The sequence below is a fragment of the Anolis sagrei genome, chromosome 1 (genome assembly GCF_037176765.1).
Source record: "Anolis sagrei isolate rAnoSag1 chromosome 1, rAnoSag1.mat, whole genome shotgun sequence".
Lineage (NCBI taxonomy): Eukaryota > Metazoa > Chordata > Lepidosauria > Squamata > Dactyloidae > Anolis > Anolis sagrei.
The window spans coordinates 12,677,482-13,254,197 of NC_090021.1; the positions used below are offsets into that span (position 1 = coordinate 12,677,482).

General features: G+C 43.1%; 2 protein-coding genes and 1 long non-coding RNA gene across 5 annotated transcripts; 1 reads left to right on the forward strand and 2 right to left on the reverse strand.

Annotated features, from left to right (window-relative positions):
- Nucleotides 1–35,731: 35,731 nt before the first annotated feature.
- Nucleotides 35,732–39,925, reverse strand: LOC137095876 (uncharacterized). The gene is made up of 3 exons (XR_010909027.1): nucleotides 39,843–39,925; nucleotides 37,774–37,887; nucleotides 35,732–35,967 (listed from the first exon to the last, which is right to left on the reverse strand). It is a non-coding gene; the product is annotated as an uncharacterized lncRNA (long non-coding RNA).
- Nucleotides 39,926–46,351: 6,426 nt separating this feature from the next.
- Nucleotides 46,352–84,603, reverse strand: PAPOLG (poly(A) polymerase gamma). Its single transcript, XM_067462806.1, has 22 exons — nucleotides 84,546–84,603; nucleotides 82,060–82,215; nucleotides 81,878–81,944; nucleotides 81,307–81,388; nucleotides 80,871–80,980; nucleotides 79,474–79,527; nucleotides 75,386–75,497; nucleotides 72,346–72,435; nucleotides 70,424–70,562; nucleotides 67,583–67,655; nucleotides 66,580–66,700; nucleotides 64,013–64,097; nucleotides 61,254–61,307; nucleotides 58,009–58,128; nucleotides 56,701–56,810; nucleotides 54,903–55,024; nucleotides 54,638–54,810; nucleotides 51,485–51,594; nucleotides 51,168–51,382; nucleotides 49,075–49,128; nucleotides 48,352–48,470; nucleotides 46,352–46,622 (listed from the first exon to the last, which is right to left on the reverse strand). Exons 1-21 carry the CDS (start codon nucleotides 84,578–84,580, stop codon nucleotides 48,372–48,374), a joined length of 2,181 nt encoding a protein of 726 aa, XP_067318907.1. The 5' UTR covers nucleotides 84,581–84,603; the 3' UTR covers nucleotides 46,352–46,622; nucleotides 48,352–48,371.
- A 108,920-nt stretch (nucleotides 84,604–193,523) lies between these two features.
- Nucleotides 193,524–447,278, forward strand: BCL11A (BCL11 transcription factor A). 3 transcript variants are annotated; one of them, XM_060754617.2, is made up of 4 exons: nucleotides 193,524–194,375; nucleotides 205,262–205,591; nucleotides 427,472–429,351; nucleotides 444,227–447,278. In XM_060754617.2, the coding sequence occupies exons 1-4, from the start codon at nucleotides 194,321–194,323 to the stop codon at nucleotides 444,308–444,310; spliced, it is 2,349 nt and encodes a 782-aa protein (XP_060610600.1). In that variant the 5' UTR covers nucleotides 193,524–194,320; the 3' UTR covers nucleotides 444,311–447,278. The 3 variants fall into 3 exon arrangements, 2 of the variants coding, with proteins under 2 accessions (XP_060610600.1, XP_060610601.1); XR_010908978.1 differs by lacking the exon at nucleotides 444,227–447,278 and adding an exon at nucleotides 431,836–434,394 and having other exon boundaries at nucleotides 193,525–194,375; nucleotides 427,472–431,606; XM_060754618.2 differs by having other exon boundaries at nucleotides 193,525–194,375; nucleotides 427,472–429,199.
- Nucleotides 447,279–576,716: the final 129,438 nt, after the last annotated feature.

A 576,716-nucleotide genomic window follows, 5' to 3' on the forward strand; every position in this document is an offset into this window, starting at 1 on the left:
TCTCCCAAATGCCTCACCAAACTGCAACTTCCAGGATTCCGTAATAACACCTCTCAACAAAGGATTCTCCCGGGCAGTAAGAAGCCAGACCTTGAAGCTACAATGCCATTAAGTGCTAATCAAGATGGCCAATTGAAACATTCACACCTACCTCCAACAGACAAGAGTTCTCCAAAATGCCTCGCCAAACTGCAACTTCCAGGGTTCCGTAATAACAATAAGACAGCACATCGCCTCTCAACGAAGGATTCCTCCAGGCTGTAAGAAGCCAGACCCTGAAACTGCAAGGCCATTAAATGCTAATCAAGGTGGCCAGTTGAAATATTCACACCTACCTCCAACAGACAAGAGTTCTTTCTCCCAAATGCCTCACCAAACTGCAACTTCCAGGATTCCATAATAACGCCTCTCAACAAAGGATTCCCCCAGGCAGTAAGAAGCCAGGCCTCGAAGCTGCAAGGCCATTAAATGCTAACCAAGGTGGCCAATTGAAACATTCACACCTACCTCCAACAGAAAAAGAGTTCCCCCAAATACCTCACCAAACTGCAACTTCCAGGATTCCGTAATAACAATAAGAGAGTTCATCACCTCTCAACAAAGGATTCCCCCAGGCAGTAAGAGCCAGACCTTGAAGCTGCAAGGCTATTAAATGATAATCAAGACAGCCAATTGCAACATTCACACCTACCTCAAACAGACAAGAGTTTTTTTTCCCACCCTGGACATCATTCCACAAATATATAAACCCCATTTTCCTAGTTTCCAACAGACCTCACAACCTCTGAGGATGCCTGCCATTGATGCAGGCGAAACATCAGGAGGGAATGCTTCTGGAATTATGGCCATACAGCCCAGAAAATACACAACAACTCATTGATTCCGGCCATGAAAGTCTTTGCCCATAATGCTTAATAAGGCAAAAATTCAATGCCAAAACAAGCTAATAATAATAATAATAACAACAACAACAACAACAATAATATGAGGATTTAAAGATTGAACTGTAACGACACTGGCCCAAGCCAATCAAGGTGTTCCCAGTGGTGATCGCCACACTGGGTGCAGTGCCTAAAGACCTTGGCCAGCACTTGAAGACAATAGGTGCTGACAAAATTACCATCTATCATCTGCAAGAGGCCATCCTACTTGGATCTGAACGCATTATTCGCCTATACATCACACAGTCCTAGACATTTGGGAAGTGTTGGACGTGTGATCAAATACAAAAGCCAACATAGTGATCTTGTTTGCTGTGTACTAATATTGTTATGTATCAAATAATTAATAATAATAATAATAATAATAATAATAATAATAATACTGTATTTATAACACTCCCTATCTCAGAGCGGTTTCCAGCAAAGTAACAAAACGGCAAACATCCAGTGCCGAAAACAAACACAAAGCAAATCAAACAATAGATAAAATAATCTCCACACTAAATGACAAAACAACCAAAAAAATAACCAAAATTTGAACTTAAATAAATACGGGGGTGGGTCAAAATGTTTTGCCTCTTGTGTCAAAAACGTTATAAATGGACATATGGTTCTTCACCCAATGCCGCACATTGCTGATGTCCATTACAGTGTCCTCATAAACATTCTTCAAGCAATTATGGATTTCACAATTTGCCTTTGCCTGAAATTCAAGGGTGACTCTGTCTTTTAGCTTCAGATTCATAGTTCTATTCAGTCAATCGGAAAAAGGAAATATATGGACTACCGCGATGCTCTCTATGTGGGATTGCCTTTAAAGACTGTTCGGAAGCTTCAATTGGTCCAACGGCCAGCAGCCAGATTACTCACTGGTTACGTCGGCTCCACTGGCTGCCAGTTTTGGCTTTAGCCTACAAAGCCCTAAAGCAGGGTTTCTCAACCTTCATAACGCCATGACACTGGAGGGTGGTGCTCATCTCCATTTCTAAGCCAAAGAGCTGGCGTTGTCCATAGACGTCTCCAAGGTCATGTTGATGAGGATTGGAGACTATAAAAGGGCAGTCCGCACCTTGATCGGGGCTCTGGGTTTTACTTTTGGGACATGAGTCCATACCAGAGTCACCAGCTGGAAATAAAGTCGTTCTTTTCTATCTCCAGAAAGGATGTCTCTTGGTAATTATCTCTCCTTTCCTCAAAACCTGTTTCCCTGCCATTTCAATGTCGCCGGCATGACTGCATGGAACGCCATTACTTTCCTGCCGGAGAGGTACCTATTAATCTATTCATAGTTGGGAGTATTAATCTACTCACATTTGCATGTTTTCGAACTGTTAGGTTGCAGGAGCTGAGGCTAACAGCAGGAGCTCACCCCACCCATGGACTTGAACTGCCAACCTTCTGGACAACAAGTTCAGCAGCTCAATTATTTAACCCATTGCACCATCGTGGCCCCTGTCATTAAATATTACATAGAGTAAAAATACAATAAATAAGACAACCTTGAAATAAACTTACAAGACTATTTAAGACTAACCAAAATATAACAAAAATTAAGACGCAGATAAAACGTAACATAACATATCACACTTATGATAAAATAGAGTGAATTAAACCAAGAAGGCACTAAAACATAAGAGTGTTTTACAACATCCAAAGGGCTGAGGTAGCATTTAATAACACAATTTTTGTTCCTGGGTTATCAATGTCATTTCCTAATTGGCTCTATCATAAAAACATGGGAAAAGTTTTTCAAACTGCAAAAACTTTGTTTTGATGGCACATCCTATATGTAACATGTTTTGTTATAGTTTTTCAATGAATATCTCATCTAATCTCGACCCATTCAACCTAGCTTGTGGCAGCCACAAAAATGAAGTTTCTGAAGTAATAATAATAATAATAATAATAATAATAATAATATTAATAATATATTTATAACCCACCCTATCTCCCTGGGAGGACTCAAGGTGGTTTCCAACAAAAGATGGCAAACATTCAGTGTCATAAAGCAGTAGAACAACTACTTTCAAAGTAGTTTTTGTCTTAGGCTCCTTCCACACAGCTGAATAAAATCCCACATGATTTGCTTTGAACTGGAATATATGCCAGTGTGGACTCAGATAACCCAGTTCAAAGCAGATATTGTGAGTTATTCTGCCTTGATATTCTGGGTTATATGTCTGTGTATAAGAGCCCCTAGGAACCTTCCAGACAGGCCCTATATCCCTGGATCTGATCCCAGGTTTTCTGCTTTAAACTAGATCATATGAGTCTGCACTGCCAGATAATCTGGGATAAACAGGAAACCTGGGTTTTGGAATTATGCTAAATGTCCTTTGACCAGAAGTTGGCCACTTGGAGTGCCTCTGGTGTTGCTGTAAGGAGGTCTTCCATTGTAGTAGGTGGTGTGTGGTTTGCTCTTCTCCAGCCTCACATGTCATGGACTCCACTTTGTGGTCCTATTTCTTACGATAGGCTCTATATCTTGTGGTGCCAGAGCGCAGTCTGTTCTGCACCTTCAAAGTCACCCAGACTTCTGTGTGCCCAGGAGGGAGTCTCTCATTTCGTATCAGCCATGGATTGAGGTGCTGGGTTTTAGCCTGCCACTTTTGGACTCTCTCTTGCTGAGGCTTTCCTGTGAGTATTTCTGTAGATCTTAGAAAACTATTTCTTGATTAAGGCGTTGGCATGCTGGCCGATATCTGAACAGTGGATGGGCTGCAGATGGCACTACCTTTCATTGTTGTCTGCTACTGCCCGGCAAATGTCAGGTGGTGCAATACCGGCTTAACAGTATAATTTTTCCAGTGTTGTAGGATGTAGATATCCTGTGATAATGTGGCATGGGATCAGATCCTGAGATATAGAACCTGTCTGGAAGGGCCCTAATTAAACAGGAAATAACACTTCCAAACCAAGAACAGAACATTTTTTTCAAATGTTGTTACATAGTGTTATTCAAGTGGTGTCAACTTGTATTCATTCTACACCGTAAATGATGATGATGATGATGATTATTACTATTATTATTCTGACACAAAAACACAGTACGACGCAGCAAACAAGATATCTATTCTGGATTTTGTATCACAAAATCACAAGTCGAACACTTCCCAAGCATTTAGGACTGTGTGATGTATTTTCAAGTGATGCATGCAGATCCAAATAGGTGGCCTTTTGCAGTTGACAGATTGTGATTTTTGTCAAATTTTTTTTCAAATGCCAGCTGAGCTCTTTGGGCATGGCACCCAGTGTGCCGATGACCACTGGGAACACCTGTACTGGTTTATGCCAGAGCCTTTGCAGTTCAATTTTGAGGTCCTGAAAACGGCTGCGTTTTTCCTGTTGTTTTTCCTCAATGTGGCTGTCATCCGGTATGGCGACATCAATAATCCAAACATTTTTCTTTTCCACAATTGTGATGTCTGGTGTATTGTGTTCCAGAACTTTGTCAGTTTCATAGAATCATAGAATCAAAGAGTTGGAAGAGACCTCATGGGGCATCCAGTCCAACCCCCTGCCAAGAAGCAGGAATATTGCATTCAAATCACCCCTGACAGATGGCCATCCAGCCTCTGCTTAAAAGCTTCCAAAGAAGGAGCCTCCACCACACTCCGGGGCAGAGAGTTCCACTGCTGAACGGCTCTCACAGTCAGGAAGTTCTTCCTAATGTTCAGATGGAATCTCCTCTCCTGTAGTTTGAAGCCATTGTTCCGCGTCCTAGTCTCCAAGGAAGCAGAAAACAACCTTGCTCCCTCCTCCCTGTGGCTTCCTTTCACATATTTATACATGGCTATCATATCTCCTCTCAGCCTTCTCTTCTTCAGGCTAAACATGCCCAGTTCCCTAAGCCGCTCCTCATAGGGCTTGTTCTCCAGACCCTTGATCATTTTAGTCGCCCTCCTCTGGACACAGTTTGGATTCGAAAGACCCACAGTATTTTTGTGTCTTCATTTTCCACTACTTTTGCAGATTTATGATCGCACCTGTTCTTTACTACTGGCAGGTGGTACTTGTAGCATAACTTCCAATTGATCATTTGGGCCACAGAGTTGTGCCTCTGTTTGTACTCTGTCTGTGTGATTTTCTTGAAGCAGCTGAGGATATGATTAATGGTTTCATCAGCTTCCTTGCACAGTCTGCATTTTGGGTCATCAGCTGATTTTTCAATCCTGGCCTTAATGGCATTGGTTCTGATGGTTTGCTCCTGGGCTGCAAGAATCAGGCCTTCTGTCTCCTTCTTCAGGGTTCCATTCATGAGCCATAACCAGGTCTTCTCCTTATGCACTTTCCCTTCAATTTTGTCAAGGAAATGCCCATGCAATGCTTCATGGTGCCAGTTGTCCGCTCTCGTTTGTAGTGCAGTTTTCTTGTACCAATTCTTTGTCTGCTGTGCTTTGAGAAGTTTCTGATTATTGATTTCAATTAAAGTAGGTTCTTCACTTTCTTTTACATATTCTGCCAGGGCATCATGTTTTTCTTCTTCGACTGCTTGCTTTACTTGTAAGAGTCCTCTGCCAAGGATGCAATGAATTATGAATGGTCATGAGTTTTCTTGTTTTACTGTCCAAACTGCATCCAGTTTATAATGACAGCAGTATATCTTATGACAAGTATGGCCCAGGTATTTATGGCCTTGATGGTATTGCTTCCATTGAGCTTGCTTTTGAGAATTTTTCTGACCCTTTGAATGTATTATTTGCTGACCACAGTTTTCACATGTTCATGTTTGATGTTGTCCAGCTGTAGTATGCCCAGATATTTATAGGCCTCTATCTGGTGACACTTTATTGCTTGGCCATTAAGTATATTTATGCCCTCACGTTCAATGATTTTCACTTCTTCAGTGCCACTGTCAAACATTTGTCCAAACCAAATTCCATGCTGATATCAGTGCTAAAGATTCGGACAGTGTTAGTCAGAGACTGGATTTCAGTTTCGGTTTTCCCATACAGCTTCAGGTCATCCATGTACAGCAAATGTGAAATCTGATTATTATTTACCTGATTGTTGTTGTTGTTGTTGTTGTTGTTGTTGTTGTTAGTAGTAGTAGTAGTAGCAGTAGCAGTAGTGGTAGTATTGTTTATACTCTGCATTATCTCTCTCTCTCTCAAAGTGGCTTAACATAAAAGCATCAGCATACAATTTGAAATATATCAGTATGCAAACATGAAAACAGATTTCAACATAAACGGTATGAAAATGCCCTCTTTGACACCACCATAGTTGCAAACCCCACATGAGTATGCTTTGTACATGCTTAGTGGAACATTTATTTACTTTGTTTTTTGGCTCACCTTCATTATTGTTTGGAAGTAAGGTGACTCAGCCACAAGAAAAGAAAAAAAGTTATGTTGGAAAAGGGGCTTTAAAAAAATTACAATAAATTGCAACATTGACCTTTAATTTTGTTGTTGGTGGAACCACAGTACAGAATTATAGCAGTTTGGCACCGCTTGGATGGCATCTATACTGTGGGATGAATGCAGTTCGACACCACTTTAACCACCATGGTTCAATGTGATGGCATCCCGGGAGATGACGTTTGCTTGATCTGTCAAAAAGTTCTGGTGCCAAATTTCAATTACAAGGATCCCATCATTTTGAGCCATGGCAATCAAAGCGGTGTCAAAACTGCACTCATTCTGCAATGTAGATACAACCTTGGATCGCCATCGCACAATGGTGAAGAATCCTGGAATTTGTAGTTTGTTTAAGGCAACAAGCTGAAAACCATGTTGTGTATTTGGATGGATTAGGCATTAACTACAGAGGTTGGATGATATGAAGAATTTAGTGTGTAATGGTGGGTGATAGTTGACAGGTAGACTGTTTATTTCATAAATAGTGTTTTACATTCATTTTTTCCAATTATAATTATATAATTATAATATATTTTAAATTAAGAGCCTGCTCTTTAATGTTGTTGGTGTCACCACATTGCAGAAATATAGAAGTTTGGCACCCCATAAAACTGCCATGGCTCAATGCTATACAATCCTGGGATTTTTAGTTTGCAGTGGTAGAGAAGGTTCAATATCTCAGAAAACTATAAATCCCAGGATTCTGTGGCATCGGATCATGGCAGTTAAAGGGGTGCCAATACACCATAATTCTGCAGTGTGGCTCCACCTAAAGTGCTCCTTCCAGATCATGTTGGATCGCAACTCCCAGCATTCCTCACTACAGGCTGCGGCTGATGGGAACTGTAGTCTGACATAACTGGACAGCATCACAATTTGCACCCAACACCCAATTCAACTTGAAGTGAGCTAAGAGTAGCCCTTTAGATGTTGGACTTACTCCCAGAATTCCTTACTATTGGCTGTGCAGGGTAAGGATGATGGGAACCGATGTCCAACAACCTGTCCACATTTTTTCCTATCACATTGTGGATTTAATTAAAATAACAAATCCACATACCAGGACAAACCACATCAGATTAAAACAAATGTAAAAGTCCAGTTTCAAATATCGGTTTGGAAATGGCCTTATTTCGCCATGTGCCTCTGAACATATGCAAAGTATTTTTAATCACACCTTGAGCTCTGCTCATGCAACAATAGCTGGCATGTTTGTGAAGATTTGGCACCAAAATCGAAAGGGAATTTCTTCCAAGAAAACTGATCAAACTGGTGGAGCCATTGATTTCCAAATTCTGGCACAATAAATTGGTTAATCTTTGCGGTTAACCACTTCAGTAGGTTTTAAGTGCTTTTTACTGTTTCTTAATGGTGCTCAATAATTAGAAATAATGAAATGAAGGAATGGTTCAAGCTCTGGACTATGATTTTGGAGACTCAGGTTCGAATCTCTGCTCAGCCATGAAACTCACCAGATGGCCTTGGGCAAGCCACACTCTCTCAGCCTCAGAGGAAAACAACCTCATCTGAACACAAATCACCGAGACAACCCTGTGATAGTGTCACCATAGGTCAGAAATGACTTGAAGGCACACAATAATAACTGATTGAATTTGTTGTGATGCTAATGATAATAATTATTATGATGTTTACTAGCCGTCCCTTGCCACGCGTTGCTGTGGCTCACATGGGGGTTCTGTGTGGGAGGTTTGGCCCAATTCTATCATTGGTAGGGTTCAGAATGCTCTGTGATTGTAGGTGAACTATAAATCCCAGCAACTACAACTCCCAAATGTCAAGATTCTTTTCCCCCCAAACTCCGCCAGTGTTCACATTTGGGCATATTGAGTCTTCGTGTAGAGTTTGGTCCAGACCCATCATTGTTTGATTGCCAAGTGTGGTTTAGATCCTTCATTTTTTGAGTCCACAGTGCTCTCTTGATGTAGGTGAACTACAACTCCAAAACCAAAGAACACTGCCCACCAAACCCTTCCAGTATTTTCTGTTGGTCATGGGAGAACTGTGTGCCAAGTTTGGTTCAATTCCATCATTGGTGAGGTTCAGAATGCTCTTTGATTGTAGGTGAACTATAAATCCCAGCAACTACAACTCCCAAATGACAAAATCATTTTTTTTAGTGAAGGACATACATTGGGTTGTTAGGTGTCTTGAGTCCAAATTTGGTGTCATTTTGTCCAGTGGTTTTTGAGTTCTGTTAATCCCACAAACGAACATTACATTTTTATTTATATAGATTTGGCACCACTTTATTAAGTTGCCATGGGATCTTGGGAGTTGTAGTTTTACCAAGTCTTTAGTCTTCTCTGCCAAAGTGAAAAATTTCTGTCGATTTTCATGAATTTGCTCAAACTAGATCTCATACTTTTGTTCCCAGCATCGATAAGGTCGCCAACTGATCAGCCGCTGACTCTTACATGACATTGCTGTACCTTAAACCTTTTTGCATTGTGGTTTGCAGATGTCAGCTGACAAAGTTTTGCATACTAGAACGAGAAGCAAACCTCATCTGCCTTTACTATGAGAATGATGCAAGCTGCTAATATAGGAGCACAGGAGCCGCAGCTGATTGAGGGAGTTGGCAACTTCATCTTCCCAATTGGCCACAAAACCTCAATCCTTTGAGGTGTGAGTGACCTTAAAAAAAAGAAGACCAGAGAAGAGAAGGAGTAACTTGACACATTTGGAGAGGCTAAATGTCACCGATGACGTTACTGCAGTTCAAGATCTTTTTTTTGTTTTTGAAGCAGCAAATCACAAGCGAAATCGTCCTTTGTATATCTGTGGCTGAAAGCACAGAAATGAAACTGAGACATGATTACCTGCAAATGGAAGTCAGAGATGTGGTGTTAAAATACCAGTTGGAACCTCAAAGAAGTTTATGCCACTGTAGTTCAATTGTCCTCCATGGGATTGCTTCTATATAAAGTGTGCCTAGATAACAACCTTGTATACAATTAAGGAAATAGATATCTTCTTGAGTACAATATTTTATTATTAATAACTTTAATAACTTTGATAGAATCATAGAATCACAGAGCTGGAAGAGACCTCATGGGTCATCCAGTCCAACCCCCTGTCAAGAAGCAGGAAAATCGCATTCAAAGCACCCCTGACAGATGGCCATCCAGCTTCTGTTTCAAAGCCTCCATAGAAGGAGCCTCCACCACACTTGGGGGCAGAGAGTTCCCCTGCTGAACAGCTTTCACAGTCAAAAAGGTGGAATTTCCTTTCCTGTAGTTTGAAGCCATTGTTCTGCATCCTAGTCTCCAGGGCAGCAGAAAACAAGCTTGCTCCCTCCTCCCTATGACTTCCCCTCACATCTTTATACATGGCTCTCATCATGTCTCCTCTCAGCCTTCTCTTCTGCAGGCTAAACATGCTCAGTTCTTTTAGCCACTCCTCATAGGGTTTGTTCTCCAGACCCTCAATCACTTTAGTTGTCCTCTGGTAACATTCCAGCTTGTCAACATCTCCCTTCAATTGCGGTGCCAGAACTGGACACAGTGTGAATCCAGGTGTGGTCTGACCAGGACAGAATAGAAGGGTAGCATGACTTCCCTGGTTCTAGACCAGGGTTCCTCAAACTAAGGCCCGGGGGCCGGATACGGCCCTCCAAGGTTATTTACCCGGCCCTTGCTCAGAGTCAAGTCTGAAATGACTTGAAAGCACACAACAACAACAATCCTATCTCATCAGCCAAAAGCAGGCTCATACTTCCCATTGAAATACTAATAAGTTTATATTTGTTTAAATTGTTCCTCATTTTAATTATTGTATTGTTTTAAAGTGTTTTTTGCACTACAAATAAGATATGTGCAGTGTGCCTAGGAATCCATTCATGCTTTTTTCAAATTATAATCTGTCCCTCTAACAGTTTGAGGGACTGTGACCTGGCCTCTGTTTAAAAAGTTTGAGGACCCCTGATCTAGACATTATACTCCTATTTATGCAGGCCAGAACCCCATTTGCTTTTTTAGCCCCACATCACATTTGCATATCCTTGCTCTAACATGAGTACAGCTGAAGCATTTTCTTCAGAGGCGACTGTTGCATGTTGTTGCTAACAGATCTGTCCAAACTGATTGCGTTCAGCAACCTTTTGCTGTTGCCAAATTGTTCCTGACCCCAACACTGAGCTAAGGGGACTTCATTTGGAGTTGGTACCCACAGTTTAAGAAGCCAAGTTCTAGAGCAGGAAAAAAACAAGCTTGCCTTCTTCTCAATGTGCCATCCTCTCTAAAAATGGCACTTATCATAGAGCAGTGTTTCTCAACCTGGGGGCTGGGACCCCTGTGGGGGTCGTGAGGGTGTCAGAGGGGTCACCAAAGACCATCAGAAAACATAGTATTTTCTGTTGGCCATGGGGTTTCTGTGTGGAAAGTTTTGTCCAATTCTATCTGTGGGGTTCAGAATGCTATTTCATTGTGGGTGAATTATAAATCCCAACAACTACAACTCCCAAATGGCAAGATCTATTTTCTCCAAACTCTACCAGTGTTCACACTTGGGCATATTAAGTATTTGTGCCAAGTTTGATCCAGATCCATCATTGCTCAAACCCACAGTATTCTCTGGATGTAGGTGAACTACAACTCCAAAAACTCAAGGTCAATGTCCACCAGACCTTCCCAGTATTTTCTCTTGGTCATGGGAATTTGTGTGCCAAGTTTGATTCAATTCCATCATTGGTGGAGTTCAGAAGGCTCTTTGATTGTAGGTGAACTATAAATCCCAGCAACTCCAGCATTACCAAATGACAAAATCAATCACCCCTAACCCCACCAGTATTCAAATTTGGGCGTATCAGGTATTTGTGCCAAATTTGGTCCAGTGACTGAAAATACATCCTGCATATCAGATATTTACATTACAATCCATAACAGTAGCAAAATATATATAATAATATAATAAACTTTATTTGCACCCCGCCACCATCTCCCGGCTTACATGAGGCCAAGCCCAAACAATAATTACATAAAATAAAACCGCAAACGCAAATAATAAACAATAACAATGTAATTACATAAAACAAAGGAAAACATAACAATATAAAATTACAATAGGCACAATCACAATAACCATGGGCGAGCTACATGTAATGGATATGACAGTAATGAAGTAGGAATGAAAAGAATGTTATGGTTGGGGGTCACCACAATATGAGGACCTGTACTAAGGGGTCGCGGCATTAGGAAGCTTCAAACTACAAGAGAGGAGATTCCATCTGAACACGAGGAAGAACTTCCTGACTGTGAGAGCTGTTCAGCAGTGGAACTCCCTGCCCCGGAGTGTGGTGAAGGCTCCTTCTTTGGAAGCTTTTAAACAGAGGCTGGATGGCCATCTGTTAGGGGTGATTTGAATGCATCGTTCCTGCTTCTTGGCAAGGGGTTGGACTGGATGGCCCATGAGGTCTCTTCCAACTCTTTGATTCTATGATTCTAAGAAGGTTGAGAATCACTGTCAAAGAGTTTGGCTTCCAAACCTTTGACTATTTTGATCACCCTTCTCTGGTCACCTTCCATCTCCTTGAATTGTTCTTGAAATGGACACAGGAATATTCCAGATAAGTTCTGATCAAAGGAGAATAGAGACTATTGCTTTCCTCAGTCTATACACTATATTCCTATTGATGCAGTCTAGAATCGCATGAGGTTTTTTAGCTGCTGCATCACACTCTTGACTCATGTTTACCTTGTGGTCTGCTAAGACTCCTAGATCCCTTTCACACATACTGTTTTCAAGCTAGGTGTGTCACCCATATTGTATTTGTGAATTTCATCTTTTCTACTTTGGTGTAGAATTTACCTTTCTTCTCCTTGTTGAGATACCTTTTATTAGTTCTAGCCCAGATCTCTAATCTGCTAAAGTCATTTTGGATTTTGATCCTGTCCTCTGGGGTATCCCTCCTAATTTGGCATCATCCTCAAAACGGAAACCATAAGAAAAGTGGAGAATGAAAAAATATTAGTAGTTTTGAATGAAAGGTTTGCTGAAAAATGTTGAACTGTTTTTTGGTTTTTTTATGATGTTCAGGAACCTATCCCCATTCCTTCCATGCTATTTCTACCTCTGGTACCAAACTATCTATTAAACATCTACATGAAACCGCTGGGTGAGGTCATCCGGAGTTTTGGAGTTGGGTGTCACCTCTACGTAGATGACATGCAACTCTACTACTCTTTTCCACCCTATTCCAAGGAAGCTCCCCGGATCCTGGACCAGTGCCTGGCAGTTGTGACGGACTGGATGAGGGCCAACAAGTCCCCTTGAGGACACAGGTCCATAGTCTGAGGGTCCTCATGATTCAGCACTGATGTTTGAGGCTCAAGTGTTGGCCTTCACACAGTTAAAACTGGTGCACCAGCTGTAACCATATCTCAAAAAGCCTGACTTGGCTACAGTGGTCCATGCCTTAGTTTGGTGGTCCACACAGTTCTTCATGTTGTGGTCAGGCATGTAACCGGGGGGGGGGGGGGGGGTGCCTCGGGGGGCTTTAGCCCCCCCCCCCCAAATTCTCATGGTGGTTCGCGAAAAGGCCTTACTGGTGCATTATTTAAACTGTTATGTTTATTCATATCATGATCTGATACCATACTCAATATATCCCATATGCATGGGAGTATTGGGGTAACGATACAAAAGGTTTGCTAGGCTAGACCCTCTTTCACTCAGACTCAGCCCCCCTGAAACTCAGCCCCCCCGAACCCCCCCCCCCCGAAAAAATTCAGCCCCCCCCCGAAACGAAATCCTGGCTATGGGCCTGGTTGTGGTGATCCCAAACCATAACATTATTTTTATTGCTGCTTCAGAACTGTAATTTTGCTACTGTTATGAATTGTAATGTAAATATCAGATATGCAGAATGTATTTTCATTTACTGGACCAAATTTGGTACAAATACCTGATACACACAAATTTGAATACTGGTGAGTTTGAGGGATGGGATTGATTTTGTCATTTTGGTGTTGTAGTTGCTGGGATTTATAGTTAACCTACAATCAATGAGCATTCTGAACTCCACCAACAATGGAATTGAACCAAACTTGGCACAGAGAACTCCCACAACCAACAGAAAATACTGGAATGGTTTGTTGGGCACTGACCTTGAGTTTTGGAGTTGTAGTTCACCTATATCCAGAAAGCACTGTGGACTCAAACAATGATGGATCTGGCCCAAACGTGGCAAGAATACTCAATATGCCCACATGTGAACACTGGTGGAGTTTAGGGAAAATAGAATGGACATTTGGGAGCTGTAGTTGCTGGGATTTATAGTTCACCTACAATGAAAGAGCACTCTGGACCCCACCAGCGACAGAATTGGACCAAACTTCCCACACAGATACCCCCATGACCAACTGTGGTTTCCGATCATCTTTGGTGACCCCCTGACACCCCCTTGCGACCCCCCAGGGGTCCTGACCTGCTTTGAACTGGATTATATGAGTCTACACTGCCATATAATCCTGTTCAAAGCAAATAATCTGGAATTTATATGGCAGTGTACAAGGAGCCCCAGCTGTCACAAACAGGCTGATCTCACCAGTTTATTTAGGTAGGATTTCATTGCTTCTGTGCTATGAGGAACAAGGAAAAAGGCCTTTATGACTCCAAGACTTCCTGCTAATTGGGGTTCTCCCTTTTTTCTTCTCAAACCTGTTTTTTATGCCTTCTTGTGCTCCATCTTACTTAATGAGGGACTGCATGTCTTCTTATAAGATCAGCGAGATTCTGGTGTGTTTTTGCAGACACCATATACAACAATTTAACACTTTTCAAAGAGACAGCTGTGTTAGTCCTCTTAGGATAGGGAAAGAATCTGGGAACACCTGATTTATTTCAGAATGAGCTTTCGTGAGTTTTCCTTCTATTTTTTCAGAACCACCGATGAAAGGTGCATCTATCCTGTAGAATTAATGCAGTTTACAGTACTCTTAACTCCTTTTGCTCAATGCTTTGACATCCTGGGAGTTGTAGTTTTGGTAGGCACCAGCAATGTTGGGAAGAGAATTCTATGATGTAGATGCACTCTATATTTTGGTGATAACATTGACAATGAAGACAATGATAATACTATTACTACTACTAATCTTATTTCTTACCCATCTCTCCTTGTGTCTCAAAGCAGGTTACAACATTGCTAAAAACATGTAATAATTTAAACATCCTATAACAGTGGTTCTCAACCTTCCTAATGCCACAGCACCTTAATACAGTTCCTCATGTTGTGGTAACCCCCCAACCATAACATTTTTGTTGCTCCTTCATAACTTTGCGACTGTATTAATTGTAATGTAAATATCCGATATGCACGATGTATTTTCATTCACTGGACCAAATTTGGCACAAATACCCAATACGTCCAAATTTGAATACTGGTGGGGTTGGGGAGGCAGGCCCGTAGCGAGGGGGGTTTTTAGGGGTTCAACCCCCCCCCAAAATGTTTCAGATTTTTTTAAAAAAAACCCTGGTTTACTCATGAATTTTAACTGGTTAACCAAATCTCCATGCTAAGTCTATGAGATGCAAAAAATCAAGAGTCCCTCCAGAACTGCAAGCGCTGTCTCAAGCAAATATTAGCAGTTTATTCACACTGTCATTACTTGCAGCAATAGCCGATGTAGTTGTTCTGGTACAGCTGTACCAGGAGCTCCAACTTTATTTGCTTTGTATTAAATGTTTGCTTGCAGTCCTAGGTTTCAGGGACTCTGCAGATAGGTGGCTTCTTTGGTTGCAGTCATAGGGCAAGTCACCTGTCCATCATAGACCAAAGAACTCCAGCTGGAGAACATCTATTGCCTTACTGGTAGGTCCACTCGGCGTTCGAGACGCAGTTCAACCCGGTAGCGGAGCCCACATCAGTAAGGGTTAGATTACAGTCAGCCTGGGAGAAGTTAAAAAGGGGATTTTCCTTTAAAGAAGAAGTTATTGAAGACAGTTGCCTGTCCTTCGTGGGCAAGATTAGGAATTCACCAGTTGCCTAAAAGCTTGGAATCATTGGCTTAACTTTACTGAAGACAAGAGAAGTTTCTGTTTGATTGTTCATTAATAAAAGACTTTGTTGTACTTCTCAAGCTATCTAAAGACTGTTTGTGGTGGAAACCTCTGAGAACTTCTCTTTAGGCCCCCTGGCTTCCCGCTGGGCAAAGGTTGCACATCCTGTTCTAAAGACAATTATTTACAGGCCCAGTGCGCGACAGAACAGTAGTGATGCAACCAAGTTTGGGGGGGGGGGATGTTGAATGCTCTCATTAAGGAGGCCAGACTTGATGGAGGCGGTTGACAAGGGCGGAGCTGCAGGCTATTGAAGGCTGCTCTGCCCCCTGCTGTGCTCTTTGCTTCAGCATGAGCTAGGAGGCAGGTTTCACCCCCCCGTGAAATTTTCAAACCCCCCCCCCCCCGAAAATTTCAACCCCTCCCGAAATTTTTTTCTGGCTACGGCCCTGTGGGGAGGGATTGATTTTGTCATTTGGGAATTGTAGTTGCTGGGATTTATAGTTCACCTACAATCAAAGAGCATTCTGAATGGTACCAACAATGGAATTGAACCAAACTTGACACACAGAACTCCCATAAGCAACAGAAAATACTGGAAGGGTTTGTTGGGCATTGACATTGAGTTTTGGAGTTGTAGTTTACTTACCTCCAGAGAGCACTGTGAACTCAAACAATGATAGACCTGGACCAAACTTGGCAGGAACACTCAATATGCCCAAATGTGAACACTGGTGGAGTTTGGGGAAAATAGACCTTGACATTTGGGAATTGTAGTTGCTGGGATTTATAGTTCACCAACAATCAAAGAGCATTCCGAACTTTACCAACAATGGAATTGAACCAAACTTGGCACACAGAACTCCCATAACCAACAGAAAATACTGGAAGGGTTCGGTGGGAATTAACCTTGAGTTTTGGAGTTGTAGTTCACCTACATCCAGAGAGCACTGTGGACTCAAACAATGATGGATCTGGACCAAACTACACGAATACTCAATATGCCCAAATGTGAACACTGGAGGATTTGGGGGGAGACTGTACTATACACTATCCTAGAATACTTGTAGGGTGTCAAAATACACAAAATAATCCATGTATTTTTTTTCCTGACATAGATTATTTTGTGTATTTTGAAAAAAAAGACCTTGACATTTGGGAATTGTAGTTGCTGGGATTTATAGTTCACCTACAATCAAAGAACATTCTGAACCCCACCAACAATAGAATTGGGCCAAACTTCCCAGAGAGAACCCCCATGACCAACAGAAAATATTGTGTTTCTTTTTTAAAATAAAATTTTATTAAACACAAAAAAATTATTTACATAAAAAAGGTGGAACAATAAGGTTATAGGAAAGTAGGAAAAACAGATTTGATAAACAAGGGTAGAAAGAAAAATGGTAAGATAAAAAAGAAAAAAATATTGTGTTTTCTGATGGTCTTTGGTGACATTTCTGACACCCCCTCTCACGTCCCCCACGGTCCCGAGTGTCAGGTTGAGAAACGCTGATCTATCAAATACACATATTAAAACATAATATATACAAAATATCTATTAAAATACACAGAACAAACACTAAACATAAGACAAATGTTCAAAATTTGTGATTAAAACTGGCTGGTTGATGATTACCAACAAGAACAACTTTGGGTTGTTGTAGGTTTTTCCGGGCTATATGGCCATGTTCTAGAGGCATTTTCTCCTGATGTTTTGCCTGCATCTATGGCAAGCACCCTCAGAGATAGTGAGGTCTGTTGGAAGTAGGAAAATTGTTTACACATCTGTGGAATGACCCAGGTGGGGCAAAGGACTCTTGTCTGCTGGAGCTAAGTGTGAATGTTTCAACTGACCACCTAAATTAGCATTTGATGGCTTAGCAGTGCCTGGGGGAATCTTTTGTTGAGAGGTGATGAGATTCCCCCAGGCGCTGCCAAGCCATCAAATGCTAATTAAGGTGGTCAGTTGAAACATTCACCCCCTAGCTCCAGCAGACAAGAGTCCTTTGCCCCACTTGGGTCATTCCACAGATATATATAGATATATAAACCCATTTTCCTACTTCCAACAGACCTCACTACCTCTGAGGATGCTTGCCACAGATGCAGGCGAAACATCAGGAGAAAATGATTCTAGAACATGGCCATATAGCCCAGAAAAACCTACAACAACCCAGTGAATTCGGCCATGAAAGCCTTCAACAATACAAAGAACAACTTTACTTATACCTCAATAACAATTGGGACTTTGAAGCGTGGTTTTCAAAATAAAAGATACAGAGGGAAATTAACATTCAACTTAAGTATTGGCAGTATTGAAACAATTTCAAACATGTACAGTTAAAAAGGATAGAAAGAAGTTGGCAGGAAAAACGAAATGCAAAGATACAGAATGAGTGACGCCTGGCTCGAGAGCAGTACGTGTGAAAAAGATCTTGGAGTCCTCGTGGACAACAAGTTAAACATGAGCCAACAATGTGATGTGGCAGCAAAAAAAGCCAATGGGATTTTGGCCTACATCAATAGGAGCATAGTGTCTAGATCCAGGGAAGTCCTGCTCCCCATGCTCTATTCCGCTTTGGTTAGACCACACCTGGAATATTGTGTCCAATTCTGGGCACCACAATTCAAGAGAGATATTGACAAGCTGGAATGTGTCCAGAGGAGGGCGACTAAAATGATCAAGGGTTGGAGAACAAGCCCTATGAGGAGCGGCTTAAGGAGCTGGGCATGTTTAGCCTGAAGAAGAGAAGGCTGAGAGGAAATATAGCCATGTATAAATATGTGAGAGGAAGCCACAGGGAGGAGGGAGCAATCTTGTTTTCTGCTTCTCTGGAGACTAGGACGCGGAACAATGGCTTCAAACTACAAGAGAGGAGATTCCATCTGAACATTAGGAAGAACTTCCTGACTGTGTGAGCCGTTCAGCAGTGGAACTCTCTGCCCCGGAGTGTGGTGGAGGCTCCTTCTTTGGAAGCTTTTAAACAGAGGCTGGATGGGCATCTGTCAGGAGTGATTTGAATGCAATATTCCTGCTTCTTGGCAGGGGGTTGGACTGGATGGCCCATGAGGTCTCTTCCAACTCTTTGATTCTATGATTCTATGATTCTAAGTTAAAACAGTACGATTTGAAAGACTACAACAGCCTCTTATAAGCCTTTGCTTACAACAGGAAGCTGAGACCGACCATCGCGGGCAAAGAACAATGAGGTAAGTGAAATAAATGACAGCAGTTGTAATACTGATGCAGCCAATCCCAAGTGAGCTGGATAAAAATCTGAGCATATTGACATTTTGACGTTTCTGACAGTGACATTTAATCAGCCAGGACCGTCCACCCCCAGACTGCAGCGAAAGAGCATTGCTGCTGCCTCACTCGCTGCCTGGCTCTGATGTGGGTGAGTGTGTGGGTGGGATCCACATCAGTACAGGGTGAAAGAGGTATCCAAACCAGTAGCCTCAAAAGGCAAAAGGACACGAGCACAAGAGGGAAGTCACTGAGAGACACTTTTACCTTGTGTCCCTGCTCTGTAGTGTAAACCCCCGCCGCCCAAGAGATACTTTAGTTAAACAAGACTCTGACAAAGAAGCTCCTTTTGGCAAAGGGTGCATCTACACTACCGAATCAATGTACTTGAACTGCCATGGCTCAATGCTGTGCAATCCTGGGAGTTGTGCTTTGGCGAGACAAGAGCACTCTTCAACAAATTTATTTATCGTGTCATCAGCAACCATACCATTGTATTACATTTCTAACAGAACAAAACAAACAAACAGATAAAAAACCCCACAAATTTTGCAAACTTGTTAGTTGGTTAAATGTCCTTTGACCAGTATCTGGCCACTTGGAGTGCCTCTGGTGTTGCCGCAAGGAGGTCCTCCATTGTGCATGTGGCAGGGCTCAGGTTGCATTGCAGCAGGTGGTCAGTGGTTTGCTCTTCTCCACACTCGCATGTCGTGGATTCAACTTTGTTGCCCCATTTCTTAAGGTTGGCTCTGCATCTCGTGGTGCCAGAGTGCAGTCTGTTCAGCGCCTTCCAAGTTGCCCAGTCTTCTGTGTGCCCAGGGGGGAGTCTCTCATCTGGTATCACCCACGGATTGAGGTTCTGGGTTTGAGCCTGCCACTTTTGGACTCTCGCTTGCTGAGGTGTTCCGGCGAGTGTCTCTGTAGATCTTAGAAAATTATTTCTTGATTTAAGTCGTTGACATGCTGGCTGATACCCAAACAGGGGATGAGCTGGAGATGTCTCTGCCTTGGTCCTTTTACTATTGGCTGCTACTTCCTGGTGGATGTCAGGTGGTGCAATACTGGCTAAGCAGTGTAATTTCTCCAGTTGTGTAGGACGCAGGCAACCCGTGATAATGCGGCATGTCTCATTAAGAGCCACATGCACTGTTTTAGTGTGGTGAGATGTGTTCCACACTGGGCATGCGTACTCAGCAGCAGAGTAGTCCTTTCAGTATAGGTTGCTACTTTGCGACGAATGTGAGGTGGTGCAGTACCAGCTAGACAGTGCAATTTCTCCAGTGATGTAGGGCGCAAACTTCCTGTGATAATGTGGCATGTCTGATTAAGAGCCACATCCATTGTTTTAGCATGGTGAGATGTGTTCCACACTGGGCATGTGTACTCAGCAGCAGAGTAGCAAAGTGCAAGGGCAGATGTTGGTAGGCTGTTAGGAATAGTGGGAGTTGAAGTCCAAAACATCTGAAGGGGCGAAATTTGCTCATGCCTGGCCTAACCTAATGTACTGCAGGAATGAACTAGAATGTGAGACCGATTGTACAGTGCACTGAATGTCATCATTAGCTTTCTTGGGGTGCAGTAATTACCAGTTGGTCTTTAGTATTCCCACTCTTGTGCAAGGTGATGGATATGTGCTTTGGAAAGTGAGACTGACCTGAATTTGGAAGTGTTTGGTAAGGATGATGTGGACGCAACCCTGTTAAATTCTCCTGGACTACAAGTAGAGAGAGAGAATCAAGAATGTATTCTTGCCTAATGTTGTTCCTTCTTATTAATCTGGAGCCATCTTTATTTTGATCAAAGTGTGTAATGTTACCTAATTCATAATACTTTCCACCTGGAAACAGATGTCGTCACTCCCAAAGACCATGCGAATCCAGAATAGGTCACTTACGGACCCATCGCCAAGACTCTGCTTCGGGAAGACAATCATATTCAACCATAAGGGATCACCTATGATGATGATATAGTACTTAAACAGTCAGTTGGGGTTAGGGGCACAGGACCATCACCTGTGAAAGTAAAAAGCAATTGGGTTTTTGTAGGTTTTTTCGGGCTATATGGCCATGTTCTAGAGGCATTCTCTCCTGATGTTTCACCTGCATCTATGGCAAGCATCCTCAGAGGTAGTGAGGTGACTTCACTACCTCTGAGGATGCTTGCCATAGATACAGGTGAAACTTCAGGAGAGAATGCCTCTAGAACATGGCCATATAGCCCGAAAAAACCTACAGCAACCCAGTGATTCCGGCCATGAAAGCCTTCGACAATACATTAAAAAGCAATTAATAAATAAATTGTCCTTTTTTACTTGAGAGAATACCTCTAAAGTAGGAGTTTCCAAACCTTTTCAACCTCTGAGCCCTTTTTGAAGCAAACGTTTCTCATGGGGCCCCAAGAAATATGTGTGTGTGTGTATTAAAAAGGACTCATGGTGGTGGCAGCTGGAAGAAAAGGAAGAAAAGGAAGGGAAGAGAAGGAAGGGGGCAAAAGGGAGGAAAGGAAAGGTCTACTAGAGAGCTGATTTTTCAATTAAATGCCACTTTTCACACACATTCTTTTTTCTTTGCATAACAAAAACATTTTTATTCAGTCGACATAAAAATTAAGGTATATTCACTCCTATTTTCTTATACATCTATATTACCTTCTATACTATGTTTGTAAAATGGTGACTGTTTTTCAAGTCCTGTACTGAAGTGATTTGGTACATTTTAGTGGTTCTGATCAGTACACAACATTCGATCCCTATCCAACAATAACTTGTTTTTCCTTTCTTAAATGTGTTACTTCTTTGGAAACAAAGGAAGGTATGATTGTTGTTCATTCGTTCAGTTGTTTCCGACTCTTCGTGACCTCATGGACCAGTCCGCGCCAGAGCTCCCTGTCGGCCATCACCAGCCCCAGCTCCTTCAAGGTCAATCCAGTCACTTCAAGGATGCCATCCATCCATCTTGCCCTTGGTCGGCCCCTCTTCCTTTTTCCTTCCATTTTCCCCCAGCATCATTGTCTTCTCTAAGCTGTCCTGTCTTCTCATGATGTGGCCAAAGTACTTCATCTTTGCCTCTATGATCCTTCCCTCCAGTGAAGTATGGTTGGAAGATATGATAGTGGGATGATAATCAATTTTGCATTTCATATGTCTGGGTTGGAAGGCAGGAATTCAGTTTGATTGATTGATTTCAAACTAGTTGGGGGAGGAGTAGGTTTTCAAGGGTATTTAAAAATGTGCGCCCCCGGTGGTGCAGTGGGTTAAAGCATTGATCTGCTGAGCTTGTTGACCAAAAGATCGCAGGTTCGATTCCAGGGAGCGGCGTGAGCTTCCACTTTCAGGCCTAGCTTCTGCCAACCTAGCAGTTCGAAAACATGCATATGTAAGTAGACCAATAGGTACTGCTCCGGCGGGAAGGTAACATCGCTCCATGCGGTCATGCTGGCCACATGACCTTGGAAGTGTCTATGGACAACCTGGCTCTTCGGCTTAGAAACGGAGATGAGCACCACACCCCAGAGTCGGACATGACTGGACTTAATGTCAGGGGACAACCTGTACCTGTAAGCAAGATTAGACATAAGCAGAAAATGACAATTGATACTATGTGTAACATGGAGCTTATACTTGCAAAAAAATTATAGTAGCAACAAAACAGAAATAAAAAATGCAACCTTGATTTTAGTATTAAGTTTTTAATATATATATTTACACTTCGAAATTTTGTCAAGTTCTTTCTTCGTTGCTGAGAAACTGAGATACCTGGAAAGGAGCGGGGGGAAATGAGATGACAGAAGTTTATCTGGACTTTCCATAGTTGGCATGAACCTTGGATTAATCTTCCTTCTGAGGACTACTTTCCCAGCTTGGACTGACCTCTCGGGAGCCCAGTTCTGCTTTTGACGGACTCTTTTGTGTGGACCAGCTGAGAGTCTGGCGAGGGGGGCCTGGCTTGAGCCGTAGGCTCCCTGTGACGCGTCCTTCTCCTGGACCTCTGGGAGGCAGATGGGGCAACGGATGAAGGACGTTCTCTTTTGGGGGAAGGTGGTTTCTGGGGAGGAGCTCCAGGGACCTGCTTGTTGGGGGCTATCTTCCCTCTATTATCAGTGCAGGTTTTCTTCAGGCAGGACACCAGCCAGTCCAGAAGTTTGGGGAGCTTCTTGGGGGGCTCTTGCTGGACTGGACCTGCTTTTGAGGGTGCTGACTTTTTAGATGGTGGTTGTTGCCGTCTTTTTGATGATTTTGCAGGTGATTTGGATGGTTTTGGGGATGCTTCCTTACTGGCTGCAAAGCTAACTCTCTGGGACCCAGAAGAAGACCCTTGGCTTCTGCTCCTCTGGTGAGCTCTGTCTGAAGAGCGGCGCAGTGATGGAGAAGGTAAGTTCTCTGGACTTTGAGGTCGGGGTGATCTTTCCTGGTCTTGTCTGTGCTCATCTCTCGTTCGGTGGGGGTTTCTCCCAGCTTTTGGACTTCCTGGGCTCTGACTCTTCTTCTCTTGTTTGGAGGACCTTGATCTCCTCTCCTCTCTGTTTGACTGCACCGTGAAGAGATCTGACTCACCTGTCAGTCCCCATTGGTCAGCTCCACTCTTGTTGATCTTCAGGGCCATGTGGGGCTCGCCTCTGTCCATGCCCAGCCGGGAGGAGACCAAGAGAGAAGGGTTGTGCTGCACACCAGGGTGAAAGCAAAACGCGGCACAGTGGCCACACTCCAGACAAATGGGGTACACCAAGTAGGATGGACTTTGGTCCTCCTCCAATACTTTGCGCCACATCTCCAAGTCCTTCGTGGATTTTTTCTTATCCAAGGACTTTGAAATGGTGTGAGGCAAGGAAGGGGCAGGTGACTTCTCCTTGGGGCTAGTAACTTTGGGGAGCTCCTGGCTCATCCCTTGCGGTATATCGTCTGGGAGGATGGTGTCCATGGTAGCCGGGGACTTAGATTTTCTGCCTTTGTCTTTACCTTTACTTTTGCTCTTGCTCTTGCCCTTGCTGGCAGAGTGCAAGGGGGAAGAAGTTGAACTTGCTCTGCTCTTGGACCCAGATAGAGGAGTGGGCGATCTCCCTTTTAGGCTTGAGGCCCGCTGTGATGGCAGTGCATTCTTCTTCTGGAGGTGGCTTTCAACCAATTTATCCTCCTTGTGGTAGAGAAAACTAATGGTAGTCATTTGTTCTTGTGAGTGAGCAGAGTTGGTATGGATGGCTGAATCCATGGGAAGATCAGCAGTGGTCTGCCTGACCACAGCATCAGACTTCAGTGGGGACCCCCCTGATTGCTTTTTTGGCTCCGTCTGGCACACATTCAGTTCAATGTGGAGACAGGAGTGGGGCCTCTGGTAAGTTTCCTGGAGGTCTTTCCCAACGTGGTCTGGCTTCAACCCTTGACCCCGAGTGACGCTTGGCTGGGCCTTAGCCCCTGTGCCACTGGCCCGCAGTGGGGGTGTCATTCTTTTTTCCTGGAGAATCGTATGTAGAATCCGCTCAAGCTCCAATTTCTCTTTAGTGGAATCCAAGGAGGGACAGGAGTAAGGTGTCTGTTGGAGGTCCTTTCTGCCTGGGCATGGCAGTGAACCCTGAGCAATGCCAGTCTGTTTCTTGGCCTTTGGACTAGGTGCCCTCTGCACTGTCACTACATCTGTCAGCTGAACGTCTTTTTGGATGTTCCATTCAAGCAATGCCTGCTCCTTGGTGTGTGCCATCTGGGGATGGGAAGATGGCTTCTGTAGAAGATTTTGGGGTTTCACATCAACTTTGTGCTTGCGACCCTCAGCAATGACAACTGGGGTCTTGGCCTTTGGGCTAGAGGCCCGCTGCAATGGTGTCACATCTGTCTCCTCATGCTTCTTGACGACATTCCAATTGAGCAATATCTTCTCGCTGAGTTCATTCTCAGTGTGTTTCATCTGAGGAAGAGAGGAGGACTGCTGCCGCCCTTGGACCTCTCTCTGAGCAATGGTAGCCTGGGTCTTGACTTTTGGGCTAGAGACCCATTGCAGTGGTGCCACATCTGTCTCCTCATGCTTCTTATGGATGTTCCAGTTCAGCAACATCTGCTGCTCACTGAGTTCATTCTCAATGTGTTTCATCTGAGGATGGGAGGAAGGCTGCTGCCTACTTTGGACATCTCTCTGAGCAATGGTAGCCTGGGTCTTGACTTTTGGGCTAGAGACCCATTGCAATGGTGCCACATCTGTCTCCTCATGCTTCTTATGGACATTCCAGTTCAGCAACATCTGCTGCTCACTGAGTTCATTCTCAATGTGTTTCATCTGAGGATGGGAGGAGGGCTGCTGCCTACTTTGGACATCTCCCTGAGCAATGGTAGCCTGGGTCTTGACTTTTGGGCTAGAGACCCATTGCAATGGTGCCACATCTGTCTCCTCATGCTTCTTATGGACATTCCAATTCAGCAACATCTGCTGCTCACTGAGTTCATTCTCAATATGTTTCATCTGAGGATGGGAGGAGGGCTGCTGCTGTATTTGGACATCTCCCTGAATAACGATAGCCTGGGTCTTTGCTTTTGGGCTTGAGACCCATTGCAATGGTGTCACATCTGCCTCCTCATGCATCTTGAAGACTTTACAGTTGAGCAGTGTCTGCTCCTCACTTTGTTCATTCTTGGTGTATTCCATCTGAGGACGGGAGCAGGGCTTCTGCCAGCCCTGGACATCTCCCTGAGCAATGGTAGCCTGGGTCTTGACTTTTGGGCTGGTGGCTTGCTGCAATTGCCCCACTTCCTTCTCTGGGTATTTCTTGAGGATGTGGTGTTTGATTATCACTTGTTCTTCTACTGTTTCTTTGGGGGAATGTGCTTGTGAGGGCTTGTGATGGTGATGTTGAAGTCCCAGTCCAGCCTGGTGTGACTGCCTACCCAGATCACCATGAGTGATGGTAACCAAGGGCTTGGTTTCTGGACTAGGGGATTGGAGTGATGCTGGTATATCCTTCTGCTGATGTTTCTTGTGGGCCTTCCAATCAACCATCACCTGTTCCTCCACAAATTCCTTGGGTGGAAGCGAAGGAGGCCTCTGGTGAAGTGGCTGGCACCTCAACTCACCCTGGTGGGGCTGCATATAAAGCCCATGTTTCTGAGTGATAGTGGCCTGGTTCTTGTCTTTGGGGCTGGAGGACCTGTATGAGAGAGGTACATATTTGCCCTGATTCTTCTTTGTTATATGCATCTCCAGCAGCTCCTGCTCCTCATAGTTCAGAAAATGAATGGTGCTCCCATGGTGTCCTTTCCTCTTAAGATTGGTGTTCAGGGAGGGAGTTGGGGCAATGGATCTGGTCATGGACTGCAACATAGCTACATCCTGGTGTACGATGGTAGTGATGGCAGCCTTGGACTTGACTTTGGGGTGGGGGGCTAACTGTGATGGGGACACATCTGTCTTTTGATGTTTTTTGGAGATGTGCCAGCCAACCATCAATTGTTCCTTCACAAATTCCTTGGAGGGAGGAGAGGGAGCTTTCTGGTGAAGATGTTGGATTCCCATTGCACTCTGGCATGGCTGCCCACCCACTGCTTCTCTACGAATGACAGTAGCCTGGGACTTGGCTTGTGTGACAGAAAGCCGGTGGGGTGGCATTGCATGGATCTCCTGATGTTTCTTGTTGATATGCATCTCCTTGGGGGAGTGAGGGGGAGCCTTCTGGTGAAGCTGTTTAATTGCCTTTCCACTCTGGCATGGCTGCCCACCAGGTGCTTCTCTACGAATGGCAGTCGCCTGGGTGACAGAGGGCCGGTGAGGTGGCGTTGCATTGATCTTCTGATGTTTCTTGTCGATATGCATCTCCAGCAATTCTAGCTCGTTACAACCCAGAAAATTCACTTTGCTCCCATGCCCCTGAATGTAGACAGGGCTGCCTTTGTCTCTGGTTGGAGGGTGCCAGGGAGGAGTGGTGGGGGTCAAATCCGTCGTGGAGTCTGTCTGAAGTGAGGAGGCCGGTGGTCCAAAAGATTGCCTGCTATGGGAGCCATCTGCCGATGACTCAACAACCCAGCTGCAGGAGGAGATGTCAGATGTTAAGGAGATGTTCAGTGCAGCACGTGGAATTGTGTGATCTCTTTCTGAAGAACCATCCCAGCTACAAAGTGAGATGACAGAATCCATTGAACTGCTGGACATCAAGAGGGAGACTGCAGGAACTCCTCTTCCTTGTGATGACTTATCCCAGTTGTTGAGGATGGAATCCAAGGAGAGTGTGATGCTGTGCATGCTGGGGGAAGGTTGGGGGGTTGGGAAGACAAAAATAGGTCAGAACCAGAACCTGTTACCTCCTGGTTTGGTAAGGGCTAAACCACCATGCTTACTCCTCCAAGATTGGGGAGTTAGAGGGCAGAACCTGGGTGTTGCAGGAAGGTGAAGGAGAACAGATGGTGCTGGTGTGGAGAAGGTGACTATTTACTACCTGTTCTTATGGTGTGTAGCTCTGTCTTCTTTGAGGATGTGGAAAGAGGCTGAAAAACAAGGGATGGACAATTTCATGAGCTTGTCTTGTGGAATCCAAGAAAGCAAGTACATTAACTACATTCCTAGCAAATGAAGGAACTATCTGCTCACCAGTCTGTGACCTCTGGATGCTGAAGATCTAGTTCTGTGGCAGCAAGCCTGTCACACAATAGGGGGGAAAAAAAGCAGAAGAAGGCATTGATTCGATAGAGAGGAAATTGAGGGGAGGCAGGAAAGACAAAGCAATGCTATTTTAGGGTGCATCAATAGGTGTCACATGTCTAGATCGAGGATAAGTCAAAGTCTATTCTGCTGTGGGGAGACCTCACCTGGAGCCCCTGGTAGCACAGTGGGTTAAACCCCTGTGCCGGCAGACTGAAGACCGACAGGTTCAAATCCGGGGAGAGAGCGAATGAGCTCCCTCTATAAGCTCCAGCTCCTCATGCGGGGACATGAGAGAAGCCTCCCACAAGGATGATAAAACATCAAAACATCCAGGTGTCCCCTGGGCAACGTCCTTGCAGACAGCCAATTCTCTCACACCAGAAGCAACTTGCAGTTTCTCAAGTCGCTCCTGACATGACAAAAAAAAGAAAGACCTCACCTGTAATATACCTGCGGGCAGTTCTGGGTTCCACCATTCAAGATGGATATTGAGACACTAGAAAGTGTTCAAAGAAAGGCAACCAAAGTGATCCAAGGTTTGGAAGCCAGGCCCTATGAGCATTGGCTTGGAGAGCTGGGTATATTTAACTTCACCAAGAGAAAGTTGACATGATATCCATGTTTAAATATTGGAAAAGAGGCCACGTTGAGACAGGGGCAAGATTGTTTCCTGCTGCTCTGTAGACAAGGGACCTCATTACGTTAAGGTTTGAAGCCGTGGGGCAGCAGGGGGATTTACCATGCAGCATGGCAAATCCATGGGGCAGTGTGGGGGGGGGGGGGGGATGGGGACGGACCATTGCCAGTGCCCTGCATTGGCCATTGCACTCCTTACCCCATCCCACGGGGGGAAATGTTGCCACCTGGCTCCCCCCCCCCCCCCCGGTTTCTCCCTATGGAACATGGGAAGCCTCCTAGTACACTATCAGGATGTATCCCCTATGTATCCCAAGGGGGGAAACGTTGCCACCTGGCTCCCCCCCCCCCCCCCGGTTTCTCCCTATGGAAGAAGCCTCCTAGTATACTGCCAGGATGTATCCTCTATGGCAGTGGTTCTCAACCTGGGGTCCCCAGATGTTTTTGGCCTTCAACTCCCAGAAATCCTAACAGCTGCTCAACTGGCTGGGGTTTCTGGGAGTTGTAGGCAAAAAACATCTGGGGACCCTCTATGGAGCCCCGCTAGAAGTTGCTTTACATCATGTGATGGCTCCATGGAGGAAGCGTCCTGGCAGCATGCTAGGACGTGAAAATTACTCCATGTGATGAGTTCATAGGACACACAGCAATGGATACAAATTGAAAATACAAATTGGAGGGTTCTTCTCTGGAGGCTTTTAAGCAAAAGCTGGATGGCCATTTGTCGGGGATGTTATGATTCTGTGGCAGGGGGTTGAAATGCATGGCCCTTGATGTGCCTTCCAACTCTGTGAGTCTATGAGCATCACATTTTCTCTATGTCCCAAATGGCACATTATCTCATCAGGCCACACCCCTATTCTACCAGATCTTGCCCCTGTTTTGCTATACCCCACCCCTGTTCTGTTAACCCTCTCCCCTTTGCTCCAATAAGTTATCTCAGGAAATGTGTCTTGGAAGACCAACTCCTTTGCTTATTAGACTTCCTTAAAAGTTGATATATTCATATGGACATTTACAGATTTTGCTTTAATCTTAACAAGGGTTCCATGTACCCTTTGAGCGTCTGTGCAAAAATTTCAATGTATTGAAAAAATGGAAAATTGAAAAAAAAGTCAATATTTTTATTTTCTCTGACCTCTAACTGAAATCTAACATTTCCTTCACTTATGAACTGATGCAATAGATTACAGCATCATTCAGGGCCAAGCAGGGATTTGAACCATGATCCCCAGAGTTGAAGCCCCACTCAAACAACTACATCATGCTGTCTCATAAAGACTGCTAAATCCCTCTCACCAAACTACAAGTCCACGGGATGGAACCATGGAAGTCGAAATGGAAGCAAAGTACTATACCAGTGTTTCTCAACCTTCCGAATGCCGTGACCCCTTAACACAGTTCCTCATGGTGTAGTGACCCCCAACCATAAAGTTTTTTTCCGTTGCTACTTCATTACAGCAATTTTGCTACTGTTATGAATCGTAATGTAAATATCTGATATGCAAAATGTATTTTCATTCACTGGGCCAAATTTGGCACAAATATCCAATACACCCACATTTTAATACTGGTGAGGTTAGGGAGGGGGAGGGAGGAATTGATTTTCTCATTTGGGAGTTGTAGTTGCTGTGATTTATAGTTCACCTACAATCAAAGAGCATTCTGAACTCCACCAGCGATGGAATTGAACTAAACGTGGCACACAGAACTCCTGTGACCAACAGAAAATACTGGAAGGGTTTGGTAGGCATTGACTTTAAGTTTGGGAGTTGTAGTTCACCTATATCCGGAGAGTACTGTGGACTCAAACAATGATGGATCTGGACCAAACTTGGCACGAATCCTCAATATGCCCAAATGTGAACAATGGTAGAGTTTGGGGGAAATAGACCTTGACATTTGGGAGTTGTAGTTGTTAGGATTTATAGTTCACCTACAACCAGAGAACATTCTGAACCCCACCAACGATAGAATTGGACCAAACTTCCCACACAGAACCCCCATGACCAACAGAAAATACTGTTTTCTGATAGTCTTTGGCGACCCCTCCGACACCACCTCGTGACCCCCTCAGGGGTCCCGACCCCCAGGTTGAGAAACACTGTACTATACTTTAGCAGAGTCAGTTGAGTGCTAAAATTGGCCCATTACCTGGCAGGGTGAAGTAACACAAAATGCAGATATAATGGTCAAGAGAATAAGCAGGATTTCCAAAGACTCCCACATCCAGTTGCTCCATATCATTTTCCATCAGGAGCGAGAGAATAAGCTACATTTAGACCCACTGAGCAAGAGCATCTGAGGCAGTCTGAACCCAGGTTGGGCTCCCTCTCCTAGAGTCACTCTTGCATCACAAAGGACTTTGGCCAAGGCCAACAAAATGGGTCAGTCTGGACATAGGCTGGAGGGATACCAGATAAGCACCTCTTCATTGTGTTTGAGAGGCTGGGGTGATTTATGAGACACTTCTACAAAATACAGTATTTCTCATAGACAGGCTTGTCCTTCTCAGGCCCCCTTCCTGGGTGTCTCCCAGAAGAACCAATTCTACAGCTTCAGCTTTAGCTCTTTGAGTCTAATAAGCTATAGAAAATGCCCTATGAAACAAAGTCCTTTGGAGAAGGAGTGGGTTTACTCCTTATGAAGACATTTCACACTTACTAAGGTATATGAAAATGGGGATATCTAAATATCCTAGAGCAGTGGTTCTCAACCTTCCTAATGCCGTGACCCCTTAATAGAGTCCCTCATGTTGTGGTGACCCCCAACCATAACATTGCTTTTGTTGCTACTTCATAACAGTCATTTTACTACTGTTATAAATCATAATGTAAATATCAGATATGCAAGATGTATTTTCATTCACTGGACCAAACTGGACACAAATACCCAATGCACCCACATGTAAATGCTAGTGGGGTTGGGGGAGGATTGATTTTGTAATTTTGGAGTTGTAGTTGCTGGGATTTATAGTTCACCTATAATCAAAGAGCATTCTGAACTCCACCAACGATGGATTTGAACCTAATTTGCCACACAGAACTCCCATGACCAACGGAAAACATTGGAAGGGTTTGGTGGGTATTGACTTTGAGTTTGGGAGTTGTAGTTCACCTATATCCAGAGAGCACTGTGGACTCACGCAATGGTGGATCTGGACCAAACTTGGCACAAATACTCAATATGCGCAATTGTGAACAGTGGTGGAGCCTGGGGAAAATAGACCTTGACTTTTGGGAGTTGTAGTTGCTGGGATTTATAGTTCATTACAATCAAAGAACATTCTGAACTCCACCAATGATAGAATTGGCCCAAGTTCCCACATGGAATCCCCATGACCATCAGAAAATACTGTGTTTTCTGATGGTCATTGGCGACCCCTCTGACACCCCTTCGCGACCCCCTCAGGGGTCCCGACCCCCAGGTTGAGAAACACTGTCCTAGAGGTACTAGATCTCATCTGCTCTTGAAAGTTAAGCAGGGTCAGCCCGTGCTAATACTTGGATGGGAGATGACCAACAAAGGCCAATGTGAAGTCTTGTCTCTGCCTTTTCCTCTCCTCTGCTTCAGTTCCCCTGTTCACAAGGTTTCCCAATAGTATAGATACCTTCCTTGGTATTAGTTTTTGGGTAGAGCATAACGTCCCCCTGAGGCCAGCCTTAGTTGGTCTATTCCATTTCCCTGTATAGAGCTCTCTTGTTGGACTCTTCCTTTTTCTGCAGTCACTAGAAGCTTGGGGCATTGTCTGGAAATCCTAGGCCCAAGCAATCCAAAAACAGGCATCCTTAGTATAGGGATTCAGCAGTATTCTTATACCACCGATCCAAAGGACAACAGAAGCTTATGACCAGCTTAAGATTCGCAAGAAAGAAGACTGAGGCAGTTTATAGGCAACAACTTGTAAACCATCGCTTTACACCAGAGGCAGAAGACTCCAGAAAGATGAATGCAACCAGCAAAATCTCCTTTTGTAATGTATTGCTTTAAGTTACCTTATGATAGCCCTGGGTGGAGTTAACCCTTTATTCCTCTTGTTTGCAGTAACCTCATTTTGGCTATATTTTCACCTTGCCTAAAGTGCCTCTATGTGCTAAGGGTCTTGATCTTGGGTTGTTGTAGGTTTTTTTGGGCTATATGGCCATGGTCTAGAGGCATTCTCTCCTGACGTTTCACCTGCATCTATGGCAAGCATCCTCAGAGGTAGTGAGGTCTGTTGGAACTAGGAAAAAGGGTTTATATATCTGTGGAATCAACCGACCACCTTGATTAGCATTTGATGGCCTGGCAGTGTCTGGGGGAATCTTTTGTTGAGAGGTGATTAGCAGTCCCTGATTGTTTCCTCTCTGTTGTTTTGCTGTTGTAATTTTAGAGTTTTTTAATACTGGTAGCCAGATTTTGTTCATTTTCATGGTTTCCTCCTTTTCTGTTGAAATTGTCCACATGCTTGTGTATTTCAATGGCTATTCTGTGTAGTCTGACATGGTGGTTGTGAGAGTGGTCCAGCATTTCTGTATTCTCAAATAAAATGTTGTGTCCAGGTTGGTTCATCAGGTGCTCTGCTATGACTGACTTCTCTGGTTGAAGTAGTCTGCAGTGCCTTTCATGTTCCTTGACTGGTGTTTGGGCAATGCTGGGTTTGGTGGTCCCTATGTAGACTTGTCCACAGCTGCATGGTACATGGTAGACTCCTGCAGAAACGAGAGGATCTCTCTTGTCCTTTGCTGAACGTAGCATTTGTTGGATTTCCTTGGTCTTGATCTTATCAGAAGGTATACAGCTAGCCCTTGAGTAAAGCCTGACACTATAGTTTTCCCAAAGACTCAGGCATGCCATCACAGCCAAGCTCCGTATGCTATATTTGAGAGGAAATGAGAAAACTACCTGGGAGTACTCCTTCCTTTAGAAAACCATATGAAATTCCTGGGATTCCTTATTGACTAAGGAACTTGGAGGAAAATATACACACAAAGCTTGCCAAGAAAATTCCGAGATAGGTTCATCTCCTGGTTTCCGTAAGTTGGAAATGACATGAAGGCCCACAACATTATCAGCAAATAAGTTTGCAACAAACGATCTTGACAGATTAGAGAGATGGGCCAAAAATAACAAAATGAATTTCAACAGTGACAAATGCAAGATACTCCACTTTGGCAGGAAAAACAAAATGCAAAGATACAGAATGGGAGACAATGCCTGTCTCGAGAGCAGTACGTGTGAAAAAGATCTTGGAGTCCTCGTGGACAACAAGTTAAACATGAGCCAACGATGTGATGTGGCGGCAAAAAAAGTGAATGGGATTTTGGCCTGCATTAATAGGAGCATAGTGTCTAGATCTAGGGAAGTCATGCTACCCCTCTATTCTGCTTTGGTTAGACCACACCTGGAATATTGTGTCCAATTCTGGGCACCACAATTCAAGAGAGATATTGACAAGCTGGAATGTGTCCAGAGGAGGGCGACTAAAATGATAAAGGGTCTAGAGAACAAGCCCTATGAGGAGCGGCTTAAGGAGCTGAAGAAGAGAAGGCTGAGAGGAGATATGATAGCCATGTATAAATATGTGTGAGGAAGCCACAGGGAGGAGGGAGCAAGCTTGTTTTCTGCTTCCTTGCAGACTAGGACATGGAACAATGGCTTCAAACTACAAGAGAGGAGATTCCATCTGAACACGAGAAGAACTTCCTGACTGTGAGAGCCGTTCAGCAGTGGAACTTTCTGCCCCGGAGTGTGGTGGAGGCTCCTTCTTTGGAAGCTTTTAAACAGAGGCTGGATGGCCATCTGTCAGGGGGGATTTGAATGCAATATTCCTGTTTCTTGGCAGAATGGGGTTGGACTGGATGGCCCATGAGGTCTCTTCCAACTCTTTGATTCTATGATTCTATATTCAGCCCAACAGCTGAATTCAGATATTAGTAGAGTAGTTTGTCACTCAGTGTAGAAGGAAGGCTATGAGTTGAGGATGGGGCAACCAATTTCAGAAATGGTCTTCCTGAACAGACTGTTTGGCATGGAAGAAATAAGGAATGTTCCTCACTCTACCACTTCGCTCCCTAAATTGAACACTGTTAACCTTTTGGAGGATCAATGAAGCATTAATGTTTGCCTTTAGTTATCACTGGTAGGTAGTGGCCCTGCAGGTTCCTTGTTCTTCCTTGTGCAAATGAATGCTTCAAGCTCTTGTTGAAATTGGATGGAGTGAATCAAGGAAGAGCAATGTTTGTGGAACAACGCACCATGTTGAAACAAGAGTCCCAATGTGTTCATTAAATATTTGAAAGGAGAGTGGGATTGTGCCTTCGCAAATAAGGGATAGTAAAGGTAAACGTTTCCCCTTGACATTAAGTTCAGTTGTGTCCAACTCTGGGGGTTGGTGCTCATCTCCATTACTATGCCGAAGAGCCGGAGTTGTCCATAGACACCTCCAAGGTCATGTGGCCAGCATGACTGCATGGAGTGTCGTTACCTTCCCACCAAGGTGGTACCTATTTTTTTCTCCAAATGTTTTTATTGAAATTTTATCATGTGAAATAAAGAAAATGAAAAAAAGAAATCAAAAGATAGTATTTCCTTTACTTTGAAAGTGGGAGAACATTGGCTTGTATAGAAAGTAGGAAAAAGAGAGAAAAGAGAAAAGGAAAAGATGAAAGAAAGAGAAAAAAATTGAAAAACTTGAAACTCCAAAAACTATATAAAAAAGAAAAAGATAGATATTTGTTGACTTCCTTCTTGCTTTTGATGGTCATTAAGATTATTTGGAATTAATACACTATTATGTTATAATTGTTCTGCTTTCCGTACATCTTCTTTTTCCCAGAAGATTGAATGTCTCTACATCTTCTTTTTCCCTTAAGACTGAATGCAGATGAGATCAATTTTCATCTGCTTTAAGTAGTCTTTTACAAGGTCCCAGTTGGTTTCTTTCTTAGGTAAGCCTTCGTCAGATGAAAGCCAATAGGTACCTATTGATCTACTCACATTTGAATGTTTTCGAATTGCTAAGTTGGCAGAAACTGGAGCTAACAGCAAGTTCAGCAGCTCAGTGGTTTAACCCGCTGCACCACCGGAGGGTTCCCGAATAAGGGATACTTAAGTTGTTGTAGGTTTTTTTTTTCGGGCTATATGGCCATATTCTAGAGGCATTCTCTCCTGACGTTTCGCCTGCATCTATGGCAAGCATCCTCAGAGGTAGCTCACTACCTCTGAGGATAGATGCAGGCGAAACGTCAGGAGAGAATGCCTCTAAAACATGGCCATAGAGCCAGAAAAACCTACAACAACCTACAACAAGCCATGAAAGCCTTCGACAATACAAGGGATACTTAACTAGCATTTGCCTGTCTGATTTAGTTATCGAAATTATGTTCAAAGGGGCCTATGAAGAGACATGATGCAATTGGGCCATAGGGTTATCCAAACAAGCCAGCCCGGGTTGGAGTGGGTTTCCAACCAATTGTGTAGCTTGTTGTTGACCTTTGCAACCCGAAAGACAGTTGCATCTGTCAAGTAGGAAAATTAGGTACCACCTTAAAGTGTGGGGAGGCTAAATTAACTAATTTATGAGGCCATGAAAAAGACTCCAACGAAGCACTCCAGCGGAAAAGCATGCGGGGAATGCGGAAGTTCTTCATCAGTGTCGCAGATGGACGATGAAAGCGACAGCTCCCCTGGCGGCCAGAAAAAGTTAAATAGCCTCTGTCTATGTCTGTATATGTTTTATGTCAGAATTGGCATTGAATGTTTGCCATATATGTGTACACTGTAATCCGCCCTGAGTCCTCTGCGGTGTGAGAAGGGCGGAATATAAAAGCTGTAAATAAATAATAAATAAACACCTGAAAGAGGATTACTGTCAACAGGACCAAGTTATGACTGACAATTTACGAAAAAGACAATTTGCAATTACTACATTTAATTTGCATTTAATAATCGGATCACTAAACACTTCTGATATCCTCATTGTTTAATTCAGTTTAGCTCTATTTTGTTTCTCCAAGCAATAATCCACATCTTAGATTATGAAACTGGTTTGCAGCATCTTCCATTAATGCCACAGTTGGCTGGTAGATCTCTGCCAGAGGGACATCTTTCACGCAGTGGAACATGGCAGTAGCCTCCCTGTTTACTACAGGCTTCTGTTGTTGGTGGTTTCCCTGGATAGAAAATGAAAGCAAAGATTTATCACCAATGTGAATGTGTGTTACTCAACAAAATGAATAGAGAGAGAGACAGAGAAAGAAAGAGGTGGAGGATCTTGCCCGGCCTGACCAGCATGGGCGGCTCAACCCTTTACGCAAAGTAAGCATTTGCAGTATAGTTGATTTTGCTCAGGGGCGCTCTTGAGGCGCTCTTGGGGAAAAATAGACCTTGACATATGGGAGCTGTAGTTACTGGGATGTATAGTTCACCTACAATCAAAGAGTATTCTGAACTGCATCAATGATGGAACTGAACCAAATATGGCACACAGAACTCCCACGACGAATAGAAAATATATATCAGTCGGTTGTTGTAGGTTTTTTTCGGGCTGTATGGCCGTGTTCTAAAGGCATTTTCTCCTGATGTTTCGCCTGCATCGATGGCAAGCATCCTCAAAGGTAGTGAGGTCTGTTGGAACTAGGAAAAAGAGTTTATATATCTGTGGAATGACCAGGGTGGGACAAAGGACTCTTGTCTGTTGGAGGTAGGTGTGAATGTTTCAACTGATCACCTTGATTAGCATTTGATGGCCTGGCAGTGCCTGGAGCAATCTTTTGTTGAGAGGTGATTAGATGTCCTTGTTTACATCAGTGATTGGTTGGGGGCGGGGGACGACGACAAAATACTGTTTGCTTACCGTTGAAAATTACCTAGGGCTGCCTCTGCTGACCAGTGGTTGGATTAAGACTTTCATCCATTGTTGTTGCTCATTTCCTTTTCACACAACATAGTTATAAGTTGATGATGGAGCCCCTGGTGGCGCAGTGGGTTAAACCCCTGTGCCAGCAGGACTGAAGGCCGACAGGTCGCAGGTTCGAATCCGGGGAGAGGCGGATGAGCTCCCTCTATCAGCTCCAGCTCCTCATGCGGGGACATGAGAGAAGCCTCCCACAAGGATGATAAAACATCAAAATCATCCGGGCGTCCCCTGGGCAACGTCCTTGCAGATGGCCAATTTTCTCACACCAGAAGCAACTTGCAGTTTCTCAAGTTGCTCCTGACACGACAAAAAAAAAGTTGATGATACTACTTTAACTTGTTTCTTTTGTGTCAGGAGCAACTTGAGAAACTGCAAGTTGTTTCCGGTGTGAGAAAATTGGCCATCTTCAAAGACATTGCCCAGGGGATGCCCAGATGTTTGATGTTTTACCATCCTTGTGGGAGGCTTCTCTCTTGTCCCTGCATGGGGAGCTGGAGCTGACAGAAAGAGCTTAACCCTCTCCCTGGATTTGAACCACTGACCGATCGGTCAGCAGTCCTGCTGGCACAAGGGTTTAACCCATTGCACCACTGTGGGCTCCAACTTGCATGACTGTGCCCTATAGAATTCAGAGGATTGTAAAATCCTAGAATCATAGAATCCTAGAGTTGGAAGAGACCTCATGGGCCATCCAGTCCAACCCCTTTCTGCCAAGAAGCAGGAAAATCTCATTCAAAGCACCCCCAACAGATGGCCTCTGTTTCAAAGCCTCCAAAGAAGGAGCCTCCACCACACTCCAGGGCAGGGAGGAGGGTGGTGGAGGTCCTTCTTTGGACTTAGTTTCAGACTTAGGTTGACCCTGAATGTGGGCCAGATAAATGACCTTGGAGGGCAGTATGTAGTCCCCGGGCCTTAGTTTGAGGAGCCCTGATTTAGGGAATACTTATGTGTGCATGAAATCATTACTACACAAGAAACCCTAGTCAATAAAGAAGAATCCATGCTGTGTTGTCTGCATTTGAATGATCACCAATCCAAGACGTTTAGCTGGTTCACTTACATTTGCAGCATGTGCCATTAAAGCCACAGTTGGCTGGAAGAGATCCATATGGGCATTTCTTACTTAAGGGAACCTGGCAGTGGCCTCGCAGTTCTTTGCAGGTCTGAGTTCTCACTATATAAAATAAATTAACATTGAAAAGATCATTATTCAAGGGGATGCTTTCGTGTCCATGGGAACTGCCTAAACAGACTGTTTAACATGGAAGAAACAAAGAGCAGGATAGAATCATAGAATTATAGAGTTGGAAGAGACCTCATGGGCCATCCAGTCCAACCCCCTGCCAAGAAGCAGGAAAATTGCATTCAAAGCATCCTCGACAGATGGCCATCCAGCCTCTGTTTAAAAGCCTCCAAAGAAGTAGCCTCCACCACATTCCAGGGCAGAGAGTTCCACTGCTGATCAGCTCTCACAGTCAGAAAGTTCTTCCTAATGTTCAGGTGGAATCTCCTTTCTTGCAGTTTGAAGCCATTGTTCCATTGCGTCCTAGTCTCCAGGGCAGCAGAAAACAAGCTTGCTCCCCACTCACTCCCCTTTACTTCCTCTCACGTATTTATACATAGCTATCATGTCTCCTCTCAGCCTTCTCTTCTTCAGGCTAAACATGCCCAGCTCTTTAAGCCACTCCTCATAGGGCTTGTTCTCCAGACCTCTAATCATTTTAGTTGCCCTCCTCTGGACACATGCCAGCTTTTCAATATTTCTCTTCAATTGTGTAGATGTGAAGGCTGAGAAATAGCTGTTTGCCCAGAGCCATCTGATGAGTAAGATGTGAGACTGAACCTAGAAATAACTTACAATGCAGAGGAGGGCTACGTGTGTATCTTTCTGCCTGGAAAGCTTTTTGGGGGATCGAAAGGTTGCTCTTGTGTGCCTTCAAGTCATTTCTGACTTCTTGACTGTAAGGAGAATCTATTGTTTCATGCATAAACATTATCAAAAATATTGTATAATATTATCTACAGGCTGTGTGTGTGTGTGTATAGAGAGAGGGAGAGAGAAAGATACACGATCGTCAGCATAGATGAAACTCTCTGTCCCTTCTGGCAGTGGCTGATCATTTGTGTGTGTGTATATGTATATTTTAAAAAGGAAGAGATTGATAGTTTCTAGAGTCTATTAACCAATGCTGGGAGATTCAGGGAGAAGTTAATTTGTAATTATTTTGCTTACATTGTTCCCTCCCAGGCCACCACGAATGAATACACACACACAAATGATGAACAGAAGCTCTCTGAAGCTTAAGGTGGTCTTACTGCCTATTGCAGGGAAAACCAGTTTTTTAAGATCTACAGAGATACTCGCAGGAACACCTCAGCAACCAAGAGTCCAAAAGTGGCAGGCTAAACCCCGGAATCTCAATCCATGGCTGATACCGAATGAGGGACTCCCTCCTGGACACACAGAAGACTGGGAGACTTGGAAGGCACTGAACAGACTGCGCCCTGGCACCACTATGCAGAGCTAATGTGAAGAAATGGGGCCACAAAGTGGAATCCATGACATGCGAGTGTGGGGAAGAGCAAACCACAGACCACCTATTACAGTGCTGTCTGAGCTCTGCCACATGCACAATGGAGGACTTTCTTTGAGCAGTAATGGCACTCCAAGTGGCCACTACTGGTCAAAATATATTTAGTATAAAGCCAAGTTTTGAAAAAAAATACAACTATACCATTGGTTTGCTCCTGATATGATAAATAAATAAAATATGAAATTTAGTCTGTGTTTAGAATTGGGTCCTATCTCCACAATATGTACATAAATTCAGATATTGCAAAATCTGGAAAAAGAAATCTCAAATCCCAAACATTTCAAGTAAGGGTACTCAACTTATAGCGCTTTCCCCCTCTTCCCTCCCAATTCCTTTTCTTGTTGTGCTGTTACATTTGAACTATAAGCCCGAAGGCAGGGACTGTCTCATTGCTGATCTTCACGAGCTTTTCTCAGCTAATGATCAGCTGAGAATTTCAGCATTACTTTAACATTATTTCTCTATTGTCTTCTGGTGCATTTATATCTCCCACATACCCACAATCACAGACTTCATTTAGGAGTTTCCCTCTTACCTGAAGCTACTTGGAGAAGTACAGCCACAGCAAGGAAAAAATAAAGAAACCTCATGACTCAAGCCTTCCCTAAGATCTTTCCAAGTGCTGGTGAGATGTAGTTCTCTCTATTTATAGAGTTGCTGCATGAAAAGAATGTTGAAATATAGGTTTGCACAACCATTGCAACCAAGTCTTTCCTGTTCTTTGTCATCTTAGACTCTTCACTTTCTGACCATCCTTCCCTCAGTATTTTGGCAAGACTAGCCACGTGGCCTTCATGACCACCTTTGTAGCCCTAGGGTTTAAAAATGCTCCAGAATGGGAGCTGATGATAGCGCTTCAGGTTTTTGGAGAGGCATGTTTGATCCCTGATCTCTGCACGTTTTACAAACCTGAAATATGTCATAAACACAGTGTGTAGGTTGACCATGAAGAAGCCGCTTGGTGTCTCTTTTTAAGGCAGATAAAACAGAATAGAAATGATGATGATGACGACGACGATGTTCTCCTGGACTTTGTCCTCATCTGGTTTTACGTGTTGCTTCTTTCTTGTCTTGTTTGACTTGGGTGGCAACATTGTAGTGGTTAGCTAGGACCATGGATAAAAAGATCCCTGCCTGGTGAGTGTATGCTAAACCAGAAGAGCCAGGACAGAAAAACAACTCGCCAGGTTGAAGACAAGCTGTAACAGAAAAGTTAATTATAATTATTTATTTTGTGTACTTCTACCCCACCCTTCTCAACCCCCGAGCGAGGACTCAGGGCAGCTTACAAAAGGCACAATTCGATGCCTACACAATAATACAGATAAACGTATAAACAGCTATAGCAGCCAAAACAATCTATATATAACACAATCAATAAACTAATCTCATGCTCAGCGTTCGCCACTCAGGGTCCATAACTTCATTCCACTTTGTCCATTCTTATCAGTCGTCATAGTCCTTTCTTTGTCTGCCAGATTGTCCAAACGCCTGGTCCCAAATCCATGTTTTTAATTTCCTCCTATAGGAAAGGAGGGATGTCGCCGATCTAATTCCCCCGGGAAGTGAATTCCATAGGTGAGGAGCCACCACCGAGAAGGCCCTGCTCCTCGTCCCCGCCAGCCTCACTTGTGATAGAGGTGGGGCTGAGAGCAGGGCCTCCCCAGAGGATCTTAGACTCCGAGGTGGGACATAGAGGGAGATCCATTCAGACAGATAAGCTGGGCCAGAACCGTATAGGGTTTTGTAGGTCAAAACCAGCACTTTGAATTGTGCTCGGAATTGGATCCGCAGCCAGTGGAGCTGACATAACAGAGGGGTGGTATGCTCCCTGCATGACGCTCCTGTGAGTAATCTGGCTGCCTCCCACTGGACTAGTTGGAGTTTCCAAACAGTCTTCAAAGGCAACCCCACGTAGAGTGCGTTGCAGTAATCTAATTGGGATGCAACAAGAGCGTGGACCACTGTGGCCAGATCCGACTTCCCAAGGTACGGGTGCAGCTGGCACACAAGTTTTAATTGTGCAAAAGCTCTCCGGCCACCGCTGAGACCTGGGGTTCCAGGCTCAGCGATGAGTCCAGGATCAATCCCAAGCTGCGAACCTGCGTCTTCAGGGAGAGTGTAACCCCATCTAACACAGGCTGTAACCCTATGCCCTGTTATAATGGTCCCGCCTTCTTCGCAGATGTGTTTAGCGGGGACGAGAGACAGGGCCTTCTCAGTGGTGGCCCCTTGGCTGTGGAACGCCCTTCCTAGAGATATTAGATTGGCTCCCTCCCTCCTAACATTTTGTAAAAAAGTTAAAACCTGGCTTTTTGAGCAAGCATTTGCAAATGCAGTGCAACAAGCAAATAGAGATCTATGGAACGACTGGACGTGAATTGGAAAATGATTTTAGTAAGGAGACGCTGAGGATTTATGTTTTTATTGGTTTTTATATTATTTGCTAAATGTTTTAAAATTGTATTTTATGTTGTTGGGGCATCGAATTGTGCCGACTGTAAACCGCCTTGAGTTGCCTTTGGGCTGAGAAAGTATTTAAATTTTATTTAAATACAGTAAATAAATAAATAAATACACTTAAAGATGCCCCCCCCCCCCCGGGCTCGCTTATCTGGGTCTAATAACACACTCTGAAATGTGACTGAAATAATGAGCTTTTGCTATCTGATAATTTAATGTGCGCAAATTTTCTTTTGTGTGTAAAATTATTTAAAATATTGTATAAAATCATTCCAGGTTATGTATATGAGCTGCATATGAAACATAAATAAAATTCATGTTTGAACTTGAATCCCATCTCAAATATATCTCATCATATACATATATAATCTAGAAAAATTCCCAAATCTGACACACTTTTGGTCCCAAGCATTTCAGCGAAGGGATCCTTGACCTGTATTGGGAAAAACTACACAAAAGAAATGGATCTTTGTGGGCATGAGTAGGATTGCCAATTCTGGCCTTTCTGTGTATTTTACGGCTAGCTAAAATTGTCAAAATAATAGCCAGGAAATCTAGGATTGTTTGTATTTTCTTTGCTTTTCCTGGTCATTAGCTATGGAAGTGAAAAATGTAAGCAACCAAAACCTCCAGGTTATTAACTAAAGACTGATAAATGGGAAGTGTTGGAGGCTGTATATTTTCTGAAGGAGGACAAACTGGCATTCCTTATTTCAATCTGTTTGCCTTCTGGAAGACCGTTATTAAGAAACAAGGGATGTTGCAGGAGAGCTCTCACAACTGACAGTGTGAACGTGCCACGACCACTCCACACAACATGTCACAATGCACCTTTTTCTGAAATCTTGGTTGCCCCATCCTCAACCGATAGCCTTCCTTCTGCACTGAGTGACAAACCGTTGTTGAGCCAAGCATCAGCTATTCTATATGCTTACATTTCGTTTTTTCTGCTCAAGTGTAGTATCTTTCATTTGTCCTTGTTGAAATTCATAAAGGGCCCTTCCAGACAGGTCCAATATCCCAGGATCTAACCCCAGGTTTTCTGCTTTAAACTGGATTATATGAGTCTGCACTGCCAGATAATCTGGGATAAACAGAAAATCTGGGATCAAATCCTGGGATATAGGATTCAGAAGGGCCCTTGGTTAGTTTTGACCCAACTCTCAAACCCAGGTATGGATAAACCCAAGCCCAGGGGCCAGATGCCGTCCCTTGGGCTCTTTTCTCAGCCCCTCCTCCCTCTCACCATGCTATCCTTCATTCCTTCTCTTTCCATCCTCCTTCCCTTCCACCCTTCCTTCTCTCTTTCCTCCCACCCTTTCATACTTCCCTCCTTCGCTTTCCTTCCTCCTTCCTTCCTTCCCTCCCTCCCTTCCATCCCTCATTCTCCTTCCATCCTTCCTCCCCTCTTTCCTCCCCTCTCCCCTTCCTTCCGTCCCTTTTCTCTTTCTTTCCTCCTCTTTCCTTTCTCCTTCCTTCTCTTTGTCCCCTTCTTTCCTTCTTTTTCTTTTCTCCTTCCCTTCCATCCTTCTCTGTCCCTTTTGTCTCTTTCCTCCTCTTTCCTTTATCCTTCCTTCTCTTTGTCCCCTTCTTTCCTTCTTTTTCTTTTCTCCTTCCCTTCCATTCTTCTCTTCATCCCTTCCTTTCTTTTTTCCTTTCTTATTCCCTTCCCTACCTTCCTTCCATTCTTCCCTTCCACTCTTCCTTCCCTTTTGTCTTTCCTTCCTCCTTTCCTCTCCCTCTCCTTCCTTCCCTTTTATCTTTATTTCCTTCTCTCTTTCCTTTATCCTTCCTTTATCCTTTTTCCTTCCCTTCTTTCCACCCTTTCATCCTTCCCTTTTGTTTTTCCTGCCTTCCCTCTTTCCTCCCTCTTTCCCTTTCCATCCTTACCTTCCTCCCTTTCGTCCTACCTTCCTTCCTTCCTTCTCTTTCTTTCCTCCTCCTTTCCTTTCCTTCTTCCTTCCATACATCATTGGGCAGCCAGTCCTCCCAACAGGGAGTGCTAGCATGCGGCCCCCAAGTTAGAGAGTTTGCCCATGCCTGCATTACTTGTTTAGTGTGTGCTTGTGTGTGGGTGTACAGGCTGAAAATACGCAGGCGTCTTATACAAGTGGTAGAAGAAATCTCTTTAAACAAGCCAACTATATAACTCTCTAACCCGTTGAAGTCATTTTGACTTCCGATCCTGTCCTCTGGAGTATTAGTTCTCTCTCCTAATTTGGTCTCATCTGCAAACCTGATGAGCATACCCTCTAAACCAGTGGTTCTCAACCTGGGGTCCCCAGATGTTTTTGGCCTACAACTCCCAGAAATACCAGCCAGCTTACCAGCTGTTAGGGTTTCTGGGAGTTGAAGGCCAAAAACATCTGGGGACCCCAGGTTGAGAACCACTGCTCTAAACCTTCACCCAAGTCATCAATAAAGGTGTCAATGCACTATCAATAAATAAGGAGACAGATACATTTTTTAGATTTTTCTTTGAAAAAGATGATTATACAGTACATACAAAAATACTCTGAATATCTATATATATTCTCTTTTTATAAATACAAAAACAAGACAAGACTTAAGACACATAAACTACATTTTCTTTTTGCAGGAGACACGGACAGTTTTTTTTGGGGGGATGTCTATTTTTTGACAGAGCTGACTGATCTTAAATCGGATCATATAATTTTTAATTACGTTTTTCGGAACAGAACGTTGTTTTTAAAAAAAACACCCAAAACCACTCTGTTTTTTTCACCACAATTAAGACAAGGAAAGTAGTAAAACAGCAAAGTAGGCTAAGAGATGTTATGCCTTCAGGACAGGATATAGGAAGAAGTTTTGATCTCTTTTCAAGAGTTCAAACACATATTTTTTAGACTAGGAATTGGCAAACTTGGAACCTCTGGGGGTTTTGGACTTCAACTCCCACCATTCCTAACAGCCTCAGGCCCTTTCCTTTTCCCCCTCGGCCGCTTAAGCGGCCGAGGGGGAAAAGAAAAGGGCCTGAGGCTGTTAGGAATGGTGGGAGTTGAAGTCCAAAACACCTGGAGGGCCCAAGTTTGCCCATACTTGCTTTAGATTGTGAGTTAAGTCCCTACAACAAAGTCTTTAATATGGATGGGAATCATGTGGTCATCCAGATGTTGTTGAACTACACATACCAGCAGCCACAGTCAATGGAAAGGAATTGTAAGACTTGCTGTCTGGGAAGCACACAATTCCCATTCATACTTGGCATCTCATTATTGTGGCAGATGTAAGACCGGGTTCTTAATGTTTTTTATATAATAAACCTGATACTTCATCCCACTAGAGAATGAATCCACTTGAAATCCGGGTTCTGCCTCCCGCAGAATTATGGGGTTCGTCGTTTAAGGAGGAGCCTTTAACAGCCTTGCTGAACTACAACCCCCAGAATTCTGCAAGTGGCAGAAAACAGATTTCAAGTGGATTCATTCTCTAGTGTGATGAAGTAGCCAGAGTGCAATTTAGCAAAAATTTAAGCACATCGAACTCTCATAATTTCAAATCTGAAAAGGGTGGCTGGGTGAAGGGGGGGAAAAAAGTTGCAACTAATTCTTATTCTTGCACGCTTCAATGTGCTTAAACTATGGCTCAATTGTGTCCTAAGCTTTTGAATTTTGTGACCCTCCATGGGAGGCGGTTTTTCTTTTAAATTTGGTATTTACACAGTGCATTGATATAGGTGCAATATTTTGTAATATTGGGATTGTGGACTGCAAAAGAGAAGCAGCTCTGGTCACAAACACAGACTGAGTAGCAATATATGCTGGTGTAACGGTGACCTAGAAACACATATGTATTTTTTTTTGCTCACTATTGGCAAACTTTGGCCCTCCAGGTGTTTTGGACTTCAACTCCCACAATTCCTAACAGCCTACCGGCTGTTAGGAATTGTGGGAGTTGAAGTCCAAAACACCTGGAGGGCCAAAGTTTGCCCATGCCTACTATCAAAGCTGGAATTCCTTCATAATCAAAGTACGCCTAGCCAAATAGGATTTGGGCCATTCCTGTATATATATCCAGGCACAAGAATTACCTATCAATCAGCTCAGCAGAAAAGTTGGCTCTTCCACATCATTAGCATTGGGTCTTGATTTCCTGATTATAAACAACTGCATTATGAATATACTTAAAGAGAGTAGTTCAGATTCCTTGCACTGCTATAACTCTACTGAATTATTCCAGGGCTAAGCAGTCTGTATGAAGCCTCTTTTAAGGGAAAGTATATATAGAAGCACATGATATTTTGGGTTGTTGTGAGTTTTCCGAGCTGTGTGGCCATGTTCCAGAAGCATTCTCTCCCGACGTTTCACCCACATCCATGGCAGGCATCCTCAGAGGTTGTGAGGTCTGTTGGAAACTAGGAAAATGGGGTTTAGATAGTAATCCAATTTTCCTAGTTTCCAACAGACCTCACTACCTCAGAGGATGCCTACCATAGATGGAGGCAAAACGTCAGGAGAGAGTGCTTCTGGAACATGGCCATACACCCTGGAAAACTCAAAACAACCCAGTGATTCTGGCCATAATACATAATATTTTTTTATATATATTTTTCATAACAAAAACATTTCCCACCCCAAAACAAAAACAAAAAAATTCAAACCCAAGTTTTCATAATTTTTTTTTGGTTTTTCTATAACAAAATAACAAAACAAAAAAAATTCCCACCCAAAACAAAATAATTCAAACCCAAGTCTTAAAATAAATCTATGCATCTGCAGAGTGGAAGTAAAGGTAGTCGTCCCAGGGAATGCATTAGAAGTTTGCCCACAGGCTACGGGTTTTGGAAGTGGAAGCTTGAAACATTCAATGGCAGCTCAAGTCTGTGCAGTACCTGCAGAGAAAAGTTTAGAGAGGTGAAGCCACTTCAAATAGAAATGGGCGCAAAGAGCTGTGTCAAACCATAATCCATTTAAAGCCAGGCATGGGCAAACTTCGGCCCTCTAGGTGTTTTGGACTACAACTTCCACAATTCCTAACAGCCTACGGGCTGTTAGGAATTGTGAGAGTTGAAGTCCAAAACACCTGGAAGGCCAAAGTATGCCCATGCCTGATTCAGACCAATACAATATTTTACTAGTATGCAATAGCCAGCCAATTAGCACTTTCACAGCTTTGCTACCAGAGATGACTTGAAGGCCTACAACAATAGAAGGACATGCAAAGCAGATATTGTCATTTTGCTACTCTGGTGGAACTACCCTTTCATACTGTGGCAAATACAAATAAGCATAAACTCTTATTTTAAATACCAATCACGTGTGCTTTAATAGATGAATTTACTGATTACGGTTGCATATGGATAAAAATAATGGCCAAGATAATAATGATAATAATAATAATAACGATTTTATTTTTGTACCCCTCCTCCATCTCTCTGAAGGGACTCGGGGTGGCTTACATATGGCACAATGTGCCTAAAACAATGCATAAAAATAAACACACAATACAATCTATATAAATAAAAATGTAATGTTCGTTTGTGGTGTTCACAGAACTCAAAAACCATGGGACGAATTGACACCAAATTTGGACACAAGACACCTAACAACCCAATGTATGTCCTTCACTCAAAAAAATTAATTTTGTCATTTTGGAGTTGTAATTGCTGGGATTTATAGTTCACCTAAAATCAAAGAACATTCTGAACCCCACCAATGATGGAATTGAACCAAACTAGGCACACAGTTCTCCCATGACCAACAGAAAATACGGGAAGGGTTTGGTGGGCAGTGTTCTTTGGTTTTGGAGTTGTAGTTCACCTACATCCAGAGATCACTGTGGACTCAAACAATGATGGATCTGGACCAAACTCTGCACAAATACTCAATATGCCCAAATGTGAACACTGGTGGAGTTTGAGGAAAATAGAATCTTGGCATTTGGGAGCTCTAGTTGCTGGGATTTATAGTTCAACTACAATCGAAGAGCATTCTGAACCCCACCAACGATAGAATTGGGCCAAACCTCCCAAACAGAACCCCCATGTGGGCCACAGCAACGCGTGGCAGGAGATAGCTTGTACAGAATAAAAATAAAGGCAAATAAAACAAAGTTTGAGCTCAAAAAAGTGCCCCATGACCTATGATGTGAATTGTCGTAAAACATATCCAACTGTAAACAGGTGGAGGGAATAGGATAGCGCAAATTTTAGCTAATGAACAAGGGCATGGGATGAAAGATCCTGCATCAGAGATTACATAGCTTAATAACTACAGAATTATGTTACTGCCAGTAAGCACAACTATGTAGGGCCATGGTGGTGCAATGGGTTAAACTCTTGTGCTGCTAAACTGCTGACCTGAGTTGGGATTATGTTAAAGAAGGGCATACACGCATGTGGGTTCACAACATTTGTTTCTATAATAGGGGAGACTCTTTGTATTTGGTCCTTATCATATCCAGTTTGTAAACATTAAAGGGTTTAAGTGCCACTCTTTGATACGTTTTTAGGACAGCCGTAGCTTGTATTTCATATTTCTTTATCATAATTATAGGTATTGATGTATTTTCCTAGAAAAGAATGCAAAGTGTAACATAAAACATAAAAAGGTAAAATTTACCATTTTCCAAAGAAGGACTGCTATCTGTTAAGAGTCAATCGGATGGAGTTTTTCACAACGCGAATGCTACTTGCTGGAACCGGTGAAGATGAATCCGGCAATTCTTTACTAGGAAGTCGCTGCAAAATGAAAACAGAAATAAAAATTCTTCAACCAAGCATCCAAGAGACTGGGTAAAACTAGAGCAAGATCAGATCAACTGAGAATCAATTCTGCAGTCCAGACCTAGGTATTATTTAGGACTTCTGTGGTGTTTGTAATGAGCTTTGATCTATGGTGAGTGTAAGAAGGAGAGCTCTCCAAGAAGCAATGTTATTAACAGTCCTGCACAGGTCCTTCAAACAGTAAATAAAGAACAACACTCAGAAAAGAGGGGAATTCCAGACAGGAAACCATCAGGGCCAGGTACCACCTCCCAACAAAGGATTTCCCCAGGCAGGAAGCAGCCAGGCTTCGAAGCTGCAAGGCCATTCAATGCTGATCAAGGTGGCCAATTGCAACATTCACAGTTCATCTCCCACCCTGGACATTTTACACATATATAAACCTCAATTTGCCTCGTTTCCAACAGACCTCACAACCTCTGAGGATACCTGCCACAGATGTGGGCGAAACGTTAGGAGAGAATGCTTCTGGAACATGGCCATACTGGCCGGAAAAATCCCAGCAACCCACTGTATCTATTTTGCTTTTGTTATTTAAAGGCATGGGATTGTGTAATACCTGTGATCTTAGTGTGCCAATTGTTTGAACAGGCATAGTTTTTCCAAGGCTTTGCTGAAAGAAGAACACACAATACAAGACACTGGTTAGCAATTCAGCACAAGTGAAACAAACAAGGTATTTTGGGATTTGAGCTTAGCCGATGCTGGATCCTGTCCTTTTCCTCAGTGTTATAATTATATTATGCAAATGAAGCATTTCTGAAGGAATCAGCAATACATTAACTACTACAAGCTTTCCCAGGAGGACAGATAGAAGTATGTTTACACTGGACACTGGCTGCTGTAATCATTGTTGCAGAAGTCTCTAGCACAGGCATGGGCAAACTTTGGCCCTCCAGGTAATTATGGATGGGCTATAGCACAGCTGGTAAATTACCAGCAGTATCAATAAGATCTAGCAACCGAAAGGTTGCCAGGCCAGGTCAGGGTGAGCACCCAACTGTCACCCCAGCTCACTGTTTACCTAAGCAGTTCGGAAACAGCTTAGAGCTGTAAGTAGAGAAATTAGGTACCGCTAAAAAGCGAGGGAGGTATTTTAGGAAAGAATGAACATGGAATGGCTTGACAATGTCTTTGGAAAATGAGCGAATAGGATGTTACTGGTATTTTATGCTTTTAATGCTTTTTACAGGGTTTTTTATTATGTGGGTTAATTGTTTTTAATTTAGTTTTAATTTTGTTTATGTTCATTGTGGCATCGAATCGTGCCAGTTGCCTTCGGGCTGAGAAAGGCGGCATAGAAATGCAGTACATAAATAACAACAACTTTTACAACACCATAAAAAAAAAGACCAGAAAAATACCATTGACCAAAAGGAAGGAGGACGTCCTGATGGCTCTTCATCATAGAGGATGGAGTGACAGCACCCCCCTGTGGCTGGATTTGAGCACAACCTCCAAAGGCTCCGAAAGCTGGACGTCAACACAACATAACTCCTTTCTGTCTGTTCTGTCCTGTCTGTCTAAACGACATCGAATGTTTGCCGCATATGTGTACTATGATCTCCCCTGAGTCCACTTGGGGAGATAGGGTGGTATATAAATAAAGTATTGTTATTGTTATTATTATTATTCAACTTGGTCATGGTGGTCCACGCTCTGCTTACATCCTGTATAGACTACTGCAATGCTCTCTACGTGGGGTTGCCTCTGAAGACTGCCTGGAAGCTGCAGTTAGTCCAACGAGCGGCAGCCAGATTACTAACAGGAGCGGGGTAGAGGGAGCACACTACTCCTCTGTTGCGCCAGCTCCACTGGCTGCCAATTAGCTTCCGAGCACAATTCAAAGTGCTGGTGTTGACCTATAAATCCCTACACAACTCCAGCCCAGTTTACCTGTACGAACGGATTCTCCCCTATGAACTATCAAGGTTGTTAAGATATTCTGGAGGGGCCCTGCTCTCGGTCCCACCACCCTCGCAATCACGTCTTGTGGGGACGAGGGACAGGGCCTTCTCGGTGGTGGCCCCTCGGCTCTAGAACTCTCTCCCACTGGAGATTAGACCTGCCCCTTCTCTCCTGACTTTTAGAAAGCTGGTGAAATCCTGGCCTTGGAATATGGCATTTGATGAGTGAGTCAATAACTCTTGACCACACTGACGGATGATGATGAATTGATGAATTGTGATTTTATTCTGACGACCTGGCCTTATCATATGATTGTATTTTAATGTATTTTATGGATTAGTGTATTATGAAGTTGTGATGTTTTTATATTATTGTCTATGAATCTTTTGTTGTGAACTGGCCTGAGTCCCTCTTCAGAGGTTGAGAAGACCGGGTTATAAAAGCTTTAAATAAATAAATAAATTCCCACAATTCATAATAGCCTATTGACTGGGAGGAATTGTGGGAGTTGAAGTCCAAAACACCTGGAGGGCCAAAGTTTGCCCATGCCTGCTCTCTCATGTTTCTTCAGAAGTACAATCCACTCTAAGAATGCAGATTGACTTCACTTGCCACATAAAATGACCAATTTGGGCAATAACTCGCAGAACCCTATAGCTCTGTAGTCCAAAAAAGAGAGAGAGGGGCGATTTTCTCCATCTCTTTGATGTATGGTTGGCAGTTCGAGTACTGAGTGGGCTTTACCTTCTCTGTATCTTTCAGCCGTTTCAGAGCCTCTCCTGCGGCAGGCGAATGAACCCGTTTCTGTGCGGAACTATTTTTAATGCTCGCAGAAGCCATGTCGTCCTGGCACTCCAAGGAATCAGCAGAAATGGGCTCGATAGTTGCAGGAATTGTACTCTGCTCATGGCCCATGGAAATGCTCTGGATCCCAGGAGGTGGTGCTGTGTCTGCTCCACCTGTTGAATTCAACAATGACAAACAATATAGTAAGGGTTTTCTTTTTATTTGCAAGACTTGCAAAAGAGAATTTCACACCCAGTTGCAAATTGTATACGTACGCGAAGGGACAGTTGGAATGGACATCCCTTGAGAAGACATCGGAGGCTGAATTACGTTTAGTGGATTCTCTCTACTTGCAAAGAAGGTGGTTCTCTGAAAGACAGCTGGCCTGCGGAAAGCATCACTGGGTGAGAAACATTTCATTGGAATTATCCTGTGCATTGAATGATAGCAGCCTCAGAAAAAAAAATTAATATACTTCCAGAGGAGGGTGACTAAAATGTCCAGAGGAGGGCGACTAAAATGATCAAGGGTCTGGAGAACAAGCCCTATGAGGAGCGGCTTAAGGACCTGGGCATGTTTAGCCTGAAGAAGAGAAGGCTGAGAGGAGATATGATAGCCATGTATAAATATGTGAGAGGAAGCCACAGGGAGGAGGGAGCAAGCTTGTTTTCTGCTTCCATGGAGACTAGGACGCGGAACAATGGCTTCAAACTACAAGAGAGGAGATTCCATCTGAACATGAGGAAGAACTTTCTGACTGTGAGAGCCATTCAGCAGTGGAACTCTCTGCCCCGGAGTGTGGTGGAGGCTCCTTCTTTAGAAGCTTTTAAACAGAGGCTGGATGTCCATCTGTCAGTGGTGATTTGAATGCAATATTCCTGCTTCTTGGCAGGGGGTTGGACTGGATGGCCCATGAGGTCTCTTCCAACTCTTTGATTCTATGATTCTATGATTCTTGGGTTGTTGTAGGTTTTTTCTGGCGATATGGCCATGTTCTAGAGGCATTTTCTCCTGACGTTTCGCCTGGATCTGTGGCAAGCATCCTCAGAGGTAGTGAGGTCTATTGAAACTAGGAAAGTGGGTTTATATATCTGTGGAATGACCAACCCACTTTCCCAGTTCCAATAGACCTCACTACCTCTGAGGATGCCTGCCATAGATGCAGGCGAAATGTCAGGAGAAAATGCCTCTAGAACATGGCCATGTAGCCCTAAAAAAACCTACAGCAACCCAGTGATTCCGGCCATGAAAGCCTTCGACAATACAATATACTTCTTAATGGAAGAGAGATGGAAGACATCATAATAAAGTCTAAGATTTGGAACATGGAACATGTGTGTGCATTTAGCAATACCGCAAAGCCTTAGAATCTGTCCAGACAATTTTAAGATGCATTATCAGCCATCCAAACTGTATGCATAATGTACTTCTACAGTTAGAGACTGGCATCTCAAATTTATTTGTTGTTGTTGTTTATTCATTCATTCAGTTGACCCCTCTTCCTTTTTCCTTCCATTTTCCCCAGCATCATTGTCTTCTCTAAACTTTGCTGTCTTCTCACGATGTGAGAAACACTGGAATGATATTCCTTTAATATACTTCCCTCCAATGAGCAGTTGGGCTTTATTTCCTGAAGTGTGGATTGGTTGGATCTTCTCATGGTCCAAGGCACTCTCAGACTTATTTACAGTATTTATATTCTGCCCTTTTCACACCAAAAGGTGACATCTCCAGCTCATCCCCTGTTTGGGTATCAGCCAGCACGTCAACGACTTAAATCAAGAAATAGTTTTCTAAGATCTACAGAGATACTCACTGGAACACCTCAGCAAGCGAGAGTCCAAAAGTGGCAGGGTCAAACCCAGAACTTCAACCAATGGCTGATACCAAATGAGAGACTCCCCCCTGGGCACACACTGGGCGACTTGGAAGGTGCTGAACAGACTGCGCTCTGGCACCACAAGATGCAGAGCCAACCTTAAGAAATGGGGCTATAAAGTGGAATCCACAACATGCGAGTGTGGAGAACAGCAAACTACAGACCATCTGCTGCAATGTAACCTGAACCCTGCTACATGCACGTCGCTCCAGTTAGAACCCGCACGCTCCCTCCTATCATCTGGAGAGGCCCTGCTCACGATCCCACCTGTGTCACAGGCGCGTTTGGTGGGGATGAGGGACAGGGCCTTCTCTGTGGTGGCTTCCTGACTCTGGAACTCTCTCCCCAAGGACATCAGGCAAGCCCCAACGTTGGCAGTTTTCAGGAAGAGCCTGAAGACCTGGCTGTTCCAGTGTGCCTTTCCAGAATAGGAAACTCCTGGCATCAAGTCCCAAATGCACTTTGATAGAGATTCAGGATTATCTGCACATTGCACCTACCTCCAAATACCTCTACATATTACCTGTCAAGTTCAGCACTTTTAAATTTTGTCTATTACATTTGGCCCGGCCTTTAGGTTTTAATTGCATTCACGGTGTCATTGTTTTACTGTTGTATTGTTTTGCTTGATGTTTATTATTTGCTTATGAGTTTTATTGTGTATTGTATGTTGTTGTTGTCAGCGGCCTTGGCCTTTGTAAGCCGCATCGAGTCCTTTGGGAGATTTTGCGGGGTATAAATAAAGTTAATAATAATGCTGGAACACCCAGCAAGTGAGAGTCCAAAAGTGGCAGGCTCAAACCCAGAACCTCAATCAATGGTATAATAATAATAATAATAATAATAATAATAACCTGGCTGCCATCCATTGTACCAATTGACATTTCCGAGCCGTCTTCAAGGGCAGCCCCACGTACAGTGCATTACAGTAATCCAATCTGGTAAGTAAGTGGTTTTAAGGTTTGATATGTATTAATTACTGTTTTAGTGTATTTATTATTTATTTATAGCATTTATATACTGCTTTTCTCACCCCTGTATATGTTTATTTTACTATGTATGTTTGTGTGGCATCAAATCGCTACCTATATATGTAAGCCGCCTTGAGACCCCTACGGGCTGAGAAAGGCAGGGTATAAATATGATAAATAAATAAATAGATGGGCCATGTAGTCTCTTCCAACTCTATTATTCTAGAATTTAAATTAACATAACATTATTTAATAATAATAATAATAATAATAATAATAATAATAATAATAAATTGGAGACTAAGCAGTCTCCCTCTCTGCTGCTGAGACTTCTAAATGGCAAACATCTTAACATCAAACATGGTATAGTAAGAAAAGCAAGGCGCATCAAGCCAACCCCGACCGAGACCACCTCCCACCTGGAAACCAATGCGCTCACTGTGGGAGAAGATGCGGGAGAATAGGGCTCCACAGCCACCTACGGACCCCACCCCCAGGACACCAAACTTGGAGGACCATCATCCTCGGACTATGAGGGATCGCCTAAGTAAGTAAGTAAGTAAGTAAGAAAAGCCTACCTTTCTATTTCTTTTGAAAGAGACTGACTGCTGGGTTTTGCTAGACCACCAAATGAAGTAAGACCTTTGAGCTGCGCTGCACCATCAATGTCCCTAGAAGCATACAGGGAGCCGTTGTCCAAAGATGTCCTTTTCAACACCAGCCGAGTGTGGCACCCAACATCCGGCATACTCTGCTGAGAAAAACCTGGCTTAAGCCCGTATGTGCAAGCAAAATGTTTTGACCATTCTCTTAAATATATGCAGCCCTGAATCTGGGCCTTACCTTCTTCCTCTTCTGCAACAAGTCTGCTGGTATGTAATAGTGGAGCTGCTTCTTCTTCACGTGAGTAGCTTCAATCTTCATGCCTTCTTTCAACATGTTGATATTATTGGCTTGTCTGTAAACTGAGTGGGGAAATGCTGTTGGACTATCTCATCAGGTTTAGCATAGCTATAACTCTCATCAGGTTTAGCATAGCTAGCATTTGGGAGTTGTAGTTGCTGGGATTTATAGTTCACCTACAGTCAAAGAGCATTCTGAACTCCACCAACGATGGATTTGAACCCATCTTGGCACACAGAACTCCCAAATACCAACAGAAAATACTGGGTTTGGTGGTCATTGACTTTGAGTGTTGGAGTTGTAGTTCACCTACATCCAGAGAGCACTGAGGACTCAAACAATGATGGATCTGGACCAAACTTGGCACGAAAACTCAATATAGCCAAATGTGAACACTGGTGGAGTTTGGGGAAAACAGACCTTGACATTTGGAAGTTGTAGTTCCTGGGATTTATAGTTCACCTACAATCAGAGCACTCCGAACCTAGTTCACAATAGATCTGTACCAAACTTGGCACACTACCCACATGGCCAGCATTAAATACTGGTGGGGTTGGAGGGCAGCTTTTTAATTCTGGAAGTTGTAGTTCACCAACACCAAAAAAGAAGAGAAGGACAGGCAGAGAGATATTCAGCCTTTTCTGCCAAAAAACTGCTATGACCAACAGAAAATACGGGAAGGGTTTGGTGGGCATTGACCTTGAGTTTTGGAGTTGTAGGTTCACCTACATCCAGACAGCCCTGTGAACTCAAACAATGATGGATCTGGACCAAACTTGGCACGAAAACTCAATATAGCCAAATGTGAAGACTGGTGGAGTTTGGGGAAAACAGACCTTGACATTTGGGAGTTGTAGTTCCTGGGATTTATAATTAACCTACAATCAAAGAGCATTCTGAACCCCGCCAATGATAGAACTGGGCCAAACTTTCCACATGGAACCCCCATGACGAACAGAAAATACTGTGTTTCCTGATGGTCTTTGGCGACCCCTCTGACACCCCCTCGCGACCCCTCCAGGGGTCCCAACCTCCAGGTTGAGAAACACTGATCTATATCTAGAGAGCACTGCGGACTCAAACAATGATGGATCTGGACCAAACTTGGCATGAAAACTCAATATGCCCAAATATGAACACTGGTGGAGTTTGGGGAAAACAGACCTTGATAATTGGGAGTTGTAGTTCCTGGGATTTATAGTTCACCTACAATCAGAGCACTCTGAACCCAGCTCACAGTGGATCTGTACCAAACTTGACACACTATCCACATGGCCAACATTAAATACTGGTGGGGTTGGAGGGCAGTTTTTTAATTCTGGGAGTTGTAGTTCACCAACACCAAAAAGGAAGAGAAGGACAGGCAGAGAGATATTCAGCCTTCTCTGCCAAAAGAGTTCCTAAGACCATCAGAAATATGTGTTTTCTGATGGTCTTTGGCGACACCTCTGAAACCCCCTCGTGACCCGCCCAAGGGTCCCAGCCCCCAGGTTGAGAAGGACTGTGCTAAGATATGTGTATGTGCAAAGAAAGGATACGTGGTAAATCAGCTTTGGATGAACACAACTAGCCCATTTGATCTGGACACAGTGGGCAAAGTAAACTGAAATTCAGTGAGACTGAGAAACTCTACAATAGCACAGAAACCACGTTTATATTGAACTGAGGCACTCCTTTGGGAAAATACAAATTATTCAAACCCTTTCCAAACAATAATTTAAAGAAGAGAAAGCTTTACCTGTATCGGTGAATGACTGGATATCATAGGTCAAGTCAATGTTTACGCTCTCCGCATTCTCTGCTTTCTTGAAAATTATTCCCAGAAACCACAAAGACACATAATCGCTCCTGAAGGGAGAGTCCCGGGAGAAGACATCAATTAAAATGTTAATCCAGTTGCAAGAAAGGGAATCAACTTAATGCCCAAGTTTGTTCCTGTATTATTTATGCATATTATTATATTTCCTCTCCCTTAAAAGTTAAGATAGATGGTTCACTTTCCTCCTCTTAGATGAAGTCAGGCCACAGGCAGCAAATAGTAAAAGAAGGATTCTGGTCAAAGGAAATTTAGTATAATGTCAAGTTTTTTAAATTTAAATTGGAATGGAAGAAGACCTTAAGTGCTTGGTTTTTGCCGATGATCAGATTGAAAACTTGAACTCTCTGCATTGTCTCTATCTATGCAGCATGTCATTATTATTATTATTATTCGTATCTCCGGCCGCAGCCGCTCCCTTTGATGGAGCTGCTGTGACATGTTTTTTAATGGATATATATATTTGGTCAGAAAAATTGAGAATTTTAAAGAAACTTCATTTCTAATTTGTATGAAACGTACAACCTGATTTTTTTCAAGTCAAACTGCAAGCATCTCTTAATAAAGGTCTTAAGAATTGAAAAAACGTTTTTAACTTTGTTTGTGGGGTTTTTAAAATACATTATAACTGTATTCTCAATTCACTTCTGACACAATAAATAAATACTACTCCAGAAGACACACATTTGCCAATGGAAAATATGCTGCTGCAGATGAGGCAAAGGAAGGAGCTTTGTTTTCCCAAACAAGAATTCTGTATCCCTCCCACCATGAAAAGTTCTTCCTGTTTCCAAATTTCTAGAATTGCAGAGAGGGACGCACTAAACCCCATTTTCATCCAGAATGCTTCCAATTGCTTGCTGTTCATATTCCCTTGACAATTTCCCTGTTTTCTTTGGATGCTCAAACTGTATTTTCTTAAAATGCTAAAACCAAGTTTTAGAGTACTGTGATGCTTGAAAAGTAGGGGCTAAAGGAAAAATTCATTGAGGAAGGTAGAAATCTTGTTTTGCCAATACATTCTGTAACTCTGTTGTTGCTTTGTGTGCCATCAAATCATTCCCAAAACGGAACATCCTTAGATTAGTGAAGAGCCTAAAATGGCACCTTAAAGATATTTGCTATGGCATAAAACATTTCTATTTGCTGCAACTGTCTAACGTGGCTGCTCTTCTGGAAACGGTTCCTCCAATTACATTTTCACGCATCAGAATTTATTATTAAACTCACTCTTTAGGTTGCGTCCTATTCCCAGGAAAGGATTGTGGATTGACATGTGCGAGGGTAATAAATTCATTCCGCTCCAAGTTTCCAACAAGTACACGGATTTTGGACTCTACTAGGCCGACCCTTACAAGAAGGAATATTTATATTTATTAGAACAGATCTAGCAATCTTAGAGCGGCGTACAATAAACCAGCACGACAAATTTAGAACAGTGTTAAAAATAGAATGTTTATGAACATATCAAACCATATGATATCAAACATGTCAAACCGTTGCATAATGGCTTGGAGGAAGTTAGCAATGCCATCAGCCAACAAAAAAATAACAAAGCCAGCGGACCTGATGGGATCCCTACTGAAGTCTTAACATATCAAACTATTTTATAAGTTAAAGGACTGGCTAAAAATGATTTTAAAAGTTTCAAACTGTTTAGAACTATGCATATGCTATAAAACCAGTTAATAGTTTTCATGAAGACCTGTAGAGCGATCATCAACAATTTAGCTGAAATGCGACATCCAGTGGCAAAAAAGTAAAATGCAAGAGACAGACGGAAAATCCAGACCTCTATACTAGCAAGTGCAGCAGAGACGGCAGCACTTTTCTTGCTCCTTTTGATGATAAATATTTCATTTATTTTAGCCAAAAAAATATGCATGGCATAAAATAAAGACCAATGGCTGTGTGTTAAAAAAAGCACCATTAAAACCACATCAACAAACAACAACAGACATCAGAGCTTAAAAAAGAAACATTCACACCTTGCAATAAAATGATCTTGTAAAAAATGTCAGGAGGAACACTTTAAATTGACAGGTCTAAATGCAAACGATGTTAAATTCCTTTTCAACTAAAAGTTATAATAATAATATTTTTTCCATGTCAGGAGTGACTATGAGAGAATTGACCATCTGCAAGGACATTGCCCAGGGGACGCCTGGATATTTTGATGTTTACCATCCTTGTGGGAGGCTTCTCTCATGTCCCTGCATGGGGAGCTGGAGCTGACAGAGGGAGCTCAACCTGCTCTCCCCAGATAAGAACAGCTGACCTGTTGGTCAGCAGTCCTGGTGGCACAAAGGTTGTAACCTATTGTGCCACTGGGGGCTCCGATGATGATGATGATGATGATGATGATGATATAACAACAACAACAACAACAACATTGTCACTTGATGCTCAGGTGTTGGCGGTGGTTGAGAGGGCCTTTGCACAACTCACACTTGTGCGCCAGCTGTGACCATACCTCGTGAAGATTGATTGGCCAGGGTGATCCACACCTTGGTTACATCCAAACTGGACTATTGCAATGCACTGTACATGGGGCTGCCCTTGAAGATGGCCTGGAAGTTTCAACTGGTACAACAGACGGCAGCCAGGCTCCTTATTGGAGCAAACTATAGGGAGCATACAATACCCCTATTAAAACAGCTTCATTGGCTGCTGATAAGTTGCCGAGCCAAATTCATGGTGCAGGTCATGACTTATAAAGCCCTAAACGGTTCGGGCTCCACCTATCTCTGCAATCGCATCTCCTTCTATGAACCGGCATGAACTCTAAGATCTTCCGGGGAGGCCCTCCTTTTGCTCCCACCACCATCACAAGTACATTTGGTGGGAATGAGGGAGGGCCTTCTCAGTGGTGGCTCCCTCGCCTCTGGAACGCCCTTCCAAAGGAAATAAGACAGGCCCCATTCCTCCTCTCCTTTCGTAAGAGCTTGAAGACCTGGTGGTTTCAACAAGTTCTAGCCCAGCCCCAAACATTGTTGAATATGGCCTTATACTTCCTACCTATTACCCTGGTCATCCCTCTAATAGGCCCTGGAAATGAGCAGCCACAGACACGTACCGGCTATTGCTGTTAGCCTGTTATAGCACTGCACTTAATTCCTAGTCCCCTCATATTTTGAGTTTACACTAGCCTCAGCCTGGCCTTTTAATTCCTCTAAACAGACAGGATTATTTTTAATATATATGTGTTATTGTGATAATTTTATGCTTATGTTCTTTTGTTAATTTTATGTCATGCTGTTCGTGATGTTTCTTGGAAATCACCCTAAGTCCCCCTTGGGGAGATAGTTGTTGTTCATTCGTTCAGTCGTCTCCGACTCTTCGTGACCTCATGGACCAGCCCACGCCAGAGCTCCCTGTCGGCCGTTACCACCCCCAGCTCCCTCAAGGTCAGTCCAGTCACTTCAAGGATGCCATCCATCCATCTTGCCCTTGGTCGGCCCCTCTTCCTTTTGCCTTCCACTTTCCCCAACATAATTGTCTTCTCTAGGCTTTCCTGTCTCCTCATGATGTGGCCAAAGTACTTCAACTTTGTCTCTAGTATCTTTCCCTCCAGTGAGCAGTCGGGCTTTATTTCCTGGAGGATGGACTGGTTGGATCGGATCTTCTCGCAGTCCAAGGCACTCTCAGCACTTTCCTCCAACACCACAGCTCAAAAGCATCGATCTTCCTTCGCTCAGCCTTCCCTAAGGTCCAGCTCTCACATCCGTAGGTGACTACAGGGAATACCATGGCTTTGACTAGGCAATGGATCTTTGTTGCCAGTCTGATGTCTCTACTCTTCACTATTTTATCGAGACTGGACATTGCTCTCCTCCCAAGAAGTAAGCGTCTTCTGATTTCCTGGCCACAGTCTGCATCTGCAGTAATCTTTGCACCTAGAAATACAAAGTCTGTCACAGCCTCCACGGTTTCTCCCTCTATTTTCCAGTTGGGGAGATAGAGCAATATATAAATAAAGTTTTATATTATTATTATTATTATTATTATTATTATTATTATTATTATTATTGAAGACCGACAGGTCAGAGGTCCGAATCTGGGGAGAGCGTCGATGAGCTCCCTTTGTCAGCTTCAGCTCTCCATATGGGGACATGAGAGAAGCCTCCCACAAAGGTGGTAAAACATCAAACATCCGAGTGTACCCTGGGCAATGTCCTTGCAGACGGCCAATTGTCTCATACCAGAAGCAAATTGCAGTTTCTCAAGTCACTCCTGACACGAAAAAAAAAGTGGTGGAAGTAGCTATTACTGAATACTATTTCAGAGATATTGGCACAGAAAGCAACAGAGTTGAGTAGGAAGACAGATGGAAGCTGGTTAAACAAAGCAAGTAATATTTCCAGAACAGCTGGGGAATAAAGGTGTGCCTGGATATTGACAATATCTCCTGTTCTGATTCCTAATTGCTTTAATACAAAAGTGGAAGGCTAGCATCAGTATTGCTTATGACTTACCATTCCAAATGGTGCTCTTCAGTGAAAGAACTGGCTGTCAGTACGATGTAATGCCTGGAAATATAGTTTCACAGTGTTTGACCAACTTTAGGAGTGACAGTAAAAAGCCTTTTCCTTCTTTTACATCTATCTATGTCTTCTCATAGTATAGAAATAACCAGTTACAGACAACATATTACACTATGTAACACGATTTTGGTTCCTGGGTTATAAATGTCATTTCCTATCTGTGCTGGTACAGTCTAGTCGTATCTAACTCTGGGGGGTAGTGCTCATCTCCATTTCTAAGCCGAAGAGCTGGCATTGTCTGTAAACACCTCCAAAGTCATGTGGCCAGTATGACTGCACGGAGCACCATTTACCATCCCGCCAATGCAGTACCTATTGATCTACTCACATTTGCATGTTTTTGAACTGTTAGGTTGGCAGGAGCTGGGGCTAACTGCAGGAGCTGAACCTGTCCCGCGGATTTGAACTGCAAACCTTCCATTCCACAAGTTCAGCAGCTCAATGTTTTAACCATTGTGCCACCGTGGCCTCTACAGCCCGATATATCTATCTATCTATCTATCTATCTATCTATCTATCTATCTATCTGAGCCCCTGGTGGCACAGTGGGTTAAAGTGCTGAGCTGCTGAGCTTGTTGACCGAAAGGTCGCAGGTTCGATTCCGGGGAGCTGCATGAGCTTCCGCCGTCAGCCCTAGCTTCTGCCAACCTAGCAGTTCAAAAACATGCAAATGTGAGTAGATCAATAGGTACCGCTCCGGTGTGAAGGTAACGGCGCTCCATGCAGTCATGCCGGCCACATGACCTTGGAGGTGTCTATGGACAATGCCGGCTCTTCGGCTTAGAAATTGAGATGAGCACCACACCCCAGAGTCGGACACGGCTGGACTTAATGCCAGTGGACAACCTTTACCTACCTACCTATCTACCTACCTACCTACCTGTCTGTCTATCTATCTATCTATGTATCTATCTATCTATCTATCTATCTGTCTATCTGTCTGTCTGTCTGTTTTTGTTGTTTATTTGTTCAGTCGCTCTATATATGGCTGGAGTTACACTTAAAAATGTACTTGTTCTGACTTGCATACTTAATTCAATTTAAGTATGCATACTTAAGAACAAGCCTACAGAAGCTATCTTGTTTGTAACTCTGGGACTGCCTGTAATGAGTTCAATAACAAAGCTATTTTCTTGCAGCTGACTAATATGGCTACCCAAATGGCTCCTTTTCTTCAGCATGCATCACTTGGCAAATGCTTTTTTAAAAATATGTGTCAATGTATTGTCAAAGGCTTTTATGGCCGGAATCACTGGGTTGTTGTAGGTTTTTTCGGGCTATAAAGCCATGTTCTAGAGGCATTCTCTCCTGACGTTTCGCCTGCATCTATGTAAAGCATCCTCAGAGGTTGTGAGGTCTGTTGGAACTAGGAAAATTGGGTTTATATATCTGTGGAATGACCACAGTGGGACAAAGAAGTCTTGTCTGTTAGAGCTAGGTGTGAATGTTTCAACTGACCACCTTGACCAATCCTGCAGAAGTGAGTCAACAGACCCACCAAGAAAATCCAACAAATGCTATGTTCAGCAAAGGACAAGAGGGATCCTCTCACTTCTGCAGAAGTCTACCATTTACCATGCAGCTGTGGACAAGTCTACATAGGTAAAGATAAAGGTAGTCCCCTGACATTAAGTCCAGTCATCTCTGACTCTGGGGTGTGGTGCTCATCTCCATTTCTAAGCCGAAGAGCCAGCGTTGTCCGTAGACACCTCCAAGGTCATGTGGCCGGCATGACTGCATGGAGCACTGTTACCTTCCCACCAGAGAGGTACCTATTGATCTACGAACATTTGCATGTTTTCAAACTGCTAGGTTGGCAGAAGCTAGGGCTGGCAGCGGAAGCTCACGCCGCTCCCCGGAATCGAACCTGTGACCTTTCGATCAACAAGCTCAGCAGCTCAGTGCTTTAACCCACTGCGCCACCGGGGGCTCCTCAAGTCTACATAGGGACCACCAAACACAGAGTTGCCCAAACATGAATCAAGGAACATGAAAGGCACTGCAGACTACTTCAGCCAGAGAAGTCAGCCATAGCAGAGCACCTGATGAACCAACCTGGACACAGCATATTATTTGAGAACACAGAAATGCTGGACCACCCTCACAACCACCATGTCAGACTACACAGAGAAGCCATTGAGATCCACAAGCATGTGGACAATTTCAACAGAAAGGAAGAAACCATGAAAATGAACAAAATCTGGCTACCAGTATTAAAAAAAACTCTAAAATTACAACAGCAAAACAATAGAGAGGAAACAATCAGGGACAGCTAATCACCTCTCAACAAAAGATTGCCCCAGGCACTGCCAGGCCATCAAATGCTAATTAAGGTGGTCAGTTGAAACATTCACACCTAGCTCTAACAGACAAGAGTTTTGTCCCACCCTGGTAATTCCACAGATATATAAACCCAATTATCCTACTTCCAACAGACCTCACAACTTCTGAGGATGCTTGCCATAGATGCAGGCGAAACGTCAGGAGAGAATGCCTCTAGAACATGTCCACATAGCCTGAAAAAAACCCTACAACAACCCAATCTGTGTCAAGTTTATTAAATATGTTTTCATAAAGGAAATCCCCCTTGCTATTATTTCTATTCCACTTTAAAAATACTTCTTAAACTACTTTGATACCTTGTCAACTAAAATTAAGTTGCTTAAAACAGATTTTGAAATAATAGGTACTTGTATTTTTGGAAAAAATTGGGTGGTTCCAGTAGCTTTGGCCAGTCCGACTTTCCTTGAAAAATCTCATCTGTGACCACGAGACCTGTTGAAACACAAGGCCGTTCTATAAATAATGTATGACAAACTTTGGCAGATCTAAATAAGGAATTGTTGAGGTACTTCCCCAGAAGCAGAGACCTGCAAGTTTAGAAAGGAACAGAAAGATCACCTGGTACAAAGTCAGAACACAGAAACAGGAAACTAAAAGTTCTCAAACTTTTGGATCCTTGCCAAGAACCACAGACACTTCTTCCGACCTTCCTCCTCCATTCACTAATTTGTGCCTCCCAAAAGTCATGGGGCTACCACCACAATTATTACATTTAGGTCTGATCACAGTGTAGGTCTCTCTACCCAATAACAGGCAGGGCTTGGGAAATGCAACATGTCATGAAGCCTCATCATGTGTTCAACTAGATGTTGTTAAGAGATAGGCAGAGTGACACGAATGCAGCAACTGCTTTGCATGTCATTTCAATACTTCCCCTATTCTCAACTTCCGCCTCTTGTATGCTCTCCTAAGACATTTCTCAGAAAAGATTTTACTTTGAAGCCTGCTTATTGTGACTTGCAGTTTTTAACTGCTGTAAATCTTATCCATTTGTGTGCTTAATTAACTGGATGTTCTTAATATCATTACCTTCTTCTGTCTGCTTCTGGAGTGGCCACTTCTAGAAATAGTTTTCTAAGATCTACAGAGACACTCGCTGGAACACCTCAGCAAGCAAGAGTCCAAAAGTGGCAGGCTCAAACCCAGAAGCTCAATCAATGGCTGATACCAAATGAGAGATTCCCCCCTGGGCACACAGAAAACTAGGCAACTTGGAAGGCGCTGAACAGACTGTGCTCTGGCACCACGAGGTGCAGAGCCAACCTTAGGAAATGGGGCCACAAAGTGGAATCCACGACATGTGGAGAAGAGCAAACCACTGACCACCTGCTGCAATGCAACCTGAGCCCTACTACATGCACAATGGAGGACCTTCTTATAGTAACACCAGAGGTACTCCAAGTGGCCAGCTACTGGTCAAAGGATATCTAATCAACTACCAAGCTTGCAAACGTTTGTTTTGTTTTGTTTGTTTGTTTGATAAAAATGCATTACAATTGTTTGGTTTGCTCCTGACACGATAAATAAATAAATAAATAAATCTCATTACCTTCATACCTTGTACATTTATGGTGCAATAAGGGTCTTTGGAGCATAATAAAATGTTGTTGTTGACTTGCAAAATATTTAAAAAAAACATATCTACAGTGTATCTTGGTGATTCTACATTAAAGATCAGGCATGGGCAAATCTGTCCTTTCCAGGTGTTTTGGACTTCAACTCCCACAATTCCTAACAGTCTACCAGCCTCATAACCTCTGAGGATACCTGCCACATATGCAGGTGAAACGTCAGGAGAGAATGCTTCTAGAATATGGCCATTCTGTTGTTCATGGGAGTCCTGTGTGCCACATTTGGTTCAATTCCATCATTGGTGGAGTTCAGTATGCTCTTTGATTGTAGGTGAACTATAAATAACAGCAACTACAACTCCCAAATGACAAAATCAAATTTTTGAGTGATGGTCACTTCTTGGGTTACTAGGTATCTTGTGGCCAAATTTGGTGGCAATTCGCCCAGTGGTTTTTGAGTTATGCTAATTCAACAAACATTACATTTTTATTTATATAGACTAGCTATCCCCTGCCACATGTTGCCGTGGCCCAGTCTGGTGATCTGGAAAATAAAGTAATAGGAAAGTGTTGGTTTCTAATATATGTAATTTCTTTATGCTTGTGGGTAAACAATATTTGATTGTTTTCTTGCCCTGGTGAAGGGAGTTGGACCTGGGTAGCCTTAAGTATTTTCTATTGGTCACAGGGGTTCTGTGTAGGAAGCTTGCCCCAATTCTGTCGTTACTGGGGTTCAGAATGCTCTCTGATTGTAGGTGAACTATAAATCCCAGTAACTAAAACTCCCAAATGTCAAGGTCTATTTTCCCCAAACTCCATCTGTATTCATATTTGGGCATATGGAATATTCGTGCCAAGTTTGGTCCAGATCCATCATTGTTTGAGTCCACAGTGCACTCTGGATGTAGGTGTACTACAACTCCCAAACTCAAGGTCAATGCCCACCAAACCCTTCTAGTATTTTCTGTTGGTCATGGGAGTTCTGTGTGCCATGTTTGGTTCAATTCCATAGTTGGTGGAGTTCAGAATGCTCTTTGATTGTAGGTTGACTATAAATCCCAGCAACTACAACTCCCAAATGACAAACTCAATTTTTTGAATGATGGACATGGATTGGGTTGTTAGGTGTATGCTGTCCAAATTTGGTGTCAATTTGTCCAGTGGTTTTTGAGTTATGCTAATCCCACAAACGAACATTACATTTTTATTTATATAGATGGTATGTAAAAATGAGTCTCAATCGGAAAACTACCACAGAAAGCCAAGGATACAAGGCAACCATTTTATATCCCTGAACTTTAAGCACTGCTGCCTATGGAAAAGGATGGACTGGATTGGCTTACCGTGTTTGAATTCTTCTACCATTATGGCTCGGGTTGAAGTGGACACATTGTAAGTCGAATTCTGCTGAGGGTAGGCTGGTGTGATGATGGGCATCAGATGATACCGGTCAGATGGGTTTACCTGTGGCATACAATGGGGGGAAAGCTGCTGAAGCATAGCAATGAGAAGTAATTAGACCCACTCCCCATTTTAAAACCCTTCCTCACCAATGAATTTAATTTTTTGTATCATGTCAGAAGTGACTTGAGAAACTGCAAGTCGCTTCTGGTGTGAGAGAATTGGCCGTCTGCAGAGACGTTGCCCAGGGGATGCCCAGAACTTCCTGACCATGAGAGCTGTTCAGAAGTGGAACTCTCTGCCCCAGAGTGTGGTGGAGGCTCCTTCTTTGGAGGCTTTTAAACAGAGGCTGGATGGCCATCTGTCAGGGGTGCTTTGAATGCAATATTCCTGCTTCTTGGCAGGGGGTTGGACTGGATGGCCCATGAGGTCTCTTCCAACTCTATGATTCTATGATTCTACCATCCTGTTGGAGGCTTCTCTCATGTCTCTGCATGGGAAAGTGGGGCTGACAGACAGGTGCTCACCCTGTGTTGCAGATTCAAACCGCCAACCTTCAGGTCAGCAGTTCAGCCGGCACAAGGGTTTAACCCATTGCACCAGTAGTGCTGCATTCCCCCCCCCCCCCTTGGCTTATACTCGAGTCAATACGTTTTCCAGTTTTTCTGTGGTAAAATTAAGTGCCTTGGCTTATGTTCGGGCCGGCTTATACGTGAGCATATACGGTACTTGGCAATACCACTAACTCGGAAACAGTACCTTTTGGGACAACTCTCCGAATCCCCTAGGCAAGCATTTGCCACGCCAAAATGGCAACAATGCTGCGACTTGTCCAGAAAAGGAAGCTTTGCAAGTCCTAATTTTTCCTTTCCATTCAGGAATGCAGCAACCCAAAACAGAGTCCCCATCAAGGGTGACAGGAATGTCTATATTTATTATACAAACCCTGGGGTCCCAAACAGGCAAGTTGAGATTGCTCTCTTCAGGTTCTTTCAACAAGACAGGAGTGGGCCATTCCCTGCAAGAGAAAGATGAGCGACGTTGGCTGCTGATGTGTAGACAGACACCGATAGTCCTCCCATCCTTTTGTTAGGCACGTGTTTCTCCATTGCAGCCTAGGAATATCTCATTTCTGTAGATATATACATCTGCAATCTTACTTATGCTGATAGTCTGACAAATTATAGACCAGGCAAGGGCAAACTTTGGCCCTCCAGGTGTTTTGGACTCCAACTCCCACAAAGTTTGCCCATGCCTGGTATCGACAGACAAAACAGCTTGCTCCCTCCTCCCTATGACTTCCTCTCACATATTTATACATGGCCCTCATCATGTCTCCTCTCAGCCTTCTCTTCTGAAGGCTAAACATGCCCAGCTTTTTCAGCCGCTCTTCATAGGGCTTGTTCTCCAGACCCTTGATCATTTTAGTCACCCTCTTCTGGACATATTTCAGCTTGTCGACCTCACCCTGAAATTGTTGTGCCCAGAATTGGACACTGTGTGATTCCAGGTGTGGTCTGACCAAGGCAGAATAGAGGGGTAGCATGACTTCAATGGATTCAGAGAAAACTGGCAAAAGAAGGCTCTCCACGGACAGTTCTTGGGAAAAATTGAGAGCCAAATTGACAAAGAAAAAACATGGATGTGGCTCACAAATGGAACTTTGAAAAAGGAGATGGAGGGCCTGATTCTGTCAGCCCAAGAACAAGCTATTAGAACATATGCTATCAAAGCCTATTAATGCAGGGCAAAATCCCATTGGCTTTTTTTGCTGCTGCATGACATTGTTGGTTCATGTTTAACTTGTTGTCCACGAGGACTCCAAGATCTCCTTCACATGTACCTCTCTTGAGCGAGGCATCATCCGCCATTCTGTATCTTTGCGTTTCCTTTTTTTCTGCCTAAGTGGAGTATCTTGCATTTGTCCCTGTTGAACTTCATTTTGTTAGTTTTGGCCCATCTCTCTAATCTGTCAAGATGGTTTTGAATCCTGCTCCTGTCTTCTGGAGTATTGGCTATCCCACCCAATTTGGTGTCTTCTGCAAATTTGATGATCTTGCCTTCTAACCCGTCATCTAAGTCATTAATAAAGATGTTGAATAATCAGAAGTACTTGATAAGAGCCCAACAGACCTTCATCCCCTATCCCTCAGCCCAATAGCCCCAACCCCTTCCTCCCTATCCCAAAAGCCACCTACCTTCTGCTCCCCAGCCCAAAAGCTCCCTACACCCCAACCCAAAGGCCTTCTTCTCCCTACTCAGTCAAATATCTCTTTGTCCCCTTTACTCCAATCCAATAACTCCCTATGCCTTACTCCCTAGCCTTATAGTCCCCTACCCTTCGTACTAACTCCCTATCTCCTATCCCTTAGTCTAATAGCTCTTTTACTCCTACCCTCCAGTCCAATAGCTTCCTACCCCTTATTTTCCAGCTTAATATCCCTTCATCCTCTCTCCTTCAGTCCAATAGCTGTTTATTCTTTATCCTCCTGCCAATTATTATTATTATTATTATTATTATTATTATTATTATTATTATTATTATTTACAGTATTTGTATACCGCTTTTCTCACTCAAAGCGGTTTACACATAAGTAAAGGCAAAATTCAATGCCAGTACGAACAATTACAATTATACACTACAGTTAGACATAAAACAAATTAAAACAATACATCCATAAGCAATAAAACAATCATTAAAAGAATAAAACAGTATCGCCCATCAAATCGCCGTTCCAGTCATTGTCTTTCCGAAATGCTGCATACATCTACTTCTATTGCCCGAAGGCCTGGTCTCAAAACCATGATGTTATTCCCCCCCCCTAAAAGCCAGGAGGGAGGGAGTGGATCTTACCTCATTTGGGATTGTGTTTCCTAGGCGGCGGGCCACAGCCGAGAAGGCCCTGTCTCTCGTCCCCACCAGACGCATCTATGCAGTTGACGGGAGCGAGAGCAGGGCCTCCCTGGATTTTTTTTTTGTCGTGTTAGGAGCAACTTGAGAAACTGCAAGTCACTTCTGGTGTGAGAAAATTGGCCGTCTGCAAGGACGTTGCCCAGGGGACGCCAGGATGATTTTGATGTTTTTTTTTATCATCCTTGTGGGAGGCTTCTCTCATGTCCCCGTATGAGGAGCTGGAGCTGATAGAGGGAGCTCATCCACCTCTCCTGGATTCAAACCTGTGACCTGTCAGTCTTTAGTCCTGCCGGCACAGGGGGCTCTGCCTCCCCGGATGATCTTAGATTACGAGATGGGATGTAGGGGTGGATGCGTTTGGACAATAACAGCTCTTTACCCTTCACCCCTCATCCTAAGAGCTCCTTGCTCCAAAAAAATAGTCAAATTCACCCCTAGTATTGGACTCAATAAACTTGTAGCTAGAGTGCTCTCTTGTCTTATTAGGACAGGCCCAGTGGAATGTTTATTTTAAGTAAGGGCTCTTGCAATGCTCGGAACAGCACATTTCTACTTATATCTCCTCCTCAATTTTCCTGCCTGCAAAACATGAGCTAATATACCATTATTAATCACTCAGAATATAATGCAAAAGTACTAACAGCCCTCCTAAAGGAAGGACTCTTTCCAGTGAACCACTCCAGATGATAAAGGCACGTTTACTGTAGCCAGCTTTTCACTCCTTGGAATAATGCCAAGGGCATCGTATTGTGAAATGGACAATTACATGAGTGCGTTCCTTGCCAGTTGTAACTTAATAGCAATGTTTTGATGGCCTGGGATGTAATCTATGTTCTGCCTACACTGCAGCTGATTTAGTATCAGATACTTACCAATTTGAAAAGATCACAAAGAATTTATGGACCAGCGTTGACGCCAAAGCGTTCGGGTACAACTGGCACGTCCTCGCCACCAGCATGGCCCAAGAAACACCACCAAGAAATCCCAGCATATTGGAATAAATGCCACGTCCTAAAGGAAGATATTTGTCATTCAGTATTAGGCAGCTTCAGATTAGCTTACTTTCTCCTCACCCCAGAGATAGGGTGGAATATAAATAAAAATTATTATAATTATTACTAGTAATGAGAAAGTGTTGGCTTCTAATATATGTAATTTCTTTATGCTTGTGGGTAAACAGTATTTCTTGTTGTTTCTTTGTCAGTGTTGCTGTAGAGATTGTCTAATTTGCCTACTCTGGAACATGCAACATACAATTGTCCTTCTTTAAGGGTTATATACATATGTGTGTGTGTGTGTGTGTGAATCATATCTATCAATCTATCTATCTATTTGGCTGGATGGCTCTTTGTCAGGAGGGCTTTGATTATGTTTTCTTGTCCTGTTGAAGGGAGTTGGACTGGATGGCCTTAAGGCAGCAATTCTCAACCTGGGGGTCAGGACACCTGAGGGAGTTGCGAGGGGATGTATTTATTTACTTCGTTTGTATACTGCCTTTCTCAGCCAGAGGCGACTCAAGGCAGTTCAAGGCCAAAGTCACCTCAAGGTGTAAGAGGGGTAGCCAAAGACCATCAGAAAGCACAGTATTTTCTGTTGGTCATGGGGGTTCTGTGAGGGAAGTTTGGCCCAATTCTACCATTGGTGGGGTTCAGAATGCTCTTTGATTGTAGGCGAACTATAAATCCCAGTAACTACAACTCACAAATGCCAAGGTCTATTTACCCAAATTCAATCTGTGTTCATAGTTGGACAGATTGAGTATTCATGCCAAGTTTGGTCCAGATCCTTCATTGTCTGAGTCCACAGTGCTCTCTGGATGTGGATGAACTACAACTCCCAAAATCAAGGTCAGTGCCCACCAAACCCTTCTAGTGTTTTCTGTTCGTCATGGGAGTCCTGTGTGCCAAGTTTGGTTCAATTCCATCGTTGGTGGAGTTCAGAATGCTCTTTGATTGTAGGTTAACTATAAATCCCAGCAACTACAACTCCCAAATGGCACAATCAATTTTTTTTGAGTGATGGTCACTCCTTGGGTTAGTAGGTGTCTTGTGCCCAAATTAGGTGTCAATTCGCCCAGTGGTTTTTGAGTTCTGTTAATCCCACAAACGAACATTACATTTTTATTTATATAGATTAATAATTTATTATTATTATTATTTGAAGCACAACAAGATGAGTCCACAGCAAACAAGATCACTCTGCTGGCTGTTGAATTGGATCATACGTCGGACATTTCCCAATTGTTTAGGATTGTGTGATGCATCGGCGAATAATGCATGCAAATCCTAGTAGGGTGGCCTTTTGCAGCTGGAAGATGGTAATTTTTTCAGCGCCAATTGTGTTTAAGTGCAGGCCAAGGTCTTTAGGCACTGCACCCAGTGTGCTGATCACCACTGGGACCAACTTTACTAGTTTGTGCCAGAGTCTTTGCAGTTATTATTATTATTGTGCCAGTCTTTGCAGTTATAATAATAATAATAATAATAATAATAATAATAATAATAATATCCATGAATAAAAACCCACAAACGTTACATATCAGCCACACATCCCAGTCTAGTTTTCAGCACTCAGCAGGAAAAGCAAGCCTACTTGGGAATGTTTCTCTGGAAACATCAAAGAGCATACAAAGTTTCAAGTTAAATCCTTGGGATTTGGGGCATAGTGGCCATGATGCTGATGCCGAGGCCCCATGCATATGTGACAGGCTCACTTGGCTTAGCCTAAAGAGTCATTTCAAGGACTATTAAGCATAGAGGCTGATGGCACAAAATGTGATGTATTAAGTACTTACGTTTCGCCCACAGTTTAATTGCCCTGAGTGTCAGCCTGAAGTTCTCCTTGTTTGGTACCAAATGAAGTATCTCATCAGTGACTCTGAAACCTGCCGGCAAAAGTTAAACCTTCATCATTAAACAAAGTCAAACTGGGCTACCAAGAAGCAGCAGGATTGTACCGCACAAAAAAAGAACATGGTACATAATAAGATTAATTTTGCTTGATTAAGTTGTCCTGCAAAACATGGCTTGGGCAGTTACAAGTGGAAATGCTAAGCTCACTTGACAACTACAGGAAGTTCTGGAATAATTTCCCTCCTTAAAGTGCCACTCTAGAAAGTGGTTTCTTGGTTCTGAGTTTTCCTAATTTAGAACCAGGAATTTTCAGGAATTTCCACCATGTTTTAGTGATATGGTGGAACCTTTTATTGGCTAACATGCATTTTCCACCTGTTTTCAGTACTATGGTCACGGTTTAGCAACACATACAGCTATCTTTGCTTGCTATTAGGACAAGGAATTTATTTATTTAGTATTTATTCATTTACAGCATTTATAATCCGCCCTTCCCACCCCGAAGGGAGACTCGGGGCAGATCACAGGACACATGCACAGCAAATATTCAATGCCATTAAATGGACAAGACAGACAACAGATAGAGGCATTTTTTTCCAATTTCGGCGTCCTGGAGGTTGTGCTTGATTCCGGCCACAGGAGGGTGCTGTTACTCCATCCTCTATGACGAAGAGCCTTGAACACAGATTTCCTTGTCGAAGGCTTTCATGGCTTGAATCACTACCTCTGAGGATGCCTGCCATAGATGCAGGCAAAACATCAGGAGAGAATACTTCTAGAACATGGCCATACAGCCCGAAAAACCTACAACAACCCAGTTTCTGGTATTTCCTTTATGGTGCCATAAAATACCTCCCCACTTAAGTGGTACCTAATTTCTCTAATCACAGCTATTTTTGAACTGCTTAGGTAGACAGTAAGCTGGGCTGAAGGTCGGGTGCTCCCTCCGACCCGGGTTTCGAACTGGCAACCTTTCGGAATTTATGCCTTTGCTCTGTATTAGTGGTTGTGATGGAAAACACACTCAGCAACTCTGTGGGTATCTGCTCTTCTTGGAATGTGGCCTTGAATCACTTTGAATTTGTCATACGATCTCTCAATCTTCATTTGTGATATTGCGACAATCCAGACCTGTCTTTCAGAGTTGTAAAAGCATTCTTTCCAGATACTTAGGGGCCAGCCTTAGCACAGCGGGTTAAACCGCAAGCTGCAGAAAATCTTGCCGATCGAAAGGTTGGCAGTTCAAGCCTGGGTCGGGGTGAGCTACTGCCATCAGTCCCAGCTTCTACTTACCAAGCAGTTTGAAAACAGCAATGCGAGTAGATAAATATGTACCGCTTGAAGTGGGGAGGTAATAAAAGGTACCCATGAGGACATGCCAATGATTCGATTGGGTAGATGTCTACGGACAACAAAGCTCCTCGGAATGGAAGATGGAGCGACAGCACCTCCCTGTGGCCGGAGTTGAACACAATCTCCAGATGCTGGATATAGAAATATATGGGAAAGCCTTTACCTCTGTTAATGTATTGTCTGTCTTTGTTAATTGTATAATGGCATTGAATGCTTGCTGTATATGTGTTCTGTAATGTGCTCTGAGGCCCCTCGGGGATATAGAGCAGAATATAAATAATAATAATATTATTATTATTACTAGCCATCCCCTGCCACACACTGCTGTGGCCAAGTCTGTGTATATGTACTTTGTGTGTATATATATTTGTGTATATGTGTGTTTGTGTATATATATGTGGTTTTGCGCATGCGTTGTAATGTATATTGGTATTTTTGGCTTTTAGGTCCCTTTTGCTGTTTTTCAGTGTTTTTATGAGTGATGGTCACTCATTGGCCTGAAACGTGTCTTGTGTCCAAATTTGGTGTCAATTCTTCCAGTGGTTTTTGAGTTATGTCAATCCCACAAACAAACATGACATTGTTATTTATATAGATTATTTTTATCATCATTATTATTATTTATAGCCATTCCCTGCCATACGTTGCTGTGGCCCAGTCTGTGTTTATGTGTTTTGTGTGTATATGTGTGTATACGTTTGTGCATATGTGTTTTTGCATGTGTATATGTGTTTGTGGTTTTGTGGATGCATTGTAATGTATTTTTTTGTTTTTTAAGTCTCTTCTGCTGTGTTTTTCAGTGTTTTTATGAGCGATGGTCACTCATTGGCTTGATAAGTGTATTGTGTCCAAATTTGATGTCAATTCATCCAGTGGTTTTTGAGTTGTGTTAATCCCACAAACAAACATTACATTTTTATTTATATAGATTATTAATTATTACTTGATAACACTACATTAGTGCAACCACTATTTAAAATAGAACTTCTGATATTAATCATCAGGCATGCTAGTTTAAATAGTGCACTAATTAACAGCCAATCATTCAATTACATGTTTGTCAACATTAAAAGCACCAGTTTTATAGGTGCTTCCAGACTTCAGGCTCCTAGAATTACTAGTCAAAAATATTAAGGAGCTTTGATGAGATGAGACTGTTTTATTGTTTTAATGATTGTTCTACTGTTTATGGATGTATTTTAATTTGATTTATGTCTAATTGTAATTGTATAATTGTAATTGTTTGTGCTGGCATTGAATTTTGCCATTACCTATGTGGAAACCGCTTTGAGTCCCTTTCGGGGTGAAAAAAGCAGTATACAAATACTGTAAATAAACAAATTTTCCATATTTTCTCCTTAATTGATTTTTTTGGGAGACTACAAAGAAAAGGAAGTTACAAAATGAAGAAAATATCACTTGGATTTCCAACGATTTTCTGCTAATGAGTTGGGGAGATTTCATGGCAAGAGTCTTGTCTCGAAACACCAGAAATTTTGCAAAACAAAGATTCATGCAATCACTGTATATTTTAGCATGTTTTTTTTATAGCAGCATCCATCTGGTTTTGAATTTTTAAAAATAGTGCTCAGTAGCCATTCACAGGCTTTTGGAAAAGGAAGAGGTTACCGTTTAAGCTTCGAATACATCTTATATCGAGGCTTTTCAGACTTGAATCATCTCGAAGATCCAGGTTATCAGAAATGGTGGGCAGCGGCAGCCTTGCAAACACAAGATCGATCTAGAAAGGTGAGAAATAAAAGCAGTTTCTCAACAGTGATCTGATTCAATGGTTTCCCAGCATCAGGCATGCTTGCTTGGCCAGTGCATCTGGCTCTAAGGCAGGCATGGGGAAACTTCAGCCCTCCAGGTGTTTTGGACTTCAACTCCTATAATTCCTAACAGCCTCAGGACCCTTCCATTTCCCCCACAGGAAATATACATATTCACATGAAATAGATATGCAAAATTATGGATAATAACAAACTCTATTAAAATGAAGTACTTTTGGCCTAGGAATACCATAGACTCATGCTGGAGGGTCTAGAACAGTGGTCCTCAACCTTCCTAAGGCCTCGACCCCTTAATACAGTTCCTCATGTTGTGGTGACCCCCAACCATAACATTATTTTTGTTGCTACTTCACAACTGTAATCTTGCTCCTGTTATGAATTGTAATGTAAATATCTGATATGCAGGATGTATTCTCATTCACTAGACCAAATTTGGCACAAATACATGATAAGTCCAAATTTGAATACTGGTGGAGTTAGATGGGGAAATGATTTTGTCATTTGGAAGTTGTAGTTGATGAGATTTATAGTTCACCTATGATCAAAGAACATTCTGAACTCCACCAATGATGGAATTGAACCAAACTTGCCACACACAGAACTCCCATGACCAAGAGAAAATACTGGAAGGGTTTGGTGGGCATTGAGCTTGAGTTTGGGAGTTGTAGTTCACCTATACCCAGAGAGCACTGTGGATTCAAACAATGATGGATCTGGACCAAACTTGGCACGAATACTCAATAAGCCCAAATGTGAACACTGGTGAAGTTTGTGGAAAATAGATCTTGACATTTGGGAGTTATAGTTACTGGGATTTATCGTTCACCTACAATCAAAGAGCATTCTGAACCCCACCAAAATAGAATTGGGCTAAACCTCCCACACAGAACCCTTATGACCAACAGAAAATACAGGACTGAGATCAGGCTGGCACGCCTATATAGGATATGATAAAGCCAGTAAAGAAAAACAATTCGGTAACCATTTTGTACGTTCATCTTTAATCAAGGTGTGGAATAGATACAAAGATAAATTTTACAAAAAAACCCCACTATGGTTGTCGCCACTGGAAGCCTCACAAAGCAGAATTCTAGGATGGAACGATTGGCCTAGCTACAAGGACATAATAAGAAAAGAAAGAGGAGAATTCAAGATCAAAACCCAACAAGAACTAAAAGACATAAATAGTAAAATCTCATGGTACCAATACGAACAAATTAAACAACATTTCAAGAGAGATAAAGAAAAAGGATTCGAAGAAGGTCCCTGTTTCTGGGACAAAATAATGCAATCAGAAAACAAATTAATTTCTAAAATATACAAAAAACTGCTGGAGGAGGAAGGAGACGCAGGAAAAGAAAAAACATACATGAAGAAATGGAGGGACAACATAGGAAGAGAGATTAAAAAAGAAGAATGGGAAGAAGTCTGGAATAAGAAGTTAAAATACTCAAAGGCAATGGAACTCAAAGAAAATTGGCTTAAAGTTGCTTACAGGTGGTATATAACGCCCCACAGATTAGGAAAAATCAATAAAAATACGAACACCAAATGTTGGAAATGCGGAAAACAGGAAGGGACATATTACCACCTATGGTGGATCTGCCCAAAAGCAACAAACTATTGGAGAAAAATACAAAAAACATTACAAAAAATACTGAAGACTAATATACCGTGGAAACCCGAAATCTTCTTACTAGGGATACATAATATAAAATTGGAAAAAAACAAAGATAAAATACTATTTTTATTGTTGACTGCAGCCAGAATAGTCTATGCAAGACATTGGAAAGGAAAAGATCCTCCAGAAGAAAAGGAATGGTTAACGAAAATCTTGGATATAAGAAATATGGATAAATTAACATATATACTTTCCAAAAGAAGGGGCACTCCAACAGCTGAAACAGATTGGAAAGATGTAACAACATATCTAGCAGAAGGAAAAAATATGGAAATATTCACATGAAAGAAGCTGAAAGAAAAGACAAATAAGGGGAGAGCTGAAAAGAGACGAAGAGGGAAAGCAAGAAGAGGGAAAGAATGAAGGAATAGGAAGAACCTCCCAAAGATACCGGGAAGTCAATGACAGAACAGAACACACATACCCCTGTCCCCCACGCCCTTCCTCACAATCCCCTCCCAACTCCTCGCTTCTACACCCAGTACACTGTAGTTATAAATATACCACCTGTTGTAAATACTCAGAAACCACATTGCTTTCTATCCTTTTCTAAGCCTTTAGCCCCTCCCTTACCCCCCCTACACCCTCTTCCCCACCCCTCCCATCAGACTTTTCATGTTTGTTTTTACTTTTTATGAAAATTTAATAAAGATTATTTTAAAAAAAGAAAAAGAAAATACAGTGTTTTTTGGTGGTCTTTGGTGACCCCTCTGAAACCTGCTCGTGACCCCCTTAGGGGTCCCAACCCCCAGGTTGAGAAACACTGGTCTAGAAAATGCATAAAGAAGAGATATTTTCTCAGTTCTTGTGGGTTTTTTTCGGGCTATATGGCCATGTTCTAGAGGCATTTCTCCTGACGTTTCGCCTGCATCTATGGCAGGCTTCCTCAGAGGTCTGCTGGAGCTGGGAAAAAAGGGGTTTATATATCTGTGGACTGACCAGGGTGAGACAAAAGGCTTTTGTAAGTTGGGCTAGGTGTGAATCTTTTCAACTGACCACCTTGATTAGCATACAATGGGCTGACTGTGCCTGGAGCAAACTCTTAATGAAAGGTGATTAGATGTCCCTGCCTGTTTTTCTCTCTGCTGTTTTAATTTTAGAATTTTTTAATACTGGTAGCCAGATTTTGTTCATTTTCATGGTTTCTTCCTTTCTGTTGAAATTGTCCACATGTTTGTGGATTTCAATGGCTTCTCTGTGTAGTCTGACATGGTGGTTGTGAGAGTGGTCCAGCATTTTTGTGTTCTCAAATAAAATGCTGTGTCCAGGTTGGTTCATCAGGTGCTCTGCTATGGCTGATTTCTCTGGTTGGAGTAGTCTGCAGTGCCTTTCATGTTCCTGGATTCTTGTTTGGGCAATGCTGCGTTTGGTGGTCCCTATGTAGACTTGTCCACAGCTGCATGGTATGCGGTAGACTCCTGCAGAGGTGAGAGGATCCCTCTTGTCCTGAACGTAGCATTTGTTGGATTTTCTTGGTGGGTTTGTAGATTGTTTGTATGTTGTGTTTCCTCATCAGCTTTCCTATGCGATCAGTGGTTCCCTTGATGTATGGCAGGAACACTTTTCCTCTGGGTGGATCTTCATCTTTACTCTTGTGGCTTGTTCTTGGTCTTTCAGCTCTTCTGATGTCTGAGGTGGAATATCCATTGGCCTGGAGAGCCCAGTTGAGGTGGTTCAGTTCATCTTGGAGGAGGTGGGGTTCACAGATTCTTTTTGCACGGTCTGCCAAGGCTTTAATGGTGCTTCTTTTTTGACTTGGGTGATGGTTGGAGTTTTTATGTAGATATCTATCTGTGTGTGTGGGTTTTCTGTAAAAAAGCCTTTTGTCTCACCCTGGTCAGTCCACAGATATATAAACCCCTTTTTTCCCAGCTCCAGCAGACCTCTGAGGAAGCCTGCCATAGATGCAGGCGAAACGTCAGGAGAAATGCCTCTAGAACATGGCCATATAGCCCGAAAAAACCCACAAGAACTGAGTGATTCCGGCCATGAAAGCCTTCGACAATACAAGAGATATTTTGTTTGGCATGGGTAAATGTAACTGTGGTTACTGGGCCCGTGGATAACAGGGACACAATTGATCATTCTATAAGGAGATCTTGGTAAGGGAAGAATGGGTCAATCTCTTTCTGGACAGTTACTTTATCTCACAGTTTATATATTGTCTAATCTGTGCCTAATACCAGCTGAAGCACACACTTGCTCCATATAAATGTAAAATGAAGAAAAAAGGAAAAAATTACCTCAATATCATCAAATTCAAATTTTATTACTGGCACATATGCGTCTTCGACTGCCTGCAGAAACAGGAGAAAAAGAGCTTTCATTCAAAGTTTTATTGTTGGTAATTAATGAAAGTGTGATTGATTGATTGATTTAAATGTTTTGTATACCGACCTTCTCACCTCTCTTGAGGGACTCAGACCGGTTTCCAACCATAATCTCATATACAATCAATAAAACATCATAAAACATTAAAACAACAATTACATTCAATAAATACAATGGTCAGTCATCCCACTAAAATCGGTGTTCATCATCCTCCATCCATATCTCAGGGTGTTGGCTCACTCGTCGAATGCCAGTCTCCATAACCACGTCTTCACCTGCTTCCTGAATGTCAGGATAGAAGGGGCGGTTCTGATCTCCGGTGGGAGAGAGTTCCAGAGTTGAGGGGCCACCACCAAGAAGGCCCTGTCCCTCGTTCCCACCAGACGCGCTTAATAATCTTGATGGTTCATAGGGGAGAATCTACCACGTCTATTCAATTACTTACCTTTTTGGCTAGTTACTATAAATTTGTATTGATAATAATAATAATAATAATAATAATAATAATAATAATGGAAAAGCTGACACGATATGAGGATTCAAAGATCAAACTGCAAAGACTCTGGCACAAACCAGTCAAGGTGGTCCCAGTGGTGATTGGCACACTGGGTGCAGTGCCTAAAGACCTTGGCCTGCACTTAAACACAATCAGCACTGACAAAATTAGCATCTGCCAGCTGCAGAAGGCCACCTTACTAGAATCTGCACGCATTATTCACTGATACATCACACAGTCCTAGACACTTGAGAAGTGTCCGACGTGTGATCCAATTCAACAGCCAGCAGAGTATCGTCTGTGGACTCATCTTGTGTTTCTAATAATAATAATAATAATAATAATAATAATAATAGACATCCTCCCGATCAAATTGCTGGCATGTCCTTATGGATGCCTTTTATTACCTCCCCGCTTAAAGCAATACCTATTTATCTACTCACATTTCTGTTTTCGATCTGCTAGGTGAGCAGAAGCTGTGGCTGATGGATTGTAAGATCCATAGGCCACATGCCTCTCCTGGCTCCCAGCATCTACAGCAGGCATGGGCAAACTTCAGCCCTTCAGGTCTTTTGGACTTCAACTCCCCGGTAGGCTGTTAGGAATTGTGGGAGTTGGAGTTCAAAGCCCCATGGAAGGCTGAAGTTTGCCCATGCCTGCCCTACATAGTTCAGGAGAGGAAACTGTGTTGGAGGCAAAGAGGTATCAACGCTTGTGTCTGTCATTTGTTTCACTTCTCTGCACCAATGGCATCTGAGTGAATACAGCCAAGCACACACACATAAGCTGGTGAAAGTGAAAATAGAAGCTTACTCTTAAGTTTCTGATGCCATCTTGAAGTTTCAGCTTTTCAAAGAATGACTGGAAGAAGTCCGATCTTTCCACGTGTCTGGGGGCAATACAGAGAGCATCTATGTCAGCACCTACAAAGGACAAGAGACAATTAACAATGGCTGGTGGCTTGAGATGGGCAGGACTGAAGGCGCACAGGTTGCAGGTTCAAATCCGTGGAGAGCACAGATGAGCTCCCTCTGTCAGCTCCAGCTCCCCATGCGGGGACATAAGAGAAGCCTCCCACAAGGATGGTAAAACATCAAAACATCCTGGTTTCCCCTGGACAACGTCCTTGCAGATGGTCAATTCTCTCATGTCAGAAGTGACTTACAGTTTCTCAAGTCACTCCTGACACACACACACAAAGCTCAAGATGAGCCATTTCATAGGTCAGGTCTGATAGGCAGAAGCATACCTTTCGTGTGCACTCCAAGCCGATAGGAGCCGAACGTCAATATTTTGCCACTGGAACTCAATGACACTGAAGGGGGGAGGTTCTGCAGGAAAGATGAGAACATTTTCACTTGTAAAAATTTCAATTTTTCAAAGATGACCACAGCATAAGATGAGCTTACTATTTATCATACATATGTAATAATTATTAGGAGTTATTTCTTAGAAGGAAAGCGGTTCTCATGTACACAAGATAATATCAATATCTGGCTGCTACACAAATAATAATAATAATAATTATTATTATTATTATTATAAAGGCTCTAGGTCTTTAAGATCATCTGGGAAGGCCCTGCTCTTGATCCCGCCATTGGCGCAAGTACGTCTGGCGGGGACAAGAGATAGGGCCTTCTCAGTGGTGGCCCCTCAGCTATGGAACGCCCTCTCTAGAGATATTAACATGGCCCCTTCCCTCTTAACATTCCAAAAAAAGCAAGCTTTTGCAGATGCAATATAACAGACATAGAGAAAAAACACATAAAACTATTAAGAAATCACCAGTTCAAGGAGCATAACACCGACAAATCTCTTACCTTATTTTTACCAACTTCCACAATCCACTCTTTGACCAGATTATTTAGTTTGTCCAGAACAACTAACCTGCAAGGAGGAAGGGTTTTAGAACAAACAAGACGTTAAAAATACAAGGATGGCAGGTGTAAGCTTCACAACATTATCCCACCATTATGTTTCGACTCTGCAAGTTCATCCTTACCTGCGATTCAGCTCTTCCTCGTCTTCAAACACACCAAAAGGCTTCATGGCTTCGATCAGCTTCTCTGTGTTGATGCGATCTATGTCCCTTGGAAATGCCAAGCTAATTGGAGAAGTGATTCCGTAGCGCCTCCGCGGCTGGTTCTCCAAATAAATTCTACATGGGCAGGAAAAGTCATATTAAAGATGGGCAAAGGAAATTGTTTTCCTTGTCACAGAGTAACAAAAAATCACTTACTTGCCAGAAAATCACATATAAGTATCAAAACAGGAACTATGGTGTTACTTGATGTATCCTTACATCTGAAGTAATGTTTGAAGGCATGGGCAAACTTGGCTGTTAGGAATTGTGGGAGTTGCAGTCCAAAACACCTGGAGGGACAAAGTTTGCCCATGTCTGCTCTAGATATACCTTAAATTACAATTGTTGTATTTTTCATTGTTTTTATGAGTGATGGTCACTCACTGGCCTGATAGGTGTCTTGTGTCCAAATTTGGTGTCAATTCGTCCAGTGGTTTTTGAATTATTTCAGGCATGTTTAGCCTGAAGAAGAGAAGGCTGAGAGGAGATATGATAGCCATGTATAAATATGTGAGAGGAAGCAAGCTTGTTTTCTGCTTCCCTGGAGACTAGGACGCAGAACAATGGCTTCAAACTACAAGAGAGGAGATTCCATCTGAACATGAGGAAGAACTTCCTGACTGTGAGAGCCGTTCAGCAGTGGAACTCTCTGCCCCGGAGTGTGGTGGAGGCTCCTTCTTTGGAAGCTTTTAAACAGAGGCTGGATGGCCATCTGTCAGGGGTGATTGGAATGCAATATTCCTGCTTCTTGGCAGGGGGTTGGACTGGATGGCCCATGAGGTCTCTTCCAACTATTTGAATCTATGATTCTATGATTTATTTACTATGCTTCTATACCGCCATTCTCAGCCCGAGGGCAACTCATGGCGGTTTACAAAACGGCACAATTCGATGCCCACAACAGCACAAAAATAATTTAAACATTAAAAACATTTAACACATTATACCCCCCCCCCCCCATATATATATTACCAGTATATTATACTATTAGTATTATATAACATATTGCCTGGGGGAATCCTTTGCTGGGAGATTAGCTAGCTCTGATTGTTTCTTGTCTGGAATTCCCATTTTTTGAGTGTTCTTTAATTACTGTTATGATTAGTATTACATATTATGATATTGTACTATGCCACTATACTGCAATATTATTAGTAGCATTACATGTAATATATAACACACAATTATTACATTATATATTATATTGTACTATATTATTATGCCACAATATATATTTTACAATACCAGTATATTAGACTATTAGTACTATATAATATATTGCACTATATCATAAGTTGTAGCATATATTATATTACATTATTAATATTATATATACTACTAGCCGACCCCTGCCACTCTTTGCTGTGGCCCAGTCTGTTTATGTGTTTTGTGTTTGTATATATCTGTTTCTCTGTGTGTGTATATATTTGTGCATATATGTGTGTTTGTGTATATATATGTGTGTGTATATGTGTGTATTTGTGTGTTTATATGTGGACATGCATATTGTGTATATGTGTGTGCTTGTCTATATGCATATTTGTGTGTATATGTATATGTATGTGTGTGCATGTGTATATGTACATGTATATTTGTGTGTGTGTATGAATGTGTGCATGTATATAACTATATGACTGTATATATTGTGTATTTTTAGGGGTTTTTAAGTCTGTTCTGCTGGGGTTTTGTGTGTGTGCGTGCACGTGTTTAGGGGTGATGGACACTCGTTGGATTGTTAGGTGTATTGTGTTCAAATTTGGTGTCAATTCGTCCAATGGTTTTTGAGTTATGTGAATCCCACAAACGAACATTGCATTTTATATAGATAATAAGTTGTAATATAAATTATATTATATTGCAACATTATTAATATTGTTGTTCATTCGTTCAGTCGTCTCTGACTCTTCGTGACCTCATGGACCAGCCCACGCCAGAGCTCCCTGTTGGCTGTCACCACCCCCAGCTCCTTCAAGGTCAGTCCAGTCACTTCAAGGATGTTATTAATATTATATATACTACATTAGTTTTATTTTATTTTATATTCTTATTTATTTTCCCATGCAGGTACAGGTGTATGCGTCTGGAAGCAGGCTCAGCTGGTGAAAGAGGGAGGACTTTCTTTCTCCTGCAGCTGAAGGAACCAAAGCTCTTGATAGTCCTTCGAAGTTACATTGCACTGATTGCAAACTGTTGTTGCAAAAGCTCAGCCCAGGCTGTAGAGGGAATGCAGTGAAGGAGACCCCACTTTGCACTGCCATGGCTCAATGCTATGCTGCCCTGGGAGCTGGAGTTTGGAGCTTCCCAAACCAAGGCCAAAGCAATTAAAAGTGAGGTCCAACTGCGTTAATTCTACTGTGTAGATGCCATCCCAGAGAGAGAGCAAACGAGGAAGCGCCCCTCCTCACCCGCATGTCTCCTTCATGGCTTCCTCCGCCTGCATAAGCTCTGCCTGCAACTCCTCCCACGAAGGTCCTGCGTCCAAGCCTTTCCCTCTTCCCTCCGCCCCTTTTATCAAGCAGCCCCAGCCCCGCCTCCTCAAAGAGCCAGGCCATTCTAGGCGGCAGCCAACAGAAGCCGCGTGGCCATCTGGCAGGAGGGCTTGGATTGTGTGCGCCTGCCATGGCATTGGGTTGGACTATAGTAAGTTCAAGCTGCGTTTAGAAAAGGCAGATTGCCAATATCCGCTGGATAATGGGGAAAGGCAGGGAGTTTCAGAAAAACATCTACTTCTGCTTCATTGACTATTCTAAAGCCTTTGACTGTGTGGATCATAATAAATTGTGGCAAGTTCTTGGTGCGATGGGCATCCCAAGCCACCTTCCCTCTCTCCTGAGGAATCTGTACAAGGACCAAGTAGCAACAGTCAGAACTGACCACGGAACAAGAGACTGGTTCAAGATTGGGAAAGGCGTACGGCAAGGCTGTATACTCTCACCCAACCAATTTAACGTGTATGCAGAACACATCATGCGATGTGTGGGGCTGGATGAATGCAAAGCTGGGGTGAAAATTGCTGGAAGAAACATTAACATCCTCAGATATGCAGATGACACCACTCTGATGGCCGAAAGCGAGGAGGAGCTGAGGAGCCTTCTAAACAAGGTGAAAGAAGAAAGCGCAAAAGCCGGGTTGCAGCTAAACGTCAAAAAAACCAAGATTATGGCAACAAGAATGATTGACAACTGGGAAATAGAGGGAGAAAATGTGGAGGCCGTGACAGACTTTGTATTTCTAGGTGCAAAGATTACTGCAGATGCAGACTGTGGCCAGGAAATCAGAAGACGCTTACTTCTTGGGAGGAGAGCAATGTCCAGTCTCGATAAAATAGTAAAGAGTAGAGACATCAGACTGGCAACCAAGATCCGCCTAGTCAAAGCCATGGTATTCCCTGTAGTCACCTACGGATGTGAGAGCGGGACCTCAGGGAAGGCTGAGCGAAGGAAGATCGATGCTTTTGAACTGTGGTGTTGGAGGAAAGTGCTGAGAGTGCCTTGGACTGCGAGAAGATCCAACCAGTCCATCCTCCAGGAAAGAAAGAGACAAAGTTGAAGTCCTTTGGCCACATCAGGAGGAGACAGGAAAGCGCACAGAAGACAATTATGCTGGGGAAAGTGGAAGGTAAAGGAAGAGGGGCCGACCAAGGGCAAGATGGATGGATGGATGGCATCCTTGAAGTTCCATCCAGGAAGTTGCAGCCAATAGTGAAAGGACCAAGGCAGAGACATCTCCAGCTCATCCCCTGTTTGGGTATCAGCCAGCACGTCAACAACTTAAATCAAGAAATAGTTTTCTAAGATCTACAGAGACACTCGCTGGAACACCTCAGCAAGTGAGAGTCCAAAAGCGGCAGGCTCAAACCCAGAACCCAACCAATGGCTGATACAAAATAAGAGAGACTCCCCCCTGGGCACACAGAGGACTGGGCGACTTGGAAGGCGCTGAACAGACTGCGCTCTGGCACCACGAGATGCAGAGCCAACCTTCAGAAATGGGGCTACAAAGTGGAATCCACGACATGCGAGTGTGGAGAAGAGCAAACCACAGATCACCTGCTGCAATGCAACCTGAGCCCTGCCACATTCACAATGGAGGACCTTCTAGCGGCAACACCAGAGGCACTCCAAGTGGCCAGATACTGCTCAAAGAACATTTAATCAACTACCAAACTCACAAATTTTGTATTTTTCTGTTTGTTTGTTTTTTTTGCTTTGTTCTGTTAGAAATGTAATATAATCGACTGGTTGCACTGACACAATTAAAAAAAAAAATCCAATTTAAACTGTACATTTGGCCTTCCCACTGTTTTTAATTGTGTGTTGTCTTATTGATAATGTTGTATATTCTTATTGTCTATGTTTTTTTATTTTTAATTGCTTGTACTGTTGTTTATTGCCTGTATTGTTGTATTTGGGCTCGGCCTCATGTTGTATTTGGGCTCGGCCACCCTGAGTCCCCTTGGGGAGAGAGTGTGGGTTAAAAATAAAGTGTTATTATATTTGTATATCTTAAATTGTAATGTTTTGATTATGAGATGCTTTGGGTCTCCGTATGGAGAGATTCAAAGACGTCATCACAGTCAATCTTTTCCTGCTCTAGTTTGATTAGTAAACTTCAAGCACAACAACAGAGAGGAAACAAACAAGAGCATCTAATCACCTCTCAACAAAAGATTGCTCCAGGCACTGCCAGGCAATCCAATGCTAATCAAGGTGGTCAGTTGAAACATTCACACCTAGCTGCAGCAGACAAGAGTCCTTTGTCCCACCCTGGTCATTCCACAGATATATCAACCCAATTTTCCTAGTTCCAACAGACCTCACTACCTCTAAGGATGCTTGCCATGGATGCAGGCGAAACGTCAGGAGAAAACGCCTCTAGAACATGGCCATATAGCCCGAAAAAAACCTACAACAACCCAATGTATATATAATTTAACTATGAAATAATTGATGGTACCTCAGAGTTATGCCACCAGGTGGCAGTCGGGGTGACATTTTTCGGTTGTTCTAAACCTCTTTCCCAAAGTTTCAGTGTGTTTTTGGAGATTAGGAGACTCAAAGCAACTGATCTGATTTTGCCGAAAAGGCCTTCAGCTGCCCGAGGCAAAGATATGGCCTCAGTCCTCATACATAAGTTGACTGGACCAGTGGATGGCATTGCTAGCCATAGACCACTGAGTAGACATCTAAGGGTGCTTCTACACTGTAGAATGAATGTAGTTTGACACTACTTAACCTACCATGATTCAGAGTCCATTCTCTGCCAAATGGTGCTGGTGCATCAGCAAGCTACAACTTCCAGGATTCCATAGCACTGAGACATTGAAGTTAAAGTGGTGCCAAACTGCATTCATTGTACTGTGTAGATGCACCCCAAAGGCTCACAGATTGGGGTCATCCCAGAGCAGTGGTTCTCAACCTTCCTAATGACGCAATCCCTTGATACAGTTCCTCATCATGTTGTGGTGACCCCCAACCATAAAGTTATTTTCATTTCGACTTCATAACTGTAATTTGGCTACTGTTATGAATCGTAATGTAAATATCTGATATGCAGGATGTATTTTCATTCACTGGACCAAAGTTTGTTTTCCCCAAACTCCACCAATGTTCACATTTGGGCATTTTGGGTATTTGTGCCAAGTTTGGTCGAGATCCATCATTGTCCACAGTGCTCTCTGGATGTAGGTGAACTACAACTCCAAAACTCAAAATCAATCAATTGGTCAGCTTGATTAGCATTTAATACCTTAGCAGTTTCAAAATCTGCCTTCTTTTTGCTTGGGGGAATCTTTTGTTGAGAGGTGATTAGCTGGCCCTGATTTCTATCCCGCTTTATCTCTCCATATGGATTGTTCTTGTCTGGAACTCCCCTGTTTTTTAGAGTTATTTATTTACTGTTATGATTAGTATTATATATTACTACAGTATATTGTACTGTGCCATGATACTGCAATATTATTAGTAGCATTACATGCAATATATAACACACAATTATTATATATTATTACATTGTACTACATTATTATAGTTGCTATGGCCCAGTCCAGTGGTTTTTGAGTTATGTTAATCCCACAAATGAGCATTACATTTTTATTTATATATTGTACTATAATAATACACTACCAGTATATAATACTGCTTTTATTATATAACATATTGCCTTGGGGAAATCCTTTGTTGGGAGGTGATTAGCTGGCTCCGATTGCTTCTTGTCTGGAATTCCCGTTTTTTGAGTGTTCTTTATTTACAGTTATGATTAGTATTATATATTACTATGCTGCAATATTATTAGTAGCATTACTTGTAATATATAATACGCAATTATTACATTATATATTATATAGTACTATATTATTATGCCAAATATATATAATACACCACCAGTATATTAGACTATTAGTACTATATAATATGTATATTGTACTATGTATATCATAAGTTGTATCATATATTATATTACATTATTAATATTATATATACTACTAGCCGACCCCTGCCATGCGTTGCTGTAGCCCAGTCTGTGTATATGTGTTTGTGTATATATGTATATATATTTGTGCATGTATGTGTGTTTGTGTGTGTATATATATATATATATGTATGTGGGTGTATATGTGTGTATATATTTGTGTGTTTATATGTGTACATGCATATTGTGTATATGTGTGTGCTTGTCTATATGCATATTTGTGTGTATATCTATGTGTGTGCATGTGTATATGTCTATATGTATGTGTATATGTATGTTTGTGTGTATTTGTGTGTGTGTATGAATGTGTGCATGTGTATAAGTATATGACTGTATGTGTATATGTATATATTTATTTATTTATTTATTTACTGCATTTGTTGACCGCCGTTCTCAGCCCTAGGGCGACTCACGGCGGTGTACAACATATAAAAACAGTTTACAATAAAGGCAATAACACAACAAAATATCAACATAACTATCAATAATATAACAATAATACAATTACACTAAATCATCCACGCCGTCTCATCGTAGAATCATAAACCAATCTCATAATCCATATTCCGTTCCAGTCGTCATTGCCAATTGTTGTAGCACTTAATTAAACGCCTTCTCAAATAACCATGTCTTTAGGCTTCTGCGGAATGACATAAGGGAGGGCGCCTGTCTGATGTCTACAGGGAGGGTGTTCCACAGCCGGGGGGCCACCACCGAGAAGGCCCTATCTCTCGTCCCCGCCAGACGTGCCTGTGAGGCAGGCGGGATCGAGAGAAGGGCCTCCCCAGACGATCTCAAGGCCCTCGTGGGCTCATAGGCCGAGATGTGGTCAGAAAGGTATTTTGGGCCGGAACTGTTTAGGGCTTTGTAGGCCAGCACCAGCACCTTGAATTGTGCCCGGTAGCAGATCGGCAGCCAGTGGAGCTGGAACAACAAGGGCGTTGTGTGCTCCCTGCGTCCCGCTCCTGTTAGTAACATGGCTGCCGCGCGCTGGACTAGCTGAAGCTTCCGGGCCGTCTTCAAGGGCAGCCCCACGTATATTGTGTATTTGTGCCAAGTTTGGTCAAGATCCATCATTGTCCACAGTGCTCTCTGGATGTAGGTGAACTACAACTCCAAAACTCAAAATCAATCTCACCCCACAACCCCACCAGTATTTCAATTTGGGCATATGGGGTATTTGTGCCAAATTTGGTCCAGTGAATGAAAATATATCCTGCATATCAGATCTTTACGTTATGATTCATAACAGAAGCAAAATTAGTTATGAAGTAGCAGTGAAAATAATTTTATGGTTGGGGGTGACCACAACATGGGGGAACTGTATTAAGGGGTCGCGGCATTAGGAAGGTTGAGAACCACTGCCTCGTGCCTAACAACACTGTTTACTTGAGCCTGCTCCATGCCTGAGTCCCTCTTCAGTAACTACAAAGTACGGTTCTATTCATAAGTTCTCCCCATAGTGAACATGTACTTACTTACTTAGGCGATCCCTTGTTGTGCGAGTAGGATTGTCTTCCAAGATCAGTGTCCTGGCGGTGGGTCCATAGGTGACTGTGGAGCCCTATTCTTGACCTGCATTTTCTCCTGCAGTGAGGGCATTGGTTTCCAGGTGGAAGGCGGTCCCAGTCGGGATTGGCTTGAAAAACCTTCCTCTTGGCACATTTCTCTCTTTCACCCTCCATTTGTGCCTCTTCACATTCTACAGCACTGCTGGTCACAGCTGACCTCCAGCTGGAATGCTCAAGGGCCAGAGCTTCCCAATTCTCTGTGTCTATGCCAGAGTTTTTAAGGTTGGCTTTGAGCCCTTCTGTAAATCTCTTTTCCTGCCCACCAAATTCTATTTTCAGTTCTTGAGCTCAGAGTAGAGCAGCTGCTTTGGGAGACGGTGGTTGGGCATCCAGACAACGTGGCCGGTCCAGTGGAGTTGATGGTGGAGGACCATCGCTTCAGTGCTGGTGGTCTTTGCTTCTTCAAGCATGCTGACATTTGTCTGCTTATCTTCCCAAGAGATTTGCAGGATTTTTCGGAGGCAACTCTGATGGAATCATTCTAGGAGTTGCATGTGACGTCTGTAGATAGTCTATGTCTTGCAGGCTTATAACAGGGTTGGGAGGACAATAGCTTTATAAACAAACACCTTGGTATTCCTACGAATGTCCCATGTAGACTGACAATGACAAACATGTGCCCCTTAGCATCCTTTTAAATGTGGCATTCACAGACACTTATGATATGTATGTTCTTTGCAGTGAATATGGGTGCAAGGTCAGCATTCTTGCGAATGCTACATAAAACTTGAACTGCTGGTGGCAACTACAATTGTATTGCTTTCTTATCCTACTGCCTGGGTGAGGAAACAATTAGCTAACATTATGTAAAATACAGAGTTCTTCTCTATTGTATCTGTGCATCTATATAATGTAAAAAGGAGGGCACGATATTCTGAGAACTCCCACCCCCGTGATCACAACCCCAGGGCACCCATCAATTATACTCTGGTTTTGATTGCTTGCATTAAATTCCCAGAGTGAAAGACTGTCATTAGGCTGGACTGGCGATCGCGCCATTTCACTCCAAATTGAAGCCCAGATTAATTGTGGTACTGGTGAGCTCTCAAAACAGTTTAGGAACGAGAAACTAACCATTAACACAGTGAAGCCACACTAATCACACCAGCCTGGATGCGGTCTCTTTCTTTGATCAGCTCACTCTCTCTCAGCAGGCCCCAAAATAGCCCCAGGGTACAAGAGTGCTTCCCTTGCAATCATGTTAATTTTGCTTTTAGTTTGTCTTTAGCTGTTGGAGATTAATGAATAAAAGTTGTGTTTAAATTTACAACCAAGCCTGTTCTGATCGCTCAGTGGTAGCATCGCCCCTGGTTTTCAACTTTGATTATCTCAGCCAGTCATTGAAAAGAAGTAAAGAAAGGAAAAGGAAGGGGAGAGAAAAGAAGGGAAAGGAGGATGGTTTCTCGTAATATCTAGAACAAGACAACAAGCAAGCCTGATGGGATACAAAAAATATGTTTGGAAAGTGTGGATAACAGATAGCATGATTTCTTGAGAGTGTGCACCCTACGGTTTTGTTAAGTACATTGGGAAGTACAGAAAGTCTCTTTACTTACTTAGGCGATCCCTCATAGCCCAAGGATGATGGTCCTCCAAGTGTAGTGTCTTGGCAGTGGGTCTGTAGGTGACTGTGGAGCCCTATTATTGATCTGCATGTTCTCCCACAGTGAGGACATCGGTTTCCAGGTGGAAGGCAGTCCCAATCAGGGTTGGCTTGACGCTCCTTCCTCTTGGCATGTTTCTCCCTTTTGCTCTCCATTTGTGCCTCTTCTAATTCTGCAGCACTGCTGGTCACAGCTGACCTCCAATTAGAGCACTCAAGGGCCAGGGCCTGTCCAGTTCTCTGTGTCTATGCTATCATGAATGACTTTTCAATAACGTTGAAGCATAGGTTCTTTTTATTGCAATTTCCAGTGTGAGAAGGTATATCAGATTGCAAAACATTTAGACAAAGAATGACATTGGACATACAGACATACAAATTCTGTGCAACTACATTGGATTTACAATTGCATTGGTTAACAAACAAACAAAGGGGAATTACATTTCCACTCAACATTCACACCACATGTACCCGCATTCATCCACATGCATCCAAATATTTGACCATATCCTTTTCTCCTTCCTTGGAGAAGCACCTGTTAGGCCAGAACCTGATTTCCTGCAGCCTGCCAGTGCATAGTTCCAAAACTTCCATAACGCCAAAACTTCAAAACGCTGAGATACCAAAACGTCTTTCCCTAAGAACAGTGCCAAGGACCAGATCTCTGTTTTCCATACAGCAGAACCTGACTCCTTGCACAAAATCTAAGACTCCAAAAGCACACTTCTTCCTCTTCCCTTGAGAAAGAAGCCCCAAAGTGACCAGACTGCTCCCGTGCAGATCTGCCACTCTCCAAATACACCATCTGTCCTTCCCATGGAGCAGAGCATGGTGGGTGAACAGTGTCTCTGTCTGTCACACTTTGAGCATTATTAGACTTGGTCTTTTATAGGAATATTCTGTTGATGTAGTCCCAAAGTTGTAAATTAATGATAGACATCTTCCATTCTGGATCCATCTCAGTGTTGATCTTCTTGATTGGTGTTGGCAAACACAAGGCTTGTGTTGACTTCCTTCTTAACATGAGGAAGGTTGCAAACATTTCCTTTATCACTGTCCTGTTCTTATCAGGGTTTCTCATTAGCAAGTCCAGCAAGCAGGTAGTTAGTCATGCAGGCCTTAATATTATACTGGTGTTTCCAAAATTATTAGCTCCATTCATCCATACTTCCATTCATTCCCACACATAATTATTAAATTCACATTGATCAAATTTGCATATTGAATTTCTTATTACAATGCCACAGTGTTTAAGGTTGGCTTTAAGGCCATCTTTAAATCTCTTTTCCTGTCCACCAACATTTCGTTTCCTGTTCTTGAGTTTGGAGTAGAGTAACTGATTTGGGAGACCCTGATTGGGCATTCTGACAACGTAGCCAGTCCAGCGGAGTTGATGGGGGATGACCATTGCTTCAATGCAGGTGGTCTTTGCTTCTTCCAGCATGCTGACATTTGTCCACCTGTCTTCCCAAGAGATTTGCAGGATTTTTCGGAGGCCACACTGATGGAATTATTCCAGGAGTTGTATGTGATGTCTGTGGACAGTTCATGTTTCACAGGCATAAAGCAGGGTTGGGAGGACAATGGCTTTATAAACAAGCACCTTGGTATCCCTAAGGATGTCCCGGTCCTCAAACACTCTCTGCTTCATTTGGAAAAATGCTGTACTCGCAGAGCTCAGGTGGTGTTGTATTTCAGTGTCAATGATGACTTTTGTGGAGAGGTGGCTGCCAAGGTAGCGGAAATGGTCAACATTTTCTCATGTTACACCATTAAGCTGTATTTCTGGCATTGGAGAGGGATTGGCTGGTGCCTGCTAGAAGAGCACGTTGGTTTTCTTGATGTTCAATGACAGGCCGAGCGCCTCGTATGTTTCTGCAAAGGTGTTTAGAGTGGCTTGTAGGTCTTCTTCAGAATGCACACAGATGATGTTATCATCAGCATATTGGAGTTCTGTAACATGTTGTTGTGACCTTGGTTTTGGCTTTCAGTCTGCTGAAGTTAAATAGCTTGCCATCTGTCCAATAGATGATTTCCACTCCATCTTCCAAGAAAAATATTGTGCCTATCCAACTGCTAAAGAACAAGCATTACAGTTACTTGGGTTCTTAATGAAAAGGATATGACTTTTAAAAAAAGAAAATCACATTTTTGTGACTTTTAGTACAAGCAACTGTGGTCTTTATTTTTTTCATAGTGAGAAATGTTTATCAAGGAGAGGCATGACACAACTGGAATGGCAGTGTTACAAACCTTGCAAAGTTGTCTTATCTTGTTGGTTCCATTATAGTTCAGGCATGGCCAAGGGCCTGGTGTTCAGTATTAAAGTTGGTCAGTAATATCCAGATAAAGAATCTTGTTAACATGCTTCGGAGTAGCCTTGGTCATGAATTCATTAGCTCCATGCAGAGATTGCATGTAATTCTGATTGCCGCTTGTGGAGAAACTTTAAAGGCAGGAGGAGCTGGTAATTACCAGAGCACCCTGAACTGTGTGTACAGAGCAAGCTGGGGGAACGAATTCGCTGGGATGACCAACTTGTTTCATGTTGCTCAGAGTTAAGTTGGTTGCATTCAAAGGAAGATGGGATCCCTGTAACTTTAATCATGGTGCTGAAGAGACAATTTTAGAGCGCACTTTTCACAATCACTGGATGAGATACTAAATCTATTTAAATTTCCTTTTCCATACCATGATTAAAGGTGTCTAAGACTAATTTCACACATGTCCCTTAAAGCACCTTTGAGATTCTTTTGCACTGTTCATATTTCAAAAAGATAAACATGGTTTTGAATGGACTTATATGAGATATATTGGAATGTGTAAAATATAACAGCATTTCAGGATCCTCTGACTTACGGAGTGTGATGGAGGCTCCTTCTTTGGAGGCTTTTAAGCAGAGGCTAGATGGCCATCTGTCAGGAGTGCTTTGAATGTGATTTTCCTGCTTCTTGGCAGGGGATTGGACTGGATGGCACACAGTCTCTTCCAATGACTGTATGAGTGTACGTGTAACCATTGGCCAGATGAAGGACCAATTCGAGATATTTTGCTACCCAGGGTGCAGGCCTGTAGCCAGGATTTCGTTTGGGGGGGGGCTGAATTTTTTCAGGGGGGGTTTCGGGGGGGCTGAGTTTCGGGGGGTGGTGAGTCTGAGTGAAAGGGGGTCTAGCCTAGCAAACCTTTTGTATCATTACCCCAATACCCCCATGCATATGGGATATGTTGAGTATGGTGATCAGATCATGATATGAATAAACATAACAGTTTAAATAATGCACCAGTAAGGCCTTTTCGCGAACCACCATGAGAATTTCGGGGGGGGGGGGGGCTGAAGCCCCCCGAGGCCCCCCCTCCCCCGGCTACATGCCTGCCAGGGTGCTTGAGTATACTGTGTGCCTTATGAAGCAGCCAAAAAAACTCAATGCAATTCCAGGTTGCATTAATATAATTTATTATTATTTATTTATTTCGGGTATTTATACCCCATCCTTCTCAACCTCCTGGGGGGGACTCAGGGCGGCTTCCAGCCGGCATATATTTGATACCTACAAATAAACACAATAAAATCTACATCAAAATTAAGAATTATGAATAATTAAAACATTAAGTTAATACAATAAAATCTACTAAAAAGAGAACGCCAGTCTGGTGGCCGTTGTCTCACTGAGTTCTGTAGTTGGTGACTCCTTTAAGCTTGTCCAGAATCCATTTCCATAGCAATGATCTTCATTGTCATCGTCAAGTATGCAGACCATGTATGGTCCCACATCCATGTTTTTAACTTCCTTCTAAAGGAGAGGAGGGATGAAGATGACCTAATTTCCCCAGGGAGTGAATCCCACAGGTGGAGGGCCACCACCGAGAAGGCCCTGTCCCTCATCTCCTCCAACTGTGTTTGTGACAGGGACAGGGCCGAGTATAACCTCTGTATAAAGTACTAGCTGTACCTGCCATGTGTTACTGTGGCCAACCTTCCCTCTCTCCTTCTCTTCTTTCTTTCGTTTGCTCTCTCCTTCCTTCTTTCCCTTCTTCCCTTCCTTCTCCCCCAACTTTTCTTTCCCTTCCTCTTTCTCCCTTCTCTACCTATTGTTGGACTGCAACACTCAGCAGTCCTCCTGATCGATCGATCTATATACCTTCCTATCTATCTATCTATCTATCTATCTTATCTAAAAGGAGGATTGCTGGGAGTTCCAGTTCAGGAATAGGAAATGGTAAATATGCAGGAATTGGGATGCTCTCAAAAAAATCCAAGAAGAAGAAAGCTGGCATTTTGGAAGCAGTGCATTTGGATCATCCTCCTCTCCTAAAGAGCCCGGTCTTGGGAGTACAGTGTGGATATGCTGGAAGACAGTGTGGATATGCTATTGTGTGTTTTGTTTGCTGGGGGAGTCATTTTTGCGCATGCGCTGTAACATATTTTTGCTTTTTTGGCTTTTAAAATCCCTTCCGCTATTTTTTCAGTGTTTTTATGAGTGATGGTCACTTGTTGGCCTGATAGGTGTATTGTGTCCAAATTTGGTGTCAATTCGTACTGTAGTTTTTGAGTTATGTTAATCCCACAAACGAACATTACATTTTTATTTATATAGATGCAAGACAACTGTTTTCGTGCATATTATTTATGTTTCTATGCATGGGCAGATTTCTAGCTATTTGCACTGACATTTCTGTTCCTTTTTCTAATGATGCTAAAGTAATTTCCATAGTCTTTCCTTCCTTTCACACACACACACATATACACACACACACACACACACATATAAAAATTGGGATTCATTCCACAGGGGCTATCAAGATAATTTTCTTTAAAAAAAACCCCCAAATTTAAATCCTTTCAGAGTATTCCTTGCTCTAGTGTAAGGTATCCAACTGCTGTGCTTATCTGCCCACTATTTCCATTATTAAGACACATAGAGATAGAATACTCTTTGACTCCAAATTTATATTATATTGGCAGCAAGTTCTGAGGCAGATTGTTTTCTTTTTGTAGTCAGTATGTTCTCCATCAGCTGCCTATCAGCTTTGGGATTTATGGTGGACTCAGAAAAGTCTGCTCTCATTCTTTGTTAAAGATTAGCAGTTTTAGCGAGATCGTTTCCCTACAAGTATAAAGGGCTATTTGCGAGACATCCTGTTATCATGAACAAATTCTGCTTAGGCAAAATTATATTTGGCTTATCATGATTTTCATTCCCACTCAAAAAGATTCCTCTTTCAGTTCAATAAGAACTAACTTTTCTCCAATAAAATATTAGTCTTATCTCTGGATTCAATGCCATTAATGTTGGCAAAGTGGAAATTTAAATTGATGTATTTCTTGTTGATTACTTCATTATGGAGCCACGGTTGGCACAATGGGTTAAACCCTTGTGCTGCTGAACTGCTGACCTGAAGATCGGCAGTTCAAAGCCGCAGGTCGGGGTGAGCTCCCGCTGTTAGTCCAGCTCCTGCCAACCTAGCAGTTCAAAAACATGCAAATGTGAGTAGATCAATAGGTAAAGGTAAATCATAGAATCAAAGAGATAGAAGAGACCTCATGGGCCATCCAGTCCAACCCCCTGCCAAGAAGCAGGAATATTGCATTCAAATCACCCCTGACAAATGGCCATCCAGCTTCTGCTTAAAAGCTTCCAAAGAAGGAGCCTCCACCGCACTCCGGGGCAAAGAGTTCCACTGCTGAACGGCTCTCACAGTCAGGAAGTTCTTCCTAATGTTCAGATGGAATCTCCTCTCTTGTAGTTTGATAAAGGTTGTCCCCTGACATTAAGTCCAGTCATGTCTGACTCTGGGATGTGGTGCTCATCTCCATTTCTAAGTCAAAGAGCCGGCATTGTCCATAGACACCTCCAAGGTCATGACTGCATAGAACGCCGTTACCTTCCTATTGATCTACTCACATTTGCATTTTTTGAACTGCTAGGTTGGCAGAAGCTAGAGCTGACAGCGGAAGCTCACGCCACTCCCTGGAATAGAACCTCTGGCCTTTCGGACAACAAGCTTTAACCCACTGCGCCACTGGGGGCTCCAGAGTAGATCAATAATACCATCATATTTCTGGATATACTTAGGCAATCCCTCGTCCAAGTAGGATAGATCAGTATACTGGCAGTGGGTCCATAGGTGACTGTGGAGCCCTATTCTTGATCTGCATGTTCTCCCGCAGTGAGGGCATTGGTTTCCAGGTGGAAGGCGGTCCCGGTTGGGGTTGGCTTGACGCGCCTTCCTCTTGGCACGTTTTTCTCTTTTGCCCTCCATTCGTGCCTCTACAAACTCTACAGCACTGCTGGTCACAGCCGACCTCCTGCTGGAGTGAAGAGCCAGAGCTTCCCAGTTCTCGGTGTCTATGCCAGAGTTTTTTAAGGTTGGCTTTGAGCCCATCCTTACATCTCTTTTCCTGCCCATCAAAATTCCGTTTTCCATTCTTGAGTTCGGAGTAGAGCAACTGCTTTGGGAGACGGTAGTTGGGCATCCGGACAATGTAGCCGGTCCAGCGGAGTTGATGGCGGAGGACCATCGCTTCAATGCTGGTGGTCTTTGCTTCTTCCAGCATGCTGATATTTGTCCATCTTCCCAAGAGATTTGCAGGATTTTCTGGATACAGCACTGATGGAATGGTTCCAGGAGTTGCATGTGATGTCTGTAGACCAGTGGTTCTCAATCTTCCTAGTGCTGTGACCCCTTAATACAGTCCCTCGTGTTGTGGTGACCCCCCAACCATAACATTGTTTTTGTTGCTACTTCATAACAGTCATTTTACTACTGTTATAAATCATAATGTAAATATCAGATATGCAAGATGTATTTTCATTCACTGGACCAAACTGGGCACAAATACCCAATGCACCCACATGTAAATGCTAATGGGGTTGGGGGAGGATTGATTTTGTAATTTGGGAGTTGTAGATGCTGGGATTTATAGTTCACCTATAATCAAAGAGCATTCTGAACTCCACCAACGATGGATTTGAACCTAATTTGCCATACAGAACTCCCATGACCAATGTAAAACACTGGAAGGGTTTGGTGGGTATTGACCTTGAGTTTGGGAGTTGTAGTTCACCTACATCCAGAGAGCACTGTGGACTCAAGCAATGGTGAATCTGGACCAAACTTGGTACAAATACTCAATATGCACAAATGTGAACACTGTTGGAGCCTGGGGAAAATAGACCTTGACTTTTGGGAGTTGTAGTTGCTGGGATTTATAGTTCATTACAATCAAAGATCCAGCAAAGGATCACCGCCTTGTTGTGGCGCTGGAGCTTGAGCACCTCAATGATGTCATGAGCGAAACCGTGAAGGGCCACCCAAGACGGGACGGTCGTGGCAGAGAGGTCAGACCAAGCGTGATCCCTGGGGAAGGCAACGGCAAACCACCCCAGTATCCTTGCCAAGAAAACTAAATGGACCAGTACAACCAGAGATATGTCGGTATGCCATTGGAAGATGGGACTCCCAGGTCGGAAGATGGCCAAAATGCTACTGGGGAGGAGCAGAGGATAAGTTCAACTAGCCCCAGTTGTGATGACGCAGCTAGCTCAAAGCCGAAAGGAAGGCTAGCGGCCGACGGTACTGGAGGTGAACGACGAATCCGATGCTCTAAAGATCAACACACCATAGGAACCTGGAATGTAAGATCTATGAGCCAGGGCAAATTGGATGTTGTTATTGGTGAGATGTCAAGACTAAAGATAGACATTCTGGGGGTCAGCGAACTGAAATGGACTGGAATGGGCCACTTCACATCAGATGACCACCAGATCTACTACTGCGGACAAGAGGAACATCGAAGAAATGGAGTAGCCTTCATAATTAATAAGAAATTAGCTAAAGCAGTGCTTGGATACAACCCAAAAAATGACAGAATGATCTCAATTCGAGTGCAAGGAAAGCCTTTCAACATCACAGTGATCCAAATATATGCCCCAACCACAGCTGCTGAAGAGGCAGAAGTAGATCAGTTCTATGAGGATCTGCAGGACCTACTGGATAATACACCAAAAAGAGACATTATTTTCATTACAGGAGACTGGAATGCCAAGGTGGGAAGTCAAATGACAACTGGGATCACAGGCAAGCATGGTCTGGGAGAACAAAATGAAGCGGGACGCAGGTTGATAGAATTTTGCCAGGAAAACTCGCTATGTATAACAAACACTCTCTTCCAACAACCAAAAGACGGCTTTACACATGGACTTCACCAGATGGTCAACACCGAAATCAGATTGACTACATCCTTTGTAGCCAAAGGTGGCGGACATCCATCCAGTCGGTGAAAACAAGACCTGGGGCTGACTGTAGCTCAGATCACGAACTTCTTATTGCTCAATTTAAAATAAAACTACAGAGATCAGGGAAAATACACAGACCAGTTAGATATGATCTCACTAAAATTCCTAGCGAATATACAGTGGAAGTGAAGAACAGATTTGAAGGACTAGATTTAGTAAACAGAGTCCCAGAAGAACTATGGACAGAAGTCCGCGACATTGTTCAGGAGGCGGCAACAAAGTACGTCCCAAAGAAAAAGAAAACCAAGAAGGCAAAATGGTTGTCTGCTGAGACACTGGAAGTAGCCCAAGAAAGGAGGAAAGCAAAAGGAAACAGTGATAAGGGGAGATATGCCCAGTTAAATGCGCAATTCCAGAGGTTAGCCAGAAGAGATAAGGAACTATTTTTAAATAAGCAATGCATGGAAGCGGAAGAAGACAACAGAATAGGAAGGACAAGAGACCTCTTCCAGAAAATTAGAAACATTGGAGGTAAATTTCAGGCAAAAATTGGTATGATAAGAAACAAAGATGGCAGGGACCTAACAGAAGCTGAAGAGATCAAGAGAAGGTGGCGAGACTATACAGAAGATCTGTATAGGAAGGATAATAATATCGAGGATAGTTTTGACAGTGTGGTGAATGAATTAGAACCAGACATCCTGAGGAGTGAGGTTGAATGGGCCTTAAGAAGCATTGCTAACAACAAGGCAGCAGGAGACGACGGGATCCCAGCTGAACTGTTTAAAATCTTAAAGGATGATGCTGTCAAGGTGATGCATGCCATATGCCAGCAAATATGGAAAACACAAGAATGGCCATCAGACTGGAAAAAATCAACTTATATCCCCATACCAAAAAAGGGAAATGCGAAAGACTGCTCAAACTTCCGTACAGTGGCCCTTATTTCTCATGCCAGTAAGGTAATGCTCAAGATCCTGCAAGGAAGACTCCAGCAATACATGGAGCGAGAGTTGCCAGATGTTCAAGCCGGGTTTAGAAAAGGCAGAGGAACGAGAGACCAGATTGCCAATATCCGCTGGATAATGGAGAAAGGCAGGGAGTTTCAGAAAAACATCTACTTCTGCTTCATTGACTATTCTAAAGCCTTTGACTGTGTGGATCATAATAAATTGTGGCAAGTTCTTGGTGGGATGGACATACCAAGCCACCTTGTCTCTCTCCTGAGGAATCTGTACAAGGACCAAGAAGCAACAGTCAGAACTGACCACGGAACAACAGACTGGTTCAAGATTGGGAAAGGCGTACGGCAAGGCTGCATCCTCTCACCCAACCTTTTTAACTTGTATGCAGAACACATCATGCGATGTGCGGGGCTGGATGAATGCAAGGCTGGGGTGAAAATTGCTGGAAGAAACATTAACAACCTCAGATATGCAGATGACACCACTCTGATGGCCGAAAGCGAGGAGGAGCTGAGGAGCCTTCTAATCAAGGTGAAAGAAGAAAGCGCAAAAGCCGGGTTGCAGCTAAACGTCAAAAAAACCAAGATTATGGCAACAAGAATGATTGACAACTGGAAAATAGAGGGAGAAAATGTGGAGGCCGTGACAGACTTTGTATTTCTAGGCGCAAAGATTACTGCAGATGCAGACTGTAGCCAGGAAATCAGAAGACGCTTACTTCTTGGGAGGAGAGCAATGTCCAGTCTCGATAAAATAGTAAAGAGCAGAGACATCAGACTGGCAACAAAGATCCGCCTAGTCAAAGCCATGGTATTCCCTGTAGTAACCTACGGATGTGAGAGCTGGACCTTAGGGAAGGCTGAGCGAAGGAAGATCGATGCTTTTGAACTATGGTGCTGGAGGAAAGTTCTGAGAGTGCCTTGGACTGCGAGAAGATCCAACCAGTCCATCCTCCAGGAAATAAAGCCCGGCTGCTCACTGGAGGGAAGGATACTAGAGACAAAGTTGAAGTACTTTGGCCACATCATGAGGAGACAGGAAAGCCTAGAGAAGACAATTATGCTGGGGAAAGTGGAAGGCAAAAGGAAGAGGGGCCGACCAAGGGCAAGATGGATGGACGGCATCCTTGAAGTGACTGGAATGACCTTGAAGGAGTTGGGGGTGGTGACGGCCGACAGGGAGCGCTGGCGTGGGCTGGTCCATGAGGTCACGAAGAGTCGGAGACGACTGAACGAATGAACAACAACAACAACAACAACAATCAAAGAACATTTTGAATTCCACCAACGATAGAATTGGTTCAAACTGGGAACTGGAAAGTCTCCAAAATACGTTATGCCCTTTTAGTTGGCTCAATGGAAAGTGTTACCCTAATAAGGATTTTGAAACGTTTCTTTGAGTAACACGGGTAACTCTTGTTGGGATTTATAATTCACCTAAAATCAAAGATCATTCTGAACTCCACCAATGATGGAATTGGACCAAACTTCCCACACAGAACCCCCATGACCATCAGAAAATACTGTTTTCTGATGGTCTTTGGTGACCCCTCTGACACCCCTTCGCGACCCCCTCAGGGGTCCCAACCCCCAGGTTGAGAAACACTGCTGTAGACAGTCCACGTCTTGCAGGCGTATAGCAGGGTTGGGAGAACAATAGCTTTATAAACAAGCACCTTGGTGTCCCTACGGATGTCCCGGTCCTCAATTTCTAGATAAGTTGCTGTCTCGTTAGAATTTGCAGAGCAAGATATACATTTACTTTGGCCATACCCTTTATTTCTGTTTTGAAATAATAGCAACAGCTTGGTATTTTTCTCAGGATATTTGATGAAGCCAGAAGAATGTGAAGAAGCAAAATGCAAAACATAGACTTTTTGAACTTCTACTCATCCCAAGCCTTGCTGCCAACAACAAACAGATCCCCAAAGCTTACTCAGAGCAGGGCATAATTAAAAGCAACCTGGCACCAATTAATTAGTGCTGTTTTCTAAATAAGCAGCAAAGAATGAAATATGCCTTCATAAAATAGTTCAGTGCTGAGCTGTTAGCAACTTGCCTTTGAAGAGTGAACGGAGCCATCCCAGGGGGGTGTAGCCTATCTAATTCTCATCGATTAAACAAGTCCTCCTCCAGGAAAACAGAATGCTTCAAAAGCGGAAAACCTTATCTACAGACACATACCAGCATTTTGGAGGGGATAAAGGGGTAAGGTTTATTGGAAAATAGAAGAGCAATTCATACTGTCTGAAAGCGAAGTGCGTGAACTTAAATTGTAAAGTGAACACTTACCCTTTGATTGCACTATCACAAGGAGCAATTGTACTAAAGGGGACACTTCTGGCAACACTACGGGCCCCACATGGCTGAAATCAAGGTGGGGGTGATGGATCACTTACTCCTTCTGAAGGAAGCCTAAAGAAAAGTCCAAAACATTCAGTCTAGTGAGAAACAAAGGAGGAAAGAAAAAGAAATTAATGATTACAGTTGATGCTAGTCAGTAGAGTGGTTTCAATGTTGGACTAGGACCTCAGGAGATCTAGATCTGATCTGGCCACCGTGGTCCACGCTCTTGTTACATCCCAAATATTTATTTACCATATTTATATACCGCCATTCTCAGCCCGAGGGTGACATGATTCGATGCCTGCAATAACATAATAACATACAAACAATTAAAACATGTAGCATAAATAGCATTAAATAAAATAATAAAATTGATAAAAATGTAGATCTTCAGCATCTCATTACTAAAAACATTCTCCAATCGTATTGTCCAGTCGTTCTATAAATCAGAGTTTGTCTGCTACACTGCATTTGGGAAAGTTTGCTCAAAAAGCCAGATTTAACTTTTTGTGAAATGTTAAAAGGGTGGGCGCCGATCTGATGTCCCTAGGGAGGGCATTCCACAGCCAAGGGGCCACTACCGAGAAGGCCCTGTCTCTCGTTCCCATCAATCGAATCTGTGAAGAAGGTGGGACCAAGAGCAGGGCCTCCCCAGAAGATCTTAGGGTCCTAAATGGTTCATAAGGAGAGATACATTCAGACAGGTAAGCTGGGCCAGAACTGTTTAGGGCTTTATAGGCTAAAGCCAGCACTTTGAATTGTGCTCGGTAGCAGACTGGCAGCCAGTGGAGCTGGTGCAACAGAGGAGTCATGTACTCCCTGAGCAGCACTCCTGTTAACAACCTGGCTGCTGCCCGTTGGACCATCTGAAGCTTCTGAACAGTCTTCAAAGGCAACCCCACGTGGAGAGCATTGCAGTAGTCTATACGGGATGAAACCAGAACGTGGACTACCATGGCCAAGTCAGACTTTCCAAGGTATGGGTGCAGCTGGTGCACAAGTTTTAACTGTGTGAATACTCCCCTGGTTCCAGGCTCAGTGATGAGTCCAGGATCACACCCAAGCTGCGAACCTGAGTCTTCAGGGGGAGTGTAACCCCTTCTAACACAAGCTGTAACCCTATGCCATGTACAGCCTTACGACTGACCAGGAGTACCTCTGTCTTGTCTGGATTCAGTTTCAATTTGTTCGCCCTCATCCAGACTGTCACAGCAGCCAAGCACCGGTTCAGGACCTGGACAGCTTCCTTAGTAGCAGGTGGGAAGGAGTGACAGAGTTGGATGTCATCTACGTACAGGTGACATCGCACCCCAAATCTCTGGATGATCTCCCCCAGAGGCTTCATGTAGATGTTAAACAACATGGGAGACAGTATTGAACCCTGCAGGACTCCACAAGACAATGGTTGTGTGGTCAAGCTGGTAGATTACTGCAACGCACTCTACGTGGGGTTGCCTTTGAGACTGTTCAGAAACTCCAACTAGTCCAATGGGGGGCAGCTAGACTGGAGCGTCATACAGGGAGCATACCACCCCCCCCCCCCCGTTATGCCAGTTCCACTGGCTGTCGATCCAGTTCCGAGCACAATTCAAAGTGCTGGTCTTGACCTATAAAACCTTATACGGTTCCAGCCCTGTCTAAACATATCTCCTTCGTTCCACCTCAAAGTTTAAGATCTTCTGGGGAGACCCTGCTCTCGGCCCTGCCTCTGTCACAAACATGCTTGGTGGGAAGAGGGACAGGGCCTTCACGGTGGTGGCCCCTTGCCTGTGGAATTCGCTCCCTAGGGAAATTAGGTCATCTTCATCCCTCCTCTCTTTCAGAAAGAAATTGAAAACATGGATGTGGGATCAGGCCTTTAGGTAATTATGCTGACAAGGACAATAACAATGATGACAATTTATTGTCGAAGGCTTTCATGGCCGGAATCACTGGGTTGTTGTAGGTTTTTTCTGGCTATATGGCCATGTTCTAGAGGCATTTCTCTTGATGTTTTGCCTGCATCTATGGCAAGCATCCTCAGAGGTAATGATGACAATTGCTATGGTAATGGACTATGGACAAGCTTGATGAAGTCTCTGATCACAGAACTTGGCTAGATAAGGCCATAAGGCTGTTATATTTAAGCATATTTTAATTGAATTGATGTAATGTTTTTAATTGTATGCAATTATTGGTTTTATTAGGGCCGTTCAGGGCTTTAAAGGCTAAAGCCAGAACTTTGAATTGTGCCCGGTAGCAAACTGGCAGCCAGTGGAGTTGGCGCAACAGAGGAGTTGTGTACTCCCTGAGCGGCGCTCCTGTTAACAACCTGGCTGCCGTCTGTTGAACCATTTGAAACTTCTGGGCAGTCTTCAAAGGTAGTCCCACGTATAGAGCGTTGCAGTAGTCTATATGGGATGCAACCAGAGCGTGGACTACCATGGCCAAGTCAGACTTCCCAAGGTACGGGTGCAGCTGGTGCACAAGTTTTAACTGTGCAAAGGCACCCCTGGTCACCGGCAAAAGTTGGGGTTCCAAGCTCAGCGATGAGTCCAGGATCACTCCCAAGCTGTGAACCTGCTCTTCAGGGGGAGTGTAAACCCGTCCAACACAGGTTGTAACCCTATGCCCTGTTCGGCCTTTCGACTGATCAGGAGGACCTCTGTCTTAATTAAAGCTGTCAACAATATTACTCAGTCAACTTGCTTTCTTTGCATTTGTCCTGCAGTCTCAACATAATAACATTTTAATCTAATATGTGTCACTAACGTATGTTTGCAAGGGTAAGAATTCTATGAATTTTCCAAATTTTATGGCATTAGAGAGTCTGAAGATCACCCCCTTCTAGCATTCTTGTCAGGAGATGCCCCCTCCCTGCCACATGCTTGAAGTTTCTCTTCCTAAAACTTGCCTTAACTCAGAAAAGCATGAAAATATTCAGCCATTGTAATATACTGAGTGCTCCCTCTCCTGGCATAATAAGGTGAAACAACTAAGCGAAGGTATAGTTAATCTGCTCTCTGTGTGTGCGTGTTTGGCCAATATGGAAAGTGCAATACTTCCATGCTCTTCTCTGTCATTCTGAAGGACTGTATGATTTCCCTCCTGCATCATATCAAATAGATGTGTTGTGTTGTCTGGACCAAGTGCAGTAAAGAATGAAGCAATGGGTTGTTGTAGGTTTTTTCAGGCTATATGGCCATGTGCTAGAGGCATTCTCTCCTGATGTTTCGCCTGCATCTATGGCAAGCATCCTCAGAGGTAGGGAGGTCTGTTGGAACTAGGAAAATTGGTTTATATATCTGTGGAATGACCAGAATGGGACAAAGAACTCTTGTCTGTTGGAGCTAGGTATGAATGTTTCAACTGACCACCTTGATTAGCATTTGATGGCCTGGCAGTTGTTTGGTGTAGCTTGTTAGTGCCTGGGGGAATCTTTTGTTGAGAGGTGATTAGATGTCCCTGATTGTTTCCTCTATGTTGATTTGCTGTTGTAATTTTAGAGGGTTTTTTTAATACTGGTAGCCAGATTTTGTTCATTTTCATGGTTTCCTCCTTTCTGTTGAAATTGTCCACATGCTTGTGGATTTCAATGGCTTCTCTGTGTAGTCTGACATGGGGGTTGTTAGACTGGTCCAGGAAAAGTGTTCTTGCATACATCAAAGGAACCACTGACCGCATAGGGAAGCTGATGAGGAAACACAACATACAAACAAACTATCTACAGACCCACCAAGAAGACCCAACAAACACTACATTCAGCAAAGGACAGGAGGGATCCTCTCACCTCTGCAGGAGTCTACCGTATACCATGCATCTGTGGACAAGTCTACATAGGGACCACCAAGTGCAGCATTGCACAAACACAAATCAAGGAACATGAAACGCACTGCAGACTACTTCAACCAGAGAAGTCAGCCATAGCAGAGCACCTGATGAACCAACCTGGACACAGCATATTATTTGAGAACATGGAAATGCTGGACCACTCCAACAACCACCATGTCAGACTACATATTTGCATGCAGGTCTGCATGTGAGTCTCTTCTGAAGTCCCGGGATTTTTTGCCCTTGTTTAAAACCCGTGATTTCGTGCTGTCTGGAAGCGCCCTCTGTTAACTTAACAGTCAAGTGGGGAGAAGAGAGGAGGGTGTTATATCTTGCCTTTCTCAGTTGGCTCAGGCAAAAGGCTGCTGTCTCTCTTAACTTATCTGTTCTTCCTCATTAATAATATTTGCTATCTTGATCACACTCGGATGTTGCTTTGTCGTGGATATCTTTGTTTCCATCTGTGAATTACCAGCTCAAAACAGCCTCTGCGCCTCAAGCTGCAAAATGTCTCGAGTCCGTCCTGCTCCTCTTTGCAAAAGAACCTGCCTTATGGACTGACTTAGAAGATAATGCTTATATTTAAGCACCTATTTTTCAAAACATTTGTTTAAGGAGATATTAATGATGCCCAGCATCCAGGAGAAGTGGGTTGTGGATCTTTTGCCTGGCAACGCTACTGGGAAACACAAAAGATCTCACTAAGAAAAAGTCAACAGGAGTGGATGAAAATGAAGCACTTCTTGGAGAAGTCACTTTTTAATTTCTTTAATGGAAAATCTGACTGAGGCGCTGCATCACGCATCTGGGCTCCTCTGTTATTTACATTTCAGAATTTGATTAGATGCACCAGAGAGGGGGGTTAACATACGAACCAGAGGAAGTTGGAAGGTGTAACGAGAGGGCAACTAATAAAACAGTGGATTAAAGGCCAGATCTTGGGTGGTTTTCAGTATTGCATTGACCAAGGATTGAACTGTAAAATACTGGGAGCTCAAAGAAATGAGAAGAATTATTCTCTACTACCATGCATTTGCTATATATTTATTTGATGAATAACCAGCCTGGGTTACACAAAAGAGGGAATAAGGCAGCATATCTGGATGTGCTACTGCAGGCTGGAGAAGCCATGGTTGCATCTCTGATGCTTGCTGATGGAGCAGAGGACTTTCAAAAACTGACAGCCTCTCCCACATCATTTTGAAAACAATTATTAAGATATCTCTCAATGAACTACAGTATGCCTTTGGTTCAAGTTGGAAACAATAGATATTCCAGTGGCTAGAACAGAATGAGGAAACTTGGATACAAAGCTTTGGTTTTGCCATGGATGTCTTGTGTTTTCCAACACTTCCTATTTCCCAGGAGTCTGCACTAGGCTTTGGTCATTTTATGAATTTGTGGTTCTTGGCATGGAGCAGCATCAAGCTATGTTGTACCCAAAACTAACAAAATGAAGTTTAACAGTGACAAATGCAAGATACTCCACTTTGGCAGGAAAAACGAAATGCAAAGATACAGAATGGGGGATGCCTGGCTCGAGAGCAGAACGTGTGAAAAAGATCTTGGAGTCCTCGTGGACAACAAGTTAAACATGAGCCAACAATGTGATGTGGCAGCAAAAAGGCCTTCTCGGTGGTGGCCCCCTGGCTGTGGAACACTCTCCCGGCACACATCAGACAGGCGCCCTCCCTCATGTCCTTTCGAAAAAGCCTTAAGACCTGGCTGTTCGAGAGGGCATTTAATTAAGTGCTAAGCAACAACATTACGGTAATGAGAACTGGAATGGTATAAGGAAAATGAGACTGGCTATGATTCTACTAAGAGACGAAGCGGATTTTTATGTAGTTTGTATTTGTTGTATAGTCATATGTTGTTGATACTGGCCTCTGTAACTGTCTTTTTATGTGTACTGTACACCGCCATGAGTCGCCCGTAAGGGCTGAGAATGGCGGTCAATAAGTGCATCTAATAAATAAATAATAAATAAATAAATAAAAAGCCAATGGGATTTTGGCCTGCATCAATAGGAGCATAGTGTCTAGATCTAGGGAAGTCATGCTACCCCTCTATTCCGCTTTGGTTAGACCACACCTGGAATATTGTGTCCAATTCTGGGCACCACAATTCAAGAGAGATATTAACATGCTGGAATGTGTCCAGAGGAGAGCGACTAAAATGATCAAGGGTCTGGAGAACAAGCCCTATGAGGAGCGGCTTAAGGAGCTGGGCATGTTTAGCCTGAGGAAGAGAAGGCTGAGAGGAGATATGATAGCCATGTATAAATATGTGAGAGGAAGCCACAGGGAGGAGGGAGCAAGCTTGTTTTCTGCTTCCTTGGAGACTAGGACGCTGAGCAATGGCTTCAAACTACAAGAGAGGAGATTCCATCTGAACATGAGGAAGAACTTCCTGAGTGTGAGAGCCGTTCAGCAGTGGAACTCTCTGCCCCGGAGTGTGGTGGAGGCTCCTTCTTTGGAAGCTTTTAAACAGAGGCTGGATGGCCATCTGTCAGGAGTGATTTGAATGCAATATTCCTGCTTCTTGGCAGGGGGTTGGACTGGATGGCCCATGAGGTCTCTTCCAACTCTTTGATTCTATGATTGTATGATTCATTGTCTTGGAACACTAAAATCAGGGCAGAATCTGAGACACTCTTTGGATTATTTTTTCCAGAATCCATCAGTCAAATGCTATAAGAAAAAGATGATCACAATGATGTCGAACACGAATTTAGGGGGCCCTGCTGAGGCAGGGGCCGGCGATACCCTAAAAGAGGATCTGAAACACCTGGTGAGACAGCAAGCACCAGAAGAGCTATTTTCCTTTTTTCCCCAATAAAAGTCTCACCAAGTTAAAGCAAGGCCACCGAGGTTTTATTTCTATTCTAGCTGGAATAGATGACGACCGCAGTAATCTGCCCAACAAGCTGACATGCTGACTGGGCAGAGAAATATAATATTTATAGAGCTGTCAAATTGAAATGTCCTGTGCCCACCAGCTTCACACTGATTGGCTGTGTAGTTAATGGGCCGGGAGGAGTGGCTGGGGGAGGATGCGCTTCCTCCAATTAGAGCACAAGCCCCGCTTCGGCTGCTCAGCCAATGAGCGAACGGGAGGCAGGCAGAAAAGGAAACAATGAATGAATGTATAATGACTGGATTATGAATGGCTCTTTTTGCGCCCTGATGATAGGTGATCAAGGCAGATAGCTTGAGCGCTCCAGCCTTGATCCTGACTATAATCCTGAGTTTTGAAGCAACATCTGTGTCTAGCCCTGAAGAGCCAGTTCCATTGTCAAAAAGTCCTGTAATATTGACTTGTCGATAAGATCTGAGATTCCTTTCCTGGGATAGGGGAATGGCACACTGGGAGAGGTGGCGACAATCCCCTGGCTTGACTCTGAAGAAGCTGGGTGTGATGTGGGTTGGTCCATGAGGTCACGAAGAGTCAGAAGTGACTGAACGAATACACAACAACAAACATCAATGACATTCTTTGCATCTACGAAGCTTGGAACTCTAAGCTGACTATTACTCCCCTTCATAGAAATAATTATGTGGTTTACGCACAGGTATTGTAACTTTTGGAAGTGTGAACAGAAGGTTTGTAGGTAATATGATGACCACAATGTGAACATTAAAAAAGAAACATAAAAAATGTTGGGTTGTTGTAGGTTTTCTCGGGCTATATAGCCAGAGGCAGCCCTAGGTAATTTTCAACGGTAAGCAAACAGTATTTTGGCGTGTCCCCCCCCCCCCCCCCCCCGCCACCTATCATTGATATATATTTTCTGTTTATCGTGGGAGTTCTGTGGGCCATATTTGGTTCAATTCCATCATTGGTGGAGTTCAGAAATCTCTTTGATTGTAGGTGAACTATACATCCCAGTAACTACACTTGCCGCATTTGCTCCCTTGCCTGGCCCGCTTTGGGTCCGGAGTCGTGCCTGAAGACCCTGGCGTGTGCACCAAAAGTCACCTAGCAGTCCTAGGGGAGCCTCGGCTTTCTTTTTTTTCAGGGGGCGCTCCTCAAGTGGCAGTCGAGGGGCATTTACAGAGGCGCCTCTGCGCCCCTGGCAAAAAAAAAGTGTTCTGTGACCGCTTACTTCGTGTAATGGATGAGCCGCCCCTGTATATAGCCATGTTCTAGAGGCATTCTCTCCTGACGTTTTGCCTGCATCTATGGCAAGCATCCTCAGAGGTACCTCTGAGGATGCTTGCCATAGATGTAGGCGAAACATCAGGAGAGAATGCGTCTAAAGCAGGGGTCCTCAAACCTTTTAAACAGAGGGCCAAGTCACAGTCCCTCAAACTGTTGGAGGGCTGGATTATAATTTGAAAAAAAAAATGAATGAATTCCTATGAATTTGTAGTTTGTAGTACAAAAGACACTTAAAAACAATACAATAATTAAAATTAAGAACAATTTAACAAATATAAACTTATTAGTATTTCAATGGGAAGTATGGGCATACTTTTGGCTGATGAGACAGGATTGTTGTTGTTGTTATATGCTTTCAAGTCATTTCAGACTTAAGTTGACCCTGAGTGAGGGCCGGGTAAATGACCTTGGAGGGTTGCATCTGGCCCCCGGGCCTTAGTTTGAGGACCCCTGATCTAGAACATGGCCATATAGCCTGAAAAAACCTACAGTAACTCAGTGATTCCGGCCATGAAAGCCTTTGACAATACATAAAAAATGTTGTTGTATTAATCAGGGCATCTTTTTTGTTAGTAGATTAGAAGGAGTTGTGTTGACCGAATGGATTAATTGATTAGAAGTTGCAACGTTAAAGGGGAAAGAAAGCAGAGCGGAGGTCATTCTGTTTCTCTGCAGATAATAACAGATAGCAGAGAGAAGAGAAAAGTGGGGGTGGTGGATAGACAATACGTTAACTCCTTGACTGGAGCATGCCCTTTCATTCTTAGCACTTACACTGTCAAGAAGCCATTTTGCCGAATTGCCTCTTTCTGCAGGAATACCATGCAACAGTTACTTCTAAGTGGCTTTATAGGGGATTCTCACCCACACCTTATAATAAACCGAGCGTGCAGATAACATATCTTTTCGTGCTTTTAAAGTGCTTGGATGATAACTGTGAAAAATTATCTCAGGAAGGTTACCGAGCGGTACCTGTGGCCATTTTCTCATGACCCCTGTGAGATAAAGTTTACTGCCTTAGATCATGATGCATTGTCAAATAACAGGTTTAGCTTGTCTGGCCAACAAGAAGTAATTGAGGAGTGTTATAGCTTTAAAATCCATGTTCCAAGGAATTGGGAGCATCTGAGCTGTTAGACCTGAACAAAATAGGTCAACACAGGGAGAATAAAGTTTTCTCTATTGGTTCCCCCTTCTCTTTCCAATTCAAGTTGTTTCTTTTTCTCTGTGAAACCATTTCATGGCAATCCTAGAAAATCCCAAGTAAGGACCTAAAATCGCCTTTCCTCCTTTAATTGCAGGAGACAATTAAAAAGGGAAATAATTATCCATGTCTGGGTGATGAGAATAGCATGCCAACCTGGATTATTTATCTTCACATTTCCCTGGATTTACAAGGGCCCCGTCACCATTTATTGCTGTATGACAGAGGCCTCATTTTATATACACATAAACAAAGATAACAACAATATTATATCTCTGTACTTTAAAAATGTAACTGCTAATGGACTAAGACCTGGGCCAACCCTACCCTTTGGAACAGTGTTTCTCAACCTGGGGTTCGGGTCTCCTGGAGGGGTGATTGGGGGTGGGGTGGGTGGGTTCACCAAAGACCATCAGAAAGGGATTCTTTGATTGTAGGTGAACTATAAATCCCAGCAACTACAACTCCCAAATGTCAAGGTCTATTTTTCCCAAACTCCACCAGTGTTCACATTTTGACATATTGAGTATTTGTGCCAAGTTTGGTCCAGATCCATCACTGTTTGAGTCCACAGTGGTCTCTGGATGTAGGTGAACTACAACTCCCAAACTCAAGGTCAATGCCCACCAAACCCTTCCAGTATTTTCTGTTGGTCATGGGAGTCCTGTGTGCCAAGTTTGGTTCAATTCAATCGCTGGTGGAGTTCAGAATGCTCTTTGATTTTAGGTGAACTATAAATCCCAGCAACTACAACTCCCAAATGACAAAATCCATCCCCCCCCCCACCTCACTATGTTCAAATTTGGGTGTATTGGGTAATTGACCCAAATTTGGTGAATGAAAATACATCCTGTGTATCAGATATTTACATTACAATACATAATAGTAGCAAAATTACAGTTATGAATTAGCAACGAAAATAATGTTATGGTTGGGGGTCACCATAACATGAGGAATTGTATTAAAGGGTTGCGGCATTAGGAAGGTTGAGAACCACTGCTTTGGCAGAACAAGTTTAAGGAAAAGGAAGGGAATTGTCACTGGATTTATTGGGTTGCTGTGAGTTTTCCAGGCTATCTGGTCATGTTCCAGAAGCATTCTCTCCTGATGTTTTACCCACATCTATGGCAGACATCCTCAGAGTCTGTGAGGTCTGTTGCAAACTAGGCAAGTGAGAAAGTACAACGTGGGAGAAAGAACTCTTTTCTGTTGGAGGCAAGTGTGAATGTTGCAATTTGCCACCTTGATTAGCATTTAATGGTGGCAAATTGCAACTGTTTCCTGTCTGGAGGTATCCTTTGTTGGGAGATGTTCCGACAGATCTCACAACGTCTGAGGATGCTTGCCATAGATGTGAGTGAAACGTCAAGAGAGAATGTTTCTGGAACATGGCTCTTCAGCCCGAAAAACTCACAGCAACCCAGTGATTCCAGCCATGAAAGCCTTCAACAACACAATGGATTTATTGTTACACTTTGCTGTTAGAAATGAGGAAGAGGTACTTTGAGTTTTTCTGTCTCAGATGCTAAAATAATGTGAATGGTTTACTATTCTATAGAAGTCAACTTTGGGCAGGAGGTGACGCTTGCCACTCCATCTTAAGCAGAGAATGTCCTTGGTCAGCAATAATAAACATTATTTTTTAGTGCTGTGTTCATACCATTTCCTCTTTGGGATCTGTATAGCCTGGAAAAAAACCTCAGCTGGAATAATTGATTTGTATTTCTTCTTTAGGCTCCTTCAAAGAATATTGTATTCCATTATTTAGTTGATTTCCATGCTAAAAAGGAATGCAAAGAGCCTCTCCAGATGAGAAAAGTCTCTAAAAGTCCCGGAATTTGCTCCTGGACAAACCAATTTAATTTTGGAGATCCACATAATTTATTTATTTAATTTATTTACAGTATTTATATTCTACCGTTCTCACCCCGAAGGGGACTCAGGGCAGATCACAGGACATACATATATGGCAAACATTCAATGCTGTTAAGCACTGACAAGACAGACAACTGCAGTTAGATAGAGGTATATATCTGCTTTCCCATCTTCGGTATCTTGAAGGCTTGTGCTTGGTTCCAGCCACAGGGTGTGTGTACGTGTGTATGCTGTCACTCCATCTTCCTAGTTGAAGAACTTTGTTCATAAACTTCCTCCTTGATGGCATCACTGGCATTTTTCTGACATGTTTAAGTGCCTTAAATACCTCCTCACTTTGAAGCGGTACTTATTTATTTACTTACATTTTGCTTTCTAACTGCTAGGCAGGGAGAAGCTGGGCTAAAGGCCAGGAGCTCACCCTGACCCAGGCTTCAAACTGTCAGCCTTTAGAGTGGCAAGATTCACTGCAGCTGGCGGTTAACCTGCTGTGCTAAAGCTCGGCCCTTCGTCTGATAGTATTTCCTGGGAACTCCCAGAATTACCAAGGATTTTTCATTCCTACTTCCCAAACCCGTTTGAATTAGCTTAGTATTGAATACAATGAAATCTATGAATACAGAACCACCCAGACCTTAGCATTTCCAATATCCATGGGTGGTTATGAAAGCTGCGTGCTTAAAAATGCTGAGAGGAAGAAAATCAACTCCTTTGAAATGTGTTTTGGGGAAGGGTTGTATGAAGTACTAGAAAGACAAATGGATCTTAGAGCAAATTAAGACTGAACCTTCACTAAAAACAAAGATACTAAATTGAAGCTGTCATACTTGGATCCTATAGTGAGATGATGCAATGTGTTGGAAAAGACAGTAATACTTGGTAAAGTAGAAAGAGAAATCAATTGAGGAAATGAAATCAATCGAGGAAGCCATGCCTCTGACTTCACAAGACCTAAACATGCCAATTGACGTCTGGGGCTCTTGGAGGTCTCTCATTTATTTTCAAACTTGACTTGATGGCAAATATCAGCAACAAAAACTCTTCAGATGAGGTCTGACCAAAGTTTGAGTAGAACAACTTATAAGGCTGTGGTGGCACAATTGGTTAAACCCTTATGTGGCTGAACTGTTAACCTGAAGGCAGGGGCGGCTCGTCTATTACGCGAAGTAAGCGGTCGCAGAACACTTTTTTTTTGCCAGGGGTGCTGAGGCACCTCTGTAAATGCCCCTTGACTGCCACTTGAGGTGCACCCCCTTAGCTCACAACAGCCCTAGCAGTCCGGGGGGAGCCTCGGCTTTCTTGCCTCACTGCCGGGCGATCCTCTTCCCAAAGGGGCTGGGCCCTTGAGCCTTGCCTAGCCCCTCTTGTTCCTGCTCCACCCGGCCACTGGGTGCGTGAGCAGAGCCGGCGCTCCATCGTTCTCCGCGTTCGATCCCTTCCCCATGACCGGCTCCCTTTCCCGATCCGCCAGTGCTCCATCCGCCTCCTCTCCTCTCCCCAATCCGTGGGTGGGCCAAAGGGTGGAGCCGCCGCGCCTGGCCTGCTTCGGGTCCGGAGGCGTGTCTGAAGACCCCAGTGTGCGCACAAAAAGTCGCCTCTTCTCCTGACCTTCTCTTCAGCCATTGGGACCAAGAGAGAGAGAGAGAGAGCCCCTCCGGCTGGAGGTATCTCCCGCCTCCACTCCCTCCTTTGTTTTTGCGCCTACCTTCAGGAAAGGTGGGCATCTCCACCCCCCCCCCTCTCTCTCTCTCTCGGTCCCAATGGCTGAGGAGAAAGTCAGGAGAAGAGGTGACTTTTGGTGCACACGCCGGGGTCTTCAGGCACGCCTCCGGACCCAAAGCGGGCCAGGCAAGGGAGCAAATGGGGCAAGTGTAGTTACTGGGATGTATAGTTCACCTACAATCAAAGAGCATTCTGAACTCCACCAATGATGGAATTGAACCAAATATGGCACACAGAACTCCCACGACAAACAGAACATATATATCAATGATTGGTTGGGGCGGGCGCCAAAATACTGTTTGCTTACTGTTGAAAATTACCTAGGGCCGCCTCTGCCTGAAGGTGGGACGGGGTGAGCTACCGCTGTTATCCCAGCTCCTGCAAACCTAGCAGTTTGAAAACATGGAAATGTGAATAGATAAATTGGCAGGAAAGGCATAAGACACTTCAAGCAGTCATGTCAGTCACATGACCAGGAGGTGACAACACAGGCTCCTCAGCTTAGAAATGGAGAACAGCACTTCCCCAAGAGCCAGAGATGAGCACTGCCTCCAAAGCCGGAAATGAAAGGAGAAGCCTCTGCCTATGTTTGCATTGTAACAAGGCATTGAATGTTTTCCAGTCTCTGTTTATACTGCAATCCACACTGAGTCCCCTCAGGGAAAAGAGCGGAATATAAATAAAGTTGTTGTTGTTGTTGTTGTTGTTGTTGTTGTTATAACAATTATTTACATTTATCTGGTCTAAGTGCTTCTGATAATGCAGCCTAGAATTGTTGTTACCCGTTACTTGCCCGGCTGTTTTGCCATGTTTGGAAGTAGCGCCTTTGGAAAGGCTATTTTCCCCTTTTGTTGTCCTCAGCTATGAACCATACTTTCTGTTGGAATTTGCAAGGAAGTCTGTTGGTCGGGCCAGTGGGCTAAATCAGGAACTGGAAACATAAGGGACAATAAAGGTTTTGGGAGACCCATCAGGGTCATTATGTCCACACACCAGGGATATTTAATTCTACCATCAGTCATCATTTCATTCATTTGTCTAAGACCTGCCAGCCCCTTTCCAACCATTGGACAGAGGGAAATCTACATTGAAGGCAGGTGGTGCTCATTGGCTGAGGTGTGCCAAACTCCAGCCTCTCCAGGGACCCCCTCTGATATCATGCCGGCTCAGCCAATCACAGTGAAGTCGGGTCCAGCTGGGGGCGGTGTGAATTTTGAACCTGAAAAGTGTATAAAAGTGCATGTTTTACTGTATAATGTATCTCAGCTACATTTTAGCGGGCTACCGCAAGTTGTCATCACTTTAAGCTGAAATTAAATAAATACCTCAGTGGCTTCTGTTTCCACTTGGTGAGATTTATTGTTGTATTGTTGTATTGTTGTATTATTTTGTATTATTGTATTATTGTTGTATTTTGGGCTCGGCCTCATGTAAGCCGCACTGAGTCCCCTGGGAAGATGGTAGCGGGGTACAAATAAAGTATTATTATTATTATTATTATTATTATTATTATTATTATATTTATTCTGGAATATTGGATTCTTTATCTCACCAGGCTTAACTCACAGCGGCTTGGATCTCACTATCCACTGCCATTTTAAATTGCTCGATAACAGTCTTCTGCAACCTTTGCATGTGCTGGACCACTACTCTCTTTGGGGACAACCATACTTCATGCTGCTTGGGGATGATGGCAGTTATAGTGTAGGATGACAGCTTTTGTGCCAAATTTGGGAAACTGCCACAAGGAATAGAGCTCCTTCTCTTTCTAGGAGGTTAGCTTTGTGCATTTGAGACAAAAATAGGTGCAAGAAAGCTGCATTAAGATCACTACTGACCGAACGGACATGATTTCGAAGCCAGCCCGGGTCGGAGTGAGTTTCTGACCAAATTGTGTAGCTTGCTGTCGACATTTGCAGCCCAAAAGACAGTTGCATCTGTCAAGTAGGAAATTTGGGTACCGCTTATGCGGGGAGGCTAATTTAACTAATTTATGAGGCCATAAAAATCTTCAGCAAGCATGCAAAGAATGAGGAAGTACTTCATCAGTGTCACAAATGGACAGTGAAGCGACAGCTCCCCTGGTGGTTAGAATACCCTCATGAAAAGCTGGAATGTTAAATAGCCTCTGAGTGTCTGGCTATATATGTTATGTGTCTATCGCATTGAATGTTTGCCATGTATATGTACATTGTAATCCACCCTGAATCTCCAGCAGGGTGAGAAGGGCAGAATATAAATACTGTAAATAAATACTGTAAATAAACAGGAGAGAAATCGCCCATCTTGTTGCCGCATTTGTGGGTACGTCTCCACCCGTCTCCTAGAATAATTTTCCTGCAACTGCCAGGCAGTGATTCCAGTATCATTCTCTTTCTTCCGCTGTGCAAAGAGGGGGTGGGTTATTTAAACTCACTATCAAACAGAATCAAAATCAAAGTGAGCTAATTTTTCTGAAACACTAATCATTTTAAAGCTATTGAACTAAATATAGAGGCAGTTCATTAAATCATTAAAACTGCCTGCAATAATCCTCACAAAGTCATTACAGCAGTATTCCCTAGCCAGAGAGGTAGGTTTGCCTTAAGCACAGTTTAATCAAATTAGATAGCAGGCCTATGTCATGGGGTTTCTCCTATTGATATTCATTAAAAATACATGATTTATCACTAATCTATGTAAGGTATATTCCAAATTAATTTTGTAAGTGTTCAGGCGGTGAGGGAGGTTGGGGAACAGGTAAGGAAAACAGCAGGGCCTATTGTTACAGTAGAGACGGAAAATGAAGGCATTCTTACTTTTATATTGTGCCAATGGTGTCACTTGGCAATATGTCCAGGCTTTCGCTATGATTCTCCCTGGTTAAAATGCTAGCTGTGCTACCAAAATACAAAAGGCATTGCCACTATATTGCTTCAGATTATAATGTTTTAATCTTCCTCCTAATACATATGGTAGAGGCTAAGGTGTTTAAAATCAAAGACATATGCATTCAAGATATTTCTGATTTATGATGAACCTATCACAGGGATTTCTTGCAAGATTTGTTCAGAGGAGGTTGCCTTCGTCTTCTTCTGAGGCAGAAAGAGTACGACTTGTCCAAGGTCATGCAGTGAGTTTCCATGGCTGAGCAGGGATTTGAACCTGGTCTCCACAGCTACAGTCCCATGTGCAAATCATTATTATAACACAATGTCTCTTTGTCCAAAAACTTTGTATGGGTTGGAAAGCCACGGTAGCCTAAAAATAGCCTGGGACTAAATACTGCCCCATGGCCAGGCATTCCCCATTCACAATTTAAAAAGACATGGAGCTGGTGATGGGAACCAAATGGTTACCATAAATATCCTCAGAGTCCTGTTTTGCCCCAGAAACAGCCTTACAACAAGGGTTAAAACAACTAAAAAAAACTTTACTTCAGCAAAATGATAATACTCTAACAAACTGCAGCAAAGGAACATAAGTGTTGGAGTTCAGCCTGTGATTGTGTTTCAGGATCAGGGCGCTTTGGATGTGGGAAGTATCGCCAATGAATTTCAAGGTGACAATGGTTTGGTCAATGATACTGATGCAGAGAAGGACCAGGAGACCTCTGTGCAAAGTGTAGTTTCCCATGAGAATGTCCCTGAAGTGTGTGGGGATGATAGTGTACTCCCTGAATTGTTACCAGAGGGTTCCCAGGATTTGGGGCTTGAAAACAACTGGGCACCTGGCCCAGCTGTGAGAATTAATGAGCAAATAGATAGGTGAGAGGAAATTATTCAACAGACAAGCCAAGCAAGGCCTTCAGCGTTCTTCCAGGCTTCGACAGAAGAAGATAAGGGGATCTCAAGTAAGACTAAACCAATTCCTGAGTGTGTGGAATAGCTTAACGAGGGAATAAAAAGTTCCAAGTATGGGAAATATAGTCAGATGAAGCATCATTGAAATCAAGTGTAGTTCTCATCCTTTGTTTCATGGAAGCTTTGCTTTGGAAGATTCTTGTATAAGTATTTCTTGTTCAAGGTTTGGATTCTTGGAATGTATGAATGCCTACTAATTCCTTGGATTAATGTTTCCTGTTTTCCTGGATTATATTACAGAAGTGTGGACTTTGTTTTTATGGACTTTGCTGGACTTTGCTGGACTGTTTTTGCTTCTGCTTATCTTCAAACCTAATTGGATTTACCTATTTCTTTAAAATGCTTTTTACTTGCTGCTTTTTAATTATCTTAATTAAAAGGATTGTTTTCCAATAAATGGTGTGGTGTTTACAATCAGAGGGCTTTTCCTGTCCTGGAGTGCAACAAGAAGGAAAATTCCAAAAGCAAAGCAAAAGTCTTACATCACATATGAAACCAGATTCTTTGGCAAAAAGTCTTTGCGAGGCACTTGTTGGAGCTGCAAGCAAGGAAACCAAATCACAGAAGCACTGAGTAGAACAGTTGCTACCAGCATTGACCACTTGCTTTACTGCTGATTTATAGCCTCCAGCTCCCAGCACAGGTGTTCCTAGGGTAAGGTCTGATTGTTTAGTGTCCTTGCAACAATTCTAGCTGACTTTCTCCTTTCTCCTTTCGCCCTTCAGTGTTCTTGAAACGTAGGAACCAGCAGTATGTTTTCCTTTCCCTCTTCTTCCTCAACACTTGGCCCCAAATCCACAACTCCTACATCTTCAGCCTCCTGTTCTCCATCCTCCTCCTTCTCAGAAGAGGAGTACCCAACATTTAGAATAGTGACAGGATCACCATCTTTATATGTCAGAAGGGAATTTGTGTGGAAAATAGAACAATTCCCCTCTATTGCTCCAGACAGTAGAATATAAACAAATGGAGTCAAATTAGAAGAAAAGAGATCCCACCCAAACATTAGGTTGACTGTAAGAGCTGTTCAACTGCAAAAAAGACTGTCTTGGAGGATTGTCAACTCTTCACCTCTGGAGACAAAATGGGTGTTTTCCAGGAATGAGTTAGTTGTATATTCCTTATCGCAGGGAGTTGGATTCAGTGACTTCTCTAGTCTCTTCGAGGATTCTGTCTGTTTTGGCAGTGTGTTTAAGCAGGGGCCATCCACAGGCTTGATCAGTAGGGTTGTGTATTTGTGGTAAACATTGACACATTGCATGTCCCAGCTTTTGGTGTGAGCCCAATACATTTTTTGGGAGCCTTCACTCTCCAGTGCCAAAAGATCCATTTTCTATTGGCCCAATATGGGGGAGGGCCTTCCCACCTGGACTCCCTTCCCAGCGTGTGCTGTTTTTACTCTAGAGAAGGTGCTCGGCTGCAGGTCCTGGCAGCCACACCACACATACTCTCAAGAGTAAGAGGCACTTGGCTGCAGGCCCTGGCAGGTCTCAGAGCTCGGCTGCAGGCTCTGGAGGTGCAGGTATTTCTGCATGCCATACATGCACTCTCCTTGAAAAGAAAGTGCATGCATGGCGTGCAGGTCCAGAGTGCCCGCAACTGCCAGGGCCTACAGCCAAGTCTCTATTACTCTAAAGTTTGAAGCGTTCGGTTGCAGTGCAGGTCCTAGGAGGTGTGGGCACTCCTGCATGCCACACATGCACTCTCTTTCCAAGGAGAATGCATGTGTGGTGTACAGGAGTGCTCATGACTGCCAGGGCCTGCAGCCGAGCGCTTCTTACTCTGTGATGCCAAAAAGCAGACCAGGAGACTGGACTCGCTCCTGCTTGCTTTTGTGTTGAGCTGCTTTCTGTAGTGGGAGGGGATTTCCTCTTTCGTGCTCCCAAAGAAACGAAAGACACAAAAGAAACAAAGGAAATGGGAGAAACTAATTCCGTGCACAATTCTTGATCAGGGAACTGGGTTGAAAGGCTCTGGTCAACAAGTCAGGGATTCTCCTCTGCCATTAAAATCTTACATCTCAATAAACATTTTGCTTTATAATAAAGCCAATAACTAGTTATTTTTCAATTACATTTTATGTTTTAAGACTAAGTTTTAGTTATTTTAGTATTGTGAATAGTGTAATTCCAATTGATTGTTCTTTTATGGACATGGTTTGAGCTGAATTGCTCTTTGTAAAATTGTAAGGTTCATTGAATCCAAATTTTGGGAGAAAGGCGAGCTATAAATGCAACAACACCAGCAACTTCTTAGTCTTCAAATGACACCCTGTGCAGTGTGCTACTGAGAACACAATACAGTTCTGAGTACCAGAGGTTTACGGCAGGTAAATGCTACATGCATATAGATGTTTCTATATACTTAAAAAGCCCAGATGGCATAGGTACGAGTCAATGAAGCAAGCAGGACTTCTTGTGAGTAAATTTGCATAGTTTAATCCATTCATCAAATGTATATGATGGGGTATTCATCAAGCAGATTCTTTCCGAAAACAACAAAAACTTTTTATAATAAGCTTATGCCACCATGTTTTTTAAAAAGCTTTACAGCTTCACAAGACTCTTTAGGACTTTTTAAAATTTTTATGTCATACGTTAGAGCAAACTAACTCTGCCCCCTTAAAAAAACCTTTGTTGCATAAGTAACTGGCTTACTTTCTCGTGCCTCATGCACAGTATATGGCGTGTGTTGCAAAAATCTGCCTTATCCCTAGGCCAGTTTTATATGTATCTGAAGCATTTTCTCGAATAGATAACCACAAAAAGAGAAAGTGTATTGTACAAATTTATATATTTTCAATTTAAGAGCTCAGTCCATATCTGCTTATGAACAATCAACTAGATGACTGCAGAATTTCACTGGTGGGTCTGCATCTCCCAATTAATTATGGATCCAGCTAGATCCCCAATATACAATGCACACATAGAGTCACGAGTAGATGGGTAAGTAAGTTGACAAACTAGGAGTAACTACTTATCATGGTTGGATCCAGGAGCAAATACCCAGGAAAAGACTGAGGGAAGTAAAAGAGGTGGACGTGGTTAGCTTTGAGGCTCCTGCGCACTGGGTTCATCTCCCTGAGAGAGAGGTTGAAGGAGGGAGGAGGAAGCTCCTTGGTTGCATGCATTGGTCCCCCCCCCCCCCCACTTCTGCCGATGTGAGCTGGAAGCCCAACTGTTCCTGCTGCTAAAGGTTTCCATGCTGGCGGTGGTGATAGAGGAGAAGGCCGGTCCTGGGAGGGTTAAAGATACCCCTCTCTCTGGGATTGTTTGTTTCTCCTTATCCAGTCTCCTGTAGCACCCGTTCCCTCTTGGGTGGGGGGGGGGGGAGGGAGCTCCTTGGCTCTGCATTTCAAGGAGGTCCAGGGAAGGAAGAGCCGATGACCTAGAGCTCAGTCGAGCTAGGAGAGCCACATGGTCACGAAAGCAGAGGGGGAGCTGGTTATCAGCTCCCACTTGCTTTCCTGTTGAGCTAATTTTCGTACCAGGAGGGGACTTCCCGTTCTCTGCTTCCAAAGGTAATGGAAGAAACGAAAGAACTGATGGAACAAATGAAAACAGTTCCGTGGCCATGTTTAGTAACTAGTTGTCATAGTTGGATCCAGGTGCAGATAGTCAGGAAAAGAAAAGATTGAGGGAAGTAAAAGCCCAACTCTGCTTTGGTCACTCAGACTTCAACTGGAATATTGTGTCCAGTTCTGGGCGTCATGATTCAAGTAGGATATGGACAAGCTGGGAGGCGTCTAGAGAAGGGCAACCAATTAATCAAAGATCTGGAAGTCGATCTCTATGAAGAGATGGGTATCTTTAGCTTGAAAAAGAGAAGATAGCCATGTTTAAATATTTGAAAGCATGTCACATTAAGGAAGCTTGATTTCTGCTGCTCTAGAAACCAAAACACGGAAATGGACTCAAAATGTAGTGAAAGCGATTCCACCTAAACTTTAGGAAGAACTTCCTGATGGTAAGAACTGTTTGCCAGTGGAATATGCTGCCTAATAGCCCTCTCTGGTGGTTTTTAAGCAGAGGTTAGATGACCACCTATTTATTTATTATTTATTTTATTTATAATATTTATATTTCGCCTTCTCACCCCACAGGGGACTCAGGGCGGATCACAATGCACGTATACATGGCAACCATTCAGTGCCTTAAACCAGTGGTTCTCAACCTGTAGGTCCCCAGATGTTTTGGCCTTCAACTCCCAGAAATCCTAACAGCTGGTAAACTGGCTGTCCACTTATAGAATCATAGAATCATAGAATCAAAGAGTTGGAAGAGACCTCATGGGCCACTTGTGACACCGATGGAGTACTTCCTCATTCTTTTGCATGCTGCTGGAGATTTTTATGGTGTCGTAAATTAGTTAAAGTAACCTCCCCACCTAAGTGGTACCTAAATTTCCTACTTAACAGATGCAACTGTCTTTTGAGCTGCAAAGGTTGACAGCAAGCTAGACAAATCATAGACTCATAGAGTTGGAATAGACCTCATGGGCCATCCAGTTCAACCCCTTGCCAAGAAGCAGGAAAATTGCATTCAAAGCACCCCTGACAGATGGCCATCCAGCCTCTGTTTAAAAGCCTTCAAAGAAGAAGCCTCCACCACACTCCGAGGCAGAGTGTTCCACTGCTGAACAGTTCTCGTGGTTGGGAGCTTACTCCAACCCAGGTTGGCTTAGAACTCATGACATTTCGGTCAGTGGTGATTTTAATGCAGCTGACTGGAAGTGCTTTGATTGTGTGTTCCTGCATAGAAGAATGGAGTTGGACTGGATGGCCCTTGTGGTCTCTTCCAACTCTTATGATTCTGTTTAACTTTCCAGCTTCTATTCTTGAATTCCAGCCACCGGGGGAGCTGTCACTTTACCGTCCACTTGTGACATCGATTAAGTGCTTCCCCATTCTTTTGCATGCTGCTGGAGATTTTTATGGCATCGTAAATTAACCTCCCCACGTAAGTGGTACCTAAATTTCCTACTTGGTAGATGCAACTGTCTTTCAGGCTGCAAAGGTCAACAGCAAGCTAGACAAATGGTCGGGAGGTTAACCGAACCAGGGCTGGCTTCGAACTTTCAGTCAGTGGTGATTTTAATGCAGCTGACTGGGAATGCTTTGATTGTGTGTTCCTGCATAGAAGAATGAGGTTGGACTGGATAGCCCTTCCTTGTGGTCTTTTCCAACCCTTATGATTCTATAATTTTACTATCACATAAGCTTTATAAAGCTATTGTCCTCCCAACCCTGCTCTATGCCTGCGAAATGTGGACTATCTACAGACGTCACATGCAACTCCTGGAACGATTCCATCAGCGCTGCCTCCGGAAAATCCTGCAAATATCTTGGGAAGACAAGCAGACAAACGTCAGCATGCGGGAAGAAGCAAAGACCACCAGCATTGAAGCGATGGTCCTCCGCCATCAACTCCGCTGCGCCGGCCACGTTGTCCAGATGCCTGACCACCGTCTCCCAAAGCAGTTGCTCTACTCTGAACTTAAGAATGGAAAACGGAATGTTGGTGAGCAGGAAAAGAGATTTAAAGATGGTCTTAAATCCAACCTTAAAAACTCTGGCATAGACACTGAGAACTGGGAAGCCCTGGCCCTTGAGCGCTCCAGCTGGAGGTCAGCTGTGACCAGCAGTGCTGCAGAATTCGAGGAGGCATGAGTGGAGGGTGAAAAAGAGAAACGTGCCAGGAGGAAGGCGTGTCAAGCCAACCCCGACCTGGACCGCCTTCCACCTGGAAACAAATGCCTTCACTATTCTGTTTTGGTTAGACCACATCTGGAATATTGTGTTCAGTTCTGGGCACCACAATTCAAGAGAGATATTGACAAGCTGGAATGTGTCCAGAGGAGAGTGACTAAAATGATAAAAGGTCTGGAGAACAAGCCCTATGAGGAGCGGCTTAAGGAGCTGGGCATGTTTAGCCTGAAGAAGAGAAGGCTGAGAGGGGATATGATAGCCATGTATAAATATGTGAGAGGAAGCCACAGGGAGGAGGGAGCAAGCTTGTTTACTGCTTCCATGGAGACTAGGACGCGGAACAATGGCTTCAAACTACAAGAGAGGAGATTCCATCTGAACATGAGGAAGAACTTCCTGACTGTGAGAGCCGTTCAGCAGTGGAACTCTCTACCCCGGAGTGTGGTGGAGGCTCCTTCTTTGGAAGCTTTTAAACAGAGGCTGGATGGCTATCTGTCAGGGGTGATTTGAATGCAATATTCCTGCTTCTTGGCAGGGGGTTGGACTGGATGGCCCATGAGGTCTCTTCCAACTCTTTCATTCTATGATTCTATGATTCTATGGGAGAAGATGCGGGTCAAGAATAGGGCTCCACAGCCACCTACAAACCCACAAAAATAGTAATCAAGGAAGACCATCTTACTCGTCCAACGAGGGATCGCCTAAGTAAGTAAAGTAAGTAAGCAAGTAAAAATCACATAAGAAAGGCATTCCACGTTCCGGCTGTTGCAAGAAGACATGTTTTCCAGCTTCACCATATAGCAGCACTCTGTGTTGTCTTTCCCACTGTGAGGAAATTAGTTTGTCATCACTGGTCGATGCCCATGTTAATGTCAGACCGTGGGCGAGAGCGGGAAGTGGCTGGAATATTCAGTTCAGAGAGGGGTCTCCTGATATGAGGAGAGCTTTTATTAAAATGGAAAAATTAATAAGGAGCTTTTCATACCAGGGCTTAGACCACAAGGAAGCGCAGCCTCGGCAGGCCGCCATCTTCTCTTCCACAACCAGAGGTTTCATTTTTATTTTCTCCAAATTTGCTGCTGGTGTCACTGCAGTGACCTCCGTAAACTTCGCACTAGGGGAGGGGGGAGTTTGGCGGAGTTACGTGAGCAAATCAGCTTTATAACCGCAGCCCCCATGGCTGGGGAAGCTATTTTTCAGAAAAAGCAAACAGATGGCATACCAAGTCTTGCTGAGAAGCAAAGTGGTATAAGGAGCAGATACACAAAGTACTAAAATTCCTAAGATTCCTTGTGAATTGTTTCTGTCCCCTTACACCTGCGCTGAAGACATATTTTGCTTTATGCCGATGTGCAAAACGACAAAGCCAGCCCTGCTGTTAGATAGAGTGAGATGTTTGCCTCAAGCAGCAAATCTGGGGCGTTGAAATCTTTAGCAAACTTGGGATGAAATTACTTTCGTTTCTTTCTTTTTTATCCTGCAAGACAGAAGGCAGTTTACCACGCAAATAAAAATAGAATATAGATGAAAGCAAGTTTGATAATACAATTAAATGCACGAGTATATCCAAACCCAACAGTGATCTAAAACAATCTAAAATGATTAGAAGCATAACTTAAAAATAGAGTTATAGTTGTTGTTGTTTATTTGTTCAGTTGCTTCTGAGTCTTCGTGACCTCATGGACCAGCCCAAGCCAGAGCTCCCTGTTGGCTGTCACCACCCCCTGCTCCTTCAAGGTCAAGCCAGTCACTTCAAGGATGCCATACATCCATCTTGTCTTGGTTGGCCCCTCTTCCTTTTTCCTTCCATTTCCCCCAGTATAATTGCCTTCTCTAAGCTTTCCTGTCTTCTCATTATATGTCCAAAATACTTCATATTTGCTTCTAATGTATAAATATTATAGCTCCCTGTCGGCCGTCACCACCCCCAGCTCCTTCAGAGTCAAAGAGTTATAGAAGTCACCCTAAAAGATGATATCACACCAATTGATCGAAAACCCCCAACTAAATCGAATGGTCTTCCTCTGCTGACAGGAGCTGAGCAACCTAGCCTCTTGTAGAAGGGATTCCACAGGCTGCAAATGGCATTGAAAGGTAGCAAATGGAGAAAAGTACACATGGGACTCTTTGCCTCTTGAACAAAATGATTTTATTTGCATTGTTTTTTAAAGCATCTTGATTTGCAGGATGGGATGCTGTTTGGTACCCTGTCTCAGGAAGGAAAACATATTGGGTTGACCCAGGCAAATGGTAGGGTTATGCATTTGTATAGAATCTCGATTTGTTTCTGTTTGTTTATTTATTTATTATCTATATAAATAAAAACGTAATATTCGTTTGTGGGATTAACAAAACTCAAAAACCACTGGACGAATTGACACCAAATTTGGACACAAGACACCTAACAACCCAGTGTATGTCCTTCACAAAAAAAGAATTGATTTTGTCATTTGGGAGTTGTAGTTGCTGGGATTTATAGTTCACCTACAATCAAAGAGCATTCTGAACCCCACCAATGATGGAATTGAACCAAACTTGGCACACAGTTCTCCCATGACCAACAGAAAATACTGGAAGGGTTTGGTGGGCAGTGTCCTTTGGTTTTAGAGTTGTAGTTCACCTACATCCAGAGATCACTGTGGACTCAAACAATGATAGATCTGGACCAAACTCTACAAGAATACTCAATACGCCCAATGTGAACACTGGTAGAGTTTGGAGAAAATAGAATCTTGACATTTGGGAGCTGTAGTTGCTGGGATTTATAGTTCACCTACAATCACAAACTCCATCAATGATAGAATTGGGCCAAACCTCCCACACAGAACCCCCATGTGGGTCACAGCAACGTGTGGCAGGGGACGGCTAGTTATATAATAAAACTTTATTTATATTACCCTCTATCTCCCCAAAGGGACTCAGGGCGGAGTACAGTACAAAATAGCACCCTCTTCCCATTTTATCACCATCACCATCACCATCATCATCATCATCATCATCATTGGAAACACAACAAGATTAGTACACAGTAAATAAGATCACTCTGCTGGCTGTTGTATTGGATCACACATTGGATACTTCCCAAGTGTCTAGGACTGTGTGATGTATAGACGAATAATGTGTGCGGATCCCAGTAGGGTGGCCTTTTGCAACTGACAGATGGTAATTTTGTCAGTGCCGATTGTTTTTAAGTGCAGGCCAGGGTCTTTAGACACTGCACCCAGTGTGCCGTTCACCACTGCGACCCCTTGACTGGCTTTGCAGTGCCAGAGTCTTTGCAGTTCGATTTTTAAATTCTCATATCGTGTCAGCTTTTCCAGTTGTTTCTCTTCGATCCTGCTGTCGTCTTGGATTCCAACAACAATGATCCATACTTTGTTTTTTAACACAATTGTGAGGTCAGGAGTATTGTGCTCAAAAACTGTGTCATTATTATTATTATTATTACAAAGGCTGGGTGACCATCTGTTGAGGGTGCTTTGACTGTGATTTTCCTGCATGGCATAAGGGAGTTAGACTGGATGGTCTGAATTTGGAAGTCCCAGAGTATTATTATTATTATTATTATTATTATTATTATTATTATATCCTGCTTTTTCTTCCCTGAAGGGGACTCAAAGCTGTTTAACATAAAAGCATTAGCATAACCATGTAAAATATACAAATATATGAACACTAAAACAGGATTAATTATAAATAATATCTAAAAATTCACAGTGAAAGACTATTAAAACAAATTCAGAGTTAAAAACCACATGTATAGAAGCTGCCTGGGTTGGCACTTGAATCTTCCTTCAGCACTGATGGGGAGATCATCATGCCTTCTTCCCAAACATCTCAGGCAGAAAGTGCAGTCAATTGGTCTTCTGGCACCAGACGAATGCATTTTGTACCTGTGCTTTCTGATTTTATTTTGTTGCTTCGCATCACATTAATTTCATCCCCAAACATTTCCTAGGAGCACCTGACATTACCAATGACTGTTCATTCCCCTTCCCGAGATCAGTTTAAATTAACACAGCATTTTCAGAAATGAAATGTATCTCTACTTGGCTGTCAGAATCAGTAAAAGTGGCCGTCACGAGTAAACACACCACTATTGTTTTGAGAACACAGATTGAACAGAGTTCAAGCAAGGGAAGGAGGGGCGCTAGTACTTAAACTGAATGATCCTAATGTTTAGTACATTACTGCTCTAAAGCACTTTAGCACTTTGACTATAACTCCTGAATAATAAAAAGAAAAGTTCTGCAAAAATTGCTTGGGTTGTTGTAGGGTTTTTGGGCTGTGTGGCCATGTTCTAGAAGCATTCTCTCCTGACATTTACCTGCATCTGTGGCAGGCATCCTCAGAGGTTGTGTGGTCTGTCCAAGTAGGTTACTTCACAACCTCTGAGGATGCCTGCCATAGATGCAACTTAAGACCTTGGAGTCCTCGTGGACAACAAGTTAAACATGAGCCAACAATGTGATGTGGCAGCAAAAAAAGCCAATGGGATTTTGGTCTGCATCAAGAGGAGCATAGTGTCTAGGTCCAGGGAAGTAATGCTACCCCTCTATTCTGCTTTGGTTAGACCACACCTGGAATATTGTGTCCAATTCTGGGCACCACAATTCAAGAGAGATATTGACACGCTGGATTGTGTCCAGAGGAGGGCGACTAAAATGATAAAGGGTCTGGAGAACAAGCCCTATGAGGAGCGGCTTAAGGAACTGGGCATGTTTAGCCTGAAGAAGAGAAGGATGAGAGGAGATATGATAACCATGTATAAATATGTGAGAGGAAGCCACAGGGAGGAGGGAGCAAGCTTGTTTTCTTCTTCCCTGGAGACTAGGACGTGGAACAATGGCTTCAAACTACAAGAGAGGAGATTCCATCTGAACACGAGGAAGAACTTCCTGAGTGTGAGAGCCGTTCAGCAGTGGAACTCTCTGCCCCGGAGTGTGGTGGATGCTCCTTCTTTGGAAGCTTTTAAACAGAGGCTGGATGGCCATCTGTCAGGGGTGCTTTGAATGCAATATTCCTGCTTCTTGGCAGGGGGTTGGACTGGATGGCCCATGAGGTCTCTTCCAACTCTTTGATTCTATGATACTATGATTCTATAATAATAAATCAATCCAAACTTGAAAAAAACCCATCTATTGCTGAGCTTGCAATTGCTTGGAAAATGCAACCTGTAGGTATCCATCCATGGCATCCTAGCATCCATAGATACCTGCCCAAACCCATTCATTAAGACTGAGTTTGACTTTAAAAAATACCATAATATTTCATCTTTGTTTCTCCCCTTCACAAATAGGAAATTAATTGCATGCTTTGGAAACCAGAGAAGATATAATTCGTTATGTATTGTTAAGGTTGTCTGTGATAAATTTATCAAGCTTGCATGAAAACTATGCTGAAATCACAGTGGATCCATCTTAATTAAAGCTCCTTAAGTGACAGATACACCTGCCTTGAAAGAGCTGGGGTGGGTGGTCGAAGCAAGGAAAATAACTATAAAATTATTATTATTATTATTATTATTACTTTTATTATTATTAAATTCCCAAGTCCATGTAGGACAAATAATAAAACCAAAAACCCTACTATATATGCTTGTGTATTATTATTTTGAATGCTTAACATCCAATATCATAGTGTCCAAACCTCAAAGTAAAATAGAGTTTTGGAGTGTTTACAAGAACAGCATTTTTCAGGATTTTTTTATGTGATGAAAATATACAGTAAACATAACTGGAACTTGTAATATCTGGAGCTGTGTAGCAAATTAATTCAAGACTGTCCAGAATGTTGCCTGGACAGCCCCTCCATAACTTCAAGTTATGTAAGTTCTTGAAGACTACCCAGAGCCTCCATCTCGCTTGCAAGCTATATTCTAACAGCCAACAACATAGTTCTTCTTATCATCTGCCCATGCAGGTGGGATTGAACCATAAGACAGCAAGGATCAGACCTTAACAGCCATTTCTAAGCCGAAGAGACAGTGTTGTCGGTAGACACCTCCAAAGTCATGTGGCCAGCATGGCTGCATGGAGTGCCGTTGCATCAGGTGCTTGGCTATGGCTGACTTCTCTGGCTGAAGTAGTCTGCAGTGCCTTTCATGTTCCTTGATTCGTGTTTGGGTGTTGTGTGTTTGCTTCTTGAACATGGCCATACAAAAAACCTACAACAACCCAGTGATGTGTTGAAAGCCTTTGACAATACATATACATATATGATTATATAATTCATAAGGGTTTTAAAACCTGGGACAACTTTAAACAACCTTGTCCTGTAAAAAGTAAATCTTTTTCCTCTTTTTTCCCCTGTGCTTCTCGCTGTTTTTAGTGAGAGATAAATGCAGCTACCAACTCTACAACTTAAATAAGTCATCACCTGTCTTTTTCTTAGTGGTTGCAGTGTGCTGACCACAGAATCAGCCTCAGGGAATTCTCTCTCTCTCTCTCTCTTCCTCTCTCGTTTGTCAGCCTGATAGTTGCAGTTGTGACACTAATGCTCTTGGAGGCATGCCCTGTTTGTCAACAGCAAAAAGACACCCCCAGAAGTCGAGCAAGCATTAAATGTATGTGTTTTAAGGAGTGATGTTTTTCTTGGGAGTGTTAATGGCGAGAGAGTGAACGAGGCAGGCACTGAAAAGGTCAGAGAGATCTCCACAAGTACAACAGGTTTGCTGCATTCATTTCTCAACATTTAGACTAATTAAATAATAACGACAATTAATTATGATGGTGGGGATGATGACGATGACAAAATCTCGGAATGATTGCTGTTGATAGGATCAGATAAGGGAGCTGGCACGAAAACTCTGTGATAGGTTTGCTTTAGGGTTGCCATAAGTCAGAAGTGACTTAAAGCAGACAATGAAAACAATAACAGAATCGCAGAATTGGAAGATACACCAAGAGCCATTCAGCCTCGTGATCCTACCAGTTCTTTGTCGCAAGCAGATGGTATTTGTGGCACAAGTTCCAATAAATCATCTGAGCAACAGTGTTATGCCTCTGCTTGTAGTCCGTCTGCGCAATCTTCTTGAAGCAGCTGAGGATGCTTCCTTGCAGAGTCTACACTTAGGATCTGTCGTCGACTTTTCTGTTTTGGCTTTGATGGGTATTATTATTATTATTAATTTCTTAAGATTGGCTCTGCATCACATGGTGGCACAATGCAGTCTGTTCAGTGCCTTCCAACTTGTCCAGTCTTCTGTGTGCCCAGGGGGAGTTTGTCATCCGTTGTCAGTCACTGATTGAGGTTCCAGGTTTTAGCCTGCCACTTTTGGACTCTTGCTTGCTGAGGTGTTCCTCCAAGTAGCTCTTTACATCTTGAGAAGCTGTTTCTTGATCTAAGGCATTAGTATGCTGGCTGATATCCGTTCAGAGAAGGCACCGGAGATGTCACCACTTTGGTCCTTTCATTATTAGCTGCTACTTCCTGACGGATATCAGGTGGTGCAGTATAATTTCTCCAGCGGTGTTGGATGTAGACATCCTGTGATAATGTGGCATTTTTTGAGATAATTGAAATAATAATTTAGAAAATAAAATTGAGATAATAATCGCTTTGTTTATTCCTGTCTCTCTTATCAAAGCAACACAAAAGGCAAGACAGTCACCAATCCCTAATATCAAGGACAAGATGTCGAAATATAGACAAATTTGAAGAAAAACGACTTTAAAGACCACCAAAGACTGGATGGAAGTCAAGATTTTTATTTTTGTTTTCATTATTTTTTATTTTTTATTTTTTATTTTTTATTCTTTCTCTCTTTTTTCTTTCCATTTTTCTTTCTTTCTCTCTCTTTTGATGAGGGGGCTCATTCATTATCTGTCTATCTATCTATCTATCTATCTATCTATCTATCTTTGTACTACTCTTTCCCCTTTTTCAGGTCCTTTCTTCTTTTTCAAATTCTGTTCTTCATACTCCTACTTTCCTATTCAAAATGAACATGTTCTCCCACTTTTGATGTAAAATATTGTTTTTCTTTTAAGTCTTTTAATACGTTTAATAAAAATATTTAATATAAAAAAGGACAAGGTGTCTAGAGGATTCTGGCAATAGCTACCACATTTTCCAAAGTGTGGGTTGATGTACAAGGAAAACCACTCAAAGGTACTATGCCTGGAACTTGACTGAGCAGGAATTCAAATTGTGGTCTGCAGAGCTTTAGCCCACTTCTCAACCCACTATTATTGACATAGTATTGCTGCTGTCAGTGTAGCCCAGGCACGGGCCAACTTCAGACCTCCAGTTGTTTTGGACTTCAACTCTTACAATTCCTAACAGCGTTGGGCCCTTTCCTTTCCCCCCTCATTTTTTGGGGAAAACAATTGTATATACATACTAGTGGACCCCTGCCACACGTTGCTGTGGCCCAGTCTGGTGATCTGGAAAATAAAGTAATGAGAAAGTGTTGGTTTCTAATATATGTAATTTCTTGATGTTTGTGGGTAAACAGTATTTCTTGCTGTTTCTTTGCCAGTGTTGATGTGGAGATTGTCTGGTTTGCCTACTCTGGAACATGCAACATATAACTGCCCTTCTTTAGGGGTCCCTTTCAAATCTTTGATACAAATCTTTGATTTGTCATATACGTATATGTGTGTGTGTGTGGATGGCCAGATGGCCCTTTGTCAGGAGGGCTTTGATTATGTTTGCTTGCCCTAGTGAAGGGAGTTGGACTGGATGGCCTTCAGGAAGCATTTCTCAACCTAGGAAGTCAAGACCACCGGGGGGGGGGGGGGGGGGGTTACCAGGGGGGTGTCAGAAGGGTCACCAAAGACCACCAGAAAACACAGAATTTTCTGTTGGTCATCGGGGTTCTGAGTGGGATGTTTGGCCCAATTCCATCGTTGGTGAGGTTTGGAATGCTCTTTGATTGTAGGTGAACTGTACATCCTAGTAACTAGAACTCCCAAATGTCAAGGTCTGAAGGAGCTGGGGGTGGTGACGGCCGACAGGGAGCTCTGGCGTGGGCTGGTCCACGAGGTCACGAAGAGTCGGAGACGACTGAACGAATGAACAACAAATTTTCCCCCCAAACTACATCTGTGTTCACATTTGGGCATATTGAGTATTCCTGTCAAGTTTGGTTTAGATCCATCATTGTTTGAGTCCACAGTGTTCTCTGGATGGAGGTGAACTACAACTCCCAGACTCAAGGTCAATGCCCACCAAACCCTTTCAGTCCTGTGTGCCAAGTTTGGTTCAATTCCATTGTTGGTGGAGTTCAGAATGCTCTTTGATTATAGGTGAACTATAAATCCCAGTAACTACAACTCCCAAATGACAAAATCCTAATTTTTTGAGTGATGGTCACTCCTTGTGTAGTGAGACATTTTGTTGCCAAATTTGGTTTGATTTCGTTCGTTGGTTCTTTTGTTTTTAAGGTACTCATTATGCACAGAGCATTTTTATATATATAGATAGGTTTGCTCCCTTGTCAAGTCTAAACATAGCCAAGAAAGATATTGTGAGTTTCTTGGTGTTTGCTGAACTTTGCAGGGCTGGCAGGGGAGGGAGTGGAACGAGGGAGGAGGGACTGATCCTCCACAAGGCTGTCTGCAGAAAGCACAGTTTTCTTTCTCCCCGGTTTTGTCCCCTTTTCTGTCTGACACGGCAGGCATGCTGAACAGGAGTGGCACGCCGATCGATCGGCAGGCAATCAGTGACACGGCGGCCGGCCAGAGCCAAACTCCAAGCCATCGATCGGTTTCCAAATCAATTTGCACACTGCATTCTCCGCTCAGGTTACCTGCCATTTCAGGCAGAGAGAGGCACTGGTGAAGTGAGAAGGAAATTGCTCCCAAGTATGTTGGGACCTCTATGTGTAACCTCAAAGGTCGCTCCATGTTGGCCTTTCTCTGTTTGTATTTCTGTACCTGTGCTCTGTCGAAAAATACAAGACAGATCTGTTTTGGTATGTGGAAGGGTTGTTTTTGTGCAGTTGAAAAAAAATGAAACAAAATGGTTTCTATATGTGCGTTGCTTTTGGCTCCTCTGTCTAACCTTGAAAAGGTTGTTGCTGTTTTGTACCTTCAAGGTGACTCTGCCTATCCTAGTTTTCCTTGGCAGGATTTCCTCACAGGAACCTTGACATTGGGCTGTTGTAGGCTTTTCGGGCTGGATGGCCATGTTCTAGAAGTATTCTCTCCTGATGTTTCGCCTGCATCTGTGGCAAGCACCCTTAGAGGTTGTGAGGTCTGTTGGAAACTAGGAAAATTGGGTTTATATATCTGCGGAAAGTCCAGGGTGGGAGAAAGAACTCTTGTCTGTTGGAACTAGGTGTGAATGTTTCCATTGGCCACCTTGATTAGCATTTGATGGCCAGACAGTTTTTAGGTGTAACTTGGAGAATCTTTTGTTGATAGGTGATTAAGTGTTCCTGATTGTTTCATAGAATCATAGAATCATAGAAGCAAAGAGTTGGAAGAGACCTCATGGGCCATCCAGTCCAACCCCCTGCCTCCACCACACTCTGGTGCAGTGAGTTCCACTGCTGAACGGCTCTCACAGTCAGGAAGTTCTTCCTCGTGTTCAGATGGAATCTCCTCTCTTGTAGTTTGAAGCCATTGTTCCACGTCCTAGTCTCCAAGGAAGCAGAAAACAAGCATGCTCCCTCCTCCCTGTGGCTTCCTCTCACATATTTATACATGGCTATCATGTCTCCTCTCAGCCTTCCCTTCTTCAGGCTAAACATGCCCAGTTTCTTGTCTGGAGTTCCCCTGTGTTTGAGTGTTGTTCTTTATTTACAGGCATGGGCCCAAATTTGCCCATGCCTGCTATAGAGGATACCTCTTGGATATTTCAATATGCTGATATGACGTCTTCTGTGTGCATTCAGAAGAAGACCTACAAGCCATTCTAAACATCTTCGCAGAAGAATTCGAGAAGCTCGGCCTGTCATTGAACATCGAGAAAACCAAAGTGCTGTTCCAGCAGTCACCAGCCAATCCCTCTCCAGTGCCTGAAATACAGCTTAACGGTGTAACATTAGAAAATGTTGACCATTTCCGCTACCTTGGCAGCCACCTCTCCACAAAAGACAACATTGACACTGAAATACAACACCGCCTGAGCTCTGCGAGTGCTGCATTTTTACGAATGAAGCACAGAGTGTTTGAGGACCGGGACATCCTTAGAGATACCAAGGTGCTTGTTTATAAAGCTATTGTCCTCCCAAACTGGCTATATGCCTGTGAGACGTGGACTATCTACAGGCGTCATATGCAAGTCCTGGAACGATTCCATCAGCATTGCCTCGGGAAAATCCTGCAAATCCCTTTGGAAGACAGGTGGACAAATGTCAGCATGCTGGAAGAAGCAAAGACCACCAGCACTGAAGTGATGGTCCTCTGCCATCAACTAAATGTTGTCCGAATGCTCGATCACAGTCTCCCAAAGCAGTTGCTCTACTCCGAACTCAAGAACAGAAAATGGAACGTTGGTGGGCAGGAAAAGAGATTTAAAGATGGGCTCAAACACAACCTTAAAAACTTTGGCATAGACACTGAGAACTGGGGAAGCCCTGGCCCTTGAGTGCTCCAGCTGGAGGTCAGCTGTGACCAGCAGTGCTGTAGAATTTGAAGAGGCATGAATGGAGGGCGAACGAGAGAAATGTGCCAAGAGGAAGGCACGTCAAGGCAACCCGAACCGGGACCCCCGTCCACCTGGAAACCAATGCAGATCAAGAATAGGGCTCCACAGTCACCTATGTACCCACCGCCAGTACACCGATCTTGGAAGACAATCCTACTCGGACAACAAGGGATCGCCTAAGTAAGTATGTATTTCAGTCACACTCTCTCATCCTTAGGAGTCAAAGCTAAACAGCTAATGTTGTTTTTAAAAATGCTGAAACCCCAAAACTTGTGAGAGTTGTTTTTCTTGGAGAAATATGTTGTTGTTGTTCATTCGTTCAGTCGTCTCCGACTCTTCGTGACCTCATGGACCAGCCCACGCCAGAGCTCCCTGTTGGCCGTCACCACCCCCAGCTCCTTCAAGGTCAGTCCAGTCACTTCAAGGATGCCATCCATCCATCTTGCCCTTGGTCGGCCCCTCTTCCTTTTGCCTTCCACTTTCCCCAGCATCATTGTCTTCTCTAGGCTTTGCTGTCTCCTCATGATGTGGCCAAAGTACTTCAACTTTGTCTCTAGTCTCCTTCCCTCCAGTGAGCAGCCGGGCTTTATTTCCTGGAGGATGGACTGGTTGGATCTTCTCGCAGTCCAAGGCACTCTCAGAACTTTCCTCCAACACCACAGCTCAAAAGCATCGATCTTCCTTCGCTCAGCCTTCCCTAAGGTCCAGCTCTCACATCCGTAGGTGAATACAGGGAATACCATGGCTTTGACTAGGCAATGGATCTTTGTTGCCAGTCTGATGTCTCTACTCTTTACGATTTTATTGAGACTGGACATTGCTCTCCTCCCAAGAAGTAAGCGTCTCCTGATTTCCTGGCCACAGTCTGCATCTGCAGTAATCTTTGCACCTAGAAATACAAAGTCTGTCACGGCCTCCACTGGAGAAATATAATCTCCCAATTTTTCCTAATGGTTGTTGACCTGCCTTTTAACAGGTTGGACGGAGCCTGCAGTACAGGCGGGCGGTCTCAAGGTGGCGCCAACTCCCTGCTGAAATGCGCTTTGGGGGCCTTAGCGTCCATATACATTAAACAAAGGGATTTATTTCCTCTCTGGCTGACTTCCTTGAGAAGAGAAGTGAGTTTTTATAGCCCATTGCCATAGTTTGCCTTGTTGCACACAGAGGACAGGAGGAAAACCTGATAGAGAGAAGACAGGGAGGTAACAGACAGACAAAACTATTGAAGTCCTGGAGAAGAAGGAGAGCCTTTCAGGCAAAATCTGAGTGCCTTATTGGGAATGAACTTAAAGCCATGTATAATAATATAATATAATAATAACTTTATTCTTATACCCTGCCACCATCTCCCCGAAGGGACTCGGGGCGGCTTACAAGGGGACAAGCCCACATGAAAGATAAAACAGCATTAAAAACAATCAAATAAAAACGTACACACCATCAAAACAACATCTTAAAAGAATAGGTTGAGATAACAGTCAAACTGGGATCATAGAATCCTAGAATCAAAGAGTTGGAAGAGACCTCATGGGCCATCCAGTCCAACCCCCTGCCAAGAAGCAGGAATATTGCATTCAAATCACCCCTGACAGATGGCCATCCAGCCTCTGTTTAAAAGCTTCCAAAGAAGGAGCTCCACCACACTCCGGGGCAGAGAGTTCCACTGTTGAACGGCTCTCACAGTCAGGAAGTTCTTTCTCATGTTCAGATGGAATCTCCTCTCTTGTAGTTTGAAGTCATTGCTCCGTGTCCTAGTCTCCAAGGAAGCAGAAAACAAGCTTGCTCCCTCCTCCCTGTGGCTTCCTCTCACATATTTATACATGGCTATCATATCTGCTCTCAGCCTTCTCTTCTTCAGGCTAAACATGTTCAGCTCCTTAAGCCGCTCCTCATAGGGCTTGTTCTCCAGACCTTTTATCATTTTAGTCGCTCTCCTCTGGACACATTCCAGCTTGTCAATATCCCTCTTGAATTGTGGTGCCCAGAATTGGACACAATATTCCAGGTGTGGTCTAACCAAAGCGGAATAGAAGGGTAGTATGACTTCCCTAGATCTAGACACTATGCTCCTATTGATGCAGGCCAAAATCCCATTGGCTTTTTTTGCTGCCACATCACATTCTTGGCTCATGTTTAACTTGTTGTCCACGAGGACTCCAAGTCAGGCTCACATTCGTGCAGTGCTTCTGGATTAGGGGCCAGTGGAGAGTGCAGATTAGGGAACGGAGGTTAGGGATGCCATTAAAGTGTCAAGTAATAAGTCGGTGGGCAAAATAAAGTGCATAATTAGGGTTGTTGTTGTTGTTCATTCGTTTAGTCGTCTCCGACTCTTTGTGACCTCATGGACCAGCCCACGCCAGAGCTCCCTGTTGGTCGTCACCACCCCCAGCTCCTTCAAGGTCAGTCCAGTCACTTCAAGGATGCCATCCATCCATCTTGCCCTTGGTCAGCCCCTCTTCCTTTTACCTTCCACTTTCCCCAGCATAATCGTCTTCTCCAGGCTTTGCTGTCTCCTCATGATGTGGCCAAAGTACTTCAACTTTGTCTCTAGTATCCTTCCCTCCAATGAGCAGTCGGGCTTTATTTCCTGGAGGATGGACTGGTTGGATCTTCTCGCGGTCCAAGGCACTCTCAGAACTTTCCTCCAACACCACAGCTCAAAAGCATCTCTCTTCCTTCGCTCAGCCTTCCCTAAGGTCCAGCTCTCACATCCGTAGGTTACTTCAGGGAATACCATGGCTTTGACTAGGCGGATCTTTGTTGCCAGTTCCTTTGCTACCCATAATTAGGGTAGCAAAGGAATAGTTCTCTGGTGAAGTGTTCAGGACTCAGTCTCCATTTTAGAAACAGTATGCTTTGGACTTCAGTAGGCACAGTATGCTGTACAGAAGCCATTAGACTCCATTGGACTTTCAGACTAGACAGAGACTCTATTAGACTCTCAGAACAGAGAGATGCTTTAAATTATGGACTGTTGTCTAAGAAAGTTGCCCTTCTTCAAATCCTATCTGTAACTGGACTGATAAGCAAAGTACCTGTATGCCGAATACATGAAGTTGGTGAGTAAACCAACTATGTTACTTTTAAAGAAGTCTACTTATTTTTGTCTCTTGAGAGTATGATTTAAAGGAAAATATATTTTAAGAGAGAGTAGATGTTTTGGGGCAACTAAAAAGAACATTTCTGAAACTCTACTGCGTGTGTATATGTGCATTGACATATCTTTATCCCTAACAGTTCAAAGGCATGCCTACATATATCAGTTTAACAGCTGAGAAAGCTAATTTTCCAAAAGGTGATTCAAAATCTGGTCTCCAAAGTTGTAGTCGAACTACTACTCAGTTACATAATGGATGCTGGGGTAGTATATTATTTAAAATATGTTTTCATCCCACTGATTAGGACATTATTATAATATTGACGCCATGATTTACCAGGTCAAATGAGATGTGGGGACATGAGACTTCTTTTAAAAAGGAAAAAAACAAAAAGATTTCTAATGGTTGACATCGATGGTGTTGCCTTTAAAAACCTGGAGGCAACTATTATTTTCTTGTTCTCTCTCCCTGCTCTGCGCGATGAGTGGTGTTTTTCTGTTCTGATGGCTTTTTCACAAAGGCCTTCTAAAAGTCGCTTTTCTGACCTCCCTTTTGCTCACACACCCATGTTTTCTTGGCAGCATCGTCTTGAGCCTCTTGGGCAATGACCTGAGGTGCTAATTCATCATCATAACAACCGTTTAGTGCAAAATTAACAACTTAACTGCTACTGCTATAAACAGGAGCCTGCACTTGCTCCAGATAGATGAGTATTGCTTCCTTTTGCAATCAGAATGCAGACCAAAAACACAAACAAATGAAGTACAATTGAGTTAAGGGAACATCTACACTGGAGAATTAATGCAATCTGTCTCCACTTTGACTGCAGTGCCTCAATGCTACAGAATCATGGGAGTTGTCGTTTTACAAGGTCTGTAGTCTTCTCTGCCAAAGAGTATGTACTGGTGTCTTGCCAAACTACAACACTGTATGCAAACTCTGACTCATGACAGTTAAAAGTGATGTCAGGATCAGATGTATTCTTTCCATGGTCAGGTAGGTCAGGTATGGGTAATCCTAGGCCCAGGGGCCAAATGCAGCCCCTTGGGCTCTTTTCTTAGTCCTTCTCTCTCTCACCATCCTACCATTCCTTCCTTCTTTCCTTCCTCCTTCCCTCCCTCTTTCTCCTTCCCTTCAACCTTTTAACCCTTCCTTCCCTCTCTCCTTCTTTCTTTCTCCTTCCTTTCTTCTTTACTGCCTTCCTTCCTCCACTTTTGTCTTTCCTTCCTTCTCTCTTTTCTTCTTTCCCTTCCCTCTCTCTTTCTCCTTCCATCCTTCCTTCCTTCCTTCTCTTTCCTTCCTCTCACCCTTTCTCCTTCCTTCCTTCCTTCCTTCCTTCCTTCCTTCCTTCCTTCCTTCCTTCCTGTCTTTTTTCCTTCTCTCTTTCCTTTATTCTTCCTTCCATCCTTCTCTTCCTCCCTTCCCTTCTTTCTTTCCTTCATACTTTCCTTCCTTCCTTTACTTCCTCCTTTGCTCCCTCTTTCTCCTTCCCTTCCACCATTTAGTCCTTCCTTCCCTCTTTCTCCTTCCTTCCATTTTTCCTCCTTCTCTCCTTCTTTCTCCTTCCTTCCCTTTTGTCTTTCCTTTCTTCCCTCCTTCTTTCCTTTATCATTCCCTTCCTTCCAACCATCCTTCTCTTCCTCCCTTTCTTCCTTCTTCCTTTACTTCCCCCTTTGCTCCCTATTTTTCCTTCCCTTCCACCCTTTAGTCCTTCCTTCCCTCTTTCCCCTTCCTTCCTTCCTTCCTTCTCTCTTTTCTTTCTCCTTCCTTCCCTCCCTCCCTCTTTCTCCTTCCATCCTTCCCTTCCACCCTTTCATCCTTCCTTCCTTCCCTCTTTCCTCCCTCTCTCCCTCTTTTTCCTTCCTTACTTCCCTTTTGTCTTTCCTTCCTTCTCTCTTTCCTTTATCCTTCCTTCCATCCTTCTATTCCTCCTTTTCTTCCTTCCTTCTCTCTTCCCTTCCTTCTTTTCATCCTTTCCTTCCCCTCTTTCATCTTTCCTTCTTTCCCTTTTGTCTTTCTTTCCTTCCCTCTTCCTCCCTCGATCATTCTCTCTCCCCCTCTTTCTCCTTCCATCTTTCCCTTCCTCCCTTTCATCCTTCCTTCTCTCTTTCCTTCCTCCTTCCCTTTCTTCCATCTTTCTATCCATCACTGGGCAGCCAGACCTCCTAGAAGGGAGTGTTAGCATTGAGCCTCCAAGTTAGAAAGTTTGCCCGTGCCTAGTGTAGGTGTTTAAAAGTATTGAAGGGACAGTTTTTTATCCTGCAGTGATTTTCAGACTTCAAGACTCCTTTTTCTACCTTCATTTTGTCTCTCGGTTGCAAAAGATTCCAGGTTGTGCCAGGGTCAGGAAACATAGCTCAGTAATTGAAAGACTCTGATCTTTATCTCTGCTGCATGATCCAAGGGCAGAAATTTGACAACATTAGCTCCAAAAGTGCCCTAAGCATGTAGCAGGAGAAGAGAGATTTAAAGGGACGTGTAGGTGGCCAGTGCTCACTTCTGACCACAGCTCCGACCTCCAAAAACTGTAGCATTTGAAATTTTTCGCTCTCAGGGTAATGTGACTCTCCTCCCCCTGGTTTATGAATGTGAAGACATTTGTGAATATCACTATTTTTTCAAAAAATTAATTCTCCCTCATTTGTAAGAGCATTCATTTAACTCAATAGGAGAGAGAATCGCAAACCCTCCGTCCGATGTTTCACAGATGACGAATGGGGCACATGTGGCCAAGCAATATCCTGGCATGGTCAAGATGGTAACCATTATTAATGAGGCAGAACACAAAAACCAGGAGGCAGTTGCCAGAAAAAAAGGCAGTCTGGGCTGAATTGGAGCCTGCAAATAAAGCCAGGAGAGAGTGGAACTAGGGAGGAGAGAAGGGGAAGACTTAGTGGCCACAGCAAACTATGTTGGACCCCCCCCCCCCCCTGCCCCCGTGGTGCAATGGGTTAAACCCTTATGCCAGCAGGACTGCTGACCAAAAGGTCAGCGGTTTGAATCTGGGGATCAGGGTAAGCTCCCATCTCTCAGCTCTAGCTTCCCATGCGGGGACATGAGAGAAGCCTCCCACAGGATGGTAAAACATCCAGGTGTCCCCTAGGCAGTGCCGTTGCAGACGTCTCATTCTCTCACGCCAGAAGCAACTTGCAGTTTCTCAAGTCACTCCTGACATGAAAAAATCCATAGGGATACCAAGGTGCTTGTTTATAAAGCTATTGTCCTCCTAACCCTGCTATGTGCTTCATTTGGAAAAATGCTGCACTTGCAGAGCTCAGGCGGTGTTGTATTTTGGTGTCAATGTTGGCTTTGGTGGAGAGGTGGCTGCCAAGGTAGTGGAAATGGTCAACATTTTTAAAAAATGTTCTTATAGCAACACCAGAGGCACTCCAAGTGGCCGGCTACTGGTCAAAGGACATTTAATATAAACTTTCTGTTTCCTTAAATACATTATAACTGTACCCTTGGTTTACTCCTGAAACGATAAATTTATTTATTTATTTATTTATTTAGAAGATTTCTATACCGGCCTTCTCAACCTCAACGAGGGACTCAGGTCGGTTTACAGTGCATATCAAATACAATAATATAAAACAGCAAATACAAAACATTACATATTAAAATAGTACAACTCAGTACAATAAAAAAATCATCATTACATCATTACAGTTTCCTACGCCAAATTGTCAATCCAGTCATGGTCATAATCATATTCATAGTCACAGTTCATCATAATTCATCACAGGGAAGGTTCTAGGTTCAGTCTTTGAATGCTGCATTCCAGAGCCATGTTTTTAACGATTTCCTGAACGTCAGGAGGGAGGGGGCAGATCTAACCTCTAGTGGGAGGGAGTTCCAAAGCCGGGGAGCCACCACCGAGAAGGCCCTGTCCCTCGTCCCCACCAGCCGTGATTGTGAGGGTGGTGGGACCGAGAGCAGCCCCCCCCCCGGAAGATCTTAGTAGCCTTGATGGTTCATAGGGGAGAATCCGTTCGGACAGGTAAACTGGGCCAGAACCATTTAGGGCTTTATAGGTCAACACCAGCACTTTGAATTGTGCCCGGAAGCTGATCGGCAGCCAGTGGAGCTGGCGTAGCAGAGGGGTCGTATGGTCTCTGTACCCTGCTCCTGTTAGCAATCTGGCTGCCGCGCGTTGGACTGATTGAAGCTTCTGGGCAGTCTTCAGAGGCAACCCCACGTAGAGAGCATTGCAGTAGTCTAAACGGGATGTAACCAGAGCGTGGACTACCGTGGCCAAGTCAGACTTCCCAAGGTACGGGCGCAGCTGGCGCACAAGTTTTAATTGTGCAAAAGCTCCCCTGACCACCGCCGAGACCTGGGGTTCCAGGCTCAGCGATGAGTCCAGGGTCACTCCCAAGCTGCGAACCTGCGCCTTCAGGGGGAGTGTAACCCCGTCCAGCACAGGCTGTAACCCTATACCCTGCTCGGCCTTTCGACTGACCAGGAGTACCTCTGTCTTGTCTGGATTTAGTTTCAATCTGTTGTCCCTCATCCAGTCCATGACAGTGGCCAAGCACCGGTTCAGGACTTCAACAGCCTCCTTAGTAGCAGGTGGAAAGGAGTGACAGAGTTGGACATCATCTGCATACAGGTGACACCGTACCCCGAAACTCCAGATGAGCTCTCCCAACGGCTTCATGTATATGTTGAACAACATAGGGGACAGTACAAAATAAATAAAAATAAAGCAGTTTGCACCAAACCAGAAGGGTTGCAATCTATGGCTCCCCTTCATTTATGGAAGCGCATAGAAAAAGATGGTAAAGAAAAAGAGCAACAATGCTTAAGCACGCTTAGGGTTTGCTCCTAAACAGAAAGAAAGAAAGAAAGAAAGAAAGAAAGAAAGAAAGAGGCAGGCAGGCAGGGAGGGTACTAAACAAGCATAAGGTTTTTTTCTGTTTTCTCCCTGAGCCAAGTAATCCCTTTGATTACATCTAATACCTGCCAAAACCCAGACGGTATGCCCACCCATCTCACAGTGTGATAATGCCACATTGCAAAATCTACCCATTAATATTAATTGTCAGCCGGAGAATCTTTCTGAACTACTATAGCTTGAGATTGCCGGGAGAAAGCGAGGCATGGTTTAGCAGGGATTTCACAATAATTCTGGTTCTTTTATCCCGAGTCTCACATATGTGGAATGTTAAACAACACTCACCCCGTTTCCGCTGCTTTCTGCCTCTCACAATCCTGGCCTTAAATGTCTGTATATTTGGAGTCACCCACCTGCTGACCAAAGACTTTACTTTCCATTTGCCACAAGTTACACTGGACCAACTCAGAATATACCGTCGAAGATGTTCACTGAAGTGAGTCATTCAGCTCCACAGTACCTTTTGGCTTTTGTTTGCTTTTTATGAAATGACCATTCAGAAACCTGGTTTGTTCCTTTAAACCTGGTATTCATGTTACAATCCTGCATTCTTGTTGATTATTCAGCTCTGAATTTAGAAAACAGAGAAAACAAACAAACAAAAATATTGGTGTCACAGAAACTAGTTGGAAGTGTAGTCCCTTTCATCTGATACATTTATGAGGAGATTCCACTTCGATTGCCATGGTTTAATCCTGTGATTTACAGTTTTGGCAGAAGTTTTTAGCATTGTCAGACTGAGAACTTTTCACCAAAGTGCAAATCCCAGGATTCCATAACATGTTGTCATAGCTCTTAGGTGATCCCTCAAAGCCCAAGAAGGATGGTTCAGTGTTTTGGCGGTGAGACAGTAGGTGGCTGTGGAGCCCTATTCTTGATCTGCATGTTCTCCCGCAGTGAGGACATTGGTTTCCAGGTGGTAGGCAGTCCCGGTCAGGGTTGGCTTGACACTCCTTCCTCTTGGTACATTTCTCCCTTTCACCCTCCATTCATGCCTCTTTGAATTCTGCAGCACTGCTGGTCACAGCTGACCTCCAGTTAGAGCACACAAGGGCCAGGGCTTCCCAGTTCTCGTTGTCTATGTCAAAGTTTTAAAGGTTGGGTTTAAGACCACCTTTAAATCTCTTTTCCTGTCCACCAACATTACATTTCCCATTCTTGAGTTTGGAGTATATTAACTGCTTTGGGAGACCGTGATCAGGCATGTGGGAGGGGCTGTAGACCATGTGATCAGGTCTGGGCTTGTTCAGGACTCAGACTCCCTTTTAGAAACTGTTTGCTTACAAAAGCCAGCAGGAATGGTATGCTTTTAAGAAGACACTAGGAAATGAATGTTTAAAGACTTCAGTAGAAACTGTATGCTTTAGACTTCAGTAGGAACAGAATGCTGTACAGAAGTCATCAGACTAGACAGAGACTCAATTAGACTCTCAGAATAGAGAGATGCTTTAGATTATGGACTGTTGATGATGAGAAAGACGTCCTGTGTTACACAGATAAATTACTTCAAATCTACTTGTAACTGGATTGATAAGCAAAGTATCTGTATGCTGAATACATGAAGTTTGTGAGTAAAACAGCTATGTTACTTTTAAAGAAGTCTGCTTATTTTTCTCTCTTGAGAGCATGATTTAAAGGTAAATATATTTTAAGCCAAAGTAGATGTTTCTGGGCAACTAAAGGAACACTTCTGAAACTCTCCCCTAGGGCACCCCGAAGCACCCCCCCACCACGGCCCTCTTTCCTAGGGCCCTCCTGGTAGGCCCACAAGTGGGCGCCCTTCTGGCCTCTCCCCTCCCTCTTGTTGTCCTCCTCTCCCTCGTCCTCCTCCTCCTTGCCGCAGTTGGTGACTTTAGCCCAGACCCTCATCATGCCTTCTCCGGAGGGGTTTGGAGACAACATGATATATTCTTCACCTAATTGCAGTTAAAGTCAATAGTAACTCTAAGAAATCCCCCGTCAGAATCAATTGGCTCAGTACAATGTTTCCATCAAGTTGCAAACTTGGCCAAAAAACAGCATCCCATAGAAAGTTCCAAGTGCACATTACAATACAAATAGTTGGGCGACTGTGAGTTTTTCCAGGCTGTATAACTATGTTCCAGAAGCATTCTCTCCTGACATTTCACTCACATCTATGGCAGGCATCCTCAGCAGTTGTGAGGTCTGTTGGAAACTAGGAAAATTGAGTTTATATATCTGTTGAATATCCAGGGTGGGAGAAATAATTATTGTCTGTTTGAGGCAAGTGTGAATGCTGCCATTGGTCAGCTTGATTAACATTGAATAGCTTTGCATCTTCAAAGCCTGGCTGCTTCCTGCCTGCAGGAATCCTTTGTTGGGAGATGTTAGCTGGCCCTGATTGTTTCCTGTCTGCAATTCCCCTGTTTTCAGAGTGTTGTTCTTTATTTACTGTCCTGATTTTAGAGTTTGTTAAATACTGGTTGCCCAATGGACAACACCGTTTTAAACTTCCTGTATTATGCATGTTGATTCTACTCCTAGTTTGAAAATCCGAAACATTAGAGCTGTTTATATGGAAGTATTTCAATCTAGTTGTCAATTTGGTTGGAGGTTGTGTGTTAATACATGAGCAGAACTATTTGCCACTTTCCCAGTTTTATTTTGTTGTAATGAGTCTTTTTGCAAAAGTTGCTTTTTCTTTGCTGTGCTGTGGTTTGTTTGCTGTGCCCACTCTGTGTTTCATAGAAAATGCAAAAAAAGGACGGTAGAGAAATGCCAGACTAAATAGCTCCTGCTGAACAATGGTGAGTGTTGGACAAAATATGCCTGAGGTTACAAAAAGGACCCTTAAAAAAAAAGACGTCTGGGACATATTAAAGATGCATTATTTGAGAACTGGGAGCAAAGGAAGGAGTGAGGAAGGGGTGGGGGGAGCTCTGTGGACATAATTTAGCCTTCACCAACAAGGTCAAACTGATTTAATCCCCCTAGAAAGGTCAAGGAAAGGCCTGGCTGACCTAACCTCTCTGCTCTCCATCTGTCTGCTCCGGGGAACCAGGCACTTTCAATAGGGAGTCCTGTGCTTTGGACTGTCTGCAAACAAATTGGAATAATCTTTCTGTCTAGCTAGAGGAACCTTATCCAAGTCTGCACTCAACTTTTCCCATCGCCTGCCTCTGCAAGTCGCCATCTCTCTTGCTTCTTCCTCAACTCCAGTTTCAAACCCAGAATCGGAAAAGTGCAGTGACTTCTTAGCATTACAAGGTTCACTGAGCTTTACAGGCTTGGCATTAAAGCCAATGACCGTGGCCCTCAGACTAGGCCATCCTTCAAGCCTGCTTTATTTTAACAGCATAATCTTGCCCTACCTTCTCCTTTCTGCCATCCTAATGCCATAGTCCAGTGATGAATTTTAGATTGCAAGCTTGTTCGGGCAGAGGTCCAGTCACCTGTCTGCTCTGAAGTGCTTGTAATTAATATCACGTAATAAGATACATCTTCTGCAGGAAAATGGAAAATACATCTAAATAGATGTTAAAACTTGTGCTCCAGCAGCGCCCGTACTTTGGGAAGTGTGACTTGGCTACAGTGGTCCACGCTTTGGTTACATCCCATATTGACTACTGCAATGCACTCTACGTGGGGTTGCCTTTGAAAACTGCTTGGAAGCTTCAAATGGTCCAGTGTGCAGCAGACAGGTTACTAACGGGAGCTGTGCTCAGGGAGCATACAACTCTATTGCTTCGCCAGCTCCACTGGCTCCCAGTTTGCTACCGGGCACAATTCAAAGTGCTGGATTTAGCCTATAAAGTCCTAAACAGTTCCAGCCCAGCTTATCTATCCAAACACATATCTCCCTGTGAACCTTCTAGGAAGTTGGGATTGTCTGAGGAGGCCCAGCTCTCGATCCTGCCTGCTTCGTAGGCACATCTGGCAGGGACAAGAGGTAGGGCTTTCTCAGTGGTGGCCCCTCGGCTGTGGAACTCCCTTCCTAGGGATATTAGATCAGCCCCCTCCCTCCCGATCTTTTGAAAAAGAGTGAAAACCTGGTTCTTTGAACAAGCATTTGAAACTTTAGCATGACCAGATAAACTCAAATTGGAATATGAACTAGGAACGACTAAGACGATGGAATGGTTGAAGATTTGAACAAGAAGACATAGTTTTTATAATTTTATTGTTATTGCTTTTACATTTTTTAAATGTATTGTAATGTGATTTTTTTTTTTTAAATGGCTTGTTGCGGAAAGGATTTGTGACAAAGCTTTAGTTGAGACACATTTTCCCCATGGTAACTCTTCCAGGAGTGAATTTCCTTTCCAAGAGGTAGATTTCTCTCACTTCCTGTTGTCACACCCCCGTTCTTAACTATGAGTCATTTGTAAGTCAGGTGTTTGTAACTCGGGGAGTGCCTGTACTTACATATAGCTAGTTGCTTCCAACCATCTGTGCCAAATTGGCTTCCCTGCCTTTTCTCACTCATTGTTTTTATTTTGTAAGCTGCCCTGGTAAGATTTTGTCTTGGAAGAGTGGGATATAGAATAAAATCAACATAATCTTCTAAATCTATGCTCCTTTCAGACTTAAACGTGTACAATATTGCTTTAGATGTGCTATATCAGTGGAGCTGGTGGATGGAGTAGTGAATCCACAGTGAGTTTTAGTCCTAACTTTAAAGGAGCTGCTTTGGGGATAGGTCTCAGCAGCTTCGATGGATCCTTTGAAGTTTGGAATAAAACTGAGTGGAATTCATTTGAAAACAAGGTGCAGGGAAGAAGATGAGAATTAAAATTGTAGAGCTGGGTCAAGATTAAATTTTAAGAGGGGTAAATATACAGTCCCTCACCTAGGCAGGAAAAATGAAATGTACAGATATAGGATGTCTGGAGGGGCCCTGCTTTCGGTCCCACCAGCCTTGCAAGCGCGCCTGGTGGGGACGAGGGACAGGGCCTTCTCGGTGGTGGCCCCTCGGCTCTGGAACTCCCTCCCACTGGAGATTAGAACTGCCCCTTCTCTCCTGACTTTTAGAAAACAGGTGAAAACCTGGCTCTGGAAACTGGCATTTGACGAGTGAGTCAATAACTCATGGCTATATGGATGGATGGTGATGAACAACGATTTTATTGTGACGACTTGGCCATTGTAATTATATGATTGTATTTTTGGTATTTCAATGTGTTAGTGTATTATGGAATGTGATGTTTTTAAACGATTGCTTGTGATATTATTGTTGGAAACCGGCCTGAGACCCTCCACGGAGGTGAGAAGACCGGTATACAAAAGTTCTAAATAAATAAATACATAAATAATGCATGACAACTGGATTGAAAATAGTGCAGGTGAAAAGAATCTTAGGATCTTCAAAGGCCACAAACTATTCAGGCGGAAATAAGTGTGATGCAACAGCCAAAAATGCCAATGCAGTTCAGGGCTCTATGAACAGGACAACAGCACCCATAAAACATAGAACTAATCCAGTGTAATTCCAGGAACATGAACACAGGAACCTCTTCCAGGCAAAGTTTGTCCAAGATACATAGACAAAGGCAGGAACATGAAACAAGAATTTTGGCAATACAAGACCCATGGACTTGAGAACTTGGTGACATGAACAGGAGACTGTTTCCCCTTTAGCAAAGTTGTCTCCTCTGAAGTGCTTGGAACCGAACACTTAATTTAAGCCCATCCAGGCTCCCATTAAGTCATGACTGAGGCGCCTGGATTTTAAGGCCTTATCTTGAAGGTCCCAACTGGATGGCTCCCCCAAAAGGGAGGGTCTTCCTCCAGGGGCAAACCAAGAATGGGAAACTTGGAAGTCCCTGAATGGACTCAGAAGTGGAATGGGCAGATCAAAAGACAACCTGGCAAAATGGCACTACCTAAAAGAATCCCATACCTTGTGTGACTGTGGAGCAGAACAGACAACTCCACATCTGTATGCTTGTCCACTATGCCCTGCCTCATGCACAGAGGAGGAATTGTTGGAGGATACAGACAATACCAGTGCTGTTGCCCGTTTTTGGTCAAAAGATATTTAGTTCTATTTTTATCAGTTTTATACTAATTTATGCAATGCTTTTGATACAAAATAAATAAAATAATCTTGAAGGTGCTCGGAAGCCTTGGTCTGTCTATATTTCATGCCTTGTTTCTGAGATCTAATCTACACTCCCTAGTGACCTCTTTGCCCTCCCCGTCTTCCCAAGGCCTTTTCTCCAGGGAAACTTTTGTTTCACTTTCCTTGGTATGCACAGCATTGGCCGGGTCAGGCTGACCTGTCTGCAAATCTCCCTGAATGCTCACAGAATCTCCCTGAACACATTCAGACACTTCATTTTGAAACCTGTCATCCTCAGAATTGTCTGGCTCTTGCTAGATTACAACAATAATAACAATTATTAAAGTAAATCCACACCCATTCAACTGTCCCAATTTGGCAGGGATAATTCCTGATTAATCCTCTGTTTCAAAATGTCCCAGTTCCTCTCTTCTTCTACTTTCCCGCTTTGTCCTCAGTTTACCTCCATTAGTGCAAATGGAGTTCAAAATGGGTCTTGTCTTGCTCTTCCCAGTAGACTGATGCAAAAGCAATCTGCTGCAGCATTTCCTAGATTGTCTGTTCTTCCTCCTTAACCAAAACCTTGGCTGTCTTGACCACGTTCTGGTGTTATTTGGCCACGCGTGTCCCAGTTTCCAACTTGGAATGCCTCTCCTGGTTTGTCTTGTACTTTTTAAAAAGTAGTTGTTACACCCTTAAAATGTAATGTGCAACCATTAGGTGTCTATGGTACAGAAATGAAAAACATAAAACAGATTGCCAGAATGGGAGGTTTTCTCCCAATTTGCTTCCCCTGAAATGAGAACAAATGAGATAACTGAAGCTTACTGGGCACTTTATCCCAAGGATTGAAAAATCTCTTTTTTGAGGTGCTAAGTAAAGCAGAGAATTCTTTAAAAATAATTGTCAGGAGCAGTATAAATATGCAGCAAGATGGCGTTTGAGTAATTTGCGTCTCATTCAAAACAGTGACAACTCGCCTTTCATTTAGACTTCAATGTTCAAAATAAGAACCTGTCTTATTAGAAACTGAATAAACAGCTTACGAAAGAACCACCTGAGGACTGGGACTTCTTGCCATCTCTAAAATATTTACTGTATTGATAAAAACTGCTTCAAAACATGTTTTTACTTTCTTTTACCCTTCTTTTTAGTGGAAGCCATTTTGATTCTGCGCTAAGTAGAGAAAGAATGCTATTTTATTTGATTCAGACAGCAGGTCTCTGAACTGAGCTTTTGCACTTATTGCGTGGCCAAACTCCACACCAGGCCCTACAGAAATATTTCAGCTTTATCTCCCATTCTCCTCCACTCTTATATAGAGCGAGACCAAAATATTTGGCTTGCTAAGGCAGATCAACAACTGTCACCTTCATGTTTTTCTTCATAGGACAATCATTTGCTAAATGACAAATCCAGTAAATGACCTAAATCCAATTGTTACGCCTGACTAAAGGAAAACGACTCAGCCGGGCAAACTTTAATAAATATTGACTTGCCAAGTTCCCATTGATTCATTGGGTCTACTCTTATTGAGACGAAGTCGTCTATACAGGTTTCTTGCTTGCATTGTGTGCCTTCAAGTCATTTCCAATGTATGGCAACTCTATGGTGAACCTATCACATAGAAATTTTTGGGCAAGATTTGTTCAGGAGGAGTTTACCTTGACCTTCCTCTGAGGCTGAGAGAATGTGATTCACCTAAAATCACCCAGTGGTTTCCAATGGGAATTTGAACCCTGGTCTCTAGAGGCATAGGCAGCACTTAAACCACTGCACCAGTAATCTATGTTGTTGTTCATTCGTTCAGTCGTCTCCGACTCTTCGTGACCTCATGGACCAGTCCACGCCAGAGATCCCTGTCGGCCGTCACCACCCCCAGCTCCTTCAAGGTCAGTCCAGTCACTTCAAGGATACCATCCATCCATCTTGCCCTTGGTCGGCCCCTCTTCCTTTAGCCTTCCACTTTCCCCAGCATAATTGTCTTCTCTAGGCTTTGCTGTCTCCTCATGATGTGGCCAAAGTACTTCAACTTTGTCTCTAGTATCTTTCCCTCCAGTGAGCAGCCGGGCTTTATTTCCTGGAGGATGGACTGGTTGGATCTTCTTGCAGTCCACGGCACTCTCAGAACTTTCCTCCAACACCACAGCTCAAAAGCATCGATCTTCCTTCGCTCAGCCTTCCCTAAGATCCAGCTCTCACATCCGTAGGTGACTACAGGGAATACCATGGCTTTGACTAGGCGGATCTTTGTTGCCAGTAATCTATATGGGAGGTAACAAGAGCATGTACCACCGCTCTTATTACATCCTATCCGGCCCATTGGGCAGCAGCGGGGGGGGGGGGGGGGGAGGCGGGGACAGGATTTCCATATCCTTCACTTGGATTAAAAGCATCAGAGTTAAGATACCACTCTTTCTGCAATCCTTTCCCTTCTGTCTATAGAGGAGACCGGATTTAATGCTTCATTAAAGCTGTTTCTACTCTAGAGGAGAGGCGCTGCAGGCAGGCATGTGCGGGTTCTCTCCCTACAGCACACAGCTTTCCAAGGCATTTTAAGGAAGCCCAGGAAAGCAAGAGCGATGACCTGAAGCTATCCTCCCTGGGCTTCCTTAAAACAACCCTCTCTTTTCTCTATTGCAGGCACTGCCTGGAGTGGTAGCTTCAATCTCCTTTCTGCTTTGGGTTTAATGCTTCCTTAAAGCTGTTTCTACTTTCTACTCTAGAGGAGAGGTAACTAGGTGTAATTACTATTATTATTATTATTATTTAGGTATTATCTTTTAGAAGTATTTTCTGAAGGAAAGGGAGAAAAAAAAGAAGCTAAAACTCTCCAAGACCCCAATGCACGAAAACCCCACACACGTCCCACATGTCCCCAACTCCCAGTCAGTCTCACTAAATAAAAAGTATCAAGAAAATCAAGGAAAATTAAAAAGATTAAACTGTAATGCTGAATAGGGGAAGAGCCATGATCAGCTGCCACGTGGCCCCGTTACAGATGGGAACCCATGATGGCTGGACCTTTGCCGTTATGGACACCCAAACAAGCTGAAGAAGCTAGATTGGCTAAAGGAAAATGCTTAAAACAGATCTGTCCTCAAGCCTAGTTGCTAGCCAAGGAGGTTATCTGTCACCACCAAAATACACAGAACCGTTATGTTTCTGTGCATCCATTTCGGTGGCAAGAGGAAGGTGCGTCAAGCCAACCCCGACCGAGACTGCCTTCCACCTGGAAACCAATGCCCTCACTGCGGAAGAAGATGCAGAGCAAGAATAGGGCTCCACAGCTACATACGGACCCACAAGAACACTGGAAGACAATCATCCTCGGAAAGCAAGGGATCGCCTAAGTAAGTAAGTAAGTTTGGTGGCACACAGTATGGAAGGTTGTCTTCGCATGCTGTTGGTGGGCTTCCTAGCCACAAAGGGTTGGCCACCCAATTGCCAGACCGCATATGTTGTCAGTCTCATCCAACATGATATAGGTTGACAAGCATATTTTTTCCAAAAGGGAAATATATTTCTTCTCTTTTTCTGCTTCTTTTTTCAGGAAGAACTGTCTTTTGCTGTCTGTTTATGTGCATGTGTGTGTTAGAATATGTATTTCTGTGGCATTGAAAAAGAATTCTGATATATCTTGATTTTTCAAAAGATAAACAAGAATGCATGGCATAAGGTTTCTTGGGAATCTAGCCAGCAATTGCTAACCAAAAGGGAGGGAAAGGGGGTGAGAGAAAATAAAGTTTTCTTATTTTTTAAAAAAATCACTAATGGAATTTAACAGATTTTTCAGAATATTTCTGAAACTGATAAGGGAGTATCTCAAAATGTCCAGTTTGAGATGATGGATATTTCCTTAAATAAAACTGTTCAATTTCTCTACTCTCTGCACATGCCAAAGCGCATTACACACTTTCATTAAAAAAATTAATGCAAGGAATATTCATTTCTTTTTTGGGAAGAGCTCTTATCATGATGGACCAAATGCTGCAAGCACCATCTCTTGAATCTGCACATTTGTGGTTGTTCTGCTGTATAATTTGGAGGACTCCAAACTTAGAAGTATTTCAAGAAAAAAATGCATTAAGATGTTGACCAACAGAACCGTTGGTCAAAATTACAGAAAACTGCTTATACCAGTTATACAGTGTAAGATATTGTGAAATAATAATAATAATAATAATAATAATAATAATAATAGGAGGTAGAGGGCTTCTGCACATGAAACTAACAGTGGAAGAAGAGAAACATGTGCTGGCAGATTATGGGAAAGGCAGTCAAGAACCAACATTGATGGAAAACAGTAGAAAACATTGATGGAAAAAAGACAAAACGTTAATACCGTAAAAGTACAATGCAGAGCAGAAGAGAAAGCTGGCAAAAGAAGGCTCTCCATGGATAGTTCCTGGTAAAAACTGAGAGCAAAACTGACAAAGAAAAAAACATGGATGTGGTTCACAAATGGAACTTTGAAAAAGGAGGCGGAGGGACTTATTCTGGCAGCCCAAGAACAAGCAATTAGAACAAATGCCATCAAAACCAAAATTGAAAAGTTGACAAGAGATCCCAAGTGTAGACTCTGCAAGGAAGCAGATGAAATGATACATCTCATCTTCAGATGCTGTGAGAAGATCACACAGACAGACTACAAGCAGAGGCATAACACCATTGCTTAGATGATTCATTGGAACTTGTGCCACAAAAACCATCTGCCTATGACAAAGAACTGGTGGGATCACAAGCCAGAAAAAGTTACAGAAAATGAACATATCAAACTACTCTGGGACTTCCGAATTTAGACTGACAGAATTTTGGAGCACAATACTCCTGACCTCACGATCGTGTTAAAAAACCAAGTATGGATTGTCAATGTTGCAATTCCAGGCAACAGTGGGATTGAAGAGGAACAACTGGAAAAGCTGACATGATATGAGGATTTAAAGATCAAACTGCAAAGATTCTGGCACAAGCCAGTAAAGGTGGTCCCAGTGGTGATCGGCATACTGGGTGCAGTGCCTAAAGACCTTGGCCTGCACTTAAACACCATCGGTGCTGACAAAATTACCATCTGTCAGGAGCAAAAGACCACACTACAGGGATCTGCATGTGTTATTCGCCGATACATCACACAGTCCAGGACACTTGGGAAGTGTCCAATGTGTGATCCAATACAACAACCAGCAGAGTGTCTGCTGTGGACTCATCTTGTTGTGTTTCAAATAATAATAATAATAATAATAATAATAATAATAATAGTAACCATACTTGGACTGACAAACATATTTCCTTGTGGGCTGATCTCAGGGCCCTTCCAGACAGGCCCTTTATCCCAGGATCTGATCCCAGGTTTTCTTCTTTAAACTGGATTATACAAGTCCACACTGCCAGATAATCTGGGATAAGCAGAAAATCTGGGATCAGATCCTGGGATATAGGGCTTGTCTGAAAGAACCCTTAGTAAAAAAACTAATAATAATTTCCAAACAAATTATAGGGGGATTTAGAGGACTGGGGAAGGCATTGCAAAAAGAAAAGAGAGAGTATTTTTGCTGTATGCAAAAGGAAGGGAGGCGAGGAAGAAAAACGGTCAAGAGGGGGGAATAAAAGCAAATTGAAGGAGAAGTAGAGGAAAGCAGAGGAGTGAAGGGAGAAGGGGCGGGGGGGGGGGGAGCTTGGAAGTGACAAAAGTGTTGAGTGTTGATTTATTGCCGAAGCCGCTGGTCATTTCCATATATTGAAATGCGCCCAAGCGGCCAGGCAGGCAATTTCCTTTGAAGAGAAGCTGCGGCTTCTGCTGCTGTGCCTGGACATCTTTTTTGGGGGGGGGGGGGTGGATAAAAGGAGAGAGGGGTTTGGGGAGAAGCAACATTAATAAGACGTGCAGAGAGGAGAAAAAGAGGTGAGGAAGTAGGACATCCCCACCCTCCACATCCCGTCCTCTCTCTTCTCTCCCAGACTGTGTCCAGTTCTGGGCCTCACATTTCAGGAAGGATATGGAAGGATAACCAGCTGTTAGGAATTTGTGGGATTTGAAGTCCAAAACATCTGGAGGGCCAAAGTTTGCCCATTCCTGCTTTAGCCTATAAAGCTCTAAATGGTTCGGACCCAGCCTACTTGAGGGACCGCATCTCCTCCTACGAGACCACATGATCCCTGAGATCATTAGGAGAGGCCCTTTTCTCGGTCCCACCATTGTCATAAGTGCATTTGGTGGGAACGAGAGACAGGGCCTTCTCGGTGGTGGCCCCATGGCTCTGGAACTCCCCCTCCTTGCTGGCTTTTTGTTCACAAATTAAAACCTTTTTGTGGAACCAGGCCTTTCCCAATGATCTATAACAGATACTGGTCAGACAGCTGTTGTTGATGTACATCTCTGAAGGCTATTTCAGACTGAGCAATGTTTTTACATGGCCTAAAGAAGGGTAATGTTCGAAGGTCAAAAAAGGACTGAGCAATGTTTTTACATGTATTGTCGAAGGCTTTCATGGCCAGAATCACTGGGTTGTTGTAAGTTTTTTCGGGCTATATGGCCATGTTCTAGAGGCATTCTGTCCTGACGTTTCGCCTTCATCTATGGCAAGCATCCTCAGAGGTAGTGACCTCACAACCTCTGAGGATGCTTGTCATAGATGCAAGCGAAACGTCAGGAGAGAATATGGCCATATAGCCCGAAAAAACTTACAACAATGTTTTAACATGGTCTAAAGAAAAGGGAGTTTCTAGGATCTTAGTACAACTGTTGGTATGGATATCCTCAGTGGCCTGAAATTCAGTGAATTTTTAATAGTATATGTTGTAATTTATTCATTTGTTTTATATGAGTCATGAAATTTGCAGTTTATTTAGTCTATGATGTTTTCGTTGAATTTTAATATGGGTTTCCTAAAGTCACCCATGGGAGAAAAGCAGGATAATAATAATAACAATTATTATTATTATTATTATTATTATTATTATTATTATTATTCAGGATGGGTTGAGCTAGGCAATGTTACCTGAATTTCTTCTATTATTATTATTATTATTATTATTATTATTATTATTATGTAGTATTCAGGTTGGGTTGAGCTAGGCAATTTTCCTGAATCTATTATTATTATTATTATTATTATTACTTACTTACTTATGTACGTACTTTACTTAGGCAATCCCTCATAGCTCAAAGATGGTGGTCTTCCAGATGTGGTGTTTTGGCAGTCCGTAGGTGGCTGTGGAGCCCCCCTATTCAATGATCCGCATGTTCTCAGTATTAGGATTAGTTTTAGAATTAGTATTATTATTCAGGGTGGGTTGAACTAAGCAATGTTTGAGGGCTGAGACATCCCTAGGGAGATCAAGGGGCTTGTTTATAAAGCTATTGTCCTCCCAACCCTGCTATATGCCTGCGAAACGTGGACTGTCTACAGACGTCACATGCAACGCCTGGAACGATCCCATCAGCGCTGCCTCCGGAAAATCCTGCAAATCTCTTGGGAAGACAAGCAGACAAATGTCAGTGTGCTGGAAGAAGCAAAGACCACCAGCATTGAAGCGATGGTTCTCCGCCATCAACTCCGCTGGACCGGATGCCCGACCACTGTCTCCCAAAGCAGTTGCTATACTCTGAACTCAAGAATGGAAAACGGAATGTTGGAGGGCAGGAAAAGATATTTAAAGATGGGCTCAAAGCCAACCTTAAAATCTCTGGCATAGACACAGAGAATTGGGAAGCCCTGGCCCTTGAGCGCTCCAGCTGGAGGTCAGCTGTGACCAGCAGTGCTGCAGAATTCGAAGAGGCACGAATGGAGAGTGAAAGAGAGAAAGGTGCCAAGAGGAAGGCACACACATCAAGGCAACCCCGTCTGAGACCGCCTTCCACCTGGAAACCAATGCCCTCACTGTGGGAGAAGATGCAGATCAAGAATAGGGCTCCACAGTCACCTACGAACCCACCGCCAGGACACTGAACTTGGAGGACCATCATCCTCGCACTACGGGGGATCGCCTAAGTAAGTAGTATTAGTGTTAGTATGATTATTCAGGGTGGGTTGAGGTAGGCAATGTTTCCTGAATCTCTATTATTATTATTATTATTATTGTTGTTGTTGTTGTTGTTGTATTGTCGAAGGCTTTCATGGCCGGAATCACTCAGTTCTTGTGGGTTTTTTTGGGCTATAGGGCCATGTTCTAGAGGCATTTCTCCTGACGTTTCGCCTGCATCTATGGCAAGCATCCTCAGAGGTGAGGTCTATAATAATAATTATTATTATTATCGGAAACACAACAAGATGAGTCCACAGCAGACACTCTGCTGGCTGTTGTATTGGGTCACACATCGGACACTTCCCAAGTGTCTAGGGCTGTGTGATGTATCAGCGAATAATGCGTGCAGATCCCAGTAAGGTAGCCTTTTGCAGCCGGCAGATGGTAATTTTGTTGTTGTTGTTATTAATTATTATTATTATTATTCAGGTTGGGTTGAGCTAGGCAATGCCTCCTGATCAAATTCCTGCTGGAAACCTGTATGGAAGGAGGGGAGTGTTGCATGTAAGAGCCCAGACAGTCAGTCTCTTGGGGGGTGAGAGAGAGGAGAAATCCCCCCCCCCCCACCCGTCTGTATAGATTTATGGTTGCATAAGAGGCACCATCATTTCCATATATTGAAATGTGGTGTCCTTTGCACGCATCGCCCAAGCCCTTGGGGGGGGGGGGGGGGGGAAGAAGGTGGAAAGAAGACAGAGGATGAATCAGACAGGGAGGTATGTAGAAGGAGGGGGAGAGGCATGGGCTTCACCCTTGATCAGTGTTGACTGTGAGGCCAGGAGGGGGGCAAGGAAGGAGGAGGAGGAGGGGAGAGGCAGAGGACCCCCCCCCTCCATCCCTCCCTTCCCTTCAGCTGGCTTGCACCAGATGGAAGAGAGGGGTCTAGAGAGGCAAAGGGTCAAGGTTAGCCCAGGCTGCTATTGAATCGGTTGCAGCCTCAAAGATAGCTGTCTGCCTTGGAGGCACCCACTGGGGCTTCTCCAAATCAAATCTAATAGAAAAGGCAGTGGCAGAATGAAATCGCTTCATCTGAATGCTAAAATTGTTATTTGGCTACATTAAAGGCAGAGGGAGGGGAGGGAGAGGAAGATGGGAGGGGGACCAGGCGCATCATTGCCTCTCTCGCAGGTTGCGTCTGGGAGGAAAAAAGGATGGAGCCTCTCTCTTTCTGTCTCTCTCTCTCTGTCTCATACACTCACACACAGAATGAATATGTTGATTGCTCCAGCAACTTGCAAGAATAATAAAGAGCGTAAAGAGCGGGCATCTTGGGTGCATGTGGATCAGATTTCAGATTTCAGCCAGGAAACTCATGCTTAGGGGAGGAATTTCCAAAGACACAACTCTATTACACCGTTACGTGGGCCAGAAGTCACAAAGGCGCCTGGTGTTTTAATAACTCTACGATGCTATGATGTTGTAAATTAAAAACAAAAAATAAAGGCGTTATTGAATATTGAAACCCCATTGTGACTTTTGGCTTCACCTCTGTGTGTCTGTGTCTGTGTGTGTATGCTTGCTGAAGAGTAACTATTCAAAATAGGCCTAACTAATACTATTCCTCATACTACAGTGTTCCCTCACTTATCGTGGGTGTTACGTTCCAGGACCACCTGCGATAAGTGAAAATCTGCAAGGTACGGATGCTATATATGTACAGTGTTCCCTCACTGATCATGAGTGTTACGTTCCAGGACCACCTGCGATACGTGAGAATCTGCAAAGTAGGGATGCTATATATGTTCAGTGTTCCCTCACTTATCGTGGATGTTATGTTCCAGGACCACCCGCGATAAGTGAAAATCCGTAAAGTAGGAACGCTATATATGTACAGTGTTCCCTCACTTATCGTGGGTGTTACGTTCCAGGACCACCTGCGATACGTGAAAATCTGCAAAGTAGGGACGCTATATATGTACAGTGTTCCCTCACTTATCGTGGGTGTTACGTTTCAGGACCACCTACGATACGTGAAAATCTGCAAAGTAGGGACGCTATATATGTACAGTGTTCCCTCACTTATCGTGAGTGTTATGTTCCAGGACCACCCGCAATAAGTGAAAATCCGCAAAGTAGGGACGCTATATATGTACAGTGTTCCCTCACTTATTGCGTGTGTTATGTTCCAGGACCTCCTGCGATAAGTGAAAATCTGCAAAGTAGGGACGCTATATATGTACAGTGTTCCCTCACTTATCGTGGGTGTTACGTTCCAGGACCACCCGCGATAAGTGAAAATCCACAAAGTAGGGACGCTATATATGTACAGTGTTCCCTCACTTATCGTGGGTGTTATTCTCCAGGACCACCCGCGATAAGTGAAAATCTGCAAAGTAGGGGCGCTATATATGCACAGTGTTCCCTCACTTATCGCGTGTGTTACGTTCCAGGACCACCCGCGATAAGTGAATATCCTCAAAGTAGGGAAGCTATATATGTACAGTGTTCCCTCACTTATTGTGGGTGTTACATTCCAGGACCACCCGTGATAAGTGAAAATCTGCAAAGTAGGGACGCTATATATGTACAGTGTTCCCTCACTTATTGCTGGTTAGGTTCCAGGACCTCCCACAATAAGTGAAAAACCGTGATGTAAAGATTATTTATTTTAATATTTATACATTATTTATAATATACATAACATTTATATTATATTTTATATGTAATTACATAATTATATGTATTTTATCTTATATACATATACAATATATAATATACATACTATTTATACATTAGAGGAAAAGATGAAGTATTTTGGCCACATAATGAGAAGACAGGAAAGCTTAGAGAAGACAATTATACTGGGGAAAATGGAAGGAAAAAGGAAGAGGGGCTGATCAAGGGCAAGATGGATAAATGGCATCCTTGAAGTGACTGGATTGACCTTGAAGGAGCTGGGGGTGGTGACGGCTGACAGGGAGCTCTGGCATGGCTGGTTCATGAGGTCACGAAGGCCCAGAAAGTGCACACAACTGCCTGCAGCTGAGCGCCTCCTCTAGAGTAAGAATGCGAACTTGCCTACTTGCCTTAGAACGATAGGTGTGTGATGTGCAAGCCCAGAAAGTGCACACGACTGTCTGCAGCCAAGCGCCTCCTCTAGAGTAAGAATTAGAACATGCCTACTTACCTTAGAAAGAGAGTGCATGTGTGGTGTGCAGGCCCAGAAAGTGCGCATTGCTGCCTGCAGATGAGCACCTCCTCTAGAGTAAGAATGCGAACTTGCCTACTTGCCTTAGAAAGAGAGTGCATGTGTGGTGTGCAAGCCTAGAAAGTGCGCATTGCTGCCTTCAGATGAGCACCTCCTCTAGAGTAAGAATGCGAACTTGCCTACTTGCCTTAGAAAGAGAGTGCATGTGTGGTGTGCAAGCCTAGAACGTGCGCATTGCTGCCTGCAGATGAGCACCTCCTCTAGAGTAAGAATGCGAACTTGCCTACTTGCCTTAGAAAGAGTATATGCAGAGGCGGCCCTAGGTAATTTTCAAAGGTAAGCAAACAGTATTTTGGTGCCCCCCCCCCCAACCAATCATTGATATATATTTTCTGTTCGTCATGGGAGTTCTGTGTGCCATATTTGGTTCAATTCCATCATTGGTGGAGTTCAGAATGCTCTTTGATTGTAGGTGAACTAAACATCCCAGTAACTACACTTGCCGCACTTGCTCCCTTGCCTGACCCGCTTTGGGTCCGGAGGCGTGCCTGAAGACCCCGGCGTGTGCACCAAAAGTCGCCTCTTCTCCTGACTTTCTCCTCAGCCATTGGGACTGAGAGAGAGAGAGAGAGAGAGAGAGGTGGAGATGCCCACCTTTCCTGAAGGTAGGCGCAAAAACAAAGGAGGGAACAGAGGTGGGAGATACCTCCAGCCGGAGGGGCTCTCTCTCTCTCTCACTCTCGGTCCCAATGGCTGAAGAGAAAGTCAGGAGAAGAGGCGACTTTTGGTGCGCACGCTGGGGTCTTCAGACACGCCTCCGGGCCCGAAGCGGGCCAGACGCGGCGGCTCCACCCCTTGGCCCACGCGCTGATTGGGGAGAGGAGAGGAGGCGGGTGGAGCGCCAGGGGATCGGGAAAGGGAGCCGGTCATGGGGAAGGAATCGAACGCGGAGAACGATTGAGCGCCGGCTCTGCTTGTGCACCCGGTGGCTGGGTGGAGCAGGAACGAGAGGGGCTAGGCGAGGCTCAAGGGCCCGGCCCCTTTGGGAAGAGGATCGCCCAGCAGCGAGGCAAGAAAGCCGAGGCTCCCTCCAGACTGCGAGGGCTGTTGTGAGCTGAGGGGGCACTATTCAAGTGGCTGTTAAGGGGCATTTACAGAGGCGCCTCTGTGCCCCTGGCAAAAAAAAAAGTGTTCTGCGACTGCTTACTTCGCGTAATGGATGAGCCACCCCTGCATATAATCCATTTCAAAGCAGATAACCTGGATGTTATGTAGAAGGATCCATAAAACTGTATACAGTACCCACAGAGGCGGCCCTAGGTAATTTTCAACAGTAAGCAAACAGTATTTTGGTGCCTCCCAAACAATCACTGATATATATTTTCTGTTCATCGTGGGAGTTCTGTGTGCCATATTTGGTTCAATTCCATCATTGGTGGAGTTCAAAATGCTCTTTGATTGTAAGTAAACTATACATCCCAGTAACCACAACTCACACATGTCAAGGTCTATTTTCCCCCAAGAGCGCCTCAAGAGCGCCCCTGGGCAAAATCAACTATACAGCAAATGCTTACTTTGCGTAATGGGTTGAGCCACTCCCGAGTATATGTGTGTGTAGCGTAAAGGCCCAGAAAGTGCACATGCCTTCCTGCAGCCAAGCACCTCCTTTAGAGTAAGAATTGGAACTTGCCTACTTACTTTAGAAAGAGAGTGCATGTGTGGTTTGCAGGCTCAGAAAGTACGCCCAACTGCCTGCAGCAGAGTGCCTTCTCTAGAGTCAGAAACAGGTAAGAAGCCTCCTTAAAGTGCTTACCTGCCTGCAGCTGAGCACCTCTCCTCTACAGTAAAACAGCTTAAATTCCTAAAATGACAGGAAGGGGAGCCTGGGGAGCCCCCCCCTCAATAATGGACCAATAGAAAACAGATCTTTCAGCACCCCAGAGTGACAAGAGATATCTACCCTCCTGATTTCAGGAGGCTCCCAAAAAATGGATTGAGGCCCCCACTGAAAGCCGGGACATAAAATGAGTCAAGGTTTACCCTAAATGCACTATCCTACAGCATGGTGTAGTGGTCTCTGGAGGACCAGGGACAGCATGCATTTAGACGCCCCTCATAATCTCAGGCTCTAAACCAGGGGTCCTCAAACTTTTTAAACAGAGGGCCAAGTCACAGTCCCTCAAACTGTTGGAGAGCTGGATTATAATTTGAAAAAAAAAATGAATGCATTCCTATGCACACTGCACATATGTTATTTGTAGTGCAAAAAACACTTAAAACAATACAATTGTTATGGTGCAGCTGGTTGTGAGTCAGCTGTATTGACCAAAAGGTCATGAGTTTGAAGCCAGCCCAGGTCGGAGTAAACTTCTGACCATTTGTCTAGCTTGCTGTCGACCTTTGCAGCCTGAAAGACAGGTGCATCTGTCAAGTAGGAAATTTAGATACCGCTTATGCGGGGAGGCTAATTTAACTTATTTACAATGCCATAAAAATCTCCAGCAGTGTGCAAAAGAATGAGGAAGTACTCCATCGTTGCCACAAGTGGATGGTGAAGCAACAGCTCCCCCGGTGGCCAGAATTGAACATACCCTTATGAAGTTGAAAAGTTAAATGTCCTCTGTGTGCCTGTCTATATGTTGTGTGTCTATGGCACTGAATGTTTGCCATGGAAGGCCGACCGGACTCTGTACCCGGTTGTTTCCATCAGTGCCTTGAGGCCGTTACTGGATGGCTGCATGCCAGCAGGTTGAGGGTGAATCCAGCAAAGACGGAGATCCTATGGCTGGGTTAACCAGGCAGTGGGGACATCCAGCTGCCCAGCCTGGATGGCGAGGCGCTACACCCGTCACCATTGGTAAAGAGTCTGGGAATCATTTTGGACCCTCTGCTGACGATGGAGGCCCAAGTCTCCGCTGTTAGCAGAACCGCCTTTTTTCATCTGCTGCAGGCTAGACGGCTGACCCCCTACCTGTCCAGGGACGACCTAGCTACGGTGATCCAGTCTACGGTCATCTCAAGACTGGACTACTGTAATGCCCTCTACATTGGCCTTCCTCTGTCGGTGATCCGGAAGCTCAAGCTGGTACAAAACGCAACTGCTCAGCTTCTTGCGGGAACTCCGATGAGATGCCACATAACACCAATCTTACTGCAGCTGCATTGGTTACCAATTGAGCACTGGATCACTTTCAAAGTGATTGTACTCACCTTTAAGGCCTTGCATGGTCTGGGGCCAATGTACCTGAGGGACCGCCTCACCCCCTACCAACCCCAGAGATCCCACCGTTCTGAGGACCAAGATCTATTGGAAATACCCAGTGTCAAGACCTTGCGTCTAACAGCAACCAGACGCAGAGCCTTTACAGCAGTGGCACCATTATTCTGGAATACTCTGCCACCTGAAGTCCATGCCTTGCGGGATTTATCAGCTTTCCGCAGGGCATGTAAGACCTATCTATTTTCGATTTTAGCCGTTCTTGTAAGCCGCTCTGAGCCCCAGGGGAGTGGCGGCATATAAGTTCAAATAATAAATAAATAAATGTGTGCATTGTGATCTGCCCTGAATCCCATGCAGGATGAGAAGTGCGGAATATAAATACTGTAAATAAAATGAAGAACAATTTTAACAAATATAAACTTATTAGTATTTCAGTGGGAAGTGTGGGCCTGCTTTTGGCTGATGAGATAGGATTGTTGCTGTTGCTTTTTGCTTTCAAGACTTAGGTTGACCCTGAGAGAGGACCGGGTAAATGACTTTGGAGGGCCGTATCCAGCCCTTGGGCCTTAGTTTGAGGACCCCTGCTCTAAACGATTGCTTTCTTAGCTTGTTCATAAACCTAGCACTGCCTCACCTAATTATAATAAGAATGTCATTTGCAAGGTATCATTAAAGGTTTGTCCCAAATGCATTTTTAAGAAGCGGGGAACCGAAGTCCTGGGAAATCAGTTGCTGGCCACACTAGGTTAAGCATGAGGACTGCACTCCAAGGGTTAATAAATTTGGAATTAAATGATCATCCCAGCTTGATAGAGCCACTACAGATGATTTAATATGCAGCCTTCGCAGGCTGACAGTCCGCTCCCAGGTGCAGATAAGATCAAACAGCCTCTTGATTCGGCAGATTGAGCGGTTGCTCTGAACCTCAGGAAGGTGAGTGGCAGCCGCTGCAGATAGTAAGGGTTAAGGTAGAGACCGGTGGAGAAGCTCAGCTGCCCCTCCTTTCCACTGACAATCAGACTTTACCAGCTATCAGGCCTGGTGGAGTGTCTAGATCAGGCATGGGCAAACTTTGGCCTTCCAGGTGCTTTGGACTTCAACTCCCACAAGGCTGTTAGGAATTGTGGGAGTTGAAGTCCAAAACACACGGAGGGCCAAAGTTTGCCCATGCCTGGTCTAGATGAAGTGATAGCTATGTTTAAATATTTGAAAAGAGGTCACATTGAGGAAGGAGCAAGCATTCTCCCCCTACTTTTCTGGAGACTAGGACACAGAGCAATGGATTCAAATGGCAGGGGAAAAAGATTCCACCCAAACATAAGGAAGATCTTCCTGATGGTAAGAGCTGTTTGACAGTGGGATATGCTGCTGCTTCGGAGTGTGGTGGAGTCTCCTTCTCTGTAAGGTTTTAAGCCGACGCTGAATGGCCATCTGTCAGGGATGCTTGGATGGTGTGTTCCTGCATTGCAGTATGGGGTTGGGACTGGCGAAAGAAGGCTCTCCATGGACAGTTCCTGGGAAAAATTGAGAGCAAAATTGACAAAGAAAAAACATGGATGTGGCTCACAAGTGGAACTTTGAAAAAGGAGACGGAGGGCCTGATTCTGGCAGGCCAAGAACAAGCCATTAGAAGAAATGCCATCAAAGCCAGAATTGAAAAGTTGATGATAGATTCCAAATGTAGACTCTGCAAGGAAGCAGATGAAACAATAGATCACATCCTCAGCTAGAAGATCGCGCAGACAGACAGCAAGCAGAGGCATAACACCGTTGCTCAGATGATTCATTGGAACTTGTGCCACAAACACCATCTGCCTGTGACAAAGAACTGGTGGGATCATAAGCCGGAAAAAGTGACAGAGAATGAGCACGTCAAGCTATTCTGGGACTTCAGAATTCAGACAGACAGAGTTTTGGAGCACAATACTCCTGACCTCATGATCGTGTTAAAAAACAAAGTATGGATTGTTGATCTTGAAATCCCAGGTGACAGAGAAACAACTGGAAAAGCTGACACGATATGAGGATTTAAAGATCGAACTGCAAAAACTCTGGCACAGTAAAAGTGGTCCCAGTGTTGATTGATACACTGGGTGCAGTGCCTAAAGACCTTGGCCTGCACTTAAACACAATCAGCGCTGACAAAATTACCATCTGTCAATTGCAAAAGGCCACCCTACTGGGATCTGCACATATTATTTGCTGATACATCACACCATCTAGACCAGTGATGGGCAACCTTTTGAGCTTGGTGTGTCAAAATTTGCCAAAAACCTGAGCATAACTTGGGTGGGGTGTCAACTTCGAGAGAAAACAAACATAATTTTGCCAATATTTATAGTTTAAATAAGAAAAATGTATAATCCCTACTGAGTTATGGAGTGAACAATGCTCAAACGTGCAGATGTTAAATTGATAAGGATGGAATTAGATTGGCTCTTATAAGGTGTACTTCTCTGTATGTGGCCGCATGTGGCTGCGTGTCATCAAAAATAGCCAAGTGTGTCAGTGCTGACACGCGTGTCATAGGTTCACCATCATGGAAAGTGTCTGACGTGTGAACTAATACAACAGCCAGCAGAGTGACTTTGTTTGCTGTGTACTAATATTTTTGTGTTTCTAATAATAATAATAATAATAATAATAATTATCATCACCATCATCTTTATTTATATTCCGCTCTATCTCCTCGAGGGGATTCTAAGCGGATTACAGAACACATATATGACAAACATGCAATTAACTAAGACAGACAATACATAGATAGAAGTAAGGCTTCCCTCGTTTTCATTTCTGGCATCTGAAGGCTGTGCTTGACTTGGCCATGGGGAGGTGCTGTCCGTTTTTCCACACCGAGGAATCTGTTGTCCATGGATGCCTTCCTGATCAAATTCCTGGCATTTCTTCAGGGGCACCTTTTACCTCCTCGCCACAGAGGTACCTATTTATCTACTCACATTGCTGTTTTTGAATTGCTAGTTAAGCAGAAGCTAGAGCTGACAGTGTGAGCTCACCCCAACCCATGGCTTGAACTACTAACTTTACCAGTTGGCAAGATTTTCTGTAGTTGGTGGTTTAACCTGCTTTGCTAACTGTAGCCGTTCCAATTCTATTGTTCTCTTACTATTGACCATGTTGGCTAGAGCTTCTGGGAGTTCAAAGTCCAAAACATCTGGAAGGTCAAAGGTTGAGAACCACTGCACTCGATGAGAATTTTAAACACATCACAGGACAACAAATCCCAGGATGCCACCGAATGAAGCTGTACTAGTAAAATTGCTATGTAGTTTGTAGAGTGTAGATATTTTCCCGGACTCGAGTGGCTCACAAGAAGATTAGGAAGCAGAGAACATCATAAAAAGTTCCATTAAACTCAAATTAAACAAGTTATAATATTTAAACATAGTCGAATTAAAAGTAATTTAAAAACACGTCAGTAAAGTAAGTACTACAGTTTCCCATTAAGATCTCTTTCCTCAGCAGCCTGTCAGTTGCCAAAAACATTACCTAAATGAAAAGGTTTTCGCCTTCTCGTGAAGGCAATGGATCAGGGGCCCATTTGGAAGGAAATTCCACAGCCTTGGAGCAGCCACCAAAGAAGTCTTGGGATATATCAGTTACTAATATTAATTAACACATCTTTCAATGAATTAGACTCCTGACTTTTTTTTTCAAGTCAACTATTTTTATTGCCTTCAGGTTAGACTATTATAATACACTCTATATAGAAGATGGTGTGAAAGCCAAAAATGGTGCAAATCTGAATTGCACAGATGGTAGTGAATGTTGGAGCATGTAAAATTAGTTGATAAACGTGTTAACTGAAAAATGCAAAGCATGAAGCTCATTGGTTGGGCTAGGCCAGAGAAGCTAGCTGAGCCTGGGAGTTTTGGCAACAGTTACATGTTTAGTTTTTCTGTGCAAAAGACAACATTTTCTGTTTCTGGGTGGAAAATGGAATGTTGGTGGGCAGCAAAAGAGATTTAAAGATGGACTCAAATCCAACCTCAAAAGCTCTGGCATAGACACTGAGAACTGGGAAGCCCTGGCCCTTGAATGCTCCAGCTGGAGGTCAGTTGTGACCAGCAGTGCTGCGGAATTTGCCAAGAGGAAGGTGCATCAAGCCAACCCCTACCGGGACCGCCTTCCACCTGGAAACCAATGCCCTCACTGCGGGAGAAGATGCAGGTCAAGAATAGGGCTCCATCGTCACCTACGGACCCACCACCAGTACACTCATCCTGGAAGACTATCCTACTTGGACAATAAGGCATCGCCTAAGTAAGTAAGTAAATAGGACCAGATGCTAATAGGGAGCTGCTCAAGGTTTTGTGGTTAAGTTGGGATTTGTGGGTTGGTGGTGGCAGTAGTGGTATATTTTAAGAACCATATCTCGGTTTGTGTTATACTGGATTTTTATTTTATTTTATTTTTGGATTTTGGTCTTTTTTTACTCCTGTTGGACTGTATTTTGACTGTATTTTGACTTGACTCTCTTGAATTACACTTTGGCTTTGTTCTGGACTCTGATTTTTGGCTTGACGTCAGACTTGGGTCAGGACCCAGATTCAAAAGCAGATAAAGTAATGGAAAGGGGAAAGAAAGGTTGCCTGAGTCCAAATGTGACATATCATCAGCGGGAAGAGGAAGAATACAAGAAAGGGGTAAGTGGGAAGAAAACCATGATGTTTCAAGAAAGAGGTTGGATGCAAAACCATGAAAATACATGTAAAATTAAACAAAAAGAACTGAAAAGCCGCGATACTTCTAAGGGCTTTCTCCCCTTTCTGGATAAGCCTTTAGGCTGACGTTTTAAACACTTCCATTCAAATTCATGAGAAGGAAGAAAACTTCCATTCTTCTTTGGAAAATTTGTCATTGGCCCACTTTTTGGAGAACTTTGGATGAAACACATTTTAAGGACTGTTCCCTGTAGTGAAACTTTTCCTTCATTCAGACAATAAGTGAAATTATCACCATTGATCAAGGCATCATAACCAAATTATTCTAGCAGGTCAATAGATTTACAGGTGTTGAAATAGAGCCAGAATTTAAATATTGGACTAAGATTCTATGAGACCAAGGTTCAAATCCTCATTCTGCTGGGAATTAATCACCTTCTCTGGGCCTCAGGGAAAGAGAATGGAAATCTCTGAAGAAACCTTGCTGAATAAACCTTAAAATTGGGTCACCATACCTTTGTGTTGACTTGGAGGCAAAGAACAACAATGACAGCTGGTGTTAAATGGCACACACACAGGAGTAAATAATCTGAAGTGGTCCAACACTTCCAAGGAACACTAAATATTTATATATGAAATTACAGTAATACCCCTGTAACCACAGAACTGATATATTCAGTTTCACTCACCTAGGTCCAGGTAAAAAAATATCTTTCTAGGAATTTACTAGGTCCTTTAGTGCAATCTTATACTTTTCCTGGAAGTTACTATAGAGGAGACTTTTCTAGGAATCTCTAGCTCTTCCTGTTCACATCTTTGGTATGATGGGACCGAAATGAGGTAATTTAATGATGTTTTGTCATATTTGTGCTGTCAGTTAACCATGGTCCAGCCAAGAACATATGCCCTGTGGATACAGAGGATCTTACTGTATATTAGAAGCTATTAGGAATGTGCAAAAAAAATCTGAAAACATCGTAAGTCAGATCAGTTTCATATGACTCGTACTTATGACGCGATCTCCAACGCACACACATGGTCCGCACCAAAAATTTAGAAATCAAAACGTACCCCATACTTTTTTGTATTCGTTTTGCAAATCTTGAAAAGTTCCCGGAGTCAGTTTTATATTGAGTACACGAGACAAATCTCAAAAAGCAAAGCCAAAAAGGCGGCCTTGGTGTCTGCCTTGCCTTTTCTCTGTAAATTAATGGCCTCTCACCGTTCGGAGACGGCAACAAAGGAAGCAGTGTTTTCTGGGAAGAGCACAGAACTCTGGGAAATGTAGTTTGGGAAGGGAGGAGCCCTATGACAGAGAATTCAAAAGATCCTGCCCTAAACTACATTTCTCAGAATGCAGTGCACTGCTCAGCATCAGATAGATGTATTTATTTATTTGTGGTATTTATATACCGCCCCTCTCAACTCCGAAGGGGACTCAGGGCAGTTCACAGCGATTTGCTGCTCCATAGTCAACCAGAGTTCCAATAAATTAAGATTTTTGCTCCTGGGTTATAAATATCGTTTCCAAATTGATTCTATCATAAAAATACGGCAAACATTTATTAAACTGCAAAAACTTTGTCTTTGCTCAAGGGACATCATGTTATAGCACATTTTGCTATCTGGTCCACCAGCTTAACATCATCATCCACCCATTTAACAAAGTTTTTGGTGCAAAAAAAGTGTAGAACCACTACTTTCGAAGTATGGACTACACAATTGAACAGGAAATAATACTTTCAAACTAGAAACATATTTTGTTGTTTATAAAAACTTTGAAAATTCACCTGTTCTGTCGCGTGCTGGGCTTGAAACGAATTGCTTTTAAAACAGGATGTGCAACTTTAGCCCAGCGAGAAGCCAGGACCCTCGAAGAGAAATTTTCACCATAAACAGTCTTTAGAGGGCTTGTAAAATATAACAAAGTCTTTTATTGGTAAACAATCAACAGAAACTTCTTTTGTCTTCAAAAGGTTAAACAAATGCTTCCAGACTTTGTGCAACTGGTAGCTTCTAACTGTTGCTTTTACTCTAAAGGAAAATCCCCTTCCAAACTTCTCCCAGGCTAACTGTGATCCTAAACCTAACTGATGTGGGCTCCACTACCAGGTTGATCTGCGTCTCAAAGCACCGAGTGGACCTACCAGTAGGCCTGTAGTCACTTCAGCTGGAGTTCTTAGATGTTCAAAGCTGTTTTTCCCTCCGAAATTCCTCAGAGCTTTAGGGCTGTTTCCCTGGTAATCTTTGGGAATCCTTTTGCTCTTAAGACTGTTCTCCCCCGGGAGGTCTTAAGGGTTGAAGCCTTTGTACAGGAAAAAGTCTGTACACGTCCTGTACATTGACTTTCCTTGCTGAGACTGACTGAAAATGGCTCCCCTTCACAACTGTTCTGAACAGGGGGCGGAACCAAACTTAACGATGATGGACAGGGGGGCTGCCCTATAACTGCAAACTTTAACAGGAAGCCACCTTTCTGCAGAATCCCAAGCCTTGGGCTGCAAGCAAACACTTAATACAAGGCAAATAAAGTGGGAGCTTCTGGTACAGCTGTACCAGCACATCACCAAAAGTCTGTGGATTAGTGAAATGTTCTGAAATTTGGTGAACTAAGAGTGGTAAATGTGTCCTGCCATTGTTTTACCCCCAATAGCTGTAAAAATAAGGGAGAAAGGAGCCCCTGAAGTTTATGCACAATTACTATAACGAAATAGTAACAAAATCCCGTTACTGTCATTATAGTAATGAATATTAACTATACTTTAGAAACACTTTAGAAATGAAACGCTAGCACTCCCAGTTTTGTAATGACTTTTGAACCATTTTTAATGGATTGCACATTCTTAGAAGCTATAATATTCTACTTTCTAAGGCTTTCTAGAAGTGTTTGCTCTATAACACATGGGTATTGTCATCTCATGAACCTATTATTTTCTAATATTCCTCCCACTGCTATTAAAAATATGTGATTTTCTAAATTTAATGGATTGGTTACAAATTACTATACCATTATCCGAAGGCTTAAATATCCAGACATTCCATAAAAGAATCTAGAGTTTGGGTATTTTTCCTAGTTAATAACGAGGATTTCCATCTGCAAGCTGATTTATATATGATAAAGCGGGCTACGGCCCAGAAATTCTAATGCCAGAGGAAACTTGTTAGCCTTTGAGATTACAAGTTATTAAAACATTAGCCGAGATCCTACATAAGGACCGTGTAGTAGAACTCTCTGCATGTACATTTGCATGCCCAGTGGCCCCAGGTGTACAACTCTGCTTCTGGAACATAAAACTGAATGCAGATTTGAATGTCAGACAAAAATGTACAACTTCTTCCACAGGGAACTTATGTATTCATAAAGCATCTATGCAATTCTGTGTTTTTATGTATACTTGTATTATTTTGGGCTTTAAAATTTTTAAGCTTGGCGCAAGGCATTTTGAGTCCCAACTTGGAGAGGAATTTGGTATATTAATTCAAGACATAATAATAACAACAAAAACAACTTGAACATTCCTTATCCAAAATTCCAAAATTACCCAAATTCTGAAATCATCCACACAGGTGGTTGAGATCATGACACCTTTGCTTTCTCATGGTTTGAAATACTTGGTTTCATGCGTAATATTAAAAAAATTATGTGATATTATATTTAGGTCTATGTGCAGAAGGTATATGCAAAACAAATTAATTTTGCCTTTAGGCTTGGGTTCCATCTCCAAACTATCTCATTATATATGTATATGCAAGTGAGGGTATTCCAAAATTCGAGACAAAAAATGCCAAACACTTCTGGTCCCAAGTATGTCAGACAAAGGATACTCAACCTATATCACCATCATCAATATTAATAATAACAATAATAATCACTGTCACTATAGCCAGGTCCAAAATCTCAAACAATTATTATTATTTGTATCTGTTCGAACGTATCTCCCTCTACGTCCCACCCCGGAATTTGAGATCATCTGGGGAGGCCCTGCTCTCAACCCCACCGCTATCACAAGTGAGTTTGGTGGGGACGAGGAGCAGGGCCTTCTCAGTGGTGGCCCCTCACCTGTGGAACTCACTCCCGAGGGAAATTAGGGCATCAACATCCCTCCTCTCCTTCAGGAGGAAGGTAAAGACGTGGTTGTGGGACCAGGCCTTCGGGCAATCTGACAACTAGATATGGACAACCAGATGGATAGAACTGACAATTGTGGAATTGGAATTTGAACTATGAGATTGCGAAACGCTGACCGTCAATGAAGAGAAATGGTTTGTATTGGTTTTATTGCTTTTACTGGTTTTATGGTTGTTTTCGCCTTGCAAGAATTGTTGTTTCGGTTAATTGATGTTATTGCTAGAATTGCTGTTTTCTGTTAATTGATGTTATTTTGTCTTATTGTTGTTATGTGATGCGGGCATCGAATTGTGCCTTGCTTTTGTAAGCCGCCCTGAGTCCCCTTCTGGGTGAGAAGGGCAGGGTAGAAGCAACCGAAATAAATAAATAAATAAATAAATTATTATTATTATTATTATTATTATTATTCCTTGCCTTTTTCTGGCCCACCCACTGTGTTTTATTTTCCATTATGTTATTTTGTACTGTTTATTTTACTTGATTGGTTGATTAATTTTATTGTGATGGTATTTTGTTGTTTATATTTTATGTTGCTGTAATGTATTGCTGGGCTTGGCCTCATGTAAGCAGCTCCGTGTCCCCTTTGGGGAGATGGTGGTGGGGTATAAATAAAGATTATTATTATTATTATTATTATTATTATTATTATTATTATTATTATTATTTGAAACACAACAAGATGAGTCCACAGCAGACACTGCTGGATCACACGTCGGACACTTCCCAAGTGTATAGGACTGTGTGATGTATCAGTGAATAATGCGTGCAGATCCCAGTAAGGTGGCCTTCTGCAGCTGGCAGATGGTAATTTTGTCAGCGCCGATTGTATTTAAGTGCAGGCCAAGGTCTTTAGGCACTGCACCCAGTGTGCCGATCACCACTGGGACCACCTTTACTGGCTTGTGCCAGAGTCTTTGCAGTATGATCTTTAAATCCTCATATCGTGCCAGCTAGTATTATTATTATTATTATTAATAATAATAATAATAATAATATTCTCTAGAGTAGAAAAAAGGTAAGAAGCCCCCTTGAAGCTCACACACCTCTAGAGTAGAAACAGCTTTAAGAAGCCTCCTTTAAATGCCTTGGAAAGCATGTGTGGCCTTTTGCAGGCCTGGAAGAGAAAGTGCATGCCTGCCTACAACGCCTCTTCTCTAGAGTAGAAACAGGTAAGAAGCCTCCTTAAGGAGCACGTGCCTGCCTGAAACATCTCTCCTCTAGAGTAGAAACAGCTTTAAGAAGCCTCCTTTAAATGGTTGGAAAGAGTGTGTGGCATTGTGCAGGCCCAGGAGAGAAAGCATGCGCCTACCTGCAGCACCTCTCCTCTAGAGTAGAAACAGCTTAAATGCCTAAAATGATGGGAAAGGGAGCCTAGGAACCCATAATGAGGTGGATAGAAAACAAATCTTTTGGCACCCTAAGGCAAAAACAGGTATCTGCTCTCCTGAATTTGGAAGGCTCCCAAAAATGGATTGGTTTGTTGTTCATTCGTTCAGTCATCTCCGACTCTTCGTGACCTCATGGACCAGCCCACGCCAGAGCTCCCTGTCGGCTGTCACCACCCCCAGCTCCTTCAAGGTCAGTCCAGTCACTTCAAGGATGCCATCCATCCATCTTGCCCTTGGTCGGCCCCTCTTCCTTTTGCCTTCCACTTTCCCCAGCATAATTGTCTTCTCTAGGCTTTGCTGTCTCCTCATGATGTGGCCAAAGTACTTCAACTTTGTCTCTAGTCTCCTTCCCTCCAGTGAGCAGTCGGGCTTTATTTCCTGGAGGATGGACTGGTTGGATCTTCTCGCAGTCCAAGGCACTCTCAGATTGGTACCCCCACCGAAATCCAAAACACCAAAACGGATTGTGGTTTACCTGGAATGCACAGGCCTAATCCCTGTCCTCTTGTCTGCACAAGACATCCTTGTGATTACCACCATTTCACAACTAACAAAGATCAAACTCAAATAGAAAAAGCTCAGATGTAAAGACTCTGATATCAAGAAGAATCAAGGGAATTTAGCGGTCCGGCTGAAATCTCAAGAGGGACTCTATTCTTGTTCCTCCATCACCTAAAAATGAATATCAAATGGTACCATTTATTCATACATCATTCCCAGAGTAAAAGCAAAAGAAGTAAACAGCTAAGGCTTGTGCGCCAGCTGTGCCCGTACCTTGGGAAGTCTGACTTGGCCACGGTAGTCCACGCTCTGGTTACATCCCGCTTAGACTACTGCAACACTCTCTACGTGGGGTTGCCCTTGAAGACGGCCCGGAAGCTTCAATTGGTCCAACGTGCGGCAGCCATGATACTAACAGGACGCAGGGAGCATACAACCCCCTTGCTGTACCAGCTCCACTGGCTGCCGATTTGCTACCGGGCTCAATTCAAGGTGCTGGCATTGGCCTATAAAACCTTAAACGGTTCCGGCCCAAGATACCTATCCGACCGCATCTCGACCTACGAGCCCACCAGGACTTTGAGATCTTCCGGGGAGGCCCTGCTCTCGATCCCGCCTGCTTCACAAGCACGGCTGGCGGGGACGAGAGATAGGGCCTTCTCGGTGGTGGCTCCTCAGCTGTGGAACACCCTTCCCGTGGACATCAGACTGGCTCCTTCCCTGATGATATTCCGCAGGAAATTAAAGACCTGGTTGTTCAAGAAGGCCTTCGAACAAGAAGTGCAATGAGTGGTAATGACTATAGGAATGGAACAACGGAAAATGATACTGGATTGTGATTTGGACGATGAGACGACGATGAATGGTTTCTGTAGTAATGATGATGTTTTTGTATAATGCTGTACTGTGAATTGTTTTATACTGTGTTGAATTTTGTTCTTCTTATGTTGTACACTGCTGTGAGTCGCCCCTGGGCTGAGAACAGCGGTATATAAGCAAAGTAAATAAATAATAAATAAATAAACAAAACACTCTATCCTTGCCCATATGCATGTGGTCTGGAAGTTAACAATGTGGTTTTAAATATCATTTAGGCGGCTTAATGTCTTTGTCTCCCACTCTCCTCCTCCTCCTCAGCTTTGCTCTTTACTGGAGTGTTTTTTTTTTTCCAAATACACAGGCGTGCATAAAACAGTTCTAGATGAAAGTGTAAGATGACATGATAGACTGGCCTATAACAATTTTTATTATTTGATAAAGAGGGGGAGACCCTCCTGATCCATTAGAGGCCGTCATGTGAATACATTTCCAGGCCATTTTTAAAATGCATATTATGTCTTCAATAGACCGCCACGGATGGGAATTGTATCATGTTATTCTGTTATGTGCAGGGAAAAGCTGTGCGGGGCTGGGAAGAACTCTGCTCATAAAGTTGCCACACATCTCCTTACGGCCTTTACACTTAGGTAATATCGCTAAACGCGAGGGTTTTATTCCCTCTCTTTAAATCTTTTGGACTAATGACCTGCAAAATTTGACTCCCACAAAACAAACCCTGTACAAATGGCGAGGGGAGAAAACGGCTCTGATTTTTCCACCCCTCGTTGATATATTCCAACTTTCTGATGTGTGCATCATTAGGACAACAAACAGAAGTGTTATTTAAATTTCTCGCTAATACAGGAGCAAATGACCAAAATCAGCCAATCAAACGGCGGGCTATAAAAATAAAAAGATATAGCCTTTAATTTGTTTTAGCAGTAATGAGATTATGGTGCCATGGGCAAATACTGCTAGATTTTTACGAGCAGGTACATTATCCGGAGAAGGAGCGAGGGATGGATGGGGAGGAACGGAGGGGAAGAAAGATCTATTTCCTCTACGGATGGACAGCAAGGACAACCTCAAAGGTGACTAGGTTAAGATGTGAATATATTGGCTGGATCTGTAATTTAAAAGTGATCATATCACCCAACCGGCCTTTCCTGGGCACAGACATCAAGTGAATGACGGCAAAGTGTTGTTCTTGTTGTTGTTTTTTCAAATGAGAGCTTCTCATAAAATGGAATAATAAATGCAGCAAGGTAGGGAGATTGAATGAGGGGCTTTTGGTGGAAAAACAAGAAAAACACCACCCCTTTATGGCGGTGCATACATATACACATATGCGCGCACACTTCTAATAATTTTCCCCTGCTTACATTTCATTTACCCAGAGTTTAGCTTCGAGCAATTTTGTAAAGCGCTCATATTCTGCTTTCCCTTCTGGAAATGAACATCTAATAATAGATATAGTGATGGATTTTTAATATGCAAGAGGGGTTTTTGGAGAGGGTGTTCCTGTTTGTCAGTGGGGAGATGGCTTTTGCTGTCTCATCCGTGGACAGCTTGCGAATGCAGCAGGGGGCACCCCTGACATATAAATTACTCAGAATGGAGGTACTTGCCTGGCTTGGCTCTTCTCCTCCGACTTGAAGGCAGAACCATTGAAACCAGTTATCTCTCGGCAATTTGCATATTTATGGGCCCTCCCGCAGTTTCCTGTGATTGCTTTACAGTCAGGAAAGGTAACCGAAAAAATATAGATCCTCTTCTTTTTTATTAAAAAGAAAAGACAAGAGGGGGGAGAGGAGTGCAGAATGAAAAGGGATCCTGCCAGAGCAGTTGCTGATACATGGCTAATCTTGGCTAAAAACACACACCCCAGACATTGAAATGTATGTACTAAACATGCCCCACGCTTCGCCAAACCCCAGGCAAGACCTTTCATATTGTCCTATAATGGGATGAAAGTTACAATGGACAGACCCCCCCCCCACCCTCCCAGACTGTGTAACTTCTGCCAAATGTAAAGGTAAAGGTTTTCCCCTGACATGAAGTCCAGTCGTATCCAACTCTGGGGGTTGGTGCTCATCTCCATTTCTAAGCCAAAGAGCCGGCATTGTCTGTAGACACCTCCAAGGTCATGATTGCATGGAACGGCATTACCTTCCCGCCAGAGCGATACCTATTGATCTACTCACATTTGCATGTTTTCAGACTGCTAGGTTGGCAGAAGCTGAGGCTGACAGTGGAAGCTCACGGCGCTCCCCGGATTCGAACCTGTGACCTTTCGATCAACAAGCTCAGCGCTTTAACCCAATGTGCCACCGGGGGCTCCTCTGCCAAATGTATGACATAATAAATACTAGGGTTGTGCATTCAGGGTAAACTCTGACCTGTTTCGTGTCCCAGTTTTCGGTGAGGGCACTAATCCATTGTTTGGGAGCCTCCCAAAATCAATAGGGCAGGTATCTGTTTTCGCTCCCCAGTGCCAAAAGATCCATTTTCTGTTGGCTCATTATTGGGGGCGGGGGGGGGGAGGCTTCCCAATCAGGCCCCCCTTCCCAACAGGTGCTTTAAGGGAGCATACTACTCCTCTGTTGTGCCAGCTCCACTGGCTGCCAGTTTGCTACCGGGCACAATTCAAAGTGCTGGCGTTAGCCTATAAAGCCCTTAACGGTTCTGGCCCTACTTACCTCTCCGAACGCATCTCCTCCTATGAACCGACCAGGACACTAAGATCGTCTGGGGAGGCCCTGCTCTCGGTCCTGCCTGCATTGCAGGCGCATCTGGCAGGGACGAGAGACAGGGCCTTCTCAGTGGTGGCCCCTCGGCTGTGGAATGCCCTACCTGCAGACAACAGATTGGCCCCCTCGCTGTTGACGTTTCGGAAGAAGGTGAAGACCTGGCTATTTGAACAAGCGTTTGACTAAACAGTGAAATTGAACATAGGAATACGGAACAAAGGATAATGAGAGTGGATTCTGATTTTATTGTTGAGGCGTTATGATTGTTATACTGTTGTTAATTGTTGATGTTATAATCTGTTTTAATTGCATTATACTGTTTTGTGATATTTTGCATTGTTGTGTAAACCGCTTTGAGTCGCCTTGGGGCTGAGAAAAGCGGTATAGAAATAAAGTAAATAAATAAATTAAGGCTTCTTACCTGCTGTTTCTACTCTAGAGGAGGCGCTTTGCTGCAGGCCCTAGCAGGCTCCAGGAGTTCCTGCACGCCACACATGCACTCTCCTTGGAAAGAGAGTGCATATGTGGCGTGCAGGCCCAGAGTGTCCGTGCCTGCCAGGGCCTGCAGCTGAGCATCTCTTACTTTAGAGTAAGAGGTGCTCAGCTGCAGGCCCTGGCAGGCGCAGGTCCTCCTGCATGCCACACATTCACTCTCCTTGGAAAGCAAGCAGGAGCAGGTCCCAGCTCCTGGACTGTTTTTCAGCACCACAGAGTAAGAGGCGCTTGGCTGTAGGCCCTGGCAGTCACAGGTGCTCTGGGCCTGCACGCCACACATGCACTCTCTTTCCAAGGAAAATGCGTGTGTGGTGTGCACAAGCGCCCGCGGCTGGCAGCTCCTGCAGCAGAGCACCTTTTACTCTGTGATGCCAAAAAACAGGCCAGGAAGCCGGGACCCATGCCTGCTTGCATTTGTGTTGAGCTGATTTTCGTAGCGGGAGCGGCCATCCTGTTCCATGCTCTCAAAGAAATCAAAGGCATGAAAGAAATGGGAGAAACAAATTCTGTGGACAACTTTGATAGTTTGAAAGAAGACGAGGAGGCAGGTCACATCCCATAAATTGATAACCTTTAAAGTAATTGCCATTCCAGAAGAAAAGATATGGCATCTAAGAGACATTCTAAACATATCTGGGATGATGGTTGTGATGATGCTTATATTAAAATCTTTTTGAATTTGTTGGCTTTCAGATCTGTTGGACTACAGTTCCCATGATCCTCAGCCAGCATGGCAGATGTAGTCCAGTACATCTGGGGGATACCAACTTAATAAAACTCCATAAAAGTAGACTTTTGGGTTCAAAATATGTTATACGTCTTCTTGCTCAAGCCAAATTTGACATTACTAGACTTGTGTGCGAAATTCGTTTCTTCCGTTTCCTCCATTTCATTCAGCACTTTTGGTACTTTGGGAGCCCATAACAGTAAGGGCCATCCTGGTACGAAAACCCACCCAAAACAAAAGCAAGTAGGAGCCATTCTTGGATCTTCCTCTGCTTTTTGACATCACAGTTTAATTTTTTTTATTATTAATCCTTCAGCAAATAAAAAGAAAGCCATCATTCCCTGAAAATTACTCTCCTCTTACAGGAGGTCTTCACTCTTGCTTATCTGGAAGTGGGTAGCCTTCTTAAAATGCCTTGGAAAGTGTGTGTGTGTGTGGCTGCTGACATAGTGCAGCCCGGGAGAGAAAACATGCATTTGTCTGCAGCTGAGTGCCTCTCTTCTAGAGTAAGACACAGAGAACTTTCCTCCTTGCCTTGGAAAGAGTGTGTGGCGTGAAAGGCTGGGAGAGAAACCGCGGGTTCCTGCCTGTAGCCGAGCACGTCTCCTCTAGAGTAGAAATAGGTAAGTTTGGGCCTGCCTGCAGCTCTGTTTCCTCTAGAGTAGAAACAGCTTCAGTTCCTAAAATGACAGCAGAAGGTGTTACCCAGGCCCGAAGCCAGGATTTTGATCCAGGGGGTGCTGAGTTTGATTTGGGAGGGGGACTGAGGATCTACCCTAGCAAACCTTTTGTATTATTATCTCAATACCCCCATGCATATGGGATATATTGAGCATGGTGATCAGATCATGATATGAATAAACATAACAGTTTAAATAATGTATCAGTAAGGCCTTCTTGCGGACCACCCTGAGAATTTCGGGGGGGGGGGCTGAAGCCCTCAAACACCCCCCCCACCCCGGATACATGCCTGGTGTCACCTCAACATCTTTAAATTTTCTCGCCCAACGATGCACAGCACTCACATCAACACAATCACCATGAACAGCTTGATGAATTTGGGTGTCCTTTGGGGTGACACCTTCTGCTGTCAAGAATTCAATGACTGCATGTTGTTTAAGTCACATTGACCGACCGTCTGCGCAGGATTCTATGCTTCGCACTTTAACAACACAACCATTCAATGCTAAGGCTTTCCGCCAAAATGGAACTGTAGAGGAGAGTCTACTGAACAAGTCAGTACCTGCCGCATAACAGTACTGCCACCTGTTGAGGAGTTACGAAGGTGGAGGCATTACTTTTCATTCAACCCTCCTTTAAGTGGAGTTCCAAGGTCATGTGGCCAGCATGACTGCATGGAACGCCTTTACCTTCCCATTGGAGTGATACCTATTGGTCTACGCACATTTGCATGTTTTCGAACTGCTAGGTTGGCAGAAGCTGGGGCTAATATCAGGAGCTCACCCCACTCCCTGGATTCGAACTGCCAACCTTTTGGTCAGCAAGTTCAGCCACTCAGCGGTTTAACCTGCTGCAGCACCAGGGGGCCTATATTCAGTTGCAAGTCCTTAATAGAGTTAATTATTAAATCCATCAGAACTAACCAACAGAATTCTAGCCATCAATAATAACACAGACTAAGGGTCATAATTTTTTTTTAATTCTGTTGGTTTTGTGGAAATGTGGTGTTCTAAATCCAAACGTGACCTCAAAATTTCCTCCAATCACATAAAGGATTTTTCACAACTTGCTTTTATCTTGTTTGATTTTGCGATTTCTTCGGGGAGTAAACAGTAAGAAGAGAGTTAAAAGACTTCCAATAGACTTTTAAAAATACTTTAATTTGCTTGATATGAAACACAAACACACAAAAATATATTCAAAAGCAGTAAAAGAAATTGCATGCACTTAAAACTGAGTAACAACTGAATTGATAAAATTTATTAAAAGTCTTGTTTGGTATGACATTTTGATTGATGGCCATCTGTTGGGAGTGCTTTCAATGTGATTTTCCTGCTTCTTGACAAGGGGTTGGACTGGATGGCCCACGAGGTCTCTTCCAACTCTTAAAAGCTTCCAAAGAAGGAGCCTCACCACACTCCGGGGCAGAGAGTTCCACTGCTGAACGGCTCTCACAGTCAGGAAGTTCTTCCTCTTGTTCAGATGGAATCTCCTTTCTTGTAGTTTGAAGCCATTGTTCCATTGCGTTCTAGTCTCCAGGGAAGCAGAAAACAAGCTTGCTCCCTCCTCCCTGTGGCTTCCTCTCACATATTTATACATGGCTATCATATCTCCTCTCAGCCTTCTCTTCTTCAGGCTAAACATGCCTGGCTCCTTAAGCCGCTCCTCATAGGGCTTGTTCTCCAGACCCTTGATCATTTTAGTCGCCCTCCTCTGGACACATTCCAGCTTGTCAATATCTCTCTTGAATTGTGGTGCCCAGAATTGGACACCACAATGGAGCTAAGGGATGGCCTAAGTAAGTAAGTCTAGTAAGAAGTCCTAGTCCAAGCACCAAACCACCTCATGAAGTTAACTCAATTAACCTATTGGGTATAATATGGAGCTAATTAATTGATGAAGCCTTCATCCCTGATGGGCTTCTCTATGAGGAAAGTGGAGGCTGGGGCCAAGGAGGTGTGTGTGCCTGCAAGTCCCTTGGAAGTGAGGGTGACCATAAGCTCACAGCTTTGTGAAGAGGTGGTTGGCCATGGCCTTCCTCTGAGGCTGAGAGATTGTGACCCAGACATACTACAGATCTGTACAGAGCAGATCCCTCTCCAAGGAAGACTAGGCTTGTGTGTTGTGTTTTGAACTTGTGAATCCATCCCAAGGGACAGCCCAATGCTAACAAAAGACAAGGCTGCGTCTAGACTGCAGAGCAGGCTTGGGCCAACTTGGGCCCTCCAGGTGTTTTGGACTTCAACTCCCACCACTCCCAACAGCCTCAGGCTCTTTCTTTTAAGCGGCTGAGGGGGGAAAGGAAGGGGCCTGAGGCTGTTTTTCCTCTCTCTCTCTCTAGGTCTTTTCCTCCTTCCCCGCATGCGGATGCCTGCACTCTCTTCTCTCATCAGCCCTCCTTGCTGCCTTCCAACCGGGTCACTCCTCTTCTCTTTCCCAAAGCCAAGACAAGCAAACCCACCCACGAGAGAAAGATAAGATTCCGCTGCTCTTGGAAGGCTTTCTTCCTCCTTCGGAGGCAGAGAAAACCCCGAAGGAGAAGCCGGGCTTGCCTTTCCCCTTGGAGCCGGTCTCGGACGCACGGGAGCCCCTCCGAGACCCCTGCCCTGGAGCTTGTTGTTGTTCATTCGTTCAGTCGTCTCCGACTCTTCGTGACCTCATGGACCAGCCTACGCCAGAGTTCCCTGTCGGCCGTTACCACCCCCAGCTCCCTCAAGGTCAGTCCAGTCACTTCAAGGATGCCATCCATCCATCTTGCCCTTGGTCGGCCCCTCTTCCTTTTGCCTTCCACTTTCCCCAGCATAATTGTCTTCTCTAGGCTTTCCTGTCTCCTCATGATGTGGCCAAAGTACTTCAACTTTGTCTCTAGTATCTTTCCCTCCAGTGAACAGCCGGGCTTTATTTCCTGGAGGATGGACTGGTTGGATCTTCTCGCAGTCCAAGGCACTCTCAGCACTTTCCTCCAACACCACAGCTCGAAAGCATCGATCTTCCTTCGCTCAGCCTTCCCTAAGGTCCAGCTCTCACATCCATAGGTTACTACAGGAAATACCATGGCTTTGACTAGGCGGATCTTTGTTGCCAGTCTGATGTCTCTACTCTTTACTATTTTATCGAGATTGGACATTGCTCTCCTCCCAAGAAGTAAGCGTCTTCTGATTTCCTGGCCACAGTCTGCATCTGCAGTAATCTTTGCACCTAGAAATACAAAGTCTGTCACGGCCTCCACGGTTTCTCCCTCTATTTTCCAGTTGTCAATCATTCTTGTTGCCATAATCTTGGTTTTTTTGACGTTTAGCTGCAACCCGGCTTTTGCGCTTTCTTCTTTCACCTTGATTAGAAGGCTCCTCAGCTCCTCCTCGCTTTCGGCCATCAGAGTGGTGTCATCTGCATATCTGAGGTTGTTAATGTTTCTTCCAGCAATTTTCACCCCGGCTTTGCATTCATCCAGCCCCGCACATCGCATGATGTGTTCTGCATACAAGTTAAAAAGGTTGGGTGAGAGGATGCAGCCTTGCCGTACGCCTTTCCCAATCTTGAACCAGTCTGTTGTTCTGTGGTCAGTTCTGACTGTTGCTACTTGGTCCTTGTACAGATTCCTCAGGAACGGGCCCTTCCCCATTCAGCCCGAGTCTTTTCTTACCTCACTCGGAGGCCCCTCGAGATCATGATTGAAGCTGGGCGCTCTGCCAGGCTGGCAACCCACCCTTCCTTCTCTTCTTCCTTCTCTTCTTCCTTCCTTCCTTCCCTCCTTCCCTCAATCCTTTTTCCTTCCTTCCCTTCTTGCCTCCTTCCTTTCCTCCCTCCTTCCTTCTCTTCTTCCATCCCTTCATCCCTTTCCTTTTCCTTTTCTTCTTTCCCTTCCTCCTTCCTTTTTCCTTCCTTCTCTCCGTCCACTTCTTTCTTCCTTTATCTTTCCCTTCCCTCGTTCCATCTCTTCTTACCTCCCTCCTTCCTTCTCTTCTTCCCTCTTTTCCTTTTTCCTTCCTTCCCTCCTTTCCCTTTCCCCCTTCTCTTCTTCTTTTCCTCTCTCCTTCCTTCTCTTTTTCCTTCCCTCTCTCCTGTCTTCCCTCCTTCCTTATCTTCTTCTCTCCGTTCCTTCCTTCCTTCTTTCCCTCCTTCCTTCTCTTCTTCTCTCCTTTCCTTTCTTCCTTCCTTCTCTTCTTCCTTCCCTCTCTCCTGTCTTCCCTCCTTCCTTCTCTTCTTCCCTCCTTTCCCTTTCCCTTCTCTTCTTTCCCCCTTCTTCCTTCCTTCCTTCCTTCCCCTTTTCCTTTCTTTCTTCTCTTCTTCTTTCCCTCCTTCCTTCTCTTCTTCTTTCCCTCTCTCCTGTCTTCCCTCCTTTCCTTCTCTTCTTCCTTCCCTCTCTCCTGTCTTCCCTCCTTCCTTATCTTCTTCCCTCCTTTCCTTTTCCTTCTCTTCTTTCCCTCATTCCTTTTCCTTCCTTCATTCCTTCCCTTTTACCTTCCTTTCTTCTCTTCTTCCTTCCCTCTCTCCTGTCTTCCCTCCTTCCTTATCTTCTTCCCTCCTTTCCTTTTTCCTTCTCTTCTTTCCCTCCCTCCTTCCTTCCCTCGTTCTTTCCTTTCTTCCTTCCCTTCCCTTTTCCTTCCTTCCTTCTCTTCTTCTTTCCCTCCCTCCCTCCTTCCTTCCCCCTCGTGCCTCAAGCCCCGTCCCTGCTCCCAGGCAGTCTTCTTTCTTCCATGAGACCGGGTTGGGGGAAACCTTTGGGGCGAGAAGAGCCGGGCACTCCTGAGATCCTGGGAGCAGGAAAGGTGCACGAAAGGGCCCTGCCATTGAGAGAGAGAGAGAGAGAGAGAGGGGGGGGGGGTGGGCGGGGTGGGCAGAGGAATGAGGATGGTATTCATAAAATGTTTTGCATTTTTCCCGTGTCAAGAGCGACTTGAGAAACTTCCACTCGCTTCTGGTGTGAGAGAATTGGCCGTCTGCATAGAGGCTGCCCAAGAGACCCCGGATGTGTTACAATCCCGTGGGAGGCTTCTTTCATGCTCCCGCATGGGAAGTTGGAGCTGACAGACGGATGCTCCCCCCGCTCCCCTGATTCGAACCGCCGACCTTTCGGTCAGCAGTCCTGCCGGCACAAGAGCACCAAAAATGATATCATGGGATTCAAGCATTGGAAGAGACCCCAAGGGCCATCCAGTCAAACCAACCCCCTATCATGCGGGAACACCCAAACAAAGCCCTCCCGACAGATGGCCACCCAGCCTCTGTTTCCAAACCTCCAGAGAAGGGTCGCATGATCCTAAGAGAGAAGTTCACTCTCTGCCCACCTGCCTCTTCTTAACCTGAAACGATTTCGCCTCGCAGAAAGGCCACGGGCCCCGTGGCTTCGCCAAGATCCGTGGGGCTGCTTTCTTCGGAAGCTTCCTTTCCTCTTTCCCTCCTTCCTTCCTTCGGCCCAAGGCGCCTCCTGAACGCCTGAAGGGGCTCCGGAGAGAAGAGAGAAAAGCCGCCTGGGAGGGAGAGAGAGGATGGGGGCCAAAGGGGTGAGGGTGGGAGGGAAGGAAGGAGAGGAGAGGAGAGGAGGGTGCCCGTGTGTGGGGGAGACACACCAGAGTCTGTGGCAAAGAGAGGGAGAGTGAAGGGAGAGCAAAGAGAGGGAGGGAGAAAGAAAGAGTGCGGTTTGGGAAGAGAGCATTCCCTCTGCGCAGGGATGGGGGAGAGCAGGGAGGGCGGATGCGCCCACAGGAAGGAAGGAAGGAAAGAAGGAAGCAGGGAAGGTAGCTGTGTGTGTTCAAGAGAGAGGGGTAGGCAGGACAGAGGATTCGGAGAAAGGAAGAATAGGAGGAAGAGGAAGAAGAAGAGGAAGAAAAGGAGGAAGAAGAGGCAGAAGATGTAGAGAAGAGGAAGAGGCAGAAGAGGTAGAAAAGGAGAGGAAGAGAAGAGGAAGAAGATGCAGAAGGAGAGGAAGAGGAGGAAGAAGAAAAGAAAATGAGGAAGAAAAGGAGGAAGAAGAGGAAGGAGAGGAAGAAGAGGAAGAAGAGGGAAAAGAGGAAGAAAATGAGGAAGAGGCAGAAAAGGAAGAAGAGGAAGAGGGGGAAGAAGAAGAGGAAGAAAAGGGTGAAAAAGAGACAGAAGAGGTAGTAGAAGAGGAAGAAGAAGAGGCAGAAAAAGAGGAAGAAGAGGTAGAAGAGGAAGAAGAAGAGGCAGAAGAGACAGAAGAGGTAGGAGACGATGAGGAGGAAGAAGATGCAGAAGAGGAAGAGGAGGAAGAAGAAGAGAAAGAAGAGGCAGAAGAAGAGGAAGCAGAGGAAGGAGAGGAAGAAGAGGAAAAAGGAAGAAAAGGAGGCAGAAGAGGCAGAAGGACAAGAGGAAGAAAAAGAGAAAGAAGAGGCAGAAGAAGAGGAAGAAGAGGAAAAAGGAAGAAAAGGAGGAAGAGAGGGAAGAAGAGAAAGAGGAGGAAGAAAAGGAAGAGGAGACAAGAGGTAGAAGAAGAAGAGGAAGAGGAGGAAAAAGAGGCAGAAGAAGAGGCAGAAGAGGTAATAAGAGGAGGAAGAGAAAGATGAAGAAAGGGAAGAAGAAGAGAAAGAAGAGGAAGAGGAGGAAAAGAGGAAGAAAAGGAAGAAGAACAGGAAGAAGAGGCAGAAGGGGAGGAAGAGGAGGAAAAAGAGGAAGAAAAGGAAGAAGCAGAAGAGGAAGATGAGGTAATGAGGAGGAAGAAAGAGATGAAGAAGAGGAGGAGGAAGAAGAGGAAGAAAAGGGGGAGAAGGAGAGGAAGAAGAGGTAGTAGAAGAGGAAGAAAAGGCAGAAGAAGAGGAATAAGAGGAGGAAGAGGAAGAGCCAGGAGAAGAGGAAGAACAGGAAGAGGAGGTAGAAGAAGAGGCAGAAGATGAAGTGAAAGAAGTTGGATCCAGCTCAACCTCTGGGAGAGACGGAAGAGAGAAGCGGTGGAAGGAAGGAAGGAAGGAAGGAAGGAAGGAAGGAAGGAAGGAAGGAAGGCAGCACTGTTGGAGTGAGAGGCAGGCGCTCCAGTCCCTCAGAGAGAGGCAGGAAGAGAAGGCGGGCATGTGGGGAAGAGCCTTCCGCGTGGGCGCAAGAGATTCGGGCTTTCCACGAGGCGAGGGGGTCTTGGTCTTCTAGCTGGTCTCTAAGGCAGGCATGGGCAGTTCGGAATTGTGGGAGTTGGAGTTCAAAACACCTGGAGGGAAGGCCGAAGTTGGCTCAGGGTGGGCCAACTTCCCCCCTTCTTTCCACTCCTGTTTTTTTCTCTGATTTCCCTTTCCAATGAAGGTTTTTTGTTTTGCTTTGTCCCTGTTTCCGCTTCCTTTCCCTCTCTTCCTTGTTCTTTCTCTCCATCCATTTCAGCAAAGGTGGCGAGTAAGCAGGTGTTTTCCTTCCTTCCTGCCTGCCTGTCTCCACGATCAGCTTCACCCCACTGGGTCTTTTCCACCCGCGTTCGCTTCAGGTGCCTCTCCACCTCGGGGAACCAGTGGGGTTCGTCCTTGACATTTTTGGGGAGCACGAGAGGGGTCTCTTCGGCCTCTCCCTGATCACCATAAGTGCACAAACCGCGATTTTCCTAGTTCAAAAATTGCAAAATCCATCCTCCTTACACCTTTCTCCAAAGAAGTGTCCCTGGGTTCCTCTGTTTGCTTTCTTTCCCAATGCCAAATGCAAAGGTTGGCAAGCCAATGGGGATTCCCTAAAGGAAAGCACAACAGGTAGCTGTTCCTTCTCTTCTGGCCGCACTTTCCCGACAATCTGAATTACTGCTGTTTGTTTACGTTTGAAGGGACGCTTCCAGGACAGTTTCACGCACACACAACCTCGTTTGGGGATAGATTTGGACATTCACAAGGTTTGAGAAGAATACTGACTCACAAACAATTCGATTTTCCACAAAAGTCTACTGGGAAAAGGAACCCCTTTGCACTTTCCCACTCGGAAAACATCCCCAGCCTCTTCCCAGTACTATCGCGCGATGAACTCGGGATTATGACAGCCCTATCTGCGCTCTGAGAAAGCTAAAGCTCTAAAATCGGGACAGTAAATAAAAAGCAACACTAAAAAAAATAAAATTCCAGACAAGAATCAATTAGCGTTTAATGGCCTGGCAGCTTCAAAGCCTGGCTGCTTCCTGCCTGGGGATGAATCCTTTGTTGGGTTCAGTAACAGTAATCAGAGCAGTAAAAAAAATAATCAGGGCCAGCTAATACCTCCCAACAAAGGATTCCCTCAGGCAGCAACCAGCCAGGCTCTGAAGCTGCAAGGCTATTCGATGCTAATCAAGGTGGCCGATTGTAACATTCACCCCTTCCTCAAGCAGACAAGAGTTCTTTCTCCCACCCTGGACATGCCACAGATATAACAAAGGATTCCTCCCTCGGGCAGCAACCAGCCAGACTTTGAGGTTGCAAGGCTATTCGATGCTAATCAAGGTGGCCGACTGCAACATTCACACCTGCCTCAAGCAGACCAGAGTTCTTTCTCCCACCTTGGATATACCACAGATATAACAAAGGATTCCCTCGGGCAGCAACCAGCCTGGCTTTGAAGCTGCGAGGCTATTGGACGCTAATCAAAGTGGCCGACGCACCGGCCTCAAGGAGACAAGAGTTCCTTCTCTCACCCTGGACATCCCACAGATATAACAAAGGATTCCCCCCGGGCAGCAACCAGCCAGGCTTTGAAGCTGCGAGGCTATTCGAAGCTAATCAAGGTGGCCAACTGCAACGTTCACACCTGCATCAAGCAGACAAGAGTTCTTTCTCCCACCCTGGACATCCCACATACATATATACTACACAGTCCACTTGCCTAGTTTCCAATAGACCTCACAACCTCTGAGAATGCCTGCCATAGGTGTGGGTGAAACGTCAGGAGAGAATGCTTCTGGAACCTGGTTCGGAAAACTCACAGCCAAGGGTTTAATCCCCCGTTAAAGAGGGCGGTAAGCAATCCTGCTTTCCCTGAAGGTTTTGGATTGCAACAGAACGATTCCTAAAGCGGGTTGATGTCGGTCCCATTTAGAATGTGTGTCTCTCTCTCACACACACCTTGAGTTCTCAACCCATCCTTGCAAATATTTTATTTTTCCAAAAAGAAAGGGAAAAGCCAGTCACGAGACCCCTGGATTTTATCTGACACAATTTCGGTCACCAGGTTTAACCTCCTAGCTATATACTACCGCCCGACACTCTTCAAAGGGTAGCTAACCCGCGTTAAATCCCATGTGGAGCCCTGGGAATAGGTAAAGGGGCTCAGGATTGGGAAAGGAGGGAGAGAAGGGGGTCCTGGTGGGCCTCTCTTGTGGAAGAGCAGCCCCTTCCCAGTGGAGAGGGAGTGGGGATCCTGTACAGGACATGTGGCAACGTTACCTGGTTGCAGGGATGGGGGCCAACTTGGGCCCTCCAGGTGTTTTTGGACTTCAACTCCCACAATTCCTAACAGCCTACTGGCTGTTAGGAATTGTGGGAGTTGAAGTCCAAAAACACCTGGAGGGCCCAAGTTGGCCCATGCCTATTTCAACTCTTCTGCCTTCCCCTCCCGAGGTCCCCCCCCCAGTGACCAAAGGAGGGAGCCGGGGGGGGGGCAAAGTGCTAGGAGACCCCCCCCCCCCAAAGCAAGCACCCCCCGGGCTTGCCCCCCCCCTCCCGCGCCTCCTCTCCCCAAACCCTTCACCTCTTCCTTTGGTCACCTCACAGAGACTTTTGCAACGCTTGTGAGTAAGAGGAGAGGAAGGAAGGAAGGAAGGAAGGAAGGAAGGTAAGAAAGAGCAAGGAAAGAAGGGTAAGGGAGGAAAAGGTAAGAGCAAGCAAGCAATGAAGGAATTAAGGAAGGAAGGGAAAGCTACGAAGGGAGGGAAGGAGGGAAAATTAAGGGGAAGGAAGTAAGGAAGGAAAAAAGGTAAGAGCAAGGGAGGGAGGGAGGGAAAGGTAGGAAGGACGGGAGGGAAAAGTAATTGGAAGAAGGAAGGAAGGAAAAGGAAGGAAGGAAAAGGAAAGAGCAAGCAAGAAAGAAAGGAATGAAAAGGCAAGAGGAAGGAAGGGAAGGTAGGAAGAAAGGGCAGGGACAGGTAAGAGGAAGGGAAGGAAAAGTAATTGGAAGAAGGAAGAAAGGAAGGAAGGAAAGAAGGAAGAAAGGAAAAGGAAAGAGCAAGCAAAGAAGAAAGAAAGGAACTGAAAGGTAAGAGGAAGGAAGGAAGGAAGGAAGGAAGGAAGGGAAGGGAAAGGTAGGAAGGGAAAAGTAAGAGGAAGGGATAAAGGAAGGAAGGGAAAGGTAGTAAGGAAGATAGGGAAATCTAAGGAAGGAAAGGGGGAAAGGAAAAGGAAAGAGGAATGAAGGAAAAGGTAAGAGCAAGGAAAGAAAAGAAGGGAAAGGGAGGGAAAAGTAAGTGGAAAGGAGGAAGAAAGGAAGGAAGGAAGGAAGGAAGGGAAAGGGAGGGAGGGAGAGAGGGAAATCTAAGAAAGGAAGGGAGAGAGGGAAAGGAAAGAGGAATGAAGGAAAAGGTAAAAGCAAGCATGGAAGGAAACGATCGAGGAAGGAAAGAATTAAGGTATGAAAAGGTAAGAGAAAGAAAGAAAGGAAAGGAAGGATGGGAGGAAAAAGTAAGAGGAAGGAAGGAAGGAAGAGGTAGGGAGGGAGAGAGGAAGAGGAAGAAAGGAAGGGAGAAACGGGTGAAGGGAGGAAGGGAAAGGTAGGGAGGGAGAGGAAGAAAGGGAGAAAGGGATGAAGGAAGGAAGGAAGGAAGGGAAAGCTAAGGAGGGAGAGGAAGAAAGGGAGAAAGGGATGAAGGAAGGAAGGGAAAGTTAGGGAGGGAGAGAGGAAAAGGTAGAGAGGGAGAGGAAGAAAGGAAAGGAGAAAGGGAAAGGAAATAGGAATGAAGGAAAAGGTAAGAGCGAGCATGGGAGGAAATAATTAAGCAATGAAAAGGTAAGAGAAAGGAAGTAAAGAAAGAAAGGAGAGGGAGGGAAAAGTAAGAGGAAAGGATGAAGGAAGGAAGGAAGGAAGGGTAGGAAGGGAGAGAGGGAAAGGAAAGAGGAATGAAAGAAAAGGTAAGAGCAAGCATGGAAGGAAAGAATTAAGGAATGAAAATGTAAGAGAAAGAAAGAAGGGAAAGTAGGAAGGGAGAGAAAAGTAAGAGGAAGGAAAAGGTAAGGAAGAATGGAATCTTTTTATGGATTTTATATATATATAAAAAGAGGGGGATCGCTCTGAAAACCTCGAGCCCTTCTCCCCCTCCTCCTCCTCTAGGAGTGTCCCGTCGCCCTATTTCCCCTCCTCTCAGGTGCCCACAACCCGCCTTTCTTTCCCCTTTCCTTCCCTGGCCACTCTTTCCTCTCTTTGACGCACACCTCTTTGGGGCGCTTTCTTCTCCGGACGCCCTCTCCCTTCGTGTTTAAAGTCCTCGGAGGGGCTGTACCCTCAGACTGAGACTCCCCCCAACCCACCCACCTACCCACCCAGACACCCTTTGTCCCAGGCATGGGTGTCCCAGGCATGGGCAAACTTCGACCCTCCAGGTGCTTAGGACTTGTGCCCCTGCCATTGGGCACTGGGCTTCCCCTTGGCGCCCTCCTCCTCCTCCTGCTTCTCCTCCTCCTGCTCCTGCCCGGCGTGCGCCTCCTCCTCCTCCTCCTCCTCCCCGCTGGCCATTGGCTTGCCCTACTACTGCTGCTGCTGCTCCCTCCGCCGGCCTGCCTCTCCCTCCTCCTCCTCCTCGGCTTCGACCTCCGCCTCCTCCGGGCTGCCTGCCTCTTTCTCTCCCTCCCTCCCTCCTTCTCCCTCCTCTTCTCTTCTCTTCTGGGGCTCCTGCCCTGTCCATCCCCCGCGGAGTGTCCGTCCATTGGCGTGGCGCGCTGCTCTCTCTCTCTCTCTCTTTCTCCCTCCTCCCTCCCTCTCTCTCTCTCCCTCCCTGGGCTCCCGCCTCCTCCTCCTCTTCCTCCTCCTCCTCGCCCTGCCCATGTTTTGTATGTCTGTGTCCATCCAGGCGCTTGACGTTCAAGTTCGTCGGGAACGTCACGTCCGCACTTGAACTTGCAGCTCAGGGGGGCTTTTGCCATTTTCCCCCCCTCATCTCTCTCTCTCTTTCTCTCCTTCTCTTCTTCCTTTCCTTTCCTCTCCTTTCCTTCTCTCTTTCTCTCTTTCCCTCCTCCTCCTCTGTAAAGAAGCACGGAAAGAAAAAGCCAAGCAAAGAAAAGAAAAAAGAGAAAAAGCCAAGCCATGCCTGCTCTCCCACCACCGCTACCACCACCACCATTCATCTTCCCCGCGCCATCTTTGTATTCTTATTTCTAATTTATTTTTGGATGTCAAAGGCGCTCGATGAAGAGCTCGGCCGGGAAGGGAGGGATGTGAGGAGGAGGAGGAGGAGGCGGAAGAGAGCCGGGGAAGAAGAAGGAGAAGAAGAAGCAGGGGAAGAAGAGGAGAGGAAGAAGGAGGAGGGCTGCCAACGTTGCTGCCGCCGTTGCTGCTGCTGCTGCTTCTCCTCCATCTCCAGCGCCAGCGCTCCCGCCGCCCCTCCGCGATGTCTCGCCGCAAGCAAGGCAAGCCGCAGCACTTAAGCAAGCGGGGATTCTCACGTAAGTAACACGCGAGAAGGGCGAGCACTCCTCCGGCGCCCACGGGCTGGCTTCCCACCTGGACTCCGGCGCGCGGGTCCTCCTCGCTCTCCACTACCTTCCTTCCATTCTTTGGGGGGGGGGGGGGAAACCCAAATAATACAAACCTCCAACCCAGACCCGCCTCCCATTCATTCATTCCTTTCCAACCCTACTTCTCCCAAGTTCCCTTTTCATTCCTCCGCTCCGAAACAACTCCATCTCTCCCTTGGCTTACTTTTCGAAGACCTTCCCTTCTTTTCCTTCTTCTCTCGCGCTCTGGAAAAAGAAAAGTTGCCTCTCTTCTCCTCTCAAGTCCCGCTTCCCCCTTTTTTCCCTCCCCATTCTGGATCTCTCTCTCTCTCTCTTCTCCCACCCCTCCTTTTCCTTTCCTTTCTTTCCTTTCCCTCCTCCTTCGCCCCATTGATTCGTTCGAGCTCTGCGTTTCTCTCTTTCTCTAGGCGCGCAAAGGAGTCGCGCCTCTGGAAGGAAAAGGGTTGGAGACGCGTGGAACGGGGTGTGTGTGTGTGTGCATTGTGTGCGCCTCTCCAGTGCGTGCATCCTGGCTTGAAGGGCGACCGGGAGGGTTGGGAAAGCACCCGCTTGAAGAGAGAGACCTCCGAGGGAATGAAGGGTCCCTTTCCTTCCTTCTTTTGGCCCCCAAACTCCAGGTTTTGCAGAAAGAGAGGAAGCAGAAACAAACTTAATAGGTGTGTGTGTGTATGTATATGTATGTGTGTGTAGTGCGTGCATCCTGGCTTGAAGGGCGACGGGGAGGGTTAGGAAAGCACCCACTTGAAGAGAGAGGCCGCAGAGGGAATGAAGGGTCCCTTTTCCTTCCTTCTTTTGCTCTCCAAACTCCAGGTTTGGCAGAAAGAGAGGAAGCATAAACTAATAGGTGTGTGTGTGCTGAATGCAGCCTGGCTTGAAGGGCGACGGGGAGGGTTGGGAAAGCACCCACTTGAGGAGAGAGGCCTCAGAGTGAATGAAGGATCCCCTTTCCTTCCTTCTTTTGCCCTCCAAAAGAAAGAGAGGAAACATACACAAACTTAAGGGGTGTGTGTGTGTGTAGTGCATGCATCTTGGCATGAAGGGCGACATTGGGAAAGCACCCACTTGAAGAGAGAGGCCTCAGAGGGAATGAAGGATCTCCATTCCTTCTTTCTTTTGCCCTCCAAACTCCAGGTTTTGCAGAAAGAGAGGAAGCATACACAAACTTAAGGTGTGTGTGTGTGTGTAGTGCATGCATCTTGGCTTGAAGGGCGACATTGGGAAAGCACCCACTTGAAGAGAGAGGCCTCAGAGTGAATGAAGGATCTCCATTCCTTCTTTCTTTTGCCCTCCAAATTCCAGGTTTTGCAGAAAGAGAGGAAGCATACACAAACTTAAGGTGTGTGTGTGTGTAGTGCGTGCATCCTGGCTTGAAGGGCGACGGGGAGGGTTGGGACAGCACCCACTTGAAGAGAGGGGCCTCAGAGTGAATGAAGGCTCCCCTTTCCTTCCTTCTCTTACCCTCCAAACTCCAGGTTTTGCAGAAAAAGAGAAGCATAAACAAACTTGAGAGGAGCGTGTGTGTGAATACAATGTGTGTATCCTGTCTTGAAGGGTGAAGGCGAGGATTGGGAAAGCACCCACTCGAGGAGAGAGAGACCTCTGAATGAATGGAGGGTCCCCTTTCCTTCCTTTGCACCCCAAACTTGGTCAGAAAGAGAGAGAAGCATAAACACCACTTGCTTCTGCATCCAGCTCCCTCTCTAAAGGAGGGATTCCCTTCTTTTTTCCCCCCTCTCCCTCCCTCCCTTCCTATGCCTCTCTCGTGTGCAATTTTCCCTCTTTGGAAGGTTTTCAAGAGTGGCCGTGGATTGTGATTGGGGGAAAAAGGGAAAAATCTCGTGCGCGGCGTTGTTTACAAGGCTTGCCGCGTGTGCGGCGGAGCGGCTGCCAGCAAAACAGAGCGGCGGAGCGTTGCCACTGAGGAGAGGAAGACGGAGAGAAGGAGAAAGAAAGAGAGAAAGAAAGGAAGGGGGAAAAGCCAAGGGGAGAGAAAGAGCAGAGCCAGCAGAGCAGCCCTCCTCGGAGGTGGCTCGCATCCCCTTTCCAGATCTAGCTTATCTCTCTCTTAATCTAGACCAGCAAAAAGGCAAGACACAATTGCGCGCGCACTCACTCACTCACTCTCACACACACACACCCCCAAGCTTGAAATATGGCTGCTTTTCTCTCTCTCTCTCTCCAACACAAAAGGGAGACGGAGGGTCGAAGGAAGGAAGGAAGGAAGGCGGGTGTAGAGGTGGCTTGTGGAGGGAGAGAGAGTGAAAGAGAGAGAGAGAAAGAGAGAGAGAGGGAGAGGAAGACATGAACCGTCCAAGGGTTTTTGCAAAAGGGGTTTTGCAAAAGAGACAGAAAGCGCGCGCGCCTCTCTCCTCTTTGGAGAGCCTTTGGAGACCCTTCCTTCCCTTCCTTCCTTCCCTTCCCTTCACCCTTTCTTCCCTTTAGTCTTCTTTCTCTTCCCTTCGACCCTTCCACCCTTTTTTCCCTTTAGTCTTTCCTTCCTACTCTTTTTCTTCTCTCCTTCTCTCTCCCCCCTCCCTTCCTTCCTGCCTTCCTTCCCTCCCTCCCTTCCCTTCCACCCTTTCTTCCCTGTAGTATTTCCTTCCTTCACTTTTTCTTCTCTCCTTCTCTCTCTCCCCCTTCCTTCCTTCCTTCCTCCCTCCCTCCCTCCCTCCCTCCCTCCCTCCCTCCCTTTCATCCTTTCTTCCCTTTAGTCTTTCCTTCCTGCTCTTTTTCTTCTCTCCTTCTCTCTCTTTCCCTCTCCCCTTCCTTCCTTCCTTCTTTCCTTCCTTCCTTCCATCCCTTCCCCTCCACCCTTTCTTCCCTGTAGTCTTTCCTTCCTTCTCTTTTTCTTCTCTCCTTCTCTCTCTCCCCCTTCCTTCCTTCCTTCCTTCCTTCCCTTTCATCCTTCCTTCCCTTTAGTCTTTCCTTTCTGCTCTTTTTCTTCTCTCCTTTTCTCTCTCCCTCTCCCCCTTCCTTCCTTCCTTCCTTCCTTCCTTCCTTCCCTTCCCTTCCCTTCCCTTCCCTTCCCTTCCCTTCCCTTCCCTTCCCTTCCACCCTTTCTTCCCTGTAGTATTTCCTTCCTTCTCTTTTTCTTCTCTCCTTCTCTCTCTCCCCCTTCCTTCCCTTCCCTTCCCTTCCCTTCCCTTCCCTTCCCTTCCCTTCCCTTCCCTTCCCTTCCCCCTTTCTTCCCTGTAGTCTTTCCTTCCTTCTCTTTTTCTTTTCTCCTTCTCTCTCTTTACTCCTTCCTTCCTTCCTTCCTTCCTTCCTTCCTTCCTTCCTTCCGTCTGTCCTTCTTTCCCCAGCTCCTGCAAACTTTTCTAAAGCCCAGCTTTTGACATTTTCCCTTCCCCTCTTCTTCCTGCCCTTCCCAATAACCCTCATCACCCTGACCTCCCCTTGCAGTGCAAAAGGAGAAAGTCATTGTTTACATTTGGGTCCATTTGAAATCTCTACTTCAAAAAATAAAAAGCATTCCCAGCTTTGGATAAAGTTAAAAAAGCGTTCTTTTTTATTCATGGCTGGATTCACTGGCTTGCTGTGAGTTTTCTGGGCTGTCTGGCCATGTTCCAGAAGCTTGGAAACATTGGGTTTATATATCTGGAATAATGTCCAAGGTGGGAGAAAGAAGTCTTGTCGAAGGCTTTCATGGCCAGAGTCACTGGGTTGCTGTGAGTTTTCCAGGCTGTCTGGTCATGTTCCAGAAGCATTCTTTCCTGACCTTTCACCTGCATCTATGGCAGGCATCCTCAGAGGTTGTGAGGTCTGTTGGAAACTAGGAAAATGTTTTTCCCCTAGCACCTACCTCAAATAGATAAGAGTTGGGTGGTTGTAGGTTTTTCAGACTGTATGGCCATGTTATAGAAGCATTCTCTCCTGATATTTTCGCTGGCATCTATGGCAGCCATCCTCAGAGGTTGTGTGGTCCACTGAGGATGTCTGCCATAGATGCAGGTGAAACATCAGGAGAGAATGCTTATAGAACATGGCTGTACATCCCGAAAAACCTACGACAACCCAGTGATTCCAGCCATGAAAGAAGAGTTCTTTCTCCCTCCTTGGAGATTCCACAAATATATAAACCCCATTTTCCAAGTTTCTAACATCCTCACAACGTCTGAGGATACCTGCCATAAATGCTGGCAAAACGTCAGGAGAGAATGCTTCTGAAACATAGACAGCCCAGACAACCAAGAGTTCTTTTCTTCTACCTCTCCCTGCTCCTTTCTTTTTCCTCCCACATTCCTTCCTTCATTCTTCTCTTCTGTCTTTTCTTTCTCTTCTTTCTTCTTGCCTTGCAAAAAAAAAAACAAAACCCCAGCATGTTGTGTATATAGTGTATTGCAACACAAAACCGCCACACTTTTTTTCTTTCTGTGTTATCGCCTTCCAAACACACTGCAAGATCCTTTCGCCCGCCTTTCCTTCCAACCGATAGCCTGGTTTGACTCTTATCTCAGGCAGACGAAGAGAAGGGGGAATTGCATGTTTTTGGAGGGGAGTGCCTGCGTTTAGTGCTCACCATAATACCCTGAAATTAGATTTCCACTTGGAATCTCAATGAACTCTTTTCTCCCTCCTAAAATAATCTTGTAGAGGTTGTTGTCAGTTTTTTCGGGCTGTGTGGCCATGTTCTAGAATGCCTGCCACAGATGCAGGCGAAACGTCAGGAGAGAATGCTTCTAGAACATGGCTAGACAGCCCAAAAAACTTACAACAACCCAGTGATTCCAGTCGTGAAAGCCTTTGATGATCTTAAGAGGCCTTAACAGTTACAATCTTAAGAGGCCTTAACAGTTACAACACAGTTACAATCTTAAGAGGCCTTAACAGTTACAATATAGATATGTAAAGGCGAAAGATACATATGGGTGTATGTGTGTGTCAAGGAATCCTTAGTGTTGCCACATATTTTGACCCATCTGCCTTTCCTGTCTCCTAGTTGTGAACTTTGGCCTTCAAGGGTGGGAAAAGAAATATGTGTCAGTATGTGTGTTCGCTTTTTCGTGGGGGGAGAGTTAGGTTAAAACAATGTTCTTTAATATAGAGAGATATCAAAATACCAGTTGTTGGCCACTAGGAGGCAGAGTGGGATCAAAATAAAAGCAAGCGCCATGAACTTGAATCTGATCAGTTTCACTCACCTCTTTGAATGTTCTACATTATTTCCCCCTTTGGAAGAAGAGGAAGGAGGGGTCGGGGACAGGGAGGGGTGTGTTTGTGCGACCAACACACCCCTGTGTGTGTAGGGAGCCCCGGGCCCTTCTCTCCGGCCCCTCGTCTTGTCATCACATCCTTTCCTGCTTTGGAATTCAAAAGGATATTGTGTCCGATGCATTCATTCATATTGGCCCACCAACATTCATATTTTACCCCTTTTTGGAGGTGTGTTTCCTACCTGAAGCTTTCATTCTTGTGATCTCCCTTCATTCTCCTCCTTTATTGATCTCTCTTGACTCTGTCTCCACCTCTTTTTGGAAAGGAACAACTTTTTTAAAAAGATGTTCGGGAGCATTAACAACATTGGGTTCCTGTGAGCTTTCCAGGCTGTCTGGCCATGTTTCCAGGAGCATTCTCTCCTGACGTTGCACCCACATCTATGAGGGGTTGAGGGGTTCCGGACATGAAAACTTTCAACAACACAGCAACATATTTTTCAGTCTTAAGACATTTTTTCCCCAGAAATGCTAAGCTAATATAATTGAAAGCATAGCAAGTAATGTGGGGTAGAAATCTTCCTCCAGTGCCAATATTATCTGGTATACTTATATCTGACTTAGCTTTTCGAGGCATGCATCTTAAAGCACTGCAAAGATACAACTGCTTGGATAGTTTTCTTGTGATTCCTTTTCTTCTTTAGTTCTTTGGTTTGACTAGCAAAATATCTCAATTTTGACCAGTGATTCCAACCATGGAAGCCTTTGATAATACATCTCTCAATTTTGCTGTGGGTTTTCTGGGCTGTATGGCCATGTTTCAGAAGCATTCTCTCCTGACCTTTCATCCACATCTATGTCAGAAACAGTCAGGAGAGAATGCTTCTGGAACATGGCCATACAGCCCAGAAAACTCACAGCAACCCAGTAATTCTGGCCATGAAAGCCTTCGACAACACATATCTCGGTTTCGTTTGGATAGGTTGGGTAGGTTGGTAGGAATCTGTGATGTCTGTTTTCCTGGGGATACATAGGTCAATGCTCATTTTGAAAATCCCATTATTATTATTCTTTATTGTTGCTTTTAAAAAGGAAAATAGATGTAAACAAAAATAAAATACATCAGTCAAAAAGGGCCAGAAGATTCCTTGACTTGGTTTGCACATGTTTGGAGATGTAGTTCCACCTGACCCACCTCCCCATTGTGTTCTCGTCTTCTTCCCATGTTCATTTCCATGTTTCCTTTCACCTCAAAAGCTGCTGCCCTGTCCCTTCCCTTTCTTCCTTCTCCTCTCTGCTTATGAGTCCATCCTCTCCTGTCCCTCGGCATAGCTTCCGCTCCTTTCTTTTATTTCAGCCTAGGTTATAATGGGAGCTTTGGAGGCAAACTTGAATCTGGGTTGTGGAAGATCTCCTCCACTCCCTGCCTTTTAGTACATTTATTAAAAAAATATTCCTGGTCTCTTTCTATTTGCCTCCTCTCTTTGGCAGCAGAGGCTTGCAAGCTCATTCCTTGCAAATCCAGGTTCTTAACAAATAGGAAAGATGTTTTTACTTACCTGGAAAGTGCCACCCTTTTGGTTCCCGCATCTCATTCAACACATGTAAAAGATCCATTTATTTACCTGGAAAGTGCCACCTTTTTGGTTCCCTCACTTCATTCTTCCTTCCTTCTGCAATTTGAAAAGAGATGCAAATAAATCTGTGGCAATTTTAATTCAAGCTCCTTCTATCCTAACCAATTTAAACTCCTATCTTTTAACTGACCCTAGAAAGATTAGGTTGAAATACCTGTGCTTCTTAAGAAGTGGATTGATTTGTGCAGAAGGGTCAAAGTAACAATATATACCTATTAGAAACAAAACATTCAACTGTGTTTATGTAGACAAGGAGCAGCAGCAGCAATAATAATAATAATAATAAAGTATTGTATTGTGTAGTTAGGGAGCAGCAGCAACAATAATACTAAATATTGTATTGCGTACATAGGCAAAAACAACAACAACAACAATAATATAATAATAATAATAATAATAATAAAGTATTGTATTGTGTACTTAGACAACAACAACAATAATATAATATAATAATAAAGCATTGTATTGTATCCTTAGGCAACAGCAATAATATAATAATAAAGTATTGTATTGTGTACTTATGCAATAATAATAATAATAATGTATTGTATTGTGTACTTAGGCAACAGCAGCAATAATAACATAATAATAATAATAATGCATTGTATTGTGTACTTAGGCAACAGCAATAATATAATAATAAAGTATTGTATTGTGTACTTAGGCAACAACAGCAATAATAACATAAAGTATTGTATACTTAGGCAACAACAACAACAATAAAGTATTGTATCATGTACTTAGGCAACAACAACAATATAATAAACTATTGTATTGTATACTTAGGTTTAAGTAATAGCGAGAGTATTTTGCTCATGCTACCTCTACCTTAAGAAACCAAATGGTTTGTAAACGAGTTCGTAGGTCGGCATGCCAGTCCTCTTTCATAGACTGCCTTTTTGTTCTTCTTAATTAGCAATTATTTATGTTAAGAGCACTGAAAAAATGTGTAGGGTATGCTTTTAAAAAATATCTGTACATTTGAATACCTTGTTATATTTACGAACGTTGCCTCATATGAAATTAATTGGTGGAAATGTGGAGGTATAATCGACACAACAGTGCTTTGGAGTTGCCACTTGATTTGCTAGTTTTGGATAAGAATCCAATCCAGTTGCACAGGACTTCACAAAATCTCTCTTTCTCTCACTCACTCATTCACTCTCTCTGTGTTGTGCTGACCATTGTTTAACGTGACTTTTAACGGCATGGGAAAATGTTCTGTCTTGCTTTGCTATTACCATATTACTGATTTCACAAATATATCAGGCCTATTTCAATTTGCCTAATTCCAAGGTAGGAGAAAGCTAATTGTTTTGATATTTTGCTCCCAAGTTTGCATGCAAGTGTTTGTGTTTTTTTGAAGGAAGTTTAAAAATATTTTTTGGGGACGAACCTGCCTGGCACAAGCGAGAGTCTTTGCCCCTTGTTTCAAAGTATGTTGTGACAGTCGTTCCCCCATAAAAGGAGCAAAATGTCAATGTTATAGCTACATGCTTAATCTTTCCTCTTTCGAATTATTCACCACTAATATACATGTTAGTGTCAGTGCAATATCGTTGGTTAAGAGATCTTAAAGAATCCCTTCCTGCAGAAAATAACCTTCCTATTTCAGTAACATACCTTACCTTAAATTAGGAGTAATCATGGATGCAAGAAATTAGAGAATAACATAGAATTATTATAATATGGTTCTGTTTAGCATCAGGCTACTGGTCTCTTATTATTATTATTCTGTCCATTTGGGAATTGCTCCAATCCCTCACCCTTTAAATAATATGCCTAGGTTGGACCCAAATAACGTTAACGTTATATGTCGATATATATATATATATATATATATATATATATATATTCATTCAAAATGTGTTCCAATATGGCACAGACAAATTAAAATCTATTTTTGTGATTCTCAGTGGCTTTAAGTTCATTAAATGTGAAATTGGTCACATGCTAAAGAAGGTCACGCTGATTAACTGTTGGGGTGTTTCGCCCTGCTATACATTTCCGAAGGAGCTGCTCTGGATATTTTGCAAAGATGCTATTTTCGTGTTCGTGTGCAATATAAGTGGTAGCTATTAGGGAAATTTGCACCTGAAGATGATGCTTTTCCCCTTCTTCTTTCCTTCTGTCTCTGGAAAGGTGGCTCTTTTTTCCAAGGTAATTCGACAGAAACATATCTCAGTCCCCCACCTGAAAAAAACAAAAACAAAACCCTTTTCAAATCCTTACTAATATGACTGTGCCTTGTTAAACTATCCACTGGCAACAGTATGTGCAGAAACAGGCTCTTAATGGAGTTTTCTGGACCTCATACAGGAAATTAATCATCTCTGACAACATTAGGAAAGGTACTTGAAATTTAAAGAAAGGGCTTATGAAAGGTAGAAGGTAGTTGTCTTTATATTGGCTTTTACCTTAGGAAGGCCACCAATCATATATTCTGAATGAATCGAGGATTCGTTTCATAAGGAAGCGGAGAGGAAAAAAGCGACACACCTAAGGCTAATTGGCACATTTCCTAAGAGCTTTGCAACCTTTTTTTAATTTTCTCAAAAATGGTAACCAGGGGTTGGCATCAAATGGGAGATCTATCTATCTATCTATCTATCTATCTATCTATCTATCTATCTATCTATATCTATATTTTCTGGGAGAGTTTGCTGAAAAAAGATCTGTTTTTTTCCCTTTGGTGTGAAAACAAATAGCACATTTTTTGTCTGTTTTGGAGAACTGTTGTGGGAAATTCTTGTGCATGCCAGGATGTGTATGGCACGGAAACAGACCTGATTTTTTGGAAAATTAAAGGGCACTTTAGGTGCTGTGTGTACTAGTTGTCAGAAGAAGCCCTTTTCCTAATCTTGTGATATTACTACTTATGTTTTTGTATGCATGCACACGCTTCGCTTATGCGTTACCTGCACACGAAAGCAGCGCATCCATTCCAAATATGTGATACTTGCTTACAAGGATAAAATAAACATGCCCGCAGATCTGGCAAAAGGGCTGTGTGTGTAGTGACAAAACCAAGGCACAGCTTTTCCAGCTTCGCTTTCTGACAGCATTAAAAACAATATAATCCCCTCTGTGTGTTTTTTATTTCATTCACTTTTTTATAAAAGCAGATTAGCTTAGGCCCTCCAAAGAAACAGAGTGAGAGAGAGAGGAGAGTGTGAGGTTCACATCTTCTGAGTTATTCACATTATAGCTGGATAGGAAGCAATGCACGCTGTGGCTGATAAGTTCGTTTTCCTGTTGAAATGACAACACGCTACAAAAAAGGGGAAGCTCTCTTACTGTCTTGCATTGGCTTCATCTTGCTTGCCTTTAAAATAATACTGATATTTTGAAAAAAAGAGAGTATATTGCACTTTTTGAACAAAGTGCAATATAAACTGACATGATGCCACAAGAATGTGAATGTATATTATTGTTATTTTATTTTACAATGTTTTATACTCACCATGGATGTATTTGAATTGTTGTTTACATGGTTGTATTCGGATTATTGTTTACGTGATTGCAATGTGTTCTAAGCTGCTTTGGGTCCCGTGAGGGAGAAAAGCGGGATATAAATAAAGATTTATTATTATTATTATTATTATTATTATTAGTGTTATAATAAAGGAAGAGAAATTTAAAATAGGTTTCATGGCTTCCATTGTACGGGAAGGATCTGACCTCACAACCCTTGATGCAGGCGAAATGTCAGGAGAGAATGCTTCTGGAGCATGACTATACAGCCCAGAAACCTCACAACAACCCAGATCTGAATGGTATTAAGGGCTCTTTTGTCCTTTAAAAATCCACTAGAATCTATTATTTTAAAGATTTTCTTTAGACCTAGAGGTGATGCCCTCATAATTTGCCAACAGCCTTAATTTTTGGAAGGGTTTGTCGTCATCCCCCGCCACGTAAGAATTAGGACATATCGTTCTGGTACCCCCTTTCTGCGGTTATTGTGTCCTGTGTTGTCTAAGATTTCTGACTGTTGTCTTCTTCATTCTCCTTCCCCCCGTTGCAGCCGAACCTATCGAAGCCATTCTTACGGATGAGGAACCAGACCACGGTACATTGGGAGCTCCAGAAGGGGACCATGACCTCCTCACCTGTGGCCAGTGTCAGATGAACTTCCCGTTGGGGGACATCCTTATTTTTATTGAGCACAAACGGAAGCAATGCAATGGCATTCTTTGCCTAGAGAAGGTTGTGGATAAGCCCCCATCACCCTCGCCGAGCGAGCTGCGGAAACCATCCAATCCTGTGGAGGTTGGCATCCAGGTCACGCCTGAAGATGACGATTGTTTGTCAACGTCATCGAGAGGAATTTGCCCTAAACAGGAACATATAGCAGGTAAATCAAAGTGCGGAGGGGGGGGGGCAGTTTTGGGTGGACATGCAATGAGTAGGGACTGCCCAATGGAAAGTTTGTGTTTCCGATAGAAGGCCCGTTTTCCCGAAATTTCGTTCTGCCAGGTTGAGTTTGAAGTGTTTTCTGCACACAAATGCAATCATATATACAATTTTGTCTTGATGATTATCAGTGGAATCACAAGACTTATGGACTTGTGTCATACCCCGAGTAAGAGCCTCTTCTCTTTTCATGCCTGCCACATTCCATGCATTTCCTTTTGATTTTTCCCTGGCCTAGGGGCAGTCAGCTGAAGCAGGAAGCTTGTAGAGGAGGACTAGGCTTCTCTCCCTGCCGCCAGTTCCCTCTCTTTTGTAAAGATGTTCATATGTGTTTCTTTCCTATTTACAAGTGGGTAAAAATAGCAAAGCATCTGTTTTTTCGTGTTTTCATGTGGCCATGCTGGTGTTACACTAGAGTTTTCCTGCAAGATAGTGTTATCAGATGCATAACCCTATATATTCAAGAAACGTGCTGGAGTGCAGTTGATTGGCATGTGTTTAGGCAGATCTGTGGATCTTGTTGTGCATTATGTTTTTGTCCATGTAGACCATGTGTATGAGTCCTGTGCAATTATGAGACTTCGTCGCAAAGCTTCAAGCACACTGTGGGATCCGCTCTGCCTCTTGCTTCTGCCTGAGTTTTTCTTGTGGTCTCTCGGACACCAAAGTCCACTGTTTTCCTTGTGCCCGCTTTCTCAAGTCCAACAGACCTTTGAGAAATTTAAGCTTTTATTTTCTGGTTGGCCCCCATTCTCAAGCCTGTGCTTCATTAGTCAAAGTAGGATGGGTGGAAAACACCCTCTGAAGCCTTGCGTTTTCCTGCAAGATAGTATAATCAGATGCATAACCCTATATATTCAAGAAACGTGCTGGAGTGCAGTTGATTGGCATGTGTTCAGGCAGATCTATGGGTCTTGTTGTGCATTATATTTTTGACCATGTTTGCGAGTCCTGTGCAGACATTACTTCTTTGCAAAGCTTCAAGCAGACTGTGGGATCAGCTCTGCCTTTTGCTTCTGCCTCAGTGTTTCTTGTGGTCTCTTGGACCGTGAAGTCCACTGTTTCCTTGTGCCTGCTTTCTTGAGTCCAACGGACCTCTGAGAAATTCAAGCTCTGGTTTTCTGGTTGGCACCCATTCTCAAGCCTGTGCTTCATTAGTCAAAACAAGGATTGGGTGGAAACCACCCTCCGAAGCCTTGAGTTTTCTTGCAAGATAGTATAATCAGATGCATAACCCTATATATTCAAGAAACGTGCTGGAGTGCAGTTGATTGGCATGCGTTTAGATAGATCGGTGGGTTTTGTTGTGCATTATGTTTTTGACCATGTGGACCACGTTTGCGAGTCCTGTGCAGACACGACTTCTTTGCAAAGCTTCAAGCAGACTGTGGGATCAGCTCTGTCTCTTGTTTCTGCCTCAGTCTTTCTTGTGGTCCCTCAGACCCCAAAGTCCACGGTTCCCTTGTGCCTGCTTTCTTGAGTCCAACGGACCTCTGAGAAATTCAAGCTCTGGTTTTTTGGTTGGCACCCATTCTCAAGCCTGTGCTTCATTAGTCAAAGCAAGGATGGGTAGAAACCACCCTCCAAAACCTTGAGTTTTCCTGCAAGATAGTATAATCAGATGCATAACCCTATATATTCAAGAAATGTGCTGGAGTGCAGTTGATTGGCATGTGCTTAGGCAGATTGGTGGGTCTTGTTGTGCATTATGTTTTTAACCATGTGAACCATGTTTGCGAGTCCTGGGCAGACATTACTTCTTTGCACAGCTTCAAGCTGACTGTGGGATCAGCTCTGGCTCTTGTTTCTGCCTCAGTCTTTTTTGTGGTCTCTCAGACCCCAAAGTCCACTGTTTCCTTGTGCTCGCTTTCTCAAGTCCAACGGACCTCTGAGAAATTCAAGCTCTGGTTTTCTGGTGGCAGCCATCCTCAAGCCTGTGTTTTATCAGTCAAAGCAAGGATGGGTGGAAGCCACCTTCCGAAACCTCTGCTTGATCGCTTGGATCTATATGCACAATTCCTTGTAGGGCGCCAAAGACCCCCGAATGCAACATGCCAGATGAAGACTTTTGTGTATGCTTTGTAGAACTGATTGCATAGTCTTTGTAATTTTAATTTCTTGCAGACGCAGATTGGGGGAGGAAGAGGAGGAGGGGAAGAAAGGGTTAACAGCATCCCCCCTTCTCTTTCTGTATCTGTGTTTCTCTCCCTCTGTCTCTCTCTCTCTTCTGCCACCATCCATTTTGGTTGTCACCGTGTGGGTTGTAATTAAAGGCAGCCCCCTCAGCTAAGTGACACGGCTGACCTTGACTTTAAGATGCCATTTCGACTGCCCAGGCCAGGAGAGAGAGGGCACTATCTGAAGCACATAGGGCTGCCTGATTCGAAAAGTTTAAGGGCACCGTTGGAAATTTCAAAAGGTTGGCTTGACAGAGGAGGAGGAGGCTGCTCTCCTGCAATTCTTGCCTCCTCAGCCAAATGATAAATGTTCGCCCTGTGCTGTCTCTTGTCTCTGATGTGGTTTTGACAGATGTATCTTGATTTTCTTCTGTGGCTTTACATCCCCCACATGTCACCCATACAAATGTCCGAGGCGGACTGGCTTTTCGGGCACGGAGGCGCAGACTTCTCTCTCCCTCTCAGTAGTTAATTAAGGGAAAATGAAGTAAAAATAAAGAAATAATGGATGCTATTCCTTGTCTTTTGTTGTTGTTATTATTATTATGAGGATCATTATTATTTTAATGACCGGCAAGGCGCATCTGCGCAGAGCATTATGTGCGTGCTGCGGGTTTTTCTGTAATTTTTTTTCTCCCTTCATAATCTCAAAACACCAAATTGAAGTGAAGAGACGTTTGAAGTTAAGGCAGACGCAAAGCGGTCTGTTAATTCCGCCGGGCTAATAAGGCCTGTTATTGTCGTTACAACCCAGATGGCAAACAAGACTGCTTTCTTTTAGCTTTCAATATACTGCTTTTTTTAAAAAAATACACAGCCTGTAAAATTGACATAGATCTGATAAACGTTAGGGAAAGCCAGAAAGAGTTAGTATAAACTATCACTTGCACTATTGTTTTCGTTGCCTAAGGGATGCTGTGGTATTAGTCGTCGCTGTCTGTGTGTAAGTCACATGTATCCCTTTCCCCCTCCCAAGATACATACGTAAACGGTATAAGGCAGTAATTCATGGGCCAGTTAGATTGCAACCAGCCTATTAATGTTAGTTGGCTTGCATCAGAATAAGTGGTCTATGCCTTATTTTGCATGTTATCTGAAGATAACGATGGTACTCTCCATTCTGTCTACCTTTCCCCCCTTAAGATGCAGCCATTTGAATCTGTTTTCCATATACATACATATATATCTGTGACACATATATCTATATTTCTAGATACGACGAAGTAGCTTCAAAATGTTCTCACCTTCTTGGAATAGGTTTTGAAATTTTGTAGTTTTGGAGAGTTTGGAATTCTGGCTTTGCTTACGCAAGAGTATTTTGCAGGTTGGATGTCTGCCTTTGAGGGCATCCGTTATGTGTGTTTTTGTGTATATTGAAGTAATGCAAAAACTATAGGCAAATCCCTAAAAAGATTTGTGAGCTCAGAACTTCTGAACAGCCCAAAATGCATTTTGCAATTTATTCGGAATTTTGAATTTGGATGCTTTGTTTTGTTTTGATGTTCTATGTCTTCTGTAAGCAAACTGCTTCGTGTTGGGTCTGTCTTCGTCATACGACAGCAACATTTTCGTGGACTGTCTTATGATTTGGTGGGCCTTTCTGAACAAAGAAAGTCCCAAAACAAGCAAAGACCTTTCCTTTCCTGGGCCAAACAGATGCAGATTTTCAAGTGATGTGCTTTTTTTTCTGGAGAGGAAACATTCTCCTTTAAACATAGTGTGCATGCAAGCGATGCCTTTTTCTTTTTGGAGAGGAAACATTATTCTTTAAACATAGGTGTTCAGATTTTTTTTTTCATGTTAGGAGCAATTTGAGAAGCTCAATGTCTGGTGTGAGAGAATTGGCCTTCTGCAAGGACGTTGCCCAGGGGACGTCCGGATGTTTGATGTTTTACCATCCTTGTGGGTGGCTTTCCTATTGGCCCCGTATGGAAAGCTGAAGCTGACAGAAGGAGCTCATCCACGTTCTCCCCAGATTTGAAATGCTGACCTATCGGTCAGCAGTCCTGCTGGCACAAGGGTTTAACCCATTGCGCCACTAGGGGCTCAGATAACATATATGTATGTCTGTGTGTGCATTTATGCTTGCACAGACACGTCAATGCAATTTTAAGATAAGCATTCAAAATTTCATTTTTTAAATTACCATATATACCTGAAAAAGGAGCCTGCGTAATTTGATTACTGTATATACCTGAAAAAGGATTCTGTGTAATTTGAAGGCTCACACCCACCATTTTGAAAATTAAGTGGACTTGTGCCACTAACTCCACATGACCGCCATACTGCCAAGTTATTTGTCAATTTTAACTATTTTGAGCTAATGTATGTATCTGTGCAGCCTGTCCCCAAAAAATAAAGAGTTGGCACTCTCCACCTTTACATTTTCCTATATTTCTCTTTTTTTTAAGTATAGATATCGCTCAGTTTCCTTTAGCTGAACTTCAGCAATCTGTATCAGCATTCCGCATTCCATGTTGTATGTATTGGCAGAGTGTCCCTGGCATCACACCTTGTCGGAGTAGCTCCGCGTAAGCAGAGCTCCCATTTAGTCAAACTTCTGATTATCTTAGGCTTTGCTTTATCCTCACAGCCACTCTGATAAATAAGGGCAGTGCTTTTGTGCTTATTGAAAAAAAAAAGTCAGGCAAACAGCGCAGATTTGGCAGGCAACACGAAAGGAAAGGTGCGGATGGCGAAAGCAAGGCTGCCGCATGGTTATCTGTAGCATGTAGGTTAAGTCATTGCTTTATGATGGGTGGCATTTCCCATGAGATCCATGTTTTGAATGCGGGTGAGCAAACAAAATCACTGGAGCAAACAAAATCACTGTGCTGGTTGTTGTATTGGATCACACGTTGGACACTTCCCAAGTGTCTAGGACGATGTGATGTATCGGTGAATAATGCGTGCAGATCCCAATAGGGTGGCCTTTTGCAGTTGACAGATAGTAATTTTGTTAGTACTGTGTTTTAGTGCAGGCCAAGGTCTTTAGACACTGCATCCAGTGTGCGGATCACCACTAGGACCACCTTAACTAGCTTGTGCCAGAGTCAATAATAATAATAATAATAATAATAATAATAATAATAATAATAATAATAACGGTATTATTATTGTGGAGTCTCTGGTAGTGCAATGGGTTAAACCCTTGTGCCGACAGGACTGAAGACCAATAGGTCAGAGGTTTGAATCCGAGAAGAGCGTGGGTGAGCTCCCTCTGTCAGCTCCAGCTCCCCATGCGGGGACATGAGAAAAGCCTCCTACAAGGATGGTAAAACATCAGAACATATGAGCATCCCCAGGGCAACGTCCTTGCAGACAGCCAATTCTCTAACACCAGAAACGTCTTGCCGTTTCTCAAGTCGTTCCTGACACAAAAGTAAATAATTATTATTTATTACTAGCTGTTCCCGCCACCCGTTTCTGTGGCCAACCTCACCTCCCTCTTTCTTTCCTTCCTTCCCCTTTTTTTCATTCTAGTTATACCCGCCATGTGTTGCTGTGGCCAACCTTTCCTCCCTCTTTCTCTCCTTCTTTCCTTCCTTCCTTCCTTCCCTTTTTTTCTTTCCTTCCTTTCTTCCTTCCTTCCTCCCTCCCTCCCTCCCTTCCCTCCTTCCTTCCTTCTTTCCTTCCTTCCTTCTATACCTCTTTCCTTCCTCCCCCCCTTTTTTCTTTCTCTCCTTTCATCCTTCTCTACCTATTATTGGACTGCAACTCGCAGCAGTCCTCCTGATTTATCTGTCTATCTACTATCTTTCTCTATCTAATCTATATATCTTATCTATCTGGAGGATTGTTGGGAGTTGCAGTCCAGGAGTAGGAAATATGTACAGATTGGGATGCTCTCAAAGAGATCCAAGGAGAAGCAAGCTTGCAGCTTGGAAGCAGTGCATTTGGAGCATTCTCCTCCCCCCCTAAAGGGCCTGGTCTAGGGAATGCTGGGAACTGTCATTTTCGAATATGTGCTGTATTGTAATTTAGCTTTTTTGGATTTTTAAGTCCTTTCTGCTGTTTTTTTGGAAGGGTTTATGAGTGATGGTCACTCGTTGGTCTGTGAGAGGTGTAGTGTCTAAATTTCATGCCAATTCGTCCAGTGGTTTTTGAGTTATGTTAATCCCACAAACAAACATTGCCTCTCTATTTATATAGATTTACTGTACTTACACGCTGCCCTTCCCACCCCCGGAGAGGGACTCTAGACAATAACATACAATAACATAACAGTAAAAAACAATATTATACAATTTAAAAAAGATATATATCAATTAAAATAGTCTTTCGAATGATCAAAACATATCAAAAGTATTGTTGCTGGTTTTCCTGAAGGGTTTTCCAATCTTTGGTTTAGTGCAGCCTTCTTTACTCACCAAACATGGAGCTGCCCTTCTGTGATGTAAAGCGTTATTTACATATCGGACGTCTCTGTTCGAAAGACACAATGCAGCGACTGTGTCATGCAAGAATGAAGAAGCGCGTGAGTGGAGGGGAGTGTGACATCCAAGGAAAGTCCTGCTTCTCTGGTTGGAGGGATTACTATAGTTCATCAATTCTAAGACACCATCGATGGTGAGGTGCACTCTCATTTCAGCACCATTTCTCGCCTTCGCCAAAAGCTTCAATTCTTTAAAAAAGCCAGCTCACAGCTCTATTACCATGTTCTTTTTCATACACAATCACTTTTCGTTTCAGTGCGGCTTCGTCATGCAATCTTTTTTTTGTGTGTCAGGAGCGACTTGAGAAATAGAGAGAATTGGTCGTCTACAAGGACGTTGTCCAGGGGATGCCCAGATGTGTTACCATCCTGTAGGAGGTTTCTCTCATGTTCCCGCATGAGAAGCTGGAGCTGACAGATGGGAGCTCACCCCGCTCTCCAGATTCGAACCGCTGACCACTGGGGGCTCCTTGATGTGCAATAAGGGATCAGAATGGACAAAATACAGTAACCGAACTTTTTATGTAGATGGTTTCAAAGATCCAACGAAAAATTCAGAATAACAGATTCTAAAATGCACCTGCAATTCTGCTACTTATCAAATTTTTAGAGCTGTTTATATGGGTGCATCTTAGAATCGAATCAATACAGAAGATAAGTTTATCAGGTCCAAGCTCTTACTATAAGACGGTAGGGAGAGGTATGGCTTTTGTGCAGTGTATTGCTACTCTCTGGACCAACGCTGCCCAAGGTCTGGTGGGCTGTATCTTGTGGTGTCACTAAATTTCAATGGCGAGTCGACTGAAAAAAGCAAAGCAGTGTTAATGGTACTGTAAAGGACAAATGGGAAGAAATGGAATCACACATGCTTTGGCTTCCCTTTGGATAAAGACTTGGACGAAAATTTCAGGATCCTAATTTTTGCTAGCAAACTCTTTATTGTAGACTAGCTGTACCCACCACGCATCGCTGTGGCCAAGTCCCTCTTTCTCTTCTTTCTTTTTGTCCTTCCTTCCTTCCTTCCTTCCTTCCTTCCTTCCTTCCTTCCTTCCTTCCTTCCTTCCCTCCCTCCCTCCCTCCCTCCCTCCCTCCCTCCCTCCCCTCTTTCTTTCTTTCTTTCTTTCTTTCTTTCTTTCTCTCCTTTCTACCTTCCTTCCTTCTCTTCTTCTTCCCTTCCTTCCCCCCCCCCCTTTTTGCCTCTCTACATATTATTGGACTGCAACCCCCAGCAGTCCTCCTGATCGATCAGTCGGTCGATCGATTGACCTACCTACCTACCTACCTACCTATCCATCTATCCATCTATCTATCTCTAGCTAATCTATCTGTTTGGAGGATTGCTAGGAGTTGCAGTCCAGGAATAGGAAATTGGAAATATGCAGGGATTGGGAAGCTCTCAAACAAATCCAAGGAGAAGAAAGCTTTCATCTTGGAAGCAGTGAATTAGGATCATCCTCCTCTCCTAAAGGGCCTGGTCTAGGGGATGCTGGGAGCTGTAGTTCAGAAGAGAGTGTGGGTATGCTATTGTGTGTTTTTTGTTTGCCAGGGGAGACGTTTTTGCGCATGTGCTGTAGCATCTATTTGCCTTATTTGCTTTTTAAGTCCCTTCCACTGTGTTTCTCAGTGTTTTTATGAGTGATGGTCACTCATTGGCCTGATAGGTGTCTTGTGTCCAAATCTGGTGTCAATTCACCCAGTGGTTTTTGAGTTATGTTAATCCCACAAATGAACATTACATTTTTATTTATATAGTCTGAGTGAGCTGCTTATTTCTTACCTCGCACATTGTACGAAAGTAAGCTGTGTGAAATCCATTGGTAATAGTGGTAGGAAGAAGGAAATCGGTGGAAGGAAATCCATTCCATTGGATTAGAAGGAAAGGGAATCCACTGGGAAGAGAATCCGTTGCACATATGGATCCACTATAATTAGACAGTGCTGTTTAGCACCTTATATGAGCCGCCTCGAGTCCCTCTGGGATATGGTGGTAGGATATAAATAAAAGATTATTATTATTGTTGTTATTATTTTGCTTTAATCTGAACTTTTAGAAAGCCATCCAGGGTGCTTAACATTGTCTTGTGTTTGATAGCCTCTTTAAAGTTCTGACTAAAACATGGAGTGGCTTCACCTTCACATCGATATAGGATCCTCTGAAAAGTGCATCCACCATCTTTCTCTCAAGCAGTCCCCCCAAGGTCTTCAGATGTGGGGGCACACAGGATTACAGTGGACCAGGGAACATGAGGAGTTCTATTTTGTGTGGGGAGGTCGATTTTGCCCTCTATTATCTTATTTGGGTGATGCTTATTTTGGAGATGGAAGACCGAGACAACATCTTGGGGCCATGGTGGCACAGCAGGTTACCCCGTTGAGCTGCTGAACTTGCTGACCTGAAGGTGGGCAGTTCTGGGGTGAGCTAAGATAAGGGTGCTCCATGCAGTCATGCCGACCACATGGCATCTATGGCCAACGCTGGCTCTTCGGCTTAGAAATGGAAATGAGTAGTACTAGTGAAAGTTGGACATGACTAGATTTGTCATGCCAGCCACACGACATAAGAGGTGTCTACGAACAACACAGGCTCCCCGGCTTGGAAATGGAGATGGGCTTCTCCCCCAGAGCCGGAGATGAGCACCGCCTCCAGAGCCGGAGATGAAGGAGAAGGAGAAGCCTTTGCCCTTCTCTATGTATTTCTGTGTCATTGTTTCAAGACACTGAATGTTTTCCTGTGCCTGCACATATGCTGGAATCTGTCCTGAGTCTTCTCGAGGAGATAGGGTGGAATATCCAGGCTAAAAACAAGGATTTTTAAGTAGGCTTTTGGCCTCGTGTAGGCTGAAATGGACCCATATGGGGTTGATACTTTGGTGCTTTAGTTGTGAGTCGAAGGCAGCTAATTTTAACTACAGATGGTCTACGTTTTAAACTATGTTTTTATTTTTATGTGTTGATAGCGGTTGTTTTTATAACTTTTATGTGATATTGGTTTTACTCACATGTACCATTTATGTACCATTTACTTGCAGTGCCTTATAAGCTGCCCCGAGTCCCTTTTGGGAGTTGATGGCGAGATATTAATAATAATAATAATAATAATAATAATAATTAGTAGTAGTAGTAGTATTGAGCCCCTGGTGGCGCAATGGGTCAAACTCTTGTGCTGTCAGGACTGAGGACCGACGGTTTGGAGGTTCGAATCTGGAGAGAGCTCCCTCTGTCAGCTCTAGCTCCCTGAGCGGGGATATGACAGACGCTTCTCACAAGGATGGTAAAACATCAAACATCTGGGCATCCGCTGGGCATTGTCCTTGCAGACGGCCAATTCTCTCACACTAGAAGCAACTTGCAGTTTCTCAAGTCGCTCCTGACACGAAAAATTATTATTATTATTATTATTATTATTATTATTATTATTATATCTTACCCAAGGCTTCTGGTTGAGTCTTTGCTCTAGTAGGATTGGAACACAAGTCTCTTAAGCCTGCTGGAATTCTATTGTGTGCTTTTGTGGTTTGGTTGATAAGCCTTTGCCCTGATGGGGTGTGCTGAGCTGCGATGCCAGAGAGCAGTCCGTCCCCCCATTTGCAGTTCCTTCGCTATTAGTTTCCCTAATAAACAAAGTTGATCTCGGTGTTAATTTCTGTACACATTGGCATCTGCACTCTTCCTTTTCTTTGAAATGAACAGAACAACTTGCATTTTAGTTGAGGAAAAAAGCCCACAACAGAGATGGTTACAGCGGAAGGTCTTGGTGGAGGCTTATATGATTGCACACAGTGTGAAAAAGTACGGTCCGAGGAGCCTCAATTATGCATTGGGGCTGATAGTCTGTAGATTGAAAACAGTCAAAAGAAAGTGTGTTACAAAATGTGGTGGTCTCAATGGCTTTCATTAGAGAACAGACAGATTGGCAGAAGAGAAGTTTTCCAAAGGCCAGGAATTGAGAATTTTTTCTTATCTGTGTCAGGAGCGACTTGAGAAACTGCAAGTTGCCTCTGGTGTAAAAGAATTGGCCGTATGCAAGGACATTGCTCAGGGTACACCCAGATGTTTTGATGTTTTACCATCCTTGTGGAAGACTTTTCTTATGTCGCCGCATGGGGAGCTGGAGCTGACAGAGGGAGCTCATCTGCACTCTCTCCAGATTTGAACCTCTGATCTATCGGTCTTCAGGGTTTTAACCCATTGCATCACCAGGGGCTCCTAGGAATCGTGATGGCTGTATGCAACTGCATGCAACTGAACATCACTCATTGGACCACATTGACAGGCGGGATTGGTTGCTTTCATGTCGGTGGCTCTTTAATACTACACAATTGTTGCATTGTGATTCCACTTTAACGGCCATGGTTATGTCCCATGGACTCCGGGTTTCTATATTGGTGACAACTGAGAGATCTTTGGCTGAGAATGCTAAATGTCCTCTCTAAAATGTAAGTTCTTGGATTCCATAGGATGTAGAATCCGAGATAGTAAAATAGAATCATAGCACTGATTATGCAGTGTGAAAAGCCCCCCAACACCCCCCCCCCAAATTTGGGAGTTGTCTGTATTTTTACCATTCACAAAATTTCTGGGAGTGGTGCTCATCTCCATTTCTAAGCCGAAGAGCCGGCGTTGTCCATAGACACCTCCAAGGTCATGTGACCAGCATGACTGCATGGAGTGCCGTTACCTTCCCGCCGAAAAAGTACCTATTGATCTACTCACATTTTCATGTTTTCGAACTGCTAGGTTGGCAGAAGCTGGGGCTAACAGTGGGAGCTCACCCTGGTCCCCAGATTCAAACTGCTGACCTGTTGGTCGGAAAGTTCAGCAGCTCAGCGGTTTAACCAGGGCGGCCTTGAAATACATGTGTATAATATTCTGGGTTGACTTTGAAGGAGCTGGGGTTGGCAGCCACCGACAGAGAGCTCTGACATGGGCTGGTCCGTGAGGTCACGACGAGTCGGGAAGCCACCGAACAAATACACAACAAAAAATATTCTGTGGTTCCCATGATACAATCTCAAGTTTTCAGCATAAGGGTGGTGGTGTTTTCATAGTTACCTTGTGTTTAGTTCTTCTTTCTTCCTTACCTTTGAAATTTCACATGCAACCAAGACAAATTGTTGACACACCGCTGGAATAACTGGAGTGGCAATCGTGGATCGCTCATTGTTTTTGCTTTTGGAAATGCGAGAGAAATTAGCATTCTGTCTCACAGCCTAACAAAGAGTTGTGGCAACCGGGGGACCCGGGGGTGCCTGGGTTATTTGAGTAAAGCATTGTTTGTTTGTGCTGCAAGTGTCGTCTAGATCCAATGTTGGCTGGGTTCAGTGGGTGTGGGTGAACTACAACTCCCATATGCAAGTCCCATTGTGCATGAGCCATCCTCCTCCAAACTACACCAGGATGTAGAGTGGGTCTTGATCAGTCATTGGTATGTGTCGCAGTTGTCTCTGAAAGTGAATGAAGGTAATGCAAGTCCCATTGTCCATGGTCTGTCATCCCACAAACTGCACCAGGACATACAGTTGGTCATGGGGGCTCTGTGTGCCAAGTTTGATCTTGATCAGTCATCAGTGTGAGTCACAGTGGTCTCAAGAATTGAGTGAAGATACTCCAAGTCCCATCATCCATAGTCCATACTCTTCTAAACTGCACCAGAATGTAGAGTGGAACATTGGGGCTCTTTGAATCAAGTTTGGGCCTGATCCATCATTGGTGTGTGTCACAGTGGTCTCAAGAAGTGAGTGAAGATACTGCAAGTCCCATCATCCATAGTCCATTTTACTCCAAACTGCACTGGAATGTAGAGTGGAACATTGGGGCTCAGTTTATCAAGTTTGGGCCTGAACCATCATTGGTGTGGGTTGCAGTGGTCTCAGAAAGTAAGTGAAGGTACTGCAAGTCCCATCGTCCATAATCCTTCATCCCACAAACCACACCAGGATGTATAGTGGGTCATGGGGGGGGGGGGGGTGTCTGTTTGCCAAGTTTGATCTTGATCAATCATTGGTGTGGGTTGCAGAATGAAGATACTACAAGTCCCATCATCCATGGTCCAAACTCTTCAAAACCACACAAGGATGTAGAGTGACACATGCGGGCTCTGTGTGCCAAGTTTGACTATGAAAAATGTGTGTGTGTTTGCTTAAAAAGCTTGCTCTTCACTGGAGGAGGAAAGAAGAGCTGATGATGAAATTCAGAAGGATGTGCAGGGGACTGTGCGTTTGTGTGTATGTTTTGGGGGACACCAAGTATTTCAAATAGCTGCGGAGGGGGAAAAATACTCTGTAATAATGTAAGAATGAGCCCACTTTAGAAGTCTGCAGTAAGGCGTTTATTGTCCTGTTTCGTACTAAATATGGATACTCATTGAGCCATTTCCTAGTCAATAAGCTTGTGTATTACAATAAAAGGCTATCTTCCTAGGATAAATAATGCTCAGGGTTCACTGCTCTCCAAAGGAAGGAGCACGCTGGCAAGTCACTCGTGCACCGCTGGATGATACAGCTTTTACTCTGTGGTTTATCTCTCTCTTGCTGTAGGTAGAGGAAAGTTAGGGCTGTCATTAGATGGGAATGTTTGAGAGGCTAGGTTGGAGAAATAATAAATCCCCCCCTCTCTCTTTGCCCCTCCCTCTCTGAAAGATCTGCGTTCATTAACATCTAAGCATATGGAGTAACATGTCCATAGGCTCTGGAGCGACACAGAATTTTGAGCTGCTTTCGCGCTGCTGCAGTGGTGAAAATTAATCTGAAACGAAATTAATAGCATCTGTTTGTGTGTGTGTTTGCCCTGGAAGGCATCTTTTTAATCCATGCTTCCCAGTCTCTGATGATATGGAGGAAGGGGAGTGGCACGTGGTTTTGGCTTTGGCTTCCCTGAAAAATAGGATCATCCAGTCAATACCAAAAACTGAGACCGTGCCCTGCTGTGTCGTGGGTTGTTTCCATATTAGGCTGATGTAAAGTGAAATAGAGATGAGATAGGAAGGCAGTTGCATGGCAAAACACATGGGTAAGGAGAGAGATAAACACTTAAGTATCTGGATGTTGGGAACATGGGTATGGTGTACAGTAAAATATGTATGGAATTTTACATTCGGTTATGCTGTAGTTCAGGTATGGGGAAACTCCTTGGGCTCTTTTCTCAGGCTCTCCTCTCTCCCACCATCATATCCCTCCATCCTTCTCTCCTTCCTCCTTCCTTTTGTCCTTCCTTCCTTCTCTTTCCTCCCTCCCACCCTCCCATCCATCCATCCATCCATCCATTCATCCCTTCCATCCTTCTTTCCTTCCCTCCTTCCTCCCTGTCTCCCTCTTTCTCCTTCCTTCCTTCCTTCCTTCCTTCCTTCCTTCCTTCCTTCCTTCCTTCCCTTTCTTTTCTCTTTCCTCCCTCCCCACCCTCTTTCTCCCTCCCTCCATTCTCTTCCACTCTTCCATCCTTTCCTTCTATCTTTCCTTCCTCCTTCCCTTCCCTTCTTTCTTCCTTCCATCCTTCCCTTCCACCTTTTGTCCTTCCCTCTCTTTTGTCTTTCCTTCCTTCTCTCTTTCCTTTCTCCTTACATCTCCCCCTTTCCTCCCACTTTCTCCTTCCGTCTTTCTCTCCCACTCTTTCATCCTTCCTTCCACCCCTCTTTCCTCCCTCTCTCCCACTTTTTCTTTCTTTCCTTCCTTCCCTTTTGTCTTTCCTTCCTTCTCTCTTTCCTTTCTCCTTCCTTTCCTTCCTTCCATCCTTCTCTTCACCCCTTTCTTTCCTCCTTCCTTCTCTTTTCCATCCATCCATCCCTCCCTCCCTCCCTTCCTTCCCTTCCACACTTTCATCCTTTCTTCCCTTTTGTTTTTCCTTTCCTCTTTCCCCCTCCTTCTCTCTCTTGTTCTTTCTTCTTCCTTCCTTCCCTTTAGTCTTTCCTTCTCATTTTCTTCTCTCCTTCCCTCTCACTCTCTTTCTCCTTCCTTCCTTCTTTCCATCCTTCCCTTTTGTCTTTCCTTCCTTCTCTCTTTCCTTTGTCCTTCCCTTCCTTCCTTCCATCCTTTTCTTCACCCCTTCCTTTCTTCCCTTCCCTTCCACCCTTTCATCCTTTCTTCCCTTTAGTCTTTCCTCCTCTCTTCTCTCCTCTCTCTCTTTCTCCTTCCTTTCTTCTTTGCTTTTCTTCCTTCCTTCCTTCCTTCCTTCCTTCCCTCCCTCCCTCCCTCCCTTTTCTCTTTGCTTCCTCCCCTCTTTCCTCCCTCCTTCTCTCCCTTTTTCTCCTTCCATCCTTCCCTTCCTCCCTTTCATCCCTCCTTCCTTCTCTCTTCCCTTCCTCCTTCCCTTCCTTCCTTCCATCCATCCCTGGGCAGCCAGTCCTAGCAGGGAGTGCTAGAATGCACTCCCCAAATTAGAAAGTTTGCCCAAGCCTGATCTACTTGTGCCACAGTTTAGTGCAGGCCCTCTGAGTGTTTTGGACTTCAACTCCCACAATTTCGGCCCTCTGGGTGTTTTGGACTTCAACTCCCACAATTCCTAACAGCTGGTAGGCTGTTAGGAATTGTGGGAATTGAAGTCCAAAACACCCGGAGGGCCTAAATCTGCCCATGCCTGGTTTAGTGTGTGTGTGAAAATACGTAGGCATCTTATACAAACGTTAGAAGAAATCTCTTTAAATCACCATCTATATTTCCTGCAACATAGTTTGTTATACAAATGTATGTATTATAATCAGTTGGGAAATTAACCCAGTGTGATGTGAGCTTTCTGCAGTTGAAACTGATAGAAAAACACAGATTTCCCACCTCTTTGCTTTCCCTGCCTGCATAATAAATGGGACTGGGTTAAAGCTCGCCCAATTGCCTTTTCTAATCCTATAGTTTATGAATTTCTATTCAGAATATTGCAGCGACAATGGAATCTGAAATTTAGATTTTGGAACCCAAACACAGTCTGAATGTGCAAGTCAAAAGCAATCCTGATGATCCCCCCAAAGATGCACCGGCTTCATTGCAGCATTCGTAAGAGACTCTTCGAAAAGGGGAAATTTGGGAGGGATTTCCCCTGAGATTTCTCTTTAAGAGGAATACTTCCTGGATCAACCATGTGAGCTGTATTTGTAAATAAGATACGGGAAAGGTTGCGAACCGGCAGGCAGGCTTTTCTTTTTTTTGTCAAGTCAATGCGCAGTGTCAGAATGCCGCTTTCCAAGACAAATTGTAAATAGAACCGTCACATCGCTTGCCCGAGTGAACTACAGAAGTGCCTTTCTTTCCGCTACTGGACTGTTGTCAGAAGACTTTGGAAGGCTTAATTAAACCGAGAGGCCTGCTTGGATGGGAAATGCGCTTGTGATGGCTAACAAAGAGAAACAGTGCTGTGTTGCAGGCGGTCCCAAAGTTTTGGTGTTTGTATTCCATAATAATGCACCCTATATATTCGAATATAAGCCTAGTTTTCTAGCCCTTTTTTTAGCCTGAAAAAGTCCCCCTCGCCTTATACTCAAGTCAAAGTTATTTATTATTTTATGCTGTTATTATTATTTGAAACACAACAAGATGAGTCCACAACAGACAAGATCACTCTGCTGGTTGTTGTATTGGATCACACGTTGAATACTTCCCAAATGTCTAGGACTTGACAAATAATGCGTGTACATCTCAGTAAGGTGGCCTTTTGCAGCTGGCAGATGGTAATTTTGTCAGCGCCTATTGTGTTTAAGTGCAGGCCAAGGTCTTTAGGCACTGCACCCAGTGTGCCGATCACCTTTACTGGCTGATTATTATTATTATTATTATTATTATTATTACATTTAATATAGAATCATAGAATCAATGAGTTGGAAGAGACCTCATAGGCCATCCAGTCCAACCCCCTGCCAAGAAGCAGGAATATTGCATTCAAATCACCCCTGACAGATAGCCATCCAGCCTCTGTTTAAAAGCTTCCAAAGAAAGAGCCTACATTACACTCTGCGGCAGAGAGTTCCACTGCTGAACAGCTCTCACAGTCAGAAAGTTCTTCCTCCTGTTCAGATGGAATGTCCTTTCTTGTAATTTGAAGCCATTGTTCCATTGCGGCCTAGTCTCCAGGGAAGCAGTAAACAAGCTGGCTCCCTCCTCACTGTGGCTTCCTCTCACATATTTATACATGGCTATCATATCTCCTCTCAGCCTTCTCTTCTTCAGGCTAAACATGCCCAACTCCTTAAGCCGCTCCTCATAGGGCTTGTTCTCCAGACCCTTGATCATTTTAATCGGCCTCCTCTGGACACATTCCAGCTTGTCAATATCTCTCTTGAATTGTGGTGCCCAGAATTGGACACAATATTATTTTACTCTATTTATTATTATTATTATTATTATTATTATTATTATTATTCCATTTATTATTTTACTCCATTTATTATTATTTTTGTTATTACATTTATTATTTTACTCTATTATTATTACATTTATTATTTTACTGCATTTATTATTGTTATTATTATTACATTTATTATTTTACTCTCTTTACGATTATTGTAAGGATACACAAGCACATTTACATTGAAGAAGGTTAGAATAATGGTTTAATCAGAGTTGGACAGTCTTATTTTAAATTACAGTTTTACGTAAATATTTGAACACATTTAACCTACAGATACCTCAATTAATGTAATTTTATTGGTATCTATTTTTATTTTGAAATTTATTAGTAGTGGCTGCATTTCCCACTCATACTCAAATCAATACGTTTTCCCAGTTTTGTGTGATAAGATTAGGTGCCATGTCTTATATTCCGGTCGGCTTATACTCAAGTATATACGGTAATAATATAATATAATATTAGTTGGTGTACAAATAGGACAGGCTGACATTCTTCTGGCATTGCACAGGAGGTGTTGGTGGGTGGCTTTGGTGGGTTGCGTGCATGGTGCAATTTGGCGTGCGCTCACGTCTTCTTCACATTTCACGTCTCAAAGTTGTCATTTGGGAGGAAGGCCCATCACGTCCGTGTCTGAAGTGCCCATCGTTTGTATTTGTGGGAGGCACCGAGCGAGTTTCCCCGCTCCCCCATTTGAGATGATTGATATGAAAAGAAGCTGTTATTTGAAGCACAAATGACCACTCCACCCCTGCAGAATGAAAACAAGAGCGTGCAGGGAGGTTTCCTTCCGACTGGGAATGAATGCTCCCCAAACGCAGCCCCTGCACGAGCCGTGGCCCTTTGCATTGACACAATTTCTTGTCTTTGGCGAGCTATATCATTTAGTTATAGGGGATTATAATTGCTTTCTTTACGCCTTCTCCTTCTTTTCTTATGGCGAGCGTGTGGCATTTTACCGAGGCACACCCCATGAGTTGAAAAGGACTTGCAAGCAGGCGTGTGTGAGTGTGGTGTGTTTGTGTGCATGCGTGAATAATAGCAAGCATGAGCAGGGACATATTGCAAGCTGGGAAATAATTTAATAAATGCCTGCTCTTGTGCGGCTGGACTTGCGCAGACAATAAAAAAGATTGATTTATTGGAGCTCGGCAATAGGAGAAGTCGAATATGTTGGGCGCTTGTGTTTTGGAAGAGGAGGAACTGGGTGCCAAGGGATGGAATAATTTTGGATCCAAACGGAGAGGAAGGAAATCATTATTTTTATTATTATTTTGCGGAAGTTCACCTCGAAATTGTTAAACAGACTGAAAGTATTTCCAGTTGTGCAAAATGCAAAGAAAGTGCATTCGTCGTGTGCTATCTTTCAGGCCAAAGCGAGACGTGATAATTTCAGACAGCGGATGTGAAATATGCATGCGTTTGTCACTTGGAATATGTGGAGCTCCTTTGGACAGAAAGAACGTATTCACACAATCATTGTGTACAGTAAAAAGAAATGGCACTCAAAATCGATCAGGATGAAAATAAAAATAATCCTGCAATTTTTAATTTGTAATTAAATAGAAAATGTGACTTTTTTTCTGACAGCATTGCCTTGCAAAAAAAAAAAATGTTAGCTGGGCATTTATGCTTTGATGCAAGAACATCGAGATTGTGTTGCACTTTGTGCAATACAGGGAAATGAACCTCGGTTTGCTATTGTGTATGCAGCCATCATTTCCCTGATGAGCGTACCTGTATATTAATGCATTTTGAAATAGCTGCTCATTATGTCGGCAGTTAAATTTTTAGGTGTGTGAAAAATTTCATGAGTAGAGCTGGGAAAAAGAAAAGTGATGCATGAAGAGGCTCTTTAAGAGTTATCAAGGTTTGTTGTTTATTCCTGGAAACATCAGAATTCGAGTTTTATATACAGGGTTAGTCAAAATGAATAGGCCAATAATGGTTACAGTAAACATACATTCGGCCTATTCATTTTGACTAACCCTGTATTGTGTCAATCACATTAAGCTTTTTCCTTTGTGTTGTCGAAGGCTTTCATGGCCGGAATCACTGGGTTGCTGTGAGTTTTCTGGGCTGTATGGCCATGTTCCAGAAGCATTCTCTCCTGACGTTTCGCCCAGGCATCCTCACAGGTTGTGGGGTCAGTTGGAAACTAGGCAAGTGAGGTTTATATATCTGTGAAATGTCCTGGGTGGGAGAAAGAACTCTTGTCTGCTTGAGGCACGTGTGCATGTTGCCATTCTCCACCTTGATTAGTATTTAATGCCCTACAGAGATACTTGCAGGAACACCTCAGCAAGTGAGAGTCCAAAAGTGGCAGGTTAAAACCCGGAACTTCAATCAGTGGTTGATACCAAATGAGAGACTCCCTCCTGTGCACACAGAAGACTGGGCGACTTGGAAGATGCTGAACCGACTGTACTCTGGCACCATGAGATGCAGAGCTAACCTTAAGAAATGGGGCTACAAAGTGGAGTCTACGACATGCGAGTGTGGAGAAGAGCAAACCACAGACCGCCTACTGCAATGCAACCTGAGTCCTGCCACATGCACAATGGAGGACCTTCTTATAGCAACACCACAGGCACTCCAAGTGGCCACATACTGGTCAAAGGATATTTAATATAATGCCAAGTTTTTAAACTTTGTATTTTTAAAATATATTACAACTGTATCCTCGGTTCATGTCTGTAATGATAAAAAATGGCCTTGCAGCTTCAGAGCCTGGCTGTTTCTTTCCTAGGGGAATCCTTTGTTGGGAGTTTTGGTTGTCCCTGATTATTTATTTACTATTTTGATTACTGCTACTGAATCCAATAAAGGATCCCCCCAGGCATTGAAGCTGCCAGGGCATTAAATTCTAATTAAGGTGGACATTTGCAACATTCACACTTGCCTCAAGCAGACAAGAGTTCTTTCTTCTACCCTGGACTTTCCACAGATATATAAACCCAACAGACTTCACAACCTCTGAGGTTGCCTGCCATAGATGCGGGTGAAACATCAGGAGATAATGCTTCTGGAACGTGGCCGGACAGCACAGAAAACTCACAGCAACCCATTTAAATTATTTAATGATGACTTAGTATCATCGTTAATGTTGACTTAGAAAAGTTATCATTAATGATTAAACTAATTTAATGATTTAATGATGACTTAGAAAAGGAAATTTCAGCAGGTGTTTACAATCAGTCAAAAGCAAACTGCTGCAGCCACTTTTAGTTTGTCTATTCTTCCTTTTGAACACTTTTTGCTATATTGACTATATTCTCATACTGCTCGGCCAAACATGTCCCAGTTTTACGTGTTGTCGAAGGCTTTCATGGTCAGAATCACTGGGTTGCTGTGAGTTTTCTGGCCTGTCTGGCCATGTTCTAGAAGCATTCTCTCCTGACGTTTCACCCACATCTATGGCAGGCACCCTCAGAGGTTGTGAGGTCTGTTGGAAACTAGGAAAATGGGGTTTATATATCTGTAAAATGATGTCCAGGGTGGGAGAAAGAACTCTTGTTTGTTTGAGGTAGGTGTAAATGTTGCAATTGGCCACCTTGATTAGCATTTAATGACCTTGGAGTATCAAGGTCTGGCTTCTTACTGCCTTGGGCAATCCTTTGTTGAGAGGTGATTAGCTGGCCTAGTTTCCAACAGACCTCACAACCTCTGAGGGTGCCTGCCATAGATGTGGATGAAATGTCTGGAGAGAATGCTTCTGGAACATGGCCATACAGCCCGGAAAACTCACAGAAATCCATTTTTTCCCTTTCCACATGCCACTGTAGATTCGGAATATTTTGCATAATATCATTTTTAATTTATCTTGTTGATTCTTCTTCCTGTTGTGGTGAAACCTTCCATTGTCCTGCTTTCCCCTTCGGGCCCATTCAGAGAAACACCTATAAACTTTATAGGGTAGTCAGTGACTAACTCAATCCAGCGTTGTCAGGTCTTTTCTTTTAAGGTGAGGCCCAGGAACAATTGGTGTTTCACAAAACCGCAGCGATATCTAATTACAAATTAATTGCATTGTGCTTATAGATTGAACATAGTGGAGTAGCCAGTTATTACATTATGCTTAGCGATTCCACATAGTGGAATAGCAAGACCAGAAACCTCTCTGTGTTGTCAAAGGCTTTCATGGCCAGAATCGCTGGGTTGCTGTGAGTTTCCCGGGCTGTATGGACATGTTGCAGAATATGTGAGAGGAAGTCACAGGGAGGAGGAGGGAGCAAGCTTGCTTTCTGCTGCCCTGGAGATTAGGACGTGGAGCAATGGCTTCAAACTACAAGAAAGGAGATTCCATCTCAACATAATGAAGAGCTTCCTGACTGTGAGAGCTGTTCAGCAGTGGAACTCCCTACCCCGGAGTGTGGTGGAGGTTCCTTCTTTGGAGGCTTTTAAGCAGAGGCTGGATGGCCATCTCTTGGGTGTGCTTTGAACGTGATTTTCCTGCTTCTTGTTGGGTTGGACTGGATGGCCCACGAGGTCTCTTCCAATTCTATGATTCTAGGGGATGTCTGGATGTTTTACCATCCTTTGGGAGGCCTTTCTCATGTCCCCGCAAGAGAAGCTGGAACTGACAGCCAGGAGCTCACTCTACTCTGCGGAATCGTTTTTGCATAAGCAATTTCTTTATTGACGACATTTATATGCCGGTCTTCTCATCCCGAAGGGGACTCAGAGCGGCTTACAAGATATATATACATACAGTATATTAAATTATTAGCATAGTACAATATCAGTACCATATATTACTATATTATACTGTACTACACCATCACATTGTAATATTATTAGCAATACTACATGTAATATAATATATATAATTATAATATTGTATTATTAGTAGTATTATATTGTATTACATTATAATATTATAAATATTATATGTATCTACAATATATTACATTATATTATGTTATATCATATATTATATATTACTCACTATAGTATATTATATGTTATATTATGTGAGTAGATCAATAGGTACTGCTTCGGCGGGAAGGTAACAGCGCTCCACGCAGTCATGCTAGCCACATGACCTTGGAGGTGTCTATGGACAACGCCAGCTGTTCAGGCAGAATCTGGACTTACCAATGAACATATTAAATTCTTTGTATGTATTGAAAGTGAGGAATGGATTGGGTGTGAAGGAATTATCTACTGTTTTGCCACTTCTGAATGTGTGTTTCGAGCAGGAAGTGAAAGGGAGAGGTGAGCATATGCACTATTGTGGGTTTTTGCAAGTTGTGAGCAGGGCTGTTAGTAATGGGGTGAACCTTGAGATCTCTGATTTAGAAGGCTGCCATACGTCAAAGTTGACTCGATGGCTATGAACAGCATGGAACTATTTCACACTTGTTTACTTGAGGACCAAATTTAAGAAAAGACTGTTGATACCTGTTGCCGTTCCCATGATAAGTAAGCAGCTGGGGATGCCTCGCAAAGCCTGACCCTAACACATTTTTGTTGCCTGACGTGAAGAACTAGATGGCACCTGCCTACGTTCCTTCTGCAAAGGCTGAGCAGATGGGTTGCCGGTGCTTCCCTAATTAGGAGCCCGTCACAAGGCACTTGTAGCTCTTACTTAAGTGATCCCTCATTGATCGAGTAAGATTGTCTTCCAAAATCAGTGTACTGGCAGTGGGTACGTAGGTGACTGTGGAGCCCTATTCTTGATCTGCATGTTTTCCATCAGTGAGGGCATCGGTTTCCAGGTGGGAGGTGGTTCTGGTTGGGGTTGGCTTGACGTGCCTTCCCCTTGGCACGTTTCTCTCTTTCGCCCTCCATTTGTGCCTCTTCAAATTCTACAGCACTGCTGGTCACAGCTGACCTCCAGCTGGAGCGCTCAAGGGCCAGGGCTTCCCAATTCTCAGTGTCTATGCCAGAGTTTTTAAGGTTGGCTTTTAGCCCATCTTTAAATCTCTTTTCCTGTCCTCCAACATTTCATTTCCCATTCTTGAGTCTGGAGTAGAGACGGTGGTCGGGCATTTGTACAACGTGGCCAGTCCAGCGGAGTTGATGGTGGAGGACCATCACTTCAATGCTGGTGGTCTTTGTTTCTTCCAGCATGCTGACATTTGTCTGCTTATCTTCCCAAGAGATTTTCAGGATTTTTCGGAGGCAACGCTGATGGAATCGTTCCAGGAGTTGCATGTGATGCATGAGTTGCATGTGATGTCTGTAGACAGTCCACATCTCGCAGGCATATAGCAGGGTTGGGAGGACAATAGATTTATAAACAAGCACCTTGGTATCCCTACGGATGTCCCGGTCCTCAAACACTCTGTGCTTCAGTCAGAAAAATGCTGCACTCACAGAGCTCAGGCGGTGTTGTATTTTGGTGTCATTGTTGACTTTTGTCTTGACTTGTAGCTTTACAGTGTATCTGCTCTCTGCTGCTCTCTGCCCCTTCTTGGGTTGCAGTTTACCAGGTCCCTTACTACCTCCGACACTTTATGTTGTCTTCCCCTCTGTGGCATTTCCTCTTAGGGAGCCATGGTGGCACAATGGGTTACACCAGTGGTTCTCAACCTTCCTAATGCCGTGACCCCTTAATACAGTTCCTCATGTTGTGGTGACCCCCAACCATAAAAGTATTTTTGTTTTTACTTCATAACTGTGATTTTTCTCCTGTTATGAATCATAAAGTAAATATCTGACATGCAGGATGTATTTTCATTCACTGGCCCAAATTTGGCACAAATACCCAATACACCCAAATTTGAATTCTGGTGTGGTTGCGGAGGGAAGATTTTGTCATTTTGGAGTTGTAGTTGCTGGGATTTACAATCAAAGAGCATTCTGAACTCTACCAGATGGAACTGAACTAAATTTGGCACGTAGAGCTCCCATGACCCAACAGAAAATACTTGAAGGCTTTGGTGGGTATTGATCTTGGGTTTTGGAGTTGTAGTTCATCTACCTCCAAAGAACACTGTGGACTCAAATTTGGACCAGATTTGGCACAGATACTCAATATGACCAAATGTGAACACTGTAATGTTGGAGAGTGATCCCTGGTCAAGTGATCCCTGGCCAAAAAAAGGTTGGGAACCACTGTCCTAAAGGCATTAAATCCATATTATCTTGGAAGCTAAAGAAGGTCAGCTCAGGATAATACTTGGATGAGAGCCCGCCAACAGATACCAGGTGGTGCAGGCTGCATTTCATAGCAAGGAACTGGTAGAACCACCTCTGAATATTTCTTGCTTAAGATAACCCTTTGAAATTCCCTTGGGTCACCATATGTCTGCAGGGATATTGAAGGACATACACACACAAGTGTGACAAAATCTGTATTCAAACCTTCGAATCTTCTCTCCAAATTACAAAAAATTCAAGCTATAATGTTATTAGGGCTTGGAATTGTCAAGAGTACTTTTAGATGACCAGAATATCCCTTTGGATGATTCCTACCACTTTGGATAGCTTATTTATCAGTCTCATTCAGGAAGGCGAAAAAGTTCCCTTTATACTTCATAGTTACAGCAGCTTGATACCACTTCATCTGTCAATCCTTTTATGGAATCCTGGAATTTATAATTTGGGGAAGCTGTAGAGGTCCTTAGAGAAAAACTGCCAGTACCCTATGAAATACCCAATTCCAGGGTTTTTTAAAATTTGGTGACGTGATTAGTGAAATGAAAGTGTTACAACTAAACTAAGTTGTGCAAAAGTATAGTGTAGTGGACCACGTGCCAAAACGGCCCTGATGGCCCAATAATAATAATAGGACCTCAAAATCAAACTGCAAAAGCTCTGGCATAGACCAGTACAGGTGGTCCCAGTGGTCAACGGCACACTTGGTGCCGTGCCAAAAGATCTCAGCAGGCATTTGGAAGTGATAAACATTGACAAAATCATGATCTGCCATCTGCAAAAGGCCACCTTACTTGGATCTGCGTGCATCATTCAGTCCTAGACGCTTGGGAAGTGTTCAACTTGTGATTTTGTGATACAAAATCCAGAATATATATCTTGTTTGCTGTAACATGCTGTGTTTTTGTGTCAGTAAAACAATAATATTTATTTATTTATGACATTTATATGCTGCCCTTCTCACCCTGAAGTGGACTCAAGTAATATGTAAATACAATATATTATATTATTATCATAGTGCAATATTAGTATTAATAATAATAATAATAATAATAAACCTATATTTATACCCAGCTAACATCTCCCGAAGAACTTGCGGCTTACAAGAGGCCGAGGCCCAACATAACAAAAAACAACAGCATAACAAATACAACAATAATAACTCATAAAACAAGCAGTAAACATTAAAACAATAGCAATGAACATTAGACGATAACACCATGACACATTTAAAACTAAGGCCGGGCCAATGTAATAATTAAAAAAAAAATTAAAATGCTAGGCATGACAGGTGAAATGGTTAGGTTTTGGAGATAGGTGCAATGTGCAGACAATCTTAAATCTCTAATAAAGTGCAATTGGGACATGATGCTTAGAGTTTCCTATTCTGGGAAGGCACACTGGAACAGCCACGTCTTCAAGCTCTTCCTAAAGACTGCCAATGATGGGGCTTGTCTGATGTCCTTGAGGAGAGAGTTCCAGAGTCGGGGGGCCACCACGGAGAAGGCCCTGTCCCTCGTCCCCATGAATCGCGCTTGCGACGCATATTACTATATATTACTATAGTGTACTATACCATTATACTGTAATGTTATTAGAAATATTACATGTAATATAAAATATGTAATCATAATATCGTAATTATTATTAGTAGTAGTATTATATTGTATTACAGTATAATATTATCAACTTTATTATATATGCCACTCTTATCTCCCCTAGCAGACTCCAGGTAACAAAACACCAAAACATACAGGGCAAGCAAAACATAAGCATAAAATTATCAAAACAACATATATACATTAAACACCAATCTTCCCCCTATTTTTTCGTGCAAAATTACTGTTCGGACCAGGATTTCAGAATGAGCCTAAGCAAATTAAGAGGGAATGGGTAAAGTGCAATAACCGGTCCCAACAAGAGTAATAGTGGGGCCTATGGCTGCTCCATTCCAGGACCTATTGGGGAACTGTCCAGGGTAAGGTCTGTTTCTAGTCCTACTTGTTCTCAAAGGCTTGGTGAAACCATCAAGTCTTCAATCTCTTACAAAAAGAGGAGTGGGATTGTGCCTGTCTTATTTTCCTTGGGGGGCCACCACTGAGAAGGCCCTCTCTCTCGTCCCCACCAACCGTGCTTGTTATGGTGGTTGGAGCGAGAGAAGGGCCTCCCCGGTAGATCTTAGAGTTTGTGTTGGTTCATAGAAGGAGATGCAATTGTGAAGATAGACTGAAACATGAGATCTCATCAAAGCCAAAGGGATAGCTTTGCATTGAAAGTGCACACGTTATAACAAACCCTTATTTTGCTATGCCAGCACTGTCTGGATGTGGTTTTGGATTAGCCCCCCCCCCTCCCCATTTCATTTCCCTGCAGTTTTAGTATGCAAACGTGTTCTTGATGAGGTGTGCCATAGTTTGCGAGACTGTCTTGCGCTGTTGAGCTCCTCCTGCATTTTAAGAACTTCTTTCAGGGAGGTGTGTGTTTATGCTGTGCTTGATGGGGCGATCCACCCCATTGCCAGCCCCTCAGCACATTCCTCATTCAGGGGTGATGTTGACTCGGGTTGGTGAGGGCAAGGATGGAGCGATGCACGCCTCCGCGTGTGCGTCTGTTTGTGTGGCGGCGAGGTTAGTCCCGATCCCTGCAGGGAATATGTGTTCTTCATTTGCCTTTACAATCGGAGCACCTCGGAGTGGCTTTCGGGTATGAGCTCAGATGGGCGCATGTAAATATCCTGTCAGATGCAACCCAAGGAATATTAATGTCTCTCCAGCACCACGCCGTAATAAAGCTGTACACAGTGCACTTAATATGGAGGCAGTCTGGGGAATTGTAGGAGGCTTGGGTTGCCTAGAGAGAATGACAGCAGTGGAGGGACAAAAAAAATATTCAGGCTGCCAAATTTTCCACAGGGTTGCTGTGAGTTTTCTGTGATGTATGACCATGTTCCAGGAGCATTCTCTCCTGACGTTTTGCCCATATCTATGGCAGGCACCCTCAGAGGTTGAGGGGTCCACAGGGTTGTTTTCAACTTCTTCTTCGGTGATCTGAGTGAAAAGGAAAATGGGTTGTTGTAGTTTTTTCAGGCTGTATGGCCATGTTCTAGAAGCATTCTCTCCTGATGTTTCGCCTGCATCCTCAGAAGTTGTGAGGTCTGTTGGAAACTAGGAAAATTGGGTTTATATATCTGTGGAAAGTCCAGGGTGGGAGAAAGAACTCTTGTCTGTTGGAGATAGGTGTGAATATTTCATTTGGCCACCTTGATTAGTATTTGATGGCTTGACAGTTTTTAGGTTACTGCCTGGGGGAATCCTTTGCTGAGAGGTGATTAGCTGTCCCTGATTGTTTCTTGTCTGGAGTTCCTCTGTGTTTGAGTGTTGTTCTTTGTTTACTGTTATAATTTTGGAGTTTTTAAATGGCCAGATTGTGTTCATTTTCATGGTTTCTTCCTTTCTGTTGAAATTGTCTACATGGCAAATGCCTATATGATTTTACATAGGACTGGGACTTTTCTTTGCTTTACTCTCACCCCATGTCAGGATTTCAAGAGATAATAATGTGGGGATAGCATGATGGCAAATGCCTTCCTGTGAAATGGTGAAATTTTTCATTTGAATGTCCTCATTTTCTCAGATTAGTTCTTGAAAGTAACAACTCTGTCTGAAACAAAGAAAAACTCAGTCAATGTATATTATGTTCTGCCAACCTAGTAGTTTGAAAACATGCAAATGTGAGTAGATCAATAGATACTGCTCAGACGGGAAGGTAAATGGCACGCCATGCAATCATGCCGGCCACATGACCTTGGAGGTGTCTACAGACAACGCCGGCTCTTCGGCTTAGAAATGGAGATGAGCACCACTCCCTAGAGTTGGACACGACTGGACTTAATGTCAGGGGAAAACCTTTACCTTTACTATCTGTCATAATTGTATTGTCCCAGACAGATTCTTTTCTCAAAAATCCTATTTTCTTGTCTTTGTTGAAATATTCATTTAATTGTCTAACCAGGAGAAGTTCTTATATATGTTATTAATTTATTCTGGGATTTTAAAAAGTATAATTTCCATTTTGTTTCTTCAATACTTCCTTATATACTGTCCTGGGCAATTTTTGTTTGCATTTTCAACTTAGCTCCATTAAGAGGCATAACTTTTCACTTTTTGAGGGGCTGCTGTGAATCTCTGCTTTGGAAAGAATATAATAAGAGATGTATTGTTGAAGGCTTTCATGGTTGGAATCACTGGGCTGTTGTGAGTTTTCCGGTCTGTATGGCCATGTTCCAGAAGCATTCTCTCCTGATGTTTCGCCTCCAGCTATGGCAGGCATCCTCAGTGGTTGTGAGGTCTATTGGAAACTAAGAAAATCACAGATATATAAACCCAATTATCCTAGTTTCCAACAAACCTCACAACCTCTGAGGTTGCCTGCCATAGATGCAGGCGAAACGTCAGGAGAGAATGCTTCTGGAACATGGCCATACAGCCTGAAAAATTCACAACAACTCAATATTAGGAATCTCACAGATATATAAACCCCATTTTCCTAGTTTCCAATAGACCTCCCAACCTCTGAGGATGCCTGCCAAAGATGCAGGCGAAATGTCAGGAGGTAATGCTTCTGGAACATGGCCAAAGAGCCTGGAAAACTTACAGCAACTCAATATTAGGAAACTCACAGATATATAAACCCCATTTTCCTAGTTTCCAATAGACCTCCCAACCTCTGAGGATGCCTGCCATAGATGCAGGCAAAATGTCAGGAGAGAATGCTCCAGGACATGTCCATACAGCCTGGAAAACTTACAACAATCCAATAATAAGTAATATGTATGTGTTTGTCACTCAACAGCTGTCAGAACGAGCTGAGATGCATAAAAAGTGGGATGAAAATGCATGTTGCCCATCCCTGTTTCCTAACCGATATTTCTCAATGCTGGAAATAAATGAAGTATCAATGAAACATTGAATTAGAAGTTTTCAGGCTGTGCGCATAGAGATATCTTGTTCTCTTCCCTAGAGAGCAAGAGTAGGCAATCTGATGCAATCCTGCCTAGGTTGCTCTTTAAATAAATATACTTCCCCATATTGAATGAATCCTCATAATTCATATTTTGATAGTATTGTGTGTGTGTATATCCCTTGACTATGTAGATCAAATACCATTAGTCAGTCGCTGTAACAAAATAGTAGCCATGGCATCAAGAAAGCAATTGGATTTTAATCTTCCGATGCGATAACTGATGAGGAGAATCCCCTTTAAGTGTATGCTGGCGCTTCTGGAGAACGGCATTGTCAGCGTGTTATTTTGCTCCAAGTTGGTCGGCATCAGTCCGAGAATTCACCCTGGAATTGCTGAACGTCGGAGATCATGATCGAGAGATATCCAGGGGGACTTGGTCAGTTATAAACAATTAGCTCTTGTTTACTTGCTCTGTGTTCTTTTTAATGCCACTGCTGAAGAGTTACACTGAGAATTTTATCTTTGAGTTCAAAAGGAATGAATATGTATACACCAGTGTTTCTCAACCTTCCTAAAGTCACAACACCTTAATACAATTCCTCATGTTGTGGTGACCCCCAACCATAACATTATTTTCGTTGCTACTTCATAACTGTAATTTTGCTACTGTTACGAATCGTAATGTAAATATCCGATACGCAGGATGTATTCTCATTCACTGGACCAAATTTGGCACAAATAAGTGTACCCTCACTTATTGCGGATGTTACGTTCCAGGACCACCCGCGAAAAGTGAAAATTCATGAAGGACTCTATATATGTATATCCTGTTCTGAGGGTGAGGCAGAAGTGAGGAGAGATTTAAAGGCACCACACAACTTTTTTTGCTAGCGATCTTTGCTTTGCTTTACAATCCCTCTTGATTGGCTGCCTTTGTCCTGACGGGGAGGGTGAATCCACACTCCATCCACACTCCATCGTTGCCAGGAGGCGGGATAAGAACGCCGCTCTGGCCAACGGCAACCAATCTGGGGAGTAGGGTGAGCTCCTGCTGTGAGCCCCAGTTTTGCCAACCTAGCAGTTTGAAAACTTGTAAATGTAAGCAGATCTATAGGTACCACTTCTGCGGGAAGGTTACGGCACTCTGTGCAATCATGCTGGCCACATGACCTTGGAGGCATCTATGGACAACGCCAGCTCTTGAGATGAGCACACACACACACACACACCCAGAGTTGGCAAGGGGCAAACCTTTACCTTTATTGGGACTTCATTTGAATTTGGGGTGACATGTAAGGCGAAGTGGAAGATTGGATTTAGAAGTGAGATATCATGGAGGGAGTAAGAGAAGCAACAAAGGGCCAAGCAGGATTTCTATGAGGGCATTCCAGCTGTTCAAAGAGCATGAAGTAAAGGATGAAGCTGTAGAACAATGTTCCCTTGCTATTTTGTGGTTTGCTTTTTGCGAACTCACTGTTTTGTGGGTTTTTTAAAAATGATTTTAAAATACAGTACTGTATACAAGTAGGGAGGGAACACTGGAGGAGAAAGGGGGGGCAGATGGATGGATGGATTTCTGCGTAGGCTTACCCTCCTTGCCCTCTTTACCTCCTCGGCACCACCGTGCATGCGCCATGGAGCCCAGGCTGGGCGCAAGCTCGAGGTGGAGAGAAAGCAGCACCTAGACCTAGAGAGAGATTGATTGAGAGAGAGGGGGGCAATCTTCCAGAGGGAGGGTGGACGAGGGACATACGTATACGTATGTATACTGTAAATTTACTGTAAGCATCCCTACTTCGTGGATTTTCACTTATCGTGGGTGGTCCTGGAGTGTAACCCCCGCGATAAGTGCGGGAACGCTGTACTTGCAGTTGTGTTGTGCTTACTGTGACCTAACTCCACCTGTGACTTCTTATCATGATTGCTGTTAGGTCCCCGTCCCCCCCCCCCCCTTTGAAGAAAGAGGCTCCATAAAACAGCTCTTTGTCCTCTCTGTATATAATTAGATAAGAGTGCCTTTTGCATCATAAGAATCCGTAACCTCACAAAGACTTGACTGAGGAGCATTACTGCTCTGTAATAAACTATAAATCATTCATTTGCTGATACGTTTTGTGTGCCATTGGTGGGGAGGGGTGGGGAGAGGCTTAGGTGGAGAGGAATGAGGTGGTCAATAAGGAAAACATTAAATTCCGATAAAGATATTCTTGGATCTTTGAAAGCAACTGCTGTCCTTTTTAACTGCAACATTTGAGGAGCTTCAAAGGCGACGTGTTTCTTCTGATCTCGGAGCTTGTGTGGCTGGTAGCAAGCACCATAAAGATACCCCCCCCCCATTTAAAAAAAGCAAGCAAGAAAAAAATAAAGCATTCTACATATAAGTGGATGGCTTAACAAGTTAGTACAGGCACATACTTGTTTGTACAATAGAGATTAAAAAAGAAATCGTGTATGAAAATAATTTGCTGGCTGACAACAGCTGCTGTCGTGAAAAACGCCTTTTGCATTTCTCATGATGTCCAAAGGTCAGGAAGTGTATTTGATCTATTTCTCTTTGGGTTGTACTGTCAGTGATGCCCTTCACTGGTAGTTGGCAAGGAATTAATTGCTTCATTATTTGGAATATTGGTTTAATTGTTCAATTTGCATCTTACCTTTCGATAGGTAACGCAGAAGGCAAGCATTTTGGGAGTCTTGAGGCCTGGAGGGAGAACAGGCTGCTTCCCACCTTGTTGGCAAGCTGGGCTTGGTGTAGTGGGCTTCTAATATATTTTACTCACACAGTGGAAAAATACACATAGGTGCATTGTTGTATTGGGAGACTGCATGTTTTCAGCTAGGACTCCCGCCAACAAACTGCAATCTGCTGTACAGTGTTCCCTCACTTATTGCGGGTGTTACATTCCAGGACCACCTGCGAAAAGTGAAAATCCGCAAAGTAGGGACACTCTGTGTGTGTGTGTGTATGTATATCTATGCATATGTATGTGTGTGTGTATATACATATGTATGTATGTATGTATGTATGTATATGTATATCTCACATTCCGAGGGTGAGGCAGAAACAAAGAGCGATTTAAAGGCACCACACACTTTTTTTTTACTAGCTATAAGGAAGGGGCTATAAAGCCGTGATTTACATACTGCTTTGTATCTCCTCTCTCTTTTTTTAATGATTGGTTGCCTCTCTCCCGAGGGTGAGGGTGAAACCCCCTTCCACACTCCATCGTTGCCAGGAAGCAAAAACCCGCAACACAGCAAGTCCGCGAAAAGCGAACCGCGAAGTAGCGAGGGAACACTATACTTCACTAGAATCTCAGAAGAAAATACAAAATGTGATACAAGGTTCAAAGTAAACATTTTTCCTGCTTTTCTTTCTTTCTTTGGAAGTTTTTGTGGATAGTTTTTGGTGGTGCAGCAGGTTAAACCACTGAAATGCTGAACTTGCTGACTGAAAGGTTCGTGGCTTGAATCCAGGGAGCGGGGTGAACTCTTGGTGTTAGCCCTAGCTTCTGCCAACCTAGTCGTTTGAAAACTTGCAAATGTGAGTCGTTCAATAGGTACCACTTCGGTGGGAAGGTAACGGAGCTCCATGCTGTCATGCTGGCCACATGACCTTGGAGGTGTCTATGGACAACTCCAGCTCTTTGGCTTAGAAATGGAGATGAGCACCACTCCTCAGAGTCAGACACGACTGGACTTAATGTTAAGGGGACATTAAGTCTAGTTTACCTTTATTACTGGTTCAATTTGTGGTCAACCATTCAGGCATTTTACTAGTTGAGGGTGGGAAATTATATATCTCCACTTAGCTCTCCTAGAAAAATAAATTATATGGCTTTTAAAATAAAAACACACACAATAAAATAAGGTTGCAAACAATAAGCCACTTTTTTCTTGTTTCTTTTTCTTTTCTTGAGGGTGGTAGAAAAGCCTCGCAGAATGTGCATCTCCTGATGGAGGTTCGCATCTATGGGCATGTACACATGTAATGTGCAGTGTTTTGAAACAGCCCAGTGATGGGAAGAGAAGTGTTCGAAGAAGGGATGTGACGTGAAGACAGCTTGAAAAATTTTGCCTTCAAGAGGCATTCTCCAGGCATCTCCCAATAGTGTCTAAACTTTTGTTTTTAATCCGATTTCGATTTGCTCTGTCACTTTCCATATCCACCCTCCTTCGGCCAGACTCATGTAAAGTAATGTTAGTGTCAAAAGGAATTGGTCAGAACGAGAAACCTGTAGCTGATACAGATGTCTGTTGATGGCGCCTTTCACGCAGCCCTGAATCCCAGTCTTTCTAATAAACGTTAAGGCGTGATGAGTTAGCCAAGGAGACGTCAAAAGGAGAAGAAAAAAGCCGCACAAAACAATCCAGAGGAGTGGAAAGAGTTGGATGTGTTTTGTTCTCATAGGCTGGAGGTAAACATCAGCTCTTGGGAGACAGTGCTGGACAAGAGTTGGGAGAATTGGGAGTTAGATGTCTCTGCCCATAGATTGTCAATGACAGTTTGGTTCACCTTGAAGGCAAATGTCTCTCCCCTTTGGAAAGTGTGGCTCTTAAACCTGAGCACTCCAGTTGCTTTCATAATGTCACATTTACCTCGTGGCAAAGCAGTGTGGTCCTTTTCTTGACATTGCCCATTCTCTGCATGGCAGATGTTGAGATGTCTGCTTAATCGGGAGACCTTTTTGACCGCTTCTTCTTTAACGCAGAAATACAATAAAGGGCTCCTTCGGAAAATATATTTGTGTTCCTGTTATAAACACTGAGTGGGGGGGAGGGGGAGGATTGTGAAGATTATTTATTTTGGCTTTACATAGGATTCAGTGGCTTAGCATGTATATCTATATAAATAAAAATGTAATGTTTGTTTGTGGGATTAACATAACTAAAAAACCACTGGACGAATTGACACCAAATTTGGACACAACACACCTATCAGCCTAACAAGTGACCATCACTCAGAAAAACACTGAAAAACACAGCAGAAGAAACTTTAAAAGCCAAAAATAAAAAATACATTACAACTCATGTACAAAACTACATATATATACACAAACACACACACACACACATACACAAATATATACACACACATACACACACACAAAACATATATATACTGACTGGGCCACAGCGATGCGTGGCAGGGGATAGCTTATATATATATATATGTATGTGTGTGTGTGTGTGTGTGTGTGAGTGAGTGTGTGTGGTTAAAGCATGTATGTTTATTTGTACCTACACCCTCATTCTCTCTCTCTCTCTCTCTGTGTGTGTGTGTGTGTATGTATGTGTATATATATATATATATATATATATATATATATATATATCTCACGATATGCGGACTCTGTCACAAGCCAGTAAAGGTGGTCCCAGTGGTGATCAGCACACTGGGTGCAGTGCCTAAAGACCTTGACCTGCACTTAAAAACAATTGGCACTGACAAAATTACCATCTGTCAGCTGCAAAAGGCCACCCTGCTTGGATCTGCACGCATTGTTCGCCAATATGTTTATTTATTTATTTACAGTATTTATATCCCGCCCTTCTCACCCCGCAGGGGACTCAGGGTGGATCACAATGCACACATACATGGCAAACATTCAATGCCATAGACACACAGCATATATATATACAGACACACAGAAGCTATTTAACTTTCCACCTTCATTAGGGTGTGCTTTGAATTCCGGCCACTGGGGGAGTGTTGCTTCACTGTCCACGTGTGACAGCGATGGAGTACTTCCTCATACTTGTGCACGCTGCTGGAGAGTTTTATGGCGTCGTAAATGAGTTAGATTAGTCTCCTCACATAAGCGGTACCTAAATTTCATATTTGGCAGATGCAAATGTCTTTCAGGCTGCAGAGCTCGACAGCAAACTAGACAAATGGTTAGGAGCTTTTTCCAACCCAAGTTGGCTTTGAACTCATGACCTTTTGGTCAGTGCTGATTTTAATGCAGCTGACTCCACAACCAGCTGCGCCACAACTTGGTAACTGTCCGACATGTGATCAAATACAAAAGCCAGCATAGTGACCTTGTTTAATAATAATAATAATAATAATAATAATAATAATAATAATAATAATCCCTTTATTTGTATTCCTCCTTATCTCCCTGAGGGGACTCAGGGCAGATTGCAGCATAACAATGGGAAACATTGTTATATATAGACATATGATTCTAACATAAAATCCCAGAAAACCCCCACATATAAAAATAACCTTAAAGCCTATCATCAAATTAAGACCCAACACTAGTAAACTAAGAAGAAAACTGTATAGGTATCCTCAAAGTGAAGGGAAGCTTTGGTTTATTAAATTGTAAGCGATTTTACGGTTTCAGCAGTGGCTCAAAGAGACATTCATATTGACTTTTTTGTAATGTGTACATTTGTTTAAATTTGATTAACTGATTAATCAAGTAAAAGGTAGATAGTTAATCAACTAAGATCTCTTCCGTCAGTGTATGTGGCAAAATATCGACCATAAAGAGACAATTGCTAAAATAATTTCCTGTGAACGCCTGGCCTGCCAAACACCTGCCGCAATAAAAATAGCTCGTATTAGTTTTGGAATGATGGGAAGTTCTGGGCTTTATTAGACACCAGGAAATTTCCCCAGCATTGCCTATGTTGAGGATGACGGTTTCGCTTTGATAATTTAACATCACTTCAAATGGCAATATTGAAGATAGACTAAGAGGTGCGTAGTACTTTACATTTGAGCATAGGAGATACAATTCTTTTGAAGAAATGAAATAATATTTAAATGGTAATATACAGAAAATAGCACATTAATTCAATAGATGCAGCAAGCAATGCAACTCAGATGTAATTTAGGCATGTTTCATAGTGGCCAAGTCTCCGTGTGTTTTGAGTGGACACAGTTGGCTTGCCAACCCAAGCTGTGTAATGATACATACACACATACCTGCAGCCATTGTTGCATTTTATTGATTTTCAACCAGTTATTATGTTTATGATCCGTGATTGGGGTGAACTCCTGTCGTTAGCCCCAGCCTCTGCCAACCTAGCAGTTCGAAAACATGCAAATGTGAGTAGTTCAATACATACAACTTTCGCAGAAAGGTAACAGTGCTCCATGCAGTCATGCTGGCCACATGACCTTGGAGGTGTCTATGGACAAAGCCAGCTCTTTGGCTTCGAAATGGAGATGAGCACAACCACCTCCCCCAGATGTTATGTTGTTAGTTATTGCTTTTGTGTTATTGTTTATGCACTTGTTTGCACCTTGAGTGCTTTGTTAGCTTTGTGATTGTAGTTTTATTCACTGGAAACAAGCCTTTAAAATGGCAGGTCTTTAGTTTTTCTAATTATCCTAAGAAATTAAACAACTTCATTGTATTCTTAAGCTTTCAATTTTCCCTCTAGCTTTCCTGAACACCCCTCCAGCCTTTTTAGAGACAAACTTTTCCTTCCTTCCTTCCTTCCTTCCTTCCTTCCTCTCTGTCTGTCTGTCTGTCTGTCTTCCTTCCTTCCCTCCCTCCCTCCCTCCCTCCTCTTCTATCCTTCCTTCCTTCCTTCCTTCCTTCCTTCCTTCCTTCCTTCCTTCCTTCCTTCCTTCCTTCCTTCCTGTCTTTCTTCCTGTCTGTCTGTCTTTCTTTCTTTCTTTCTTTCTTTCTTTCTTTCTTTCTTCTTGCTTCCTTGCTTGCATTCTTCCCTCCCTCCCTCTTTCCTTCCTTCCTTCCTTTCCTCCCTCCCTGTCTTATTTGCTTGCCTTCCTTCCTTCCTTCCTTCCTTCCTTCCTTCCTTCCTTCCTTCCTATCTATCCTTCCTATCCTTCCTTCCTTCCTTCCTTCCTTCCTTCCTTCCTCCTTCCCTCCCTTCCCTTCCCTTCCCTTCCCTTCCCTTCCCTTCCCTTCCCTTCCCTTCCCTTCCCTTCCCTTCCCTTCCCTTCCCTTCCCTTCCCTTCCCTTCCCTTCCCTTCCTTCCTGTCTTATTTGCCTTCCTTCCTTCCTTCCTTCTTTCCTTCCTTCCTTCCTTCCTCTCTTCCTTTCTCTTCCTTCCTTCCTTCCTTCCTTTCTTCCTTTCTTCCTTCCTTCCTTCCTTTCTCTCTCTCTCTCTCTGAAATCTAATACCAGTACACTTTGATGAGACTCATGTTTTTATAATACACTTGATGTTTACATGGAGGATGTGGCCAGAGGCGAGAAGAGCGGCTTCGCCTTCGCCTCCCCATCCCTTCGTTTTCCTTCTTTCCATTTTTGTTTTTTTGGAGGGGATCTGAAATCTTGTTAATCTCTTCTCAGAGCCGGCCGCGCACAATATCGCCCATAAGCGAGCCTGTGTTGCTTTTGATAAATTACCATGTTTAGAGATACGTTTGCCTCTGAAGGGTTGAGGATCCTGCGTGTAAAGTCCTCCACATTGTTTGGTGGCCTCTTGTTTGTCTTGGGGCGCCTTTCGCTTGACTCGGAGGCCTCGGTTGAAGTTGAATCGCCCGTCTGGAAGATAGGACAATTTTGCATTTTTTCAAAAAAGACGAAGAAGGAGGAGGAAGAGGAGGAAATCGTAGGAAGAAAAACCCTTTTTGCTTTTTGGATGAATCTTCCTGATAATTTGCTAAAGCTCATTTGAATTTTAAGCACTTCTTTAATCTTCAAAGGCTAAATTGCTTTATGAATATGCATGGTGTGGGCAGACTTTAGTTCATTACCTAGTTGTAAATTCTAATGACCATTAGGTCCTTGCAGTAATTGCGAATTGTTTTGCATTTTTGATTGGCCTATTAACATGTGCAGTCTGCACACATCAGGCCAAACTGTCAGGCTGCTGAAGGAGAGAGAGAGAGAGAGAGAGAGAAGGGAGGAGGGGAGGAAAAAAAAGGTGAAAATTGTTTATAGCGCTAAGATTCTTCGATTTTTTTTTCCAATCTCGGAAAATTGATGATGTAGAAAAAAAAAATTAAAGCCGTGTGTTTTCAGCCCCCCCTCCCTTCCTCAAGATTGAAAGTTCACCAAGAGATTTGACATATTTAATTTACATGATGACTTTGCACTCCTTCATTAATGCAATTTGCATATGAAGCTGTTGTTAATCACTTTTGATCATGTTTTGTGTATTAGCTGCCTCAGTAGCTCTTCTCCCTCGGATGCTCCAGTCGAAAGCAGCAAAATGATGCCTCCTTTCTTGCCAAGTTTCCTTTAGTGAATTGAGGAATTAGAAGTGTAACCTGGAGTAATTAAATATGTTTTATCCGTTCCCTTTTAATGTTAAGTACAGTTTGTGGAAGTGTAGAATTAAATTGCTCCCATTTGGGGGAGACATTGCTTTTAACACATTTTAGCCATCTCTTGCTCTGTCGCTATCACGTGTCCAACAACCTCCATTGAAACAAGGCCGGTTGGGTGAAATGCAGTCAGATTTGGCCCCACTGAGAGACTTTCACCCAGTAAAACAGAATGCAATAAGGTCTTTCTTTTCTGGATGACTATACAGTGTTCCCTCGCTACTTTGCTGTTTGCTTTTAGCAGATTCGCTGTTTAGCGGGTTTTTGAAAATCTATACAAATAAAAATGTAATTTTTGTTTGTGCGGTTAACATAACTCAAAACCCACTGGACGAATTGACACCAAATTTGGACACAACACACCTGTCAGGCCAACGAGTGACCATCACTCATAAAAACACCGAAAAACAGCAGAAGGGACTTAAAAAGTGGAAAAAACATACATTACAACACATGCGCAAAACCACACATATACACAAACACACATATTTATTTATTTATTTATTTATTTATTTACTTCGCTTATATACCGCAATTCTCAGCCCAAGGGCGACTCACTGCGGTGTACAACATAGCAAAACAGGTGCAAAATACAAGACATAGTGTAAAATAATCCACGATTCATCATTATCAAAAAACATCCTCATCAAAAAACATCAACATTACTACAAAAGCCATTCCGTGTTGTCTCATCGTCAAACCCACAATCCGGTATCATTTCCGTTGTTCCATTCCTATGGTCAAATTACCAATCATTGCACTTCTTGATCAAATGCCTTCTTAAACAGCCAGGTCTTTAATTTCCTGCGGAATCACAACAGGGAGGGAGCTAGCCTGATGTCCATGGGAAGGGTGTTCCACAGCCGAGGAGCCACCACCGAGAAGGCCCTATCTCTCGTCCCCGCCAGCCGTGCCTGTGATGCAGGCGGGATCGAGAGCAGGGCCTCCCCGGAAGATCTCAAAGTCCTTGTGGGCTCATAGGCCGAGAGGCGGTCAGTCAGGTATCTTGGGCCGGAACCGTAGGGCTTTATAGGCCCTATATATACACACAAAACACAGAGAAAGAGAGAAGGAAGGAAGGAAGGAGAGAAAGAAGGAAGGAAAGAAGGAGAGACAGGGAGAGAAAGAGGGAAAGAAGGAGAGAAGGAAATAAAGAAAGGCAGAGAAGGAAGGAAGGAGAGAAGAAAATAAAAAAGTGAAAGAGGGAAAGAAGGAGAGAAGGAACGATCTGTGGTGATTCTGACAACCTTTATGATAAGGTCCTTGGTTGCTTTTATACTCTCAGAACCACTCACAGACCACCTGGTAAGTTTTAGTTCTGTGCTTGAGGAAGTGTTACCCTGTGGTTCTTAAACTTTAGTCTTCCAGTTGTTTTGGACTTCAACACCCAGGAGATCCAGCGTGTTTAACCCATAGACAGGAATTCAGGAGCTGAAGTTCAAACCATCTGGAAGACCAAAGTTAGACAGATAATATTCTTTTAGGTCGAGACAAAATGGCTTAAATTTCTCCCTTGCTTTCTCTCTCCCTACACTATAGCCCTCCACATTTGCAGATTTGATTACTTGCGTATGTTCTCTGTAGCAATCTCTAGGTTCTCCGGCATGATTCCATAGTCAACATAGAGTTGGCCTTAGGACCTCTTCATACTGGCTGCCGGAATCGTCACAAATCATGGCGAATTCAGCAACCGCCATTGGGCGTGGTTAAGCCGTTGCCCCATGCCCCACATCGCTAGGCTTACCAGCAGGGCGATCCCACAAGGGGAAGTGTCAACTGTCCGACTTCCACCCATTGATCCAAGATAACACGGTAAGCCTCCTGTGTTGCTGTGGTGGTGGCATGCTCCATTTCACCGCCCATTTAATCATGGAGCCCCACTGGAAGTATTAGTGAGTAGTGTAATGGGGCCAGTGGGGTGGCAAAGTGGAGCATACTGCTGATTCCTCCCCTGTCTGATGAGCTCTGTAGAGTTGACTGGCAGAAGTGGACCAAGAGTCACTTTGGAAGACTTTTTTGGTGCTCTCACAGGTAAAAAATTCGCATAAAAAACCTTTATTCTCATTTTGCAGGGGTTCTTTGCCCCTAATAGCCAGGAAAGTGGAGATACTTCATGTATTTATTGATGCTGTATTGGTGCTGTCATTCCCCCTCTTCTTAATTTTCTTTTTTCAATCTCATCACAAACAACTAAGAAAAGATATGGATGGACAACTGAGCCATAAAGTTCTTCAGTGAGCTAATGACTTAGGTAAACTCATTTGCAAGACTTGACATTGTAGAAATTTTAGTTCCCAATGGATCCCAGTCCTGGTATAGATGAAGTTAATACATTTAATATTAAACTGATGCCTGTGAAGTCCTTTTGAAGTAATGCAGCTTGTGGTTGTTAGAATCCATCCTGGCATTAGCAGAGCATTCCTGGACACTGAATATTACTCCTTTTGCCCGAGATTCCCTTCCTGCCTCCTCTCAGTTTGACCCTTTCCTCATGTCCTCTGCTGTATGACACATGTGAGGATATGGGTTTGAAAATGGAACAAAACAACACATTCACATCAAGAAAGTCCAAATTAGATGCTGAGACAAAATTATGGAAATTCCATAGATTTGCATGTAATTGCATACTTTTTGCCTAGTTTATTCTACTTCCAAGATTCAGGTGTTGAAATAATTTATACAGAGGATTAAAGAAAATAAAGACTGAAGGAGGAGGTATTTTGGTGAGAGGAATGCTGCTTGGAACTGAAAGTGGGAGATCAATGTGTCAAGGATGCAGCAATGTGCTTGTTACAGTATCAAGAATGGGTTTTTAAATTATTATTTTTGTCTGCACATACACGTGGACATTTTAGAGACGTAGGCCAGTGCAGTAAGTAAAGAGATCTTGTATCACTTTCAAGACTGAGGGCACTTCCAGGCAACGCCAAAATGCGGGTTTTACAGCAAGGACAAAAAAGCTTGGGATCTGAGAGCAAATTCTCACCCAAACCTGTAGGTTCCAGGATATGCCCATCCAATGTCCATACAGATGGCCTTGTCCCATATTTTGGAAGGCCAGAAGATAACCATGGGACATCCGCTGGAAATTTTGGTATTTTTAAAAAAGGAAAAGTCTAAATGCACTGATGTAGATATGTGGATAGCTTGTACAATTTTTGTTCCCTGGTTATAAATGTCAGTTCTTCATTGGTTCTATCAAAAAAAACATGGAGAAAGTTTATTAAACACCAAAAACTTTGTTGTTGCAAGAGAGATATCACCATCCACCAATTTAACATAGTTTTTCTGGAGTTTCTGGAGTATAACAACTACTTTCAAAGTAAGGACTACACAATTAAACTGGAAATAACACTTTCAAACTAGGAACAGCTTTTCTTCATTATTATCAATATTCAGATGCTTGATGGCCATCTGTCAGGACAGCTTTGATGGTGTCTGGAAGAAAGGGGTGATGTTCCCTGGTTATAAATATCAGTTCCTCACAAGTTCTATCATAAAAACATGAGGAAAGTTTATTAAATGGCAAAAACTTTGTCGTTGCAAGAGGGATATCGTCGTCCACCTATTTAACGATGTCCCTCCTGAAACAACCAAGTTTTTGTTGTTTAATAAATGTATTTATTGATTTATTTCCAATATTTCTATCCTGCCCTTCTCAACCTCCAAGGGGTTTCCCCATGTTTTTGTGATAGAACCAATGAGATACCGACATTTATAACCTGGGAACAAATATCATAGTGTAGAAACCAATATAAACAATCCTGTATTTTTTGAGTGCAGGGACATGCAGCGATGCAGATATCCGCATCTTCTGGCCAGAATCGGGATAGTCGCGCAATGTTAAATTTCATGCTTTTTGTCCTTTGCGGGATTTCCTCTGACATAGTCTAGCTACCCACCATTTTGAACAGGGAAGTCTTGGGATAAAGTTACTTTCTGGATGGCTAAGCCTACTACATTAGATAAAGTAGTAGTAGTAGTAGTAGTAGTAGTAGTAATATATTTATATTCCACTCTATCTCCTTAGGGGGACTCAGGGCGGATTCCAAACATAAAAGGCAAACATTCAATGCCCGAATACAACAACAATACATCCATACTAACAAAATGTAAACAACCCAACATTTAAAGACGAATTATGACTTAACTACTAAAATTAAATATAAAACACAGCCTTTTATAACAGACATAAGACAAACATAAGTAGACTAACAATATCTCATGATACCAACTTCTTTCTCTCAGTCTCAAAGTTACCTTAGCATTCCTGATCATAGAATCGTAGAATCAAAGAGTTGGAAGAGACCTCATGGGCCATCCGGTCCAACCCCCTGCCAAGAAGCAGGAATATTGCATTCAAATCACCCCTGACAGATGGCCATCCAGCCTCTGTTTCTGTGTCTGTTTCTTGACTTTGAAAGATGACCACTATACAGTTGCTGCTGATCAGGGAAATGTGATTGACCGCAAAACTTTCTCCGAAATGTTGAATGTTCTGTGGAAAATTCACCTTGTTGCTGCAGAGTGCGAAAAGCATCTGGAAAGTCCTGCTTAGTCTAGCTTCTGGACTTCGTTTGAGTTATTGATTCCAATTTATATCGCATCTTTTATCCCAAATTGGGATGACTTTCTGCTGGTGAAGGCTGATGAGAGTTGCAGTCCATCAGTCCCTTGAAGTCTATGATTTCTCGCCTGACTTGAAGCACTTTTCCCAGAGTATTGTGCGAGACAGAGAAAAAGTGTCATAGATATTTTGGCTACTAAATGCTTTGCAAAATTTCATAGAAATATAATTTTTTTTCTGTGTCAGGAGCAACTTGAGAAACTGTGAGTTGCTCCTGATGTGAGAGAATTGGCCATCTGCAAGGACGTTGCCCAGGGGACACCTGGATGTTTTTTTTAATGTTTTACCATCCTTGTTGGAAGCTTTTCTCATGTCTCCACATGGGGAGCTGGAGCTGACAGAGGGAGCTCATCCATGCTTTCCCTGGATTCGAACCTCCAAACTGTCAGTCTTCAGTTCTGGGTTTAACCCAGTGAACCACTGGGGGTTCCTTGAAATATGGAATGATAGAGCATGTATTTTGGCAGTAGTGGCTAAATAACTACATGTGCTGCCATAGACTTTCTAGGCATCTCAGAGCATTGTTATCCTGCAGAAGGTTGAATGCTCTAAAGTGCCTTATTACTGCTCAGGTTTTTCAAAGGAACAGGTGTGTCTCTGCTTTGTGTCAGCAATTAACCAGTCCATGGGGTGAGTGTGACTTTGCTCTTTGGTCTGTGTCCAAAGTTTACCTGGTCAGTTTGCTTCCTTATCCTTTGCCACATTTTCTGTTGCAGTTCTACACAACTCATTTGGGTGTGTTTTGCAATGCTGTAGTACAGGGTTGTTTAACCCTGAATTTTGATAACAAGGCCAGGGTACTTCCCCGGTATGACCCCAGTCCTTTGCTGAGAAAAGTGGAACCTTGCAAACATGTAGGCTGTGTGCAAATAAAGCCAGCTTGCTTCTCTGGCAAAGTCCGCTGTGTCTCTGCTCATCATGGGGAAGGGCCAGAAGACCTGCAGAGGTTACTATAGCTGATGCTTGAAAATTGGAAATTTGGTTCAGACACCCCTCAACTTTGAAAGTGTTTCTCAACATGGGGGTCGGGACCTCTGGTGGGGTCACAAGAGGGTGTCAGGGGTGTCACCATCAGAAAACATAATATTTTCTGTTGATCATGGGGGTTCTGTGTGGGAAGATTGATTGATTGATGATTTATTTATTTATTTATTTATTTATAGTATTTCTATTTCACCCTTCTCACCCCGCAGAGGAATCAGGGCAGATTACAATGTACATATACATGGTAAACATTCAATGCCATAGGCACACAACATATATAGACAGACACTCAGAGGGTATTTAACAATCCAGTTTTTTTCATGAGGGTATTCTGGCCACCAGGGGAGCTGTTGCTTCACCGTCCATTTGTGACACTGATGGAGTACTTCCTCATTCTTTGCATGCTTGTTGGAGATTTTTATGGCCTCGTAAATTAGTTAAATTAGCCTCCCCACATAAGTGGTACCTAAATTTCCTACTTGACAGATGTAACTGTCTTTCGGGCTGCAAAGGTCGACAACAAGCTACACAAATTGGTCGGAAACTCACTCTGATCTTGGCTGGCTTCAAACTCATGACCTTTTGGTCAGTAGTGATCTTAGTGCAGCTGACTCCCAGTCAGCTGTGCCACAGTCCCAGTGAGTTTCTATCATTGGTGGGGTTCAGAATGTTCTTTGATTGTAAGTGAACTATACATCCCAGCAACTACAATGTCCAAATGTCAAGGTCTATTTTCCCTAAACCCCACCAATATTCACATTTGGGCATATTGAGTATTCATGCCAATTTTGGTCCATATCCATCATTGTTTGAGCCAACAGTGCATTCTGGATGAAGGTGAACTACAACTCAAGGTCAATGCCCACAAACCCTTCTAGTGATTTCTGTTGGGAGTTCTGTTTGCCAAGTTTGGTTCAGTTCTATCATTGGTGGAGTTCAGAATGCTCTTTGATTGTAAGTGAACTATAAATCCCAGCAACCACAACTCCCAAATAACAAAATCACCCCCCCTCCACAATCCCACCAGTATTCAAATTTGGGCATATCGGATACTTGGGCCAAATTTTGTGCAGTAAATGAAAATGCATAATACATATCATATATTTACATAACAGTAGCAAAATTACATTTATGAAGTAGCAACGAAAATAATGTTATGGTTGGGGGGTCACCACAACCTGAGGAGCTGTATTAAGGGGTCATGGCATTAGGAAGGTTGGCAAACACTGCTTTGAGGGGACCTGAGTGGCAGTCCTTCTGTGACTCCGAACCACTCCATGATGTAAAAGCATGCTTCAGCTTAAAGTTGTTAATATTCAGCTGTGAAACCGTATCCACAATGCAAATAAATTATTAAGCACGTGAACTTTTTTAGATAGTAAGATGAACTGATGGGGTCCATCTGTGAGTTCCAGGGTCTTTTCTCTGTGCTTGTGCGCTGGTCTGGAATGGTTTTGCCCTTTGCTGACTTCCTAGCCTTTGGTCTGTATCCAAGTGTATCTATAATTAATTCCATACGTGCGATCATTTTCTTGTTGCAGTTGCCTTTGTGTGTGATACGAAGACGAATGTTTATGTGGCTAATTATGAAATTTGGGAACAAAAGGAGGTGTGTGTGTGTGTGTCTGTGTCTGTGTAATTGTTCTGTCCACATGTTGGAACAACATAAGGAGACACCCAAATAAATCAAGCCATTACTGCAAAATAAACAGGTTCCACTTCTCTCTTTTGTGGAGGATCCACAAATTCATCCCCCACTCCATATCTATCTATCTATCTATCTATCTATCTATCTATCCACATAATCTATACATATAATAAAAGTGAAAATCTGTATGTGTGTATGTGGCGGAGGTGTCGTGTCAAGAGTGACTTGAGAAACTGCAATTCTGATGTGAGAGAATTGGCAGTCTGCAAGGACATTGCCCCGGAGAAGCCCGGATGTTTTGATGTGTCTACTGACACAGATAGATTCCCGTCTCCACCAACAGTTACGTGTCAGGAGTGACTTGGGAAACTGCAATTCTGGTGTGAGAGAATTGGCCATCTGCAAGGACGTTGCCCCGGGGAAGCCCGGATGTTTTGAGACAAACAGACTTCCGTCTTCACAAACAGCTACAAATCCCAGTGCTGAGAAGCCACCAATGGCCCTCCCTAAAAGGAACATTGCAGGTTATAGCGGGTGCCATGGACATGTCCAAAAGCCATGCTAATGTCCTCCACAAACACCATATTGCCCACCGTCCAAGTGAAGCCTTTCATATGGAGACCAATTCCTCCTAGATTGTACATTTTCCTCCAACTCAGGCAGGCATCCCAGGGTTCTCCATTGGTGTGGAATTTGCATGACCCTGCCCACTGCCTCTCTCTTAACCCTGTCCTTCTCTTTTCAACTCTGCCTGCATAACAAGGAGCCCCTGGTCGTGCAGTGGGTTAAACTGCTGAGCTGCTGAACTTGCTAACCGAAAGATCCTCCAAGTAATATCCGAAATACTCCAAAGTCCTCCACGTAGTATCCGAAAGACTCCAAAGTCCTCCAAAGTAGTATCCGAAAGACTCCAAAGTCCTCCAAAGTAGTATCCGAAATACTCCAAAGTCCTCCAAAGTAGTATCCGAAATACTCCAAAGTCCTCCAAAGTAGTATCCAAAATACTCCAAAGTCCTCCAAAGTAGTATCCGAAATATTTCAAAGTCCTCCAAAGTAGTATCTGAAATACTCCAAAGTCCTCCAAGTAGTATCTGAAATACTCCAATGTCCTCCAAGTAGTATCTGAAATACTCCAAAGTTCTCCAAAGTAGTATCCAAAATACTCCAAAGTCCTCCAAAGTAGTATCCGAAATACTCCAAAGTCCTCTAAAGTAGTATCCAAAATACTCCAAAGTCCTCCAAAGTAGTATCCGAAATACTCCAAAGTCCTCCAAAGTAGTATCCGAAATATTCCAAAGTCCTCCAAAATAGTATCTGAAATACTCCAAAGTCCTCCACAGTAGTATCCAAAATACTCCAAAGTCTTCCAAAGTAGTATCCGAAATACTCCAAAGTCTTCAAAAATACTCCAAAGTCCTTCAAATAGTATCCGAAATACTCCAAAGTCCTCCAAATAGTATCCAAAGTCCTCCAAAGTAGTATCCGAAATACTCCAAAGTCCTCCAAAGTAGTATCCAAAATACTCCAAAGTCCTCCAAACCAGCTTGGATCTTTTGTCTTCCAAGTCATCTTTTTTTTTTTAATGCAAGGCAGCGTGGTCTCACCGAACTTCTGTAAAACGTTATGACACTGTCAGTGAAACATACTGGTAAGTGTAAGCAGATTTTCTTCTCTTTCTGAGTAAATTGTACACACATTTAAAGCCTGCTGTATTTGAAGGAGACCAGAAACTGCTCAAATGTCATTCATATATATATATATATATATATATATATATATATATACATACATACATACATACATACAAAGAAAGACAAATTGGAGAAAAAGACTTTGAAATCTTCTGTCTCTCCTGCTCCCCTCTATTTACTTTTTTCTCTGTCTCCATATAACAGCTTTGGGATGTTGTCTAAGTTTTTTTTTCCTGTGCAGTCCTCTTGCTAAGTTGAAATGAAGCCATTGTTATATCATCTTGGTATATTTTTAATTTGGGTTAGCGGGTATGATTTTATTTTCAATATGAATGGAAGCAAAGCCTTACATTTTTCTTATCCCCCCCCCTTTGCAAAATATTTTTGATTTCAAAGCTCTCCGCAGGGGTGGACGGGGGAGTGTTTGAGGGCAACCCACATAACCACGGCAAACAGTTTTGAGGCAAAGCCACAATAATGAAAGACACATGATCTGAAATTCGATCAGCAAACATATGCTTATGCCAAGGAATTCCTTTTTTTTTTTTGCCATTCACATACCAAGATTTTGTTACTTAATAATCTGTTGCAATGGAACCCATTTAAATGAACCGTAATGGAAGGAACGGAACCAAATAGCATCATACATATTGTATATAAGCCGAGTTTTTCAGACCTTTTTAAAGACTGAAAAAGCCTCCCTTGGCTTATACTCAAGTCAAGGTTATTTATTATTATCATTATTATTACATTTATTATTTTACTCTATTATTATTTCATTTACTATTTTACTCTATTATTCTTATTACATTTATTATTTTACTCTATTTAATATTATTTTCATTACATTTATTATTTTACTTTATCATTACATTTATTATTTGACTCTATTATTACTGTTACTATAACATTCCCATTATTTAATTCTATTATTATTATATTTATTATTTTACTCTATTCTTATTATTTCATGTATTATTTTAATATATTACCAGCTGTTCCCTGCCACGAGTTGCTGAGGCCCAGTCTGTGTATATGTGTTGTGTGTGTATATATTTGTGTATATGCGTATATATGTGTTCGTGTATGTATATGGTTTTGCGCATGCATTTTTGTAGTGTATTTTGTTGGTTTTTTAAGTCCCCTCCGCTGTGTTTTTCAGTGTTTTTATGAATGATGGTCACTCGTTGGCCTGATAGGTGTATTGTGTCCAAATTTGGTGTCAATTCGTCCAGTGGTTTTGGAGTTATGTTAATCCCACAAACGAACATTATAATAATATAATAATATACTTTATTTATACCCCGCCACCATCTCCCCCAATGGGGACTCGGAGTGGCTTACATTACATTTTTATTTCTATAGATTATTTATTATTACATTTCACTCTATTTATTATTATCATTATTATTACATTTATTATTTTGCCCTTTATTATTATTGGAAGGATACGTTAGCACATTTACATTGAAGAAGGCTAGGATAATGATTTAATCAGAGTTGGGAAGTCTTATCTTAAATTACAGTTAGATGTAAATATTCAAAAACATTGAACCTACTCATGCCTCAATGGAATTTTAATTTAATTTACTTGAATTTAAACTTACTTGAATTTACTTTAACTTGGTATCTATTTTTATTTTGAAACTAGCTGTACCCGCCACGCGTTGCTGTAGCCAACCTTCCCTCTTTCTCTCCTTCTTTCCCTCCTTCCTTCTCTCCCTCTTTCCTTCCTTCCTTCCTCTCTTCTTCCTTCCTTCTATATCTCTTTCCTTCTTTCTCCCCTTTTCTTTCTCTTCTGCTGTCTCTCTTTTCTTCCTTCTCTCTTTCCTTCTTTCCCTCCCTCTTTCTCTACATCTTCCCCCTTCCTTCGCTCCCTCTTTCCTTCCTTCTTTCCTTTTTTCTTTCCTTCTCTCCTTCTCTCCTTCCTTTTCTAACTTTCCTTCCTTTCCCCTTTTTCTTTCTCTCCCTCTTTCTCTCCTTTATTCCTTCTCTACCTCTTTCCTTCCTTCTCTCTTTGCTTCCATGCTTCCTTCTCCCTTTCCTTCTTTCTTTCCCTCCCTCTTTCTTTTCTTCCTTTCTTTTTTCTCCACTTCCCTTCCCCTTTCATCCTATTTTCTGTATTGTCATTTAGCTTTTTGTCATTTAGCTTTTGGGGGCTTTTTAAGTCCCTTCTGCTGTGTTTTTCAGTGTTTTTTTTGAGTGAAGGACATACATTGGGTTGTTAGGTGTCTTGTGTCCAAATTTGGTGTCAATTCGTCCAGCGGTTTTTGAGTTCTGTTAATCCCACAAACAAACATTACATTTTTATTTATATAGATTCACCAGTAGCTGCTGCATTTCCCACCCTCGGCTTATACTCGAGTCAATCTGTTTTCCCAGTTTTTTGTAGTAAAATTAGGTGCCTCAGCTTATTTATTTACTGTATTTATTTACTGTATTTGTATACTGCCCTTCTTAGCCCTCATGCAATGATTCGATGCCCAAAAACACCATAAAACATTTAAAAACATTTAACAAGTATATGTATTTATTTATTTATATTTGGGTCGGCTTATACTCGAGTATATATGGTAATAGTAGACCAGAATTCTCTTGTTCAAAGGACAATTAATGGAAGAATGAATCCTAATAGTTTCCCTTCTTATGGCATAAACTATTATTGTTATTATGAAATACAACAGGGTTTAACACTCAGTGTTCATTCAGAATGCAAAACTTTGCATTACTCCAAATGTGGAACAAGGTGGCTAAATGAAAATTTAAAGCTCTAGCTTTTTTATTTTATGTTTTTTTTAAATGGGTCTGGTAATTTTACCCCACCCCCCAGCTTCTTGTTACATTCAACTAAAATGTAAATTATTTTCCGGTCCTAATTGGATTTAATTATTTCTTTAGGAGGGAATGGCTGGGAGGGGGTAGAGATGGCATGCAGCTGTCCTGGTGAAACAAAGGATCGAGCGAGGGGAGAAAAAAAAACACCCACCCGAATCCCCTCCCCTTATCCCCAAATGTTGGTTAATAAACATTGCAGAGGATGCAAATTCTGAAAAGCAATTCATACGTTGGGTAAGAAGAGTCTGGAAAGGATAGGAAGCAAGCACGCAGCTGGGGCTTACTTACAAATGTGGAATCATTAGCTGCCGCCACAGTTTTTGCATAGATCCTGGACTATCAGTTTTCAGACAGAACCTGCCTCTGGCTCATTAAGGCAGCAAAATAGACAAAACAACCGCAAAACATTAAAAAAAATGTCTCCCGAAGTGGAAAATCAAATTGCAAAATTTAGGGGGAAAAAAGTACAAATAATGAACATGTAATTCTTCACGTAACGTAGATTTCCAAGTCTCAAGAAGTCTACAATTAGAAGTTATTCTGGAGCTTGGTTCTAATTGAACAAGGAGAAATGAAGCTGTACGGATTAATTCATACGCGTTAGCCAGATTGACCCTGTTCTGTAAAAGGAAGAAAACAGAATTGGTTGAGGTGCTTGCAACTCTTCTGGAGCCCATTACAAAGGAATAGCATTATTCTGAATCAAACTATTGTGTTGTCGAAGGCTTTCATGGCTGGAATCACCGGGTTGCAGTGAGTTTTCCGGGCTGTCTGGCCACGTTCCAGAAGCATTCTCTCCTGACGTTTCACTCACATCTATGGCAGGCATTTTCAGAGGTTGAGAAGTCTGTTGGAATGTCCAGGGTGGGAGAAAGAATGTGCAATGACCAAAGTGTTTGATATGAATTGGACTGACTAAATCATTCACCAGATAGCAACTTGCAGTTTCTCTAATAATAATAATAATAATAATAATAATAATAATAATAATCACCAGATCTTCCCAAATAAAATTTAATCAATTCAAATCTAGACCACTGTCAACAATATTGAATGTTATGTCCTTCTTTTTCAACCACAACCTTTTAACCCACATACACTTACCCGAACCCTTAAGAAGGGGGAGAAGTCAAACATTCGGTTAGTTGAGCTAGAACTAAATTATTTCAAAGACAGTAGAACACCTAGCTATTACAAAGAAATGCTTTTGGGTTGGAAAGATTAGCCGTTTACAAGAAACATGGCCCGGGGGGGGGGGGGGGGGAACGGGGACGGACGCCTGACTGTATTTACTCAGTCTTACTCAGTCTTTGTGGAGGCTCTTTCTGTGTCCCCCATACAGTGGGTGAAAGCAACCCACTGTATCGCTATCAGCCCCTTCCCAATAGATTTAAATCAAGGAAAAGTTTCATGAGAACCACAACTCCTCTAAATGTCCCTCAGCAACAGCCAGAATATCCCTGTGTGCAGCAAAATCAGGCAATCCCAGCTGGATGGCCCCCCATGAGAGAGGGTCTACCTCTAGGGGCAAACCAAAAATGGGTATCTTGGAAGTCCCTGAACAGACTCAGAAGTGGAGTGGGCAGATCAAAAGACAACTTGGCACAATGATATTACCTAGAAGACTCTTCCAGCTTGTGCGACTGTAGAGCAGAACAAACAACTCCACACCTGTATGCTTGTCCACAATGCCCTGCCTCATGCACAGAGGAAGAACTGTTTAAAGTTACAGGCAATGTGATTGCTGATGCCCTTAATTGTTCTAAAAGAATCCTAGCTATTCTATAATCATCCCTCTGCTGATCACTTTATGAGTTCTAGTGTTGTGGATGATAGTGACTTGCTGGTTTTATTCTGCCCGGGTTATTAGATAAACTGGGTAATGGCGGTTCTGTATGCCAAGTTTGGTCTTTATTGGTCATTGGATCATGGTTGCATTGTTTTCAGGAAGTGAGTGAAGGTACTTGAAGTCCCATCATCCATGGTCCATCCTCCTCCAAACTGCAGCAGGATGTAGAGTGGGTCATGGGGGCTCTGTTTGCCAAGTTTGATCTTGATCAGTCATTGGATCAGGGTGGCTGTGGTTTCAGTAAGTGAGTAAAGGTAACATAAATCCCATCCTCCATGGTCCACCCTCCTCCAAACTGCAGCAGAATGTTGAGTGGGTCATGAGGGCAATGTGTGCCAATTTGGTCTTGATCTGTCTTTGGATGAAGGTCGCAGTGGTTTCAGTAAGTGAGTAAATGTACTACAAGTCCCATCATTCATGGTCCATCCCCCTTAGAACTGTATCAGGATGTAGAGTGGGCCATGAGTACTCTGTGTGCCAAATTTGGGCCTGGTCTGTGATTTGATGAAAGCAAACTCAAAAACGCGGAGGACAGAATGACAGAACGATATTTTGCAGTATCCCCCCCACTCCCCCCAACCCCAGTGTGACTTAGTATTGCCGTATAGCTAGATTTGTGTCAAGGCATGTAGTGGTTTCTTGTGACTAAAATAATAATGACAAGTAATTTATTCTTTGGAAAATATTATATTAAACACATTGGCTTTATAAAATGATGCCCATGAATGGCTTAACAACAGTGCCAACAATCTCGAAGACCTTTTCATAGAGAGGGAGGAAAGGACTACAAGCCATTTAGATATATAAAAAATCATTTGCAAATGAATGAGATTTGTTAATAGCACCCAATATGCTTGAAATACTATTGATTTAATTTTTTCCACTGCATTCAGATACATACTGCATTTCCTCTGTTGGCAACACAATTGTATGTGGTGGGAAGCATCTCTTGTATGAATCTGATGAAGTTTGCTCCCCTGTAAGTGTCCTCAAGTTTGTGTTTTGGAATAGCTTATATGAACAGGGATTCAGGTCATCATATAATACAGTATTATGCAATACAATATAATACTAAAATAATACAATAATTATATATTATATATTACATGTAAAGTTACTAATAATATTACAGTATACTGGTATATCACAATATAGCAATGGGTTAAACTTTTGTGGTGGAGCAGTGGGTTAAACCCCTGTGCTGGCAGGACTGAAGACCAACAGGTCACAGAGAGAGGCGGATGAGCTCCCTCTATCAGCTCCAGCTCCTCATGCGGGTACATGAGAGAAGCCTCCCACAAGGATGATAAAAACATCAAGTCACCCAGTCGTCCCCTGGGCAACTTCCTTGCAGATGGCCAATTATCTCACACCAGAAGCGACTTGCAGTTTCTCAAGTTGCTCCTGAAAGATAAAAAAAAAAAGCAGGACTGAAGACTTGACAGGTCAGAGTGTGGATGAGCTCCCTCTATGAGCTCCTGCTCCCCATGCAGGGACATGAGAGAAGCCTCCCACAAGGACGGTAAAACATCAAAACATCCAGGCATTCCTTGGGCAACGCCCTTGCAGACGGCCAATTTTCTCACACCAGAAGTGACTTGCAGTTTCTCAAGTCGCTCCTGACACAAAAAAAGTAATATTAATCATAATATTGTAATACAATATAATACTACTTTAATAATGCAATATAATAATATAATAATTATATATATTATATTACATGTACTGTTACTAATAATATTATGGTATAGTCGGATAGTACAATATAGTAACATATAGTACTAATATTGTGCTATGCTATTAATATATTGTATGTACGTATTATTTATTATTTACTAGCTGTCCCCTGCCATGCGTTGCTGTGGCCCAGTCTGTGTATATGTGTTGTGTTGTGTTGTGTTGTGTGTATATATGTGTATATATATGTGTGTATATGTGTGTTTGCGTATATATATATGTGGGTATATATGTTAGGTCTGCTCGTATGTCTTCCACAAACGCCACTATCACCTTTTCATCCATGCCTCAGCACTATTTCCAATTTTAATTTTTACATTTGGCCTTCCCACAGTTTTAATTGTAGGTTGTCTTATTGATAGTGTTATATGTTATCATCTATGTTTTATTTTTAATTGCTTGTATTGTTGTGTTTGGGCTCGGCCTTATGTAAGCTGCACCGAGTCCCTTGGGGAGATGGTAGCGGGGTATAAATAAAGTATTATTATTATTATTATTATTATTATTATTATTATTTGCACATGTGTTGTAATGTGTTTTTTGTTTTTTGGCCTTTTAAGTCTCCACTGCTGTGTTTTTCAGTGTTTTTATGAGTGATGGTCACTCGTTGGCCTGATAGGTGTATTGTGTCCAAATTTTGTGTTAATTCCTCCACTGGTTTTTGAGTTATGTAAATCCCACAAATGAACATTACATTTTAATTTATATAGATTTATGGGATTTATAGCCTGCCTTTCTTAGCCCTAAGGTGACTCAGGACGGGTTACAAATTGGAAACAATTCCATTTTTTTTGTCGTGTCAGGAGTGACTCCTGGTGTGAGAGAATTGGCCGTCTGCAAGGACGTTGCCCAGGGGACGCCTGGATGATTTGATGTTTTTATCATCCTTGTGGGAGGCTTCTCTCATGTCCCCACATGAGGAGCTGGAGCTGATAGAGGGAGCTCATCCGCCTCTCCCTGGATTCGAACCTGTGACCTGTCGGTCTTCAGTCCTGCCGGCACAGGGGTTTAACCCACTGCACCACTGGGGGCTCCATGTCATATATTCATAAAAAATATGATTAAAACAATCGACATAGCAATATAAAAACATATAAAAACCATTAAAAACAAATAATCATCAGTGTCGTCCTGTTAAAGTCATTTTCCAGTAGCATCATCTGGCCAAATAACTCATAAGCCTTCGGGATGAGAGAGAGCAGGGTATAAATACAGTAAATAAATAAAGGAATAAATAATTTATTATAGTATATTAATAAATATATCAATAATAAACAAATAATAATAAATGATCATAGAATAAATATTGTAAAACTAGCAACAAGGAAGACAAAGCTATGGTGGGATACTTGGTAAATGCCTTTTGAAATTTTGCTTCACATTTTTATAAAAAAAGGAACAGAAAAATATATCTGTATTTCGATAATTGATTTTCTTCTCTGACTTGTGCTTGTTTCTGACTGCAGCCTGTTTTTGATGAAAAGATATATTCTGTAGTGGACGTTTTAAACTGAATCGCCATAGGAAAGGGAGAAGATTATAAATGTAAAATAATTGTACGGAAGTGTCGCACGTTTCAAAAAGCATGCACCTTAAAAAAAATGCCGCAACCCACCTTGCATCTTGGAGAAAGGATGGGATTGCAAAACGTCTAGAGAAACAAACGAAACCTTCATTATGAAGTGAGAGAAGGAGGGAGAGGGGAGGGGATGGGGAGGGTGGTTTTGTGGTCAATAGCAACTGCTCCTGAGAAAGTGGTCGAGGCAAAGAGGTTAGTAGTAAGAGGGCAAAACACACAAAGGGAAAATTGTACATTGAGATCATTATTCTGTTGTGCTTTAGTTGTGGCCAGACTGGTTTGGCAGACAGGATGATAGATGGCTTTGTGAAGGGTCCCAGGGTGTGCCCTGGACTTGAAGCGTTATGTTTATCTTGAATGGGGAAAGGGAAAAGCGCAGACATAATCGATGTCTAGTTTTTTAGGACTGAGAGGGTCAGGGAAAAGGGCCAGCATGGGGTGAACGGTGGGGGTGGTGAGAGAAAGACGGGGGGAAAGGGGGCGGGTTAAGCCGTGGTCCGGGCTGCCTATTAACGGGTGAACTTGGCTGAAGTCCAGCGCTTGATGAGAGAGTGTCACATCCCAAGAGCAGGCTGGCCCCATCTATATATATATATATATATATATGTAAAATACTTTACAGACTGTGCATCAAATGCTCTCAGGTCTTTTTGGCTAAAGGGGAAATGAGGGCTGGAGAGGGGAAGACGAGAAGAGAAGAGGTGCAGACAGCTCAATTCAACCCAGATCCCCCCTCCGGCCCCCCAAACCAGTCGAGACCAGTCTTTTGGCGATGCAGACGGCTTCTATCATCTTTCTTGGCTTGCTGTTGAGAAAAGAAAAAGAAGAAGAAGAAGAAAGAATTGTATTAATGCCAGTAACCTGAGGGCCCAGGATAAAAAGAGTTAAAAAGAGTCCAAGAGGCAAATTAAATCGAGTGTGTGTGTGAGTGCAGAGTACGTTTGTGTTCAGAGTTAAAGGCAGAGAAATTTCACAAATTGCATTACAACTTTCTACTTGACACAGAAAAATTAGGATTTTTTTTAAAAAGTGTTAATATAAACCAGAGGTTCATAATATGATAGTGAGCCAGCCGGGCAATTAAGCTATTTCCTGAGGAGTGATGACACGCTTTATCAAATTATTCTTTTCAAAATAATTATTCAGCAGCTTTATCACTCTCGATTTGTGACAACCGAGGACTTTTTGCCACTTGGTGGTGGCTTATGGAGGCCGTTTGGGAGGGCTTGATTGTCATATGCATTTTTGGTATACATGGATTTGAAGGACATAGAGTGTAGCATCGTGGTTGACGTCTGACCAGGGTAATTTATTTTTATAGTACTTTCAGTGTGTACTATACCTCTTCTTTGAACTCTGCGGTCTCTGTACCTTGGAAATAACATTGATTTACCATGGAGGGCTGCTTTAGCCATTGTGGAGATCATTTTTATGAAGCCTTATTTATTTATTTATTTATTTATTATTTGCCATATTTATACCTCGCCTTTCTCAACCCTGAAAGGGACTTAAGGTGGGTTTCTATTTATTTATTTATTATTTATTTACAACATTTATATTCCGCTCTTCTCACCCCGCAGGGGACACAGGGCGGATTACAATGTACACATATATGGCAAACATTCAATGCCAATTAGACATACAACGTATGTAGACATAAAAAGGTAAAGGTAGTTCCCTGACATTAAGTCCAGTCATGTCTGACTCTGGGGTGTGGTGCTCATCTCCATTTCTAAGCCGAAGAGCCAGCGTTGTCCGTAGACACCTCCAAGGTCATGTGGCCAGCATGACTGCATGGAGCGCCATTACCTTCCCGCTGGAGCGGTACCTATTGATCTACTCACACTTGCATGTTTTCGAACTGCTAGGTTGGCAGAAGCTAGGGCTGACAGCGGAAGCTCACGCCGCTCCCCGGAATCGAACCTGCGACCTTTTGATCAACAAGCTCAGCAACTCAGTGCGCCACCAGGGGCTCCATGTAGACATACACAGAGGCTATTTAACTTTGTTTCTGGCCGTCAGGGGAGCTGTTGCTTTCATTGTCCATCTGCAACACGGATGAAGTACTTCCGCATTCCCCGCATGCTTTGCTGGAGTGCTTTTTGCTGGAGTCTTTTTATGGCCTCATAAATTAGTTAATTAGCCTCCCCACACACAGGTGGTATCTAATTTTCCTACTTGACAGACATCCTGCAGCACATTTTGCTATAGTTTTTCAATGAATATCTCATAGAGTCTCAACCACTTCAACACAGTTTGTGACAGCCACAAAAACAAAGTTTCTGGAGTATAACAACTATTTTCAATGCTAGTACCATGCAATTAAACAGGAAATAACACTTTCAAACCAGGAACAATGTTTTCAAACTTTGTTTCATAGTGTAATCACTCGTAACATTTTTTGAAAGAAGGAGGAACTGTGGTCAAACAAGACACTTCCCAGAGTTAAAGAAACTTTCATGCTCTTGTTTGAGCTTGACTTGAAATGAAATACAAAAGCTCAAGGAATCCGGTTGGCTCAGCCTTTGAAACACCAGTTCATAAAATTCTTAAGATTTGTCCTTTTGATAATCTGCAGGGCTTCACAGCTTTAGTTCAGGTATATCCAATTTCAATCGTTTGTGGACTTGCCATCATTTTAATTTTTCATGTCAAATATATCTTGCCACAGAACTTTGTGATATGCTAAACCAGGTCCTGATGAATGGTGACCTCAAGAGTTTTCAGTGGATCACAGATGAACACCAGGACATGTGTGATCAAGTCACACCAGACCGTGATTAAGATGGCAAAAGTTTTTAATGAGGAAGGCCGGATAAGCCAGGAGAGGCTTCAGCAGTTTCCTTTTGCTTGAGCTACTGGGAAGGCCAAAATTCGGCTCCTTTCTCTCACTGTTTGCTGCATTACTCGAGTGTACTTTTGTAATTTGCAGCAGTTGAAGTAAGCAGAGAGAAACTGGGATGTTTTAAAAACAGCTGAAAAGTGGGGCAACAGAGGATTAATCAGGACTATCCTTGACAAATTGGAACAGATGGAGGGCATTTCCTACTATGAATCTATTTTCCTGGTCCTCAGCATTGCTGTCAAATGGTGATTGTTTGAAAAATCATAGATTCACTCACAAGAAAAACAAAACAAAGCCAAAACATAATGATATTTCAATGTGATAACATCTCTTGCTTGGTTTAGTGTATTTGTTGTGGGGCTCTGCATCAGTGGCTGGCTCTGAGAAGGCAGCTTGTTAGGAAAAGTTGAGTTTCAGCTGCTTTCTGCAGAATCAAACACCTTTTGAGAATGAAGAAGTTGGCTGGTTACTCCCAGTGTGTTCGTAGTATTGTTCCTCTATTGTTCCCTTCAGAATCAGATTGTGTAGTCGTGGTGATATCCGTTCGGGGATGCTTCTAGTAAAGCAGAACTCAAAATTGGACGTATGAGGATCAAAACAATTCTCAAAATCAGTAGACATATGTGCACTGTGTAATCTTTTGGAAAGGAATGATGTTATAAACCTGCGGGTCTTTTACAGAGTGTTTGTTGTGATGTCACTTTGGGATTTAAGGAAAATAGTGTTCAGAATGTAGTTTTACTTCTTCATCGCAGTTGCTGTTTTTACTCACCAAAACCAAGTTGGAGACAGGAAGGTGGGTGAATTAGTCACGTGTCCTTTTTAAAGTTTTTTTTTTCCATGTCAGGAGCGACTTGAGAAACTGCAAGTCATCATCCGGTGAATGATTTAGTCATTTCAATTCATATCAAAAACTTTGGTCATAGCACACCACAGATTACTATGGAGCCCCTGGTGGCACAATGGGTCAAACCCATGTTCTGGTGGCTCAGTTCTGAGGAATGGTGTGAGCTCCCTCTGTCAGCTCCAGCTTCTCATGTGGAGACATGGGAATGGGATGAGCTCCCTCTGTCAGTGTGTTGTCGAAGGCTTTCATGGCCGGAATCACTTGGTTGTTGTAGGTTTTTTTGGGCTATATGGCCATGTTCTAGAGGCATTTAGGATATGGCCATATAGCCCAAAAAAACCTACAACATCCCTCTGTCCGTTCCAGCTTTCCATGCAGAGACATGGGGAATGAGAAGAGTTCCCTCTGTCAGCTGCAGCTTCTCATGCAGAAACATGGGGAATGGCATGAGCTCCCTCTGTCAGCTGCAGCTTCCCATGTGGAGGCACGAGGAATGGGGTGAGCTCTCTCTGTCAGCTCCAGCTTCCCATATGGAGACATGAGAGAAGCCTCCCACAGGAGGCTAAGACATCTGGGCATCCCCTGGGCAACGTGAGTCACTTCTGGTGTGAAAGAATTGGTTGTCTGTAAGTATGTTGCCCAGGGTATGCCCAGAAGTTTTGATGTTTTACCATCTTTGTGGGAGGCTTCTCTTATGTCCCCACATGGGGAACTGGAGCTGACATGGGGAGATCATCCGCGCTCTCCCCGGATTCGAATCTCCAACCTGTCAGTCTTCAGTCCTGCCAGCACAAGGCTTTAACCCACTGCACATGAAACATTTAGTCCATTGATCTTTAAAAAATCAGTCTGAGAACTATGGATTTCTTCACACAAGTTGCCGCATATTGCCCTGGATTGCAGTGATCCCTGGGGCCATGGGGACCTGTTGCGCCTCGCCCGGCTTCTCCTCATCACATGGGGGATACCTCAATAAGCCAGCTCAACCCATCTTTCCCTATGGAAAGAGGGGAAGCATCCCGTCGTGTGCCACCAGCAATTTTTTGGTGGCAGCAGAGGTTTTTTGCACTTTCACTACATTTGGTGAAAGCGCTCCCATTTTCCGGCGTATGATGGGAGCTGGTAGGCTCCATGGCAAAAGTATAACAAACACATCACCAAATTTTAGTCAATGTGAAGAGGTCCTAAGACTCATTGTTACTGAAAGATGATTTTGTTGAGCTACACCGATAGAGCGTACTAAAACCAATCAAATAATATTTATTACTATATTAGCAGATGCCATGGATAGAAATATGGACAAAATCAATCTCCCCCAACCCCACCATATTGGGTATTTGTGCCAAATTTGCTCCAGTGAATGAAAATACATCCTGCATATCAGATATTTACATTATGATTCATAACAGTAGCAAAATCATGAAGTAGGAACGAAAATAATTTTATGATTGGGGGTCACCACAAAATGAGGAGCTGTATTAAGGGGTCACGGCATTAGGAAGGTTGGGAACCAGTGGTCTAAAAGGTTAGGTCATTCTTCCACTTTGAATTGGCTACGAAAAGGAACTCCAAAACAGAGGGAAAATTATATAAATGGAATACATATATACTACAAATGAAAATTGTATATTATTTACATATTTATGTGGTTCATTATAAAAGCTTAGGGCAACTAACAATGTATGTGGTTTTGTATTTTAATTAAGTTATACAGCTTGCTTGAAGCTGCTTACTGAATAATTTTGAAGTTTCCTGTTAAGAATTGCTTTGCAATAAGAAAGAATGGACAAAATGTTGCTATTTGCGGTTTGTTTTGTGAATGCAAGAAAAAGCAGGGATACAATTTATGCAGCATCCTAAAGGAGAGTATAACATCCAGGGTACAAAGAGTGAGTTACAGAGTAACTGAGAAGCAGGTTGACAGCTGAGCCAAATAAAACAGAAAGATGTCAAGACTTTTAAATTTTTCCCTAACACGGTTTGTATTCCCGCTGTCCAGTTCTAATGTAATGTTCAAGTTGAGGACTAGAAATGCTCCTCTCTTAATTAAATGAGTAAACCTTTTCAATATTCTTAAGTATTCCAGCATGGCTTTGTATGTGAGATGTTATCCTCTGTTTTCTAAACAATCATGCAGATTTTGTAATCTTGGTAGAAGCAACAGAGGATGACCTAGCTACCAGTATATAAAAACTCTAAAATCATAACAGTAAATAAAGAACAACACTCAGAAACGGGGGAATTCCAGACAAGAAACAATCAGGGCCAGCTAATCACCTCCCAACAAAGGATTCCCCCAGGCAGTAAGAAGCCAGACCTTGAAACTGTCAGCCCATTAGATGCTAATCAAGGTGGCCAGTTGAAACAATCACACCTACCTCCAACAGACAAGAGTTCTTTCTCCCACTCCAGACATTCCACAGATATATAGACCCAATTTTCCTAGTTTCCAACAGACCTCACAACCTCTGAGGATGCCTGCCATAGATGCAGGCAAAACATCAGGAGAGAATGCTTCTGGAATATGGACATACAGCCCAAAAAACTCACAACAACCCAGGGAATGCACTGCTCTAGGCCATTTGTTTGGGTGCATCTGCACTGTAAAATGAATGCAGTTTGGCATCACTTGAACTGCCATGGCTCAATGCTACGGAATAGTAGGAGTTGCCATTTGGTGAAGACACCAGCACTCATTGCCAAAGATGGCTAAAGATGTTGGAAAACTACAACTCCCAGGATTCTATAGCTTTCAGCCATGGTGGTTCAAGTGGTGTCAAACTGCATTCATTCTATAGTGCAGGTTATTTATTTATTTATTTATCGTGTCAGGAGCATCCAGACAGTTGTATTACATTTTTAACAAAACAAAACAAACAAACAAACAAACAAACAGACAAAACACAAAATTTGCAAGTTGATTAAATGTCCTTTGACCAGTATCTGGCCACTTGGAGTGCCTCTGGTGTTGCCGCAAGAAGGTCCTTCATTGTGCATGTGGCAGGGCTCAGGTTGCATTGCAGCAGGTGGTCAGTGGTTTGCTCTTCTCCACACTCACATGTCATGGATTCAACTTTGTAGCCCCATTTCTTAAGGTTGGCTCTGCATCTCGTGGTGCCAGAGCGCAGTCTGTTCAGTGCCTTCCCAGTCTTCTGTGTGCCCAGGGGGGAGGCTCTCATTTGGTATCGGCCATTGATTGAGGTTCTGGGTTTGAGCCTGCCACTTTTGGACTCTCGCTTGCTGAGGTGTTCCAGCGAGTAGTCACCATCTGCTCATCCACAGAAAACCATATTTAATAAGCCTCGGCACTATAAGAGGGTTTCGTGAGACCAGTCGCTGTTGTTGCAACATGTAGTAACATTGAGGCTCCAGACCATATTTTAGATTTTTTAAACCACTGGTGGTCCACAATGGTTACAGGTTGGTAACCATTGGTGTAGATGCACCCTCAGTGACAACAGTCAGCCGTTACAGGCACCATGCCTGCCATGTCTGAATGTACTTGAAATGGGAGGTTTCTCCCATGTAAACTGCAGTTCTGTGTTGGCTTCTATGATTCTTCTGGATTGAAGAACAGAACAGTTGGAACTGCATTTTCAGCATAGTTAATTCTGTGTTGGCTTCTACGTGCACTATTACATTGGATGATGGCCTCATGCACACTCTGTTTTATAACTCCTGCATTTGGGGAGGGGGAATATTTCACATGACCCAGATGAATGCTCTTACCTTGCTTCAGTTACACACCTAGAAGGTAAGTAGGCTGTGGAAGGTTGTGGGCGGACACTCCCCAGTAATCGGGAGCTGTAATCTTTACTTGTCCCGTGCCTGGTCTATTTTGACTTGAACTTTCCATTCAGCTGGAGGCCATCCAGCCTCTGTTTCAAAGCCTCCAAAGAAGGAGCCTCCAGCACACTCTGGGGCAGAGAGTTCCACCCCTGAACAGCTCTCACACTCAGGAAGTTCTTCCTAATGTTCAGGTGGAATCTCCTTTCCTGTAGTTTCCTCTCACCCTCATTTTGTTTATAAATCTCCCTACTGATACTATACTCCATGTGTATGTGTAATGGATTGCAGTCCATGAAGTCTTATGCTAAATACAACTTGTTAGTCTCGGGTGCCACATGATTATTTACTGTTTTGAATTATAGTATTTATTTGTCGTGTCATTGCAACCAGTCAATTGTATTACATTTCTAACAGAACAAAACAAACAAACAGGCAAAACACAAAATTTGCAAGTTTGGTAGTTGATTAAATGTCCTTTGACCAGTATCTGGCTACTTGGAGTGCTTCTGGTGTTGCTGTAAGTGGCAGGGCTCAGGTTGCATTGCAGCAGGTGGTCAGTGGTGTGCTCTTCTCCACACTTGCATGTCGTGGATTCCACTTTGTGGCCCCATTTCTTGAGGTTGGCTCTGCATCTCGTGGTGCCAGAGCGCAGTCTGTTCAGCGCATTCCAAGTCGCCCAGTCTGCTGTGTGCCCAGAAGGGAGTCTCTCATTTGGTATCAGCCATTGGTTGAGGTTCTGGGTTTGAGCCTGCCACTTTTGGACTCTCGCTTTCTCAGGTGTTTCTCTGTAGATCTTAGGAAACTATTTCTTGATTTAAGTCGTTGACATGCTGGCTGATACCCAAATAGGGGATGAGCTGGAGATGTCTCTGCCTTGGTCCTTTCACTATTGGCTGCTACTTCCCGGCAGATGAATTATAATGAAGGTAAGGAATTGAAGGAAGGACGGATTTAGACAAGAATAGGGCCCTTCTTTGCAAATGCAAGAGATCTGCATAATTCTAACATCAGGCCTTGAAGACATTTGTTAGCATGGAACTGGAATAGTCTGTCATAAGGGACAATTTCTAAAAAAGTGTTCATTTCCTGGTAAGAATAGGGCAGCTTGAGGCATTTTTGAAGGTATTCCTCTGTTAAATTTTATGAGCGCTACAGTGGTTTCTGTTTGTCTATTTACAAGGTTTTTCGGCTGTGCTAGAGGACAGTGTTTTCTCTTGGGGCAGCTTGCAAAAAATTAAAATACGTTTCCGTTTAACAACAAATAAAAACACAAATTACAGTAATAGAGACAGCAAGCCAACGCAACCGATTAATAATGTTTTAAATAAAATGCATTGGTGAGATTCAGAAGAATAAAATCACATGGGGTTTTGAAAGAGTTTTAAGGAGTAGCTCTGGGATTTGCAGATTCTGTTTTGCAAAATCCGGTCCTACGTGTGAGTTTAGATATGGAGCAGAATGTATGTTAAATCCATTGTTATACTTACTGAAAGGAACCCCACTAAAATCAATGGGAATTAAGTTAGTGATGGCTAACAAGTTCCATTTATTTCAGTGGGTGGAAGCTACATTAATTACACTAATAGGTTTAATATTGGATTTAGCCCTGTAAAGATGCTGCTGACCAGTTCAAGTTGAGCACATAGATGCCTAATATTGGATTTAGCCCTGTAAAGATGCTGTTGCTTAGTTCAAGTTGAGCACATTGGCTACATCTGTTTTAACATTACCTCTGATTTTCCCTCACACATTCCACAGATACATAAACCACACTTGCCCAGTTTCCAACAAACCTCACAACCTCTAAGGATGCCTACCAAAAATGTGGGCAAAACGTCAGGAGAGAATGCTTCTGGAACATGGCCAAACAGTCTGGAAAACTCACAGCGACTCATTTAAATTATGCTTCACTAATATGACTTGATAGGGTATGATAGCTGGTGACATAGAAAAGGAAATTTCAGCAGGTGTTAACAAGCAGTGCTGGCTAAAAAAATCCATGTTCTGTTCAACCATTTAAAAAACAGGAGTTGTCTCTTGGCAACCCTAGGACAAGAATAAAGTTCAACATTGTATTTGTTGTTGTGTATTAATTCAGTCACTTCCGAGGCTTCGTGACCTCACGGACCAGCCCACGCCAGAGCTCCCTGTCGGCCATGGCCACCCCCAGCTCCTTCAAGGTCAAGCCAGTCATTTCAAGGAGACCATCAGACCATCTTACCCTTACCACAGTTAAAAAGCATCTCTCTTCCTTTGCTCTTCCTTCCTTATGGCCCAGATTTCACATCCATAGGTTACTATGGGGAATACAATTGCTTTGACTATGCAGATCTTCATTGCCAGTGTGATGTCTCCACTCTTCACTCTTTTATCGAGATTGGTCATTGCTCTCCTCCCAAGAAGTAAATGTCTTCAGATTTCCTGGCAGCAGTCTGCATCTTGCAATAATCTTTGTGCCTAGAGATACAAAGTCCGTCACTTACTCCGCATTTTCTCCCTCTATTTGCCTGTTATCAATCAGTCTGGTTGCCATAAACTTGTTTTTTTATGTTTCACTGCAACCCAGCTTTTGCACTTTCTTCATTCACTGCCCCAGAGTGTGGTGGAGGCTCCTTCTTTGGAGGCTTTTAAACAGAGGCTGGGTGGCCATCTGTTGGGGTGCTTTGAATGCAGTTTTCCTGCTTCTTGGCAGGGGGTTGGACTGGATGGCACACGTGGTCTCTTCCAACTCTATGATTCTATGATTCATCTTGGTTAGAAGGCTCCTCAACTCCTCCTCACTTTCAACCATCAAAGTGGTATCATCTGCATATCTAAGATTGTTAATGTTTCTTCCAGCAATGTATGGAAAAGCACAAGTTATTTATTTATTTATTTACATCACTTATATCCCACCCATTTCAGCCCGCAGGCGACTTAGGGCGGTCTACATATTGGCACAATTCGATGCCATCAATACAATACAACAGCAAAAACAATTAAGTGCATTTAGACAAAAAAGACAAAAAAACAGTGCAATAACAATTTTAAAAGAGCTATATCCTCTCATTCCAATCCTCATCCATTTCATCGTCTTGGCCGTTCCTGGGTCATTCTCCATCTCAAGCTTGACTATCTATTCTGGGGTTCCGAATGCTTGCTCAAAGAGCCAGGTTTTTACTCTCTTCTGAAAAGTCAGAAGGGAGGGGGCTGATCTAATATCCCTAGGCAGGGAGTTCCACAGCCAAGGGGCCACCACAGAGAAGGCCCTGTCCCTCGTCCCCGCCAAGCATGCTTGTGAAGCAGACGGGATCGAGGGCAGGGCCTCCTCAGATGATCTTAACTTCCTGGAGGGTTCATAGGAAGAGATGCGTTCGGATAGGTAGGCTGGGCCAGAACCGTTTAGGGCTTTATAGGCTAAAGCCAGCCCTTTGAATTGCAAACTGGCGCCGCTCCTGTTAGCAACCTGGCTGCTGCACGCTGGACCATTTGAAACTTCCGGGCCGTCTTCAAAGGCAACCCCACATAGAGCGCGTTGCAGTAATCTATGTGTGATGTAACCAGAGCGTGGACTACCGTGGCCAAGTCAGACTTCCCAAGGTACGGGCGCAGCTGGCGCACAAGTTTTAGTTCAATAGTTCAATAGTCTTATGCCTGATATGTATATGTATGTGTGTGCTTGTGTATAATGGGATGTGTTGATAAAAATTTTGATATTTTTTTTTATGTAACAACATTGTTTCTAGAGCAGTGGCCTCGACTTGGCCTTCCCTGCTTTAGAAAATACAGAGTTACTGATGCAAACGTCCTCTATAGTTACAGTATCCCCAAACTGTCTAAAGTGTATCCAGAGTATTCTCAAGACAGGGTGACTGAAGAAGAGCATTCTTTCCCTCTTTTTCTTTAAGCAAGGGCATAATTAAATGCATATTTATAATGAGAACTTAATCATTTCCATCAGGGACAAATGAATCCCGGTTCCAATCTGTAGCGCATTTAGATTTGCCCAAAGATAGCACCATGTGATGTTTTATAGCCCTCCTCTCTCTCAGATTAGGAAGTAATACAGTCCTCTTTGTAAGCCGTGGAGCGTGTGTGCCTGCGCATGTGTGTGGAGTGCACTAAGGAGAAAATTGCAATGAAAATGTTTGACAACGCAAAAGCAACCATAAATTACATGACAACTGTGTAAAAGTCATGATGAAACAAATAAAGAGCTGACCTATAATGCATCTGATTCATTGCGGCGGGAAAGAACTCCCCGGCTCTTCTTCTTCTTCGTGCCTCTGCTGCAAACTCCTTCTCAGAAGCAGAACTACTTAGCACTGGAGAGAACTGTAAATTATCGCAAGTCAACAGCATTGATTTTTAGTCGACATTTCAATCAGTTTGAACTAGAAATACTATGCCGCTCATCCGGCAGCCTCTTAAGCGGAGCTGCCTGCTCCTCTCTGGAGCCCTTTCCTTCACTTACAGCGCTCTTTAAATCCCCCCAATGTCTCCACAGTAGACTATTTATGGTGGACTCTCAAGGCCCAGGTACCTGAACCAAAGGATGCTGGCTCGACTCATGGGTCACTGCAGGTTTGCAGGGCAGGAAATGCACCCCACGGCAGGAAGGACAGAGCCACAGTTAGAAGGGCAAGGAGCCCTGCGCGGAGGGTGACAAATGACATACTACATATATGCTCATGCACAACTCGACGACATGCAAGATGAGGATGGAATTTGGAGCCACAATTATGCGTTTCAGGATGATGATGATGATAATCTATATAAATAAAAATGTAATTTTTTGTGGGATTAACATAAAACAAAAACCACTGGACAAATTGTCATGTGGCCAGCACGACTGCATGGAGTGCCGTTACCTTCCCGCAGAAGCTGTACCTATTGATCTACTCACATTTGCATGTTGGACCTAACAGCGGGAGCTCACCCCGCTCCCTGGATTCGAACTGCCAACCTTTCGGTCAGCAAGTTCAGCAGCTCAGTGGTTTAACCTATTGTGCCACCAGGAGGTTAAATTTGATTCCGAAGCATGTAATTTTGCTCTTTGAACTCTACAGGAATAGAAGCAAGCTGAGGACAAAGGAGGAGAGAGAATCTGGGACATTGGAAAAGCAGTTGAAAAAGTGGGATAGCAGGGGATTAATTTAGGCCCCTTCCACACAGCCATATAATGCAGAATTTCAAGGTAGATAATCCACAATATCTGCTTTGAATTGGGCTATCTGAATCCACACTACCATATAACCCAGTTCAAAACAGATAATGTGGGTTTTTATACTTCACTTCACCTAGGCGATCCCTCGTTGGCCGAGTAGGATAGTCTTCCAGGATCAGAATTCTTGTGAGTCTGTAGGTGGCTGTGGAGCCCTATTCTTGATCTGCATCTTCTCCCGCAGTGAGGGCATTGGTTTCCAGGTGGAAGGCGGTCCTGGTTGGGGTTGGCTTGACGCGCCTTCCTCTTGGCACGTTTCTTTCTTTCACCCTCCATTCGTACCTTTTCAAAATCTGCAGCACTGCTGGTCACATCTGACCTCCAGCTGGAGTGCTCAAGGACCAGGGCTTCCCAGTTCTCCGTGTCTATGCCACAGTTTTAAAGGTTGGCTTTGAGCCCATCTTTAAATCTCTTTTCCTATCCACCAACATTTCATTTTCCATTCTTGAGTTCGGAGTAGAGCAACTGCTTTGGGAGATGGTGGTCGGGCATCCAGACAACGTGGCCGGTCCAGCGGAGTTGATGGTGGAGGACCATTGCTTCAATGCTGGTGGTCTTTGCTTCTTCCAGCACGCTGACATTTGTCCGCCTGTCTTCCCAAGAGATTTACAGGATTTTCCGGAGGCAGCACTGATGGAATTGTTCCAGGAGTTGCATGTGACGTCTGTAGACAGTTCACGTTTCGCAGGCATCTTTGCAGGGTTTTTATACAGCTGTGTGTGGAAGGGGCCTGATTGGAACAATGGAGAGTATGCTGTTGTGGCTTTTGATATTCCTGAGCTGCTTCAATATGATAAAAGAGGGAGGAATTTTGTTTCTTTGGAGTAACACTTCGACAAATGGCAGAAGCCACTGTTTCTTCCCTTCTGCTTTCCTCTGTGTGTGGGTTTGGTAACAGCACTTTCGGGAACTGGCTGTGGCTGGCCACAGCACATGCAACATGAATTTGGCCGGTCTGTAGTAAAAGCCAAATGGCTTCCAAAGGACTGCTGCTGACCAAAATGTATAATCTGGCTTGAAACAGAATTTTTGACTATGAAGTCATTAAATATTTATATTGTGTAGGCAAGCGATACTACACTTAAAAAAAAAACCAGAGCTAGAAGTCTTATTTCCTCCTGGGATGTTTTCTGGCATTTAACCACAAAGGAATGAACCGTTTTTGAGCATTTTTGATTAATCTAAATGACTCCGCCCGGTATCTCGAAATGTTCTTTACTTTTTTCGGAGTCTCCTAGCAGCGCCTGGGGCCCAGAGGTCCTCTTCGTAGTAATAGTGAGCTCATATATATGATATAGGTCGGAGGAAAGTACCTGTAATCGCTTCTGCTTCATTGCCGTGGAACATCTCTATTCTAGAAACTCAACAAAATTGAAACTGGTGCTGCTGGAAACTTTTCAGAAAGTTTGCCGTGGCATTTCCTAGGTCCTCCAGTGTGACTTTGTAGTATATATGTAGATATGATAGCCATGTATAAATATGTGAGAGGAAGCCACAGGGAGGAGGGAGCAAGCTTGTTTTCTGCTTCCTTGGAGACTAGGACGCGGAACAATGGCTTCAAACTACAAGAGAGGAGATTCCATCTGAACATTAGGAAGAACTTCCTGACTGTGAGAGCCGTTCAGCAGTGGAACTCTCTGCCCCGGAGTGTGGTGGAGGCTCCTTCTTTGGAAGCTTTTAAGCAGAGGCTGGATGGCCATTTGTCAGGGGTGATTTGAATGCAATATTCCTGCTTCTTGGCGGAATGGGGTTGGACTGGATGGCCCATGAGGTCTCTTCCAAATCTTTGATTCTATGATTCTATGATTCTTCATTCAGGAGGGTTTGCTATTATCTGTGATTTTTGCAAAAAGTGGTAAATCTGGGAACTTATCTCCTGTAGATATCAGTATATGCTGGTATAAACTGTTTCTAAACTGATAGAAAATATTTTGGGATACACAATATGAATCTCCAAAAATAGAATTGGAATAAAATCTAACACTTTCTGATCTTTTTATTCACTCTGGATGTGTTCATTGTTCCTTATAACTCTTGTACGTCTTGTTGTATCCCAGACTGGGAAGAAGGTGGAATATAAACAAATATTGTCATCATTGTGTTACAGTTTTAGAAGCTTGATTTGTTTGCTTTTTGACCTGCTTACTCATTTATCTATGTATCTACCACATTTCTCTCCTGTTTAATTTCATATTTATCTACCTATCGTTAAGGTTACTTAATTTCTTTCTTTTTTTAGTTGGAGAATAGCAACTTCATTACATCTCTAGATTTAAAAAACTCTATTTGTTTTAATTAAGTGATAATAATAATAATAATAATAATAATGAATAATTCCAAATAAACATATAATATTAATATTATAATATTGTAAGTATTTTTGTCACCTTTTGGAATAGATAATTTTCCTATTTTGTTGGAGGTCTAATGATTGCTTGTGTTTGAAAAACAAAACACAACATCTTACACTTTTATGAAGTTATAATAACAATAATACAATAATACACTTTTTAAATATTCTGTTCTATCTCCCCAAGGGGACTCAGAGCGGATTACAGTATACACATATATAGGCAAACATTCAGTGCCTTTTATACAGTGACCAACAATAACATACAATACACAAACAAAGGCAAATGTTTCCCTTTCCATCTCCGGTGTCTGGAGGCAATGCCTAACTCTGGCCATGGGGAGGTGCTGTTGTTCCATTTTCCATGCTGAAGAGTCTGTTGTCCGTAGAAACCTCCTGGTCAAGTTGCCAGCATGGTTTCATGGATGCCTTTTACCTTTCCCGCCAAGGCAGTACCTATTGATCTATCCATACTGCATGTTTTCAAACTGCTAGGTTGGCAGGAGCTAGGGCTAACAGCGGGAGCTTACCACAACCCACGGCTTCAAACTGCCAACCTTCTGGTCAGCAAGTTTTTCCTCAGCTAGCAGTTTAACCCACTGTGCTACCATGGCCCCCAAGTTATATAAATGAATGAGAGCTGGACCATGGATGCTGGGATAGATTTGGAATTAGGTGTTCAGCTCACCTTGACAAAGTGGGGTCTTCTACCTAATCTTACCCATGGCAGCCACTTGCCCATAGCAGTCCCTAAAAATGCTGATGGGCAGGTTGTGTATGGATGTGTTTGTGAAAGACAGAGATTTAAATCTTTTTAGATGAGACAGAGTGGGATGCACTTGAAAACTGTGTGGTGGTCTCCTTCACAAGTGCAACCCTCCACTACCATCCAAAAGAAGACCAATGCTGGACGCAAGTGTTCTATAATCCACTTCCTTCCTTATATCTTTACTTAAAACAAGCCATAGAAAAGTTGTAGCCACCTTTTGAAAAACTAAACAATAATACTAGTTTTTGAAGGGAGCAGAGAGGAATGGGAAAGAACTCAGGATACACACACACACACACACACACACACACACACACACACACTAGTTGTACTCGCCACGCGTTGCTGTGGTCAACCTTCCCTCCATCTTTCTCTCCTTCTTTCTTTCTCTCCTTCCTCCCTTCTCTCTTTTTCTTTCCCTTCTTCTTTCTTCCTTGTCTACCTGTTTCTTTTCTTGCTTCCTTTGCTCTTTGGTTTCATCCTGTCTTGTCCCCTTCCTTCCTTCCTTCCTTCCTTCCTTCCTTCCTTCCCTCCGTCCCTCCCTCCCTTCCTCCCTCCCTCTTTTTCTCTTTTGTTCCTTCTCTCCTTCCTTGCTTCTTTCACTTTTATTTCATTCTCTCCCTCCTTCTCTCCTTCCTTGCCTTTTCACTTTTTTATTTCATTCTCTCCCTCCTTCTCTCCTTCCTTCTCTACTCTTCTGTCTTTCCTTCTTTATCTCCTTCCCTCCTTCTTTCCCTCCTTCTCTCCTTCCTTCCTTCTCTACCCTTCTTTCTTTCCTTCCTTCTCTCCTTCCCTCCTTCTTTCCCTTCTTCTCTCCCTCTTTCTTTTCCTCTTTCTCTCCCTCCTTCCTTCTCTACCTTTCTTTCTTTCCTTCTTTCTCTCCTTCCCTCCTTCTTTCCCTCTTTCCTTCTCTACCCTTCTTTCTTTCCTTCCTGCTCTCCTTCCATCCCTCCTTCTCTCCCTTCCTTCGTCCTTTCTGTGTATGTGTTTTGTGTATGTATATGATATATGTGTGTATATATGTGTGTTTGTGTATATATATATGTGGTTTTGTGCATGCGTTGTAATGTTGTTGTTTTTAAGTCCCTTCTGTTGTGTTTTTCAGTGTTTTTATGAGTGCTGGTCACTTGTTGACCTGAGAGGTGTCTTGTGTCCAAATTTGGTGTCAATTCACCCAGTGGTTTTTGAGTTCTGTTAATACCACAACAAACGAACATTACATATATATATATGAGATGTTATAGCATTCCAAAATATAGAAAGGAGGAATCAGTAAATGGGAAAAGGAATGAAAGTTATTTTTGAAAAGAAAAAATACATTTTATCTTCTTACTAAATGAATATGTCTCAGCTATTCCGAAGGTACCTTTTTAAATACACGGGAGCTGTTTTTTATTTCCTTCCATTGTGCTGCTTTTGAGTTGAAACGCACGTTGGCTCTTTGTTGTCCTTCCAGACGCAACTTCATTTCTTGTGTGCACAATAACCCATTTCAGATTTTTGCATCTTATCGTACCTGTTGTGAAAAAGAGTTAAACATTCCATAAGGCCCTGACAGTCGGATAAAGGGAAAAGTCTAATTTATATGTAGCGTGTTATTATGTGCAGGGTTTAAAACGTAGATTAAATCCTTTGTCTGCGGAGAATATCGAGAGGCGGAAATACATGATGTGGACAAAAACAAATCTAGCAATTTACCCTATATAGCCTCCTCACTACCTTTTCAAAAAGTTATTATGATGATAATAAGCATGTTTTCTGGTGTTATTCTGTTGCTGACCGAGCCATTGCATTGTCCTGGTATAGCCGGGTATTCATACTGTGACAGCCTTGAGTAGCTAATGGGGTCAGTAATGTCACCATGTGATATATGGATTATGTTTACTGTGGCATATTTGGTTTGTGAGCCAAGGTACAAGAGCAGAGTAGATGATAAATAAAGATACACATCACTTTCCCACTCTCTGCCCTTCTCCCCACAACGCCTCCCCCTAAACAACAATGTGCTTCTCATCTTGGAGAGGTATTTGCGGGCAGGTAATTCACTTAAAAGTTGAAAATCCACGGACGACATTGAAGCCACGGGGAGTTTGTGCAAAGCTTTTCCTTGATCCAGATAAATTAAGGGGAAAACAGAAGTGATGTTTGTACAATGGTGGAGCCTCAGTGGAAGCACCTTTACCGCTTTTGGCGCATGCATCTCTGTGCTCAGAGCTTGGATGTGCTATGTTGCCCTTGGGAGATGCTGGGAGTTGTAATCTGAAAAGTAGTATTCTTAAGCTCTGTGTGGGCAATGGTGTTTACAGGCTGTGGTATCATCAAACCAGATCCCTTTCAGTTGCTGGAGCAAGGATCTTTTTTAACTGTGTTAGAACCAGAATAAAAGAGGTGCAGCAGCATCCTATTCCTAAGGCAGCAAACCACTAAATAATCCAACGTTCACCATAGTAAAGATGAATGTTTTAATCCAACATTCACCATAGTAAAGATGAAGGACATGACTGGCATTAAGTCCAGTCATGTCCAACCCTGGGGGTTGGTGCTCATCTCCATTTCTAAGCCGAAGAGCCGGCGTGTTCCGTAGACAACTCCAAGGTCATGTGGTCAGCATGGCTGCATGGAGCACCGTTACCTTCCTGCCAGAGAGGTGCCTATTGATCGACTCACATTTGCATGTTTTCGAACTGCTAGGTTAGCAGAAGCTGGGGCTAACAGCGGGAGCTCAAAACACTCCCCGGATTCAAACCTGCAACCTTTCGGTCAGCAACCTTTCGGTCAGCGTGACCACATCTCCATCTACGAACCCATGCGTTCACTTCGGTCATCTCGAGAGGCCCTGCTCGTGATCCTGCCTGCGTCGCAAGCGTGCTTGGTGGGGACTCGAGACAGGGCCTTCTCTGTGGTGGCCCCTCGACTCTGGAACGCCCTCCCAAAAGATCTTAGACAGGCCCCTTCATTGGCAGTCTTCAGAAAGAACTTGAAGACCTGGCTGTTCCGATGTGCCTTCTCAGATTAGGAATCTCCAATACCAAGTCCTAGAAGCACTTTAGTAGAACTAAGATTGCTGCACACCGCACACTGCACTTACTTTATAATCCTACATACCTCCTGCCACATCAGCACTTTTAATCTTGCACCCATTACCCTGGCCCGGCCCAGTTTTATAGTGTCTTGATGTATTGTTTATTGTCTGTTGTTTATACTGCTTAACTGTTTTTAATTTGCTTTAGGTATTGTATTGTTGTATTGTGTTTTGAGGCCTTGGCCGATGTAAGCCGCATCGAGTCCTTCGGGAGATGTTAGCGGGGTACAAATAAAGTTATAATAATAATAATAATAATAATAATAATAATAAGTTCAGCAGCTCAGCACTTTAAAACACTGCGCCACCAGGGGCTCCAACATTCACCATATATATATATATATGGCTCAGGGTCCACACAAAAGTTTCAAAACCTGCTATAAGTTGGAAATGACACAGCAGCAGCTGAGGGCCTGTCCAGACAGTACCTATTTTATCAAGACTGGTCATTGCTCTCCTCCCAAGAAGTAAGCGTCTCCTGATTTCCTGGCTGCAGTCTGCGTCTGCAGTAATCTTTGCACCTAGAAATACAAAGTCTGTCACTGCCTCCACGTTTTTCTCCCTCTATTTCCCAGTTGTCAATCATTCTTGTTGCCACAATCTTGTTTTTTTATGTTTAACCTGGGGACCCCAAAATCCCGCAACAAAGCAGCAAGTATGGCTGACAGAATCAAATTCTGGGACCAACAAGTCTGTATTTGAACATCTTCTCAGATCCCGGGTTTTTGTTTTTTTGCCCCGACTAAAGTGCACAATTTGGTGCTGTCTGGAAGCGCCCAGAAATGCACACATACACACTCTTTCTTCAAGGAGTTCAGAGGGTTACATATAATTCTGTTCCTTCTCATAGGAACGACTAACTCAGGGATTATGGGAATTGTAGGTCAAAAAAGTAACTTTTTTCATTTTCCAGTTTTATGTTGCTGATTCAGTGTCATAATAGTTGATTTGTTGATGAAGAGTTGGCATTCTTATTTAGAATGTAATCAACTTAGAATAAAGATGCTACTGCTGATAATGTTGTCTGAATGATGTGGGCAGTGAGCTGTTTAGGTGGATTCGTAGTCTCTGAGAGCTCTGTGGGTGTCCTCCGACCCTGTCTTTGCAAGAAAAGTGAATAGAAGCTTGACAACAATAAGTGACACTGATGTCCCTCTTCCACTAATATGGATTGTTTAGAAAGTCTTCCAAGTTTAGGGAGTTTCTGGGTTGTTGTAGGTTTTTCGGACTATATGGCCATGTTCTAGAAGCATTCTCCCCTGACATTTTGCCTGCATCTATGGCAGGCATCATCAGAGGTTGTGTTTAGGGAGTTTGCTTATAATGCAACCATGGCTATTTCTTTTGGAAAATATGATGCCAATGGATAGGTGTCTTGCTGCTCTGTTTCCGTCCTGCTGAACCTCTTCTTTCCACCCCACCCAGCGCCAAGCTGTTGTGCTTGATGGGCATTGAGTGACACTTCTTACCTTTCCGATTGCTTGCTTGTGGAATGGCAGCGAGCAAGTGAGAAAGAGAGTTAGCAGCCTGCTGGTGAACCCTTGCTCTTTTGAACAGTGTTTTGAGTTCATTGGCCTTGGAGGTGAAATTACTGTGCCACTTGTTACTGTTGAACAGCTGTATTCTCCATCACTCTGCTCACAACCGCGCCATTATTTAATCTCTGCCTTTTTCTTCTCCGTTGCCAAATGCTCCCTTTTTTCTTTTCCTACATTTTGCATGTGGCTAAATGGATTGAAAGTGTGCACGGTTACTTCTTTTGTGCATGTGTGTGTGTGTGTCCTGAAAGATGTTAAGTCCAACAAGCTTTTACCCACCGAGTCTGTGGAGAAAACGGCGAAGCAATTTCTGTTTCAATCTACATGTCTCTCTGGAGCACTAGTTCCACAGTCTGATCAATAGGTTTTATCGTAGACCTCACTGTCTCTAAAAGCTCTGTGACCTTATCCTGTCTAAAAATAGCATGTGCTCTCGCAGCCGACAGAACCTTGACCTGCAAAAGCCCATTTGGAACATAACTGACACATCCAGTCAGCTGTGTATCCAAGACACGCTTGGAGGACAGATTCTGTCCAGCTTCACCACAACACTGACTTACAAGTCCTTAGAAGGGAAAATACCAGCTTGGGGAAAAGGGGGCCAGGCCGGGGGGTGCGGGGAAGAGGGAAACTTGGGTAATATCCTTGGCAAGAGATAGGATGCTCATGTAAGGATCCAAGTCTTAGCTCAGCACTTAGAAAAGTTTCTGCTTTGGGTTGCAGTTCCCAAAATCCCCTGGCCAGCATGCTGCCTAGGAGATTCTCAGAGTTCACAACTGAAATCAGGGAGCTGGCGTTATTGTTTTATTCTCATCTATTTATCCATCCATCTATCCCTTTATATATATCCTGACTTTTTCACAGACTGTAGTGTCATAAGGAAACCCCATAGAATAACATTTTCAAAAATGGCAATAATTATTTATTATTTTATTTCCAAAATTTGTACCTGGTCCTTCTCAACCCCCGAAGGGGGACTCAGAGCGACTTACAACGGCAACAATTCAACAACAACAACAATGTATTGTCGAAGGCTTTCATGGCCGGAATCACTGGGTTGTTGTAGGTTTTTTTCGGGCTATATGGCCATGTTCTAGAGGCATTTCTCCTGACATTTCTCCTCAGATGCTTGCCATAGATGTTGGCTGTGTTTTGATTTCATTTACTTCCTTGGTGTTCTCGCAATCATTTTCATGGGAAAGTTTTCTTTAATCTTGAAGGTCTAGGCTGGGAAAAGGGCTAAAACTTACCACCACTCCAACAGCCACCATGTCAGACTACACAGAGAAGCCATTGAAATCCACAATTTCAACAGAAAGGAGGAAACCATGAAAATGAATAAAATTTGGCTACCAGTATTAAAAAAACTCTAAAATTAGAACAGCACAACAACAGAGAGGAAACAAACAAGGACATCTAATCACCTCTCAACAAAAGATTGCTCCAGGCACTGCCAGGCAATCAAATGCTAATCAAGGTGATCAGTTGAAACATTCACACCTAGCTCCAACAGACAAGAGTCCTTTGTCCCACCCTTGTCATTCCACAGATATATAAACCTTTTTTCTTAGTTCCAACAGACCTCACTACCTCTGAGGATGCTTGCCATGGATGCAGGTGAAACGTTAGGAGAAAATGCCTTTAGAACATGGCCATATAGCCTGAAAAAACCTACAACAACCCAGTATCCACCTCATTACTTCTGTTGTTGTTGTTGTTGTTATCATCAGCATCATGTCAAAAGCAAATTGAGAATACAGCTATAACGTATAGAAAACCCACAAACAAAGTCAAAAACTTGACATTATACTAGATGTCCTTTGACAAGTAGCTGGCCACTTGGAGTGCCTCTGGTGTCACTGTCAGAAGGTCCTCCATTGTGCATGGGGCAGGGCTCAGGCTGCATTGTAGAAGATGGTCTGTGGTTTGCTCTTCTCCACTCTCGCATGTCCATTACTTCATTCTCCACTGGCAGCAGAAAGCCTTCTAAGGTATGTTGGGAAAGGCATACAGAGTAATGCCCAGCATAGAGGCATGGCTGACCTCATCTGGTTGGCAGGGAACCAGACAATGCCTCACACCCAAGTGGACTCCTCTGTTGCCATTTCATCGACTATTTCCTCCTTTGGGTCAGGACACTGGGCTGGGTTGAATGCCGTCGATCACTTGGTTTCTGGGATCTGTGCCTCATGCCAGGCTGGCTATAATGACATGTTGTGGCCATGTTGCCTCCAAGCCAATTGTTTGTGGTGGTTAATAGTTGTTGCCTTTGTATTGTCGACCCAGTGATTCATGGCTGGAATCACTGGGTTGTTGCTTTTTCGGGCTGTATGGCCATGTTCTAGAATCATTCTCTCCCGACCTTTCATCTGCATCTATGGCAGGCATCCTCAGAGGTTGTGAGGTTTGTTGGAAACTAAGAAAAATGAGTTTATATGTCTGTGGAAAGTCCAGGGTGGGAGAAAGAACTCTTGTGTGTTGGAGCTAGGTGTGAATGTTTCAATTGGCCACCTTGATTAGCATTTGATGGTCCAGCAGTTTCAAGGTCTGGCTTGTTACTGCCTGGAGGAATCCTTTGTTAAGAGATGATTACCTGTTCCTGTTTGTTTCTTGTCTGGAGTTCCCCTGTGTTTTAGTTTTCTTCTTTATTTACTGTTATAATTTTAGGGTTTTAAAATACTGGTCTATGAAGTGGGCTGAATCCTTGATGTAGTGCATAGTGAGCCCAATATGGCATTGTAACTATGCAGCCACAGTTACAATCCCATATTGGTTGCACAGTTACAATCCCATATTGGGCTCACTACGCATTACATCAGGGACCCATTGCCTTTGTCTCCTTCTTCCTCTGTGCTGTCACGTGCTGGGCCTGTAGCAGTTGGCTTTTGAACAGGACGTGCTCTTTGTGCCCAGTGGGAAGCCAGGGTGCCTCGAGTGAGAGGCCCTAAGGATTTTCCTATACAGAGTCTTTAGAAGCTTGAAAGGTTTAACAAAGTTCTTTATTATTGCTTAAGTTTTCAACAAACAATCAAATACTTCTTAGATCTTCAACAAATTATACAAATGCTTCAAGGCTTTGAATCAACTGGTGGTGTTCTTAATCTTGTCCACAAGGGACAGGCAACTGTCTTTGTGAACTGTTTCTTTTCTTTAAGAGGAAAACCCTTTTTAACCCCTCCTTGGGCAATCTACTTTCTAAACTTAGCTGGTGTGGGCTCTACTCCCGGCTCCAAACTGCTTCTTGGGTCCCAAGTAGACCTACCAGTCAAGGCTTTGTAGATTCTCCAGCTGGAGTCCTTTGGAACTGTTTCCCCCCGGAATTTCCCCCGGATGCTGTGAGAAACGAAGCTTCTCTACAGGTGGAGCTAATCCACGTCCTGTAGCTAAGATTTCCAGTGCAAGACTGACCTAAAATGGCTCCCTCTCCTCCCAGAGCCCCGGGGAAAGGGGCGGAACCAAAACTTAACAATGATTGATGGGTCATTGGCCCTATAATTGCAAACCAAGGGAAGCCACCTTATTGCAAAATGCATGGAACTTTGGAATGCATGCAAACACTCAATAGAAAGAAATGAAGTTGGAGCTCCTGGTACAGCTGTACCAGCACATCCTCGCTTCTCTCAGCATATTGCTACTTACTTACTTACTTAGGCGATCCCTCGTTGGACGAGTAAGATGGTCTTCCATTATGCGTTTCTTTATGGGTTCGTAGGTGGCTGTGGAGCCCTATTCTTGACCCGCATCTTCTCCCACAGTGAGGGCATTGGTCCCAGGTGGAAGGTGGTCCCGGTCGGGGTTGGCTTGACGCGCCTTCCTCCTGGCACGTTTCTCTCTTTCGTCCTCCACTCATGCCTCCTCGAATTCTGTAGCACTGCTGGTCACAGCTGACCTCCAGCTGGAGCGCTCAAGGGCCAGGGCTTCCCAGTTCTCAGTGTCTAGCGCTCAAGGGCCAGGGCTTCCCAGTTCTCAGTGTCTATGCCAGAGATTTTAAGGTTGGCTTTGAGGCCATCTTTAAATCTCTTTTCCTGTCCACCAACATTCTATTTTCCGTTCTTAAGTTCAGAGTAGAGCAACTGCTTTGGGAGGCGGTGGTCAGGCATCCGGAGTTGATGGCAGAGGACCATCGCTTCAATGCTGGTGGTCTTTGCTTCTTCCAGCATGCTGATGTTTGTCCACTTGTGTTCCCAGGAGATTTGCAGGATTTTCCGGAGGCAGCGCTGATGGAATCGTTCCAGGAGTAGCATGTGACGTCTGTAGACAGTCCACGTTTCGCAGGCATATAGCAGGGTTGGGAGGACAATAGCTTTGTAGACAAGCACCTTGGTATCCCTACGGATGTTGCATATTGCTACTAGGGCCACAATAACCCCATTGTGGACATGCTAATTTCCACTGTCACCATCAGTTCCTCCAAACCACATAGTTCTTTACTCTGCAGTTGACCTTGGAGAATGTTCCCTTTGGAAAAGAAAAAAAGGAAGAAGTGACAAGCACCTGAAGCTTGTCCAATGAAGGGTTAAGCAACTTGTCTGGCAAGAGAAAGAGGACTGGCACCCTAGCTTTGAGAAAGATGAAAAGGGACAAGAGAGAGAAAGAAAGAGCAGCAATGATTGTAAAGCTGTACAAGGTGGCATTTTGTTCTCCAGCTAACAAAGGCTGGGGCCCCCATTGTCACCTCCCAGCCTGAAAGGGAGGTCGGTGGTAGGTATTAGCACGGCTAATCACACAAAGAGCCGGGTGGGCTTCTTCCAGCCAGCCAACATGCATGGACTCTCTTTGCAGCCTGAGAAACGGGAGAAATTGGGACTGGCCCTGACTCTCAGTTCCCATGTATGGGTTATTCTCTTTTGGTTACGCAAAATGTCTGCTTTGATCCCTTCAAGCGCAAGACTATTATTAGCAAACTGTCAGGATCCTAGAAAGAAGAGAGTGGCATTTTAACTGCCACCTCTATGCCTTGACTATTTGGTTTACAGAAAAGTATGTCCAATTCTAAGCTGGAAGGGCTCCACTGGTAGAAGACAAAGGCTGCATGGATGACGAACAAGGGGTTGCCTTGCTCAGTGTCTTGCATTTCTTCGATTCCCATGCTTTTTCATCCTCTCTGGTGGATGCATCCAGAGATGTAGGTGGCTCTTTGGAAAGTAGCAGTTTACCTGATGGAGATTTTCCTGTTATGTTTAGAATTGATGTGTGTGCATCCATCCTAAGAGGCCAGGTGATATTGCCTTCAACAATATTGAAAGAGCATGACCTCATGCAATGTCCTGAACAATTTCCAAGACGGACATAGGTGCTAAAATCCAGGCAAGGACAAACAGTTGCTTGTATATATTTTGCTTGTGTTCTTATCATACGAAACCGTTGCACTGATGCCTTCTACTGATTTGGCTAAATCTGTTGTCTTCTATTGTTATGCATTGTCATTGCGATATTCTGAGTTAGAACGCTATTCCACATAGGATGGAGCTACACAGCCATATAATGCAGTTTTCATAATGCAGATTAATTGCATTGGACTAGATTATATGAGTCTACACTGCCATATAATCCAGTTCAATGCAGTTAATTTGCATTCTGGAACTACATTATAAGGAAGTGTAAAGTAAAGGTTTTCCCCTGACATTAAGTCCAGTCGTGTTGCTGCTCCACCACGGCCCCAGTAATTCAACCCTTTACTATGCGGAAAAAGACAGCTAAAACACTCTGAAAAGATGACTGTCCAACCTGTTCAAAGAAGAGGAGTCCATCACCCTACAAGGCAATCTATTCTACTGCCAAACCGCTCTTACAGTAAAAAGTTCTTCCTAATGTTTAGGTTGCTCCATGCAGTCATGCTGGACACATGACCTTGGAGGACAACGCTGGCTCTTCAGCTTAGAAATGGAGATGAGCGCCAATCCCCAGAGTCGGACATGACTGGACTTAATGTCAGGGGAAAACCTTTACCTAATGTTTAGGTGGCATCTCTCGTCTTGTGATTTGAATCCATTGGTTTGTGTTGTAGTCTCTGAAGTAGCAAGAATCAAGCCCGCCCTATCTTCTACATAACCTCCCTTTGGGGATAGAAAAAAAAGAGAGTGATAGATAATAGGTGTGTTATTCTTTGCTACTTATTGTCAAGTGTTACCACTGAAGGAATGTGATCCTTGTCTGAAAAAAAGGCTACCCATCCTTGTTCTTGCTAAACCATATACAGGTAGCAACAGGATGACCAGATCGTAGCTGGTGGAACAAAGGTATTTTGGAGCCTTGATAGTCATTTGTGTAGCTGGGTCTATGTTTGTACAATATTTGTTTAGTTTATTGAAGTGAGATATGCCTGTTGTTTTGAGCTGAAGCCAATCTGTCGTCGGTTTCCATCAGATGCAGAGACTTTGACAACCGCTTTTCCAGTAGCCAGGACAAGGCAAGTCCATTCGCTGGTTGTTTGTCATGCAGCTCTTCAGATACTCTTTCACCCGTTGAAGGCATTATTAATGCGTGTGCCCCATCCCCTTCAAATTAAACATTAAATGGAGGAGTGCTGTCACCAATCACACATAATTTATATAGACCAAGAAAGGCAAGTTTGTATTTGTCTCGAAAAATAAATAAAAGAATTACATATGGTCGCAAACTGTCAAGTTTGGTCTTCTGGGTTTCTTCATGATCCTTGTTTACTTTGACAAGAGTTTTGTTCTTCATTATCTACACTGACTATATCATATTCATAGTGTTTTAGGATGAAATGGAGAGGGCAAAACAGTTAATAGGTAAACATCCTTGCCCGATAAAAAGTACCGTATATACTTGAGTATAAGCCAACCCAAATACAAGCCTATGCACCTAATTTTATCACAAAAACTGGGAAAACACATTGACACGAGTATAAGCCGGGAGTGGGAAATGCAGGAGCTACTGGTAAATTTCAAAATAAAAATAAATACCAATAAAATTACATTAATTGAGGCATCAGTAGGTTTAATGTTTTTGAATACATTACATAAAACTGTAATTTAAGATATAACTGCTCAACTCTAATAAAAACATTATTCTATTATTTATATTTATTTACAGTATTTGTATACTGCTTTTCTCAGCCCGATGGGGACTCATGTAGTGGTTGGTGCTCTTCAATTTTTATCCAGTTTGGCTCCCCAGATGTTGCTGAACAGCAACACCCATCACTTTTTATTATCCATCATGCAGACTGGGAATGATGGGAATTACAACACAATAGCACTTAGTAAAGGTAAATGTTTCTCCTTGACACTAAGTCTAGTTGTATCCGACTCTGGGGGATGGTGCTCATCTCCATTTCTAAGCCGAAGAGCTGGCATTGTCCGTAGACACCTCCAAGGCTATGTGGCCGGCATGACTGCATGGAGTGCCGTTACCTTCCCGCTGAAGCGGTAACTATTGCTCTACTTATATTTGCATATTTTCGAACTGCTATGTTGGCAGAAGCTGGGGCTAACAGCGGGGGCTCACCCTCCTCCCCAGATTCGAACCACCGACCTTTCGGCCAGCAAGTTCAGCAGCTCACCAGTTTAATCTGTTGCACTACTGGGGGCTCCTAATAGCACTTAGAATAATAGAGTTGGAAGAGACCACATGGGTCATCTAGTCTAACCCCTTGCCATGCAGGAAAAGCACGCAGTACCGCTGACAGATGGCTATCCAGCCTTTGTTTATAAACGTCTAAGGAAGGAGGTTCTATACACTCTGGGGCAGAGTTTTCCATCGCTGAACAGCTCTTACAGTCAGCAAGTTCTTCCTAATGTTCAGGTGAAATCTCATTTCCTGTAATTTTAACCTATTGCTCAGAGTCCTAGTCCTACTCTCCAGGGCAGCAGAAAACAAGCCTGCTTGTGGTTCTGATGTTGAGGAAAGTTTAAAGGACATTTTAAAGTCCGACATCCTATTCCCAAGCCTTGTACCTTGTACCTACATCTAAAGCTCACAATCCTGATTAAACAGGATGTAGTCTCCCATCAACTCTGGTCATGATGTAATGATGAGGAATGCATTTGTAGTTGTAGTTGGGGAATTGTAGTCCAGCATTTGTAGTCCACCTTATTATTATTATTATCCAGAGAGCCACATAAAGTGACATAGTGGGTTGGATTTGGCCCGTGGGCCTTGAGTTTGACACATGTGATTTAGAGAATGTACAAATTGTGACTTTGCAATTAAGCATGGGGATTATGTAGTAGACAATACTTACCATATACTACATAGGTATATATATTGCTATGTTATTTCTGTTTGTCGTGTATGTGTGTGTGTGTATTGATCTGCTTGACCTTCCTGTCCAGGTGAAAAGTGGATTGCAGATAAAAGAGTCCAGTAAAATATTACCTATAGGTCGACTGTACAAGGACTTTGATGTAGTCATTCCTTTTACATCCTGTTGCGTTTTCTGTGATCCATTGAGCAGTTTCTTATGTGTGAATCCAGATAATTTAGAAAGATGTGGCCCTCTTCTGAGAAATTATGCTCATCTTATCCAAACAGCTCCAACTTTTCTTGGAGTAGCTTTTTGTCTTGCGTTAGGCAAGATTCAGGGGCACAGAAATGCAGAGTCTTTCTTTCCATACTAATCAATGTCTCCATGCTTGTGAAATGCTGTCAATGATAAATATTTTCCTTGATCTGCCAATAGATTTAACTCCCCATGTTTGTTCTGTGTTTTCCTTTAAAAGCAATCCAAACACAGTACTATCAGTTTTCCTAACAACCGGTCCTTAAACTGAGGTGTGCTTTCAGGACATGTCTCACCTTAAGGACCTCTTGGTACAGCAATTGCCTTGTTGTCCCAGTTTGGTGCTTAAACGTAAGTGAAGAAGCTGAACCTGGAAACAGTCATGACCATGCGGTGGTGCAGTTGCCTCTCTCTCTCCTTGATGTTCAACTGGCCAAGAATAAACAAATACATCTGCCCAGATAATGTTTAATCTGTTCTCATAAACTTCCAGAAGTTGTGGTTTCCTCTTAAAACAGGTTACAGCTATCCCACCCACCCCACAAAGCCACATTGTGTGGAGTCCCTCTTACGTGGACTCCGTTATCTGGAGCCATTTTGGATCCTCCTGGACTCTGCCTCCTCCATATGCTGTGGCACACTTTGGCAGATCTCTGATAGTAGGCCCTCCACATTCAGTGGAGTTCAGTGGACAGACTGAATTAAAAAGAAAACACTTTTGCTTATTTAACACATGGAAACAGTCCCTATTGAGCCTTCATGTCTTTTCTCAGCCAATGCCAAAAATGGGCATCGAACAGAATCACTAATATAAATTCTCCATTTCTGTAGCTCTTAATATCTGACTGTCATGCTAACAAGGACAAGAGGGCTTGGAAACTAGGCTTTGAATTCTGGTCAGCTGTACAAATCACTGAAGCACCTTGGGCAGCTCTGTCCCTTGAAATCATCTTACTATGCACACTGCACATATCTTATTTGTAGTGCAAAAACGACTTTAAAAAGTACAATAATTAAAATTAAGAACAATGTTAACAAATATAAACTTATCAGTATTCCACTGGGAAGTGTGGGCCTGCTTTTGGCTGATGAGATAGGATTGTTGTTGTTGTTGTTGTTGCATGCTTTTAAGTCTGAGCAAGGGCCGGGTAAATGACCTTGAAGGGCCGTATCCGGCCCCTTGGGCCTTAGTTTGAGGACCCCTTGTCTAGATCTAAGGAAGTCCTGCTACTGATCAGACCACATCTGGAATACTGTTTCCGATTCTGGGCACCTCAATTTAAGGGAGATGTTGACAAACTGAAAGGTGTCCAGAGAAGGGCGACTAAAATGATCAAGAATCTGGAGAACAAGCCCTAGGAGGAGTGGCTTAAAGGGCTGAGCATGTTTAGCCTGCAGAAGAGAAGGCTGAGATATGATGAGGGCCATGTATAAATATGTGAGGGGAAGTCACAGGGAGGAGGGAGCGAGCTTGTTTTCTGCTGCTCTGGAGACTAGAACACAATGGAACAATGGCTTCAAACGACAGGAAAGGAGATTACACCTGAACATTAGGAAGAAGTTCCTAAGTGTGAGAGGAGCTGTTCAGAAGTGGAACTTTTCTCCAGAGTGTGATGGCGGCTCTTTCTTTGGAGGCTTTTTAACAGAGGCTGGATGGCCATCTGTCAGGGGTGCTTTGAATGTGATTTTCCTGTTTCTTGGCAGAGGGTTGGCCCATGAGGTCTCTTCCAACTCTATCATTCTTTCTCATAATCTGAGCAAGCCCAATTCCTTCCAATATTGTAACTGCTTGCCTAAAGACAAGGCAGCTGCCCAACCTAGGGAGGCTGCCTGTGTCCATAAATCAGATCCCGAAGTGAGCAGGCATCCGACCACAGCGAAATACACTGAGATAAATCCCCCGTAATGGAGAGATGACTGCAGACAGGTTGTCCGCTGCACTCCTTTCCTTGTAGCCACAGCCCCACGTGTAATCAGTGGTCTGTAATTTGGATGCAGATGGCACTGTCGAGGGGGTCATTTTAGTGCAGAACTTGCTTATTTGTAGCTGCAGAGAAGAACAGTTTTAGGTCGGGGAAATCAAAGAAGAAAGGAAAGAAAGAAGGGAAGAATCACGGTTGGCTTTTGGCTTCTTGAAATAAAGAATATTCCTCTTCCTCTTCCGTTTATTCAAAAAGCAAGCAAGATCTTAGGGGGCATGGTGTGTTGATGGATCATGGATGGCTTGCCAGATGGAGATGCAGTTGGACATAGTCCAAGACCACTTTCTCAAAAATACCTGTCCTCAGCAATGGAAAGGTTAAGGCAAGAACCTTTAATGCCAAGATGTGTACATTATGGATATTCTATTAGCCACATGGCATTGCGTTTTGTGGGAATTGGCATCTTGCCCTCTGGAAACGATACTCTGAGCAAAGGAAAACCCTGATGGATTGGAGAGAGTGTGGGTTCCTGCCTTTGAGCATCCTTCCACACATACACATACCTGCCAAGTGTAGTTTGATGTGAGCTTTCCTGGAGATAAATGGTTTTCAGCCCAGAATTCATTCTGGTTCCCCCCCCCCCCCCGGTTCTGGGCAGAAAGATGGCAAATAAATCAAGATTTTTAAAAGTATATCTTGAATGTTGAATCAGGATTCTGGGAGACCTGGGTTTGAATCCCTGCTCAGCTGTGGAAATCCATTTGGTGACCTTGACAAGTCACATCATCTTACCCGTTTCTAAACAAATCTTGCCCAGGAGTAAATGAAGGTAGAGACACATGAGACAATATTCTGCCAGTCCTTTACAGAATTAAGCACACGGAGGCACCTGAAGACGAAGAAATGGATGCCAGTGTTCAGTTTCCTGGGCTTTCAAATACAGAGCTTGGCAGAGCTTTTCTCAATCACAGCCAGGCCATTTAGCAATTCTGGGAGTTGCAGTCAAAAAATTAATTTTCAGAGGGTCTGGAATAGTTATAGAGTTGGGCTTCTGTGATAAATGAGTGAACTTTTCTCTTAAATTGCACATATAGATAAATCCAGTTTTTTTAATTGGATAGAAACAGGAATTAGAATCAAAGAGTTGGAAGAGACCTCATGGGCCATCCAGTCCAATTACTTCCCAAAGTCTTCATCCTTTCCTTTCCTTTCTTTTCCTTTCCTTTCCTTTCCTTTCCCCTTTCCCCTTTCCCCCTTCTCCCTCTTCCCTCTTCCCTTTTCCCCTTTCTTTCTTCCTTTCTTTCTCCGTTCTCCCTCCTCCTTTCTTCTTTTTTCTCCTTTTTCCTTTCTCCCTTCTTTCTCCTTTCTCCCTCCTCACTTCTCCTTTTATCTTTTATCTTTTCTCCTTTCTCCCTTCTTTCTCCTTTCTTCTTTCTCCCTTCTCCCTTCTCCCTTCTTTCTCCCTCCTCACTTCTCCTTTTGTCTTTTATCTTTTCTCCCTTCTTTCTCCTTTCTTCTTTCTCCCCTCTCCCTTCTTTCTCCTTTCTCCCTCCTCACTTCTCCTTTTATCTTTTCTCCTTTCTCCCTTCTTTCTCCTTTTTTCTTTCTCCCTTCTCCCTTCTTTCTCCTTTCTCCCTCCTCACTTCTCCTTTTATCTTTTCTCCTTTCTCCCTTCTTTCTCCTTTCTCCTTTCTTCTTTCTCCCTTCTTTCTCCTTTCTCCCTCCTCACTTCTCCTTTTGTCTTTTCTTCTTTCTCCCTCATTTCTCCTTTCTCCCTTCTTTCTCCTTTCTCCCTCCTCACTTCTCCTTTTATCTTTTCTTCTTTCTCCCTCATTTCTCCTTTCTCCCATCTTTCTCCTTTCTCCCTCCTCACTTTTCCCTTTATCTTTTCTCCTTTCTCCCTTTTTCTCCTTTCTTATTTCTCCCTCTTCACTTCCCCTTCACCCTTTATCTTTTCTCCTTTCTGCCTTCTTTCTCCTTTCTCCCTTTCTCCCCTTCCCCCTTTCCTTCCTAGCATACCATCTAAAAGTGCTGTCACAACCCTTTAGGATTTATTTGTTGAAAGACGGCATTGTTTAATAAACTTGGACACTTTTATCATAAAGCTGACCTCTGTCCGCCCTCCCCACCAGGGTCAGTATCTTAAAGTAAGTAGAATTATTAAAGACAAGACAAGAGCTCCGGGGCTAAAAGTGACAGGCTTGTTATCATTTATATTTTGTGTACTGCTTTGAATGTGTAATGTTGGCTTTACCTGGTACCAGTTAGGAATGTGTTATCTTCTGAAACAATTCCCTTGTATTATGACTGCAGTGTCCCATACTTTACAGCAACTTTTCCCAGCCTAGTGCCCTCTGGGTATGCCAGACTGGAACTTGCATCATCTTAAGCCGCCATGTGAGCCCACAGTGCAAGCAATCTAACGTCATCCTGGGCTGCATTTACAGAAGCAGTGTCCATATCAAAGAAAATAACTCACAGAAACCCCTTGTTCTCTGTTGCTTCAGAAACTAGGACTAGAATGAATGGGTGGAAACTGTAAGAGAGCAGATTTTGGCTGAATATTGGAAAAAATATCGTAACAGCGAAACCTGATTGACAGCGGAAAAGACTGCCTTTGGTTCTTGTATGTTTTTCTTCTTTGGAAGTTTGTGTGTGTGTGTGTGTGTTCTTTGGAAGCTTGATGGGCATCTGTCAGGGATTCTGTATTTTGCATTGAGTGTTTGTATTCTAGGTGTCTAGCGCCACGTTGGATGGGTAACAGTAGGAGACAGGCACAGTAGTTCATGCTCTGGTTACATCCCTAATAGATTACTGCAACACACTCTATGTGGGGTTGCCTTTGAAGGCTGTTTGGAAACTTCAACTAATCCAACGGGTAGCAGCCAGATTGGTCACTGGAGCGCCATACAGGGAGCACACCACCCCCCTGCTATGTCAGCTTCACTGGCTGCCAATCCATTTCCAAGCACAATTCAAAGTGCTGGTCTTGGCCTATAAAACCCTATACAGCTCCGGCCCAGCTTACTTGTCTGAACATATCTCCCTCTACGTTCCACCTCATAGTTTAAGATCCACTAGGGAGGCCCTGCTCTTGGTCCCACCGGCTTCACAAATGCGGCTGGTGGGAACGAGGGACAGGACCTTCTCAGTGGTGACCCCCCCACTTGTGGAATTTGCTCCCCAGCAAGATTAGATCGGCATCCTCCCTCCTTTCCTTTAGGAAAAAATTGAAATCATGGTTTTGGAACCAGGCTTTTGGCTAGGAGGCACAACGGCACTTTGGACATTGAACTGGACCATATGATTGTTATGATAATGGAAATGGCTATGTGACTGTATAATTAATGTTATTGTTTTTCATCTATTAGTGCATTTATAATTTTATATTCTTGTTATATTATGATATTGCGGCATCGAATTGTTGCCAGTGTTAGCTTCTCTGAGTTTCCCCCTCGGGGGTTGAGAAGGGCGGGGTTGAAATGTTGTAAATAAATAAATGTAAATAAATATTATCTGACATTTTCGTTTATCTGACTTTCTGCCAGCCAGTTTATGTCGAATAAGTGAGACTCTACTGTACTTTACTTTTACTTACTTACTTGGAGGATGATGGTCCTCCAAGTTCGGTGTCCTGGGGGTGGGTTCGTAGGTGGTTGTGGAGCCCTATTCTTGACCTGCGTCTTCTCCCACAGTGAGGGCATTGGTTTCCAGGTGGGAGGCAGTCTCGGTCGGGGTTGGCTTGATGCACCTTCCTCTTGGCACGTTTCTCTCTTTCACCCTCCATTCGTGCCTCTTCAAATTCTGCAGCACTGCTGGTCACAGCTGACCTCTACTGTAACTATTGTAACTACATTTGTAACTAGTTGCTTCCATCCTGTTGCCATGTATTTTGCTATCTCAGCTAGTAATGCAGTGGTTGTAGTCAGTTGTTGCCTGTTTCTGAGCATTGCTTGAGTTCAGTAGACGGGTATCCTGCCGGTGAGCTTGACTGTATCTCGCTAGTCAATATAGCCAATGACCACATTGCTCAAGAATAATGGGAATTGATCTTGGGGGCACCAAGTTAGAGAAGGCTGGCTTCATTTCTTCCGGTCTTCAGTGATGGTAAAAATGCTCATTTGTTTTAAGCGAAATAGTAGTTTTTTGGTCTTGTTTACATGGATTAATCAATTCTGTTTAACAAAACCTTTAACATGTTTTAAATCCTGTACAGTTCGCTCTGGGAGTTAAAAGCAGGACCGGGAGCTTGATGAGATTGCCCTACATAAGCATAAAATGAAAGAAGAAAAATCGTTTTGTACTTTAGTGTGTTCATGTTTTGAGATATCACAGAACTGATGAATATCTTCATAGCATATTGAGAGCTCTGGGGGGAAATTCTAAAATAAAACGAAATAATGTCAAGAGTAGATTACACCGATTCCATAATGTCATTGCACAAATGCAGAAACTAGGCTCGTAATTAACATCCTGATGACCTCATTTCCATTTGAAAAGGTAAAACATGCCTCCACATGATGTTGAACTACAACTCCCATCATTCCTTGGCAGAATGTCTAATTCATCTGATGAGTCCTTGGTTATGAGGAGTTTTTGTTTTAATCTGGTCACACTCCGCAGATAGACCTGAAGTTTAGCATATGCAACCAATGACTAGAATCCCACTGGTGACAGACACAGACACTTGTCTTATCTGCGGTTGTGTGAGCACATTTAATTTTAGGTTGTTGCGGAAGGAGATATTTAGTCCTTACGCAATGCCACAGCAATTTCCTCTGTGTAGCAATGTCACAACAAAGGAAAGTGAGAGAGCTTTTGCATATGGAAACCACTCTTACTTTATGGTGAGACTGGAAGTTTTGTCGCTAATGTATCTTGATTTTTTAAAAAAATATTAATTAAATGCTGGTGTTGAAACAGCTACACTCCTTTTAAAAACACGCTGCAGTATGTAAACTAAGGGGTTCCCATACATCGTAATTGGCCTGTGGCAGAATTCTTATTCTGACCAAACTTCATTGAAGAAACTCCTTATCATAACCTCACTTTGTGACATGTATAGACAGGCTGGAAAAATAAGCTTTGCAGAGTAGTAAGCAACTGGTGTGCAGCAACACCGCTTGACTACAGCCTACTTTTGTGGCCGTGGTTCCATAATTCAAGCATTTGTGTGCCAGATTTTGATACCAAAATAGCTGGACAGGGAGAGAAGCAGCCAGAACCTGAACACAGCAAGACAGAGACAAAGGGTTGTTGTTATTTACTTTTTCAGTCACTTCCAACTCTTTGTGACCTCATGGACCAGCCCATGCCAGAGCTCCTTGTCAGCCGTGGCCACCCCCAGCTCCTTCAAGGTAAAGCTGGTCACTTCAAGGATACCATCCATCCATCTTGCCCTTGGTTGGCCCCTCTTCCTTTTGCCTTCCATTTCTCCCAGCATCATTACCTTCTCCAAGCTTTCTTGTCTTCTCATTATGTGTCCAAAGTACTTCATGTTTGCCTCCAATATGTTGTTGTTGTTCATTCGTTCAGTCGTCTCCGACTCTTCGTGACCTCATGGACCAGCCCACGCCAGAGCTCCCTGTTGGCCGTCACCACCCCCAACTCCTTCAAGGTCAGTCCAGTCACTTCAAGGATGCCATCCATCCACCTTGCCCTTGGTCGGCCCCTCTTCAAGGATGCCTCCAATATACATCCCCCCAATGAGCAACCAGGCATTATTTCTTAGAATATGGACTGGTTTGATCTTCATTGCGGTCCAAGGCACTCTCAGAATTTTCCTCCAACATCACAGTTCAAATGCATCTATCTTCCTTTGCTCAGCCTTCCTTATGGTCCAGCTCTCGCATTCATAGGTTACTGTGAGTAGAAGGGGGAAATGCATGGAGCATTGGTAGGTTAAGTGGGCAGAGACAAGAAAGATCCCCAAGCAAGAGTGGCCAAAATGTGTCTCTGCTTCTGTTGTTGGAATTAAGCTCCAAACAGACTTAGCCAGAATATGATGGCAGTCTTGTTTATGTAAGGTTCTGGACTTTGGAATCCTGTCCAAAATGCTGGGAACTGGAAATCAAGAGTATTAGAGGGTTTGCAAGGATTACCACATATTACTGGATAAGAGAGAAAAAACTGGTAGAATCTTAGAGTCTGTGACAAGGAGTTATGCTAGAACCAAACTATATAGCAGCTAATGCCTGTTTCCTTGCAGAAGGCAGTTCTGTCTAATTGGTAATACAGTACAGTCTCACTTATCCAACATAAACGAGCCAGCAGAGTGTTGGATAAACAAAAATGTTGGATAATACGAAGTCTCCTACTGTTACGCATCCGACACAGCACTAGACACCTAGAATAGTAACAACAGGGACTTAAAGAGTTAAAGCAAGGCAATGCATCAGGGCTAGGGTGGCCCACCAGGAAGTGCCTGGATCCGGAAGGGGAGCATGGAAATCACAGAAGGAAGGAGGGAGGATGCTTCCGCTTCCGGTCCTGCCTCTTTCCCCTCTTTCCTCCTTCCTCCATTCCTTGTCTTGCCTTTTTCAGTTATTGGGAATGGAGAGAGAGTTGAGGAGTGCTCCTTTAATTGAAGGGGAAATGCTGGAGGAAAAGGGGGTGTCAGATAAGAGTGTCGGATAAGACGGAATGTCAAATAAGTTAAGATTGGATAAGTGAGACTCTACTGTACTAAGGGCAACATGAATGGATGGTATCCTTGAGGTGACTGGCTTGACTCTGAAGGAGCTGGAGGTGGCGACGGCCAAGAGGGAGCTCTGGCGTGGGCTGGTCCATGAGGTCACAAAGAGCTGGAAGTGACTGAACGAACAAACAACAACAAACTGTACATTCTGTATCTCTGTATACGCAAGGAGGCATTTTGCAAGTGATAACAGAACTATAGACTTTGGAAATGTTACATGTTTTTGGATTATATCTCCAATAATCTATGAAAATTTCCAAAACTCTGCAGAAATAAAAGCAGTAATCCATAGTATTGTTGAAGGCTTTCATGGCTGGAATCACTGGGTTGTTGTAGGTTTTTTGGGCTATATGGCCATGTTCTAGAGGCATTCTCTCCTGACGTTTCGCCTGCATCTATGGCAAACATCCCAGAGATTGTGAGAATGCGTCTAGAACATGGCCATATAGCCCGAAAACCCTACAAAATCTAGTAATCCATAGTGATTCTACCACTAATTGGCAGTAGTAGTAGTATCAAGAGGTGTAGCAACTCGGAGTAGAATAGTAAAGTAGCTACATTTCATGAATGAGGCTTTTCGCATGTTCTTTGCATACCTTCCCCTGAAAACATGGTTTCAGCAAACACCGCTGCAGTAGATTGAGAAGGACAGGCGGAGAGCTGTTGGTTTAAACATGTTGGAACACTTCCCTCGGCCAGTGCCAAAAATGTGTCCGTCTCTCTAACCTGTAGGTAGGCAGGAATGGGTGTGGTGCTCCTTTCACAAAGGAGATCTTGGCAGTCAGAGAATCTTCCCCTCTCCTGAATGTTGACGTCTCTCCCCCCCCCCCCCCCCAATTCCCCAGCTTCCAACCACGACTATTTCTTTAGCAGAGGAATGAAAACAAATCCAGTGGAGAAGGTGTCGAGGAAGAGGAAGAGACTGAAGGAAGAATCCCATTCAGTAGTTCAGTGAAAGGCTACCATCTGAAAAAGTTTGCAGCTTTCAGAATCCCCTAGTCAGTCAGTCTATCTATCTATCTATCTATCTATCTATCTATCTATCTATCAATGCTCTGTTCATTTTGAGTGACATCATAACACAAAATCTGCTGGATGAATTGCCTCCAAATTTGACCACAAGATACTTATTAGCCCAAGGAGTGACCATCACTCAAAAAAAGTGATTTTGTCATTTGTGGGTTGTAGTTGTTTGGATTTATAGTTAACCTACAATCAAAGAGCATTCTGAACTCCACCAACGATGGAATTGAGCCAAACTTGGCACACAGGACTCCTATGACCAAGAGAAAACACTAGAAGTGTTTGGTGGGCATTGACCTTGAGTTCTGGAGTTGTAGTTCACCTACATCTAGAGAGCACTGTGGACTCAGACAATGAAGGATCTAGACCAAACTTGCCACGAATACTCCATATGCCCAAATATGAACACAGATGGAGTTTGGGGGGAAATAGATCTTGCCATTTGGGAGTTGTAGTTCCTGGGATTTATAGTTCATCTACAATCAAAGAGCGTTTGGAACCCCACCAACGATAGAATTGGGCCAAACCAACCACACAGAACCCCCATGACCAACAGAAAATACAGTGTTTTCTGGTGGTCTTTGATGACCCTTCTGACACCCCCTCACAACCCCCCCAGGGGTCCCAACCCCCAGTTTGAGAAATGCTGCCTTAAGGCCATCCAGTCCAACTCCCTTCACCAGGGCAACAAAACATAATCAAAGCCCTCCTGACAAAGAGCCATCCAACCATAGATATAGATAGATATATATAATTCACGCAAACAAGTATATATGTATATGACAGATATAGTATCATAGATTTGAAAGAGACCCCTAAAGAAGGACAATTACAGATATCCCTCGCTACTTTGTGATTTGCTTTTTGCGGACTTGCTTTTTCGTGGTTTTTCAGTATGGACTTGAGATCATTTGTCTGTATGGAGAGGCTGCCTCTACAGATAAATCCGGAGCCGAGGATTACGTGAACAACACGTTCAAGGAGGGTTATGTAGTGTATAAGTGTGTGAGGAGGGTTTATAAAATAGTGTATAACTACTAAAATAACGTATAAATATTAAAATAAATATAGCATCCTTACTTTGTGGATTTTCACTTTTCGCGGGTGGTCCTGGAATATAACACCAGCGATAAGTGAGGGAACACCGTATATGTGGCATGTTCCAGAGTAGGCAAACCAGACAATCTCTTATGAACACCGACAAAGAAACAACAAGAAATACTGTTTACCCACAAGCATAAAGAAATTACAGATATTAGAAACGAACACTTTCTCATTACTTTATTTTCCAGATCACGAGACTGGGCCACAGCAACACGTGGCAGGGGATGGCTAGTTTATTATAGAACTTGAACATAGAAGCTAGCATTCCATGGCAGAGAACCTAGAACCGAAGGTCACTTTTATCCCATGGATACCCCGTATCGTTTGAGAACTTGAGTTGCCTTGTTTGAATGAATGAATGGAGAAAATCCATTGCTGGCTACCCATGTTGATAGGAAAGGGATAAAAGTACTTGAACACATTCACATCCCTCTCCAGTGCCATGTATACCGTGCAAGACTTCAGGCTGTGTTTGGGCAGCTCTTCGGTGGCGAGGTTTTGAAAAAGGTGTGTTCTGACATGTTCCCCACCACCCAGCAGCCGCTTGGGATTCTCTCTCTTAATGTGATGCTGATCGTCAGTTGCTTTGTTCAAAAGCCATTCAGGAAATGGCGTCTGGCGCTGTTAAGGGGGGAGGGGGGCTAATCCTGGAAAGGTGAAGCAAAGATGAATCACTAATTAAACTACTATAACACTGAAAAGCCACAAGCTACATCACCTTAAGTTCAAAGAAGAACAACAAAGGCCGTATTCATGCGGAGAAAGAAGATGGCAAGAGCCCTTCGGGGACAGATATGCCTTTAGAGTTAACTTTTTGAGTCAACAACTTCCAGAATCCCCCAAAAACTAAGCTCCATAGTAAAATTACATGGACAATGGAGAGCTTGAAATATTTTATTGTGTGTGTGTGTGTGTGTGGGGGGGGGGGGGGGTGGTATCTCCTGGGGTTTAATTCCAAAATCCCCCATCACAAAATCCATTTATGCACATGTCCCATTATTTACATTTTTTTCGCATCACGAGCGACTTGGGAAATGGTGAGAGAATTGGCCGTCTGCAAAGACGTTGCCCAGGGGATGCCTGGATGTTTAAACATCCTGTGAGAGGCTTCTCTCATGTGTGTGCATGGGAAGCTGGAGCTGACAGACGGGAGCTCACCCTGCTCACCGGTTTTGAACCTCTGACCTTTCGGTCAGCAGTTCAGCCAACACAGCGGGAAGGTAATGGCGCTCCATGCAGTCATGCTGACCACATGACCTTGGAGGGGTCTAACAACAATGCCAGCTCTCTGGTTTAGAAATGGAGATGTGCACCATCCCCCAGAGTTGGATACGACTAGACGTAATGTCAAGGGGCAACCTTTACCTTTAAGAGCATGTATGTCAACACTATGATGTATTACAGGTCATTCTGGATTTCTTTAAAACTCCATACTGCTTGTGAAAATGGAAGGAAAAAGGAAGAAATGGTCGAATAGTATCCTTGATATGACTGGCTTGACCTTGAAGGAGCTGGGGGTGGCCACGGCCAACAGGGAGCTCTGGCGTGAGCTGGTCCATGAAATTATGAAGAGTCGGAAGTGACTCAACAAATAAACAACAACTTCTTGTATTTGGAGTACCCCAGCTATCTCCCTTTCCTAGATGAACCTATCTTCCTCCGAAGGGACCCTTCTCTGAGGATCTTTCTTTGTTTGAGGCAAGACTCCTTTCTTGCCAGACCTTATTGGTGATGGCACCTCCCTTGTTGTCAAACTGGACTTTTGAGTCCTGTGAGCGAGGTGCTTATTGGCCGCTCCATAAATAAATAAAGAGGGCACGTTTATTTTTTATCGCATCTCTGAGGAACAGATCTCTGCCCTTTTTTTTTACTATGCTTTGGTGTACTGTAGAAACATATAGAGCTTTATGTTTTATTATTTGTAACGGTCATAAAAATGGCTGTTTGTATTTTATTTCTTAGACGTTTTAGGGGCTGCAAGCTGCTTGCTGGACCCGTCGTGAAGAATGGCAGAATATAAACGGAGCTATATAAAATGAAACATTAAATAAATTCTGCACTTTCTTGAAAAAGGGGGAAGTCTGTGTGCGAGCCTGGATATGGACTTATCTTTATAGATTATCAAAATTCTGCTTCTAGTTGGAGACACTGAGAAAACAACCTGACTGCATTCTTCAGCCTGACTACATTTTCTGCAAATATGTATACTGCATGAGATAACTTAGTTTTGCTTCTAATCATTATAGGGAAGGGACCAGGTGCGGACAGTTGGAAATCCTGCTTAACCTTGTATTTCTATCATATTTTGGGTGCAATTATTCACGAGGCAACTTCCAATGTGCCACAGCCATTTTGTGACCGAGGGAAAGTGGATAATGCCTGGGTAGCATTGGCTGCAGAATTGCAGCTGGAGACTGCTGTAATATGTCATATGCCCCATGGGAAGAAACATGTTTTTATGGCAAGCATAAGCCTGAATCCTATTACAGTGAGCCCTTGGTATCTGCTGGGGTTTGGTTCCAGGACTCCCCGTGGATACCAAAATCCATGGATGCTCAAGTTTCATAGTATACAATGGCATATTAAAATAGTTCCCCTTCTATAAAATAGCAAAATCAAGGTTTGCTTTTTGGATTTTTTTTTTTTGGAGGGGGAAATATTTTCAAGTCACGGATGATTGAATTTGTGGATACAGAATCTACTCTTTTCCGGGTTCCCATTGCTATGCCCATATATTGGTTGTTTTCAACTTTTAAAACATTTGAAAACATACTTAAGAAGTGCAATGGGGCAAGAAAGACTGACTGTTTATCAATGGAGCCTGATTTCAGTCAAAGTGTATTTACACAGGGTTGTTGTAGGATTTTTTGGGCTATATGGCCATGGTCTAGAGGCATTCTCTCCAGATGTTTCACCTGCATCTATGGCAAGCATCCTCAGAGGTAGTGAGGTCTGTTGGAACTAGGAAAAAGGGTTTATATATCTGTGGAACGACCAGGGTGGGACAAAGGACTCTTGTCTGCTAGAGCTAGGTGTGAATGCAGGCGAAACTTCAGGAGAGAATGCCTCTAGACCATGGCCATATAGCCTGAAAAAACCTACAACAACCCAGTGATTCTGGCCATGAAAGCCTTCGACAATACATTGTATTGACACAGTTTTCAAGTGTTTCCAACAGATGTTGTGGTATTCTTTTGTAACTATAAATTACCAATTAATAGTCATCTTCAGTTGTTTTAAGACTTGAAACTTTGTAACTGAAATAGAAAATTGATTTAATTAAGTCTATATAAAAATATAGAATGAATCATACTATTTTAATTATTTAGTTTTGTAGAACTACTTTTCGTGATTCACTTTGTAAAAGTTTCAACCCTCCCTCAATTTTTTTTCTGGCTATGGCCTTGGTCAGAACCTCTTGTGTTTTGGTTTGGAGCAGCAAAGGACAAGCTCACTCCATCTTCCACAAGATAATTTAAAGATGGTTGTCATATCACCTCAAAGTCTTCTCTTCTCCAGACTAAACATGCTCGACTTCCTTAAAACGTTCCCAATCGTGCTTAGTTTTGGTGACCCTTGGTTTCCAGTCCTTTTTGAAAAGCAATGCTTCCTTTTTCTAACCTCACACAATTTGAGCGTATTTGCCGTTTCATTTCGGCAGTGAGAAATAAGGAGAGCGTCTCCGGTACCGTGTGGGGTGAAGACGGATGAGCCTCTTCTTGTTATGTGAAGATCTGAGTGTTCACCCTTGGCTGTTCCCCCCCTTTGGGCTAGCATTTGAGGTTACAGATTTTAGTCTCCTTTCCAAAGTGTCAGCGTTTAGGAGCTCCATTAGAAACGCTCGAGATGGATGGCCAGAATGAAGTGAGAGAATACATTAGCCAGTTGGAAATGGCGCAAAGGAGAGGCCATTTGTGAAGGGGACGATGCACTTTTCCATCTGGGCCTCCTCCTCCTCCGACGTATGCCACGACTCCTTATAAATCAGGAAATGTTCAAGCAGTCCCTTCCTCTCCTCCCCACCCTCCTTGAAACCTACAGCAGACAATATTAATCCCAGGGGTGGCCGGCAGCATTTTGCTTCCAGAGTCTTGGGAAACTCAGCAGACCTCACAACCTTTGAGCATGCTTGTCATAGATGCAGGCAAAATGTCAGGAGAGAATGCTTCTAGAATATGGCCTTATAGCCTAAAAAACCTACAACAACCCAGTGATTCCAGCCAGGAAAGCCTTTGACTATACAACTCAGCAGAACTTGGAGAAGTTACTTTTTTGAAGTAAAGATCCTTGAATCTCCCAGCCAGTATGACCACAGTCCAGAAGATTAGCTACTCCAAGTTTAGGGGAATGGGCCCAGGGGCTGCTGTGGGTTTTTCATATTCTTTTCTGATGCTTTGCCCTGTTTTTGTTGTGTTCTATTGCTGTTAGCTGCCTATATCGGGAGAAAGGTGGGATAGAAACAAAATAAATAAAAATAAATAAATGCAAGATACTCCATTTAGGCAGAGAGTTCCACTGAAGAACAGCTCTCACAGTTGGGAAGTTCTTCCTAATGTTCAGGTGGGATCTCCTTTCTTTCCTGTAGTTTGAAGCCATTGTCCTGTAGTTTGAAGCCATTGTTCTCCAAGGCAGCAGAAAACAAGTCTGCTCCCTCCTCCCTATGACTTCCTCTCACTTATTTATCCATGACACTCATCATGTCTCCTCTCAGCCTTCTCTTCTGCAGGCTAAACATGCCCAGGTCTTTCAGGGCTTGATCATTTTAGTCCCCATCCTCTGGACAAATTCCAGCTTAGAGTAAACATCTCACTTCAGTTGCAGTGTTCAGAATGGGTCACAGTGTGATTCCAGGTGTGGTTTGACCAAGGCGGAAGAGAGGGTTAGCATGACTTCCCTGGATCTAGACACTAGACTCCTATTTATGCAGGCTAAAATCCCATTACAGGTCAGAGGTCTATAACTTAGAAGTAAGCTGAGGGTTCTTGTCTCATAAGACTTGTTCTGAACTTGAGGAAAGATACTTTTTGAGACTGCAACTTCCAGATTTCCCTAGGCAATATTGGTCAGCTGGATGGGAAATTCTGGGACATGTAACGTGACACCTCTTAGGTCCCTTAATTCCAGATAGCCAACCTCTTTTATGAGTAATGCAAACAAGAACCCCTCTTGTTATGGTGTTTCAGCTTCTTGTGCCAGTGGATATCAACTCCAAAGGCCTGGCATCTCTCCCTCCTACCTGTGCGAGAAAATTGGGCATCTCATGCTGTTCACCTTTCCTTTGTCGGTCGGCTTGCCTTTGGGAGAAGGGACCATGCCATCTTTTATGTCTGGAAAGTGCCTCGTGTGCTTTCAGGACTCTGCTGGAAACAAATAATAAATCTTTCATATTATTAATAATAAATATTTCACCAAAGCAAGGAGAGTTCTAAACACTGCTTGCAGAGTCAAAAGTCGGCATGTCAGAGTTTGCCCCCACGGTAAAAGTTCGCTGTTGAAGGCAGAAGCATCCTTACTCAGGGATTTTTTGGAAGGGAAAGAACTTTTGCAGTTGGGGACAATGGACATCTGTAGAGCTGCAAGCTGGCTAGTTTAAAAAGTTCTGACTTCTGTGAGATTCGAGTGCAGGAATTAAAACCACACATTTCTGATGATGTATTTGGAATAGTACCTTTTCTAGACTAAAGCTCATAGCTACTGGTTATTCTGGTTTAGGTAATTGGGGAGGGGAAGGGAATGGGACGACACAACAACTCCCTCTGATATGTCCCCCTCCCCACTTCCAGGGGCACATGTGTGTCACTAATGTGGTTGAAGGAGGAGGAGCAAGGATCTTTGAAGGAGGTTGAAGGAGGAGAAACAAGGATCTTGTTTGCCAGCCAAATATGAGAATGATATCTTTTTCTCCCCATCTCCCCAGTCTCTATTGTTGTTGTTGTTTATTCGTTCAGTCATTTCCAACTCTTTGTGACTTCATGGACCAGCTCACGATATAGCTCCATATAGGCCGTCGCAACCCCCAGCTCCTGCAGAGTCAAACCAGGCACTTCAAGGATGCCATCCATCCATCTTGCCCTTGGTCTGCCCCTCTTCCTTTTCCCTTCCATTTTCCTCAGCATCATTGTCTTCTTCGAGCTTTCCTATCTTCTCATTCGTTGGCCAAAGTACTTCAACTTTGCCTCTAATATCCTTCCCTCCAGTGAGCAGCCGGGCATTATTTCCTGGAGGATGGACTGGTTGGATCTTCTTGCGGGTCAAGACACTTTCAGAATTTTCCTCCAAAATGAGACACTTTGAAATTGTCTTATTTTCTTTCACTCAGCTTTCCTCAGCTTTCACATCCATAGGTTATTACAGGGAATATCATTGCTTTAACTATCTGGATCTTTGTTCTATATTGTAGAAGATGAAAAAGAGGAGAATGAGGAACACAATGGTGCCATTAGCATTATGAGAAAGGACCTCTCTTTTTCGTCTTTCTGGCTATCCTTTATTCCAGATAGAAAATGGAGTGTATTGGCTTTCTGCTGCTCCAGAGCAGCATAAACCAATGGATTCAAGTTGCAAGACATTCCCCTAAACATTAGGAAGAAATTGAGTTTAAGAGCGGTCTGGAAGTGAAATAGATTTCCACAGAGTCTCCTTTGTAGTTCTTTAAACAGATTGGACCTCTATTTTTGGGAGTGCTTTAGCTGTCTGTTCCTACTTGCCAGTGGGAGTTGGACCAGACAGCACTTGCAGTCCCTTCCAACTGTATGATTTTTATTCATTCATTTATTTATTTATGACATTTATATTTCACCTTTCTCAACCCGGGGGGGGGGGGGGATCAAGGCGGCTTTACACATAGGCAACTATTCGGTGGCACAATGAGTTAAACTGCTGAGCCGCTGAACTTGCTAACTGAAAGGTCGCAGGTTCGAATACGGGGAGCGGGATTGTGCCAACCTAGCAGTTTGAAAACATACAAATGTGAGTAGATCAATAGGTACCACTCCGGCGGGAAGGTAACACCGCTCCATGCAGACATGCTGGCCACATGACCTTTGAGGTGTCTAAGGACAATGCCGGCTCTTTGGCTTAGAAATGGAGACGAGCACCAACCCCCAGAGTCGGACACAACTGGACTTAATATCAAGAGGAAACTTTTAACTTTGCCTAACGTATCGATGCCTTAAAACAATTTACAACCAAAATAAACATTAAGATAGAATCTAAAATACATTAAAACATTTAAAACAATACCTTCACTATTAACCACACTATCCTCAATTGTAATCCGGGCTGTTCCAGTAGTCATTACATATCTATCTATTGCACTAGCTCTCCAAAGGCTTGTTCCCAAAACCATGTTTTCACACTCTTACGGAAAGTCAGGAAGGAGGGGGGGGGGGTGATCGAATATCGCTTGGGGGGGGATTCCACAGCCAAGGGACCACCACTGAGAAGGCCCTGTCTCTCATCCCTGCCAGTCATGCCTGAGAAGGAGATGGGACCAAGAGCAGGGCCTCCCCAGATGATCTTAAACTCCAAAATAGCTCATAGGGGAATTTTATGAACCCAACAACATATGAAGCATCAGAATTACTACTACACTTGTCTTTTCTCCTCTTTGTGGCAGGGAAGCTATAGACATTTTGTGTGTGTGTTTTTTGTGGCTTTTAGGGTAGGAGATGGCTTTCAAGAGAGGCAGTTCTTCCTGAGGCTTTGGTTGCAAAGTCATGACAAAGCAAGAAAGGGCATTTCTTTTTCTTGCCCCTGGACCACCAAACCGTCTGTGGTGAAATATCCTTCCCTTAGAGACCCAGCGGGCACCAATGCTGGAATCATTTGGGTGCCAATTAAAAACTTGGCTTTTAATTAAAGCCTTTGTGGCTGCATTTCTGTTACCCAAATCAGTTATGGTTTCAAATTGTTTTCAGCTGTTTTAACTTATTTTAACTGCCTTGTTTTCACTTGCCAAATTGTTTAATATGCTTCTAGTGGTTTAAGGTTTTTGTTTTTTTAAAAAAATTGCCTAAACTGGCTCCATATATTGCACTGTGATCTTAAAATATATGGTGAGTAATAAGTATTTTAATAAAACGAGTACATGCATAAATAAGTTACATCCTCTCACTGGACAGCTGACAAATGTTGAGTCCTTGGCATCTGTTTTGTTTTGTTTTTTTTCTCCTGGTGAACCTTTCTAAATCTCACATAATTTTTAAAAAAATGCTGAGTTACTGGAGTTAGTTTTTCAAAAAACTCAGGGAAGAAGAGCTTCGGTTCAGGCTTGCCAGCTGCCCGAGGTGAGGCAGAGGTCGCTTACACGGCCCCGTTCACGTTCGAATTGAGGCCACCGTCTTCGTCGCTGCCACACCTTTTATCCCAGTTACTGCAAAACCTTTGAAAGGTCAGGGTTTTGAAAGAGAACGTGCATCTCCGCTTTGCTTTTCAGGCTCAATTGCTGGTTATTCAAGGCGTTTAAATGGATTTCTCTATTCTCCCAAACCCTCTTCCTCTTTCTCTCTCTCTCCTTCTCTTGGTATGAGTCTTTTGAAAGTTGAGCAGGGAAATCCTTCCTTATCAGCAGACACCACCTCCACCTTGTGTTGTATTGCAGGAGAAAATGCACCTTTTGTGTTCAGAACTGGGACTCTGCCCGTATCTTGGTTGGTACACAGAGGTCTACGGAAAGCGAGGAAGTGACCACTTCAAAAAGATTATCCTGCAGCTTAGGCCTATCAGCCGGGGCTTATAATACTCCTGTAATTTAGGACCAGAAAAAAAGAGAAAGAGGCAGAAAAGCCCTTCACAGAGAAAATAAAGTGATAACTTCCTCTCTCTCTCTCTCTCTCTCTTTTTGGACCAGCTTATGCTCAACATCCTGAAGCTGATCCTTTTCTGATTTTCACGGGTCTTCTTTTCTCCCAGATGTAGGGTTAAAGATGGGGTAGGTAAAGGTAAAGGTAGTCCCCTAACATTAAGTCCAGTCATGTCTGACTCTGGGGTGTGGTGCTCATCTCCATTTCTAAGCCGAAGAGCCAGCGTTGTCCGTAGACACCTCCAAGGTCATGTGGCCGTCATGACTGCATGGAGTGCCGTTACCTTCCCGCCGGAGCGGTACCTATTGATCTACTCACATTTGCATGTTTTCGAACTGCTAGGTTGGCAGAAGCCAGGGCTGACAGCGGAAGCTCACGCCGCTCCCCGTAATCGAACCTGCGACCTTTCGATCAACAAGCTCAGCAGCTCAGTGCTTTAACCCACTGCGCCACCGGGAGGGAGAGGGAAAAGAAGGGAAGGATTAATAATAGTCATAGTAATAATAACTTTTGTTTGTAGACTATCCTATCTCCCCAAAGGGATTCAGGGTGGTTTCCAGCATATAGTAGAGTCTCGCTTATCCAATTTTCTGTATTATCCAACACAGTCTGCCTCCCACCCAAATCCACAGATGTTTCAATACATCTGTGGTTCTCACGTGGTTTGGGTCCAAGTTACCATCTAGGACAGGGGTCCTCAAACTAAGGCCCGGGGGCCAGATGCGGCCCTCCAAGGTCATTTACCCGGCCCTCGTTCAGAGTCAACCTAAGTCTGAAACAACTTGAAAGCACGCAACAACAACAACAATCCTAAGTCTGAAACAACTTGAAAGCACGCAACAACAACAACAATCCTAGCCAAAAGCAGGTCCACACTTCCCACTGAAATAATAATAAGTTTATATTTGGTAAAATTGTTCTCCATTTTAATTATTGTATTGTTTTTAAGTGATTTTTGCAGTACAAATAAAATATGTGCAGTGTGCAAAGAAATTAATTCATTTTTTTCAAGTTATACTTCGGCCCTCCAACAGTTTGAGGGACTGTGACCTGGCCCTCTGTTTAAAACGTTTGTGGACCCCTGATTTAGGATGTTAAGATCTTCTGGGGAGGGCCTGCACTCGCTCCCGCCTTCTTCGCAGATGTATTTGGCGGGGATGAGAGACAGGGCCTTCTCAGTGGTGGCCTCTTGACTGTGGAATACCCTGCCTAGTGATATAAGATTGGCTCTCTCCCTCCTGACTTTTCGAAAAAAGGTGAAAACCTGGCTTTTTGAGCAGGCCTATCCAAATATGGCATAGCTAAATGGAATTATGGAACTACTTGATAACGCAATGGAATAATGATTTGATATGGAGATGGTCATGATAATGTTTTATGGCTTGGTAGAGTTTATATGTTTTTTATATCACATGCTAGGAGCCCCTGGTGGCGCAGTGGGTTAAACCCAGGTTGAGAAACGCTTCTCTAGAAAATAGATAGCAGGGAGTAAGCTGTTTTTCGAGAAAGCACAATCTGCTCATGGAGGAGTCTCTAATCAGCTTTCATGTTTTGTGTTCCAGAGGCATTGCGGTGGTCTCTGGAATGTTGCCTGAAAGCCAGTGATCTGTTAGACTTTCTTTGTTAGTTCACCGAACAATACAAGTGCATTTTGCTTTCCACTCATTGTATGTTGCCTGCACATCACTCTCTGTGTTACTTCTTTTGTGGTGTGACTGTCACAGCTCCTAAGGATTCAAAATACCCTTTTGTACCTGACCATGTGCAACCTCATGGATTCCTTTTGGGATGCATGTGTGAAGGAATGTTGGGTTCCTTTGTCACTTAATTTTTTTGGAAAATGACTTTTTGGATTACATTTTCCAGAACATACGAACTGGCGTAGCCAAGGTGTTTAAGAACAAAAACACCCAGTGTGCCCGCATCCCTTTTTCATTCTTTTTCATTTTAATTTTGTGGCATTTAATTAAAATAAGAAATCATGAAGATATGAACTCTTTCACAGTGCAACTAGTGTACAAGATGATATGTCTAGCTTTTTTAAAAAGTAGTTTTTAACAAGGTCAGCCAATGCCACAGCAAATTTCTGCAGCACTCTCCCATTACTGGAACCCATTCTAAATTTTTTAAACGTGGATTGCTTTGTGTGTTTTGCAAAGATCTCTCAGTTGTCAAAGATCTATTATGAATTTGTGAAAGCCATGTTCAGAGGCACTATATCACTCAGAACTGGTGTGGCATCTCATTCTTCCCCTGATGGAACATCTGCTCTGTTAAAACTATTTTTAATATGTTTTATTGCATTTATATGTTTTAATTGTTTATAATTTTGATATGTTATATTTATTATTTGTTGTATGATGCGACATTGAATGTTGCCATAATCTGTAAGCTACTCTGAGTCCCCTTTGGGGTTGAGAAGAGCAGGGTATAAATACAGTTAATAATAAACAAATAAATAAATAAATTTCACAAGCTTTTGGATGGGGGTGTAGTTCTTAGCTAGTAACAATTACCTGTAATTTTAGTTATTTTCTTCCTACTGTCAGAAAATACTTGAAAAATTAACACGAGTTCATTTTCCATAAAACACACATTTTTTTCATGCAGGTAACATCATTTTCTAAGTAGCAAAACAGTATTTTTTTTTGTATAGAAATATTATTTTGTGCAAAGTACTGCCAATTTTATTTCCTAATAGGAAAAAACTATTCTTAGGTGATCCCGCATTGTCCAAGTAAGATTGTCCTCCAAGTGCGGTGTCCTGGTGGTGGATACGTAGGTGACTGTGGAGCCCTATTCTTGACCTGCATGTTCTCCCACAGTGAGGGCATCTGCAGGTGGAAGGCAGTACCGGTCGGGGTTAGTTTGTTGTGCCTTCCTCTTGGCACATTTCTCTCTTTCACCCTCCATTCATGCCTCGTCAAATTCAACAGCACTGCTGGTCACAGCTGACCTCCGGCTAGAGCGTTCAAGGGCCAGGGCGTCCCAGTTCGGTGTCTATGCCACAGTTTTTAAGGTTGGCTTTGAGACCATCTTTAAATCTCTTTTTCTGTCCTCCAACATTCCATTTTCCATTCTTGAATTTGGAGTAGAGCAACTACTTTGGGAGACGGTGATAGGAAGCAACCATGTGTACCAAACAACCATGTGTGAGTTGTGTGTAGAATAAGTCCTGAACTACAAATATCCTTGTCAGTCCAAGATTCCACTTCCCCCTTCCCAGGTTTTCTGAATATTTTCAAATATTCTTTCTATCTCTCTTGCTGTGGGAGGACAGAAATAATAGATCTAATAATAGGAACATTGGAAGAAGGCTGTTAGGGGCATATGTTTGATTCCTCAGAGTCCAGAAGTTGACCAGTTGTGGTCTAATCTGGCGATATTTTTCATGTATTTGCACATCTATCTCACAGCTTAGATGTGTGCTTGCTTCCAGACTTCTCCAACCACATACCAGGCTGTCCACTGACTGGTATTCTGATTGTTGTAATTTTAAAGAAGGCAGTTTCCTAATTGTGGTCTATCCAGCATTTTTGGTATCTCTTTAAGCCTTAAAGTGAGGAGGTTTTACTACGATCGTAAGTTTTGGATCACAAAGACCTTTCTTTCTGGTTATTGTCCACTCTTGAAAAGCATAATATATCTCGAAGGGATTGAAGTTGTGATTATGATAGTATTCAGATACTGGATATGATGCTAAAATGTGCATTCTGGAGATGCTTATGCTATTTGTGCACAACCACTACCACAACTAGCATGTATCTAGGGTGGATTTGCTCTGAGAAGTCCTCTATATCAATGGTTGTCTGATGTGAGGGACCATCAGGTTTCTCTCTCTCTAATATGCCGAGACCATTATTGTATTTGGAACCACTGGCACCCACTGCTGCTCCCCCCCCCCCCCGGGAATGAGCTATAGACCAACAGTCTATGGTTTGTAGGCTAGCGTCAGTCCATAACCTGCCACTTTAGTAGCACTGCTGGTGATGACATGGAAGAGCAACATATAGTGGAATGGAACTTTTCAGGTCAGTGGTGTACAGCAAATAAGATGGGGTGAGCATACAGATAAGTTAATATGCTCTGGGATAAGATTCTGTGAGTTGTAGTGCTAACTATAGTTTTTGGAGTTTTAATGCTGTAGAGCAGTGTTTCTCAACCTGGGGATTGGGACCCCTGGGGGGGTCACAAGGGGCTATCAGAGGGGTCGCCAAGGACCATCAGAAAACATTGTATTTTCTGTTGGTCATTGAGGTCCTGTGTGGGAAGTTTGGCCCAATTCTATCCTTGGTGGGATTCAGCATGCTCTTTGAACTATAAATCCCAGCAACTACAAATGTCAAGTCTATTTTCCCCAAACTCCACCAGTGTTCACATTTGGGCATATTGAGTATTCGTGTCAAGTTTGGTCCAGATCTAACATTGTTTGAGTCCACTGTGTTCTCAGGATGTAAGTGAACTACAATTCCGAAACTCAAGGTCAATGCCCACCAAACCCTTCTAGTATTTTCTGTTGGTCATGGGAGTTCTGTGTGCCAAGTTTGATTCAACTCCATCATTGGTGGAGTTCAGAATGCTCTTTGATTGTAGGTGAACTATAAATTCCAGCAACTGTGACTCCCAAACGACAAAAACAACCCCCCTCCCAACCCCACCAGTATTCAAATGTGGGCGTATCAGGTATTTGTGCCAAATTTGGTCCATTGAATGAAAATACAGCCTGCATATCAGATATTTAAATTACGATACATAACAGGAGCAAAATTGGAGTTGTGAAGTAGCAACGAATATAATCTTATGGTTGGGGGTCACCACAATATGAGGAACTGTATGAAGGGGTTGCGGCTTAAGGGAGGTTGAGAAACACTGCTGTAGAATTACTTGAGCATAATACTAAAGGCAAGGATCACATTTACCCAGTGCATTAAATGCATACTCACATTCAATAAGTTTGTTTTTGTTAAATAGCAGTTCCTCCAATAAGGTTGGATCCACATTGCCTGGAGTGCCAGGTTTAACTCTGCCACCTTTGTACCATGGCCTTAATGAAAATCATTCCTCTGTTGCTGTTGCAATAACAACAATGAGACTTAATCCTCTATTGAATGCATGGTGTGGTCTGGAGCACATTTGTGTTTTGGAAAGTAAGAAAGGAAACCTCTAGTGTTGAGGTTTTCGGAGAAAGGAAAAGTCGATTGAGGTAGTGCAACAGGTAAAGGGATGCCTGCCGTTCTTGGTATCATTTAAAAAGGAGAGAGCGAGACTGCGTTTCTTTTATACCTTTTCAGCTTCAAATGCACATTGAAAGCTTCTGTTAAGTAGAAGGAGAACTGTTGGAATCAGAGAGAAAATATTAGCATTATGAAGCATGTTAACAAGCAAGCCATTTGCACTTTAAGCCTGCGTGAATGGTAGCTTTTAGGTGTTTTATCGGAGGCAGAGCAGATGGGCGGCGTGGAAAATGGCCTTGTTTGCTTCTTCCCCCCCTCCACCCCCCACCTACTTCTTATCGTCACTTAACACAGACCATATTCTTACAAGGTTGCATACTGCTTTGTGTGTGTGTATGAGTGTATGTGGGGATGGCTGTCATAAATAAACACCGCCAAACAGGGAGGGAGTGGGTACTGATCCTGAGGTACGACGTAGAACCATCAGAAAACAATCAGTTTGGGGAGTCCTAGTATGCAGAGTCTATTGAACTGAAGAGACTGCATCTTTTTGTTGTGAAGTGTGCATTTCCTTAAAATGCCTTGTTTCTTACAGTGTGATAGTTGTACTCTCCATAACAGAAATGACTGGAGTAATTTTTATTACCAGTTCTCCAGGTGTGTTCATGTTTACCCAATATGACACCAGAACAAGATCTAGGACTTTTTAATTGGTCTGTATGTGTCCACAGATGGGCACAAATTTCATACCAATCCTTGGCACATTTGGAAAAATTGTGCTTATTTCCTCCTACTTCTGAAGCTCAGAAAGTGCAATTTGTCCAACGTCTCCTGGCTTACTCTGCCTCCAATACTTTTTTGAGCTCTTCAATTGCGGTGGTACAATGGGTTAAACCAGGGGTCCTCAAACTACGGCCCGGGGGCCAGATGCGGCCCTCCAAGGTAATTTACCCGGCCCTCACTCAGGGTCAACCTAAGTCTGAAACGACTTGAAAGCACACAACAACAACAACAACAACAACAATCTTATCTCATCAGCCAAAAGCAGGCCCACACTTCCCAATGAAATACTAATAAGTTTATATTTGTTAAAATTGTTCTTCAATTTAATTATTGTATTGTTTTTAAGTGTGGTTTTTTTTTTGCACTACAAATAAGATACGTGCAGTGTGCATAGGAATTCATTCATTTTTTTCCCCAAATTATAATCTGGCCCTCCAACAGTTTGAAGGACTATGACTTGGCCCTCTGTTTAAAAGGTTTGTGGACCCCTGGGTTAAACCCTTGTGCAGCTGAACTGCTGACCTGAAGATTGGCAGTTCAAATCCTTGGGGCGGGGTGAGCTCCTGCTGTTAGCCCCAACTCCTGCCAGCCTAGCAGTTCGAAAATATGCAAATGTGAATAGATCAATAGGTACCATGTCTGTGGGGAAAAGGCAAAAAGACATTCCAAGCAGTCATGCTGGTCATACAATCCTTGGCTTGGAAACAGAGAAAGAGCACTTCCTTCATAGCCGGAGATGCACACTGCCTCTAGAGCCGGAAATGAAAGGGAGAAGCCTTTGCCTTTGCCTGTTCATTTGTGTCTCATTGTTTGTCATTGTAACAAGGCATTGGATATTTGTTTGTGTCTGTTTATATGCTGCAATCCACTCTGAGTCCCCTTGGGGAGAAGGATGGGATATATATAACATGTTATATTATCATTATTATTACTATTACTATTATTTTGGAAAGATTTTTTTCATTTTTTGGAATCTAAATTCCAACCCACTTTTTGCTGTCAGTAGTTCTGTTTGAATGCCCATGTGGCATCATTGTCTAAATAGCTGGCAAAATCTCCGAGAGCAAGTCCCAAACTGTAATTGGCTTTTCTGGAGTCTGCAGGAGGCTTTTAGCCACAGGCTAAAGATCAAATCGACAGTTCTGTTTATTGATTCTGGAATTTTGCCCCACCCAATTATGTGAGATTCTGGGAAGTTGCAACTTTCTAGAAACACAGATGGCTTGAGATGATTGAAATAGTATATTAGCATAAAATGCCCCCACCCCTCCACGACTAGAGTGGCCAATACCTAGGTTAGGCATAAGCAGAATCCTTATAGTGAATCAAACCACTGGCCTATCTGCCCAGTTTTGTCTGACTGTGGCAATCCATGGTTTAATGGAAGAGTTTTGTTAGCCCTACTTGCAAATGCTAGAAATTGGATCTGGGAGCTTCTGGATGTGCTTTATCACTGGATTCCACCCCCTTTCCTGCATATACCTGTAGGCTACATTTTGAAGCTGCCTCATACAGCACAGTGCTACTGACAAGTTCCCCTCCAGGTGTATGATTAATGTATGGAGGTATAGTAAGACCGTGCCTTCTGGTCTGGCCCACAACACAGTTTGATGATTCTTCCCACAAGTTCTCACAATGATTGTGCAGAGGAGGTGCTGGGGATCTGATTTGGCTGGAGAGATCTCATTACAAACCATGTGGTCCTTGTCGGGCCTCTGCTTTCTGCAGATGGCCATTCCCTCTCCACTAATTCTGGGCACCACAATTCAAGAGAGATATTGACAAGCTGGAATGTGTCCAGAGGAGAGCAACTAAAATGATAATGGGTCTGGAGAACAAGCCCTATGAGGAGCGGCTTAAGGAACTGGGCATGTTTAGCCTGAAGAAGAGAAGGCTGAGAGAGGATATGATAGCCATGTATAAATATGTGAGAGGAAGCCACAGGGAGGAGGGAGCAAGCTTGTTTTCTGCTTCCCTGGAGACTAGGACGTGGAACAATGGCTTCAAACTACAAGAAAGGAGATTCCACCTGAACACGAGGAAGAACTTCCTGACTGTGAGAGCCGTTCAGTAGTGGAACTCTCTGCCCCGGAGTGTGGTGGAGGCTCCTTCTTTGGAAGCTTTTAAACAGAGGCTGGATGGCCATCTGTTAGGGGTGATTTGAATGCAATATTCCTGCTTCTTGGCAGGGGGTTGGACTGGATGGCCCATGAGGTCTCTTCCAACTCTTTGATTCTATGATTCTATGATTATTTAGTGGTTTCTTCAGCCACGAAAAGGTGTAACACCCTGCCTTAAGTTTAGTTACTAGCAGTAAGAACTGTGGTCTTTGGGATCCTACCCCTTTAGCCTACCTAGCAGCAGAATGCGGCACCTAAAACCTTAACCTGATATTCTTTGAGAAATCCCCTACTTTTAATATATTTGGCCACATCTGAGATGGGGAGAAATTGCTCAATTTGATGGGAAGTGAAGAGTGACCTCACGCTTGTGCAATATCAAGGATGGCCATGTTCCTCTGAACCAGTGGTTCTCAACTGGTGGGTCCCCAGATGTTTTGGCCTTCAGCTCCCAGAAATTCTAACAGTTGGTAAACTGACTAGGATTTCTGGGAGTTGTAGGTCAAAATACTTGGGGACCCACAGGTTGAGAACCACTGCTCTGAACCATACGTTAGTGGCTTCTGAAGCCCCTCTCCAGCCCTGCATAACTAGGGGCCCATCCAGACAGCCCCTTTAATGTGGGATTTCCCACAAGTAAAAGGGGGCCATCCGGATGACGTCCCAGAGAAACACGAATTAATTTGCTACAAACCAGGAAACCCTGGTTTATGGCGAATTTGTTTGTTAGTGGGTTTATTCTGCACCTTAAATCCACTACTTCCGAGCTTTTGAGGGGGCAGTCCATACAGTAGTCTCATGGTTTTCTGGGCTAAATTTATTTATGATTTATTTACAGTATTTATATTCCGCCCTTCTCACCCCGCAGGGGACTCAGGGCGGATTACAGTGTACACATATATGGCAAACATTCAATGCCAAAAACACACAACACATATAGACAGACAGTCAGAGGCTATTTAACTTTTCTGGCTGCCAGGGGAGCTGTCGCTTTCATCATCCAACTGCAACATTGATGAAGTACTTCCTCATTCCCTGCATGCTTTGCTGGAGTGCTTTGCTGGAGTCTTTTTTATGGCCTCGTAAATTAGTTAAATTAGCCTCCCCACACATAGGTGGTGCCTAATTTTCCTACTTGACAGACGCAACTGTCTTTCGGGTTGCAAAGGTTGACAACAAGCTACACAATTGGTTGGAAGCTCACTCTGGGCTGGCTTCAAACTCATGACCTTTCAGTCAGAGGTGATCCTAATGCAGCTGACACTCAGCCAGCTGCGCCACAGTCCCGGTGATCGGAATTAGCCCGGAAAACCGCAAGGACACCAACCCCCTTTCCAAAACCCACCCAACCCCCTTTTAAAAATAAAAGAACCTACCCAGCCTCCATTAGAGTCCTGCCGGTGTTCTCCTGGCGCGTAGATATGATACGCCAGGAGAGTGATTTTCCTCCCCCCCCCCTTCTCCTGGGATGCCATTTCTATGCACCAGTAGAGCTCCAGCACCACTCTAATGGAGGCTGGGTAAGTACTTTTACTTTTAAAAGGGTGTTAGAGTGTTTGTGTATTCTCCCAGAAAGTTCTGTGAGCACATCTGGACATCCACCCCAGAAAGCACGTGCTTTCTGGGGTGTGTGTGGATGAGGACATGGGAACATTCACGTTTTTAAAATGCGAACATTCCCAGGTTAAGGTGCTGTCTGGAAGCGCCCTAGAGCAGCCATGGGTTGACCACAGGGATGGGAGCAGCAAATTTTGCCCTGCGCTCTGTGTTTTACCCTGTGTGTTTCCATATGGCTTATACAGCTATTCCTCACAATTACTGTATTATTCTCTCCAGTGTCAGAAGCAACATGCCTCTCAGTACCCAATGCTGGGGAAATGTGGCTCATGCCCTTCCCCTTTAGCTTAAGGAGATTAGTAGCACTTTTCCACTGACTGAAACCATGTTATGTTATGCTTTATGCAGAGCTTGGAACAGTCACTTCCCCAAGGGGACTGGATGAATTTATGGAGGATTGGGCCATCAGTGGCTATAAATCAGGATAACTGTTTATCACCCCCATTATCAACAAGAGCAGATACCTCTGTATATCAGTTGCTGGGGAGTGTGGAGTTGAGTGTAGGTGCATTTAAATCCTGCTGGCTGGCTGCTCATTATTGTGTGAACAGAATGCTGGACCAGATAGGTCTCCTGTCTGATCCAATGTGGCTCTAGTTTCATCCAGTTAGATAGGCTTCTAGTCTGAGCCATCTTGGCCACTGGCCATTCTGCCTTGGAGGTTCTCAGGATCCTGGCACAAAAAGTAACTTTCCTAAGCTCTTGTGATAAATCAAAACAAACCTTCGCATTGTTTTCAAGTTGAGTTTGAGTTATGGCGACCATATCATGGGGTTTTCCTGGCAAGATTTCTTCAGAGGGGGGTTCCATATTTTTCCTCTGAGGCTGAAAAAGTGTGACTTTGCCCCAAGATTTAGCCACTGAATTTCTGTGGCTGAGTACGGATTTAAACTGGTTTTGCAGAGTCTTAGTCCAACTCTCAGACCTCTGTACCAGGTGGTTCCCACTTTTTTTCTCCCTACTCCTTAACACAAAAACAAACAAAAACAAAACATACACACACACACACACACACAAAGTTTTGCAGGTTCTGCCAGTTGAATTAAAGAAGGTCCTCTCCACTCCTGCTAACTTTGTTGGATGTTACATAACAGATAACTGATATAGGTGTGTGTGAGAGAGAGCAAGAGAGCGAGAAAGGGAAGGCTGTATGTATCCCAGAAACTGGCAGCCCTTCTTGTTTGTGTAAATGTCAGAGTCTGGTAGTTATTGACTGCGCTGCTGGGCCCATGTATCTTAGCAATGGGAGGACTTTGCCTCAGGCGGGGTTGGGTGCAATGAATCCTTTCTTCTACTTTCTCAGGCGGATTGGACTCCTCTCTTTGCCCTGAACACATCTGAAGACTTGGTCTTGAACATACATTCCTTTTCTCAATTTTGTATTAATGTAATGTTGTTTTTGTTGGATATCTCTGTGTGTACAGAAAATCCTTGAGCTACAACAATTTTTGGCTGGTTCACCATCACAACAATAGGTGAGGAACATGATTAGTCAAGACGTTCAATGTGTACTGCTTGGAGGTCTGAACTGAATTCCCCAGCCACTGTGGTCGTGGAGGGCTCACACATACCTAATCTTTGTGCCATACTGACGAACTTTCTGAAAATTGTAAGACTACAATTCCTATCATTGGTGAAAAGAAGACTAAGGAGTGATGTGATTGTATTTTTAACTACAGTATCTAAAGGGCTATCGCAGAGAAGATGCAGGTTTGTTCCAGAAATCAGACCAGTTCTAATGGTTTTAAGTTACCAGAGGCTAGATTTTGACTGAACATTAGAAGGAACTTCTTGACAGTAAGAGTAGTTTGGCAGTATCCTAGGAAGAAGGTGGGATATCTTTCTTTGAGTATCTTCAAAGGGAAGCTAGGTAACTGCCTACTGGCAGTGCTTTAGCTGGAGATCCTGTATTGAGGCGGATGGGACTAGATCAGTGGTTCTCAACCTTTTTTTTGACCAGGGACCACTTTGACCAGGGAACAATTGTCCAAGAACCACTTGACCAGGGACAACTTTGACCAGGACCACTCTCCAATATTAGTACCAAAAGGGTTATGAATCAGGTTTTGGTTAACTTTCAATTTGGTTTGGTTACTTGGGGTGTTTTCTGTGTCAGGAGTGTCACTTCTGGTGTGAGAAAACTGGCTGTCTGCAAGGATGTCGCCCAGGAAATGCATGGATGTTTGATGTTTTACCATCCTTATGGGAGGCTTCCCTCATGTCCGTGCATGGGGAGCTGTAGCTGACAGAGGGAGCTCATCTGTGCTCTCTCTGGATTCGAACCTCTGACCTGCTGGTCTTCAGTCCTGCTGGCACAAGGGTTTAACCTATTGCGCCACCAAGGACTCCTATTTGGATGCTGATTCAGAAAATTGCATTGGATAGACCACATCAGCTCTAGTTTCTGATACAGAACATATGCCATCTGGTAGTCGCCATCTACTCACCCACAGAAAACCATAAGCCTTGGCACTTTAAGAGGGTTTTGCAAGACCAGTTGTTTTCATTGCAACGGTGTAGTAACAATGTAGTAACAAATTTTAGTTCTTGCAGACCACTGGTGGTCCATGGACCACAGGTTGGGATCCACTGCACTAGAAGGTCCCTGAGGTGCCTTCTACCTTTTAAACTCTGACCATTGCCTACACCAGTGGTTCTCAACCTGTGGGTCCCCAGATGTGTTGGCCTCCAACTCCCAGAAATTCTAATAGCTGGTAAATTGGCTGGGATTTTTAGGAGCTGTAGGCCAAAACACCTGGGGACCCACAGGTGGAGAACCAAGTGGCCTATACTGACAGGAGTTCATTCTTGCACTCTGCAGTCCTCCAAGTACAAGAGTCCACCCCCACCCCCAATTCAAAAACACTTGGCTGGGTGTGATCTTTCCTCATTCCTTGTTTCTTCTCTTTTTCTGACCTAATTAACTTGAAGCTACATAATACCCAAGTTCCGATAACCCAATAAAGAGAGGCTCTTTCTGTTTTCCTAGCTGTGCTTCCTCCACCCCTCCGTCTGCCTTGCGCTTCCTTTTCATCCCTTCGTTTTCATTCAGCACTGCTCGCTGAGCGTTTAAACCCTGGCCTTCTGTCTGTTGCAATATTATGTTTTTTTAATAGTGCTTGTTTATGACTAAGGTCAAAGACAGTATTTCAGCACAAAAATTAGAGTTAGTTCATAATTGACTACATATGTATGTGACTGTTTATTTTTATAGTTCCACTAATTTATTTTTAAACAGCTCAGTTGAGCCAGTGTGTTTATGGCCACGTTCGATCACGTGGCGCACCAGTCACTGAGCAAGAAGAAAGGCAGATGCTTTCCAGTGTCTCAGATCCGGAGCTAAATGAGATAATACCGTCAGGTAGCAGTTCAATTACATTAATTGAATGTCTAGGCTGCAATGTAATAATGCAGGGTTTCAGGTGCCCCCCTTCCACTTGACAACGGCAATCATGAATTTATTTTCCTGAGTATTCCTTTATAAATCTTTGATATTTGGGGATATTATTTAAAGTGCTAACAGCAGTTTGAAAATAGACCAAATACAGAGGAACAAAAAAAAATCACAGTAAGGACCTATTTTCCTCAACATTTCTGTGTTATTGTTATGTGCCTTCAAGTTGACTCTGATTTACAGTGACCCGGTCAGAGGGTTTCCTTCACAAGTCTTTCTCCAAGGAGGGTTTGTACTGCCTTCCTATGAGATTGAGAGAGTCTGGCTTGGCCAGGGTTGTCCATTGAGTTTCCATGACTGCGTGGAGACTTGAGCCATGATCTCCTGAAGCTCTAGTTCTTGGCTGCCATTTATTTACCGGCCCCAATTCAAGGTGCAGGTGCTTACCTACAGAGCCCTAAACGGTTTGGGACCTGCCTACATGCGTGACCACATCTCTGTGTACGAACCCACACGATCTCTTCGATTATCTGGAGAGGCCCTGCTCACGCTCCCACCATCATCGCAAGCGCGATTGGTGGGGACGAGGGAGAGAGCCTTCTTGGTGGTGGCCCCTCGACTCTGGAACTCGCTCCCCAAGGACATTAGGCAAGCCCCAACTCTGGCAGTCTTTAGGAGGAGCCTGAAAACGTGGTTGTTTCAGTGTGCCTTCCCAGAATAAGGAAACTCCCAGCAATATGTCCCTAAACGCTCTTTATTAGTGATTTAAGATTGCCTGCACACTCATCCCTCTCCAAAAACTTCTATCTCAGTTCCATGTCACCTTGTCATGTCCAGCATTATTTTTTAAAAAAAAAATAATTATTACATTTGGTCCAGCCATAGGTTATTAAACTGTTAATGTTTATTGCTTATTTTTGCTTATGAGTTATTTATTGTTTTGTATTATTGTTGTTATTGTTTATTGTTGTATTGTGGGCTCAGCCTCATGTAAGCCATTGGGGAGATGGTAGCAGGGTACAAATAAAGTATTATTATTATTATTATTATTATTATTATTATTATTAGTCCAATGCTCAAATTGCTACATCACACAGGCTTCAGCTTTTGTATCATAGAAGTTTAGGTGGAATCACATTTAAGGAAAGATGAATGATGTGGACAGAAATAAATATGATCTGTAATTTTCAAATAATGATTTTGGTTTCTGCTTGAAAATGATTTTTAAATAAAGGGAACCATTCATAGTCGAAGGGACATTGGTTGTTATTTATTTCGTATCAAAAGCATTGCATAAAATAGTATAAAACTGATAAAAATAGAAGGAGCACAGGTGGCTAAATATATTTTGACCAAAAACGAGCAACAGCAATGGCATTGGGTTGTTGTAGGTTTTTTTGGTCTATATGGCCATGGTCTAGAGGCATTCTCTCCTGATGTTTCACCTACATCTATGGTAGTGAGGTAGTGAGGCCTCACTCTGAGGATGCTTGCCATAGATGCAGGCGAAACGTCAGGAGAGAATGCCTCTAGACCATGACCATATAGCCCAAAGAAACCTACAACAACCCCGTGATTCCGGCCATGAAAGCCTTCGACAAAGCAATGGCATTGTCTGTAGCCTCCAACAATTCTTCCTCTGTACATGAGGCAGGGCATAGTGGACAAGCATACAGATGCGGAGTTGTCTGTTCTGCTCCACAATCACAAGGTGTGGGATTCTTTTAGGAAGTGCAATTTTGCCAGGTTGTCTTTTGATCTGCCCACTCTACTTCTGAGTCTATTCAGGGACTTCCAGGTTGCCCATTCTTGGTATTTCCTGGTTTAGCTGCCCATAGCGATACTCTTGCTGTTGTTGGGGAAACATTAAGAGGAGTGGTGGTTCTCATGAAGGTTTCCCTTGATTTGAGTCTACTGGGAGGAGGCTGATAGCTATGCAGTGGATGGCTTTCACAGTGTTCAACTTCAAAACGTTTTTTAAAATCATGATTGCCCTCAAATTCTCCTTGTTTTCCTTGCTTACCTCATTTTTTTTCTCTGTTTGAGAGTTGCTTGTGTGTTTCATGCTAAAGTGAAATGTTGTGAAGGCCTTTGCTCTGAATCGGAAAAGCCAGTTTTGCTTGGCCTGGGCAGGGAGCAATGCCTTGATCCCTGGGTCAACAAAAGTGCCAGTCGACACCCACTGCCTGGCCAAGGAAGCTGTTGTTTGCACAGGGAAGGTGCAGCCCAGGGTTGAAATGCAGCCACCTCTGTGCCGCGCCGATGGAAAGATAAGGGGGTGGAGAGGGCGTGAGTGGGCAGGAAACACAGAAAGGTTTCGCATGCAGAGAGTAGAGGTGAAATATTTGTCCAGCTGACACCAACCCCTCAGGGCTTTGTACCTGAGCGATTTCCCAGGCTGACAATTGCTGGATTTCATTAGCAAATAAACCACACTGTGTTGCATTGGTTTTATCGTTCCATGAAGGGCTCCAGGTCAGGTTGTCACGAACATGCAGGAATATGGGGAAAATACAGAATCTTAAGAGAAAAATGGAAGACTTAAGTTTGTAGCCCTTCACGTATTTGTGATATATATTATGGGGCTGTTTGTGGATGTATATCGACAATGGTTTTACTGCTCCACATGCTTTCTGTCTCTTCTCCTGATTAGAAAGATCAGAATCAATGAAGTTTCTGCAGGAAAAAAAATTGACACAAAGATAGGGTTGCTGTAAGTTTTTTGGGCTGTATGGCCATGTTCCAGAAGCATTCTCTCCTGACCACACAACCTCTGAGGATGCTTGCCATAGATGCAGGCAAAATGTCAGGAGAGAATGCTTCTAGAACATGGCCATACAGCCCGAAAAACTTACAGCAACCTAGTGATTCCGGACATGAAAGCTTTCAACAACAAATTGACACAAAGATAGTTCACCTGTTCCTCTTTGTTGAGAGTCCTTAATACATTATTCCACCCCTCAATATTGGGGTGGCCCCCATAACTCCAGTGGTGTTTCTTTCACCTTACTACTACTACTACTACTACTACTACTACTACAATGACGACGATGACGACAACGACGACGACGACTACTACTACTACTACTACTACTACTACTACTAATGCTTTATTTATCTCCCCAGAAGGACTCAGGGCAGCTTACAACAAAATAAAACACAGTGCCAAACAATCAGTGCTGAAGATAACATATAACAAATCATAAACAAGGTGTGTTTTTCAGATTGTATGGCCATGTTCCAGAAGCATTCTCTCCTAATGTTTTGCCCACATCTATGGCAGGCATCCTCAGAGGTTGAGGAGTCTAAGGATGCCTGCCATAGATGTGGATGAAATGTCAGGAGAGAATGCTTCTGGAACACGGCCATACAGCCTGGAAAACTCACAGCAACTCAATAAAAATGATATAAGCAACTTAAATAAACAAGACATAATACAGTCCACACAATTACAACATGTTAAACCCTTAAAATCTCTTAAAATTTCAACAAAAATTATTGGAGTGAAGATGGTAAACATAGTAACAAAATGAAATGGAAGGTGAATGCACGTATTCACAGGCTTCTTTCTGATGTGATAAAGCTAGGACACAAGTGAATTCTAACACCTTTGTGTTCTCAGGGGGAAGCATTGCTTTAAAATTGCCCTTGTGAGAAAATTGTCCAAAAAATATCTCAAATTAAAAACAAAACTTACCTTCTCGCAAACCTGGGTCCATTTTTTCATCCTTTTGGGGCAATTTTATGTCGACATCACCTCATATTATGCATACAAATATCACCTCAGACAGCGAAGTTGGGGAAAATGAGCCTCAGAAAGAGAACCAGAGCTATGAAAAGGTATGTTTTGGACTACAGCTCCCAGACAGACATCTTTTGGATTCTTGTAGTTCTGGTTCAGAAAAATACGTTGTGAACTTCCAAAGAGAACTGTCCATGTATGCATGTGCTCGCAGGTGTTTCATGTTACATGCGTAGTCTAGCATGATGGAGTTGAGGTTGAAATCGTCTTACAAGGGGCTACCGTGGTGCAATGGGTTAAACCATTATTTATTTATTTACATATTTAGTATATTTCTATATCGCCCCTCTCAGCCTTCCGGCGACTCGAGGTGGTTTACAAGGCAAACATTCAATGCCACTAAGGACACAGATTACAATATACAATATAAAAACATCAACAACAATAAAATCAAACATTATAATGAAACATACTTCAATCGATATTCATTAAAACAATGCCCAGTTCCGTCATATAGTTAATCTGTTATTATGTCTGTTACTCCGTATTCTCAAAGGCCTGCTCAAATAGCCATGTCTTAAGATTCTTCCGGAATGATAGGAGTGAGGAAGCCAATCTAATCTCCCTAGGAAGGGCGTTCCATAGCCAAGGGACCACCACTGAGAAGGCCCTGTCTCTCATTCCCGCCAGCCATACTTGTGTTGATGGCAGGACCGAGAGCAGGGCCTCTCCAGATGATCTTAAAGTCCTCGCAGGTTCATAAGGGGAGATTCGTTCAGACAGGTAGGTTGGGCCAGAACCGTTTAGGGCTTTATAGGCTAAAGCCAGCACTTTGAATTGTGCCTGGTAGCGAACTGGCAGCCAGTGGAGCTGGCGCAACAAGGGAGTTGTATGCTCCCTGAGAGCCACTCCAGTTAGCAATCTGACTGCTGTCCGTTGGAGCAGTTGAAGCTTCTGGACAGTCTTCATAGGCAACCCCATGTAGAGAGCATTGCAGTAGTCTATACCATTGAGCTGCTGAACTTGCTGGCTTGAAGGTTGGCAGTTCGAATCCATGGGACCAGGTGAACTCACACTGTTAGCCCTAGCTCCTGATAACCTAGAAGTTCAAAAACATGCAAATGTGAGTAGATCAATAGGTACCGCCTCAGTGGGAAGGTAACGGTGCTCCATGCAGTCATGTCGGCCACATGACCAGGAGGTGTCTACGGACAATGCAGGCTCTTCGGTTTAGAAATGGAGATGAGCACCACCTGCTAGAGTAGGAGATGAAGGGGAAGCCTTTACCTCTATTTGTGTATCTGTGCGTCATTGTTTCGAGGCATTGAATGTTTTCCTTTTGTCTGAATATGCTGGAGTCTGCACTGAGTCTCCTCGGAGAGATAGGGCAGAATACAAATAAAGTATAATAATAATAATAATAATAATAATAATAATAATAATAATAATGTGAAATTCCTTTTCCTACTGCCATTTTCCTTCCTGACCCATGTGTATTTTCAGAGGCTCTCCCCCTCCCACTTTCCTGATTGGGCACCCTAGTTTTTACCAGGCACACATTCAACTCATGTAGCATCCTCAGCATAAGAATATGGGGAGATTTGGCTAGATCACGTGAAGTTTGATTTAACCTTCCATCTTTCTGGCTCAAATAGGAATCTCTGAGAAGACTACAAATGGGATTCTTCCCCAACATTCCCAATAATCAATTAACTAATATCTCACTTTTCTCCCACTATGGGACACTGTGGGTTCACATGGCTCAGTGGTTCCCAAACTTTTTTTGTCCAGGGACCACTTTGGTCAGGGACCATTTTCCATTATTAGTGCCAAAAGGGTTACGAATCAGTTTTTGGCCAACTTTAGATTCGGTTCGGTTATTTGGGGTGCTGATTCAGAAAATTGCATGGGATAGACCACATCAGCTCTAGTTTCTGATACAGAACATATGCCATCCAATAGTCGCTGTCTGCTTGGCCACAGAAAACCATATTTAATAAGCCTCGGTACTATAAGAGAGTTTTGCAAACCAGTCGCTCTTGTTGCAACGGTGTAGTAACAGACTATATTTTAGTTCTTGCAGACCACTGGTGGTCCAGGGACCACAGGTTGGGAACCACTGACATAACTAAATACAAAAATTAAACTTAAACAAACCCAATGAGAAACATAAACAATTTAAAGGAAGCTCACTCAACAAATAATAATGAATAGAAAATCCAGCACATTATTTGGGTGCACAAAGTTATTTTGCAATAACTGTTACATATCTTTGCTGATGTTTTTGCATAGTTTTAATTTATTTTTGATCAGTTAATTTGTAAGTTGCTTTGAGCCCCCCATTATTGGAGAAAAGGCAGGTTATGAATGAATAAAACAATAACAACAGCTGTAACGAGAATTGAATGGCCACCTGAAGTTGTTGAACTGCAACTGGCTATGCTAGCCAGGCCTGGCGCAAGTTGTCTTTCAGCAACTTCAGAACCATATAGTTACTACTCCCAAATTAAGACATGCAACTTGGCATAGTGGATAAATGTCGAGGGCCCCGCCATGGAGATCAGCCACATGTTTTCTTCTTTCCTTTTTGCTTGTAGAAGAGAGGATGTTGTGAGTGAACTTGGTTCTCTTGCTTAGATAAAGAGCTAATCCTCACAGTAAACATTTCACTGATAAGACTTGGGAGATAGAGAAAGTGACATGCTATGTGTTTCTAGTAAAAGCTCAAGAATTCCAACAGCGGCTCTTGCTTTTGTATAAGTAAGAAAGGGCTGTAGCAAATAACGCCTCCTCTTTTCTCACTATTTCTTCCATTCATGAATATAAAAAAAATGTTATCAGAGCTACACTCATTTTGGGTACAGGGTTTTTGTTATTACAGGTTGAACAGTCCTTATCCGGAATGCCAAAATCCAAAATATTCCAAAACCTAAAGTTGTCCATCTGGGTGGCTGAGATAGAGACACATTTGCTTTCTGATGGTGCAATGTACACAAACTTTGTTTCATGCATAAAATTAGTTAAAATATCAAATAAAATTGCCTTCATGTGTATAAGGGTATATGAAACATAAATATTTTTTTTGTTTACATTTGGGTTCTATCTCCTAAATGTACGCATATGCCAATATAGGCATTCAAAAATCAGGGGGGATCGGCAACCTAACAGTTCTGGTTCCAGATGAATCTCTGTGCTATAGTTTCTATTAGGTTTGTGCATTTGGGTAAACCTTGACTCGTTTTGTGTCCTGACTTTCAGTGGGGGGGGGGGCACTTTTTGGGAGCCTTCCAAAATCGGGGGGGGGGGGGGGGGGAGATATCTGTTTTTGGACTCTGGTGCTCACCTTCCCGGTGCGTACTTTAGGTAGGCTTCTTACCTGTTTCTACTCTAGAGGAGGTGCTTGGCTGCAGGCACTGGCTGGAGTAGGTGCTTTCTGGGCCTGCAATATACACACTCTCTTTCCAAGGAGAGTGCATGTGTGGTGTGCAGGCCCAGAAAGCGCCTGGTAGTGCCTTCAGATGAGCACCTTTTACTCTACAGTAAGAGGGGCTCGGCTGTAGGCGGTGGCGGGTGGTCTTGCATGCCACACATGCACTCTCCTTGGAAAGAGAGTCAGTGTGTGGTGTGCAAGCCCAGAGAGCCCGCATCAGCCAGTGTCCGCAGCCGAGCGCCTCTTACTCTGTGATGCTGAAAAGCAGTTGCGTGTGCAAGTGCGATACACCTCCCACAGCAAACCCAAGAAGTACACTCACACATGATGTGGGATGAACAATGGCCACAACTCATTTATTGATAACAGGAACAAGGGTTGGCAGCCAAGCATGGGTCCTGGATCATGATCGGACAGCCCAATACTGTCCGATCCCGCGCACACCAGGGTGCCGTCGGCACAATACCGGACACATGCAACTCGGCACCCCTGGGACCACCGGGCGTCCCCCCCTAACCGCTAGGGGGGGGGATACCAAACCAGATCCAGGGCCCATGCCCCACGCCCAACAAGGAGTTGTGACGAGAAGCAAAAGACAAACAAGTAACTGTTAACTGTTAACCGTGACAAGGTGAACATCTCCAAAAATTAACAGCCATGAAAACATAAACCGCATGCAGGGTGGGTGGGGTGGATGAGCTGTTGCAGGCCAAGTGCCTGCCAGGGAGCCTGGGCAGCCTTATGAAGGCTGACCCAAAAGGGGGAGAGGCCAGCTCAGGCCTCAGCTGAGGTGGGCGTGGTCAATAGGCCATTGGCCCCTTGACCCGCCGGCGGGAATTCTTCTCGCCATCAGAGGGGGCTTCTGGGAGGAAGAAGCCCCCCTCAGGCAAGAATGGTGGTGGGGGACACCCTGCACCGCAACTTCTTTGGCCCGGTAAGTCGGGCCATGCTATGCCAAGAGCTGAGACCTGCTCCTGCTTGTTTTCGTGTCAAGCTGATTTTCGTACCGGGAGGGGACTTCCTGTTCTATGCTCTCGAAGAAATGAAGGTAATGGGAGAAACAAAGTCCGTTCACAACTCTAGTTTCTATAAGGTTCAGACTGAAACCCAGAGCAGATTCATCACACCAATGACAATAGGTGGCACAACTCTAGTTTTTATAAGGTTCAGACTAAAACCCAGAGCAGAATCCAGGGAAGTCATGCTACCCCTCTATTCTGCCTTGGTTAGATCACACCTGGAATATTGTGTCCAATTCTGGGCACCACAATTGAAGAGAGATATTGAAAAGCTGGAATGTGTCCAGAGGAGGGCAACTAAATTGATCAGGGGTCTGGAGAACAAGCCCTATGAGGAGCGGCTTAAAGAGCTGGGTATGCTTAGCCTGAAGAAGAGAAGGCTGAGAAGAGACATGATAGCCATGTATAAATACGTGAGAGGAAGTCATAGGGAGGAGGGAGCAAGCTTGTTTTCTGCTGCCCTGGAGACTAGGACGCAGAACAATTGCTTCAAAATACAAGAAAGGAGATTCCATCTGAATATTAGGAAGAACTTCCTAACTGTGAGAGCTGTTCAGCAGTGGAACCTTCTGTCCCGGAGTGTGGTGGAGGCTCCTTCTTTGGAAGCTTTTAAACAGAGGCTGGATGGTCATCTGTTGGGGGTGCTTTGAATGCAATTTTCCTGCTTCTTGGCAGGGGGTTGGACTGGATGGCCCATGAGGTCTCTTCCAACTCTTTGATTCTATGAATCATCACACCAATCACAATAGGAGGCACCACAGCTGCCTACTAGTGGTACGTAGCTGACATGTGGACACATGAAAGATTCGCTTTTTGGATTAGGAAGACCAAAACTCCCTTGTCACACCTGCAGATCTGCCTGCTGACCATGTGTGTAAAATGTTAAATGTATACAATGGTGTAACTTGTGAGCATGTCCTTGGACATAGGAATTGTACTCCACTTGAGGTCTTTCCTCTCTCCATTTTTGCTTTGTGTCAGAATTACTCGCTGTCGAATCAGGGCAAGAGTAATTATGCAGAACTGCACACGCTCCTTGTTCCCCTCGCTCTGTATGTGGCGAGGAAACAACCGTGGCGGCTACTGCTTGAGCCCTGAGGTTTCGACGGTAGCCATGGCATATTGTAGTGGCCTGAAGGTACATCCCATAATAGATCTCTCCTGCGTGAAGTCTGTTTACTCAGGCTTTCTGCCAGGACCAGCGTCTAAACATATGGGCCTTGTCTAGCCTTGGAACTGGCCCAGCTTTTGAGCCATTGTTGCCAAAAAACAGCTGAAAAACAGGGAAGCCACACTTTGAATGGCTGCTGTATCTCCCAGCAGGCCTGGAAAATAATGGCTCGGTGTCATGCTTGTCCCACTTTGGAGTCCTTATTACACCCTTGCTAATCTGCTGCAGGTTATTCTTTTAGGGTGGGTGTGCGGAAGAGAGGACAGGCGCATCCCGCTGCGGGCAGAGAATTCCCTCAAATCTCAAGAAAAGAGCGAGAGATGCCTGCTGTTCACCGCACGGCAGTGTGCGGTGTTATCGATAATGGCACCGTCAAAGTACACGGCTCTTGACAGATCTCCAGTGACAGAGTAAGCAAACATGTCCAGTTTCTGCCCCAAAGAGCTTGCTGACTACTAAATGTCAACAGCGGTGGAAGCAACAGAGAGAGAAAGGAAGGAGGCAGCTAGGATAATAAGGGGACAATATAAGGAAAAGCCATCATACATAAACTCAAACCCCATTTCCCATTCAGGTAGGGACTCTGCTGATTGGCAAAGCACATGCTTGGCATGAAAATTACTCAAGCCCACACATATTTTTCATCAGATATAATTTTACATCAATCTTATAGAGTTTTTTTTGTGCTGAATTCAGATCTGTGTTGATTTTTTCTGTATCACGTGTAATTTTTGCGATGATGCTAATTGAATAATTAATACCGGGACTGTGGCGCAGCTGGCTGGGAGCCAGCTGCACTAAGATCACTACTGACCAAAAGGTCATGAGTTCGAAGCCAGCCTGGGTTGGAGTTAGCTTTTGACCAATTTGTGTAGCTTGCTGTTGACCTTTGCAGCCCAAAAGACAGTTGCATCTGTCAAGTAGGAAATTTATGTACCACTTATGCGAGGAGGCTAATTTATGATGCCATAAAAATCTCCAGGAAGCATGCAAAGAATGAGGAAGTACTTCATCGGTGTCAAAAATAGAAGGTGAAGCGACAGCTCCCCTGGTGGCCAGAATACCCACATGAAAAAGCTGGAATGTTAAATTGCCTCTGTGTGCCTGTCTATATATGTTGTGTGTCTATGGCATTGAATGTTTGCCATATATATGTACATTGTAATCCACCCTGAGTCCCCTGCGGGGTGAGAAGGGCGGAATATAAATACTGTAAATAAATAAATAAATTAATTTACATACTGAAAGGGGTTTGGGGTGCTTGTTGGGGTGGGTTATTGTTTGTGTTTCTGCACAATTGTGGGCCTTTCTGTGCAGTTCTGGAGTTTTGAGTCCCTCTAGGAGTGAGAAAAGCGGTATAGAAATACTGTAAATAAAATAAATAAAAATTAGTTGTGAATTTTAATGTTATGTTATGTTATTTTTCATGCACTGAACTGGTATGGGGTTCAAAGGACACAGCAGTGGGGTTCATATGCTTCCCAAAGGTTGCTGGTTGCCCACCCCTATAGCTCAACATTGCTGAGTTATAGGGAGCCACAGTCTGAATACTGAAATAGATTGGGAGCTCCCTACTACCTGAAGAAAATGCACTTGATGGAAGAGATGTAGGAAAGACTTTCCTGGCTGTCTGCTAAGAGGTCAGTCTGCACTCACTTTCCTTATACAGAGCTGAGGGAGAGAGCAGGCAGAATCCAACTTCTCTCTTGAAGTAGTGAGGCGTTGGCCGTGATGTGGTGTAAAGTGCATCCAAATGCATAACTGCTGAAGAACATAAAGCGGCTGGCAGATGTTTCTTCCTTAACTGCTTAGAACAGTGGTCCTCAATCTATGGGTCCACAGGTGTTTTTGCTTACAGCTATTTGAGATGTAACAAGAGAGTGGTCTATTCTCTTGTTACATCTCAAATAGACTACTGCAACACGCTCTATGTGGGGTTATCCTTGAAGACTTCATAAGCTTCAAGTAGTCCAATGGGTGGCAACCAGGTTTCTAACTGGAGCAGGACACAAGGAGCACACAATTTCCTTGCTGCACCAGCTCCACTGCCTGCCAGTCTGCTATTAAGCACAATTCAAAGTGCTGGCTTTAGCCTATAAAGCCCAAATGGTTCTGGTCCAGCTTACCTGTCCGAACGCATCTCCTCCTACGAACCATCTTGGAGATTAAAATCATCTGGGGAGGCCCTGCTCTCAATCCCACCTCCTTCACAGGCAAGACTGATGGAGACAAGAGACAGGGTCATAATAATAATAATAATAATAATAATAATAATAATAATATCACACAGTCCTATATACGCTTGGGAAGTGTTCGACTTGTGATTTTTTGATACGAAATCCAGCATATAGATCTCCTTTGCTGTGACATACTATGCTTTTGTGTCAGTGAAATAATAATAATAATAATAATAATAATAATAATACAAAGGCTCGGGCATAAACCAGTACAGATGGTCCCAGTGGTCATCGGCACACTGGTTGCTGTGCCAAAAGATCTCACCCAGCATTTGGAAACAATAAACATTGACAAAATCACGATCTGTCAACTGCAAAAGGCCACCATACTTGGATCTGTGTGCATCATTCAAAAATATATCACACAGTCCTAGACACTTGGGAAGAGTTCAACTTGTGATTTTGTGATATGAAATCCAGCATATAGATCTCGTTTGCTGTGACATACTGTGGTTTTGTGTCAGTGAAATAATAATAATAATAATAATAACTTTATTTTTATACTTCGCCACCATCCCCCCAAGGGGACTCCGGGAGAAGCCTAATATCACAGATAAAAACAACAATCCATTAAAACACAAAAAAACCAATAAATTAAAACACAACAGAATCACAACAACAATAACATTAAAATAAAATCATGGCTGATAAACATAATCAGGCTAGGGCCTTCTCAGTGGTAGCCCCTCAGCCGTGGAACTCCTTCCCCAATAAAATTAGATCAGCCCCCTCCCTTCTGTCCTTCAGGAATAAAGTTAAATTCTGATTGTGGGACAGTGATAATGCAACAATTACAGTGCAGTAATGAACAATTACAGATGACAATTGGAATGGTTCCCGACTTACGCTCCTGGATGGTGTGATTTTAAATAACTGTTTTAATTGATATGCTTTAATGATGGGATTTTAATGTATATGTTATTTTATGCTGATATGTGTAATATGGTTAAGGTTCTTAATTTATAGGATATGTTATTGTCTAGAAAGTGTGTTTTGGTTTTCACATGTATGTACGGCATTGAATTTTGCCAGTATTATGTTGGAAACTTCTTTGAGTCCCCTTAGGAGTGAGAAAAGTGGTATATAAATGCAGTAAATAAATAAACTCCCAGAAATCCCAGCCAGTTTACCAGCTGGATTTCTGGGAGTTGAAGGCCAAAACATCTGGGGACTAACAGGTTGAGAACCACTGGCTTAGAGACTTGTAGTCCATGCGGCCATTTTAGTCGTGGGAGAGTAGAACTCACCTCGTCCTCAATTCCTCTGTGAATGAGGGCCCTTCTATACAGGACCAAAACTTGTGATGGGTTCCGGATTAGTTTGAGGTATCCAAACCTTTTCAAACTCTGATAATTCCATGAGTAATAGTGAGCACAGATTATTAACAGTGAATGGAACCAACCAAGTATTTTATGCCTGTATGTCTTGTATCCAACTATAACGCGGTATATGGGCAACTCAAATGTCATCTCCTCATGGAATGGCTCTTAACTAAACCTTCATTTGGATATCTCCCTCCTACAGCTAATACACAAAGCAAACAATTAAAAATAATAGTTCCCCTTACAACATCAGACATAAAGGCATGTGGCTACTGAGTGCTATTTTTATACTAGAGGATGAAACAGAATGACAGTGAAATTTTCGGGCATAAACTTAAATTATGGCTGTCGCTTCCAGGCGATTGCCCTCATACAAAATGCTTATAAGGAATCCAGTTTGCTTGGGAAGGATTCCAGCTAGTTGGACCAGAGAGTATCACACACCTGCCAGTGCTAGATTCACGCATCAGCGAGATGGAATGGCCCCAGCGCGCCTCCGGAAGGTGTGTAGCATATTGTGCTTCTGAAAGCTAGGCATTCGGGGCTAAAGTTAACAGAATATTTTGTGGTGCTTTGGTGTCAGTACGTACACTCCACAATCAATTAATTTTAAAACTAAGGTTGGCAAATGTTTTTTTGCATCCACAAAATTATCGCTCTCTTTTGGTTTCCTGCTAATGATCAAAGCCAAGAGCTAAAATGGTTTGTTTACGTATTCTTTCAAATACTGAATCTTGTACATGTGAGCTCAGTTACCTCCAGTTGACACTACTACAGGTTTATGCCAACACTGTTTTGTTTTACCACTGTGACCCCATTTGCACTGCCATATAATGCAGTTTGAAACTCCATTATATGGCTAGTGTAGACTCATATAATGCATTGTCGAAGGCTTTCATGGCTGGAATCACTGGGTTGTTGTAGGTTTTTTCAGGCTATATGGCCATGTTCTAGAGGCATTATCTCCTAACGTTTCACCTGCATCTATGGCAAGCATCCTCTGAGGTTGCTTGCCATAGATGCAGGCGAAACGTCAGGAGAGAAGGCTATATGGCCATGTTCTAGAGGCATTATCTCCTAACGTTTCACCTGCATCTATGGCAAGCATCCTCTGAGGATGCTTGCCATAGATGCAGGCGAAACGTCAGGAGAGAATGCCTCTAGAACATGGCCATATAGCCCGAAAAAAACTACAACAACCCTCATATAATGCAGTTTGAGGCCTATTACGTATGCATGGAGGATACACCTCCTGCCAGCCAACCCAAGAAGACAGTCACACAGGGCTAAGATCGACAATGGCCACAATTTGTTCATTGATTACAGGAATAAGGGTTGACAACCATGCATGGGTCCTGGATCAAGATCGGGCAGGCCACTGCTGTCTGATACCGCTTAACATGCCAGGGTGCTGCTGGCACAATACCAGGCCAATGTTAACTCGGCACCCCTGGAAACCAGGGGACTTTCCCCCGCTTTCCAGGGGCCAGATCCAAGGTCCATGCCACACACCAATCATGGAATTGTGACAAGCTAACAAGAACAAGCTAACAAGAACAAGTTAACCAGAATCGAAAAACATAACCAACATGAAGGATGGCTGGGATGGATCAGCTGAAGCAGGCACAGTGCCTGCCAGGGGCCTAGGGCAGCCTTATGTAGGCTGCCCGGGTGGAAGGGAGAGGCCGGTCTTGGCCACTCCAGGGGCGGGACGGGACCTGCTCCCAATTGGCCGGGCAGCCGGGTGGCGGGAAAGTTTCCCATTGGCCGAGCGGTGGGGCGTCCATATTGGCGGCAGAGGACACTCCACGCTGCAACGTTCCTGGCCCGTTAAATCGGGTCATGCATTTTATCGTGCTTCCACATTGTTTCTCTGTAGCTTATTGCGCCAAACCCCAAAATCCGGTCTTGAAACTTGGAATGGGTATTCTCCGGATATTTTTAGGAAATCAAGATGTTTGGTCCTTAACGTGTCATTTGCTGAAATTTCGTTGAACATGAAACCAGACTTATAGAGCTCCAAATTGTGGTGATTTCCAAGACAGCAGAGTTCTTTGCCTTCCATATTTTCTACTTTCTTCTTTTATTTTGTTAACATAGATGCATAGAGTTGGAAAATACCCATAGGACTATCTCGTCCATCCCTGGCTTGTGCAGGAATTCACAAAGCATTTCTGTCAGGAGTCCATCCAACCTTTGTTTCAAAGCTTTCAACACATGGGAGTCTGCCACCTTCCATGGTAGTCTTTTAACTGTTGATCAACTTTTGACATCAGGCTTGTTGTTGTTTATTCATTCAGTTGCTTCCGACTCTTTGTGACCTCATAGACCAGCTCACGCCAGAGCTCCCTGTTGGCCGTCACCACCCCCAGCTCCTTCAGAGTCAAACCAGTCACTTCAAGTGTACCATCCATCCATCTTGCCCTTGGTTGGTCTCTCTTCCTTTTTCCTTCCATTTTCCCCAGCATCATTGTCTTCTCCAAGCGTTCCTGTCTTCTCATTATGTATTAACATTATTAGTGACATCTCATGCCAGAGCTCCCTGTTGGCAGTCACCACCCCCAGCTCCTTCAGAGTCAAGCCAGTCACTTCAAGGATACCATCCATCCATCTTGCCCTTGATTGGCCCCTCTTCCTTTTTCCTTCCATTTCCCCCAGCATCATTGTCTTCTCCAAGCTTTCCTGTCTTCTCATTATGGATTAACATTATTATTGACATAAGGCAGTTCCTCCTAAAGTTTAGCTGCCACCACCTTTCCTGCAGTTTGTCTCCACATGTCCTATCCTTGAAGCAGCAAAAAAGCTCACTCCATCTTCCACCTGACAGCCCTTCAGATATTTTTATAGATTGAGATCATATCTTGTCTCAATCTTCTCTTCTCCAGGCTAATCTAATTGGGTGTTATCTATGAAAAGCCTGATCTTTTCTGCAAATCTTCATGTTGTTTGCTTTAATTTGTGTTTCCGTGACCATGTTAGGCTACTTTGCTTAAGCTGCCTTTGCTATTGGACATATAAGTAGATTGATCACCTAGGAATTCAAGAAATTCTAGGTTTCTTATCAAACCAAGGCTTTTCTGTTGCATGGCTTGGCTCCATCCTTTTTTACCCACTGCTCCATTCTCTTAGAATTGCTCCCTAAATATTTGCGGACTGCTCCTTCTCTAATTAAAATCTCAATTAATTTTTTCATGTTTTTCAAAGCTTTTGGAATTTCAGTTTAATATTGTTTTGTAACTTTGGATATTTTGATTGCATGTATTATTTAATGTGATTTATATTACACTGTATTTTTTTGTATTTTATCTGGATAATTTAATTTACAATTGTATTGTTTTATAATTCATTATTTCTTCCTTCTTCTGTGTGTTTAGGTGCATAATGTGTACTTTAGAGTACTTACTTAGGAATACCCCATTGTCTGATTATGATGGTCTTCCAAGTGTAGTGTCTTGGTGGTGGATATATAGGTGACTGTAGAGCCCTATTCTCCTTTGGTAGGACCCATATTCTTTGGTTGGCGAGGAGTACCTTGGCATAATTAAAACTTGTGCACCAGCTGAGCCCATACCTTGAGACACCAGATCTGCCCATGGTAGTCCATGCTGTAGTCCCATCCCATCTGGTCTACTGCAATGCTCTCTACGTGGGGCTGCCTTTGGTGATGGTTTGGAAGCTTCAGCTAGTCCAGAGATCAGCAGCCAGGTTACTAACTGGGGCTCCATACAGGGAGAGACCCACTCTCATGTTACGGATTCCTCACTGATTCTGGGCAGAATACAAAGTGCTGGTTGTTACCTATAAAGCCCTAAATGGTTTGGGTCCAGTCTATTAGACAAACCACATCTCCCTGTATAAACCACCCCACACATTGCAGTCAACAGAGGAGACCCTGCTCTCAGTCTGTTCAGCTCCTTCCAAGTCGCCCAGTTTTCTGTGTGCCCAGAGGGGAGTCTCTCATTTGGTATCAGCCATTGATTGAGGCTCTGGGTTTGAGTCTGCCACTTTTGGACTCTCACTTGCTGAGGTGTTCCAGCGAGTGTCCCTGTAGATCTAAGAAAATTATTTCTTGATTTAAGTCTTTGACGTGCTGGCTGATATCCAAACAGGGGATGAGCTGAAGATGTCACTGCCTTGGTCCTTTCACTATTGCTTGCTACTTCCCAGCAGATGTCAGGTGGTGCAATATCGGTGGTGGTGTAATTTCTCCAGTGGTGTAGGGTGCAGACACTCCGTGATGATGCGGCATGTTTCATTAAGAGCCACATCTACCGTTTTAGCATGGTGAGATGTGTTCCACACTGGGCATACATACTCAGCAGCAGAGTAGCATAGCACAAGGGCAGATGTCTTCATTGTGTCTGGTTTTGATCCCCAGGTTGTGCCAGTCAGCTTTCGTATGATATTGTTTCTAGCACCCACTTTTTGCTTGATATGATAGTGATGATATGGATGTATACACTTGTCTTCTGTATGGTGTTGAATCCTCACCTTCCCCACCACATTCCTAGTCTTTGATCTGTAAAAGTAGTGTGGTAGAGCTATAGAGGAGCATTATAACAACCATTGTAATTTGAAAGATTATACATTATGATGGGAAAAGCAGTTCATGTGGAGCTTTTATCCAGGTGATAAACTATAAACAGAGTAATCTCTGAAACCTTTGCTGGTTTTTGTACAGCAGTGGTAGGCAAGTGTGGAAGGGTAATGGGTTTTCATAGAATCATAGAATCAAAGAGTTGGAAGAGACCTCATGGGCCATCCAGTCCAACCCCCTGCCAAGAAGCAGGAATATTGCATTCAAATCACCCCTGACAGATGGCCATCCAGACTCTGTTTAAAAGCTCCCAAAGAAGGAGCCTCCACCACACTCCGGGGCAGAGAGTTCCACTGCTGAACGGCTCTCACAGTCAGGAAGTTCTTCCTCATTTCTCTAACTCTGTTTTTTGACATTGTTTCTTAATGCCTAAATGTATATGTTCTTATTCTGACGTTTGTACATTTCTTGGTGCTGGTGTATAAGGCTAGTGGGTTACATTACAACCTTATTATATTGGGGGGGGGGTGGGTAGCGCCATGAAATTGTGGTGTTTAGTCCATTAGAGGTGCAAATCGACATGTTCAGTTATTTATTACTTATCGCATGTCATCAGAATTTGATAGTTTCTCTGTTGTTGACCATTTTCATCCTTATCCCACGTTTATGTTCATGAGTTATTGCAACAGAACAAAAGGTTTCTATTATATTGATATCCATTTAAAACAAGAAAACACTCACCTATCAAACCTATTAGCAGTGGCAATGATTCATGGTGGAATAGATACCAACATTTAAAAAGGAGGGGAAAAGCAGAAAACATCGAAAATTCCAAAGTTGACATTAAAGAAACAGACATGGGACTAGCTGCTGGTTAGGAGATTGCCCACAGGACACCACATTTGCCCACGTCATCCTATTTGTAGCAATGTGGGCAATTGTAGCAACTCCCATCCCGTGTGTTTTTTGCACTTGAGAAATGGAATATCACACATCCTAGGCTCCTGAGATGATTTCTGATTGTCTTCTCCCTCTTATCTTTTTTGAAGCTGTTTTCAACGTTTTACGTTACAGAGATTTACAGGTGCAGACAGGAAGTCCTCCTACATCGTGGGATGGACTCAGTCACTTTCCATTCCTTAAAGGGATTAAAACTGAGTTGTTGTGAGTTTTCTGGGCTGTATGGCCACGTTCCAGAAGCATTCTCTCCTGACTTTTTGCCTGCATCTACGGCAGGCATCCTCAGAGGTTGTGAGGTCTGTTGGAAACCAGGCAAGTGGGATTTATATATCTGTGGAATGATGTCCAAGGTGAGAGAAAGAACTCTTGTCTGTTTGAGGTAGGTGTGAATGTTTCAATTGGCCACCTTGATTAGCATTTGATGGCCCAGTAATTTCAAGGTCTGGCTTCTTACTGGGTGGCGGAATCCTTTGTTGGGAGGTGATTAGCTGGCCCTGATTGCTTCTTGTCTGGAATTCTCCTGTTTTTGAGTGTTATTCGTTATTTACTGTTATGATTTTAGCATTTTTTTAAATACAGGTAGCCAGATTTTGTTCATTTTCATAGTTTCTTCCTTTGTGTTGAAATTGTCCATATGGTTGTGGATTTCAATAAGGAATAAGGTCCTAGTACTTCAGGAGAACTTGGAAGACTCTACAGTGGCAAATATTTGTTTGTCCCTAAGCCCTATTTATGAACTATGGGGACATTTTGCCCTACTTTAGGCTCCACTGGGACATTTTACACATAGGAAGTAGGCAGAAGTAGCTTCCTATTTAGTCCCTGTTTCAAATTAAATTAAAATAAAATAACTCTGATGGACTTAAATTGCTTTGGGGGACCGATTTTATAATTTGAAATAGAAACACCAAGGTTGAGAAATAGACGGAATAAGGTGAAGGGCTGAGGTGATATTTGAACTCAGGATGCATCTGCATTACAGTAATCCTTCACTACTTTGCAATTCGCTTTTCGCGGACTTGCTGTTTTGCAGTTTTCCAATAAATATTAATGTAAAATATTTATTGCGGTATTATCACTGTTTCGTGGGTTTTTGCTATACCCAACCATCGACATGAACTGGTTCTTCCACCAAATCAGGCAAATTCACTGCCAGCAAGGGCTGGTTTGATAAATTTCAGAAGCGCTATGGACTTAGGAGCGTTTGTCTGTATGGAGAGGCTGCCTCTGTGGATAAAGCCACAGCAAAGGATTACATGGAGGGTTATGTAGTGTATAAGTGTGTGGGGAGAGTTTATAAAGACTTAAAATAGTGTATAACTACTAAAATAACTTCTGCCAACCTAGCAGTTCGAAAACATGCAAATGTGAGTAGATCAATAGGTACCGCTCCGGTGGGAAGGTAATGGCGCTCCATGCAGTCATGCCGGCCACATGACCTTGGCGGTGTCTACGGACAACGCTGGCTTAGAAATGGAGATGAGCACCACACCCCAGAGTCAGACATGACTGGACTTAATGTCAGGGGACTACCTTTACCTTTACCTTACTAAAATAATGTATACATATTAAAATAAATATAGTGCCCCTACTTCGCAGATTTTCACTTTTCGCGTGTGGTCCTGGAACATAATGCCCACGATAAATGAGGGAATACTGTATAGCCTTTTCATACTACTTTTATTGTCATGGTTCCATCCTGAGGAACTGTGGGATTTGCTTGTGAATTCTCTACTGTAGAGCTCAAATGTGTGTGTGTTTGTGTGTTTTTGTGATGTACTCCCAAGAAATATCTGACCAGGCATTTTGAAGAAGATGTAAAATAAGTTTTAAGACAGGTTGGTTGTACTGCTGCCCGCAGAGAAGGAGTGAATGCAGTGAGGTGTGGGTTGACTTTCCTTGCCTTTGTCCCAAGAGTTAGTCTTATACATCAGTGCATCTCAACCTGTTTGCGTGCTGGGAGTGGTAACACCGGAGCAGCACATTGCAATCTTGTGGTACACCAACAACACTGAAATCCAGGAGGGCTGGATGGTAACATGTCCTTTTGTCAAATAGTCTCCTCTGACTGGTGCTCACTGTGACTGCTGGTCTCCCCTGATTTTGGAAAAAGCAGAACTTAGGAAGTGACTTCAAAATGTAGCTTTCCAGCCACGTATAAGAAATAATTGGTTATTACTTGATATAACGTTGAAAAATAACTTTTTTGATGCTTTTCTTTGCTTTCATGAATACATTGGCTAAGAGACCGCATATGACTTCTTTATTGTCCTTATGGGTAAACCATTACAATACGATACAATATCCATAGGGGATACATTTCAAGATCCTCGCCCCACCCCAGTGGATTTCTGAGTGGACTCCATATTTTGTCTATATTTGGGGCGAGAACATACCTAGAATTGCTCTGTGGGACCTAGGGAGATATACAAACATTTTGTGTGGGAATAGGGGATATTTTGGAAGTGTAGATACATTAAACCGTGGACACCAAATCTCTAAGTTGTACTGTATTTGTAACTCTTTACTTCCAAGCAATACAAAAGACCAGCAAACTGTCCTATACTCCTGCATGTGGCATGGACAAGAATGTATGCATGAATTCTAGAATGCCTTTGCTGAAGCCAAGATAGACTATAAATCAAAGAATTAGACTGCTGCAGTTCAGAAAAGGAGGGGTATGATCTTCTCTACATCCTTTAATCTTCCACTTGTCATTGTTGCACTTGTCATTGTTGTTGTGTATCGTCAAGTCATATATGGTAACCCTAAGATGAACCTATTCTGGGGTTATCTTGGCAAGATTTGCTCAGAAGGGCCTTGTCATTGCCTTCCTCTGAGGCTGAGAAAGTAGGACTTACCAAAGGCTGCCCAGCGGGTTTCCATGGCCAAGCAGAATGCAAACCCTGATCTCCAGAGTCATAGTCCAACTCTTAAATTACTACACCACACTAGCTTTTGGTTCCTGTGCATCATATCCTAATTGGCAACTCAAAGTAATTGTGTTTGCAAGTGCATTCAGGTCACCTGTCAGTTTATGGCAGTGGTTCCCAACCTTTTTTTGACCAAGGACCACTTGACCAGGGAACAATTGATTAGGGACAACTTTGATCAGGGACCACTCTCCAGCATTAATAATTGCTTCTGGTGTGAGAGAATTGGCCACCTGCAAGGATGTTGCCCAGGGGACACCCAGATTTTTTTAACATTTTACCATCCATGTGGGAGGCTTCTCTCACGTCCCCACATGGAGAGCTGGAGCTCACAGAGGGAGCTCATCTGCCTTTTCTCACAACCAAGAACCACTCTCCAACATTATTACCAAAAGGGTTATGAATCAGGTTTTGGTCAACTTTAGATTTGGTTTGGTTATTTGGGGTGCTGATTCAGAAAATTGCATTGGATAGACCACATCAGCTCAAGTTTCTGATACAGAACATATGCCACCCAGTAGTCACCATCGGCTCACCCACAGAAAACCATATTTAATAAGCCTTAGCACTATAAGAGGGTTTTGTGAGACTGGTCGCTCTCACTGCAATTGTGTAGTAACAGTGAGGCCATGAACCATATTTTAGTTCTTGAGGACCACTGGTGGTCCACGGACCACATATTGGGAACCACTAGTTTATGGCGACTGAATGAATTCCATAGGATTTTCCAAGGCATATGTAGTGCAGGGGTTTCCAGTATATGCTGTACCATTAGTATTTGTTGGTAGTCTGCCATCCAAATACTAATTAGAGCCCACCCATCTTAGCTTCAAAGACCAAGCAGATCTATTATCGAAGGCTTTCATGGCCAGAATCACTGGGTTGTTGTAGGTTTTTTCGGGCTATATGGCCATGTTCTAGAGGCATTCTCTCCTGACATTTTGCCTGCATCTATGGCAAGACCTTCCAACCTCTGAGGATGCTTGCTATAGATGCAGGCGAAATGTCAGGAGATAATGCCTCTAGAACATGGCCATATAGCCTGAACAAACCTACAACAACCCACTACCAGATCCTTTATTTTACTTCCCTTTCCTTTATATATGTCCACTTTTCTTCTGAGACAAGTCCCAAGCAGCTGAGAAACAGAATTGTTAGCTTTCTTTTCTGTCCATCAATCCCCTCTCCTTTAGCTTCAGATGCTAATTCTCTACTCCAACTGAAATGAAGACCAAATATATATGAAAAAAGTTCTGTATCTTTGAACTATAATTCCAAACTATACTGGTCAATCTGGTTGGGGGGATTCTCGGAGGAGAACCTTCCCACACTCTTGCAAAGTTTACCTGTCGGTTTTTGGCTTGATACCTTTGCAGGGCAAGATGATGGAACAGAACAAATGAATACACAGAGCCGCATCAGGCCTTGCACAAGTCTCCCTAAACAAATACTTCTTCTTTTTTAAAGTTATCTTAGAAATCCTGGAAAGTTTAATGCTTGCCATGGTGCAATAACTTGACACAAGCAGCTCTCTGCATTGTATAAATATTTACTCAGGCAGTAATCACAGTTGCAATGTGCTGTAAGCGAATCCTTTTTGAAAAAAGACACTTACTATTAGAAGTCGCTAAATATTAATATATTTTTGTAAAAAGAAGAACAAGTCTCCCCCTCCCAAAAAAATCCACACACCACAGAATCAAGTTTCTTAACCAGGATGTACCGGAAATCCATCCAAGTTTGTGAATTAATTAATTATTATTAATGAAGAGAACAAACAGTTGCTCGGAAGTGTGTGTACTTAGGCACTAAATTAAATACGCTCTCAAAGGCAGCGTCTCGGTTTTTGTAAATTAGAATTATATTTTATGGTTCTCTTTTTTTCTCCCTTGTTGTTGTTTAATAAGAAAAATATGTTTGCAATGAATCTTACTTTTTTTCCTTTGGTCTGGCGCAGAGCTTTTTTAATATTCATGCTTCACAGTTGTACCGCACATATCTACTTTGGGTGCCTGAGTTGTTTTGAGGTTTTGCAAAGGAGATACGCCTGTAACGGTGCTGTTAGGAGCACTGCAGGATTAGGACGTTCCTCCTGGCGGATTGCTTTATAGATTTCATGCCGCCGTTTTATGTGAGAATGCGAGGAAGTGTGAGGTATCTTTCTTCTGGGATGCTGTTATGACACAGCGTGACGATGACGTGTTAAAGTCTACTTTGAAAAGCCCAGGAGTGGGCAAGGGAAGAAGTACAACTTAATGGTGCCAGCGTTTGCCTTGGTCTGGTGTGCAATCATCCCATGTTACTAATTGACGCAAGATTCTAAATAGTTTTTAAAGAAAGCCTTTGAATGAAACAATATTAATTTATTAATATTGGTTTAGGTCCAGACTATTTGACAAACTGCATATCTCTCTATAGACCAACTTGGACACTGTGGTCATCGGAGGAGGTCCTCCTCTCAGTTCCACCCCCGTCCCAAGCATGGCTGGTGGGAACGAGAGAAAGGGCCTTCTCCGTGGCTGCCCCCCACCTCTGGAACTCCCTCCCTAAGGAGTTAAACATGGCCTCCTCCCTCCCCGCTTTCAAGAAACAGCTGAAGAAGTACCTTTGCTCACTGTCTTATGAGGAGGAATAGTACTTGGCAGGCCCAAAGCCAGGATTTTGATTCGGGGGGAGCTGAGTTTGATTCGGGGGGGGGGGGGCTGAGTCTGAGTGAAAGAGGGTTTACCCTAGCAAACCTTTTGTATCGTTACCCCAATACCCCCATGCGTATGGAATATATTGAGCATGGTGATCAAATCATGATATGAATAAATATAACAGTTTAAATAATGTACCAGTAAGGCCTTCTCGTGGACCACCATGAGAATTTGGGGGGGCTGAAGCCCCTCAAGATCCCCCCCCCCCGGCTACATGCCTGGTAGTTGGTAATACTACCATTATACCTCTGATTAATAGTTCCTATCAGTATCCGTGCCTTGCTCACCCCACCAGCTCAATAGATATCTTGAGCAATAATTAATCGATTTGCTCCAAGGAAATGGGAAATTATTGTTTCCATTCAATGTTGGATGTTTTGTCTTAGTTCTGTTATAACAGGCTGTGGTTTTTTATTTAATATTAGTTGTTAAGTTATAATTTGTGTTTATATATTTGGTTGTTTAAATTTTTTTAGCGTAGATGTATTGTTGTTGAATTTGGGCATTTAATGTTTGCCTTTTATCCGCCCTAAGTCCCTTCGGGGAGATAGAGCAGAATATAAATAAAGTATTATGATTATTGTTGCTGTTATTATTATTATTATTATTATTATTATTATTATTATTATCTGGATTCAAGTCAACTTAGACTTATGCTAATGCTAAGAATGAGAGACTTTCAAGTCACCCTTTCATCAAGGGTCCTACCTATATTCCTCATTAAGACTTTTCATTAGTTTTGTGCATTCGTATAGAATCACTGTCCATTTCTGTTTGTTTCATTCGTAAGGCCCCTGTTTTTGTTTTTGAGTGTCTCCTGAAAATGACACCTTTCCGAAAGGGCATTTTCATTCCACTCTCTCTGTGATGCTTTCCTCTCTGTCTGCAGAAGAGAACTGAGCTTAAAGATAGGGCTTAAGCTACCACTTTTTTTGTGATGCTTTCCTCTCCATCTACAGAAGAGAACTGGGTTTAAGGACAGGGCTTAAGCTACCACTCTTTCTGTGATGCTTTCCTCTCCATCTGCAGAAGAGAGCTGGGTTTGAAGACACTGTTTAAGCTACCATTCCTCCTGTGATGTTTTCCTCTCCATCTACAAAAGACAATTGGATTCAAAGACAGGGCTTAAGCTACCACTCTTTCTGTGATGCTTTCCTCTCCGTCTGCAGAAGAGAACTGGGTTTAAAGACAGGGCTTAAGCTACCATTCCTCCTGTGATGCTTTCCTCTCCATCTACAGAAGAGAACTGGGTTTAAAGATAGAGCTTAAGCTACCACTCTTTCTGTGATGCTTTCCTCTCCATCTGCAGAAGAGAACTGGGTTTAAACATAGGGCTTAAGCTACCATTCCTCCTGTGATGCTTTCCTCTCCATCTGCAGAAGAGAACTGGGTTTAAGGACAGGGCTTAAGCTACCATTCCTCCTGTGATGCTTTCCTCTCCATCTACAGAAGAGAATTGGGTTTAAAGACAAGGCTTAAGCTACCACTCCTCCTGTGATGCTTTCCTCTCCATCGGCAGAAGAGAACTGGGTTTAAAGATAGGGCTTAAGCTACCACTCCTCCTGTGATGCTTTCCCCTCTGTCTGTAGAGGAGATGAGCTGTGGGAGAGAGAGGCGAGGCAAGCAGCAGGCGAAGCACCCAAAAAGCAGGCAAGAAAACAGTACCTGCTCCTGCTTTCTTTCGTTTTGAGTTTATTTTCGTACTGGGGGGGTACCATTTCATGCCCCCGGAATGAAGCAATGAATGAAATGGGATAAACAGACACCGTGCACAGTTCTACTATTTATATGAAATCTGTTGGTCTTTTCCTCCTGCCTTCCACTCCACCAAGTATTACTCTCTTTTGCAGTGAGTCATGTCCTCCTATGCTACCGTCAAAGTATGACAACCTCAGTTTAGTTATCTAAGGGCCCTTCTAGACAGGCCCTATATCCCAGGATCTGATCCCAGGTTTTCTGTTTATCCTAGATTATCTGGCAGTGTGCATTCATATAATCCAGTTTGAAGCAGAAAAGCTTGGATCAGATCCTGGGATATAGGGCCTGTCTTAGTTTGTAGAGAGAGTTCAGAACTGATTTACTGCTGGGGCTTGTCCATGCATTTCTTCTTCCTGTGAACTCTCCCTCCAATTAACAGTATTCATATTCATAAGAGACTGAGAATCAAACAAACAACACGTGCAAGGGTCAGGTACTAGTATGCCTTCCCGCGCTAAAAAGAGATGAAAGGCAATCCAAAACATTTTTTGAGAAGGAGCGGTTTCTGATTTCAGTTGGGCTGGGAGAGCCACTGGCTAAGTGAAAGTCTTCTTGTCTTTAAGATACAAGTCTTTTTGATGAGTTGGCAAATACTTTTAGACTCCTAATTGTGTAATAGAAGCAGCAGGAACAACAGCAACAATACACACACATCCAGAGTAAGATTCTGGTAATGAAGACATCAAGAACTTGAAGAATTAAATTTTAACTTGGGAGCTCAGTGCTGCTACAAAGAATACAGTTGGCCCTCTATATCCGCGGATTCTCCATCTACAGATTCAAACATCCATGGCCTGGAACTCAAAACTTGATTTTGCAATTTTATTTAAGGGACACCATTCAACTTCACTACTGGATATAATGGTACCAAGATATTTTGATGTCCATGTGGGCTGGATGGGTCTGGAACCAAACCCCAGAAAATAGTGAGGGGTCAGTATATTGGGTTTAACCTTTGCGCTTTCAGTGAAATACAGTTCTTTGGAAGCTTTTAAACAGAGACTGGATGGCCATCTGTCAGGGCTGCTTTGAATACAATTTTCCTGCTTCTTGGCAGGGGGTTGGACTGGATGGCCAACGAGGTCTCTACCAACTCTGTGATTCCATATGTTTACTTTCTTCCCAGTGGTGTTTCTTACCTGGGTTTGTTTGGGCTTTTATAAAGGTGAACTTGTGTCAACAAATGAACAAAAGCACAACACAACATCTTTCCACCCCCACCCCCACCCCCAAGTTTATCCTGCAAGCTAACCTGACCTAACAACCTCTGAGGATGCCTGCCATAGATGCAGGCAAAACATCAGGAGAGAATGCTTCTGGAACATGGCCATACAGCCCGGAAAACTCACAAAAGCCTAAACTGATATTGTCCTCCCTTGTAGTGAGGAAGGCAACGAATGTTCCCCTATTCTAGAACATTAGCAAACAAACCCAAGGATGTATTCTAATTATTTTCATTTTACAAGTATGGATGCCTCTGGGGAAGTAATCACACTTGATCAGAGATGTGGGGCAGTTTGCTTTGGTGACTGCTTCCCACTGTGCCCCCAAGACTTCTGACTTTGCACTGCTCTCTTATTTTCCTTTAAATTAATTCATTTGGAGGGGAAAGAAAGAATGCCTTTAGGTGACAATAGCAATCTGTTACCTCTGGCAAATAACTCTGACACCTGATTTTGCTGATTTGGGCAAAAGACAGCATTCATGTTTTCTGATGCCTCAAAAGGTTGGTCAGCTCTTTCTCTTTAAATCAGGGATGGGATTCATTTAGCCCTTCAAATATTGCTGAACTGTAACTCCTAGCATTCCTCATCATTGCCTGTGTTGACAAGGGATGCTGGGAGTTGGAGTCCAACAACAGCTGGAATGGCACATGATTTCCATCCCTGCTCTAAATGCACGTTTTCCAAACTCTTTCACTCAACACAGCACGAGCCTCCAAATGTTATTTACTTATCAATACTCACTTTCTCCATAATGTCATGAAAAGAAATCCTGAGCCACTTTGAGATCTTTTTTTTCATAAAGTGCACTATAAATATTTTTATTTTAAAAAATTAAGTACAAATAATTACAAATAAACCGCTGAGCTGCTGAACTTGCTGACCGAAAGGTTGGCAGTCCGAATCTGAGGAGCGGGTTGAGCTCCCACTGTTAGGCCCAGCTTCTGCCAACCTAGGAGTTCAAAAACATGCAAATGAGAGTAGATCAATAGGTACCACTTCTGTGGGAAGGTAACGGTGCTCCATGCAGTCATGCCGGCCACATGGCCTTGGAGGTGTCTACGGACAACGGCGGCTTTTCGACTTGGAAATGGAGATGATCACCAGCCCCCAGAGTTGGACACAACTGGACTTAATGTCAGGGGAAACCTTTACCTTTCCTAATTTTCAGTACCATTTAAGAATAACAATTGCCAACTTGAATATGGTCCAGAATTTGGAAGCTGTATGCAATATTTTGTTTGTTTGTTTTAAAGATCAGTTTGTCAAAGCCTTTATGTGCAGAATTGAAATTAATTAAAGCTCGGTTCTTTCAAAAACCAAACATTGTTTGGCGTGCTTTTGAAATCTGGACTACTCTGTTTATGGAAAGGAAATGTTGTCTTCTTTCCAGAACTGCTTTCGAGGTAAGTTATACAGAGCTGCCTCATGCCAAGCCTGTAATACTTGATACCGTCTACTTTTAGTGGCACGGTGAATTATTATTTTTTTTTAAAGAAACGATCCATAAGAATATTCTTCCTTTTGTAGATATCTATACTCTGACTACTTTGGGTGTGCAATGAGTGCAAAACCCAGCGTAGAAAAGGTCTTGCAGCCCTTAAAATGCTTAGTCTTTCAGGTGCTGCATGAGTCTTTGTTTATTAAAAGTGCCACAAAGGAATCCGCGAAGAACCCTGTATCTGGTCTGATCCTTCCAAGCCAGTCCGTTAGCCTTTGCAAATTAAGCCTGGGGGGTGTTTTTGTCTGTTGTTGTTGTTGCTGCTGTTGTTTTTGTTGTTGTTTTGAAAGGCTAGCTGTCGCTGGAAGCTGCCCTCAACGGCTGCAGATGGCACGTTGCCAGACACAAGGCAGGGACGCGTTTGTCTGCTTGGGAGCCACCGGAGAGGCTTGCCGTTGAATGTCCAGCCCTGTGTTTGCCTGGACGGGGTGACATGGTGGTTTTCCAACTTTCCTTATCTAGGGAGTGACGGCTGGTCTTTTGTCTAATCAATAAGGCAACATGCAAATGGCTCTCTTGCACCCGCTCCCGGTGTTCTTGGAAACCAAATCGTCTTTTTCTTTCTCTCTGCAATTTGGTTGCTTTTGTATCTTCTGCAAAAATTGATCGTGTGAGATCAGGAAATTAGAGTGTTTTGTGTATTGTTGTTGTTATACTAATCACTGTCTTTATATACAGTAAAAGTTACACTAAGTTACATGTGTCTTTAGTTGCTTTGATAACTGTATTTCATTATTAATATCAATACAGAGTGTACAATATGGTATACAGTAGAGTCTCACTTAGCTAATGTAAACAGGCCAGCACGTTGGATAAGCGAAAATGTTGGATAAGAAGGGATGAGGGATTAAGGAAAAGCCTATTAAACATCAAATTACGTTTGTTGTTTATTTGTTCAGTTGTTTCCGACTCTTCGTGACCTCATGGACCAGCCCATGCCAGAGCTCCCTGTTGGCCGTCACCGCCCCCAGCTCCTTCAAGGTCAAATTACGTTATGATTTTACAAATTAACCACCAAAACATCATGTTTTACAACAAATAGACAGAAAAGGCAGTTCAATACATGGTAACGTTATGTCGGAATTAGTCTATTTATGGATTTAGCACCAAAACATTGCAGTGTATTGAAACAACTATGGATCCGAGTGGGAGGCAGACTGCATTGGATAATACAGAACATTGGATGAGCGAAGGTTGGATAAGCGAGACTCTACTGTACTATGGGGTATAATGTTAGGCTTATTTTAATAGTAACTTTCAATCTACCAATCCCTTTGTTTACTGTTTAACTGAGAGTCTACGGTATTATTATTATTATTATTATTATTATTATTATTATTTTATTGTCGAAGGCTTTCATGGCCGGAATCACTGGGTTGTTGTAGGTTTTTCCGGGCTATATGGCCATGTTCTGGAGGCAATTTTTCTCCTGACGTTTCGCCTGCATCTATGGCAAGCATCCTCAGAGGTAGATGTATTGAACTGCTTTTTCTGTTGTTTTGTTGTAAAACCTGACGTTTTGGTGCTTAATGTGTAAAATCATAACATAATTAAATAGCCTTTTACTTAATCCCTCCTTATTATCCAACATTTTCGCTTATCCAGCGTTCTGTCGGCCAGTTGATGTTGGATAAGTGAGACTCTACTGTAGTTTATTGGAAAGTTTGCAGTGGACCAGTAGCCAATGGCTCAGGGATTAGTCACCACTGCTCCGTGGACCACCACTTTCAAGTAGCACTGCCGTATTGATTAAAGTGTTGGACTCATACTGGGAAGAACTGGGTTCTGGTCCTTGCTTGGCAAAGAAGTTGAATAAGTCTAGTTACTATCCCTGAACCTTCAGAGGATAGTTGTGTACATCAAGGCTGCTGAAGCATGTTATGCCATCATGAGCTCCTTGGAGGAAAGATGAAATAGAAATGTAAGAAGTAAATAAAACAAACCAGTGACAGCTCAGCAGGAAATTTTCTTCTAGGAACAAAGAGCAAGAAGATATCTTGCCCAGTCTGGGTGGAAAAGCTGACTTTGTGCAGCAGAGTAACTTAGGTTCTGCAGGGGCGGTGTAAGAGAAACCTGCACTTCTCAGCATGTTTTGCACAAGGCAACCTCTTCCCTTCAGTGAATGCAAGGCCCATCTCTGAAAGGTTTCCAGATGGGTCTGGTGGCACCGCTGACTTTAGCTTATAAAGCCCTAAACGGTTCTGGCCCAGCTTACCTGTCCGAATGTATATCTCCTTATGAACCATCTAGGACTCTAAGATCGTCCCTGCTCTCCCACCTTCTTCCCAGATGTGTTTGGCGGGGATGAGAGACAGGGTCTTCTCAGTGGAGGCCCCTCGGCTGTGAAACGCCCTCCCTAGGGATATTAGATCGCCCTCTCTCCTAACATTTCATAAAAAATTTAAAACCTGGCTTTTTTGAGCAAGCATTTGCAAATGCAGTATAACAGGCAAATATAGATCTATAGAACGACTGGATGACGTGAACTGGAAAATTATTTTAGTAAGGCGACACTGAAGATTTATGTTTTCATTGGTTTTGTATGGTTTTTATATTATTTGCTAGATGTATTTAAATTGTATTTTATGTTGTTGGGGACATTGAATTGTGCCAACCTTCTTTAGTCGCCTTCGGGCTGAGAAAGGCGGTGTATAAATATGGTAAACAAACAAATAAATTTAGTGAAAAAAGGACTAAATATATTATGTCACTAGCCGTCCCCTGCCACACATTGCTGTGGCCTATACGGGGGTTCTATGTGGGAGGTTTGGCCCAATTCTATCATTGGTGGGGTTCAGAATGCTCTGTGACTGTAGGTGAACTATAAAATCCAGCAACTACAACTCCCAAATGTCAAGATTCTATTTTCCCCAAACTCCACCAGTGTTCACATTTGGGCATATTTAGTATTCTTGTAGAGTTTGGTCCATATCTATCATTGTTTGAGTCCATAGTGATCTCTGAATGTAGGTGAACTACAGCTCCCAAACCAAAGGACACTGCCCACCAAACCCTTCCAGTATTTTCTGTTGGTCATGGGAGAGCTGTGTGCCAAGTTTGGTCCAATTCCATCATTGGTGAGGTTCAGAATGTTCTTTGATTGTAGGTGAACTATAAATCCCAGCAACTACAACTCCCAAATGACAAAATCAATTTTTTTTAGTGAAGGACATACATTGGGTTGTTAGGTGTCTTGTGTCCAAATTTGGTGTCAATTCGTCCAGTGGTTTTTGAGTTCTGTTAATCCCACAAACGGACATTACATTTTTATTTATATAGATAAGCTTAACTAGGTGCATGCAAAAACCATTCAAAGCAAGTGTTTACGTACGTCGTGCTTTCCCATCCCTTCCAAGAGGCTTGAGGGAATCTTTAAAAGTACCAACAATGTGTTCTCCATCCCACCAGCCACCTGAACTAGCGCTCAATCTTTGGACCAAGCACAGTGACAAACGCTTGAGCTAACCCCCACATCTTGTGCTATTTTGTAGAAATATTTTTGTTTTCTTTTGCAGGAAGGAGGAGAGATCGAGGACAAAAGCCCAGCTATAAAGGGAGGCTAGACGACATTGTTTAGTGGGTGTATAGAGCTAGAAGAAGACCTCCCCCCGCCAATCGCATTTCCTCTGTTTTGGATTTGCAAAATTGTCAGAGTATCAATTCGTCTGCTTTTTTTTTCAGCACTTCCTTCTCTAGCCGGGCTTTGTTTTGGAACGAGTGCTGGTCAAACAAGCTTTTGTTTGTAGTCGGTCACTTGGCTGGCGGCTAAACTTTTTGGAGCGACAGACAATGAGGAAGCTGTTGGCGTGGCGGCCAAGGGCAGCTGTGATATTACTGGCAAAGCATACTGATGTGGAAGAAAGGACGCTTGTTGAACATCAGTGTGCGAGGGATATGGGAGAGAGTGTGGCAGCAGAAGCATGTCACCCTAGCGCCATGCTCTCGTTGGTGTACTTCAGGTCCATGTTGCATTCAGACAGTGGTCTTGAACCTTTACTGTGGTGGGGGTCATGGATCTCTTTGGAAAATCTAATGAAAGGGTGGGCTCCATTCCCCAGAAAACTGCAGATGCAGTTTGCACACACGACATTTCGTGCACATTTTTATCTCATTGAGTTGGGAATGTCATAACATGGGTATGAAGATCATAGAATCATAGAATCATAGAATCATAGAGTTGGAAGAGACCTCATGGGCCATCCAGTCCAACCCCCTGCCAAGAAGCAGGAATATTGCATTCAAATCACCCCTGACAAATGGCCATCCAGCCTCTGCTTAAAAGCTTCCAAAGAAGGAGCCTCCACCACACTCCGGGGCAGAGAGTTCCACTGCTGAACGGCTCTCACAGTCAGGAAGTTCTTCCTAATGTTCAGATGGAATCTCCTCTCTTGTAGTTTGAAGCCATTGTTCCGTGTCCTAGTCTCCAAGGAAGCAGAAAACAAGCTTGCTCCCTCCTCCCTGTGGCTTCCTCTCACATATTTATACATGGCTATCATATCTCCTCTCAGCCTTCTCTTCTTCAGGCTAAACATGCCCAGTTCCCTAAGCCGCTCCTCATAGGGCTTGTTCTCCAGACCCTTGATCATTTTAGTCGCCCTCCTCTGGACACCCTCCAGCTTGTCAACATCTCTCTTGAATTGTGGTGCCCAGAATTGGACACAATATTCCAGATGTGGTCTAACCAAAGCAGAATAGAGGGGTAGCATTACTTCCTTAGATCTAGACACTATGCTTCTATTGATGCAGGCCAAAATCCCATTGGCTTTTTTTGCCGCCACATCACATTGTTGGCTCATGTTTAACTTGTTGTCCACGAGGACTCCAAGATCTTTTTCACACGTACTGCTCTCGAGCCAGGCGTCCCCCATTCTGTATCTTTGCATTTCATTTTTTCTGCCAAAGTGGAGTATCTTGCATTTGCCAGAAGGTCATGGGGGACCTTGTCGAAGGCCTTACTGAAATCCAGGTACGCTACATCCACGGCATTCCCCGCATCTACCCAGCTTGTAACTCTATCGAAGAAAGAGATCAGATTAGTCTGGCATGACTTGTTTTTGATAAATCCATGTTGACTATTAGCGATGACTGCATTTGTTTCTAAGTGTTTGCAGACCACTTCCTTAACAATCTTTTCCAGAATCTTGCCTGGTATCGACGTGAGGCTGACCGGACGGTAGTTGTTTGGGTCATCCTTTTTTCCCTTCTTGAAGATTGGGACCACATTGGCCCTCCTCCAATCTGCTGGAACTTCTCCCGTTCTCCAAGAACTCTCAAAGATGGTTGCCAATGGTTCCGAAATGACTTCCGCTAGTTCCTTCAATACTCTGGGGTGTAGTTGATCTGGCCCTGGGGACTTGAACTCATTAAGAGCGGCCAGGTATTCCTGGACGACTTCTTTCCCAATTTGGGGTTGGATGTCCTCCAATCCCTCATCCACTCCATCTTGCTGAGGTTGAAGACTCTCTTTTTGTGAGAAGACCGAGGCAAAGAAGGCATTAAGTAGTTCTGCCTTTTCCCTATCCCCTGTCAGCATTGCCCCATCTTCTCCTCGAAGAGGTCCTATCGCCTCCTTGTTTTTCCTTTTTCTACTGACATAAGAATAGAAGCCCTTTTTATTGTTTTTAATGTCCCTGGCAAGTCTGAGCTCGTTTTTTGCTTTAGCCTTGCGGACCTTTTCCCTACAGGTGTTGGCTATTTGTTTGAATTCTTCTTTGGTGATTTCTCCCTTTTTCCACTTCTTGTGCATGTCTCTTTTGTGTCTTAGCACAGTTAGAAGTTCTTTGGACATCCATTCTGGCTTCTTTGCACTTGTCCTATTTTTTCTCTTTGTTGGCACGGTTTGCAATTGCGCCTTGAGTATTTCACTCTTGAGAAATTCCCATCCATCCGTAGCTCCCTTGTCTTTTAGTATCTGTGTCCACTGAATGCTGCTCAGCATTTCCTTCATTTTTTGGAAATCAGCTCTCCTAAAGTCCAAAATGCGGGTTTGACTTGTCTTAGTTTCGGCCTTCCTTTGTACCTCAAATTGCAGGAGCACATGGTCACTTGCCCCTAAGGATCCTACCACTTCGACCGCATCGATCAGGTCCTCCGCATTTGTTAGGATGAGATCAAGAGTAGCCAATCCCCTTGTTGCCTCTTCTACCTTCTGGACCATGAAATTGTCTGCAAGGCAAGCGAGGAATTTGTTGGACCTTGTACTCTTGGCCGAGTTTGTTTTCCAGCAAATATCGGGATAGTTGAAATCGCCCATGACTACTACATCTCTTTTCTGTGCCTGTTTGGTCAACTGTTGGCAGAAGACTTCATCAAGATCTTCCTCCTGGCTTGGGGGTCTGTAGTAGACGCCTACAACGACATCTTTTTGAGTCCCAGTTCCCTTGATTCTTATCCAGATGATTTCAAGCTGGTTTCCCAGATTGCTGTCTTGAATTTCTTGCGCAGCATAAGAGTTTTTGACATATAAGGCTACTCCGCCTCCTCTCCCCTTTGTTCGGTTTCTGTGAAAGAGGTTATACCCCTCGATATCTACATTCCAGCGATAGGAGTCATCCCACCAGGTTTCAGTGATGGCTATGATATCATATTTGTGGTGTTGTGCTAGAAGTTGGAGTTCGTCTTGTTTATTTCCCATGCTCTGTGCATTAGTGTAAAGACATGTGAGCCCCTGGGATCTTCCCTTGAGCTGTTTAATTGGGATTATTGTGCTTTTGGTACTTGGTCCTTGTTGTGTTTGTGCAGCCCTCCGTTTAGCCTTCTGGCGATTCCCAGACATTGTGGGTAAAGTAGTGTTCGCAAGGCTGTTGTCCCCCTCCCCCGGTGGACCTAGTTTAAAGTGCGTCTAATGAGGTTTGCGAGTCTGTGAGCAAAAAGGTGTTTTCCTATTTGTGTGAGATGCACCCCATCCCTTGCCAGTAGGCCATCCTCCTGGAATAGCAGGCCATGGTCGAGGAAGCCAAAGCGTTCCTCCTGACACCATTTTCTAAGCCAGTCATTGACCTGTACTATTTTTCGGGTTCTTGTGGGTCCGTGTCTTACAACAGGGAGGAGGGATGAAAAGACCACCTGTACATTACATTCTTTTAGCATTGCTCCTAGAGCTCGAAAATCATTTGTGATCTTTTGAAACGTATGCCTTGCAGTATCATTGGTTCCTACATGAATCAACATGAGGGGAGGACGGTGATAGGGCTTGAGGAGCCTGGTGAGCCTCTGAGTGATATGGTGTATTTTTGCCCCCGGTAGGCAGCATATTTCTCGAGCCATCCCATCTGATCTGGAAATGACAGCTTCCGTTCCTCTAAGGAGGGAGTCGCCTACTACCAAGACCTGTTTACTTTCAGGAATGACAGCGCCCCTTTTGTGCAATGTAGTGTGTAGGTCTCCAGAAAAGTGATCCTGTTGGTGTGAATTGTGTAGGTGAAAAGTGTTGTCCTCCTCCTCGACATCCCCGGTGCATTCGTCAAGGACAATCCATTGAGATTCGTCCGAGAGCCTATGGTTCTCCTGTATGTGTTCCTGTTGCTCCTGGTCTATGGTTGGGGATGGTACACCTGCAGGATTGTGCAAGTGTGAATGTTGTGAAGTGTTGTCCCAGTCAGGGCTGTCCCCCGCACACTGATCAAGGATGAGCCACTGATCAGTATCTAAGCCATTCTGGTCTTCCCCAATATGTTGTGTTTCTTGGTCAGGTGCTAGTTGTGTGAGAATTTGGAATCTATTGTGTAACTGCAGCTGAGCAGAGGTATTCTGAGGAGGCTTCTGGGTCCTATGTGTCCTTCTAAGGGTGACATTTCTCCAAGCCTGAGGGTTGTCCACATCTGAGGTGCTGTTCTGTTGAGCCTCCCCGTAATGTTGGTGTGATATGGGCTGTGTGTCTAGGCCAGTGTGGTGTGTGGTATCTAAGAAGAGCTCAAGTTCCTGAATGTCCTTAAGGGTCTTAATACGGTCCTCGAGTTGTCGTATCCTGTGTTCCATGCGAGTGATCTGTGTACACTTGGGGCAGATGTAATTGAGTAATTGTAGTGTGAAAAAGCTGAACATGCCACAGCTTGTGCATGAGATGGGAAGTTTTCGTGTTTGTTCCATCTGGAGGTTGCTAATGCTCTTTGGTGTTTGGTGTTTGGTGTTTGGTGTTTGATGTTGTTGTCTGTATGCAGGGGTGAAAGTATAGACACTGGTTTATATAGGATAACCAGGAAGCCCCGCCTCTCAGCAGTTATTTTTTAAACTCAGGAAGCCCCGCCTCTCAAAGAAAGCAGCCCTGAAAGCTGTTAAATTCAAACAAAGCTTACCCTGAAGCAGAAGGAAACAAAATGGGTTCCTGCTTCCTCAACTTCTGTGGAAAGCCCAGCTGCCCCTTGGGTTCAGACACTGGTTTATATAGGATAACCAGGAAGCCCCGCCTCTCAGCAGTTATTTTTTAAACTCAGGAAGCCCCGCCTCTCAAAGAAAGCAGCCCTGAAAGCTGTTAAATTCAAACAAAGCTTACCCTGAAGCAGAAGGAAACAAAATGGGTTCCTGCTTCCTCAACTTCTGTGGAAAGCCCAGCTGCCCCTTGGGTTCAGACACTGGTTTATATAGGATAACCAGGAAGCCCCGCCTCTCAGCAGTTATTTTTTAAACTCAGGAAGCCCCGCCTCTCAAAGAAAGCAGCCCTGAAAGCTGTTAAATTCAAACAAAGCTTACCCTGAAGCAGAAGGAAACAAAATGGGTTCCTGCTTCCTCAACTTCTGTGGAAAGCCCAGCTGCCCCTTGGGTTCAGACACTGGTTTATATAGGATAACCAGGAAGCCCCGCCTCTCAGCAGTTATTTTTTAAACTCAGGAAGCCCCGCCTCTCAAAGAAAGCAGCCCTGAAAGCTGTTAAATTCAAACAAAGCTTACCCTGAAGCAGAAGGAAACAAAATGGGTTCCTGCTTCCTCAACTTCTGTGGAAAGCCCAGCTGCCCCTTGGGTTCAGACACTGGTTTATATAGGATAACCAGGAAGCCCCGCCTCTCAGCAGTTATTTTTTAAACTCAGGAAGCCCCGCCTCTCAAAGAAAGCAGCCCTGAAAGCTGTTAAATTCAAACAAAGCTTACCCTGAAGCAGAAGGAAACAAAATGGGTTCCTGCTTCCTCAACTTCTGTGGAAAGCCCAGCTGCCCCTTGGGTTCAGACACTGGTTTATATAGGATAACCAGGAAGCCCCGCCTCTCAGCAGTTATTTTTTAAACTCAGGAAGCCCCGCCTCTCAAAGAAAGCAGCCCTGAAAGCTGTTAAATTCAAACAAAGCTTACCCTGAAGCAGAAGGAAACAAAATGGGTTCCTGATGAATGTATTTTATCTTACCATGTCCTGTCCCCTGGCACACTGCACTTGTTTGGTGTGAAGCAATATCTTAATAGATTTTTCTTACCAGGACACTTTTTAAAATAACAGAAGTAGAATGTGTGTGTGTTTTGGGGTGGTGGGGAATTTTCCCCCTTCTGCAAGGACCATGCATGAACCCCCTATGCCACAAGTAGAATCATAGAGTCATAGAATCATAGAGTTAGAAGAGATCTCATGGGCCATCCAGTCCAACCCCCTGCCAAGAAGCAGGAATATTGCATTCAAAGCACCCCTGACAGATGGCCATCCAACCTCTGTTCAAAAGCCTCCAAAGAAGGAGCCTCCACCATACTCTGGGCAGAGAGTTCCACTGCTGAACAGCTCTCAGTAAAGAAGCTCTCATTAAAACTGCCATTCCTATTGCAATTATAGGAGTCCCCGGTGGCGCAATGGGTTAAACCCATGTGCTGACAGGACTGAAGATCAACAGGTCAGAGGTTTGAATCCGGGGAGAGTGCGGATGAGCTCCCCCTGTCAGCTCCAGCTCCCCTTGCAGGGACAAGAGAGAAGCCTCCCACAAGGATGGTAAAACATCAAAACATCCTGCCATCCCCTGGGCAATTCTCTCACACCAGAAGCGACTTGCAGTTTCTCAAGTTGCTCCTGATACACACAAAAAATGCAATTATGTGCCAGGAAAAGACAGATTTGGGGGCTGGAATAGGCCTTTATCAGTTGGAATTGCAGACTTCAAATTGGATTACATTTTTTTCATTCTTCCCTTAACATTTTTCTTCTTTTGCTTCTCATTCTGGTGCATTTTAATGTTGGATGTTTTCATGTTTTAAAGTGTGTTAGCATTATTATTCATGTACTGGAGGTGTCATGGTGCTGTGAACACCACCACATGAACATCACCACATTTATTTATTTATTTATTTAGAGGATTTCTATACCGGCCTTCTCAACCTCGACGAGGGACTCAGGTCGGTTTACAGTGCATATCAAATGCAATCATATAGAAACAGCAAATACAAATCATTACATATTAAAATAATACAACTCAGTACAATAAAAACATCATCATTACATCATTACAGTTTCCTATGCCAAATTGTCAATCCAGTCATGGTCATAATCATATTCATAGTCAGAGTTCATCATAGTTCATCACAGGGAAGGTTCTAGGTTCAGTCTTTGAATGCCGCCTTCCAGAGCCATGTTTTTAGCGATTTCCTGAACGTCAGGAGGGAGGGGGCAGATCTAACCTCTAGTGGGAGGGAGTTCGAAAGCGGGGGAGCCACCACAGAGAAGGCCCTGTCTCTCGTCCCCACCAGCCGTGATTGTGAAGGTGGTGGGACCGAGAGCAGCCCACCCCCCGGAAGATCTTAGTAGCCTTGATGGTTCATAGGGGAGAATCCGTTCGGACAGGTAAACTGGGCCAGAGCCGTTTAGGGCTTTATAGGTCAACACCAGCACTTTGAATTGTGCCCGGAAGCTGATCGGCAGCCAGTGGAGCTGGCGTAACAGAGGGGTCGTATGGTCTCTGTACCCTGCTCCTGTTAGCAATCTGGCTGCCGCGCGTTGGACTGATTGAAGCTTCCGGGCAGTCTTCAGAGGCAACCCCACGTAGAGAGCGTTGCAGTAGTCTAAACGGGATGTAACCAGAGCGTGGACATCTATGGCCAAGCATATATCCCAGGGTATCCCCATGCATATCCTTGCACACAAGGTTGTGAAATGCAGCCCTACCCTTTGACCTATGATGTCCAGTGGCGAAATTTGTAAATAGTCAGGATCTTTTCAACACTGAGGCCTTCCTTTGGGGTGCTTTGCTAATCTTTGATCCTTCAGAGTATGACACCTTAAAATGCTTTTATTTTCCCCCTCATTTTGTGTTCTTTTATCCACTGATCTTATTTCGGTTTTTTAAAAGTGTTATTGTTTTACTTTCCCCTCCTGCTGATGTAATCTGCTCTTTTGGTAATCCTGCATTCATTCTGAGTTGGCATAGCTTGAAATGTCAGCTTTGTATATTTCTTCTATGGTTCCGACGCACAGTCTCTCAAGTCCATCAAACAGAACTATGAAAATTAGACAGGTTGCATAATAGAAGCAGGAGAAGTAGCACCTGCATTGGCATTTCCCTATCGATTCTCAATAGCATTAAATAGTGTTTTGAGCCTTGGATCTCCCCGTCTTTTCAGAGATGTAACCTGTAATTGGAGTGGTTTCTTTCTGTTGGGGTGGCAGAGTCTTTATGGCTGTAATACAGTTTTAAAAGAATGACATAAGTGATACTGACTTCTTTGTCAGCAAAAAAAGAGGGGGAAAGTGTGTGTTGGGGGTGGGGAAGGGAGTCCAAACTGATCGCAAATGCTGTTACTGAAATGACATTACATCCGTATGCCTTTTCCTTCACATTTTCCTGTAATCCTGTTATGGCACTGTCCCATTACCTCGAGCACTGTCATCCTTAAACACTGTCAAACCTTAACTGGATTGCCAAGGACATAAGGAAAGAGCCTAGGAGGTGAACCTGATGGTAATTTCATCCAGAACATATCTCTATCTATCTATCTATCTATCTATCTATCTATCTATTCAGTCATCCATTCTATCCTATCAATCATTACTTTCTAATTGACCACACCCTATATTCTAGAGTTATCATAAGTACACCTTTGCCCAGAAATGCTGGACCACTCCAACAACCACCATGTCAGACTACACAGAGAAGCCATTGAAATCCACAAGCATGTGGACAATTTAAACAGAAAGGAGGAGACCATGAAAATGAACAAACTCTGGCTACCAGTATTAAAAAACTCTAAAATTACAACAGCAAAACAGCAGAGAGGAAACAACCAGGCACATCTTAACACCTCTCAACAAAAGATTCCCCCAGGCTCAGGCAGGCCTTCAAATGCTAATGAAGGTGGTCAGTTGAAACATTCACACCTAGCTCCAGCAGAAAAGAGCTCTTTGCCCCACCCCAGTCATTCCACAGATATATAAACCCATTTTCCTAACTCCAACGTACCTCACTACCTCTGAGGATGCTTGCCATAGATGCAGGTGAAACGTCAGGAGAAAATGCCTCTAGAACATGGCCATATAGCCTGAAAAAACCCGCAAGAACCTAGTGATTCCAGCCATGAAAGCCTTCGACAATACATAGTCCTTATTCTGCCTGAACACTAAATTGAGATACTCGACTGTTTGTATATCTTCTGTAACCTGTTTGCACTGTGTTAGATTTGGTCTCTAAATAGGAACAGGTCTGCGCAATAGAGTGCATGCTGTTGCAGAGTGCTTTTTTAAATCTTCATTTGAAGTTTGGTTTGGAAACCTTCATTCTCTAAAGCAATTATATTGGGGGGGGGGGGGGGGGATGAAGAAAGGGAATTTATTAGACCTGGTTCTGAGTTCCAATATCTGGACCTTCTTCCCTAGACCTCAAGGCAAGGTGGAGAAATTTCAGAGCAAGGAAGTTGCCTTGAAAACTATGTGTTTGTACAGTTTCCTCATGCGTTACTAAAGGGTAAGGTAAAGGTTTTCCCCTGACATTAAGTCCAGCTGTGTCCGACTCTAGGGGTTGGTGCTCATCCCCATTTCTAAGCCGAAGAGCCAGCGTTGTCTGTAGACACCACCAAGGTCATGTGGCCAGCATGACTTAATGGAGCGCTGTTACCTTCCTGCTGGAGCAGTACCTATTGATCTACTCCCATTTGCATGTTTTCGAACTGTTAGGTTGGCAAAAGCTGGGGCTAACAGCAGGAGCTAATCCCAGATTCGAACCTGCAACCATTTGGTCAGCAAGTTCAGCAACTCAGCACTTTAACTCACTGTGCTATTGGGGGCTTTAGTTTTGGTGTTTTATACTATAATGGCATACTCTGTGTAATTGTGGTTGATGCCTATTGCATCTATCCTTAATCATATCAGCAGAGGCTTGCACTTGTAACATCAATTATCTAATGTCCCCTTTCTGACACTTCCAGGGCCCACTTCCTGCGACATTGCAAGTGTCCCTTCATCTCAAGTTTTGGCCCTGAAATCTTAGGACTGAGATGCTCTTGACCTTGCAAACCATAGAAGACAGTATTGCAGATGGTGTGTGAACGTAGTCAAACCAAAAAGGCCCAGTTTCATACAGAACCTTTTGATCCTCTTCAAAAAGCACTATTCTGCAGTTTTGTCAACAAAAAAGTTAATGTACATTCCTTTCTTGGAGTTAAGAGAACTGATGCATGTTCAGAGATGATGGTAAATAGCCTGATGAGTGTTCCGAGATTATGATTGATAAGGCATTCAGATGATTTTCTAAAGATATAGAATTGTCCAGAGAGCCCCTTTTTGTGCCAAAAAACAGTGGCAACAGGGCTATTCGTGTTTTTATAGGATGCACACTTTCCACAAACATACATACCTGACTGTGTATATTTATGTGCAAAAAAAGGACTCATTTTCTGTCCTGGAATTGTCTTCTGTTCTGGAAACAGTATATTTCTTCAGTTTATATAAATGTATGAAGATCATACAAATAGACTGGTTCCTGCACAGAAAGTATATTCCTTTATAGAGAAAAAAATATGTTTTCTGCACAAAACCCCCCTATATTTTGGGGGCATTAATCAGTTGATATTGTACTGTACCCTGTTCAAAAATACAGCTTTTTTTTTTTTGCAAAATAAGTCATGTGTACTTTTGCATAGAATTTTTTGCCCTAACAAAAATTTTGAATTGTGAAGAATTTTGTGGCTGTTCTCTTCTACCTTGGTGGGCTGTCTCTGGGATTTGGCACAGCAGGTTAACTGCCAGCTGCAGTAAACCTTGCCAACCGAAAGGTTGACAGTTCAAAGTGTAGATCAGGGTGAGCTCCTGGCCTTCAGTCCATCTTCTGCCTACCTACCAGTTTCGAAAACGGCAATGTGGGTAGATAAATAGGTACCACTTAAGCAAGGAGATATTTAAGGCACCCATAAGGAAATGCCAGAAAAATGCTGGTGATTTGATCAAAGAGGAAGTTTATGAACAAAGCACTTTGGCAGGGAAAATGGAGCTACAGCACCCCCCCCCCCCCCACAAAGTTTGGAACCAAACACAGCCTCCTCCAAGATGCCACAGATGGGAAAACCTATATATACCTCTACCTATGTCTGTCTTGTCAGTGCATAACGGAATTGAATGTTTGCCTTATATGTGTTCTGTGACCCACTCTGAGTGCCCTTTGGGGTGAGAAGGGCAGGATATAAATACTGTAAATAAATAAATATTAGGAGGGAGTTGGGGCCAAGCATGTAAATGTTAACACACATTCTTCAGTTCACATCCTTAATCTGAATAATCCGATTTAGTATGAATTTGTTGGAAATGCTTTTTAGAAGTCAAATTTTACATTTGTAGCACAGTTGACCTGTTGGATGTGTCAAGTGTTGTGTGTACTCAAATGCCACATACTCCTGCCATGCAGGAGAAGATTTTTGCTAACATCAGCAAGAGCTTTTGCCTTCATAGTTCTGTCAACATCTAGTTGGCTGTTGTTGGAAACAGGATGCTGGACTAGATGAACCTCTGTTTTGATCTACAAGGGCATATTTTAGGTGGCCCCACCTGTTTAGTATAAAGAATAGGCAAGCAACTTTGTAGATGATACTCTTGTGGCATTCATTCCTGCAAAACTATATATTTTGTTTCAAGAATGTGTCGCCACAACACAGGAAAAGAAGTTAATAGCTCTGCATAGATACTCTCTGAGATGTTCCTTCTTGGAATGAGTCACAGGGAATTCCACCAAGTTTCACAGGGTTTGCAACACTCAATCCACAACTTGTATAACCTGGAGGTTAAAGAGATTATATTGTATGTCTAGAAGTATCTGAAGGACTTTTCTTACTAGTAGTAATGAGATGACGATTACAACAGTCAGAACATACATGGAAGGAGTGCCAATTCGGTAGGCTGGGCTTCAAGAATTAAGATACATACATTAGGGCCATAAGCTTTACAGTAAGCAGTAGAGAGCAATGTGTTATTACAGTAAATTACAAGCTCTGTTTCTCTGAACCTGTGACTTAATTGCAAGACTGTCTGACAAAAAGCCAGATTGCAAACTTTAAAAAAAGAGAAGTTTTTGGCTTGATGTTGTTTGGTTTGGTTCTGTTTTCCCCACATAGAAATGACCGACAGCCAAGAGAATATACCCTGAACTCCAGGATAGTTTGCTCACAGTAAAGCAACCCAAGGTAGACAGTGACCACTGCCAACCAAAGTACCAACTATAATTATATAAACTGTGGGAAAGTGACTTTATAACATGAACCAATAGCAGGATGACTTTGTGATAACTTCTTATGATTTTAGAAGATAATGTCTTCCTCCAGGTTAGTGGTTCTCAACTTGTGGGTCACGACCCCTTTGGGGGTCGAACAACCCTTTCACAGGGGTCACCTAAGATCTTTGTGATAACTTCTTATGATAATTTCTTCCTCTAGGTCAGTGATTCTCAACTTGTGGGTCTCGACCCTTTTGGGGGTCGAACAACTCTTTCACAGTGGTCACCAAAGACTACCACAAAACACATTTCTGATGATCTTAGAAACCGAGACACCACTAACTTTTTTCTGGCCCCATCGCTTCCCAGAGGCCTCTTTTTCATCTCCAGAGGGAGGTGGAGATGACACTCAGTCCCTCCTGCTCCACCCCTCCACCATTTTAGGAGGAAGAGATGGGAATGATGGAAGTGAGGTTTACTTTGAAGTCAAGAGGGAAGAGAAAGGAGGTGGAGATGAGAAGGGAGAAGATGAGGGAGGGGGGCCTAGAGAGGGGATATCCTGGAGGTGTGTGTGGAGTGGCCGCTCCATGGACGAATTCCAGGGAAAAAGAGAAGTAACAATGAAAATACATTATACATATCAGATATTTACATTATGATTCATAACAGTAGCAAAATTATAGTTATGAAGTAACAATGAAAATAATTTTATGGTTGGGCATTACCACAACATGAGGAACTGTATTAATGGGTTGTGGCATTAGGAAGGTTGAGAACCACTGCTCTATGTTAAACAAGATGCTATACAGAAGTACACAGCGAGAGCACACCTGAGAGATTGCCACCAAACCTCAGTTTCAAGATCTCCAGTGAAGGGGAGTCCATCATCCTCTCTGAGAGACCTGACCTTGCACTAAAATGACAACACAGTGTATAAATTGTGTGTCATTCCCATTAAATATGCACAATTTTTATTGCTCTTGCCTGGTTCTGGTGTAGTCCAAGCTGGAATGTGTCCAAAGGAGGGCGACTAAAATGACCAAGGGTCTAGAGAACAAGCCCTATGAGGAGCAGCTTAAAGAGCTGGGCATGTTTAACTTGAAGAAGAGAAGGCTGAGAGGAGACATGATAGCCATGTATAAATACGTGAGAGGAAGTCATAGGGAGGAGGGAGCAAGCTTGTTTTCTGCTTCCCTGGAGACTAGGACGCAATGGAACAATGGCTTCAAACTACAAGAGAGGAGATTCCATCTGAACGTTAGGAAGAACTTCCTGACTGTGAGAGCTGTTCAGCAGTGGAACTCTCTGCCCCGGAATGTGGTGGAGGCTCCTTCTTTGGAAGCTTTTAAACAGAGGCTGGATGGTCATCTATCAGGGGTGCTTTGAATACAATTTTCCTGCTTCTTGGCAGGGGGTTGGTCTAGATGGCCCATGAGGTCTCTTCCAACTCTATGATTCTATGATTCAAATGATGACTCCTCCAAATCTAAAGTATGGACCATAGATGCCCATAATTTTGTAGGATCCTCCTCCCTGTCCCAAACCTGTTGACTGAAGGAGGTGCTGGATCATGGTGCTCCGTCCTCATGTTACCTAGCAGCTTGATGCTCTGGAAATAGCTGTGTTGAGCGCAGCGGTATGTCTTTAGCATTAAGCACTCCCTTTATAAGAGTTTCTGAAGCTCGCCCATTGAATAGCAAGGAAGATTACTCCATTAATTTGTACATTAGGCTTTCATACAAAGGCTCTCACCGGTAGCTAAGTGCTGCCAATTAACACGCTGAAGTGTGTGTTCCCTCCAACGAAACGCTTATCTTGGTAAATGTAAAGGGCACTCTGCGGAAGGTAACAGATGCTGAAAAGGCCCTTCTTTTCACTGTGAAGGCCTTCTTCCTGTTCTAGCGGGTGTCCTTCATATCCGCACAAGGCCAGGCGCAGAATTGTGGCAATCGGGACAAGAGCTGCAGATCCCATACCCACCCAGTGCGTCACCACTAAGGGTCAGCCTTGGTGGAGAAGCAAATGAGGTAGCCATGGCAGAAACCTCAGGAAGGAAGATCAGAGGTAACACATTGTCTGTTGAATCCATTATATTTATTTAATTTTTATTTATTTTTACAAAAAATGGGAAGAAAAGAAAGCGAATTTACATTTCCCTCCCTCAGGCATTTTCCTGTAGCCTTGAGGCGTCTCTCCTTCTGAGTCACTCTTCTTGCTGTGATATTCTGCAGTGGATGATAGGTATAGGAGATGAGCTAAGAGCAAATACTGGAATGGTTTCCAAGATCAATTTGGTTGTGACCTGTCCTGTTTTGCCCCAGAAACAGCCTTACAAAGAGGGTTAAAACAACTTCAAAAATTTACTTCAGCGATTTTTTTTCCGTGTCAAGAGCGACTTGAGAAACTGCAAGTCGCTTCTGGTGTGAGTGAATTGGCTGTCTGCAAGGACGTTGCCCAGGAGATGTCTGGATGTTTTGATGTTTTACCATCCTTATAGAAGGCTTCTCTTCTGTGTTTGTGTTTACTGTAATTTTATATTGTTGTATATTCATATGTTTTATGTAATTATGATGTTGTTTATTGTTTGCGTTTTCGGTTTGCGTTCGGTTGTTCTTTACTGTAATTATTGTTTGGGCTTGGCCTCATGTAAGCCGCTCCGAGTCCCCATTGGGAAGATGGTGGCAGGGTACAAATAAAGTTTATTATTATTATTATTCCCGCATGGGGAGCTGGAGCTGACAGTGGGAGCTCACCCATGCTCTCCCTGGCTTCGAACCTCCAAAGCAAAAGGATAATAATGTTACAAACAGCAGCAGAGGAACAGAAGGAAAATCCCTAAAGCAAAGCAAAAGTCTTACATCAGACATGAAACAAGTATTTGGCAGAAAGTCTTTACGAGTCACTTCGCTGATGCTGGAGCTTCAAGCAAGGAAACCGGAGCACAGAAGCACTAAGTAGAACGGTTGCTACCAGCATTGACCACTTGTTTTAGTGCTGATTTATAGCCCTCAGTTCCTGCACAGGTGTTTCCTGGTTGAGGTCTGATTGCTCAGTGTCCTTGCAGCCATTCTAGCTGACCTTCTCCTTTCTTATTTTGCCCTTTGGCATTCCTGAAACATAGGAACCAGCAGTATGTTTTCCTTTCCCTCTTAACATTTGACCCCAAATCCCCAACTCCTGCATCTTCAGCTGCCTGTTCTACTTCCTCCTCAGAAGAAAATGGAGAACACAACATGACCATTCATTAAGTTGCCTTGGACCTGTATGTTTTCTGTTGGGCTAACTGGTTTCATTCTGAAGGAAGAAGCCTCAAACCCCTTGAAAATTGTTGTATGGGGAGAGAACTGACGATATTTTCTGAGGATAAGATAATGCATCTTCTGGTAGTAGGGCTCTTCATGTTAATTGAGAACCTAGATGGAACTTTAACCAACCAAGAAAGCAGATTTATGCTTTCAAGCATTATATGAAAACCACCTGATGTAGAAAGTAGCCTTTATACATGACAGAGGATTCTGGGGGAGAGACTTAAGGGCTGTATGTTGAATTGTTATGAAATTTCGCATCATCGAATACTACTATTACTCAATGCATGGTGATATTGGAACTAAAATACACACCTCTGTAGAAATGTATTACCACAGTAATGGTGGTAGTGGTGAGCAAATATCCCATTCAATGAAATTTCTAGCAATTGCCAGCTTTTTCCCTATGTATGGGTAACATTCCAACTGTTTACCTGGTACAAACTACCTTAAGAATTGTCCTGCATTTATGAGTGAAAGAGGTCCAATATATCTAGTTGATCCTCAGTTTCTAAGGATTCCAAAATATTAAAAAAAATCTTAAAGGAAACATTGATTTTACCATTTTCAGTAAGGGACATCATTTTAGCACGCCACTGTATATAGTCTCTCTTATCCGACCTTTGCTTATCCGACATTCCGGCTTATCCGACGCTCTTACCCGACATCCTCCTTTTCCTTCATCATTTCTCCTTCAATTAAAGGAGTGCTCCCCAACTCTCTCTCTATTCTCAATAAGTGAAAAAGGCAAGACAAGGAGGAGGAGGGAGGAGAAGGGGAAAAGAGGCAGGACTGGAAGTGGAAATGTCCTCCCTCCTTCCCTCTGTGATTTCCACGCTCTTCTTCCACATCTGGGCACTTCCTTCTGAGCTCTAGCCCCGTGGAGTTACCTTGCTTTAACTCTTTGAGTCCCTAATGTTAGTATGCTAGGTATTTAGCGTCGTGTTAGACGGGTAACAGTAGGACCTCCATATTATCCAAAAGTTTCGTTTATCCGACGTTCTGCTGATCCGTTTATGTCGGATAAGCGAGACTCTAGTGAACTGGTATTTGAGGTTCAATGAGGGGGAGCACCTGGGACCAAATTCCAGTGGATATCGAGAGCCCAACGGTCTTTGAGTCTTTTCTTTCCTTGTGAGTGTGGAGAATGCACTTTGCCATGAGGTAGGTCCAACTACTTCAGTTTTGTCTCTCTTGGGATGAATTCTTCCGGGTCAGGCGGAATCTTAGTGGAAGAGGTAATTTATGCTTTGCTGCATCATCGGGCTACGGCGAAGTTAATATATTATTGGGCATTTTGTAAATTGTTTTTAAACCCCTTGCCATATGGCCCAATAACCAAAGATAGGAATCAGGTTGCAAGAATAATATCCTTAAAACATGGAGATAAATCTATCATCATGAAAGCTTTGGCCACCAGTACACGCACACCAGCATTGATGGCCCTGGTTTGATTATTTGCCATTTGATTTATTATGTGAGGACAAGAGGGAAATGATCTGATGTTACTAAAAAGGTCTGCAAGCTTCAGTTGTAAACCCCCCGTGTCTCAGAGAAGTCCTCATAAACTAACCCAGTAAGATTACTTTGGTTTTGAATGAGTTCAAGCCGCCTTACTCTGTTTATCTAACTCTCAGGTTTCATTTAGCTTTTTGTCTGCCATATACAAAAGATCATGCTAGCCTAGAAGTGATAAGATTCAGTATAGCATCAGAAAGCTGGAGTGTGGTTGTGTTTCCCTGCGCCACAGTTTAAGAAATGTGTCTCTTGCCTTAACATGGTGTCCCTTGTCCGCAATATTGAGAATGCACCCATAGAAATGAAAAAACTGTACATAGAACTACAGTTTCCAGTGTTTCTTGGGAGAAACCATGATGGCCAAACTCATTACAACTTCTTTAAATATGGGCCTGGATTAGGACCCGTGCAGATGACCAGCAGAACATTTAAGACAGAAAGGTCTTCAGGAAAACAACCCCATTTATATAAAGATCAATTGACCAGTCAGGAGGCCAGGCAGGAAGTCAATAAATTTATGAAATGTATGGTGAAAGATGAAGTTAGTATGTTCAGTTGGTCATGGGTCTTCTCTGTGCCTAGTTTCGTCCCTGTCCATTGTTGGTGGGGGTCACAGTTTCTCTGAATGCAGGTGAACTACAACTCCCAAAAATCAAGGTCTGTTCCCCCCAAACCTCTGCAATATATTCAGTTGGTAATGATGCTTCTCTGTGGCTGGTTTGGTTCCGATCCATTGTAGGTGGGGGGTCACAGTTTCTCTGGATGCAGGTGAACTATAACTCCCAGGTCAATTCCCACCAAACCCCTACAATATATTCAGTTGGTCATGGAACTTCACTGTGCCAGGTTTGGTCCCAGACCATTGTCGGGGGGAGGGGGGGGTCACAGTATCTCTAGATGCAGGTGAACTACAACTCCCAAAAACCAAGGTCAATTCCCCCCAAACCTCTCCAGTATATTTAGTTGGTCAGGGGGCTTCTCTGTGCCAAGTTCAGTCGAGGTCGGTCATTCATAGGGGTCGCAGTGTTCTGTTGAAGTCAGATCAAAAGTAGGTGAAAGTACTGCGAATCTCATCATCCGTGGTCCATCCGTGGTCAAGAAGATAGAATGGGGTTGGACTGAAGGGTGACCCGTTAAAGGCGTAACTGGAGATCCCCTCCTTTCTCCTCCGCCCATTCAGCCCCCAGTGGTGCAACGGGTTAAACCCTTGTGCTAGCAGGACTGCTGACCGAAAGGTTGGCAGTTTGAATCTAGGGAGTGGGGTGAGCTCCCGTCAGTCAGCTCCAGCTTCTCATGTGGGGACATGAGAGAAGCCTCCCACAGGGTGGTAAAATATCTGGGTGTCCCCTGGGCAACGTCTTTGCAGATGGCCAATTCTCTCACACTAGAAGCGACTTGCAGTTTCTCAAGTCACTCCTGACGTGAAGAAATAAATACTATGTCAGTGTATATAATGAGACTTGAACATCAATGTGTTTGGTATCTAAGGGGTGTGTGTGTGTGTGTGTGTGTGTGTGTGTGGATCATGGAACCAAACCCCAGTGGATACCAAGGGTCCATTGTGCTTGTTTTCCAGCCTTTGTTTTCTGGTTTCTTTTATTTTTAAAAAATTCAGAGAATATTTTCTTTACCTTTCTACCAATACATGTGGAAAGAATCCAATCAAAGTTTATCCAAGACTGTGGCTCAGCCTCAGAGAGCTCACCACAACACACATGGCATGCCACTACAGCCACACGTTACACTAAGTGCAAACTGCTTTTAAGGAGGAGTTGCCCACCATTATTTGCCTTCTTACTGGAGTCACTTGATCAATTCCTGAGGAACCAAAACAAAGTGAAGTATTCTTTTAAAGGTGGTTGCTTGTTTGAGAAAAGAAAGGTAAAAGAATCCAGGCCATGTTGCCTTATGCATTCCCTTCCCTCCCTGGCGAGTCAGGTCAACAGTATCAGGGCTTGTCTGTCATAAAAATATGCACATTGAAATGTGTTTTTAGAAAAGGGGAGGGGGGGGGGAAGGACACTAAATGAACAAGCTCCAGCTTGAACAAGGAACTGATTCTTGCTGGGCCCCAAGGTGACAGACGATTGAGTGCTAACAGGTGCGACTTCTGCTCCCCTTCCCAGCCCCTTGTGCTGACAAAGATGGGAGTGGGGCAAAAAGAGCGCATAATTAAGACGAGGCGCATTAGTTCACAAATCACCACTTTGCTGACAGTGACAAAATTGTCTCTTCAGAGTCCAGAGACTTGGTTGTATTGTTGTAGTGGGCACAGGTGTGCCTTGTTTTTCTTACGGAGCATGCATGGTTTTGCTCTGTGGAGAAAGCAAATGCACATTACGCACGCCGAGTCCTCTTCCTTCTATAGCACATCATTCTTGCTATTTGGGAGCAACACCCCATGCCTTTACATCTCTTCCCCTCCGCATTGGTGGCAATGCTTGTTGCTTGCCTGGCGAAATCCCTCAATCTCATCATCATCATCAGTATTGTACTCATTTATTATTCGTTTTTTCTCCCAGTAATAACAAAATATTTTAAAACAATACAGTTTGAAAACTATATAAACTATATAAAAACTTCATTTAAAGCCTAACAGTTATTTTCAAAATAGTTAACAATTCGTAAAGTTAAATACTTTATAGTTCACCGAAAAGAAAAGCTATATCAAACTCATAAAAACAGCTTTCTCTTGGTCACTTCACCTGCTACTTTTCTTCATTTGCCTAAAATGTATTTCTAAATCCTCAAGTTTAGTGCAGTGCTAGAAAAATTGGAGACTGGAAGAAAAATTGATTTGTACAGAATTCTTATTTGTGGGGCAATGCCTATATTTTGTTTCCTTCCCCAGCAGCTCCATCCTTGGCCAAAGTCAATTCTTGTCCCAAAATGTCATATATCTTTGCCACTCATCCTTCTCAGTTGTAAGGATAATGGATGTCGATTTGTTGGGGAATCTGAGCTCTTAGGCTCAAAAGTAACCCTCAGTTGGGGTGATTCCACCATAAATATAGCAGAGTGCCAGAAGTAAACTTCATAACCAGCAGAAACTTACATGTGATGAGCTGGGATAAACTTCTATTCCTTAGGATGGCACAAGATTGGAAAGTCAGAACTTTAGGCTCAAAAATATTTATAGGTAGCTAGAAAAGCTAACGAGCTTAATAAATTTCATCATCTAAATAAAAAGTAAAAAAAATCCATGCAGCTACATTTTGCCTAAAGAGAGAGGCAAAATGCATCCTTACTGGAGGAAAGGAAAGGCAGAAGATACAATGGTGGTGAATGGCCAGCCCAAGGCAATAAAAATACATTTTAAAAAGGAAGTACATGCATAGGAATGTGAAGGGGGGGGGGGGAGGAGGAATCCCTCAGCCTTATCATATCTCTAGTCTATCTATTCATTGAGGACTGGAGACTTGATGACACAAGATACTTATGCAATCCAGGGATGAAACCCAACAGGATTGAAACATATGCTTGAGAAATATTAGACATTTTTGTTGTTAGGGTAATTATGGAGACTGATGATTTCTATGGGAAGGTAGCAGAGAACGTACATTACCTCCCTACATGGTATTTAGTGGCAAGGATTTTGTAAGTTGATAATGCAAATTCTAGGCTTAAGAGTTCAGCATCACGTTCTTTGCACAAATGTGTTTTATTTCTGCATCTGATATCTGTTTTTGTTTTGCTTTTCCTTTTTTGTTGTTGTTATGGAAGTGTATTTTCACAATAGGAAGTGAAGCGCACAGACTGTGAATGATGCACAGAAAATGTGTAAGAGACGAGGAAACAAGGACTAGAAATCAAAGGGAGAAATTTCTGTAGCAGGCTGAAACTTGTTGATGGCTTGATTTTGAGAGCTCTTCTAGCAGATTTCCAAATATCTATTTCAAAAAGTAGTTATATAGTGTAGGAACAATATACAGAAGGTTTTGACCAGGCATGGGCAAACTTGGGTCCTCCAGATGTTTTGGACTTCAACTCTCACAATTCCTAACAGCCTGACAGTCGTTTCGCCTGCATCTATGGCAGGCATCCTCAGAGGTTGTGAGGTTTGCTGGAAACTACGAAAATGGGGTTTATATATCTGTGGAATAATGTCCAGGGTGGGAGAAAGAACTTTGCCAGTTTGAGGTACCTGTGAATGTTTTAATTGGCCACCTTGATTAGCATTTAATGGCCTAGCAGTTTCAAGGTCTGGCTTCTTACTGCCTGGAGTGTTACAGTAAGTCATAGCAGGATCAAGTGTGTGTTAATGAAAAACCTTATGTTGTTAATTATCATGTGCAGCTAGTAATGTAGGTCAGCCAGCATGTTTGGGCTACATCTGGTGGGGTATAACTGTATGGATTTTAGAATACAGTTTGGAGAAGCAATACGCTACTCAGAGGAGGATAAGTAAAATGTTGTAATGCTGCTATGCTCTAACAGCTATGCTCTTTGCTATGGTGGAATAGCTATTTACTCAAGGTTTATGTTTTGCTCTCATTTGAATAAAGATGAAGAAGTCTTATTCTGTGTTACTTACAAGGACTATGTAAGTTTGTTGCACTATTTGATTTTGTGTGCAACACTGCAAGTTTATGCCTCTGCTGATAAGAGTACAACATGTTTTGCACAAGATGGGGGAATCCTTTGTTTGGAGGTGATTATTGATTTATTTACGACATTTATATGTGGCCTGTCCCACTCCGAAGGGGGCTCAGAGTGGCTTACAAGTAATATGTAAATACTATATATTATATTATTACCGTAGCACAATATTAGTATTATATATTATTAAATTGTACTATACCATTATACTGTAATATTATTAGTAGTATTACATGTAATAATATGATTAGCTGTCCCTGGTTGTTTCTTCTCTGGAATTCCCCTGGGTTTTTTTTTTACTGTTTTTCTTTATTTACTGTTATGATTTTAGAGTTTTTTTTAATACTGGTAGCCAGATTTTGTTCATTTTAATGGTTTCCTCCTTTCTGTTGAAATTGTCCAAGCGCTTGTGGATTTCAATGGCTTCTCTGTGTAGCCTGACATGGTAGTGTGTTTTGTGCTTGCTTTTCACAAATTCAGTGTGCAAAACTTGGGATTCAGTGTGCAAAACTCAAGGCATGAGGAGGTGAGGAGCTTGTTGCAAGGAGAGGTAGCACACGGGTGTGTTTTTAAGAGCAGCTCTTGCTATCCTTGAGCAATAGAGTCTTCTCAAGCTTCCCACACCTTTTCCCCATTTTAATTAGTTTCCAGTAGCAATTAGATCCAACCCGAGATAAATAATATCACAGCACATTTCATTATGCTAATACGCAAGCGGTAAGCGCATGAGAACCAATGTATGATGAACAAGTGCAATTTAAACAGAGGAATTTCCAGATTAGCTGCTGTGCAGGGCGAGACAATGGTCAGTTTAATGGGAGCTAGGGATGGATTAATCTTAATGTTAAGTATGCCATAGGCTATTTTAGACAACACTCGTAAGCCGTTATCCAGATTTGTCCAGAGTATACTCTACGGCGGTGTTCCTCAACCTTCCTAATGCTGCGACCCCTTAATACAGTTCCTCATGTTGTGGTGACCCCCAACCATAACATTATTTTTTGTTGTTTCTTCATAACTGTAATTTTGCTACTGCTATGAATCGCAATGTAAATATCTGATATGCAGGATGTAATTTCATTCACTGGATCGAATTTGGCACAAATACCCAATATGCCCAGATTTGAATACTGATGGGGATTGATTGTGTCATTTGGGAGTTGTAGTTGCTGGGATTTATAGTTCACCTACAATCAAAGAGCATTCTGAACTCCACCAACAATGGAATTGAACCAAAATTGGCACACAGAACTCTCGTGACCAACAGAAAATACTAGAAGGGTTTGGTGGGCATTGACCTTGAGTTTTGGAGTTGTAGTTCACCTACATCCAGAGGGCACTGTGGACTCAAACAATGATGGATCCGGAACAAACTTGGCACACATACTCTATATGCCCAAATGTGAACAGTGGTGAAGTTTGGGGGAAATAGATCTTGAAATTTGAGAATTGTAATTGCGGGATTTATAGTTCACCTACAATCAAAGAGCATTCTGAACTCCACCAACAAAGGAATTGAACCAAACTTGGCACACAGAACTCCCATGACCAACAGAAAATACTGGAAGTATTTGGTGGACATTGATCTTGAGTTTTGGAGTTGTAGTTCAATATCCAGAGATCACTGTAGACACAAACAATGATGGATCTGGACCAAACTTGGCACGAATCCTCAATGTGCCTAAATGTGAAGACTGGTGGAGTTTGGGGAAAATAGGCCTCAATATTTGGTGCATTCTGAACCCCACCAATGAGAGAATTTCGCCAAACTTCCCACAAAGAACCCCAATGAGCTACAGAAAATACTGTGTTTTCCGATGGTCATGGCGATCTCTCTGACACCCTTCGAGACCCCCTAAGGGGTCCCAACCCCCAGGTTGAGAAACAACTCTCTACATGGGTCTTCTGGCTTTCTGGTGAATTTACTTAGATAATAGATGTACTTGAAAATGCACTTCTATTGTATTCGTACTTTATATCTAAAAGCTGTAGTGTCTGAAGTGGCCAACCACGTGAGGCACTTGGTAGATGTTTGCTGCTTTTCTCTTCTTTATAGAGATTCTGGGAAGAGACAAAAACACAATGCTCTGCACTACAGGTTGAGTGTCCCTTATTCAAAATACTTGGGGTCAGAAGTGTTCAGTGTTTCAGATATTTTTGGAGTATGGACTACCTGCAGATACACAATGAGATACCTTGGAGAGAAGACCCAAGTCTAAACACAATATTCATTTATGTTTCATATACGCCAGTGTTTCTCAACCTTCCTAATGTCACGAACCCTTAATACAATTCCTCATGTTGTGTCGACCCCCAACCATAACATTATTTTCATTACTACTTCATAACAGTAATTTTGCTACAGTTATGAGTCGTAATGTAAATATCTGATAGGAAGGATGTATTTTCATTCACTGGACCAAATTGGACACAAATACCCAAAACGTCCAAATTTGAATACTGGTGGGAATGGGGGGGGGGGGGGTCGATTTTGTCATTTGGGGGTTGTAGTTGCTGGGATGTATAGTACAACTACAATCGAAAAGAATTCTGAAATTGAACCAAACTTGGCACACAGAACTCCCACGGCCAACAGAAAATATTGGAAGGGTTTGGTGGGCATTGACCTTGAGTTTTAGAGTTGTAGTTCACCTGCCTGCAGAGAGCACTGTGGACTCAATGATAGATCTGGACCATACTTGACATGGATTCTCAATATGCTCAAATGTGAACACTAGTAGAGTTTGGGGAAAATAGAGCTTAGCATTTGGGAGTTGTTGTTGCTGGGATTTATAGTTCAGAAGAGCCTTCTGAGCCCTACTAATGATAGAATTGGGCCAAACTTCCCACACAGAACCCCCATGATCAACAGAAAATACTGTGTTTTCTGATGGTCTGTTGTGATCCCTCTGACATCCCCTCGCAACCCCCCAGGGGTCCCGACCCCCAGGTTGAGAAATGCTGATATATACCTTTTACACATAGCCTCAAGGTAATTTTATACTTTTGTGCATAAAGCAAAGTTGGTGTACATTGAACTATCAGAAATTAAAGGTTTCACTATCTCTGTCACCCATGTAGGCAATTTGGGATTTTGGAATTCCAGAAAAGACATATTCAACTTGTAATACAAATGAACACCCAGTCTATATATATCAAAGCGTTAGACTTTGCAGATCTTATATAGGTTAACTTGCCATCTAATTTTGTTGATGATATGATGATCCTGAGGGGCCCCTGGTGGCGCAGAAGGTTAAACCGCTGCTGAACTTCCTGCCAGAAAGAAAGGTTGGCGGTTTGAATCAGGGGAACGGTCCTGCTGTTAGGCCCAGCATCTGCCAACCTAGCAGTTTGAAAACATGTAAATGTGAGTAGATGAATAGGTACCACTTCTGTGGGAAGGTAACGATGCTCCATGCTGGCCACATGACCTTGGAGGTGTCTACAGACAATGCTGGCTCTTTGGCTTAGAAATGGAGATGAGCACCAACCCCCAGAGTTGGATATGACTAAAGTTAATATCAGGGGAAAACTTTTACCTATTATGATGGTCCTGTTTGCTGATATTTGTAGGCTGGAGTTCTTTTGGAGTCTTAATTTAGATAAGGAACATTTTCTGGAAGGAATTTAAAGAAGCTTTTAAACAGAAACTGGATGACCATCTGCCGGGGGTGCTTTGCATGTAGTTTTCCTGCTTCTTGGCAGGAGGTTGGACTGCATGGCCCACGAGGTCTCTTCCAACTCTACGATTCTATAAGCATACCCTTTCTCAGAGATCAGTGTTGATTGCTACAGTATTAGGGGAATGGTACGACATGAGAAGACTAGAAAATCTAGTTTGGGTTATTTGTGATATTGTTTCTTTGCTAAACTCATATCCTATTTTTTTCTCCAAACGATTCAAAATGGCCGTGATTCCATAATCAAGTTCACTTGATGGCTTATATTGCTGTTGCAGGTTGGATGTTACAAAAATGTTCTGTGAATTTGTCCTTCATCTTTATGCTCTTTGTTCTGTTTGAACATTTAGAGTGTTTATTGTAGAGAGGTTTTGCATTCTAACCATGTGGAGATGTTCAGTTGTGGAGAATTAGCTAGCCTTGCCTTCTCCCCCTGCCTGCACATTTTCATCCCTTTCCTCATGTGAAGAGTGACTTTTTGAACACGAGAGCTTCCCCTGTATGTGGGGGCTCTCCATATGATTAGTCACATTGGTTTTACACCGAGGAGGGGCACTCTCCATATAAAGAAACAGCAGAAAGATACTTGGGTAGGACTAGCAAATCCTGTCCAGTTCACTTTAATATTTTACTAGTTGTCCACTGCCACGTGTTGCTGTGGCCCAGTCTGGTGATCTGGAAAATAAAGCAATGAGAAAATGTTGGTTTCTAATATATATAATTTCTTTATGCTTGTGGGTAAACAGTATTTCTTGCTGTTTCTTTGTCAGTGTTGATGTGGAGAGTGTCTGACTTGCCTACTCTGGAACATGCAACATATAATTGTCCTTTAGGGGTCCCTTTCAAATCTATGATACTATCCTATATATCTATCTATATCTATGGCTGAATGGCTCTTTGTCAAGAGGGCTTTCATTACATTTTCCTGCCCTGGTGAAGGGAGTTGGACTGGATGGCCTTAAGCATTTTCTGTTGGTCATGAGGGTTCTGGGTGGAAAGTTTGTCTCAATTCTGTCCTTAGTGGTGTTCAGAATGCACTTTGATTGTAGGAGAACTATAAATCCCAGTAACTACAACTCCCAAATGTCAAGGTCTATTTCCCCCAAATTCCAACTGTGTTCATATTTGAGCATATGGAATATTTGTGCCAAGTTTGGCCCAGATCCATCATTGTTTGAGTCCAAAGTGCTCTCTGGATGTAGGAGAACTACAACTCGTAAACTCAAGGTCAATGCTCACCAAACCCTTCTAGTGTTTTCTGTTGGTCATGGGAGTCCTGTGTGCCACATTTGGCCCAATTCCATGGTTGGTGGAGTTCAGAATGCTCTTTCATAGAATCATAGAATCAAAGAGTTGGAAGAGACCTCATGGGCCATCCAGTCCAACCCCCTGCCAAGAAGCAGGAATATTGCATTCAAATCACCCCTGACAAATGGCCATCCAGCCTCTGCTTAAAAGCTTCCAAAGAAGGAGCCTCCACCACACTCCGGGGCAGAGAGTTCCACTGCTGAACGGCTCTCACAGTCAGGAAGTTCTTCCTAATGTTCAGATGGAATCTCCTCTCTTGTAGTTTGAAGCCATTGTTCCGCGTCCTAGTCTCCAAGGAAGCAGAAAACAAGCTTGCTCCCTCCTCCCTGTGGCTTCCTCTCACATATTTATACATGGCTATCATATCTCCTCTCAGCCTTCTCTTCTTCAGGCTAAACATGCCCAGTTCCCTAAGCCGCTCCTCATAGGGCTTGTTCTCCAGACCCTTGATCATTTTAGTCGCCCTCCTCTGGACACATTCCAGCTTGTCAATATCTCTCTTGAATTGTGGTGCCCAGAATTGGACACAATATTCCAGATGTGGTCTAACCAAAGCAGAATAGAGGGGTAGCATTACTTCCTTAGATCTAGACACTATGCTCCTATTGATGCAGGCCAAAATCCCATTGGCTTTTTTTGCCGCCACATCACATTGTCTGTCACTCCTTCCCACCTGCTACTAAGGAGGCTGTCGAAGTCCTGAACCGGTGCCTGGCCGCTGTGACGGTCTGGATGAGGGCGAACAAACTGAAATTAAATCCAGACAAGACAGAGGTACTCCTGGTCAGTCGCAAGGCCGAACAGGGTATAGGGTTACAGCCTGTGCTGGACGGGGTCGCACTCCCCTTGAAGGCGCAGGTTCGCAGCTTGGGTGTGACCCTGGACTCGTCGCTGAGCCTGGATCCCCAGGTTTCAGCGGTGACCAGGGGAGCATTTGCACAGCTTCGGCTTGTGCACCAGCTGCGCCCGTATCTTGGGAAGTCTGACTTGGCCACGGTGGTACACGCTTTGGTCACATCCCGCCTCGACTACTGCAACGCTCTCTACGTGGGGCTGCCCTTGAAGACGGCCCGGAAGCTCCAGCTAGTCCAGCGCGCGGCAGCCATGTTGTTAACCGGAGCGGGACGCAGGGAGCACACAACGCCCTTGCTGTCCCAGCTCCACTGGCTGCCGATCTGCTACCGGGCCCAATTTAAGGTGCTGGTGTTATCCTACAAAGCCCTAAACGGTTCCGGCCCAAAATACCTTGAGAACCGCATCTCGGCCTACGAGCCCACGAGGACCTTGAGATCATCTGGGGAGGCCCTTCTCTCGGTCCCGCCTGCCTCACAGGCATGCCTGGCGAGGACAAGAGAGCGGGCCTTCTCGGTGGTGGCCCCCCGGCTATGGAACGCCCTCCCTGCTGAAATCAGACAGGCGCCTTCCCTCATGGCCTTCCGCAAGGGCCTGAAAACCTGGCTCTTCGAAAAGGCCTTCAACTAAGTGCTTTGTTTTTGGAATGACCACCGGAATGGACTATGACTATGAGATTGATTATGACCCCAAACAAGACGAAGCGGATTTTTAGTTTAATTAGTTGTGTATTAGTAAGATGTTGTGTTATGGTCTTGATCTATTGTAAACTGTTGTCCTTTCTATGTTCTATGTTCTGTACACCGCCACGAGTCGCCCTCGGGCTGAGAGTGGCGGTTAACAAGTGCAAATAATAAATAAATAAATAAATAAATAAATAAATAAATTGTTGGCTCATGTTTAACTTGTTGTCCGCGAGGACTCCAAGATCTTTTTCACACGTAGTGCTCTCGAGCCAGGCGTCCCCCATTCTGTATCTTTGCATTTCATTTTTTCTGCCAAAGTGGAGTATCTTGCATTTGTCACTGTTGAACTTCATTTTGTTAGTTTTGGCCCATCTCTCTAATCTGTCAAGATCGTTTTGAATTCTGCTCCTGTCCTCTGGACTATTGGCTATCCCTCCCAATTTGGTGTCATCTGCAAACTTGATGATCATGCCTTCTAGCCCTTCATCTAAGTCATTAATAAAGATGTTGAACAGGACCGGGCCCAGGATGGAACCCTGCGGCACTCCGCTCGTCACTTCTTTCCAAGATGAAGAGGAAGCATTAGTGAGCACTCTCTGTGTTCGTCCACTTAACCAATTACAGATCCACCTCACCGTAGTTTTGCCTAGCCCACATTGGACTAGTTTCCTTGCCAGAAGGTCATGGGGGACCTTGTCGAAAGCCTTACTGAAATCCAGGTACGCTACATCCACGGCATTCCCCGCATCTACCCAGCTTGTAGCTCTATCGAAGAAAGAGATCAAATTAGTCTGGCATGACTTGTTTTTGATAAATCCATGTTGACTATTAGCGATGACTGCATTTGTTTCTAAGTGTTCGCAGACCGCTTCCTTAACTATTTTTTCCAGAATCTTGCCCGGTATCAACGTGAGGCTGACCGGACGGTAGTTGTTTGGGTCGTCCTTTTTTCCCTTCTTGAAGATTGGGACCACATTGGCCCTCCTCCAATCTGCTGGAACTTCTCCCGTTCTCCAAGAACTCTCAAAGATGGTTGCCAATGGTTCCGAAATGACTTCCGCTAGTTCCTTCAATACTCTGGGGTGTAGTTGATCTGGCCCTGGGGACTTGAACTCATTAAGAGCGGCCAGGTATTCCTGGACGACTTCTTTCCCAATTTGGGGTTGGATGTCCTCCAATCCCTCATCCACTCCATCTTGCTGAGGTTGAAGACTCTCTTTTTGTGAGAAGACCGAGGCAAAGAAGGCATTAAGTAGTTCTGCCTTTTCCCTGTCCCCTGTCAGCATTGCCCCATCTTCTCCTCGAAGAGGTCCTATCGCCTCCTTGTTTTTCCTTTTTCTACTGACATAAGAATAGAAGCCCTTTTTATTGTTTTTAATGTCCCTGGCAAGTCTGAGCTCGTTTTTTGCTTTAGTTTTGCGGACCTTTTCCCTACAGGTGTTGGCTATTTGTTTGAATTCTTCTTTGGTGATTTCTCCCTTTTTCCACTTCTTGTGCATGTCTCTTTTGTGTCTTAGCACAGTTAGAAGTTCTTTGGACATCCATTCTGGCTTCTTTGCACTTGTCCTATTTTTTCTCTTTGTTGGCACGGTTTGCAATTGCGCCTTGAGTATTTCACTCTTGAGAAATTCCCATCCATCCATAGCTCCCTTGTCTTTTAGTATCTGTGTCCACGGAATGCCGCTCAGCGTTTCCTTCATTTTTTGGAAATCAGCTCTCCTAAAGTCCAAAATGCGGGTTTGACTTGTCTTAGTTTCGGCCTTCCTTTGTACCTCAAATTGCAGGAGCACATGGTCACTTGCCCCTAAGGATCCTACCACTTCGACCGCATCGATCAGGTCCTCCGCATTTGTTAGGATGAGATCAAGAGTAGCCAATCCCCTTGTTGCCTCTTCTACCTTCTGGACCATGAAATTGTCTGCAAGGCAAGTGAGGAATTTGTTGGACCTTGTACTCTTGGCCGAGTTTGTTTTCCAGCAAATATCGGGATAGTTGAAATCGCCCATGACTACTACATCTCTTTTCTGTGCCTGTTTGGTCAACTGTTGGCAGAAGACTTCATCAAGATCTTCCTCCTGGCTTGGGGGTCTGTAGTAGACGCCTACAACGACATCTTTTTGAGTCCCAGTTCCCTTGATTCTTATCCAGATGATTTCAAGCTGGTTTCCCAGATTGCTGTCTTGAATTTCTTCTGCAGCATAAGAGTTTTTGACATATAAGGCTACTCCGCCTCCTCTCCCCTTTGTTCGGTTTCTGTGAAAGAGGTTATACCCCTCGATATCTACATTCCAGCGATAGGAGTCATCCCACCAGGTTTCAGTGATGGCTATGATATCATATTTGTGGTGTAGTGCTAGAAGTTGGAGTTCGTCTTGTTTATTTCCCATGCTCTGTGCATTAGTGTAAAGACATGTGAGCCCCTGGGATCTTCCCTTGAGCTGTTTAATTGGGATTATTGTGCTTTTGGTACTTGGTCCTTGTTGTGTTTGTGCAGCCCTCCGTTTAGCCTTCTGGCGATTCCCAGACATTATGGGTAAAGTAGTGTTCGCAAGGCTGTTGTCCCCCTCCCCCGGTGGACCTAGTTTAAAGTGCGTCTAATGAGGTTTGCGAGTCTGTGAGCAAAAAGGTGTTTTCCTACTTGTGTGAGATGCACCCCATCCCTTGCCAGTAGGCCATCCTCCTGGAATAGCAGGCCATGGTCGAGGAAGCCAAAGCGTTCCTCCTGATTGTAGGTTAACTATAAATCCCAGCAACTACAACTCCCAAATGACAAAATCATTTTTTTAGTGATGGCCACTCCTTGGGTTGGTAGGTGTCTTGTGGCCGAATTTGTCGGCAATTCATTCATTGGTTTTTGAGTTATGTTAATCCCACGAACGAATATTACATTTTTATTTATATAGACTAGCTTGGGTACCCGCCCTTGCCTGGGTTATTTGAAAAAGTCATTTTAAAATTATTATTTTGCTAAATGCATAATGGTAGGTGAACCCTTTGAAACTCCATCAGTGGTTAAAGTTTGTCATGTTGGGCAAATTTGCTGCCTAGTTGCATCATCGTGGGGTTCAGTGCGATCTCTGGGTGCAGGACGAACTACAGCGCTCACCATGGTGGCTCAATCCCTCAAATTCCTCCAGTAGATTTGGTTGCTATTTCCAACAGGTTTGAATCATGAGTATCCATCTGAACAGGGCAGTGGGGATGGAAGTGGCGATTCAAGACACACCTTGCCAATAGCTTTTTCAAAATTATAGTTTCTAGGGTTCTCCATACAAAATTGGCAATGGTTGTGGTCCAGTCACAGATCAGATTTAATTGTCTCTTGATCTGTTTTGTCTGTGATCTTATTAGCCATGTTCGTGCATTTAGGATCCACCCAGGGCAAATTGAATCAGCCTTTCATATCTCCTGAAGTCTGAAGATTCAACTGGCCAAGTCTTTCCCTATTACAGCATTCCCTCACTTATTGATGAGGTTACGTTCCAAGACCTCCTGCAATAAGTGAAAAAAAAACCGATGTAGGGATACTATATTTATTTTAATATTTATACATTATTTTAGTAGTTGGACACTATTTTAAATCTTTATAAATTTAAAACAAAGTGAAGGAAAGGAAGGAAAGGGCCTTCAAGGCTGGAGGGAGGGAGGACTGAGGAGGGAAAGCGCCTCGGAGAGCAGCGGCGACAAAAACTCACAAAACAGCGAAAATACTGTGATATACATTTTAAATTAATATTTTTTGAAAACTGCGAAACATCGAGTCCGCTAAAAGAAAACTGTGAAGTAGCGAGGGAACCCTGTAGTTCATTAGTTCATTAAACCTCTTTTTAGCTCAGAGAAATCCTTTGAATAATTTTCAGGGAGTCCCCAAATAAACATTATTATATCTATAGCAAACAAAGCAAAATATAAAACATGCCCCCCACCCCCCAATGCAGATGTACAACTTGATCTTTCATGGAACCAGGAAGCCTTGGTCCATGTATTAGGTTTGTTTTTGACTCTGGGAGTCTGACAAAGATTTTTTTCCCTTTGGCTATTTCTTCTTGTAGTTATGGAGAAAAAAGGAAATTCCAGAATGGAGTCCATAGTATTAAATGATTTACAATATGAGTGGAGTTTTGTGTGTTTCATCATGGTAATGCAACAACAAAGACATTAGGGTCATGTAAGTTTCAGGCCCTGAAGGTTACAAAAATTCAACTTTGCCTGGTATAATATCAGAAGGAGAGCGAGGGGCTGAAGACATTTATCCAGCGATAAGAACTGCAGTTCAGTGCACTGGCTAGCTCTTCATCCCTTGAAAGGATTAGCAGAATAAATTAAGTGGAAACACACACATATAAGAATAACACAATAAGTATAATTTATTCAGAAGACTAGATCCAGATTTTTTTTTCTCGCACAGAATTTTGCACAGAATTGTGCACAGCCCTCACTGCAGTTGCTTATGCAAAAGGCTCCGAGCAGCACGCGTCCAACCTCGAGAAGGGTTTCTGTTCCACAATTGTTTGCTTGCAGCTTAGAAGAGAGAGAGAGAAAAGGGGAAATAATCATAAGGTGGATGGTGTGCTCTGAAGAACTTCCCTTTCTTAACAAACCACTCTCCTCAAAGGTATTATATTGAAAGCTATTATTAGTCCGATAGGCAAATGAAGCTTCCATCAACGTTTTGTCCGATCCAAAGAAACAAAGTATGCAAATTCCATAAGCTTCCTTTGTCACAACAACACCCCCCTCCCCCTGGACGTTTGGCAAATCAATTCCTTGGCATCACAAAAGCTGGACCGCGGCTGACAACTTGCTGGAGATGAGTCCGAAGGAACAGTTTCATGGGAAACATCCAAAGTATGAGCTGTTTAGAATGAAATTCATGGGCAGTTTTCAGATGAAGAAAGGATGCTTAAATGAAATGGACAAACCACTTTTACATATGAAGGGTCAGATCACAGGTTATTGTATACTTCCTATTTTGTAAAAAAGACCTTTGTAGGCTGAAGGAAGCCTACAAAGGGGCAAAGAGGGTTGGGCGAGATAGACTATGGTGTTATTGTTGCATGCTTTCAGATTTATTCAACCCTAGGGTGAACCTGTTGGTGTGTGTACAGTGTTCTCTCACTATGCCCCAACACTGCCAGTCTTTAGAAGGAGCTTGAAAACATGGATGTTCCAGTGTGCCTTCCCAGATTAAGGTATCCCAAGCAATTTGTCCCAAATGCACTTACTAGAGAGTTAGAATTGTCTGCACACCCACTTATCCCTAAAATATCCATCCTATTTCACTTGGACATGCCCAGCATTTTTTTTAAAAAAATTAACCATTACATTTGGCCCTGCCACAGGTTTTTAAATGCGTTGTGATTTTTGTTCTTGTTTTGCTTTGCTATGAGTTATTTATTGTTGTATTGTTGTTGTGTTTTTTGTTTCTGGTGTATTTGGGCGTGGCCTCTTGTAAGCTGCACCGAGTCCTGCGGGAGATGGTAGCGGGGTATAAATAAAGGTTTATTATTATTATTATTATTATTATTATTATTATTATCGCGGGTGTTCAATTCTAGGACCACTCATGATAAGTGAAAATCCGTGAAGTAGGGACACTCCACTGACTCGAGTGGCCAGAGTGTCCCTACTTCGCGGCAGCCTCCTCCTCCTCGCCACCTCCGTTGATCCCTGCCTCAGAGGTCCCTTGGGTGCCCAGACTGGTGAGGAAGGAATGGGAGCAGCTATACAGTGTTCCCTCGCTGCTCTCCACGAAACAGCGAGTCCGCAATAAGCGAACCGCGAAGTAGCAAGGAACACACTACGTGTTTCTTGATCAGTTATTCACAGGAGGTTTGCCTTCCTCTAGGGCTGAGAGAGTGTCACCCTGTGTGCATTATTGAACTAAAAAGCCTCACTAGCATGTGCTGATGCTCCCTGAATTGGGAAAAATAATTATTCCAAGGCAGTATAGTCTTGCTCTCTGTCTCCTCCCCAGCAAATGAAAATTCCTCCTGGGCAAGAAAGCAACTCCTATTTTCTGTACTGGCCTAGTTTCTGCTGTCCAAGTCCTGATAATTATGGAATAAAATTCCTGAAGGTGAAACTCTTACAGCCTGATCTGAAATAGGCCTGGAGACTTCTTGGATCTCAAACAGAGCACCAATTAAGGGTCTGGTCCTGCTGGTACAGTTCTGGGCCCAGTTAAAAGTTCTGGTTATGGGTTGCTGTAGATTTTTTGGACTGTGTGGCCATGTTCTAGAAGCATTCTTTCCTGACATTTCCCTTGCATCTATGTCAGGCATCCTCAGAGGTTGTGATGTCCTCACAACAGACCTCACAACCTCTGAGGATGCCTGCCATAGATACATGCAAAACGTCAGGAGAGAATGCTTCTAGAACATGACCATATAGCCCAAAAAACCTACAACAACCCAGCTTTTACTATGTTTCTTCAGGCAAATGAAAGACTTCTGGCAAGCCTTGGAGAATTTATTTTTATTTTTTGCAGATAATTGGGTGATTGGTTTACACAAGGTACTGTGTTTTTGTCTGGTTTTTAAAAATGTTGCATGTTTTAAGTAGTTGTAATTTTTCATAGTTTTTGTTTAAATGTGTAATGTGAACTTTCAAATCAATTTTTGTTGAAACTCTTATAAGTTTCTTTGAGTCTTGAATTGGGAAAAAGGAAGGAAGGATGCTGATGATACTGATGATGATGATGAAGAAGAGGGTTGTGTTTCTTTAACTCCATTCTTTCTGGCTTTTGGTCACAATTCTAAGAACTGATAACACCCTCGGCCTTCCTGTTAAAGATGAACAGATTTGAGACCTGCAACTTGGATGAAAAACTCTTTCTAGGTTCCTGGAGTGTGTTTATGAATTATTGCTTAGCCTGCCAGTTATTTGGACAAAGCAAAACATCAGTCACTCTGCTTAATTATTATTCTTTTTAAGGGTTATCTTAAATATATATATATATATATGAATAACCTTTCCCTTTAAAAAATGAATATAGGCACCGGTCCTATTCCATTGGCTTTCTCCATAAATAACCTCCTTTGACACATACATAGACGAAAAAGCATTTTGGTTTCAAGCCTCTATCCGATAATGTGTGAAAGGCATACGTTTATTTATGTGGGTTTCGGGTGCCAATCTGTAGTCTTCTAGTTTGAATCCAGCTATCAATTATTGCTGCCATTATTTGTCTAGTTGGATATTTAAAATGTCATCCGTGGGAGATGATTATATATTCTGTCAAGACAGTCAGTATAATCAGATGAAGAGGATCCCGTTTTAAGTGCGACGTGGCTCTAACTAACCTGTCTTTCGACAAGGAATCCAATGGTGTTGGCACTCAGATTTGTTGTGATTTGTTGTGCCTTCGCTCTGAACCCCTGTGTTATTTTGGGATCTCACATGATGGCTAAAGTACGGGGAGTCTTTCCAAGGCTCTCTGCAGCAAGAGCATTACAATAATAATAATAATAATAATAATAATAATTCAAAAATACATCACGCAATCCTAAACGCTTGGAAAGTGTTCGACTTGTGATTTTGTGATACAAAATCCAGCATATATATCTCGTTTGCTGTGTCATATTGTGTTTTTGTGTCAGTAAAATAATAATAATAATAATAATAATAATAATAATAATGCTCCAAAATTCTGTCAGTCTGAATTCGAAAGTTCCAGAGGGCACCACAATTGGAGATATTGACAAGCTGGAATGTGTCCAGAGGAGGGCGACTAAAATTATCAAGGGTCTGGAGAACAAGCCCTATGAGGAGTGGCGTAAAGAGCTGGGCATGTTTAACCTGTAGAAGAGAAGGCTGAGAGGATACATGTTAGCCATGTATAAATATGTGTGAGATAGCCATAGGGAGGAAAGAGCAAGCTTGTTTTCTGCTGCCCTGGAGACTAGAACGCAATGGAGCAATGGCTTCAAACTACCAGAAAGAATATTCCATCTGAAAATGAGGAAGAACTTCCTGACTGTGAGAGCTGTTCAGCAGTGGGACTCTCTGCCCCAGAATGTGGTGGTAGCTCCTTCTTTAGAAGGTTTTAAAGAGAGGCTGGATGGCCATCTGTCGGGGGTGCTTTGAATGCAATTTTCCTGCTTCTTGGCAGAATGGGATTGGACTGGATGGCCCATGAGGTCTCTTCCAACTCTATGATTCTCCCTCCCTCCAGTGCTTCCCCACTGACATGGAGCTCTTGCTACTTGTATTTTAAATGATTTTTTTTGAAAATCCGTGAAACAGCAAATTCATGGTTAGCGAACTGCGAAGTTTATTTATTTATTTATTTATTTATCATGTCAGGAGCAAACCAAAACAGTTGTATTGCATTAAAGAAAGAGACAAACAAACAAACAAAACACAAAATGTGCAGACTTGGTATTCTATTAAATGCCCTTTGACCAGTAGCAGGCCACTTGGAGTGCCTCTGGTGTTGCTGCAAGAAGGTCCTCCATTGTGCATGTGGCAGGGCTCAGGTTGCATTGCAGCAAGTGGTCAGTGGTTTGCTCTTCTCCACACTCGCATGTCATCGATTCCACTTTGTAGCCCCATTTCTTAAGGTTGGCTCTGCATCTCGTGGTGCCAGAGTGCAGAAGTGACGAGGAAACACTGTACTTTCTTTCACCCATGGAGATGTTATGTTTTGGGAAGCCTCTCCCCCCCCCCCCCCCCCGCCCCATCAAGGAAATGACTGATGGGTGATTCTTTTTCTTGCATTGTTTCACTCCTCTGCCTTGGCCCGTTCCTTGCTCACTTTCACCACTGGTCATAGGTAGCACGAGGAACATGCATCATCTAGAGGGACATTTCTCTGCGCATTGCTTGGCCTTTCCATAACCTTGTTCTTTGAGCAAAACATGGTGAGGTTTGACCCTGGGGGATCGTCCTCTTTTGAAACAACCTCTGTCCCTGCCCCTTCTCTTTGTCGATTTTCTCTCCCTCTTTTACATTGTGTTCAGCGTTGCTGCAAAACAACGGCAGGAGAGGGGGACGGGGACGTGGAACGGGGGCAAAATAATGGCAGGGGAAAATAGGAAGTAATTGGTAATTTGACGAAAACAGGGCCCCGAGAACCAGTGGCAGCAGTGGCTCTGAACTTCTCCCTACCACTCTATAATTACCGGCTGCATTTATAAGGTGAATGATTAACTCAATTGTCCCTAACGGCCAGCAGGTAAATACATAATTATGGGCTGTTGAAACAAGGTTATTGTTTACCGGATTGTCGGGCACCTGCTTTGAAAGACCTTTGATCTGGCAGGTCGAGGCTCCGGTGAGACATCATAGCTGGCAGGGGTCATTGACCGAGGGTCAGACTATGTGGGTTTGTCTTTTTCCTTTGAAAGCAGGGGAAGAACGCACAGCGCAAGCACCTTCTCAAGGAAGCCATACCTCAGCTTAGTTAGGATTAGGTGTTCTCTTTCTCAGAGGAAGCGCACTTCTCCGAGGTTTTGTGACTCATGCCGGGAGAGATGCCCATTCGTTTAAAACTGTGTATCTTAGACCTGGTTGCAGTGAAGCTGAAATTACACATCAGACAAAGTTGTCGGCTTCCCCTCTTCCTCTCCCAGCCACCCCCAAATGTTTTCTTTTGCAAACTAAAGGTTGGCACCTATGGGAGTGCCAGCTTTATAATAATAAAGAGTACAGCTTTATTATTATATTATTGTACTAGCCGTCCCCTGCCATGTGTTGCTATGGCCCAGTCTGTTATATGTGTTTTGTGTGTGTATATGTGTGTGTATATATTTGTGTATCTGTGTATTTATGTAGTTATGCAAATATGATGTAATGTATTTTTTTATTTTTTGGCTTTTTAAGTCTCTTCCGTTGTGTTTTTCAGTGTTTTTATGAGTGATGGTCACTTGGTTTATGTCCAAGTTTGGTATCAATTCGTCCAGTCGTTTTTGAATTATGTTAATCCCACGAACTAACATTACATTTCTATTTATATACATTGTCGAAGGCTTTAATGGCCGGAATCACTGGATTGTTGTAGGTTTTTCAGGTTGTATGGCCATGGTCTACAACAGTGGTTCTCAACCTGTGGGTCCCCAGGTGTTCTGGCCTACAACTCCCAGAAATCCCAGCCAGTTTACCAGCTGTTAGGATTTCTGGGAGTTGAAGGCCAAAACATCTGGGGACCCACAGGTTGAGAACCACTGGTCTAGAATCATTCTCTCCTGACCTTTCACCTGCATCTGTGGCAAGCATCCTCAGAGGTTGTGAGATTTGTTGGAAACTGGAAAATTGGGGTTATATATCTGGCTACCAGTATTAAAAAATTCTAAAATCATAACAGTAAATAAAGAACAACACTCAAAAGCAGGGGAACTCCAGACAAGAAACAATCAGGGACAGCTAATCACCTTTCAACAAAGGATTTCCCCAGGCAGTAAGAAGCCACACATTGAAACTGCTAGGCCATTAATTGCTAATCAAATTGGCCAATTGAAACATTCACACCTATCTCCAACAGACAAGAGTATACAAATACAGTGAATTTCTCCCAACCTGGATATTCCACAGATATATAAACCCAATTTTCCAGTGAGCCATGCAACTTGAAAAACCAACAACAACCCAGCTTTATTATTAGTTTCATCTCACAACATTTTAGTTGCTTAGAATTGCTCCTGGTACTTGTTTTTCTTCTTACTGAAGAAAATATCATGCCTCCCTACTATCCTGATTGTCAGATGGTCAGTCTTCTGGGTTGTTTTAAGTTAGGGACTGAGAGCAGGACCTCCCCAGACAATCTTAATCTCTGAGATGGTTCATAGAGGGAGATACGTTCGGATAGGTAAGGTTGGCCGGAATTGTTTAGGGCTTTATAGGCTAAAGCCAGCACTTTGAATTGTGCTCTGTAGCAGACAGGCAGCCAATGGAGCTGACACAACAGAGGAGTTGTATGCTTTCTGTATGCCACTCTAGTGAACAATCTGGCTGCTTCCCATTGGACCACTTGAAGCTTCCGAACAATCTTCAAAGGCAACCCCACATAGAGTGCATTGCAGTAGTCTATACCGAATGTAACAAGAGCATGGACCACCATGACCAAATCAACATATTACAATAGAATAAAATATAACTGAAATAACTTTAAAGCATGTATAATATATATTATATTATATTATCTTAATATATAAAAAGCTACTGGTCGTCGTTACAACAAAAATGGGTGAAGATTCTTAGAATAATAGAATCAAAGAGTTGGAAGAGACCTCATAGGCCATCCAGTCCAACCCCCTGCCAAGAAGCAGGAATATTGTATTCAAATCACCCCTGACAGATGGCCATCCAGCCTCTGTTCAATGCTGAGATACACAGACAAAATACAAAACAAAACTGTAATCAACCTATGGCATTGTGTTGTTATTGTATATTTTTTGTATGTTAACACATGTTGTGAACCGGTCCGAATCCCTCTTTGAAGGTGAGAGGGTCGGTATATAAAACCTCGAAATAAATAATAAATAAATAAACCTCCCAAATCCCAAGAAAAGAATTTAATGATAACTAAATGATAACAAATAAACAGAATTAAATAATAACATGACCAATCAACTATTACATATTTAGCAATAAAGACACAATAAAATTAATATTGATATTAAAATGGTAAGGTGAGAAAACAGTTTAAATAATTAAAATGCTATACAACATCCCCATGGCTTGCTCTTAAGAACTTCTGCTTGAATCAAAAGGTTTTAATGCAATGAGTACAGTTTGATACCACTTTAACTGCCATGGCTCAATGCTATAGATTTGTAGTTGTGCAGGATTTTTTAAAAGCTGCCTCTGTCAAAAAGTGGCAAACTACAAATCCCAGATTACGTAGCCCTACGACATAGCGGTGAAAGAGGTGCTTCCTTTTCTGCTTCCTTGGAGACTAGGACGCGGAACAATGGCTTCAAACTACAAGAGAGGAGATTCCATCTGAACATTAGGAAGAACTTCCTGACTGTGAGAGCCGTTCAGCAGTGGAACTCTCTGCCCCGGAGTGTGGTGGAGGCTCCTTCTTTGGAAGCTTTTAAGCAGAGGCTGGATGGCCATCTGTCAGGGGTGATTTGAATGCAATATTCCTGCTTCTTGGCAGGGGGTTGGACTGGATGGCCCATGAGGTCTCTTCCAACTCTTTGATTCTATGATTCTATGATTCTAGGTGTCAAACTGCATTAATTTTACGGTGTAGAGAGACACCCTAAACCTTCTCCATGGGACCTAGTCCCAGACTTACTTATTTTTTAATGTACTCTGTTTATCATTTCATGAATTCTTTTTTTTACATTTTCTCTGATCGATTGATCCATTGATTACCTCGGCGGGCAGCAGAAAGGGGTTTGCTTTTGATTAATTAACGCTTTTAGCCTGCTTTTTACACCCATGGAATCGATTCGCTTGGGCCTGAGGATGTGTTTTGGTGTTTGTTCAGCACTGCAGGGTTGCTTGCCACCGGTCCCAAACCGTTCCCGTCCTTTCCCTTGCACCCTGGCTTGGACACGGGGAAAGGACAGATTTGGCCCTCCTTCCCCGCTTCCCCACCACCACGCCCTGGCTCTAAGCCTTTAAAAATTACTTCCAGACTGACAAATTAACTTGCCAACTTGAAGACAGAAGTTGGGGGGCGGTGGGTGTGGGTTGATAGCCAAACTATGTGAAGTCCAATAACAGAATGACAGTTGATTGGCAGCTGTGCTCTGCTTCTGAGGGACAGCGCAATCCATCTCTGTTTTGCCAAGCTCAGAGCTGTTTCTTGTTAATAGAGTTTTTTTTTAAAGGAGCAAGAAATAATAAAAAGGAATATTCCCTGCTCTCCCCTCCCGCCCCCCCATTTTCTCCATCACTTTCTGTAGCTCATATAAGTGACTGAACCAGCATATACATAAATCAATTTGAGCCTAACCGCAAGCTTTTATAGATATTAGAGTGGTGTCCATTTTCCTACAAATCCGAACCGGTGCATTAATGAATAAACAGGCCGTGCACTCACGCCGGGGCATGCCTGCGTGGCCTACCCGAGCAAGTTTAACCCTTGAATCATAGAATCATAGAATCAAAGAGTTGGAAGAGACCTCATGGGCCATCCAGTCCAACCCCATTCTGCCAAGAAGCAGGAATATTGCATTCAAATCACCCCCAACAGATGGCCAGCCAGCCTCTGTTTAAAAACTTCCAAAGAAGGAGCCTCCACCACACTCCGGGGCAGAGAGTTCCACTGCTGAACGGCTCTCACAATCAGGAAGTTCTTCCTCAAGAGCGACTAAAATGATAAAAGGTCTGGAGAACAAGCCCTATGAGGAGCGGCTTAAGGAGCTGGGCATGTTTAGCCTGAAGAAGAGAAGGCTGAGAGGGGATATGATAGCCATGTATAAATATGTGAGAGGAAGCCACAGGGAGGAGGGAGCAAGCTTGTTTTCTGCTTCCCTGGAGACTAGGACGCGGAACAATGGCTTCAAACTACAAGAGAGGAGATTCCATCTGAACATGAGGAAGAACTTCCTGACTGTGAGAGACGTTCAGCAGTGGAACTCTCTGCCCCAGAGTGTGGTGGAGGCTCCTTCTTTGGAAGCTTTTTAACAGAGGCTGGATGGCCATCTGTCGGGGGTCATTTGAATGCAATATTCCTGCTTCTTGGCAGGGGGTTGGACTGGATGGCCCATGAGGTCTCTTCCAACTCTTTGATTCTATGATTCTATGATAAGTTCAGATGGAATCTCCCTGACAGTCTCCCCGAGCTGAAAGGCATACATGACTTCAGGAATGTGAGGCACAAATGTACCGTATATACTCGAGTATAAGCCGACCCGAATATAAGCCGAGGCACCTAATTTTATCACAAAAAACTTGGAAAACATATTGACTCGAGTATAAGCCGAGGGTGGGAAATGCATCCACTATGGGTCAATTTCAAAATAAAAATAGATACCAATAAAATTACATTAATTGAGGCATCAATAGGCTTAATGTTTTGTCGAAGGCTTTCATGGCCGTAATCACTGGGTTGTTGTAGGTTTTTCCGGGCTATATGGCCATGTTCTGGAGGCAATTTTTCTCCTGACGTTTCACCTGCATCTATGGCAAGCATCTATGGCAAGGATGCTTGCCATAGATGCAGGCGAAACGTCAGGAGAAAAATTGCCTCCAGAACATGGCCATATAGCCCGGAAAAACCTACAACAACCCAGGCTTAATGTTTCTGAATATTTACATAAAACTGTAATTTAAGGTAAGACTGTCCAACTCTTATTAAACCATTATTCTAACCTCCTTCAATGTAAATATACTTATTATTAAAATAATAAATATAATAAAAATAATAGAGTAAAATAATGAAAATGCAATAAAAACAGTAATAATAGAGTAAAATAATAAATTTAGTAATAATAGGGTAAAATACTGTAAATGTAATAATAATAAATAGATTAAAATAATAAATGTAATAATAATAATAGGGTAAAATACTGTAAATGTAATAATAATAATAATAATAATAATAATAAATAGATTAAATAATAAATGTAATAATAATAATAGTGTAAAATACTGTAAATGTAATAATAATAATAGAGCAAAACAATAAATAGAATGACAATAGAGCAAAATAATGTAAATATAATAATAATAGAGTAAAATAATAAATGTAATAAAATAATACTAATAACAGAGTAAAAGAATAAATAACCTTGACTCAAGTATAAGTCGAGGCGAGCTTTTTCAGCCTAAAAAAAAGGGTTGAAAAACTAGGCTTATACTCGAGTATATATAGTATTCCAAAGTTGGGGGTGGGGTGGAATAATTTTTTGGACTACGACTTCCAAAGGCAATTCTGGAAGTTGTAGTGTCCAAAAAAACCAAAACAAAACACATTTTCTAAACTGTGACCAAATTGAATGAGCCACCATGGGACTGTGAGTGCCCTCTTTAGGCAGAGGGGGAAATTGCAATTTGGCTAGTGGCTACTAGGCAAGTGCAAAAAAATCAGTGTCATAAGTCGGATCAGTTTCGTATGATTCGTACTTACGATGCGATATCCGATACGCAGGCACAGTCTGCACCAAAACTTAAGAAATCAAAACTTACCCCATTTTTTTGTTTTAGTTTTGTAAGTCTCTGAAAACTCCCAAAGTCAAGTTTCATATTCAGCACAAGGAAGCAAAGCCATTAAGCCAAAAAGGCTGACTGCCTGGAATTGATGTCCTCGCAGCATTGGGAGTTGTGAAAAGAAGGAGCAGTGCATTGTTCCCTCTGGTAGGCTGTTAGGAATTGTGGGAATTGAAGTCCAAAACACTTGGAGGGCTGAAGTTTGCCCATGCCTGGTATATACTGACCACATTTATTTATTTATTTGTCGTGTCAGGGCAACCAGTCATTTATATTACATTTCTAACAGAACAAAGCAAACAAACAGACAAAATACAAAATTTGTGAGTTTGGTAGTTGATTAAATGTCCTTTGACAGTATCTGGCCACTTGGAGTGCTTCTGGTGTTGCTGCAAGAAGGTCCTCCATGGTGCATGTGGCAGGGCTCAGGGTGCATTGCAGCAGGTGGTCAGTGGTTTGCTCTTCTCCACACTCACATGTCGTGGATTCCACTTTGTGGCCCCATTTCTGAAGGTTGGCTCTGCATCTCGTGGTGCCAGAGCGCAGTCTGTTCAGTGCCTTCCAAGTTGCCTAGTTTTCTGTGTGCCCGGGGGGAGTCTCTCCTTTGGTATCAGCCATTGGTTGAGGTTCTGGGTTTGAGCCTGCCACTTTTGGACTCTCAGTTGCTGAGGTGTTCCAGCGAGTGTCTCTGTAGATCTTAGAAAACTATTTTTAGATTTAAGTCGTTGACGTGCTGGCTGATACCCAAACAAGGGATGGGCTGGAGATGTCTCTGCCTTGGTCCTTTCACTATTGGCTGCTACTTCCCGGCAGATGTCAGGTGGTGCAATACCACCTAAGCAGTGTAATTTCTCCAGTGGTGTAGGACGCAGGCACCCCGTGATAATGCGGCATGTCTCATTAAGAGCCACATCCACTGTTTTAGTGTGGTGAGATGTTTTTCCACACTGGGCATGCGTACTCAGCAGCAGAGTAGCACAGTGCAAGAGCAGATGTCTTCACTGTGTCTGGTTGTGATGCCCAGGTTGTGCCAGTCAGCTTTCGTATGATAATGTTTCTAGCACCCACTTTTTGCTTGATGACCACATAATGCAGTTCCAAACTACATTATATATCACTGTAAATTCAGGCTTAGTAGATTGAAAACTGAACACGAAGTTAACTGCATTGAACTGCAGTGTAGATTCAACCTGAGACTCCTAAATCCCTTTCATGTGTCCTGTCTTGTACACAGAATGATGCCTCTGGATTGGCATAAAGAAAACCTCCTCCTTTTTCTTGCCAAATGATTTTTCTTTCTTTCTCAGGCTTAGGTTTTCTCTACTCCACTCACCCGAGTCAGGGACTCCAGGCTGACAGAAATATCCACATCATGAATATGAGTAAACCTCCCTGTAGCTCTGGCTTGGACCCGACTCAAGGAATTACAGTTCTGTGAGGCAGCCAGAATCATACTTGGGTTTCCATCCCTGATGGTTGTAACATTAGCCATTTCTTGTGTGTGTGAATGAGTCATCCTGGATCAAACACCACAGATGGACCTTTCATTTTTGTCTCAGTGCTCTTCCAGACAGGCCCTATATCCCAGGATCTGACCCCAGGTTTTCTGCTTTAAACTGGATTATACGAGTCCCCACTGCCGGATAATCTATAGAAATAAAAATGTAATGTTCGTTTGTGGGATTAACATAACTCAAAACCCACTGGATGAATTGACACCAAGGACTTCTCTGTGGTGGCCCCCTGGCTCTGGAATACCCTACAAAAAGATATTAGATAAGCCCCCACCCTTCAATCTTTCAGTTCCAACCTGAAAACATGGATGTTCGGATAGGCCTTTGACCTTGAATGGGCTCATATGAAGCTGACACTTGCCACCTGTAAATTGACGGCAATTAGTTTTATCTGCTGTTCTTTTAAAATTGTATTGTTTTGATTTTCTGCTACATGTGTTGATGGGGGGTTGTTACAATGCTATGTGACTTGTTTTATATTTTTGTACTCTTTTTACCTGTTGTATGTTACATGTGCACCCCGGAGTGCTTTGCACCCGGAGTCCCTTCGGGGAGATGGTGGTGGGATATTAATAAAGTATTATTATTTGAAACACAACAAGATGAGTCCACAGCAGACAAGATCACTCTGCTGGTTGTTGTATTGGATCACACGTTGGACACTTCCCAAGTGTCTAGGACTGTGTGATGTATTGGCGAATAATGCGTGCAGATCCCAGTAAAGTGGCTTTCTCCAGCTGGCAGATGATAATCTTGTCAGTACCGATTGTGTTTAAGTGCAGGCCAAGGTGTTTAGGCACTGCACCCAATGTGCGGATCACCACTGGGACTACCTTTAATGACTTGTGCCAGAGTCTTTGCAGTTCGATCTTTAAATCCACATATCATGTCAGCTTTTCCATTTGTTTCTCTGCAGTCCTGCTGTCACCTGGGATTGCAACATCGACAATCCACACTTGGTTTTTAACACAATCGTGAGGTCAGGAGTATTGTGCTCCGAAACTCTTGTCAGTCTGAATTCAGAAGTCCCAGAGTAGTTTGACATGTTCATTTTCTGTAACTTTTTCCAGCTTGTGATCCCACCAATTCTTTGTCGCAAGCAGATGGCATTTGTGGCACAAGTTCCAATGAATCATCTGAGCAACGGTGTTGTGCCTCTGCTTGTAGTCTGTCTGCGCGATCTTCTTGCAGCAGCTGAGGATGTGATCTATTGTTTCATCTGCTTCCTTGCAGAGTCTAAACTTGGGATCTGTGTCAACTTTTCAATTCTTGTTTTGTTGGCATTTGTTCTAATGGCTTGTTCTTGGGCTGCCTGAATCAGGCCTTCCGTCTCCTTTTTCAAAGTTTCATTTGTGAGCCACATCCATCATGTTGTTGTTGTTGTTGTTGTTATTTGCAGTTTAGAGAATGATCTTTATAGTCCTCATCCAGAGAACTTTAGCATCTCACCAGAGTACAAATCTCTGTAATCTGTGTTAAAAGAGTGATGAAAGTGAGGAACGAAAAGTTGAGGAAAGCCTGTATAACCAGTGATAGAATAATAAAAAGATAGCTTCATGGCATTCTATCAGTGGCTGTATATGACAATTGTATATGGCCAATTTCCCATTGGGCCAAACCAGGATGCCCAAAGATTTGGGATGATAGGAGCTGTAGTACAACAATATCTCCCATGCTTCAGTTTTCCCTTGTTTGCAGCAGGTCAGACAATAGGCCCTTTAGCTGATTAATCTTGAGTTGCGGGGATAGGAGTTAAGGGCTCCTTTAAAACAGTTTGCAATTACTGCGGTACCAAATGCAGTACTGTGACAGGAAATTTGAAGAGAGGGGATATTAAAGATTGCCTTTCCCTCTACCAATGACTGGCATTGTTTGCTTACTAAATTATAGGATATATCACGTATCTTTCAATATCTCAAAGAAGGTAACTAAACTGAGGCTTTGATAAGGTGCATATTAAGTTTAAGCCATTGGTTAATCAGTTAAGAGGTAGATGATTAATGGGCTAAAAATTACTTAATGGGTTGACAACCCAAGAATGATGTATTTATAAAGCTGCACTCGCAGAACCCACGGGCTATAAACTTCCAACCCTGCTGAAAATCAGTGTCAGCTAGAAATCTGGTTCATTGTAATTTTACTCGACTGCTTGTGATGATGGTGATGGTGAAGATGCTTTTGTTCGAATAAAATTGTAAGAGCCATCAGCTCTATCGTAGATATTTTTATTCTGCCAGGATGCCTCTATGGTAATTTCTGAAGTATTCATATCTATGCTGTGCATTTTGGCTGAACCTTGATCTGTTTCTGTGGACTGAATTCCGGGAGACCCCTGGATCTGTTTTTGCATGCCTCCCGAAAATGTGCGGGGAGTCGGATAGCCATTTTTGGTCCGCAGCCTTAAAATACTTAGCAGCAATGGGGGTTCCCCGGGTTCCCCTTCCCGTCACTTTAGAACTATCAGGATGAAAATGACCACACTTGGAGGACACATCTACCACTGTTAGTCTGCCAAGTTTCATAACGTTTGGGTCATCCCCTGATTTTTAGAAATTTCTTTTTGGAAATAAAATCTTCTTAAACAAATTCCACAAAAGGTTTTCCCTTGACTGAATCATGCGACTTCTCCAGGAGCAGCAGCAGCAGGGCACTTTCACATCACACAGTCCAGTGCCCCACTATTACACTTTCTACTTTACTAATTAAAAAAACAAAACAAGAGCAAGCAACTTCTTCCAAAGCTTTTGGATTTCTTCTTCTCACAAAAAATGACGGGTTCTGGCAAAGTTTCTCCATAGATTGAAGCCCCAAACTAAGTGTTGTAGTTGTTCTTCCTACTGGCAGTGGCAATAGCCAATACCTACTGTATTATTATTAGAATTTATTACTTGAAATTCAGAGAGCAAAACACCCACACAGAGAAATGTAAAAAGACAGAACTTGTTTGCAAAGGAATTAAATTATAGTTAGGTAGGTAAGTAGGTAACTGGGTAGGTACAGTGGTCCCTCACTACTTCGTGGTTCGCTTTTCGCGGACTCGCTGTTTTGCGGTTTTCCAATATAGATTTAAGAGCATTTGTCTGTATGGAGAGGCTGCCTCTGTAGATAAAACTGGAGCTGAGGATTACGTGAACAACAAGGAGGATTATATGTAGTGTGGGGAGGATTTATAAAGACTTAAAATAGTGTATAACTACTAAAATAATGTATAAATATTAAATAAATATAACGTCCCTACTTTGCGGATTTTCACTTTTCACTGGAACGTAACACCAGCGATAAGTGAGGGGACACTGTAGTAGTTTTCTGAGAATTAGGATTTTCTGTTAGTTTGTTTATTGGGATTACTATTAATAATTATTATTATCTTTTAGAAGTATTTTCTGAAGGAGGGGAAGAGAAAAATAAGCTAAAGGGTGACTCCTCCAAACCCCCAAACACACCTGTACACCCCACCCATCCATCCCGCATATTCTCAACTCCAAGTCAGTCCCACTAAATGAAAAGAATCAAGAAAATAAAAGAAAATAAAAAGTTGAGAGAGAGGCCAAGAGCCAAGCCGAAAAAATTAGCTGAGAGCGGGCAGCAAGGCAATTGGAGTGGAGTCAGGACACAAGAGGTGCTTGGCCCATTAAATAGCTACAGCTTGCATAAGACACGTCACAGCATTCTTCTATTCTGAATGGCCCAACAGGCAGGGATCACAGGGAGACCTTGTGCAATCAGCAAGCGGCAGCCTCTCCTCGTGCCGCATGATGCTGAATAGGCGAGGAGGAGCCGTGATCGGCTATCACATAGTCCTGTTATGGACGAAATAATGTAATGGCTGAGCAGTTACTGTTACGGTCATCCGACCAAGCCAAACAAGCCAAACTGGCCAAAGGGAACCAACCACTCTGAATCTGCCTATTCACAAGCCTATTCATTTCAATAGGTTTTGCTCTTTTCAAAGTAAGCACAGAAATGTATCCTTCTTGGATATGGCGGTCATGCTGTATTGCTTTCTTGTCCCATTCTCAATAGAAACCACGAAGAGTGCTGCTTTGGCTGACTCTGCAAATCCCCATAATTTCAATAATATTGGTTGCTCATAAATGCAGGAGGAAAGACAGCATTGGTAATGTGAGAATTTAGAGGGCTTTGGAGAGGGAGTGGAGTGTGGACAGAGTTTCATTTTTCCTTAGGTCAGGAGAATGAATTTCTTAAGGGAACAAATAGCTTTGGATACCCTCCAGCCCAAGTTAAGCACTTATAAGTTCAACTGGGAGAGTTCAATGCATGTTTAAATCTTCCCCATTGAAATACATGGCACTTGTAAGTGCTTAACTTTGGCTGGATTGTGCCCTTGTGTGCATTTTTTTTACAGACCAGATGGAGAAAAGAGAGAACCGAGTGCAAGTGGTAACAATTAATTATTCTTCCATTCTGTTCTCCGCTCTCTTTTTTTCCATGCCTGCAATGCTGTCGTGTCTGAAGACAAGCATTCGTTTGACATTTAAGATGAATAAAAAGAGATTCCTGCCTTTGCTTCAAACTGCTGTTCAAATAATTTCCCCCATGGTAAAGAGGGAGAGAAAAAGAAGGAAAGGAGGGGTGGTTTCCTGGCATTGGAGTTGGTGTGGGTGCCTCCAGTAACAAAAGATAACACACGTGCCATGCGGGAGTTTGCAGAAAGAATCATTTTGCCATAGAATTAAAGAGAATCACAATCTAGTTACCAAAAGAACTGTATTTACATGGCAAAAGCCACTGGACAAAACGTCACCTTTCTGTTTTAGGATTAATAATAATAATAATAATAATAATAATAATAATAATAATCAGGTTGTGCACTGTGAAAGCCTCCACTACATGGCTACCAGCCTCCTCCCAGTAGACTCAAATCAAGGAAAAGCTTCATGAGAACCACCACTCCTCTTGGCGACCCTCCAGCAACAGCAAGGGTATCCCTCTGGGCAGCTAAACCAGGCAATCCCAAATGGATGGCACCCAACGAGGGTCTTCCTCAAGGGGCAACTTGGAACTCCCTGAACAGACTCAGAAGTGGGCAGATCAAAAGACAACCTGGCAAAATGGCACTACCTAAAAGAATCCCACACCTTGTGTGATTGTGGAGCAGAACAGACAACTCTGTATCTGTATGCTTGTCGACTATGCCCTGCCTCATGTACAGAGGAAGAATTGTTGGAGGCTACAGACAATGCCATTGCTGTTGCCCGTTTTTGGTCAAAAGATATTTAGCCGCCTGCACTCCTTCTATTTTTAATCTGTTTTATGCTAATTTATGCAATGCTTTTGATACTAAATAATAATAATAGTTTTAGGATGAAGTGATTCTTAAGTTGAGTTCAGGTGTTGAGGTTCTATTAAAGGGCACCAAATTATCAGTTGTTTATCCAGATAAGCAGAGATGCCATTGAGATATTCTATTTTGAGGACTAACATCTCTTTGGGCCATCTGTTTCAAAGGTCAGATTGACAAAGTGGTTGCTCCTGGTACTCATTTCAGCCATTTTAGCATCACTTGGAATTGCGATACTTGACTTTACTCAGAGAGTAAGATGCAAGTCAGAGATAAGTTGGTTCATATTTAGGGGGAAACTTTTGAGTCACCTGAGTTAGTAGAAACAAAACTCCTACTCAAAGGGAAATGTGGTTTCAACCCACTTTGCTCTCGTGCCAACTTTGACAACATTTTTAGTAACTTGTGGTTGGAAGCAATGCTTGACCCCCACTCCTGGAAGTGCCAGATGTTAAGGTCATAGATTGGGCAGATACAGGGTACAGTATAAGAATTTGAAATAGGATACTGCAAAGACCTTTTCTTGCTTTCAGGTGTGTGTGTGCATAAAGTGTCTTGGGTGCCATCTACATTGCCATATAATGCAGTCTGGAACTGCATTATATGGTCAATTTATTTATTTATTTATTTGCTATACTTGTATACTGCCGTTTCTCAGCCTAGCCGGCGACTCAACGCGGTTTACAACAACTTATAACAAACAACAGTATACAGTTTAAAAAGCATAAAAACATAATCCACAATACATATATCAATAAACAATCCAATACATCTCTTGACTAAAAACGTGATCCAGTTTCGTCGTCCAAATTGCCAGTCCTTCAATCATTACACTTATTGCACTGGGTTAACCGAACGCCTGCTCAAACATCCAGGTTTTTAGTCTTTTCCGGAATACCATCAATGAGGGGGCTGATCTTATGATCAATGATCAATGTAGACCAGGCATGGGTAAACTTCAACCCTCCAGGTGTTTTGAACTTCAACTCCCACAGTAGGCTGTTAGGTATTGTAGGAGTTAAAATCCAAAACACCTGGAGGGCTGAAGTTTGCCCAAGAAAAATAATGTTATGGTTGGGGGGTTACCACAACATGAGGAACTGTATTAAGGGGTTGTGGCATTAGGAAGGTTGAGAACCACTGCTCTATCATGTAAAAAACCAGGGCACATATGCCCCAACAACATCAAGGTGTTTATTAATGAAGTTATTAATGAAGAAGGAGGCACAAGCAAGGAGAGTTTCCTTTTGCTTTTAGCTGAATTAGATGCGTATAAACTATTTTGCAGTTTTCAGCCATAGAAGTAACCTGATGACAAAGAGGGAATGTGGGAAGAGGAGAGAAATACAGGATATTGTCAACCCACCTGAAAAAGTGGAATTACGTAAATAATTGAGATTGCCCCTTCCAAATCAGGATCGTTGGAGAGTGTGATCAGGGTGACCGTGGTTTGGTATTTGTTCACTGCTATGAGGTGACATCAAGAACGGATCTATCTGTTAACAACCAGGAATTATGCTTTGTTTCCGTTCTGGCAAAGCTAAGGCTACCCCCCCCCCCCCCAAATTCACTGTTAATTGAGATTGAAACTTCCTGTCTTACTAAGCAAGTCCCACTTTTAAAACTCTGTCTTGCTAGTTTCTAATATAGTAATCTTGGAATGTTTAAGACTCATTTCAATCCTAATCATTATATGTTTTTTCTCCAGTTTAATATTATTGTGGTTACTTTCTCTTTCTTATTTACTCAATCTTTATAAGCAGCAACCTGCTGTTTGCCCAGAAAGATAATGTTGTCATCATCAGTTCCTATTGCTGCAGGTCTAATGTTTGAGGGAGGTAAATAAATGGGAGCATAGAATCATAGAGTTGGAGAAGACCACAAGGTCCATCCAGTCCAATCCTCTTTGGTTCTCACTAAACTATGGAAGTGAGAACAAAACATATGGGGAAGCGTAGAGAGGTTTGGGCATATCCAGCCCAATGAAGAATAGAATGATAGCATTAAGTAAAGGTAAAAGTTTCCCCTTGACAGTAAGTCTAATTGTGTCTGACTTTGAGGGATGGTGCTCATCTCCATTTCTAACCTGAAGAACCAGTGTTGTCCGTGGTCATGTGGCTGGCATGACTGCACGGAGCACCGTTACCTTCCCGCCAGAGCGTTTCCTATTAATCTACTACTGTTTTCTAACTGCTAGGTTGGCCGAAGCTGGGGCTAACAGTGGGAGCTCACCCCGCTCCCAGGATTCAAACTGCTGTCCTTTTGATCAGCAAGTTCAGTAGCTGAGCGGTTTAACTAGGGGCTCCTCTGATGACAGGACTGCATCTCTTAAATACATCTAGGTCTGTCACAGAGCAAAAGGGGCAGGCCTATTCTCTACTGCCCTGGAGGGTAGGACCAGCTGTCATGGTTGGACTTTAAAGGAGGGGAGATTGTGATTGAATTTTAGAAGGAATATTTTGATGGTAAGAGCAGCTCTGCACTGGAACCCATTACCTAGAAAGATGATGGGGTCTCCTCCTCTGGAAACCTTCAAAAAGAGGCTGGGCTGCTACTAATTGGTTATACGCCTACTGGGGTTCTTGTTTTGACTTGATGACCTATGAAGTCACTTCTCACAAGGAGCCCCTAGTGATGCAATGGGTTGAACCCTTGTGCCAGCAGGACTGCTGACCAAAAGATGGATGGCCACCTGTTCGGGTTGCTTTGAATGCAATTTCCCTGCTTCTTGGCAGGGGGATTGACTGGATGGCCCACAAGGTCTCTTCCAACTCTAGGATTCTGTGATTCTATGGAAGGTTGGCGGTTTGAATCCAGGAAGCAGGGTGAGCTTCTGTCTGTCAGCTCCAGCTTCCCATGCAGGGACATTAGAGAAGCCTCCCACAGGATGGTACAAACATCAAACATCCGAGCATCCCCTGGGCAATGTCCTTGCAGACAGCCAATTCTCTCACACCAGAAGCAATTTGCAGTTTCTCATGTTGCTCTTGCCACAAAAAAACTTTCTTACAATTCTCATTCTAAGTCAGTAAATGTCTGGTGTATATTCCAAAAAGGCACCAAATCCCATCTGATTTTTTTGAACCAAGAAGAATCAGCTTTGGTAAGTACTTGGATGGGAGACCACCAAATAATAACTGGTGTTGCAGGCTATATTTTGGAGAAAGAAATGAGCACTTTTCAGCGTTGTTGCATTTCCAACACTCCCGTGCTGGTCATTATGGAATTTAGGCCCATAATTGCTGGGCACCAAAGTTTGGCATGCTCTTTCTTCCGTAGGGCATTGGAGCACTCCCTTCTTACTAAAGACTTGCCTCACTCTCTGGAAAAGACAACCCTGGGATGGTTAGAAGACCACAAATGCGAGCCTTTTATGTTACCAAAGCCGTGTGGGAAGAAGCCACAGGGCAGCAGTTGCCGCGCTGCTGAGATAACTTTGGAAAGGACCATCGCTGTAGTAGTAGGAAGCCTGGGCTGTCCTATAAATGTCAATTGTGTACAGATACTAAAATACGTTGGATGCTGCTTTTACTTTCACAAACAAGGGAAGCTTTCCCAAAGCCTGTTGGCACACACTGGCCAGCATATTATTCCATTACCGACTTGGCAGAGCGAAGTGCTTAAATGCCTAGCTCTAGAACAATTCCCTCCTCCCTCATCTCTTCCAAAGCAATGGCATCTCTCTCTCATGTTTTCTTCCCAGATGGCCTCCCTTCAGCTTTTATTTCCTGGCTCCGCCGTGACTGCTGTGATCGTGCCTTTGGGGACCTCCGTTTGAGGCCACCCTAATTCGCCTTAGCAGGTTCTTTTCGTGCCTTTTGGATATATCCGTTTTGAAGTGTATATGGATTTTGAGAAATTAACATGGCTTTCCCCCTCCATGTTTGAATGAAGATGTGGGAATGACCAAGGAGTTGTTTTCTTATTTGGTCATTTTAAAAAAAGATTCACACAACTTTTAGAGCTGGTCTGAGATGACTGGTTGCCCATTGCATGGTAGTAACCACTAACACAACTTTGGGTGCATCTATATCAGGCATGGGCAAACTTTGGCCCTCCAGATGTTTTGGACTTCAAGTCTCACAATGCCTAACAGCCAGTAGACCAGTGGTGCTCAACTTTCCTAATGCTGTGACCCCTTAATACAGTTCCTCATGTTGTGGTGACCCCCAACCATAATATTATGTTTGTTGCTACTTCATAACTGTCATTTTGCTATTGTTATGAATCGTAATGTAAATATCTGATATACAGGATGTATTTTCATTCACTGGACCAAATTTGGCACAAATACCCGATACACCTAAATTTGGCCAGCTACTGGTCAAAGGACATTTAATAGAATACCAAGTCTGCAAACTTTGTGCTTTGTTTGTTTGTTTTTAATGCAATACAACTGTTTTGGTTCGTTCCTGACATGATAAATAAATACCTAAATTTGAACACTGGTGGGGTTGGGGGATTAATTTCGTCATTTGGGAGTTATAGTTGCTGGGATTTATAGTTAACTTATAATAAAAGAGCATTCAGAACTCTGAGATTTATAGTTATAGTTAATTATTCTGAAATCCACCAACAATGGATTGAACCAAACTTGGCAAACAGAACACCCATGATCAACAGAAAATACCAGAAGGGTTTGGTGGAAATTGACCTTGAATTTTGGAGTTGTAGTTCACCTACATCCAAAGCCCTGGAAGGGTTTGGTGGGCATTGACCTTGAGTTTTGGAGTTGTAGTTCACCTACATCCAGAGAGCACTGTGGACTCAAACAATGATGGATCTGGACTAAACTTGGCACGTATACTCAACATGCCCAAATGTAAACACTGGTTGAGTTTGGGGAAAATAGACCTTGACATTTGGGAATTTTAGTTACTGGAAAGAGCATTCTGAACCCCACAAAAGATAGAATTGGGGCAAACTTCCCACACTGAACCCCCGTGACCAACAGAAAATACTATATTTTCTGGTGGTCTTTGGTGATTCTCTGACACACCCTTGCGACCCCCCCTCCCAGAGTCCCAACTCCCAGGTTCAGAAACACTGTGATAGGCTGTTAGGAATTGTGGAAGTTGAAGTCCAAAACACTGGAGGGCCAAAGTTTGCCCATGCCTGATCTATATCATAGAATGAATGCAGTTTGACACTACTTGAACTACCATGACTCAATGTTACGGAATCCTTGGAGTTGTGGTTTAAAAGGTCTTTAGCCTTCACTGTCCAAGACTGCTAGTATGTCTCCAAACTATAGCATTGAGCTCTAGCAGTTAAAGTGGCATCAAACTGTAGATGCAGCCAATCTGTTGTAATGGTTTGGATGTTGGACTAAGACTATAGATGCCAAATCTCTGCTCAGACACTATTTTACTGCACCATTGTATATAATGGGACCTGAACATCCACAGATTTTGGTATCCTGGAACCAAACCTAACAGGTACCAAGGATGCATTGTAGTTTTAAATAATACATGCCTGGGAGAAAGGATTTAGGATGCTTAGTTTGTGTCTTTCAAAGTGAGTTGTGTTCATATGTGTACTCAGAAGGAAGACCCGCCGAGTTTGAAGATCAGTCATTTTATGTGAATTGGTCCTGCAGACCCAGCTTTCGAGCCTGTGATGTACTTACGTGCATTGAACTTTCTTCCCTGTTGACATGCATCGGATTTTGCCGTCACTCTTTTATTTGCAAAAGAAGAGACGATAATGAGGCTAATGATGATGTTGTGAAAAATGAGTGTGCTTAGGATGGTAAAGCACTTACTTCTGATAGAATGTTTAATAAGATGATACATAATAATAATTAAATTTGCTTTGCTTCGTATATTCATGAAAAAGATCTCATGTTATGAGGTGATTTGTCTTCATAATTGCCAAAGGTAGCAATATATATGCCTTCCAAGCCTCTATAATGTCAAGGCAGGTATCTGCAAAGGAGATGGTGATTCATCCCGCTGTCATTATTTTTTTCATAGTTTGTTACTCACCTATTATTTAGTCATAGCTCCATCCTGCTCTATGTCACACATACAGCCAGTCTAAAATTATATCTAAACCAATAGTTCCAAACTTTTAATCTTCATGGAAGAAAATACAGCAGTTACGTAACTGCCTGTAATGGGGGTGTAGATAATCTTTGGTGTCCTTTTTCTCAACCTTTCTCCAAGGATCTTCCTGGGTTTATCACTGTGTTTCTCTGAAGGTGAGAGAGTGTGACCTGCCTAAGGTCACTCTGTGGGTCTCCACTGGCAAAGTGGGGATTTGAACATGGTCTCCTGAAATCTAGCACTGAAATAACTATGTTGTTGTTGTTGTTGTTGTTACACCTTCCTGGCTCTCCAATGGTACTAACTTGTCATTGGTGGTCCCAATTAATCCCCTCTTGTCCCACTTATTCCACTGCTTTTATAAACAGCCTGGTTTTTCTCTGCTTCTTTGACGTTCCTCCTTCATCCTCATCTTATTCCTATTGCTGCAGAAAGCAAAAATCAATGCAAAGTTACACTCAAATAAGAGAGAACAGGGCAGATCCTTGCTCATCCCAGTAGCTCTGGCAAAAGCAAACTGCTGCACCATCTCCTAGCTTGTGTACGCTTCCATATTAGTAACTTTTCTCATCAATTTTTGGAAAGTCAGTATCTTCATAATCCTTTGGAGATTAATTGGCATTCACACTATTTGGAATAATCATAACCTTTTTTTTGTAAAGTATGCTCTTCCTGAGAAGAGTTAAAAATACTGGGTTGTTGTAGGTTTTTTGGGGGCTATATGGCCATGGTCTAGAGGCATTCTCTCCTGACATTTCGCCTGCATCTATGGCAAGCATCCTCAGAGGTAATGAGGTATGTTGGAACTAGGGAAAAGGGTTTATATATCTGTGGAATGACCAAGGTGGGACAAAGGACTCTTGTCTGCTGGAGCTAGGTGTGAATGTTTCAACTGACCACCTTGATTAGCATATAAGGCCTGACAGTGCCTGGAGCAAACTTCTGTTGAGAGGTGATTCGATGTCCTTGTTTGTTTCCTCTCTGTTGTTGTGTTGTTCTAATTTTAGAGTTTTTTAAATACTGGTATCCAGATTTTGTTAATTTTCATGGTTTCCTCCTTTCCGTTGAAATTGTCCACATGCTTGTGGATTTCAATGGCTTCTCTGTGTAGTCTGACATGGTGGTTGTGAGAGTGATCCAGCATTTCTGTGTTCTCAAATAATATGATGTGTCCAGGTTGGTTCATCAGGTGCTCTGCTATGGCTGACTTCTCTGGTTGAAGAAGTCTGCAGTGCCTTTCATGTTCCTTGATTCGTGTTTGGGCAACGCTGCTGCATTTGGTGGTCCCTAGGTTGACTTGTCCACAGCTGCATGGTATATGGTAGACTGCATGGTACACGGTAGGTTCTAAGTGGGAAGTTTGGCCCAATTTTATCATTGTTTGGGTTCAGAATGCTCGTTGTTGTAGGTAAACTATAAAGCTATAAACTATAAAGCTCAACAACTGCAACCCCCAAATGTCAAGGTTTATAATTCCCCAAACTCCACCAGTGTTCACATTTGGGCATACTGAGTATTCATGCCAAGTTTGTTCCAGATACATCATTGTTTGAATCCACAGTGCTCTCTGGATGTAGGTGAACTACAACTCCAAAACTAAAGGTCAATGCCTACCAAACCCTTCCTGTATTTTCTGTTGGTCATGGGAGTTCTGTTTGCCAAGTTTGGTTCAATTCCATCGTTGGTGGAGTTCAGAATGCTCTTTGACTGTAGGTTAATTATAAATCCCAGCAACTACAACTCCCAAATGACAAGATCAATCCCCCCCAACCTCACCAGTATTCAAATTTGGATGTATTGGGTATTTGTGCCAAATTTTGTCCAATGATTGAAAATACATCCAGCATATCAGATATTTACTTTATGATTCATAACAATAGCAAAATTACAGTTGTGAAGTAGCAACAAAAATAAATTTATGGTTGGGGGTCACCACAACATGAGGAACTGTATTAAGGGGTCAGGGCATTAGGAGGGTTGAGAAACACTGTTTTACAAGGTCTTTAGCCTTATGTCAGCTCCACTAGAATTGTGGGAGTTGGAAGTCCAAATCACCTGGATGGCCAAAGTTTGCCCATGCCTCTTTTTGAGTGACATAATTAGAGTATAGATATTGAATAGTTAGCTATATACCCAATAAAGTATGTTCATGTATGTGTGTGTAAGTATTGTTGCTTTCTTTTTTGTGCTTTTTTCTTTTAAAATTTTGAATGAAAAATTGAAAAAAAAGGTATTGCTTTGATTCAGCATAGCTGGGTTTTCCTTGATGGTGTTGCTTTCAGGAAAAATGATCTTTTGTTTGGTTCAAGAAGTAGATTCTGGGAGTTGCAATCTCCCCAAAATGGCTTTTCAAAATGTATGAGTTCAGTAAAGGCAAAACTGACAAGGAACAAAGGCAAAACAAATCTCCCTTGTCTTATGTGGGGTGGTAAGAGGAAGGGAGACAAGTCTAAAACTCTTGCCTCTTGTTGGAAGTTGGCATGGCTGTGTATCCAGCAGGGCCGAGAAGGAGGTGGCGCAGCAGGGGCCCTTCTGTCTGGCCCACTCTCTGCTCCATGTTCTCGTTTTTTCCCCCCTTCCTGGCTCCTCGGAGCAAACACAGTGTGTTTTCTCTCCCCCCTCCTCCTTCTGGCACTTTGGCAGGGCAGAGAAAGAGCCCAGGTGGCTTTCACCCGTTGATCCAGCCTCAACGGAAGAGTGCGACAGCTCTCACAGATATAGCCTTGCCTTGATGGCTCACGCTCCTGTTCACTTTGCTACAGCCCAGACTTTCACACTTGGACTTGTGCAGGAGCTCCAAAGCAGAAATTTGCCAATGTGTTTGTGCTGCATGCGTTGGAGAACATTGGTCAACTCCAGAGATGCAAGGGAGTGAATTTCAGAGTTTGAGGAAGTTGTTATTTTTAAAAACACAGAATCCCAGAATACTTTTGCCAGCAAGAGCCCATGGCCAGGGGATTGTAGGAATTGTTGACCAAAAAACTAACTTCCAAAAACCTGCCTGAGAACCTAGAGAGCTATTGCTTTGTATTGTCGAAGGCTTTCATAGCTGGGTTGTTGTAGGTTTTTCGGGCTATATGGCCATGTTCTAGAAGCATTCTCTCCTGACGTTTTGCCCACATCTATGGCAAGCATCCTCAGAGGTTGTGAGGTCTGTTGGAACTAGGAATACATGGTAATGTTATGTAGTAACATTCCTAGTTTGCTTTGTATTGTCGAAGGCTTTCATGTCTGGGTTGTTGTAGGTTTTTCGGGCTATATGGCTATGTTTTAGAAGTATTATCTCCTGACGTTTCGCTTGCATCTATGGCAAGCATCCTCAGAGGTTGAGAGGTCTGTTGGAACTAGGAATGTTACTACATAACATTACCATGTATTCCTAATTCCATCAGACCTCACAATCTCTGAGGATGCTTGCCATAGATGCAGGCGAAACGTCAGGAGAGAATGCTTCTAGAACATGGCCATATAGCCCGAAAGACCTACAACAACCCAGCTATTGCTTTATTTATTTCGTATCAAAAGCATTGCAAAAATAGATAAGTCTTTACTACTTCATCACACTAGAGGATGAATCCACTTTAAATTCGCTTGCTGCCTCCTGCAGAATTCTGGGGTTTGTAGTTTAGTGAAGTTGTTAAAGGCTCCTCCTTAAACTACAAACCCCATAATTCTGTAGGAGGCAGCAAGCGGATTTAAAGCAGATTCATTCTCTTGTATGATGAGGAATAAAGGGATCACAAGCTGCTAGATGGTTAAAACATGGACAACAGTGACTGCATTGCCTGTAGCTTTAAACATTTCTTCCTCTGTGCATGAGGCAGAGCATCGTGGACAAGCATACAGATGCTGAGTTGTCTGTTCTGCTCCACAGTCGTACTAGGTGGAGAATTCTTCTAGGTAGTGCCATTTTGCCACATTTTGTTTTGATCTGCCCGCTCTGCTTCTGAGTCTGTTCAGGGACTTCCAAGTTGCCCTTTCTTGGTTTGCCCATGGAGGAAGACCCTTGTGTGTGGGGTGGGGGCGGGCATCCAGTTGGAATTGCCTGATTTTGCTGCCCACAGGGATATTCTTGCTGTTGCTGGAGGAACATTTAGAGGAGTGGTGGTTCTCATGAAACCTTTCCTTGATTTAAGTCTACTGGGAGGAGGCTGATAGCCATATAGTGGGTGGCTTTCATAGTGTTCAACAGTATTTGTCTCGCAATTTGCAGCACATTGGCGGTGGGGGGGGGGAGGGGGGGGATGCCAGCTAGCTTATAGAGTCTATCAATAGGTGTAGGTTTAAGACATCTGTGATTATTCTACATGTCTCATTTAGTCAGAACGAGATACAGTAGAGCCTCGCTTATCCAACCTTTGCTCATTTATTTATTTATTTATTTATTTACCTTACTTATATACCGCTGTTCTCCGCCCGAAGGCGACTCACAGCGGTTCACAACAAATACGAACAGCAAAAATTCAGTGCTACAGTATAAAAACAGTTAACAACCTAACACATTACACAATTAATAAACAGTTACTACAATACCCATTCACTGTCGTCTCGTCCTCAAAAACATGTTGCAGATTTGTCATCCATTGTTCCATTCCAGTGTTCATTAACCAATCATTGCACTAATTATTCGAACGCCTGCTCAAACAGCCAGGTCTTCACTTTTTTGCGGAATACCATTAGAGATGGTGCTAGTCTAATGTCCGTAGGAAGGGCGTTCCACAGCCGAGGAGCCACCACCGAGAAGGCCCTATCTCTCGTCCCCACCAGCCGTGCTTAAGAAGCAGGCGGGATCGAGAGCAGGGCCTCCCCGGAAGATCTCAAAGTCCTGGTGGGTTCATAGGCAGAGATCCAATGTTCTGTATTATCCAACAGTCTGCCTCTCACCCTGATCCACAGCTGTTTCAATACATTGTGATGTTTTGGTGCTAAATTTGTAAATACAGCAATTACTACATAACATTACCATGTATTGAACTGCTTAATTTGTAAAATCATAACGTAATTTGACGTTTAATATGCTTTTTCTTTAAACCCTCCTTATTATGCAACATTTTCGCTTATCCAACATTCTGCCGGCCTGCTTATGTTGGATAAGCAAGACTCTACTGTAGTACATGCTTTGAAAGATAGAATGGACTGTCATTAAATAATGGCAGCTTTCAGTCTTTGTTGTTTTCCAGGTGTTTTGGGAATTGGCTCCCCACATCCATGGCAACTGTCCAGGTTTCTTAGGGCTTCTGAGAGTTTAAGTCAGAAAAAAAGTTAGAGCATCACTTTTAAGAGGGTGCTGATGGTCACAACAATGGCTTTAAATGTATCCTGGAGCTTGAAGTAACGGAACAAAAAGTCTCCTGTTTAAACGTGCTTCTCTCACCCCAATTTAAAGCCTGATTTTAGGGTTCTTGAGAGCATTGGAGTAGGGCTCTGTGTGACTACGGTTTGAATACTATCTCAGCTGTGAAGATCTACTGGTTGGTCTTGGGCAAATCACACTCACTTGGCCTCAGAGGAAGGCATTATCAAACCTCTTCTGAAGAACTCTTGCCAAGAAAACCATGCGCTAAGGTTGCCATACGTCAGAATTGACTCGGAGGCACAGAACAGCAACAACAGTTCGGGATCCCTCCTCCCCTTGATGCTGCAATGTGAAACATAGCTTCAGAGGTCCCAAAATAAGCCCCAATCGCTCTTTTGTTGAGACATTTTGGGACAGATTGGAGAAAGTTCCGCCCTTGGATCGCGTGGAGGGCCGGCTTTTGAGTCTTGGCAATGCAGGGCTCCAGATTGGCAGGATTAGTATAATGTGCTAAACAGGGCCCTCCTCGGCCACGCTTGGCCTGGGTCTGCTCCAACTACCACTTAGCTGTAATCCATTGCTTTATTTTCATGTGGCGGGAGAATCTGCTCCATGGCATGGGGATCATTGGCTGAGATTTTGCCAGGACTGCACATAACCTCGTAACAATAACAGCAGCACTAAAAAATTTAATGTATGAACCAAGGTAATTCGGATAAGAGGGGAAAAACAAACAACTACCAAGAGTTCTTCTGTCTATATTCAGTATAACCCATGTATCTGCAGAGATATGTTTCTAGACTTTGTGTAGATACGCAAAGCCGCAGATAATAGCAAACCGTATTGAAATGAAAGATACCTGACCCAAGAATATCATAGGGTCATGCTGGAGGACCTAGAAAATGTCTAAAGAGAGCATATTTTGTCAGACATGCTTCAATGAAATAGGTCCTGGTGATATGAAAGTTGTAATGTGTGTGTGATGCTAAGCAAGTACGGTAATTTCCACAAATGCATGAATGTTGCTCTTCTACCTCCCCATCTCACTTCTCTCCTTTGCAGGAGACATCAAAAACTTCAGTGAGGCCCAGGTTGTAGTATTTCTGCAACAGTGGATCAGTTCCCCTATGGATTTCCTCCATGTGTCCTCAGTCCTCTTTGCCCAAAGCCTTGAGGACTAGAAACCATAGGAATTCTTGTGTTTGAGCAGAATGTTGTCAACATGTGCTTAGATTAGTTTTTCAGAACTCTTATTGCTTTTGCGCTTGTGACTGACTCACAAGCAGCAGGAGGGAGAACATGGGTGGTTGCTTGCCACCTATACGCTTCCCCCAAATCCTGTTTCGGAACAGCCTTTGTGTGGGCCTGCAACTTGCAAGCCCAGATGGCTGTGAGCAGATAAAGGCAGTTTGGAAAAAGAGAGGAGGAAAGTGAGAGTTGGGAGGGGACACATATGATGCCCCCAATATGCATGCTCCACTTGAACTTGCAGCAGCAGTTCATCCTTAATATTATGCCTGGTTGTTGGAGAAAACTCTGTAGTAGGAGGAGTACATATATTCAAGTGCCGTCTCAGTTTGGGGTGTGTTTGTGTGTCAAGATGTTATAGTTTTATTGTCAGGCCTTGTGTCAGGGATTAGGTTTCAGGTGGATGTCCAAGTGGTGTCAAAATCCCACTTGGTTATCTGGAGTAACCATAATGGTTGGGGAATAGAGGTACAAGTGGTACTTATTAGTTCAAAATTTGGAAATTCCTATTTTGGACTACAAATCCCCAAGCTGGAATCATAAAAGTTGGGAGGGATTGACCTCACTAGTCCAACTCTATTTGTGCCATGCAGGAACACACAGCCGAAGCATTTCTGAGAGATGGCCATCCAACCTCTACTTAAAGACCTCCAAAGAAGGGGAGTCTACTATCCTTGCCGATTCCACCGTCAAACAGCACTTTTCTCCAGAGGCATCAGCTAACATAGTGTTGAGACAGGCTGGTATTGTGGCCAAGATGGTCCCCTTAAGCTCAAGATGGCATTAAAGATGGTCTCCTTGAGTCAATTGTGGAACACTTTGCCCACCGTGAGCCACTCCAAATTTCAGAATATTTTGTTCGGAGATTCTGGAGATATCCATACACCTTGTTCCAGGATGCAGTGTAAAACAAAGACACAAAATGAGTGGGCAGCTTTTGGTGAATTGCAACTCCAATCATTCCACTTCATTAGCTCTGCCGGTTAGGGCTAAAAGGAATTAGAATAATAGAAACATAGTTGGAAGACACCACAAGCATCATCCAATCCAACCTTCTGTCATGAAGGAAGATGCTATCAAAGCACTCAGAGTAAATGACCATTTATCCTCTACTTTAAAACTTCCAGAAAACGACACTCTACCAGACCCAAGGCAACATATTCCGCTGTGAAACGGTTCAAACCATTAGGAAGTTCTTTCTAATGTTTAGGTGAAATATCTTTTCTCACAGACTAACAACATAACATAATGTAGTATCCTATTTTCTGTACAAAAAGTGATGTGTATGTGTCTGAGCAGAGTGGAAAGACAGTTTCTATCGCATTGCACCAATTTGACAGAGTCAGATTACGCATCCCATTATCCTTTGGCAGCAGGTCATTAAGCACGACGATGGGTGTTGTAGTCCGATATGCTGGGAATGTGCCTTGCTGGGGTACGATGCTTTATGCTGATGCAACTTGATAGGAGTTAGTGATTTCCCAGGCTGCACAGTTACATTGCATATCCCCTCCTGGTGACTGGGAAGTGGAGAATTCATATACCATTCTTACCTCAAAGGAAAGCATTGGTGGTGCATCTCAAATGTCACAAGGATCACTAAGTTTGCTAAAGTTGCCCCTTTTGAGTTTTAATGCCTTAGTACAGTGTTTCTCAACCTGAGGGTGGGGACCCCTGGATAGGTTGTGGGGGGCGTCAGAGGGGTCGCCATCTGAAGACAGTATTTTCTGTTGGTCATGGGGGTTCTGTGTGGAAGGTTTGGCCCAATTCTATCATTGGTGGGGTTCAGAAGGCTCTTTGATTGTAGGTGAACTATACATCCCATCAGCTACAACTCCCAAATGACAAAATCAACCCCACTCCCCCAACCCCACCAGTATTCAAATTTGGGGCGTTTTGAGCATTTGTACCAAATTTGGTCCAGTGAATGAAAATACATTCTGCATATCAGATATTAACATTACGATTCGTAACAGCAGTAAAATTACAGTTAAGAAGCAGCAACGAAAATAACGTTATAGTTGGGGGTCACCACAACATGAGGGACTCGTTTAAGGGGTTGGGGCATTAGGAAGGATGAAAAACACTGCCTTATTAAATCTTGTCTCAGTTGTTGAGGCATCTGCAGGAGGTAAACCGGTCAGTCAATAACTTTTATAATTAATCGAGTACTAATAGTTAAATTAGAAATGATGTTTCTTCAAAGCAGGAGATAAATCACTCATGTTTGGTTTGACTCTTCTCTTCCCTTTCCCCTTTCCCCTTTCCCCTTTCCCCTTTCCCCTTTCCCCTTTCCCTTTCCCCTTCCCCTTCCCCTTCCCCTTCCCCTCCCCCCCTCTCTTTCTTTCTTTCTTTCTTTCTTTCTTTCTTTCTTTCTCCTTTTTCTTCACTCATGTTTTCACTTTCACCATTGTCTTCTTCTCCTGCTTTAACGCCCCTCTTATCCCTGATTTGCCAAAATAGAAGCGGCAAAAACAGAAGCTTGATGTATTGTCGAAGGCTTTCATGGCTGGAATCAATAGGTTGTTGTGAGTTTTCCGGGCTGTATGGCCATGTTCCGGAAGCATTCTCTCCTGACGTTTCACCTGCATCTATGGCAGGCATCCTCAGAGGTTGTGAGGTCTGACAACCTCTGGGGATGCGTGCCGTGGATGCAGGTGAAACGTCAGGAGAGAATGCTTCTGGAACATGGCCATACAGCCTGGAAAACACACAACAATCGAAGCTTGGTTTTCATCGCACCAGATAATGAAAATATTACATATTATGGAAATCAATGATACCTTTTAAAACATATTTATTTATTATTCATGCATGCTATGTAGCAAATTGATTCTAGCCTTTACAACAGCTGAAGAAGTTACGAAGAATGTCATTTGCCAAATTATGGGCCGCAACCCTTTTACTGATGACTGTAGGTTAGGAATTTTGGCACTGCGAGCGCAGTAATATAATCTACTGCCTCGGCAAGGAGCTGAATGAAATACAGATTATATAGTGAAACTGTAATGCATCATTTGCTATTAGTGGACTGGTAATAATTACCAGTTTCAAAGCTGCTCTCCCCCTCCTTTCCTCATGTAATCCTTACTCTCCGCCGTAACAGCCTTTCTCGTTGACATTATGATTATACTAGCTGCCCTTCTGATCCAGAATATCTAGTTGATGGGAATGCTAAAATGCAATTACAAAAACTGTACGTTGTATCCTCATTATAAGATAACAGTGTTATTTCTACTGACCTAATACATAAACTAGCAAAGCAAGGGAGCCCTCCATTGTTAGCAGGCCAGAGGCTGTTGTGTGCTGTATGTGGCTTTAATATTATTATTATTATTATTATTATTATTATTATTATTAGGAGCCCCCGGTGGCGCAGTGGGTTAAAGCACTGAGCTGCTGAGCTTGTTGATCGAAAGGTCGCAGGTTCGATTCCGGGGAGCGGCGTGAGCTTCCGCTGTCAGCCCTAGCTTCTGCCAACCTAGCAGTTCGAAAACATGCAAATGTGAGTAGATCAATAGGTACTGCTCTGGCGGAAAGGTAACAGTGCTCCATGCAGTCATGCCGGCCACATGACCTTGGAGGTGTCTACGGACAACGCTGGCTCTTCGGCTTAGAAATGGAGATGAGCACCACACCCCAGAGTCAGACATGACTGGACTTAATGTCAGGGGACTACCTTTACCTTTATTATTATTATTATATTTATGCCTCGCTTTATCTCCCCAAAGGGGACTCAAATCGACTTGACATAAAAGCATTAGCACATACCGTATATACTCGAGTATGAGCCGGGACACCTAATTTTACCATAAAAATACTGGGAAAACGTATTGACTCGAGTATAAGCCCAGGGTGGGAAATGCAGCAGCTACTGGTAAATTTCAAAGTAAATATAGATACCAGTAAAATTACATTAATTACATTAATTGACCCATCAGTAGGTTAAATGTTTTTGAACATAAAACTGTAATTTAAGATACTGTCCAACTCTGATCAAACCATTATTCTAACTTTCTTCAATGTAAGTGTCCTTATGTAGCCTTCCAATAATAATGTGAGTAAAATAATAAATGTAATAAAATAATGGAAATGTAATACTAATAGTAATAATAGAGAAAAATAATACATGTAATAATCTATATAAATAAAAATGTAATGTTCGTTTGTGGGATTAACCAAACTCAAAAACCACTGGACGAATTGACACCAAATTTGGACACAAGACATCTAACAACCCAGTGTATGTCCCTCACTCAAAAAAAATTGATATTGTCATTAGGGAGTTGTTGTTGGTGGGATTTATAGTTCACCTACAATCAAAGAGCATTCTGAACCTCACCAATAATGGAATTGAACAAAACTTGGCATACAGTTCTCCCATGACCAACAGGAAATACTGGAAGGGTTGGTAGGCAGTGTCCTTTGGTTTTGGAGTTGTAGTTCACCCACATCCAAAGATGACTGTGGACTCAAACAATGATGGATCTGGATCAAACTCTACAAGAATACTCAATATGCCCAAATGTGAACACTGGTGGAGTTTGGGGAAAATAGAATTTTGACATTTGGGAGTTGTAGTTGCTGGGATTTATAGTTCACCTAAAGTCAAAGAGCATTCTAAACCCCACCAACGATGGAATTGGACCAAACTTCCCACACAGAACCCCCATGTGGGCCGCAACAACACGCGGCAGGGGATGGCTAGTAATAATAATAATAATAATAATAATAATAATAAAGCAAAATAATAAATGTAATAATTCCCTTCCCCGGGATATCAGATCAGCCCCCTCCCTCCTGACCTTCCATAAAAGATTAAAAACATGACACTTTGATCAAACCTTTGCAGAACCTATAGCAATAGACAAAATCAGAATTATGTGCAAGGAGTATTGGAACGGCCCGGATTACGATTATGAATAGCGTGGTTTAACAGTGACAATATTGGTTTAATGTTTTAACTGTTCTGATGTACTTTATAATCCTAATTTGAATGTTTATTGTAAATTTTTTACATTGCTTTTAATGGCATCGAATAGCTGCCTATGTTGTAAAGCCGCCTTGAGTCCCCTCCGGGATTGAGAAAGGCAGGGAAGAAATGCTGTAAATGAATAAATAACAATAAATAGAGTAACATAATAAATGTAATAATAATAATAAATAGAGTAAAATAATGCAAATGTAATAGCAATAATAGAGTAAAATAATAACTAATAATAATAAATAGAGTAAAATAATGCAACTGTAATAATAATAATAATACAGTAAAATAATCTATATACATAAAAATGTAATGTTCGTTTGTGGGATTAACATAACTCAAAAACCACTGGACGAATTGCTGCCAAATGTGGCCACAAGACACCTACTAACCCATGAGTGATCATTGTCATTTGGGTGTTGTAGTTTCTGGGGTTTATAGTTCACCTACAATCAAAGAGCATTCTGAACTCCACCAGTGATGGAATTGAACCAAACGTGGCACACAGGACTCCCATGACCAACAGAAAATACTGGAAGGGTTTGGTAGGCATTGACCTTGAGTTTGGGAGTTGTAGCACACCTACATCCATAGAGCACTGTGGACTCAAACAATGATGGATCTGAACCAAACTTGGCACAAATATTCCATATGCCCAACTAGGAACACAGATGGAGCTTGGAAGAAATAGACTTGACATTTGGGAGTTGTAGTTATTGGGATTTATAGTTCACCTACAAAAACCTTCTGAACCCCACGAATGATAGAATTAGGGCAGACTTCCCACACAGAACCCCCATGACCAATAGAAAATACTCCCTTCACTGGGGCAAGAAAACGTAATAAAATATTGTTTACCCACAAGCATAAAGAAATTACATATATTAGAAAAAAAACAATTTCTCATTACTTTATTTTCCAGATCACCAGACTGGGCCACAGCAATGGCAGGGGACGGCTAGTAACTAATAATAATAAATAGAGTAAAATAATGGAAATGTAATAATAATAATTATAATTAGAGTAAAATAATAAATGTAATAAAATAATAATAACAGAGTAAAATAATAAATAATGTTGACGCAAGTATAAGCCGAGGAGGACTGTTTCCAGCCTAAAAAAGGGCTGAAAAACTCAGCTTATATTCCAGTATATGCAGGTAATTTAAAATATACAAATATATATATAAAATTAAAACAGAATTAAGCACATTCAAAGCTTCTAGTTTGTAATGAAGTGTGTGTATATAACATAATGTACCATTTTGCAATGTCTTTTTACACCCCTGACTTATTCCTTCCTGACATACATTCTCCACCCTACTCTTCCCTCCCTATTCTCAGCCTGCAAACAAAAATTGAGGAATTTGCACGTCTGGTTGAGTTTTTCTCTTTATAGATGGTTCAGCTATTTGTCTGCAGATGCCCCCAACACCCCATGATAAACATTGCAACCTGCTTCATAGAAAATGCTTGGCTTTGGTAGAAGGGTGAAATGTTAGATATTATTCTGAAGGATTTTTAAAAGCAGCCAAACTGTTATACATGCCAGAAAATGCTAAATCTCCTCCTCCTCCTCCTCCTCCTCCTCTTCCTCCTCCTCCTCCCTTTAATTCACCCAATTCAGATTGTCAGACTAAATATATAATAATAGAGAAACCCGAAGCTAGAAAGGGGAGGAAAAACCCTTAGTGCAAGAGACGTACCTGTTAGGCTGCCTGCCTGTCATTTCCCAAAGTCATTTATTCAACACATTGTACAATGAAAAATCCTTTTATAAAGCTTTTCTTCTTCTTCTTTGAAGTGAGGAGGAAAACAAGAACAATGAAGATCAGTTGATAGGGACTTCAGCGTTTTCTTTCAAAACCCATCCACTTCATATTTCCCTCCCTCCCTCCGCTGCACCCGCACGTACATTAGGCATATGTTTGGAAACCTAATTTTGGCATCTACTGTCTAATCTTGTGAAAAGATTTGCCCACAAGTGGGTTATATTGAGTGAGATTATAAACACCGCTGTAAAGTAAATTACAGGTCAGCTAGAAGTACCTCGTGCAGTCAAATACCATTGTAAGCCTTGCTTGTTATTTGAAGACTACTCCAGCATATGTGAAGAAATGCGAATGTATGCATAGCATGTGGTGTATTTTTCGAGCATATCTAAGGCTCTTTCTGCATTTTCAAATGATTAAGGAGTAGACTTCATAATCATTTCTCGAGGGCCTAGGACCAATGGTTATTCCCCACATTCAGTGAGTTGGAGGGCGCTTCCAGGCAGCACTAAATCACGGGTTTTAAACAGGGGCAAAAATCCCTGGACTTCAGTAGAGGTCCACATACAGATGTGTCGGTCTGGGATTTCTGCCTCTGTTGTCCAGACTTGATGCTTTATTGTGAGATTTACAGGCTCCCAAGGTAGCTCCTACGATATTTCCATCGGAAACTTCAGAGTTTATTTATTTATTTAAAAGTTTTTGTATACCGGCCTTCTCACCTCTCTTGAGGGACTCAGACCGGTTTCCAACCATAATATCACATACAATCAATAAAACATCATAATACATATTACAGTAAAACATTAAAACAGCAATTACAATCAATAACTATAATGGTCAGTCGTCACACTAAAATCGTTGCTCATCCTCCGTCCATATCTCAGGGTGTTGGCTCACTTGTCGAATGCCTGTCTTAATAACCAAGTCTTCACCTGTTTCCTAAATGTCAGGATAGACGGGGCGGTTCTGATCTCCAGTGGGAGAGAGTTCCAGAGTCTAGGGGCCGCCACCGAGAAGGCCCCGTCCCTTGTCCCCACCAGACGCGCTTGCGAGGTCGGTGGGACCGAGAGCAGGATCTCTCCAGATAATCTTAATAATCTTGATGGTTCATAGGGGAGAATACGTTCGGAGAGGTAAACAGGGCCGGAGTTTGTTTGTTTTTTAAACTCAAGATGTGGATATGCGGATATATGGAGAATCAGATATGCGTATATGTGGAGAGTGGACTTCATAATAATTTCTCAAGGGCCTAGTTATTCCCCAATGATTATTCCCCACATTCAGTGAGTTGGAGGGTGCTTCCAGACAGCACTAAGTCATGGGTTTTAAACAGGGGCAAAAAATCCCAGGACTTCAGAAGAGGTCCACATACAGACGTGTTGGTCCTGGGATTTCTGCCTCTGTTGTCCAGACTTGATGCTTTATTGTGAAATTTAGAGGCTCCCAGGGTAGCTGCCACAAGACTTCCACCAGAAACTTTGGCATTTTTTTTAAAAACTCAACAGAGGCAGAAATCCCAGGACCAACATGTCTGTATGTGGACCTCTTCTGAAGTCCCAGGATTTTTTGCTAGAAACTGGTATGCTAGAAACTTTGGTATTTTTTTTTGTTAAATCTCAAGATGCAGATATGTAGAGCATCACTTCAGTGAATCACTGAAAATGTTCAGTTCTTTGTCCTGGCCAGAGATGTGCCCTCCACATGCTTCATGAAGTTTCTGGCACACAAACAAAGTTTTTGCCTTTTACTCAATGTGTCATCTTCTTTTAAGGAACCAACCAATCAGGAACAAACCTGAGAACAAGCCCAGATTTTTAAAAAATTGTGATTGCAGTGACATACAGACATGCAAAGATCCACATATTTGGTTCAAAACCGCAACATTCCCATTTCTGGAAATCTTGCGGTTTTTACCTTTTGTAGCAATTGCTTCCGCATTTCCAGGGAATGGTGTCTAGCGACCCTCCTGTTTGCTTACATATGCACTAGTGATGCAATAGGTCTACTCTAGTAGAGGGCTGGCAATCAAATGGAGACCAAAATACTTATTTTTTCACCTCTATTGTCATTTAATTTCCAGGTTTTTTTTTTGAGAGGCCTGGATCAGAGAACTAGAAAACATGGGAGTTAATGGTTTAATAATAATAATAATAACAACAACTTTACTCTTATACCCCGCCACTATCTCTCCACAGGGACTCGGGGCGGCTTACATGGGACCAAATGTCCACAAAACAATAAACAATTCAGAAATACATTCACATCGCATTATTTTTGCTGTGTACCAAGACTGATTATTTTCTCTCCAGGTTAGAACTGGCTCCTCTGATAGACATTAAGTCCACCGTGGTCTCATGTAAAATTGGGTTACTGCCATCTAAGTGAATTCTTTCTATAGAGATGGGGAAAATCACAGTTGGGCCTTTATGTGCTTTGTAGTATATGGTTTATGAAACACATCTTGCAAAATGATTTTTCTATTAAGGGCCACATTCCCTCAGGAATAATGTTTTGAGGAGGTATGCATGAGCAGTGAGTGAGGCCTGGTGTGCCATAAACACAGTTAGAGCTAAAATGAGCAGTCCCTGTTATTATCCAATGTGTAAGCAAGTTGTTTATAAAATTATGATTGACAAGGAACAATTGGAGAAAGAAAGATAATCCTTCTTGTAAGACTGGAATTCGGGGGGTGGGGGATGTGTGTCAGGTCCCCTGGTCTCAGGACCTTGCTTCTCTTCTCCATTCACCAAGGTAGGTTGAGGGAGGAATCTTAGAGTGAGAAAGTTTCCTTTAAAATGTTGTGTATATGCATTTTCCTTATTTGTTAGACTTGTTTTTGCTTTTGTTATTAATATGAACAGCATATTTTGCACAGCTGTGGTTAAAGCTTAAGGTATTACGTTTACAGATATCACTGGGGCTGCTCCATGTAATATGACCCTTGTAGCTAGACCTGCTTTCTGTTCCTGCTTCACAAGGTCGTCTTAGATCTCAAGTTTTGGCTCTGAAGTTTCAAGGTTTGCAATAGCTCTGAAAACTGGCAACCCTAGATGGCTGTGTTTCCTCCAGTAAAGGAGCTTCACAGAGCTTCAGGACTGGAGAAAATCAAACCCATCTTCACAGAATGCATACTTAATGTGTAACATTCATTGCCATGAGATATGTCCCCCTTCAGGGGTTGAGAAGGATGGGATAGAAGTACTGGAAATGAATAAATAATTGTTTTAGCTGTGGACCTAAAAGAAATCCAGGGCTAACACATTAGAACGGTGATTCCCAAACTCTGGTCCTCTAGGTGTTTGGACATCAACTCCCAGCAACCTCAGTTTGTTGGCCAATGATCTGGAGGTAAAACCCAAAACACTTGGAGGACTAGAGTTTGTGAATCACTACATTAGAAGAAGATGGGATAAAGTTATGGAAGAGATGTCTATCCTTATAGCTTTGTAAATCCTCCACAAAGCTTGGAAACATATTTTATATTACGGCTAAAATTGGCCAAGTTGAGCTAACATGGCCTTGAATGCCAGGTTCCAGGAACAACAGCAGAGAGGACTATGACCTTCATAGCTAATTTAGAAGCTACCAGAAGGCATCTGGCTCCCAATTGGAGGAAGCAGAATGTGATATTAGATAAATCTACTGTCTCGTCCAGTAAGGCCTATATTAATTTCTGATAACTTGTAAGAAAGCTAATTTGACAGTTGAAACAATGATGCTACCATTGTGTTGTCTTACAGGTAAAGATGAACCCAGCAGCTACACGTGTACGACATGTAAACAGCCATTCAACAGCGCCTGGTTTCTTTTGCAACACGCACAGAACACTCATGGATTAAGAATCTACTTAGAAAGTGAACATGGAAGTCCCCTGACGCCACGGGTTGGTATCCCATCAGGACTAGGTGCAGAATGCCCTTCTCAGCCGCCACTCCATGGGATTCACATTGCAGACAATAACCCTTTTAATCTGCTCAGAATACCTGGGTCAGTTGCGAGAGAAGCATCAGGTCTTGGAGAAGGACGCTTCCCTCCCACGCCGCCTTTGTTTAGTCCTCCTCCAAGGCATCACTTGGACCCCCATCGCATAGAACGCCTGGGTGCCGAAGAAATGGCCCTTGCAACCCATCACCCCAGTGCCTTCGACAGGGTGCTGCGACTCAACCCCATGGCCATAGAGCCCCCAGCTATGGATTTTTCCAGGCGGCTTCGGGAGTTAGCTGGAAATACCTCTAGTCCGCCATTGTCACCGAACCGTCCCAGTCCTATGCAAAGGTTACTACAACCATTCCAGCCAGGCAGCAAGCCCCCATTTCTGGCAACTCCACCTCTTCCTCCTCTTCAGTCTGCTCCTCCCCCTTCCCAGCCTCCCATCAAATCCAAGTCTTGTGAATTTTGTGGGAAAACCTTCAAGTTTCAGAGCAACTTAGTTGTCCACCGTCGGAGCCACACTGGAGAAAAACCGTACAAGTGCAACCTTTGTGACCACGCGTGTACTCAAGCAAGCAAGCTAAAGCGTCACATGAAAACCCATATGCACAAGTCCTCCCCAATGACCGTCAAGTCAGACGATGGCCTCTCCACAGCCAGTTCCCCAGAGCCAGGAACCAGTGACCTCGTCGGCAGCGCTAGCAGTGCTCTCAAATCTGTTGTGGCCAAGTTCAAAAGCGAGAACGATTCTAACATGATTCCAGAAAATGGGGATGAAGAAGAGGAAGAAGAGGAGGAGGAGGAGGAAGAGGAAGAGGAGGAAGAAGAGGAAGATTTGACTGAAAATGAAAGACAGGACTATGGGTTTGCCATTAACCTAGAAGCAGCTCGTCACCATGAAAACAACTCCCGGTCGATTGAGGAGAATCGCTCTATGCCCGATGTCATGCAGGGAATGGTCCTGAGTTCCATGCAGCACTTCAGCGAGGCCTTCCATCAAGTTCTTGGTGAGAAGCATAAACGAGGGCATTTGTCCGAATCTGAGGTGCACAGAGACACTTGTGATGAAGACTCGGTAGCTGGTGAATCTGATCGTATCGACGACGGCGCCATGAATGGCCGGGGCTGTTCCCCTGGTGAGTCTGCTTCTGGAGGTTTGTCCAAAAAGCTGCTCTTGGGTAGTCCCAGCTCCCTAAGCCCTTTCTCCAAACGCATCAAACTTGAGAAGGAGTTTGACCTCCCAGCAACAGCTATGCCTAACACTGAAAATGTTTACTCCCAGTGGCTCGCTGGGTACGCTGCCTCTCGGCAGTTGAAAGATCCATTCCTCAGCTTTGGAGACTCCCGACAATCGCCTTTTGCTTCCTCCTCAGAACACTCCTCCGAAAACGGAAGTTTACGCTTCTCAACGCCTCCTGGGGAGATGGATGGAGGGATATCAGGCCGAAGCGGTACAGGAAGTGGAGGGAGCACCCCGCATATTAGTGGTCCAGGCCCTGGAAGGCCTAGTTCAAAAGAGGGCAGACGCAGCGACACTTGTGAGTACTGTGGCAAAGTCTTCAAGAACTGTAGTAACCTCACTGTCCACAGGAGGAGCCACACTGGGGAAAGGCCTTATAAATGTGAGCTGTGTAACTACGCCTGCGCCCAGAGTAGCAAACTCACCAGGCACATGAAAACGCATGGTCAGGTGGGGAAGGACGTTTACAAATGTGAAATTTGTAAGATGCCTTTTAGCGTGTACAGTACCCTGGAAAAACACATGAAAAAATGGCACAGTGATCGAGTCTTGAATAATGACATAAAAACTGAATAGTGGTATATTAACATGTCCCCTTCTCCTAATTTCCCCCAATCTACCCTCTCCTCGCCCCCCTCCCCCCCCAATATAGAGATTTTCTAGTCCCTTGTGAGTAAAATAATGGAAGCTAAGGATGATGTTAAGAAAGTGCTTGTCACCAGCACATCTGTTTTCATTTTCCTTTTTTAAAATTTTTATTTCCCCCTTTCTTTTCTGATTTCACCATTTTGAATGCATGATCTGTAATGGGGCAATACTACGCAAACTTTGAGCCTTTCTCTTGTGCAATAATTTACATGTTGTGTATGTTTATTAATTTTTTTTTGAAAAAAAATTAGGCAGCATGTGTGCTATGGTTATGGCTGTTATTATTATTTTTAAATTGTCCCCGAATTCGTAGCTGAACGAACACACAAAACATACACACGCTCACGCAAGCATGCACACACGCACAAATAAGAAAGTGTACCATGGCTGTTCAGAAAAAAAAAATTCCAGGGGGAAAAAGAGAGAGAAAAGAAAAACCAAACAAGAAAAAAATATTTGTTAAACAGAAAAAATTATTCCAGGGGAAAAAAGAGAGAGAAAAGAAAAACCAAACAAGAAAAAAGATTATTTGTTAATCAACCGTGCTGCATACATTCTCCAAACACATATCATGCACATATTTGGTTTTGAATCATATAGAGGAAGATGTACTTTGAATTAACTCTTTATGGACAGATAGATCACACTGAAAAAGTAAGGGGAAAATCCATTCTGTTAGCTTGATCTCTGTCTTTAAAAGGATCTAACGTATCAATTCTTTTTGTGGCTTCAGGGGAAGGGAAGGAAAAAAAATATAGGCCTTTAATTGAAAAATGAGGACAGAAACGAGATTTGAAATGTGTACTATCATTTGGTTTAAATTGCAATTCTGAGTGCCTTGAATCTATTTAAGCCATGTTGGTGTGGCAACTCTACTCGTTCTAAACTTGTAGCTCAACTTTTCGCACTTGGCAACGGAAAAGGAGTCCTTTAGGACCTAGCCAATAATTCCCTATTGTATTTCTCACGACAGCGGCTACCTAAAAGCAAAAGGAATCTCACAAAGACAACCCATGAAGTCCTAGTTAATCATCATTCAAACTTCCCACACTCCCCTTTCTTTCGCTTCTCAAAAAATACAAAATAGTTGCATTGCTCACATTGATTTGATTGCAGTTGAGAATTGAAAACAATCCCTACCATTACAGAGAATATTTCTCTCGTGCCCTTTCCCGCAGTGCGACCCTGTCTTAATCATAGAATCATAGAGTTGGAAGAGACCTCGTGGGCCATCCAGTCCAACCCCATTCTGCCAAGAAGCAGGAAAATTGCATTCAAAGCACCCCCAACAGATGGCCATCCAGCCTCTGTTTAAAAACCTCCACAGAAGGAGCCTCCACCACACTCAGTGGCAGAGAGTTCCACTGCTGAACAGCTCCCAGAGTCAGGAAGCTTTTCCTAATGTTCAGATTGAATCTCCTTTCTTGTAATTTGAAGCCATTGTTCTGCGTCCTAGTCTCCAGGGCAGCAGAAAACAAGCTTGCTTCCTCCTCCCTATGACTTCTTCTCACATATTTATACATGGCTATCATGTCTCCTCTCAGCCTTCTCCTCTTCAGGCTAAACATGCCCAGCTCTTTAAGCAGCTCCTCATAGGGCTTGTTCTCCTTGATCTTTTTAGTCGCCCCCCTCTGGATACATTCCAGCTTGTCAACATCTCTTCCATTGCCCCCCCCCCCCCCCCAGGTTCAAAATTATTATTAAAAAGATTGTGAAATTTGCAGAAGTCTTTGAAGATAATTAAACAAACTAGATACAAAATTATTATTTTGATGATTAAAACAATTGTGAAATTTTCAGAAGTCCTTGAAGATAATTAAACAAACTAGATTCAAAATTATTATTTTGATGATTAAAAAGATTGTGAAATTTTCAGAAGTCCTTGAAGATAATTAAACAAACTAGGTTCAAAATTATTATTTTGATGATTAAAAAGATTGTGAAATTTGAAGAAGTCCCTGAAGATAATTAAACAAACTAGATTCAAAATTATTATTTTGATGATTAAAAAGATTGTGAAATTTTCAGAAGTCCTTGAAGATAATTAAACAAACTAGGTTCAAAATTATTATTTTGATGATTAAAAAGATTGTGAAATTTGAAGAAGTCCCTGAAGATAATTAAACAAACTAGATTCAAAATTATTATTTTGATGATTAAAAAGATTGTGAAATTTAAAGAAATCCTTGAAGATAATTAAACAAACTAGATTCAAAATTATTATTTTGATGATTAAAAAAAATGTGAAATTTTCAGAAGTCCTTGAAGATAATTAAAAAAAACTAGGGGGAATTTAAATGAGGTGGAGATTTTTCAAAAATTTTGGTGATTCTGGCACAAAAATTAAAAACAGAAGGCTAAAAAACACAAAAGAAGAGGAATTAATATAATATAACAAACTCCAGGTCCAGTTGGTTGCCAACTTGAAAATCATATTAGAAACGCCCAACCTATTGATCTCTCCGTCTAGAACATATTAAACAGCCCAGCAATAATGATTTACTGAGATGTAACACAGTAGTGCAAAAAATAATAATAATAGTAATAATAATAATAATATATAATGATTTATTAGCACAACGTGGTACTGTTTGCCATTTAAAACTAAGAACAGGTTATAAGCTAATATTGGTATGATGATTAACTATGAGCTATTCAGACTTGCCTTGAAGTATGTGACATTCTGGAAGAAAAAAAAAGAGAAGAAAAGAAAGCTAATTTTTTTTTTAAAAGAGTAGCAGTGTATGTCTGTGCTCCCTAAAACGTCGTTCTCCATTTTGTTTCGTTTGAGCATATGCCACATGCTAGTTGTGTTGACATGGAAAAAGGATTCATTGTTTTTATGAGTAAGCTAGCATCTGCCCCGCTGGATGTTCACATAGCACTTGACTCGGCCTGTCGTGTCTGTATCTTTTCCTTTAATCAGAGGTACACAGGTTGAGTATAAAAAAAAAGAAACTTTTTTTTAAGACTGCTCAGATAGGACAATTGAAATGCACTGTACAATTTTCCCAGTTTACAGGTTCTATACTTTTAAGGGAAAAATTGCAAGATTAATGAAAAAAAAATTTTTTTTTGTTGAAAAAAAAAATTGAACGCGATCTCGCGGTGATGAGCATCTTAAGAAACTCTTGCCAGCTTGCCGTTTGTACTTGACTTAAATGACTGGGACGCAACATTACGGCGCTGTGAATGGGAACAGGTTCTGCAATTATATTAAAAAAAAATATAACGAATTATTGCTCTCGCTCCTACAGTGCAAGGATGTGGTTCTTTTTTTTGTACAAAACTTTTTTGAAATATAAATGTTATGATTTTTTTTCCTTTTGTTTTTTTATAAAAGAAACACTTTGTTATGTTTAGGGGGGGAAATATGTATTTTAGGTTTCATTGTCTTGGTGGTGTACAAGACCTGTTCTTCATTGAAAAACCAGTAGTTGCAAATCTTATGCCTTGGGGGATAGACACACAACGTTTCAGGTTGTAAAATAAAATGCATTGGGGAAAAAAAGGTTTTAAGAATATATAGTACTTAAATATAGGAAATGCACACGCCTGTTGGTTCCTATGCGAAGACGAAGAAGAAGCAGAAAAAGCAAACAAAAAAGAAGAAAAAACGCATTTATGGTCTCTTTTTTCTGTAATTTCTAGAATGGTATTTGAATTTAATGTTCACCTAGAGTAGGCACTATAGTATTTATAATGAAGCTTGTATTTTTAACTGTTGCTTGTTTCTCTTTGAAAAAAGAAAAAAAAAAGGTCTCAATATACCTTTTTTGGTAGTGGAAAAACACACAGAGACACACACACACAGACACACAAACAGGCTGCCACAGTATATTTTTTTAATTTGGCAGGATAATATAGTGCAAAAATATTTGTATGTTTCAAAAAAAAATTTTTTTTTGGACAAGAGTGTGACATTGTACGAATAAGAGGCCATATAATGGCTGCTTTTTTTGGGGTGGGTTGGGACAAAAATTAAAAGGAAATCTGTTTGAATGTCGCACTGAACGAGCATTGCAGATAGTTGTACATATCAAAAGTTCTTTTGGGGTTTCTTTGTTTTTCTGCTGCCATATTGTATGCAGTAATAATGCAAGGTGATGATGTTGGTTTGTTCTGTAGTGTGATCTTTGGTCTCTTTTCTTCTTCTCTTTACCCCTTTACATTCCAGCATCGTTTTAAAAACAAAAACCTTCATATGCAGTAAAAGGAGAGAAAAAAAAAGCAAACAAAAAAAAAATAGAATGAAAGGGAAAAAATTTAAAAAAGTTTTGCAGGTTTTTTTTTCCATTGCCAAAAAGAGAAAAAAAAAACCTAAAATGGTGCTTTATATATTTAGATTGGGAAAGGATTTCATATGCAAAGCATATTAGAAAGAGAGAGCCCCGCTGGAGTCGATAACCTTTTTTGTATATGGCAATGCAAAATATTTTGTTATTCTCAGCCTTTTCTATTCCTGTAATGAAAGCTGTTTGTCGTAACTTGAAATTTTATCTTTTACTATGGAAGTCACTATTTATTATTGCTTATGCGCTCTGTTCAGAACAGAGGCGTCAGATTTGATCTTTTGTTTCGTTTTCGTTTTTTTATTTTTTTATTTTTTTATTATTATTATTTAGATGACCAAAGGTCATTTGCAACCTGGTTCTTTATTGTATTTTTTTCCTAGTCTTTGTTAAGTTCTATTGGGAAAACCACTGTCTTGTGTTATTTTTCAGAGGGGGGGAGGCGTGTCTTTTTTTTTTTTAATTGGGCAGTTGTCTGCATTACCCTGTTCATTCACCCATTTTGTCCCCTTAATTGAAAAAAATAAAAATAAAAAAATATTGCTTAAAAGTACATACCATAAGCTTGGCGTGTCCTCATTTGACACACTCTGTAATTTCCCTCGGGGAGAAAAAGCAGCTTTTAAGAGAAGGCCAATGGGTTTCCTTTCATGGGGGCATTTCGGTGTACCTATTTAGTAGCCTAAAGACCCAGAAAGCTCCCTATTTATATCACAATGAAAAAACGCTTTGTCCCTGGGGGGAGAAAGTGTCTTTGGTCTTCTGTCGAGAGCAAAGATTTCTCTCTCTCTTTCTTTTTTTCAACTGAGGGAACCTTTCTTTTCCATCTGGATGTTTCTCCCACCTTTCCTTTCCCCCCTCCTGTCCAGAATGCATTTAGTGGAAAGACTAAATGGTGAACCAGTTGGCGACGACATCTTAAGTCATTCATATCTGTCTGTAAACGGGACTCTCGCCTCACAACCATTCCTTCCTGTTTTGCTTACAATCACAAAACAAACTCAGATATGAAACGATATGCAGCTCCTTCCCTTTGTGTGTGTGTATATGTGTGTGTGATACCCCCTCCTCCAATAGTCCCACCTACCCAATTTCCTTCCTCCCCCTCCAAAAAATATAAATAAATGCCTAACATGATATAAATAAATGCCTAATGTGATAGGTGAATTGGAAATACCTAATCTCCATTATGACACGTGGAGTTGGAGCAAAATCAGAAACTGCTGTACAGATCCAGCACATGCCATCACCATATCTATTTATTTTATTTATTTATTAGTAGTAGTAGTGTGCAAATCCCATCCCAACAGAAGGCCTGGCTTGAGGGATTCTCTTTTTTGTGTTTTGTCGGGTTGGAGAGAAAACTGAGACAGGAACTGTTCTTCTTTTTATATATTCTGTGTGACAGATAGGTTTTATCAAAAAATTGTGTATACAATCGTCTTTAAATATTTGGAATCTGGTTCTGATTATAGGCACGCACGCACACACATATCCCTCCCATAAGAGGTCTGTACACATTGTCATGTTTTACAAATCCTGCATTGTTGCAGCATCTATTTTGTTTTACTAAAACACATGTTTTTGTGGCACTATCACTTGCTCTTCCTAGTGTAAAGAGAAATTCATATTTCTCACGTTTTCATCGGTAAGCCATTGCCATTGCCATATTCTCACCAGTTACCTTATTTTGACCAACGTGATTTTAAAAAACCAATTGTGACTTTTCACTCGTATCACTATGTTTCTGCATCCAATGTATGCCCACTGAAAATCCCTTGACTACCCAAAATTGGAGTAAAACGTATGCATAAGAAACCATCGCTCGCCATAAGCAGGAAAGGAGCTCATTACTCTTGGGAGATCTCCAGGTGTATTCCATTGTTAATACAGAGATTCTCTTACTGTGGAAAAGTACGAAGGAGTCCTTGCTTATCCAGAGTTCATCTTGTCCACCAATAATAAGATCATTTAGTATTTCTCCTTCCTTTAGCGTTTCACAGACTTATGAGTATAATAAGAATAGTAATATGTAAGGAGATGCATTATACAAGTATACAGAGCCACTCAACAACAATCTGGACATTATCTCTCACTTATGAGTTATCTTTTTTGAAAATAATAATAATAATAATAATAATAATAATAATATTAATAATAAATACTTTATTTATATTCTGCCCTATCTCCCTAAGGACACTCAGGGCAGATTACAATACACATATATGGCAAATGTTCAATGCCGTTATACAATTAACAAAGACAGATAGTACATAAATAAAGGTAAAGTCTTTCCATCTTTTCCCATCTCCAGCATCTGGAGGTTGTGGTTGGAGAGGGGGTGGTGCTGTCGCTCCATATTCTACACCAAGGAGCTTGGTTGTCTTTAGATGCTCTCCTGATCGAATTGTCAGCATTTCCACCTTTTATTACCTCCCTGCCAAAGCGGTACCTATTTATCTACTCACATTGCTGTTTACAGGCGAGCAGAAGCTGGGCTGATGGTTGGGAGCTCACCCCAACCCAGGCTTGAACTGTCAACTCTTCATTCGGCAAGATTTTCTGCAGCTGGCGGTTTAACCCGCTGTGCTAAAGCCCATCTTAGGTGATACTCTTGAGGGGAAAATGTGCAGTTATTGAATATTTCTCTACATGTTTACACAACTCTTATAGTATCCCAGATTTTAGCAGAAAAATTCCCAACATCTTTATAGTATTGAAACCAAATGCCAAGAGGAAAGAAAATAAATACCATTAATGTGGATTTAAAATGCCAGCCAGTAAGCCTGTTTTATTGGACGAAAGGGCTGAGGTTGTTTTATTTTCCAAAAAGTCCACATACAAGTTTGTGTTTGTATTAGATTTGCAAAAACACCGGACTCCCATGTGTATTCCAAAACCATGCCCAAAATTTAGAAGACCATATTATCTCAATGGCATAGGAAGTAGAAACAGTCACATTTGCTAGTGTGAGTATCAAGAAACAATTTTATGCCATCTTGAACCATGTTATAGTAGTCCATGCCTCTGTGCTACTTCCTCTGTATTCTGATCTTCACCTAGAGCCTCTTCTACCATTGTACCAATATTCAAGAGAGATCACTTTCTTTCCAATTGCATCTCCAGAACTATTGTGGGAATGCAATATCCATTTGCTCTAAAACCATTGCACATAATAGTTTGGATTGCTTACTCACCACCAAAGACATTGCTGCCCCCTTTACATTGTCTGGTGCATACTCTTTCCCCAATATAAGACATGATAGCATAGCATTGTAGCACTACAACAACATTATCACCACCTCCTCAGAACTTTAATCCGACCACAGCAAAGTAATGAAGGCTGCTTGGGACATGCAGCCTGCAATGCCGTCTGGGCGTCTCCTCCCCACATGATCACTACCTCCCCATATAGGAACTCAAAGGAATTATACCAGGAAGTCTCTCCAACAGCAAAATTGTCTTTTGGGAAATTCCTATATTTCTGAAGCCTTCATACTCCAAAGGCACCATATCCTGGAAGTTTGAGATTACTGCAATGCTAGATTTTGGGGACTTGAAGGAAAGGTAATGGGTGGGGCAGAATTCCTATTGAGAGGGTGATGTCCTCATTTTGATTCCTCTGCATATCAACATCCAAACGCACCATAACGGTGGTATCGTTTAACTTCCTTTTTGGATTCTCTTTGGACATCTTCCTCTAAGTTCTCCTTCCTCCAGAAAAGAATGCAACATTGGTATGTTCAACCCATATGAAACAACAAGACACTGCTTTTGGCTGTTGGCTCCTATGCAAAAGTGGATGTTGATCCTTTCTGGGACTCATTTTTCTGCCAGTTCTTCTCTAGATTCCTTGTTCAGTGCGTGTGACCCAAATTTCCCATCTGGGGTTTCCACTTCCCAATTATCTTCCATATCATTTCTGGTCTTCTTCAATCCTGCACCATCGTCTTCTTCGTTCCCTTACAGTCTTTAGTTTTAATTATTTTTATGTTCCAATTTCCTTGCCTACTCTTTATCGAGGATGAGCCAACATTGTTCCAGTTTATGCTCTTTTTCTCTCCAAGCCCATTATTTATCTCTGCACTAATTTTATAATTTGATAGTCTGGTGTCTGAAGGTTTGAGCTGTTTCTACCCATTGTTGTCCATAGGACGATAAACCAAAGCTCATTTTTGCAATTGACTTTTTTTTTTTGAAAGTCTTGTACAGGAGCTCTTATTTTCAACTTCAGAATATGCATCTTAACAGAAAAAACTGCAAAGATGGACAAGAGTGAATGCACATGTCATCAGGAACAAGTTCCACCAACTCCTTACTGATCCGTTCTAGCAGTTGGCTGATAATTCTGGTTCTCATCCTCTCCAAAGCTTGAACTGGCTGAACTAGGTGTTACAAACTTCTCTGAACAATAAACATTTTCAGGTGTGACAACCAAACTTTGCCAGTTGACTGCTCAAGAGCCTTTATGGGTCATGCTGCTTTGAAATATCCTAGGGCTACTGTGTTGCCTTTTGTGCAGTTAGCAAGAACTGTATGTGGGGAAAAAATAGCTTCTCATTCCCATTGCCTTTATCCCCCTGCCTTGCACAAAACCAGAAACTGAAATGGTGGGAGCCAATTCCCCTGTCCATAGTCCTGTGTGAGCTTGATGATGTCAAGACATTGTTCTCTCTTGTTGTGATGGCATCAAGTCAGCATGGTTAAAGTCATTTTTCTATCTAGCACATTGGGTAAACAAATTGTTCTGTTGTTACTTGTTGTCAGGTTGACTTCGACATAGTGGTGGCCTTGTCAATTCTCACCAAAGAGCCCTGGTCATCAACTGCTCTACTCAAGCCTTGCAAACTCAAGCCAATGACTCTTGCTTGAATCAATCTACCTATAACAGTCTCCCACTTTTTCCACTTTACTGACTATTAGTGTCTTTTCTAATGACTCAGTCATGCCTTGTGATATGTACAATTTATGACAGGCTGAGTTTGTTCACATTTACCCTTAACTTTATTTTTTAATAAAGCATGGACCTTTTTTGCAGGCATTTGCACCACCAATGTCAACTCCCTAGCAAGTTTTGGAAGAACTCAACATGTGAATTAGGGCCAAAAAGTTCATACCTCGTGTGTTAGAATAAAAACCAACAAAGGAGTGTTTCTTACCGCCTAACACTTCTGTGGAAGCTATACCATGGAGCTTCCAATCTTCATGGCCAGTGCATTGTCAAGACTGGCTCTGACTGATGCGTTTGTTTTTCACCAACTCTTCTTGGATTCCTCCAGGTTTTAGAGATGTTTTCTGGATGCTTTCCACATATGACCTTCTAATTATCCTCATAGCCACTGCTTTATTTCCTCATTATGATTTGGTGACTGTTTCCTTCTTTGACTTTTATAGATCACCAGCACTTTACTACTTCATCCTTTGATAAACAAATGAAAAAGTTTAACATTGTCTTTTCTCCATCCTAAGATAACCATGGTTCCAAGAGGTAAACCACTCCAGAGACTTCCTCCTGCTCCCTTCATAGCGTGTTACTTCCTTAGATGTTCATTTTTGCATTTCAGACTTATCTTAACATTCTTATGAGGACAATACACAATTGCTTTTATATTGCAATTTGCAGAACAATCCTGTTAACATTCATTCACAAGGTGTCTTGCCACTGACTCAAATCCCAAACCAACAATTCCTATCATTCAAAGCTGGTGATGTCTGTAGGTGGCTGGAGAATTCCAAGTCAGGTTGCTGTGAATCTATTATAGGTTTTATTTCATATTTTAAAGGAACTGAAGCAACTTGGGAAAATAAAATTCAGCACTCTGGATAGCTCCATTAAAATCTGGAATAAAACTCAAAGTGGATTTACCTGACATGAAAACTTTCAATTTGAGTCCACAATCATTAAAACGCAGGGAAAGTTGTGATAACTACCTTTATTGGCACCCTTTCCTTTCCTCTTGTAACTTTCTTCCCCATTGTGTAACCCAAACACCATCTTGCCTTCTTACATACATCACCCTTCTCTGTTTGTTGCTGAATCCGCCATGTTTACCTAATCTGCTGTGTCTGTACCCCTTGCCATCGCATCTTTGCTATTGATACAGTTTGCTCCTCATCTGAAAGCAGCATGGATATAGAAGACCCAGAGGCCTAGATAAATTTGGCCTAGATAAATTTGCCAGCTCTTGTTTTAGAGTCAACACCTATAAAAATCTCATGTAGCCAGTGAATCCGTTTTAGAATAGCAGCAGTCTTGGCCACAGTCTTTAACTGTCCAGTGTTTTTGACATTCTGATGTCTTCATGGCTGCCTTTGAGGTCATGCCTAGAAAAACCTGTGTTCTCTGCACTGATCTATTGTAGCCTGCTAGGTCTATTGTACAACTCATACCTCCAGTGCAACTGCTACCATCATCATCCCTTCAAAATCTCCCTTTGCATGCATTGGGGACATTTCCCAGGGCACCAGACCTTTTGGTCCTGCAGAGTGAAACTGTTTTGGAAGCTGGTGCAGAACTCCCTGGGAAATGACAGAGGGGTGGAAGGGAGAAACAAAGAATCCAGACATTGAATGATGGTTGCTTTGGATGTTCTTCAGTGTCAATGTGGTTGACTATGTTCCACGTTTTTGCACAGTGAATGAGCCGAAAGACTACAGACAAACAGCGGTAACTGAGAATTGTAAATAAAATTTTATTTGAATGTGATTTTTTTTTGCAAGGTAAAGTCATTTCACGCCCTTACCAACTCTCTTTTGGAGATGGTGCACGAATGGGTATCTGCTCTCAACCCACCAAAGAGAACATCGCAGGACCAGCCTTCTGTTCATTAGTTTTCTTTTTCCATTTCCATAGAGGCACATCTAAACAATTTACCTATTGTTTGGATCTTAGGAATGGGTCCACATCTCCATTTGGACCTTCAGTCAGAAAATCACCTTGGACTTTAAGTTTAAGTGGAGTGTATGTTCCACTTCTTGAAACAAATAGGCGGACTGGTTTCTAGTCTCAATTCTGAAACTCCTAACTAGATTATGTTGTCTCTTGGGCAAGGATGCCTTCCATGCAGATTGGCTGAACCATTATTTTGGTCTCTTAAGTGTTCAATATTCATAACAGTGCATGTCATTCCATGGCACTGGTTTCATGGACTTTACCTGTACCTTTATAGATCTTTTAGATTTATTTATGTCTCTTTCAGTCTCTTAAAAAACCAACAACAGAACATCAGGATATGAAAAACATGTTTAAGTATTCATTCCCTTCCACTTGTATCACATGTGATAATATCAAAATGTCAAACCTTACATGTCTGTCTTCATCTCTATGGAAAATGAGTGCACAAATGTATAGAATGTGCTTTTAAGATGTCATGTCTTTGGAAAAAGGGGAACATCTTGCTTTTCATTTTGGAGAAGCCAAGCAAAAGCACTAGACTTGAAAAATGTTCCCAGAAAGTCTAGAGATTCAATTAAAACCTTCCAAACCCCCTCTCTTAAAATGTAATTATAATTATCAGCAATACTCACAGCATCTGTACAGACAAGTATGTATTGGTCAGGATAACTCTGGTAGTTGCTCCCCCTTGCCCACCGGCACTCCTATAGAGTGGAAGTTGAGAAAGTAAACTTTCCTGAAATCATTTCCCATTTAAGTCCCAATATAAGCTTAAGTCCGGGCTATCTACCCTCACAATCTCTTTGGTCAATTTCTCCTTCTTGACTCAAGACACACTGGTTCGACACAGTTCTGTTATTAGCCATTTGTCCCACTTTTACTGCCAAAGCATCCTGGGATTTGCAATTAGTTGATATTTTTTAGTATTCTCTGCTACAAAGCTGTAGACCACTTCCATGAATTAAAGCATGAGAGCTCTTTAGCAGAGTCGCCAAGGCCTTTGTGTGTATGTTCCTTCAAGTCACCTGTCAACTTATGGTGACCATGGGATTATCATAGTCTCTCTCAAACTACAAATCCCAGGATTCTGCAGGTTGGAGAAATGGAAGTTGAAATGGCATTAAACTACTATAACTGTAATTAAAACTAGCAAAACAAGAATCTTCTCTCAGCGATCAAAGCTATTCCTTAAATCTCTTTGCTGGGGGTCTTACATGGAGATGTGTGCAGAGCCTCTATCACAAGTGAAATCAAGACAGGATTAAAGAATGCATTGCTTGTTACACAGTGATGTTGGGATGCATTGCTTCACCATTGTATTTTGCCCTGCTTTGCTTTATTTAAGCCATTAAATAATTTCTGTTTGCTTTATTCAAATTTCATATTGCAATTTCTTAAAATATGCTTCTTTGGGCTTGAGTGGAAAAGGTTATCTTAAGGGTGGATAGAATATTTGAAAAATGCTCTAAAACTGTATTTGTTGAATATTGAAAAAGTAGAGAGTAGAATCCTGCAATAATGAAAAAAATTGCAGTTTGGGCCTTATTCTGTACAAAATTCACATTTGGTTGTTTTTGTGCAGAATTCAGCATTTTCTGTGGAGGAAACAAGATGTACCATAGGGAAAAATATTCCAACTCAGAGATATTTATTTCTGCACAGAAACTGCTGTTTTCTATACAAATCACCCTAAATTGTATACATTTCTAAACATTGTGCTGGTCAACAAAAACTGAGTGAGATAGACATAAAAAATAAGATAATCCTTCAAATGGATTATGACCTAAATACAAATCAAAACAGTAAGAACAAGTGTGGTGGTAATTTAATGATGTTGCAGAAACACTGTGGCCCATAGGCTCTTTTGCTAAATTTCTGAAATTATTTTCTGGTGATTGGCCATAATGCATATTTTAGTACTGCCAACATGTGAGAGATGTGGGTCAAGTAGGTAGGATAGGCAGTAAAGGCCTGGTTCCTGACAATGTTTCTAAGTCAAGGAACCTTGAGAAGGGAAAACTCTCAAATAAAACTCTCCCATAGGCCTTGTGCGTCTTCCAAATTGATGATGATCCCTGAAAAATAGGGGAGAAGCTTCTGTTTGAAGCCTAATTTACACTGAAATGTCTGGTCTAGGCTACCCTCTTTCAGATGGCAGCCAGACTGAATCCATATTGCTTCCAAGTACAAAGTTGACTGATCGTAAAGGGTTCAGGCCTAAACTTTGACCTAGTTTCACATAAACACGAATAATCCCTTCCTCTTTGTTTGGAAGAGAATTACATCCTGAATCCTCTAGACAGAACTTTGCTAAATTAAATTTTTGGACTACAATTCTCAGAACCTCCTGGAGGATTCTGGAGTTTGAGCACAATGAAGCCACTCTTCCAAGTTTCAACTAAGTGACAGAAGTGGCGCAATATGAGCAGCATTTCAGGCCATCTTGTGTTCCAGAACTCATTCATTGTCCGATGAGAATTATTGTGGAGGTTTTGATGCATTTGTCCCAGGCATCCTGTGTCACAGACCAATGAAGGCAGAGTTGGTTGCTGTCATTTACGTCTGAGTTTGAAAACCATTTTACATTATAATTATGGGTAGATCCATGCTGGGTTTCAGAAAAGGTGTGCCATGTACCAGTTTTCCCATGTGTTTCCTGTGCAGTTCATCATTTCTTCTAGCTCTACCTGTGAAGAACATCCTCTAGTCAAGTGTCAATTAACGACACGACTATCTCAATGCAATGGGTTGGGTCACTGGTTTTGTGGTCAAAACTACCATGCTTTGTCAAAAGAGATAAGACCAAGGCACATAGTGGAGCAGACTACAGAACTTCTTCAACTCACACAAGACATACCATATGGACTTCATTCTCCAGTCTGGACTTCTTCAGCTCCAACCAATACCAGCAAGCTTGAAGGACTCAAGGATGTCTGCCCAAATTCTGCATCACATGAATTTCTCTCAGGATCAGATGTCAATATTCTCAATACAGACCTTGCATTGACTTGATGACTTTGTTTCCATGAGTACACTGTGTGTTGGGCTAACCTCAAAGGCCCTGATCCAGCCACTGAGATGCACACGTGGCTGGAAGCTTCTATGTGAAATAGTTGATGCAGGATTACATCCAAAAAACCCATGTGTAACAACTACACCACAGATATTTGCACCTGACTCATTAAATTGGCTAGGACTTTCTTTTTTTTCTTTTCTGTGAATGTGGCAATGTTCATTCCCATCTGCAGTCACCTGTAGTTGTGTGTAATTAGTTGCATGTGCTGGATTGGGGCCATTGCATTTTTCTCCCGCAAGAGAGTTCTGTAGTCTTGGGCAGCACACATATTTCAGTACTGTGCCCATCATCCAGTGTGTTGTACCCTGTTAACTGTAATCAGGAATGCCTTGACTCTTGGTCCATATTACACCTTTCTTTTCTCCCCCCTCTGTCCCCATCCTTTTGTTTTTCTTTTGTTTTTGTTTTTTGTAGGTTGGCGTAGTGCCCAGGGGACTCCTGATGCATGGCAGATTCCGGATGGGAGCGCAAGGACGCTTAAGTTCTGAGAGAATGTGAAGCGCACTGGGGATGTGCCCTACGTATGTGTCATCCAACCAGAGTTTGCTCTCTGGTTAGCTTTGGGATACTCTCTTGCTGAATAGCTTCAGGAGTCACCATGCAGAAGGCAGGTTCCTCCAATCCACCCGCCAACCCACCTCCCACTCTCCCTGCCTGCCTGCCAGACTCTTTATTTATATATATATATATTTTAATGGTGTAGACAACCATATCACCGGACAACAAAACAACAATTCTCCATCAAGGGCTTCCCATTATTGATATGTTTTTCTCCTTTTCTTTGACAATCTTGTCCCCCATTTTGTTTTCTGGAGGCCACTTCAAAAAGTGAAAACATGTCAATTAGGAAGACACAGCAATTTAAACACACAGAGGTTTCTAGACTTGGATCCATGTGCCATTCCTAAGTTGGTCATTTTTTGGGGTGAGCAGATCCACATCATGGACCCTAGAAGAGAGCAGCCAACTGATTGCTAATTGTAAAGGATTGTGCTCAAGATCTTGGAGGACTTCTATTGCTCATAATCAAAAATGTTGGGCTAGCCCAGAGTCAACAATTTATGTAACTCCCTCACTGTTCATGCTGGCTATGGCTGACAAAAGTTGTAGTCCAGCCAATCTTAAGGGCCTCAAGTTAGCCTCCTGTGGACTAGATGGACCTGTGGCCTGGCTCATCATTAAAAGGCAACCACTTCAACTTTACTTGATAGCATGTAAGAAAAAGATGGGATCTCTTTTTCACTTAAGTGCAAAAGTCAGAGGCCAGTGGCAAGGCAGCGATGTGTCCTGTAACTACTGCTGACACACTCAATTTAATACTTTTCCCTGTAGCAGAAAGGAGTTCAAATTTAGATGACCATTTTCTCAATAACACCTGAAAACAGCAGCCAATGTCATGTAGGGAAGCAGACTTTGTGGTGCATGCAGAATGGCTATGCTCATTAATTCTGAGTACTGTGCTTCATGTTTTGCACATACATTTTATGGCTAGATTTCAACTCAAGCAGCACTGACCATAGGAGAAAAAGTAGAGGACACCAGCCTTCGGACCTTGAAGATAGAGGCTGTGACATTGACTACTAGAGCTGGGGTATTGGTTATTTTGGTTATTCTGTCAGACATTGTGAATCAAGTGCCTATTACTTGACTAGGATCAAGTATGGTCAGATATTCCATGAGGCCCAGAATGCCTTTTCATAGCTTCTCTTCCATGTGAGGATGATGCCTCCTGCCTTGCCACTTTCTCCAGAGAGCTTCTACCCTTCCTACTAAAGCATATGGCTTCACTTTGGCTCTGTGCTATAACAGCAGGAATCTCTAAAACAGGAAAGTGACAGAAGTAGTCACAACAGTGTCGCAGGGCTTGAGTGTCAGGGCATCTTGGCCACCAACTGAGTCCTTTGCGTCCGCCATGGGATTTGGTGGGGCGATTTCTACAGACCTCCCATGTTGAATTAAACCTTCGAGAAATACATTTGTTTGCTGAGTGCCTAAAATTGGAAGGGAGATTGAAATGGCTCTGCTTACATAGAACCACATGTGTTGACCATTCATTTAAAGCCCTCTGCTTGAAGTAGGGAGTCCTGTGAGAAATGTCCACTGTGAACTGACAGTCCATCATCTTCTGCTAGAATACCACCAATGAGGGAGAGCCTACCATATCATTGGTTCAGTTGACAAAAAATGTCCTCTTAACTCTCAAGACCAAGAATGGGGAACACTAGGACTTCTAGATATTTTGGACTTCCAACTCCCATTCACCTGAGTCATCATCCAATGCCAAGGGATTGAGGGAGTTGTGCTTCCAAACATCATGAGAACCAAAGGTTCCTCACCATTAGTCAAGAAGCTTTTTCTCATGTATGACTGAAATCTGCTCTCTCTAACTTAACCTATTAGAATGAGTCCCACACTTTGGGACTTCAGGAAAAAGTCCTCTTTTGTGATAGCCCTCAGGTTTACTGTCTCGCGGATGTGTAGCGATACCCCTGGGTGTGAATAATGTTACATTGATCTCACCTTTAAAGACTTTCACAATTCATGGAAGGAAGGTGGGAAGTCAAAGGCAACTTTAAGGAGTGAGAAGAGGCTGCAAGACAGTGGGTCCTGAGTATTCAAATTAGGGGTGGATATATATTTTGAGAGATCTCCCTTCAGCTTTGATCCCCCTTCCATCACACTCTGATAGGAACACTGAAGGTTTCTACCTCTTCAGTTGAGTGTTTCTACATAACAGGAGGTACAGTGGATCCATGCATGTCCTCTTTTCCAAAGTCAGTATTTCAATAGACCAACAGGCTGAGTATGTGGATTGTGCTGCTTAGTTCGCCCAATTGTTGTTGGGATTCAGGGAACTGCCTTACATTGAACCAATCCCAGTAGTTCATGTGCCCTGGTATAATTTAAGTAGATGGTCAGAATTTTTCCGAAAGCTGGGACCAAGCGTGTGGACTGCCATCTTTTTACTGGAAACCCCATGGACTGAGCTACGCAGCCAGTAGGCCTTTAAATTATGTTGTTGTCATTTTTTAAAGCAACAACAACCCAACTTCTCCAACAGCCAACAAACATATCCACCCCTGACATTTTACAGCCGTGTAGTTGGAATATTTTTCCAAAAGAACAATCGAAGTCATGATTATGATTCTGTATTCTTAACCATAACATGGGTATTTATTCTTGCTGAAATCCACCTGGGTTTCCCAAGTTGTTTAATTTATTTGTGTGCAACTGAGTGATGCTGATTGTAATGTACCGCATTTCTGTTGCTTAAGTATGTATTGGTGGGAGGGGGGGAGACCAAGGGGTGGTTGAGCCATGACATGTTTTACTTTGTGTTTTTGTCTGAGAAAAAAAAGAAAGAAAAGAAAACCAGAGAGGTGTTTGTGTCAGACTGTGATTGCACAACTGTGCCTACTGTCTTCTCTTGAAAAAAAAAAAGAATGAAGAGAGTGGTTAATAATAAATTTCTTATAGTCTCTCACTGTTCTTTTTTAAACAAAAACTCTTCAAAGGGGTGGAGAAAACCAATTAAAATAGCTCTAAAATCTGCTCAGCTCGATTTGGAATCCAGGTATCTCATCTCAAATCTCCTTCAGTACTGATCATCTAAGACAGCGTTTCTCAACCTGGGAATCGGGACCCCTGGGGGGGGGTTATGAGGGGTGTGTCAGAGGGGTCGCCAAAGACCCTCAGAAAACACAGTGTATTCTGTTGGTCACAGGGGTTCTGTGTGTAGAATTTGGCCCAATTCCATCATTGGTGGGGTTCAGAATGATCATTGAATGTAGGTGAACTATAAACCCCAGGAACTACAACTCCCAAATGTCAAGGTCTATTTTCCCCTAAATCCAACTGTACACATTTGGGCATATTGAATATTTGTGCCAAGTTTGGTGCTTCCTTTCAATAGAGTTAGTTATCCATAATTTCACATATCCACGTGAAGTCCAAGAATGTATTCCCCATGGGTGCAGGGGGTCATATTGAACTGAGTAACCTCTCTTGACCTAATTGACCCTCCTCCCAAACAGGAAATAAACTTAATTGTACTGTATTCCAGTTGCTGTCCAAATGCTAGCAGATTGACTGGTGTCTAGTAGTTTGTTTTATGGGGTGGGGAAGTTACAGTTGTTGGCAATAGGTGAAATAGCGACTGAGTACTGATTGTGATTATGCAAGTTACCTCAATTCAATTATCTGCAACTTATGCCATTCATGGTGGTTCCTTAGTCACAATTGTGGCATTATGGCCACAATCATAACACTCCTCTTAGCTTACTTTACTAGACATCAGCTGCACAGGGAGAAGGGAATCAGTTCTGTTGGGCAACTGGAATGCACATGTATGACATTTTTATCTGGTCAGGAGAAGTTACCTAGTTAACTAAGTAGTCGCTAAAGGATTCCGACCCATGTTATTCATTTCACCAAAGTCACACTTGACCTGGGCAAAATCCATGACGGATGTAATGAGACACAGCACCACTTCAACTGTCCATTCCTGAGCAGTAAGTGATAAGCTCATGATATCACTGAGGAAGTGGAGAAACAATAACTCGCGCAAACAAGTTGAGCCTGTTTGGAATCAGGAGCTGTTAGGCTCAAAATAACCCTCTCTGGGGTGATTCCATCCAAAATATATCAGAGTGCTGGATGCACAGTTCATAAGCAGCAGAAACTTACATGTAGTGAGCAAGGATTGGCTTCCATTCAACAGGATGGAACAGGATTTCAGATCCACAGGCTCATAGGATCAAAAATAATATGTTTATTAAAGACAAAAGAAATCCATTCTAGATAGGATAGGTTCTTGGAGCTAACTAGCTTCACTGAGCTATCTTCTAAGGACAAGAAAAAGGAAAAATAATAAAAGTAACTATATCTACTACATCTTGCCTGGACAACGGCAAGATGTCTCCTCACTCTAGAGAAGACAAAAGGAGAAAAATATGGTGAACACTAACCACATGGATTTTTGCCAGGGCAATAAAAATACCCTTAAAGATGAATTTGCGTTTTTCCCTGAAGAGATCACATTGCTAAATATTCAAAGGGGGAGGAGATAGTGGCCTCCAAAGTTGAGTAAGACAACCTCCTTCTAAGCCCCTTCTTAATATAAACTTGCCAGAGGAAATTGGGGAAGAAATCCTGCACTCTAATCTATCTAGGCTAACTACTCATTGAGAGCTGGAGACCTGTGCTGTCAGGAATGAAACCCAGCAAAGCCGTACACTACTTCTGTTGTGATGGAGTCTTCGAGTAGTGATACTACTGGGAGTATTAGGAGGGGAAGTTAGCAAAGCACTCTCAAGGATCCTAAAAGCAACCGCACCAGAAGAGAAAGTTCTTCCCTGACATGAATATATTTAAGGAATAAGTAAAAACGCTGAGATTTATGGTATAAACGGGGGAATATACAGCTCTGAAAATGGAAACTGGGAAGGTCTATTGAGTGAGTTGTAGAAGGGAAGAATGGTCTGCTTCAACCTCAACCAAATTGTTAGTCCCAAATAGAGTAGAATCACTGCATCAATAGGATTTACCTATGTGTTGACTGATTGTATTCATCAAGTTTACTCTACTTGGAATTATTAGGATTCAGAAATTTATTTATTTATTTACAATATTTATATCTCACCCCATATCATAGGGATACAATAAAATTACATATTTTGGATTGACCTTTAGCCCCAATCTAACCATAGCTAGATTATCACAATGGAAAACACTGAAACCATTAAAACAAAAATTAAAATAACCCAGTTGAGTTACTCACAGTACCTTCACTAACTTCCTGAGACCACTGCGAGCCATATAAATAACTGACAAAGACCAATTCCTTTCTCAAATAACCTGGGCAGTGCCAGATCCCCAAGCTAGTAGATGTATAAAAAATAGCAGTTTTCTAATTTTCTCCCCACTGCCACCTATAAAAATCAACTCCACCCCATTTAGGTGCATATCATAGGAATCTATGGGTGGTTTACAGTAAAATTGCATACTTTGGATTGACCTTTAACCCCACATCAGGATTACAGATTATGGGGCTGTGTAGTCTAACACTTCTGGAGTAGAACTGGATAGGGAAAAATGAAAAGGATTATTTCAAGATGATCACAGCACTGTCAGGTTAATCACGGCCACATCATTGCTTTCAAGTTATGGTCCGCAAGAACTAAAATATGGTCCGTGGCCTCACCATTACTACACTGTTGGCTCGAAACCACGCGGCAACAAGAGCAGCTGGTCTTGCGAAACCCTCATATAATGTCGAGGCAACAGGGATGTCGGAAGGCGAGAAGCTGACTACCCACAAGCAGGTTGCGACCAATGGATGGCATATGTTCTGTATCAGAAACTAGAGCTGGTGTCTATCCAATTTTCTGAATCAGCACCCCACATAATCAAACTAAATCTAAAGTTGACCAAAAACCCTTTTGGTACTAATGATGGAGATCGGTCCCTGACCAAAGTGGTCTCTAGTCAAGTGGTTGGGAACCACTGTGGTAAAAACATGGAATGGTGTGATGTCTCAACATAAAGTAAGTTGTTAAAGTTGGGAAAGAGAAACTATCAGAGTATAAGGAAAACCATACTGGATCAGAACAAATAATAATAATATAATAAACTTTATTTGTACTCCGCCACCATCTCCCTGATGGGGACTTGGTGCGGCTTACATGAGGTCAAGCCCAAAACAACAATTACATAAAATAAAACTGAAAACACAAATAATGAACAATAATAACGCAATTACATAAAACAAATGACAGCATAGCAATATTAGATTACAATAAGCACAATACGTTAACATGGGCAAGCTACATGTAATGGATAAAAGAAAAACTGGTTAAAAACAGGTTAAAAACTCAGGCGAGATAAAACAAAGACAGATTATTTGCGGAGGAGAGCTCATTAGAGTAGAAGTTGTGGAGCCAAAGGCCCTGTGTAATCCAACATCTTATTCACACAATGACCAAAGAGGAAGACATGAATGACACCTAGTAAAACTGACTGGTAGCTACCATTGGGTCCAGTCTCCAGATATTTATTCAGTCTCCATTGAAAACTAAGTTGTCAGCCACTAACACATCTTATGACAGTGAATTCTATAGCCTTACCATGTCCTATATGAGATTACCACTATTTGAACACACACTATTCAGCTTCAGTGGATGGCCCCAGGTTCTAGAATTGGGAAGGACAAAAACTTCAAGCTACTTTCTCATTGATGACAACCTCACCTTCATTGTTGCAGTTTGCTTCACATTATTATTATTATTATTATTATTATTATTATCATTATTATTATTACTACTACAGTAGAGTCTTGCTTAAACGAGCTGGCATGACCTCACTACCTCTGAGGATGCTTGCCATAGATGCAGGCGAAACGTCAGGAGAAATGCCTCTAGAACATGGCACTATAGCCCAAAAAACCCCACAAGAACCGAGCTGGCAGAACGCTGGATAAGCAAAAATATTGGATAATAAGGAGGGATTAAGGAAAAGCCTATTACGTTATGATTTCACAAATTAATCACCAAAACATCATGTTTTATAACAAATGGACAGAAAAAACAGTTCAATATACAGTAATGTTATGTAGTAATTATTGTATTTATGAATTTAGCCCCCAAACATTGCAATGTATTGAAAACACTGGGCGGGAGGCAGACCACGTTGGATAATACAGAACGTCGGATGAGTGAAGGTTGGATAAGCAAGACTCCATTGTATTAATATCCTGCTTTTTCTATCTTAAAAAAGAGTCTCAAAGCAGCTTACAGCTTGACACAATACAATTAAAACAAAAAAATACAAACATTAAAATGGAATTAAATGTGGATAGTATTAAAAATAAACAGTTAAACCAATTAAAAACTTATTCATAGCTAAAACCACAGCACATCCTGACTGGATCTTAAAAATCTTTAAAAAGCCTGCCCGGATAAAAAGGTTTTAGCCTGCCGCCAGAACAATGGTAGGGCCATTTTGGCTTCCATGGACAGGGAGTTCCAGAGTCGAGGGACAGACACTGAGAAGGAAGGCCCTCTCTCTCGTTCCCACCAACCGATGGAGGTGGGAACAAGAGAAGGGCCCCTCCTGAGGACCTCAGGGCCCAGGCAGGTTCATACAGGGATATGCAATTAGCATTCCTTGTATGCTCTCAAATATATCTTCCAAAAATTAACAACAATGCTTCTACTGGGTTGTTGTAGGTTTTTTTGGACTATATGGCCATGTTCTAGAGGCATTTCTCCTGACGTTTCGCCTGCATCTACGGCACGCATCCTCAGAGGTTGCCAGACCTCACAACCTCTGAGGATGCCTGCCATAGATGCAGGTGAAATGTCAGTAGAGAATGCTTCTGGAAGATGGCCATACAGCCCAGAAAACACACAACAACCTAGTGATTCCAGCCATGAAAGCATTCGACAATACACCAAACTTCTGTTTTTGCTGCTTCTGTTTTGGCAAATCAGGGATAAGAGGGGCGTGAACGCAGGAGAAGAAGAGAATAGCGAAAGTGAAAACGTGAGTGAAGAAAAAGTAGATGGAAAGAAAGGAAGGAAGGAAGGAAGGAAGGAAGGAAGGAAGGAAGGAAGGGAGGGAGGGAGGGAAAGGGCAAGCATCCTCATCACCTCACTACCTCTGAGGATGCTTGCCATAGATGCAGGTGAAATGTCAGAAGAGATGCCTCTAGAACATGGCTATATAGCCCGAAAAAACCTACAACAACCCAGTGATTCCGGCCATGAAAGCCTTCGACAATACAATGCTTCTACTGCTAGCCAAGATGGCAAAAGATTATATTTGCCTGACTGTGTCAGTCTGGGTCTATAACCATTTCTCTTGGTCCACCATAATCTTTAACAGAGTCTCCGGCAGTAAAACATTGCAACGGTTAGAACCTCTTTCCCTGCACCTTGACCTTAAAAATCACATTGATTAAGACATCACAAGCCATCGGCTGGGTGATATAATTTTTACAGGGTGCTAATAAAAGAGAAAGGGCCGCTCGTTAAGCCACGCTAATTTCAGGTGCTCAGGAGGAATCGACGTCCTCGTCAGGAATCTCGGAACGGGATGTTGGGAGGCAAATGCGGGGAGACAAACCACGGCGCATACGGCATCTCTTGCCAGGTAATCCAAATAGCCAAAAGCAATACTTGAAGCCTGTCAGCGAGAATATTTAGTTCTGTTCTCCAAGGTGTCAGGATAACTATTAACTTCAGGGAAAGGTGAATTGAAATGGGTTCCTTCTTTGGCTTTTAGAGATTATTCTGCTTAATATGCCATTTATTCGGCACTCATGTTTCCAGGCAAATGCACTGTTCATCTTACTTCTTTTGATTCGGCGTGTCTCGCCCTGTTATTGAGGCACTGAAATGTCTTCCTAGCTCGTTATTAGATCTTCAGCATTCACTTATTCTAATGGGGTGGGGATGGTGTTGGCGGCAACTGCCAGCAAACCCCTTGATTTGCATTAATATTTTGGACGAGAGGCCGGAGATTGATGGAGGAAGGCTCGGAGGGCTGGTCGGCATGTGTCTTAAAAGCCACGGGATTGGAAAGTGGCAGCCGCAGCGCTCTCAAGCAAGCAATGGGCAGAATTTCAAGAGGCTCGGCGTAGAGCCCAAGGCAACAAGATTCCAAGGCAAAAAACTGAGACCTGGGGCCCTTTCGTACTACATAATTATTGCACTATATTCTACTTTAACTTCCTATGGAATCCTGGGATTTGCAGTTCATGGAGGGGTATTTAGAGTCCTGAGCCAGAGAGCTCTGGTTTCGCTCCAAACATTTTCCAAACTCTGCCTTAAACTGAAAAAAAAAACCCAAAACAAAACAAAACCCCACACATATATACACTTGGAATCATAAGAGTTGGAAGAGGCCATAAGGGTCATCCAGTCCAACACCATTCTGTACCATTCTCCCAATCAAAGCACTCCCAAAAGATGGCCCTGCTCACAAACCTTCTAGGAAGGATGCTCTGCTACACTCTGAGACAGTATAGTCAACTGTTGAATAGCTCTTACTGTCAGGATGTTCTTCCTAATCTTTAGATGGACTCTCTTTTCCAGTAGGTTGAATCCATTGCTTCATGTTCTTGTCTCTGCAGCAGCAAAAAATTAGCCTTCTCCACTTTTAATATGTCATCCTTTGCAATATTTAAACATGGCTATCATGTCACTGCTTAACCTTCTCTTCTCCAGGCTAAATATGCCAGCTCCAAAAGCTACTCTTCATAGGGCATGGCTTCCAAAGCTTTCCTCCATACACATATACACTAGGGCTGTGCAAAATTATCATTAGTTCTTGTAAGTCAGTTCAAAATTGTTAAATTCGTACCTACGATGCAATATCTGACCTGTGGGTGTGGCCCATGCCAAAGACTTAAGAACCAAAGTTTACCCAATACTTTTTCGTTTGAATTTTGTAAACCTCGGAAGGCTTCCAAAGTGAATTTCATTTTCAGCGCAAGCAAGCAAAGCCAAGCCAAAAAGGCTCCCATTCCTCTTTGAATTAATGGTCTCTCGCCATTAAGAGAGGGAAACAGCAGGGAGAAAGCAGAGTTCACTGGGAAAGAGATTGAGAAAGTACAGAATTCTGGGAAATGTAGTATGGAAAAGTGCCAGAGAATTCAAAAGACCCTGCCCTAAACTACATTTCCCAGAATTCCACTCCACATCAGAAGGCCCCAATCAGGGTACGGGAGAGATTTGTCCCTCTGTAGCAACAGCCAGTCAGAGTTCCAATAAATTGTTGACTTTGCAAAGAGGAGGACCGACTGATACTTTGTGCTGGGCTAGGAAGAAATCCCTAAATTGAAGTTCTATTGCTTAATACGAGGGGCACTCAATGAGATAGATGTTGTGGCTTCTTCTTTAAAAAAAATGTCATTTTTTAAAAAAATCCCTAAAATTAGTAGATGTATGAATATTTCTGAAAGTTGGGGGGAATGGTCTCCTGTTATCTTTTGTCATTGTGTAGAAAATTCAAGGAGATGGCTCTTGCAGTTTTTTAAATGTTTTTTTTATAAAAACTTTGAAAATTTCCCAAACATCTGTGGATAAGGCAAACATTCTGAAACTTGATGGGCTAACAGTGGTAAATGTGTTCTACCATTGTAGCAAGTTTTGCCCCAATAGCTGTAAAAATGAAGGGAAAGGGAGTCCCCAAAGTTTCCCCACCTGTACAATTACTATAACAAAAAAGTAATGAAATTTTGTTGCTCTCATTATAGTAACGAAATTTTCACTAACTTTAGAAATGAAATACTGCCACCCCCTAATTTTGTAATGAGTTTGAAATATTGCACCCCCCTCTCTCTCTATAAATATCTATCACCAAATTTTATTGGGTGGCTCCGGCTGCACAGATACATTCAAGCAAGATGCTGAAAGGTGTCTCAACACAAAGGTATGTTCCAATAGTGAAACATTTTGAATGGTGAGTCAATACATTGATAAACTCCATTGATTCAGTGAATGTACTCTTACTGGGGTTACCAATAGAATTTAGGCCAAAAAATAAGTGTGTGTGTGTGTGTGTTTCAAGACAGTCATGAGATTCTTCCCCCCCAGGGGAGAGGAACCAGTCCCTGACATTCAGACCAACTAGATCTCTCCCTCCCTCTCATTTGCTCTTTGACTCATTTTATCTATGCCTTCCTTTATTCTCCAAGGGATTCAAAGCAAAATACAAAGTAAAAGCACTCATAAGTAAAAAAAAAATACAAAGACTTACAGTTAAAATAGGATTAAAATGCCTATAGAAATGGAACTATTCAGAACATTTCAAAGGGACAAGAGTCCTACTGCACACCAAGAAATGTTTGTTTTTCTCCTAAAATAAACACTTCTGGAAATTCTGCTGGAATAAACAGGTCTTCACTTGCCAGAAAAAGAAGAGCAAGGAAGCAGCTGGCCTAGTTTTCCTGGGAAGATTGTATCCAGAGTTTGGGAGCAGCAACAGAGTGGGTCCTGCCTTGCATTTCCACTAAACGTGTGAAGTTTTGGATTAAGAACAGCACATCCCATGAGGATCTCAGCTCTTGGAAAGGCTGATATCAGTGGGAAGCTCACCAGAAGCACATGGGTGTAGTTCACGGCAAATGGGATACAGAGGCACATCGCTTATTGATACTAGAACTGATATACAGCTAACCTTGAAAAGTCCACATCTCCATGAATGACATTTCAAAGCCATCTGTGTTGGCATCCATAAGTATACCATGAACTCCATCGTTCGCCTATGTGCCATGTAGAGAAGTACTCCCTTTTTTATCTCCCACCAATCAGTTTTGGTGGGAAACTTCTGAGTTTTAATACAGTATGAACCTCATATCCATGTGAGATACATTCCAAAACCCTCCCATGAACACCTTAACATGTTCGTAATAGTGAACTTTACTGGTCCAAGTATTGACTATACTAGGATCAGAAACATACAAAAGAATTGCATTGGGAGGCCTAGAATGGCCAACAAACATTTCCTGGGGAGAGCAGTATTTTAGTAAGTGAAACCATACTGTTGAATTGGTGGGTCTCACTGTACAATGGCAAAGAGTATGCTCAATGGGAATTGGTGAATCTGCCCCAGGACTTGGATAGCTTTTAATGAGCTATCCAAGGTGCTGAACCCATTGCGGTGATGGTATTCAGCACCTTGGACAATTATTTTCAAGATGGACTAAAACTTGGAGTCATTTTGCGGCATCCTTGATCTGGCAGCAACCAACCACCACTGAGTATCCCTTTCCCCACTTATCAGATCGTCCCCACGTTGTGCATATTTTAACACCCTCTTCCATGTTTGCACTTACTAACCTTGCCAATTTGGATCTGCTCTCAAACTGCAGCCCAGAGGAATGTGTGCTAAAAAGACCTTCCCCTTCATGTCTATACATGGCAATGGAGGGCACTGTAGGAGCAAAAGCCTCTTAGATCGCATTGCTTTTGCACATGGCAGTGTGTCAGCTTTTCCCCAGGTTTAAGGTCAGTGTTATTTTTTCAGCAGATATTAGCTTCTTCAGAGAGGCCAGCCCCAACATTGGGCACAGGGAAGTTGCTTTCATCTAAGTCAGTGATGATGCAGTCTGGAACATATCCAAGAAAGATCCAAGCTGGGAGGAGGACTTGAGGACTGCAAAGAGCCAAGAGTTAGATGGAAGTCCTCATACTAAAAAGATAGGATTTCTGGAATCAAAGCACACAAAACAGCATGACCTGAATAGCAACTTATCACACCCATCCCCAGAACAGTCAGTTGAAGTAAAACCCTTGCTTTCTTCAAATCCCAAGAGCCATTTCTAGAAAGCAGTGAACCCTGAGAGATCACAGCCAGCGGTGAATGTATACCTGATGCTGATGTGGAGTTGACATATACTTATGTAATCATAGCACTATGATTTTGCTTTAGCTGCCATGTAAGCATCCTATGGGATCTTGGGATTTGTAGTTTGGGGGAGATACTCAAGCTCTCTGCCTGTCAATTCTAATTACCTCTCTCTAGACTGAAAATCTCAGGATTCCATAAGACCAGTGGTTCTCAACTTTCGTAATGCTGTGACCCCTTAATACAGTTCCTCATGTTGTGGTGACCCCCAACCATAACATTATTTTTGTTGCTACTTCATATCAGTAATTTTGCTACTGTTGTGAATTGTGATGTAAATATCTGATATTTATTAGTATTTATTTCCAACATTTCTACTCTTTCCTTCTCAAATCCCGAAGGGGGACTCAGGGCGGCTTACAATGGCAACAATTCGATGCTGACAACATACAAAAACACATTACAAACAACATTATACAAAAGATAAAACTTTAGCTTAAAATACATTTAAAAATTATTATTCATCATCCAAATCCAAATCTGATTTAGCAACTGACGACTCAGTCCAAAGCCTGTCATTGTCAGAATTCAAACATTGTGATGACTGCCAGACCTACTGTCCAAATGCCTGGTCCCAAAACCATGTTCTGAGCTTCTTTCTAAAAGAGAGAAGGGATGAGCCAACCTAATTTCACTAGTGAGAGCATTCCACACAGGCCCGTAGCCAGGATTTTGATTTGGGGGGGGGGGGGGCTGAGATTTTTTCAGGGGGGATTTTGGGGGGGCAGGCTGAGTTTCGGGGGGGGGTGAGTCTGAGTGAAAGAGGGTCTACCCTAGCAAACCTTTTGTATCATTACCCCAATACCCCCATGCGTATGGGATATATTGAGTATGGTGATCAGATCATGATATGAATAAACATAACAGTTTAAATAATGCACCAGTAAGGCCTTTTCGCGAACCACCATGAGAATTTTTTTTGGGGGGGGGGCTGAAGCCCCTCAAGCCCCCCCCCCCGGCTACATGCCTGATTCCACAGGTAGGGGCCCACCACTGAGAAGGCCCTGCCCCTTGTCCCTGCCAAATGCAAGGATGTATTTTCATTCTCTGGACCAAATTTGGCATAAATACTCAATACGCCCAAATTTGAATACTGGTGGGGTTGGGGGGATGGAGATTGATTTTGTCATTTGGGAGTTGTAGTTGCTGGGATTTATAGTTCACCCACAATCAAAGAGCATTCTGAACTCCATTAATAATGGAATTGAACAAAACTTGGCGCACAGAACTCCTGTGACCAACAGAAAATACTGGAAGGCTTTGGTGGGCATTGACTATGAAATTTGGAGTTGTAGTTCACCTACATCCAGAGAGCACTGTGGACACAAACAATGATGGATCTGGACCAAACTTGGCACAAATAATATGCCTAAATGTTGGGTATATTGAGTATTGATGGAGTTTAGGGAAAATAGATTTGGCATTTGGGAGTCGTTTTTGCTTGGATTTATAGTTTACCTATCAAAGAGCATTCTGGGCCAAACTTCCCACAAAAAACCCCCATGACCAACAGAAAACATTGTGTTTTCTGATGGTCTTTGGTGACCCTTCTGACACCCTCCAACCACCCCCAGGTCCCGACCCCCAGTTTGAGAAACACTGCATATGATGGAACTAGGGAATTTAAAATAGGAATCATAGTACTACAGCTGTGTAGTGTGGAAGGGTGCAAAGACATCAGGTTGAGGGTGTTCTTGGGTATTCTCAAAGGGAAAAGCAATGGAAGCAAAATAATAGTTGCAAAAGAGAAAACACTGGCTCTGAGGTGGGCCATCAGGCTCAGGGTGTGTATATGTGAGGTTGTGGGTATGAAATAACTGAAAGAGAGGAAGTCCATATTTCATGCAGACAGGTCAGGAAGAAGGAGATGAAGGAGAGGTGAAGAAAAAGAAGGGGGAAGGAGAGGGAAGGGAAGGAGAAGTGGGATGAAGAGGAGGAGAAGCAACAGCAGAAGAAAAGGAAGAGGAGGAAGAGGAAGGAAAAGGAGAAAGAAGGAATGAAAAAGAAGAAGAGCGGCCCTCCACACTTTGAAAAAGTGAAAAACCTTTAACTCGTCATGGCTATAACGTTAATGCAGAAGGAAAGTGCTTTCAAAAGATTACATTTCGTTCACAGACATATATATTGAACTCAGGAGGGGCAATCGACGGCCCCGAGAGAGAGCAACTAAAGAGCCGAGCCATAAACTAGAATGATAACATCCTTATTATAAGATGCAAATGAAAGGGGCGGGTGGGTGGGCGCAATTCACTTCAAAAAAGCATTAGGAGTGTTTAATTTTTCTTGAGGGAATAACACTCAAGTGGGTCCGGGTAGGATTTTTGTGAGTGCGGTATATTCCAAGGGTTTGTCTGTTGGCAGATAGATGCTGGCATTCCTTGGATTTGTGGTTTTTCGGGAAAGAGAAACATTCCTCGGTGCTGCAGAGTCAGTACGCCAAGCCTTCCTTTACGACTCCGATTCCTCTACTTTTCCTCTGGCCAACATGAGCTCTGACTTTGACTCTGAGTCTTTCATAAATGACAGAGTTACATTAATTACTAATTATTGTAGCAAAATGGTTGCTGCTAATGTCATTTCCAACTTATGGTGACTCTTAAGGCAGGCATAGGAAAACTTCAGCCCTCCAGGTGTTTTGGATTTTAATAATAATAATAATAATAATAATAATAATAATAATCGTAGATGTTTGGGAAGTGTTCAACTTGTGATTTTGTGATAAGAAATCCAGCATATAGATCTCGTTTGCTGTGACATACTGTGCTTTTGTGTCAATAATAATAATAATACACTATTTATATTCCGACTTTCTCTCCTAGGGGACTCAGAGCAGATGGAAGCATTGACATACATAGGCAAACATTCAGTGCCTTTACAATAATATACAATGAGACACACAAACACAAACAAAGGCTTCTCCTTTCATTTCCAGCTTCTGGAGGTGGTGCTCATCTCTGGCTCTGGGGAAGTGCTTTCTCCATTTTTAAACCTGCGTTTTCACCTTCTGATTGTTTGTCCAGCAAGATTACTTGGAGTGTCTTTTTGCCTTTTCCCGCTGGAGCAGTACCTATTTATCTACTCACATTTGTATGTTCTTCAACTGCTAGGTTGGCAGGAGCTGGAGCTGATAGCCGGGAACTTACTCCGTCTCGCGGATTTGAACTGCCAACCTTCAAGTCAGTAGTTCATCAGCATAAGGGTTTAACATATTGTGCCACCGCAGCTCCGAAGGCTGCAAGGAATTGTGGAAGTTGAAGTCCAAAACACCTGGAGGGCCAAAGTTTGCCCAGGCTTGCTCTAAGGTGATCCTATCATGGGGTTTTCTTGGAAAGATGTCTTCAGTAAGGTGTTGCCTTTGCCTTCCTCAGAGGTTGAGAGTGTGTGACTCATCTAAGATCCCTCAATGGGTTTCCAACAACAAAGCAGGGATTTAAAGCCTGGTCTCTTGAGTTGTGGCCCAATGCTCTACCTAACCAGTACACAATAAGATGGGAGCACAAAAAAACATCATGTGAATCACCAGGTTACTTAGACTGAATGGCTGGCATTTTGTATCACTTATTTAGCTAAATACAGTCAGCCCTCTGTATCCACATATTCAGCATCCACGGATATAACCATCCATGACTTGAAAATACTCAAAAATTGAAGTGCCCTATGTGATGTCACTGGGAAAGAAAGGTGAGGTATATGAGGGAAAGGGAAGGAAGGAAGGAAGGAAGGAAGGAAGGAAGGAAAAGATGGGAAGAAGAAAGGGGGAGAAAGAAAAAGGAGGGAAGGAAGGAAGAGAAAAGAAAGGGGAAAAGGTATGAGGGAAGGAAAGGAAGAGAAAGGATGAAATTGGGGCAGGGGTCTCTCATATAGTGTATATGCTGTGGATATGCACTAGGACTGTACAATACAAAGGACAGGTATCTAAAAGATTTGTATGAACTGTCTTGTAATAAGCTTGGAGAAATTATAGGTTTGGACTCCAGGTCTCAGAATCCCCAACTTTTCTCAAACATGTCCTTGGACAGCATTTCTCAACCTGGGGGTTGGGGACCCCTTGGAGGGGGGGTCGCAAGGAGTGTCAGAGGGGTTGCCAAAGACAATCATAAAAAAGGCATTTTCTGTTGGTCATGGGGGTTCTGTGTGGGAAGTTTGGCCCAATTCTATCATTGATGGGGTTCATAATGCTCTTTGATTGTAGCTGAACTATAAATCCCAGCAATTACAACTCCCGAATGTCAAGTCTATTTTCCCCAAACTCCACCAGTGTTTACATTTGGACATATTGAAAATTTGTGCCAAGTCTGATCCAGATCCATCATTGTTTGAGTCCACAGTGCTCTCTGAATGTAGGTGAACTACAACTCCCAAACTCAAGGTCAATGCTTTCCAAACCCTTCCAGTATTTTCTGTTGCTCATGGAACTTCCGTGTGCCAAGTTTAGTTCAATTTCATCATTGGTGGAGTTCAGAATTCTCTTTGATTTTAGGTGAACTGTAAAACCGAGTAATTACAACTCCCAAATGTCAAAATCAAAAGCCCTCCACTTCAATCCCACCAATATTCAAATTTGGGCGTATCGGGTATTTGTGCCCAATTTGGTCCCAGTGAATGAAAATACATCCTGCATATCAGATATCTACATCCTGCATATCGGACATCTGCATTACGAGAACAAGCCCTATGAGGAGGGGCTTAAGGAGCAGGGCATATTTAGCCTGAAGAAGAGAAGGCTGAGAGGAGATATGATAGCCATGTATAAATATGTGAGAGGAAGCCACAGGGAGGAGGGAGCAAGCTTGTTTTCTGCTTCCTTGCAGACTAGGACGCGGAACAAGGGCTTCAAACTACAAGAGAGGAGATTCCATCTGAACACGAGGAAGAACTTCCTGACTGTGAGAGCCGTTCAGCAGTGGAACTCTCTGCCCCGGAGTGTGGTGGAGGCTCTTTCTTTGGAAGCTTTTAAACAGAGGCTGGATGGCCATCTGTCAGGGGTGATTTGAATGCAACATTCCTGCTTCTTGGCAGGGGGTTGGACTGGATGGCCCATGAGGTCTCTTCCAACTCTTTGATTCTATGATTCATAACAGTAGCAAAATTACAGTTATGAAGTAGCAACAAAAATAATTTTATGGTTGAGGCATCACCACAACACGATTAACTGTATTAAAGAATCGCGGCACTAGGAAGGTTGAGAATCACTTTTCTAGGACATCACAAGTAAAAGGATGATAATTTCTCCGAGCCTCTCTCTCCATTTATCTAACAGCACCGGACATTATCAATGCCAACCTGTAGTGAAAACACTAGGGAGGAAGGTCAGCAAAATCACAGGTCATAACAGCTGTCCATCGAGCCTGGTTCTCCTTTTTCTTCAACAGGAACTATGCCAGGACAACATAATCCTGTCCCTTGCCTTTGACCTTGCTGTTTGCCAAACACCGAAGGCCAAAGTCTGAAAGAGAAGGAATGCAAGGTGTAGAGAGTCGAGATAAAACGAGGGAGAGGGATTAAGTGTTTGGTCTACTCTTCAGCCGGCTTTAGAGTGAAAAGGTCAAGAATTGTTCTGGGGAATAATAAAACGAAGGGGAGAGGAGGGCGGAGGTGTTGGTGGTGGGAAGTTGCTCGTGGGCCCCACATACTTCAGGACAAAAGGTGGCATTGAAACGGCTGTCGGCCTTTGAGAGCCCGGAACTCAAATTTCCTCCCCAAATTCGTCTTTTAAAAAGAGAGAGGAGAGGGAAAGGAAGGAAGGAGGAGAGGGAAAGCAATAGAAGGATAAAACAACGAACAGCTTGAACTGCACCCAGCAGCACATGGGCAGGCAGGACAAAACCATCACAATTTATTGTCTAAGGCTTTCATGGCTGGAATCACTGGGCTGTTGTAGGTTTTTCGGGCTATATGGCCATGTTCTAGAAGCATTCTCTCCTGACGTTTCACCTGCATCTATGGCAAGCATCCTCAGAGGTTGTGAGGACCTCACAGCCTCTGACGAAGCTTGCTATAGATGCAGGTGAAACGTCAGGAGAGAATGCTTCTAGAACATGGCCATATAGTCCAAAAAACCTACAACAACCCACCTTCACAATTGCTGTAATCTATGCTCACCTCTTGCTGCCTCTGGGCACATCTACACTGTAGAATGAATGCACTTCGACACCACTCAATGCTATGGAGATCTTATGTGCCAAAGACTGGTGTTTCTCAAAAAATTATGACCCCTATGATTCCATAGCATTTTATTTTCATGTCAGGAACAACTTGAGAAACTGCAAGTCATTTCTGGTGTGAGAGAATTGGCCGTCTGCAAGTATGTTGCCCAAGGGATTCCTGGGATGTTGTGATATTTTACCATCCTTGTTGGAGGCTTCTCTCATGTCCCTGCATGGGAAGCTGGAGCTGACAGGGGGAGCTCATCCACGCTCTCCCCCGATTCGAACCTCCGACCTGTTGATCTTCAGTCCTGATGGCACAAGGGTTTAACCTATTGCGCCACTGGGAGCTCCCATTCTGTAGCATTGAACCACAGCAATTGAAGTGGTGTTGAAATGCATTCGTTCCATAGTGCAGATGCACCTTAAGGAATTCCAGATAGTCCACTGATAGACCTCCAAAATGGAAACTCCCATAGCCCCTTGCATTCTTGACAACCTGTCCGCAACTAAAGCCCCATCAATGCTGCCAGATAATGCAGTTTCAAACTGCATTATATACTCAGTGTAGACTCATAATGCAGTTCAATATTGATGGGACTTGATGGTTTTGTTTTTGAAGTATTCCTACTTTTTGGTGAGACGCACACAGTTTCTTAAACCTTTTCCCGCTTGCAACCCTTTTTGGCCCAAGAAATATTTATGTGATCCTGGGGATATAGGTCACATAAAATCAAACATTTATTGATAATAATTCAGCACTTGCAAGGCTGGCTAAACAGGCTGATTTGCCTTTTTCGTGGAGTACAGCTGAAACATTTTCTGTGGAGTCTTCTGTAAACACTGTACATATTATTATTAATAATAATACTCTGCTTTTGCTCTGCAAAAAAGAGACTCAAAGCAGCTTACAGTAAAACTGATACAATACAATTTCCAAACTCCAAAACATACAAACATTAAAATACAATTGAATACTAACGATATTAAAAATAAACAGTTTAAACCCTTAAAACTGTTTACAAATCTATTCATAACGTTGTTACTAACAGGTGCCTGTAATGGCTAAACTTTTCACCGTGAGTTGTAAGGCTGGATCTGCGAACACTGACCTTTGCTCCCCCTCCTTTTGTAAGCTGGATCTATACTGCCACCCACTTTCTGAATCCAGATTATCTGCTTTGAACTAGATTTGTTTATTTATCATGTCAGGAGCGAACCAAACAGTTGTATTGCATAAAACCCCCCACAAAATTTGCAAATTTGGCATTCTATTAAATGTCCTTTGACCAGTATCTGGCCACTTGGAGTGCCTCTGGTGTTGCTATAAGAAAATCCTCCATTGTGCATGTGGCGGGGCTCAGATTGCATTATAGCAGGTGGTCAGTGGTTTGCTCTTCTGCACACTTGCATGTCATGGACTTCACTTTGTAGCCCCATTTCTTAAGGTTGGTTCTGCATCTCATGGTGCCAGAGCGCAGTCTGTTCAGCAATTTCCAAGTTGCCCAGTTTTCTGTGTGTCTCTCATTTGGCATCAACCATGGATTGAAGTTCTGGGTTTTAGCCTGCCACTTTTGGACTCTTGCTTGCTGAGGTGTTCCAGCAAGTGTCTCTGTAGATCTTAGAAAACTTGCTTGATTTAAGTTGTTGGCATGCTGGCTGATATCCAAATGAGATGGGCCGGATATATCACTGCCTTGGTCCTTTCACAATTGGTTGCTACTTCCCAGCAGATGTCAGGTGGTGCAATACTGACTAAACAGTGTAATTTCTCTAGTGGTGTAGGGCGCAGACACCCCATGATAATGTGACATGTCTCATTAAGAGCCACATCCACTGTTTTAGTGTGGTGAGATGTATTCCACACTGGGAATGTGTACTCAGCAGCAGAGTAGCAAAGGGCAAGGGCCGATGTCTGCACTGTATCTGGTTGTGAACTAGATTACATGAGTCTACACTGTTATATAATCCAATTCAAAGCAGATAATCTGGATTCAGATACTGGATGGAAATATAGATGGGGCCTTAGTTAGTTAGTTAATTGTTGTTGTTGTTTTTGTAAGCTTACGTCATTTTTTTCAGCCAATTGCAGCCCTTATTGTTCATTCATACAGTCGCTTCTGACTTTTCGTAACCTCATGAACCAGCCCACTCCAGAGCTCCCTGTCGGCCGTCACCATCCCCAGCTCCTTCAAGGTCAAGCCAGTCACTTCAAGGATGCCATCCATTCATCTTGCCCTTGGTCAGCCCCTCTTCCTTTTTCCTTTCATTTTCCCCAGCCCTAAGGCAAAATTATAACAGGATTTTCTCAGCAGGATTTAGCCAGAAGAGGCTTACCATTGCCTTCCTCTGAGGCTGAGAGAGTGTCACTTGCCCAAAGTCACCAAGTGGGTCACATGTCTGAACAGGCTGGATCTACACTGCCATATAATCCAGATTATCTGTTTTGAACTGGATTATATGAATCTACACTGCCATATAATCCAGTATGAAGCAGATAATCTAGATTTTGTATGGTAGGGTAGATGGGGACTCAAACCCTGGTCTCTAGAGTCCCAGGCCCTATCTACACTGCCATATAATGCAGTTTCTGAATCCAGATTATCTGCTTTGAACTGGATTATATGGCAGTGTAGACTCATATAATAGCAGACAATCTGGATTCAGAAACTGGATTATATGGCTATGTAGATCCAGCTCTAGTACAACACTCAAACCATTACACCACACTGTAATGTGCATGATACTTAATAATATCACCAGGGGCCATCCTTAAATCTCAGGTTTTGGCCCTCAAACTTCAAGGCATGGGACAACTCTTAACTGGCACCCTTACAAGAAAGGAATGGAATAATAGATTTCTCACTTTGCGCCTTCCTGCTTTGCCAGACATAAGCATAGGGGACGAATTATTTCAGTTTGAAATGCAACCTATATTTGCCCATTGGACTTAAAGAAGCCAGAATCCAAACAGCTGCTTCCAAATACAGCGGTTCAATTTCTTAAAGTTGTATTGACAGAGGTTTCTTTTGAGCCATGCTGTCAATTTGTTCAGCCGGTGCCACTTACTGGCCATAAAACCTGATAAAAAGGAAGAACTTTAAAAAAGCAAAACACCAAAGGAAAGGAAAGGAAACAAGATAAGTAAATCTAACTGGCTTTTTTTCTGGTTTAGGGAGAACCATAAATATAAGCTGTAACAGAGTTAGTGGACCAGTAAGGCTGCTCTATGGGATCAAAGGTTAATTAGGCCAAGCGTATTTATGATGGCAGATCTATAGGCTCCGGCGCAGTTAATTCTAAGGGAAAAGATACTCAGACTTAGGCAGCAGAGTGGTATCTTTTTCTCCTTTCTTGAGAGCCAACATTCAACATCTGTATCAATGACTTGGACAAAGGACTAAAAGGTCATGGTTACGTTATCAGATTTGGGCATGACATCAAATTGGGAGGGACAGGATCACAATCCAAAATGTGGTTCTCAATCTTCCTAATGCCATGACCCCTTAATACAGTTCCTCATGTTATGGTGACTCCCAACCATACCATTATTGTCGTTGCTACTTCATAAGTGTAATTCTGCTACTGTTATGAATTGTAATGTAAATATCTGATATGCAGAATGTATTTTCATTCACTGGACCAAATTTGGCACAAATACCCAATACACCCAAATTGAATACTGGTGGGGTTGGGGGGTGGGGATTGATTTAGGGAGTTGTAGTTGCTGGGATTTATAGTTCACTTACAATCAAAGAGCATTCCGAACTCCACCAACAATGGAATTGAACTGAACTTGGCACGCAGAACTCCCACGACTAACAGAAAATACTGGACGGGTTCGGTGAGCATTGACCTTGAGTTTTGGAGTTGTAGTTCACCTACATCCAGAGAGCACGGTGGACTCAAACAATCATGGATCTGGGTATGTTTAGCTTGGAGAAAAGATTAAGACATGACACACTAACCACGTTCAAATTTTTGAAAAGTTATCATATGGAAGAGGGAGCCAGCTGCTCCAGAAATCAAGATGCAAAGTTGTAGGCAAACTACAACTCCAGAACATTATGATTCATAACAGTAGCAAAATTACAGTTGTGAAGTAGCAACAAAAATAATGTTATGGTTGAGGGTCACTAGAACTTAAGGAACTGTATTAAGGGGTCATGACATTAGGAAGGTAGGGAACCTCTGAACTAGGGGAAAAGAGAGTCCTCCTAAACATTAGGAATAACTTCCTGATGGTCAGAACTCTTCAGCAGTTGAGTGGGAATCTTCTCTGAAGGTTTTAAGCAGAGAATCGGTGTTCATCTTTTCAGCAGTTGAGTGGGAGTCTGGTGGAGTGGGAGTGGGAGACTTCTCTGAAGGTTTTAAGCAGAGAATCCATGGTCAGCTTTTCAGCAGTTGAGTGGGAGACTGGTGGAGTGGGAGAGGGTGTCTTCTCTGAAGGTTTTAAGCAGAGAATCAATGCTCATCTTCTCAGCAGTTGAGTGAGCGTCTGGTGGAGTGGGAGTGGGAGTCTTCTTTGAAGGTTTTAAGCAGAGAATCAATGTTCATCTTTTCAGCAGTTTTGTGGGAGTGGGAGAGGGTGTCTTCTCTGAAGGTTTTAAGCAGAGAATTGATGGTCATCTTCTCAGCAGTTGAGTGGGAGACTATTGGAGTGGGAGAGGGTGTCTTCTCTGAAGGCTTTAAGCAGAGAATCAATGGTCATCTTCTCAGCAGTTGAATGGGAGTTTGGTGGAGTGGGAGAGGGTGTCTTCTCTGAAGGCTTTAAGCAGAGAATCAATGCTCATCTTTTCAGCAGTTTTGTGGGAGTGGGAGAGGGTGTCTTCTCTGAAGGTTTTAAGCAGAGAATTGATGGTCATCTTCTCAGCAGTTGAGTGGGAGTCTGGTGGAGTGGGAGTGGGAGACTTCTCTGAAGGTTTTAAGCAGAGAATCGATGGTAATCTTTTCAGCAGTTGAGTGGGAGTCTGGTGGAGTGGGAGTGGGAGTCTTCTCTAAAGATTTTAAGCAGAGAATTGATGGTCATCTGTTGGGAATGTTTTAATTGTGTGTTCCTTCATGGCACAATGGGGTTGGACTGGATGGCCTTTGGGGTGTCTTCTAACTCTCTGATTCTCTGATTTTGCTCAGATGTCCTCCAAACATGCTTGGACACACCCTTCCTGACCGTTGTGCTAAGATGGGGCCCTAGGATATGACTCATTGCTGACTTCCTCTTGACTTGTAGCCTTGTATTCCGGACACTGAGCGGTTTCACAGGTAGCAGAACTTGTCCGGCCGCTGTGTTCACTCAGTCAAGGCTAGCTGGCCGTCCTGCCTCCATGCCTTCTGCTTATCTGATGCATATGTTTGCATCCATGAGTGAGTGACACATCCGCAGTTCTCTGCCTTGAGGTGCGCACAAAAAGTTTCTCGTAACTTAACAGCAACCCCAAAGGTCCATGTGTGAAAAGACCCAGGGAAGGCGCTCTGTTTCACTGACTCTGTGGCACACCTCTTACTGAAACAGGAAGGCCTTTGTGGTTTGCTCGATTTTCTCAGCTGTGAGTTGGGGAGGGAGAGGGATGGAGGAGAGGAAGTCAGCCTTCCTTGCAGTTTGGCATCGCAGGCAAGAAAAGCTTTCAACCGGCCCTTCTCACAAAAAGCCCCCTTCTCTCCCTTCCTCTCCTCGGTCATCTTGTTCTTGCTCTCAGCAACCACAAACGGAGTGAGAAAACCCAACAACAAATGGAGGAACAAGAAACCAGGAGGCCGCATAGCCAAAGGAGCTGAGCTGAAAAGCCCGTCGGTGTACTGTACATTTGAGTCCTCTACTTGGAGGATGGGCTTGAGCTAGAACAGCTTTGTAATGGTGTTTAGAAAGAAAGAGTCTGTGTTATGTCTAGGGGGGAATGGCGTGTTTTGTGTTATGCTGACCCCGGCATTGTACAGTGCACCCCCTCCCCTTTCAAAACCGGTATGCAAACTTTGAGAGCCGGCTCGCCGACTTGAGTTTGTCTCCCAGCCAAATCTACATTTCAGATTTGAAAAGGAGAACTGGGGAGGGAAAAGGAGGGGGAGCAAAGGTCAGTGTTCGCAGGTTTGAGATCATGTTTAATATCACATGACACCTTTGTCAAACACTGCTGTGTTTAAAAAACGAAAGGCAGAAGGAGAGGGAAGGAAGGATTGAGAGAGAGACAGAGAAAGAGAGAGAGGCAGTCTGGATTTCAGGAGTTGGGGAACCTGATGCCCTTCTCCCCCTCCAAGGTGTTTAACCCCTTCGAATGGCTGCCTTTTGTCTCTTATGTGCTTTGCGACTGAGGCCAGGCTTTGAAAACACAGAGAGCACACTGCTTTCCAAGCAACACAGGACTGCAAGGCACTTACTTATTTAGGTGATCCCTTGTTGTCAGAGGACCATCGCTTCAATGCTGGTGGTCTTTGCATGCTGACATTTGTCCGCCTGTCTTCCCAAGAGATTTGCAGGACATTTCGGAGACACCACTGATGGAATCATTCTAGGAGTTGCATGTGACGTCTGTAGGTAGTCCATGTTTTGCAGGAACATAGCAGGACTGCAAGGCAACTGTGTTTGAACCCAAAAGGGTCAAGATTGGATTTGTGTAGTATAAAATTCTGAACATGGAGTGATGGATGAGTTATGCTGTACAACTCTTGGGTTGAATGACAATGCTGAGCAATGAACCAAAAGATCACAAACATGAGCAGAACGTAGATGTGGGTCCATGGGCAATAAAATCATAGATTTATAGAGTTGGAAGAGACCCCAAGGGCCATCCAGCCTGACCCTTGTCTGCCAGTCAGGAAGACACAATCTAAGCAACCCTCACATATGCCTTTGCTTAAAAAAAACCCTCCAGAGAAGGAGGCCCCTTCTCTTCTTCAGGCTAAACATGCCCAGCTCTTTAAGACGCTCCTCATAGGGCTTATTCTCCAGACCTTTGATCATTTTAGGTGCCCTCCTCTGGACACATTCCAGCTTGTCAACATCTCCCTTCAATTGTGGTGCCCAGAATTGGACACAGTATTCGAGGTGAGGTCTGACCAAGGCAGGATAGAAGGGTAGCATGACTTCCATGGATCTTGACACTAGACTCCTATTTATGGAAGCCAAAATCTCATTGGCTTTTTTTTTTTGCTGCTTCATGACATTGTTGGCTCATGTTCACCTTCCTGTCTCCAAGGACTCCAAGATCTTTTTCACACATCCTGCGGTCGAGCCAGGCATCGTCCCCCATTATGTCTCTTTACATTTCATTTTTTCTGCCTAAATGGAGTATCTTGCATTTGTCACTGTGCTGGTACAGCTGTACCAGGAGCTCCAATTCTGTTTGCTTTGCATTAAATGTTTGTTTGCAATCCCAGGCTTGGGATTTTGCAGCAGGGTGGCTTCCTGTTATAGTTTGCAATCATAGGGCAAGCCACCTGTCAATTATATTTTGAGGGAATAGGAGCTTTTTTGAGTCAGTTCTCACAGAGAAACCTTTTGCACAGGACATAAAACCAAGAGCTCCTGTAGAAAGCTTCGTCTTCTACGGCTTGGCCGGGAGACATACAGCTTTACAGCTCCTTTGCTGAGGGACTTCAGCTGGCCATCACTGAAACCTGAACTCCTTGCCAACAGAGGCAAGTACAGACTGCCCAGATTAGAAGTTAAGGATTTCCCCATTAGTTAGTATACAGTTATGAAGATAGTGCCTGTTCCCTGTGAACAAGATTGCAAGAGCCAATAGACTGCTAAGAAAGCTTGAAAGTACCTGTTTGTTTTCATCAATAAAGAACTTTGTTGAACCTTTAAGCAATCTAAAGATTCTGTTTTAAGGAAATCCAAATGCCTTTAGTCTGAGGCAGTCCCGGCGTCCCGTTGGGCACACAGAATTTATGTCCTGTCTACAGTCATATGCACAGGCCCAGCGTGTGACAGCACAGTCACTGTTGAACTTCATTTTGTTAGTTTTGGCCATTCATCTCTCTAACCTGTTCAGATTGTTTTAAGTTCTGCTCCTGTCTTCTGGAGTATTGGCTATCCTTCCTAATTTGGATTCATCTGAAAACTTCATGATCATACCTTCTAACTCGTCATCTAAGTCATTAATAAAGATGTTGAACAGGACCAGGCCAGGAACGGGACCCTGCAACACTCCACTTGTTCCAGGATGAAGAGGAAGCATTGGTGAGCACCCTTTGGGTTCGTTCACTTAACCAATTACAGATCCACCTAACCGTAGTTTTGTTGTACACCAAATCATTTCTGACTTATAATGACCCTATTTCTGGTTTTTCTTAGAATAAATTGTTTGGAGGGAATTTGCCTTTGCATTCCTCTGAGGCTGAGAGATTATGGCTTGCCTAGGTCACCCAATAGTTTTCTGTGGCCAAGCTGGGATTTGAACTCTGGTCTTGCAGTGTTCCGGTCTCTCAGCTTCTTAAATCGCACCAAGGAAACACTGTGATAGATTTACCTTCAGGTCTCCAATAGGTCGGAAACAACTTGGAGGCTCACAGCAACAAGAAATGGCTCTTACCCCTCCTGCAATCCACCTTTCATGTAACACAGCCTCCTCAACATAGTGATTTGTTTATTTTACCACACTTGTACCATTTGAAGCTTCCAAACAGTCTTCAACCCCACGTAGAGCACGTTGCAGTAATCTATTCATGTTGTTGCATGGCCAATTGTTTCCCTAGCTGGATATACTGGAAGGGGAACATCTGCAAATATGAAGGACCCCTGGAAATCCCTAAAGATGCCTGTTATAGCTATAAGAAAATAGCTGGGTGCATCTCCATGGATCCGCCCATGCTCCAACAACACAAAAGTAATTGTTTAGGAAGAGAGAGATCATTCAAAAGGGTTTTTTGGGGGAGTCAGCACCAGGAGATGTAACTCTGTGCTAGGCATATGTCTCACCATGCAGGATCTCATTAGTGTTTCATTTTCAAAATGATACCAGATTTCAAAAATGTGTTAACATTTTGCCCCCCACCCCAGCGCGTCGAAGTCAACATCCAAACAATTCAACAGGTTATTCTGACTCGAACCACCCACTGGAAACTTTTGAACTTGACATGAGATTGTCAGATAGTCTGATCATCCTTTTTTAATAAAGTCAAACAATTTATCCTGCCATTGCTCTACTGATTAGATTAGTGCTGAAAAATCATCAAGATAGGAGAATTAACTGGGTCACAGAGATGAACGAACAGACTCCCCCCCCCCCCTTCTAGGCTGGGTTGATGTTTCCCGCAATAGGCTCTCCCTGGAGATGAAATATTAGTTTTTCCTCTTCTGAAAGACCCAGTTGGGATAAATAACAATGCCAAAAGGGAAGAGTTTGAAGTGGCAAAAGAGCACCTATCGCAGCCCTTCTGAGGCATGGCGCAAATAGTTTCCATGTCTCCCACCTAGTGATGTGATTCTTAGTTAATTTTGTTCCAACAGGAGGGAAGGAAAACATTTATCCAGTTTTCTCCCTGTGCAGTTTTTGAAGATGTGTTTCTAACAACGTATAAATGGGTTTGCAAATTATTTAAGTTAACCGACTCTTTCTAAGGCCATTTTCCTGTGCCATGAAGAAGTTGAGGGAGGGCAATTGGGAGTCAAGGATTTGGAAGAGATCCCAGAGGCCATCCAATCCAAGTAGCTGTCATGAACACACAATACAAGCACTCCCGATACATGGCCATTCAGCCTTTCTTTAAACTCCTCCAGAGATTGACGCTCCACCACACTCTAAGGTAGCATATTCCACAGTTGAATCATCAGGAAGTTCTTCCTAATGTTTAGGTGGAACCTCTTTTCTTGCAGTTTGAATCCATTGCCCATTGTGTCCTGGTCTCTGGAGCAGCAGAAACCAAGCTTGCCCCATCCTCAAAGTAGCATATTCCACAGCTGAATCATCAGGAAGTTCCTCCTAATGTTTAGGTGGAACCTCTTTTCTTGCAGTTTGAATCCACTGCTCCATTATGTCCTGGTCTCTGGAGCAGCAAAAACCAAGCTTGCCCCCTCCTCCATGTAACATCCTATCAAACACTTCATCATTTCACCTCTCTAACCTTCTCTTCTACAAGATATACTTTCCTAGCTCCCTAAGCTGCTCCTCATAGAGCTTGGCTTCCAAACCTTTGATCATGTTGGTTGCCGTTCTTTGGACATGTTCCAGCTTGTCTGTATCCTTCTGGATATGTGGACACCATATTCTCAGTAAGGTCTGACCAAACATGACAGACGTGTTTAAATATTTTGAAAGGATGTCACACTGAAGATAGAGAACACTTTTTTCCTTCTGTTGCAGAGATTCAGAGTGCATTTATACTGTAGACTGAATGCAGTTTGACACTATTAGGGGGTTGGACTGGATGGCCCACGAGGTCTCTTCCAACTCAATGATTCAGTGATTCTACTTTCTTCAATGGCTCAATGCTATGGAATCTTGGGAGCTGTAGTTTTGCAAGTTCTTTAACTTTCTCTGCCAAAGAGTGCTGGTGTCTCACCAAACTCCAACTCCAACAATTTCTTAGGGTTGAACCATGGCGGTTCAAGTGGTGTCAAACTGCCTTCATTCTACACTGTAGATGCACCTAGGCCTCCATATTCATAGTCCAAAACTCAGCATTCTTTTCAAACACTTTAGGAGTTGAGTTGTTGTAGGTTGAGGATGCTTGCCATAGATGCAGGTGAAACATCAGGAGAGAATGCTTCTAGAACATGGTCATATAGCCCGAAAAAACCTACAACAACCCAGTGATTCCAGCCATGAAAACCTTCGACAATACTTCAGGAGTTGGTGGGGAAGTGGATTTTTGGTAATGACCTGGAGCCTTCGACAATACAATGATCTGGATGTTTGGCTAGTTCTGTAATGTGATGGCATTTGTTGCTCTCAAGTTTGAAATGAAACATTTCAATTTGTTGGAGGAGCCAAAAGTACCCTTGTTAGGGACAGTTCTGCCATTACCTTTTGCTCACCGAGTTTTTACTTTAAATGCCATTATTATTATTATTATTATTATTATTATTATTATTATTATTATCATGCCATGTCTCCATGCTGTGCAATCCTTGGAGTCACAGTTTTCCATCCTGAGTCCCTCTTCAGAGGTTGAGATAGTACGGGATATAAAAGCCCAAAATAAATAAATAATAAATAAATTTTCCAAGGTCCATACCCTTTTCTTGGTGCATTTACAATATGGAATTAATGGCCTTGCACCCCACTTTAAATACCATAGCTCTATACTATGCAATCCTGGGAGTTATAGTTTTCCAAGGTCCACACCCTTCTCTGTGGGGCAGCCGAAGGGGGGGGGGGGAGGAGAAAGAGCATCACTGCTTTCCCTCCTTCCCTCCCTCCCTCCTTCCTTCCTTGCTTCCAGAAGTGAAGACATGTAACATCTGACATTTCAAAGACAGGAGAGTTTTTTCCCACCAAGAACATGGGGGGATGGTGGGCAGTGCCTAACAATTTCAGAGTGATGCCAAATGGACTGAAAGAATGCTGAGTACAACTGGGTAACACAGTGTGATTTAACAGTGTAATGAAAGTAGGGAAATCATCCATTGAGCTCTACTCTACCAAACACTCCCTGCTTCAATGTGCTGAAGTCCTGAGGCTACACACCAGTAAATTCCTTTGATTCAATGGCTTTACTCTAGTTTGGACTACCAATAAGGTTGGATCTACACTGTCACATAATCCAGTTTCAAAACAGATAATTTGGATTCAGAAACTGGATTATATGGCAGTGTAGATTGAGCCTAATACGTAGGCCATGTACCTTCACTGCTGTGCTTATCTATCTTAATACCAATCCTTGTTTTCTTCCTATAGGAAGGGACTGCTTTACGTTACATTAACCCGGGAGAGGCAGTTCTCCAAGGGAGGTGGCAAGAAACAGAGGCTGTAATAATTAAGAAACCATCAGAAAGAGAGTGATTAAGACAACCAGCTTCTGCACTGCATATTTTAGTAGGACTGGGCTAATTCTTTAAAGACTGCATGCTCCAAGGCTTAGGGGAAGAGATGATAAATAATAAATAGTAATTAAATTAAAGATGTACATACTGCACTGCTCCAGATTTCCTGGAAGTTTGGAAATGGACTTGTGTATAATCATAATAATTAAGATCTCTTTGGCTAAGCACCGTCCAACGGGCGCCACATCACACAGAAGTCAGAGACAAAGATGCTGTGAAAAAACAATCAGATAACAACATTGATGTGTTCCTTTTTAAATTACTTTGCAAAAGCCTTTTCCAACCGGATGGCTTCTATATGCTTTGGACTCCAACCATTGGTGGGAATTAATAATCCAACATATCTGGAGGGGGCAAACTTGAAGATGACAACATTATATTGCACCCCTTTCCATTATGATTTGGTACAAGTTGAGCAACTCTTATCTGGGATTCCAAAATCTGAAATACTCCAAAATCTGAAATTGTCTAAGTGTCTTACATACCATATTTACTCAATTCTAATGCTCATCTTTCTGGCTAAATTATCTTCCCAAAATTAGGGTGCACATTATATTTATGTAATATGGTAAATACTTTTCTGGGTTTCAAGGTTTTGAAAATTGAGGTGTGCATTGGATTCAGTGGTGCATTAGACCCGAGTAAATATGGGTAATTGTGCGGTACTGTTTACTGGTGTTTTGTATTATGCTGTCGCACGCTGGGCCTGTACATAAGACTGTAGACAGGACATAAATTCTGTGTGCCCAACGGGACACCGGGGCTGCCTCAGATTAAAGGCCTTTGGATTTCCTTAAAACAGAGTCTTTAGATTGCTTAAAGGTTCAACAAAGTTCTTTATTAATGAAAACAAACAGGTACTTTAAGGTTTTCTTAAAAGTCTATTGGCTCTCTCTCAATCTTGTCCACAGGGAACAGGCACTATCTTCATAACTGTACATTAACTAATGGGGAAATCCTTAACTTCTGATCTGGGCAGTTTGTCTTTGCCTCTGTTGGCGTGGAGCCCCTGCACCCAGTACCCGCTGCTTCTGGCTTCCGCGAGTGACCCTTATCAAGCAGAGCTTTGTAGACTTCCAGAGGAAAAAGGAGTTCAGGTTTCAGTGATGGCTGGCTGAAGTCTCTCAGCAAAGGAGCTGTAAGGCTATATAATCCCCAGCCAAGCTACAGGACCTTTCTCCCCGGCCAAGCTGTAGAAGACGAAGCTTTCTACAGGAGATCTTGGTTTTATGTCCTGTGTGAAAGGCTTCTTTGTGTGGACTGAACTCAAAATGGCTTCTATTCCCTCTAAAAACCCAAAAAGGGGTGGGGCCAGGTGGCTTGCCCTATGATTGCAGCCAAAAGAAGCCACCTATCTGCAGAGTCCCTGAAACTTAGGACTACAACAAACATTCAATGCAAAGCAAACAAAATTGGAGCTCCTGGTACAGCTGAACCTGCTCATGTATATTGGCTGCTTTTTTATAGCTATGACAGGTATTCCACATTATCTACTTGGTTAAGAGTATGAAGTCATTTCTCCTTCTCCAAATGTATCCAAAGGTGGTTAATGTCGGCTGAGAGGAAGTTTTGTCACAATCACAACTAAGGATTTCATCCCACGGGTTTGGGGCTCTGTTTCCATGCACTTCGGAAACTGAGTCCCATGGGAGTCCCACGGATGTAAGGGCACCATCCCATGATGTAAGTGGGACTCCGTGGGGCTCTGTTTCTACAGCGCATGGAAATGGGTCCCTAATGAGGTCCTAAGTATTAATCACGAATATAAGACAGTTATAGATGAGTCAGTCTAGTTAACTGTTTTGTATTCATGATTGCTCCTTAGTCCCAATTGTGGCACTATTGCAAGATCGTAACTCATCTCTCCAACAGTTGGAGCCCAACCGATTTAACGACATCAGCTGCATGAGGAGAAAGACATTTCCATCAGGTTGTGGAAAAGGGATTACTGAGAGTATATTTACACTATAGAATTAATGTGTTTTGGCACCACTTTAACTGCCATGGCCCAATGCTATGGAGTCATTGAAGTTGCGGTTTTACAAGATTTTTAGCTGTCTTTGCCAAAGAGTGTTGGTGTCTCACCAAATGACAATGCTAAGATTCCATACAATACAGATTCACCCTTAGTTAACTATCTTAACTCAACAGCCGATATACTTTAGAATATCAGAATATGCTTTTAAGTGGTTTTAAACTGAGGTTAGTTTTAATAATATTTCAAACTTTTGTACCTGATGTAGTTAGTCCTACATTTTTGCAGGATTGATTTTTATGAGCTGCTGAACTTGCTGACCAAAAGGTCAGCGGTTCAAATCTGGGGTGCGGGGTGAGCTCCCACTGTTAGCCCCAGCTTCTGCAAACCTAGCAGTTCAAAAACATGCAAATGTGAGTAGATGAATAGGTACTGCTTTGGCGGGAACGTAATGGTGCTTCATGCAGTCATGCTGGCCACATGACCTTGGAGGTGACTACCGACAACGCCGACTCTTTGACTTAGAAATGGAGATGAGCACCACTTCCCAGAGTTGGACAAGACAATGTGATGTGGCGGCAAAAAAAGCCAATGGGATTTTGGCCTGCATCAATAGGAGCATAGTGTCTAGATCTAAGGAAGTAATCCTACCCCTCTATTCTGCTTTGGTTAGACCACATCTGGAATATTGTGTCCAATTCTGGGCACCACAATTCAAGAGAGATATTGACAAGCTGGAATGTGTTCAGAGGAGGGCGACTAAAATGATCAAGGGTCTGGAGAACAAGCCCTATGAGGAGCGGCTTAGGGAACTGGGCATGTTTAGCCTGAAGAAGAGAAGGCTGAGAGGAGATATGATAGCCATGTATAAATATGTGAGAGGAAGCCACAGGGAGGAGGGAGCAAGCTTGTTTTCTGCTTCCTTGGAGACTAGGACGCGGAACAATGGCTTCAAACTACAAGAGAGGAGATTCCATCTGAACATGAGGAAGAGCTTCCTGACTGTGAGAGCCGTTCAGCAGTGGAACTCTCTGCCCCGGAGTGTGGTGGAGGCTCCTTCTTTGGAAGCTTTTAAACAGAGGCTGGATGGCCATCTGTCAGGGGTGATTTGAATGCAATATTCCTGCTTCTTGGCAGGGGGTTGGACTGGATGGCCCATGAGGTCTCTTCCAACTCTTTGATTCTATGATTCTATGATTCTATGATTCTAAGACTAGACTTAATGCCAAGGGGAAACCTTTACCTTTACTCCAGTGTTACCCTATGGTGAACTGCAACCCAATAGAATCGCATTGGAGGAGCTAGATATTTCTAGCGAGAACACCTCTCTGGTATTTGGAGGTCCTCCAGCACAATTCTATGGTCAACTTTTAATAGATGTTGGTGCTGGAGGTCCTAGGAATTTCGCTATACTCTGGAGATCAGAGTTTGAATCCAAATTTGGCCATGGAAACTGACTGGGTGACCTTAGGCAATTCACATTCTCTCAGCCTCAGAAGAAGGCAAAGACAAAATCCCTCCTTGGAACAAATCTTGCCATGAAAACCCACTTTAAGGTTGTATTGTCGAAGGCTTTCATGGCTGGAATCACTAGGTTCTTGTGGGTTTTTTCGGGCTATAGGGCCATGTTCTAGAGGCATTTCTCCTGACGTTTCGCCTGCATCTATGGCAAGCATCCTCACTTTACGGTTGCCATAAGTTGTAAACAACTTGAAGGCACACAACAACAACAACAGCAATACCAACATGCCATATTTAGTTCCATACTAGGAGAAAGGCAGCATCCATGGCATTATCATTATCATAGAAATATGGAGTTGGAAGACAACTCATGGACCATCCAGTCCAATCCCATTCTGCCAAGAAGCAGGAAAATCGCACTCAAAGCACCCCCAACAGATGGCCATCCAGCCTATGTTAAAAGCCTCCAAAGAAAGAGCCTCCACCACACTCCGGGGCAGAGAGTTCCATTGCTGAACAGCTCTTACAGTCAGGAAGTTCTTCTTAATGTTCAGGTGGAATCTTCTCTCCTGTATTTTGAAGCCATTGCTCTGTGTCCTAGTCTCCAAGACAGCAGAAAAAAAGCTTGCTCCCTTCTCCCTGCGACTTCCCCTCACATTTTTATACATGGCCATCATGTCTCCTCTCAGCCATCTCTTCTGAAGGCTAAATACGGTCAGCTCTTTAAGCCACTCCTCATAGGGTGTTCTTCCTCATCATCTCAAATTTACTTGTGTTTAATATCAAGAGATCGAATTGAAAGAAAGTTCAAGATTTTTGCACTGTGTGTCTTTTTTGGGGTGAAACATTCATTTGGATGAAACACTTAGAATCATAGAATCAAAGAGTTGGAAGAGACCTCATGGGCCATCCAGTCCAACCCCCTGCCAAGAAGCAGGAATATTGCATTCAAATCACCCCTGACAGATGGCCATCCAGCCTCTGCTTAAAAGCTTCCAAAGAAGGAGCCTCCACCACACTCCGGGGCAGAGAGTTCCACTGCTGAACGGCTCTCACAGTCAGGAAGTTCTTCCTCATGTTCAGATGGAATCTCCTCTCTTGTAGTTTGAAGCCATTGTTCCGCGTCCTAGTCTCCAAGGAAGCAGAAAACAAGCTTGCTCCCTCCTCCCTGTGGCTTCCTCTCACATTTTTATACATGGCTATCATATCTCTTCTCAGCCTTCTCTTCTTCAGGCTAAACATGCCCAGTTCCCTAAGCTTTTAAATGAGTGATTTTTTTCTCCCAAAATACAAACAAAATAAATCAGAAATATATGCCAAAACCTGTGTAATGTTTTCCAGTGGAGAGAAAACTTTGGAAATTATTTGTTCTCTGTCGCAAGAAGGAAAGGAGCAAAACTTTAAATCCTGAGTGTGTATAAAGAGGTGGCCTAGATTGCATTGAATGATCCATTCTACAAGCATAGTTCCTTGAGATTATTGGGAAGCAGCACTTAAATTCCCCCCTCCCCCCAAAAAAGAAGAAGAAAGAAATCAAACCCATAAATTCAGACTGAATCGTCCAGGGTTTCTCTCCCTTTCTCATGCCATCCTGGTGGCAAAGCTCCAATAGCTATCTCTCAATCAAGAGTAATAAATAGTCTATCTGTACCCACAGACTATAATTAAGTAGGTAATCTGGAGCAAGCTTGACACCCCATCCCTAAGGCAAAAGGATTAGATCTCTCCAGATCTTCCCCTTTTAAAAAAATATCCTAGTCTGCTGCCCTGAGGTTTTCGGAGAGAAGGCGTCTACACAAAAGAGTCTTTCATAAGGCCGAAAGAGGCCAAGCAGTGGCCAAATGTAGGAGCGGGTTTGGGAACGTGTGCACAGACTGGGAACATGCATGTGCAAATCCTTGCATACTGATGTTTCTCCTCCCAGGAATGTAACATGGGAGAGAAAGCTCTCATGCCACAAAATGCATCATGTCTCCTTTGGATACCCTGCTTGGTGCCAAGAAGAGGAGGAAGGGGGGGGGAGGATGCAGAGGAGGAGGAGAAGGAAGAGAAGAAGGGGGAGGGAGAGAAGAAGGAAGAGGAGAAGAAGGAAGAGAAGGACAACAAAGAAAATACAGAGGAGGAGGAGGGGGCGAAAAGAGGGGGAGAAGAAAAATGAGAACGAGGAGGAAGGAGGAGAAGGAGGAGAAGGCACAGGAGAAGGAACAGAAGGAGGAAAAGGAGCAAGAAGAAGAAAAGGCGGAAGGAGAAGGAGGAGGAAGGAGGAAGAGGTGGAGAAGGAAGAGGAGGAGAAGGAAGAGAAGGAGGAGCATGAAGAAAATATAGAGGAGGAGGAGGGGGAGAAAAGAGGGGGAGAAGAAAAATGAGAATGAGGAGGAAGGAGAAGAAGGAGGAGAAGGCACAGGAGAAGGAACAGAAGGAGGGAAAGGAGCAAGACGAAGACGAAGAAGAAGAAGAAGAAGAAGAAGAGGAAGAAGAGGAAGAAGAAGGAGCAGGAGGAGGAAGGAGAAGAAGGACGAAGAGGAGAAGAAGGAAGAGGAGGAAGAGGAGGATGAAGAAAATACAGAGGAGGGGGAGAGAAAAGAGGGGGAGAAGAAAAATGAGAATGAGGAGAAAGGAGAAGAAGGAGGAGGAGGAGAAGGCACAGGAGAAGGAACAGAAGGAAGAAAAGGAACAAGAAGAGAAGGAGGAAGAGGAGAAAGGAGGAGGAAGAGGTGGTGGAGGAGGAGGAAGGATGCAGAGGAGGAAGATAAGAAGGAGGAGGAGGGGAGGACTTCAGTTGTATGGATCTCATGGTACAAATCCAAAGTGTTTCTCAGACTGTGCTCCTCCAGGTGTTTTGGACTTCAGCTCCCAGAAATCCCAACCAGTTTACCAGCTGTTAGGAATTATGGGAACTGAAGTCCAAAACATCTGGAGAAGCACTGTTTGATAAACTCTGCTATACAGTATTAGCACTGTAATAGGGTAGTTCCTCAGTCTTAAATGTAGAAAGGACTTTATGCCTTTAAGACGTCTTTTAGTTCAGGGGCAAACATCCCTATTCTGTTCATGGATTGAGCCAAAGGTATATGTCAGCAACGGAATTTCAGCCTTCACGACCTTATGCAAATGTTCTCCAGTATTTCTCAATCTTCCTAATGCCTCGACCCCTTAATAAAGTTCCTCATGTTGTGGTGATCCCCAACCATAACATTATTTTCGTTGCTACTTCATAATTGTCATTTTGCTATAGTCATGAATCGTAACGTAAATATCTGATATGCAGGATGCATGTGGCTTCACTGGACCAAATTTAGCACAAATACCTGATATGCCCAAATTTGAATACTGTTGAGGTTGGGGGGATTGATTTTGTTATTTGAGAGTTGTAGTTGCTGGGATTTATAGTTCACCTACAGTCAAAGAGCATTCTGAACTCCACCAATGATGGAACTGAACCAAACTTGGCACACAGAACTCCCATGACCAACAGAAAATACTGGAAGGGTTTGGTGGTCATTGACCTTGAGCTTTGGAGTTGTAGTTCAACTACATCCAGAGAGCACTGTGTACTCAAATAATGATGGATCTGGACCAAACTTGGCATGAATACTCAACATGCCAAAAGGTGAACAATGGTGGAGTCTGTGGAAAATAGAACTTGACATTTGGGAGTTTATTTATTTATTTATCGTGTCAGTATCAACCAGACAATTGTATTACATTTTAAACAATTTTTTAACACACAGACAAAACAGGGTTTGCAAGCTTGGTAGTTGAAATCTTAGACTTCCCAGTATAACCCCCATTTGGGAGTTATAGTTGCCGGGATTTCTAGTTCATGTACAAAGGGCATTCTGAACCTCACCAATGATAGAATTGGGCCAAACTTCCCACATAGAACCCACATATCTGTCCAAATGTACCTCCCTCTATGTTCCACCTCAAAGTTTAATATCTTCTGGGGAGGTCCTGCTCTTGGCCCCACCTTTGGTGCAAACACGCTTGTGGGGATGAGGGACAGGGCCTTCTTGGTGGCGGCCCCCCACCTATGGAACTTCCTCCCCAGCGAAATCAGGTCAACAACATCCCTCCTCACCATCAGGAGGAAATTGAAAATGTGGTTATGCGACCAGGCCTTTCAGTAGCTGGCAGATAATTGACAATGGTAATGATGATAATGTTATGGAAAATGGACTATGGACAGGTTTTTGATTGTGTTGTGCTTGCTGAATTCATTTCTACATAAGGCTAGACAGCCAGTATTATTGCACTTTTATTAATGTACTTTTTATTTTAAAACTAATTTTGAAATTAATTTACTGTGTTTTTATATGTAATTACTGTATGTATTTTTTTATATGTGATGAAATCAAATTGTGCCGAATGTAAGCCGCCCTGAGTCCCCCCAAGTTTGAGAAGGGTGGGGTACAAATGTTTGAAATAAATAAATACATAAATGACTAACAGAAAATACTTTGTTTTCTGATGGTCTTTGGTGACCCCTCTGACACCCCCCTCGCGACCCCCTCAAGGGTCCCGAACCCCAAGTTGAGAAATCTTAGACTTCCCAGTAGGCTCAGGCAAAAGCAAACTGTTATATCCACTCCTAGATTTTGTGTTCTTCCTCATTCTTTCTTTTTTCATGAAGTAGAACATACATGTGAAACGTTTGAGGACGTGGTATCATGATGGTGGCAGGGTTGCCCTCTGGGAAAAGCCAGAAGGACAAATCGGGACTATAGGAGGGCTGGATTCCCTGTTATAGAACCAACAGGCGCAAATGTATCCTCATGAAAACAGCAATGTTTTGTGAACTTTGAAGCCTACCCACCGAACTGCCAGTTGATAACATTTCTTTTTCTTTCTCCTCTACAAAAACACACATACACATAAACACACACACACATACACATAGACTCACATTCTCAGGAGACAGGCAGTGAAGCCTGATTGTCTCCTCTATACAACACTCAGGCTGTGTTCGGCTTTTGCGTAACCCCGACTGCCGTTTCTTGGTTGGGAAATGGCACTGGCATACTTCCATGCCTTCTCTTTTCACACCAAAGATCACAACCTCAGCTAATACTGAATCAGGCGCCTGGATCATCTAATGCTGTTTCATCTACTTGACTGGCAGCAGCCATGTGTGGACTTAAGAGACAAGTGTCTTCCTCAGCCCTTCTACTGGCCAAATCCCTTAAATCTGAGATCTTTGCCAAGGATTGAACCTGAGACCTTTTGTGTACAAAACGCTTTGTCTAATGCCAAGCTGTTTCTATAAGGATAGCTGAAGCCTCTCTGACGGCTGTATATTCCATACCACTACACCATCCTGAATCCACCCAATCTTGTCTGGTTTTGGCTGCTAAGAAGGGTTGTGTCTGGATACTATTCAGAGGCCACTAGGAAATACCTGGGATCTCCAGGTAAGACCAGGACAGAATCATGCTGTAAACCTATTGTCGAAGGCTTTCATGGCTGGAATCACTGGGTTGTTGTAGGTTCTTTCGGGCTATATGGCCATGGTCTACAGGCATTCTCTCCTGACGTTTCGCCTGCATCTATGGCAAGCATCCTTAGAGATAGTGAGGTCTGTTGGAAGAATAGAGAAGCCATTGAAATATACAAGCATGTGGACAATTTCAACAGAAAGGAGGAAACCATGAAAATGAACAAAATCTGGTCACCAGTATTAAAAAAAACTCTTAAATTAGAACAGCACAACAACAGAGAGGAAACAAACAAGGACATCTAATCACCTCTCAAAAAATGTTTGTTCCAGGCACTGTCAGGCCATTATATGCTAATCAAGGTGGTCAGTTGAAACATTCACACCTAGCTCCAGCAGACAAGAGTCCTTTGTCCCACCCTGGTCATTCCACAGATATACAAACCCCTTTTTCCTAGTTCCAACAGACCTCACTACCTCTGAGGATGTTTGCCATAGATGCAGGCAAAACGTCAGGAGAGAATGCCTCTAGACCATGGCCATATAGCCCGAAAAAACCTACAACAACCCTTTGGGAAATTGTTGTAGTCAGAACTGTAACTTTGGAATCACAATTAAATATTGTCAATATCCTACACGCCATGCAGTCGTGCTGGCCACATGACCTTGGAGGTGTCTACGGACAACGCCAGCTCTTCAGCGTAGAAATGGAGATGAGCATCAACCGCCAGAGGTGGACACAACTGGAGTTAGTGTCAGGGGAAAACCTTTACCTTAACCTTTACTATCCTACACTAGGTACTTAGTTACTTCAGTGTAAATGGAGGCTGGCCTACATGGGAATTATAACAGGCCCCATTTACACTGCCATGTAAACCAGTTTCTAAATCCAGATTACCTGCTTTGGACTGGATTATATGGCAGTGTAACACAGACAATCTGGATTCAGAAACTGGATTATATAGCAGCATCACACTGAGTTGGTTCCTGGCTGCCCCTACAATGTTTTCCCACTCCTGGTAAATGTTGTAGTAAAGGTTTCCCCTTGACATTAAGACTAGTCGTGTCCAACTCTGAAGGGCGATGCTCATCCCCATTTCTAAACCAAAGAACCAGTGTTGTCCGTAGACGCCTCCTAGATCATGTAGTTGGCATGACTGCATGGATCATCATTACCTTCCCGTCAAAGTGATACCTATCGATCTACTCACATTTGCATGTTTTCAAATTGCTATGTTGGCAGAAGCTGGAGGTAACAGTGGGGGCTCACCCTGTCCGTGGATTTGAACCAATCAGCAAGTTCCGCAACCCGCTGCACCACCATGGCCCCTAAGTATTGTAGATTAAACTGAATTCATCTGGTTTAGCCCTGCATTAGTAAAAGTTGGAGACCCCATCTACACTTCCGTAAAATGCCACTTGAAAAAGCATCATGTGATCACTGTACATCAGAGCTTTTCAAACGGTGTGTCGTGACATGTTAATGTGCCACCTGCAGTGCGTAAGTGTGTCACTTGAACATAATGAGAAACCTTGGAGTCTATAAACAATGTCATATATTTAAAAATATATATAAATGAAAGGTCTTCATGACATATATTGTGTTCCTATGTATTTCGTTATTATAATGCATGTATGTGTCCATATCTTTTATAAAGGGTTGGTTTAACCTCTGTTTTGCTAGGAAACTGAAGTACCGTGTCACGAAATGACACATGTCTTATTTACTTAGGCGATCCCTCGTTGTCTGAGCAGAATAGTCTTCCAGGATCAGTGTACTGGCAGTGGGTCCATGGGTGACTGTAGAGCCCTATTCTTGATCTGCATCCTCTCCCACAGTGAGGGCATTGATTTCCAGGTGGAAGATGGTCTCGGTTGGGGTTGGCTTGACACGACTCCCTCTTGGCCCGTTTCTCTCTTTCGCCCTCCATTCTTGCCTCTTCAAATTCTACAGCACTGCTGGTCACAACTGACCTCCAGCTGGAGGATCAAGGGCCAGGGCTTCCCAGTTCTCAGTGTCTAAAGGTTGGCTTTGAGCCCATCTTTACATCTCTTTTCCTGCCCATCAACATTCCGTTTTCTATTCTTGAGTTCAGAGTAGAGCAACTGCTTTGAGAGATGGTGGTCAGGCATTCGGACAATGTGACCGGTCCAGCGGAATTGATGGTAGAGAAGTATCGCTTCAATGCTGGTGGTCTTTGCTTCTTCCAGCATGCTGACATTTGTCCGTTTGTCTTCCCAAGAGATTTGTAGGATTTTCCAGAGGCAACGCTGATGGAATCGTTCTAGGAGTTGCATGTGATGTCTGTAGACAGTCCACATCTCGCAGGTGTATAGCCGGGTTGGAAGGACATTAGCTTTATAAAGAAGCACCTTGGTATCCCTACGGATGTCCCGGTCCTCAAACACTCTCTGCTTCATTCAGAAAAAAGCTGCACTCGCAGAGCTCAGGCAGTGTTGTATTTCAGTGTCAATGTTGACTTTTGTGGAGAGGTGGCTGCCAAGGTAGCAGAAATAGCCAACAATTTCTAATGTTACATGTCTAAAATGTGTGTCACCAACATGAGTCTGGTTCAATACTGTTAAATTGCATTATATGAGTCTACTACACTTTTATTTATTTATTAACTTTATTTATACCCCACAAAATCTCCCGTAGGACTCAATGCGGCTTACAAAGGCCAAGGCCGCCATAATCAACAACATACAATACACAATAAACACATAAGCAAATAATAAAATATCAAGCAAAACAATAAAACAGTAAGACAATGACACCGTGACACAATTAAAACCAAAGGCCAGGCCAAATGTAATGGACAAAATTTAAAATGCTGAACTTGACAGGTAATATGTAGAGGTATTTGGAGGTAGGTGCAATGTGCAGATAATCCTAAGTCTCTAGCAAAGTGCAATTGGGACTTGAAACCACGAGTTTCCTATTCTGGAAAGGCACACTGGAACAGCCAGGTCTTCAGGCTCTTCCAAAAGACAGCCAACGTTGGGGCTTGTCTGATGTCCTTGGGGAGATAGTTCCAGAGTCGGGGGGCCACCACAGATAAGGCCCTGTCCCTCGTCCCCATCAAACGCGCCTGCGGCGCAGGTGGGATCGTGAGCAGGGCCTCTCCAGATGATCAAAGGGAGTGGGTGGGTTCGTAAACGGAGATGGGGTCACGCAGGTAGGCCGGTAGTAGACTTATAGTAGACTCATATATAATGCAGCTTCAAACTGCATGAGATGGCAGTCTAGATGGAGCTGGAGATGCTCCAGTGTCCAGGTTAGAGGCCGTATGGACAACTGGATTGGGTGTAATGTGGACCAGTTTACATAGGGCAGGAATTGCACACATATCCCAGCTGCTGCCTCTCACAGCCACCTTCAGAGCTCCAGGTGAGCTTCTGCCTGTCACAGTTACCCCATTTTGGCATCAACAGAGGTGCCAGCTTCTTTACCTTGCAGAAATACATGTTTGTTTGTTTGTTTGTTTTCTCCATTGGCAGCCTTGGTTACTTTTTAAAGAAAATGAATTATAAGTATGTATGAAGATTTTTTTTTCCACACCAGTTTCTCCACTCTTCTCTGTTCCCACCGCATATATAAACTAATGAGGCAACTGGCTTATCATTTCTTCATCTCCCGTCTGCGTTACAGCTAATATATCATGCCATCACCCTGAGGGTTAAGACAAGCCAGCCTGACCTAACTGTAAGCCTTGGATGCGAAACCTACTCCCCTGTTTCCTTGTCTCTCTTTCTTACTATCATATTTTCGATTTTTTTCCCTGGTCCTATAGAGATGTAACTGATTTGGTTAAAATGTTCTGTGCCCCGGCAATAATTCAGTTTGGACTGGAGACTGATATGAATTTAACTTTGTGTTATGTACACATTCATCACGAGATGAAAAGACAAGGTGCATTTTGCTCACCTGATTTTCCTTCAGCAAGCTCACTTTCTTGAACAACACCATTTCTCCTTCTTCCCCGTTCCCAAATTCCTGGTTTCATTACAAAACACAGGCAAGAAGCTACAGTTAAACAAAACAACAACAACAACAACAACAATAAAAGTAAGGCACATATATTTCAGAAGCAAGCTTTTAGACCTCATCAGTGATCATTTTCATCAAGGGACACATCAATCTTATGGCTGCTTTCAAAGGGCCATTGAATCCATGGATGGATAATCTGTGGAGACAGAGGGCCAACTATAAGGTTTTTACATTGTGGTTGGTGCTCTTCTGTTTTTAGTTTGGGTCCCCAAATGTTAGTAAATGACAACTTCCATCACTTCTGATTATCCACCATGTGAGCTGATAATAATGGGAATCATAGAATCAAAGAGTTGGAAGAGACCTCATGGGCCATCCAGTCCAACTCCCTGCCAAAAAGCAGGAATATTGCATTCAAAGCACCCCTGACAGATGGCCATCTAGCCTCTGTTTAAAAACCTCCACCACACTCCGGGGCAGGCATGTAGCCGGGGGGGGGGGGGGGGGGGGGGGGCTTGAGGGGCTTCAGCCCCCCCCCCAAACTCTCATGGTGGTTTGTGAAAAGGCCTCACTGGTGCATTATTTAAACTGTTATGTTTATTCATATCATGATCTGATCACCATACTCAATATATCCCATGGGGGTATTGGGGTAATGATACAAAAGGTTTGCTAGGGTATACCCTCTTTCACTCAGACTCAGCCCCCCCAAAAGCCCCCTGAAAAAAACTCAGCCCCCCCCCCCCAGTCGAAATCCTGGCTACGGGCCTGCTCCGGGGCAGAGAGTTCCACTGCTGAATGGCTCTCACAGTCAGGAAGTTCTTCCTCATGTTCAGGTGGAATCTCCTTTCTTGTAATTTGAAGCCATTGTTTCGCGTCCTAGTCTCCAAGGAAGCGGAAAACAAGCTTGCTCCCTCCTCCCTATGACTTCCTCTCACATGTTTATACATGGCTATCATATTTCCTCTCAGCCTTCTCTTCTTCAGGCTAAACATGCCCAGCTCCTTAAGCTGCTCCTCATAGGGTTTGCTCTCCAGACCCTTGATCATTTTAGTCACCCTCCTCTGGACACATTCCAGCTTGTCAACATCTCTTTTCAATTGTGGTGTCCAGAATTGGACACAATATTCCAGGTGTGGTCTAACCAAGGCGGAATAGAAGGATAGCAGTACTTCCCTAGATCTAGACACTATGCTCCTATTGATGCCATTGTTACATTTTGTTACATCTCGGGTACTGCAATACAGTTGGGAACATATCCAGACATTTTCCCCATCCCTCCACCAGCCATAGAATGATTCACAGAGGGACTATCACAGAGGATGGAAGAGAATCCTCCAAAAAAGTCATATTCAAGTGATGGGCCACCAGGAGAATGCCAGTCTCCATGCCCAAGCACTGGTTGCTCGCCTTTCCTCCCTGGCTTGTTGCTCACAAATGTTTGCCTTTGAAGATTTAGACATGAAAGGCCTTATATCATGAATCTAAAACAAACAGAAACCATGATAGTGAGTGAGAGAGAAAGGCAGGGTGAGAGGGAGGGAAGCGCACTGCCCAACCTCTGAAGTTTCACGGTTTCCCATCACAATTATATATCAGCGCTGGGATAGAGAGCTCAGGGCCAAACAGTTCTGGCAGCCGTTCAACACTTTCCATGCCTGTAATCCTGAAAAAGAAAAAAGAAGAAGAAGAAAAAGGAGGACACTCAGGTGTCTGACCTGTTCTTCTGGACTCTGCTAAATCAGATTCCAGCCTCAGGTAAAATACTCTATTTATCTGAAAGCATTGCTTGGTTGGGTAGGTGGGTGGGAGGCGAGGAGGGGAGGGGCTCCTCGTTGGTGTATGGTTTTGCTCTTCCTCCCTCTTTTCTCCAACAAGTTCCAACTGTTTCCTGACATTTATTTTTAAAAATGAAGCTGTAAAAAGACGATGACCTCCTCCTTCTCTTTCCACTTTTCTTCTCCTCTTCTTTTTCCTTCTTCCTCCATCATCCTCTTCCCTTTTTATCTTCCTCCTCCTCCTTCTCGTCTTCTTCTTCCTCCTCATCTCCTCTTCCTCTTTCTTCTTCCTCCTCCTCCTCCTCATCTCCTCTTCCTCTTTCTTCTTCTTCTTCCTCCTCCTCCTCTTCTCCTTCTCCTCCTCCTCCTCCCCTTCCTCTTCCCCTCCTCCTCCTCCTCCTCCTTCTTCTCTTCCTCCTTCTCTCTTTGAACCACAGAATCATAGATTCCTGGAGTTGGAAGAGACCTTATGGGCGATCCAGTCCACCCCCTGCCAAGAAACAGGAAAATCATATTCAAAGCACCCCCAACAGATGGCTGTCCAGCCTCCAAAGAAGGAGCCTCCACCCACTCCAGGGTGAAGGGTTCCGCTGCTGAACAGCTCTCTCACACAGGAAGTTCTTCCTAATGTTCAGGTAGAATCTCCTTTCCTGTAGATGACCTCCTCCTTCTCTTTCCACTTTTCTTCTCCTCTTTTTTCTCCTTCTTCCTCCATCATCCTCTTCCCTTTTTATCTTCCTCCTCCTCCTTCTCATCTTCTTCTTCCTCATCTCCTCTTCCTCCTTCCTCCTCTTCCTCCTCCTCCTCCTCCTCTTCTTCCTCATCTCCTCTTCTTCTGTCTTCTTCTTCTTCTTCTTCTTCTTCCTCCTCTTCCTCCTCCTCCTCTCCTCCTCCTCCTCCTCCTCTCTTTGAACCACAGTATCATATATTCCTGGAGTTGGAAGAGACCTCATGGGCAATCCAGTCCACCCCCTGCCAAGAAACAGGAAAATCACATTCAAAGCACCCCCAACAGATGGCGATCCAGCCTCCAAAGAAGGACCCTCCACTCACTCCAGGGCAGAGAGTAACAGCTCTCTCACACAGTCAGGAAGTTCTTCCTAATGTTCAGGTAGAATCTCCTTTCCTGTAGTTTGAAGCCTAATCTCCAAGGCAGCAGAAACAAGTTTGCTCCCTCCTCCCTATGACTTCCCCTCACATATTTATACATGGCCCTCATCATGTCTCCTTCTGCAGGCAAAACATTCCCAGCTCTTTAAGCCGCTCCTCATAGGGCTTGTTCTCCAAACCCTTGATCCTTTGAGTTTCCCTCCTCTGGACACATTCCAGCTTGTCAACATCTCCCTTCAATTGTGGTGCCCTGAATTGGGCACAGTGTGATTCCAGGCGAATGAATGAATGAATGGATTTTATTATTACAGTCACAGACCAGGAGTCTTTTCTCTCTCTCCCTTCTCCTTCTCTTTCTCTTTCTCCTCCTCCCGCTCTCCTGTTCTCCTCCTCCTCCTGGACCTGAGCCATATAAGTTATTTCTTTTACTACACTTGCAGAATCCTCCAACCAGTAATGTCTTCCACAGGTTTGACTACTGAGATTCCCTTCAATGAGGGAGTGGCAGGATGATGACAACATTTTCTGTGCACAGAAAATAAGACTTCGACACCAAAATACTATCCCCTTCACAAAATATGTTTTTTTCCCCATGTACAGACCCCAAGTGTAAATGTAATGCAGAACAAGTCTGAAGCTGTGGATACTGATTAAAAACTGACATTTTGATGGTGTGTTCCTGCATGAAGGCAGAAAGGGGTTGGACTGGACGGCCCTTGGGGACTCTTCCGATTCTGTGAAGGCACGTAACAACCACGACAAGAAATTTAAAACAAAGGATTGCACCCTATGTATTGTCGAAGGCTCCCATGACTGGAATCACTGGCTTGCTGTGAGTTTTTGTGCTGTATGGCCATGTTCCAGTAGAATTTTCTCCTGATGTTTCGCCTGCATCTGTGGCTGGCACCTTCAGAGGTTCTGTTGGCAGTGAAGCAAGTGGAGTGTCCAAGGTGAGAAAAAGAACCCTTGTCTGTAAATGTTGCAATTAGCAATCATGAATTAGCATATGGGTAGCCTTGAAGTTTGCAATGTCAATCAATAAAGGTTGACTTATTTCCTGAAGGTCAGGAGGGAGGGGACTATTCTGATTTCATTGGGGAAGGAGTTCCACAAATGCGAAGCCACCACAGAGAAGGTCTTGTCACTTGTCCTCACCAATTGCACTTGTGAGAATGGTGGGACTAAGAGCAAGGCCTCCCCAGATGAGGAGCCATCACTGATGAGGAGCCACCACTGAGAAGATCCTGTCTCTTGTCCTCACCAATTGCACTTCTGAGAGTAGTGGGATCAAGAGCAGGGCCTCCCCAGTCAATCTCAATCTCCGCGATGGTTCATTGGAGGAGATATGTTTGCGCATTTATTTTGGCATTTGGGAGTTGCAGTTGCTGGGATTTACAGTTCACTTACAATCAAAGAGCATTCTGAACTCCGCCAATGATGGAATTGAACTAAACTTGGCACACAAACTCCCATGACCAACAGAAAACACTGGAAGGGTTTGGTGGGCATTGACCTTGAGTTTGGGAGCTGTAGTTCACCTACATCTAGAAAGCACTGTGGACTCAAACAATCTGCATAGAGGTAGATTTTGTTGCCTGGAGGCATCCTCTGTTTGGGAGGTGTTAACTGCCCCTTGATTGTTTGTTGTCTGACCAAACAGCCCAGAAAAACTCACTGCAATCCATTTCCCCTTATGCTTTCTATCATTTCCTGATATCACACTCCATTCATATTCCCTCTATTCTGAATTCATTTGTTTGTTCTGGGTCTCGTTAAAAAGGCTTTTAAGGGTTAAAAAACTTATTTTGTGAAAGACAGTTACTTTCTGATTGAGCCAAGAATAAGACTATCAGAAAAATAGAAATGTAGAATGGAAAGGGTTGTCCAGTTGGCTCAATATTGAATTTCACTACATTTAGGGAATCACAAAGTGTTCTAAAAGCGGCTTGTTGACCCTTGCCTTCTCTCAGGGACACAAGAGTTTCCTGACCTCTCAGTGATCAAAGTCTCCAATGCCTCACGTAACTGAATCATCGGCTTCGGCTGAAGCATTTTGCTGGACAAATGCAGTCTTCCGAGGCATTGGCAGCATCTCTGCTAGTAAAGGGGACAGCTGGCCCCGGGGGAGACAGTGGGATGGAGGAATGAGCAGTGAAGGGTGACCTGCCTGGAGTTCAGCTAGCCAGCCAGCCAGCAAGCCGGGTGGGCGGTCGCAGTGCCTCTGGCATTCATAGGGCACATTTGTCTACAATCGCCGTGCACGGAGATGGCATGGCCTTTTCTTTTTCCAATGTGAGTGGCGGAAGAGACACAACACAGGATGGGTTGCTGTAGAATCACAGAACTGTAGAATCACAGAGTTGGAAGAGACCACAAAAGCCATGCAGTCCAACCCCATTGTGCCATGTGGGAACATACAATCCAAGCCCTCCCCACTGAAGCTTCAGCTTCAAAGCTTCCAGAGAAGGAGACGCTACTATCCTCTGGAGGAGCATATTCCACTGCTGAACAGCTCTTACTGTCTGGAGATTCTTCCTAATGTTTAGGTGGGATCTGTGAAGTCTTTGCTCTGCCTTATCCTCTCCTCTGCTTCAGTTTCCCCTGTTTATAGATTTTCCCAATAGTGTAGATGCTTTCCATTGTATTAGTTTTTGGGTGGAGCATAACACTCCCCAGAGGCCAGCCTTAGTTGGTCTATTCCAGTTCCCTGTATAGAGCTCTTTGCTGGACTCATCCTCTTTCTACAGCAGAGCTACTGTGACTGAGGCTTGGGATTGTCTGGTAACCCTAGGCCTAGCAATCCAAAAACAGTCATTCTTAGCATCTGCATTCAACAGTATTTTAATAACAGCAGTCCAAAGGACAACAGAAGCTTATGACCAGCTTATGCTTCATGAGAAAGAAGATTGAGACAGTTTATAACCATTGCTTTGCATCAGAGGCAGGAAACTTTCAAAGTCTCCAAATAGATGACTGCAGCCAGCAAAGGATCCTTTTGGAATGTATTGTTTTAAGTTTGCAGTAAACTCATTTTGGTTATCTTTTCACCTTGCCTAAGTGTCTCTGTCTGCTAAAGGTCTTTATCTTAACAGAGGATATACAGATAGCCCCAAGTAAAGCCAGATACTATAGTTTTCCCAAAGGGGAAACTTTTACCTATACCTTATGACTTCTGTCAGTCTTGACACTATACTCCTATTGATGCAGCCTAAAATCAGATTGGCTTTTCCATCTGCTACATCACACTGTTGGACACATGCAGTGTCCAATTCTGGGCACTGCAATTGAAGGGAGACGTTGACAAGTTGGAATGTGTTCAGAGGAGTGCGACTAAAATGAACAAGTGTCTGGAGAACAAGCCCTATGAGGAATGGCTTAAAGAGCTGGGCATGTTTAGCTTGAAGAAGCAAAGGCTGAGAAGAGACATGATGAGGGCCATGTATAAATATGTAAGGGGAAGTCATAGGGAGGAGGCAGCAAACTTTTTTTTCTGCTGTCTTGGAGATTAGGACACATAACAATAGCTTCAAACTACAGGAAAGGAGATTCCACCTGAATATGAGGAAGAACTTCCTGAATGTGAGAGAGAGCTGTTCAGCAGTGGAACTCTCTGCCCCAGAGTGTGGTGGAGGCTCCTTCTTTGGAGGCTTTCAAACAGAGGCTGAATGGCTATCTGTCAGGAGGCTGTGTGGTCTACTAAGACATCTAAATTCCTTTTACATGGGCTGTTTTCAAGATACGATGAATATCTTTCTATGGCAATCGAGTGGGTCAGACAAACTGTATGATGTTGCCAACCACAACCTGTCAAGGTAGTGTGTGATTATATATTTTTTTCATTTTAAATAGGATCTGAGCCATCAGTCATCCAGGCTTTGAATTAAAAAGCTGTTTTAGGAAAAAATACGACACCAAGTAAGACCTGTGTGCATTATGTGTTCTGTTTGTACATCTTTTGCATTTTATTGCACATTATTCATTGTGCAACTTATACTCTGCATTTCAGGAATGCCATCTGATGTACTGTAGTTGTATATTGTTCACTGGAGAATGTGAAGACAAGAAATAAAGTAAAAAGAAGAAAATGGGGAATTCAAGGATAAGTAGCTAGCCACAACTGTCCATACAAAGTTGACGGCTCTATGCCAGCATGTTCCCATGATGGAAATGCCAATACAGGCCACTGGAGAAGAGAAGGTGAACATTTATTTTTCCAATGTAAGTCTTTTAGCCGCCCAAATGAAGAATATCTCTTTGGTTTCCAGGCCACGTAATAACAGGTTCATGTATATGTGCATTTCTTACGGCCTCGCATCAAAACTCAAAGTAGGATTCTCATCACCACAGCCTGCGGGATCTCTTCTGCAAAAAATGAAAAATGAATGAATTATTTTATGTGTCGATAGAGCGCCAGGCATTGATCGATGCAAAAAAGCAGCAATGCGATTCTTCCCGCTCCCTGGCGCTACGAGTCAGGTTGGGTCCGCTGCTCGGCCTGGCCAGGATTCCACTTTATTTCCCTAACACTCCGATTTCCCCTTCTCCCCACACTCCACCCCACCCTCCCTCCATCGCTGGGCTTCCAGAATGACTCTCTGACAGCCAGCCATTAATTACTATCATCCGCGCCTAATTCATTCATCCTTTTCTCTTCTCATGCAGAGGGACAGCTAGGGCTGAGGGCACTCAGGAAATGCAGGCATGGTTCCATATTCTTTATGCAGAGTGCGCCGCCTGCTACTTTGTTGGGTCGCACTGGCTTTAATTGAATTGGCTTGCCAATAAAGCCGCTGTCATTCAGTAAGTGGAGTGTTGTACTACTCATGCCACAGCTGCTGCATACATCCAGACATTTCCTGAAGGCGAGCCAACCGGCCACTCTCCCAAGTCGCCTGTTGTTTCCTCTCCCTCCTCCTCTTCTTCCATAATTGATCCATACGTTTGAATCATGCTGGATCAGACCAAAGGCTCATCTATATCAGAATTCCATTTGCACTATGCCTGGTCTGATGCCCATGGGACACCAACAGCAGGATACAAGTCCATTTCACGTTTCTTCTCCTCCTTTTCCAGAACATATCCATAGAAAGAGTGAGTTTGGATCAGATCAAAGGCCTATCTAACTTGGCATTCTGTTTGTACCATGGCTAATCTGATGCTCATGACATGCTACCAGCAGTATACATGTGTATTCTCTTGATTTTTCATAATGGATCCATAAATAGGAAGAGAAAAGTGATCACCAGCAGGAAACAAGTCAATTTCATGTGTTTTCTCCTCCTTTTCCAGAACATATCCATAGATAGATTGATTTTGGATCAGATCAAAGATCTAGCTAACTTGGCATCCTGTTTGTATCATGGCTGATCTGATGCTCATGAAAAGCTACCAGCAGGACACATGTGTCTTCTCGTGCTTTTCCATAACGGATCTATAAATAGGAAGAGTAAGGCTGGATCAGTCCAAAGACCTACCTAGACCAGAAACTTGCTTGTGCAATGGCTAATCTGATGTCCATGAGAACCCACCAGTAGGACACAAATCCACCTTATATGTCTTCTCTTCCTTTTCCATAAGAGATCCATAAATAGAAGGAAGAGAGTGAGGCTGGATCAGATCAAACACATATCTAGCCCATCATTTACACAGCAACAAAATCGATTCCCATTGGAAGTCACCAGAAAAAGAATTGGGGGAAAAGTCAAATATTTATTTATTTATTTATTTGACTTGTATACCGCCTACTTCCAGTTTGGCTTGGAGTGGTTTACAAAAGCAAATGAAAACAATACAATTAGCTTTAAAAATAGCTATAACAATAACAATAAGCAGCAAGAAAAGGCATGGCCCGACTTACCGGGCCAAAGAAGTTGCGGGGCAGGGTGTCCCCCGCCATTCTTGCCTCAGGGGGGGCTTCTTTCTCCCAGAAGCCCCCTGATGGCGGGAAGGTTTCCCGCTGGTGGGTCAAGGGGCCAATGGCTAACTGACCACGCCCACCGCAGGTGAGGCCTGAGATGGCCTCTCCCTTCTTGTGGGCAGCCTTCATAAGGCTGCCCCAGGCTCCCTAGCAGGCACTCGGCCTGCAACAGCTGATCCATCCCACCCACCCTGCATGCGGTTTATGTTTGCATTGGCAGTTAATGTTGTTGGTGTTTACCTTGTCATGGTTACCTGTTAACAGTTACTTGTTTGTTTTATGCTCCTTGTCACAACTCCTGTTGGCATGGGGGATGGGCCCTGGATCTGGTTTGGTATCCCCCCTAGCGGTTAGGGGGGACGCCCGGTGGTCCCAGGGGTGCCGAGTTGCGTTCGCCCGGTATTGTGCCGGTGGCACCCTGGTGTGTGAGGGATCGGGCAGTATTGGGCTGCTCGATCATGATCCAGGACCCATGCTTGGCTGCCAACCCTTGTTCCTGTTATCAATAAATGAGTTGTGGCCATTGTTCATCCCACATCTTGTGTGAGTGTACTTCTTGGGTTGGCTGTGGGAAGTGTATCGCACTAGCAAACGCAACAGGCATAGCCCAGGTTGCTCACCCATCAAAAGCTTGCCAGAAAAGAAAAGTATGGGATTCTCAGTGTCAGGATTCAACCCTGATGAGAAGACTCCAAGTGGATGAGGATCTTATTCTGCATAAAAAATGCACGAGAGTTATTTTGCATAGAAAGTGCCCCTTTCCTCTAAGAAAATATGTACAGAAAACAACACATGTGATTTTTTAGCCACAAAATAAATCCTTGACTCCCAAAAGTTTACAGTTTTCTTATTTTGGTTCTTATACACTTTGTTGCAGTGAGGAGAAAAAGGGTCAAGTGATTCATCCTTGCCAGTAAGAAATAAATGTACAGAGATTTATGTCTCTCAGCATGTAGTGCTGCGTGTTTGTGTGCCTTCAAGTCACCTGTTGACTTTTGATGACCCATGGATTTCATAGGATTTTCTCTACACAAGGAATATTCAGAGGTGGTTTGGCCAGTTTCCTCCTCTGAAATAGAGCCCAAACCAACTGGCATTCATTGACATTCTACTGATCAAGTGCTAAACAGTGCTGACTCTGTTTAGACAGGATCTGGAAACCTTTTGGGTAGTTAGACCCATTAGCCACCCTGATGGGTAGCCATGAATGGCTCTATCTGCCATTGATTACTTTGAAAAAAAATGAGTTTCCAACCATTACAAGATCTCATGGCAGTAATTCCCACTGTTTCCCTATGTCCTATATGACTGCTTCCTTTTCTGTCTTGATTGCTGAGGATATCCCAGTGTGGGAGGAAAACATAACATGACTGCAGGGAATACACATTCTCATTAACATCTGTAGTTAGCCATCTACATCTGTGGGTTTAACTTTTGCAAATTTAGTTATTTGCAGATTAGATTAGTATGCGCTCTCTGAGGGAACTTCCATGCAGTCATATAACCCAGAATATCGAGGCAGATAATCCACAATATCTGCTTTGAACTGGATTATCTGAGTCCACAGTGCCATATAATCCAGTTCAATTGTGGATTTTATACAGCTGTGTGGAAGGAGCCTAAGAACCATGATGTGCTCCAGACTCATGCTATGATCAGCTCTTAACAGAGGTTGACCATTAAGTTGCCTTGGAGGACCTAGAGATTTCTAGAGAGCTTAGGTTAACAAAACAACAGTTTTTAATTCATATTCATGGGGATTCTCTGTCTCTAGCCCACATGTCAAACTCAAAGCCCAGAGTCCAAATTTGGCCCTCCATGTCCTTTTATACGGCCCTCCAGATGCTGGACTCCTGATGATGAGGAATATTTCCTCATTATTAGACATAATGACTAGAGCTGATAGGAGTTGTGATACAATAACATCGAAGGCTGCAATTTGTTCTGTTTTGTCAGGATAGTGGGATTTGAATTTAGATACAAGCCTTGTGGATATGATGTCTAATGTTAAAATATCCTTTAAACTTTCCCCAAGCTCAGAGTCACAAGTGCTGTTGCAATTCCTATTATTCCCAATTCGCATAGTAGATAATCAAAAGAGATAGGAGTTGGTGTTCAGTAACATCTGGGGTCCCAAACTGAGTAAATACTAAAGAACGTCAACTACTGTTGTAAAAAAAAATTACAGCTGCCCCATGTGAGTATGGAGGACCTATTGTAGCTTGATCCATCATTTCCCTTGATACCCAGCCTGTATTTTGTGATCAAGATCCTATGTAGTGATTATCTACGCTAGTTACACAGTGGCTGTGGTCTTCTGAATGACAATATTGGGCAACTGATTGTCTATCTGCCAATGTGGCTGACTATATTGTGCAATGGGGACTGTACAGGAGCGGTTTCTGCAGTCCTAGTCAGTTAAATGATACAACGAAGGAACTGACAAATACCTACACAGTAGTGCTGTTGTTTTTTGTTCGTTCAGTTGCTTCCGGCTCTTTGTGACCTCACGGACCAGCCCACGCCAGAGCTCCCTGTTGGCAGTCACCACCCCCAGCTCCTTCAAGGTCAAGCCAGTCACTGGAAGGATAACATCCATCCATCTTGCCCACAGTAGTGCTGCTTCTACATAATGTAGTAGTTTGAGTGTTGAACTACGTCTTTGTCTGACCAACTCCCATGGAAACCCACTGGGTGACACCTTGGGTAAGTCACATTCTTTGACTCTCAGAGGAAGGCAAATTCAATCCAACTCTGAATACATTTGGCCAAGAAAACCTCAAATAGGTTTGCCTTAGGGTCATCATAAATCAGAGATTAGTTGAAGATACATAACAACAAGCTATGGATGAACAAACGTATGGCTGAAATCTATTGATTTGTCCCAAATAGAATCATAGAGTAATAACAGTGGGAAGAGGCCACATAGGCCATTTAGTCCAACCCTCTTCTACACAGGAAAAACATAATGAAAGCACCCTCAAAAGATGGCCATCTAATCTCAGTTTAAAAGCCTCAAAAGGAGGAGCTTCCACCAGATTCTAAGGCAGTGAGTTCCACTGTTGAACTACTCTTATGCTCAGAAAGCCCTTCCTAATGTTCAGGTGGAATCCCCTTTCCTTTAATTTGAACCCATTGCTCCATTGAGTCCTAGTCTCTGGGGCAGCAGAAAATAAGCCTGCTCCCTCTTTCTTAGGACAGCCTTTCAAGCGTTTAAACATGTCAACCATGTCCCCTTTTAACTTTTCTTCTGCAGGATAAACAACATCCCCAGCTTTTCAAGTCGCTCCTCAGAGGGATTCGTGGTCTCCAGACCTTTGATCATTTTAGTTGAGGAGAGTATATCCATTGAGTCAATTGTTGGATGGTGAGTCCAACCAGTTCAATGACTTTATTCTGGCTCAATGCTATGATATTCTGGGAGTTGTTGCTTGGTGAGGCACCAGCACTATTTGACAGAGATGGCTAAAGACCTTGTGAAATTACAACTCCCATGTCTCCATAGCATTAAGCCGCAGCAGTTAAAGTGGAGTCAAACTGCATTAATTTTACAGTGTAGCTGCACCCTTAGGACAACAATAAGATTTAGGTTCAAGTAACAATTCACTGTTGTGTAATTGCCAAACCTCCTGAGTAAAGAAATTTGCTTACAAGACCTGTAGGAGTCCAGCCTGTAGTTTAGGTGCAAACTTTGGGTTGCCCTTCTGGTGCAATTTTGTTCCTGCCCTGTGCCAGTATCACAATTAAAAAGCAACATCCCTTCAATGTAATAAAATTACTCAGCAACAACGCAATCAGACAGGCACGGCATTCAACACAAATCACAACCATAAAGGCAGGAGACATCGATCAAGCCAACAAATCAATTTACTTGACAAAAGCCCAAGGAAGCAGGAAAGGTTTTGCTTGGCACCTGAGGAATAATAGGAAGGCTTCGGGTTGTTTTTCCTTGAGAGGAAACTGTGTGACAATCAGTAGCTGTAAATCCAGCTCCCTCTCAGCATTGTGTAAATATACTATGCCACTACTACGCAGCCCCCTTGCAGAATAGCAAGACTTCCCAACTCATGCCAATCACTGAGTACCACTGTGCAACTAGCATTGCATTGCTATCTGCACAACTTCACTTTCTCTGTTGATAGCAGTGTTTGTTTCGCCCTAGTGAATAATAATAATAATAATAATAATAATAATAATAATAATAATAATAATAATAATTGACAAAGAAAAACCATGGCTGTGGCTCACAAATGGAACTTTGAAAAAGGAGATGGAGGGCCTGATTCTGGCAACTCAAGAACAAGCCATTAGAACCAATGCCATCAAAGCCAGAATTGAAAAGTTGATGACAGATCCCAAGTGTAGACTCAGCAAGGAAGCCGATGAAACAATAGATCCCATCCTCAGCTGCTGCAAGAAGATCGTGCAGACAGACTACAAGCAGAGGCATAACACTATTGCTCAGATGATTAATTGGAACTTGTGCCACAAATACCATCTGCCTGCGACAAAGAACTGGTGGAATCACAAGCCTGAAAAAGTTACAGAAAATGAACGTGTCAAATTCCTCTGGGACTTCCGAATTCAGACAGACAAGAGTTTTGGAGCATAATACTCCTGACCTCACGATTGTGTTAAAAAACAAAGTATGGATCGTCAATGTCGCAATCCCAGGTGACAGCAGGATTGAAGAACCACAGATTCATAGAGTTGGAAGAGACCCCAAGGACCATCCAGTACAATCCCTTCTGCCATGCAGGAATACGGTCAAATCACTCCTGTGAGATGGCCATCCAGCCTTCGTTTAATGAAAGTAGGAGACTCCATCACACTCACATGCAGCATATTCCACAGCCGAACAGTTCTAACCGTCAGGACACTCTTCATAATATTCAGGTGGAATCTCTCTCTGCAGTTTGGACCCTTTGCTTCCTTTACTAGTCTCTGGATCAGCAGAAAATCAGCCTGCTTTCTCTTCCGTAAAACCTTTCAAATATTAAAAAATGGCTATGGTCTCACTTTTTCACATTGTCTTCTCCAGGTGAAGTATAACCAGTTCCCTAAGATGTTTCTCATAAGGCATGGCTTCCAAACCTGTTGTCATTGTGCTCACTGTCCTCTGGACAAATTCCAGCTTGTCTATATCTTTCCTGAATGGTGGTGGCCAAAAGTGGACACAGTATTATAGATGTTGCCTGACCAAAGTGGAATAGAGGGGCACTTTTATTTTCCTTGTTCTAGACATGATAGTCCTATTGCTGCAACCTTGAATTGCATTCGCTTTTTTATGCTGTTGCATCAGGTTTCTGATTCATAATCAGCTCATGGGTCTCTTGACCCATGCCAGCCCTTGAGCAATTGGTTGCTAAGTTTCCTAGCGGTTGCTTCAGAACAGAAAAAAAAAAAAAGAATTCTGCAACAATTCAATAGTGCAAATGCAATGGTGCACTGGGGAAGAAAATACCCCCCTCCCCATGTCAGCTACCTTTAAAACACTGTTGTATGTTATCCAACCTGCTGCAGTAGGCATCTCCTCATTCGCTGAAGGACCAGGAGCAATGACCTTCCTAGTCTAATGGTAGCTATGTTTTGATCCTATCATGAGTGAATGAACTACCATATACATTGACCTCATGTACAAGTTGAAGTCATGTTCAAGGGCCAAAATTATGGATTTTGATATTTATTTATTTATCATGTCAAAAGAAAGTTGAGGGTACAGTTAAAATGCATTTAAAAACACAGATAAAGTTTTAAAAATGGTGTTATGATAAATGTCCTTTGACCAGAAGTTGGCCACTTGGAGAGCCTGCGGTGTCACTCTGAGAAGGCCCTCCACTGTGCATTTGACAGGGCTCAGGTTGCATTTTAGTAGGTAGTCTGTGGTTTGCTCTTCCCCGCACCCGCATGTTGTGGATTCCACTTTGTAGCCCCATTTCTAAACGTTATCTCTGCATCTCATGGTGCCACAGCAGAGCCTGCTCAGCATCTAACAGGTCGCCCACTCTTCTGTGTGCCCAGGAGGGTGTTTCTCATCCGGTCTCAGCCACTGATTGAGGTGCTGGGTTTTAGGCTGCCACTTTTGGACTCTTGCTTGCTGAGGTGTTCCTGCTAGTATCTCTGGAAGCTGTTTATTGATTTAAGGCAGTGGCAAGCTGACTGATATCCAAACAGATGATGGGCAGAAGATGTCAATGGCTTGGTTCTTTTATTGCTGGGTGCTACTTCCCGGCAGATGTCAGGTGGTGCGATAACAGCTGAATTGTGTAATTTCTCCATTGGTGTGAGGCATAAACATTCTGTGATAATGTGGCATGTCTCATTAAGAGCCACATCCACTGTTTAGTGAGATGTATTTCATATTGGGTGTGCATATTCAGTAGCAGAGTAGCAAAGCGTAAGGGCAGATGTCTGTGTCTGGTTGTGATCCCCAGGTTGTGTCAATAAGCTTTCGTACAATATTTTTCTAGCTCCCACTTTTTGCTTGATAGTCAAACAGTGCTTCTTGTAAGTCAGACCATGGTCCAGAATGACTCCCAGGTTTTTGGGTGTGCTGCAGTGCTCCAGTGGGATTCCTTCCCAGGTAAGAGCTCGAGATGCTTGTCACACCAGAAGCGAAGGATTTTTATATGACCCATGGATAAAGTTGAGGCTTATTCTGCTACCCTGCCCTGAGTGCCAGTGACCATTCCTGGCTTTTCCCTTCCCATGCATTTAAACAGGCCAGAAGTGGCATCCAAGCAGAGTTAGTAGAGTGGGCCAATGTTTCTTGTCTCAGGATGAAGTCCTTGTTTTCTATCATAGAATCATAGAGTTAGAAGAGACCTCGTGGGCCATCCAGTCCAACCCCATGCCAAGAAGGAGGAAAATTGCATTCAGAGCACCATTCTACTTAGAAAAGAGAATGGTTCCTTTTCTTTGGTAAGAGTTAAGGAACAGTATGTAGACTGACTCATGGATAAGTCGACCCAATTTTTTAGGTTGATTTTTTGGAGTACGATTTCTAGACTTAAACATGAGTACATCTTCAAGCGGATTAATCTGCTGCTTGATCTTCCAGTCAAAGACAGAGTCCACAAATTAGCCAACAGCCAAGCCACCCCTCCCTCTTTTCTGAACTGCTGCAGCTCGAAGGCAAGAGGGGTGGGTTCTGCCCTTGGCAATGATGCATTGAAAAGGCCTGGAATGGAATTTGTCGGAGTAGAGGGATTGGGTGTCCAGCCAGACGGTGTGTTTTTTCAATTAAGAGACCGGCTCTGACCTCTTTGCTACTCCGTCCCCGGCTCTAATAGAATATCATTGTTTCTCATTGCAAAAATAAATACCAACGATGACAGTTAATACATTTCGTTAGCCTGGGAGCTTAAAGATCTCATTAAGAAGTCAAGCAGCGTTGACGAAACGAGGCAACATTAGAGGCACGCATTTGTTATCCGGCCCGAGAAGCTGTTTGGATGGCAAGATCCGAACTTTTCTGCCACAGTTTTCTAAAATGTTAGTGAGGTGGGGTTGCCGGGCGGGAGGGGGGAGGCTGGCTTGATTTATGAGCCCTGTAAAGTGATAGCAAGACTGGAGCAAAAAGATCTGAGGAAGTACGGCAGCCTTCTGCATTTTAATGCATGGCGAGAGGAACTGGATAGGTATTGAAGCACAAAGGGATGAAGTAAGAGCAAGGGGCCAGTCCTACCCACGAGTTAGGCAGCAGATTTGAGTGTCATGAATGGGCAGTAAACTGTTGGCTATTTAACTGATTATTTCACAGCCTGAGATGTGATTGCTGCCAGGAATATGGGCTTTCTTTTGGTCACTTGTGCCTTAATACCTTTTGCAAGAGCAAGGAATGCCATTTCCACATTCTCTATAACTTCACAGCTAAAACTGGGACAGACAAAATGGCTGAGCCACACCAGAGTGAGGACAAGATGGGCAAAGTTATCTATAAGAAAGAACACATGTATTGGAAGAGGTTGCAGCAGTTTGCTTTTTGCTGAATCTACTGCAGTGGTTCTCAACCTTTCTAATGCCATGACCCCTTAATACAGTTCTTCAAGTTATTTATTTATTTAGAACTTTTATATTCTGGTCTTCTCACCTCCAGAGAGGGACTCAGGCCAGTTTACAACAAGATTCATGAACAGTAGTTTAAAAACATCACACCACATAACATTCTAATACATAAAAAATACATTAAAAAGCAGTCATGTACTTACATAAGGCCAAGTCATCAAAGAGAAAACAAAATTCATTATTCCTTACCATTCGTCCGTGTGGTCAAAAGTTATTGACTTACTCATCAAATGCTAAATTCCAGAGCCAGGTCTTCACCAATTTCCTAAAAGTCAGGAGAGAAGGTGCAGTTTTAATCTCCAGTGGGAGAGAGTTCCAGGGCCAAGGGGCCACCACTGAGAAGGCCCTGTCCCTCATCCCCACCAGACGCCCTTGCGAGGGTGGTGGGACCGAGAGCAGGGCCCCACCAGAAGATCTTAACAACTTTGATGGTTCATAGGGGAGAATCCGTTCGGACAGGTAAACTGGGCCGGAGTCGTTTAGGGATTTATAGGTCAACACCAGCACTTTGAATTGTGCTCGGAAGCTAATTGGCAGCCAGTGGAGCTGACGCAACAGAGGAGTAGTATGCTCCCTGTATCCTGCTCCTGTTAGTAATCTGGCTGCCGCTCGTTGGACTAGTTGAAGCTTCTGGGCAGTCATCAGAGGCAACCCCACGTAGAGAGCGTTGCAGTAGTCTATACGGGATGTAACCAGAGCGTGGACTACCGTGGCCAAGTCAGACTTCCCAAGGTACGGACGCAGCTGGTGCACAAGTTTTAAATGTGCAAAAGCTCCCCTGACCACCACCGAGACCTGGGGTTCCAGGCTCAGTGATGAGTCCAGGATCACTCCCAAAGCGAACCTGTGCCTTGTGGTGGGGTGACCCCCAACCATAAAATTATTTCCGTTGCTACTTCAGAACTGTAATGCTGCTACTGTTATGAATTGTAATGTAAATATCCGATATACAAGATGTATTTTCATTCACCTGACCAAATTTGGCACAAATATCCAATATGCCTAAATTTGAACACTGGTGGGTTTAAGGGGGTGGGGCTGATTTTGTCATTTGGGAGTTGTAGTTGCTGGGATTTATAGTGAACCCACAATCAAAGGGTATTCTGAACTCTGCCAATGATGGAACTGAACCAAAGTTGGCACACAGAACTCCCATGACCAACAGAAAATACTGGAAAAGTTTGGTAGGCATTGACCTTGAGTTCTGGAGTTGTAGTTCACCTACATCCAGAGAGCACTATGGACTTGAACAATGATGGATCTGGACCAAACTTGGCATGGATACTCAATATTTATTCCTTATTTATTTATTTCTGGTACCTTTACCCCGCCCTTCTCAACCCCGGAAGGGGGACTCAGGGCGGCTTACAGAAAAGGCAGAATTCGATGCCTATACAAATTACACATAATATACAAAAAACGTAATTAAAACAGTTATCACAATTAAAAACAGTCAACAGCCAGTACATAACACATCATATAAAACATCATATAAAGTCATTCTTTTAATCAGCGTTTCGTTTTCCAGAGTTCCATAGATCCAATCCGTTAATCATTTCCTAGTCATCATCGAAGTTCTTTATCTGCCCGCTTGTCCAAATGCCTGGTCCCAGATCCATGTTTTTAGTTTTTTCCTAAAAGAAAGGAGTGATGTTGCAGATCTAATTTCCCCGGGGAGTGAATTCCACAGGTGGGGGGCCACCACCGAGAAGGCCCTGCTCCTCGTCCCCGCCAATCTCACTTGTGATAGAGGTGGGGTCAAGAGCAGGACCTCCCCAGAGGATCTTAGGCTCCGGAGTGGGACGTAGAGGGAGATCCGCGTAGAGTGCGTTGCAGTAATCTAATCGGGATGTAACAAGAGCGTGGACCACCATGGCCAGATTCGACTTCCCAAGGTACGGGCGCAGCTGGCGCACAAGTCTGTGAACACTGGTGGAGTTTGGGGAGAATAGACTTGACATTTGGAAGTTGTAGTCACCTACAACCAAAGAGCATTCTGAATCCCACCAATGATAGAATTGGGCCAAACTTCCCACACAGAATCCCATGACCAACAGAAATTACTGTGTTTTCTGATGGTCTTTAGTGATCCCTCTGACACCCCCTCATGACCCCCCCAGAGGTCCTGACCCCTATGTTGAAAAACACTGGTCTACTAGAAAGGGCAAGATCCTTCCTCCTCTTTTCCTTTTTCTGAATTAATTGAATGCAAACAACTCCTGCACTTTGAACTCAGTATGTACCAAATGAAGTAAGAATGAGGAAGGAAAGTGGGAAGACAAGAGAGAAACAGCTGCTGGAAACATAGGATTAATTGGGACCATTCCTGCCAAACAGGAACAGAGTTATTTCTTCTCATAAGCAAAATGTCTTAGACCAACTCTGAATAAGCAACTTATGCAAACGATCTTTGTAGTGTGCTGGGTGTACATGGATTGTGACCCATCAGGATAGGGCTCCTAGATCTCAGGGCTAGTGCCCCTTCATCCAGCCTTCATGGCCTTCAGAATCTCAGAATGAAAGCTCTGTCTTGAAAAGTTTGTTAGCATATATTTTCATCATTTATCAGACTGGTATGTTGTAGGTTTTTTGGACTATATGTCCATGTTGTAGAAGCATTATCTCCTGACGTTTCACCTGCATCTATGGCAGGCATCTTTAGAGGTTGTGACGTCTGTTGGAAACTAGGAAAATCCTGAGTCCCTCTTTGGAGGTCGGGAATAGGATGGGATACAAATGTTCTAAATAAATAAATACATTTCCTTTGGGTTGTTGTAGGTTTTTTCAGGCTATATGGCCATGGTCTAAAGGCATTCTCTCCTGACATTTCGCCTGCATCTATGGCAAGCATCTATTTCCTTTCTTTTTCTGCTTCACTCCAACGTGTGGTCATTCTTCTTCTTTAACTTCCCACTTCTGCTAGACTATATATAGAAGAAAATTTGAAAGTAAAGCTGCTTTCTGTTTATTTACTTTCTCTGCTAGACTCTGTGGGCTGCTTGTTGTTCAGCTTCTGCCTTGCCCATTTGTTTACTATGCTTAAGAGACCCACTACTATCTCTCACATTTCCCAACATGCATGCATAAGATACAAATCGAATCCTAGTTCTCTTCCTAAAGAAGCTGTGAAGCACAGACAATTCACGGAGCCTTCAATAAGCTACCTTTGGTTTTTTGAAAGGGAGAAAGCTTATCGGTTGTGCCACCTGGACTCTGCCAGTTATTATCCTCGACATGACCTGGTTATGTATTAGCAGAAATGGGTCCGACTTTCATACAATTAGTTTGAAATCCACCTGGATGAGACATGCTAAATCGAGATAGTTATCACTTACGAGAAGCTGATCCATAAAAACCCATTGTGTTGCTCCCACAGTTCCTGATACGGAGTGCGGGCAAAAGTAACCACGCCTTGTTTATTCCGTTTGATGTGTCAAAGCTTCTGCCAGTTGGCCTTCTTCAAGTCTCTGCTAGCTAAACTCTCAATCTAGGGGTAATTATCTGCGTAGGTGGTAGAAAAGCCCCAAGGCTCCTGGGATACTCGGCACCCATTGCATTTTCACATTCTTGTTGTTTGTAGTAGCACTGAAACTCCTCAGTGTTGTGAGTGTGTTTGTAAAATAAAATTAAAAAACCTCCAAGAAAAACAAAAGAAACCTTGAGAGCTCTGAGAGAAACAGGAGTGAAATGCTGATGTGCAGTTTTGGAATTGCATGAGAGGAAAGGTTTTTATTGCCAGTGACTTCACTCTTATTGGAACCGTGCAGAAACCACACCTGTTGGGTGATAGCTAGGCTAAGGTTTAGGGGTGTCACGAGGCTGGGCTTCCATCTCGCCAATCATAGAATCTGAGACATGTGACCCGAGATTATAAAAATCCCCCAATCAATCAATCTATCTATCAATCAATCTACACATCTTATTTCAAGATAATCCAAAAGTTGGATTCTGATATTTGCATGCAGGTGTCTCGTGGTCCAAGCATGGGAATGACTCTCTTTCCTACTTTGGGGTGTGGTGCCTCTGATCCCGTCTTGTGCTATGGGCTACCCCTGCAGTCATGGGAAATGGAAATATGTCAATTAAGCAAAAAGTTTGAGAATGAGGTGGAGGTGAAATTGGACCAGACTTGTAGGGCTCGGGAGGAGTAGGAACAAGTTAATTTGAGTTAGGAAGCTGCAGTTGTTTACATCCTTACCTGGGAGTCAGTTCTGTACAATACGTTGGGTTAAATCCTGTTGTCAGTTCCAAACAGATTAGAGCTATGGAATCAATAGGATTTAATTATGTGTTGACTCACTAACAATAGAATTGGGCCAAAATTTGTTTCAATGGGTCTACTTATTTGGGACTAATGAACAGGATTCCAGCTATTGTGATTTTCTTCTTCCACGATTAAGGGTTAGATCTATTCCCTCCCTCCTGAGTAATTAAAAAAATGAGATGATAAGAGAAAAAAAATAGAAGGAAAAGGATAGAGAATCACAAAGCTGGGTCACATAGCCCATTGAGTCCAATCCATCAGTTAATGCAGGAAATCCAGCTTTGCCCAGCAGATGTTGTTGTTGTTCATTCGTTCAGTCATCTCCGACTCTTCGTGACCTCATGGACCAGCCCACGCCAAAGCTCCCTGTCGGCCGTCACCACCCCCAGCTCCTTCAAGGTGAGTCCAGTCACTTCAAGGATGCCATCAATCCATCTTGCCCTTGGTCGGCCCCTCTTCCTTTTGCCTTCCACTTTCCCCAGCATAATTGTCTTCTCTAGGCTTTGCTGTCTCCTCATGATGTGGCCAAAGTACTACAACTTTGTCTCTAGTATCCTTCCCTCTAATGAGCAGTCGGGCTTTATTTCCTGGAGGATGGACTGGTTGGATCTTCTTGCAGTCCAAGGCACTCTCAGAACTTTCCTCCAACACCACAGCTCAAAAGCATCGATCTTCCTTCGCTCAGCCTTCGCTAAGGTCCAGCTCTCACATCCGTAGGTGACTATAGGGAATGCCATGGCTTTGACTAGGTGGATCTTTGTTGCCAGTATGATGTCTCTACTCTTTACTATTTTATTGAGACTGGACATTGCTCTCCTCCCAAGAAGGAAGCGTCTCCTGATTTCCTGGCCACAGTCTGCATCTGCTGTAATCTTTGCCCCTAGAAATACAAAGTCTGTCACGGCCTCCACATTTTCTCCCTCTATTTTCCTGTTGTCAATCATTCTTGTTGCCATAATCTTGGTTTTTTTGATGTTTAGCTGCAACCCGGCTTTTGCGCTTTCTTCTTTCACCTTGATTAGAAGGCTCCTCAGCTCCTCCTCGCTTTCGGCCATCAGAGTGGTGTCATCTGCATATCTGAGGTTGTTAATGTTTCTTCCAGCAATTTTCACCCCAGCTTTGCATTCATCCAGCCCTGCACATCACATGATGTGTTCTGCATACAAGTTAAAAAGGATTGCCCAGCAGATAGCTGTTATTTTTTTTTTACCATATTTATATAACACCTTTCTCAGCCCGAAGGCGACTCAAGGCGGTTTACAATTGGCATAATTCAATGCCCCCAACAACATAAAATATAGTTAAAACATTAACATATAGTATAAACCATATAACAATGATAAAAGAAATAAAAACAATAAAACACAAGTCCTCAGCGTCTCATTACTAAAACCATTTTCCAATCGCATCGTCCAATCGCTCCATGGATCTAAATTAGTCTGTTACACTGCATCTGAGAATGCTTGCTCAAAGAAACAGGTTTTAACTCTTGTTCGAAATGTTAGGAGGGAGGGGGCTGATCTGATATCCCTAGGGAGGGAGTTCCATAGACAAGGGGCCACCACTGAGAAGGCATTGTCTCTCGTTCCTGCCAGTCGCATCTGCGAAGGAGGTGGGACTGAGAGCAGGGCCTCCCCAGACGATCTTAGAGACCTGTAAATCGCCCTGAGTTGCCTGCGGGCTGAGAAAGGCAGTATATAAATATAGTAAGTCAGTAAGTAAGTAAATAAATAAAACCTCTTTAGATCCTCCAGCTGAAGTCACATAGTAACCTAGAGATTTCAAGAGATCTTTTTAAAATTAGAAGCTTTCCCACATTTGTGAGGTTCTGTGCCTCTAATCCCAGTAAATGTGGAGATCTGAAGGCAACTGCCTTTTACTGTGTCATATTTTGGCCCATCGAGCCCAGTAATGAGGACACCAACTGCCCAGGGTTTCTGATAGAGATGGCCAAGAATTGAACCTGGCACCCTCTTCATGGAAAATGTGCACTCTGTATCATTGTGCCTCTCCTTTGCACTTGATGGGATGTGCTTGCTTGCTTGGCAATCTCTCTGCCCTGAGCAACTGCTCCTTTCCACAATTAAGTTTCTGGCTGTAATTAGGCACCTAGTTCGAGGTTGTGACTGAAGGCCAGGCCCTGGGAAAGGAGTGGTGTGAAAACGGCAGTAGCGCCGGGAGGCACTTTGACTCAGAGAGGCCCTTGTGAGTCATCCAAGCCCTTGCTCCAGGGGTGAACAAAGGCACAGCTATGCGGCTGTGGCTGTCTCACATTTAGCCAGCTTGACGGGTGAGGAGATCAAGCCCTGTCCACTTTCCAGAGCTTGGAACATGATGTTTTAAAAAGAAATATATCCCTGTCATTAACATTCTCATTCCAACAGTTGACACTTGTTGCTATTTGTGTTCTGCTATGGCTGTACCAGGGGCTCCAACTTTATTTGCTTTGTATTAAATGTTTGCTTGCAATCCTAGGCTTCGGATTCTGCAGCAGGGTGGCTTCCTGTTAAAGTTTGCAGTTATAGGGCAGGCCATCTGTCCATCATCATTAGGTTCCCTAGTCCCGCCCCCTTTTGGGTTTAGAGAAGGGAAGGGAGCCATTTTTTAGTTAGTCTCAGCAAGGATAGCTAATGTACAGGATGTGTCCAGGTTCTCCTGTGCAAAAGCTTCAACCCTTAAGACTTTCCGGGGGAGAACAGTCTTAAGAGCATCTAAAGATTCCCAAAGGTTCCCAGGGAAACAGCCTTACAGCCCCGAGGAATTTCAGAGGGAATAACAGCTTTAAACATCAAGAACTCCAGCTAAGTGACTACAAGCCTACTGGTAGGTCCACTCGGTTTTGAGACGCAGTTCAGCCCGGTAGTGGATCCACATCAGTTAGGTTTAGGTTCACAGTTAGCCTGGGAGGAGCTAGAAAGGGATTTTCCTTTAAAGTAAAGCAAAGAAACAGTTAGAAGCCATCAGTTGCTTAAAGCCTGGAAGCATTTGTTTAACCTTTGAAGACAAAAGAAGTTTCTGTTTGATTGTTCATCAAAAAAGACTTTGTTGTATTTCTCAAACCCTCTAAAGACTGTTTATGGGGGAAAAAATCTCTAAGAGCTTCTCATTGGGCCCCCTGGCTTTCCATTGGGCTCAAGTTGCACGTCCTGTTTTAAAAGCACTTCATTACAGGCCCAGCAGTGGCAGAACATACACACAACAGCCATAGGACATCACCCAAGCCTGCCATTCTACTACAATTGTATTATCGTTGATAGAGGGTACTTTGAGAACCTTTGATATTGCACCTCCATTTCGTTATTCATGCAGTTGTGCCATTTGCCATAGTTTTTAGCCTTCTCTGACAAATAGTGCAGGAGCCTCACCCAACTACAATTTTCATGATACCGTGGCATTGAGCCATGGCAGTTAAAGTGGTGTCAAACTGCATTAATTCTTCAGTGTAGATGCACCCTATGACTCTGGAAACTCGGGTTTGATTTTCTTTTCAGTCATGAAAACCCACTGTGTGTCCTTGGGCAAATCACATACTTTCTGTCCCATTAAATACTTTGGTTTTACAATCACCATAAATCATAAACATTGTGAAGACATGGAACAACGACAACAAAGGAGCAACAACAATAATATTTTGGAAAGTAACTGGAACAAGTTACTCAATACACGAAGGATTAACATTACTCTCATTGTCCCAAATACTCTTGACAATGTATGCTGAGGTAATCAAAACTTACACCAGTGTAACCCTCTCCTGTGATAGGTTGGCCTTGGGGTCACCATAAGTCAGAAACAACTTGAAGGCACACAATGTAAATAGTTTTGGCACTATTGTATAAGGAGGCATCCAGTATCACCTTATGCAATGTGTCCCTCAGGCTGTTCAGTGACAGCTGGATAATGTCCAGAAGTAGCTGCTCCCATACTTAAGTGGCTTCAGAGATGCACAGAGGAGCTACCTTGGATTGCCATATTTCTGGACCTTCAGATAACTATGTTGCTGCTAGAACATGGCCATACAGCCTGGAAACTACACAACACTCCAATGATTCCCGCCATGAAAGCCCTTGACAATACTGTGTTGCCATAGCTTGAACCAAATCTAAACCCCATTTGCCTTTGATCAATGAACTAACAGAATATGACTACAATTTGCAAAGTACAGCCAACTCTCCAACTTTTTGCAAATTTGATTACTCAAAGATTTGATTGTTGGGTTTCATTCCTGACTACACAAGTCTTCAGCCCTCAATGAGTAGCTAGCCTATTTATTATTTATTTCAAGCGTTTGTACCCTGCCCTTCTGTACCCCCAGATGGGGAACCCAGGGAGGCTTACAGCTGGCACAATTCGACGCCACTACATACACATAATACATACAGTAATTACATATGAATAGTACAATTAAATTAGTTTAAAATTTTGTGTAAAGCTAAAAGTATAATGATAAACAATACAATAATACTGGCTGTCTAGCTTTGTCTAGAAACAAATTCAGTGAACACAATTGGAAACCTATCCATAGTCCATTTTCCATAACATTATCATTGCCATTGTCAATTATCTGCAAGCTACCCAAAGGCCTGGTCCCATAATCACATTTTTAATTTACTCCTGAAGGCAAGGAGGGACACTGCTGACCTGATTTCACTGGGGAGGGAATTCCATAGGTAGGGGGCCACCACCGAGAAGGCCCTGTCCTTCATCTCCACCAAGCGTGTTTGTGCCGAAGGTGGGGCCAAGAGCAGGGCCTCCCCAGAAGATCTTAAATTTCGAGGTGGGACATAGAGGGAGATATGTTCGGACAGGTAAGCTGGGCCAGAGCTGTATAGAACTTTATAGGTCAAAACCAGCACTTTGAATTGTGCTCGGAATTGGACCGGCAGCCAGTGAAGCTGACATAACAGAGGGGTGGTATGTTCCCAGTATGACGCTCCAGTGAGTAATCTAGCTGCTGTCCATTGGACTAGTTGGAGTTTCCAAGCAGTCTTCAAAGGCAGCCCCACGTAGAGCGCATTGCAGTAATCTATTTGGGATGTAACCAGAGCGTGGACCATTCTAGATAGAATAGAGTGAGGGATTCCTTCCCCACATTCCCTATGCATGACTATCTCAAGAGGGCACTAAGAGGCTCTGTCCTTATTCTTCTTGCATGACACTATCTCCTCTCTTTTTGACTACTTAACAATGTGATATCTTCGAGGGATGAGGTAACTTCCTCTTTTAAGGGTATTTTTATTGCCCTGGTGAGGCCATGTGTCCAGTCTCCATTTTGGCCTTCTCTCTTCCTTGAGTGAGGATGCATCTTGCCTTTCTCCAGGCAAGATGTAGTTCCATGGATACTATTTTGACATTTTTTATCCTCTTTCTTTTCTTACAAGATAGCTTAATACGCTAGATAGCTCCAAGAACCGTTTCTATCCAGAATGGATTTCTTTTGACTTTAATAAACATATTATTTTTGAACCCATGAAGCTGTAGCTCCTGCAATCCTGTTCAATTCTGTTGAATGGAGATTAATCCTTGCTCTTTACACGTAAGCTTCTGCTGGTTATGAACTGTGCTTCTGGCACTCTGCTATATTTTTGTGGAATCGCCCGAAGTGAGGGTTATTTTTGAGCCTAACAGCTCCTGATTCCTATCATTGATTAAAATGTTCTCTTTAGGAATTCCTAGATCTTCCAGTGCAATTCTGCCAGACGTTGACCATGGAATCATGTTGGAGGACCTAAAGAACACCTCTCTGGGAACATTAGTGTGATTCTTTCTGATTTTTCCACTTTTGTACAGGTCCTACGAGGGTTGAATGAAAAGTAATGCCTCCACCTTCGTTACTTGGGTTTGGATGGGAATATTTTAATAAATCAAACACAGAAATAACCCTTAGAATGTGCTCTTTAACTACCACTATTCACTTTTCCACATAATCACCAGACAATTGGATACATTTCTGGCAACGATGAACAACTTTTCTGAAGCCGTCACGGAAGAATTTTCCGCAACCAGCGTCTCACAGTTCTCTCAACTTCTTCATCAGAAGCATAATAATGTCCCTGCAGATCTTCTTTCATTATCAGGAACAGATGGAAGTCAGAAGGTGCTAAATCTGGACTGTATGGAGGATGTTGTACGGTGATGAGATCCAGTCTCTGAAGTTTCAAGTCTGTGTGCTTTCATTTCAGGTGTCAGTATCCTGGGTACCCATCGTGCACAGATTTTCTGATAGCCAAGCAAAGCAATAATGTGACCCACACGTTCTTGTGAAATGCCGATTATGCTTGAAATTTCTCTCTGAGTGATATGACGATTGTCCTGAATCAATCTGTCAACCTTTTGCTTGTGAAACTCGGTGGTTGCTGTCACAGGACGTCCAACTCTTTGTTTGTCACGCAAGTCAGATGATCCCACCTCAACGACGCACAGTACTCACGTCACTGCAATCACCATAAACAGCTTGAATTCTCTGATGAATCTCTTTTGGCGTGACACCTTCTGCTGTTAAGAATTCAATGACTGCACATTGCTTAAGTCACACTGCGCAGGGTTCCATACTTCGCACTTTAACAACACAACTGTTATGATAAGGCTTCCTGCCAAAATGGAACTGTAGAGGAGAGTCTACTGAACAAGCCAGTACCTGCTGCATATCAGTACTGCCATCTGTTGAGGAGTTACGAAGGTGGAGGCATTACTTTCCATTTAACCCTCGAATATCCCTAACACCAGTGAAACTGGAGACTGACTATATAATGTCTTGGATCCATTGTTAATCCTTAGAACCAGAGCAATGTGAAGCATTGCAAGGTTTTCACACTTAGCATACATCATGAGACTGCAGGGCTGTAAACAAGGCATGGGCAAGCTTCAGCCCTCCAGGTGTTTTGGATTTCAACTCCCACAATTCCTAACAGCCTAATGGCTGTTACACCTGGAGGGCCAAAGTTTGCTCATTCCTTCTATAAACCATATTTTTTAAAACTTATGCTGTTGTGGTTTCTTGGCATAGCTTTCATGATGAGGGAATAGGGTCACCCTGGGTAAGTAGAACCTTACATCTCCTGGGATTTTGGAGGAATTGGCAGGTACAGGGCTGCTGATGGGCCCATTTCACATAAAAGCAGACAGATTACCCAACCTGAGAGACACTTGATAGCCCAAAGCTGCCGAAGGCAAAGAAAGGAGGTGATGTCATCGTAATTTTTTCAGCGCCTCTCAAGCAATCTTCATTTGAAGGGAAAGTCCCCAGAAGCACATTAAGAAACAAGCAAACATACTTGGAATTCAAATTAAAGCAGGAGGGCCTGACCCGAGGGCCTCGTGTGAGAATTAAACCATATCAGCACAGAATGATTTGGCAGTGACCACAGGTTCAGATCTGACGCATCGTGCCGCCAGACTGGCTAAGCGGAAGGCCTAATGGAGACATGGCGGTTCCCACACCTCTGATGCAACAACGGTGTATCAGATAGCGATGCCAGATCCCAGGGCCTGACCCTGAAACTACGAGTTTGGACTCTCTTCTCAAGACCTCAGGCTGAAGGGGATAAATCTCAACATGGCAGCACTGCCTTGAAAATATTGTCTGTGTATTCTTTTTATTATTATTATTTGATGCATTTTATTTGAATGGCGTACTCTGTAAACTTGGGTGAGTCATACTCCCTCAGCCCCAGAAAACTGTGATAGAGTTGCCTTAGGGTTGGCATAAGTTGGAAATGACTTGAAGGAACACAACAATAACTCAATGCAGCTAAGCTATGGTTGATATTTAATGTGCTGTACTTTTTTTTTCGTAATAATAATTTCATTCAAGAAAGAGACAAAATAAAACACACAATCAAATATTTTAGATACATAAAACTGCCTGCTCTATACAACCACATACTATTCATCTCAACTAAACAACTATTTTTTTAAAAATGCAACAAACTTCCAACCTGATGGTTGATATCCCTTATTCTACGAGGGTTGAATGAAAAGTAATGCCTCCACCTTCATTACTTGGATTTGGATGGGAATATTTTAATAAATTAAACACAGAAATAACCCTTAGAATGTGCTCTTTAACTACCACTATTCACTTTTTTGCATAATCACCAGACAATTGGATACATTTCTGCCAATGATGAACAAGTTTCTGAAGCCGTCACAGAAGAAGTTTCTACAACCAGCGTCTCACAGTTCTCTCAATGTCTTCAACAGAAGCATAATGATGTCCCTGCAGATCTTCCTTCATTATCAGGAATAGATGGAAGTCAGACGGTGCTAAATCAGGACTGTATGGAGGATGTCGTACGGTGGTGAGATCCAGTCTCTGAAGTTTCAAGTCTGTGCGCTTTCATTTCAGGCATCAGCATCCTGGGTACCCATCATGCACAGATCTTCAGATAGTCAAGCAAAACAATAATGTGACCCACACATTCTTGTGAAATGCCAATTATGCTAGCAATTTTTCTCTGAGTGATATGATAATTGTCCTGAATGAATCTATCAACCTTTTGCTTGTGAAACTCAGTGGTTGCTGTCACAGGACGTCCAACTCTTTGTCACACTAGTCAGATGTTCCCACCTCAACATCTTTACACTTTCTTGCCCAATGATGCACAGTATTCACATCAACACAATCACCATAAACAGCTTGCATTCTCTGATGAATCTCCTTTGGGGTGACACCTTCTGCTGTCAAGAATTCAATGACTGCACGTTGCTTAAGTCATATTGACTAACCATCTGCGCAGAGTTCCATACTTCGCACTTTATCACACAACCATTCAATACTAAGGCTTCCTGCCAAAATGGAACTGTAGAGGAGAGTCTACTGAACAAGTCAGTACCTGCACATACCAATACTGCCATTTGTTAAGGAGTTACGAAGGTGGAGGCATTACTTTTCATTCAACCTTCATACTCTTTAAATCAGTGGTTCCCAACCTTTTTTTGACCAACCTTTTTTTCTGGAATATAGGGCTGTGTGGAAGGGCCCTAAGAAATCTTTAATCCCTTATCTGTTAACTAAGATCTTTCCAATTTAGGACATAACTTGGGATCTTCTGTATGAAATGTATAATGAGAGCAGCATGGATACACTTTAGCCATATGGGAAATTTCAGATTCCCATTGCATCAAGGAATGGCAAGAAAGTCATTATTACTTCATTATTTAATAGCATACAATTCTAACGTGGTGTTCTTGTGATGAGTTCCTCCTCCTTTGGTCTTCAAAGAAACTCCGGAAGATAATCCAATGGAAGAACCACTCCAAGATCACCCTGTGAATTTCATGAGTCAGGCTTTGTCTAAATAGAATCATAGAATTGTAGAGAGTTGGAAGAGACCTCATGGGCCATCCAGTCCAACCCCCTGCCAAGAAGCAGGAAAATCTCATTCAAAGCACCCCCGACAAATGGCCATCCAGCATCTGTTTAAAAGCTTCCAAAGAAGGTGCCTCCACCACACTCTGGGGCAGTGAGTTCCACTGCTGAATGGCTCTCACAGTCAGGAATTTCTTCCTAATGTTCAGATGAAATCTCTTTTCCTGTAGTTCGAAGCCATTGTTCCACATCCTAGTCTCCAGGGCTGCAGAAAACAAGCCAGCTTCCCCCTCCCTATGGCTTCCCCTCAAATATTTATACATGGCCTTCATCATGTTTCCTCTCAGCCTTCTCTTGTGCAGGCTGAACATGCCCAGCTCTTTAAGCTGCTCCTCATAGGGCTTGTTCTCCAGATCCTTGATCATTTTACTTGCTCTCCTCTGGACATATTCCAGCTTAGAGTCAACATCTCCCTTCAATTGTGGTGCCCAGAATTGGACGCAGTATTCCAGGTGTGGTCTGATCAAGGCAGAATAGAGGGCTACTTCTCTGGATCTAGACACTCAAGTTCTGAAATCTTAGGGCTTGGATTTTTCAGCCCTATACCAGAAGACTTTATGAAAAAAGTCCTCAGATCCACTGCTGTCAGTCTACATGACTCAAGGGGAGACCAAGTATCTTGCTGGGTTTTTTTTGTCCTTTTCTTTGCTCCTTTTTATGCAAGGTCAGGGTAAACTCTGGAGTGTTGATTCAATGCTGTATCATTACACAACACAGGTGTAATTTGGAAAAAACGGTTTCTGTGGCCTCTTTTACTTTGCCATATAATCCAGATTATCAATGCAGATAATCCACACTATCTGCTTTGAACTGGATATGTGGGAGTCTACACTGCCATATAGTCCAGTTCAAAGCAGATAATCTGGATTTTATATGGCAGTGTAGAAGATCTGCATAGTCAAAGCAATGGTATTTCTCACAGTCACCTATAGATGTGAGAGCTGGACCATAAGAAAGACTGAGTGAAGGAAGATAGATGCTTTTGAACTGTTGTGTTGGAGGAAAATTCTGGGAGTGCCTTGGACTGCGAGAAGATCTAACCAGCCCATACTTCAGGAAATAAAGCTTGACTGCTCATTGGAGGGAAGCATATTAGAGGCAAAGATGAAGTACTTTGGCCACATCATGAGAAGACAGGAAAGCTTGGAGAAGACAATGAGGCTGGGGAAAATGGAAGGAAAAAGAAAGAGGGGCCAACCAAGGCCAAGATGGATGGATGGCATCCTTGAAGTGACTGGCTTGATTCTGATGGAGCTGGGGGTGGTGGTAGCTGACACGGAGCTCTGGCGTGGGTTGGTCCATGAGGTCACGAAGAGTCGGAATCGACTGAATCAATAAACAACAAAATATGAGTATACACTGCCATTTAGTCCAGTTCAAAGCAGATAATCTGGATTTTATATGGCAGTGTAGAAGGGGCCTATGTTGCCTTCCTTCTATTTTTCTCCCAACCTCCCTTTCCTTGTCTCTGTAACCTGATAAATATGGCTTTCTAATTCACCGTAGCCCCAATGATGGTGATTTCTGGACAATGGGAAGCCGGATGGTGCAAAGCCATCGTGAATTACCTGTCATCCTGGAGAGCTGGGGCGAAAGGGGAAGTTATTTACATAAATTATTGGAGAGCAGTAAATATTATTTCATGATATCACATCACGATTAAGTTAATGAAACTTGATATTAAGAGGCACGGAGATTTGCTCTTACTCAAAGACAATTAAAGAAGGTGCTTGAGGGTAAAGAAGAGAGCCTACTTAGCAATGTTCTTTTCTCCCCCGCTGAACACAAAGGGCAGGCGAACCTGTACCGGGGGTCATTTTGATTTTCCAATTTATACAAAGGATGCTAACTTCACCATCTTCCATGTTTGCTCGCATTTATGAGAACCTTTCTTCCTCCCCCAGCCCTCCCCTAATTCCAAATTGCAACTTTCAAGTGTACTGGTCTGAGAAGAAGGATTCATTTCTGCTCTCACCATTTTTCCATGCATAGGCTGAACTAGTGGAAAGAGTATGGCGGGAACCCTAACTAACCATTGTACATATGCTACCTCTCAACCCATCTCTATGTATTCAGTGAAATACTGTATGGATGGTGTGCCATGATGGGGCATGTGTAGCTCTGTGCCCTTTTTGGATAATAACTCCAAATATCTCCTCTCCCGCAGCCTTGATGGTGAAGCGATCCTGGGTCTGTAGTCATAAAGTAATCTTTCCAAGCTTTGTATTCTTGCCCCTCTTTATGTACTGGATTCTATTCTCATGTTATTCTAAATGGAGGTCAGCTGTGACCAGCAGTGCTGTGGAATTCAAAGAGGCAAAAATGGAGGAAGGAAGGGAGAAACATGTCAAGAGGAAGGCACATCAAGCCAACCCTGACCAGGACTGCCTTCCATCTGGAAATAATAATAATAATAATAATAATAATAATAATAATAACTTTATTTTTATACCTCACCTCCATCTCCTCAAAGGGACTTGGGACGGCTTATATGGGGCCAAGCTCAATCACATATCATTAAAAATATAGCTTGTAAAATATAAAAACAACATAAAAACAACATTATAACAATAGTAAGATAAGGGAAGGCTGAGCGAAGGAAGATCGATGCTTTTGAGCTGTGGTGTTGGAGGAAAGTTCTGAGAGTGCCTTGGACTGCGAGAAGATCCAACCAGTCCATCCTCCAGGAAATAGAGCCCGACTGCTCACTGGAGGGAAGGATACTGGAGACAAAGTTGAAGTACTTTGGCCACATCATGAGGAGACAGCAAAGCCTAGAGAAGACAATGATGCTGGGGAAGGTGGAAGGTAAAAGGAAGAGAGGCCGACCATGGGCAAGATGGATGGATGGCATCCTTGAAGTGACTGGACTGACCTTGAAGGAGCTGGGGGTGGTGACGGTCGACAGGGAGCTCTGGCGTGGGCTGGTCCATGAGGTCACGAAGAGTCGGAGACGACTGAACGAATGAACAACAACAACAAAGATAAGAATAATAAGCAACAATCAGAAATAAACGTCAAGTATCAGTATAGTTGCCCCTCCCCCAACAGTCTGAGGGACCATGAACTAGCCCCCCTGCTCAAAAAGTTTTGAGGGCCCCTGAGACAAGCCACTTATTTATTGATTGATTTATTGATTTTATTTATTTGGGACATTTGTATCCTGTCCTTCTCGACCTCCCAAAAGGGACTCAGGATGGCTACCAACCAGCACTATTCAGTGCCAACACAAAATAAAACATAGCATAAAATACGATTAACACAAGTAAAGCAATAATAAATATACATTAAAACAATTTGACGGTTTAAATCATCATCCTCAGTCCATTGTAGTCCATTAAAAGCATTGCTTTCCCCCATCAGGTCAGTCTACTCTGCAAGCGCCTGATCCCACATTCAGGATTTGAATTTCTTCAGGAAGGTCAGGAATGAGGGGGCGGATCTGATCTTGTTAGAGAAAGAGTTCCACAGCTGAGGGGCCACCACGGTGAAGGCCCTGTCTCTCGTCCTCATCAAAGGTGACTGTGATAGTGGTGGGACCGAGAGCAGGGCCTCCCCAGATGATCTTAAGGTCCTTGGTGGTTCGTATAGGGAGATACATTCGGACAAGTAAAAAAAAAAAGCTTATGCTTCCAACTTTGTTCTCTGAGTTAGGTCCTTCCATAATGATATTCCAAAGTAACATGGCTATGTCTTTTAGTTCTATATTTCAAAATGCTTAATTAACATTTTATCATATTTGGGATCGAAGAAAAAAATCATTTGGGTAGGGCAAGATTCTTATTATGTAACTTTCCATTGTTGATATCTCTCCTGTCAGTGTTGTTGATATGACCTTCAAAAATGTTTTATTTTACTTATGGTGACCACACGGTGAACTTACCACGGTTTTTACTCAGCAAGGATTGTTTGAGTGGGTTCGTAATGGTTGTCCTCTGAGACTGAGATCTTTGGACTTGCTGAAGGTGCCACCCAATGGGTTCCTATGACTGGGAGGTGATTCAAACTCAGATCTCCTGGAGTCCTACCATCCCCTTGACTCCCACCACCAAAAAGCACACCCTTCTTTGCTTATCTTTATTACTATTTCTGATTTCTGGTACAGTGACATGGTTACTAAATCCCTGCTCCTTTGTCTTTTGAGGGACAACACAATCTATTTTCTCCTGCTTTCATGACCTCGGCGTTCACCGTATTCATATTAAACAAACAACTGGTTTCGGAAGAACTGGGGGGAAAAATCCACCAGTCAGTTGTTTCCTTTAAATCTTAATGTTTTAGGCCTCAGGAACATCTGAGTAACTGTTTAATGAGAAGACGTCTGGTGGAATGTAGGTAAGATCTTAAGGAGTTTAATTGTTCCCAGGAGGCAGCTGTCAAGGTTAAATAACAGCGTTGAACTTGTGTACGGAAAGCGTTTGGGAGCCAAAAAATGGTTCTGAATGGGAGACCAAAGACAAGAGCTGCAATGTTGAACAACGCAACCGTCCTCCTGTTTTATTTAGTGTGCACTCTCTCTTTCTCGTACAGGCTCCGCTAAGCCAGAGGTTGTTTGCTGTCACCTCTGATGGTAAGAAAAAGCTCCTGATGTCTTTCAGCCTGTGGACGTTGTGGGGGTGAGGAGGTTGGCCTGCAAACCCTCCGCCCGGTGCGCCTGGCCGTGGTAAGCAGAGAGCATGGCCGTTGTTCCCACCAGCAATGGGAAAGCGGGCCTCTCTCCCCTGTGGTGATCCAGACACCAGAAGCGGAAAGCAGGGCAGCTGGGAGATCTTAAATTTCAAAGGTTTGAAGCCTTGTGGTCAGAAGTGGGGAGGGGAGGAGGGCAGAAAGGGGAAGCCGGCAAAGGCAGAAATGTAAAGAAATTGGAAGCAAAGACTTCTCAAAAACTATACCATAATGTCTCAGAGTCAAACACATTTAACCGTTGTGGTTCCAGCCTACAGAATCCCAGGGTTTGTAGTTCGTATGTGCATGTGACTTCAAGCTACCCTATGAATGTCATTGAGTTTTCTTAGGCAAGAGATACTCAATTTCAGTTTCCTCCTCTGAAATATGGCCTACAGCACCTAGTATTTGTTGGCAGTCCTCTATCCAAAATTCTGGTCCAAGATCAAATGGGACCTGAGAGTTTGGTAAGGAAGATTGAATTCTTAGAATCTGAGTTCTTTTCCCAAGGGACCCTGATTTACAGCCCATTCACACTATTTATTTAGTGTATTGTCAAAGGCTTTCATGGCCAGAATCACTGGGTTGTTGTAGGTTTTTTCAGGCTATATGGCTTTGTTCTAGAGGCATTCTCTCCTGACGTTTCACCTGCATCTATGGCAAGCATCCTCAGAGGTAGTGAGATCTGTTGGAACTAGGAAAATGGGTCTAGTCACCTCTCAACAAAAGATTGCTCCAGGCACTGCCAGGCTATCAAATGCTAATCAAGGTGGTCAGTTGAAACATTCACACCTAGCTTCAGCAGACAAGAGTCCTTTGTCCCACTCTCATCTTTCCACAGATATATAAACCAGGCAAGGTTCTAAATCTCTCTAGTAGATGTCAGAGGGGAGAGGAGGAAATCTCCCTCCTCTTCTCCCTCCCTTCCCAGCTTTCCCAGTTGCCCCAGCTTACATGAGGGAAAGTTACTAGGAACTGGTAGCTCCTGTGTCATGGTTGGAAACCCAAGCCCAGGGTACATGGGATGGTACTGTAGACTGTCCCAATTTTCCCCATTGACTCTAAGTCAGCCGTTCAGCAGTGGAACTCTCTGTCCCGGAGTGTGGTGGAGGCTCCTTCTTTGGAGGCTTTTAAACAGAGGCTGGATGGCCATCTGTCAGGGGTGATTTGAATGCAATATTCCTGCTTCTTGGCAGGGGGTTGGACTGGATGGCCCATGAGGTCTCTTCCAACTCTTTGATTCTATGATTCTATAATTCTATGAAAAGTCTAATATCTGATGCAGGATTTGGACTTTCCCCTGACTTTGGTTAATGTGGGTCAAAGTTGTGTTAAGGTGGTCTTGACTACATTACCACATATCATCCCCATGTGGCACTTGGCAACCACAGAGCTAACCTGTGGTCAGTGTAGATACGACTGAAGAGATTATGATGGGGATCAAAGCTGTATATGATATAATAAAACCTGTCCTGTGATCATGAAACTAGTCTGCTGTGTGCTCATGAAACTAGAAACTAGTCCAAGGAAAGACATCACCCCATTGTCAATGTTAAGATAAAATTAATCGGTTACTCTGGTCAGTTTCTCTATATGGGAATGTACAACCTGTATTGTCTGGTGGGATCTATGCCAATGTGGTAATGAATAATCTCTAGAGTTTAGTCTCAAACAGTGGATGTGGCTCTTAATGAGACATGCCGCATTATCACGGGGTGTCTGCACCCTACACCACTGGAGAAATTACACTGCTTAGCCGGTATTGCACCACCTGACATCCGCCGGGAAGTAGCAGCCAATAGTGAAAGGACCAAGGCAGAGACATCTCCAGCTCATCCCCTGTTTGGGTATCAGCTAGCATGCCAACGACTTAAATCTAGACACAGTTTTCTAAGATCTAAAGAGACACTCGCTGGAACACATCAGCAAGCGAGAGTCCAAAAGTGGCAGGCTCAAACACAGCACCTCAACCAATGGCTGATACCAAATGAGAGACTCCCTCCTGGGCACACAGAAGACTGGGTGACTTGGAAGGCACTGAACAGACTGCGCTCTGGCACCACGAGATGCAGAGCCAACCTTCAGAAATGGGGCTACAAAGTGGAATCCTCGACATGCGTGTGTGGAGAAGAGCAAACCACTGACCACCTGCTGCAATGCAACCTGAGCCCCGCCACATGCACAATGGAGGACCTTCTTGCAGCAACACCAGAAGCACTCCAAATGGCCAGCTACGGGTCAAAGGACATTTAACCAACTACCTAACTCACAAATTGTGTATTTTTCTGTATGTTTGCTTTGTTCTGTTAGAAATGTAATATAATGGACTGGTTGCTCTGACATGACACGACAAATAAATAAGTCTCAAGTTGAAAAGAAGTGCCAAAGATTCAGAAACCTTATACCCAACACAACTCTTTTAAAATTTGAATGAAAATACAGAATGGATTCACTGCCTCACTGGCATGGAAGCTAACAGCCACCATTGATGGGTGGATACCATCTTGATCTTCATTCAATCAGTCAATAGTCATTTTCTAGTTGCAATATAATTCTTACTAACTCACTAAACAACCAATGAGGCATTTTAAATTATTGGCTTTCTGCTGCTGGAAAGACTGTGAAAATTGCAGTATTCGCAACTCTAAAGGTGAAGGTTTTCCCTGACATTAAGTCCAGTCATGTCCGACTCTGGGGTTGGTGCTCATCTCCATGTCTGAGCCAAAGAGCTGGTATTGTCCATAGACACCTCCAAGGCCATGTGGCCGGCATGACTGCATGGAGCGCTGTTACCTTCCTGCTGGAGCGGTACCTATTTGTCGACCTTTGCAACCTGAAAGACAGCTGCATATTTCAAGTAGGAAAATTAGGTACCACCTATGTGTGGGGAGGCTAATTTAACTAATTTACAAGGCCATAAAAAAAGACTCCAGCAAAGCATGTGGGGAATGCAGAAGTACTTCATCAGTGTCGCAGATAGATGATGAAAGTGACAGCTCCCTTGGCAACCAGAAAAGTGGAATGTTAAATAGCCTCTGACTGTCTGTCTATATGTGTTGTGTGTCTTTGGCATTGGATGTTTGCCATATATGTGTACATTGTAATCCACCCTGAGTCCTCTGCGGGGTGAGAAGGGCGGAATATAAAAACTGTAAATAAATAAATAAAAATATTGATCTACTCACATTTGCATGTTTTCAAACTGCTAGGTTGGCAGAAGCTGAGGCTAACAGTGGAAGCTCATGCCACTTCCCAGATTTGAACCTGCAACCTTTCGGTAAGCAAGTTCAGCAGCCCAGCGCTTTAACCCACTGCGCCACCGGGTGCACCTGCTATTGTTGCACAGAAAGCAGCATTTTCCTCAAGGGAGTAGAATTTCTGTGCAGAAATATTAGTTTGTGCAGAAGAAACAGCAAAACAACAGAGAGTAAACAATCAGGCACATCAAATTACTCTCAACAAAAGATTCCCCCCAGGCACTTCCAAGCCATTAAATGCTAATCAAGGTGGTCAGTTGAAACATTCACACCTAGCTGCAGCAGACAAAAGTCCTTTGTCCCACCCTGGTAATTCCACAGATATATAAACCCATTTTCCTACTTCCAACAGACCTCACTACCTCTGAGGATGCTTGCCATAGATGCAGGCGAAACGACAGGAGAAAAATGCCTCTAGAACATGGCCATATAGCCTGGAAAAGCCTACAACAACCCAGTGATTCTGGGCATGAAAGCCTTCGACAATACATTGTGCAGAAGACTTTGTGTGTGTGTGTACAAAAAAAATCTTGTCCTTTCATTGGCAGGCAACATTTTAAAGGATTGTCTAAAGGTGATGTAACATTTTAAACTAAATTGTTTTCAATTGATATTTACCTTTTAATATTTATGTTTGAATGGTTTTAATACTGTGACTAGTTCAGTTACATTTTAACATTCACTTTTTTGAATGTCGTTAGCAATATTTGTTCTTTCTTGAGTGTTAAGCCATCATAAGGAGCAGGGTACAGGGAGCATACTACTCCTCTGCTGTGTCAGCTCCACTGGCTGCCAATTAGCTTCCGAGCACAATTCAAAGTGCTGGTGCTGACCTATAAATCCCTAAACGACTCCGGCCCAGTTTACCTGTCCAAACGGATTCTCCCCTATGAACCATCAAGGTTGTTAAAATCTTCTGGAGGGGCCCTGCTCTCAGTCCCACCTCCTTCACAATCGCGTCTGTTGGGGACGAGGGACAGGGCCTTCTCGGTGGTGGCCCCTCGGCTCTGGAACTCTCTCCCGTTGGAGATTAGATCTGCCCTTCCCCTCCTGACTTTCAGAAAGCCGGTAAAATCTTGGCTTTGGAATATAGCATTTGCAGAATAATGATTGACTCAATAACGGCTGACCACACTGGCGGATGGTGATGAATTTGTGATTTTACTCTGACGACCCGGCTTTTGTAATTGTATGATCTGTATTTTAATATATTTTTGTATTAATGTATTATCATGCTATTATGTTTATTCTATGTGCGTATGAATTTTCTGCTGTTAGCCGGCCCGAGTCCCTCTTCAGAGGTCGAGAAGACTGGGTTATAAAAGCTCTAAATATAAATAAATAAATAAATAAATAAATACATAAATTCCAATTTAGGGAGAAATAAATACATAAACAAATAAAAAAACTGTTTTGGGCTGACAGGACATTCACTAAGTTTTGGGGAGATTATTCATACTGTACCTTTTCTCTTTTTAGAAGGGCAGAATGAAGGCTCCTTGACTTTCCACAAGCCAGCTTCAGAATTTCGTATTCAACAGAAACCTGAATACTCCAGGAGGGCATTTGCAGCACGGTCACGGGAATACATGTGGCCAAGAAGAGATAACATGAGAAAAGAAAGGTTGAAAACCCCGAATATAGGGCAGAGATAAGTAACAGTTGTGTTTCAAAGAGTGAGGTTGAAGCGAGGAAGCGCGTTGGGTTGATGTTATGGACAGATGAACGTTGAAGACTTTGATGTAATCCTAGACCTCAGGCATGAAACTTTGCTTGACCTTTTCCGTTGGGTTCTTTTATGCAATGCTACTGGACATTTAGTCACAAGAAAGGAAACGAGGAAAGGATATCAGTTCAACCACATGTCAGCTCTGGGATGTTAAATGACAGGGAAAGGAAAGCCTTAGATGTGCAACAAGTTCTGGTTAAAATACATTTTTGAAAAAAGGATGTTGCTACGAAAGATCTCAGAGGGACGTTTGCCTTTGCTGTAGGGAGGCCACTGGTTCAATTTTTGCCAAGGTCAGTGAGAACTGAAACTTGGGCTGAATGAATGAACTGTGACAAGAATGTCTTTCAGTAGATGTTTCATGAAATATTGATTTTGTTTTATAAAAAAAGAAATGGTTAGGTCTTGAGGAAATTCCTGTGAGACTTGGTGCTCGCTGATGCAGCCAGTCAGTTTGCCCACAGAAACCATTTAAAGCCAGCGTGGTAATGTACATGCTTTGGGTTAGTATGAGAAACAACTATCACCGTGAATCCTTTTAGAAGCTTTCTCTTCAAAGTTACATCCTGCCTTACCTCAAGGTCTCTGGTTGGGTGAAAGACTTAAAAAATACGATCAGTATTGTATTGTTGAAGGCTTTCATGGCCGGAATCACTGGGTTATTGTAGGTTTTTTCGGGCTATATGGCCATGGTCTAGAGGCATTCTCTCCTGACGTTTTGCCTGCATCTATGGCAAGCATCCTCAGAGGTAGTGAGGTCTGTTGGAACTAGGAAAAGGGGTTTATATATCTGTGGAATGACCAGGGTTGGACAAAGCTAAATGCTGGAGCTAGATGTGAATGTTTCCACTGACCACCTTAATTAGCATATAATGTCCTGACAGTGCCTGGAGCAAACTTTTGTTGAGAGGTGATTAGATGTCCTTGATTGTTTCCTCTCTGTTGTTGTGCTGTTGTAATTTTGGAGTTTTTTTTAATACTGGTAGCCAGATTTTGTTCATTTTCATGGTTTCCTCCGTTCTGTTGAAACATAACATACAAACTATCTACAGACCCAACAAGAAAATCCAACAAATGCTACGTACAGCAAAGGACAAGAGGGATCCTCTCACCTCTGCAGGAGTCTACTGTATACCATGCAGCTGTGGACAAATCTACATAGGGACCACCAAACGCAGCAGCATTGCCCAGACACGCATCAAGGAACATGAAAGGCACTGCAGACTACTTCAACCAGAGAAGTCAGCCATAGCAGAGCACCTGATGAACCAACCTGGACACAGCATTTTATTTGAGAACATAGAAATGCTGGACCACTCCAACAACCACCATGTCAGACTACACAGAGAAGCCATTGAAATCCACAAGCATGTGGACAATTTCAACAGAAAGGAGGAAACCATGAAAATGAACAAAATCTGGCTACCAGTATTAAAAGACTCTAAAATTGCAACAGCACAACAACGGAGAGAAAAAAATCAAGGACATCTAATCACTTCTCAACAAAAGTTTGCTCCAGGCATTGTCAGGCCATTATATGCTAATCAAGGTCGTCAGTTGAAACATTCACACCTAGCTTCCGCAGACAAGAGTCCTTTGCCCCACCCTGGTCATTCCACAGATATATAAACCCTTTTTCCTAGTTCCAACAGACCTCATTACCTCTGAGGATGCTTACCATAGATGCAGGCGAAACATCAGGAGAGAATGCCTCTAGACCATGGCTATATAGCCCCAAAAAACCCTACAACAACCTACGATCAGTATTCTACATTAGCTACTTAGTGTGTTAATTAAATCCAGGAAGCATATCCAAAGGTGGCCATGTTGGCCATGGGGCGAAACAACACACCATAATCGCCCAAACTGTAATGACTTTATTGGCCCCATAAAAAAGAAACAAATTCATCATGCAATCTTTCAAATCTTGATCAGCTTTTCCATCAGGGAAAGATGTTAAAAATCATACAGGAGAAGAAGAATAGTGAAGCCGAACACAATTGTTTGTGGGTCCTGCCATTCAGTAGAGACCGGCGGAAGCCATCAAAAGGGTTCGCAACGCCTGGTGAGCTATAGAAGCCAATATAGGTCTTTGGTACCCACAAGAGTCTTTTTCGATGGGAAAAAGGGTGGATTTGGAGGGCACAAGGGTCTGTTGCAGAGAAAGACACAATGTATCATGCAGTGAGCTGAAAGTTAGAAAAAAAGATACATTTTTATTAGGGACTTGTTACAAAGTGGCCAAGGGAGATTGGAGAGAGAAAGGCTTCTGCTGGGGCTGTAGCTGGTGCAATGCCTTTTTTTTTGTCATGCAAGGAGTGATTTGAGAAACTGCAAGTTGCTTCTGGTGTGAGAGAATTGGTTGTCTGCAAGGATGTTGCCCAGGGGATGCCCGCATGTTTTGATGTGTTACCATACTTGTGGGAGGCTCCTGTCATGTCACTGCATGAGGAGCTGGAGCTGACAGAGGAAGCCCATACTCGCTCTCCCCGGATTTGAATCTGCGACCTGTTGGTCTTCAGTCCTGCTGGCAAAGGGATTTAACCCACTTACCACCGGGGGCTCCTAATGCTTTGATTGAAAGTACAGATCAGTTTCGTGATGTTTGAGATTTTGGAACCGCGGAACTCCCTGCTGCAACTGGCGGTGGCTAGAGCAGGCAGGGCTCCTTATGTTAGATGATAATAGTAGTTTCATATATATGTGCAACGCCCCACAGACTTATCACGAATTGTCTTCCAGTGAATACTTACTTAGGTGATCCCTTATTGTCTGAGTATGACGGCCATCCAAGTGCAATGTATTGGTGGTGGATACGTAGATGACTTTAGAGCCCTGCTCTTGACCTGCATAGAATCATAGAATCATATAGTTGGAAGAGACCTCATGGGCCATCCAGTCCAACCCCCTGCCAAGAAGCAGGAAAATTGCATTCAAAGCACCCCTGACAGATGGCCATCCAGTCTCTGTTTAAAAGCCTCCAAAGAAGGAGCCTCCACCACATGTCCTTCCACAGTTTCCAGGTAGAAGGCAGTCTCAGTCAAGGTTGGCTTGACATGCCTTCCTCATGGCACATTTCTCCATTTCACTCTCCATTCTTGCCTCTTCAAATTCTACAGCACTGCTGGTCACAACTGACCTCCAGTTAGAGTGCTCAAGGGCCAAGGCTTTCCAGTTCTTGGTGTCTATGCTACTGTTTTAAGGTTAGCTTTAAGCTCATCTTTAAATCTATTTTCCTGTCCACCAACATTACATTTTCTGTTCTTGAGTTGTGAGTATAGCTTTTGGAGATGGTGATTGGGCATTTGGACAATGTGGCCACTCCAGTGGAGTTGATAATGTAGAAGCATAATTTCAATGGTGGTGGCTTTGCTTCTTTCAGTAGGCTGACATTTGTCCACCTGTCTACCCAAGAGATTTGCAGGATTTTTTTTTGGAGGCAACACTGATGGAATTGTTCCAGGAGTTGAGTGCGACATATATAGACAGTCCATGTTTTGCAGGCATATAACAGGGTTGGGAGAACAATAGCTTTATAAACAAACACTTTGGTCTCCCTACGGATGACCTGATCCTCAAACACTCCCTGCTTCATTTGGAAAAATCCGGTGAGTATTCTGGGTTGACTGCCCTTAACCTGACTAAGCACAGCTTTAGGCAAAGTTGGGGGATACTGCAGAGTTTGCACCAAACAGCAAAGTATGGGCTGCATATTTGGTTTGATCCACTGTGCACACTAGCAAAGGGGAAGGGGATGGATCATCTCTGTGTCACTGCCATTTTTAACTGTTGGCCATGGAGTTCTGGCCATTGCAGTTGCATCTACTGAGATGCCCATAGGGTTGCTCTACCACTTCCTTGCTGGTTATGTGAGCTCCCACCTCTGATACTAGTAGTCAAATGCTCACAGTGAATGCCATGCCCAGAGGGGAGTACTGGATGAAGAGGTGCTACAGTGAAGACGTGGACTCTCTACACTGTCTGGATGCCAACATGGCACCGTGGTTTGGCCAGGGCATGTACCACCATCATGGTCACTGCAGGGATTTAATGGCCAGTGAAAACACAACTTTACACAGTTTGCAGTCTTTAACAAAATCTATACACAAAATAAAAGTGAAAATGTGTGTGTGGTGGAGGTGTCCACTTATACAGAAAGTCTCCACAAACAGGCTATAGTTCCAAGTATTGAGAAGCCTCCAAAGGCACTCCTTCAACTGATATTGCAGGTTATAGTGAGTGCCATGAACATGTAGTCCAATCCCTATCAATGTCCTCCCCAAACACAATAGTGCCCACCACCCAAGGAAAGCTTTCATTCAGGGGTAATTTCATCCTAGATTTGACAGTTTCCTCCAGCAGAGGCAGGCATCCCAGGGCTCCCTGTGTGTAATTTGCATGACCCCACCCACTGCCTCTCCTTAACCCTTTCCTATCCTGTCCTATGGCACACAGCAAACACAGAGGAATTGGTCATAGCAGAGTTTGAGGGGGGTGAATGTTCTGGGAACCTGGGAGTTGTACATCCTTATCCAGAGAGCACTGAATCCAGCCAATGACGGATCGAGACCAAACTTGGCACACAGACCCAACATGATCAACTATGAATACTGGCACGGTTTGGGAAGGATTGACCCATGATTCTGGGAACTGTAGTTCACCCACATCCTTATGCATTTTCTAATGGGAGCATTCATAAAAAGCAAAAGCAAAGACTGGCTTTTCCCCTAATAAATAGTGTTATACATTACCAAACTGATGTTATCAAATTTCAAAAAGCAAACAATGCCTTTGTCAGATTACCTGGGCACTGCCGGGTCTCCAAGCTAGTGTGTAATAAACACAAAATACAATGGACACTTGGAATCCACTGTAGTTTGGTTCCAGGACCTCTGTGGATACCCAAAATCCATGCACGCTCAAGTCCCATTATATAGTATAGTAAAATGGTGTCTCCGATATAACACTGCAAAGTCAAGTTTTGCTTTTGGATTGAAAAAAAAAAATAAGCCATGGATCATTGAATCTGTGGATACAGAATCCATTGATATGGAAGACTGATTCTAGTTCTTGATTAAGATATATGCAGTTGGTTCTTGTGGGTTTTTTTGGGCTATAGGGCCATGTTCTAGAGGCATTTTCTCCTGACGTTTCGCCTGCATCTATGGCAAGCATCCTCAGAGGTAGTGAGGTCTGTTGGAATTAGGACAATGGGTTTATATATCTGTGGAATGGCTGGGGTGGGGCAAAGAGCTCTTCTCTGCTGGAGCTAGGTGTGAATGTTTCAACTGACCACCTTCATTAGCGTTTGAAGGCCTGGCTGAGCCTGGGAAAATCTTTTGTTGAGAGGTGTTAAGATGTGCTTGGTTGTTTCCTCTCTGCTGTTTTGCTGTTGTAATTTTAGAGTTTTTTAATACTGGTAGCCAGATTTTGTTCATTGAACCTAGTGATTCTAGCCATGAAAGCCTTCGACAATACATATATGCAGTTTTCAGTACTCTGGCCTGCCGATTCTAGTGAATCTTGAGAAGACAGTGAATCTTGAGAAGTGAATCTTGAGAAGACAGAAGTCTTTGGGATCCCTGATTTCATTTGATTTCTTATTCTGAGGTTAAATCATAACAGTACCAAAGGTTAGCTCGATTCGTTGTCCTTTCTGATTATTTCTAAAGGATCTCCTACTACTATGCATATTCATGTATATGTCTAGAAATTTTAGCAAATTGACCCAAATATCTGGATCAACGTATCCACTGGGCAATGCAAATTCGACAACTTAACTTTGATTTTTTTTAAAAAAGGAATTATTTCCTTCTGTAATTAGAGTGGCAGAAGACAATAGCTTAGTCTGTCCCAGGAGAACCTCAAAGAAACACTGACCTCTTTTATTTTCTCCACAGCAATACAGCTTCTGGCCTTTTTGAAGGCTTGGATTGGAAAAGATCAGCATCTAAGGGCTACTGACCCTTTCCGTATCCATGAAATGACCCTCAACTTATTCATGGGTCACATAAAAATCCATAATGTTGGCCCCCAAACATGTCCTTAAGTAATAAATGAAGTTGACTTATATATGGGTATCTATCTACAGTAATTTTTTGGTTAAGGTTTGACCTTGCATGACAACAGGTTTAGGGTGCTCTCAACAAAGAGCATCCACTATATTTTATAAGACTATTTTTGTAGTCTCTCTCTCTTTCTCTCTCTCTCTCTCTCTTTCTCTCTTTCTCTCTGTCCCTGCCTGCAGCACCCTGGGCAAGGCAAGGATATTACGACGGAGAAGTCACGCACCAGATTGTATTCCAAACATTGCTTTATCCCTTGGGGTGCTCAAGACAAAGAGCAACGGCTGCTACTGTTCTTTCGGCTTTCTGGATGATCTTTTATATTTTCCTGACCCCAGGCGAGATCACAAACAGAGCATGGGCTACAGACAGAGAGCCGACCTCTTTATTTCCTCACTGTGTTGGAAGCAGCAGACCTCACCCGAAACCTTTCCCTGAGAACCATCCCAATAGCTTGGTGGAGCGCTGTGCTAATTCCAGAATGTCACTTTAACTCTGTGCTGGGAGACCTCTGGGCAAAAGGGATAATGTCTGAATTTGAAAATGACATGGTATTTATCCTTCATGTTCTTTATTTATTATTAGGGTCTTTTTCATGCTACTGAGTGATGACACTTGAATTACCATGGGCCCACCTTATGGAATCCAAGAATTTATAGTCAAGTATTTAGAGTTCTTTCTAAATCAAGGGACCAACCAAACTGCAAATCCCATGGCCATCCAGTCCAACCCCCTGCCAAGAAGCAGGACAATCGTGTTCAAAGCACCCCCAACAGATGGCCATCCAGCCTCTGTTTAAAAGCCTCCATAGAAGGAGCCTCCTTCTATGACTTTGTTAGATTCAGACATGGGAATTTCCATCAAATGCTTGAGAGTCCCTTACTTGGAATTCTCAAACCAGAAATACTCCAAAATCCAAAAATTTCCATTGAACACGGGTGGTGGTGGTGGTTGTGGTGGTGGTGTGAGATAGTAAAACCATTACTTTTTTATGGTTCTTTCGATGGAAAACAACTTTGTTTCATACACAAAATTATTAAAACATAATATGGAACATAAATGAATTTCATGTTTGCATCATCAGCAAGGAGGGGGTCTTACCTCCAAGGTATTTCATTATGTATAGGGAAGTATTCCAAATTCTGAAAACAAAAATCCAAAATATGGAAGGCTTCTGGTCCCAAGCATTTCAGATAAAGGGTGTGCAACTCATATTAGTTTTCATAGAATCATAGAGTTGGAAGAGACCACATGGGGCATCCAGTCCAATCCCTTGCCATGCAGGAAAACCACAATCAACACACCCCAAACAGATGGCCATCCAGCCTCTGCTTGAAAGTCTCCAAGGAATGAGTTTCCACCACATTTGAAGGCAGTGAGTTCTACTGTTGAACAGCTCTTACAGTCAGTAAGTTCTTCCTAATGTTCAGGTGGAACCTCCTTTCCTGTAATTTGAACCCATTGCTCTGAGTCCTAGTTTCCAGGGCAGCAGTAAGTAAGTAAGTAGACCATTAGATTACTGCAACGCACTCTACATGGGGTTGCCTTTGAAGACTGTTCGGAAACTCCAACTAGTCCAGTGGGAGGCAGCCAGACTGCTCACTGGAGCGTCATACAGGGAGCATACCACCCCCCTGTTGTGTCAGCTCCACTGGCTGCCGATCCAATTCCGAGCACAATTCAAGGTGCTGGTTTTGACCTACAAAACCCTATACGGTTCCGGCCCAGTGTATCTGTCCGAACGGATCTCCCTCTACGTCCCACCCCGGAATCTAAGATCTTCTGAGGAGGCCCTGCTCTCGACCCCGCCTCTATCACAAGTGAGGTTGGCGGGGACGAGGAGCAGGGCCTTCTTGGTGGTGGCCCCCCACCTGTGGAATTCACTTCCCGGGGAAATTAGATCAGCAACATCACTCCTTTCCTTCAGGAAAAAATTGAAAACATGGATTTGGGACCAGGCATTTGGACAATCTGGCAGATAAAGAAAGGACTTTGACAAGGGACAGGAATTGACTAACGGAATGGAATTATGGAACTCTGAAAGATGAACGCTGAGCATGAGAATAGCTTTACTGATGTGTTATATACTGATTGTTTTTAACTGTAATAATTGTTTTAACTATGGTTTTATACGTTATGTGTATGTTGTGCAGGCATCGAATTGTGCCTTTCTGTAAGCCGCCCTGAGTCCCCCCTTGGGGGTTGAGAAGGGCGGGGTAGAAGTACCTGAAATAAATAAAATAAATAAATAAATACACCATTTCCTGAGAGACGTCCTCTGTTTTAAAGCCTCCAAAGAAGGGGAGTCCACCACTCTTCAAGGCAGCAGTCTATCTTCAGTCAGGAAATTCTTCCTCAGTGTCTTTGTCATTCCCAGATTGAAAACTGGATATGGCTCCTTTACATTTAATGGTTGCGGAAGAGGGAGTGCCAGCAGGTATCGCTTGTTACCCAGTTGGTTGGGAAGCAACTCCTGCTGAAATTCTCTCTTCTACAACTCTGCTCCTTAAATGGTCAGTCCTGATCCCATATGGGGCCTCCTTAGCTCAGTGTTGGGTTCAAGGAATATTTGGCAAAGTAAAAGGTTTCTGTTTCTGAATGCCACCCATTCACACAAATATGTTAGCAAAAATGTGCAGTGTTTACACTGCATTTTGCAGAAAACGCTTCAGCTATATTCCACAAACAGGAGAATCAGCTTGGCTAGCAAGCCATGCAAATGCTGATTTATTTTCAGTAAATGTTATACCTGTTTTATATTCCTAGATACAGGGGCACTTCTCTCCTGAGTCAGAGCCACTGAATGCTCTACCCATGATTATCAGTGGTTCCCATGTAAATGAATAACTTCTGGGTTTTAATGCAAACTTCATTGGCATTTTCTGATGTGCAGCATCTACTTTGGGGATGGGATTCAAAACTTTGGATAAGAGTATATACTAAAACTCAGAAGAGATTTGTTACCAAACCAACATGGAAGACACAACTCATTGTTGATGCAAGCTAAGTTACATAAAATCATAGAATCATAGAGTTGGAAGAAACCTCGTGGGCCATCCAGTCCAACCCCATTCTGCCAAGAAGCAGGAAAATTGCATTCAAAGCACTCCTGACAGATGGCCATCTAGCCTCTGTTCAAAGCCTCCAAAGAAGGAGCCTCCGCCACACTCCAGAGCAGAGAGTTCCACTGCTGAATAGCTCTCATAGTTAGGAAGTTCTTCTTAATGTTCAGGTGGAATCTCCTTTCTTGTATTTTGAAGCCATTGTTCAGTGCCCTAGTCTCCAGGGCAACAGAAAAAAAGCGTGCTCCCTCCTCCTTATGTCTTCCTCTCACATATTTATATATGGCTATCAGCCTTCTCTTCTTCACGCTAAGCATGCCCAGCTCTTTAAGCCTTTCCTCATAGGGCTTGTTCTCCAGACCCTTGATCATTTGAGTCGCACTTCTCTGGACACATTCCAGCTTGTCAACATCACCCTTCAATTGTGGTGCCCAGACCTGGACACAGTATGGTCTGACCAAGGCAGAATAGAGGGGTAGCAGGACTTTGCTAGACTCCTATTGATGCAGGCCAAAATCCCATTGGCTTTTTTTGCTGTCGCATCATATTATTGTCTCATGTTTAACTTGTTGTCCATGAGGACTCTAAGATCTTTTTCACACGTACTACTCTCGAGCCAGGCATCACCCCCCATTCTGTATCTTTGCATTTCATTTTTTTTCTGCCTAAGTGGCGTATCTTGCATTTGTCCCTGTTGGAATTCATTTTGTTAATTTTGGCCAATCATCTCTCTAAATCTGTGAAGATTGTTATGAACTCTGCTCCTGTCTTCTGGGGTATTGGCTATCCCTCGCAATTTGGTCCCACCTGCAAACTTGATGATCCTGCCTTCTAACCCTTCATCTAAGTCATTAACAAAGAGGTTGAACAGGACTAGGCCCAGGACAGAACCCTAATGATGGCACTCCACTCGTCACATCTTTCCAATATGAAGAGGAAGCATTGGTTAGCAAAGAGTAAGACAAAGAAAGTGTTGGTTGCCTCTTTTATTTGAAACATGATTGACATGTTCATGGATGCACATTGAAGTGAATAAAAGTAAAAATGCAGTTTGGAAAGCTCAGACTTCATGAATTTATTCAGCGCAAATTAACTTGGAAAAGTGACTTTAAGTGGGATTTTGGGAGCTGTTATCCGAAGAAGGAACTTTTCATAGAATCATAGAATCAAAGAGTTGGAAGAGACCTCATGGGCCACCCAGTCCAACCCCCTGCCAAGAAGCAGGACAATCATGTTCAAAGCACCCCCAACAGATGGCCATCCAGCCTCTGTTTAAAAGCCTCCATAGAAGGAGCCTCCACCACACTCCGGGGCAGAGAGTTCCACTGCTGAACAGCTCTCACAGTCAGGAAGTTCTTTTTCATGTTTTTTGTGTATTGAATGAGTTTTTCAAAAAGCTTTTACGACGTGGTTTTTTAAAAATGTATTTGATCAGTTTCATGTCTCATGAACAGTTAATGAATCAGTTAATCAATCAATTGATTCACTGCAAATAAAATTCCATATCTCCTCTAACTCAACGTAAGAACATTTTCGAAGTGGTTTGCAATCATTCACAGTGCAATCCCATGTATGTTTATTTAAGAGGAAGTTCTGTTCTGTCCGACAGGGATACTTCTCTATCAACAGGGGAGGCCATTTCTTAAAAATATATTACATTCAATACTTATTGATTAGTACTAAATCATTTAGTACTCATTCCAAGAAAGAAAAAAATCCCCACAATCTTTGCATATCTAAAATCACCTTTGGAATTGAATAGGGACCCTTTGCTCCGAGAGCCCACCAATTAAAATGTGCTCCCACCGATTAATGGATGCTCCAGCTGATTAATCGACCGATTAAATGAATTTACACTCACAAAGCCATTTTCTTCTCACCACTCTCTTCCTCCTCTTGCCTTTTTAGCCTCCCTGGTTGAGACGTTACAAAATCATGTCGCTGTTGGCCTAAGGATCTATTGATTGCTGCCAAGAAGAATTTGTGCAGAAGGTTAGAGATCTGGTGCTTTGCATAATGCCCTGCTCATCTCCTTTGTTAACTTGCCCCTGCCTCCATCCCTTGTCCCTATCAACGCCTTGCCTCCCCAGAATCAATAGTGGATCTCTGAGTGTGCTAAACTGGACCTTCTCCATGACAGCTTGCGTGACCAGCTCTCCTGGTAAGGCTGTCAAAAATCATTGTAATTACTCTTATAACAAAGGCCATTTGCATGACCCAGACATTTTGTGATGGCGAAGGGAGATGGGGAACAACGCACAGAGAACCTTTGATAGGGCATTGCTTCGCCAAAGCAAAAGAATGCCTCGGACAAAAGGGGAGTCATTTCTCAAATCTGCTGTCTGGATTCCCGAAGGATTGAGCCAGAGAAAGGAGGGAGAGAGAAGTTAATGTGATGGAAACTGAACCTGTCAGATTCAGTTGTCCAGGTCCAGGGCTTTGAATCAAGGAATTAGAGTTCATCTCTTTTGCAAGCCTAATTACTAGTTTGTATTATGGAGATGTCTTGTTTACTTTTTAGCAGTTTTTCCTGCATTGCTCTGATCTGCAGCCATCTTTCTTTCCACTCCCTCTCTCCTCCGTTTCTCTGACTGCATACATTGAATCTGTGCAACTTGTGGGGACGAAGGAGAGAGCCTTCTCCGCGGTGGCCCCTCAGCTATGGAATTTGCTACCTGGAGAAATTAGGCAAGCACCCACCCTGGCAGCCTTCAGGAAAATCCTGAAAACCTGGCTGTTTCGATGTGCCTTTGATGAATGAATACAATCCCACACCATGATCAGCTAAGAACAATATGCCCATTGATGCACTTTATCACATCCTTCAATGATATTCACTAGGCCTGGGCGGTTTCGTTTCGTTAATTCGTAATTCGTTAATAATTCGTTAATTTTTCCAATTACAAAACAATAACGAACCATTCTGGAGCAATTATTAAAAAAAAAACGAATTTTTAAACACGTTTTGTAAATGCTTTGTATTTCGTTATTGTATTCGTTTCGTTATTGTTCTGAGGTCGTTTCGTTATTATTTCCGCATGTCTGGGCCAGTTTTATGGTTTAATTAGTGAAAAAAAATTATAATATCACACCAACAGTCAAGAACAGAGCGAGAGGGAAGCTTCAGAAGTTTTTGGAGGTTTTTTAGCGTATTTTGCGGTCGCGTCCGCCATTAACGAATTGATTCGTTATTGTTTCGGAAATCGATTCGTTAATTTTTTACCATTTACGAAATTTCGTAAATATCGAACTTTTTAAAAGGAAAATTTTGTAATTATTTTAAATATCGAAACAAAAAAAAACCCCCAAATACAAATCGATTTTAGAAACAAATTTTTCCGTTGTTACCCAGGCCTAATATTCACCCCATTGCTGTTCCCAACTGAAATCCCCCCACCAGGCACATTACACTATTCATCCATCTCACCCAGGGTTTTTATATTTTAATTCTACTCTTTTAACTTGGCCCATCCCGCTGTGCATATTTTTATTATTTTATTTCATTTCCTGTATTTGATTTTGTATTAATTTGCTTAGTTTATATTTCATTTGATGTTATTATTTGCTGTATGTATTTCATTTTGATTTGTTGTAATTGTTGGGCTTGGCCTCATGTTAGCCGCCCCGAGTCCCCATTGGGGAGATGTTGGTGGGGTCAGACACTTCCCAAGTGTCTAGGATTATGCGATGTATCGGCAAATAATGTGTTCAGATCCCAGTAGGGTGGCCTTTTGCAGCTAGCAGTTGGCAATTTTGTCAGCGCCGATTGTGTTTAAGTGCATGCCAAGGTCTTTAGGCACTGCACCCAGAGTGCCAATCACCACTGGGACCACCTTGACTGGCTTGTGCCAGAGTCTTTGCAGTTCGATCTTTAAATCCTCATATCGTGTCAGCTTTTCCAGTTGTTTCTCTTCAATCCTGCTGTCACCTGGGATTGCGACATTGACAATCCATACTTTGTTTTTTAACATGACTGTGAAGTCAGGAGTGTTGTGCTCCAGAGTAAGGTCTGTTTTGTTGTAGACACTAGTAGTTCACGCGCATACCGCAACGAGCACGTGCGCCGTGTACTGGCATGCCTCGGGAACAACTGTGCTCAGTTTTCGCTCTGTAGCTAACCTGTATGGTTCTGTTCTGTGCTTTAAAAATGTTTAAGACAATCAACTCACCCTCCGCATGTGAGGTTTGCTCAGTGATACGGTTTTTGTCAGCAAGGAACCTGCATGCTGCAGAAATTCATCGACAGATTTGTGAAGTATACGGTGATACTGTTATGAGTGAAAGCAAAGTGCGTAAGTGGGTACAACAATACAAAGATGGCCATGACAACGTCCATGATGAGGACCGCTTCGGTCGTCCTTCAACGACGTGAAAACGGCAGTGAACTTGTGGTTATCGGAGCAGGCGGCAAGTTTTTATGAAGAGGGTATTTTAAAATTGGTTCAGAGGTATGATAAATGTTTGAACAAACTTGGCAACTATGTCGAAAAATAGAGTGAAGTATGTACTTTCTGAAAATAAATTTACTTTTTGGAAATAAACTTGTGTAGTTATGTTCATTGTGTACTTATGTTCAAACGGACCTTACTTAAAAAATACCCTTTTAGTAGATGACAATGTTACCCTTCAGCTTCCATGTCTTCATGCCTTCTTTAACATGACTTCTGTGTTTATTTTTAGCATGGAGAAGTGCCCAGTTTTTAATACATTTTTCTGTACTCTTTGCAAGCACATCTGCATTATTTCGATCATAAGAATCCCTCACCATTCTCAGGGGCACCAAACATCATCAAAACATAAAACATAAATGTTCAACAAGGTGAGTAATTTTTGATCATCTCTTCAGCAGCATTAGATGTGTTACTTTTGAAGTGAATATTGGCATTAAAGAACATTTGATGTCACACCACTTAAAGCGTCTTAGGGTGAAAAGACCGACATGACATTCTAAGAGCTGTGGAATTGGTTTGATGGTTCTTCGGCTGCTCTGTAAGCAAAGTTGATTTTCCCTTCCCAGGATGAACATGGGAAAATTACAGCTCTGCTATGTTACTGAGTTTCAGATCTTACGTGGAGTAAAGTTAGCTGTGTAGGATATCTCATTAACTAGCTTCTGTTACATCAAGAATACATTCCTCCTCTCATATGTTGTCCTTAGGAAATTATAACTGAGGTCTAAGAAGATGTGAAGAGTGAAGAGTAGAGACATCACACTGGCAATGAAGATCTGCATTTTTAAAGCAATGGTATTGCTATGGTTGTGAGAGCTGGACCATAAGGAAGGCTGAGCGAAGGAAGATAGATGCTTTTGAACTGTGGTGTTGGAGGAAAATTAAGAGAGTGCCTTGGACTGCAAGAAGATCCAACTAGTCCATACTTCAGGAAATAAACCCCAACTGCTCATTGGAAGTCTAGTCATGTCCCGTACCTTGGGAAGTCTGACTTGGCCATGGTGGTCCACGCTTTGGTTACATCCCGTTTAGATTACTGCAAACTCTCTACGTGGGGTTGCCTATGAAGACTGCCCGGAAGCTCCAACTAGTCCAACGTGCGGCAGCCAGAATGCTAACACGAGCAGGGTACATGGAGCATACTACTCCTCTGTTGCGCCAGCTCCACTGGCTGCCAATTAGCTTCTGAGCACAATTCAAAGTCCTGGTATTAACCTATAAAGCCCTAAATGACTCCGGCCCAGTTTACCTGTCCAAACGTATTCTCCCCTATGAACCACCTAGGTTGTTAAGATCATCTGGAGGGGTCCTGTTCTCAGTCCCACCCGCCTCTGAGACACATCTGGTGAGGACAAGGGACAGGGTCTTCTCGGTAGTGGCCCCTCGACTCTGGAACTCTCTCCCACTGGAGATCAGAACTGCCCCCTCCATTCTGTCATTCAGAAAACAGGTGAAAACCTGGCTATGGGGTTTGGCTTTCGACGAGTGAATCAATATTTCTGTGATCGGATAGATGACGATGAATGATGGACAACGAATTCACTATGATGACTGACCATTGTTATTATGTGATTGCATTTTGCTGTTATAACGTTTTAATTGAATATGTTATATGATGTTTTTAATGATTGTTTTGTGATTTTATTGTTGGAAACTGGCCCGAGTCCCCTGATAGAGGGGAGAAGACTGGTATGCAAAATTGCCAAATAAATAAATAAATAAATAAATAAATAAATAAATGTCCAACCCTGGGGATTGCTGCTCATCTCAATTTCTAAGCCGGCGTTGTCCATAGACACCTTCAAGGTCATGTGGCCGGCATGACTGAATGGAGCACCTTACCTTCCTGCTAGAGCAGAACCTATTGATTTATTCACATTTCCATGATTTCAAACTGCTAAGTTGGCAGAAGCTGGGGCTAACAGCAGGAGCTCACCTCACTTCCTGGATTTGAACTGCCAACCTTTTGGTCAGCAAATTCAGCAGCTCAGTGGTTTAATCCATTGTGCCACCGGGTGAGCTGACCTTACGAAAATAATAAACACTCCACAAAAGTTTTGTAAGCAGTCATTGGACTGTCTGATGGTGTCACCCCCACCCCCTCCATCACAAAGACCTCCAAAATCCTGCTAGCAGCCAGAGCTGAGTTCTGGGAGCCATAACAAGGCTATGATTTGCAAATGTAGTGTTATACCTATACCTACGTTTTCTCATGAAACACACAACAAGAGGACCCAGATGAACGCGGATGGGAAGAAAGAAAGTGTGCCTTTCCTTGGTCATAGGAATCCCCAAACCTCTTCCTCCACTTTGGCTCTTCATTCTCAGCAGTCCTAAAAGCTTCGTTTGTTGAGACAGATGATCCTCTCCATTCCATTTGTGAGCATCTCCCCTGCCTGTGCTCTGACTTTGAGCATGCGTTTGGGGGCTGTAAGTCTCCATTCCGACAGGCATTTATGTTTACAGCTCCGAATCTAGCATCTCTCTCTTGTAATGGCTTTGAGGGACAGTTGCGCTTGGAATTAAGGCACAGGTTTGCCTCAGGAGAGCCCAGAACCTGGATGTCGCGCTGTGTGCTGTAATGGAGAGCAGTTGGCTCTCTTACAGGCTGACCTGTGGCCTCCAAGTCCCAGAACTCCTATTTGAGACTGGAACTGACTGAGGGTCACCGGTGAGCTGAGCTCCCAATCCTGGTTCTGTTTATTATGACACAGCTTGTACTGGCAAGGGAAAGGTGCCCGTAGAGGTAAATTGTGCCTCTGTCAGCTTCTTTCCAGGTGGTTCCTGCTTAAATGCTCACGTGACTTTCTAGAGATACACAAGCAGAGCCCATTTACATTGCACCATTAAAGAGCTTTGATACCACCACTCTAATTGTCATGGTTTCAACCTATAGAATCCTGAGATTTGTAGTTTCAGGTGGAATGTTTAGATGCCCCTGTTTGATAGTTTGTGTGCATCATTAAATGATAGATCCCTAAAAATTTAAGGACATGTTGTATATACTCATGTATAAGTCAATTTCATGTATAAGTCAAGAGCAGGCTTTGGGGCCAAAAGTATGAATTTTGATATGAACCATTGTCAAAAGTCTAGTGTCATTTGCAGAGAGGAGAAAGTCCCCAAATTTCTAATATTGTAGAGATGATATGTTGAAATTCATTCACCCTTAGAGCTCTTATATTTGATATGCTCACATTGCCTTGGTAAATCAGTGTGTTTATAACCCTTCAAGTTGCCTATTGATCCCATGAATGTCATCGTGTTTTCTTAAACAAGGAATATTCAGGGGTGGCTTTTTCCAGTTCTTTCTTCCCAAATCCATTTCTTGTTGTATCTTTTGCCTAACTTTCTATTGTAAGCTCTCCAGGACAGGAAAACTTTTTTTTTTCTCAGAAGACTCTAGAACAGCGTTTCTCAACCTGGGGGTTAAGACCCCGGGGGGGGGGGGGGGTCATGAGAAGATGTCAGAGGGGTTACCAAAGATCATCCGAAGACACAGTATTTTCTGTTGGTCATGAGGGTTCCATGTGGGAAGTTTGGCTCAATTGTTGAGCCAAACTTTTGCCAAAACTTTAGCCAAAATTGTTGGTGGGGTCCAGAATGCTCTTTGATTGTAGGTGAACTATAAATCCCACAACTACAACTCCCAAATGTCAAGGTCTATTTACCCCCAAACTCCACCAATGTTCACATTTGGGCATATTGAGTATCTGTGCCAAGTTTGGTCCAGATCCATCATTGCTTGAGTCCACAGTGTTCTCTGGATGTAGGTGAACTACAACTCTCAAACTCAAGATCAATGCCCACCAACCCTTCCAGTATTTTCTGTTGGTCATGGGAGTTCTGTGTGCCGAGTTTGGTTCAATTCCCTCATTGGTGGAGTTCAGAATGCTCTTTGATTGTAGGTTAACTATAGATCCCAGCAACTACAACTCCCAAATGACAAAATCAATTATTGCATATCTGTATCAAATACATCCTTCATATCAGATATTTATATGATGATTCATAACAGCAGCAAAATTACAGTTGTGAAGTAGCAACAAAAATAATTTTATGGTTGGGGTCACCACAACATGAAGAACTGTATTAAAGGGTTGCAGCATTAGGAAGGTTGAGAAACACTGCTCTAGAAAGTGTTGGATTGCAACTTCCAGCATTCCTCACTGTCCAAAATGTTGCTAGGACACGTAGTCCAACAACATCTAGAAAGGATACTCTGCAACTAGTGTAGTTTGGCAGAGAGATAAATGTTTGAAGGTATGAAGGAGGGCCCCATGATTCCCACCCCTGTACCATAGACACTTTGATGGACCATTGGATTGACTCCATATAAGGGAAATCCATATTGTATGTGTGCATCATGGAGCTTAACAAGACCAACATAAGCAAAAGACTATGAGTTGTAGACATTCAAAGGCTCCTGCAACAGGAAAGAAGGTTTATTCTAAGTCTTGTGGTTATCTGTCATGCATGGCCACTGAACTGTCCCATTTTTCAAGTTTGTTGGCCACAAGTCATGCAAGCTCACCTGAGATCTCTGGAACCAGATTAAGACGGCAATGCGACTGAACACAATGGGACTTCCTTCTGGGTATATGGCTGTACTTTAATATACTTTTGAAAATAAAACAGAACAAAGCCACAAAGAGGAACTTTTACTTTAGCTTATATTTTCACTTCCCTTTTAACAATATCCCACCACTTACATTTTTATTTTCAGATTACCTTTGTATATGAAGAACACTTCTTCTTTGACAGTCGCTGGTCAGGTTGGTTTTTTCTTCCTTACCTTTATGGTCTTACTTTTTTTTAAAAAAAAAATTGAGTGGTAATCATCAAGATATATTCAGATAGTAGGTTTGGAATATCCCAGGACCTGAGATTTCATCATCATGCCTGAGACCTTGAGATGATTTCTTCTGAGGACATGGAAGCAGGTTCTGCTGATGTGTTGTGTGCATGTGCCATCAAATCTCCCAACCCTATGTATTTTGTAGAATTTTATTAGGCAGGGAATGCTCAGAGGTGTTCTTATTTATTTATTTACTTTACTTTACTTTACTTTACTTTACTTTACTTATATACCGCTGTTCTCAGCCCAAAGGCGACTCACAGCGGTTCACAACCAATAAGAGCAGCAAAAATTCAATGCAACAGTGTAAAAAACAGTAACAACATAACACATTACACAATTAGTAAACAATTACTACAATAACCAGTCACTGTCGTCTCATCATCAAAAACATACTCCAGATTCGTCATCCATTGTTCCATTCCTATGTTCATTACCAATCATTGCACTAATTATTTGAATGCCTGCATAAACAGCCAGGTCTTCACGTTTTTGTGGAATACCATTAGAGATGGTGCTAGTCTAATGTCCATGGGAAGGGCGTTCCACAGCCGAGGAGCCACCACCGAGAAGGCCCCATCTCTCGTCCCCGCCAGCCGTGCTTGAGAAGCAGGCGGGATCGAGAGCAGGGCCTCCCTGGAAGATCTCAAAGTCCTGGTGGGTTCATAGGCAGAGATGCGGTTGGATAGGTAGCTTGGGCTGGAACCGTTTTAAGGCTTTATAGGCCAACGCCAGCACCTTGAATTGGGCCCGGTAGCAGATCGGCAGCCAGTGGAGCTGGCGCAACAGGGGGGTCGTATGATCCCTGCGTTCCGCTCCTGTTAGAATCATGGCTGCCGCATGTTGGACTAATTGAAGCTTCCGGGCCGTCTTCAAGGGCAACCCCACATAGAGAGCGTTGCAGTAGCCTAGGCAGGATGTAACCAGAGCATGGACTACCGTGGCCAAGTCAGACTTCCCAAGGTACGGGCGCAGCTGGCGCACAAGCTTTAGCTGTGCAAATGCTCCCCTGGTCACCGCCGAAACCTGGGGTTCCAGGCTCAGTGATGAGTCCAGGGTCACACCCAAGCTGCGAACCTGCGTCTTCAGGGGGAGTTTTTCCCATTCTGTCCTCTGAAATTTAGCCTACAGCACCCAGTCTTCATTCGTAGTTTCCCATCCAAACACTAACAATGACTGACCCTGCTTAAGATATGAGATCAGACAGGATCTATTAATGTTCAACATGGATACAGACTAGGCTTGGTTTATAAAAATAAAAATTCAGAACTAGTTTCGGATGTAGGGGGCACTGGTGGTTCGATTCTAAAGTCACTTCCAGATTCCTCCCCCCCCCCCCCCCCCCAAATTGAAACTTTCCAAAACTTCAGAGACTTCCGAATCGATTTGTTAATGTGGCCATGCATGCATAGTAGGGAAAAAGAGCACTGGCACTGGGGAAACTTCAAGGGATTATCCCTCAATCCTGATGAAACTTGCTACAGTGGTAGAACACATGGACCACTGTGAGCTCACCAAATTTCGTAGCCTTGACTTATCCATTGATTTTTGGCAAATTTTCAAAGGTTTTATAAAAAAAATATTGTTCCAATTCAGAAACTTTGTGTGGCACAAACTGTGTTAAATTGATGGAGAATGGAAATCGTAGTACAGACCCCATCAAGGGACATCTAGACTGACCTCCTTCTTCTGGGCAGAAAGGTACCATCCAAACTCTCCTGACATTCATTTGCTTTCTCTACTGAGTTGGAGGGAACCCTCAAGACACATCCATCCATTTATTCCTATTTGCAGATGCAATCAATCATTTTTTTGATTGCATCATTACTTACTGACTGTGGCTGGCTACCCCAGTGACTTGTTCATGGCAAACAGGCCAAAGTGAAATGATTGGTTTTTAAGCAGTTTATGTTCTCTTGGCTTTGCAAATTTGCTTATTGCTTTGCTGCCTTCTTTAGACTCCTTTGTAGATTCAAAACACTATATTTTATATTTAGATGAAGATTGCTACAGACAGCTAGTTTTGGGTCCTTCAGCCATTTTGGCTAATGAGCAGGCGTGCATTGTGGGAAATGTAGTTTAACAGCAGGGCCTTTTGCAATCTCTACCATTGGGGGCCTGGCCTTCCCAAACTACAGTTAAAGGTGGCTGTGATTAGCCATTCCCACCACTTCTCTTCTTGCAGCGCTGGCGAAAAGAATGCGATTTTAAAATTCCCTTGCCTTTACTAAAGTTGCTTAATGGTTGTGAAAATTAAAATAACCTTGGGAGACATCCGAACATTACAGAATATTTCTGAAAAAAATCGGATTCCCCTCCCCACCTTTCCTGCATGGTTCAAAACCGCTTCGGATATCCAAATTTGTATGTTTGTTTTCTGAATTTCATTTATTTCCGAGTAAGCCTATCCAATCCTAATACAGGCTATGCTTACATTGTTCTATATCTATCTATTTATTTAGAGTATTTGTATCTCACTCTTTGGCCACAAAGAATCTCAGAGCAGTTTAATAAACAGTTGGGAGGAAGCAAAGGTCTTTTGTCCACTTCTAGGTCCAGGGATGATGGAGCTCTCCCTGCTTCTCCTCTCTATCTAAGGCAAAGGCAATGACAGTTGGGATGGAGGTTCTGCCTCTTCTTCTCTCCTTCTAAGGCTAGGGCAATGGCAGCTAGGATGGAGGTTCTGCCTCTTCTTCTCTCCATCTAAGACTGGGCAATGGCAGTTGAGATGGAGGTTCTGCCTCTTCTTCTCTCCATCTAAGGCTAGGGCAATGGCAGTTGGGATGGAGGTTCTGCCTCTTCTTCTCTCCATCTAAGACTAGGGCAATGGCAGTTGGGATGGAGGTTCCACCTCTTCTTCTCTCTATCTAAGGCTAGGGCAATGGCAGTTGGGATGGAGGTTCTGCCTCTTCTTCTCTCCATCTAAGGCTAGGGCAATGGCAGTTGGGATGGAGGTTCTGCCTCTTCTTCTCTCCATCTAAGGCTAGGGCAATGGCAGTTGGGATGGAGGTTCTGCCTCTTCTTCTCTCCATCTAAGGCTAGGGCAATGGAAGTTAGGGTGGCGGTTCTGCCCCTTCTTCTCTCCATCTAAGGCTAGGGCAATGGCAGTTGGGATGCAGATTCTGCCTCTTCTTCTCTCTATCTAAGGCTAGGGCAATGGCAGTTGGGATGGAGGTTCTGCCTCTTCTTCTCTCCATCTAAGGCTAGGGCAATGGCAGTTGGGATGCAGATTCTGCCTCTTCTTCTCTCTATCTAAGGCTAGGGCAATGGCAGTTGGGATGGAGGTTCTGCCTCTTCTTCTCTCCATCTAAGGCTAGGGCAATGGCAGTTGGGTTGCAGATTCTGCCTCTTCTTCTCTCCATCTAAGGCAGTGGTTCTCAACCTGTGGGTCCCCAGGTGTTTTGGCCCACAACTCCCAGGAATCCCAGCCAGTTTACCAGCTGTTAGGATTTATGGGAGTTGAAGTCCAAAAACATCTGGGGACCCCAGGTTGAGAACCACTGATCTAAGGCTAGGGCAATGGCAGTTGGGATGCAGATTCTGCCTCTTCTTCTCTCTACCTAAGGCTAGGGCAATGGCAGTTGGGATGGAGGTTCTGCCTCTTCTTCTTTCCATCTAAGGCTAGGGCAATGGCAGTTGGGATGGAGGGGATGATCGAGCCATGCCTGTCTTGTCTTCCCTCCCTTTCAGGCTAGGGCAATGGCAGTTGAGGTGGATGGAACATCTTTTATCTGCTTCTGGATCTCAGTATGATGGAGCTCTGCAGGCCACATCTTTCCCTCTGATGCCAGGGCAGTGGCAGTTGGGATGGATTAGCTTGCATTAGACTGTTTTTGATTTTCAAGTAGAATATCTTTTCTTGTAATTTGAACCCATTGGATTGTATCCTAATCTCTGAAGAATGTTCATACCCAGGACTCATTCTGTGCAAAATTTTTATGCATTGTTTTTGTATGTGTAGAAAGCACTACCGTCTTTGCACAAAAATACTGCATGCAAATTCTACCAAAATAAATTTTTACTGCAGCATTTCTGAAGTCTTTCTTACACCAAGAAGAAATGGCTAAAATTACCCATGTCTTCCTTTTAGAACAAAGAATCGCATTCCTCATACTTGATGTTATTGTGGCAGAAGAGCTACGATTAAACCTCTGTTGCTCGGTTTCTCTTTGTCTTCCACTGGGCCACTCCTGGTTTAAGAAAACAAGACATGTCCCACGAGAACTATGGAGAGTTTGAATACTGAATCAAGGTATCATAGGAAAAAGGATCTGGTAAATCAGTGAGCGACATGTCCGAGGTTTTTCACGCCCGCATCTCATTGTGTGTGTAAATGTATATTAAAGTACTGCTGGGAGAGGGGGTCAGGATGGTGACCTTTCATAAGGGATTGTATCCTGAGACCAATTTTCCCAGACACAGGGTGACCTTTCAAACCAGACTGGGGCAAGCGGCTTGTGTGTGGGGTTTGGACGCTCAACTGGCCGGGTCCTGCTGGGCCGCTCTGTTTGCCCAGCCTAGGTTTTTCCTCTTTCCCCCTTTCTCTTTTCTTTTTATATGATTATTGTGTTGCAAGGGAGCGTTCTGTATGCAAAGCAGGTCGGGCTGCCAGCCCTGAACCTTTGCAAATCAATTTGTCTGTGAAGAAGAAAGCACGCCAGCCCACTGGAGTGAAAGATGGGGCAAGGACTCTGCAGCCACCCCCTCGTCCCCATTTCCCTTTGTGGAGCAAAAACACTCCCATGGCTTAACCCCAAAAGGGGGTTCCTGGCAGTGAATAATTCTGCATTGGCAGAGTCGAACTCAGCTTTGGGTTCAAATGAACTGGTTGCAGGAAAAGTGGCAAGCTATCCAATTGAATCTTGCCCCTTGCAACAGATTTATGTATGTTTTTTAATTTGATTTTCAAGTATGAGTGCTTTACTCCATTCTGAGATAAAAAGAGTTAATAACCATCATAATGATGACAATTTAGCACAGACTGAACAAATTTTGGAGAAACACAATTATTTTGCCTTTAGTTTCCCTTCCCTCGGTCAGATAAAGCAAACATACCAGTCAAGGTGGTCCCAGTGATGATAGGCACACTGGGTGCAGGGCCTAAAGACCCTGGCCTGCACTTAAACACAATCAGCGCTGACAAGATTACCATCTGTCAGCTGCAAAAGGCCACCCTTCTGGGATCTGCACGCATTATTTGCCGATACACCACACAGTGCTAGACACTTGGGAAGTGTCTGACGTGTGATCCAATACAACAGACAGAAGAGTGATATTGTTTGCTGTGGACTCATTTTGTTGCGTTTCAAATAATAATAATAATAATAATAATAATAATAATAATACACTTTAATCTATATTCTATTTTATCTCCCTGGAGCGAATTACAGTATGCACATATACACATATAAGGCAAACATTCAATATCTTTTACACAGGGAACAACAATGACATACAATACAGACAATGATAAAGGCCTTCCCCTTTCATCTCTCTGAAGGCTATGCTGAACTCCAGTCATGGGCAGGTGCTCTTGTTCCATTTTTCCATGCCAAGTAGCCTATTGTCCATAGACATGGGGCGCCCTTTTACTTTTCCGCAGAGGCGGTACCTATTGATCTACTTGCATTGCATGTTTTCAAACTGCTAGATTGGCAGAAGTTATTGCTGACAGTTGGGAGCTCACCTTGACTTGAGACTTCAAACTGCTAACCCTCCAGTCAACAGTTTTTCCTACAACTAGTGGTTTTAACCGCTGTGCTACCAAGGCCCCTAAGATATATATCTACATTGTAAAATTAGTGCAGTTTGATCACTTTAATTGCTTTGGCTCAATGCCATGGAATCCTGGGAGTTGTTGTGCTGGTACGGCTGAACCAAGAGCTCCTACTTCATTTTCTTTCTATTGAGTGTTTGCATGTATTCCAAGGTTCCATGCATTTTGCAATAAGGTGGTTTCCCTTGCTCTGCAATTATAGGGCCAATGACCCGTCAATCATCATTATGTTCTTTAGTTCCACCCCTTTCCCCAGGGCTCTGGGAGGGAAAAGAAAGACTTCAGGCAGTCTTTCAGTTTTGGAAGCCCAGTTACAGGACGCGAGCTTTCCCCACCTGTAGAGAAGCTTCGTTTCTCACAACATCCAGGGGAAACAGCCCTAAAGCTTCTAAGGAAAACAGTTTTACAGCACAACCCTTGTTGGGGTTAAAGATACAGAACCACACAATTCGTGGAGAAAATCCAAAAGAACTCCAGCTGGAAAATCTACAAGGTCTTGGCTGGTAGGTCTACTGGGGTAACCAGAAGCAGTTGGAGCTGGGAGTAGGGCCCACACCAGCAGAGCCTAGAAAACAGATTGCCTGGGAGGGGTCCAAAAGAGTTTTCCTTGTTAAAGAAAGAAATAGTTCTCCAAGCAAGGTGCCCACCAGTAGATTCAAAGCCTTGAAGCATTTGTTTAATTTGTTGAAGATCTAAGAAGTATTTGATTGTTTGTTGAAGACTTAAGCAATAATAAAGGACTTTGTTAAACTTTCAAGCTTCTAAAGACTCTGTATAGGAAAATCCTTACGGCCTCTCAGTCAAGGCACCCCGGCTTCCCGCTGGGCACAAAGAGCACGTCCTGTTCAAAAGCCAACTGCTATAGACCCAGAGCGTGACAACACAGTTGTCGTTTCCCATGAACTTGAGCCTTCTCTGCCAAGGAATGCTGTGGTCTCACCAAACTACAACTCCAAGTATTTTATAGTACTGAACCATAGCAGTTAGTGGTTCAAACAGCATTAATTCAACAGTGTGGAAGTACCCACAGTCTAGTGATGCAACTATTACACCAAAAATGATTATCTTTATATATGACCAGTTCAAGCAACATTTAAAGAAACACGTTTGCCAACAGACATCAAGTTTAGCTGATGAAAGATATTGGAAGAGTTACGTTTTTTAGAGGGATGGTTGGTTTGTAGCTCTTAAATCCCCCAGAAGGCTAGCTGGGGACTCCTCTGGAGCTGTTGCCCAACAGTAAATATTCCAGTCTCTGGCCCTTCATATCTGTGCACCCGAAAAATAAAACCAGGATGAGAATAAACACACACATTTTGATGTTATGTTTTGGGAATGGGGAGATGTTCCTTTTACAGCGCTTGCATGCACACTTCTCTTTCACATAAATATACTTTATTTTTTAAAAATGCTGTAAGCTACTTGATCCTTTGGGAAAGGACGGGATAGATAAAACAGAGGAAAGAAGATAAAGCAGAAGCTAGATTTTCAATGTGTTTACTCTCTTATTTAAGGCCTCTTTCTTAGACACCGAACGGGCTCATTTACATGAGCAAAATGGTGCTTTTCGGGGGCTTTGCGACAGTAGCCAAATCCTGAATCACAGCACGGGGGGTCATTCAGAAATGGCACAGTAGGGAACCTTCCCACCGACTGTGTATTTATGGCCAAGACGGGAGGAAAGAGGAGCCCAGCTTCTTCCTCCTGAGCTGGAAAGAAATGTGGTGGTGCAAAAACATTGCCCTCTATAAACAGCCCCCTTTCCGAAGGGTTAATGGTATTGATTTCTGACAGGTTGGGCTCAGCATTAATCAGCATCTTTCACTCCAAAACACCAGCCAAAAGCCAACGGAATGCAATTATTTTGCTTCCCCAAGTTCCTGATTTTTTTCCATGACAAGGGCTGCTGAAAGATACGGATATACCCAGTCTTTCTCGAAGCAGATTAATTCTGATGTAAGCAATTAATCTTTTTAAAATAAGAGACAGGGAGCAAAGCGGCAACGTCATAGGACAGGGGATGGTTGAATGAAGCTGCTCAACAAATAAGCAGCCATGGGAGGACACAAGAATGGCAGTATGAGTTGCTCATGCCATTTACATCCCACTTTGTAGAAGAATAGTAGAATCATAGAATCCTAGAGTTGGAAGAGACCATCCAGTCCAACCCCCTGCCGAGAAGCTGGAAAATTGCATTCAAAGTACCCCTGACAGATGGCCATCCAGCCTCTGTTTAAAAACCTCCAAAGAAGGAGCCTCCACCACATTCCGGGGCAGAGAGTTCCACTGCTGAACAGCTCTCACAGTCAGGAAGTTCTTCCTAATATTCAGATGGAATCTCCTTTCCTGTAGCTCGAAGCCATTGCTCCATTGCGTCCTAGTCTCCAGGGCAGCAGAAAACAAGTTCGCTCCCTCCTCCCTAAGACTTCCTCTCACGTATTTATACATGGCTATCATGTCTCCTCCTTCTCTTCTTCAGGATAAACATGCCCAGCTCTTTAAGCCACTCCTCATAGGGCTTGTTCTCCAGGCCCTTGTTCTCCAGAGTGGTTAGAACTGCTGGACTAGGAGACCCAGGTTGCTCTATATTGCCAATTTATTTATTTATTTAAAACATTTATATTCCACCCTTCTCACCCCAAAGGGGACTCTTTGATGCTACTTTAACTCCCGTGGCTCAAAGCTATGCCATAGAATTCTGGGATTAGTAGTTCCGCTTTTTTTTGTGTGTGTCAGGAGCGACTTGAAAAACTGCAAGTTGCTTCTGGTGTGAGAGAATTGGCCTTGTGCAAGGATATTGGCCAGGGGACGCCCGGATGTTTTGATGTTTTACCGTCCTTGTGGGAGGCTTCTCTCATGTCCCTGCATGGGGAGCTGGAGTTAACAGAGAGAGCTCATCCATGCTCTCCCTGGATATAAACCTCCGATCTGTTGGTACAAGGGTTTTACCTACTGCGCCACCGGGGGTGCCTAGTAGTGTGGTGAGGCACCAGCACACTTTGGCAGAAAAGGTCAAAAACCTTGTGAAACTACAGCTCCTTCTATTCCATAGCATTGCTCCATGGCAGTTGAAGTGGTGCCAAATGGCATTAATTCTACAGTGTTGAATTCTACAGTGTAGTCCAGGCATGGGCAAACTTTGGCCCTCTGTGTGTTTTGGACTTCAGCTCCTATAATTCCTAACAGCCAGAATGGGGTTGGACTGGATGGCCCACAAGGTCTCTTCCAACTCTAGGATTCTATGATTCTATGATTCTATGCTTAGCTTCCAAGATCATATAGAATCTCATGAATAAAGAACAACATTCAAAAACAGGGGAACTCTAGACAAGAAACAATCAGGGATGGCTAATCACTTCTCATCAAAGGATTCCCTCAGGCAGTAAGAAGCCACACCTTGAAAACTGCTAGGCCATTAAATCCTAATCAAGGTGGCCAATTGAAACATTCACACCTATCTCCAACAGACAAGAGTTGACACACCTACCTCTAACAGACATATAAATCCCATTTTCCTAGTTTCCAACAGACCTCACAACCTCTGAGAATGCTTGCCATAGATGCAGGCAAAACATTCGGAGAGAATGCTTCTGGAACATGGCCATACAGCCCAAAAAGCTTACAGCAACCCAGTGATTCTGGCCATGAAAGCCTTTGACAATACAGCAACCCATCTCGTGCTATTTACAACAGTAACAACAACAACAACATGCCAGGCAAGCCTTCATTTGGGTGTGTATCTCTAATGTTGCCTTGTGCCGTGATAGTTTATCAGTCCTTTAATTCAGATGGAAAAAAGGGCATTGGCAACCAAAATTTTGGGAAATGTTGCTTGGATTGTTGATTAGCCCAGCCCTGGCATTGGAGCAAATATCAGTTAGGTGTATGGAGTATGAAGGAGGTCTCATTTGGATCACTCTTTTAAGAGAATGCAGAGGAAGAAAGGAGGAGGGGAAAGAGAGAGAGAGCGTGCACTTGGCGTTTTATGGTGACCGTGTTTGTCCCATGAGGCTGAGTGCCTAATTAGAGCCGACACTGGGAAAGCATTTCTTTGACATTTATGCCAGTGTCTTTCAATCTTGGGAAGCACTTAAAGTCTTGTGGGAGGCACAACAAACAATGTCAGGCCTAACATAAAACCCTCCAGTAGTTGTGACCCACGGAAAGGAGAGTGTGAGGGCACAGACGGACTCAGATGTGGCTGTGGATAGGGGAAAAGAGAAATCCCCCACACTTGTTTTTATGGGGTGCATTAAATGGCAAAGCAGAAGTGTAGGGCTGTTTTATGTGTATCTACTATGGATGCATGTGGGAGGGTTCTTGTGCTTGTAGGAAGAAATAAAACAGCTCATTTGAGGAGGGAAGGAAAAGACACCATGGATGTCTCTGGAGACCCAAAGAAAGGGGGGGGGGGAAGGGCAATCACTTGAACAAACTAATCACCTGGTAATCAAAGGCAAGTTAGAAGGTGGTTTACAGACAGATACTTTAGATGAAGTTCCAACCAGGCATTGGAAAAAGCCTCTTGTGTGGCATCTTTACTGTAAAAGAGATTGCAAAAGGAGAAGAGGGAGAAAGATGCAGACAAGAACAGTCTGGGAAAAGGGAAATTGGGCATTTAAGAAACTTCAAACCCTCAAAAGTGTGTTGCTCTACTCTATTTTAGTTGGATTTGTTCCACCATGGCACCACATCTATTGCTATTTGTGATCCAGTGAAGACATTTATGCCAAAGGCATTATGACTTGTAATCCAGTGAACACACTGGATCCAGGGCTGCCCGATATTTCCCCTGTCATTGTGTGAGTGTTTGTGTGGGGGCATTAAGGGCAGTCCTATATCTGCATATGCTATTGCACTTTGTGGAGCACATGTTGATGGCTGGATGCCATAGTGCAATAGGGATCTGCAATGCACAATGCAAAAATGCAATCTGAGGTTCACAAGTCCAATGCATCTGTTGCGCCATTGCAAATAATTAATCTCACACGAGAAGCACAACTTATGCATACATATATCACTAACAGGATGCCAGCTCTTGTATCCACAGTACATTAATTGAAAGCACAGATATTTCTCTAGTGCAAGCCTGCACAACCTGTGGCCCTCCAGTTGTTTTGGCCTCCAAATCCCAGAAGCCCCAGACAACTTGTCCAATGGCCAGGAATTCTGGGAGTTGGAGGCCAAAACAGCCGGAGGGCCACAGGTTGTGCAGGCCTGCACTAATGCAAATATGAATTGCCAAAACAGCTCTAGGGTCTAAGGTTGTGCAGGCCTGTACTCGTGCAAATATGAATTGCTCATAACTGTCCATCAGCATTACCTTGGAAAAATCCTGCAAATCTCTTAGGAAGACAAGTGGACAAATGTCAGTGTGTTGGAAGAAGCAAAGACCACCAGCATTGAAGTGATGCTCCTATGCCATCAACTCCACTGGACTGGCCACGTTGTCCAAATGCCCAAACACAGTCTCCCAAAGCAGTTACTATACTCCCAACCCAAGAATGGAAAACGTAACATTGGCAACAGGAAGAGAGATTGAAAGTTGGGCTTAAAGTCAACCTTAAAAACTGTGGCATAGACACTGAGAACTGGGAAGCCCTGGCCCTAGAGTGTTCTAACTGGAGGTCAGATGTGACCAGCAGCGCCGTGGAATTCAAAGAGGTACGAATGGGGGGAGAAAGGGAGAAATGTGCCAAGAGAAAAACACATCAAACCAACCCTGACCGGGACCACCTTCCACCTGGAAACCAATGTTTTCACTGCAGGAGAACATGCAGATCAAGAATAGGGTTCCACAGCCACCTACGAAGCCACAGACAAGACACCAGACTTGGAGGATCATCATCCTTTGGCTACAAGGGATCATCTAAGTAAGTAAGTAAGTAAGTGCAAATATGAATTGCTCATAACTGTACATACCTAGGATGATATCTAACATTTGGGTTCTGTAGTGCAACTCTCCAGAGGAGGGGTTTTGTTCTGGAAGTTCTGCAGGTTCCCCATGTTGAATGGAAATTTTGTACCTTATTGGGAAACTAGTCCCCATGGTTATTTTTCCCTCAACCAAAATGTTTTCAAATATTCTCTGGGTCACATGGAGGGCATTTTTGCCATGTTTTCCAGCCCTGTGAGCTATTTTCAGGCTCGATGAGTCCATCTGTTAAAAACAGTAATGACTTCCTATTGTAAAAAAGACCTAAGTAAAGGTAAAGGTTTTCCCCTGACATTAAATCCAGTCATGTTGTGACTCTGGGGTTGGTGCTCATCTCCATTTCTAAGCTGAAGAGCCAGCATTGTCCATAGACACCTCCAAGGTCATGTGGCCTGCATGACTGCAACGAGCGCCGTTACCTTCCTGCTAGAGCTGTACATGTTGATCTACTCACATTTGCATGTTTTCGAATTGCTAGGTTGGCAGAATCTAGGGCTGAAAGCGGAAGCTCATGCCGCTCCCGGGATTCGAACCTGCGACCTTTTGGTCAACAAGTTTAGCAGTCCAGCGGTTTAACCCACTGTGCCACCGGAGGCTACCTAAAAAAGACCTACCTTGGAGCTAAAGTAGCTTTGAGAACCCTAAAACGTAAAAATAGCCAGGGGACATTAGAGAGTATTTGGGGGCCTTTTTGGTATTTTGATCTTCGGAGGGGAGATGAAGTCCTCTAAGTTCTCTTGGGGGGCCCAGGCACCCATTTTTTTGCCCAAGCACAGTGAGAAAGTTCTCCATCTCACATTTTTTGCCACTTCTTGGCAGAGAAAGACAGAAGGAAGCAAACTCAAGGAATCACTCAGGCTGCCAGTTGTAAACATTTAATTAGGATTCTCTCGTTGACTGGAGATTGTAAAATGAGAGTCTCTGTGCTAGTATTCATTGTGTGCCCACTTCACCTTGCTGTATCCCACCCCTCCTTTGAAAAGGATGGCCATTTTTTGAATTACGAGGAGGACTTTACACTCAGTTTGGGGAGGCTACCCTGCCGGAAATTCCTAAAGCCCTGTGCCGATTTGGCGGCGATTCCGGCGGCGAGAACGAAGCCGACGACGGCATTGGCCTTTCGGGCTGACAGCCCTGTAAAAAGTTTAAAGCCGCGACTGCTTTGAGAAAGCCGAAGAGAAGAGAGGAGATGGGAAGTCTAAAAAGGTTAGCCTGAAATGCACTTTACTGTTATTTAGGAGAACAAATGAGTTAAGGAAAAATTTCAAATACCAGAATACCCTACAGGGAGGAGATATAACTATTAAAGGGCTGTTACAGCGGCAATAAACGGAGGAACAATAAAAATAAATTGATGAAGTAAATGTCAGCTCCGGTCCCTTGAGTTGCCCCCCACACCTTTGTCCAAAAGTAGAACATCTCCAATTACAGAAGGTTGAGATCAGCATTCAATGACAACATGACAAGGACAGCACATGGAAGGCTGGCAGGAAGAATACAATTATGCACAGCCTTGAAAAATTGTACCATTGCACGATGTATGGGAGAAATCCATTAATGGCTCTCGGCTTCCACTTCTGCCTAATAATCCCGTGAAAGGGGAGCCGGAATAAAACACAACAGCATCAACATGTGTGTGATCTCTCCCTTGCTTACAGAAGGCAACAAAACAAAACAAAGCAGGAAAAAAAATGCCAGCAGGAGAGAACATAGAATAGATGGCCCATGTGTGAAAGTCAACATTACGGGGTGAGTCAACGTTGGCGTGGGTTTTGCACATCTTTCCTCATCATTCCCATTATTTGAAAGAAGCCTTGTTTTTTATATATGTATGTTAAAAAGGTAGCAAAATGAAAATCACCTTCTCCTTTCTCTTTGTTTTTCATTTTTGGCCACCGTCCACATTGCTGGAGAGCTTTCTTTGTTGAGCGAGGGGAAAGGCCTCTTCGTGGTATGAAAAGGAGAAGGTAGAAGTTGGTGGTAAACAGGTTGGAAGGTGGAAGACGATTTGTCTTGTGCAATTTACAACAGGTGCTAAACATTACGAAAAGCAGCGCTATTAAGCAATCAAATTAGGCTATAATTAACGGAAGAAAACCATACAAGAATTCTAATTAACGCATATCAGAACATGGCCATGGTCGGCTCCAATAGCCCCACTTAAAGCTAAAATTGGGGAAAGCTACAAACGGAGAGGGAGGAAAATAACCCTAGAATAATGGTGTTTAAGTGCGGAAAAATTGCCTCCATCGATGGTTTGGTTTCATTTCGGATGTTGATTAAACTTTGTGTTCTGCAGTATAGGATCTTTTATTTGAACATGCTCTGGCTTGTATAGGTTGTTGATTGCACCCATGAGGCTGAGATCCATAAATCACTTTTAAAAGGCTTTGCAATTTCAATATATACTGACCCCATTCCATGAGATCTTAGAATTTCGGGGTGGCTTCATAAACCATGTTTCAGCACCTTGGATAGCCCTTCAAAAATGTGAACTAAATCCCTATGGGGATTAATTGTGCTGCTAACATGGGAGTCGCATTGAAAGCACCCCCGACAGCTGGCCATCCAGCTTCTGTTTAAAAGCCTCCAAAGAAGGAGTTTCCACCACACTCTGGGGCAGAGAGTTCCACTGCTGAACAGTTTTCACAGTCAGAAAGTTCTTCCTCATGTACAGGTGAAATCTCCTTTCCTGTAGTTTGAAGCCATTGTTCCGTGTCCTAGTCTCCAGGGCAGGAGAAAACAAGCTTGCTCCCTTCTCCCTATGACTTCCATTCACATATGTATACATGCCCCTCGTCATGTCTCCTCTCAACCTCTGCTGCAGGCTAAACATGCCCAGCTCTTTAAGCAGCTCCTTATAGGGTTTGTTCTCCAGACCCTTGATAATTTTCGTCACCCTCCTCTGGACACATTCCAGCTTGCCAACATCTCCCTTCAATTGTGATGCCCAGAATTGGACACAGTGTGATTCCAGGTGTGGTCTGACCAAGGCAGAAGAGAGTGGTAGCATGACTTCCCTGGATCTAGACACTATACTCCTATTTATGCAGGCCAAATCCCATTGGATTTTTACAGTTGCATGACATTGTTGGCTTATGTGTAACTTGTTGTCCATCAGGACTCAAAGATCTTTTCCCCATGTCCTGCTGTCAACCAAGGCATTGTCCCCCATTCAGTATCTTTGCATTTCATTTTTTCTGCCTAAGTGGAGTATCTTGCCTATGTCGTCGTTGAACTTCATTTTGTTAGTTTTGGCTAATCATCTCTCTAATCTGTTGAGATCATTTTGAATTCTGCTCCTGTCTTCTGGAGCAATGGCTATCCCTCCCAATTTGGTGTTGTCTGCAAACTTGATGATCATGCCTTCCAGGCATGTAGCCGGGGGGGGGGGGGGGGGGGGGGCTTGAGGGGCTTCAGCCTCCCCCCCTGAAATACTCATGGTGGTTCGCGAAAAGGCCTTACTGGTGCATTATTTAAACTGTTATGTTTATTCATATCATGATCTGATCACCATAATCAATATATCCCATATGCATGGGGGTATTGGGGTAATGATACAAAAGGTTTGCTAGGCTAGACCCTCTTTCACTCAGACTCAGCCCCCCCCCCCGAAACTCAGCCCCCCGAAACCCCCCCTGAAAATCTTTTAGCCCCCCCCCCCCAAAACGAAATCCTGGCTATGGGCCTGATGCCTTCTAACCCTTCATTTAAGTCATGAATAAATATGTTGAACAGGACCATGAGCAGGACAGAACCCTGCGGCTCTCCACTCATCACTTCTTTCCAGGAAGCATTGGTGAGCACTCTTTGGGTTCACTCAAAGAAGGATAGAGGATGGCATTCCTTTTGTTTTCCTAAATTGTCAGGAGATATTGCCACATTTGTCTTCTTCTTGCTCCTGCATGGACAATTAGGTATCCATGGGTATGACATTATGGTAGAAAGAAATAAGGCTCTATGGCCTTTCCAGCAGCTATTTCTTCCTCAACATCTAGAAAGAGCTTCCATATTTTCCCCCTTTTATTTTTTTCCCCAAGAAAGCCATGAGAGCTAATTAGTTAACAATTGCCCCGAACTTTCAAGAGCCGAGCATTTAATAATACTACCATCCCCTCACTCTGAGAGGATTTATTGTTTCTACAAGATTAATTGTAAATCCAATGGAAAATAATACAACGTCTGAGGTTCCGGCGAGATAATTATTGCAAAGATGGTATTAGTGGAAGGCCATTCTGACAATTCACCATTTTAATTGGTGGCTTCTAATTCTTCATAAGTATCCCTTTTTGAAACTGAGAGAGAGAGAGTGAGTGAGTAATGCCTTCATTTCTGCACCCACTTCAAAGATTTTTTTAGGCCGATCTGAACATCTTCAGTGTCCAAATTATCACAACTGTCATCCTATTCTGCTCTGGTCAGATCCCAACTGAAATAACGTTGAGTTCTGGGCACTACAATCCAAGACAAATATTGATAAAGTGAGGAGAGAAGGATGACCAACATGAAAGATCTCACAACCAAGCTATATGAAGAATGGCTTAGTCATTTGGGTATGTTTTGCTCAGTAAAGAGAAGACTGAGACTGGTATCCTTAAATGTCATGAAACAATTGCTTCAAACTACAAGAGAGGAGATTCCATCTGAACTGAGGAAGAACTTCCTGACTGTGAGAGCCGTTCAGCAGTGGAACTCTCTGCCCCGGAGTGTGGTGGAGGCTCCTTCTTTGAAGGCTTTTAAACAGAGGCTGGATGGCCATCTGTCAGGGGTGATTTGAATGCAATATTCCTGCTTTTTGGCAGGGGGTTGGACTGGATGGCCTATGAGGTATCTTCCAACTCTTTGATTCTATGATTCTAAAGGATTTTGTGTTGAAAATGGACTAAAATTGTTTTTCCTGCTTCAGAGGCTAGAGCACAAACCAATTGATCAAAACAAATAATTCCACATAAATGTTATGAAGAATGTCTTAGCTGTCGACAAAGGAATAGATGATTTCAGAGGGTGGTGAACTCTCTTTCTTTATGGAGAGGTTGGTTAGCTATGGACTTCAGACAGGCTGGGGAAAGCAGAGGAAAATGGAGGGAACCATCCTATACCATTCCCTACCATCTTTCCCTGTCATAGGTTGTATCAAAATCCGCAATGTTGGCCCCAAAATCTGCCCTTGATTTAAATATGAGGTTGACTTACATTTGAGGATATACGGTAGCTACTTGAAAGGATGGGTTTTAATTGCATTCTGCATAATTTTTCCTAGCCTTCCCTTGTTCTGCTTTTTTTGGCCTGCTGCCAAGTTCATGCAGCAACAACAGTAGCCTTGAGCCTGTGAGTGTCTCAACCAAGGTTTTTTTCCCTCCCTCCCTCACCTGGCAGGCCTTCTCTTGTGAATTTACCTGCATCTTTTCCCAAAGGCTCTCTGGAAGGGCAAATGTGACGGCACAATGATGGAGAGAGCTGGGATGGATGCAGTGAGCAGAGTGTTAAGGACAATCCAGCCTCACGATGTAGAGTGAATTCACCTTGCCTGGTAAATTGTGGAAACAAAAGCATGTTCTACCACTGAGCTGCAGGCTTTCCAATGAGAGCAGGAATAGGAAGCCATGGTGGTGTAATAGCTGTGGAACTTGCTGACCAAAAGGTTGGTGGTTTGAATCCTTGGAATGAGGTGAGCTCCCGCCATTTACCTTCCCATTGAGATGGTACCTATTGATCTACTCACATTTGCATATTTTCAAACTGCTAGGTTGGCAGAAGCTGGGGCTAACAAGGAAGGTAAATGGTGCTCCATGCAGTCCTGCTGGCCACATGAGGTGTCTACGGACAACACAGGCTCTTCATCTTAGAAATTGAGATGAGCACTACCCCCAGAACTGGAGATGAAGGGGGAGCCTTTACTTTTATCTGTGTGTTTGTGTTTCATTGTTTCAAGGCACTGAATGTTTGCCTTGTGTCTCTGTATATGCTGGAATCCACCCTGGGTCCCTTCGTGGAGATAGGATGGAATACAAATAAAGTGTGATTATTATTATTATTATTATATTATTATTATTATTATTATTATTATTATTATTATTCATCTGAGGGTCCTAGTTCAAATGGTTTTCCCACGCTTTTTTTCCAAGTTGTGAGGATCAAGTAGGTAGGACCAAATCTTGCCAAATAAATCCCACAAAAAGGTTGCCATAAAAGAGAATCAACAAAGAGTGGCTCAAAAATATCCAGAAACAAAAGTCCAAAAAGCAACCCTGGATTTTGCTATGTGGCAAGTGCCATGCTGATGTACAGGCGTGCCCAGCTGTAAACACCCATCATTTCTCGGATTCTCTGACTCTCTCTGGCATTTGCTTGAGTTGTCGCTTTCGACTCTTCTTGACCTCATGGAGCAGCCCACACCAGAGCTCCCTGTTGACCGTGGCCATACCCAGCTCCTTCAGGGTCAAGCCAGTCACTTCAGGGATACCATCCATCCGTCTTGCCCTTGTTCTGCTCCTCTTCCCTTTTCCTTCCATTTTCCCCAGCATCAATGTCTTCTCCAAGCTTTCCTGTCTTCTCATTATGTGGTCAAACTACTTAATCTTCGCCTCTAAGATCCTTCCCTCCTGTGAGCAGTCAGGCATTATTTCCTGAAGTATGGACTGGTTTGATCTTCTTGCAGTTGAAGGCACTCTCAGAATTTTCCTCCAGCACTACAGTTCCCTTTTACTACACCATCTGTCCATCCATCCATCCATCCATCCATCCATCCAATAAAAATGAAAATGTGTGTATGTGTGTATGTGACAGAGGTGTCCCCTTACACAGACAGCCTTCTGCCTCCACAAACAGGCTATAGTTCCAAGTGTTGAGTAGCCTCCAAAGGCACCCCCTCAACTGACATTGCAGGTTAAACTGAGTGCCATCAACATGTAGCCCAACCCCTGCCAATGTCCTCCCCAAACACCAGCCACCCAAGGAATGCTTTAATTCAGGGACCCTTTTATCCTAGATGTTCTGTTCTTGCTCTTGTTCCTTTCTCTCTCCAAATTTGCAGGAATCCACCCAGGAAATGATCGGCACACTGCAAACAGGAATTTATCAGCAACTGAACAAGAGGTTTGGGAAGAATTCACCATGATTTGTAGTTCATCTACATCCAGAGAGCACTGTGAACCCAACCAATGATGGATCTGGACCATACTTGCCATGGATGATGGGATTTGCAGTACTCTAAGAAATAGAGCTACAAATTACCAAACTGATTTTACCTAACATCCTAAAACAAACAGTACCTTTTTCAAATAACTTGGGACAACATAACATACTGAAGGGGCTTTTTGGGGGGGGGATGACCTGTCTGTGTGGGAGTTGTAGTTCACCCTACATCTAGAGATATTAACAAGCTTTCCAAAACAAAGAATGCCTTTCTCAAGTAACCCGGGCATCACCGGATCTCCAAGCTAGTTGTTTATAATGGGACTTGTACATCCACAGATTGTGGTATCTACAGAAGGTTCCAGAACGACACCCCAGCAAACACAAAGAGCCTGGCGTACATAGATTGATAGATAGATGTATCTCAGTGCTCTGCAAAACCATGAGCACATTTGAAATCCCTTGCCCCTGCCATGATGTAGGCTTGCACTGAAATTTTTGCATGTAAAAATATTGCGTTGACATTGGCACGGCTATTGACATGCAAAGCGTTCATCCCAATCAGACACTTTGCAGACTCTGGCTCTAAATTAGTAATAATTAACAATTAATTAATATTCCCATCCTGCATTAATGAAATCACATCTTCTCTTTCATAGCCAGGCAGCTGACAGGAAAAAAATGGCCAAAGAAAGACAAGTTTTGAGATGGGATGCTTTCTTCCTCGGGTGGCACAGGAGGTCCACGATCAGGCTTTTACTGTATCTCCCTCCTCTTTCTCCTTCTCAGAAGAAGGTTTCCTTTTCCAGGGTTTTGTTTGCAAAATTGTGCTCCATTTTTGGTGCTCATCAAAAGGAAAGGTTAATAGCACTGGCAAGAAGGGAGCCTACGGAGACCACTTGGTGTGTTCCCATAGAGCGCCTTGCCAATACCCTTCCGCTTTGACCCCAACTATCCAGTTCTCCCAGTCCGGAACCTCTCTGGAGCAAAGGCAACTAATTGTGCTGAAGAGCAGGCTAGGTTTCACGATCTGGGCAAACGTCCGTCGGGGACAAGAAAGAGAGCATTCTGCTGCTATTTTCAGTCCCTGTTAATTTATTACAGAGCAAGTGGAGTTGGTGATGATTAAAAAAGAAGCGGGAGGGGTTCTCAGGTTGTAGGTTTTCTTTGCCACCCCAGTCCATTTGTGGATTGGGAATGTTGAGCTTGCAAATGCATATGTGTTAAAAAAGACACAGTTCCACCCTCCCCTCTTTTTCTGAATCAAAAGATTTGTAACCGATTTGTCATGTGCATAGTATGAGAGGAGGAGACAGTGCACTGGGGACGTGCGGTATTTTTTGGGAAGGAGTCTATTTCCAAACAAGCACCAAAGGAAAGCAGGGAAGTAGCTCACATTTGGAGAGTTGTTGCTGAGCTGCATCAGGTTTTCCTAGTCAGTCAAAAACCACTTGGAGGGGTATTTCCTTTCCAGCTGCAAAACTCTCAGACTTCTCTGTTCCAATGTGCAGCATCCCTAAAGTGTTTAGATCCAGGGAAGTCATGCTACCTCTCTATTTTGCCTGGGTAAGATCACACCTGGAATTACACTGTGTCCAATTCTGGGCAACACAATTGAAGGGAGAGGCTGACAAGCTGGAATGTGTTCAGAAGAGGGTGACTCAAAGGATCAAGGATCTGGAGAACAAGCCCTATGAGGAGCTGGGCATGTTTAGCCTGAAGAAGAGAAGATTGAGGAGACATGATGAGGGCCATGTATAAAAATGTGAGGGGAAGTCATAGGGCACAATTCAAAGTGCTGGCTTTAGCCTTTAAAGCCCTAAACGGTTCTGGCCCGACTTACCTGTCCGAACGCATCTCCTCCTATGAAGCAGTTAGGACATTAAGATCTTCTGGGGAGGCCCTGCTCTCGATCCCGCCGGCTTCACAAGCACGCCTGGCGGGGACAAGAGACAGGGCCTTCTCAGTGATGGCCCCTCGGCTGTGGAACGCCCTTCCTGCAGATATCAGATCAGCCTCCTCCTTGGCATTCCAGAGGAAAGTGAAGACCTGGCTGTTTGAACAGGCATTTGACAAGGCAGTGTGATTGATTGATTGATTATTGGAACACGGAATAATGGATAACGGGTTTGGATTCTGACTTCATTGATGAGACCTGATGGATTTGTTATATTGATGTTCTGATGTATTGATGCTGATGGTTAATGATTTGTGATGCTATTGCTTTTAAATGCTTGATTTTGTATTGTGTACACTGAAATTGTTATTAACCGCTCCAAGTCGCCTAAGGGCTGAGAAGAGCGGTATACAAACGAAGTAAGTAAGTAAATAAATAAATAAATAAATAAGGCAGAAGGAGCAATCTTGTTTACTGCTGGAGACTAGGACACAATGGAACAATGGCTTCAAACTACAGGAAAGGAGATTCTACCTGAACATGAGGTGTTCAGAAGTGAAACTCTCTGCCCTGGAGTGTGGTGGAGGCTCCTTTTTTGGCTGGGTGGCCATCTGTCGGGGGTGTTGGAATGTGTATAGAGGAGGGCAACTAAAATGATCAAGTGTTTGGAGACTGGGCATGTTTAGCCTGCAGCAGAGAAGGCTGAGAGGAGACATGATGAGGGCCATGCATAAATATGGGAGGGGAAGTCATAGGGAGGAAGGAGCAAGTTTGTTTTCTGCTGCCCGGGAGACTAGGATGTGGAACAATGCCTTCATTGTTCCTCATCCTTGTGGACTATCCAGTCCAACCTCCTGCCAAGAAGCAGGAAAATCACATTCAAAGCACCCCTGACAGTTGGCCACCCAGCCAAAGAAGGAGCCTCCACCATACTCTGGGCAGAGAGTTCCATTGCTGAACAGCTCTCACACTTAGGAAGTTCTTTCTCATGTTCAGGTGGAATCTCCTTTCCTGTAGTTTTCTGCTGCCCTAGTCTCCAAGGCAGGAAAAAACAAGCCTGCTCCCTCCTCCCAATGACTTCCCCTCACATTTTTATGCATGGCCCTCATCATGTCTCCTCTCAGCCTTCTCCACTGCAGGCCAAACATGCCCAGTCTCCAAAATCTTGACCATTTTAGTTGCCCTCCTCTGGCCACATTCCAGCTTGTCATGCTGTGGACATGCTGTTGCCATTGTCGTGTTTCACTTAGTAGGTAAAAGTTTGACTTCCTCCTAAAAATTCTCTGACCTTTGGAGAAACACAGAAGGTATCTGAAAGGAAGCCAAAAGAATATTCTTTGTGAGGTTCATACATCTCTAAATGGGCTTCTGAAACCAGGGAAAAAATAAACTTTTAAGAAGGGAACCAACTCTGGTTGCTTTCTCCCACAACAAAGCCCTCTTACAAAAGTTCTCCAAGAGCTCTGGAAAGTTGAACAAGGCAACCCCCCAAATGAATGTGCCTTAAAAGCAGAGGTCATTGTGGGCTCCGTCGAAGAACTCTCCTGACAAATCTCCAACAAATGGCAGGAGGGGTGCTCTTGAAAGAAATGAAAGTCTCTTCTACCGAGGGTTGCAAATCTCTCCACGCTGGGAGAGGGAAAAAGGGACATTATGCGCAGGCAGGAGTTGAAGCAATTAATCCTTTACTTAAAGAATAATAAGCAGCCAGATTTTTTTCCACCCTGGAAGTAGGAACAAGGTAAAAGGGGTTAAAAACTAAAAGCAAGGACAGCAGACACCAATTAACAGAATGCTAATTGACAATTTCCCCAAGCCTCCCTGCAACATGCCAGACCTATTTCCCCAATTGCTAATTAAATCAAACTGCACACACAATACTAATTTCCCGAACTTTGGGAAGCTCAGGCGACAAATCAGATGTGAAACTAACTTAAGCATGTTGTCAAAGTCCAGCGCAAAAGAGAAGTGGGAAAACAGAGAGGGATATATGCAGGGAAATTTGAAGCTTGATTTTTTTCTTGATCCTATAAGGTTTTTTTTCCTGTTGATGGCAGTGGATAAATTTCCAAGGTATCTGTCTAGTTCTATTTAAGACAAATTCTTACATCGTCACATTTTCTTGGTTTTAGTCTGAAGGCCCGAAGTTGTGAACCCTTCCCTTGCAAAGAGTCAGCTGCTCACATGTTTCCTTTCAACTTCAGACCAAAACCCAAAACAAAACATCAGGCTCACCTCTGCCACTTTTCCTGCATTTCTTTGATTTAAATTTGCACATGAGAAACCATATTGACATATCCTGCCTTGACTAACAATTTTCACTTTAATTTATCTTCATAAATTAAGGACTTGTCTATATGTCCCAAAATATCTGACTCATTGGCTTTCCCGATGACACCAAGTGACTTCTGGTGAGTATTATTAAAAAATATATATTAATTTTTTAAAAAAATCATTTGAAAATGATATAACAATTACAACTAGTACAAACAGTTACGAACAAAACAAACAACTATGACACTAACAAGCACAACAAACACGCTGTGAACCCACTACCTAGAGCTTCTGTTCGCGGTTCACTTTTTGCGGTTCACTTTTTCTGTTCGCGGTTCACACATCGCTGTTTTGCGATGTGTCAATACAGTAATGTATGTATGTATATATTTACACGGGAGCTGTGTCTCTCCTTGCCATGCGCGTGGGAGATGCCAGCCTGGGAAGCCGCCTTCTACAGGTGCCCTACTCGCCCAGCTCCTCCTCTTCTTCTCTTTCCCTTGCAGATGGGAGCCCTTCCATGTTGAAAGCAGGAGAAAGAAGGGAAGGAAGGGAAGGAAGATGGGCAGGTCTAGAGGGGTGAATGGCAGGTGAGTCGGGAGGGAGGATCCACGTGATGTCATGAGACTAATCCGGTGCAAGGAAAGAAAGGTGGGAGAGGTGTCAAGTTCCCTAAAAAGAAAAAGGTGCCAGGATATACTCACCTGATGAATACACAGCAAAAACAAATGTAGGACTTGCTCAGCAGCTGCTTGAGATGCTACTTGGCGATGAAAGATTGTGTGTATATATGAGGGGTATTTTTTAAGTAAGGTCCGTTTTATTATAGACACTAGTAGTTCGCGCGCATACCGCAACGAGTGTGTGCGTCATGTACCGGCATGCCTTGGGAACAACTGTGCTCAGTTTCCGCTCTATAGCTAACCTGTACGGTTCTGTTCTATGCTTTAAAAATGTTTAAGACTATCAACTCACCCGCCGCATGTGAGATTCGCTCAGTGATACGGTTTTTGTCAGCCTGCTGCAGAAATTCATCGACAGATTTGTGAAGTGTACGGTGATACTGTTATGAGTGAAAGCAAAGTGCGTAAGTGGGTATGACAATTCAAAGATGGCCGTGACAACGTCCATGATGAGGACCACTCCTTCTTTGATTACATACGGCAGTGAACTCTTGGTTATCAGAGCAGGCGGCAAGTTTTTATGAAGAGGGTATTTTAAAATTGGTTCAGAGGTATGATAAGTGTTTGAACAAACTTGGCAACTATGTCGAAAAATAGAGTGAAGTATGTACTTTCTGAAAATAAATTTACTTTTTTGAAATAAACTTTCATTGTGTATATAGTTCCTACTTCGCAGATTTTCACTTTTTGCGGGTGGTCCTGGAACATGACACCCGTGATAAGTGAGAGATCACTGTATAATACTACATTTGTAAGTTCCTTGCAGCTTCCCTAAAATCCATTTTGTCTTCTTTTCAAAATATATTTAATTTATTACTTTATTTACACCCCACCTTTCTCGACCCCGGGGGGACTCAAGGTGGCTTACAGCATAAGCAATAATTCAATGCTTTAAAAACAATATTCAGTCAATATACAATTAAATAAACATTTCACTTAAAAGTTTAAATGAGATTAAGAGCATTAAAACATATAACACATTGCAATTACAATTATAAAACCACATTATCCACAATCATAGTCAGGTCATTCTGGTAATCATGCCATGATACCACTGTAATTGCCATGGGTCCATGTTCTGGACTCCTGGGAGTTATGGTTTTACAAGGGACTTAGGAGGGCACCAGGCAAACTCCGCAAAATGATCTCAGGCTTTTGTAAGATAGGACCTGGCAATGGAAGTGACAAGTGTCATAGCTGAACAGTGTAAGGGAGAGAAAAAAGAAGTGTCAGACAGAGGGGGAAAGAAAGAGGGAACGGAGAGAAAGAGGGGGGGGGGGCAGACAGACAGGGGAGTGTCAGAGAGTGAGAAGAGAGGTGTCAGAAAAAGAGAGCAAGAGAAGCCATGCCAGTGTTCCCTTTCTACTTCGTGGTTCACTTACTGCGGACTCGCTATTTCGCGGTTTTAGATAGATAGATAGATAGATAGATAGATAGATAGATAGATAGATGATAGATAGATAGATAGATAGATAGATAGATAGATAGAAGTAGCAAGGGAACATTGTAGCCAGTAGGGAAGAAGAGCTGCCCACTAGCCCTGTTTACCTTCCTCTTCCTTGTCTTCATCGCCACCTGGGTCTCTTGCCGCCGCCTCCTCCCGCAATTGAGGAGGCAGCGGAGGTGGTGTGGAGCCCAAGTGGCGGCAAGAAGCCTCGGCGATGATGAGGAAGAGGAAGGTAAAGAGGGTGAGTGTGTGGCTCTTCTTCCTTCCTTGCCCTCTTTACCTTCCTCTTCCGCCTCCTCATCACTACTGGGCCTCTTGCCATTGCTTGGGCCCCATGACACCTCCGCCACTTCCTCAATCACGGGGCCCAATTGGCGGCAAGAGGTCAAGGTGGAGATGAGGAGGAGGAATAGGAAGGTATAGAGGGTGAGGAGGGAAGGGGAGGGGGCATCCCAACTTCGCGGTTTTTCACTTAGCGCGGGTGGTCCTGGAACGTAACCCTCGTGATAAGTGAGGGAACATTGTATGGTCAAAATAAATTGGATTCACTTCTCAGCTGCTGAAGGGACACCATATAATGCATGGTTGGATGTATTTATTTATTTATTTATTTATTTACTAGCCTTCCCCTGCCACACGTTGCTGTGGCCCACATGGGGGTTCTGTGTGAGAGGTTTGACCCAATTCTATCGTTGGTGGGGTTCAGAATGCTCTGTGATTGTAGGTGAACTATAAATTCCAGCAACTACAACTCCCAAATGTCAAGATTCTATTTCCCCCAAACTCCACCAGTTTTCATATTTGGGTATATTGAGTATTCATGTAGAGTTTGGTACAGATCCATCATTGTTTGTGTGCACAGTGATCTCTGGATGTAGGTGAACTACAACTCCAAAACCAAAGGACACTGCCTACCAAGCCCTTCCAGTATTTTCTGTTGGTCATGGGAGAACTGTGTGCCAAGTTTGGTTCAATTTCATCGTTGGTAGGGTTCAGAATGCTCTTTGATTGTAGGTGAACTATAAATCCCAGCAACTATAACTCCCAAATGACAAAATAATTTTTTTGAGTGAAGGGCATACATTGGGTTGTTAGGTAGGTGTCTTGTGTCCAAATTTGGTGTCAATTCATCCAGTGTTTTTTGAGTTCCCTTAATCCCACAAACAAACATTACATTTTTATTTATATAGATGACATTTATATGCCGCCCTACTCACCCCGAAGGGGACTCAGAGCAGATTACAAGTAGTGTACAATAATATCTTATTGGACCCCTTTTTTTTACTCTGGTCCCAGAGCAGCAGTTGGTGTTGGGGGGGGGGGGGGGCTCCCAAGTGATGATGCAGCAGAACCTCTGTGTCCGACTGTTAATGTGGGTCAAAGGAACACAGGATTCGCTGTGGAATTTCCTGGAAGCTCTGGGATGATTTTGCAGTTTTGGAGGGGTGGACAGTTTGATCTGATTCAATCACTGCCCACACTCCAATGGAGCCACAGCTGCATCATCTCCAGCAATTAGCTCCTTCCCGTTGCTATGATGTTACATTTCTAGTGATATTACACCAGTATGCTCAGACCTGTGATCGGAAATGTGATATCAACAAGCCCTGGAAGGAAGCTGTTTACTAGCAATGATATTGGCTCAGATGCACCCTTGCTCTGACTAGTTGTGTGGGCTCCGAGAATGCTCCTGGGATGCATTGGAACAGAGTGTTTTAACTCAGATTAATCTGATAGGTGTGGACATGGCCAGAGAGAAAAAGAAGTTATTTCCCGCTCGCATTTCTTTCTGGTCTGACCAGAACCAACTCCAAACATGTTCCTCCCTTTCAAAGGCATATAATTCACCTCCTAACTCATACCAGTCTGATGTATTGTCGAAGACTTTCATGGCTGGAATCACTGGGTTGTTGTAGGTTTTTTTGGGCTATATGGCCATGGTCTAGAGGCATTCTCTCCTGACGTTTCGCCTGCATCTAGCCATAGATGCAGGCGAAACGTCAGGAGAGAATGCCTCTAGACCATGGCCATATAGCCCAAAAAAACCTACAACAACTCATATAAGCATGGCAGATTGGTCAGCTGTCCTGCCTGGAAACTGAATAGATTTGTCTTTACTAGTTCATCTCGGGGAGGAAAAGGAAAAGGAAAAGAAAAGTTCAAATCTGAAGAGACAATAAAGGTGTTCTTTCATTTCTTGCTAGACCCATACGGCCATGGCTGGATCTTCCCTCTCTCTGACCCTTCAGAAGCATAAAGTGCCAGGTCTAACAGAATAAAATATCCCCGAGAGGATGGCAAGGAGAAAAACCCTGTGGTTGTCTTAACTCCCAATTGTAATAGAGATATTAATGTCCAGATCGAAATGCCTCGGCAAAGAGACAAGAAGCATCCGCAGGTGCTTCGAATAGCCGCGAGTGCAATTGGGGGCTCTGCTCTGTAATAAATCACCATCAGTTAGGTAAAATATGAAATTATCATTTTGGAGAATCTCTCCATTTGAATAATTCAGCCATCGACTTTCACATCAAACAACCATTTGCCCCCACCGCTCCTTGGCCACGCCAAAGAGTTGAACCGGATGCTCTGGTTTAAATTCTCTTTAATTGTGGGAATTAAACTTCCCCATTATGATTATATTCTTATTGCATGGCCTGGGAGGGCAACCTTCTTGCCCCCGTTGACGATGACAAATCACTGGGAAGAGGAAGACTTTCAGCTGCCCTTCAGGGGCTGCCAAGGGACGTGTGACGGCATCTTGAGGGTGAACTTCACACAGGCTTGCCTTTGTCCCGGATGAAGACAAGGGCAGATAAGAAAGCGGCCTGGGAGATAAGGTGTATCTCCAACACCAGTCCAAACACGGAACAGAAAAGTCAGACCTCACGATAGTTTCATGCCAAGTGATGCACCTGGCTCTGTGCTTCCAAGCATCGATGTCACAGTCTGGGGTAAAGATACTGGATAAAGATCTAGCATGGCATTTGCAGGTTCCTGTTGACAGATTGGGTGCCCTTTGGAGTTTTGAAGCTAAAGGGCTACACATTCAAAGTTTCATCTTTTCATCTCTTTTCATCATTACTGCGTTTTCTGGGGTATGAAGGTGACAAAGTGGCATTGAAACAAGACCATCACTTTTGGTCATGGTTCCTATCACACATCTTTGTGTGCAGTCTGTTCCTGATCTGCCACTTCCACTTGACAAACCCATCCCCTGTTATTGATGAAAAACCTCCACAATCCTGGCCCTTAACTCATGCAAAAGGAGCCACTGGTGGAGCATTGAGTTAAACACTTGGTGGTGCAATGGGTTAAATGCACTGCACCATTAAAAAGTCATACAAAAGCTGACTGGCACAACCTGGGGATCACAACCAGATACAGTGAAGACATCTGCCCTTGCGCTATGCTACTCTGCTGCTGAGTATGCATGCCCAGTGTGGAACACATCTCACCACGCTAAAACAGTGGATGTGGCTCTTAATGAGACACGACGCATTATCACGAGGTGCCTACACCACTGGAGAAATTACACTGTTTAGCCGGTATTGCACCACCTGACATCCGCTGGGAAGTGGCAACCAATAGTGAAAGGACTAAGAAAGAGACATCTCCAGCTCATCCCTTGTTTGGGTATCAGCCAGCACATCAATGACTTAAATCAAGAAATAGTTTTCTAAGATCTACAGAGACACTCGCTGGAACACCTCAGCAAGCGAGAGTCCAAAAGTGGCAGGCTCAAACCCAGAACCTCAATCAATGGCTGATACCAAATGAGAGACTCCCCCCTGGGCACACAGAAAACTGGGTGACTTGGAAGGCACTGAGCAGACTGCACTCTGGCACCTCGAGATGCAGAGCCAACCTCAAGAAATGGAATGGAAATGGAAACCTCAACAAAGTGGAATCCACAACATGTGAGTGTGGAGAAGAGCAAACCACAGACCACCTGCTGCAATGCAACCTGAGGCCTGCCACATGCACAATGGAGGACCTTCTTGCAGCAACACCAGAGGCACTCCAAGTGGCCAGATACTGGTCAAAGGACATTTAATCAACTACCAAGCTTGCAAACTCTGTTTTGTCTCTTTGTTAAAAATTTGTTAAAAATGTAATACAATTGTCTGGTTGATACTGACATGATAAATAAATAAAATAAACAATTAAAAGGTCAGCACTTTGAATCCAGGGAGCAGAGTGAGCTCCCCTCTGTAAGCTCTAGCTTCCCAAGTGGGGACAGATGGTAAAACATCTGGGCGCCCCCCCCCCCCGGCAATGTCCTTGAAGACAGTCAATTCTCTCACACCAGAAGCAGCTTGCAGTTTCTCAAATTGCTCTCGGTCCCAACTTTTCTGCAAGTGTGATTTGTTGGAATGAGAGACAGGGCCTTCTCAGTAGTGGCTCCTCAGTCATAGGACTCCCTCCCCAGTGACATCAGGCAGGTTCCATCCCTTCTGGCTTTCAGAAAAAGTTAAAGACTTGGCTTTGCACACAAGTGTTCAATTTTTGTGTGTGTTAGGAGCGACTTGAGAAACTGCAAGTTGCTTCTGGTGTGAGAGAATTGGCCATCTGCAAGGATGTTGCCCAGGGGACGCCTGGATGATTTGATGTTTTTATCATCCTTGTGGGAGGCTTCTCTCATGTCACCGCATGAGGAGCTGGATCTGATAGAGGGAGCTCATCCACCTCTCCTTGGATTTGAACCTGTGACCTGTCAGTCTTCAGTCCTGCCGGCACAGGGGTTTAACGCACTGCGTTCGAATATTAA

What these genes read in the sequence shown, in the direction of transcription:
- PAPOLG (XM_067462806.1), bottom strand. Translation starts at nt 84,580, where the DNA reads ATGCAGGCGGAGGAAGCCATGAAGGAGACATGCGG. An exon ending in AATAGGACGCAACCTAAAGA is followed by an intron (nt 56,811 to 58,008) that starts GTGAGTTTAATA and finishes CTCTCCCTTCAG; the next exon opens with GAGCGATTATGTGTCTTTGT. An exon ending in CATTCCAACTGTCCCTTCGC is followed by an intron (nt 51,383 to 51,484) that starts GTACGTATACAA and finishes TGAATTCAACAG; the next exon opens with GTGGAGCAGACACAGCACCA.
- BCL11A (XM_060754617.2), top strand. Translation starts at nt 194,321, where the DNA reads ATGTCTCGCCGCAAGCAAGGCAAGCCGCAGCACTTAAGCAAGCGGGGA. An exon ending in AAGCAAGCGGGGATTCTCAC is followed by an intron (nt 194,376 to 205,261) that starts GTAAGTAACACG and finishes CCCCCGTTGCAG; the next exon opens with CCGAACCTATCGAAGCCATT. An exon ending in ACATGAAAACGCATGGTCAG is followed by an intron (nt 429,352 to 444,226) that starts GTGGGGAAGGAC and finishes TGTTTTTTGTAG; the next exon opens with GTTGGCGTAGTGCCCAGGGG.